This window comes from Homo sapiens, chromosome X, assembly GCF_000001405.40.
Source record: "Homo sapiens chromosome X, GRCh38.p14 Primary Assembly".
Classification (NCBI taxonomy): Eukaryota; Metazoa; Chordata; class Mammalia; order Primates; family Hominidae; genus Homo; species Homo sapiens.
In genome coordinates this window covers 77316947-77815363 of record NC_000023.11, presented here as the reverse complement: position 1 = coordinate 77815363, position 498417 = coordinate 77316947, and the positions used below count along the sequence as shown (strand labels likewise).

The 498417-nt window shown below is 39.3% G+C and overlaps 2 protein-coding genes and 2 pseudogenes across 12 annotated transcripts, besides 11 other annotated features; 1 reads left to right on the top strand and 3 right to left on the bottom strand.

The window, feature by feature from the left end:
* Positions 29075-29264: an enhancer, noted in NCBI's record as "active region_29780". NCBI's record gives its function as "activates an Ori minimal core promoter by ATAC-STARR-seq in GM12878 lymphoblastoid cells {active_cell/tissue: GM12878}" and the evidence as "EXISTENCE:reporter gene assay evidence [ECO:0000049][PMID:35858748]".
* ATRX (ATRX chromatin remodeler) lies at positions 29148-310484 on the top strand. 11 transcript variants are annotated; one of them, XM_017029601.3, is made up of 36 exons: positions 29148-29382; positions 98121-98233; positions 116735-116790; positions 117729-117781; positions 118660-118787; positions 121427-121540; positions 126440-126546; positions 130358-130425; positions 130771-131825; positions 131913-133844; positions 139066-139138; positions 150586-150719; positions 151806-151982; positions 158711-158804; positions 161164-161266; positions 163011-163250; positions 179308-179449; positions 180661-180770; positions 181652-181798; positions 181980-182157; positions 194832-194969; positions 196383-196558; positions 198634-198751; positions 214800-214930; positions 215544-215632; positions 215784-215953; positions 221515-221668; positions 225424-225530; positions 241006-241114; positions 256518-256695; positions 257719-257913; positions 291963-292112; positions 292976-293101; positions 293866-293961; positions 294448-294576; positions 306735-310484. In XM_017029601.3, exons 1-36 carry the CDS (start codon positions 29363-29365, stop codon positions 307011-307013), a joined length of 7389 nt encoding a protein of 2462 aa, XP_016885090.1. In that variant the 5' UTR covers positions 29148-29362; the 3' UTR covers positions 307014-310484. The 11 variants fall into 11 exon arrangements, with proteins under 11 accessions (XP_016885090.1, XP_005262211.2, XP_005262214.2 ...); XM_005262154.6 differs by having other exon boundaries at positions 126437-126546; XM_005262157.6 differs by lacking the exon at positions 121427-121540.
* Positions 29275-29384: an enhancer, noted in NCBI's record as "active region_29779". NCBI's record gives its function as "activates an Ori minimal core promoter by ATAC-STARR-seq in GM12878 lymphoblastoid cells {active_cell/tissue: GM12878}" and the evidence as "EXISTENCE:reporter gene assay evidence [ECO:0000049][PMID:35858748]".
* Positions 29485-29534: a silencer, noted in NCBI's record as "silent region_20908". NCBI's record gives its function as "represses an Ori minimal core promoter by ATAC-STARR-seq in GM12878 lymphoblastoid cells {active_cell/tissue: GM12878}" and the evidence as "EXISTENCE:reporter gene assay evidence [ECO:0000049][PMID:35858748]".
* FABP5P15 (fatty acid binding protein 5 pseudogene 15) lies at positions 86951-87519 on the bottom strand (annotated as a pseudogene).
* Positions 312472-312973: an enhancer, noted in NCBI's record as "NANOG hESC enhancer chrX:76757869-76758370 (GRCh37/hg19 assembly coordinates)". NCBI's record gives its function as "activates a minimal SCP1, AML or CMV promoter by ChIP-STARR-seq in naive H9 embryonic stem cells {active_cell/tissue: H9 hESC(naive)}" and the evidence as "EXISTENCE:reporter gene assay evidence [ECO:0000049][PMID:30033119]".
* Positions 320602-321184: an enhancer, noted in NCBI's record as "NANOG-H3K27ac-H3K4me1 hESC enhancer chrX:76749658-76750240 (GRCh37/hg19 assembly coordinates)". NCBI's record gives its function as "activates a minimal SCP1, AML or CMV promoter by ChIP-STARR-seq in primed H9 embryonic stem cells {active_cell/tissue: H9 hESC(primed)}" and the evidence as "EXISTENCE:reporter gene assay evidence [ECO:0000049][PMID:30033119]".
* Positions 320602-321190: a biological region, named in NCBI's record as "NANOG-H3K27ac-H3K4me1 hESC enhancer GRCh37_chrX:76749658-76750240".
* Positions 320874-321190: a silencer, noted in NCBI's record as "fragment chrX:76749652-76749968 (GRCh37/hg19 assembly coordinates)". NCBI's record gives its function as "represses an EF-1alpha promoter that drives an FKBP-Casp9 reporter gene in an ReSE screen in HepG2 liver carcinoma cells {active_cell/tissue: HepG2}" and the evidence as "EXISTENCE:reporter gene assay evidence [ECO:0000049][PMID:32094911]".
* On the bottom strand, positions 358086-367975 carry FGF16 (fibroblast growth factor 16). Its single transcript, NM_003868.3, has 3 exons — positions 367416-367975; positions 361104-361207; positions 358086-359087 (listed from the first exon to the last, which is right to left on the bottom strand). The coding sequence occupies exons 1-3, from the start codon at positions 367687-367689 to the stop codon at positions 358842-358844; spliced, it is 624 nt and encodes a 207-aa protein (NP_003859.1). The 5' UTR covers positions 367690-367975; the 3' UTR covers positions 358086-358841.
* Positions 366441-366942: an enhancer, noted in NCBI's record as "H3K4me1 hESC enhancer chrX:76703913-76704414 (GRCh37/hg19 assembly coordinates)". NCBI's record gives its function as "activates a minimal SCP1, AML or CMV promoter by ChIP-STARR-seq in naive H9 embryonic stem cells {active_cell/tissue: H9 hESC(naive)}" and the evidence as "EXISTENCE:reporter gene assay evidence [ECO:0000049][PMID:30033119]".
* Positions 368888-369077: an enhancer, noted in NCBI's record as "active region_29778". NCBI's record gives its function as "activates an Ori minimal core promoter by ATAC-STARR-seq in GM12878 lymphoblastoid cells {active_cell/tissue: GM12878}" and the evidence as "EXISTENCE:reporter gene assay evidence [ECO:0000049][PMID:35858748]".
* Positions 391445-392302: an enhancer, noted in NCBI's record as "NANOG-H3K27ac hESC enhancer chrX:76643525-76644382 (GRCh37/hg19 assembly coordinates)". NCBI's record gives its function as "activates a minimal SCP1, AML or CMV promoter by ChIP-STARR-seq in naive H9 embryonic stem cells {active_cell/tissue: H9 hESC(naive)}" and the evidence as "EXISTENCE:reporter gene assay evidence [ECO:0000049][PMID:30033119]".
* Positions 392303-393160: an enhancer, noted in NCBI's record as "NANOG-H3K27ac hESC enhancer chrX:76642667-76643524 (GRCh37/hg19 assembly coordinates)". NCBI's record gives its function as "activates a minimal SCP1, AML or CMV promoter by ChIP-STARR-seq in primed H9 embryonic stem cells {active_cell/tissue: H9 hESC(primed)}" and the evidence as "EXISTENCE:reporter gene assay evidence [ECO:0000049][PMID:30033119]".
* On the bottom strand, positions 434035-441152 carry SPRYD7P1 (SPRY domain containing 7 pseudogene 1; annotated as a pseudogene).

Below are 498417 nucleotides of genomic sequence, written 5' to 3'. Positions count from 1 at the left end.
AAACAAGCTGCTGCTGCTTGGGGCAAAACATTGCATTTGGGTCAATAAATAGACATGTCAAAAGTCTGGGAGGAAGGCCAGACGTGGTGGCTCACCCCTGTAATCCCAGCACTTTGGAAGTTCAAGGGCAGATCACTTGAGGTGAGGAGTTCAAGACCAGCCTAGACAACATGGTGAAACCCCCGTCTCTACTAAAAATACAAAAATTAGCCGGGCGTGGTGGTGCGTGGCTGTAATCCCAGTTACTTAGGAGGCTGAGGCAGGAGAATCGCTTGAACCTGGGAGGCAGAGGTTGCAGTGAGCCTAGATCGCGCCATTGCACTCTAGCCTGGGGGACAAGAGGGAAACTCCGTCTCAAAAAAAAAAAAGTCTGGGAGGAAAAGGTGAGAAGAGAGTTACTTTGGGGAGCCTTGAGGAACAAGCTTCATATACCCAGCAAGATGACACATGCTCAGAAAAGACTTGAGTGGTCTCTAAGCTTTCAGCTCCAGCTGATCTTTATGCTCAGTGCAAGCAGTAAGTGAAGTCTAAAAGTTTGTAAACTGACTGGATAAGCGTTGAAGGTGTGCACCAACACAGGGCTAATCTACAAAATGTTTGTAGGTGTTTTTTTTTTTGTCTCCAGATGTTTAAGGAAATTTCTGGTAAATTGCTAGCTCACCACTAAGCTCGTGGGACAGAGACTTCAGTGTCCATGACAAAGAATATAGTCTTCCCAAAAATAGTTTAGAAACATCACTAAGCAAAAACTACAACCCACAATGAGCAGCAACAAAGAACCCTGAGGAATGAGGAGAATCTAATTTCCAGAGTTGCCGCATTATAATATTCAAATTTTCCAGTTTTGAACAAAAAATTTATGAGACATGTAAAGAAACAAGAAAGTTTGGCCCCTTCACAGGGGAAAAGATGAACAGAAACTATACCTCAGGAAGCCCACACACTGGACTTACTAGAAATAGACATTACATCATATATTTAAACTATGTTTAGAGAGCTAAAGAAAACCATGTCCAATAAACTAAATAAAATACAAGTAAACAATGTCTCACCAAATACAGAATATCAATAGAGAGATGGATGTAAAAAACAACCACACAGAAATTCTTGAGCTGAAAAATACAATAATAAAAAAATCCTTAGAGGGTTTCTAAAGCATATTTGAGAAAGCAGAAGAAAGAAATAGCAAACAAGAATGATCTTTTGTATTTCTTTGTTCACAAACTAGAAAATCTAGAGGAGATGGATAAATTCCTAGAAATATATAACCTTCCTAGATTAAATCATGAAGAAGTAGAAACTCTGAGCAGACCAATAACAAGTAGTGAGATTGAAACAGTAATTTAAAAATTGCCAACAAAGGCCAGGCGAGGTGGCTCACACCTGTAATCCCAGCACTTTGGGAGGCCAAGATGGGCGGATCACGAGGTCAGGAGATCGAGACCATCCTGGCTAACACGGTGAAACCCCGTCTCTACTAAAAATACAAAAAATTAGCTGGGCGTGGTGGCGGGCACCTGTAGTCCCAGCTACTCAGTAGGCTGAGGCAGGAGAATGGCGTGAACCTGGGGGAGGCGGAGCTGAGCAGAGATCATGCCACTGCACTCCAGCCTGGGTGACAGAGCAAGACTCCATCTCAAAAAAAAAAAAAAAAAAAAAAATGCCAACAAAAAAAGTCCAGGACCAGATGGAGTCACAGCTGAATTCTATCAGACATTCAAAGAATTGCTACCAGTCCTACTGAAACTATTTCAAAAGATAGAGAAAGAGGGAATCTTCCCTAACTCATTCTATGAAGCCAGTATCACCCAATACCAAAACCAGGAAAGGACATAACAAAAAAAGAAAACTACAGAAGAATATCCCTGATGAAAATAGATGCGAAAATCCACAACAAAATACTAGCTAATTGAATCCAACAGCATATCAAAAAGATAATACATCGGCTGGGCACAGTGGCTCACGCCTATAATCCTGGCACTTTGGGAGGCCCAGGCGGGCAGATCACGAGGTCAGGAGATTGAGACCAGCCTGGCTAACACAGTGAAACCCCGTCTCTATTACAAATACAAAAAAAAAAAAAAAATACACACACAAAAAAATTTAGCTAGGCGTGGAGGCATGCGCCTGTAATCCTAGCTACTTTGGAGGCTGAGGCAAGAGAATCGCTTGAACCCAGGAGCCAGAGGTTGCAGTGAGCCAAGATCGCACTACTGCACTCCAGCCTGGGCGACAGAGTGAGACTCAGTCTCAAAAAAAAAAAAAAAAAAAAAAAGCTTAGGCTGGGCACGGTGGCTCCCACCTGTAATCCCAGCACTTTAGGACGCCAAGGCGGATGGATCACCTGAAGTCAAGAGTTTGAAACCAGCATGGCCAACATGGTGAAACTCTGTCTCTACTAAAAATACAAAAATTAGGCCTGGCGCGGTGGCTCATGCCTGTAATCCCAGCACTTTGGGATGCCGAGGCAGATAGATCACAAGGTCAGGAGATTCGAGACCATCCTGGCTAACACGGTGAAACCCCATCTCTACTAAAAAAAATACGAAAAAAATTAGCCAGGCGTGGTGACGGGTGCCTGTAGTCCCAGCTACTAGGGAGGCTGAGGCAGGAGAATGGTGTGAACCCGGGAGGCAGAGCTTGCAGTGAGCCGAGATCAGGCCACTGCACTCCAGCCTGGGCCACAGAGCGAGACTCTGTCTCAAAAAAACAAACAAACAAACACACACACACACACAAAAAAGACAAAAATAATTAGCAGGGAGTGCTGGTGCATGCCTGTAATCCCAGCTACTCAGGAGGCTGAAGCAGGAGAATCACCTGAACCCATGAGGCAAATGTTGCAGTGAGCTGAGGTCGTGCCACTGCACTCCAGCACAGGCAACAGAGTAAGACTCCATCTCAAAAAAAAAAAAAAATCATAAGATCATGTCAATAGATGCAGCAAAAGCATTTGACAAAATTCAACATCACTTTATGATAAAAACCCTCAGCAAAATTGGCATAGAAGGGCCATACCTCAAGGTAGTAAAAGCCATCTATGACAAACATACTTCCAATACCATACTGAACAGGGAAAAGTTTAAAGCATTCCCCCTGAGAACTGGAACAAGGCAAAGATGACCACTGTAGCCACTTCTACTAGTATGGAAGTCCTGGCCAGAGTGATCAGACAAGAGAAAGAAATAAAGGGCATCCAAATAGATAAAGAGGAAGTCAAACTCGCTGTTTGACAATGATAAAATTGTATACCTAGAAAACCGTAAAGACTCATCCAAAAAGCTCCTAGATCTGGTAAGTGAATTCAGTAAAGTTTCAGGACACAAAATCAATATATGCAAATCAGTAGCACTGCTGTACACCAATGATGACCAAGCTGAGAATCAAATAAAGAACTCAACCCCTTTGACAATAGCTCCAAATAAAAATACTTAGGAATATACTACCTAGGAATACAGCTTACAAGGGATGTGAAGGACCTCTTCAAGGAGAACTACAAACCACTGCTCAATGAAATAAAAGAGGATACAAACAAATGGAAGAACATTCCATGCTCATGGGTAGGAAGAATCAATATCATGAAAATGGCCATACTGCCCAAGGTAATTTATAGATTCAATGCCATCCCCATCAAGCTACCAATGACTTTCTTCACAGAATTGGAAAAAACTACTTTAAAGTTCATATGGAACCAAAAAAGACCCCGCATCACCAAGTCAATCCTAAGCCAAAAGAACAAAGCTGGAGGCGTCACGCTACCTGACTTCAAACTATACTACAAGGCTACAGTAACCAAAATAGCATGGTACTGGTACCAAAACAGAGATATAGAACAATGGAACAGAACCGAGGCCTCAGAAATAACACCACATATCTACAACCATCTGATCTTTGACAAATCTGACAAAAACAAGCGATGGGGAAAGGATTCCCTATTTAATAAATGGTGCTGGGAAAACTGGCTAGCCATATGTAGAAAGCTGAAACTGGATCCCTTCCTTACACGTTATACAAAAATTAATTGAAGATGGATTAAAGACTTAAATGTTAGACCTAAAACCATAAAAACCCCAGAAGAAAACCTAGGCATTACCATTCAGGACATAGGCATGGGCAAGGACTTCATGTCTAAAACACCAAAAGCAATGGCAACAGAAGCCAAAATTGACAAATGGGATCTAATTAAACTAAAGACCTTCTGCACAGCAAAAGAAACCACCATCAGAGTGAACAGGCAACCTACAGAATGGGAGAAAATTTTTGCAACCTACTCATCTGACAAAGGGCTAATATCCAGAATCTACAATGAACTCAAACAAATTTACAAGAAAAAAAAAACAACCCCATCAACAAGTGGACGAAGAATATGAACAGACACTTCTCAAAAGAAGACATTTATGCAGCCAAAAAACACATGAAAAAATGCTCATCATCACTGGCCATCAGAGAAATGCAAATCAAAACCACAATGAGATACCATCTCATGCCAGTTAGAATGGTGATCATTAAAAAGTCAGGAAACAACAGGTGCTGGAGAGGATGTGGAGAAATAGGAACACTTTTACACTGTTGGTGGGACTGTAAACTAGTTCAACCATTGTGGAAGTCGGTGTGGCGATTCCTCAGGGATCTAGAACTAGAAATACCATTTGACCCAGCCATCCCATTACTGGGTATATACCCAAAGGATTATAAATCATGCTGCTATAATGACACATGCACACGTATGTTTATTGCGGCACTATTCACAATAGCAAAGACTTGGAACCAACCCAAATGTCCAACAATGATAGACTGGATTAAGAAAATGTGGCACATATACACCATGGAATACTATGCAGCCATAAAAAATGATGAGTTCATGTCCTTTGTAGGGAGATGGATGAAGCTGGAAACCATCATTCTCAGCAAACTATCGCAAGGACAAAAAACCAAACACCGCATGTTCTCACTCATAGGTGGGAATTGAACAATGAGAACACATGGACACAGGAAGGGGAACATCACACACCGGGGACCGTTGTGGGGTGGGGGGAGTGGGGAGGGATAGCTTTAGGAGATATACCTAATGCTAAATGACGAGTTAATGGGTGCAGCACACCAGCATGGCACATGTATGCATATGTAACATACCTGCACGTTGTGCATATGTACCCTAAAACTTAAAGTATAATAATTAAAAAAATACTTAGGAATATACTTAACAAAGGAGGCAAAAGATCTCTACAAGGAAAACTACAATACACTGCTGACAAAACAAGATGACACAAACAAATGGAAACACATCCCATGCTCACGAATGAGTAGAACAAATATAGTGAAAATGGCCAATATTTTGAAATAATTGCCAAAAGCAATCTACATATTCAATGCAATTTCCATCAAAATTCCATCATCATTCTTCACAGAATTTTTTAAAAAACCCTAAAATTCATATGGAACTAAAAAAAGAGCCCACATAGCCAAAGCAATACCAAATAAAAAGAACAAATCTGGAGGCATCACATTACCTGACTTCAAACCATACTACGAGGCTATAGTTACCAAAACAGCATGGCAATGGTATAAAAATAGGCATGTATGCCAGGCGTGGTGGCTCACACATGTAATCCCAGCACTTTGGGAAGCTGAGGCAGGCAGATCATTTGAGGTCAGGAGTTTGAGACCAACCTGACCAACATGATGAAACCCCCTCTCTACTAAAATACAAAACTTAGCCGGGCATGGTGGCAGGTGCCTCTAATCTCAGCTACTTGGGAGGCTGAGGCAGGAGAATCGCTTGAAACCAGGAGGCAGAAGTTGCAGTGAGCCACGATCTCACCATTGCACTCCAGCCTGGACGACAGAGTGAGACTCCACCAAAAAAAAATAAAAAAGGCATGTAGGCCAATGGAACAGAATAGAGAGCCCAGAAATAAAGCCAAATGCTTATAGCCAACTTATTTTTGACAAAGCAAACAAAAACATAAAGTGGGGAAAGGACACCCTATTCAACAAATGGTGCTGGGATAATTGGCAAGCCACATGCAGAAGAATGAAACTGGATCCTCATCTTTCATCTTATACAAAAATCAACTCAAGATAGATCAAAAATTTAAATATAAGACCTGAAACCATAAAAATTCTAGAAGATAACATCAGAAAAACTCTTCTAGACATTGGCTTAGACAAATAATTCATGACCAAGAACTCAAAAGCAAATGTGACAAAAACAAAAGTAAATAGATGGGACCTAAAAAGCTTCTGCACAGCAAAACAAACAATCAGCAGAGTAAACAGACAACCCAGAGTGGAAGAAAATATTCACAAAGGCCCAATATCTAGAATCTACAAGGAATTCAAATCAGCAAGAAAAAAAACCAATAATCCCGTCAAAAAGTGGGCCAAGGACATGAATAGAGAATTCCCAAAAGAAGATATACAAATGGCCAACAAACACATGAAAAAATGGTCAACATCACTAATTATCAGGGAAATGCAAATTCAAGCCACAATGAGATACCACCTTACTCCTGCAAGAATGGCCATAATTGAAAAGTCAGAAAACAATAGATGTTGGCATGGATGTGGTGAAAGGGAACACTTTTACACTGCTGGTGGGAATGTAAACTAGTACAACCAGTACGGAAAACAGTATGGAGATTCCTTAAAGAACTAAAAGCAGAATTACCATTCTATCCGCAATCCCACTACTGCGTATCTACCCAAAGGAAAAGAAGTCATTATATGGAAAAGACACTTGCACGCACGTTTATAGCAGCACAATTCACAACTACAAAAATATGGAACCAGACTAATGCACATTGACCAATGAGTGGATAAAGGAAATGTGATATATATACACCATGGAATACTACTTAGCCATAAAAAGGAATGAAATAACAGCATTCTGGCTGGGCACAGTGGCTTATGCCTGTAATCTCAACACTTTGGGAGGCCAAGAGGGCAGATCGCTTGAGCTCAGGAGTTTGAGACCAGCCCGGACAACATGGCAAAACCCCATCGCTAATAAAAATACAAAAATTAGCTGGGCATGGTGGTGCATGCCTGTAATCCCAGCTACTTGAGGGGCTGAGGTGGGAGAATTGCTTGAGCCTAGGAGGTCGAGGCTGCAGTGAGCAGAGATGCTGCCACTGCACTCCAGCCAGGGTGACAAAGTGAGACCCTGTCTCAGAAAAAAAGGAAAGAAGAAAGAAAAAGAAAGAAAGAGCTGGGCACGATGGCTCACGCCTGTAATCCCAGCACTTTGGGAGGCTGAGGCGGGTGGATACCTGAGGTCAGGAGTTGGAGATGAGCCTGACCAACATGGAGAAACCCCGTCTCTACTAAAAATAGAAAAAAATTAGCTGGGCGTGGTGGCACATGCCTGTAATCCCAGCTAGTTGGGAGGCTGAGGCAGGAGAATTGCTTGAACCTGGGAGGCAGAGGTTGCAGTGAGGTGAGATCGCGCCATCGCACTCCAGCCTGGGTGACAAGAGCGAAACTCCGTCTCAAAAAAAAAGGAAAAGAAAAAGAAAGAAAGAAAGAAAGAAGGAAAGAAGGAAGGAAGGGAGGGAGGGAGGAAGGAAGGAGAAAGAAAGAAAGAGAGAAAGAGAAAGAAAGAGAGAAAGAAAAAGAAAGAGAAAGAAAAAGAAAGAAAAAGAAAGAAAGAAAGAAAGAAAGAAGAAAGAAAGAAAGGCAGGCAGAAGGGCATCCACAGCAACCTGGATGGAGTTGGAAACCATTATTCTGAGGTAAGTAACTAAGGAATGGAAAACCAAATATTGTATGTTCTCACTTATAAGTGGAAGCTAAGCTAGGAGGATGCAAAGGCATAAGACTGATATAATAGACTTTGGGGACTCAGAGGAAAGGATGGGAGAGGGATGGGGGTAAAAGACTACACATTGGGTACAGTGTACACTGCTCAGATGATGGGTGCACGAAAGTCTCAGAAATCACCACTAAAGAACTTATCCATGTAACCAAAAACCACCTATTCTCACAAAACTATTAAAAAACAAAATAAATAAAAAATAAAAAGAAATAACAAACATGAATACGTCAATTGACATTATCCAGTCTAATCCCTTATCTCTCACCACACACAAAAATCAACTAAAAATGCATTCACTTTTTTTTCTTCAAGACAGAGTCTTGCTCTGTCAACCAGGCTGGAGTGCCATGGCGAGATCACAGCTCATTGCAACTTTGAACTCCTAGGCTCAAGGGATCCTCCTGCCTCAGCCTCCAGAATAGCTGGGACTACAAATGCATGCCACCACACCTAGCTACTTCACTATGTTGCCCAGGCTGGTCTCAAAGTCCTGGCCTCATGTGATCCTCGTGTCTCAGCCTCCCAAAGTGCTAGGATTACAGGTGTGAGCCACTGCGCCCGGCCGAGAAAAGGGAACTCTTATTTACTGTTGGTGGGAATGTAAATTAATGCAGCCAATATGAAAAACAGTATAGAGATTGTTCAAAAAACTAAAAATAGGCTGGGTGTGGTGGCTCACACCTATAATTCCAGCACTTTGGGAGGTCAAGGTGGGTGGATCACTTGAGGCCAGGAATTTGAGACCAGCCTGGGCAACATGACAAAACCTCATCTCTACAAAAAATACAAAAATTAGCTGGGTATGGTGGCACACACCTATAGTACCAGCTACTTGGGAGGCTGAGGCAGGAAGATTGCTTAAGCCTGGGAGGCAAAGGTTGCAGTGAGCAGAGATCATGCCATTGCACTCTAGCCTGGGCGAAAGAGTGAGACTGTCTCAAAATTAAAAAAATCTAAAAATAGAACTACCATTCTAGGCTAGGCGCAGTGGCTCACACCTGTAATCCCAGCAAATCAGGAGGCTGAGGAGGGTGGATCACTTGAGGCCAGTTTGAGACCTGCCTGGTCAACATGGTGAAACCCCATCTGTACTAAAAATACAAAAAAATTAGCCAGGCATGGTGACCCATGCCTGTAATCCGAGTTACCTGGGAGGCTGAGGCATGAGAATCACTTAAACCAAGGAGGCGAAGGTTGCATTGAGCTGAGATTGCGCCACTGCACTCCAGCCTGGGTGACAGAGCGAGACTCTGTCTCAAAAAAAAAAAAATAAATAAAAACACACACACACAAAAAAGCACTACCATTCAATTCAGCAATTCCACTATTGGGTATCTACCCAAAGGAAAATAAATCTATACATCGGCCGGGTGCCGTGGCTCACGCCTGTAATCCCAGCACTTTGGGAGGCCGAGGCGGGTGGATAACCTGAGGTCGGGAGTTCGAGACCAGCCTGACCAACATGGAGAAACCCCATCTCTACTAAAAATACAAAATTAGCCAGGCATGGTGGCGCATGCCTGTAATCCCAGCTACTCGAAAGGCTGAGGCAGGAGAATCACTTGAACCTGGGAGGCAGACGTTGCCATGAGCCGAGATCGAGCCACTGCACTGCAGCCTGGGCAACAAGAGCAAAACTTTGTCTCAAAAAAAAAAAAAAAGAAAAAAGAAAAAGAGAAAAAGAAAATAAATCTATATATCAAAAAGATACCCACAATCATATGTTTATCACAGCACTATTCACAGTAGCAAAGATATGGAATCAACCTAAGTGTCCATCAACAGATGATTGGATAAAGAAAATGTGGGGTATACGTGCACAATAGAATGCTATTCAGCCATAAAATAAATGAAATCACCGGGCACGGTGGCTCATGCCTGTAATCCTAGCACTTTGGGAGGCCGAAGCAGGTGGATCATCTGAGCTCAGGAATTTGAGACCAGCCTGAGTAACACGGTGAAAGCCCATCTCTACTAAAATACAAAAAATTAGCCAGGTGTGGCATGCGCCTGTAGTCCCAGCTACTCAGGAGTCTGAGGCAGAAGGATCGCTTGAACCCGGGTGGCGGAGGTTGCAGTGAGCCACCTGGTGACAGAGAGATACTCCATCTCCGAAAAAAAAAAAAAAAAAAAAAGAATAAAATCATGTCCTTTACAGCAACATGAATGGAACTGGAGGTCATTATCTTACATGAGACAAGCCAGGCACAGAAAGACATTTATTGCATGTTCTCACTCATAAGTGGGTCCTAAAAAATGTGTTCACATGGATGTAGAAGGTGGAAAAATAGGAAATGGGGACTGACGCTGGGCACAATGGCTCATGCCTGTAATCCCGGCACTTTGGGAGGCCGAGATGGGTGGATCACTTGAGGTAAAGAGTTCAAGACCAGCCTGGCCAACATGGTGAAACAGCGTCTCTACTAAAAGTACAAAAATTAGCCAGGCATGGTGGCACACACCTGTAATCCCAGCTACTCGGGAGGCTGAGGCATGCTTGAACCCAGGAGGCAGAAGTTGCAGTGAGCTGAGATCGTGCCTCTGCACTCCAGCCTGGGAGACAGAATGAGACTCTGTCTGAAAAAAAAGAAAAAAAAGAAAAAGAAAAAAGAAAATAGAGACTCAGAAGAGTGAGAGGGTAGAAGGAGGGAGGAGGATGAGAAATTACTTAATTACTTAATGGGAACTATGTATGTTATTCAGGTGATGGATACACTAAAAGCCCTGGCTTCACTACTACATAACCTATGCAAGTAACACAATTACACGTGTATCAAATAAGTTTATACATATGAAAAAGAAGAAAGAAATTATTCAGTCTGAGAAGCAAAATAAAAAAGAATGAAGAAAAGTGAACAGAACCTAAGAGACCTATGGGAAACCATGAAGCATACAATATACATGTAATGAGAGTCCCAGAAGGAGAGAAAAGAAAAGGCAGAAAATATATATAAATAAATAAAGTGGCTCAAATGTCATAAAAGATGTGAATATCGACATCTAAGAAGCTCAACAAACTCCAAGTAAAATAAGCACAAAGAGGTCCACACCAAGCCACGTTACAATCAAACTGTTGGAAGCCAGAGAAACAGAGAGAAAGACAGACAGAGAGAGAATCTTGAAAGTAGCAATAGAGAAGTGATTAATCATTCACAAGGGACCTTCTATAAAATTAACAGCCAATTTCTCGTTACAAATCACGAACGTTAGAAAGCAGTGGAATGACATATTTCATGTGTTGAAAGAAAAAGTCAATCAAGAATTCCATATTTGGCACAACAATCCTTCAAAAATGAAGGAAAAAATAAGACATTGCCAGATAAACAAAAGTTGAGTTTGTTTCAGGTAGCCTTGCCCTACAAGAAATGCTAAAGTGAATCCTTCATGCCTAAACAAAAAGTACACTACACTGTAGCTTGAAACCATGTGAAGAAATAAAGAACGCTAGTAAATGTAACTACATAGGTAAATATAAAAGCAAATATTGGCCTGTCGCAGTGGCTTATGCCTGTAATCCCAACACTTTGGGAAGCCGAGGCAGGTGGATCACCTGAGGTTGGGAGTTCGTAGAACAGCCTGACCAACATGGAGAAACCCTGTCTCTACTAAAAGTACAAAATTAGCTGGGCGTGGTGGTGCATGCCTGTAATCTCAGCTACTCAGGAGGCTGAGGCAGGAGAATGTCTTGAACCCGGGAGGCGGAGGTTGCAGTGAGCCGAGATCATACCATTGCACTCCAGCCTGGGCAACAAGAGCAAAACTCTGTCTCAAAAAAAAAAAAAAAAGCAAATATTATTACATTTTTGTTTTGTAACTACTCTTTAATTTCTTATATAATTTTATAGACATACATAAAACAATAATCATAAATCTATATTCATGGGCTTCCAATGCATAAAGACATAAGTCCTGACAATAACAATATAAAGGGGGAAGGACAGAGCTGCATAGGATCAGAGTTTGTATATACTACTGAAGTTACACTGCTATCAATTCAAACTAGACTGTTACAAATTTAACATGTTTATGGTAATTGCCAGGATAACCATGAAAAAAATAATTTAAAAGTATACAGAAAGACATTTATTGCACGTTTGCAGAAAAGGAAATAAGAAGGAAACCAAAATGGCACATTACAAAAGAATTACTTAAACACAAAAGTGGGCAGTAATAGAGGAAATGAAGAACGAAGTACACATAAGGCACATAGTAAACAGGCTGGGCATGGTGGCTCACACCTGTAATCCCAGCACTTTAGGATACCAAGGCGGACAGATCACTTGAGGTCAGGAGTTCAAGACCAGCCTGGCCAACACGGTGAAACTCCACCTCTACTAATAATACACAAATTAGCTGGGCGTGGTGGTGTGAGCCTGTAATCCTAGCTACTCAGGAGGCTGAGGCACAGGAATCGCTTGAACCTGGGAGGCTGAGTTTGCAGTGAGACGAGATCGCAACACTGCATTCAAGCCTTGGCAACAGAGTGAAACTGTGTCTCAAAACAATAAAAAGGACATATAGTAAACAAATAGCAAAATGGCAGAAGTCAGCCATTCCTTAACAGTCATTACTTTTAATGTGAATGAATTAAACTTCCCAATTAAAAGGCAGAGAATAATAAAATAGATTTAAAAAGCAAAACCACAATCAAACCATATGCTGTCAACAAGAGACTCACTTTTGATGGAGAGACACAAGTAGATTGAAAATGAAAGAATAAAAAAAATTCCATGCAAATAGTAATCAAAAGAGAGTGGGGTAGCTATACTAATATCAGACAAAATAGACTTGAAGTCGAAAATTGTTATAAGAGACAAAGGATATTATATATTGAAAAAATGACAACTCATCAAGAGAATATAACAGTTATAAACATAGACACACTTACCAATATTGCCCCAAAATATGCAAATCAAACATTGATCGAATAGAAGGGAGAACTAGACCATTCTGCAATAATAATTGGAGACTTCAATATCCCATTTTTGATAATGAATACAACCAGAAAGGTAAATAAGGAGATAGAAGGCTTGAACAACACTATGAGCCAACTAGACTGACAAATATATACAACACTATGAGCCAACTAGACTGACAAACATATGCAAATATATACAGACAAATATATGCAGAACACCCCAAACAACTTGAGCAAAATTTACATTTTTGTCAGGTGGCCATGGAACATTCTCCAAGTTAGACCATATGTTAAGCCATAAATAAGACTTAATAAATTTGAAAAGATGGAAATCATATGAAATATCTTCTCTGATCAGAATGGAATAAAATGTCTGTAATCCCAGCACTTTGGGAGGCTGAGGCAGGCGGATCACTTGAGGTCAGGAGTTCGAGACCAGCCTGGCCAACATGATGAAACCCCCATCTCTACTAAAAATACAAAAACTAGCCAGGCGTGGCGGCAATTGCCTGTAGTCCCAGGTACTTGGGAGGCTGAGGCAGGAGAATCGCTTTAACCCAGGAGGCAGAGGTTGCAGTGAGCCAAGATCATGCCACTGCACTCCAGCCTGAGCAACAGAGCAAGACCCTGTCACAAAAAAAAAAAAAAAGATTTCAAATCAATGACCCAACTTTACAGCTTAAGGAATTAGAAAAGAAGAGCAAAATTCAACAGCATATTAAAAGGATTACAAAGCCATGCATGGTGGCTGACACCTGTAATCCCAGGACTTTGGGAGGCTGAGGTGGATGGATCGCCTGGGGTCAGGAGTTCAAGACCAGCCTGACCAATATGGTGAAACCCTGTCTCTACTAAAAAAAAAAATACAAAAATTAGCCAGGCGTGGTGGCATGCATCTATACTCTCAGCTACTTGGAAGGCTGAGGCAGGAGAATTGCTTGAACCTGGGAGACAGAGGTTGCGGTAAGCCGAGATTGCGCCACTGCACTCCAGCCTGGGCAACAGAGTGACACTCTATCTCAAAAAACAAACAAACAAACAAACAAACAAAGGATTACACACCATAACCAAGTGGGATTTATCCCAGGAATGCAAAAGTGATACAAAAAGAAATCAATGTGATGCAACAAGGAAATAGAATGAAGGAAAAGAAATTACATGATCATCTCAATAGATGAAGAACAAAATCCAACATGTTTCATAATTAAAAAAAAAACAGAGAAGTAGGAATAGAAGGGAACCTCCTCAACCTGATAAAAGACATTTATAAAAATCTTACAATTACTACAAGGCTACAGTAACCAAAACAGCATGGTACTGGTACCAAAACAGATATATAGACCAAGGGAACAGAACAGAGGTTTTCAGAAATAACACCACACATCTGCAACCATCTGATCTTTGACAAACCTGACAAAAGCAAGCAATGGGGAAAGGATTCCCCATTTAATAAATGGTGTTGGGAAAACTGGTTAGGCATATGCAGAAAACTGAAACTGGACCCCTTCCTTACACCTTATACAAAAATTAACTCAAGATGGATAAAAGACTTAAACGTAAGACCTAAAACCATAAAAACTCTAGAAGAAAATCTAGGCAATACCATTCAGGACATAGGCATGGGCAAAGACTTCATGACTAAAAAGCAATGGCAACAGAAGCCAAAATTGACAAATGAGATCTAATTAAACTAAAGAGCTTCTGCACAGCAAAAGAAACTATCATCAGAGTGAACAGGCAACCTACAGAATGCGAGAAAATTTTTGCAATCTATCCATCTGACAAAGGGCTGATATCCCAAACCTACAAAGAACTTAGACAAATTTACAAAAAAAAAAAACAAACAACCCTATCAAAAAGTGGTGGAAGGATATGAACAGACACTTCTCAAAAGAAGACATTTATGCGGCCAACAAACATATGGAAAAAAGCTCATCATCACTGGTCATTAGAGAAATGCAAATGAAAACCACAATGAGATACCATCTCATGCCAATTAGAATGGCAATCATTAAGAAGTCAGGAAACAACAGAGGCTGGAGAGGATGTGGAGAAATAGAAACACTTTTTTTTCATTTTTTTTTTTTTCGAGACAGAGTCTTGCTTTGTCACCCAGGCTGGAGTGCAGTGGCGCAATCTTGGCTCACTGCAAGCTCCGCCTCCCAGGTTCACACCATTCTCCTGCCTCAGCCTCCCGAGCAGCTGGGACTACAGGCGCCTGCCACCATGCCCAGCTAATTTTTTGTATTTTTAGTAGAGACAGGGTTTCACCGTGTTGGCCAGGATGGTCTCGATCTCCAACCTCGTGATCCACCCGCCTCGGCCTCCCAAAGTGCTGGGATTACAGGCGTGAGCCTGGCCTAAAATAGAAACACTTTTACACTGTTGTTGGGAGTGTAAATTAGTTCAACCATTATGGAAGACAGTGTGGAGATTCCTCAAGGATCTGTAATTAGGAATACCATTTGACCCAGCAATTTATTTACTGGGTATATACCCAAAGGATTATAAATCATTCTACTATAAAGACACATGCACACATGTTTATTGCAGCACTATTCACAATAGCAAAGACTTGGAACCAACCCAAATGCCCATCAATGATAGACTGAATAAAGAAAATGTGGCACATATACACCATGGAATACTATGCAGCTATAAAAAAGGATGAGTTCATATCCTTTGCAGGGACATGGATGAAGCTGGAAACCATCATTCTCAGCAAACTAACACAAGAACAGAAAACCAAATACCGCATGTTCTCACTCATAAGTGGGAGTTGAACAATGAGAACACATGGACACAGGGAGGAGAACATCACACAATGGGGCCTGTCAGGGGGCGGGGGACTAGGGGAGGGATAGCATTAGGAGACCTAATGTAGATGACGGGTTGATGGGTGCAGCAAACCACCAGGGCACGTGTATACCGATGTAACAAACCTGCACGTTCTGCACATGTACCCCAGCACTTAAAGTATATATATATATAAAAAAAATCCTACAACTAAGATTTTGAGGTAGAAAGCTCAGAAAGCCTAACTATTGTATTGAAATCTAGGAAAGTACCTTTTAAAATAATATTGAGCTAAGATTTGTGTGGAGATAATTGCTCTCTGAATTCATATATGCTGGCAGAAAATAGGTAGCCCTGTTACTGCTTACAACGATTAAAATTATTTCATTTCTCCCATCATCTTTATAATATGTTCTCGTTATAGGAAATCTGGAAAAATGGAAAGTACAATGCAGGAAAAAATTACTCAGCCATATCACCTGAAGATATCTTTCCATTGTTGGATGTGTCCTCCAGGCCTTTTTTCTCTTATAACACATCATCTGACTTGTTTTCTTCTTCTGAACATAGCATGTGACTACCTTGACTTTGATAATTTGAAAAATGAAGCGTTATTGTAATAACTTAGTATATGTTAATGACATTTATCATTTAAATATATAATTTTCTTGATGTTCCCCCAAACTAAAAAATCTGTTATTTTGTCATAGATAGCTTCTTAAAATTCCTTATCTTGCTGTTTTCTTCTTCAGTATGTCTATGAGGTTTTTACTTCACTCTATTTGTAATTAGGATCTCTGTCTGGTTCATTTTCAAATATATCTGATCTTTTATTTTCGTTTTAGTAACTCTTGTTGAAAGATTAGATAATTTGGAGAGTAAACACCTTAAATATAAGATTTCCTTAAGTTTAGAATCTTTAAAAACTATTGCATTATTAATTGAACTTTCACTGGTTTATGAGCAGGAAACATCTGGTTTGGGGCTATCAGATTAAGTTTGTTTGATTTACTTTTTTTTTTTTTTAAGATGGAGTCTCGATCTGTCACCCAGGCTGGAGTGCAGTGGCATGATCTCGGCTCACTGCAAGCTCCGCCTCCCGGATTCAGGCCATTCTCTTGCCTCAGCCCCCCGAGTAGCTGGGACTACAGGCGCCCACCACCACGCCCGGCTAATTTTTTGTATTTTTAGTAGAGACAGGGTTTCACCAGATTGGTCCCGATTTCCTGACCTCGTGATCCACCCGCCTCGGCCTCCCAAAGTGCTGGGATTACAGGCGTGAGCCACCGCGCCCAGCCTTGATTTACTGTTAAAGATTGTGGTTAGGCATGGTGGCTCACACCTGTAATCCCAGTACTTTGGGAGGCTGAGATGGGAGGATTGCTTGAGTCCAGGAGTTTGAGACCAGCGTAGGCAACACAGTGAGACACCTTATTTATTTATTTATTTATTTATTTAAGATAGAGTCTCACTCTGTCGCCCAGGCTGGAGTGCAGTGGTGTGATCTTGGCTCACTGCAACCTCTGCCTCCCGGGTTCAAGTGATTCTTCTGCCTCAGCCTCCCGAGTAGCTGAGACTGCAGGTGCCCATCACCACGCCCCACTAATTTTTTTTGTATTTTTAGTAGAGATGGGGTTTCACCATGTTGGAAAGGCTGGTCTCGAACTCCTGACCTCAAGTGATCCGCCCGCCTTGGCTTCCCAAAGTGCTGGGATTACAGGCATGAGCCACCGCACCCAACTTGCCCTCTCTATTAAAAAAATAAAAAATAATAATAATAATAAAAACTGGTGGGGTGGTGAGTGTCTGTAGTCCCAGCTACTTGGCAGGCTGAGGCAGGAGGATTGCTTGAACAGAGGTCAGTAAGCTGTGCTTGCATCACTATACTCCAGCCTGGGCAACAGAGTGAGACTGTCTCAAAAAAAATTGCATTTGTATGGTTCATTTGTTATAACTGATATATTATTATTAACTAAAGTCCACAGTTTACTAAGAGTTCACAGTACATAAGAGTTTTTGTAGTACTTTCTATGGGTTTTGACAAATTTATAATGACATATATTCACCATTCTAGTATCAAACAGAATAGTTTCACTGCCCAAAAATTCCCTGTGGTCCACCAATTTATCAGTTTCCCTCCTTGCCATGTCCCCTCAACCCCTGGAAACCACTAATCATTTTACTGTTTCCATAGTGTTGGCTTTTCTAAAATGTTATATATTTGGAATCATACAATATGTTGCCTTTTTAGATTGTCCTTTTTTTTTTCACCTCAGCCTCTCAGGTGGCTGGGACCACAGGCATGCACCACCACACCTGGATAATTTTTGTATTTTTTTGTAGAGACAGGGTTTCTCCATGTTGCCCTGTGTGGTCTCGAACTCCTGGGCTCAAGCAATCCCTTCTGCCTGAGCCTCCCAAAGCGTTGGGATTACAGGCGTGAGCCACTGTGCTGGGACTAGGTTGGCTTCCTCATCTTAGCAATATGCATCTCAGGTTCCTCCACGTCTTTTCATGACTTGATAGCTCATTTATTTTTATTGCCAAATAATATTCCATTGTATGGATTACCACAGTTTATCCATTCATATATTGAAGGACATCTTGGTTGGTTCCAAGTTTTGGCAGTTGTTAATAAAGCTACTATAAACATTCACTTCAAGGTTTTGTGTAGATGTAAAATTTTCAACTCATTTAACCAAGGAATGCAATAGTGGGATAAATGATAAGGGTAGGTTTAGCGGCTGGGTGCAGTGGCTCACGCATGTAATCCCAGCACTTGGGAGACCAAGGCAGGTGGATCACTTGAGCTCAGGAGTTCAAGACCAGCCTGGCCAACATGGTGAAAACCTGTCTCTACTAAAGAAAAAACAAAACAAACAAACAAAAAAAAAAAAAAAAAGAGAGAGAGAGAGAGAGTACGTTTAGCATTGTAAGAACTGGCCAAACGTCTTTTCAAAGTGGCTGTACTATTTTGCATTTCATGCAGCAATGAATGAGAGCTCCTGTTCCTCTACATCCTTGTCAGCATTTTGTGTTGTCACTGTTTTGGATTTTAGCCATTCTAATAGGTATGCAGTGGTATCATATTGTTGTTTTAATTCACAATTCCCTAATGACATATGATACTGAGAAGCTATTTGCCATATGTATATCTTCTTTGGTGAGGTTTCCAAGTTTTTTGTCCATTTTTAAATTAGGTCTTTGTTTTCCTATTGTTGAGTGGGAAGATTTCTTATATTTTGGATACCAGTTCTTTATCAAATATGTGTTTTGCAAAGATTTTCTCTGTCTGTGGCTTGTGTTTTCATTCCCTTAACAATTTCTTTTGCAGAGCACAAGTTTTCCATTTTATTTTATTTTTATTTTTTTGAGGACAAGTCTCCCTCTTTCGCCCAGGTTGAAGTGCAGTGGCACCATCTTGGCTCACCACAACCTCTGCCTCCCGGGTTCAAGCGATTCTCCTGCCTCAGCCTCCCGAGTAGCTGGGATTACAGGTACGCCCTACCACGCCCAGCTAATTTTTGTATTTTTAGTAGAGATGGGGTTTCACCATTTTTGGCAGGCTGGTCTCAAACTCCCGACCTCAAGTGATCCGCTCGTCTCGGCCTCCCAAAGTGCTGAGATTACAGGCGTGAGTCACCGCGCCCGGCCAAGTTTTTCACTCTGTTGCCCAGGCTGGAGTGCAGTGGCATGAACTCGGCTCACTGCAACTTCCCCCACCCGGGTTCAAGTGATTCTCCTGCCTCAGCCTCCTGAGTAGCTGGGATTATAGGCGCCCGCCACCATGCCCAGCTAATTTTTGTATTTTTAGTAGAGATGGGGTTTTACCATGTTGGTCAGGCTGGTCTCGAACCCCTGACCTCGTGATCCGCCTGCCTCGGCTTCCCAAAGTGCTGGGATTACAGGCGTGAGCCACTGCATCTGGCCCCAAGTTTTCCATTTTAATAAAATCCAACTTATCAATTTTTTCTCTTATGGATCATACTTTTTGTGTTATACCTAAGAAGTCATTGTCAAACCCAAGGTCATCTGGATTTTATCCTGTGCTATCTTCTAGGGATTTTATAGCTTTGTGTTTTAAATTTAGATCTATGATCCATTTTGAATTAATTTTTGTGAAAAGTGTAAGGTCTATGTTTAGAGTCTTTTTTTTTTTCGTTTCTTTGTCAGAGATCAGTTGACTATATTTGTGTGGGTCTATTTCTGGTCTCTCTATTCTATCCCTTTGGTCTATTTGTCTATTCTTTCACCAATAACATTTGAATTTTTAAATTACATTCATGTTTTGAATAGGATATACACTAAGATGGTACCAACTATAAAAGGTAAAAAAGAATATATATTGAAAAGTTTCCCTCCTGTCCTCTTCCCCACCTACCAGATTATCTTCCTTAGGCAACTACTATTATCAAATTTAGTTTTAATTCTTTCAGAGTTATTTTGCCTTTTATCTTCTCTGTCTCTTATCTAACACAGATATTAAAATACTATGCATGGTGTTACGCAACTGCTTTTTTTGTTAACAATGTAACTAGGAAATCATCCCATATCTGTACATCTAGACCTGCCTCTTTAAAATGTTATTTTTATTGTGGTAAAAAAATATGTAACATTAAATTTACCCTCTTGAACATTTAAAAAAATGTCTATAAATTTATGGTGTATAAGTACAATTTTGTTACATGCATAGATTGCATAGTGGTGAAGTCAGGGCTTTTATAGTGTCCATCACCCAAATAATGTACATTATACCTTTCTTTTGTTTTTTTTTTTTTTTTTTTTTTGAGATGGAGTCTCGCTCTGTTGCCCAGGCTGGAGTGCAGTGGCGTGATCTCGGCTCACTGCAAGCTCCGCCTCCTGGGTTCACGCCATTCTCCTGCCTCAGCCTCCCGAGTAGCTGGGACTACAGGTGCCCGCCACCGCGCCTGGCTAATGTTTTGTATTTTTAGTAGAGATGGGGTTTCACCGTGGTCTCGATCTCCTGACCTCGTGATCCACCCATCTCGGCCTCCCAAAGTGCTGGGATTACAGGTGTGAGACACCACACCCGGCCCCCCGCCCTTTTTTTTTTTGAGACATGGTCTTGCTCTGTTGACCATGTTGGAGTGCAGTGGCGCCATCTCAGCTCATTGCAACCTCCGCTTCCTGGGTTCAAGCAATTCTTTCACCTCAGCCTCCTGAGTGCTGGGACTACAGGTGTGTGCCACCACACCTGGCTAATTTTTGTATTTTTTGGTACAGACAGGGTTTCGCCATGTTGGCCAGGCTGGTCTCGTACTTCTGGCCTCAAATGATCCTCCCACCTCAGCCTCCCAAAATGCTGGGATTGCAGGCATGAGCCACCAAGCCTGGTGAAAAGCTTTTTTTTTGTTTTTTATTTTTTTTGAGACAGGGTCTCACTCTATCACCCAGGCTACAGTGCAGTGGTGCAATCTTAGCTCACTGCAACCTCTGTCTCCCAAGTTCAAGAGATTCTCCAGCCTCAGCCTCCCGACTAGCTGGGACTAGAGATGTTTGCCAACACCTGTTTCCCTGCCTATTTTTGTATTTTTAATAGAGATGGGGTTTCACCATGTTGTGCAGGCTCTTCTCGAACTTCTGGCTTCAAGTGATTCGCCTGCCTGGGTCTCCCAAAGTGCTGGGATTACAGGTGTGAGTCACCATGCCTGGCCTCATTATACCTATTTTTAAGTATACAGCTTAGTGCTCTTAAGTATACTCATGTTGTTGCACAACAGATCTGTAGAATCTTTTCGTGTTGCAAAACTGAAACTCTGTATCCACTAAACACTAAATCCTCTCCGTCAACCTTTGTTAGCCACCTTTCTACTTTTTGTTTCTATGTTTCGACTACTTTAGATACTTCCAGTGGAATCATACACTATTTATCCTTTTGTGACTGGTTTATCTTCCTTAACATAGTATCTTTAAGGTATCATCCATGTTAAAAAAAAAAAGGATTTCCTTCTTTTTTTAAGGCTGCATACAATTCCAATGTATGTATACACCACGTTTTCTTTATCCATTCATCTGTCAATGGACATTTGGATTGAATCTACCTCTTGGCTATGGTAAATAATGGGATAGTGGGTCAGGCGTGGTGGATCACGCCTGTAATCCCAGCACTTTGGGAGGCTGAGGCAGGCTGATCACTTGAGGTCAGGAGTTCGAGACCAGTCTGGCCAACATGGCAAAACCCCATCTCTACTAAAAAATACAAAAATTAGCTGGGTGTGGTGGTGCATGCCTGTAATCTCAGCTACTCGGGAGGCTGAGACAGGAGAATTGCTTGAACCTGGGGGGCAGATGTTGCAGTGAGCTGAGATCATGCCACTGCACTCCATCCTGGGTGACAGAGTGAGATTCTGTCTCAAAATAAATAAATAAATAATAATGCTACAGTGAACATGTGTGTGCAGATATCTTTCTAATATACAAATTTGAATTGTTTTGGATATACACCCAGAAATAGGATTGCTGAATCACATGGTAATTCCATTTTTAACTTTTTAAAGAATCTCCACACTTTTTTCCATAATGGCTGGACCATTTTACATTCCCGCTAACAGTGCACATGGATTCTACTTTCTCCTCCATTTTGCTGACATTTACTATTTTCTGTTCTTTTGTTAGCATACATCCTAAAGGGTGAGCAGTGATATCTGATTGTGTTTTTGTTTGTTTGTTTATTTTTGAGACGGAGTTTCGGAGTTTCGCTCTGTCGTCTAGGCTGGAGTGCAGTGGCGCGATCTCGGCTCACTGCAAGCTCCGCCTCCCCCGGGTTCACACCATTCTCCTGCCTCTCCAGAGTAGCTCGGACTACAGGCACCCGCCACTACGCCTGGCTAATTTTTTGTATTTTTAGTAGAGATGGGGTTTCACCATGTTAGCCAGGATGGTCTCCATCTCCTGACCTCGCTATCCGCCCATCTTGGCCTCCCAAAGTGCTGGGATTACAGGCGGGAGCCACGGCGCCCGGCCTGATTGTGGTTTTAATTTGCATTTCTTTTATGATTAGTGATGTTGAGCATCTTTTCATATGCTTAATGGCCAATTTACATTTTCTTTAGAGAATTGTCCATTCAAGTCCTTTGCACATTTTTGAATTTTTTTTAGAAGTCCCTTTTATATTCTGAATATTAACCCATTATCAGATATACGACTTACAAATATTTTCTCTCATTTCATAGGTTGTCTTTTCACTCGGTTGATAGTTTCTTTTTACGTGAATAAGTTTTTAAGTTTGATGTAGCCTCACTTGCCTTTTTTTGCTTTTGTTGCTTGTGCTTTTGGTGTCATAGCCAAGAAATAATTGCCAAATATAATGTCCTGAAGCTTTTCGTCTATGTTTTCTTCCAGGAGTTTTATAGTTTTATGTCTTATGTTTAGTTTTTTAATCTGCTTTGAGTTAATTTTTGTATGTGGTGTCAGATAAGGGTCCAACTTCATTCTTTTACATGTGGATATCTAGTACTTCTAACACCATTTATTGAAGAAACTGTCCTTTCTCATTGTGTAGTTTTGGAATCCTTGTCAAAAATCATTTGGCCCCTGGGCAGGTGCAGTGGCTCATGCCTGTAATCCCAGCACTTTGAGAGACTGAGGTGGGTTGATCACATGAGCTCAGGAGTTCGAGACCAGCCTAGGCAACATGGTGAAACCCCACCTCTACAAAAAATGCAATGATTAGCCGGGCATGGTGGCACATACCTGTGGTCCCAGCTACTTGAGAGGCTGAGGTGGGAGGATCACTTGAGCCCAGGAGGAGGAGGCTGCAGTGAGCCATGACTGTGCCACTGCACTCCAGCCTGGGTGATAGACAGGGAGAGAGACCTTGTCGCAAAAAAAAAAAAAAAAAAAAAAGAAGAAGAAGAAGAAAATTATTTGGCCATATATGCAAGGGTTTATTATTCTGTTTCATTGGTCCATATATCTATTTTTAAGTCAGTACCACACCATCTTGTTTACTAATCAGGAAATTTGTGGCCCCCAGCTTTGCTGTTTTTTTTTGTTTGTTTTTGTTTTTTTTTTTTTTGAGATTGTTTTAGCTTTTCAGCATCCTTTGAGATCCCACGGAAATTTTAGGATGGGTTTTTCTCTGCAAAGAATGCCATTGGGATTTTGATAGGGATTGCATTGAATCTGTAGATTCCTTTGAGTAGTATGGACATTTTTACAACATTAAGTCCTCTAATTCATCAGCATGGGATACCCTTCTATTTATTTGTATCTTCTTTTATTTCTTTTAGGTATGTTTTGGAGTTTTTAGTGTGTAAGACTTTTACCTCCTTGGTTAAGTTTATTCTAAACATTTTATCCTATTTGATACTATAGTAAATGGGATTGTTTTGTTTTCTTAATTTCCTTTTTTTTTTCTTTTTTTTAGACAGGGTCTTACTCTATTGCCCAGGCTGGAGTGCAGTGATACAATCTTGGCTCACTGCAACCTCTGCCTCCCAGGTTCAAGCAATTCTCCTGCTTCAGCCTCCCAAGTAGCTGGGACTGCAAGCACATGCCACCACGCCCGGCTAATTTTTGTATTTTTAGTAGAGATGGGGTTTCACCATGATGGCCAGGCTGCTCTTGAACTCCTGACCTCATGTGATCCACCTGCCTCGGCCTCCCAAAGTGCTGGGATTACAGGCGTGAGCCACCATGCCCGGCCTTAATTTCCTTTTTGGATTGGTCATTGTTAGTACATAGAAATGCAACTGACTTTTCAAAAAAACTTATGGAGCTATATGGTATTTCCTGTGTGGATGTAACATAATTTATTTAACCAGTCTTCTGTTAAGGAGCATCTGGGTTGTTTCTAATATATATATATATATATATATATAGAGACAGTGTCTTACTATGTTTCATATATATATATATATATATATATATATATATACACATATATATATGTATATATTTATAGAGACTGTGTCTTACTGTGTTACCCAGGATGGTCTTGACCTACTGGGGTCAAGCAATCCTCCCACCTCAGCCTCCCAAAGTGCTGGGAATACAGGGGTGAGCCGCCATGGCTGGCTGGCTTTTTTTGTTTGTTTGTTTGTTTTTTCAGAGATAGGGTCTCACTATGTTGCTCAGGATGGCCTTGAACTTCTGGGCTTAAGCAATCCTCCTACCTCAGCCTCCTGAGTAGTTGGAACTACAGGCCCACACCACTGTGCCCAGCTATCCAGTGTTTTGATGTTACAAATGATGCCGCAGTGAATAATCTTGTGTACATCTCATTTTGTCCCTGTAAAGTATATCTGTTGGATAAATTCCTAGAAGTTAAATTGCTGGGTTAAATAATATATGTATTTTAAAATTTCATAAATATTGCTCAAGAATTATGATTCTGACATAAAATAGGGGTTTTGAAGCTGTTTGTTTGCTTATTTATTTATTTATTTTCAGATGGAGTCTCACTCTGTTGCCCAGGCTGGAGTGCAGTGGCATAATCTCAAGTCACTGCAACCTCTGTCTCCTGGGCTCAAGCGATGCTCCCTCCTCAGCCTCCCAAGTAGCTGGGATTACAGGCACACACCACTACGCCCAGCTAATTTTTTTGTGTGTGTATTTTTGGTAGAGACAGGCTTTCACCATGTTGGCCAGGCTGATCTTGAACTCCTGAGCTCAAGTGATCCACTCACTTTGGCCTCCCAAAGTGCTGGGATTACAGGCTTGAGCCACTGAGCCCAGCCAAAGCTGTATATTAAAAATTATGGAGTAACTATTTTCTCAGCTGATTTGCTCTCTTTCAGGTACTGTATCTCTTATTCCCTTCCAAAACAAATAAGCACATTCACAAGTTACGCATTTATGGTCAAGAGTCAGAGAAAGGTCTAGGTTGCCTTCTGTGGCAATTTGAAGAAAAATGTGAAGATGTGTACCAGTAAACTTCTTCTAAAATAGTTGATGGGAACCCGTTGATAATCATCACTGAAAGCGATACACCTATATGTATATCAGTAAAACTTTGTCGGCCATCCTTTACTAACAAAGGAATTCTTTTTCTTTCTTTCTTTTTTTTTTGAGATGGAGAGATGGAGTCTTGCTCTTGTTGCCCAGGCTGGAGTGCAGTGGTGCAATCTCGGTTCACTGCAACCTCCGCCTCCTGGGTTCAACCAATTCTCCTGCCTCAGCCTCCCCAGTAGCTGGGATTACAGGCACCCACCACCACACCCGGCTAATTTTTTATATTTTTAGTAGAGATGGGGTTTCACCATGTTGGCCAGGCTGGTCTTGAACTCCTGACCTCAGGTGATCCACCTGCCTCGGCCACCCAAAGTGCTGGGATTACAGGCATGAGCCACCGCGCCTGGCCTCTTTTTCTTTTTTTTTTAAGTAAAAAAAAAATTTTTTTTAGAGAGGGAGCCTCACTATTTTTCCCAGTTTGGTCTTGAACTACTGAATTTAACCCATCTTCCCTTCTTGGCCTTCCAAAGTTAAGAGATTACAGGCATGAGCCACCATGTTCGGCTCAGGTATTCTCTTATGCTTCACAAATATAGTGAGTTGTTATTCACAATGTATTCACAAGTTGTTATTCACAACAATATTCACAAATGTTGTTCATTTTGAAAATGCTGTGATTATTGCTGGGCATGGTGGCTCACGCCTGTAATTCAAGCACTTTGGGAGGTTATGGTGGGAGGATAGTTTGAGCTCTGGACTTTGAGACATGAGCCTGGGCAACATCGAGACCTACTCTCTAAAAAAATAAAACAAAAAGATAAAATTAGCCGGGCTGTGGTGGCTTAGGCCTGCAGTTGTAGCTACTTGGGAGGCTGAGGTGGGAGGATCACTTGAGCTTGGGAGGTCGAGGCTGCAGTGACCCATGATCACGCCATTATGCTCCAGCCTGGGAGGCCAAGTGAGGCCCTGTCTCAAAACAAAATTAAAATTTAAAAAATCTATGATTGCTTGGCATGGTGGCTCATGGCTGTAATCCCAGCACTTTTGCAGGCCGAGGCGGGTGGATTACCTGAGGTCAGGAGTTCAAGACCAGCTTGGCTAACATGGTGAAACCCCGTCTCTACTAAAAATATGAAAATTAGTTAGTCGTGGTGGTGGGTGCCTGTAATCCCAGCTACTAGGGAGGCTGAGGCAGGAAAATCGCTTGAACCTGGGAGGTAGTGGTTGCAGTGAGCCGAGATCATGCCACTGCGCTCCAGCCTGCAGCCTGGGCTACAAGAGCGAGACTCCATCTCAAAAACAAAACAAAACAAAACAAAACAAAAACAAATTGTGATTATAGTTTTATTATTAAGTTTCTTTTGTGAGACTTGTCATTTAAAGCTGTTTAGTGTTGAGAAGTCTCTCAGCAACAGCTAGTTTCTACCTTAATAATTTCAATTCATTTAAAAATAATGTGAGGCAGGAGAATAGGGTTTGGAGGCAGGGAACCTAAGGCTGAGTAAAGTTGACTTCCTAGAACTGAATCAAAAGGAAAACCCCAACTTTCCACACCTAAGTAACAAAAAGACTACTCCCTTTGCAAATCCTCTTCCTTTTCCGCTTGGCAGATGGAAAACTGAAAGTATCTCTGATTGGTTGCAGAAAGCAGATGTTTGTATAGCAGTGTAACTTTGTAACTTCACTTTAGCCTCTGATTGGTTGCTGTCCACAACCAATTAGATGCTTGCATAGGGTGTGACCCTTGTAACTTCACTTTAGCCTCTGATTGCGGGCCACTACTTTATTTACATAGGGTGTACACCAAGTAACCAATGGAAAACCTCTAGAGAGTATTTAAATCCCAGAAAATTCTGTAATGGGGGTCTTGAGCCCCTGTGCTCTGGCAGCTCCTGCAGTCTTGTGGAGTGTACTTTCATTTTCAACGTGTCTCTGCTTTTGTTGCTTCATTCTTTCCTTGCTTTGTGCATTTTGTCCAATTCCTTGTTCGAAACGCCAATAACCTGGTAACATGTTGACTATTTACTATTTTTCTCATAGTGAAGTCAGTTGAACAGCAAGCACATTTCTGTGCTGCCTTGTGATGGAGTACATCATTCAAATTCACTGCATTTACCAAGGAGAAAAAAATGACTCCTGTAAATTGTATGTTGAAATGATATTTAATGTGTACAAGACAAAATCAGTATAGCAGGTACAGAGGTCTGGTTTCTATAATTGCCAACTGAACTCAAACATTTGAAAGATATAATTGCAATGTGTACAGGCGTCTGTTGATTAAAAAGTTGCCTGAGGCCAGGCGCGGTGGCTCACCCCTGTAACTCCAGCACTTTGGGAGGTCGAGGTTGGAGGATGGCTTGAGCTTAGATGTTTGAGACCAGCCTGGGCAACAGACAGACCTACCTCATCTATACCAATACATAAATACATAATTAGCTGGGCTTGATGGCACGCGCCTGCAGTCCCAGCTGCTTGAGAGGCTGAGGTGGGAGGATTGCTTGAGCCTAGGAGGTCGAGGCTGCAGTGAACTGCGTCACGCCACTGCACTCCAGCCTGGGTGACAGAGCTAGACCCTGTCTCAGAAAAAAAAAAAAAAAAAGTTGCCTGAGCCTATCAGATTTTCAAAGTGTTTCATTCAAAAAAGGCTCCCCTCTTGCTATCCCAGTAGAAAGCAGCAACCCTGTCACCTAACCCCGACAGGAGCTCTTGCATATTTCAAGAAAAATAAATAGAATGAACTAAAGCATGCATGGCAGAATAAATTTGGAAATAAATTTCGAAGCGATTAGATTTTAGAGGACTTGTTTGTGATTAGCAGAGATTACCAATGTAAAATCAAATTATAGATCATAAAAGCGGGAAAGGCATTTACAGATCATCCAGCCAAGCTTCCTCTGTAATGAGAAGGAAGCAGATCTAAATTGATTGGTTTGTGAGCTAAACATCACATCAAATTGGGGAAATGGCCCGTGTGTGTGTGTGTGTGTGTGTGTGTGTGTGTGTGTGTGTGTGTATTCTAAGAGACACTTTATTCAATATGGAAAGAATTTTATGCAGCGTTCAAGTTGGTCTTATGTCGTCTGCACACATATACATATATATAAGTATATTATACACATATACATTTCCAAGCATGTTGGTGTGCCAAATATTATGTATAAAACATCTAGGAAAGCAAATAACTTGATGATAGCCTAGCATATAGGAAAGAAAATACTTACATAGGATGGCCATACAGATTAGTGGTTAAGAGTGTCTGGTGAATCTCGGCTCCACTACTGTGGGACTTTGTGTCTTGGTTTCCTCATCTGGAAAATGTAGGTTTGTCTACCTCAGAGAGTGTAAAGATTAAATGAGATAACCCGGATAAAGGATTAGTGTAGTGCCGAGCATATAGTAAACTCTCAATAAATGTAGGTTGCTGTTATTACTTCGTTAATATGTCAAAGAAAAAAGAGGTTGGACCAAAAGAGCATTTTCAAAATAAAGTCAAACTATGTCACTAGCACTTTCAGGTCAATTGGGACTAAATTGGACCCCCTGCGAAAAGGTGGAGGGGATCAAATGACGTCGACCGCCTTAGCAACAGGCCCCCAAAGAAGGTGAATTTCCGTAGCCAATAAGACTCTGTGCTTTGGAGGAGGTAGCCAATGGCTGACGGAAAGAGAAAGAGGGAGGACGCGCCAATTCTCCTGCCTGAGCCTCGGCCCAACAAAATGGCGGCGGCAGCGGTGTCGCTTTGTTTCCGCGGCTCCTGCGGCGGTGGCAGTGGTAGCGGCCTTTGAGCTGTGGGGAGGTTCCAGCAGCAGCTACAGTGACGACTAAGACTCCAGTGCATTTCTATCGTAACCGGGCGCGGGGGAGCGCAGATCGGCGCCCAGCAATCACAGAAGCCGACAAGGCGTTCAAGCGAAAACATGACCGCTGAGCCCATGAGGTAAAACGCAACCCCGTCTCATGGGCCCCAGCGGTCTGGGCCCAGGCACCGTCTGAGTCGGGTGTTTGGGAAGGCGTTCGCTTGGTGGGTTAGGCCTGTGTGTTGCTTAGCCGAAAGAGGCATCGTTTTCTCTTTAGGTGAGAAGGGTTTCGGGGTATCGGCGCAAGGCTCCGACGGGGGTGGGGGTGGGGATGGGGTGGGGGGAGGTGGGGGGGGCGCGGCCTAGGGTATGGGGCGCTTCTTGCAATCTCCCCTAAACGGTGACGCTTGGTCGGGCTCCTCTGTTTATTCTTTGGTGCCTGTGGGATTGAGACCTCGAAGTCGGAGGCGGTCTTTGGTATCCCGGTCATTTTTGCTAATCTTTGGGCCTAGAAACTGCGTGGGGAAGAAGCGGGGGGAGGGTGAGAAGAGGGGGAGGGGTGGGCGGGCGCGAGGATGTGAGATCCCAGGACGACTTAGAGGCGTTTAGGTTGCTGGAGATGGGAAGCACCCGGGCCCTGCGGGATTTTTTTTCTGCAGCCCCAGGAGACAAGCCTTTTTTTGATTGGGTTGTGGTGCAGTTCCAGGTATTTAGGTATCTTTTCTACTCCATATCCTGAAGGATATCCTTGGGTTTATTTCTAGGCGAGGGGGGACTTAACACAGGGTTTTGCTTCCAGAGGACCCTAGTATACTACTTTTTGTGATGTCCAGCCTTAATGGGACCTCAAGTGTTTCCCCACTTTCTGGGCAAATTTCGAGGAGTAATTAGGCCCTATCTTTATTTACTTATTTATTCCATGAAGGATGAAGGGCAGGTTAACGTGGGCTGATGCGAAGTAAGATTTATTGCAAGGGAAAATGCCTGGCAGGCCTCCTCTTAACCAATCAAGCACGTTTATTAGGTTGAAGCTGTTTTTCTGTGTGCTTCTGATTTGCCTCTTGACGGGTCTGAAAATTTGGGTAGTCAATATGAAATGTATACACTTTTACCCAGGTGGCTGGCTGGCGTTTCAGTTTGACATTTGAATTTTCATCCCACAATGTGAATTAAGTAATTTTTTTACTCGGAGATGCATCCTTGGCGTCCAGTGGCAAAATAAAATTACAAGGAGCATGGGTCAGAATTGCATTTCAAGTTGGCGAAATGTGCCTTTGAGTAACTCTTAGATTGGCATATGTTTTTAGAGCAATTTAGCTAGAATGTAGAATTGGGCAATGAGCCTATGATACGTATGTCTGTATTTCTGCATGAACAAGCAGTAGATTATATTTTCTTTACCTTGGGGAAAGATATGCTTCAGTTCTTAGATTGTAGATCTCTAGTTGTGTACACGATTGTGGCCTTGGTTTCTGAATTTGTCAGTAGGCTCAAATACAACAAATCTTTATCTGTGGGGTATTAGGCACGTAAGTGGTACCCAGTATAACTTGTTGGCCTGTAATTACCAGGCACTCATGTTCATATGCATGGATGGTGTACCTTACAGTTAAATTATGACCTCTAGATTTTACTAAGTTTCACAAAGTCTACATTTGAAACTATAGTTTGAAGTCGGATCTTCTCAGTTTCTTTAGAATGAACAAATTACGTATATAGAATTTCTGAATAGAATAATTAATTTTACACAAGGGTCAGTTTTTCTTACTAGTCTTGGATTTTTGTAGATCTTGATGATAAGAGTAATAATCATAACTAAGTTGAGTGCTTATTGTCGTTCTTTATAATCTTGATGAATTCTCAAACCTGTGAGGTAAGTACTTGGTTTTGCCCATTTTACCGATGAGGAGGAAAGTGAGACATAGATCAAGAACTTGACCGAAGTTATACAGCTTGTAATTGGTGGAGCTGGAATTGAACCCCATCTTGACTTCACAGCTTATGTTCTTAACCACAAGGCATTAATGCCCCCTTCAGCTGCCAGGTCTAACCTGATTATGACCATTTAAATTTAGCCCAAGTGTTACAATGAAAGAAGTTCATATTACCTACTCTGATTTGTTGCAGGTCTATGATTTTGTAGCTGTTTATAATGTTACATTTTTTGTGTCCAGGTGTACTATGTAGTGAGATAACTGAAATATTTAATGCTAGGAGAGTCTTAAGCTACATGAAAAACCTCTAGTAAAGAACTGCATATATGCATGTAGGGAATTAATTAAAAAGTGTGACACTCCCTGATGATTTACTATGAAAGAGCTCCAAGTAGGTGTTCAGAACTGTCTCAGGCTGAAGTGTCATCGATCTCCTAAACCATAATCATGGTTAAAGGAGAATCTGACAGGTAATGCTTGAGTTGAACCCACAGTACCAAATCCCTCTTGAGTCTTTTCTAATGTGAGGCAGAAATAATATAAGCATTATTGTTAATATTATTTTACACAGTAGTTCCAGATTTTCTCTTTATCAAATATTTTGTCAAGCACTTAAAAAGCAGGAACAAAGACTAGTTCTAATTTTTACTTGTGTTTATAAAAAAAAGTAATATTCTAGGATTCTGTGGTGGAAAAATGGCCAGAAGACAAGAGGAAGGAAAATAAACCGATGACCTGGCTAAAACATACACTGACTAATCAGTGGCTCAGTCTTTAAAGGTTTTGTTGTTTTTAAAGGATTTTTTTGGTTGTTTGTGTTGTTTGAAATAAGATTGACTTGCTTCTGGCATTATAAAAGATAAGGTCTTTTATAATCACCAAGCTCTCAATGTAGTACTTGGGTACCTGGGTGTCACTGCTGATTATTTTTTAATTTTTAAATTTATTTTTTTGAGACAGAGTCTCACTTTGTTGCCCAGGCTGGAGTGAAGGGGCGTGATCTTGGCTTACTGCCGCCTCCGCCTCCCAGGTTCAAGTGATTCTCATGCCTCAGCCTCCCAAGTAACTGGGATTAACAGGTGTGTGCCACCACGCCTGGCTAATTTTTGTATTTTTAGTAGAGAGGGAGTTTCACCATATTGGCTAGGCTGGTCCTGAACTCCTGGACTCAAGTGATCTACCTGCCTTGGCCTCCCAAAGTGCTGGGATTACAGGTGTGATCCACCGCGCCTGGCTCTCTGCTGGTTATTCAGGGCCCAAGGGCTCTTCAGTTATCAGGTGATGTATGCTGCTAGGACTGGGACCTTCCCTTCAGGGCAGCAGATTCCCTTCTGGCCCAGGATGTGTCTAGAATTGTCATCCTGGAGCTAGGGCCTGGAATGGAGGCTTCATGACTGATGAACTTTAATTTGTTTTCTTTATTTTTATTTTTTTTGAGATGGAGTCTCACTCTGTTGCCCAGGCTGGAGTGCAATGGCACCATCTTGGCTCACTACAACCTTTGCCTCCTGGGTTCAAGCGATTCTCCTGCCTCAGCCTCCCAAGTAGCTGGGATTACAGGCAAGTGCCACCACACCTGGCCAATTTTTGTATTTTTAGTAGAGACGGGGTTTCACCATGTTGGCCAGCCAGGCTGGTCTCAAACTCCTGACCTCAGGTGATCTGCCCGCCTCTGCCTCCCAAAGTGCTGGGATTACAGGTGTGAGCCACTGCGCTTGGCCTTAATTTATTTGCATATAAAGATTTCAGTATTGGGAGATTTGGTGAAATTTGTCATTCTAATCCTTATGGCAATTGATTACTTGAAAAGCTGACAGCTATATTACCTTGTTATTGATCTTAAATATAAAAAGGCAGAAGTTGTCTAAATTGAGAGATTTTGAATGTCTTAGAAAGTATCTGTTAAGGTGGTAGTTTACAAGCAGTTACATTGTAACCTAATTGTTGAAAAATGTTATCTGTGAAATACTTGCATTTCCACTATGAAAAGCATGAAACCAGGCCCTTGGAGGGGGAGGAGATGCAAATTTTATAAAGGTTTTTAAAAAGCATTTAAATATCAATGGCTTGGTTATGTAATGGGTTGGGGTGAAAAGAAAGACATTTGTGACCTTAATTTTTATCAGGCCCAGTTTTATTATTGGCCACCCTTGGCATAGTTGGCCTTGAGCTTTCAGTTATGTATTGTATTTCTAGAGATAAGATAAATGTAGTACTTAAAATAATATTTAAGTATTGATGTAGGTGTGTGAAATAATTGTTTCATAAGTAATTGTATGTGTCTTTTTCACTTTTGGGGTCTGAATAAACTTATGGGTTGGGTAATAGGATACGGGCAATTCTTGAATTTACATGAAGTGCTTTCCCCCAGACCGTGAATGTTCTTTTGGATATCAGAAACTATTTAAATAGTTGAAGCCAGTGAAAACTGATGCATAGATCTTCCTTTAGAAATGTTGAATATAACAGGGCAGTGAAAGGAGGGTCTAAGCAGTCTGTCTCTAATTTTATCCTAATGCTTGTCTTATGATCAGCTTGGAAGCTGACATGCAAGATGTTTAACTTCTATTTTTCCATCTGTAAAATGGGAATAAGCTCAAATGGGAGTAAATATCAATATTTATCAATAATAGATATTGATAAAGTCTAAAGGTATTCTGAAGGAGGTAACATGTTTGTAACAATGGTTCTTAAAAGAGAAACTAAAGCTCTGGGGTCCTAGTTTTTTTTTTTTTTTTTTTTTTTTGAGACAGAGTCTCACTATGTTGCCCAGGCTGGAGTACAGTGGCACGATCTCAGGTCACTGCAAACTCCGCCCTCCGGGTTCACGCCATTCTCCTGCCTCAGCCTCCCGAGTAGCCGGGACTACAGGCACCTGCCACCATGTGCGGCTAATTGTTTGTATTTTTAGTACAGACAGGGTTTCACCGTGTTGGCCAGGATGGTCTCGATCTCCTGACCTCGTGATTTCCACCCGCTTCGGCCTCCAAAGTGCTAGGATTACAGGTGTGAGCCACCGCGCCCGGCTGTTAATTTTTAAGAGTGAAAAGAGGTGCTGCGACTAAATGGTTTGAGAACTGCTTGTATAGAGGAATGAACACTGAACTGTGAGCCAAGCCTTGGTTTTTCAGTTATAGCTCTGTTGCTTGATTGTATGACTGTGGACAAATCATTTATCTGTTCCAGGCTTCTGCTTTGTCATTTGCAGAACGAACAAGACTAGATGGTCTGTAGCATTAATTTTTTTTTGGGACAAGGTCTCACTGTCACCCAAGCTGTAGTGCAGTGACACTGAACATGGCTCACTGTAGCCTTGACCTCCTGGCTCAAGCAATCCTCCTGCTTCAGCCTCCCATGTAGCTGGGACCACAGGTGTGTCATCATGCCCCGCTAATTTTTTGATTTTTTTGTAGAAACAGTGGTCTCACTTTGTTGCCCAGTCTGGTCTTGAACTCCTGGACTTAAGCGATCCTCCTGCCTTGGCCTCCCAAAGTGCTGGGATTACAGGTGTAAACCACCATACCCTGCCTAAAGTTAGTTTTTAAAAAATTCTGCTTACAGGCCACGTGCAGTGGCTCACGCCTGTAATCCCAGCACTTTGGGAGGCCGAGGCAGGTGGATCATGAGGTCAGGAGTTCAAGACCAGCCTGGCCAAGATGGTGAAACCCCATCTCTACTAAAAATACAAAAAAAAATCATCTCGGTGTGGTGGTGGGCACCTGTAATCTCAGCTACTAGGGAGGCTGAGACAGAGAATTGCTTGAACCCAGGAGGCGGAGGTTGCAGTGAGCTGAGATTGCGCCACTGCAGCCTGGGCGACAGGGTGAGAGTCTGTCTCAAAAACAAAAACAAAAACAAATAAGCAAAAAATTCTGCTTATATGAGTGTTTATCATTTTCTCTTATCTGCCTTTTGTGGGTTAGGGAGAAGGGTAGTGGTGAGATAAAGTTTCTTTATTCAGTGTATTTATATCTTTTTGCCTTAAAACTTACATGGTTAGGTTACAGGTGTTTTGTTGCTGATACTTGTCATAGTATCATGTATACCTGGTTGTATAAACATTTATTGGAAAGGAAAAAACATTTTTGTTGGAAAGTTTGGTAATTATTGTGGCTTAGGATATGTTCTATTTTGAAAGATTGCTATATCCAGTATATTTCTGCCCTTTTATGATTGAAGATGTACGTCTGAAAATACCTATGTTAGTTCTAGCCGGTTGTTCTTTTTGCGCTGGGAAGTCTTTGAATTTTGCACTGTAGCTGCTATTTTCAGATCCTGTCTCTGAAACTTTGTCTCTCAGTTTTAGCTTGAAGTAGCCATTTCCTGTATCTGTAGTCCAGCACTCTTGTTAACTGTCCCATACAATATTTGTTAAGAAATTATTGTTCTGGCAGTAGTATTCACATGTATATATCCTGCACTCCATATTTTGGGGGAATGCTTTATTAGTTGATCAAATACTTAAGTATCAATTTGGGGCCAGGCATGGCACTGTGTTAGGGTTATGCCAAAGGTAATAAAATTCCTGCCATCTTAAGGCATTCTTAGTCAAGTGAGGGAGATTGGTAAGTAAATGAGCAATTAGAAAGCAGTGCTAAAATATGGAAATATATTGATTGCGCTAGGGATCAGAAATGAAAGAAAGCCTAATTTGGGGGATGTCTAGGAAAGTTTTGCAAAGGAGATGTTAACTGTATTGAGTCTTGAATGAGTTAGCAGTTAAGGGTTGACTGTGAGAGGGCAGTCCAGACAGCTATTAGTATGGTTAAAGATTAGTCTTATTTTCCATATATCAGAGGAAATAAGACATGTACACGATTAGTTTTGGTGCAAGATATAAAGTGATAAATGCTGCATGAAGTAAAAGTAAGTTGTTGTGTGAGTTCAAAGTAGAAAGACATTTCTGGTGGGGACCAAGGAAAGCTTTATAGAGAGATAGCATTTGAGCCGGGCGCCGTGGCTCACACCTGTAATCCTAGCACTTTGGGAGGCTGAGGCGGGTGGATCACGAGGTCAGGAGATCGAGACCATCCTGGCTAACATGGTGAAAACCCGTCTCTACTAAAAATACAAAAAAAAAAAAAAAAAAAAAAAAATCCGGGCATGGTGGCGGGCGCCTGTAGTGCCAGCTGCTCGGGAAGTTGAGGCAGGAGAACTTCGTGAACCTGGGAGGCGGAGCTTGCAGTGGGCCGAGATCGCGCCACTGCACTCTAGTCTGGGCAACAGAGCGAGACTCCGTTTCAAAAAAAAGAAAAAAGAGAGATAGCATTTGAATCTAGTCCTTGGAATATAGGTACAGTTTTGACAAAGGAGACTGTGGGAGAATTCCAGATGTGAGGAGTAGCAGCTTGAGCAAAGGAATGTTGTGTATATTAGCATTTTCTATTTGGAAGAAGGTCAACATCGAATTTTAAACTTAATTTCTGGACAAATACTGTATAACTATTGTGCCTTTTTTTTTTTTTTTGAGACGTAGTCTCGCTCTGTCACCCAGGCTGGAGTGCAGTGGCATGATCTTGGCTCACTGCAACCTCCGCTTCCCGGGTTCAAGCGATTCTCCTGCCTCAGCTTCCCGAGTAGCTTGGACTACAGGCGTGTGCCACCATGCCTAGCTAATTTTTGTATTTTTAGTAGAGATGGGATTTCACCGTGTTGGCCAGGATGGTCTTGATCTCCTGACCTCATGATCCGCCCGCCTTGGCCTCCCAAAGTGCTGGGATTACAGGCGTGAGCCACCGCGCCCTGCCTATTGTGCTTTTTTTTTTTTTTTTAAGAGACAGGGACTTCCTCTGTCACCCAGCCTGGAGTGCAGTGGGGTGATCATAGCTCATAGCTTACTGCATCCTAGAACTCCCGGGCTCAAGTGATCCTCCCACCTGAGCCTCCTGAGTAGCTGGGACCACAGGCATGTGCCACTATGCCCAGCTACTATTGTGCATTTTGTATGGTAGCTTTTGTGGCTTGATGATCTTGTAAAAGGTACATGTGCCTTTGTGAATGGGCCTGATAATTTTAGTTCAGAATTGTCAAAAGTATTATCTACTTTTTTTTTTTTTTTTGAGACAGAGTCTCACTCTGTCACCCGGGCTCAGTGGCACCATCTCAGCTTACTGCAACCTCCACCTCCTGGGTTCAAGCGATTCTTCTGCCTCAGCCTCCGAGTAGCTGGGACTACAGGTGTGAGCCACCATGCCTGGCTAGTTTTTGTATTTTTAGTAGAGACGGGGTGTCACCATATTGGCCAGGCTGGTCTCGAACTCCTAGACCTCGTGATCTGCCCACCTCGGCCTCCCAAAGTGCTGGGATTACAGGCATGAGCCACCGCGCCTGGCCAGTATTACCTACTTTTAAATAAGATTGTGTAGGATTTAATGCACAGATTTTGAATCACTGTGATAAAAATGCATCCTTAGTTGTCTTCATTTTGCTCATTTGAAGTGCTCAGTTGACTTTTGGGTGGGTAACATTTGACTTATAGAATCTAAGATAAAAAATTATTTCTGAGTAATACTGGATTTGTTATTTTGCTTATTTGGATTATATTAGTTATTTTTTGGTTTATTTGATAGCATTCCAGATTTAGTTTTGCTATAATGCTTGTTTTGAAAATGTGGATTTTTTCCAAAAGGGTTGATATTTCAGGGAACAATTTGAAGCATACGACAAAATTTGCATTTGCTTATGGGGGATTTTGTCTGCAGGGTCAGGGATCAGCATACTGTGGCCTACCAACCAGTGGCCTGTTTTTTGTAAATAAAGTTCTTTTTTTTTGTTTTTGATCTTTGTTTTGTTTTGTTTTGTTTTGTTGAGACGGAGTCTTGCTCTGTCGCCCAGGCTGGAGTGCGGTGGTGTGATGTCCGCTCACTGCAACCTCCGCCTCTTGGGTTCAAGCGATTCTCATGCCTCAGCCTCACGAGTAGGTGGGATTTCAGGCATTTGCCACCACGCCTGGCTGATTTTTGTATTTTTTTTTTTTTTTTTTTTTTTTTTTTTTTTAGTAGAGACAGGGTTTTACCACATTGGCCTGGCTGGTCTTGAACTCCTGACCTCAGGTGATCCGCCTGCCTTGGCCTCCCAAAGTGCAGGGATTATAGATGTGAGCCATGTAAATAAAGTTCTATTGGAATACACCTATGTCCATTTATTTACATTGTCTGTGGCTGCTTTTGCACTGTAGTTGCAGAGTTGAATAGCTGCAGCAGAGACCTAGTAGCCCACAAAGCCTAAAATGTTTACTGTCTGGCCCTGTATTGAAAGAGTTTGCTGATTATTGTGCTAGATGAATGCAGGATACTACACCCCTCTAAAAAGAGCTGCATAGAAATACATGCATATAGATGCACACACGTCTGACATCTACCAGCTACCTCATTTCACCACTTGGGTTATAAACCACACATATTTACATCTGTTGTACAATTTTCAATCCGATTTCAGATAACCTTCCTTCTACCACTTCACAATAATTCATGAGCTGCAACCCTTTTGATGCCCACTTCACAAGCAAACTTCAGGTCTTTTTCAAAGTAAAGTGCCACATTTATTGTTATATTTGAGCATTTATTATTTAACATGTCAAACTGTGCTACCATTTTTCTTTGGTTTCTTTGTTTTAAAAAAAGTCACTGATGAAATTTTTGAATGTTGTGCTTCTAACCTCATTTTTCCTATGAGTTCTATGGTGTTAATTGCACAATTTTACATAGTTTGGTGGTTTTTAGGAACCCATATGTTACATTATTGAGGAACTGACTAATTATCATCCTGTAAAAAGTACTAATTCATTCACCAAACATTTCTGGGGTGATGTAAATATTAAGTGAGTTAAATGGGCATAAAGCACTTATGTCTTTATTGTTACTCAAATATTAGTTATTACTGATTACTATTACCATGTGTCAGGAACTGTAATAAGTAGTGCATTGATGAACAAGACAGATAAGGGACCTGTCTCCATGAAGCTTACATTGTATTTTTAAAAATCTATTAATATACATTTTGGCTAGTAACCGAGCCCTTGCCCCACAGAAAAGTTGTGCTGTTACACAAAATAATATTTTAAGATCCATCCACAAGTCAAAGACATTTCACTTAAAACAGCTTTCTCAGCAGTGTCTCCTTGATAGGGTATAATATTTTATTGAATTATTGTTTTTGGCTGGGTGCAGTGGCTCATGCCTGTAATCCCACCACTTTGGGTGGCCAAGGCAGGTGGTTCTCCTGAGGTCAGGAGTTCAAGACCAGCCTGGCCAACATGGTGAAACCCCGTCTCTACTAAAAATACAAAAATTAGCCGGGCGTGGTGGCGCATGCCTGTAATCCCAGCTACTCAGGAGGCTGAGGCAAAATTGCTTGAAGCCGGGAGGCAGAGGTTGGAGTGAGCCGAGATATCACCACCGCACTCCGGCCTGGGCGACAGAATGAGATTCCGTTTCAAAAATAAATAAATAAATAAATAAATAAATAAATAAAGAATTATTGTTTTTAATTTTTGTTTTTTTCTGAGATAGGCTGTTACTCTGTCACTCAGGCTGGAGTGCATTGGTGCAGTCATGGCTCACTGCAGCCTCCGCCTCCCTGGTTGCAGGTGATACTCCCACCTCAGCCTCCCGAATATCTGGGACTATAGGTGCATGCCACCATGCTGAGTTAATTTTTGTATTTTTTTGTGGAGATGAGTTTTTGCCATGTTGCCCAGGCTGGTATCGAACTCCTGGACTCAAGCTATCTGCCCTCTTTGGCCTCCCAAAGTGCTGGGATTATAGGCATGAGCCACCAAACCTGGCCATGTGATTGTTTTTTTGTAACTGTAACCTCAGGAGATGAATCCGATCTATCTTTAGGGAGATAAAGAGTAATCATCCCTTCCTTTTTTTACTGTATAAAAGGTTACAAAATATAATTTCAGACTTGTAGAAAATTTGTAAAAATAGCACAAAGATTCTCAGATGTGCTTCATCCAGATGCAGCAAGGGGTAACATTTTACCATGTTTACTTTATCATCCTCTATTATTATTTTTCTGAATTGTTTCAGAGTAAATTGCAGACATGATGTCCCTTTACTCCCAAATACTTTAATACATATTTCTCGAAACTAGGAATAGTCTGTTACATGATCCCAGTATAGTTAGCAAAATTAAAAATTAGCATTAAGGCTGAGTGCGGCCTCCCACACCTGTTATCCCAGCACTTTGGGAGGCTGAGGTGGGAGGATTGTTTGAGGCCAGGAATTCAAGACCAGTCTTCTCAACATAGACCCTGTCTCTACAAAACAAACAAACAAACAAACAAACAAACAAACAAAAGTACTAAATTAGCCGGTGTGGAGCATGCCTGGAGTCCCAGCTACTCAGAAAGCTAGAGTCAGGAGGATCACTTGAGCCTAGAAGTTCCAGGCTGCCATGAACTATGATCATGCCACTGCAGTCTAGTGTGAATGACAGAGTGAGACCCCCATCTCTTAAAATAAAAGAGAGATTAGCATTGATACAATACCATTTTTTTTTTTTTGAGACAGAGTCTCACACTGTCGCCCAGGCTGGAGTGCGGTGGCGCGATCTTGGCTCACTGCAAGCTCCGCCTGCTGGGTTCACGCCATTCTCCTGCCTCAGCCTCCCGAGTAGCTGGGTCTACAGGTTCCCGCCATCACGCCCAGCTAATTTTTTGTATTTTTAGTCGAGACGGGTTTTCACCGTGTTAGCCAGGATGGTCTCGATCTCCTGACCTCATGATCCGCCTGCCTCGGCCTCCCAAAGTGCTGGGATTACAGGCGTGAGCCACTGCACCCGGCCGATACAATACCATTTTTAATCTACAGACCTTATTCACATTTTACCAATTGCTTCATGACATCCTTCATGATGAAAGACAAAAAGTTCTTGTTTTCTGATCTACCATCTAATTCTAGAACACTCATTATATTTCATTGTCATCTGGAACAGCTCACCTTGCCATTTTTTTTTTTTTGAGACAGTTTTGCTCTTGTTGCCCAGGCTGGAGTGCAATGGCATAGTCTTGGCTCACTGCAACCTCCATCTCCCAGGTTCAAGTGATTCTCCTACCTCAGCCACCCGAGTAACTGGGACTACAGACATGCCCCACCACGCACGGCTAATTTTGTATTTTTAGTAGAGATGGGGTTGCACCATATTGGTCAGGCTGGTCTTGAACTCCTGACCTCAGGTGGTCTGCCCGCCTCGGACTCCCAAAGTGCTGGGATTACAGATGTGAGCCACTGCGCCCGGCCTCTTCTCCATTTTTAAAAGAACACAGGCCAGTTGATTTGAATTTGTCTGATGTTTCCCTTTGATTATATATTTTGGTAGGAACACTATGAAGTGATGTTTTGTCCTTCACAGCACATTTTATCAGGAGGTGTATAATGCCTTTGCTTTTACTATGTTTTAGAATGATTTTGCTTTGTTTTTTTTTTTCTGAGACAGAGTCTTGCTCTGTCGCCCAGGCTGGTGTGCAGACGTGCGATCTCGGCTCACTGCAGCCTCCGCCTCCTGGGTCCAGGCGATTCTCCTGCCTCAGCCTCCTGAGTAGCTGGGACTACAGGCGTGCACCACCATGCCCAGCTAATTTTTATATTTTTAGTAGAGACGGGGTTTCACTGTGTTGATCAGGATGGTCTCGATATCCTGACTTCGTGATCCGCCCGCCTTGGCCTTTCAAAGTGCTGGGATTACAGGCGTGAGCCATCGTGCCTGGCCGATTTTGCTTCTCATGCTAAAATTATTAATCAGCTCATTCTCTGCCATTTTATTTAGAGGTTTGAAGTTTGGCTTGATTAATTTCTACAGAATTGGGGAGAGTTTTCCCACCTCCCATTTTTCTTGCTTTTTCCATTTCCTCCTTCCTCAGATACCCCCAAAGTTCAAAACCAACCACCCCGATTATGAATTTTCATTTTGTATTCTGAACATATAGCTAAAAGCAGAGAATTAAGGGTGAATGTTTCATGTTAAAGTGATTGGACCTGTTGTTAAGCATATGAAATAATATATTTCCTTCAAAGGCTGACTATACTATAGTGCATCCAACATAGCTTGTTGAATATCTCAGTTCTTTTTTTTTTTTTTTTTTTTTTTTAGCTGAAATTTGCCACAGGGAAATATCTCTCCAGCCTGGGCAACATAGTGAGACTCTGTCTCAAAAAAAAAAAAAAAATTAGCCAGGTGTGGTGGTGCACAACTGTAGTCCTAAATACTTGGGAGGCTGAGGAGGGAGGATCCTTTGAGCACAGGAGTCTGAGGCTGCAGTGAGCTATGATTATACCACTGTACTCTAGCCTGGGAGACAGAGCAAGACCCCGTCTCTCAAAAAAAAAAAAAAATTGGTGGTGAAATACACATACCACAAGATTTAGCATTTTAACCATTAAAAAAGTTTGTTTTTGGCTGGGTGTGGTGACTCACGCCTTTGGGAGTGATCCCAGCACTTTGGGAGGCCGAGGCGGATGGATCACGAGGTCAAGAGATGGAGACCATCCTGTCCAAAATGGTGAAACCCTGTCTCTACTAAAAATACAAAAAAAAAAACTAGCTGGGCATGGTGGTGTATGCCTGAAGTCCCAGCTACTCGGGAGGCTGAGGCAGGAGAATTGCTTGAACCCAGGGGGCAGAGGTTGCAGTGAGCCGAGATGGCGCCACTGCCCGCCAGCCTGGAGACAGAACGAGACTCTGTCTCAAAAAAAAGCTTTTTTTTTTTTTTTTTTGAGAGAAGGGATCTCGCTATGTTTCCCAGGCTGGTCTCAAACTTCTGGCCTCAAGCAATCCTTCTGCTTCGGCCTCCCAAAGTACTGGGATTACAAGAGTGAGCCACTGTACCTGGCCTCATTTTTCTATTTTGATAAACACTTTTTTTTTTTTTTTTGAGACGGATTCTTGCTGTGTTGCCCAGGCTGGAGTGCAGTGGCATGATCTTGGCTCACTGCACCTCTGCCTCCCGGGTTCTCTGCCTCCCGGGTTCAAGCAATTCTGCCTCAGCCTCCTGAGTAGCCGGGACTACAGGCGTATGCCACCGTGCCCAGCTAATTTTTTTTGTAGTTTTAGTAGAGACGGGTTTTCCCCATGTTGGTCAGGATGGTCTCGAACTCCTGACCTCAGGTGATCCGCCCGCCTCGGCCTCCCACAGTGCTGGGATTACAGGCGTGAGCCACCATGCCTGGCTGATAAACACTTTTAAGGCTTAACATGAGCTAAGTATTATTTTAGAACAGATTGTCTCAACCTTGGCACTATAGACATTTTGTCCAGAAAATTTTTTGTTAGAGGCTGTCCTGTGAATGCATTTTATCCCTGACCTCTACCCACTAGATACCAGTAACACCCCTACCCTGAGTTGTGACAAGCAAAAATATTTCCAGAAATTGCCAGATGTTCCCTGTGGGCGGTATGGGTTTGAGAACCACTTTTCTAGATAATAGGCATTTGTAGATAATGAATACTGAGCTAAGTGGAGGAGTAAATGGTTGAAATAGACTATGTGGTTAAGTACAGTTACAGAGATATAAACCAAGAGATGTGGAAGAATAGCAAAAAATTTCCTTAGAGAGTTGATAGCAAGTATTTTCCCAAGAGAGACAGCAATTCTGAGTTGGGTCATTGGGGATGGTGGGGGGAAATGTGCTGAGGAGGGGGAAATATTCTAGGTGGTGGAACGGGTTATGTCTAGAGATACGGTAGAGGAGCCCTTGGGTGCCTTGAGAAAAATGAGATAATAAGTATGATTGGAGAGAATATGGGAGGTAGAATTGGAAAGAAGGATGCTAGTTGGGGTCAGGTTTGAGAAAGGCTTTTTTTTTTTTTTGAGACGGAGTCTTGCCCTGTCACCCAGGCTGGAGTGCAGTGCCTCACTCGGCTCACTGCAACCTCCGCCTTCTGGGTTTAAGTGATTCTTCTGCCTCAGCCTCTTGAGTAGCTGGCATTACAGGTGCGTGCCACCACTTCCGGCTAATTTTGTATTTTTAGTAGAGACCGGGTTTCACCATGTTGGCCAGACTAGTCTCAGAACTCCTGACCTTGTGATCCGCCAGCCTCGGCCTCCCAAAGTGCTGGGATTACAGGCATGAACCACCACGCCCGGCCGAGAAAGGCTTTTTATGCTATGCTAAAATGTTTCATTTTCCCCCTTTCATTATAGAAAATCAACAAATACTTTTAAAGTCTGTAGAGTTATATGATCAGCTTTTTAAAAGAATAGTGATACAGTGAAATGGTAAAAATGGTCAATGGTGAATATTAAACTCAAGAAGATAACTCTAGCCTGTAAAGTAGGAAAATAGGAAGGGATGGAGATTTATATAAAACTAAAACTAGATGTCATATGTTGCCCTTAAATCACATCACCCTGTGTGTAGACTTCTTCATCCTCATTTGTCAAAATTCTGACATATTGTCAATACTGATGAAGATTCTTGATATTCAAAGCAGGAGTGAAGTGGGCAAAAATCTGTATTCTAATTTTCATTACCCTAATAATGTCCTTTTAATTTGGAGCAGTTCTGTGGCCTCTCTTTGTCTGTCCTGATCTTGACATTTTTGAAGAGTATAGAACAATTATTTTTTAGAATGTATCTCTATTTGGGTTTGTGTGATGCTTCTTTATGATTAGATGAAGGGTATGCATTTTTGGAAGAAATAACAGAAGTGATGGTATGTTGTTTTCAGTGCCTCTGTAACAGGAGATGCATGACATTGGTTGGTCCCATTACTGATGATGGTAATTTTAATCACTTGGGTGGTTTCCAGTAGATTTTTCTATGTAAAGTTTATCATTTTTGGCCGGGCATGGTGGCTCACGCCTGTAATGCCAGCACTTTGGGAGGCTGAGGCAAGCAGATTACTTGAGGTCAGGAGTTTGAGACCAGTCTGACCAATGTGGTGAAACCCCATCTCTAAAAAAATACATAAATTAGCCAGGCATGGTGGCATGCGTCTGTAATCCCAGCTGCTCAGGAGGCTGAGGCAGGAGAATCACTTGAACCCTGGAGGTGGAGGTTGCAGTGAGCCGAGATTGTGCCACTGCACTTCAGCCTGGGTGACAGAGTGAGACTCCGTGTCAAAAAAAAAAAAAAGTTTATCATTTCCCATTTTTATTTTGAAACAGTCTTGCTCTGTTGCCTAGGCTGGAGTGCATTGGCACAATCTCAGCTCACTGCAGCCTCAACCTCCTGGGCTCAAGTGATCCTCCCACCTCAGTCTCCTCAGTAGCGTGTTCCACCACACCCGGCTGCTTTTTGTATTTTTTGGTAGAGGTGGAGTTTCACCATGTTGCTCAGGCTGGTCTGGAACCCCTGAGCTCAAGGGCACTGATCACCTCAGCCTCCCAAAGTGTTGGGATTACAGGTGTGAGCCACCACGCCTGGCCCTGAAAAATATTTTTAACGGTTACATTATCATGGAGAATTGGATGGTATAAAACAATAGCAGTTCTCATATTTGAAAATAAATTGATGTAATGAAACAAATGAGAGGATCAAATAATATTGTAAAAAGAATAAAAACCCACATATGGACAGGTCTGTGGAAATTGTATTAAAGCCTACCTCTCCCAGATTGTTTCCGTTTGTTGCAATCCATTTAAGAACAGTTTTTGGGCTGGGCACGGTGGCTCACGCCTGTCATCCCAGCACTTTGGGAGGCCCAGGCAGGTGTATCATGAGGTCAGATTTCAAGACCAGCCTGGCCAACATGGTGAAACCCTGTCTCTACTAAAAATATAAAAATTAGCTGGGCATGGTGGCATGCACTTGTAATCCCAGGTACTCGGGAGGCTGAGGCAGGAGAATTGCTTGAACCAGGACTCGGGAGGTGGAGGTTGCAGTGAGCCAAGATAGCACCACTGCACTCCAGCCTGGCCTGGGCTACAGGGTGAGACTCAGTCTCAAAAAAAAAAAAAACAAACAAAAAACAGTTTGTGGGAAAAAACAATCCTTGTGTATGACATAATTTGCTGCTTTTCCCATTTAGAAAATTTAAAAAATACTTATTTGAGATGGGGTCTCACTATGTTGTCCAGGCTAGGGTGCAGTGGCTATTCACAGGTGTGAACATAGTACACTACAGCCTCGTACTCCTGGCCTTAGCATCTTGAGTAGCTGGGACTGCAGGTGCACATCACAGTGCCTCGCTTACTTTTTCCATTTTTGTCTGTTGATCCTCTCTCTCTTCCTTTGGGGTAAAAATTGTGGCTTGTGATGGTGGTTTGTGGGGAAAGAAAAAGTTGGTAAGCTACAAGCTCTGAGCCTTTAATGTGTTTTTGTTAACCATGCAGACAGACATTAGATACATAGATACAACATAGATGAGTTAAATTTGAAAGAAGGCACCAAACTTTGTTACTTTAAAGCAGGATTTCTCAAAGGGACACTGTTGACATTGATTTCAGAAGTGAGATTTTCATGGTTTTTAATGTTATTATTATAATGGTATGGATAGTGTTTTGCCCTCTAAGAAGTAGCTAGGAGTGTTTCCATAGATGCATTTAGTTTATATCACTTATGTATTCTGTCTCTATTTTGTAAGAAAATTGCCTATGAACAGAATTTTTTCTGTATGTGGATTTAATGTCTTCTTCTAAAGGAAACATGGGTGTGGTTCACATTTCCTTAGTTTTGAGTAGCATGGCTTAAGTTGTGATCCAATTTTAAAAAATCAGTTGAATAAATAAATAGAAAATAAAAGGATAATTTCTGTACTAAAAAAGTCAGCTGGACAGTTAAAACATCTCCTTTTATTCGTAAGTTTTTCAATAAAAATTGTTAAAAGCAGTATTCATTTGTGTAATGATATAATCTTTGTTATTGTTTTATGTGCTTTTCTAAAATGCAGGAAACATAAGGTAAGGAGAAGTCTTTCCTTACCCTGGGACCAGATGTCTATGAGGACTGTTGACTTTTCTGCTATAAACAGGATGATAAATTAACAGTGGTGTGATAGGTAAAGTAGATTTGTTATGACATATCTTCCATTAAGCGATAATAACTTGATTTTTACTTAGTTGATGAAATAAAATAACTTTGAAACCTTGGGTAACATGAAATTGAATCAAAATATTTTCAAGTTATGGAACATAGTGTTATTAATAGAATGGAGTGTTGAAAAAGCACTGGATTATGCTTTCTGTAACTTTTAGTTCTGGGTCTTATGATAACTGTGACCCTGAGCCTCAGTGTTTTCCTTTTAATCTGTAGTGATATTTTTTAGTTCAGTCTCTCATTTTAAACTGCTTTTAGCTCTAAAATTTTATCTCAGTGACCTGTTGAGTTATATAACAATCGTATCAGGTAACCTAGATAAGAAGAGGAAGGCAGTAACATTTCAGAAATACAGTTTGGGGTTGGGAATCCTTAAGTGATCCAGACTTCTCCTTTGGTCCGAAGATAGTGTGAATAAAACAGCTGAGGGATGTGGGCATCAATATATTGCAGAGGAAAAGGTTATTTCCAGGAGTGGATTTGCAGCTACTCTTAAATCTATTATGTTGGGGCTGGGCACTGGGGCTCATGGCTGTAATCCCAGCACTTTGGGAGGCTGAGGCGGGCGGATCACCTGAGGTCAGGAGTTCAAGACCAGCCTGGCCAACGTGGTGAAACCCTGTCTCTACAAAAATACAAAATTTTGCCGAGCATGATGGCGGGTGCCTATAATTCCAGCTACTTGGGAGGCTGAGGTGAGAGAATTGCTTGAACCCAGGAGTCGGAGGTTGCAGTGAGCTGAGATTGTGCCATTGCACTCCTGCCTGGGTGACAGAGCGAGACTCTGTCTCAAAAAGAAAAAAAAAATCTATTATGTTGGATAGATGGTCTTTTCCAGAAGCAAATTTTATAGATGGAAAGCATTTTAATTAATCTAGTAAAATTCTCTCATTTTACAAATGAGGCTCCCTCTACCTCTCTCCCCCTCTCCCCCTCTCCCTCTCTCCCTCTCTCCCTCTCTCCCTCTCCCCACGGTCTCCCTCTCCCTCTCTTTCCACGGTCTCCCTCTGATGCCGAGCCGAAGCTGGACTGTACTGCTGCCATCTCGGCTCACTGCAACCTCCCTGCCTGATTCTCCTGCCTCAGCCTGCCGAGTGCCTGCGATTGCAGGCGCGCGCCACCACACCTGACTGGTTTTCGTATTTTTTTGGTGGAGATGGGGTTTCGCTGTGTTGGCCGGGCTGGTCTCCAGCTCCTAACCGCGAGTGATCCGCCAGCCTCGGCCTCCCGAGGTGCCGGGATTGCAGACGGAGTCTCGTTCACTCAGTGCTCAATGGTGCCCAGGCTGGAGTGCAGTGGCGTGATCTCGGCTCGCTACAACCTCACCTCCCAGCCACCTGCCTTGGCCTCCCAAAGTGCCGAGATTGCAGCCTCTGCCCGGCCGCCACCCCGTCTGGGAAGTGAGGAGCGTCTCTGCCTGGCCGCCCATCGTCTGGGATGTGAGGAGCCCCTCTGCCTGGCTGCCCAGTCTGGAAAGTGAGGAGCGTCTCTGCCCGGCCGCCATCCCATCTAGGAAGTGAGGAGCGCCTTTTCCCGGCCGCCATCCCATCTAGGAAGTGAGGAGCGTCTCTGCCCGGCCGCTCATCGTCTGAGATGTGGGGAGCGCCTCTGCCCCGCCGCCCCGTCTGGGATGTGAGGAGCGCCTCTGCCCGGCTGCGACCCCGTCTGGGAGGTGAGGAGCGTCTCTGCCTGGCCGCCCCGTCTGAGAAGTGAGGAGACCCTCTGCGTGGCAACCGCCTCGTCTGAGAATTGAGGAGCCCCTCCGCCTGGCAGCCGCCCCGTCTGAGAAGTGAGGAGCCCCTCTGCCCCGCTGCCACCCCGTCTGGGAAGTGAGGAGCGTCTCCGCCCGGCAGCCACCCCGTCCAGGAGGGAGGTGGGGGGGTCAGCCCCCCGCCCGGCCAGCCGCCCCGTCGGGGAGGTGAGGGGCGCCTCTGCCCGGCCGCCCCTGCTGGGAAGTGAGGAGCCCCTCTGCCCGGCCACCACCCCGTCTGGGAGGTGTGCCCAGCGGCTCATTGAGAACGGGCCATGATGACAGTGGCGGTTTTGTGGAATAGAAAGGGGGGAAAGGTGGGGAAAAGATTGAGAAATCGGATGGTTGCCGTGTCTGTGTAGAAAGAGGTAGACATGGGAGACTTCATTTTGTTCTGTACTAAGAAAAATTCTTCTGCCTTGGGATCCTGTTGATCTGTGACCTTACCCCCAACCCTGTGCTCTCTGAAACATGTGCTGTGTCCACTCAGGGTTAAATGGATTAAGGGCGGTGCAAGATGTGCTTTGTTAAACAGATGCTTGAAGGCAGCATGCTCGTTAAGAATCATCACCACTCCCTAATCTCAAGTACCCAGGGACACAAACACTGTGGAAGGCCGCAGGGTCCTCTGCCTAGGAAAACCAGAGACCTTTGTTCACTTGTTTATCTGCTGACCTTCCCTCCACTATTGTCCTATGACCCTGCCAAATCCCCCTCTGCGAGAAACACCCAAGAATGATCAATAAAAAAAATAAAAATAAAAATAAAAAAAATTAAAAAAAAATGAGAAAATTGAGCTCTCCTGAGGTTGCAGTTTGCTTAACAGCATAGATCTAATTAGTAATTAGGACTAGAACCAAGGTTATCTGACTCCCAGTTCAAGGTTCTTGGTACAGTACCGTGTTTTTAACTAGTCCATTAGGTTGTTTTCTGTGTATTTTATAACACTTCTGTAAGAAAGTGGAATATTTTTCTCTAAGGTATGTTAAAACTCTTGTTCGAGAAAATACAGTAAAGGATACCTGTTGTATCTTAAAGTGATTTTTATGTTTTTCTGTCAATGCCACAATCTGAAGAAAGTAAATTAGCTACACTTCTATTGCTGTGACAATAGATTATTTAGAATCTTCTTGATTACTTGTATTATTGTTCCCGTGCTTCAGAGCTGTTTCCTTGCTATTTAAAATCATTATGGTATAGCCCAGAGGCTAAGGGGGTTTTCTAAGAGTATGCAATTTGTCATTGACATAGTTTTTTTGTTTGTTTTTGTTTGTTTTGTTTGTTTTTGAGACAGAGTTTTTGCTCTGTTGCCCAGGCTGGAGTGCAATGGTGTGATCTCGGCTCACTGCAACCTCCACCTCCTGGGTTAAAGCAATTCTCCTGCCTCAGCCTCCCGAGTAGCTGGGATTACAGGCACCCACCACCACACCTGACTAATTTTTGTAGAGGCAGGGTTTCACCATGTCGGCGAGGCTGGTCTTGAACTCTTGACCTCATGTGATCCACCTGCCTCGGCCTGTGAGGATTACAGGCATGAGCCACCGCACCCTGCCAACACAGTTGTTTTTGATTGGAAAAGTTTATTTTCCTAATCTCAAAGTAGCTTGTATCTGTTCTTTATTGTGAAATGCAGTTTCTACATTGAATTTGTGTAGTCTGTAGTTTTGACTGTTTTAAGTTCAATAACTAGCTTAGTAGTATACTTGTTAGAGGTCAGAGTAGGTTAACTACTAGAAAGAACAGTCCTTCTGCTTACTGTACTAGGAGGAAGTCTGTGGTGGAGGGAAAAAAGGAGTAAAACAATTCCAGTCTTCTGTAAAATTTGAGTAATTTCTTTCTCTACTCCTTCTACATGAAAAATACATCTTATTTGATTTTTGCATCACATGCCTTCTATATGTGTTGGAATCTGGATCACCATTTCTTCATTACTTGTGGGTTTTTGTTGTGAAAAATGTGGAGTAAGTTAGAAGTTGACTGTAGAATAGGTAACATTCTCTTAAATTCTTTGATCAGAGTGAGCAGAGTCCAGAAGCTTGGCTCAGACTTAGGGAACTCATGACACTTCTCTTAATATCCTAAGTTCATGACATGTCTCTTAATACCCTAAGTGTACAATACAATAGTAGATCAAGGAAGGCAGAGGTATCTGGCAGACTTAGAAGTAACTGTTCATAAAAACAAGGATCAGTATGTTTCTACAAGATAATGATTTAAAGTTGAGCCAGGATTAGTTATACCTTTAATATAAAAAATTGAAATAGCTTATTTAATCTGTTCTAGGCTATAGTATACGGAGCTAGGTATTAAAACATTCTCTATATATTTAACTCTTTTTTTTGAGACAGGGTCTCACTCTGTCTCCCAGGCTAGAGTACAGTGGCATGATCTTGGATCACTGCAGCCTAGACCTCCTGGGCACAAGTGATTCTCCCACCTTAGCCTCCACAGTAGCTGGGACTACAGGCCTTTGCCACCACACCTGGCTCATTTTTGTATTTTTTGTTGAGACGGGGTTTCACCTTGTTGCCCAGGCTGGTCTTAAACCCCTAAGCTCAAGTGATCCGCTTGCCTCAGCCTCCCAAAGTGCTGGGATTACAGGTGTGCACCACTGCGCCCAGGCTATTTGACTTTTTTATTCTGTAAAATTGCAAGCATATTCAGAAATAAGAAAATAGTATAACGGGGCCGGGTGTGGTGGCTCACGCCTGTAATCCCAGCACTTTGGGAGGCTGAGGCAGGTAGATCACGAGGTCAGGAGTTCGAGACCAGCCTGGCCAACATGGTGAAACCCCGTCTCTACTAAAAATACAAAAATTAGCCAGGCGTGGTGGTGGGCGCCTGTAATCCTAGCTACTCGGGAGGCCGAGGCAGGAGAATTTCTTGAACCAGGGAGGCGGAGGTTGCAGTGAGCCGAGATCGTGCCACTGCACTCCAGCCTGGGTGACAGAGCAAGACTCATTTTTTTTTTTTTTTTTTTTAAAAAAAAGAAAAAAGAAAATAGTATAATGGGTTGGGCCCGGTGGCTCACGCCTGTAATCCAGCACTTTGGGAGGCCAAGGTGGGCGGATCACCTGAGGTCAGGAGTTCAAGACCAGCCTGGCCAACATGGTGAACTCTTGTTTCTACTAAAAACACAAAAATTAGCTGGGCATGGTGGCAGGCACCTGTAATCCCAGCTACTTGGGAGGCTGAGTTAGGAGACTCACTTGAACCTGGGAGGTGGAGGTTTCAGTGAGCCAAGATTGTGCCATTGCAGTCCAGCCTGGGCAACAAGAGCGAGACTCCATCCCAAAAAAAACAAAAAACAAAAGACAACTATATATATATATATAAAATAACGAAACCCCCTAAGTACCTGTCACCCAGCTTCAACAATTATCATCTTGCAGTTAGTTGAATTTGGTTAACACTTACCCTTCAGTGGATTATTCTAGACTAAATTTCCAAACATAATCATATTGTATTGAAGTGTTTTTTGAACAAACTATACTATGGGGTATTTACCTAAAATGAACTATTTGCAAAAAGATAAGTTGATTTTTTTTCTTCTGGTGCCAGTACACATCATAATTGTAGTTAAAAGCTATTATCCTCACATTAAAGTTTAATTTTTAACACATTATGAAAATTTAAAACTTACAGCAAAGCTTTAAAAATTTTACACTGAACACCAATATTATTAACATCTAGATTCTACCTTTAACATTTTACTCTTCTTTTTTTTTTACTCTTCTTGTTTTATCACATATTGATCCATCTGTCCAACTCTCCATTGATGTAACATTTCATTTTATTTTCTTATTCATTTCAAAGTAAATTACAGATATTAGTATAGTTGAGGTTCAGTTTTTAAAGTCATATTTTCAACTAATTGTTTTTCCTGTTTTGAAAGACTGTTATATCTGAAGTTCCACATTATGACAACTCATAGTCTCTATGGTTCCAGTGCTTCCCATTTTGAACTTTTCTTTCATGTTCTACGAACCTTTATTAAAATATTTAGAGCTATGTACAAGTAATATATACAGTATTTAGCTAAAACTAAGTAGAATGAATGAGGGTTTTGCTTGTGTGTTTATTGCAGTCTTTAAAAAAAATCTCTTCTAGTGAGTCAATGTGTATCTTTTTTTTTTTTTTTTTTTTTTTTGAGACAGAGTCTTGCTCTGTCGCCCAGGCTGGAGTGCAGTGGCGTGATCTCTGCTCACTGCAAAGCTCCACCTCCCGGATTCATGCCATTCTCCTGCCTCAGCCTCCCGAGTAGCTGCGACTACAGGCGCCTGCCACCACGCCTGGCTAATTTTTTTTGTATTTTTTGTAGAGATGGGGTTTCATTATGTTAGCCAGGATGGTCTTGATCTCCTGACCTCGTGATCTGCCCGCCTCGGCCTCCCAAAATGCTGGGATTACAGGCATGAGCCACCGCGCCTGGCCAAGTCATTGCGTATCTTAAGATGGTACACTAAACTAATATGCTTGCCATTGGTGACAACATAGATGAACCTGGAGGACATTATGGCAAGTGAAGTTAGCCAGACGTGGAAAAAATAATACTTCATGACTTCAACCTATATGTGGAATCTAAGAATGCCAAGTCTGCAAAAGAAGAGAGTAGAAAAGTAGTTAAATGGGTAGGAAGGTGGGAGAAATGGGGAGATATTGGTTAAAGGTTACCAAGTTGGAATCACGTAGGATGACTAGGTCTAGAGATCTAATGTACAGCATGAACACTATAGTTAATAATACTGTATCATGTACTGGAAAGTTGTTAAAAGAGTAGATTTCAGGTGTTTTCAGCACACACAGAAAAAGATAACTATATGTGGAGATGGGACATTTTGCTTGACCATAGTAATCATTTCACTATGTATATGTATATCAAAACATTCATGTTGTACACTTTATTGATTGATTGATTGAGACAGGGTCTCTCGCTGTTGCCTCAGCTGGAGTGCAGAGGCATGATCACAGTTCACTGCCTGCTTGACCTCCCAGGCTCAAGCGATCATCCCACCTCAGCCCCCCAAGTAGCTGGGACTACAGGTGTATGCTACCATGCCTGGCTAATTTTTATAGTTTTTGTAGAGATGGGTTTTGCCGTGTTGCCCAGGCTGGTATTGAACTCCTGAGCTCAAGCAATCTGCCCGCCTCTGCCTCCCAAAGTGCTAGGATTACAGATATGAGCCACTGCGCCTGGCCATACCCTTTAAATATATACATAAAAAGAAGAATGCCTTTAAAAATTTTCCATTTAACAATTACTCTCAGGGCCAAAACTCACTGTTTAAGTATTTTGCTCTTTTACTTTGATCTTGGTGTTCTATGTAGTGCTAAAATATACTTTCATCTCCATATGACTGCTTGTAACAAAAAGCTGTTCACCACATTATGAACTCCCTGAATACACACAATAATCATATAGTAAATGCTTGTTGAATAAACAAGACAAAATTCATCAGTTTTTATCCTTACTTAATTTTTTGAACTTTTCCTTGAACTTCTGTTATCAAACTTAATACATGAACAACAGAAAGATGCTACGGATCTATGTAGTACAAAGTAAAATATGAAATTTACACACTAAATATTTCTGTAGCATATTTTCAGAAGTAAGTAATTGAATATAAACAGAAGCAAGCATATTCTATTTTTTTATTATTTAAGTGGGAAATATTTTAAAATCTTATGTCATATTTGCTTTAGATTTCTTTTAAAGAATTAAAACATTACAGATAGAGTTGAAGCCTCATGGGTTATTTTAATGTTTTCTACATAAACATGTTTCCATATACATAAACCTTATTTAGAATTTTTTCAGTTTATTTATTTATTTTTATTATTATACTTTAAGTTTTAGGGTACATGTGCACATTGTGCAGGTTACATACGTATACATGTGCCATGCTGGTGTGCTGCACCCACTAACTTGTCATCTAGCATTAGGTATATCTCCCAATGCTATCCCTCCCCCCTCCCCCCTCCCCCCACCCCACAACAGTCCCCAGAGTGTGATGTTCCCCTTCCTGTGTCCATGTGATCTCATTGTTCAGTTCCCACCTATGAATGAGAATATGTGGTGTTTGGTTTTTTGTTCTTGCGATAGTTTACTGAGAATGAAATTTTTTCAGTTTTATACGTTTATGTAAGTGGCACCATACAGTACATATTATTTTGCAACTTGCCTTTTTTTTTTTTGTTTGTTTGCTCAATGTTGTTTTTAGGATTTTGATGTAACTCCAGATCTGCACTGTCCAATACAATAGCCACTAACTATCTGTGGCTATTGAGTACTGGAAATGTAGCTAGTCCACATTGAGATGTGCTAGAAATATATTTGTACATGGAATTTCAAATATTTAGTATTAAAAACATGTAAAATATCTCACTAAAAGTTTAGTATCCCTAAGAATCTGAAATAGAAAATGCTCCAAAACCCAAAATTTTTTGATTACTGACATGACTCTCAAAGGAAATGCTCAAAGGTTTAATGCAAATATTCCAAAATCTGAAAAAATCTGATATATTGACCACATATGGAACTGATAATAGTTTGGATGTATTGGATTAAATAAAATGTAAAAATTTTACCAGTGGTTTCCTTTTTTAAAATATGGCTACTAGAAAATTTAAATATATATTTGAAATGCCTTACATTATATGTCTGTTGGGCAGCACTGATCTATATTGCCCACTTTTCATTCCTGTTTATTTATTATTATTTTATTTTTATTTTTATTTTTTGAGACAGAGTCTCGCTGGGTCGCCCAGGCTGGAGTGCAGTGGTGCTATCTTTGCTCACTGCAGCTGCTGCCTCCCAGGTCCAAGCAATTCTCTTGCCTTGGCCTCCCAAGCAGCTGCGATTACAGCTGTGCACCACCACACTTGGCTAATTTTTGTATTTTTAGTAGAGACGGGGTTTCTCTGTGTTGGCCAGGCTGGTCTCGAACTCCTGACCTCAAGTGATCCACCTGCCTTGGCCTCCCAAAGTGCTGGGATTACAGGTGTGAGTCACTGCTCCCAGCCTTCACTCCTGTTTAGTATTAAGTTATATAGATAATAGTTTGCTACTGGTGGATAGTTGTTGTTTTTTTTTTTTACGAATTTGGTGCTACTAAAGACTGTTCTCATGAGCATTCTTAAACATGTCTCCTTTGCACATATGCTAGAGTTTCTTTCTCCCTAATGGTTCTTCTGATTTATACTTCCACTGGCAGTTTGAGAATGTTCTTGTTCTGCAGTTCTTCATCCTGGTCGATGTTTTTGTGTAGATAACTGTAATTTAATACTTAAAGTCAAAAGCATAAGGAAGCATTGGTAATTATTTAAGTGAATATAAAATGTCAGCTTATTTTTCTCAGTGAATCTTTTGTAATAGTCAACTCACATTGCCTATTTTTTATTGTAGTGCTTCTGATCTGAATAAATAAATTTAAAATTTAACAGCCATGTTATGTATCTTATTAGTAGGCAGCTGCAGTTATGCAACCAAAGAATGTCCCATCTTTAAGTTCCATTAGCTTGAAAAAGAAATGGCAGCTTTACGTCATGGAATACTGTGCTGCCACTAAAAATGATGTTTTAGAAGAATATTTAATGATGCAGAAAAATATTCACAGTATCTTAATGGAAAGAAAAGATTATAAAGCAGTAACCATTTCGTTTTGTTAAAATCAGGTCTATGTTAGCTTTTTTTTTTTGAGATGGAATCTCGCTCTGTCACCCAGGCTAAAGTGCAGTGGCGTGATCTCGGCTCACTGCAACCTCCGCCTCCTGGGTTCAAGTGATGCTCCTGCCTCAGCCTCCCTAGTAGCTGGGATTACAGGAGCATGCCACCACACCCGGCTAATTTTTTTGTATTTTTAGTAGAGATGGGGTTTCACCATGTTGGCCAGGCTGGTCTTGAACTCCTGACCTCAAGTGATCCACCCGCCTTGGCCTCCCAAAGTGCTGGGATTACAGGTGTGAGCCACCGTGCCCGGCGAGCATTTCCTTACATGCTTATCTCTGGATGGTCAGATTGTAGGTAACTTCTATTTTGCACTTCACACTTTTTTTTTTTTTCTTGAGATGGAGTTTCGCTCTTGTTGCCCAGGCTAGAGTGCAATGGCGTCATCTTGGCCCACTGCAAACTCCGTGTCCCGGGTTCAAGCGATTCTCCTGCCTCAGCTTCCAGAGTAGCTGGGATTACAGGCGCCCGCCACCACACCTGCCTAATTTTTAGTATTTTTAGTAGAGACAGAGGTTCACCATGTTGGCCAGGCTGGTCTCGAACTCCTGACCTCAAGTGATCCACTCGCCTCGGCCTCCCAAAGTGCTGGGATTACAGGCGTGAGCCACCGTGCCCAGCCTGTACTTCACACTTTTAATATTTCATTTTCTGTAGTGGATTTACTATTACCAGGGAAGGGGAATGCAAGGAGGAGGGAAGAGTTCTTAACCTAAAATTTTCATAGTTGGAATATTATTATAGGAAAGAAGAGATTGAATGAGGTGTCACTGTTCCCATGTTTAAAGATAAGTCAATTGGGAGGCCGAGGCAGGTGAATCACGAGGTCAGGAGTTCAAGACCAGCCTGGCCAATATGGAGAAACCCCATCTCTACTAAAAATACAAAAATTAGCTGAGCGTGGTGGCAGGGGCCTGTAATCCCAGCTACTCGGGAGGCTGAGGGAGGAGAATGGCTTGAACCCAGAGGGTGGAGGTTGCAGTGAGCTGAGATCGTGCCACTGCACTCCAGCCTGGGCGACAGAGTGAGACTTTGTCTCCAAAAAAAAAAAAAAAGATAATACTTTCCTTCTATTCAATTTCAGGCTTTTCTTAAGTTACAAATGGAACCAGCCAAACTATGTTATTGCTTACCCATTGTTTTTCCAGCGTTAGAGGAGTTTTTCAAAGAATATTTTTTGATTTAGAGATTATTTTATTTATTATCTATTTAGAGATTATTCATCATTTAGAGATTGCCATTTAATTTCAGTAAGAGTTCCATTTGCATCTGATATTTTTTAGTTTCGGAGAAAGGAAATGGTGGAGAAATGGATTCATCTCCAATCCTTTGGAATAAAATTCAGACAGTTTAAGCTCTAGTCTCAACTTGATTTAATTTGGAATTGCATGATGTGGTGTCAGATTTGGGTTCACATCCAGTTCTCTTGCTGTGTAACCTTGGGAAATTTACCCAGCATCTGAGTTGTTTCTTCATGTGTGCAGTGGAGACAATACCAAGATGAAGATTTCATGAGATGTCTAGTGTAGACATCTATTTTTCAGAGTGGATGCATTTAACAGTTGGATGCTGAATTTATAAGAGTATGGATTTCATAAAAAGAGCATAAATTTCATGATATGATGTATATATCAAAAGATATAGGTCGGGTGCAGTGGTTCATGCCTGTAGTCCCAGCACTTTGGGAAGTTGAAGCGGATGGATCACTTGATGCCAGGAGTTCGAGACCAGCCTGGCCAACATGGTGAAACTTCGTCTCTACTAAAAATACAAAAATTAGCCAGGCGTGGTGGTGTGTGCCTGTAATCCCAGCTACTTGGGAGGCTGAGGCAGGAGAATTGCTTGAACCCAGGAGGCAGTGGTTGCAGTGAGCCGATTTTGTGCCACTGCACTCCAGCCTGAGTGACAGATTGAGACTCCATCTTAAAAAAAAAAAAATGATGGCTGAATAGGAACAGCTCTGGTCTGCAGCTCCCAGTGAGACCAAAATGTAGAAGGCGGGGGATTTCTTCATTTCCAACTGAGGTACCCAGTTCATCTCATTGGGACTGGTTAGGCAGTGGGTGCAGCCCATGGAGGGTAGCAGAAGCAGGGTGGGGCGTCGCCTCTCCCGGAAGTGCAAGGAGCGAGAGATCTCCCTTCCCCAAGCCAAAGGAACCCGTGAGTCTATGCTATCCGGCACAGATACTACACTTTTCCCATGATTTTTGCAGTCCGCAGACCCGGAGATTCCTTAGTGTGCCAACTCCACCAGCCCTGGGTTTCAAGCACAAAACTGGGCATCTGGGCAGACAGTGAGCTAGCTGCAGGAGTTTTTTTTTTTTCCCCCTCTTCATACCCCAGTGGTGCCTGGAACCCCAGTGAGATAGACCCATTCACTCCCCTGGAAAGGGGGCTGAAGCCAGGGAGCTAGGTGGTCTTGCTTAGCGGGTCCCACTCCCACAGAACCCAGCAAGCTAAGAACCACTGGCTTGAAATTCTCATTGCCAACACAGCAGTCTGAAGCTGACCTGTGAAGATTGAGCTTGGTGAGGGGAGGGGCGTCTGCCATTACTGAGGCTTGAGTAGGCAGTTTTCCCCTGACAGCACTAAGGAGGCTGGGAAGTTCAGACTGGGCAGAACTCACCACAGCGTGGCAAAGTGGCTATGGCCAGACTGCGTCTCTAGATTCTTCCTCTCTGGGCAGGGCATCTCTGAAAGAAAGGCAGCAGCCCCAGTCAGGGGCTTATAGATAAAACTCACATCTTCCTGGGACAGATAACCTGTGGGAAGGTGCAGCTGTGGGCGCAGCTTCAGCAGACTTAAATGTTCCTGCCTGCTAGGTCTGAAGAAAGCAGTGGATCCTGACAAGGAGGATTCTCCTAGCACAGCACTTGAGCTCTGCTAGGGGACAGACTGCCTCCTCAAGCGGGTCCCTGACCCCAGTGCCTCCTGACTGGGAGAGACCTCCCAGCAGGGGTTGACAGACACGTCACACAGGAGAGCTCCCGTGGGCATCAGGCTGGTGCCCTTCTGGGACGAAGCTCCCAGAGGAAGGAGCAGGCAGCAATATTTGCTGTTCTCCAGCCTCCGCTGGTGATACCCAGGCAAACAGGGTCAGGAGTGGACCTTTAGCAAATTGCAGCAGACCTGCATAAGAGGGGCCTGTTAGATGAAAAACTAACAAATAGAAAGCAATAATATCAACATCAACAAAAAGGACCCCCACACAAAAACCCCATCAAAAGGTCATCAGCCTCAAAGATCAAAGGTAGATAAATCCACGAAGATGAGGAAAACCCAGTGCAAAAATGCTGGAAATTCCAAAAACCCGAATGCCTCTTCTCCTTCAAATGAACACAGCTCCTCTCTAGCAAGGCCGCAAAACTGGACGGAGAATGAGTTTGACGAATTGACAGAACTAGGCTTCAGAAGGTGGGTAATAACAAACTCCTCTGAGCTAAAGGAGCATGTTCTAATCCAATGGAAGGAAGCCAAGGAACTTGATAAAAGGTTACAAGAACTGCTAACTAGAATAACCAGTTTAGAGGACATAAATGACCTGATGGAGCTGAAAAACACAGCACAAGAACTTCGTGAAGCATACACATGTATCAATAGTCAAATCGCTGAAGCGGAAAAAAGGATATCAGATATTGAAGATGAACTTACTGAAATAAGGCATGAAGACAAGATTAGAGAAAAAAGGTTGAAAAGGAACAAACAAAGCCTCTGAAAAAATATGGGACTATGTGAAAAGACCAAACCTATGATTGATTGGGGTCCCTGAAAGTGATGGGGAGAATGGACCCAAGTTGGAAAACACACTTCAGGGTATTATCCAGGAGAACTTCCACAGCCTACCAAGACAGGCCAACGTTCAAATCAGGAAATACAGAGAACACCACAAAGATACTCCTTGAGAAGACCAACCCCAAGACACATAATCGTCAGATTCTCCAAGGTTGAAATGAAGGAAAAAATGTTAAGGGCAGCCAGAGAGAAAGGTCGGGTTACCCACAAAGGGAAGCTCCCAGAGGAAGGATATCTGGGCAGAAACCCTACAAGCCAGAAGAGAGTGGGGGCCAATAGTCAACATTCTTAAAGAAAAAACTTTTCAACCCAGAATTTCACATCCAGCCAAACTAAGCTTCGTAAGCGAAGGAGGAATAAAATCCTTTACGGACAATCAAATGCTAAGAGATTTTGTCACCACTAGACCTGCCTTATAAGAGCTCCCGAAGGAAGCACTAAATACAGAAAGGAAAAACTGGTACTAGCCACTGCAAAAACATTCCAAATTGTAAAGACCATCGACACTATAAAGAAACTGCATCAACTAACGGTCAGAATAACCAGCTAGCATCATAATGACAGGATCAAATTCACACATAATAATATGAACCTTAAATGTAAAAGGGCTAAATGCCCCAATTAAAAGGCACAGACTGGCAAATTGGATAAAGAGTCAAGACCCATTGGTGTGCTGTATTCAGAAGACCCATCTGATGTGCAAAGACACACATAGGCTCAAAATAAAGGGTTGGAGGAATATTAACCAAGCAAATGGAAAAAACAAAAAAAAAAGGGGTGTTGTAATCCTAGTCTCTGATAAAACAGACTTTAAACCAACAAAGTTCAAAAAAGGACAAAGAAGGGCATTACATAATGGTTAAGGGATCGATGCAACAAGAAGAGCTATTTTAAATGTATATGCTTCCAATACAGGAGCACCCAGATTCATAAAGCAAGTTCTTAGAGACCTACAAAGAGACTTAGATTCCCACACAATAATAGTGGGAGACTTTAACACCACACTGTCAATATTAGACAGATCACTGAGACAGAAAATTAACAAAAATATTCAGGACGTGAACTCAGCTCTGGACCAAGCAGACCTAATAGTAACCTACAGAACTCTCTACCACAGATCAACAGAATATACGTTCTTCTCAGCACATCACACTTATTCACTCAAAACCCCACAACTACATGGAAACTGAACAACCTGCTCCTGAATGACTGCTGGTAAATAACGAAATTAAGGCAGAAATAAAGAAGTTCTTTGAAACCAATGAGAACAAAGAGACAACGTACCAGAAATCTCTGGGACACAGATAAAGCAGTGTTTAGAGGGGAATTTATATCACTAAATGCCCCCATCAGAAAGCAGGAAAGATCTAAAATGAACACCCTGATATCACAATTAAAAGAACTAGAGAAAAAGAGCAAACAAATTCAAAAGCCAGCAGAAGACAAGAAATAACTAAGTTCAGAGCAGAACTGAAGGAGATAGAGACATGAAAACCTCTCCAAAAATCAATGAATCAAGGAGCTGGTTTTTTGAAAAGATTAACAAAATAGACCATGAGCCAGACTAATAAAGAAGAAAAGAGAGAAGAATTAAATAGACACAATAAAGAATGATAAAGGGGATATCACCACTGATCCCACAGAAATACAGACTACCATCAGATAATATTATAAACACCTCTACGCAAATAAACTAGAAAATCTAGAAGAAATGGATAAATTCCTGGAAACATATACCCTCCCAAGGCTAAACCAGGAAGAAGTTGACTCCCTGAATAGACCAATAACAAGTTCTGAAATTGAGGCAGTAATTAATAGCCTACCAACCAAAAAAAGCCCAGGAGCAGATGGATTCACAGCCGAATGATACCAGAGGTACAAAGAGGAGCTGGTACCATTCCCTCTGAAACTATTCCAAGCAATAGAAAAAGAAGGATTCCTTCCTAACTCATTTTATGAGGCAAGCATCATCCTGATACCAAAACCTGTCAGAGACACAACCAAAAAAGGAAATTTCAGGCCAATATCCCTGATGACCATCGATGTGAAAATCCTCAATAAAATACTGGCAAACAGAATCCAGCAGCACATCAAAAAGCTTATCCACCATTATCAAGTCTGCTTCATCTCTGTGATGCAAGGCTGGTTCAACATACGCAAATCAATAAAAGTAATCAATCACATAAACGGAACCAGTGACAAGAACCACATGATTATCTCAATGGATGCCGAAAAGGCCTTCGATAAAATTCAACACCCCTTCATGCTAGAAACTCTCAATAAATTACGTATTGATGGAACATATTTCAAAATAATAAGAGCTATTTATGACAACCCATAGCCAGTATCATACTGAATGGGCAAAAGTTGGAAGCATTCCTTTTGAAAACCAGCACAAGACAAGGATGCCCTCTCTCACCACTCCTATTCAACATAGTGTTGGAAGTTCTGGCTAGGCAAGAGAAAGAAATAAAGGTTATTCAAATAGCAAGACAGGAAATCAAATTTTCTCTGTTTGCAGATGACATGATTGTATATTTAGAAAACCCCATCATCTCAACCCAAAAACTCCTTGAGCTGATAAGCAACTTCAGCAAAGTCTCAGGATACAAAATCAGTGTGCAAAAATCATAAGCATTCCTATGTACCAATAATAGACAAACAGCCAAATTATGAAGGAACTCCCTTTCACAATTACTACAAAGAGAATAAAATACCTAGGAATGCAACTTACAAGGGGTGTGAAGGGCCTCTTCAAGGAGAACTACAAACCACTGCTTGAGGAAATAAGGACGCAAACAAATGGAAAAACATTCCATGCTCATGGATGGGAAGAATCAATATCGTGAAAATGGCCATACTGCCCAAAGTAATTTACAGAGTCAATGCTATTCCTATCAAGCTACCATTGACTTTCTTCACAGAACTAGGAAAAACTACGTAGAGCCAAAACAATCCTAAGCAAAAAGAACAAAGCTGGAGGCATCCTGCTACCTGACCTCAAACTATACTACAAGGCTCCAGTAACCAAAACAGCATGGTACTGGTACCAAAACAGATATATAGAACAATGGAACAGAACCGAGGCCTCAGAAATAACACCACACATCTACAACCATCTGATCTTCAACAAATCTGACAAAGACAAGCAATGGGGAAAGGATTCCCTGTTTTATAAATGGTGCTGGGAAAACTGGCTAGCCATATGCAGAAAACAGAAACTGGACCCCTTCTTTAGAGCTTATACAAAAATTAACTCAAGATCGATTAAAGACTTAAATGTAAAACCTAAAACCATAAAAACCCTAGAAGAAAACCTAGGCAATACCGTTCAGGACATAGGCATGGGCAAAGACTTCCATGACTAAAACACCAAAAGCAATGGCAACAAAAGCCAAAATTGACAAATGAGATCTAATTAAAGAGCTTCCACACAGCAAAAAAACTATCATTGGAGTGAACAGGCAGCCTACAGAATGTGAGAAAATTTTTGCAATCTATGCATCTGACAAAGGGCTAATATCCAGAATCTACAAGGAACTTAAATTACAAGAAGAAAACAACTCCATCAAAAAGTGGGTAAAGGATATGAACAGACATTTCTCAAAAGAAGACATTTATGTGGCCAACAAATGTGAAAAAAAGCTCATCATCACTGGTCATTAGAGAAATGCAAATTAAAACCACAATGAGATACCATCTCACGCCAGTTAGAATGGCGATTATTAAAAAGGCAGGAAACAACAGATGCTGGAGAGGATGTGGAGAAATAGGAACACTTTTACACTTTTGGTGGAAGGGTAAATTAGTTCAACCATTGTGGAAGACAGTGTGGCTATTCCTCAAGGATCTAGAAACCAGAAATACAATTTGACCCAGCAATCCCATTACTGGGTATATACCCAAAGGATTATAAATCATTCTACTATAAAGACACATGTACCTGTATGTTTATTGCAGCACTATTTACAATAGCAAAGACTTGGAACCAACTCAAATGCCCATCAATGACAGACTGGATAAGGAAAATGGGGCACATATACACCATGAAATACTATGCAGCCATAAAAAAGATTGAGTTCGTGTCTTTTGCAGGTACATGGATGAAGCTGTAAGCCATCATTGTCAGCAGAGTAACACAGTAACAGAAAACCAAACACTGCACGTTCTCACTCATAAGTGGGAGTCGAACAGTGAGAACACATGGGCACAGGGAGGGGAACGTTACACATTGGGGCCTGTCAGGGGTTGGGGGGCAAGGGGAGGGAGTGCATTAGGACAAATATAATGCATGTGGGGCTTAAAACCTAGATGATGGGTTGATAGGTGCAGCAAACCACCATGGCACATCTATACCTGTGTAACAAACCTGCATGTTCTGCACATGTATTTCAGATCGTAAAGTAAAAAAAAAAAGATATGGAAGTTACTATGCGCGTTAATAAAATATGTTTATACCTCCTCCCTTAGGTGTCTATTATGTAGAACAAGTTTATTACATTCTAATGATAAAGTAAACACTCTGTTTTCAAAGGTGGTGTTATACGTTTGTGTATCTTTTGCCCCGGGCATGATGATTTCATCGTTTGTGTAATAAATTTAATACTACCATAGTCTCCCCTTATTCACACGGGATAAGTTCCAAGACCCCAATGGATGCCTGAAACTGTGGATAGTACTGAATCCTATATACACTTATGTTTTTTTCCTGTACACTCATATTTATGATAAAGTTTAACTTATAAATTGTGCACAGTGAGAGACTGACAATAACTATAATAAAATAGAACAATTATAACAATATACTGTAATAAAATTTATGTGAATTTGGTTTCAAAATATCTTATTGTACTGTACTCACCCTTATGATGATGATGTTAGATGATAAAATGCTTATGTGATGTGATGAAGGTAGGTGAATTATGTTAGGCATTGTAATGCAGCATGAAGCTACTATTGACCTTCTGGTGTTACATCAGAAGGAGGATCATCTGCTTGGGTGGTCCTGAATCATCACGTCCTGATGATGTCTGTTGCTGGTTGTCAGGAGCAGACAGTGTCCATGACTAATGGGCAGGCAGCGTATATAGCATGTATACACTGGACAAAGGGATGTCTCATGTCCACGGCTGGACAGAGCAGGAGAGTGCAAGATTTTGTCACACTACTCAGAATCGTGCAGTTTAAAACTTACCAATTGTTTATTTCTGGAATTTTCCGTTTAATATTTTTGGACTGCAGTTGACCACAGGTAACTGAATTCATGGAAAGCAAAACAACCATGGACAAAGTGGGATTACTGTATTATTTCAGATTTTAATTAGCATTTTTCAAAACTCTGTCTAGCTAGTGCTTGCATTGTAGAATTTGTCTGATTTCATTTTTATTGATTAGGGAAATAAGCTTTATTTTTATCTGGAGTGATTTGTTTCTTTGTGCTTCCTCAAAATTGAGTAGTGGCTACTGAGTATATATCGAAAAGGAAATAAATTATTATGTCAAAAAGATACCTACATTTGTATGTTGATTGTAGCACTGTTCACAAGATTAAAGATATGGAATCAACCTAAGTGATGAAGAAAATTGGTGTGTGTGTGTGTTTGTGTGTATACATACACACTGTGGAATAATACTATTCAGCCACAAAAAAGAAAAAAAAATCATGTCTTTTGCAGCAACATGGATGGGACTGGAGGCCATTATCCTAACTGAAATAACTCAGAAAGTCAAATACTACATGTTCTCACTTACAGGTGGGAACTTAAATGGTTACACATAGAATAGAGTAGAATAATAGACATTGGAGACTCCAAAAGGTGAGAGGGTGGCAGGGGGGTGAGGGTTGAAAAATTACCTATTGAGTACTTTGTTCAGTATTTGGGTGATGGGTACACTAAAATCCCACTTTACCACCATGCAATATATGCATGTACGAAATCTGCACTTGTACCCCCTAAATATATACAAATAAAAGTTTTTTAAAACACTTAGTAAATAGCCTGTCATAGGGAATAATTGAAACCATTTCGTATCTCACTTTAAAACCTTTAGGCTGGGTGCTGTTGCTTATGCCTATAATCCTAGCACTCTGGGAGGCCGAGGTGGGTGGATCACCTGAGGTCAGGAGTTCGAGACCAGCCTGGCCAACATGGCGAAATCCCATCTCTACTAAAAATATAAAAATTAGCCAGTCATGGTGGCACACGCCTGTAATGCCAGCTCCTTGGGAGGCTGAGGCGGGAAAATCACTTGAACCCAGGAGGCGGAGGTTACAGTGAGCCGAGATCACACCACTGCACTCCAGTCTGGGCAACAGAGCGAGACTCCATCTCCAAAAAAAAAAATAAAAATAAAAATAAAAAACCTTTTTAGTTCTGTTTCAATGTTATCTTCTTTTTATTTAATTATTTTTGGAATAAGAAATAATATTTATATGGTTTGAACACCAAAAGGTATAAAAGATATTTTTAAAGGTATAAAGTATAAAAGTTAGAAATTTCCCCCACTTCCCTGTTCTCTGTTCCCACAGCTGCCAGCAGCTTACCACCCCCCAGCCCAATCACTGCTACTGATGCCTAACCTATCTTTCCAGAGTTCTTTGTGTGTTCAGTAGCAGTTAACCACAGATCTTTAATCATTCCCCTTTATACCATAAAAGGTGGCATGTTATGTACACTTGCCTCCCCTTTGCTTTTTCCACTTAATGTGTCTTGAGAAGCTTTCCATATATCAGTACATGGAAAACTTTCTTATATTGTTTTATTTTAAATTTATATACAATAAATGCATGGATCAGAAAAATAATTGAATAGTGGGCCCCAAATTAAATGATTACTCTAATGATTTGTAGATGGGTTTAGTTAAAGCACTGGGATATTTAGCTACAGGTATAGGAATGCATGATTATTTTCTGTCAGGAAACCTAGATTTTGTTCTTCTCCCCTTCTTTATCAAAGGTGAAATCAGACTCTTATTTAAACCAGGATTAAGTATTCTTTGCATAATAATATATATTTGCTTTCCCAAGTTATTCTTCAGGAAAGTCTTGACTCTCTAGCAAACTTTGTTTCTTAAAATGGAGGTTAGCAGGTGTTGGAAATAAGGTGAGAGTTTTAACACTTAAAGGAAACTATATAAAGATTAGATATAGTCAGAAATTTAGAAAACATTAGGAAATTCACAGAGAGATGGATCCCCCTTTTCTACCCTAGATTACCCCTGGGCTGCTTAATGGCTTGTCTTTACTATTAGATTGTGAGCTCCTTGAGGTCAGGTTTTATCTGTTTTTTATTTCAATACCAAGTGCCAAGAATATATTCAGCATTTGGTGTAAATATTATAAAATGAGTAAATGAATGTGCTCTTGAATAGAAGTTAACTCTGATTTTGGGTTAAGTCCCCCGCCCCCTTTTTTTGAGACAGTCTCACTCTATAGCTCAGGCTGGAGTGCAGTAGCGCAGTCTCAGCTCACTGCAACCCCCTTCTCCGGGGTTCAAGCAATTCTTATGCCTCAGCCTCCCAAGTAGCTGGGATTACAGGTGTGTGCCACCACACCCGGCTGATTTTTGTATTTTTAGTAGAGATGGGGTTTCACCATGTTGGCCAGGCTGGTCCTGATCTCCTGACCTTAGGTGATCTGCCTGCCTTGGCCTCTCAAAGTGCTGGGATTACAAGTATGATCTACTGCGTCTGGCTGATTTTGTGTTAAAATCCTTTATGTCAGTTCCAGAAGAGGTTAAATGGAAGTTTTCGAGGCAAGAGATACTTGTGAATTTGACATGAGTGGCCTTTGTTTTGAAATTTTAATGCTACACAGATGCTGTAAAAGGATTTTTTCAGGCCGGGCGCGGTGGCTCACGCCTGTAATCCCAGCACTTTGGGAGGCCGAAGCGGGTGGATCACGAGGTTAGGAGATCGAGACCATCCTGGCCAACATGGTGAAACCTCATCTCTACTAAAAATACAAAAATTAGCCGGGCGTGGTGGTGTGCGCCTGTAGTCTCAGCTACTCAGGAGGCTGAGGCAGGAGAATTGCTTGAACCCGGGAGGTGGAGGTTGCAGTAGAGCCGAGATCGCGCCACTGCAACTCCAGCCTGGGCCACAGAGCAAGACTCCATCTCAAAAAAAGGGTTTTTCAAAAAATCATGTACAATTAGAAAATTGTGTCTCTTAAATCTATTTGCTTATGTTATTAATCCCAGATTATGACTGTTCTTTCCCCTAAGGCATTAGCCTGTTGAAAGAAACAGACCTATAGGACTTTTGTTGATGTTAAAGCCAGACCAGAAATTTAGAAAATCAGGATATTTGCCATTTTGATAAGAAAACCATTTAATAGTTGAATATAGGAATTTGCATTTTGAGAGTGTGTACTAATTTAGATTCTCCAGGAATAGAACCATCATCTGAAAATAAATAAGTTTAACCAGACGGACAAGGAGTGATATGTAGTTTTAGGTGGTAAGACTGTGATATTGTTAGGTTACATGTATCTAGGGCAAGATGCTCAAATACAATAAGTATATACAGACTAGGAACTCTAGTTGTCTTTTTTTAATTAATGAAAAGAGGGTTTTATGCTTCATTTCTAAACATTCTCAAAGGAATTTATGTTTTGTTGATGATCTTTTTTTATTTATATAAATTTACGGGGGTACTTGTGCACTTTTTTTTTAAACATGGATAGATTACAGAGCCGTCAAGTCAAGCCTTTAGAGTTTCCATCACCCAAATAACACACATTGTATTCATTAAGTAATTTCTCATGATCTCCCACCTCCTGCTCTCTCACCTTTCCAAGTCTGTTATCTATCATTCCATGCTCTACGTCCATGTGTACACATTTTTCAGCATCCACATGTGAATGAGAACATGTGTTATTCCCACCAACAGTGTATGAGTGTTCCCTTTTCTCTGCAACCTCACCAACTTGTGTTATTTTTTGTCTTTTTAGTAATAGTCATTCTAACTGGGGCTGGATGATACCTCATTGTGGGTATTTTTAAAATAAAAAAAAATTTGTGTGTACATAGGTATATTTATTTATGGGGTACATGAGATAATATTGATACAGACATACAATGTTCAATAACTACATCAGGGTTGTATCCATCACCAAGCATTTATCCTTTCTTGGTGTTAGAAACAATCTAGTTTCTAATCTCTAATAGTTTCTAATCTCTAGTAGTTATATTAAAATGCATAATGAATTATTATTGACTGTAGTCACCCCATTGTGCTATCAAATGCTAGGTCTTATTCATTCTATCTAACTATATTTTTATACATATTAGCCATCCCCACTGTGCCACCATCCCCATTAGTGCCCTGGCCCCCACTACCCGTCCTAGCCTCTGGTAACCATCATTCTACTCTCTATCTCTATGAGTTCAATTGTTTTGATTTTTAGATACCACAAATAAGTGAGAACATGTGAAGTTTGTTTTTCTATGTCTAGATTATTTCACTTAATATAATGACCTACAGTTCCATCCATGTTGTTGCAATGACAGGATCTCATACTTTTTTAAGGGCTGAATAGGACTCCATTGTGTATGTGTAACACATTTTCTTTATTCGTCCGTCTGTTGATGGACACTCAGGTTACTTCCAAATCTTGGTTATTGTGAATAGTGCTGCAGTAATCATGGGAGTGCAGATAACTCTTTGATATACTGATTTCCTTTCTTTGGGGTACATATTTAGCAGTGGAATTGCTGGATTATATGGTAGCTCTCTAGTTTTTTTTTTTTTTTTTTTTTTTCATTTTTGAGACAGGGTCTCACTCTGTTGCCCAGGCTGGAATGCAGTGGCGGAGGTTCACTTCAGCCTCAACCTCGCAGGCTTAGGGGATCCACCCACTTCAGTCTTCCAAGTAGCTGGGACTATAGGCGCATACCACCATGCCCAGCTAGGTTTTTGTTGTTGTTGTTGTTGTTGTTGAGGCAGAGTCTCACTCTGTCACCCAGGCTGGAGTGCAGTGGTGCGATCTCGGCTCACTGCAACCTCTGCCTCCTCGGTTCAAGCCATTCTCCTGCCTTAGCCTCCCAAGCAGCTGGGATTACAGGCGCCCACCACCATGCCTGGCTAACCCAGCTAGTTTTTAATTGTTCGTAGAGATGGGGTTTCACCATGTTGTCTAGACTGGTCTCGAACTCCTCGACTCAAGTGATCCTCCTGCGTTGGTGTCTCAAAGTGCTGGGATTGCAGGCACAAGGCACCGTGCCTGGTCAGAATTTTTTTTTAAGGGTTTCTCCTTTGTAAATTTCTTATTCATATCTTGAATTGATTTTCTGAGTTTCTTGTATTGGTTTTCAGACTTTTCTTGCATCTCAGTGACCCTTAAAATCAATATTTTGAATATTTTATCTGGGATTTTGTGGATTTCATTTTGGTTAAGATCTGTTGCTGCAGAATCGTGTTCCTTTGACAGTGTCATATTACCTTGGTTTCTGATGTTTCCTTTGTCTTTTCATTGATTTCTGTGCATGTGCTGTAACAGTCACTTCTTATCTTTGAATTTACTTTCATGGTGAGGGGAGATTTCTTCCTGAAGATGTGACTATAATGTTGGTTGGGCCTTGCTTCTGGGTGCGTGCAGTAGTGAAGTCTCTGTATGATTTATTTTGAGACAGCTCTGTTGCCCAGGCTGGAGTGCAGTGGCACATTCATAGCTTGCTTCAGCCTCAAAGTCCTGGGCATAAGTGATCCTTCTGCCTCAGCCTCCTGAGTACCTAGGACTACAGGCGTGTGCCACCATGCCTGGCTAATTTTCAATTTTCTTTTAGAGATGGGGGTCTCATTATATTGCCCAGGCTGGTCTTGAACTCCTGGTCTCAAGCAATCCTCTCTCCTTGGCCTCCCAAAATGTTAGGATTACAGGCATGAACCACCGTGCCCAGCCTCTGTATGATTTCTTTGGCTATAAATAGCATTAATGGTGTCTGTGGTTTCCTTGATGTCTTAGCTTGAGTTTATTTGTGGAGGCTGAAGTTGCGCTGGGGATTGGAATGCCTAATAGGCCTGTCTTTAGGTTTCAATGGTAGTGATGGTGGGCTAAGCATGTCTATCCATGTGCCCTGGGGCAGTGTGTGCTGGTAACTGTGTTGGCAGTTCCAGGCAGGCTGATTCTTGGGCTTCTGAGTGACTTTCTCAGATGCCTGTTGTAATGGTGTACCAGGTGGGTGAGCTGGCTCTTGAGCTCCTGGGCAACTGGCATGGCATAGTTTATGGTGGTAGTAGTTTTGTTGAGATACTCTTGTGGGTCCCAAGCACTTTGCATTTGTGTTAGCAGTGGTTACAATGAGATCCAGGCCAGTAAGGTGGTACTTGCAGGCATGAGGCAGCTGAGGCGGTACTGGTAGGGTGTTATCCCTGACCTCTGTCCCCTGGGAGAAGTACTCTGGTGTTTCAGAGTGTTTCAGGTAGTGGGTTTGGTTGTGGAATCCCCTGGTAACCTGGATCCTGCACTGTTTCTCAGCCAGGTCAAAGCCTGGTAGAGCTGGACTGGGAAAGCTTGCACTCAGGCCCCCACAGTGGTGTAATGTCATGATAGGCGGGGTGGAATGATCTTCAGGCTGCTGGCAAAATGCTTGGGTGAGGGATGAGTGCCACTGCTGAGATCCTGCCATGGGGAAGTTGGGCCTGGTCCCAGGAGTGAGTTGTGTTCCTTTCATGCCCCAGTCCAGGCGGAGTTCCTTCCTCTTGTCCCTGCTGTTCAGTCAGAACTCTGCAGTTCTTGCCTAGTCCCTAAATCATCCCAGGGTCGGGTCATATAAGCCCCATCCAGCTCAAGACTTAAGCCTCCAGGGCAATTAATCGTGCTCAAATCCTGGGGGTGGTGTTTGCTTCTAGCACTGGTGGTGGCTGCATCCCACACCAGGCAGAGCCACCCCATCCCCGCCCCTACTCACACTCTGCCTCTCCAAACAGCAGCCCAAGTTTCCCTAATGGCTAGGACTGGCCCTGTTGCTTCCCCGTACTGCTCACAGTTATGAGCTGAGATCCTGCATCGTGTCTTGTTACAGCTGCTTAGGTTTCAAAAATGGCATGGGACACAGAATGTGTTCCCTCCCTGAAACAGTTCTTTCTCACAGTCTTCCAGTCATTCCCTAAATTAATTAGATTCAGGGCTTAAGAGGGTCAGGGTGCTCTACTGAGGACTGGATTGTATGGTAGTGGACCACAGAAAAATACTCACCCTCTCCCATATTGGGGAATCACTTCTGGTTCCCTGTGGGTCCCAGCCACACAGGCTCTCTGTTTTCCTTTTGCTTCCTAGATTTTGGTTTTTGCTGTCGCTTTTCTGTTGAACTCCTGTGTTCCCTCTGGGATAATATATCCAAAGTGTCATTGTCTACACAATTTTAGCTCTTGTACCTGGATGAGGCACGCTTGAAATTCTTGCAGTCATCCATCTTTTCCTGATCTTGTTTCTTCTGCCCCATTCCCCAGGTTCCTCCAGGGTCTCACAGTTCCCCTGTATGTGGGAAAGGCAGTTTTCTTTCTGCCCAATCCTGCTTCTCCTTTGTCCACCCAGATGAGGTTTCCGCTAGAATTGCTACTTAAAGTGGTTCTGTGGAACATTTTGTAGCAGAGAAAATCAGGGCTGAGGGAGCACCATAAAGGTTAGAAAAGATTAGAACATTAGGTTAGAAAATCTGAACTACTCTACCTGTCTTGATTAGGAGGATTAGAGTTGATGTTGGATGGGTTTGTTGGTTTATTTTCCACTTATCTATCAGAATGAAGAACTTACTGCCTTTTCTTCTTAGTTGGTCTAATATTTATCACTTTAATTATTTTTAAGTGTACAATTCAGTGGCATTAAATATATTTATAATGTATCATGATCATTACTACCTATGCCCAAAACTTTTTCATCATCCCCAACAAAACTCTATATCCAAAAAAAAATAAAACCCTCTATATGTACATGGAACAATTAAGTTGGGCCCCTATCTTGCACCATATAAAACAGTTAAATGCATCAAAGATCTTAACGTTAACAGCTAAAATTATAAAACTCTTAGCAGAAAACATTTGGGCTGATTTTCATGACCTGGGATTTGGCAATGATTTCATAAACATAATGTAGAAAGCACAGGCAGCAAAAGAATAAGTAAGTTGGACTTCATTAAAAATTTAAAAATTTTTTTACATCAGAGGTCACTATCGGCTGGATGTGGTGGCTCACACCTGTAATCCCAGCACTTTGAGAGGCTGAGGCGGGTGGATCACTTGAGGTCAGGAGTTCGAGACCAGCCTGACCAACATGGTGAAACCCTGTCTCTACTAAAAATACAAAAATTAGCTGGGCATGGTGGCGCGCACCTGTAGTCCCAGCTACTTGAGAGGCTGTGGCAGGAGAATCACTTGAGCATGGGAGGTGGAGGTTGTAGTGAGCTGAGATCGTGCCACTGCACTAGAACCTGGGCGAGAGCGCAAGACTCCATCTCAAAACAAACAAACAAACAAAATGAAGCAATCCCCCCCCCAAAAAAAAGGTCACTATCAAGAGAATAAAAAGAAAGACAACTCAGAATGGGAGAAAATATTTGCAAATCATATGACTGATGAGGGTTTAATATCCAGAATGTGTAAAGAACTTTTACTGAGCAGCGAAAAGAAAACCCAATGAAGAAATGAACAAAGGCCTTCAAGAAATGAACAAAGGCCTTCAATAGCCATGACTTTACTTTTTTAAATTTAAATTTAAATTTTTTGAGACAAAGTCTTACTCTCTTGCTTGGGCTGGAGTGCAGTGGTGTGACTGTGGCTCACTGCAGCCTTGATCTCCCAGACTCAAGTGATTCTCCTACCTCAGTCTCTGGAGTAGCTAGGATGACAGACTCACACTACCACATGTGACTTTGTGTGTGTGTGTGTGTGTGTGTGTGTAGAGACAGGGTCTCACTATGTTGCTCAGGCTGGTCTTGACCTCCTGGGCTCAAGTGAGCCTCTCACTTTTATTTTTATTTGTAGTAGAGATGAGATCTTGCTAATGTTCCCCAAGCTGGTCTCGAACTCCTGAGCTCAAGCAATCCTACCTTCCTCGGCCTCCCAAAGGGCTGGGATTATAGGCGTGATTCACTGTGCCTGGCCTAGTTTCTTTGTTTTAATTTTTTTCCTCCCCATTTGTCTTTTGAGTTTCCCTGAGAATCTGTCTTGCTGCTGTCTCAGTTGTCATTCACTGTTATTACACTGGAACCCTATTGATGTAGTGGTAAGGAATTAGGGAGGGGAAGTGTTTTGTAATCTCATGATTAAATGTCATTTCTTTTTTTTTTAATTGGTCCTGAGTCCCTGAATTGTGACTCTCAGAAGTGTTTCTTAGCCCTTGCCCTCCCACTTAGATGAGACAGGAAGGCTATAAGCCTCGGGGGTTTTCTAATTGTCTTTCCTCTTGGTAGATAATGGTGTGAGCATATTTGAATATAGTTTCTTTCCTCTCCTCCTGCTCAAGGCACAAGGAAATTTTCCTCAAATATTTGCAGTGAAAACATACTAAAACCCTTGTAGGATTCCTGGAGGTAAAACCTAGGAAAGTGTAGGGGCCCCTCTAAGACTGGGATGTCAGGATTTTTAAACTCTCAAACTAATCCATATTTGGCCTCCAGAAGTTGTCAGTTTCTACTTGAGTGTTTCTGTTCTAGGAAAGCTGTGATATTCTGTATCTGTCTTTCTAGTTTTTTTTGGTGGTGGTTTGCCTTGTGACCTCAGTTTTTGGATTGATCTAAGATAAATTACTGATTTTCAGTTTTCTCAGCGTTTTTTCTTGTCAGGATAGAAGTGAGGACCTCCAAAATCCTTACATATTATAGCTGCCTGGTGAGTTTTGTTTGTTTCTTTTTTTAAAAATTTTTTTTTTTTTTTTTTTTTTTTGGGATGGAGTTTTGCGCTTCTTCCCCAGGCTGGAGTGCAGTGGCGCAATCTCGGCTCACTAAAACCTCTGCCTCCCAGGTTCAAGCAATTCTCCTGCCTCAGCCTCCCAAGTAGCTGAAATTACAGGTGCCCGCCACTATATCTGGCTAATTTTTTTTATATTTTTGATAGAGATGGGGTTTCGTCATGTTGGCCAGGCTGGTCTTGAAATCCTGACCTCAGGTGATCTACCCACCTCGGCCTCCCAAAGTGCTGGGATTACAAGTATGAGCCACCTTGCCTGGCCCGTTTTTTCTTACTTTTAGTAAAAATAACCTCACGTAAACTGTCATAGGTGTCTGTGGGCTTATTTTTGATGTTCTCCTTTGTTGGAAATTCTTGTGAAATACCTTCCAGGTCTTAGTCTTTGTGAGGATCAGGTTCTGCTTTCAATTGGATGTTTTAAGAATTAGTTTTAAAATAATTTGTTTTTCTTATTATTAGCACCCTATGTTTAGTTGCTGTACTTATTTGGATAGTGTGGTAAGCACAGTGGCTTAGGCATGAGAAATATAACTAGAGATCTCATAATTTTATGTGTTTATAAAGTGTTTTATTTAAAAATTAAATAATTGCAAATGAGTGGATAAAGAAACTGATATATATATATCTGATTATATATATATATATCTGATTATGTATATATATCTGATTATATATATATGATGGAATACTACCCGGCTATAAGAATGAATGAATTAATGGCATTTGCAGTAACCTGGATGGGATTGGAGACTATTATTCTAAGTGAAGTAACTCAGGAATGGAAAACCAAACATCGTTATGTTCTCGCTCATAAGTAGGAGCTAAGCTATAAGGATGCAAAGGCATAAGAATGACACAGTGGCTTTTGGGGACTCAGAGGGAAAGGGTAGGAAGGAGATGAGGGATAAAAGACTACAAATTGGGTTCATGTGTACTGCTTGGGAGATGGGTGCAACAAAATCTCAGAAATTACCACTAAAGAATTTACTCGTGTAACCAAATACCACGTATTCCCCAGAAGCCTGTGGAAATAAAAAATTAAAAAAATTGCAAATGTAAATAAGACAGTAACAAAGATGGCAAAGAACAAAGATGAAAAAGTATGCTGTATTACCTGAAAGTGCTTTTATGGATATCTTAGCTTATCCTTCGTCCATTTAAATATTGTTAGTTTTAGCCGGGAACATGCCTGTAATCCCAGCACCTTGGGAAGCTGAGGCGGGCAGACCACTTGAGACCAGGAGTTTGAGACCAGCCAGGCCAACATGGTGAAACCCGTCTCTACTGAAAATATAAAAATTAGCCGGGCGTTGGGGCGCATACCTGTAATCCCAGCTATTTAGGAGGCTGAGGCAGGACAATCACTTGAACCTGGGAGGCGGAGGTTGCAGTGAGACGAGATTGTGCCACTGAACTCCAGCATGGGTGACAGAGTAAGACCCTGTCTCCAAAAAAAAAAAAAAAAAAAAAAGACACAAAAGAGAAACAAAAAAAACATATTGTTAGTTTTGATGATTATCTACTAGGGTAAGTACTTTTCTACTCATTAAATTCCATTAGTGACTGTGCCTTGATTTCCCTGAAAGGATGCAGTATAGAGTAGGCTTTTGATTGGAGATAGACTTCCTGATTTTCCACTTAGTATTTAGGAGTGAAAATTATTATTATTATTATTTATTGTTTTTTTTTTTTTTGGAGACAGGGTGTCACTGTATCGCCTAGGCTGGAGTGCAGTGGCTTGATCCTGACTCACTGTAGCCTTGACTTCCTAGGGTCAAGCAATCTTCCCACCTCAGCCTCCTGAGTAGCTGGGACTACAGGCACGTGCCACCACAGCCGGCTAATTTAAAAAAATTCTGTAGAGATGGGATCTCACTATGTTGTTCAGGCTTGTCTCAAACTCTTGGGCTCAAATCATCTTCCCACCTCAGCCTCCCTAAGTGCTGGGATTATAGGTGTGAGCCACTGCACCCAGCCGGAAGTGCAAATTATTTAACTCCTTTATTTTATTCAGCAAATAAATGTCTTTCTGAGCCTCAGTTTCCTGTAATAAGGTTCTTATAAGTTTTAAATGAGGTCAGTGTGCATTAAATGTACATGTTAGAATTTGGTAAGGTTAGTAAGAAAACCAAAGACATGTGGACCCTTTACAAAAAATTCCAGCATTTACCCTAAGAGATGCTTTTTAAGTGGTTGAAATTTGGTGGCATGGAGGAAATGTATATGGGCTCGTATCACATTTGGGAGTAAAATTAAGGCATGAAATTTAAACAAAAAATAAAATTGTGGGTACATAGTAGGTGTATATATTTATGGGATTTATGAGATTCTGAGACAGGCATGAAATGTGTACTAATCACATCATGTAAAATGGGCTGTCCATCCCCTCAAGCATGTATCCTTTGAGTTGAAAAACAATCCAATTTTATTCTTTCAGGTATTAAAAAATGTACAATTAATTTAATACAGTAAATAATACATTAATTTGATCTCAAACTCCTGACCTCAAATGATTAATTAGATTAATTAATGTATTATCTATTATTTATTATATACACCCTGTTGTGCCATCAAATACTAGGCCCCCCCCCCCCTTTTTTTTTTTTGGAGACAGAGTCTTGCCCTGTCGCCTAAGCTGGAGTGCAATGGTGCGATCTTGGCTCACTGTAACCTCCGCCTCCTGGGTTCAAATGATTCTGCTGCCTCAGCCTCCCGAGTAGCTGGGATTACAGGCGCCCACCACCAAGCCCAGCTAATTTTTGTATTTTTAGTAGAGACGGGGTTTCACCATGTTGGCCAGGCTGCTATCGAACTCCTGACCGCGTGGTTCGCCCGCCGCGGCCTCCTAAAGTGCTGGGAGTACAGGTGTGAGCCACTGCGCCTGGCCAAATACTAGGTCTTATTCATGCTTTCCAACTGTTTTTTTTTTTGTACCCATTAAACGTCACCACATCTTGCCCCCCCTCGCACTTCTCTTTTCTTTCTACTCTGTGTCTCCATGAGTTTGTTTTGATTTTTAGATTCCACAAATAAGTGAGAATATGCAATGTTGGTCTTTCTGTGCCTGGCTTATTTCACTTAGCATAATAACCTCTAGTTCCATCCATGTTGTTGCAAATGACGGGATCTCATTCTTTTTTATGGCTGAATAGTAGTCCATTTTGTGTAACTACCACATTTTCTTTATCCATTCATCTCTTTTGATGGATACTTAGGTTGCATCCAAACCTGGCTATTGGGAACAGTGCTGTAATAAACATGGGAATGCAGGTATCCCTTTGATATGCTGATTTGCTTTATTTCTGGTGTATACCCAAGCAGCTGGATTGCTGGATCATATGGTAGCTCAATTTTTAGTTTTATAAGGAACCTCCAAACTGTTCTTCGTAGTGGTTGTCCTATTTCACGTTGTTGCCAACTGTGTATGAGGATTTTCTTTTCTTTACATCATTGCCAACATTTGTTATTGCCTGTCTTTTGGATATAAGCCATTTCAACTCAGGCAAGATGGTATCTCATGGTAGCTTTGATTTGCATTTCTCTGATGATCAGTGATGTAGAATGCTTTTTCATATGCCTATTTGCAATTTGTATGTCTTCTTTTGAGAAATGTGTATCCACATTTTTTGCCCATTTTTGATTGGATTATTAGATTTTTATTCTGTAGAGTTGTTTGAGCTACTTACATATTCTGGTTATTAATCGCTTGTTAGATGGATAGTTTGCAAATACTTTCTCCCATTCTTTGGGTTGTTTGTTCACTTTGTTGATTGTTTCTTTTGTTATGCAAAAGCTTTTTAACTTGATGTGATCCCATTTGTCAAGTTTTGTTTGGTTACCTGTGCTTGTGGGGTATTGTTCAAGAAAATTTTGCCCAGACTAATGGCCTAGAGAGTTTCCCCAATGTTTTCTTGTAGAGGATTCATAAATTGAAGTTTTAGATAAAATTCTTTAATCCATTTTGATTTTATTTATGTATAGAGCAAGAGATAGGAGTCTAGTTTCTTTTTCTTTTTTTTTTTTTGAGGTGGAGTTTCGGCTCTTGTTGCCCATACTGGAGTGCAATGGCACGGTCTCAGCTCACTGCAACCTCCGTCTCCCAGGTTCAAGCGATTCTCCTGCCTCAGCCTCCCGAGTAGCTGGGATTACAAGAGCCCACCACCATGCCCGTCTGATTTTTGTATTTATTTATTTTTATTTATTTATTTATTTATTTATTTAGTTTTTTGAGACGGAGTCTTGCTCTGTCACCCAGGCTGGAGTGCAGTGGCACGATCTCGGCTCACTGCAAGCTCCGCCTCCCGGGTTCACGCCATTCTCCAGCCTCAGCCTCCCGAGTAGCTGGGATTACAAGAGCCCACCACCATGCCCGTCTGATTTTTGTATTTATTTTTATTTATTTATTTATTTATTTATTTATTTATTTATTTAGTTTTTTGAGACGGAGTCTTGCTCTGTCACCCAGGCTGGAGTGCAGTGGCACGATCTCGGCTCACTGCAAGCTCCGCCTCCCGGGTTCACGCCATTCTCCAGCCTCAGCCTCCCGAGTAGCTGGGACTACAGGCGTCCGTCACTGTGCCGGCTAATTTTTTGTATTTTTATTAGAGACGGGGTTTCACCGTAGCCAGAATGGTCTCGATCTCCTGACCTCGTGATCCGCCTGCCTTGGCCTCCCAAAGTGCTGGGATTACAGGCGTGAGTCATTGCGCCAGGCTAATTTTTGTATTTTTAATAGAGACCGGATTTCACCATGTTGGCCAGGCTGGCCTTGAACTCCTGACCTCAGGTGGTCTGGCCGTCTCGGCCTCCCAAACTGCTGAGATTACAGGTATGAGCCACTGCACCCGGCCTGGAGTCTAGTTTCATTCTTCTGTATATGGATATCCAGTTTTCCCGGCACCATTTATTTATTTATTTTTATTTATTTTATTTTTTTTTGAGACAGAGTCTCATTCCATCACCCAGGCTGGAGTGCAGTGGTGTGATGTGGGCTCACTGCAACCTCTGCCTCCCGGATTCAAGCAGTTCTCCTGCCTCAGCCTCCCGAGTAGCTGGGATTACAAGCTAATTTTTATATTTTGAGTAGAGATGGGGTTTCACCATGTTGGCCAGGCTGATCTCGAACTCTTGACCTCAAATGATCCACCTGCCTCGGCCCCCCAAATTACTGGGATTACAGGCGTGAGCCACCGTGCCGGGCCAGCACCATTTATTTTTATTTTATTTTACTTATTTTTTTGAGAGTGAGTCTCCCTATGTTGCCCAGGCTGGAGTGCAGTGGTGCTATCTCATCTCACTGCATGCAGCCTCTGCCTCCTGCGTTCAAGCGATTCTCCTGCCTCAGCCTCCCAAGTAGCTGGGATTACAGGCACCCACCATGATGCCCAGCTAATTTTTGTATTTTTAGTAGAGACGGGGTTTCACCATGTTGGCCAGGCTGGTCTCAAACTCCTGACCTCAGGTGATCCTTCCGCCTTGGCCTCCCAAAGTGCTGGGATTACAGGCATGAGCCACCATGCCCAGCCTGGAGTCTAGTTTCATTCTTCCGTATATGGATATCCAGTTTTCCCGGCACCGTTTACTTATTTATATTTATTTATTTTATTTTTTTTGAGACAGAGTCTCATTTCATCACCCAGGCTGGCGTGCAGTGGTGTGATCTAGGCTCACTGCAACCTCTTCCTCCTGGGTTCAAGCAATTCTCCTGCCTCAGCCTCCTGAGTAGCTGGGATGACAGGTGTGTACTACCACCATGCCCAACTAATTTTTGTATGTATGTATGTATGTATGTATGTATGTATGTATGTATGTATGTATGTATTTGAGACAGAATCTTGCTCTTTTGTCGAGGCTGGAGTGCACTGGCACGATCTCGGCTCACTGCAACCTCCGCCTCCCAGGTTCAAGCGATTCTCCTGCCTCAGCCTCCTGAGGAGCTGGGATTACAGGTGCATGCCACCACGCCTGGCTAATTTTTTTTTCGTATTTTTAGTAGAGATGGAGTTTCACCATGTTGCCCAGGCTGGTCTCGAACTCCTGACCTTGTGATCTGCTCACCTCAGCTTCCCAAAGTGTTGGGATTACAGGTGTGAGCCAGCGTGCCTGGCCCCAGCACCTTTTATTTTATTTATTTTATTTATTTTTCTGAGAGTGAGTCTCACTGTGTTGCCCAGGCTGGAGTGCAGTGGTGCTATCTCCCCTCACTGCAACCTCTGCCTCCTGGGTTCAAGTGATTCTTCTGCCTCAGCCTTCCAAGTAGCTGGGATTACAGGTGCCTGCCACCATGGCTGGCTAATTTTTTTTTTTTTTTTTTTTTTTTTTTTAGCATAGATGGGGTTTCACCCTGTTGGCCAGGCTGGTCTCAAACTCCTGACCTCAAGTGATCCGTCTGCTTTAGCCTTCCAAAGTTCTGGGATTACAGATGTGAGCCACTGTGCCTGGCCCCAGCATCATGTATTGAGCCTTTTTCTTTTCCCCAGCATATGTTCTCGGCACCTTTCTAGAAATAGAAAATGAGTTCACCGTAGATGTGTGGATTTGTTTCTGAGTTCTGTATTCTGTCCATTGGTTTATGTGTCTGCTTTTATGCCAGAATCATGCTGTTTTGGTTACTATAACTCTGTGGTATAATTTGAAGTCTGATAATGTGATTCTTCCAGTTTTGTTCTTTCTGCTTAGTATAGTTTTGGGAATTCTGGAACTTTTGTAGTTCCGTGTAAGTTTTAGGATTGTTTTTTCTATTTCTGTGAAGAGTGTCATTGGTATTTTGATAGGGATTGCATTGAATCTATAGATTGCTTTGGATAGTATGGACAGTTTAACAATATTGATTCTTCCAGTCCATGAACATGAAATATCTTTACATTTTTTGGTGTCCTCTTCAATTTCATTCAGTTTGCTTTTCAGATTGGTCACTGTCGATGTTTAGAAATGCTGCTGATTTTTGTATATTGATTTTTTATACTGACAGTTTACTGAATTTGTTTATCCGTTCTAATAGTTTTTTTGTAGAGTCTGTAGGTTTTTCTAAATATAAGATCATATCATCTGCAAATAAGGGTAATTTGACTTCTTCCTTTCCCTTATTTCTTTCTCTTGTCTGGTTGCTGTAGCTAGGACTTCCAGTAGTACCATGTTGAGTAACTGCTGGAAGTGGGCATTCTTGTCGTGATCTGGATCTTAGAGGAAAGGCGTTCAGTTTTTCCCCTCAGTTTGATACCAGTTGTGGGTGTGTTGTATATGGCTTTTATTATGTTGAGGTATGTTCCTCCTAAACCCATTTTTTTGAGGGTTTTTATCATGAAGGAATGTTGAATATTATCAAATAGTTTTTAAGCATCAATTGATATAATATGGTTTTTGTTCTTCATTCTGTTGATATGATGTATCACATTGATTTGCATATATTGATCCCCTCTTGCATCCAAGGGATAAACTCCACCTGGTTACGATGAATGATCTTTTTAATGTGTCTGATTTGCTAGTATTTTGTTGAGGATGTTTGCAGCAATATTTATCAGAGATATTGGCCTGTCATTTTCTTTTTTTGATGTGTTTTTGTCAGGTTTTGGTAACAGGGTAATACTGGCCTCACAGAATGTGTTTGGAAGTATTGCTTCCTTTTATTTTTTGGAATAGTTTGAGTAGGAATAGTATTGATGCAGGAATTTTCTCGGCCCCTTTGTTGGACTTGTGACAGGGGCGAATGTTTACTCAGCCTGCCGTGCTCAACCCCTTGTTGGAGGGTGCATGTGAGTGAGTGAGTGCGGGACCTGGCCAGCTGGTGGGGGCACTGACACAGCAGCAAGCCCTGTGCAGGGACCACGGCCAGACCAGGCACAAGCGAGTGAGTGTGGGACCCAGCTGTTCTGAGCACCAGCAGGAGCAGGCCTGTGCACAGCACCCAGGTTGATGGGGAGGGGGGTGGTGTCTGTGACCCCGAGGCCCCTGAGGGGGTGTTAACAGTGCTCCTTTAGTTCTGCTGTCTGCTGATGGCTGTGTGTTAACAAGTTGGCCTCTTGCCTTGTCATGTGGGGTGGCTGCCCTCCACTGGTGAGGGCAAAGGGCTGGTGTGACAGTCTTTTTTGGGTACCTGCACTCAGTGGGTCCTGAGCTCTTGTCTGGCATCCAAGAAGAATGAGGTTGAGTGGACACTTGAAGGATGGTGAAGGTGAAGAATTTTATTGAGCAGTGGGAATGGCTCAGTGGAGAGGGGAGCTGGAGAGGGGATGGGAAGGGCTGATCTCCCTGAAGTCCGGCCGTTTCTTCCCTAAGTCATGCTGTCTCCTTTCCCAAAGTTTGGCCATCTTCTCTCCGAAATTAAGCTGTTTCTCTCCTCTCTACCAACTGAATCTGGGGTCTTTATAAGCATAGGATCCTCTTTATAAGCACAGGATGGGGGCGGGGCAGGCTGTAGAAGTTTTGGAAAAGGCAACATTCTATTGGTAAAGAGACATTATTCAAACAGAACCAATCGGGAGAGAGCGGACAAACAGGAATAGAAGTTTTCACTTTGGGCTGTGGGTTTCAGGCTTTTTGGCTTGAACGTGGGGTTTCACCAGGGACTGCCCTTGTCTTCCTAGAATTTCTCTGCCTCCTGCCTCTATCAGTATTAGATCTTCTTTAAATGTTTGGTAGAATTCAGCAGTGAAGCCATCAGGTCCCAGGCTTTTATTTACTGGGAGAATTTTTATTATGGTGTCAATCTCGTTATTTGTTATAGCTGTGTTCAGGTTGCAGATTTGTTCATGGTTCAATCTTGGTAGATTGTGTCTAGGAATTTGTCCATTTCTTCTAGGTTTTCCAGTTCATTAGCATATAGTTTTTCATAGTAGCCATGAATGAACCTTTTTATTTCTGCAGTATTGGTTATCATTGTAATGTCTCCATTCTCATCTCTGGTTTATATATTTGGATCTTCTTTTTTTTTTCTTTTTTTTTTTTTACTCTGGCCAAAGGTTTTTAAATTTTCTTTTAACTTTTACAAAAACCAACATTTTGTTTTATTGATATTTTGTATTATTTTCTTTATTTCAGTTTCGTTTGCTTCACTCTGATCTTTATTATTTCTTCTAATTTTGGGGTTGGTTTACTCTTGCTTTTCTTATTCTTTAAGATGTGTTGTTAGGTTGTTTATTTGAAGTATTTCTTCTTTTTTCATGTAGGCACTCACAGCTATAAACTTCCCTTTTAGTAATGCTTTTGCTGTATCCCATAGGTTTTGGTATGTTGTGTTTCAGTATCATTTGTTTCAATGAATTTTCCAATTTTCTTCTTAATTTTTGCATTGACTTACTGATCATTCAAGAACATATTGTTTAATTTACATGTATTTGTATACTTTTCAAAATTTCTCATTATTGATTTCTAGTTTTATTCCGTTATCAGAGGAGATGCTTGATATTATTTCAATATTTTTAATGTCTTAAGACTTGTTTTGTTACTTAACATATGTTCTATCCTTGAGAATAATCCATGGGCTGAGGAGAAGAATGTGTATTCTGCAGCCCTTGGATGAATTTTTCTGTAAATATCTATTAGGTCCATTTGGCCTCTAATGCACATTAAGTCTGATGCTTCATTGTTGGTTTTCTTTGGAAGGTCTGTCCAATGCTGAAAGTGGGATATTGAAGTCTCCAAGTTTTATCATATTGGGGCCTGTCTCTCCCTTTTGCTCTAATAATACTTGCTTTATATATGTGAGTGCTCCAGTGTTGGGTGCATTTATGTTTAAAATGGTTACATCCTCTTGCTGAATTGACTGCTTTATCATTATATAGTGACCCTCTTTGGCTTTTCCTATAGTTTTTGTCTTGAAATCTATTTTGTCTTATATTAGTATAGCCACTTCTGCACTTTTTTGGTTTCCATTGGCTTTGGAAAAGATTTCTCGTAATTCTGTTTGATAAGGACACATGTTAGGAGGTTTTCAACACTTCAGTGAGTAGTAAACTTGTAAGTAAAGCAGGTATGAACAGAATCTCTTGAATTAGTGAAAAGTCAAAATCGTTAATTACTGTTTAATTTAAAACTGAAATTATAGGTATTAACAAATAACTATATGCCTTATACTGTACTTTATTTATTTATTTTTCCGAGACGGTCTTGCTCTGTTGCCCAGGCTGGAGTGCGGTGACGTGATCTTGGCTCACTGCAGCCTCTGCCTCCCGGGTTCAAGCAATTTTCATGCCTCAGCCTACCGAGTAGCTGGGACTACAGGCATGCACTGGCACACCCAGCTAAGTTTTTTGTATTTTTAGTAGAGATGGGATTTCACCATGTTGCCCAGGCTGGTCTCCAATTCCTGACCTCAAGTGATCCACCCACCTTGGCCTCCCAAAGTGCTGGGATTACAGGCATGAGCCATCATGCCCGGCCATATAATGTACTTTAAACATGATGATTTTGAAACTGGAAACACACGCACATGTGAGTAATTTCTTAAATGGAATTGAATTACCTTGAAGAATCTTAGAAAAATGATGTTTTTAATTTTAAATTAGTTTTGCGTCATACATGTCTTTATTTCTCAAATTTTAAAGAAAAGTCTATGAATTAAAGAAAATAAAACTTTTCCTGCATGAAAGCAATGAGTGTATTATGTACCAAAAAGGTAGAAGAAAAATATCTTCTGTAATATTAGCTAGATATTACTTACTAAAGATATTTTTGGGGTATATTTATTAGCAATATTTTAATGCAATTTTAAACATAATTGTCATCATACTTCATAGACAGTTTATAGCCTGCTATTTTTGGTTAGCATTGTAGTATGAGCTATTTTCCATATTATTTGAACTTTTAAAATTTAATGGTTGGTATGATATTGTATGACTTGTATGCATCCTTGTTTACCTAGTCTTTATTATACACTTTAATTGATTACAGTTTTTTTTTTTTTTTTTTGCTTTTGTGAGCATCTGGCAGATAACTTTCTTGAGTAAAGTTATTATGTAGAAATATTTTCTTTGGGCCAGGTGCGGTGGCTCATGCCTATAATCCCAGCACTTTGGGAGGCTGAGGCAGGTGGAACATGAAGTCAGGAGTTCAAGACCAGCCTGGCCAATATGGTGAAACCCCGTCTATACTAAAAATACAAAAATCAGCTGGGCATGGTGGTGCATGCCTGTAGTCCCAGGTACTCAGGAGGTTGAGGCAGGAGAATTGCTTGAACCCGGGAGGTGGAGAGGTTGCAGTGAGCCGAGATCGAACCACTGCACTCCAGCCTGGGCGACAGAGCAAGACTCCAACTCAAAAAAAAAAAAAGAAAAGAAAAGAAAAGAAATACTTTCTTACTTTCTTTGTATAGATAAAGGGAGATAGAATTACTAGATCAAAGTCTCTTGATGGTTTTTGCCAATTTGTTTTGTAAATGTATGTATCACCACAGGCTATCTATGAGAGTGTCTATTTCATGGAAACTTAGCCTACAATGAATAGTCATTTTACCCCTAAATATTTGATAAGTTAAAAAATGCTATCACATTTAACATTTCATAGGCTTTAAGAAGTTGCAGTTTTATATTCATTTCTTCATGCATTTTGTGTACTATTTCAAAAGTTTCTATAGGGGAATGAGAGCAAAGTAATGTGTTTTTCATTATTTATTTTGCTAACCAAACATATTTAATTACTAACCAAAAGGATGATCCTAATTAAGCCAACACTTGGAATTATTTTCATGTAAAATGTCTGTGATAGAGATAATTGAATTTAATAATGAAAAAAGTATTACAGAAATTTGCTCATTAAACTGAGCTTGTTTTCAGCTAATCCTTCTGCGAAGTGATAATGACTTTTTTTTTTTTTTTTTAAATAAAGATGGGGGCTCGCTATGTTGACCAGGCTGGTCTTGAACTCCTGGCCTCAAGTGATCCTCCCATCTCCGCCTCTCAAATTGCTAGGAATACAGGCATGAGCCACCACACTTGGTTTAATAGTGGAATTTTTATTACACTTTTTTATGGATTCGAGGAGAGGTGGCATTGTACATAACACATTCTACCGCTAATTTTCCATCTTTCACTTTTCTCATTGTGCTTTCCTTCCCATTCCGTTCCTGGTGTTGAACCAATGCATCATTTGTAAATTTGTAGACAGTCTGAGTTTTTCTGCCATAATCTGTTGTTTCTTCAGACTTCTTCTCTGGTTTATAAGAAAACTGTTGTTTTAAAACTCTCAGTTTTGTATTTTTTATTTCTTATTATACTTTAAGTTCTGGGATATGTGAGCAGAACGTGCAAGTTTTTTACATAAGTATACATGTGCCATGGTGGTTTGCTGCACCCATCAACCTATCATCTCCATTGGGTATTTCTTCTAATGCTATCCCTCCCCTTGCCCCCAACCCCCCAACAGGCCCCAGTGTGATGTTCCCCTCCTTGTGCCCATATGTTCTCATTGTTCAACTCCCACTTATGAGTGAGAACATGCAGTGTTTGGTTTTCTGTTCCTGTGTTAGTTTGCTGAGAGTGATGGTTTCCAGCTTCATCCATGTCCCTGCAAAATATATGAACTGATCCTTTTTTTATGGCTGCATAGTATTCCGTGGTGTATAGGTGCCACATTTTCTTTATCCAGTGTACCATTGATAGGTATTTGGGTTGGTTCCAAGTCTTTGCTACTGTGAATAGTGCTGCAGTAAACATATGTGTGCATGTGTCTTTACAGTAGAATGATTTATAATCCTTTGGGTATATACCCAGTAATGGGATTGCTGGGTCAAATGGTATTTCTAATTCTAGATCATTGTGGAATCGTCACACTGTCTTCCACAATGGTTGAACGAATTTATCCTCCCACCAACAGTGTAAAAGTGTTCCTATTTCTCCACATCCTCTCCAGCATCTGTTGTTTCCTGACTTCTTAATGATCGGCATTCTAATTGGCATGAGATGGTATCTCATTGTGGTTTTGATTTGCATTTCTCTAATGACCAGTGATGCTGAGCTGTTTTTCATGTTTGTTGGCCATGTAAATGTCTTCTTTGGAGAAGTGTCTATTCATATCCTATGCCCACTTTTTGATAGGGTTATTTGTTTTTTTCTTATAAATTTAAGTTCTTTGTAGATTCTGGATATTAGCCCTTTGTCAGATGGATAAAAAAACACTATTTTTTTAAAAAATTTTCCAATTCCTCATCGGTAAAAAAGCAGTAAAACATTCATGGTAATGATCATGGCCTATAGTTTTTTTTTTTTTTAAGTGACATTAGGATTTAAAACTGGTATGAAACCTAATCATTTATTTTAGTTAGCTAATATCAGGATTTAGATTTATTTTTTTGACCCAATTGCAGATAGGCAGATCAGATCTCATAGACTGCCATCTGCCTCAAGCTCCTTTTGTAGTTATGTGAATGTGAGCCTGAAGGCTGAACCCACTTTTCTCTAATGGAGATTTTTTTTTATTACACTTTAAGTTCTAGGGTACATGTGCACAACGTGCAGGTTTGTTACATATGCATACATGTGCCATGTTGGTGTGCTGCACCCATTAACTCGTCATTTACATTAGGTATATCTACTAATGCTATCCCTCCCCCCTCCCCCCACCCCATGACAGGCCCCGGTGTGTGATGTTCCCCTTCCTGTGTCCAAGTGTTTTCATTGTTGAATTCCCACCTATGAGTGAGAACATGCGGTGTTTGGTTTTTTGTCCTTGCGATAGTTTGCTGAGAATGATGGTTTCCAGCTTCATCCATGTCCCTATATAGGACATGAACTCATCCTTTTTTATGGCTGCATAGTATTCCATGGTGTGTATGTGCCACATTTTCTTAATCCAGTCTGTCATTGATGGACATTTGGGTTGGTTCCAGGTCTTTGCTATTGTGAATAGTGCTGCAATAAACATACATGTGTGTGAGTCTTTATAGCAGCATGATTGATAATCCTTTGGGTATATACCCAGTAATGGGGTGGCTGGGTCAAATGGTATTTCTAGTTCTAGATCCTTGAGGAGTCACCACACTGTCTTCCACAATGGTTGAACTAGTTTACAGTCCCACCAACAATGTAAAAGTGTTCCTATTTCTCCACATCCTCTCCAGCATGTGTTGTTTCCTGACTTTTTAATGATCGCCATTCTAACTGGCATGAGATGGTATCTCATTGTGGTTTTGATTTGCATTTGTCTGATGACCAGTGATGATGAGCATTTTTACATGTGTCTTTGGCTGCATAAATGTCTTCTTTTGAGAAGTGTCTGTTCATATCCTTTGCCTACTTTTTGATGGGGTTGTTTGATTTTTTTCTTGTAAATTTGTTTAAGTTCTTTGTAGATTCTGGATATTAGCCCTTTGTCAGATGAGTAGATTGCAAAAATTTTCTCCCATTCTGTAGTTTGCCTGTTCACTCTGATGGTAGTTTCTTTTGCTGTGCAGAAGCTCTTGAGTTTAATTAGATCCCATTTGTCAATTTTGGCTTTTGTTGCCATTGCTTTTGGTGTTTTAGACATGAAGTCCTTGCCCATGCCTATGTCCTGAATGGTATTGCCTAGGTTTTCTTCTAGGGTTTTTATGGTTTTAGGTCTGACGCTTAAGTCTTTAATCCATCTTGAATTAATTTTTGTGTAAGGTGTAAGGAAGGGATCCAGTTTCAGCTTTCTCCATATGGCTAGCCAGTTTTCCCAGCACCATTTGTTAAATAGGGAATTCTTTCCCCATTTTTTGTTTTTGTCAGGTTTGTCAAAGATCAGGTGGTTGTAGATGTGTGGTATTATTTCTGAGGGCTCTGTTTTGTTCCATTGTTCTATATCTCTGTTTTGGTACCAGTACCATGCTGTTTTGGTTACTGTAGCCTTGTAGTATAGTTTGAAGTCAGGTAGCGTGATGCCTCCAGCTTTGTTCTTTTTGCTTAGGATTGTTGTGGCAATGCGGTTTAACCACTCTGAAAAGATGTATTTAAGGACTTTTATCTAGACTCTATGGTGAGGTATAACATAGTGCTGGTTGAGTCAGCTTCAAGTTTTTGTAGAGGGAGGAAGAGAGTAACAACCATGTCTGGATTTAATAAAAAGTTTAGCATAAGTAAATGTGTGCTCTTTTGCCTTAAGAAAATATTTTTCAATATATAAAAAGGATTAATGAGTGCTGCCTTTCAGATACTTGGTTTGGTGTGTTTGAAACATCATTTCCAAAGATAGGACATACACATTTCCAGGGATCATCTCTATGATATGACTCTAGAAATGATGTAGATTTTTAAAATCAATGTCAGAACTTATAGACACAAATGTATGCTTTCCTTCTAAGTAGTCACTTTGGGAGCCCATATACATAACAGTGGTGTCATTCCTGATGATATGTTGGGAACTCTCATTTTGTAACCAGTTTAGAAGTCATGCAAGTAAATAAATCTTCAGGATTACTTCAGATTTGGGCAAAAAATTAGTTTTACCCAACTTGATCATTTTGCATTTTTCACCATATTTGACTCTAAGTGAAAACTGGCTATTTCCAAAAATCATACCCATCCTGAGGATGTGAAGATATTTTTGGGCTGGGCACGGTAGCTCACTCCTGTAATCCCAGCAGTTTGGGAGGCTGAGGCAGTAGGGTTGTTTGAGGCCAGAATTTGAAGACCAGCTTGGTCAACATAGTGAGACTCCCTCTCTCCAAAGGAAAAAAAAAAGTGAAGTTTTTTTTTTCTTTTTCAAATGAGTAGGCAGCATTGTTTAGTTATCTGTTTTTTTTTCTTTTTTTTCCACTGTTGGACTTCTGTCCATTCTCTTTATTTGTTTATTTATTTATTTGAGATGGAGTTTTGCTCTGTTGTCTAGGCCGGAGTGCAGTGGCGCGATCTTGGCTCACTGCAGTCTCTCCCTCCCGGCTCAAGTGATTCTCCTGCCTCAGCCTCCCAAGTAGCTGGGATTACAGGCATGCACCACCAGGCCCGGCTAATTTTGTGTTTCTAGGGGAGACGGGGTTTCACCATGTTGGCCAGGCTGGTCTGGAACTCCTGACCTCAAGTGATCTGCCTGTCTAGCTCCCAAAGTGCCGGGGTTACAGGTGTGAGCTACCGTGCCTGGCCTGCTGATCATACTCTCTTGATTTTATTTTTGTACTGTGGTACTGCGGTTGATGGACTGCACTGATGTTATCCATATTTTTAACCTTGGTCACCCACAGTGTGAACTCATTAAATAGCTGACTTTGCAATTTGATTGCTATGATTTGGGAATGAGTGTGGCAGTCATAATTGTGCAGGTTTGCTATCGTTTCATTTCTAGAGAACTTTTCTATGGTGATCTATTGATGAGATAAGATATAGTATGACATTATTTATTCCTCTTTTTGACTTTTGGTTCTCAGGAATTTTGGGTGCTGTGAGTTGACATGTAGCATCATTTCCTCAGGTCTCATTTTCTATCTGAGCACGATTAAGGACACAGTGACCTGATGATAAATTTTTTTGTACATCTGACTCTTATCTGAAAGAATGGTTATTGGCCAAATATGGAAACCATACCCACTTGGTACCTTTATTCTAGAGGCAAAGTTTGTTTCAAAATTTTGTAAAACAACCCTCTCCACCAAAAGAAAACAAATACCCACACAAGATCTCTAGTTACGGTGTCTGTTATATCTCATTTCTTTTCCTTCCCTAAATATACTGAGCTATTCTTAACTAAATACAGGAAAATTGTGCAGAGGAACACTTACTAAGTGTTCAGTAAATGTTTTCATTTTTCTTATGTGTATATCTAGAAGTAGAATTGTTGGGTCATTGAGTAACTGTTTCTGCGTAAATATCTATACACGTGCCATGGTGGTTTGCTGCACCCATCAACCCGTCATCTACATTACGTATTTCTCCTAATGCTATCCCTCCCCCAACCCCTAACAGGCCCCAGTGTGTGATGTTCCCCTCCCTGTGTCCATGTGTTCTCATTGTTCAACTCCCACTTATGAGTGAGAACATGCAGTATTTGGTTTTCTGTTCTTGTGTTAGTTTGCTGAGAATGATGGTTTCCAGCTCCATCCATGTCCCTGCAAAGGACATAAACGCATCCTTTTTTATGGCTGCATAGTATTCCATGGGGTATATGTGCCACATTTTCTTTATCCAGTCTATCACTGATGGGCATTTGGGTTAGTTCCAAGTCTTTGCTATTGTGAATAGTGCTGCAGTAAACATGTGTGCATGTGTCTTTATAGTAGAATGATTTATAATCCTTTGGGTATATACCCAGTAATGGGATGGCTGGGTCAAATGGTATTTCTAGTTCTAGATCCTTGAGGAATCGCCACACTGTCTGCCACGATGGTTGAACTAATTTACCCTCCCATCAACAGTGTAAAATTGTTCCTATTTCTCCACATCCTCTCCAGCATGTGTTGTTCCCTGACTTTTTAATGTTCGCCATTCTAACCGGCGTGAGGTGGTATCTCATTGTGGTTTTTATTTGCATTTCTCTAATGACCAGTGATGATGAGTTTTTTTTCATATGTTTGTTGGCCACATAAATGTCTTCTTTTGAGAAATGTCTGTTCATATCCTTTGCCCACTTTTTGTTAGGGTTGTTTGCTTTTTTCTTGTAAATTTGTTTAAGTTCTTTGTAGATTCTGGATATTAGCCCTTTGTCAGATGGATAGATCACAAAAAAGTTCTCCCATTCTGTAGGTTGCCTGTTCACTCTGATGAGATATATATATATATTTTTTTTTTGCTGTGCAGAAGGTCTTTAGTTTAGTTAGATCCCATTTGTCAATTTTGGCTTTTGTTGTCATTGCTTTTGGTGTTTTAGTCATGAAGTCTTTGCCCATGCCTATGTCCTGAATGGTGGTTTGCCTAGGTTTTCTTCTAGGGTTTTTATGGTTTTAGGTCTTATGTTTAAGTCTTTAATCCATCTTGAGTTAATTTTTATATAATGTGTAAGGAAGGAGTCCAGCTTCAGTTTTCTGCATATGGCTAGCCAGTTTTCCAAACACCATTTATTAAATAGGGAGTCCTTTCTCCATTGCTTGTTTTTGTCAGGTTTGTCAAAGATCAGATGGTTGTAGATATGTGGTGTTATTTCTGAGGCCTCGGTTCTGTTCCATTGTTCTATATCTCTGTTTTGGTACCAGTACCATGCTGTTTTGGTTACTGTAGCCTTGTAGTATAGTTTGAAGTCAGGTAGCATGATGCCTCCAGCTTTGTTCTGTTTGCTTAGGATTGTCGTGGCCCTGTGGGGTATTTTTTGGTTCCATATGAAATTTAAAGTAGCTTTTTTTTCCAATTCTGTGAAGAAAGTCAGTGGTAGCTTGATGGGGATAGCATTGAATGTATACATTACTTTGGGCAGTATGGCCATTTTCATGATATTGATTCTTCCTATCCATGAGCATGGAATGTTTTTCCATTTATTTGAGTCCTCTCTTATTTCCTTGAGCAGTGGTTTGTAGTTCTCCTTGAAGAGGTCCTTCACATCCCTTGTAAGTTGTATTCCTAGGTATTTTATTGTCTTTGTAGCAGTTGTTAATAGGAATTCACTCATGATTTGGCTCTCTATCTGTTATTGTTGTATAAGAATGCTTGTGATTTTTGCACATTGATTTTGTATCCTGAGACTTCGCTGAAGTTGCTTGTCAGCTTAAGGAGATTTTGGGCTGAGATGGTGGGGTTTTCTAAATATGCAATCATTTCATCTGCAGACAGAGAATTTGACTTCCTCTTTTCCGGATTGAATACCCTTTATTTCTTTCTGTTGCCTAAATGCCCTGGCCAGAACTTACAATACTGTGTTGAATAGGAGTGGTGAGAGTGGGCATCCTTGTCTTGTACCGGGTTTCAAAGGGAATGCTTCCAGTTTTTGCCCATTCAGTATGATGTTGGCTGTGGTTTTGTCATAAATAGCTCTTATTATTTTGAGATACGTTTCATCGGTACCCAGTTTATTGAGAGTTTTTAGCGTGAAGGAGTGTTGAATTTTATTGAAGTCCTTTTCTGCATCTATTGAGATAATCATGTGGTTTTTGTCATTGGTTCTGTTTATGTGATGGATTATGTTTATTGATTTGCGTATGTTGAACCAGCTGTGTATCACAGGGATGAAGCCGACTTGATCGTGGTGGATAAGCTTTTTGATGTGCTGCTGGATTCGGCTTGCCAGTATTTTATTGAGGATTTTTGCATCGATGTTCATCAGGGATATTGGCCTGAAATTTTCTTTATTTGTTGTGTCTCTGCCAGGTTTTGGTATCAGGATGATGCTGGCCTCATAAAATGAGTTAGGGAGGATTCCCTCGTTTTCTATTTTTTGGAATAGTTTCAGAAGGAATGGTACCAGCTCCTCTTTGTACCTCTGGTAGAATTCAGCTTTGAATCTGTCTGGTCCTGGACTTATTTTGATCGGTAGGCTATTAGTTACTGCCTCAACTTCAGAACTTTTTATTGGTTTATTCAGGGATTCGACTTCTTCCTTGTTTAGTCTTCGGAGGGTGTATGTGTCCAGGCATTTATCCATTTCCTCTAGATTTTCTAGTTTGTTTGCATAGAGGTGCTTATAGTATTCTCTGATGGTAGTTTGTATTTTTGTGGGATCAGTGGTGATATCCCCTTTATCATTTTTTATTGCATCTATTTGATTCTTCTCTCTTTTGTTCTTTATTAGTCCGGATAGTGGTCTGTTTTGTTGATCTTCTCAAAAAAACACCTCCTGAATTCACTGATAGTTTGAAGGGTTTTTCCTGTCTCTATCTCTTTGAGTTCTTCTCTGATCTTAGTTATTTCTTGTCTTCTCCTAGCTTTTGAAGTTGTTTGCTCTTCCTTCTCTAGTTGTTTTAATTATGATGTTAGGGTGTTGACTTTAGATATTTCCTGCTTTCTCTTGTGGGCATTTAGTGCTATAAATTTCCCTGTACACACTGCTTTAAATTTGTCCCAGAAATTCTGGTATGTTGTCTCTTTGTTCTCATTGGTTTCAAAGAACTTCTTTATTTCTGCCTTAATTTCTTTGTTTACCTAGTAGTCATTCAGGGGCAGGTTGTTCAGTTTCCATGTAGTTGTGCGGTTTTGAATGAGTTTCTTAATCCTGAGTTCTAATTTGATTGCATTATAGTCTGAGAGACTGTTATGATTTCCGTTCTTTTTCATTTGCTTAGGAGTGTTTTACTTCTAATTATATGGTCAGTTTTAGAATAAGCACGATGAGGTGCTGAGAAGAATGTATATTCTGTTGCTTTGGGGTCAAGAGTTCTGTAGATGTCTGTTAGGTCTGCTTGGTCCAGAGCTGAGTTCAAGTGTTGTATATCCTTGTTAATTTTCCGTCTTGTCGGTCTGTCTAATATTGACAGTGGGTTATTAAAATCTCCCACTATTATTGTGTGAGAGTCTAAGTCTCTTTGTAGGTCTCTAAGAACTTGCTTTATGTTCTGGGTGCTCCCGTATTGGGTACATATATATTTAGGATAGTTAGCTCTTCTCGTTGCTTTGATCCCTTTACCATTATGTAACACCCTTCTTTGTCTGTTTTGATCTTTGTTGGTTTAAAGTCTGTTTTATCAGAGACTAGGATTGCAGCCCCTGGTTTTTTTTGCTTTCCATTTGCTTGGTAAATGTTTCTCCATCCCTTTATTTTGAACCTATGTATGTCTTTAATTTGTTTTTAAAATTATTATATCCATCCTACTTAGTATAAATTGGTTTCTTGTTGTGGTTTTGATTTGCATTTCCCTGATATGACTAATGATCTTGAGCATTTTTTCATGTGCTTATTGGCCATTGGTATATATTCTTTTGAGAAGTGTATATCTAAGTCTTTTCCCCATTTAAAAAATAGGGTTGTCTTTTTGTTGTTTAATTGTAAGAAGTCTTTATGTATTCTGGTTACCAGACCCTCATGAGATACAGGATTTGAAAATCGTTTTCTCTCATTGTGTTTGCTGTGTTTTCACTTTCTTGATGGTGCCCTTTGACATGCAAAAGTTTTGACTTTTATTAAAAATGGGGCTGGGCATGGTGGCTCACACTTGTCATCCCAGTGCTTTGGGAGGCTGAGGTGGAGGATTTCTTGAGGCCAGGAGTTTCAGACCATCCTGGGCAACATAACTGGACCCCATCTCTACAAAAAATTAAAGAAAAAATTTAGCTAAGAGTATAGTTGTGTGCTGCACTTCCTCAACTAAGAACATAGGTGTGTGCCACAGGTACTCAAGATGCTGAGGCGGGAGGATTGCTTTAGCCCAAGAGTTTTGAGACCTCAGTGAGTCAAGGTCACGCCACTGTGCTCAAGCCTGTGTGACAGAGCAAGAGGCTAACTCTAAGGAAAAAAAATGGGGTAAACTTATACTTTCCTTATTTAAAGTTTTAACTCCTTAAAACCCTGTTGAATTACAGATACATCTATTATATAACTTAAGAGTTGATGCTATAGGCTGGGCACAGTGGCTCACGCCTGTAATCCCAGCACTTTGGGAGGCCGAGATGGGTGGATCACGAGGTCAGGAGATAGAGACCATCCTGGCTAACACGGTGAAACCTCGTCTCTGCTAAAAATACAAAAAAATTAGCCGGGCGTGGTGGCGGGCGCCTGTAGTCCCAGCTACTTGGGAGGCTGAGGCCGGAGAATGGTGTGAACCCGGGAGGCAGAGCTTGCAGTGAGCCAAGATCACGCCACTGCACTCCAGCCTGGGTGACAGAGCAAGACTCCGTCTTTTAAAAAAAAAAAAAAAAAAAAAGAGTTGATGCTATAAAACTTAGTTAATGAAATATTTCCCTGGGCGATGGAGCTCTTGCAAGTCCTGTTGTATTTTTTGTTCATCTTTATGCCAGTCAGTTAGACAGTTCTTCTATGTCAAGCAGAGGATGGAATAATAAACCAAAACACTGCTTAGGGCTTTCAGAGAGTAAGTGTTCAGTAAATATATTCGATAAATTACTGAATTATTTTTTTAAATGATGGAAAGGAAAATCTTGCCCTCTCTTTTTCTGGGTGTTGGCTAGTATAAATCTTTCTTGAAGTGATAATCTACATCTATGTTTTGATTTCTAAGGATTTCCCAAATATAAGCTATATATAAGTGAGAGGAAATAATAACTTAGGTGCCTAATGATAATATGACAAGATAAGTACAAGGGTCAGCTATTTGTTGTGAAATAGCAATGGATATAATTTAAATATGAATACCTTTTTGCTGTTTAATCCCCCAAATTTTCTTTTGATTTCTTTTAAAATTCTTTTGTGGTAGGTAGGTTTATTGTTTCTTAAGAATTAACTTAAGGGTAGTATTTTCTGATACATTTTTAAGTAACATGAAGTTTAACTTCTGTTTAAACACATCATATAGAGTACATTGAAAGACCTCAGTATTTTCGAAATGTTTAGTAAGTAATATCAGCAGTTTCCTTAAATGATATTTTAATCCTAGGTAAGTGTACAGGTAGGTTGTGTTACTCATATTTTTATATTCTTAGTGAAATAGAATTCTTTTTTTTTTTTTTTTTTGAGACAGGGTCTGACTGTTGCCTTGGCTAGAGTGCAGTGGCATGATCTTGGCTCACTGCAACCTCTGCCTCACAAGGCTCAAGCCATCCTCCCACCTCAGCCTCCTGAGTAGCTGAGACCACAGGCATGAGCCACCCATGCTCTATTATGAGCCACCACACCTGGCCTAAAATTCGTTTTCTTTAATATTTTTTCTTTCTACACCCACAACTGTAACATTTCCCTTAGTTTTTACTTTGAATGTGCATACTCTTACACGACTTACAGTATGGCTATATTTTCAGTTTGCTAGAGCTTTACAATTAATTTAAAACATGAAAGGCTAATTAAGGGAATTCTTTAAATTTTGTTTTAATAGTGAAAGCAAGTTGAATACATTGGTGCAGAAGCTTCATGACTTCCTTGCACACTCATCAGAAGAATCTGAAGAAACAAGTTCTCCTCCACGACTTGCAATGAATCAAAACACAGGTAAATTGAAAAAGAATGTGCTATACCTTCTAGTCTTTTTTCTATTTTTTTTTTACACTTATGGAGGTAACCATTTATTTTATTCAGAGAGCAGCTTTTAAAAGAGATTTCAGTTTGTGGAAAATGACAGATTAGCAAGCTTTATAGAAGCCCCTATTATGTATCTTAGCTATATCTGATACAGGAGATTTTAATTTTGGTAAGTATGACTATAGAAAGCTTAGAAAAGGAAGCATTTATGGTTTTATATGTAATGGAAATGTGTTATAGAATGGCTAGTGAATGTTGACTGTGAAAAAATAGTATTAGAAGAGGCAGGAGTAGTATAGGAATGTTTTGTCCTAGCAATCATTCATGTATTAGGAGTTAAATTTTTATTTTTATTTTTGTGATGGAGTCTCGCTCTGTCACCCAGTCTGGAGTTCAATGGCATGATCTTGGCTCACTGCAACTTCCGCCTCTTGGGCTCAAGCTATTCTGCTGCCTCAGCCTCCTGAGTAGCTGGGATCACAGGCGTCTGCCACCATGTTTGGCTAATTTTGGTATTTTTAGTAGAGACTGGGTTTCACCCTGTTGGCCAAGCTGGTCTGGAACTCAAGTGATCTGCCCTCGTTGGCCTCCCGAAGTGCTAGGATAACAGGCATGAGCCATCACACCCAACATAAGAGTTAAATTTTTATGTTGTTTGATAATATCCCTGAGTAGATTTGGTGTATTTATTTTTTAAAATAAAACCACTTAACACCTCCTCTCTACCTCCCTGTCTCTCTCTTTTAAAAAGATATATATATATATATATATATATATTTTTTTTTTTTTTTTTTTTTTTAAAGAGACGAGGTCTTGCTTTGTCACCCAGACTGGAGTGTAGTGGTGTAATCATAGCTCACTGCAGCCTCAGACTTCTTGGGCTTAAGCAATCTTCTCACCTCACCCTCCCGGTAGCTGGGATTACAGGTGTGTGCCACCATGCCTGGTTAATTTCAAAAAAAAAAAAAAAAAAAAAAAAAAAAAAAAAAATTTTTAGAGACATGGTCTTGCTATGTTGTCCAGACTGGTCTTGGACTTCCTGGCCTCAAATGATTCTCCTGCCTCAGCCTCCTGAGTAGCTGAAATTATAAGCATGAGCCATTGTACCTGGTTCCCTTTTTTAAAAAACATTTTGTATCATGTGACAGTTAGCATTTTCAGGTTTTCAAGGGTAACTACAATACACATGCACACAGACACACACAATATGTACAAAAAAAGTATAAGAGAGTTATAGTGAAAAGTTCAACCATATGTGTAATTAGAGTTCTAGAAGGAATAAAGAGACTTGGTTAAAAGTCCTATTTGGAGAGATACGGGCTGAGCATTTTTTAAAAAGTGATGAAAAACATCAGACTAGAGATTCAAGAAGTTTTGTGAACCCTGAACAGGATAAATATAAAGAAAACTACAGCTAGGCATGTCATAACCAAACTCCTAAAGAACATAAACCGAGAGAAAAATATCTTAAGTAGCCAGAGGAAAAAAATACATTATTTTCAAAGGAATAACAGTAACACTGGCAGCTCACTTAACAACAGAAATGATAGAAGGCAGATGACAATGAAATTATTTCTTTAAAATGTCAAAGAAAAGTGCAGTCATGCATCACTTAACTATGGGATAGGTTTTTTTGAGAAAGCATTGTTGGGTGATTTTGTCATTGTGCAAACATTATGGAGTGTCCTTACATAGGCTACTACACACCTAGGCTATATGTTATAGCCTGTTGCTCATAGGCTACAAACCTGTGCAGCGTGTTCTTGTACTGAATACGGTAGGTAATCGGAACACAATGGTAAATATTTGTGTGTCTAAACACATGGAAACATAGAAAAGGTACAGTAAAAATACAGTATTATAATCTTATGGGACCACCGATGTATATGTGGTCAGTCATTGAGTGAAATGTCTTTATGCAGCATGTGATTGTAATTGCCAGCATAGAACTGTATATTCAGTGAAAACATCCTTCATAAATGAAGGGTGGAATAAGGCCATATCTGGGCAAACAAAAAGTGAGAACTTGATGTCAACAGACCTACACTGGAGTGAATAACTACACTAGAGGAAATTACAAGTTTTCTGAAATGAGAAAGAAAATAATTTGAAATGGCAACACCAAAATACAGGAAGTAATGAATAAGAATGGGAAAGCTAAATAGGTAGGTAAACTAAATAACATAAAGTTATTTAAGCCACAGTCCCTATTCTTATTTCATCAATTACCCCAGTAGTGTTCACAGATAAGTTTTTCCCCCTTAAATTCAGGATCCAGTTCAAGATTTAGTAGTCCTGTTTCTTTGGTTTTTTAAAAATCTGAAGCAGTTTGTCTGCCTTTTGGGACTATGACTTTTTTTGAAATGTACAGGTGTGTTACTTTGTGAAATGGCCCTCAGGATTATCTGTTTAGTTATGGTTAGATTCAGGTTATACATTTTTGGCAGGAATACTACATAAAGTGGTGTTCTGTTCTCCATGCATCCTGTTACATGGCACATGATGTGATTTGCCCCTTTACTGGTGATGTTAACTTAGGTTGTTTGGTTATGGTTGTGTTTGCTAGGTAAACCCAGTCTAAAGTTATGATTTATTCCATTGTAACTAATAACTAATTTAATGGGGGGCACTTTGAGATTACTAAGGTATTCTTTTTATTATCAAAACTTAATATGTTTTCTTTTGCAAATGACCACAAAGTTTGCAGCTTAAAACAACCCAAATTTGTTATTTTACAGTTCTGTAGGTTCGGAGTCCGGTGGGCCTTGCTGGACCCTTCTCGGGCTATCACAAGGTCAAAGTCAAGATGTTAGTAGGACTAGGTTCCTTTCTGGAGACTGTAGAAAAATCCATTCCTAAGCTCATTCAGGTTGTTGGCAGAATTCAGTTCTTTATGATAATCGGTTAGAGGTCCTTCTTTCTCACTCACTATTGGCCAAGACCCCCTCCTAGTTCTTTTCAGGTGTCTTCATTTCTTCTCACGTGATGCCCTCCATCTTCAAATCCAGCAACAGCACATCAAGTCTCTCTCAAGCTTTGAAGCTCTCTGACCTAGCTTTTTGCTTGCTAATTCTGCTGCCACCTGCTACCAGCTGGAGACATTTTTCTGTTTTTAAGGATTCATGTGATTAGATTAGGTCCCTCTCCCTCTCATCTCCTCCTGATTATCTCTTGAGTTTAAGATCAACTGTGCCATATTACATAACACAGTTATGGGAGTGATATGTCATCACATTGATAATTTCTGGGGATTTGCGGTGTAGAATCTTGTGGGCCATTCCTAGAAGGTCTGTTTATCACAGCATACATTTGTGATTCTTAGCTGAATAATTTATTCCTATGATGGGTTCAAAATGGTGATGTTCTAACTTGTCTTTCCTTCTATGTTTATTAGTTGATATTTTATTGTAAGGGAGGGGTTCATGTTCTAACCTATTCAATTATTTGTATCAGTATATACTTACAATTTTTTCCATGAATATTCTCTGTCATTATTTATTTTGATCCTGAAATTGTATCAGTTTTGGCTAGTAGGAGCCTCACCTGGATGGCTCCTGCTGACCTTTTTACAAATCCGCATCATTTCTTGAACACTTTCTTTCTGTCCCTTCAAAGTATTCAAGGCTTGCTTTCCATTCTCTGTTCCCCAGCCCTACAATCAGTTATTTTTTGCAAGAGTTCTGATTCCTTTTAGTGGGATATAGTGTTTAGAAATCAAGATCAGGGTGTGTGATGTGCTCATTGCCACCAAGATGTCTTTGTTTCCAAGCTCTTTCACAGAGAAAGCCAATAATATGTTTTATATTTTCATGAGTTGATACTGATACTTTTAATTCAATTCCAGTCTTCTTTCTAGACTTCCCCTTTTCATGTTTTTAACTTCTTTCTCCAACAGAAAGAAACCTGGTTCCTATTATCCCCAATTTATTTATTTTTATTTATTTATTCTTTTTGAGATGGAGTCTCACTCTGTTGCCAGGCTGGAGTTCAGTGGCGTGATCTCAGATCACTGCAACCTTTGCCTCCCAGGTTCAAGCGATTCTCCTGCCTCAGCCTACCAAGTAGCTGAGACTACAGTCATGCGCCACCATACCCAGCTAATTTTTGTATTTTTAGTAGAGACAGGGTTTCACCATGTTGGCCAGGATGGTCTTGATCTCTTGACTTCATGATCCGCCTGCCTCGACCTCCCAAAGTGCTGGGATTACAAGTGTGAGCCACTGTGCCCAGCCTATCCCCAGTTTATTTATTTATTTTTATTTTTATTTTTTTGAGATGGAGTCTCGCTGTGTCACACAGGCTGGAGTGCAGTGGCGCCATCTCAGCTCACTGCAACCTCCGCCTCCTGGGTTCAAGCGATTCTCCTGTCTCAGCCTCTTAAGTAGCTGGAACTACAGGTGCACACCACCGTGCCCAGCTAATTTTTGTATTTTTAGTGGAGACGGCGTTTTGCCATCTCTGGATGGCAGGCTGGTCTGGAACTCCTGACCTTAGGTGATCCACCTGCCTCAGCCTCCCAAAGTGCTCTGATTACAGGCGTGAGCCACCAAGCCCGGCCTTTCCCCAGTTTATTTGTATTCATTTTTCTAGTCCTCATTGTACCCACAGTTTCAGAGTTGTTAACCATATCATCGCATTAAAGAAACGTAACTATAGTTCAGTATTTCTTTAAAGTTCTTTTTGTCTTTAGAATGATGTTACGTTGTCGGAGTCCTGTGTTCACTAGTTGAGGAACTCCTTCAGTAGTGGTATCTCCAGTTGGACAAACAGATGTCACTCACAAATACCAATTGTAAATTCTGGGCAGCATACTGAAGGCTAGATATCAACAAAGTAGATAAACTGGAGGGGAGTCAACACATGGAAGAAGAAGTGGCAATGGCTGAATTCCCCATTGTTAATCCTTTTTGCTTCAGCCAAGGATCCTCTTAGCTCCATCTGTGGCCTTTAAGACTTGGATAAAAATCTACAGTCTTATTGGATGTGAAATCAAGGAAAAAATTTAGGGAGACCACAGCAGCTGTAACATGAGTAGAGAGATCCCATCTAGAAAAGAGCCACAGAATGGGAAAACCAGATTGCACGAAAACTCTCCCAATAGCTCTGGTCCTGTTGCCTAAGTGCACTCCAGATTCCAACCAGCCTGGTTAGGACTAAAAGAACAGAACAAAAGCTTTGAGTTGTTTGGTACTACAGGGTGGAAAGGGTTTGGAGTTTCATTTCAAGTAAGTTAACTATCTGTTTGTTTGGTTGGTTGGTTTTTTTTGAGACAGGTTCTTTTTCTGTTGCCTAGGCTGGTGTGCAGTGATGCCATCTCAGCTCACAGCAACTTCCACCTCCCGGGTTCAAGTGATTCTTGTGCCTCAGCTTTCTGAATAGCTGGGATTACAGGCACCTGCCACCACGCCCAGCTAATTTTTGTATTTTTAGTAGAGGCAGTGTTTCACCATGTTGGCCAGGCTGGTCTTGAACTCATGACTTCAGGTTATCTGCCTGCCTCGGCTTCCCAAAGTGCTGGGATTACAGGCGTGAGCCACCACACCCAGCCCAGTTGACTTTTTATGTTGGCCTTGTATCCTGTGAACTTGCTTAACGTACTTATTAGTTCTAAATAGTATTTTTCCCCCTCTTGTAGATTCTTTGGGATTTTCTACTTAGACAGTTATATCACCTGCAAATAGGGATAGTTTTATTTTTTCCTTTCCATCTGTATACCTTTTAATTTCTTTTCTTGCTTCATTATATTAGCTAGGATTTTCTGTATTTTCCAGTATTACATTGAAGAATGATGATGATAGCAGACATCCTCTTAGTGTTACCAATTTTAGTGGGAAAACATTCAGTCTTTCACAGTGAAGGATGTTTGCTTTATAGGTTTCTTGTAAATGCCCTTTATCAAGTTGAGGAAGTTCCCCTCTATTCCTAGTTTGCTGAGAATTTTTTTAAGCTTAAATTTCTATTTGATTTCTATTTGTAATTATAAATTCACATGCAGTTGTAATAACTAATATAGAGAGAGCTCTTATGCACTTTGGCAGTTTCCCTCAATGGTAACATATAAAACTAGAATACAATATCACAACCAGGAAATTGACATTGATAAAATCTATTAATCAAGATTTTGTCAGTTTTACTTTGTGTGTGTGTGTGTGTGTGTGTGTGTGTGTTAAAGTTCTATACATTTTTTTTTTACCTGGGTTGATTCATGCATCTACCACCACAGTTGAGATACAGAATAGTTCATCAACACAGGATTCCTCATCTTGGCATTTTATAATCACACCCACTTCCCTCCGCCTACCTCTGCCTATGCTTAACACCTGGCAACCACTAATCTGTCTTCCATTTTGAAAATTTTGTCATTTCAAATATGTTAAATAAATGGAGTTTATAGTAAATAATCTTTTGGGGTTGGAGTGTTTTCACTTGGCATAATTCTGTGGAGATTCATTGAGGTTGTTGTATGTATCAACAATCCTTTCCTTTTAATTGCAGGGTAATATTCCATGGTATGGATGTACAGATTGAGTATCCTTAACCCCAGAATCAGAAATCTGAAATGTTCCAAGATCGGAAACTTTTGAGTGCTGACATGACACTCAAAGGAAATGCTCATTGGAACATTTGGGATTTTCAGATTAGGGATGCTGAATCCCTAATGTGAATAAACCAGAATAGTGCAAATATGCTAGAATCTGAAAAAATCCAAAATTTGAAACACTTCTGGTCCCATGCATTTTGGATAAGGAATACGCAACCTGTACCACAGTTGTATTTGTATTGTTTTTTTTTTTTTTTTATTGAAATGGAGTCTTGTTTTGTCACCCAGGCTAGAGGGCAGTGGCATGATCTTGACTCACTGCAACCTCCGCCTCCCAGGTTCAAGTGATTCTCCTGCTTCAGCCTCCGGAGTAGCTGGGATTACAGGCAAGCGCCACCACACCCGGCTAATTTTTGTATTTATAGTAGAGACGAGGTTTCACCATGTTGGCCAGGCTGGTCTCGAACTCCTGACCTCAGGTGATCCACCCACCTCGGCCTCCCAAAGTGCTGGGATTACAGGTGTGAGCCACCGCGCCTGGCCTGTACCACAGTTTGTTTAACCATTTATTTGTTAAAGCAAATCTGGGCCGATTCCTGATTTCAGTTGTTACAATTAAAGCTGGTGGTGAATATTTATATATACGTTTTTATATGAATTTATGTTTTCATTTCTTTGCAATAAATGCCAGGAGTGCATTTTGCAGTTCATATGATGGTTACACATTTATTTTTATTAAATTAATTAAACTACATTTACATTTTATTTTATTTTGGGTAGAGACAGAGCCTCACTGTGTTGGCCAGGCTTGTTATGAACTCCTGACCTCAGGTAATCCTCCTGCCTTGTCCTCTGGAGGCCCTTGGATTACAGACATGAATCACTGCACCTGGTTTGCATTTTTTTTTTTTTTTTACTCCATTGGACTCTATCAGTGCTTTTATTTATTTATTGGTATTTATTTATTTATTTATTTTAACTTTTAGGTTCAGTGGTACCTGTGAAGGTTTGTCACATAGGTAAGGTAGCATCACTGGGGTTTATTGTTTAGATTATTTCATCACTTAGGTATTAAGCCCAGTACCTAATAGTTATCTTGTCTACTCTTACATGTTCATTTTTTTAAAAGAAACTCCTGAACTGTTATCCAGAGTGGTTGTACTGTTTTATATTCCCACAGCAATGTATGAGTGATCCAGTTTCTCCACATCCTTGCCAACACTGGGTGTTAATACTATTTTTAAATTTTAGCCATTTGATATTTATGGTATCTCATTGTGGTTTTAATTTGCATTTACTTAATGAGTAATAAATTCTTTTTAAATAGAAACAGGATATTGCTCTGTTGCCCAGGCTGGAGTGCAGTGGTGCAATTATAGCTCACTGCAGCCTCAAACTCCTAGGCTCAAGTGATCCTCCTGCCTCAGCCTCTCGAGTAGCTGAGACTGCCTCAGCCTGTCGAGTAGCCAAGACTACAGGCACATGCCACCATACCCAGCTAATTTTTTAATGTTCTGTAGAGACGGGGTCTGGCTCTGTTGCCCATGCTGGTCTCAGACTCCTGGCCTCAAGCGATCTTCCCACCATGGCCTCCCAAAGTATTTAGATTACAGGCATCAGCCACTGCATCTGGCTGGTAATAAAACATTAAACATCTTTATTGAAATATAATTTACATGCCATACAATTAACCCATTTAAAGTATAAAATTCAGTGGTTTTTAGTATATTGAATATTTACACATATGTACAACCATCACCACCATCAATTTTAAAATATTTTTATCACCTCAAAAAGAAACTCCATACCCTTTAGCTATCACCCCCTAGCTCTAAGAAATCACTAATCTAGTTTCTTGTTTTGAGTTTTTTATTTTTATTTTTATTTTTATTTTTTTTTTGAGACAGAGTCTCGTTCTGTTGCCCAGGCTGGAGTGCAGTGGCTATTTTGGCTTACTGCAACCTCTGCCTCCCAGGTTCAAATGATTTTTGTGCCTTGGCCTCCCAAGTAGCTGGGATTATAGGCGTGCGCCACCACACCTGGCTAATTTTTGTATTTTTTAGTAGAGACAGGGTTTTGCCATGTTGGCCGGGCTGGTCTCAAACTCCTGGCCTCAAGTCATCTGCCCACCTCAGGTTCCCAAAGTCCTGGGATTGCAGGCGTGAGCCACTGCGCCTGGCCTATTTCCCTATTTTGGACTTTCATATGAATGGCATCATATAATACGTGTTTTTGTGGCTGATTTCTTTCATTTAGCGTAATGTATTCAAGATATCTGTTGTAACATGTCTTAGTACTCCATTCCTTTTTATGGCCACATAATATTCCATTATATGTGTATACCATATTTGTTTATCCATTTATCCATTGATGGACATTTGTCTTGTTCCCATGTTTTGGCTGTTAGGAATAATGCGGCTGTAAATATTGGTGTACAGTTTTTTGTGTGTAGCCATATATTTTTGTTTATCTTGTGTATATACCTAGGAATCTAATTGCTGGATTTATATGGTAACTATGTTAAATTGTTTGAGGAAATGTCAAACTGTTTTCCAAAGTAGAGATACTATTTTACTTTTCCACCAGGAGTATATAAAGATTGTGAGTTCTTCACGTCCATGCCAACCATTGTTAATAACAGACTTTTTGATTCTAGCCATTCTAGTGCATGTGAAGTAGTATCTCATTGTGATTTTAGTTTTCAACTGCCTGAAGGGTAATGATGTTGAACATCATTTCATGTGCTTATTTGTAGTTTGTATATATTCCTTGGAGAAACTTCTATTCAAACCCTCTGTCCAGTCTTTTTCTTTTTGACAGGGTCCTGCTCTGTTTCCCAGGCTGGAGTGCAGTGGCATGATCTCAGCTCACAGCACCCTCAACCTCCCTGGCTCAAATGATCTTCCCACCTCAGCCTCCCGAGTAGCTAAGACTATGGGTGTGTGCCACAGTGCCCAGCTAATTTTTGTTTATTTTTTATAGAGATGGGGTCTTAATTTGTTGACCAAGCTGGTCTTGAACTCTTGTGCTTAAGCAATTCACCCGCCTCGGCCTCCCAAAGTGCTGGGATTACAGGCGTGAGCCACCGTGCCCAGCCCCTTTGCCCATTTTTAAAATGGGTATTTATGCTTTCATTGTTGATTTGTAAGAATTCTTTATATATTCTAAATTTTTTATTGTAAAATATGCATAACATAAAAATTGCCATTTTAACTAATTTTAAATGTACAGTCCTGTAACGTTAAGTAAAATTGTTGTGCATTCACCACCACCATCCATGTCTAGTACTTTTTCATCTTCCCCAAGTGAAACTCTGTACCCATCACATACTAACTCCCCAATCTTCCCTCTCCTTAGCCTTGCAAACACCATTCTACATTCTCTTCCTAGGAATTTGACTACTCTAGGAACTTCATATACGTATAATCCTACAATATTTGTCCTTCTGACATATTTTACTTAGCACAATGTGTTGAAGGTTATCCATGTTGTAGTATATCTCAAAATTTCATTTCTTTTGAAGTCTGAATACCATTCCATTGTATGTATATACCACATTTTGTTTATCTATTCATATTTCAATGGACACTTGGATAAGATATATAATTTGGAAATATTTTCCCCTATTCTTTGAGTTGTCTTTATTTATTTTTAGAGACAGGGTTTTGCTCTGTTGCTCAGGCTGGGGTGCAGTGGCAAGATCATAGTTCACTGCAGCCTTGAACTCCTGGGTACAAGCAATCCTTCCATCTCAGCCTCCCAAGTAGATGAGACTATAGTTGTGTGCCACCATGTCTGGCTAGTATTTTTTTTTTTTTATTTTTTAGAGATGAGGTCTTACCATGTAGCCCAGGCTGAGCTTGAACTCCTGGCCTCAGGCGATCCACCTTGGCCTCACAAGTAGCTGGGATTACAGGCGTGAGACACTGCACCCAGTTGGGTTGTCTTTAATTGAAGCACAAGTTACTAATTTTGATGAACTTTTATTTATCTGTTTTTCCTTTTGTTGCTCATTCTTTTGGTGTCTTTAAGAATCCATTACCAAATTGAAGGTAATGAAGATTTACCCCCATGTTTTCTTCTAAAAGTTTTATAGATTTAGTTCTTAAATTTAGGTCTTTGATCTACTTTGAGTTAATGTTTTGTATATGTTGCGAAGTAGGGGTCCAGCTTCATTTTTTGTAGGTTTCTAACCAGTTGTCTCAGCACCATTTATTGAAAGACAATTCTTTCTTCATTGAATGGTCTTGCCACCCTTGTCAGAAATCAGTGGGACTGTTGGGCATGGTGGCTCATGTCTGTAATCCCAGCACTTTGGGAGGCCGAGGTGGGAGGGGTACTCGGGCCCAGGAGTTCCAGACCAGCCTGGACAACACAGTGAGACTCCATCTCTATTAAAAAAAAAAAAAGCCAGGCGTAGTGGTGTGTGCCTGTAGTCCCAGCTACTTAGGAGGCTGAGGCAGAAGGATCACTTGAGCCCAGGAGACTGAGGCTGCAGTGAGCCATGATTGTACCACTGCACCCTAGCCTGGGTGACAGAGTGAGATCCTGTCTCCAAAAAAAAAATTAAAAAAAAAATCAGCTGGTCATAGATATATGGGTTTATTTCTGGACTCTTAATTCTGTTTGTCCTTTTACCAGTACTCCACGGTCTTGATTGCATTGTTTTACAGTTTTGTGCAAAGTTGCACCAAAGTTGTTGTGTAGTTTTGCAAAACTGGCAATCAAGTCTGTGCAGTACTGGCAAAATTAGGAAGTGTGAGTCTTCATACTTTTCATTTTTCAAAATTATCTGCCTATTCTGAATGTTTTCAATTCCCTATGAATTTTAACTCTTTGTTTTTTCTTGGTAGAGATGAGGTTTCACTATGTTTCTGAGGCTGTTCTTAAACTTCTGTCCTCAAGTGATCCTTCCACCTTGGCCTCCCAAAGTGCTGGGATTATAGGTCTGAGCCACCATGCCTGGTCCATATGAATTTTGGAATGAGCTTGTCAATTTTTACAAAGAAGTCAGCTGGGATTCTGACAGAGATTGCAGCGTGTCTGTAGATTAGTTTGTGGAGTATTGGTGATGGCAGCGGTGGGCCGTCTGGAGTGGCTGCTGCCATCACACTGGCTGCAGCAGGGAGACGTGGCCAGGGCTGCACGGTCTATAGAGTTGGTGGGAGCCAGGGGCAAGCAGGAGCCCTGCCCCTTCCAAGTTGGAGCTCCCTGGGTCCTGCTGCAGCTGCCTAAGCATGGCTGTAGACCTGGGCATCCCTGTGCTCTTGAGTCTTGGGAGCAGGCTGGAGCCCCACCCTCCCAGGTGCAACTGCAGCTGGCCAAACCGTGGCTGCAGTCCCAGGCCTCTCATTCCATGGAGCAGGCAGGAGACCCACCCTCCCGGGTGCAGCTGCAGTCTCCCAAACTGCGGCTACAGAACCTTGCCTTCTGCTCCACGAGCAGGCAGGAGCCCTGGGTGCAGCAGGAGCCCCGGGTGCAGCCGCAGCCACCCAAACCATGGCTGCAGATCTGGTCCTCCTGCTTTATGGAGCAGGCTGGAGTCCCACCCTCCTGGGCACAGCTATAGCTGCCCAAATTGTGGGTATAGACCTGGGCCTCCTGCTTTATGGGGCAGGCAGGAGCCCTGCCCCACTGGGTGCAGCTGCAGCCACCCAAATCATGGGGGGGCTGCAGACCCAGGTGTCTCTGCACTCTTGGGGCCTGGGAAGGCCCCCCTTGCTCTCATAGGCTTGGGAGTGCCTGCTCCTGCTGCCTGGCTTCACCCTGCTATTGGCACCTGCTCTGATCTTGTGGCAAAGTTGGGGCCGAGCCTGGGTGCTGTCGTAGCCTGGCCAGGTATCCACATGCTTGGGGAACTGCTGACATGCCAGCCTTCTGCTGCCTTGACCCCCTCTGGACTTTGGGTACTGACAAACATAGGGAAGCTGAGGCAGGGCTGAGGGCAGTTCAGCACTGGCCTGCAGGTGCCCCCTTGCATCTACAGCCTGGGCACCATGAATGGCAGCAGGAGGTAGACAGGTTCCTCAGTGGAAGGTGGCAGGTCCCTGGTGAGGACCCACCTTCAGGCCAGGGAAAGCCTGAAGGCTGGAGGTTGGGCTGCCAGTTGCATGGATCAGAGTGGGAACTTGTGGTGCCTTTTCTGGGCCTGCCTGTGGACCAATTGGCATGCACATCCTCCCCTCTGAGGCCCATAAAAACCCCAGGCTCAGCCAGAGCTGAACAGATGTCAGGATGACCAGCTGCAGAGAGGAGCAACCCACTCTAGGGCCTCCTCTCTGCTGTGAGCTGCAGAGGTGACAAGATGACCTTCCTGCAAAGAGGTGCCACACATTCTAGGGCCTCCTCTTTGCTGAGAGCTGCAGAGACGATGGGTCGACTTTCCTGCAGAGAGGTACTACTCATACTAGGGCCTCCTCTCTACTGAGAGCTGCAGAGACGAAGGAGAGATGATGGGGAGATGATGGGATGACCTGCCTGCAAAGAGAAGCCACCCACTCTCAGGCCTCCTCTCTCCTGAGAGCTGTGCAGATGACGGGATAATCAGCTGCTGAGAGGAGCTACCCTCTCTGCTGATAGCTGAACACTTGTAGTAACGACTTGCCTAGCAGAGAAGAACCACCCTCTCTGCTAGGAGCTGAACACTTGTAGTAATGACTTGCCTAGCAGAGAAGAACCACCCTCTCTGCTAGGAGCTGAACACTTGTTGGGATACCTTGACTGTGGAAAGGAGCTGCCCCCTTTGGGTTTCCTCTGAGCTGTTCTATTGCTCAATAAAGCCCCTCTTTATCTTGCTTACTCTCCACTTTTCTATGCACCTCATTCTTCTTGGGTGCAGGACAAGAACTTGGGACCTGCCAGATGAGGCTAAAATAGCTGTAACACAAACAGGGCTGAGACATGCCCCTTGCTCACCTTGTTGCAGGTGAAGAGAAGGAAAGAAGAGCTGCAGCCCTCTGGGGAGCCCAGACCTGGGAGCTCCCCAAGCCAGGGCTGTGACTCCCTCTTTGGGGCCCTGCCTGCGGTTCCTGGTGTCTCCAAACTTCTGGGTGCCACCGTGTTCCCTGGTGCCAGCTGTGGATGCTGCTTGTGGTGTTCATGGTCCAGCTGCAGCCTCACAGAGAAAGAGCTGATGCCCATGCTGGCACCTGGAGCTGCGTGCCCTGCTGCAGCTGCCAGGATGTCTGATTGCGCAGTGACCGGACCCCACACTTGCTCACATACCCCTTGCTGCTTCATCCAGTCTTCCTTGGCTATCATAGGACACAGGCCAGTAGCATGAGCCGAGTGTAGCCGGCCAGGCCAAATAGGCGGGACAAGCCCAGCAGGCCTGAGCAAAACTCTGGCACAGGTGCCACCAGCCGCAGATGTTTCTGGCCAGAAAAGTGACACCCCAAAGATTCTGTAACACTGGCATCATAAGAATGATAAATCTTATGGCTTGGCCTGGTGGCTGAAGGAATTGTGTACTTTAAATGGGTAAATTATATGGTGTGTAAATTGTATCTCAAGGATGTTTAATGTTTTATCACTGGCGAGGTGCGGTGACTTATGCCTGTAATTCCAGCACTTTGGGAGGCTGAGGTGGGAGGATTACTTGAGGACAGGAATTTGAGACCAGCCTGGGAAACATAGCCAGAACCCATCTCTACAAAACATTTAAAAATCAGCCAGGCATGGTGGCATGTGCCTGTAGTGCCAGCTAATCAGGATACTGAGGCAGGAGGATCACTTGAGCCCAGGAATTTGAGGCGGCAGTGAGCTATAATTGCACCACTGCACTCCAGCCTGGGCAATAGGGTGAGACTCTGTCCCTAGTAAAAAAAAAATGTTATCTTCTAATTCATGAACATGAAGTGTTTTTCCATTGATTTAGGTCTTTAATTTCTTTCAATAGCGTTTTATAATTTTCAGAGTATGTTTTGTACTTCTTTTTTTTTCAAATTATTTCCTTCTAATTCTGTTATAAATGGAATTCTTTTCTTAATTTCATTTTGAGATTATTCATTGCAAGTGTATAGACATAACATTGATTTTTGTTTATTGTCCTTGTACCCATCAATCTTCCTGAACTAATTTTATTCCCATAGTTCTTTTATTATTATTATTATTATTTTTTGAGATAGTCTTGCTCTGTTCCCCAGGCTGGGGTGCAGTGGTGCGATCTTGGCTCACTGCAACCTCTGCCTCCCAGGTTCAAGCAATTCTCTTGCCTCGGCTTACCGAGTAGCTGGGATTACAGGCACCTGCCACCACGCCCAGCTAATTTTTGTATTTTTAGTAGAGACAGGGTTTTGCCATGTTGGCCAGGCTGGTCTTGAACTCCTGACCTCTGGTGATCCGCCTGCCTCGGCCTCCCAAAGTTTTGGGATTACAGGCGTGAGCCACTGCGCCCAGCCTATTCCAATAATTCTTTAGTGGATTCCTTAGGATCTTCTATGTATGAGATAATGTCACATTCTAATAAGGATAGTTTTATTTTTTATTTTTTTTTGAGACAGAGTCTCGCTTTGTTGACCAGGGTGGAGTGCAGTGGCATGACCTCAGCTCACTGCAACCTCTACCCCCTGGGTTCAAGTGACTTTCCTACCTCAGCATCCCTAGGAGCTGGGATTACAGGGATGCGCCACCACACCCGGCAAATTTCTGTACTTTTAGTAGAGATGGGGTTTTGCCATGTTGGCTAGGCTGGTCTTGAACTCCGGACCTCGGGTGATCCACCCGCCTCAGCCTCCCAAAGTGCTGGGATTACAGGCATCAGCCACCGCGCCTGGCCCTCTAATAGGAATAGTTTCATACCTTCATTTTAAATACTGATGACTTTCAATTTTTTTTTTTAACATGCATGCTCTGAGTAGAATCCGTAGTGCAAAGTTGAATAGAAATGGTGAGAGCAGATTTCCTTGCCTTGTTCCTGATCTTAAGGGTTTCGGAAAGCATTCAGTCTGTCGCCATTAAGTATGATATTACCTACCTGTGGGTTTTTGTAGATTTTAAAATTTCCTTTCTTCCTTAATTTATTAGAAAAAAGATTTTTTTTTTTTTTTGAGACGGAGTTTTGCTCTTGTTGCCCAGGCTGGAGTGCAATGGCACAATCTCGGCTCACTGCAGCCTCCACCTCCTGGATTCAAGTGATTTTCCTGTCTCAGCCTCCCGAGTAGCTAGGATTGCAGGTGCATGCCACCACGCCCAGCTAATTTTTGTATTTTTAGTAGCAACAGGGTTTCATCATATTGGTCAAGCTGGTCTCGAACTCCTGACCTCAGGTGATCTGCCCACCTCAGCCTCCCAAAGTGCTAGGATTACAGGTGTGAGCCACCACACCTGGCCAGAAAAAAAAGATATTTTTAAAGAGCTGTTTTAGGTTCATAGCAAAATTGAGCAAAAAGTACAGTGAGTTCCCATATGTCCCTGCTTCCACACATGCACAGCATCTCCCACTATCAGCATTCCGTAAGAGAGTTGTACATTTGTTATATAACGTTGATGAACCTACATTGACATGTCATTATTACCCCAAATGCATAGTTTATGTTAAGGTTCACTCTTGGTGTTATACATTTTAAAGATTTTTGACAAATATATAATGACCTGCATTCACCATTGTGGTATCATACAGAATAGTTTCACTGCCCTAAAAAGATTCCTGTGCTGTGCCTGTTTCTTCATCCCTTTCTCCCCTGTGAGCACTGGCAGCCACTGATCTTTTTACTTTCTCCATAGTTTTGCCTTTTTCAGATTGTCATAGTTGTAATCATATGTATGTAACCTTTCCAGACTGGCTTCTTTCACATAGTAATCTGCATTTGTTTCCTCCATGTCTCTTTGTAGCTTGATAGCTAATTTATTTCTAGTGCTGAATAATATTCCATTGTCTGGATGTACTACAGTTTGTTTATCCATTCATCTTCTAAAGGACATCTTGGTTGCTTCTAAGTTTTGGCAGTTATGAATAAAGCTGCTTATAAAGATATTTATATAAGTAAATGAAGATGTTTACATAAAATAAAGACATTTATAAATATCTCCATGCAGGTTATTTTGTGGATGTATGTTTTCAGCTTCTTTGGATAAATACCAAGGAGTGTGATTGCTGCTTTATATATGGTATGCTTAGTTTTGTAAGAAATTGCTGAACTGTTTTCCTGAGTGGCTGTATCATTTTGCATTCCCACCAGCAATAAATGATAGTTTCTTTTGCTCCATATGCTTCTCAGCAGTTTTGATGTAGTCAGTGTTCTGGATTTTGGCTATTCTAATAGGCATGCAGGGGTATATTGTTTTAATTTGCAATTCCCTAATGACATGTTGAGCATTTTTTCATGTGCTTATTTGCGTCTGTATATCTTTTTTGGTGAGGTGTCTGTTCACATATTTCTTTTTTTTTCCTTGCTTTAAAATCATGTTGTTTGTTTTATTGTTGAGTTTTAAGCATTCTTTGTATAGTTTGGATAATTGTCTTTTATCAGATGTGTACTTTGTGAAGATTTTCTCCCAGTCTCTAGCCTGTCTTCTGATTTGAAGTTTTCTAATATTTTTGTGGACTTTTGCATCTATATTCATAAGTGATACTTGCCTGTAGTTTTCTCTATTTGTGATATATTTTTTATATCAGGGCAATACTGTTTTCATAAAATGAGTTGGGAAATGTTGCCTCCTTTTCTGTTTTTTAGAAGAGTTTGTGAAGGATTGGTATTAGTCCTTTTTTAAATGTTTGTTATAATTAAGTGGTGAGAACATTTGGGCCTTTTCTTTATGGGTAGCTTTTTTTATTGCTAATTTAATCTCATCAATTGTTACAGGTCTGTTCACACCTGTTTCTTCTTGAGTCAGTTTTAGTAGTTTGTGTTTTGGAATTTGTTCATTTCATGTAAGTTATTTAGTTTTTTGGCACACAGTTGTTCATAGTATTCCTTTATAATCCGTTTATTTCAGTAAGATTAGTAGTAATGTCCTCTTTTTCATTTCTGATTCTAGTAACTTGAGTCTTGTTTCTTTTTTTTCTTGGTCAGTCTACCCTAAAGTTTGTTCATCTTTTCTTCCCCCACAGGTAAGTTGTTACACAATCCCTAGCAGATTCCAACTTTCATGGCCAAGGTCCTCTTTGATCATCTTTTTAAAAAATTAGTTTTTGGCCAGGTGCCTGTGGCTCACGCCTGCAATCTCAGCACTTTGGGAGGCCAAGGTGGGCAGACCACTTGAACCCAGGAGTTAGAGACCAGGCTGGGCAACATGACAAAACCCCATCTCCACAAAAAATTAGCCAGGTGTGGTGGTGCGCGCCTGTAGTCCCAGCTACCTGGGAGGCTTAGAGGGGAGGATCACCTGAACCCGGGAGGTTGAGGCTAAAGTGAACCATGATAGCACCTCTGCACTCCAGTATGGACAATGGAGTGAGACCCTATCTCTAAAAAAAAAGGAGGAAAAGGAAAAGAACTACTCTTTGGTTTTATTGATTTTTTTTTTCTATTGCTTTTCTATTTCCTATTTCATTAGTTTCATGAATTTCTGCCATAATCTTTATTATTTCCTTCTCCTTGATTTTGGTTTAGTTTGCTCTTATTTTCCCAGTATTTTATGGTAAAATGAAATATACTTTATTGGTAGTATGTTTTTTATTTTTAGTGTAATAGTTTAAATTTTCTTCTGCTGGGAAATGTCTTGCAATATTTATAAACTACAACAGGAAATGTTTTTATACCAAAGTAATCTTTACAGAGATTTCATGCTTTATAAGGAGGGGTTAGTATGCAAAAGGAGAGTGATTCTAGTGAAAGAACACTTCTAGGAATATTTTAATGTGAGTAGTATGTTAACAATACTGCCAGACTTCATAGTGTGAGAATGGGTTTGTGGAGTTATAGGTATTGATGTTCTGTTTGATAATGCATCGAAGAGATAAATAATGTTCTTTATTTCTTCTTTTTTAGATAAAATCAGTGGTTCTGGAAGTAACTCTGATATGATGGAAAACAGCAAGGAAGAGGTAAGGATAATTATTTAGAGATATTTGTTAGTTACGATTAACCAAGTAGAGCATATGTCTTTAGATTGCTTCTGGACACATGTATGTGTCGAAGGCTACTGATACCCAGTTGTCATTATACTTCAGTTTCGTTGTTTTCCAGTTTGAGAACAGGTGTTCATTGTTTCTGTTATTGTTGTGGTTCACTTCAGTGGTTTACCTAAAGTCAGACAACTGAAGACTTCCAACAGATAGATATTAAACTGTCTTTATATTGCCCCAAAGGTGTTTGAGGTGGATGTTAAGGGCATGAACTCCATGGTTGTGAAATCTCTCAAAACTTGGTATCTAGAGTCTGCTAAGCATTATTATAGCAACTCATAACAAGGTCCTTTGCCTGATACACAGGTCCACAACTGTGGTTTTGGGAATTTTTTGACCTACTGTAAAAAAAAACTGAATCCAGTAAAATATATTGATTATACTGGCAAAATGAGGGTAAGTTTAGTATCTCAAAGCAAGTTGTAGAAGTTACTTCATGCCATATGTTAGCTTAGAGAAGAATGAAACATATTTAGATCCTTGAAACTCCCTACTTCTCTTGAGATCTGATTACTTCTGCATCTTTGTTTTGTCTTTGTTGACTGGGGCCATGATCATTTTGCAGCAGTGTATTCCCCGCAGCATGCCACAGCAACCATGTAAAAAACGAGAAATTTAATCTTCAGCCAAGGAAACCTGGCAGTAAATGAGAATTAGTTTTAATTTTTATTTTTTTGCATCTGTGTTCCTTATGTGGTAGAGAATTAGTTTTTGAAGTTCCTTTTAGAAAAATATTCTAGGCACATAAATAGCATCTCATTATATCACTGTATTGAAGTTGCTATAGGGAAATAGCTAATTGTAGGGATGCCGTTTCGAGAATTTTATTCACTTTTATATTTATGTCTCACATCTAGGGAACTAGCTCTTCAGAAAAATCCAAGTCTTCAGGATCGTCACGATCAAAGAGGTTGGTTGATGTTGAAGGGACAAAAAGTTATTTTCTTTTTCAGGTTATTTTCTGTTTCTAAAACCATGTTTTTTTCTGAACTCATGTCAACCACTATTCTGAGTTAACTATTCTATACAAATATACATATTTGAAAATGATTAGCATAATATAATGAATCCCTTTGTATCTATCACCTGATTTCAACAATTATTATTCATTCTAACTTTGAATTCTAAAGGGTTTTTAAGGATTTATTATATATTAGTGGCCCTTGCAATATGTAGTTTATTTCATTAGACAATATATGTCCTTGAAAAAGGACAAAATAATTGTTGAATGCCTATGAGGCAGTGGGTTTTTTGGGTTATATGAAATTGTCTAGGATGGGAAGTTAGTCATCATAGTTGTAAGTTATAAGGAGAAAAAAGAGTGGTAAAAAACACTTTTTTCTGCTAAATTGTCAACTCAAGTCATACATAAAAACTGAAACTTTTCTAACATAATGTAGTACCCAATATACTATGCAGTATAATTGTTATTAGAAGTTTGCCGCTTAGTCTATTGGACTTTCATTGTTTCTAACCAGTGGGAATGTCTCTTAAAAACCAAGCTTGTTTGATATTAATTTATTCTCTGAAGTAGTGATTCTTAAAGAAGAGTGTCCTCCAGGGTCTCCCTGGTAGCTTTTTCAGAATGCGTATGCCTTGGTCCTGCTCCAGACCTACTGAATCATAATCTTCAGTGATATGGTATAGACATACATGCTTCCCTAGGTGATTCTGATGTGCTTCCTTGTTGAGACCCACTGCTCAATCTCAACATGTTATTTATGTTCTTTGGGTATTGTTCCAGTTGTCAGAAACATTCATAATTCTATGAACTTAATTCTTTCATAGGAAACCTTCAATTGTAACAAAGTATGTAGAATCAGATGATGAAAAACCTTTGGATGATGAAACTGTAAATGAAGATGCGTCTAATGAAAATTCAGAAAATGATATTACTATGCAGAGCTTGCCAAAAGGTAATGTGTGTTAATTTTTCATGAAGTTAAAGTTGAAATGAATTTTTAAACATCATTTTTATAAAATTGGAACTTGATTACTGTTAACTATGTACAAACGACCAAACATGGCATTTTCCTAGTGGTTGTCTAGAAATATATTTGTATGCCAATGATAATATGTGTTATTGAAGTTAAAAATTTGGAATATTCAGTTGGTTTTGTAAAGAATGAAATCTATTTTTTTCTTTCCTTTGAGTTTTAGACAAGGGGCTTTAGTTTCCAAATTATACTTCAGTGTGTAAGCAGGTTTAAAAATTTAATATATTAGGTTTTGGTTCAGTCAATGTTAATGTGCTTGCTTTATACAAAAATGTAATGACTGTTCCTGAAAACTTAAAAATCATGTACAGTCTAGTTTAGTCTTATTGCATTCTTAAATTCCCTAAGGCTAAAAGCTGAAGTTAACTATCATAGATAGATTTAGTTGTATTTCTTGCTGTTATCTTTTTTAAAAAACTTTGTCACATACCTCTCAACTGTTGAAGTTCTAACCATAAAACCTTGTTAATAAGAATAGGGAACAATAGCCAAATGAATATCTTGGACTCTTCATAGCTCAAGTCTGAGAGCAATATAATTGGATGATGAGAATGACAGGGAACTTGGTTCAAAGAGTCAAATTTTAGATTTTTTTTCTTTGTTAAATAATATGTTGTAGTCTCTTGGCACATTTTTCAAATTCATTCTCATAGATCTTTTACAGCAGTGCTTATTAAACCTTGTTCCCTGTCTATGTTTTTATGACATATTTTCAAATTATGGAAGTTTAAAAAATACAGTAGGTAGGAGGGATGGGACTTTCCTTGACTAGGATAAATTAGAAGTTACAAAAGGTGATAAATGAAATGAGGAAAGGAAATTAATGAAAGAAGAGAGATAGGGGCCTACCGCTTACTTAGTTTTGCAAATCATTTATGACAATTTTATGTAATGGTTTTGGTGGCCAAGGGCAGAAACAACTAACATGGGAGTCTAAGTCCCATAGGTGGTGACTTACTTTGGATTTTTACATTCTCAGTGGTTGTCACTGGGAGTGTTTATGATGTAAGAAATAGGAATTCAAACTTTTGTTTTAATTGTACTGTGGAAGAAAGTCAGCATATGATGTTACTAACCTGAACTATGCCTAATTCTGTCAGACCAAAACAAAAACAGACCCGTTTCATAAGGTTAAATTTGGGTGTTTATATTATTGTTGTAATATTTATTGAGTATGTATAAGTACCAGGCTCTTACAGAATTAACTCCTTTAATCCTCAAAACAACACTGTAAGGTAGTTATTATTTTGCTTGTAGAGATAAAGGAACAAATTCAGAACCCAAGGAACTTTTTCAGCTTTAAATTGAGAAGCTAAGATTTCAACCCAGGTCTGCTTGAATCCAAAGCCTAGTGAGTGCTCTTTTCACTCTGCTGCTTTGCTTCCAATTCTCCCTAGAAGAAATCTAGGGAGAATTCAGTTTTTTTTTTTTTTTGTCGTTGTTGTTAATTTAAAATCTTTAGTTCTTTTCAAATGCTGGGGCTTCTCTGAGTGTCTACATGCAATGATTGCTGTGAATAACTTTTTTTTGGTGGGGATTATTTAATTTTACTACAATCTGTAAAATCTCAATCATCTGTGTCCTCCCCCCCCCCACCCTTTCAGAGACTCAGAAACTCATTTAACAACTAGATGCTATAACTTGTCAAAATTTGCTTGTTGAATAACATAGAGCCATATTTCAGAGAAAGCCCCTGGTGACTACCTGCTTTTTTTTCCTTAATTGTTGCCAATGATAGCCAGTTACTAAGCCCAGCAATGTAGGTAAACATTGAAACCTAAACCCTTTTTACTATGCCTGTCTTATTTGCTCTTGAGAGAACTAATGAAAACTTAAATTGACAGCCTCTCTCTTCAATTCACATGTTTTATAGTTAAGGAAGGACATTCTTTCTAAAATATTAACATAGGGATCAACAAATGATCTCATTCTACAATTTATTGTTAGGGTACTTCAGCTAAAGTATCTTAATCTGTTAAAACTCTTTAAGGACTTTACAGAGTAGTGAAACTTTGACATACCAGTTGGGAAATGCTGCAGTATAGATACAGGAGTAATAGAATGAACTTCATTTCCCCCACCAATACCCCTCCCTTGCAATATAAAACTACCCTTAAAAATCTTTCTGAGTTTATGATTTGGATTATGAAAATAGGATGTCTTTAAAAATTTTTTCCCTCTGAACCACACATATTTTATGAATTCTTTATGGAACTTAGCATAGATGTTCATATTCATAACAGCTTTTGTGATAGGCACTATAAAAATTCAGAACTGGGTTGAGGCTTTCTGTTTGATTCACACATTTGTTTTGTAATCACTCCATAATACCTCCCTTTCCTGTTTTTATGAACTATATTTCAACAAATAAACTGTTGACACCTGGCCCTTTTACTATTTCCCTGTTTTATTTACTTTTGTGAGGTCCTTACACCAATATCTAAAGCTTGAAAGAAACAAACTATGTACCAGCAATGTTGGCTTTATCTGAACTGAAGTCTTGTACTTCACTTGCACATTTAATATGTGTAATGGTTTTTTAAATGAAATCATTCTAGGTACAGTGATTGTACAGCCAGAGCCAGTGCTGAATGAAGACAAAGATGATTTTAAAGGGCCTGAATTTAGAAGCAGAAGTAAAATGAAAACTGAAAATCTCAAAAAACGCGGAGGTAAATACAAGTGAAAATGAAACATGAATTTAAATTGCTGTTTATGACCATATTGGAAAATCGGATGTGCTTACTAAAAATACCTCCACTTTTCTGCCTTTTGTTTATTAAAAGCACTACTTAAATATAACTTCTGTTTCTCTCTGAGCTCTGAAGCAGAAAAGGTTAAGCACCATTTATCGAAACACCTTTGCCTTCAGTGGCTATTAAGTTATCTCAAGAAGCGTAGCATTTCCTTCTTCCACATGTTCTATAATACATATATGCCATAATACTATGTTTTCCCCCCAACCCTAAAATAATTTTAGATTCATGCAAAATCTTGTCTGTGGCCTACAGGTAACTTTATATATATTTAGAGTTGGATAGAGTGACGTACATCTGCATTAGTATTAGTTGGGGTATTATAAATGCAAGTCCCTTGACTCCACTCCTCACAAATTAGAATTTCTGTTGATGAGGTCAAGAATGTACTCCAGTTTGTTCTTGTGTACACTGAAGTTTCAAATCCACTAATCTAAGAATGGCAACATGGACATAAGTAGGAAGGAGTAGGGAGCTAGAGCTGATAACCCTCCCTCTGTCTTCCAGAGGCACCTCTCCCTTTGTCTGTCTATCTTCCCTTAAACACACAAACGGTGGGGAGTGGTGGCTCACACCTGTAATACCAGCACTTTAGGAAGCCAAGGCAGGAGAATTACTTGAGTCCTGGAGTTCGAGACCAGCTTGGGCAATATGGTGAGACCCCATATCTACAAAAAATAAAAATATCAGCTGGACATAGCGGCGCATGCCTGTAGTCCTAGCTATTCTGGAGGCTGAGGTGGGAGGATCACTTGAGCCCAGGTGATCGAGGCTGCAGTGAGCCGTGATTGCACCACTGCACTGCAGCCTGGATGACAGAGTGAGACCCTGTCTCAAAAAAATTAAAACACACACACACACACACACACACACACACACACACACACACACACTCTAATATTGGCTAACCATCTATAAAAAGTTTGCATCAGAAGGATTCATTTAGAAATAATAGTGGACTATGTGTCCCACTTGTTTGTGTGTGATTCTTAAATGGTGCCTATATATATTTTGGGGCAGCTTAATAAAGCCAGAATTCATAACTATAAAAGGAATGAATCTCCAAATGATAGAACATGACACTAAATTTCTAAGTAGAAGTGTAGTGAAAGCATATCCATTTAATATTGATCAGATTATATAATTGTGAAATTATAGTGAAGTTCTTATATTGGTGAAATTTTGTGTGGATTTTTATTTTAATGCTATGATTATCTTGCTGGAACCAGTAAAATATATCTATTTTTATAACATATTTTATATATTCATTTTCCGATTAAATAATTTGTAAGGTTGTTGGCAAAAATAAAGGAAATATTATATAGTCTTTTGTCCACAAAGGGGTAGTCAACTCCTTTTGAGCATAAGGAATCTTTCTGAGAATCTAGTTCATGGTAGGGAAACTGCCATTGCAGCAACAGAGCTCATTAAAGCTAAGGTAGTAGTCTTAAAATTTAAGAGAATCCTCAATTATAAAGTGATGGTAAAGATCAGTAGTAAGAGTTTCTTTCCTCTGATCATAGGTTCTCTAGAGAAGACAAATAACTAAGTGTTCTGCATTGTGTACACTTAGTGTACAGAGTGTCTAAATGGTGTTATTTTTGGGAAGGGACCCTGTAGCAGTCAGTGTCTGAAATGTGGATAAGGGCTGAAAGAATAAAAGAACCACTGTTGTTGACGAGGGTATTCCTAGTGCCACTTTGGTATGCTGCTGACATTTGGTCTCAGCTGATAAGTTTCAGGAACATTTTATTGAATGATCTGTGTAGGAATGTTTTGGTATCACGCTTAAGGGAATACATGCATTTATAGCCATCAGTAGCACTTAAATCTTTCACATCTATTTTCATCTTAATGATTTGTTACATTTTTAAGCTGTCAGAAATCACACAGGAAATTTAACACTAGGTTTACTTTATATACACATATATAGATAAATTGGTGATCTGAAATACTGAATTGGTGTAGTTAATATTTAAACTTTTTAAGAAAGCTGGTTCCAAATTGAAGCCTAACTTAGGAAACTGTCAAGAATGTAAACTTTCTTGTATTACAAGAAATGTAAGACATTACAAGAATGTAAGACAATATATAAAGTCTTATATTGATTTGGAATAATATTATAACACAAAGATACGGTTAAAGTTAACATTTCAGGAGCTGATTTTTTAAAAAATTTTCAGTATCATACCCTATTTTGACATTCTCTTCCCAGTTTAATTGTTAGAAAGTATATTTTACACCTAACTTTTTTACATGACACAATAATTTTGTTCTATTTAAAACCATTAAAATCTATTGAGCTCAGAAATGAAAATGCCTCTTTTCCATTTATACCCTGTGTTACAATTTTAAATATATTTCATAATTAAAAATAAAAAATTTAAACATGTATACAGCAACAAGTACATAAAGTAACATTTCAACATTTTACCATATTTGCTTCAGATCTCACTTAAGTAAAATATTGGTTCAGTCCTACTCTCATCCATTTCCCCTTCTTCCCACCCCACAGGTAATGATTATATTGAAGTTTTATGCATGTGCATGTGTGTGCATGTTTTTCTATGTTTTTTATATATGTATTCATAAAACATTTTTCATTTAAAAGTATAACAAAATAATATGCTGTATATATCATTTGGGAACGTTTTTCATTTAACATTGTTTTTGAATTGTATTCATGTCAGTAAATGTACATCTAGTTTGTTTATTTTTCACTGCTCTATAGAATTATGTTATATCAATAAGCCACTATTCATTTCCCACATAGGAAGTTATTCCCAATTTTTCATTTTCTAATTTTCTAATTAGTGCTGTGGTGAATATCCTTATATTTGATTCCTTGTGCACATGTGGGAGAAAATCTCCAAAGAATTACCTAGTTTTGTTTAATTCTTGAGCGATGTATGCACCAAAGCACATAGAAGATACTTAGTAAGTATTACTTAACACTGGATGAACATTCAGATTCTACATTTTATTTATCTTGTTAGTTTATCTGAATGAAATCATTGTTTGAAATGAAAAAGTATGGTGTGGTGTATTTGTTTCTGTTAAAACAAATACAGAATATATGAATACCCAAGATCAAACTGGTGTTTGTAAATAATGTGATTATAATACATTAGGCTTGTAATGCCTGCTATTAGGTAGGTTGAGATAGGAGGATTGCTTGAACTCAGGCGTTTGAGGCTACAGTGATTTATAATTGTGCCATTGTACTCCAGTCTGGGTGATGGATTGAGACCCCATCTTTAAAATTAAAAAAATAAATAAATAAAAATATTAGCAACATAAATAGTAAACCTTCAAGTTTACTTTTCTAAAAAAGTATGATGGTGTTCTTATACATTAACGTTTTTAGCTTCTGGCTAGGTGTGGTGGCTCACACCTGTAATCCCAGCATTTTGGGAGGCTGATGCCAGAAGATTGCTTGAGCCCAGGAGTTGGAGACCAGCCTGGGCAACACAGTGAGACCCAGTCTTTAAAAAGAATTAGCTGGGTGTAGTGGTGTATGCCTATAGTCCCAGCTACTCAGGAGGCTGAGGTAGGAGGATTGCTTGAGCCTGGGAGGTAGAGGCTGCAGTGAGCTGAATTTGCACCATTGCATTCCAGCCTAGGTGACAGAGTGAGACTCTAGCTCTTAAAAATTTTTTTAAAGTTTCTACAAATAAAAATATTCATGATAATATTTGGGTCCATGGCGCTTTGGACCTTAAACCTAACAGAAACCCAAAAGAGAAAATTAAAAGGGTGAAAAATATATGTGATGTTTTGTTTTTTATTTAAGGATGGAGCCAATTTGTTTTTTAGTTGTCTCCTTTTTATTTGTGAATGTAAGCATTTTGAGTGACTTCTGAATTATAATCTACCATCTTATTTTGATCAAGGTCTTGGTTGCACATCAGGATCATCTTTGAAACTTTAAGAAAATGCCTGAGAGATTTTAATTCAGTGGTTTAGGGGTGGGAATGGCTGTTTTTAAAAAGATTCTTCAGATGACTCTAATGTTTAGCTCAGGGTGTGAAACACTGCCTTAGCAGAACTAGGGACAAGAGGGAGGCTGGAGAGGTTTCTGTAGGTTTTCTTCAGTCTGTTTATCAGGAGACAGTACAGAATGGGACTCTGCCTTTTTCCCCCAGTCGTTCTGATGTTTTGCTGCCAAAATAGATATACCTGCAATGTCTTGTTTGTCTTTATTTGGAAATAGTAGACAGTATTGATATGGAGTGGATAGTGGAGTACACATAGAAAAAAGGCAGTTTAATGACAATTTATGTATAGTGTTGAAGTAAATATTAGCAAGGAAATTGGTAATATCATAAAATTACCAAGTTTTTACATACCATATTGATAGGATCTGTGCAGACAATTCCAATGAGAATAAAAACCTTTATGGCATACTTAAGTGTAGGATTGCAAAAGAATCTGTTCCGTATATGTTACTTACTTCCCCATTCTTTAAGGACTGATACTGAATTTATTTGCAAAGCAATAACAAAATAAGAGCTCTTGGCCCCTAGTTTTAGAACTTTTTATGGGTTCTCTTAATGTTATTTCAAGTTGTAAAAAATGGCATTTGCATCTGTAAAAGGAAACAATTAGGATTTGTAACTTGGAATTTGCCAAGGTTGTCATGTGCTTAGTAAGTCGATAAAATATTAACCTTTTTTACTTGTGTCCAATATGCCATTTTTCTAAGGATTATGAGGTATTTCATGTCTAATACAAAAGTTACAAAATGCTGACTAAAGTAAGTATCTTTTTCTGTGTATAAATGTGTGAATAATAGCCACTCCTTTCTCCTAGAAGATGGGCTTCATGGGATTGTGAGCTGCACTGCTTGTGGACAACAGGTCAATCATTTTCAAAAAGATTCCATTTATAGACACCCTTCATTGCAAGTTCTTATTTGTAAGGTATGTAATGATCTGTTGATATTTCATACCGTAAATATTTGAATGCTTACCATATACCAGGCCTTTGAGGGCACAGTCTTGAAGAAAGATGAAAATGGTATCTGCCCTTGGAAGACTTCTACTATAGTGGGGAAAATAGACGTACAAAGCCTAAGTGTCATGATAGGGGAGATACTGTGATTATGGGAGCACACCGGAAGCCTGTGTAAATAGGATTTGGATGGCTTTCTAGTGGAAAGCTGTATGTGAAATATGAATAAGAATCAGCCTGGTAAGTGAGATTGGTTCATCATGTTCTGGGAAGAGGCAACATAGTATTCAGATACTGGTAGTTGAGGGAGAGCTTGGTGTGTTTGAAAATCTCAAGAGTGGATGTGTGTAATGTTTGTGTTTTATAATCTTTCCCCTTATATATCCTACTTCCCCAAATGTAAACTATCTATGTGGAGCAGGGTTTTGACATAACTTGGAGATGATAGAATTAAAAATGTTTTTTATGTGTTGATTATAATTTTAACAGTCTGTGCCACTTTTTTGTTAGTAATACCTTGGAGTTAATTTTAAATATCTATAAATGTGGGCCTGGCATGGTGGCTCATGCTTGTAATCCTAGCACTTTGGGATGCTGAGGCAGGTGGATCTCCTGAGGTCAGGAGTTCGAGACCAGCCTGGCTAACATGGTGAAACCCCGTGTCTACTAAAAATACAAAAAATTAGCCGGGCATGGTGGCGGGTCCCTGTAATCCCAGCTACTTGGGAGACTGAGGCAGGAGAATCGCTTGAACCCGGGAGGTGGAGGTTGCAGCGAGTCGAGATCGCGCCATTGTACTCCAGCCTGGACAACAAGAGGGAAATTTCGTCTCAGTAACTACCTACCTACCTATAAATGTCAAGGTTATGGTTTTCTTAACTCATATTCCTGCTAAGATTAATCCTATGTTAGTTTGTTTCCCAATAAAAAGCTGCCTTTGAAATGCAGTGGCAGGCCATGTTTTCCTTGGAATTCTAGCTCTAGATCTTTTCTTGCATGAATTTTTGATAGATTCAGACATGCTTAAATGAACTGTACTTTGTTCTTTAGCAATTTGTATCCCTCCTTTCCTTGAATTCAGTTCAGCCAGGGGCCTATCTAGGGTATGTATTAGAGAGTTTCATTTTAAATTGTGACAGTAGAATCTAATATTGCTGGATTTGTGACATGTATTTGCCTTTCTGTTTTCTTATCTATGTGATTGTCTTTTTTCAAGAACCAGTCTGTTGAGCCTAGGCCATTTCACTAATCGGTAGTTTGTATCAGTGAGCACCTTTTCCCTTTCTGCAGTCCCACTGGAAAGACTTTGAAGTCAGTCAAACTTGGATTTGAATAACAGCTTTGCCTCTTACTAGTTGTATGACTTTAGATTTATTTACATATTAATGAAAGTTAGCCTTTTCTCTCATAATATGTCCTACCTTGCATGGTAGGTATTTGGTATTTAAAGATAATATAGATTAATTGTTTAGCTGTATACATAGTAGCTGTTTGTATATGGTGGCTATTAAAATTGTTAAGTACCCAAATCTAATACATTTTTATGTAGAGCTTTAGTAGCTAGATGTATGAGACCAGAAATTAGCTTTACTAAAATCTTTTGTAAACTTTTTTTTTTTTTTTTTTTTTTTTTTGAGACGGAGTCTTGCTCTGTCGCCCAGGCTGGAGTACAGTGGCGCGATCTTGGCTCACGACAACGTCCACCTCCTGGGTCAAGTGATTCTCCTGCCTCAGCCTCTCGAGTAGCTGGGATTACAGGTGTCCACTACCACACCTGGCTAATTTTTGTATTTTTAGTAGAGACGGGGTTTTACCCTGTTGGCCAGGCTGGTCTTGAACTCCTGACCTCAAGTGATCCACCCATCTCAGCCTCCCAAAGTGCTGGGATTACAGGCATGAGCCACCAAACACCCAGCCAAAAATCTTTTATACACTTTTAAATAAGGAATAGTGGTACTTGAGTGTATGGAAATCTGTTTCAAGGCATTAATTCTTGAGATAGTTAGATGTCTGGAAAATACAGACATTGGGTAGTGGGTAGCAGTGTTTATTTTATTTATTTATTTATTTTTGAGGCGGAGTGTCACTCTGTTGCCCAGGCTGGAGTGCAATGGCGTGATCTTGGCTCACTGCAACCTCCGCCTCAGGGTTCAAGTGAGTCTCCTGCCTCAACCTTTAGAATAGCTGGGATTACAGGCGCTTGCCACCACGCCCGGCTAATTTTTGTATTTTTAGTAGAGACTGGGTTTCGCCATGTTGGCCAGGCTGGTCTTGAACTCCTGACCTCAGGTGATCCACCCTCCTCGTCCTCCCAGAGTGCTGGGATTATAGGCATGAGCCACTGTACCCGGCTGCAGTAGTGCAGTGTTTTTGCTTTGAGTCTCTGAAACATGCACACATACTCCCTTTTTTAAAAAAAAATTGTTTGTATTTTTAAAATTTTTGTGGGTTCATGGTAGGTGTATATATTTATGGCATACATGAGATGTTTTAATACTGGCGTGCAATGTAAAATAAGCACATTGTGGAAAATGGGGTATCCATCCCCTCAAGCATTTATCCTTTGAGTTACAAGCAATCTAATTACATTCTTTAAGTTATTTAAAAATGTACAATTAAGTTGCTATTGACTGTAGTCACCCTATTGTGCTATTAAATAGTAGGTCTTATTCTTTGTATTTTTTTGTACTCATTAACCATCCCCACCTCCTCCCTATCCCCTCACTACCTTTCCCAGCTTCTTGTAACTGTCCTTCATGACATCCTTCATTAGTTCATCCATGAGTTCAATTGTTTTGATTTTTAGATCCCACTTATAAGTGACAACATGCAGTGTTTGTCTTTCTGTGCCTGGCTTATTTCACTTAACATAATGATCTCCAGTTCCTTCCATGTTGTTGCAAATGACAGGATCTCATTCTTTTTTATGGCTGAATAGTACTCCATTGTGTATATGTACCGCATTTTATTTATTTACTTATCTGTTGATGGGCACTTAGGTTGCTTCCAAATCTTTGCTATTGTAAACAGTGGCCCAACAATCATAGGAGTGCCAGTATCTCTTTGATATACTCATTTCCTTTCTTTTGTGTATATACTCAGCAGGTGGATTGCTGGATCATACGGTATCTCAATTTTTAGTTTTTTTGAGGAATCTCCCAACTGTTTTCTATAGTGATTGTACTCATTTACATTCCTACCAACAGTATACAAGGGTTCCCTTTTCTCCACATCCTTGCCAGCATTTGTTATTGCCTGTCTTTTGGATATAAGCCATTTTAACTGGGGTGAGATGATATCTTATTATAGTTTTGATTAACATTTCTCTGATAATCAATGATGGTGAGCAGCTTTTCATATGCCTGTTTGTCATTTGTATGTCTTCTTTGGAGAAATGTCCAGTCTAATCTTTTGCCCATTTTTTGATTGGATTATTTGATTTTTTCCTATAGAATTGTTGGAGCTCTTTATATATTGTGGTTATTAATCCATTGTCAGATGGGCACTTTGCAAAATGTTCTCCCATTCTGTGGGTTGTCTTTTCATTTTGTTGATTGTATCCTTTGCTGTGCAGAAGCTTTTTAACTTGATGTGATCTCATTTGCCAATTTTTGCTTTGGTTGCCTGAGCTTGTGTAATATGCTCAATAAATCTTTGCCCACACCAGTGTCCTGGAGATTTTCCCCAGTGTTTTTAATTACTTAAAAAAATAAAGTTTTTGTCCTTTATGAATGTTATCAATTTCGAATTAAATTTCCCCTTCCTCTTTTCTTTTAATAGAATTGCTTTAAGTATTACATGAGTGATGATATTAGCCGTGACTCAGATGGAATGGATGAACAATGTAGGTAGGTAATATAGATGAGCTAACATTCAGTGTTTCCTACTTTTGGGAGGAATTGTTACATAATCATTTATGAGGTTTGTCTTTCATAGTATCGTCATTGATGTCTTTAATGAAAGGTTGTTCTTTTCCATAAAACCCTGGATTTATGTCTAGTTTAAGTTTCTAATAAAGAGTAAGCAGATGACCTAAATTACCACTAAAATTACTGGCAGTAAAATTTAAATTGCATTATAACAAAGAGATTAAAATGAGTTTTGTTGGGAATAATGTTTATTTTTATTTTTTTACATATCTTTTCAGTTTCCTGAAAGAAGGGAATAATGTTTTAATCTTTAAAACATTTCAGGTGGTGTGCGGAAGGTGGAAACTTGATTTGTTGTGACTTTTGCCATAATGCTTTCTGCAAGAAATGCATTCTACGCAACCTTGGTCGAAAGGAGTTGTCCACAATAATGGATGAAAACAACCAATGGTATTGCTACATTTGTCACCCAGAGCCTTTGTTGGACTTGGTCACTGCATGTAACAGCGTATTTGAGAATTTAGAACAGTTGTTGCAGCAAAATAAGAAGAAGATAAAAGTTGACAGTGAAAAGAGTAATAAAGTATATGAACATACATCCAGATTTTCTCCAAAGAAGACTAGTTCAAATTGTAATGGAGAAGAAAAGAAATTAGATGATTCCTGTTCTGGCTCTGTAACCTACTCTTATTCCGCACTAATTGTGCCCAAAGAGATGATTAAGAAGGCAAAAAAACTGATTGAGACCACAGCCAACATGAACTCCAGTTATGTTAAATTTTTAAAGCAGGCAACAGATAATTCAGAAATCAGTTCTGCTACAAAATTACGTCAGCTTAAGGCTTTTAAGTCTGTGTTGGCTGATATTAAGAAGGCTCATCTTGCATTGGAAGAAGACTTAAATTCCGAGTTTCGAGCGATGGATGCTGTAAACAAAGAGAAAAATACCAAAGAGCATAAAGTCATAGATGCTAAGTTTGAAACAAAAGCACGAAAAGGAGAAAAACCTTGTGCTTTGGAAAAGAAGGATATTTCAAAGTCAGAAGCTAAACTTTCAAGAAAACAGGTAGATAGTGAGCACATGCATCAGAATGTTCCAACAGAGGAACAAAGAACAAATAAAAGTACCGGTGGTGAACATAAGAAATCTGATAGAAAAGAAGAACCTCAATATGAACCTGCCAACACTTCTGAAGATTTAGACATGGATATTGTGTCTGTTCCTTCCTCAGTTCCAGAAGACATTTTTGAGAATCTTGAGACTGCTATGGAAGTTCAGAGTTCAGTTGATCATCAAGGGGATGGCAGCAGTGGAACTGAACAAGAAGTGGAGAGTTCATCTGTAAAATTAAATATTTCTTCAAAAGACAACAGAGGAGGTATTAAATCAAAAACTACAGCTAAAGTAACAAAAGAATTATATGTTAAACTCACTCCTGTTTCCCTTTCTAATTCCCCAATTAAAGGTGCTGATTGTCAGGAAGTTCCACAAGATAAAGATGGCTATAAAAGTTGTGGTCTGAACCCCAAGTTAGAGAAATGTGGACTTGGACAGGAAAACAGTGATAATGAGCATTTGGTTGAAAATGAAGTTTCATTACTTTTAGAGGAATCTGATCTTCGAAGATCCCCACGTGTAAAGACTACACCCTTGAGGCGACCGACAGAAACTAACCCTGTAACATCTAATTCAGATGAAGAATGTAATGAAACAGTTAAGGAGAAACAAAAACTATCAGTTCCAGTGAGAAAAAAGGATAAGCGTAATTCTTCTGACAGTGCTATAGATAATCCTAAGCCTAATAAATTGCCAAAATCTAAGCAATCAGAGACTGTGGATCAAAATTCAGATTCTGATGAAATGCTAGCAATCCTCAAAGAGGTGAGCAGGATGAGTCACAGTTCTTCTTCAGATACTGATATTAATGAAATTCATACAAACCATAAGACTTTGTATGATTTAAAGACTCAGGCGGGGAAAGATGATAAAGGAAAAAGGAAACGAAAAAGTTCTACATCTGGCTCAGATTTTGATACTAAAAAGGGCAAATCAGCTAAGAGCTCTATAATTTCTAAAAAGAAACGACAAACCCAGTCTGAGTCTTCTAATTATGACTCAGAATTAGAAAAAGAGATAAAGAGCATGAGTAAAATTGGTGCTGCCAGAACCACCAAAAAAAGAATTCCAAATACAAAAGATTTTGACTCTTCTGAAGATGAGAAACACAGCAAAAAAGGAATGGATAATCAAGGGCACAAAAATTTGAAGACCTCACAAGAAGGATCATCTGATGATGCTGAAAGAAAACAAGAGAGAGAGACTTTCTCTTCAGCAGAAGGCACAGTTGATAAAGACACGACCATCATGGAATTAAGAGATCGACTTCCTAAGAAGCAGCAAGCAAGTGCTTCCACTGATGGTGTCGATAAGCTTTCTGGGAAAGAGGAGAGTTTTACTTCTTTGGAAGTTAGAAAAGTTGCTGAAACTAAAGAAAAGAGCAAGCATCTCAAAACCAAAACATGTAAAAAAGTACAGGATGGCTTATCTGATATTGCAGAGAAATTCCTAAAGAAAGACCAGAGCGATGAAACTTCTGAAGATGATAAAAAGCAGAGCAAAAAGGGAACTGAAGAAAAAAAGAAACCTTCAGACTTTAAGAAAAAAGTAATTAAAATGGAACAACAGTATGAATCTTCATCTGATGGCACTGAAAAGTTACCTGAGCGAGAAGAAATTTGTCATTTTCCTAAGGGCATAAAACAAATTAAGAATGGAACAACTGATGGAGAAAAGAAAAGTAAAAAAATAAGAGATAAAACTTCTAAAAAGAAGGATGAATTATCTGATTATGCTGAGAAGTCAACAGGGAAAGGAGATAGTTGTGACTCTTCAGAGGATAAAAAGAGTAAGAATGGAGCATATGGTAGAGAGAAGAAAAGGTGCAAGTTGCTTGGAAAGAGTTCAAGGAAGAGACAAGATTGTTCATCATCTGATACTGAGAAATATTCCATGAAAGAAGATGGTTGTAACTCTTCTGATAAGAGACTGAAAAGAATAGAATTGAGGGAAAGAAGAAATTTAAGTTCAAAGAGAAATACTAAGGAAATACAAAGTGGCTCATCATCATCTGATGCTGAGGAAAGTTCTGAAGATAATAAAAAGAAGAAGCAAAGAACTTCATCTAAAAAGAAGGCAGTCATTGTCAAGGAGAAAAAGAGAAACTCCCTAAGAACAAGCACTAAAAGGAAGCAAGCTGACATTACATCCTCATCTTCTTCTGATATAGAAGATGATGATCAGAATTCTATAGGTGAGGGAAGCAGCGATGAACAGAAAATTAAGCCTGTGACTGAAAATTTAGTGCTGTCTTCACATACTGGATTTTGCCAATCTTCAGGTATGCAAAAATAAATAAAAAATTCATAATTTGTACTTCCCCCTCTTGAGTTACTACATTGTTTAATTTCCTCTGAAGCTAATCAAATTTAGGGTTACTACTTAGGAGAATACCACTTAAAAATTATTTAGGAGTTTATTAAAAAAAGTTTCCCTATTTATTTTTATGCTGCCATTGGAAGATATTTTGAACATTGCTAGTATTCAGTATCAGGGATCTCAAATTTGTTGAGTAAATGACAAAATTTCTTTATCAATGTTTAGTGCTTTTCTCTGGAGTAATGAGCAGAAGGAAAAGCGGACTGGTGCCAGTGGTTCAGTAGCTATTTAGTTATATAATGGAAGTGAGTGCTTGGTACTGGTATGACATGGTGTGTCAAAATTTTAACTGCCATGCATATGGCTTTTTAAGTTTGAACAGATAACTTTGTGTCTCATGAAATCCCCTTTAATTATTTTTAATTTACCTCATTAAAACCCTTTGTTGATGCTTATTAACTAGTTTCTAATGACATGAACAGATGTTTTTCTTTTAAAAACACTGTCAAAATGAAGGAAGAAAATCCAAACATTAGCTGGATTAGCCTACCCTGATGAGGTAGAGTACTAGGAACATTAAAGTTTGGGTCAGCTGGTGAATGAAAATATTTTTATGAATTAATTAAAATCTTTAAAATTTATGAAAAATAATTTTAAAAATAAGTTTTTATTATTGAAGTTATTTTAAAAATCAGTTGTATAATAAATGTGTATTGGTCATTTGTCTTTTTTTTTAGTCAGTAAGACCTGTCAGTTCTATGGATACTCAGAATTTATTTAAAAATGTTTATAAAGTGGGTTTTACATAAAATTGTATTTCCAACATAGGTAGAATTTAAAAATTTTTCCTTCCAGTTCTTATGTTACAGTTTTCAATTTATCCCAATTGGATTTTAATGGAATTAATTTGAATCTTGGCTATTTTTTAAATTTTAATTTTTAATTTTGTAGAGATGAGGTCTTGCTATGTTACCCAGGCTGATCTTGAACTCCTGGCATCAAGCAATCCTTCCACCTCGGCCTTCCAAAGTGTTGGAATTACAGGCATGAGCTACTGTGCCCAGCAAAATCTTGTTTTTTAATAAAACTTTACATTTCTTTTATGGAGTACTTATGACTTGACTTGAAAACCACATGTGATATGCAGTGTGTGTGTTTCAATTGAATGCTCTGCTATATCAGATGACTAGATGGAGCTCTGTTTGTGTGGCTATTGTAACTTCAAGTTCACAGTTTCTTACCTGAAATTCTTGGGGTCTGTTGTGTTTCAGAATTTGCAACTTTTTGGTTTTTAGAAAAATAATAGAGAGAAGTTACTATATATTTTATAAAAGCTCCAGTGGGGCCTGATGCAGCACCAGATAATCAAACACATAGTATTTCTGCAGCAAAACATTTGAAGATTCACATTTAAAGGAATAAGCAGTTTAGACCAGGTTTTGCTGCCAGATTGTCTTTGGTACCCTCTTACAGAAACTTTCCATTTTGAGAGTGTTTTAGATTTCAAAATTATATATAAGGGATTGTGGACTTATATTAAAAATACAGAATCTAATATTTACTTTGATGTCAAATCAATGTTTTAGTTGTTAGGTTAGCTGTGAAAATCCTTATTAAGGATTAGAGTTTAAGAATAATAAATTGTGTTTAAAAATTAGTTAAAATCCATTAAAAATTATATGTCACTGAGCTAATTTTATTTCTGGTTTTATTTATTTGGATCTTCTCTCTTTTTTTCTTAGTCTGGCTATTTTTAAACTTTGGAAAATTGGTTTCTGTGATTAAACAGTTTCACTGGTGAAATCAGTATGTTTGATTTCAAGTATTTTACTACTTTTCTTAAGATCTCACTTGATTTATTGATACCTATGAAAGTTTCTGTTATGCACCTCTCATGTTGAGAATTATTAATATTTAGTGTAATAATTAATATGAATTCATTAGGCCTTAAGAAGGGATGGTGATATATGGCAAATACTCAATTGATGCATCTCTTGATAATTACTTATCTCAGCACTGATCTAGATCACTGTGTTCCATTTTGATTTATTTAACTTTGATCTGAAGGACAAATAGGCTGATGGGGAGTAAACTTTTTCTCAGGTGTGTATCAAGAGAAACTTTGAGAATTCGTCACTTCAGCAAATTCCAATCCTTCAACTGCTTGGTGAAATAAGCCTTGTTGAGATTTTCTTTACCCTGGATATTTTTGGGGGCTAAGCTGATTATTTGGGATGAAATAAGAAAGAAGATAAATTTGTTAGGGAATTTAACCTGTGAAAAATTGGGCCTTGTCAATAGAAACAAGTAGAATAGAATATGAGTGCCTTGAAAATAAGCGCTGTAAAAAGTTCTGTTTTTAAAGATAAGTTTGCGTGTGAGCCAGTGTTATGATATTCCTTCAGAATTTACTTACATGCTTATGTAAGCATGCTGAATTTATGTACTCCTCTGTCTAACTTAATTTTAGGTCACAGTTTTAGAAGGTTAAAAGAAAAACCCTGCCCCCTATTGAGTTTAGAGGATTCCAGTTTATTCGCAGTATTTGGGTATCATATTACAGCTACAGTATTTTCCTAGAAATTGGGGCTTGGTAATGGCATGAATAACCAAGATGAAGAACATGGTCCTAGGAGATTGCAGTTTAATGCAAGACAGACATAGAGAAATCATTAAAAAAAGTAACAGAAGAAAGATATAAAACTAGAATGGGGCCTGTAATCCCAGCACTTTGGGAGGCCAAGGTGGGTGGATTATCTGAGGTCAGTAGTTCAAAACCAGCCTGGCCAACATGGTGAAACCCCATCTCTACTAAAAATACAAAAAAATTAGCCAGGTGTAGTGGCGCACACCTGTAATCCCAGCTACTTGGGAGGCTGAGGCAGGAGAATCGCTTGAACCCAGGAGATGGAGATTGCAGTGAGCCACGATCGCGCCACTGCACTTGAGCCTGGGCGACAGAGCGAGACTCCGTCTCAAAACAGAAACAGCAACAAACACAACAAACTATAATGGGGCTACACAATAAATGGCAAGTGAACTACTTAAATATTTGGGGAAATATTTAGAAGAATAGTTGGCATTTGAACTTCAAAGGATAGGTCAAATTTTGAAAGGTGTAGTAAAGAGGGAGTGACAGTACTGTTACTAATTATATTTCATTTGAAGATTGGTCTGTTTGAATGAGATATTTATTGTGAGTTTGCTGGGATATTATGAAATCTCTTCTCTCTCTCTGTCTGTCTCTTTTTTTTTTTTTTGAGTTGAAGTCTCACTCTGCCACCCAGGCTGGAGTGCAGTGGTGCAATCTCGGCTCACTGCAATCCCTGCTCACTGCAACCTCTGCCTTCCGGGTTCAAGCGATTCTCATGCCTCAGGCTCCTGGGTAGCTGAGATTACAGGTGCATGCCACCACATTGGCTAATTTTTGTATTTTCAGTAGAGACAGGGTTTCTCCATGTTGGCCAGGCTGGCCTCGAGCTCCTGACCTCAAGTGATCCGCCTGCCTCAGCCTCTCAAAATGCTGGCATTACAAGCTTGAGCCACCACGCCTGGCCTTATTTAGTGTATTTCTATCCTGAGCCTGTAGGTGTCTGTTTCCTTTATAGATTTTTTCCTCCATTTCCCTTCAACATTTTATTGTGAAAAACATTTAAGTATACACCAAAGCATCTACCATTAATATTATACTGTATTTTCTTGATAACATATCTATATATCCTTCTGTCTATCCATCAGTATATCTTTTTTTTGCCTTTTTAGCTTTTTATTTTGCATAATTATAAATCCACAGAAATTTGTAAAAAAAAAAAAAAATACAGGGAGGTCTCAGATAACCTTTACTTAGTTTCCCTCAAGGGTAATATCTTGTAACTCTAGTACAGTGTCAAAACCAGAAAACTGAAGATTTATTCAGATTTCACCAGTTTCACATGCACTCATTTGTGTGTGTATAAGTATAGTTCAGTGCAGTTGTACCACGTGTGTATCTTTGTATAATCACCACCACAACCGATATATCAAACCAGTTCCATTATCACAAGGCTCCCTTGTGATACTGCTGTCCTTACCTCCATTCCTGACATCTGGCAACTAGTAATCTGTTCTTTATCACTGTAATTTTGCTATTTTGAAATGGAATCATGAAGTATATAACCTTTTGAGATTGGCTTTTTTCACTTAGTATAATACCCTTAAAATCTTTGATGCATTTCAGATTAAACGGTAGACATCAGCATACTTCTCCTGAAACACTTAAGCATGCATAGTATTAACCTACAGTTTAATATTTCAGTTTTTCTTTTGAAGTAAAATTTATATAGAATGAAATGCCCAAATCTTAACCTCTTTAGATTTTTTTTTTTTTTTTGAGAGAGTTGTTACCCAGGCTGGAGTGCCGTGGTGCGATCTTGGCTTACTGAAACCTCCGCCTCCCAGGTTCAAGTGATTCTCCTGCCTCAGCCTCCCTAGTAGCTGGGATTACAGGCACACACCACCATGGCTGGTTAATTTTTGTGTTTTTAGTAGAGACGGGATTTTGCCATGTTGGCCAGGCTGGTCTGGAACTCCTGACCTCAGGTGATCCGCTTGCCTTGGCTTCCCAAAGTGCTGGGATTACAGGCGTGCGCCACCTCACCCGGCCCTCTTTAGATTTTTAATCAAAATATAGAAATGCAGCTTTTTATAAGAAAATAAGTTTTACTGTACTGAACTGTATCTCTGGGTAACTCAGGTCACAAATACCATACACATTCAACTGCATTTTAAAATTACTTGCTACTACCAAAATATTAATACTGTTTTTGCTATTCCTCGAAGATACAGCACCAGTTAACGTCAAAATTAAAATGGACCAGTACGAAGGTTATTGTGGCAAGAAACTTATGCTAATATGATGGCTGTTGATACAGAATTGTTACTGAGAAGGGTGGACTTTAAAAGCCTTGTGCCCTGGGAAGGAACTCTGAAATATATAAGGTCCAGCTATTTATCATTTTACTGCTGGCACTTCACAAATAACCTGTTATGTTTTCTATAAGAATGCTTTTTACTCATATTTTGGAGTCCAGAGTTTAGACCCCACTTAGTTTGCTTTAAAGTTTTTGGCTTTCAGTTTTATTTTACATGGTTTTAATTATATAGCTTATTTAAAGCTAATTTTAAGTACACTTTTTTCCCTCAAGGAGATGAAGCCTTATCTAAATCAGTGCCTGTCACAGTGGATGATGATGATGACGACAATGATCCTGAGAATAGGTATGATTCCATCTGTAAGGACTTTAAAAAGATTATAACACACCCTAGGCATGGGCACAAACAGCAGCAACGGAACAGCAAGCAGGTTGTAAAAACCAGGAGTGCCTGCCTTAGAAAGACTCGCTCACAGTCTTCCTGCAAGTTTGAAAGAAAGGCCAGAAAATGGGCTAAAACTCAGAAACCTTAAGAGAAAGTAATATCATTATTTACACACCTAGCATAGGGTGTGTTATAAATACAGAACTGTCAATTTTATGTTGCTATGTAAACTGCAGTAATTTTTTTGGAATAATTTATTTTGACAGATTATTGATGAAAGTAAATCATATCTCAGTAAATTGGTAACAACAGACATCTCCTCTATATTTGACTATTGTTAATTGCCATCCAATATGGTGGTCCTATTTATTAAGGCCTGTTGAGAAGAAACAAAAAGAGAGATTACTCAGATATTTAAGATTAAGAAATTGCTTTCAAAATAAGTGTCAGTTTACAAGGTATCTAGACTGAGTTAGAGTTTAACCAGTTTTCAAATAAAATAGAAATACACGGTATGAGAGCATTTACTTTAATAAGACTTAATAGGTTTAAATGTCAACAGTGTAGCCTATACAGATATACTTAAGTAAGGGGTGGCTGGGTGAAGAAAAAAAAAGACACTATCAGTGTAGTGAAGAATAAGGAAAACAACAGTATTAAAGACTATAGCTATAATGTTTCAACATAACTTTTAAACACTTCCTGGACAATAGCATACCCCATGCTCATAATCTTCAACAAGAAGACAGCATGGTATAGTGCATGGAATTTTGGAATAATGGGCATAAGGGTATCTGATTTCTAACATTTTTAACAACTGTCTGTGTCATCATGGGCAAGTGACTTTACTTTTTGTCAAAAATTTACTATATTTAAGAAGAAAAAGTTGGGCGAAATTTTCTGTAATTCTAGTACCAAAAAATCCATGATAGATTTGAGATGATTTCATTAAAGAGCACTACATTAACCATTCATTTATTCCTAATAGTAAGTTCTAACATTAAGAAAACATAAAAATATACATGTAATTTTCTGTCATAATTTTGTAAGAAATTAACTGACTTAGTAAATGCCCTGGGTTCAGCTGTTAGTTTCGCTCTTTTGTATCTTGCTGATGCTGTTAGGTTTCTCTGTTTCAAAGGTCAGCATTCTGCTAATTAACAGAAGAATGTTTTTATTAAGGTGAATGAACAGTTTTATTTTACAGTTTTGAATAGAGCTTAATTGTGGACACAAATATTCAGATTCTGCTTGCCTACTTTTTTAAATTAAAAAATGTATATCCATTTATTTTATGGGATAGGTGGTAGGTTCCAGAATGGAGTGATAAGGGCATACAATTTATTCATCAGGGATTTTACATTATATCATCACAGCCAGATACTGAAAGCATTTAAAATTTTACTCTTTTTTAAGATGCTTTAATTTTTCTTCATTTATATTTGCTATTTGATTTTCTATACATCATGAGGCCTCAGATGTTACTCAAAGGCTAATAATGTTTTAAACATTCTATATCTTAATTTAACTGTGAATGATTTACTTTAATTTCATATTTAACCACCAAATAAGAGTGTTGTTAAGGTATAATTTTTTTGTGTGTGTTAGAGCTTGTCAAAATATAAATATCATTTTCAACTTTTAAGTTACCTGATCGTATCTCTCTGTAACTGGCAAGTATTTTATTGGAAAGTATCTTTAATTCCACCTTGAATTTGTGATTAAAAAATACAACCCTGTTGAGTACTTTTGAGAAGAATTGAATTTTATCTTGAGCATGTCTTTCTATACTCAGTTTAATTTGTTTTTATAAAATATACAATTTATTAACTTGTTTAATATTCACTATACCAAAGAGGTATCTAATACCCATGGGTTATGTAGTCATGATGGGGATACAAATACTTTCTTGCACTATTTTAGTATAGATTATATATTTGAGCATATTTGAATATGCACTAAGCAACTTAAAAAATTCATTTGCAGATCACGATTAAGTCTTAGAATTATTTTTCTAACTTCCTAATTTTTGAGTAGGTTGTATTTTGGTAGACAGCATATTGTAATTGTATGTAAATTTGTACACAATTGTGTGTAAATTGTGTATAAATCTTATATGCTTTGTCTTTTTAGCAGTATTGTAATACATTTTCAGTGTTGGTGTTTATGAAGCGATAGTGTATTATTGCAAATGGTTAACTATTTGGATGCAATAAATTTTTGTAAACCTTTTTTCTTGTTCAAGCATTTAATTTTAATAATAATGTTACTTTTTTATATCATGAGAGTTGACATAATTTGTTATTAAAATATAGAGGCTAGTTTGTAGCCAAAGAAGTTTTGAAATTTTGAAATTTAGGACGTAAATACTTTTAATTCCCCTAACATATATACTTATATATATTTGTGTGAAAGTTTTACAACAGATTTAACTACTATTTACTTTTTCTGTTTTAAAGCTATGATGGCTTTTGGGGGCATTTAAAAAACTTAGTCATATCCTGAATATTTTAGTAAATGTGAATACATTTCTGTTTTAGCATGCTATTATGTAGCGTCACTCATATTTGAAAGTAAATGTATAATATTATGAGACAGTGGTCTAACCTATAAATTAATTTCTATTTAATTGGATTTACTTAATGAACAAGGACAGAATATTATAGATTGATCAACACTTGTATGTTTCTGGTTTAGCTTTTTATAAAAAAAAGTAGACTAATCATATATTTTGAATTTTATATAACTGAAAATTTAGAGCTTAGGCTTTATGTAGTTTCTCAATGGCAGAATAATAATACCAAATAGGTTGTCAGGTTTTCACATTTATACACGTAATTTTAAAGTAATATACTTGAAAGTGCCATTAGGGTAGGGTTTCATTGGCCTTTCAAATACCTGTTAGTTGGATTTTAAATTGGTTCTTTCTCTGAAAAGACATCTATTCATATAATTTATTTCAATTCAATAATTAGCCTGGCATTGAAAATACACCATAATTCCTTTATATGTTCAATATAACTGGGGATATTTTGACCAAACATTTTCTAATAATATCATATATTTTAATTTAATATCTGTACTGGGAATGAGCCTCAAGTAATACGATAGTAGTGTGTTCAAGTTTTAACAGTATTAGTTTTGAGGATCATTAAACTAGGCTTGTCTTTAGAGATTGCATACTGAACAATCACTGAAGAGACCATTTATCCCAAAAAAGAATTATCTTTTGAAATTTCTTTATTCGCTTATTTTGCAGGATGTGAGAAATATTTACAATTGAGCTTTTGAGAGCAAAAGACCAAAGTGCTAGGTTTTTCTAAATAAGCATTCTTTCTCCCTGACAACTTTGACTAAGAGCTGAGATTTCTACATGGATGTCTGCTCCCCTAACAAACACATTTACTTTATTGTTGAAATGTGCTTAATTGGGTCTAGTAATACTCCACATTTTTTCTCATAATTTCTCTGTGGGTGCGACTAAATGCTTTTTTTTTCATAGAAGCGAAATTTGATGTGGAGATTGCTAAAAAAAATTGTCCCATTGTTATATTTAATTATATTGGGACTAGACCATAGCATTTTAAATTTCCAACTGTTGTTGTATCATTTGATGATAATTTTGTGTTTCAAACTAGAAAATATGCTAATGATTTTTTTTTTTCCTACTGGCTTGGTGTGGGTATGCTGTTGATGACGGCTCTGTATTGTTAATCCAGCATATTTTCGGAGGAAACTAATGATTTCTGGATGTTATTTATGCCTAAGAAGATATTTAATGATTGTTTACCTGATTTCAGCACAATTAATGGCATGGATGTATCACAAGTCCCTTAATCGTTTGATGTTCACTTTGCTTTCATTTTAAACACTTTTTCAAATGTCTGTCTCCTACACATGTTGTCTATTCTCTATGCAAATTTGCTAAATTTGGAATAATTTTTTTCTGTGATTTTTTTTTTGTGGTAGTTCTGTTTCGTTAGCAAAACTGCTTTGATTCTCCTTTATTGTACTTGAAAAACAAAGGTGGCGTTTTAAATTAAGTATTTTACTTGTTTTTCCATTTGAGTAAGGGTTTTAAATATCTAGCAATTTTACGGTAATTTTTTTTTCAATTTCCTTTGTCTGTATAGCACAGGTAAGTATTGCAAGTCATTTAAGTATAACACAGGTGTCCAGCCAGTAGATAGGATCTACTTGTAGATATCTGAACTGGCTGTAGTTGTTACTGGCTTTCTTTTTTCTACTAGAATTCCCAGTCAGGAAAGACATATGATGTGTAGTGGTGACCTTTGTCCTTCTATGGTCAAGATTTAAACATTATAACCAGTGTTTCTTTCTTGTTCTCTGTTCTTTGGTGATATTGGGACTTTCAGAAAATAAGAAATAGGTCTTCCTCAAAAAAGAAAAAAAAGAAAAAGAGAAAAAGGAAGAGTTTGGATTTCTAGTGTTAGGAAAAGTGATTCATTTTTCTGACTTAATATCCTTTGTCTTTAACTTTGAAATTTCAAAATAAAATTTTGAAATTTGAGATGAGTAAATTCTGTGTTTTCATTTTTCAAGTATAAAAATATTGAACTAGTTATTTAATATGATCAAATTTCCCATATTAATTTGAATATATTTTTTCTTGTTAAAATGCCTCTAAAACTGGTTTAGATTTTTGTATAAAATTAGGGAATACACATGTAATAATTCAGGCCTATTGAAACATAAGTCTGTATGAATTATTAATAACTGTGGGTTCTTAATTTCATAGTTTTTATTGTTCTACCTCCAAGATTTTTTTAAAAAGTCATTTGATATTAATTTTCCTGGTACCCTCACCAAAAAGGATACAGAGCTACTTTTCATTAACTACCCACATTGTAGGATTTGCGACTAAAAAAAAATATTTCAAACCATTGTTTAGCTTTTTGATTATTTGGTGACTTCATTATTATCTCGTGAATTCCACCATTTTGGGGTACAGATCATTATGCCTTAGTTTTATATATATATATATATATATATATATATTTTTTTTTTTTTTTTTTTTTGAGACAGAGTCTCACTCTGTCACCCAGGCTGGAGTGCAGAGGCATGATCTCGGCTCACTGCAGCCTCCACTTCCCTGTTTCAAGCAATTCTCCTGCCTCAGCCTCCTGAGTAGCTGAGATTACAGGCACCCGCCAGCACACCTGGCTAATTTTTGAATTTTTAGTAGAGATGAGATTTCACCATGTTGGCCAGGCTGCTCTCGAACTCCTGACCTCAAGTGATCCACCCGCCTCAGCCTCCCAAAGTGCTGGGATTACAGGCATGAGCCACCGTGCCTGGCCAGTCATATTTTTTAATAGAAAACTTAAGATACTAATTTTGAACCTGAGTTGAAATATATACTAATATGAATTTTGAAGAATTCCATATTCCATAACTTTTTTTTTTTTTTTGAGACAGAGTCTCGCGTTGTCACCCAGGCTGGAGTGCAGTGGCATGATCTCCGCTCACTGCAACCTCCGCCTCCTGGGTACAGGTGATTCACTTGCCTCAGCCTCCCAAGTAGCTGGGACTACAGGTGCCTGCCACCATGCCCGGCTAATTTTTGTATTTTTAGTAGAGATGGGGTTTTGCAATGTTGGCCAGGCTGGTCTCAAACTCCTGACCTCAGGTTATTTGCCTGCCTTGGCCTCCCAAATTGCTGGGATTACAGGCGTGAGCCATCGTGCCCGGCCACATGTTTTGTTTTTTAATTCCTATCCTTTAAATATATGACATTTATTAAAACAAAGCCTCACACCCTACTAAAATATTTAACATTCCTTGGCTATACTCCTTTGAATTATTTTATATATCAAACTTTAAAATATGGTGTGATGCTTTAGTACTACATATACTTAGGTACCTCTAAAGAGCATGCATTTAAACCCATTATCTTATTTATAATTCTGTAAATTAAGTACTCTATTATGATATTGTACACAAAAACCAATTTTTAAGCAAATTTTATCACCTTGTTTATGGATGCCCAGTATTTTGGCCTTCTAAAAATATATTTTTTTCCAGCAATTTTCTTCAAACCTGTTCTCAGAACCTCTTAAAAGATAAAATGGTCATTGTAGAATGTATCTCAGATGACCTATCGTGCATTTTAGAGTGCATACTGGATTAAATATGTTTAAAACTCCTTTTATCATCTTTAAAAACTCAAGCTGGTTGCAGTGGCTCACACTTGCAATCCCAATGCTTTGGGAGGCTGAGGTGGGAGGATCACTTGAGGCCAGGAGTTTAAGACCAGCCTGGGCAACGTAGTGATACCTTGTCTCTACTAAAAAGAAAAAATTAGCCGGGCATGGTGGTACATGCCTGTAGTTCCAGCTACTCAGGATACCGAGGCAGAATGATTGCTTTAGCCCGGGAGTTCAAGGTTACAAGGATATGTGTTTGTGCCACTACATTCTAGCCTGGGCAACAGAGCAAGACTGTCTCTAAAATAAAATTAAAAAAAAAATTAAAGCTTGAGTTCTTGCATTTCTAAATACATAAATTTAAAATATGCGAAATACACTTATTTTTAAAAATGGGGGTCAGCGCGGTGGCTCATGCCTGTAATCCCAGCACTTTGGGAGGCTGAGGTGGATGGATCACCTGAGGTCAGGAGTTTGAGACCATCCTGGTCAACATGGTGAAAGCCTGTTTCTAATAAAACTACAACAATTAGCTGGGTGTGGTGGCACACACCTGTAGTCCTACGTACTCGGGAGGCTGAGGCAGGAGAATTGCTTGAACCTGGGAAGCAGAGGTTGCAGTGAGCCTCCCTCACTCCAGGTTGAGATTGTGCTACTGCACTTCAGCCTGGGTGACAGAACAAGACTTTGTCTGGAAAAAAAAAAAAAAGGCATCATCTGTATTTGCCCAGGCACTCATTAGCATACAAGTATTAACAAGTAGAGGGTATAGTGCTGGCACAGTAAAATTAATAGCAGATTGGGATTTAGGATCTTAGGTTCTACTCCTGACTTTGCCACTAGTTAGCTTTGTTTCTTTGGCTGAGTCATTTCCTATATCTAAGCCTGTTTCCTCATCTGTAGAATGACAAAGCTGTACTCTGAGGTTTGTCCTTCTGGCTCTAACATTTTGTATTGCTTTTGTTAATGGCTCGAAAGCTCCCTGGTGCAGGAGGTCCTTCTCTTGATTGCATTTTAAGAAACTCAACATTTCGAATTATTGATTTACCTATCAGCAAGAGGTGGTTTACTTTCCTTTCCTGTTTGAGCGTTTAAACAAGCGACATTACTCATTTCCTTTCTAGATAGGATTGGAGTTAATAAAGGCTTTCTTGGCTTTCTCCTATGTTTTTTTTTTTTTTTCCCCGATTGCTTGTTTGTCATTGTGTTGTTGGGCTCACTTCTTATTATTTTATTTGTGCTTTCTTTTAGTAATGGTGTTATCTTGGTGTTCATTATGTACTTTGGAAGACTTAGTATATGTGGGTTTTGGGGTCCTATTTATTTTCTCATGCGCCAGTTCCGATCATTGTTTGTTTGTGGGTTTTTACCCTTCCTCCCATATTGTTTTGCTTTCTCCCCCTCTCCCTTCCCTCCCTTTCAGGAAAATGGAGGAGTGGCTCCATTACTTCTGGCTCTGCCCAGGTTTTCTGCCACAAGAGTGGCACGGCCTGTGCCTCTAATGCTTCTGATAGAGTCGTGACTGCTTTGGATGCTACACCTGCCCCAAGATGTAATATTGAGCATTGAGATTCCAGGGGCAGTACATCGTCCTGGAAAGCCTCAAGAAAGGAAACTTCAGAGCAAACAGAATCAACTAGGGATCATGACTATACATCCAGCATGATCCAGCATGGGTCCAGCCGAGGCCTCCAAAATGATGCTTTGCCAGCCTCAGCTGGTTCTCAAGTGATGATATCCTTGAAGTCTCTGTGGCCCGTGACTCCAGAGTTAAGGTAGTGGAGTTTCCCTTTAAAGCATCTCACAGCAGGCTTTGTAGATGGGACACATCTCACTTCAACATGCTTGCTGGCTACTCAGGTTGAAGGTCAGCCTCAGCCCTTAGGTCCGTTAAATTAAGTTCTAATTTTGAAATGTAGGTTATTATGTTATAGGCTAGGTTTATGGTAGACTGGGTCTTTGACATATTGGACTTCAGTAATAACTTATGCAAAATGATTCAACTTATTCTTTTTAGGGCTTAATTTACATAGCTATAAATTAGGTTTTCCTTTGGACAAAAGGTGTTAGAGGGCAAAAATAAAACCTTTAGCCAGGTAGTCTCCATCACTCTGTATATAATTTGTGATTTGGAGAAAAATGACCTGAAGTTTGTAATTTTTTGGCTTCTGAATGTACTATGATTGTTCTATATGTTATGATCTTACTGAAAGTTGTCGCTAAGTTGTACTTCTACAGTATGTGGATCTGATTTCACTTTATATGATTTATTAATAGGTATACAATTGTATTTTATCTCATGTACATCATATTTCTTAGTCTAATGACAATCCAGAACTTGAGAATGCATTAAGTAGGTTTATGTATTGTGACTTTCCGTTTTTTAGTAGACATATTCTTTGGAGACTGGGATTTGAAAGAAGAAAAATTGTGTGATTTCCTACAATTAACAACCAAATCTTTATAGTTAATAGGAATTTTTTAAAGACTTTTTTTGAACTTGTAAACACAAACTGAAATCAGGTTGTTGAACTAGGCTTTCAAGTAACTAGATTAGGAATTGTATTTTTGTTGGCTGTTTAGTGTTCAACCCAAATGATGGTATGAGATCTTGTACTTGCAAGTAAACTGTGTTTTTCCATTTCTAATCCAGTATTCAATGCTTCACATATTTTATACACACACACACACACACACACACACACACACACACACACACACACATATTTATTCGTCCCAAAATTCATTATTCAGATTAGTTTGAGGAAGTTTTTCTGGTCCATGAGAAATGACAGTGTAGTATTACTAAAGATGGTTTTAATATATACCAACAGAAAAAAAAAGTGCTGTGCCAGACATAGAAATTTGCTGCTAACATTTTATTTTAGTATCTTCTAGTCTTTTTTAGGGACATACAAATTTTAGAAGTTTTTTTTTTTTAAATAGAACTATATTGTGGTTTATAAATTACTTTTTCACTGAATATTAATAAATATTTTCTATCTTAATCTTATTTAGAATATCATTTTAATTTCTATCTCTTATGGATAATCATGTGAAAATACTATTTAATCAGTTTCTGATATTGAATGTTTAAACGTTTTCTCACCCTTTGCTATTGCAGACAACATTATAATAAACATACATGAATTTTTTTTTTCTTTTGAGACAGAGTTTTGTTGCTCAGGTTGGAGTGCAATGGCATGATCTCAGCTCACTGCAACCTCCGCCTCCCGGGTTCAAGCAATTCTCCTGCCTCAGCCTCCTGAGTAGCTGGGATTACAGGCATGCGCCACCACACCCAGCTAATTTTCGTACTTTTAGTAGAGACAGGGTTTCGCCATGTTGGCCAGGCTAGTCTCGTACACCTGACCTCAGGTGATCTGCCTGCCTCTGCTTTCCAAAGTGCAGGGATTACAGGCATGAGCCACCACACCTGGCTGAAATTTTTTTTAAAAAGATGATTTTAGAGAATTTTTCCAGAAAGATGTATATCTTCAATTTAAAGGGTTTCCCTTTATTCTGAAACTGTTTCCTAATTTGGGGAGGGTATGTTGTAAATAGTCTTTATTTTATAAATGATGAAAGTAAATGGAATTTGGGTTTAAATTTCTTTTTTTGGCAAAATGAAAAGTTGGCAACCCTGTATTTGTCCCATTTTAAGAAAGCTTACAGTGTGCAAACCATTGATCTAGAAATGTAAGAGCAAAACTTTATAGCTCAACTTTAGTAAGATTTAAATTGGTGTGATCTAATCTTCACTTTATTGAAATACAAATCAGGGCAGAAATCCTCAGAAAAGCAAACCCATCTGTGGCTTCCTTTAGCAATTGATGATTCTGTGTGTTGTCTAAATATTCCTGATCCATCTGTTTGAGGGAGAAAGCACCAAAAGGCATATAATAAACATTTATGGAAGTGATTGCCTATTTTGCTTCAGTCTATTTAGATGCCTTTGCTATGCATCTTTGAATATGAATAGTAATGAACAATCTGTCAAATAAAATTTAGGAGGCAGCTAACATGCATTAATATCTCCTGCCATTGAATGAATTCTTCATTGAAATGTGGGTGCGTGCTAAGAAGTGTAAAGAGGGGTTTCAAATCCAGAAATAACAAATGTTCCATCATCTCAGCTACAAGTTTTTGACTTAGAGAGTCAGTCTTGATTGCAGAGAACATGTTTATCCCATACAGATTAGCTCATGGCAGACTGTCAGGATCATGCCATCTTCTTTTTGAACTTTTCTATAAGCTATTTTCTTGTTACCGTGATTTGTGAATTTATATTGAAAGGATACCCAGACTTATCAAAACATCTTGTCTTGCACAAAAGCTGTATGATTGCTTTAATCTTACATTTTCAGTTATTTTTCTTGAGTATAAACATGGAGATTTCCTAGGAATATATTTTATTTTAACATATGATGGTAGGAGTAAAAGTAGTGTTTTCTTATGCTTTTAGTAATTGATTTTTCCATTAGCAAATTGGTCTTTGAGGAGCATCTTGAGAAATTTTGTTGTGAGTGAAGCAACTGCACTATTTTTTTTAAAGTAACCCATTTATGGTAATTCGTGTTCTTTTTACCATGTATGTAATTAATAGCACTCATGTCCCTTCTTTCCCCTGTCTTGAATATTATTAGAGATTATTTATTGCTGTAATACTTAACATTTGTGTATGCTTTCATCTGGTTCACAGCATTTATGTAGTACATTGAAATTAAGGTCCAAAACTATCATCCTCTAGTTTGAAGCAAGGTGTCATTATATAGTGGTTTATTACACATTGGTTTTCCAAGAATATATTTTGCTGTTGAATAAAACCTCTCGTGGAGTTTTATCTTGGAATGCCATTTATCTGAACAAGTTCATTTACTGTTGTTGACCTGTCTGACTTTGTAGTTGTAGGATGGTGTCAGCAAAGCAAATAGAGGATTGGAAGGTTATGCAGCATCAAATTGCAATTGGTAAAAATAGTCAATAGAATATGTCCTTCAGAGTTTTCAATATATTGCAGAATTGTATAGAATTGAGAAATAATAAGTGTAAAGAACATTTTTAAAAGTTTTTGTTTATAGCTTAGGTTAAAACATGGTTTTGCTAGTTGTTTATTTACAATATAAAATCTATTGGCACATTTATTTCTATTTTGATTCAAAGAAGTCTGTTTTTATTTTTAATTTGGTGTATTTCACCCCCAGATATATAGTTCTTTTTTTATTGTTTTTTACTCTCAAGAATTGCCAAGAAGATGCTTTTAGAAGAAATTAAAGCCAATCTTTCCTCTGATGAGGATGGATCTTCAGATGATGAGCCAGAAGAAGGGAAAAAAAGAACTGGAAAACAAAATGAAGAAAACCCAGGAGATGAGGGTGAGCTCCCCAGAGAGAAGTTTATAATGTCATAATTTGATTCCTTGACTAATTCAGTCTTTGAAGAATATCTGACCAAGAAATATCTTAATATGGCCCGGCGTGGTGGCTCACGCCTATAATCTCAGGACTTTGGGAGGCCGAAGCAGGTGGATCACTTGAGGTTAAGAGTTTGAGACCAGCCTGACCAACATGGTGAAACCCTGTCTCTACTAAAAGTAGCTGGGCGTGATAGTGCGTGCCTGTAGTCCCAGCTACTCAGGAGGCTGAGGCAGGAGAATCACTTGAACCTGGGAGGCAGAGGTTGCAGTGAGCCGAGATCACGCTGCTGCACTCCAGCCTGGGTGACAAAGCGAGACTCCATCTCAAAAAGAAGAAGAAGAAGAAGAAGAAAAAAAATCTCTTAATACTTGTATTTAGAGTTCATGGAAATGTTTAAAACTTTATTACCATGACTTCTCTTGAATATCTTGTAATAATTATGGAAGTTACTCTAATTTTGTCAGTTACTGCCAATAAACAGATGATTTTTTTTTTTTTTTTGAGACAGAGTTTTGCTCTTGTTGCCCAGGCAGGGGTGCAATAGCGCAATTTTGGCTCACTGCAACCTCTGCCTCCCGGGTTCAAGCGATTCTCCTGCCTCAGCCTCCCGAGTAGCTGGAATTATAGGCATGCGCCACCACACCCTGCTAATTTTGTATTTTTAGTAGAGACGGGGTTTCTCCATGTTGATCAGGCTGGTCTTGAACTCCCGAACTCAGGTGATCTGCCCACCTCGGCCTCCCAAAGAGCTGGGATTACAGGTGTGAGCCACTGCACCCGGCCCTAAACAGATGATTTTCAAAGCAAAATATTTTATACCTTACAAAGGGTTCTATAAATATATAGGTGATATTTAGTCAATATTTAATAATAGTAATATGTCAAGTCTGATGTGTGAGATTACCTGATAACACCAATGATACCAAAGTATGTGTCTAACTCTGATTTTTTTCATAAGTTGCAGTAGTTGTCAACAGGCAAAATAGATATACGAGGCATTTTAAAGGCTGAAGAAGGTTTTATTGATTTATTTCCTTCATTTAGAAGCAAAAAATCAAGTCAATTCTGAATCAGATTCAGATTCTGAAGAATCTAAGAAGCCAAGATACAGACATAGGCTTTTGCGGCACAAATTGACTGTGAGTGACGGAGAATCTGGAGAAGAAAAAAAGACAAAGCCTAAAGAGCATAAAGAAGTCAAAGGCAGAAACAGAAGAAAGGGTAAGATGTTTTAATTCTGAATGTAAAGAACATATTGGACCAGACAGTGGCTTATGCCTGTAATCCTAGCACTTTGGGAAGCTGAGGTGGGCAGATTGCTTGAGCCCAGGAGTTTAAGACCAGCCTGGGCAACATAGGGAAACCTCATCTTTATGAAAAATAGAAGAAATAGCTGGGTGTGGTGGTGTGCACCTGTAGTCCCAGCTACTTGGGAGGCTGAGGTGGGAGGATCACCTGAGCCCCGGAGGTCAAGGCTGTAGTGAGCAGCGATTGCACCACTGCATTGCAGCCTGGGCGACAGAGTGAGACCCTGTCTCAAAAACAAAAGCAAAAACAAAAAAAATACTGGTTTTGTAAACTAATTATAGTAATGAAATTTAAGTGTATGGCCAGGCACGGTGGCTCATACCTGTAATCCCAGCACTTTGGGAGGCCAAGTCGGGTGGATCACAAGGTCAGGAGATTGAGACCATCCTGGCTAACACGGTGAAACCCCGTCTCTACTAAAAATATAAGAAATTAGCTGGGTTTGGTGGCACGCACCTGTAGTCCCAGCTACTCTGGAGGCTGAGGCAGGAGAATCGCTTGAACCCAGGAGGCGGAGGTTGCAGCAGTGAGCTGAGATTGCGCCATTGCAGTCCAACTTGAGCGGCAGAGCGAGACTCTTTCTCCAAGAAAAATAAAAAAAAAAAAATTTAAGCATATCTGCTCAAACAGTTGACCACTTATATTAAGCAAATGTCAGTACACTGGCAACAAGTATACTATCACATGAGATTAAAATTAATAATTTAGAGTGGGAAGATAACCCAGAAACTTTAGATGACACAAAGAATATTTTTAACCTTTAGATTATAAAGAGAAATAAATATGATTTAATAAATAAAACATTATGTAGAAAGTATAAGATTGCATACAACTGCAGAATTAGTGCTTTCCTGTAGAAGGGTAGAAAATGAAATTAATTTGGGTAAATTTATGCAAGCTTATATGCAGAACTTGACTGGCATATAGTCAGAGTAGATTTCCATTTCATTAAAAGCCTGAGTCCTTTTGCATTGAGGGCTTACATGTTTCCAGCAGTATGGTGGGCATTGAGGATACAAAAATGAATAAAAATGTATCTCAGTGATTCTGATAGGTAACTAGGTTTGGCAGTCACTGGTTTAGTAAGAATTATTGACCTTTGTATTATAAAAAAATTATAGCACCATGAGGGACATTTTGTGTAACGTAATTATATAATGTGGCACAAAGAAGGGCTTCTTTAGCTTCTTGAGGGGTAGGAGTTACCCCAGAGAAGGCTTCACAAAGAAGGCTTTTACCCAACAGATTAAATTCAAAATGTGGGAGCACGTAGATTGTTGTGAAGATTTACAACACAAGCAGGGAAAAAAATTTTAAAACCTGTGTAAAATGTTGGCACATGATGGATGGGATACAATTAATATAGTATAAGCTGCTCTATAGATAGGAGTAGGGAAAGGAACAACAGGGGATGAAGCTGGGCCTGTAAAACAGAGACCAGATACTGGAGATCTTTGTAAGCCTGTGTTTTTCACACTGGAGTACTGGGTGGTATACCAAGGTGTACATCTCTTTGGTGTCTCTATTTATAATTTGAGGTTTGGGGAAGGTCATTTTATGTTAAATAATATATATTGGGTAATTAAATGTGATATTTGCCTGCGAATTTTGGGTAACAAAAAGTTCAAAGAATTTTTTTGTTGTTGCTGTGGTGGGCTTTTTGATGACTAGGGGTAAATTTTGAAGACTGTTGTTAGTACCCAACCCATGGATGGCAGATGAACTCTTCTTTGCCAACTGGGAATAGGAACGCATTTTTGCAAGTGTTTGGGAAATATAATAGGCTCTAAAGGATGCAGAGCCATTGAAAAGTTTTTTTTTTTTTTTCAATTACTGTATTTATTTTTGAACTCTGGACCTCTGGTTATCCACCTACCTCGGCCTCCCAAAGTGCTGGGATTATAGGCGTGAGCCACCGTACCGGCCTTATTTTTAAATTTTTTGTATAACAGCTATATTGAGATATAACTCACAAACCACACAGTTCACCATTTACAGTATACAATTTAGCAGTTTTTAGTATAATCATAGAGGATTACCACCACTTTAAAAAATGTTTTATTTGAAATGTATGTACAAAGAAGTGCACATTATCAATAAGTAGACATCTTGATGAAAACGTAGGGCACCCAGATCAAGGAACAAGATGTTGATTACTAACACCCAAGAATCACAATCTCAGCATGACCACTTTTTTCCCTATTGAAAGATTTTAATCAAAGATATCATATGATCAGATTAGTTCCTTACTATTCAGTGAGAATGAAGGCACTGAATGTTTGGAAGGTATTGCTGTAGTTGATGACAAATGGGGTTGTTGGAGAAGAGGAAGATTGACTTGAGTCTTATAGGAGGTTGAATTGTTAGGTCTTCTTAATTGGTATGAAAGGGAAAAGTCTACAATGAGTGTCAGGTTTTTAGAGTTGTCATGGTGTATGTACAATATCACAGAAATAGTTGAGGTTATTCAGTGGAGTTGTAATGTTTTACAAATGGAAAGCTAAGGACATAGTCTTGGAATCCTAAACATTTATAGGGCTTTTGGGCAAGAGTTATTCACTAAAGATGAGGGGGAGAAGTTCTTGCCACACACATATACAATTAATATGTCATGGACATTTTAATGTTAATAAATAATAGTACATCATTTTGTGACTACTTGTCTTATAAATTTCTTTTTTATTATTATTATTTTTTTATTTTTATTATTTATTTATTTATTTATTTTGAGTCGGAGTCTTGCTTTGTCGCCCAGGCCGGAGTGCAGTGGCGCGATCTCGGCTCACACTGCAAGCTCTGCCTCCCGGGTTCATGCCATTCTCCTGCCTCAGCTTCCCTAGTAGCTGGGACTACAGGCGCCCACCACCATGCCCGGCTAATTTTTTATATTTTTAGTAGAAACAGGGTTTCACCGTGTTAGCCAGGATGGTCTCGATCTCCTGACCTCGTGATCCACCCGCCTCGGCCTCCCAAAAGTGCTGGGATTACAGGCGTGAGCCACTGCGCCCAGCTTGTCTTATAAATTTCTTTGCAATATGGCTGCAAGCTCTTACAGATTCTATAAAGGAACTGTGTGATTTAGCATGTTATATATCACAACATGGATTCCTGTGCCTCTTCAACAAAAGGGGCAATATTGATTTTGCTTCTGAAGCTTAGTTCAATATATAGACCCTTTTAATATATATGATTACATTTGAGATTTGCTTTATTAAAACCTGAGTTTTCTGTGATCTGTGTTTCTACAGCCTGATTCTGTGGGTAATTTATTACCCAAGTGGTTTTGTTGTTGTTGTTTTTTGTTTGTGTAGGAGAGAGTAAACTTCTAAAATCTCATCATATTTGTGTTTCTAATATGGATTGTGATCATAGTGGTTGATATATAGTTGAAGTTGCATGATTTTCTGAGTTTTGTAAATTCTAATGTTCCTATATTATTTGGAAATTTGAATTGAGAGATGGGAAAAAATCAGTAGTGAATAGTCTGCTTATTAAATCTAGTTGAATTAAATTGAAATGCATTGAAGAGGTATAAGAACAAAGTGCAACATGTGAACTCTAATTTTCTCCTAAATTAGAAAAATGTTACAAAATTATTTTAGTGACAATTTGAAATTGTAAATATTGCCTTCATATTAGATGATAGTAATTTTTTTTTCAGATGTGATAATGGTATTTAGTTATGTAGGGCAGTATCCTTATGCTTAGGGGTAAAGTGTCATCCGCGCTTAATATCACATGGTTCAGTGTAAGAAAAGTTGTGTCTGCCTGTGTGTGTGTGTGTGTGTGTGTGTGTGTGTGTGTGTGTGTGTAGAGAGAGAAAGAAAAAAAGCAAATGTGGTAAACTGCTAACAATAAGTGAATTTAGGAGAAGGGATACAAGTGTTCATTCAATAATTCTTTCAAATTTTTGGTAGATTTCAAAAATTTTAAAATGCTGGGTGAACAATTAATACTAGGCTTAAAATTATACTTAATTACAGGATTTTTTTGTGTCAGTGTGTGTGTTTTTGGTATTCTCCCAGCTTTCCAGTTGCTTAGCTATTCTTTTTTTTTATTATTGTGGTAAAATATATGTAACATAAAATTTACCATTTTACCCATTTTTAAGTGTATGATTCAGTGACATTAAGTACATTCACATTTTTATACAACCATAACTTCTGTCTGTCCCTAAAACGTGTCGTCATTCCAAATGGAATCTCTTTAACCATTAAACAATAACTCTTTGTTCCCCTCTCCCCCGACATTTCTTTATAGCATTTATGTTCTCCCATTTATAGCATTTCTGTTAGCATTTATGTTCTCTCATTTTTTAAAAAGCTGGAATAGATCTTTGATTCTGATCTCAGGTTATGATAGATTTTTTTAAAAAATTATTTTGAAACAATTCTTGATTTACAGAAATGTTACACAAATAGTGCAGAGTTCTGTGTATCTTTCACCTAGCTTCCCTGATTTAATACCCTATCATAGTACCATGATCAAAACCAGGAAATTAATATTGGTACAATACTATCAACTAAGCCGGGGGTTTACAAACTGCACCTGTGGGCCAAATCTGATCCTCTGCCTGTTTTTATAAATAAGCTTTTATTGAAACACAGCCATATTCATTAATTTACTGTTTTCACATATGTACAATGGCAAAGTTGAGTAGAGATGAGTAGTTGCAACAGAGACCATACGGTCCACAAGTCAAAAATATTTACTATCAAACTTTTTACATAAAATGTTTTATGACCTCTGAAGTAAACTATAGATCTTATTCAGAGATTAGTTTTCCCACTAATGTTTTCTTTCTGCTCTATGATTCAATCCAGGATCTCACATTGCATCGAGTTATAATGTCTCCTTAATCTACTTCAGCCTGTGACAATTCCTCAGTCTTTACTTTGATGACCTTGACACTTGTGGAGTGTTGATTCCTTATTTTCTCAACTGTTCCTTGATATATATTTGTCTAATGTTTTCTCATGATCGAATTGAGATTATTATGCATTTTGACAGAATACCACAGAAGTGATGTTGTGTCTTCAGTGCATGATATCAAGAATAGATGATGTCAGTATGTCTTTTTTTTTGAGAGAAGACCTCGCTCTGTTGCCCAGGCTGGAGTACAGTGGTGCGATCATGGCTCACTGCAGACTCAACCTCCTGGGCTCAAGTGATCCTCTCGTCTCAGCCTCCCAAGTAGCTGGGACCACAGGTGTGTACCATCATGCCTGGCTAATTTTTAAATTTTTTTTGTAGAGACAGAATCTCCCTATGTTGCCCAGGCTGGTCTCAAATTCGTGGGCTCAAGTGATCCTCTCAACTTGGCCTCCCAAAGGGCTGGGATTACAGGGGTGAGCCACCATGCCCAGCCGTCAATATGTCTTATTACTCTCACGGTTAACTTTTGTTACTTGCTTAAGTTGGTGTCTGCTGGTATTTTTCCACTGTAAAGAAGAAAATATTATTTTTCTATCTATATTTAGTATTTTGTTGGGAGATACTTTGTGACCATGCATATATCCTGTTTCTTATCATACTTAAGCCCACTAATTTTAGTATGCATCTTGGGTGAAGCAGTTAGTACTGTGGTATTTGCCTAGTTGTAATTTTCTATTTATTTCATTACTTCCACATTTAGTAATTGTAAGGGAGATTTGTTTTCCCCTATTTATTTATTGCATTATTTATATCAATATGACTTATAGATTTTTATTTTACCAGTTATAATCAAATAGTATCATTTATTTTATTGCTCAAATTGTTCTAGCTTTGGTTGTTGGGAGCTCCTTCAAGTTGAATCTTGTGTCCTTTCAACATGTGCCTGCCCATGTTTGAACACTGCTTTGTTTTCTGGCACTATAAGATGTTGTAAGCTTATCTTGTATTTTTTTCTGCCCTGCTTCCTCTGGCCAGAAAGAGGTTTTCTCCTGGAATTTTATATGCTTCCATTACTGTGTTAATTGTGAGAAAAAGAAAATTGAGGATTCCACATGTAGAGCCTGATTTTCCTGGTGTTGTGGCTAGAAATAGGGATTTTTCTTCACAGTCTTGTTGTCAGTACCGTCTGCATACCTTTGGAATTTAGCCTGCCTTCTGGTCAAAACCAGGAAACAAAGAAAGAAAATAACCATACGCCCTCACAGCTCTCTCCCCTCCACCAATTGTAGAGGGGTCATTATTCAAGTTTTGATTTCAGTCTCCAATCTGCCTATTATTGTTTCCCTTTCCGAGTTCTTCGGTTGTGTCATCATTGGTGGAGACAATCTGTAATCTTACTCCATCTTGGCCAGCCTACCTTGCTTGTTTTGAATAGCCAAACTTCTTTTTCATTAATTTACCTTTGGTAATTACATATATTTTATTGACAGGTAATTTATTCTTATTCTGTCAATTCATATACAATTGAATACTTATATTTTAATGTACAACCACAGTTTTATAATTACATTAGAAATACATCTGAATTTTATGTATATCATGTAAAGCATTAACTGGTATATTCTATATTATGTATTATCCATTCACATATATACCTCTGATGTTCTTACAATGCTCTGTTTTAATGTCGAGTCAGTGGTAAATTAAGTGAATTAGGTTTCTATTGAAAAATAATTAATAATTTTATGTATTTTTTAAAATTCAAGTGAGCAGTGAAGATTCAGAAGATTCTGATTTTCAGGAATCAGGAGTTAGTGAAGAAGTTAGTGAATCCGAAGATGAACAGCGGCCCAGAACAAGGTATTATAATTGGTTTTTAAAAAATTTTAGGAATTAATCTGAATGACCATGCCTTCAAATGATTTATATGGTTACTGTTACCAATAAAGTTAAGTTAGTGTGATATATAATATTTTGATTTGAAACTAATTGTTATACTTAATAGTTTAAAAAGAATCTAAGCATATTTTATGTGTAGTTGAATTATGTATTCTAACCTGGGTAGATTTTCAGTCTGCAAAACCACTCGTGTCTGCAGTGTTTTATTGTTACGGGGGAAATTGTAGGATAATAGTAAAGAGGCTTTATAGAAAAACTGCCTCAGTCTAACTTTGGGCTTTTCTACTTTCTGTTTGTATAAATAATCTATGCTTCAGTTTCCTCATCTGTAAAGTGGGGGATTACAATATACTTGACTGACTATTGTGGGCATTAAATGAGACAATACGTGTACAAGGTTTATAATAGTACCTACCTGGCAAATAGTAAGTGCTCAATATATAAATTATTGGTCTCAGTAGTACTACAGTAATAATGATATGCTTGTTCTTGTAACACGAACAGTCACTGATCTAGATTACCTGTAATTTAAAATTTGGCTTCCTTCTTAGTATGGTATGTTAGATAATACTACTACTACAATTTTCTTATTTCCCCCAGAATAACATAATCTTTCTACAGTTTATCAAATGAACAATCTGTGTGTGTTTGTGTATGTATGTCTACAAAGGTGTCTATCTGCATTTGTAAGTTTTAGAACATTCGAGGTTTTTTTAGGTTAATACTTACCAGGTTGTGCTTAGAATATAGCAATATATTATACTTTAAGTCAATATAAAATGAAAATGATAAGATATGATGAGAGGTTTTTTTTTTTTTTAAACCAAGATACAATTCAGCATGTTATACTGTGGAATACAGTGGTCTTCAGAATATTTGCAAAGTTGTGCAACAAACACCACTCTATAATTTCTGAACATTTCCATCATCCAAGAAAACAACCCTGTACTTACTAGCAGTCATTTTCCATTCCCCATGCCCTCGTACTCTAATAAACACTAAAATCTACTTTCTGTCTCTATGGATTTGCCTGTTCTGGATATTTTGCATGAGTTGATTCATATAATGTATATCCTTTTATGAATGGATTTTTTTTTCACTTAGCATAATGTTTTCATGGTTCATCCATGTTGTAGCCTGTATCAGTACTTCATTCTTTCTTTAATGATTATTTTTAATAGTGGTAAAATGCACATAACATTTACCATCTTAACCATTTTTTTTCTTTCATGGTATTACTGGGAATTTTTATTTTCATCTTAACGATTTTTAAGTGTATGGCTTAGTAGTGTTAAGTACATTCACTTTTTTTGAACCAATCTCCAAAACCTTTTCCCCTTGCAAAATTGAAATGTTACTCATTAAACCACTCTCTTTTTCCTCTTCCCTGAAGCCCCTGGCAACCACCATTCTATTTTCTGTCTCTATGAATTTTACTACTCTAGGAACCTCATATAAGTGGAATCATACAGTATTTGTCTTTTTTGACTGGCTTATTTCACTTAGCATCATGTGCTCCAGCTTCATGTATGTTGAGGCATGTTTCAGAATTTTCTTCCTTTTAAAGACTTAATGTTCCATTGTATACCACGTTTTGTTTATCAATTTATTTGTTGATGGACATTTGATTTGTAACCTTTTGGCTATCATGAATAATGCTGCTTTGAACATGGGTGTAGAAATATCTCTTCAAGTCCTTGCTTTCATTTCTTTTGGGTATATACCCAGAAAAGGAATTGCATGGTAATTCTATTTTTAATTTTTTGACGAACTGCCATAATGTTTCCATAGCAGCTGCACCATTTTACATTTCCATTAATAGTGAACAGGGTTTCACTTTCTCCACATCCTTACTGACAGTGGTTATTTTGTCTGGATTAATGTAGCTTTGTGTACCAATTTCTAAGCCCAGAAATATTTTTCTCACCAAAAGTTGTTACTTTTTTTTTTAAATCTCTGTGACCTGTTATGAAGAAAACAGTATTCAAATTTGTAATCTGCTTTTTTTTAGTGATGATGAATGTTTTTTAGTATGTCTATTGGCTGTTTGTATTTTATACTAGAAGAATAGTCTTAATGTCCTTTTATGCATCTTCTTACTCATATAACAAACCTCCCCTCAGGATACTGTAAAATGTTGATCATTGGATTAAAATGAAGGGTTAGGCTGCTGCTGGAATATCCATTTTGAACCTATTGATTTTTTTTCTGTTTGTTTTTAGGAATGCATACAGAGGTAGAACAGTTTTAAAATAGTACATAACTTATTGATGGAAGTTTATCATGAAATATTTTATTTTGTGTTTTAAATTTTCGTCAGGTCTGCAAAGAAAGCAGAGTTGGAAGAAAATCAGCGGAGCTATAAACAGAAAAAGAAAAGGCGACGTATTAAGGTTCAAGAAGATTCATCCAGTGAAAACAAGGTAATAATGACATTTACCACATGCTTGAATTATAACCAGTACAGTAGACTATGGTAATTATGCTGTTACCTCTCTGTTCCATTCATTCATTGTATTGTACTGGCTTATTTACATTTTACACTTGTGGAAGGATTGGTTATTGAATATATATATGTAAAAGTATTGATTTGACATTATCATTTTTTTCTATTCCTTAATTTCTAATGGAATTTTATTTAAGCCATTCTAATTCATTATTTTACATTTGTAGTGATGTGAGTGTTCTATTTTCTGAAGACAAAATACTATCCTGAATGATGACTCATATATGAATAAATTTCTTCTCATAGTGAAATCAGCCAATTTGAATTTTTGTATTTAAGCAGGCTTACATAAAGTAAAAGGTGTCTGTAATATGTTTGATTCTGTCAACACAATGCTCTTCAGAGGGATATTTGTCTTTTGAAAATTAACTTTTAAAATATTTTAAAATGTACAGTTCAGTGGCCTTAATTATATTCACAAGCAGAAACTCTTCACTCATTAAACATTAACACCATTTCCTTCTATCCCCCATCCCCTGGTAACCTCTATTTTCATTTATGTCTCCAAGAATTTGTGTATTTTAAGTACCTCATATATATAAGTTGAATCATGCAATATTTGTCCTTTTGTGTCTGGCTTATTTCATTGACATAATATTTTCTAGGTTCATCCATGTTTTAGCATATATCAGAATTTCATTCCCTTTTTAAGGTGAATAATATTCCATTGTAAGTGTGTGCCACATTTTGTTAGCCCAGTCATCTGTTGATGGACATTTGGGTTGTTTCTACCTTTCGGCTATTTTGAATAATACTGCTATGAATATGGGTGTTTACATATCTGAGTCCCTGTTTTTAATTATTCTAGGTATATATGGAAAAATGGAATTGCTACATCATATAGTAGTTGTATGTTTAACTTTTGGAAAACTCCACACTGTTTTTCTCTGGTATCTGTAACATTTGACGTTCCCGTTAGCAATGTACCAAGATTCCAATTTGTCTGCATCTTTGCCAACACTTCCTTTGTTTCTTTCTTTTTTTCTTTTTTTCTTTTTTTTTTTTTTTTTAACAAGAAACATCCTAATGAGTGGGAAGTGGCATTTCTTTGTGGTTTTGTTTTGTATTTTCCTAATGACTGGTGATATTCAACATCTTTTCATATGCTTATATCTTCTTTTGAGAAATGTTTATTCTAGTTGGTAGCCCATTTTTAATTGAGTTGTTTGTTTTTTTTAATAGGTGTTGAAGAGTTGTTTTTTTTTTTTGAGACAGAGTCTCGCTCTGTCGCCCAGGCTGGAGTCTGATGGCACGATCTCGGCTCCCTGCGAGCTCCGCCTCCTGGGTTCACACCATCTTCCTGCCTCAGCCTCCTGAGTAGCTGGGACTACAGGCGCACACTGCCATGCCCGGCTAATTTTTTTTTTTTGTATTTTTAGTAGAGACGGGGTTTCACCGTGTTAGCCAGGATGGTCTCTATCTCCTGACCTTGTGATCCACCCGCCTCGGCCTCCCAAAGTGCTGGGATTATAGGTGTGAGCCACCGTGCCCGGCCGAAGAGTTGTTTTTTTTTTTTTAATACTACTCTATTGCTGAATATAATTCTAAAGGTTTTCAGCATGTTTTCTTCCACCTTTTCCTGCTGTGTTAATTAATGGAATATGAAATGGATAAATTAAATGACTTTGTACTGTTTACCTCTAATTGTTTAAATTCTGTAGAGTAATTCTGAGGAAGAAGAGGAGGAAAAAGAAGAGGAGGAGGAAGAGGAGGAGGAGGAGGAAGAGGAGGAGGAAGATGAAAATGATGATTCCAAGTCTCCTGGAAAAGGCAGAAAGAAAATTCGGAAGATTCTTAAAGATGATAAACTGAGAACAGAAACACAAAATGCTCTTAAGGAAGAGGAAGAGAGACGAAAACGTATTGCTGAGAGGGAGCGTGAGCGAGAAAAATTGAGAGAGGTAACTAATTTCTTTCTTCTTCTTTTTCTTTTGTAGCTACAGGGTCTTGCTCTGTTGCCCAGGCTGGCCTCGAACTCTTGGGCTCAAGTGATCCTCCTACCTTGGCCTCCTAAACTTCTGGGATTACAGGCGTGAGTCAACACACCCAGCCTTAATTTATTTCTATTAATGATTTATTTTATTTGGTATATGACTTCAATATATTTCAGCATTTTAAGAGTAGAATGTTGTAATCTACCACAGATTTCTTTTTTTTAGACGGAGTCTGGCTCTGTTACCCAGGCTGGATTGCAGTGGCATGATCTCAGCTCACTGCAACCTTTGCCTCCTGGGTTCATGTGATTCTTGTGCCTCAGCCTCCCAAGTGGCCGGGACTACAGGCATGCACTACCACACCCAGCTAATTTTTGTATTTTTTAGTAGAGTTGGGGTTTCACCATGTTGGCCAGGCTGGTCTTGTGCTCCTGACCTCAAGTGATCCACCTGCCTCAGCCTCCCAAAGTACTGGGATTACATGTGTGAGCCACCTTGCCCAGCCTCAACCACAGGATTTCTAGTTGCAATTGATTTTTCCTACTGTCACTATTTCATGCAACTTAAAATAGTCATTAAGCTTTATTAATTTAATTAAGTGCATGGAAAGCATTGAGATTCTTGAATGATCACCAAAATGGTTATGTTGTATTTTGGGTAGAGAAATGTTTCAAAATTACTTCTTAAATCCATAAAAGATTTCAGTTTTTTAAATGGACTTTATGTTACAAAAGTTTTCAAATTCACAGGTGGAGAGAATAATATAATAATTCTCCCTGGATCTATTAACTCAGTTTCAGCAGTTACTAACACAGGACGAGTCTTGTTTCATCTTTTTTTTTTTTTTTTTTTTTTTTTTTTTTGAGATGGAGTTTCACTCTTGTCACCCAGGCTGGAGTGCAGTGGCCCAATCTCGGCTCACTGCAACCTCCACCTCCTGGGTTCAAGTGATTCTCCTGTCTCAGCCTCCTGAGTATCTGAGATTACAGGTGCACGCCACCATGCCTGGCCGTTTCATCTATTCTTTTTCCTTCAGATTATTTCAGAGCAAATCTCAGAAATCATATTCTGTTTATAAATAGTTGGGAATGTATTGTTAAAAGATAATGGTATTTTAAACATTACTGCAGTGCCATTATTAAACTGAATTCTCTCATTGCCTCACATAGTAGTTTTAAAAAATAGTTGGTATGGGCCTGGCGCGGTGGCTCACGCCTGTAATCCCAACACTTTGGGAGGCTGAGGCGGGTGGATCACCTGAGGTCAGGTGTTGGAGACCAGCCTGGCCAACATGGTGAAACCCCGTCTCTACTAAAAATACAAAAAAAATTAGCCAGGTATGGTGGTGCACGCCTGTGATCTCAGCCTCTTGGGAGGCTGAGACAGGAGAATTGCTTGAACCTGGGAGGCAGAGCTTGCAGTGAGCCAGGGTTGCACCATTGCACTTTAGTCTGGGTGACAAGAGCAAAACTCTGTCTCAAAAAAAAAAAATAGTTGGTTTGAATCAGGGTCTTAACAAGGGCCATCTGCATATTCTGTTGTATTTGGATGTTACATCTCTTACCTAATTTTAACCTAGTTTCTCTTTGGTTCTTTCTTTTTCTTTACCCATTCTTACAGTTCATTTGCTTAAGAAACCAGATTATTTTTGTAAAATTTTCTATATTCTGAGTTTTGTTATTTGCATCCCTGTGGTACAGTTTCACTGGCTTCTATATTTCGTATAAATTGGTAATAAGATCTAGAGTCCTGATCAGATTTAGATTCAGTTCTCTTTTTGGTAGAAATACTCATGGGCAGTAATATGTACTTCCTTTTGGATCTCATTAAGAGGTACTTTAAAACTGCTTGTCCCTTTTTTTGTGGTACAGCTCCTCTAACTTTGTTCCACTTTTTCAGAATCTTTTTGGATATTCTCAGTTCTTTGCATTTCCACATAGTATTACGTTGTTGGTTTTTACAAAAATCCCTGTGGAATTTCTGTTGGAATTTTGTTGAATCTTTCTTGTAATGTGGCCAGAAGACATCTTAACAGTGTTTTGTCTCCTGTTACATGAATATAGTGTACTTCTCTATTTATTTACCTTCTCTTTAATTTCTCTTAGGAATGTTTTGTAGTTTTCTCTGTACAGGTCTAGTACATATTTTAAAAAATTTATCCCCAAGTAATTCCTGATTTTTGATGTTACATTGTATTAGTCCATTTTCACGCTGCTAATAAAGACATACCCAAGACTGGGCAATTTATAAAAGAAAGAGTTTTATTGGACTTATAGTTCCATGTGGCTTGGGGAGGCCTCACAATCATGGTGGAAGGTAAAAGGCACATTTCACATTGTGGCAGACGAGAAGAACTTGTGCAGGGAAACTCCTCTTTTTAAAACTATAGATCTTGTGAGACTTATTCACTATCACAAGAACAGCACAGGAAAGACCTGCCCCCGTGATTCAATTACCTCCCACTGGGTCCGTCCCACAACATGTGGGAATTCAAGATGAGATTTGGGTGGGGACACAGCCAAGCCATATCATATAGTAAATGTAGTTTCACGTAATGTTGGCATAATGACCTTGTGTCCTAAGCTCTAAATTTACTTACTCGTTATAGTAGCTTTTTTGATAAATTCTTTGTGACTTTCATGTATACGTTTGTGTTGTCTGTAAAGAAAAACTATTTTGCTAATTCCATTCCAATCTGTCATTTATTTTTTTAAAATTATAAATGGTGAATTTCTTCAAATGCTTTTCATTGCATCTGTTGGAGTGACCTAGAAAATGTCTTGTATTCCTTGAATAAACCTTGCTTAGTCACGTTATATTACTCCTTTTATATATTGTATTGCATTTGCTGATCCTTCCTTCCTTCCTTCCTCCCTTCCTTCCTTCCTTCCTTTCTTTCTTTCTTTTTCTTTCTTTCAAGATAGGGTCTTGCTCTGTCTCTCAGGCTAGAGTGCTATAGTGTGATCATAGCTCACTGCAGCCTCAAACTCCTGGGCTCAAGCAATCCTCTTGCCTCAGCTTTCCAAGTAGCTGGGACAACAGGCATGTACCACCATACCTGGTTAATTTTTTATTTTAGAGATTGGGTCTCATTATGCTACCCAGGCTGGTCTTGACCCCCTGGCCTCAAGTGGTCCTCTCCCATCAGCCTCCCAAAGTGCTGTGACTATAGTAGGGAGCCTCCACACCTGGCATATTCCATTTCTTTAATACATGTAGAACTATTTAGATCTTTTCTTTTTCTTTAGGTCTGTTTTGGTAAATTTCAAACTTAAGGAATTTTTCCATTTCATTTAAGTAGTCAAATTATTTATGTAAATTTGTTTATAGTCTTTCATTATACTTTGTAGGTTCTGTCATTTATTGTTTCTGTTAGGAATTTGTGTTTTATCATTTTTTCCTTGATTAATCTGTGCAAAAAGTTCACAATTTTACTATCTCAAAAAAAAAAAAAAACGCAGCTTTGGATTTCATTAATTTTTTTTCTATTGTTTGACCCTTTTCTATTTCATTGATTTTCATTCTTCTTTTTACTGTGTTTATCCTTCTTTGGACTTATTTTCTGTTCTTTTTCTAGCTACTTAAGGTGGATTTTGGATCTTCTTTAACGTATGCATTTTTAAAGGTATAAAATTTGCCACTGTGCATACTGTTTAAACACTGCATCTTACAGATTTTGGTATTTTGTGTTCATTTTTACTCTGCTCTGAATCTTTTCTAATTTCTGTGAGCCAGAATATGATCTGTCTTGGTGGATGTTCAATGTTTATATTCTGCTGTTGTTGGGTGACATATTCTATAAATTTTGATCAGATTATATTGATGGCTGATTATATTCACATCTTCTGTAGTTTTAATGGTATTCTCTCCAATCAGAGGAGTGTTGATGTCTCCAACTATAATTGTTAATTCATCTCTTTCTCCTTGTAGGTCTCTCAGATTTTGCTTCATGTTTGCTGGAAGTTGTTTTGTTAGGTACATATACATTTAGGATTACATCTTTCTGGTTAATTCCCCCTTTAACAACATGTAATGTGACTCTGTATTATCTGGTAATTTTCTTTCACCTGAAGTCTGCTGTATTTGATAATAATGGTAACGACATCATCATCTTTCTTTTCCAACATCTTAGGAAAAGTTTCATTTATACAGCCAGGTTGAAAGTATTTCATTGATTTCCTGTAAACTTACTTCCTAGATTTTTTTCATTGTCATATTTTTCATTTTCATGTTTCCTTTATTACATTCCTATTTATGTACTAATCTTTATCTATCAGTACATCTTTTTATGCATTTCATAGTAAATTGCATACATCATTTCATTTATCTCAAATGCTTTAGCAGGTGTATCATTAGCTAAAGTTCAATATTTATGTGTTTTCCTTTTTATGTAAAAGGAAATTTACTTAAAATGAAAGGCAAAAATCTTGTGTACATTTGTTTTTGAATAATATGTGGTGTATATTTTCTCATTATTTTTTTCTAGTAATTTTGTTCCCCCACAATTTTATCGTGAAATTTGTAAATATATGGAGAGAATTGTAAACATGAACACGAATGTACCTACCATGTAGCTTCTTCATTTCTTAACATGTTGCTGTATTTGCTTTATTACATATCTGTCTTATCTATGCATCCATCAACCATTTTATTCGTCCCTGCTCTAATCTGTATTATTTCCTTTTATTCTCTAGCTAGGGTTTAGTTTGTGCTTCCTTTTCTGGTTCCTTAAGGTGTAAAGTTAGGTTCTTGATTGTGATCTTTCTTCTTTTCTACTGTATGCCTTTATCGCTGTAAATCCTCTTCTTAGTACTGTTTTCTCTACGTCCCATATGTTTTGTATTTTGTGTTTTAACTTTCATTTGTCTCAAAGTGTTTTCTAATTTTCCTTGTGATCTTTTACTTGATCCTTTAGTTACTTATTTAATTTCCACATATTTGTGTTCTTTCCAGTTGTCTTCTGTTATGGATTTTTTGTTGCATTCCCTTGTGACTGGAAAAGATACTTCAGTCTCTTTATATTTATTAAGGCTTTTTTGTGCCTGATTATATGGTCTGTCCTTGAGAATGTGCACTTGAGAGAAAATGTATAGTCTACCATTGTTGAGTGGAGTGTTCTTTATATGTCTGTTAGGTCTATTTTTTTTTTTTTTTTAAAGACACAGTGTCTTGCTCTGTTGCTCAGGCTGGAGTGCAGTGACGTGATCATAGCTCACTGTAGCCTCGAACTCCTGGGCTCAAGTGATCCTCCTGCCTCCGCCCCTTGAGTAGCTGGGACCATAGGTGCATGCCACCACCCCAGCTAATTTTTTTAAACTGTTTTACAGAGGCAGGGTCTTACAGTGTTGCCCAGGTTGGTCTCCAACTCCTGGCCTCAAGTGATCCTCCTGCCTTGGCTTCCTAAAGTGGTGGAATTAAGGCATGAAACACTGTGGCCAGCTCCAATTGGTTTATAGTGTTATTCGAGTCCTATATTTCCTTAATTATCTTTGTCTACTTGTTTTACGCTTTTATTGATATTGGGCTATTTATGTCTCCAACTGTTTCTCTCTTTTTTTGTTTTAGTTTTCCCCTACTACACTGATGTATATTTCTCCTTTTAGTTCTTTCAGTGCTTTCTTCATATGTCTTGGTGCTCTGTTGTTTGTTGTATTTATGTTTATAATTACATTTTTTGAGAACCTGGCTTTATTATCAATACATAATATCCTATTTGTCTCTTGTAACAGTTTCTGACTTAAAGTCTATTTTGTCTGATGTCTATATAGTCATCTCAGCTCTCTTTTGGTTGTTATTTGCATGGAATGTCTTTTACTATTCTTTCACTTTCAGTTTATTTGTGTCTTTAGATCTAAAGCGAACCTTTTTTAGATAACCAGTATTTGGATCATTTTTTAAAAATTATTATGTCCATCTATGTCTTTTTGATCCAGGAGTTTAATCCATTTACACTTGAGGTAAGTAGTGATAAATAAGGATTTACTTCTGCCATTTTGTGTTTTCCTTTTTCATTTTGTTCATTATTTTGTTCATTATTTCCTCCATTACTGCTTTCTTTTGTGTTTGGTTAATTTTTTGCAGTGACATATTTTGATTCCCATCTCACTTTCATTTTTGTATATTCTATATTTTCTTTGTGGTTATCATGGAGATTACATATAACATCCTAAAGTTATGAGAGTCTTACTTGAATTGATGTGAACTTAACTTCAGTTGCATACAAAAATTCTACTCTTCCACAGCTCCATTCCCCTGTATATTATGTGGTGACTCTGTTACAATTATTGATATCACAAATTACATTTTTATACATGTCGTGAATGGTAACATATATTCATAATTGTATTTTATGCTTTTGTCTTTTAAATCCTAAAGAAAGTAAAAAGTGAGGTTATGAAACAAAATTTTGTGATACTAGGTTTTATATTTGCCCCTGTATGTATCTCTTCTAGGAGATCTTTATTTCTTTATATGGCTTTGAGTTACTTCTAGCATCCTTTCATTTCAACCCAAAGACTTCCCTGTAGGAAGCATTTTTTATAGGGCAGGTCTAGTTTTAACAAATTCATTTGGCTTAGGAGTGTCTTAACTTGTTCCTCTATTTTGAAGGATAATTTTGCTGGGTATAGAATCCTCAGCTGATGCCTGGCACAGTAGCTCACCCCTGTAATCCCAGCACTTTGGGAGACCGAGGCGGGAGGATCACTTGAGGCCAGGAGCTTAAGACCAGACTGGGCAACATAGTGAGACCTTGTCTTTACAAAAAATTAAAAAATTATCTGGATGTGGTGGCACACACTTGTGGTCTAAGCTACTTGAGAGGTTGGAGGATTGCTTTAGCCAGGGGTTCGAGGATACAGTAAGCTATGATTATGCCATTGTACTATAGCCTGGATGACAGAGTGAGATGCTGTGTCTATTTTTTAAAAAAGAAAAAAGAATCCTCAGCTAACTTTTTTTTTCATTCATCACTTTGAAATATATTGTCACACTGCCTTCTGGCCTCTAAAGTTTTTGATGAGAAATTAGGTGATGATCTTATTGAAGTTTTTTTGTATGTGTTGACTTGCTTCTCTCTTGCTGCTTTCAATATTCTCTTTGTCTTTGGCCTTCGACAGTTTGTGTGTAATGTGTTTTGATCTATACGTATTTGAGTTTATCCCAGTTTGAGTTCATTCCTGTATTTGTAGATTTAAGTCTCTCTCCTTCAATTTGGGAAGTTTTCCACAATTATTTCATCAAATAATTGTTGCTTCTTTCTTTTTCTTTTCTCCTTCTGTGACTCTCGTAATACATAAGATGTTCTTCATGATGGTTTCCCTCCCATCCCTTTTTGTTTCTTCACTTTAGTTTTTTTTTTTCCCTTTTTGATCTTCGGACTTGAGGATTTCAGTTAATATCTTCATATTCACTGATTCTTCTGCCTGCTCAAATCTGCTATTCATCCTCTTTTGATTGGGCCATATTTTCCTATTTGGCTGTATCTTTGTGATTTTTTTTAATACTTTAAGTTCTAGGGTACATGTGCACAATGTGCAGGTTTGTTACATAGGTATACATGTGCCATGTTGGTTTGCTGCACCCATCAACTCGTGTGATTTTTTAAAATTGCATATTGTGTATTTGACTGTTGTAACTTGGCAACTCTGCATATGAGGTTCTCTCCCTTTTCAAGGGTTTGCTGGGATTTTAAAATATATATAAATTGTAGTAGACCTATTGTTTTAAGACTCCCCCACATTATTTTTTCAAAGAGTGTTCTTGTTGTGTGTCATCAGTAAAGTCTCTGTCCCTTTCATTCATGTTCAACTAATGTTTTGAAAGATTTTTTTGAACGTCTGCTGGGTGTGGTGGCTCACGCCCATAATCCCAGCACTTTGGGAGGCCAAGGCAGGCGGATCACCTGGATTCAGGAGTTCGAGACCAGCCTAGCCAACATGGTGAAATCCTATTTCTACTAAAAATACAAAAAATTTAGCCAGACATGGTGGCACGTGCCTGCAATCCCAGCTACTCGGGAGGCTGAGGCACAAGAATTGCTTGAACCCGGGAGGCAGAGGTTGCAGTGAGCCAAGATTGCGCCATTGCATTCCAGCCTGGGCGACAGAGCAAGACTCCATCTCAAAAAATAAAAGAAGGCTTTTTTTTTTTAATGCCTGCTCTCTCTGTTTGTAGATTGATTGTGCTGGTGCACTCCTTTAATCCATAACTAGGCTTCCACTAAACCTAAAGATAAGCCTGAGGGGAAAACTTAAGATTTTAATAAAGATCTTTTCTGAGCATGTATTTTACCTGGACACACATATGGCTTTCTGAATTATCCTATATACCTGGTTGCTTTTGAGTGTCCCAAATTTAAAAGTAGCTGCGTGTGGTGGCTCATACCTGTAGTCCCAGCAACTCTGGAGGCTGAGGTAGGAGGATAGCTTGAGCCCAGTTGTGTGAGGCCAGCCTGGGCAACATTGTGAGACCCTGTTTCTACAAAAATAAAGACTAGTTGGGCGTGGTGGTGCACACCTATAGTCCCAGCTACTTGGGCGGTTGAGGTGGCTAGATCGGTTGAGGTGGCTAGATCGGTTGAGGTGGCTGGATCAATTCAACCCAGGAGTTCAGTGCTGCAGTGAGCTATAATTACACCACAGCACTCCAGCCTTGGTGACAAAGCAAGACCCTGTATCTTGAAAAAAAAAATTCCAAAAGTGTCCTATCTCTAGCTATTTGGGCCTTAGGTGGTGTTTTGGGAGTGTTCCCCTGTAATGCCTTGCCCCAGGCCTGTAGTCACGTTGCAGTTGTTTTGTGTGTGTGTGTGTGTGTGTGTTTTAAAGCTGTTCTTGTTGTCCTTCTCACCAGAGCTCTGAGTTAGGTGAAGAAATGATGAGAGCCTTATGTCAGTCCTTCAAGTATCCTTCAGACAGGTTAGATAAAATTTACACAATAATTTGTAAATAACATCTGCTTTGCTCCCTCTGGTTTGTGGGAGGATACTGGGAAACAGGGTGCTGCTGCTTTGAGACTAAAACCTTCACCTTCTGGTAGGTGGTGGGGCAAGGACAAGTAAAAATGCTGTAAAACGTTCCTATTGTATTGAAGGTGACTTTTTTTCTTTTTCGTTATTTTAGAGACAGGGTCTTGCTATGTTGCCTGGGTTAGCCTCAAATTCTTGGGTTCAAGCGATTCTCCTGTCTAGGCCTAGTTGTTTGTACTACAGGCGGTCACCACCATGCCTGGCTAAGATGTTGTTTTCTTGATTGGGTATTTGCTTGGTTGCTGTAAACCTTTGACTGTGTTCCAGAGCTCTGACAAAGTTGGTTCAGAAAGTTTCTACTTGTTTACAAAATAGTTCTGTGTGGGAACTGGAGTTTGGAGCTTCCTAATCTATTGTTTTGTTGATATCTACATTTTCCCTTCTTTTTTTTTTTTGTTTTTTTTTTGGAGACAGTCTTACTCTGTCACCCAGCTTGGAATGATGCAGTAGCATGATCACTGTAGCCTGGAATTCCTGGGCTCAAGCAATTCTCCCACTTCAGCCTTCTGAGTAGCTAGAAGTACAGGAGCAAGCTAATCTCTTCATTTTTGAAAGTTGTTTTCCCTGGGTATAGAATTCTAAATTGATACTTTAAAAAAATCTCTTTAAAGATGTTACTTCTTTGTGACATTTTGTTTGTTATCTTTCTCCTTTTTCCTTCATCTTTGCTCCTCTGCATGTGCCTTTTATTTCTTGGAAAGATAGTCTTAAAAGATTTTTCAGTATTTTAAGATTTTCTGTTAATGTCTGGCTTTCGGAAATTGAAGATTTTTATTTTCTTTGTTTATCCTGCTCTGGGTTCCTTGAACTTGTTGGATCTGTGAGTTTATAGTTTCATCAAATTTTTGTTGGTTTGTTTTAGAGACAGGGTCTTACTCTGTTGCCCATGCTAGAGTGCAGTGGTACGATAATTGGTCACTGTAACCTCAAACTCCTGGGCTCAAGAGATACTCTTGCCTCAGCTTCTGGAGTGGCTAGGACTAGAGGCATGCCCTATTGCTAATTTTTAAACTTTTCGTAGAAACAAGGTCTTGCTATGTTGCCCAAGCTGGCCTCAAACTTGTGACCTCAAGTGATCCTCACACCTTGGCCTCCCAAAGATCTTGGATTACAGGTGTGAGCTACCATATCCAGCTTCCATCAAATTTTTGGAAAGTTCACATCATTATTTTTTGAAATAATTTTTTTCTGTTCTATTTTTCTTTGGGACTTATATATTATGCTCTTTAATATTGTTCCATAGGTTTCTTATTTTCCCCCCTCTGTTTCATTTTGGATAGTTTTTCTTGCTTTGTCTTCAATTTTGTTGATCTTTTCTTCTGCACTATTATGATATTAATCCACTTAGTGAATTACAGTGTACTATAATTTTCATCACTAGGAATTCCATTTAGTTTTTTGAAATATCTTCTATTTTTGTTTTCATTGTGTTCATGTTTTCAGTGTTTGGGCATTTTTTTTTTTTTTTTTTCTGAGATGGAGGCTCGCTCTATCACCCAGGCTGGAGTGCAGTGGTGCGATCTCTCTGCTCACTGGAACCTCCGCCTCCTGGGTTCAAGCGATTCTCCTGCCTCAGCCTCCTGAGTAGCTGGGACTACAGGCGTGTGCCACCATGCCCAGCTAATTTTTTATATATTTTTAGTAGAGACGAGGTTTCACCACGTTGCCCAGGCTGGTCTGAAACTCCTGAGCTCAAGCGATTCACCTACCTCTGCCTCCCAAAGTGCTGGGATTACAGGTGTGAGCCACCACACCCGGCCTATTTGGGCATTTTTAATCAGCTGTCTCACTTTACTTGTCTGCCTATTTCATTATTTCTGTTACTTCTTGTCCCATTTTTGTTGACTCTTTTTTCCCCTGGTTATTCTTCATATTTTTTTTCTTCTTGACAAACCTAGTAATGTTTTATTAAAAAGTTCAGTTTAATTTTGAAGCTTTTAAAAAAGCCTGGTTAATGCGTTTCTTCAATACTCTTTAATTTATGAATTGCTTTGACCCACTGCTAAGATTTGGTCTCTTCGTGGTCTCTACTGAATGCCCTGGGTTATAAACGAAGAGGCTACTGTGCCTCCTCTGAAATCGAATGCCTCCCAGCACCATGTGATCACTGGGAGCTGTTTAGCTCACAGCTTCTTGGTCATGCTCTGCCTGGCCTCACAAAGTTTCACTCCTCATGTGTGCATTTTAATGTTCAGCTATGACTCAAAGTGAATCCTGTCTTGATTTTGAGTTCTTTTTGTGTAGCTCTTTTTTCTTTGTAGTTCTGCCCCACAACTTCAGTCATCTCAGCCTGACCTTTGTTTCTTCAACTTGATATATCTCCAGTGCTCTCCTTGGGAATCCCTTTTCCCTGATCCTTCAGGCACCAATTCAAGGGGAATATAGGGGTCTTGTTGGTTTTCCTACTCTGAGGGATCAGGGTCCCGTGGTGTCTTTATTTAATGACTGAAAAAAATTTTTTTCATATATTTTGCCTACTTTTCTACTTGATTACAGCAGGAAGGTAAACCTGGTTCCTAATAAACCATCATGACTGGAAGCAGAAGTTTGGCTCAACCTTTTAATATTTTGGTCATATGATTTTTTTTCCTTTATTTTCCCTTCAATTCAGATATGGGAGATATTTCATGTCTGTATTTATTTTTACTACACCTTAAGTGATTATTTGTCCTAAGTTTTTCTCCTATTTCATTGCTGTGTATTTATCATTTTTTAAAATTTCAGCTTTTAGTTTAGATACGGGGTGGGGGGGTACATGTACAGGTTTGTTACTAGGTATATTGTGTGATGCTCAGGTTTGGGATGTGGATCCCATCACCGTGGTAGTGAACATAGTACCCAATAGTTGTTCAGCCTATGCCCTCTTCCTTCCCTCCCCCTCCAGTAGTTCATAGTGTCTATTGTTCCCATGTTGATGTCCATGTGTGCTCAGTGTTTAGTTCCCACTTGGGAGAACATGTGGTATTTGGTTTTCTGTTCCTATGTGAATTTGCTTAGATTTATAGCCTCCAGCTGCCTCCAAGTTGCTGTAGAGGACATGATTTTCTTCTTTATGGCTGCATAGTATTCCGTGGTGTATATGTACCACATTTTGTTTACCTAATCCACCATTCATGGTCACCTAGGCTGATTACATGTCTTTGCTATTGTGAATAGCATGGCAATGAACTTATGAGTACTTGTGTCTTTTTTGGAAGAATTATTTATTTTCCTTTGGGTATATACCCAGTATTATTAGTTAAATAAAGTTTCCTTATATTATAGCTTGAGTGCATAAACACATCTACTTAGTCACTAATAGGCAGATGATTTCTTTTTAACTTATCTCCTCCTACATTTAGGATGAAGATACACTAATCCTCAATCCTGAAGACAACACTTAATAACAAAAGTATCATCAAGTCACTGATGAACATATGGTTCAGAAATCTTAATTAAAGCCTTGTATATTAGTTTTTTTTATTGTGGCATTAAAATGTACCACACACTTAACCTCTTAAGACAAACTTATTTGTCTCACGGGTCAGGAAGTTGGGAATAGCTTAGTGAGCGTGGCTCTACTGGGTTTTCTGCTTAGTTTCCCACCAAGCCGAAATTAAGATGTTAACTAGAGTTTTGCTTTCATCTAAGACTTTGTATCCTTTTCCAACTCACTTGTTGGTAGAATTTAGTTCCTTTCAGTTATTACACTTAGGTCCTTAGCTACTAGAGTTCTCTCTCCACAACATGGCAGATTGTTTCATCTTTGAGATCAATAGAAAAGCATTTCAGTCATTTAAAGGGCTCACTTTAATTAGGTCAGGCTCACCTAGAATATCTCCCTTTTGATTAAATCAGAGTCAGCTTATTAGTGGGCCAATTATGCGAATGATAGCCCAATCATATTTACAGGTCTCAACCATACTCAGAAGGTGAGGGGATTATGCAGGGTGTTTATATCAGATGACGGTAATTCTGGGGCCATTTTAGGATTCTGTGTACCACACCTTGTAAACAGGACAAGACATTTAGGGAATTTTCCATTTTTATATAATGGCTTTACCCCAGTGATATGAAGCTACTACATATCCAGGCTAGGACACAGTAATAATTTAGTGAATACTTAGCCTATGCCAGATACTTTGCATACATTGCCTTATTCAGTCTCCAGAACAACCTTGTGGAAACTATTGATAATCATTCCCAGTTTGCAGATTCAGACACAGAAGCTAAGAGGGTTTAGGTAGCTTGATGAAATGGAATTTGGGTCTGAATGGCCTATGCTATTTTTACTTCACCACACTGTTTCTCAGCGTTAATCTTGGTTTGTATATCACAATTTTATGTAAGTACAATATCTATTCAGATAATTTACTGCAAATCTGTGACTTATTTGTAGTTTTTTGGATGTGACAATGATCGTATGGTTTTACAAAGAGGAAGTGTCCTTTTAAAGAGACATTTACAAACATTTTATAGATGACATTGCATATTTTCTTGTGTTCGCTTCAAAATGATTTGTGGGATCTGGGGAACTGGACAATGGGTAAAATGCTGTCAGTGAAACAAAACTGGCCTTAAGTTGATAATTTTCTTTTTCTTTTGAGACGGAGTCTCACTCTGTCGCCCAGGCTAGAGTGCAGTGGCGCAATCACGGCTCTCCGCAACCTCCACCTCTCAGGTTCAAGCGATTCTCCTGCCTCAGCCTCCTGAGTAGCTGGGACTATAGGCGCGCGCCACTGCGCTTGGCTAATTTTGTTGTTGTTATTGTATTTTTAGTAGAGATGGGATTTCACCATATTGACCAGGTTGGTCTCAAACTCCTGACCTCATGATCCACCCACCTTGGCCTCCCAAAGTGCTGGGATTACAGGCATGAGTGACCGTGCCCGGCCTTAAGTTGATAATTTTTGAAGCTGAGTGATGGGTAATAGGATTTATTATTCTCTTCCATCTACTTTTGTGTATGTTTGAAAATTTCTATATTGAACATTAACAAATTCATTTGTTAACTAGTTTTAATTGTAAATAAGAAAAAAGTGCCTAAAATTTTATTTCTTCACCATTGTAATTTTTGTTTTTTAATTTTTTTTTAAAGTTTTTTTTGTTTGTTTGTGTTTTTTTTTTTTTTTTTTTTGAGATGGAGCTTTGCTCTTTCACCCAGGCTGGAATGAAGTGGCACGATCTCGGCTCATTGCAACCTCCGCTGCCAGGTTCAATCCATTCTCCTGTCTCGGCCTCCAGAGTAGCTGGGATTACAGGCGCCCGCCACCAGCCTGGCTAATTTTTGTATATTTTGTAGAGACAGGGTTTCACCATGTTGGCCAGGCTGGTCTTGAACTCTTGACCTCAGGCGATCCATCCCCCTCAGCCTACCAAAGTGTTAGGATTATAGGAGTGAGCCACCGTGCCCAACTGCGTAATGTTTTTATGATTTTAAAATCACGAGTTTCTATTTTTTTTTCATGGAACCATAAAACTGTTTATCACAAGCATTTATTTTACTAAACTAGTATTTTGTAATGTTTAAGAGCATGGACTCGGGGGATCAACCCTCTGGGTAAATCTCAGTGTCATGATACTCAATAGTCGTATGACCTTGTGCAGGTTACTTTACTTCTCTGTCCCTCAGTTTTTTCATCTGTCAAATGGTAATACTTGTACCTATCTTGCGTAGTTACTGAATATACTATGTAACGGATAGAGATTAGGATAAGACAGCAAAAAATATATGCACACACACACTTGTTACCTGTGTGCATATATTATATCTACTTAAGTTTTATTCTAAATAAGGAGCTTGTGATAATTGTTTCCGTTTTGTAATTAGAAGGTATTATATGTTCCTATCATGATTTTTGAGCCTGTGGTTCTGAAACCAGTGTTTCTAAATATTTTTTTCTTTTCACATCATGTATTTACAGTGTTTTTCAGTGGTAGTCATGTTGACATCCTGAGTCGCACAGTTCTTGTTTGGGACTGTCTTCTTCCTCCTCCTTCCTTCTTCCTCCTTCTTCTTTCTTCTTCCTCCTCCTTCCTCCTCCTTCCTTCTTCTTCCTCCTCCTTCTTCCTCCTTCCTCCTCCTTCCTTCTTCTTCCTTCTTCTTTTTTCTTCCTCCTCCTTCCTCCTTCTTCCTTCTCCTTCCTCCTTCCTTCTTCCTTCTTCCTTCTTCTTCTTCTTTCTTCTTCTTCCTCCTCCTCCTCCCTCCTCCTCCCTCCTTCCTCCTCCTTCCACCTCCTTCCTCCTTCCTGCTTCCTCCTCCTCCTCCTTCTTCCTTCTCCTTCTTCTTCCTTCTTTCTTCTTTTTTTTTTTTTGGCATAGCAACCAACAACAGGGAACACTGCTTTTTTCACAACTCTGTGTAATAAATGTTGTTGAAATATCCAGGGTGAGATCTGTTGAGCTAAATTACTGACATTATCAGAGTGATTTAAAATTTTTTGGAGAGTTTTGATTTTAGAAGACATAAAACCCTGGGCTCTGTCCTGGCTTTATTGAAGCAAAATAGTAGTGTATTAGTTCTGAGATTGGGTAATTTATAAAGAAAAGAGTTTTCATTGACTCACGGTTTTGCAGGCTGTGCAGGAAATATAGTGGCTTCTGCTTCCGGGGAGGCCTCAGGAAGCTTCCAATCATGGCAGAAAGCAAAGGGGGAGTGAGGCACCTCACATGGTGGGAGCAGGAGCAAGAGAGTGAGGGAGAGGTGCTGCACAGTTTTAAACAACTGGATCTTGTGAGAACTCGCTCACTGTCACAAGAATAGCACCAAAGGGGATGGTGTTAAACCATTCATGAGAAATCCACCTTCATGATCCAGCCACCTCCCACCAGGCCCCACCTCCAACATTGGGGATTACAATTAACATGAGATTTGGTGGGGACACAGATCCAAATCATACCAATTGGATTTGTGGTGTGGGAGTAAATGTGTCTATATTTTGGAAAATCTCCCTTGGTAAGACTGACCATTGCTTGAATGATTTCTTTGAGCTTAACTATCAACAACTCCTTTTCTTGTAGGTGATAGAAATTGAAGATGCTTCACCCACCAAGTGTCCAATAACAACCAAGTTGGTTTTAGATGAAGATGAAGAAACCAAAGAACCTTTAGTGCAGGTTCATAGAAATATGGTTATCAAATTGAAACCCCATCAAGTAGATGGTAAGAAACTATTAGATGATTCAATAATTTTTAGTTAAATTTTTACCAATATTTGGGTGTGAGGCAGCTGCCTCACATCCTGCTAAGTCCTGGAGGTAAATTGGTGAGTGGGGTGGGGAATCCACAATTCCCCTGCCTTTATGGAGCTCATAAACAAATGAGGAAGAACAAAATTGGGTGATTTCAAACACAATGAGCGTTATAAAAAGAGAAAGAAGTGCTACTTACAAATGGGTAGATATAGCAAGTAGGTTTCACCTAATTAGCAAAGACTGGCCTAAGGGCAGCTAGGGGTTGGGAAGAGCTGTAGCTAGCTAAAAGCCTTTTTCAGAAAATGCTATTTCAGCATTTTTAGGTATGTTTTCTTTATTAGAGTTGAATCAGTAAGTCAGTTTTGAGTGTTTATGTGAATTAATCATAAGGGAGGTTCTGTAGTTCCTACCTTTTGAGTTGCTAGTCCCCTTTCTTGCTCAGTGTTTACTATCGAATAAAGGAAAAGATGATGAAATTATCTCATGGGTTTTTTTTTCCTGATTGACTCAATAAACTCAAAGGTATTTTTGATAGGAAGCCATTCTCTTTTTGGATAAAGTTGCTCTCTTTTTACAAAAATTATTATTATTATTTTTTGAGATGGAGTCTCGCTCTGTCACTCAGGCTGGAGTACAGTGGTGCTATAACAGCTCACTGCAATCTCTGCCTCCTGGCCTCAAGTGATTCTCCCAACTCAGCCTCCTGAGTATCTGGGACTACAGGTGCACACCACCACCACGCCCAGCTAATTTTTTGTATTTTAGTAGAGACGGGGTTTCACCATGTTGGCCAGGCTGGTCTCGAACTCCTGACCTCAAGTGATCTACCCGCCTCGGCCTTCCAAAGTGCTTGGATTACAGGCGTGAGCCACTGTGCCCGGCCACGTTTCTCTTTTAGAGTATTCTTATGTTTCTTTGAACCATCTCAGGGAATACAGAACATCTACTGTGGATAGCTTAGAGAAGATGAAGGAAAGTCCCCCTGTTCTATGTTTGTGTTAACTTGTTTCTGCTTTAGTTTGGTGGGAAAAAATCCCATTTAGATGTAAGAAATTATTTAGCTAAGTGTTTTTTTAATGCTGTTTCTTAGAAGTTTTGGTTATGTTTTTGATGTGTTTATGTAAAGGAAGTTTTTAACTTGGACCTTTAAATTTAACTTAATGAAGCTGTTATTTTTAGGTGTTCAGTTTATGTGGGATTGCTGCTGTGAGTCTGTGAAAAAAACAAAGAAATCTCCAGGTTCAGGATGCATTCTTGCCCACTGTATGGGCCTTGGTAAGACTTTACAGGTAAGAGCTGAAGAATATGAAGGTATCCTGTTTTTGTGGATTCATTAATATATATTGGATTCTATTATGTTTCAGGCACAGTCGTAGGGGCTGAAGATAAAGCAGTGAACAAGAATAACAAGATCTGTCTCCAAGGAGCTTATATTCTAGTGGAGGAGAGAGCTGCTAATCAAATAAGAAATATGTACTTTCAGAAAATGAATGTTAAGGGAGGATATTGAGTTAGGAAAGGCATCTTTTAGGAGGTAATGTTTGAGCAGAGGTCCTAATGAAGCGAGGCTGTGGGGTTTCAGGTATGGCCAACAACAACTGCAAAGATTCTAAGGTAGAAATTACCTTTTTTTTTTTTTTTTTTTTTTTTACAACTTTTAACGGTTTATGATGTTAAAGTAATGACAAAGTAAAGTATCTTTTACTATTAAAATTGCTGCATTTCTAAATGGCAGGAGTTGTAGCAGAGATGTAAAATTGGTGAATGTATTTGTACTTTTAAACCATAAAGTAATTATAGATTTAATGGGTCAGAACACATTAAAGTGGAAAAATATTATGTAACATGATTCTCTTCTAAATGAGCGATGGTATTTTTTGAAAGACTATAGGGACATTCTGTGGAGACCTAGGACTTAGTATTGGTATGGGATCATTTTATACTATTCACATTGATCATAGAATCATGGAGCTTTAGAGTTGGAAGAGCCTGATACATCATCTAGTTGAACTTTGGCATTTTACTATCTCTTTCCCTGTGCCTTGCCTGGTTTGGAAATTCTGGCCGTTTATTGTTTAAGCAAAACAAAGCTATAATATTGTAAGATTGCTTAATTTATTAAATTTTTTTGTGGATATTTAAACGAAGGTGACAATCTGTTTTCTTATAGGTGGTAAGTTTTCTTCATACAGTTCTTTTGTGTGACAAACTGGATTTCAGCACGGCGTTAGTGGTTTGTCCTCTTAATACTGCTTTGAATTGGATGAATGAATTTGAGAAGTGGCAAGAGGGATTAAAAGATGATGAGAAGCTTGAGGTAACTTATTTTAAATGTTTTCTATTATTAAAATAGTCACATGAAATTCATATAGTAAACTATTTTTAATTTTTTTTAATTTTTAATGTTTTTTAACCAGTGATGCATATTTCAGTGGGAATATTTAATATTCACATGTTTTTAGTAGCTACTTAAAAAAATCTTTATTTCCCCACAAAAGGTTTCTGAATTAGCAACTGTGAAACGTCCTCAGGAGAGAAGCTACATGCTGCAGAGGTGGCAAGAAGATGGTGGTGTTATGATCATAGGCTATGAGATGTATAGAAATCTTGCTCAAGGAAGGAATGTGAAGAGTCGGAAACTTAAAGAAATATTTAACAAAGCTTTGGTTGATCCAGGTAAGGTATTAATAGACAGTGACATAAAGAAGCAAGTTGAATAAAAAATGTGTTTATATTTTAACAAATAGTAATTGCACAGCTACTAAGTATCTGGTCTTTGTTGTGGTTATCCTTCAGGTTTTTGCCTTTTAGAAAATTCTTAGTATTTCAATAGAATAAAATCACCCTTAATGTCGCCAGCTGTTCAGAATTTATTTGCTGAGTCTGAAAGTGTTTAGGGTTTTAGGGGATACCTTGTAAACACTTAAAAATGCATCAAATGCCTGTGTTGCAATCAAAGATTCTTCCAGCTATCCAAATATTAGGTGATAACAAGAGCTCTCTCCATATCCTGAAAACAGTTTGTGTCTTTCCAAACTTCATGTCATTAGAAGAATTGCTGCTTGCTTATCTCCTTTTAAGGGGCCATCAGTATGAAAGGTTAATATTTTCAATACTGTTGATCCTTATGTGATAGTAATCTGATGTGAGAGCCAGATGTTGATATATTTGCCACTTGGAAAAGCAACACGTTGTACTGTCTGCAAAACTAAAATTATTTTTTAATCTACGATTATTAATTTGTGCAACTTTTTCTTCATATGTTTATCTTGTCATATCATATTTAAGACACTATTGAGGTTTTATTTTTGTTGAGAAAGTCTGGGTAATTGTCATTGTCAAAGTGATAGTAATCTTTAGAATCCTTGGCTTTGCCTCTTTTTTAAAGATAATGAGGTAGTTAATACATAGCAAAATAACTGCCATCACAAATCTAAGGCCTAATAATAAGTTTATCTCTTTCCCACGATTAAATAGGTGTTTATAAATCTTGTGGCTGGTTTATTGTTGAAAAATTATAAGCTAGTGTCTAGTATCATTGTAGCAGATTTTTTCCACAAGATTTCCTTGAAACTGTTTAATACAACAGTTTCAGGTGCTTAGTGTACTTATTTGTTCATGAAAAAAATGAAGAAAAAAAAAATTAAAGCTTCTAACATGAAGGGTAACATTTGTCATTGCCATATTTTATCATTTAGTGACATTTAAAAAAAATTTTTGGCCGGGCATGGTGGTGCACTCCTGTAGTCCCAGCTACTCAGGAGGCTGAGGCAGAAGAATCGCTCAAACCTGGGAGCTGGAGGTTCCAGTGAGCCAAGATTGTGCCACTGCACTCCCATCTGGGTGACAGAGCGAGACTCCATCTCAAAAATAAAAAACAAAAAAACAAAAAAAAACTTTTCATTTTGGAATAATTTTCTGTTTACATGAAAGTTGAAAAGGTAGTGCAGAGAGTTCCCATATACCCTACATCTGGTTCCTCAATTGTTAACATCTTACATTGCCATGGTAGATTTGTCAAAACTAAGAAATTGACACATTATTATTAATAACTTCAAACTGCATTTGTATTGCACCAGTTTTTCTATCCAGGGTTCTACATTGTATTTAGCTGTCATGTCTCTAACAGTCTTCTGGTCTATGACGGTTTCTCAATCTTTATTTTTTCATTATCTCATCAGTCTTAAGGAGGACCGTCCAGGTAGATATCCTGTAGAGTGTTCTCTGATCTGAATTTATAGTTTTTCTTGTGATTAGACTGAGATTAGACTGAGGTTTTGAAAGAATATACCAGAGGTGACATACCCTTTTTGTCACATCATATCTCATATCGGGGGTACATGATAAGCACTTGCTGTTACTGATGATGTTAACTTTCATCACTTGGCTAGGGTAGAGTTTGTCAGGTTTCTCTCCTGTAGAGCTGCTACTTTTACCTGTCCCTCATCTGTTCATTGGAATCCAGTCACTCAATCTAGCCCACCTGAATGGGAGGATGGTGGAAATTAAGCTGTATCTCCTATAGTGGGTAATATCTACACATAAAATTTGGATTTTTTTAAAGAAAAAATTATCTTTTCTTACCCATTTATTTAGCCTTTGATTTATATAATTATATACTCATCTATTTTTAGTTCGTGCATTGGACTATAAACCATTACTGCATTTTTTTTTTTTTTTTGCTCAAATTGTTTCACTTTGACCATTGGGAGCTTTTTTTAAGGTGAGGTCCTCTACCCTTTGATATGTCCCTATCCTTTTGGCTTTGAGCACTTTATTACTTTCTGGCATTACAGGATGCTCCAGGTTCATGTTATATTGTCCTGGCCCCAGAATCAGCCATTTCTTGAAGACATCATGGTTCCTTTTACTGAAAATTGACATTTACAAATGTAAACACACCCATATAATTTGCAAATATATCCTTCCATTCTGTGAGTTGTCTTTTTACTTTTTTATATCATCTTTTCAGTACTAATCTTTAAAATTTTGATTACATTTAATTTACCTATTTTTTTCTTGTGTTGCTTTTGCATTTAGTGCATATCCAAGTATTCATTGCTTAATCGAAGGTCATGAATTTTTTCACCTGTGTTTTCTTATTTTATAGTTCTAGCTCTTGTATTTATGTTTATGATCTATTTTCAGTTTATTTTTGTATATGGCATGAGGTGGGAGTCCAACTTCATTTTTTGTATTTTGATATCCAGTTGTTCTAACACCATTTGTTGAAAAGACTATTCTTTCTTCATTGAAGAGTCTTGACACCATTGTTGAAAATCAATTGACCATAGATGTATGTGTTTATTTCTAGGCTCTCAATATTATTGTATTGATCTATATGTCTGTCCTTATGCCAGTGTGACATTGTTTTAATTACTGTAGCTTTGTGGTAAGTTTTGCAATCAGGAAGAAGTCCTACAGCTTTATTTTTCTGTCTCAAAGTTGTTTTGCTATTTGAGGTTCCTTGAAATTTCATTTGAATTTGATGATTGGCTTTTATATTTCCTCAAAGAAACTAGCTGGGATTCTGTTAGATATTGCATTGAATCTGTAGATTAATTTGAGGAATATTGCCATCTTAACAATATTAAATCTTCCCCTCCATGAACATCTAATTTCTCTCCGTTTATTTAGGTCTTTAATTTCTTTTAATAATGAAATTTGATTTAGGTCCTTTAATTTCTTTAGTGTAAAAGTCTTGGACTTATTTTCTTAAATTTATTCCTAAATATTTTATTCTTTTTGAGCCTTTTGGAAATAAAATTGTTTTAATTTTATTTTCAGATAATTCTTTGTTAGTGTATAGAAATACAACAGATTTTTGTATACTGATTCTGTATCCTGCAACTTAGTTGAGTCCATTTATAAGTTCTAATAGTTGTATGTGTGCGCTCACGCGTGTGTGTGCGCGCGCACGCACGCGATTTAGTTTTCTATTAAGAAAATCATAGTCTATGAGTAGAAATAGTTTTACTTTTTCCTTTCCAATATGAATATCTTCAACTTCTTTTTCTTGCCTAATTGCCCTTCTTAGAAATTTCCATACAATGTCGAACGTAAGTGGTCAGAGCAGTTGGTTGTCATGTTTTTGATCTCAGGGAAAGCTTTCAGTTCTCCACCATTAAGTATGACATTAGCTGTGGATTTCTAATAGGTGTCTTTTATCAGGTTGAGTAAGTTCTACATTGGGTTATATTTTTTGTTTGTTTTGATAATTAAAAAAATAAATACCTAGATTACCCTTGTTAAAACTTAAGAGGGGCTGGTTTCTCCATTAGGTTTTACTGGATGTTCTTCAGGAAACTGAAGCTCTACTTTTATTTTCTTTTCCAGAGTATATATAAGTATTAGAGATAGTTCCTCTGCCATAGCTGGGTAACCATCTGCAACAAGAATATTCTAATATCCATCATGTATAACATGGAATATATTAAAACTGTTGTTAAGTTTTAAGGTTTAGTGATAGTATCTAGATATAATTTTCTTTGCCACCTAAGTCTAAAGTGTCAGGATCTGTTCAGTACTTCTAAATTTATTAGAAGGGATCTGTTCAGTATAACACTTAATTTTCCAGTACATGTTTTCCATTTTATGCCCAATTTATCTTCTCTGATTTGGAACAAATTAGTGATAGTGAAGAATCATATAAATGGCAGCAGAGTATGTGAAGACTGAAGTTTGGGTGTAATGTTAAAGAAAAGTCTAAATTGAAGTTCAAGATGGAAACAAAATGTCAGAACCAGACAGTTTTGGGTATGAGATTCTTAAGGATGAGCTGAGGTTGTAAACTTATAAGGTAGGCTATTAGATCAGAAGCCTGGAAAATTGGGAGTATGTATTAGGATTGGAAACAGTGTTTAGAGCTGACCAGAGTTAAGATAGTAGTGTTCATCTTTCAACTTAGCTGCTCTGGTTATCTCTTCCTGCGTAACAATTATCCCAAGCCTTAGTAGCTTAAAGTGACAAGAATCAGCTGGGTGCAATGGCTCATACCTGTAATAACAATACTTTGGGAGGCCAAGGCAGGAGGATTGCTTGAGGCTGGGAGTTTGAGGCCAGCCTGGGCAACATAGTGAGACCCCATATCTACAAAAAAATAAAAGAATTAACCAGGTGTGGTGGCACACACCTGTAGTCTCAGCTATTCAGGAAGCTGACATGGGATGATTGCTTGAGTCCAGGAGTTCAAGGAAGCAGTGAACTATGATCACTGAGATCATAATCATCACAGAGTGTGAGACCCAGTTTCTTAAAAAAGAAAGTGACAACATTTTGTTAACTTTCCTAGTTTTACTGGGTCAGGGATTTAATAGAGGTTTACTTGGACAGTTCTAAACATTTTATCAACTTTTCTCTCTAATATCTTTATGGTTTTTTATGTAAAAAAATTCACCAATAGGTGGCAATGTAACACTGAAAAATAATTTGCATTTGTTACTATTATAATAGCATGTGACAAAACCTTTATTTGACCTTTCTTCCCTAACTTACCATTTGTTTTGAGGCATATTTTTCTACTTAATGTACTTAAACAATCTGGTGGAGTTTTCTAATTCACATTACTGTTTTTAGAAGAATGTTCCACATTTTGTAGCTTGAGAGGACATAATTTTTATGTGTGTGCATGAATGTGCATATGCACAGGATTAACTCAAGGTACTGTTTGCTTTAAGCAATAAGATATATCTATGTAATTTTATAAAATAATGACAGGTTTCCATAGTGTATTGAACCATCTTAAGTTAACAGACTCTTTTAGTCAGGCTTGAATTTTTGAACAGAAGAAATTTTCTTCAAGTCTTTCTCTAAATTCCTGTTCTTCTGCTCTCCAGAGCCTCATGGCTGCCATTCCCCCTGTAGTTTCTGTATAATTATTTATAAGTGTAGGTATTTTGAAACCCTCCTATCTGATATATATATGTCATTGTTTGGGAATTAAGTTTTCTAGAAAGTATATAAGGTAACAAACATTTCATTTTATGTAAGTATGTATGTATGTATTTAGGGGGCAGGGAGATGGGGATCTCATTCTGTTACCCAGGCTGGAGTGCAGTAGCATGATTATAGCTCACTGTAGCTTCAAATCCTGGGCTCAAGTGATCCTCCCAGTTCAGCCTTCTGAGGAGCTAAGACTACAGGAGTGTGCCGCCATGCCCAACTACATTTTTTTTTTTTTTTTTGGTAGAGACAGGGTCTTACTGTGTTGCCCAGGCTGGTCTCGAACTCCTGACAACACCTAGATAATTATTTGGAGATGAGGATCTCACTATGTTACCCAAGCTGGTCTCGAACTCCTGACACACAACTAATTTTTTGGAGACGAGGGTCTCGTTATGTTGCTTAGGTTAGTCTTGGCCTCCTGGCCTCAAGCAATCCTTCTGCCTCAGCCTCCTGAGTAGTAGCTGGCATTACAGGTGTGAGCCACCAAGTCCAGCTAAAACTTACTCCTTTCGAACATTAAAAATACTTATTTTTAATTTTTTATGTTAGTAAATGTTATATACATTTCTATCTTATAATTCATATTCTATTTAATATGATGAATAACATGTTTAATATATGAATAACAATTTTAACTTTTTCATTGACTCAGGGTTATTAATGAGTGCATTTACTTTTATTTTTATTTTATTTAATTTTTTTTTTTGAGACGGAGTCTCACTCTGTCACCCAGGCTGGAGCGCAGTGGCGCGATCTCGGCTCACTGCGAGCTCCGCCTCCCGGGTTCACGCCATTCTCCTGCCTCAGCCTCCCGAGTAGCTGGGACTACAGGCGCCTGCCACCACGCCTGGCTAATTTTTTTTTCTTGTATTTTTTTAGTGGAAACGGGGTTTCACCGTGTTAGCCAGGATGGTCTCTATCTCCTGACCTCGTGATCCGCCCGTCTTGGCCTGCCAAAGTGCTGGGATTACAGGCGTGAGCCACCGCGCCTGGCTTACTTTTATTCTTAATTCTTCTAGTTCTTCAGATATCCGTACTAACCATAGGGCTACCACTCTCCTTCCATTGCCATGCCAACAAATAGTTCTTTTAAGTTAAAGAAATTATAAAAGTAATACATATCCTTAAGCAAAATAAAAACAGAAGAAAATGTTGTATATTGAAAAGTAAAAGTTCCCTACCTCCTAGTCTCATTATTGTTTCATTTATATCCGTATAGGAATTTTTTGTGCTTACAGAAGCATGTATTCTCCTTATTTGGTATTGCAACATTTAGGTGGTCCTCAAAGCCACCCTCAGGCTTGGTAACTCATAAGAAGGACTCACAGAACTCAGAAAATCCATTAGACTCATGGTTATGGTTTATTACAGCAAAAATATACAAATGGGATCATAATATGGATAACTATTCTGCAACACACTCCTTTTTATTTAGTAATATATTTGTCATATCTTTCAAGGTTTGCACATAGAGATATACATCATTTTTTCAGATTATTTATTTTTCTATAAGTTATTGGGGTACAGGTGGTATTTGGTTACATGAGTAAGTTCTTTAGTGGTGATTTGTGAGATCCTGGTGCATCCATCACCCGAGCAGTATATGCTACACCATATATGTTGTCTTTTATCCCTTGCCCTCCTCCTACTCTTACCCCAAAGTCCCCAAAGTCCGTTGTGTCATTCTTATGCCTTTGTGTCCTCATAGCCTAGCTTCCACATATCAGTGAGAACATTTGATGTTTGCTTTTCTATTCCTGAGTTACTTCACTTAGAATAATAGTCCCAAGTCTCATCCAGGTAATTGCAAATACTGTTAATTCATTCCTTTTTATGGCTGTGTAGTATTCCATCATATATATATATATATATATATATATATATATATATATATATATATATATATATATGCCACAATTTCTTTATCCACTCATTCATTGATGGGCATTTGGGCTGGTTCCACAATTTTGCAACTGTGAATTGTGCTGCTATAAATATGCATGTGCAAATATCTTTTTTGAATAATGACTTCTTTTCCTCTGGGTAGATACACAGTAGTGGGATTGCTGGATCAAATTGTGGTTCTACTTTTAGTTCTTTAAGGAATCTCCACACTGTTTTCCATAGCGGCTGTACTAGTTTACATTCCTACCAGCAGTGTAGAAGTGTTCCCTGATTGCTGCATTCACACCAACATCTACTGTTTTTTGATTATGGCCATGCTTGCAGGAGTAAGGTGGTATCACATTGTGTTTTTGATTTGCATTTCACTGATCATTAGTGATGTTGAGCATTTTTTCATATGTTTGTTGGCTATTTGCATATCTTCTTTTGAGAATTGTCTGTTCATGTTCTTAGCCCACTTTGTGGTAAGATTGTTTGGTTTTTTTCTTACTGATTTGTTTGAGTTCATTGTAGATTCTGGATATTAGTCCTTTGTCAGATGTATAGATAGTGAAGATTTTCTCCCACTCCGTGGGTTGTCTGTTTACTCTGCTGACTGTTCCTTTTGCCATGCAAAAGCTCTTTAGTTTAATTAGGTCCCGGCTATTTATCTTTGTTTTTATTGCATTTGCTTTTGGGTTCTTGACCATGAAATCCTTGACTAAGCCAATGTCTAGAAGGGTTTTTCCAATCTCATCTTCTAGAATTTTTATAGTTTCAGGTCTTAGGTTTAAGTCCTTAATCCATCATGAGGTGATTTTTGTATAAGATGAGAGACGAAGATGCAGTTTAATTCTCCTACATGTGGGTAGCCAATTATCCCAGCACCATTTGTTGAAAAGGGTGTCTTTTCCCCACTTTATGTTTTTGTTTGCTTTGTCGAAGATTAGTTGGCTCTAAGTATTTGGGTTTATTTCTGAGTCCTCTATTCTGTTCCATTGGTCTGTGTGCTTATTTTTATACCAGTACCAAGCTTTTTTGGTGACTGTGGCCTTTACAGAATAGTTTGAAATCAGGTAGTGTGATGCCTCCAGATTTGTTCTTTTTGCTTAGTCTTGCTTTGGCTATGCGGGCTCTTTTTTGGTTCCATATGAATTTTAGAATTGTTTTTTCTAACTCTGAAGAATGATGGTGTTATTTTGATGGGGATTGCATTGAATTTGTAGATTGCTTTTGGCAGTATGGTCATTTTCACCATATTGATTCTACCCATTCATGAGCATGGGATGTGTTTCCATTTGTTTGTGTCGCCTATGATTTCTTTCAGCAGTGTTTTGTAGTTTTCCTTGTAGAGGTCTTTTGACTCCTTTGTTAGGTATATTCCTATCTTTCTTGTTTATTTATTTATTTATGTATTTATTTATGCAGCTATTGTAAAAGGGGTTGAGTTCTTGATTTGATTCTCCACTTGGTTGCTGTTGGTGTATAGAAGAGCTACTGATTTGTGTACATTAATCTTGTATCCGGAAACCTTGCTGAATTCTTTTATCAGTTCTAGGAGCTTTGTGGAGGAGTCCTTAGGGTTTTCAAGGTAAACGATAATCGTCAGCAAACAGGGACAGTTTGACTTCCTCTTTACTGATTTGGATTCCCTTTATTTCTTTTTTTCTTTTTCTTTTTCTTTTTTTGAGATGGAGTCTCGCTCTGTCGCCCAGGCTGGAGTGCAGTGGTGCGATCTTGGCTCACTGCAAGCTCCGCCTCCCGGGTTCACGCCATTCTCCTGCCTCAGCCTCCCGAGTAGCTGGGACTACAGGCACCGGCCACCACGCCCAGCTAATTTTTTTTGTATTTTTAGTAGAGACGGGGTTTCACTGTGTTAGCCAGGATGGTCTCGATCTCCTGACCTCGTGATCTGCCCGCTCAGCCTCCCAAAGTGCTGGGATTACAGGCGTGAGCCACCGCACCCGGCCCAGATCCCCTTTATTTCTTTCGTCTGATTGCTCTGGCTAGGACTTCCAGTACTATGTTGAAGAGGAGTGGTGAGGGTGGGCATCCTTGTCTTCTTTCCGTTCTCAGAGGGAATGCTTTCAGCTTTTCTCCATTCAGTATTATGTTGGCTATGGGTTTGTCATAGATGGCTTTTATTACATTAAGATATGTCCCTTGTATGTCGATTTTGCTGAGGGTTTTAATCATATAGGGATGCTGGATTTTGTCGAATGCTTTTTCTGAATCTATTGAGATGATCATGTGATTTTTGTTTTTAATTCTGTTTATGTGGTGTATCACATTTATTTACTTGTATGTGTTAAACCATCCCTGCATCCCTGATATGAAACCCACTTGATCATGGTGGATTATCTTTTTGGCATGTTGTTGGATTTGGCTAGCTAATATTTTTGTTAAGGATTTTAGCATCTATGTTCATTGAGGATAATGGTCTGTAGTTTTCTTTTTTGGTCGTGATCTTTCCTGGTTTTGCTATTACGGTGATGAATAGGGATGAATTAGGGAGGGTTACTTCTTTCTCTGTCTTGTGGGATAGTGTCAAAAGGATTGGTACCAATGCTTTGAATGTCTGGTAGAATTCTGCTGTGAATTGGTCTGGTCCTGGACTTTTTTTTCTTGGTAATTTTTAAATTGCCATTTCAGTCTCGCTGCTTGTTACTGGTCTGTTCGGGGTATCAAATTCTTCCTGATTTAAGCTAGGAGGGTTGTATTTTTCCAGGAGTTTATCCACCTCTTGTAGGTTTTCTAGTTTATGTGCGTAAAGGTATTCATAATAGCCTTGAATGATCTTTTGTGTTTCAGTGGTGTCAGTTGTACTATCTCCTGTTTCGTTTCTCAGTGACTTTATTTGGATTTTCTCTCTTCTTTTCTTGGTTAATCTTGCTAATGTTCTATCAATTTTATTTTATCTTTTCAAGGAACTAGCTTATTGTTTCATTTATCTTTTGTATTTTTTGTTTTGTTTTGTTTCAATTTCATTTAGTACTGCTCTGATCTTGGTTATTTCCTTTCTTCTGCTGGGTTTGGGTTTGTTTTGTTTTTGTTTCTCTAGTTCCTAGTGACCTTAGATTGTCTGTTTGTGCTCTTTCGGACTTTTTGATGTAGGCGTTCAGGGCTATGAACTTTCCTCTTAGCACTGCCTCAGCTGTATCCCAGAGGTTTTGATAGGCTGTGTCATTATTGTATTCAGGTGGGTGTATTCAGCTCCCACGCAAACCGAAAGGCTGGTCTTGTCTCACTCCCATGGTGTACCGCACCCCCTACCCCTCCAGCGCCGAAACAGCCCCGAGTGTGTTTGAGTCTGGCTTGAAAACTTGTCCCCGGCTTTCCACCTCCAAGCTGCAAAAGAAAAGGGCTTTAGTTCATCCCCCACCTGTGAAGTCTGCAATCTGGATTTGCGCCCTCCCCGGAGTTCTGGCCAGGAGGCTTCTTGCCCCATTCAAATTGTTAAAAAGTTCAGCTAGAGAAGTCCTTCTCCCTGTGGAGTTTTACCCTCTGCTCTGATGGCCATCCTCCTGATGGATCCCTGTGTTGCCAGGCAGGAATGGGCTGCTTGGGGATCCAGCAAGCTCCCAGTGCCTTTCTGCTACTTCCTCTACCCCTGTATTTCGCTCGGCTTGGCTTTCTAACTTGACTCAACTCCAGCTAAAGTCAGGAATTTCTCCAGCAAACAGACCTTCAGCTTCTCCAGTGGGGGTGTGTCTACCTCATTAATTTTAACTCTGTGACTTATTCCATTATCCCATGGTTTAAGCCCCATTTACCAGATCCCCTCTGACAAATTTTTAGGTTGTTTTCAATTTTCCTCCGTAACAAACCGTGCTGCAGAGAACATTCTTTTATGTATCTTTGGGTGCCTGTGGAAGAGTATCTTTGGGACCAATTCCTAGAAATTGAAATATGGGTCAAAGGGTTTACACATTTTGCATTTTGATAATTATTGTAAAATTGACTTCCAAAATTTTTGATACTAATTTAGACTCCCACAGAGTGTATGAGAGTACCCATTTCAACGCATCCTCATGGATACCGAATATTAAGTGGTAAAACCATTTAAATCACTGCTGTAAAAGGCATTTTTTTCTCTGTAGAAAATGTTTTCAGATTCAAAGTAAGGGATGCATAATTTTTAAATACAAAGCTAGAGATTTTAGTTTTACAAAATATTAGTTTTTTTTTGTTGTTGTTGTTGTTGTTTTTTTTTACTATTTGTGTAGCCCCAACTGAATACTGAATAACAGTTGTTATTATTTGATCTGTCATACTGAAGCTGTTACTTTTGAAGTCATGTAAAAGTTGCATTTTCTCTAATGCTTACCAGATGGGAGATAGTTTGACAGCTGCTTTGTTGAAATCAGCAATTAAGTAATATGTGTGTATATGTTAACCAGCAAGCAAATAGAGTATGTATTATGCCCTGGAAAAAATATATATCAGCTGGGCGTGGTGGCTTATGCCGGTAATCCCAGCACTTGGGAGGCCAAGGCGGGCAGATCACTTGAGGTCAGGAGTTTGAGACCAGCCTGACCAACATGGTGAAACCTCGTCTTTACTAAAAATGCAAAAAAATTAGCCAGGCATGGTGGCGGGCACCTGTAATCCCAGCTACTCGATAGGCTGAGGCAGGAGAATTACCTGAACCCGGGAGGTGGAGGTTGCAGTGACCCAAGATTGTGCCACTGCATTCCAGCCTGGGCGACAGAGGGAGACTCCATCTCAAATAAAAAAGAAAAGAAAAGAAAAAAAATATGTATGTTATTTTAACAAATAAGCCTTTAGTATTTCTTCTAAAAGAGTCCACAGATGCTGTGGAACATATTTGTTCAGGTACAAATGCATTCCATAGTAATAAAATGTTGTTATTTTTTATATTGCAATCCCAAATATTTTCTGAGTTTAAGCTTTTAAGATCTTTTATAGCTTAAAAGCTGTTCTCCCTACCCTCCATACCCATGTAACAACCAGTTTCACTTTCTTTTATCAGTTAAAATTTTTCCCCAGCAATGAATGTTAGTTATTTGGACTAAGTGGGAAGTATTATATGGTCTGTTGTGACATATATTATTCTTAAAGTGTAACTTTTGAAATTTGTCTTTTCATGTATATATACATTGCTCTTAGTCTTTGCTGATAGTTTAAGTTGATATACTAATGCTGAAATAGCTTTAAAGACTTTTCAATTTTAAAAGACATTTTTAAAAATAGGCTATGTCTGTTGGGGGAACTTTTTCCCTCTTGTTGTTTTTATTTTTGCTTATTTTTGTAAACTCAGAGGACCCTGACTACCATTTATAGTGGTATTTCAATGCTCTACCATTTGGATATAATTAATATAGTTAGTGCTGTATTAACCAAATACGGGAGCAGATAAAATATGTTTATACTTACAACGATGTCATTTTATCTTCCTGTAAGATCAGCACTTTAAAGGGATTAACTTTATTTACTTAAATGGATCACATTTTCAGTTTTATTATATATTAATTGTGTTATTTTTCTGTTTATTTTTGTAGGCCCTGATTTTGTTGTTTGTGATGAAGGCCATATTCTAAAAAATGAAGCATCTGCTGTTTCTAAAGCTATGAATTCTATACGATCAAGGAGGAGGATTATTTTAACAGGAACACCACTTCAAAATAACCTAATTGAGTGTGAGTTAATATCTCTGATTATGCAGTAGAATATTGGTATTTCCTCAGATATATTTTTGTAACGTTACCATTTACCTTTCTTCTACTTATTCTAGTATAGTCCTAGACCATGATCTACATAGGTTCATCTTAGTCTGCTGTGAAAGAATAACATACTTTTCAAATGAGATGCTTTATAAATGAGTGGTAAAATACAGTTAAGAGATACGCTATTGTGAATGTTCATATATAAATATGGAATGTGAATTATTGCAAGAGTATCAGAAGTCTTAATGATTGCTTTAGAAAGTACATAAGCATATGTGATTACTCCAGATAATTTTAAGGGGATATTCCAGTTTTGGGGCATGTACTGTCAAGAAATCAGAAAGAAATGGGAACTGTGAACATTTTAGTAAAGTGGAGATGGGAGAAGGAGAGGTTTGCTGAATCCATGGCAGGACAGTTTGCTGAGGCTAAAGGTAGTTGATGTGAACCTAGGGAAATGACTTGTGAATTACCCTCATTTTCGTATGTCTGTGGTGACACTAAAGAAGGGAACATGAGATTATTCAGCAAGTAACTAATTGAAATTTCCTGTTATAATCTCTCACTTTTTTTCTTTTTCCCACTGTAATGGCTTTTTGTTATTTTTCTCTGTGTTACATTCCTTTAGTGTATTTATGGTAACTTTTTGCTATTTTATTATTTGTAATACTAGTCATTTCACTTTAGCCTATACTTTATGTTTGTTTTTATCTGTTCCAGTTTTCCTCTTTTCTATTCTGTTACCCTATTTATAGAAATGCTGTTTCATATTGTGGTCCTATATAGTATGGGACAAGTGATGGCTCTGTTAATTTTTACAAAATGGGTTAGTCTTACAAAATACATTAGTAATTAATTTTTTTTTTTTACTATTTGTGTAGCCCCAACTGAATACTGAATAACAGTTGTTATTATTTGATCTCTCAAATATTATTTGGTTATTCTGGAAATGAATCAGTTAATATAAATTAACTTGCTTAGTAGCTTATTACCTCCTATTTATTGTTTTGACTTAGTATCTCCTTTCTTCACAAGATAGCCTCACTGACCATAAAATCATGGTTAGATTAATGGACCACTTGTTTTATACTTCATATCTCTTATAAAGAATAATAGTGAGTTTGAATAAACTGTCCTTAGGTATTTTTAAAAAACGTTCATGTCTAGTATTTAGGGATGGTTTTTACTTCAATTTTCTCTCTCGTTTTGGTAATTCACTTGTAGATCAGACTTATAACCATGTTTATTCTATACTTAGCTTGATATTCTTTCTTTATAGCTTAATTCTAATGCATGTGTTTTTGACATGAGCATTTCATTGGGGAATTTTTCTAAGTCTTTTTAACGATTGTTAATGTTGTTAATGAATAATGTCTTCTCTCTTAGATCATTGTATGGTTAATTTTATCAAGGAAAATTTACTTGGATCCATTAAGGAGTTCAGGAATAGATTTATAAATCCAATTCAAAATGGTCAGTGTGCAGATTCTACCATGGTAGATGTCAGAGTGATGAAAAAACGTGCTCACATTCTCTATGAGATGTTAGCTGGATGTGTTCAGGTACAAATATGTTCCATAGTAATAAAATATTCTTACTTTTTTATATAACAATCCCAACATATTTTCTGAGCTTAAAGTTTAATAATTTTGTGTTTTCTTTCCCGCTCTTTCAGTAGATAGTTTTACAGTTATATCTCCTTGCGTTGTCTTAAAAAATTTCTGCTGCATTCAACTTTTAAAAAAGAAGTTCCGCTGAGTTTAAAACATAGTTGATTCATTTGCCAGGTGTAAAGCCTCATATCTTATTATGTTAATGTTTAGATTTTTCATCCTTAAGATAGGGAGTTCCTTAAGAGGAACATAGCTACTATGATGAAGTTCCTATGCTCACCCTAATTCTGTAGTACAGTATTATAAATCTCACTTTTTTGAAATGGTTATAGGAGAGGCCAGTATGAATTAAGAGAGGAGCCACTTTTAAAGTAATCCTGGAGAAACAGTTTTGTTACTTTCAAGTATATATAATAACCTGAACAGACTAGTGGTGTCGTTTACATACAGATTTTCAGTGAATCTATATTAATGAATGGATAAGTGTCTAGAGACTGAGCTGGCAGTTAATAGATCTCAAGATACGCACTTTCTCTGTAGATGTTAGGTACTGATGATAGCCTCAAAGATGTTTTAACAAATGAGACAGGCTATTCTTTTGGTTGGATATACAGTTTGCCCTCCATATCTGCAGGTTCTGCATCCATGGATTCAACCTACCATGGATCAAAAATATTTTTTTAAAAAATAGATAAAATGGACAGAGGCTAGGTACAGTGGTGCACACCTGTAATTCCAGCACTTTAAGAGGCCAAGGTGGGAGGATCACTTGAGCCCAGGAGTTCAAGGCTGCAGTGAGCTAAAATCATGCCACTACACTCCAGGCTGGGTGACAGAGCAAGACCCTGTCTCTAAAAAAAGTTTTAAAAAATTAGCCAGCCACGGTGGTGCGCACCTATAGTCTCTGTCACTTGGGAGGCTGAGGCAGGAGGATTGCTTGAGCCCAGGAATTCAAGACTGCAAGGAGCTAAGATTATGCCACTGTACTTCAGCCTCAATGATAGAGTAAGACCCTGTCTCTTAAAAAAAAGAAAGAAAATAATTAAGAAAAAAATGGATGATTGTGTCTGTACTGAACATGTACAGACTTTTTTCTTGTCATTATTTCCTAAACAATAGAGTATAGCAACTATTTACATAGTATTTGTATTGTGTGAGGCATTATAAGTAATCTGGGGATGATTTAAAGTATATGGGAGGATGTTTATATGTTATATGCAAACACTACATTATTTATATAAGTGACTTGAACTTTCATGGATTTTGCTATCTGTGGAGGTGGGGTGGGTTCTGGAACCAGTCTCCCATAGATACTGAGGCATGACTGTACTTGCCATCATTATAAGGAGTAGTTGTTCCGTTTGGTCAGGTTGGCTACATGTGCTAGCAAGTACCCTGTTTCTGTATTGCTGCTACTACCCAGGCAGCATTTTTCTTTCTGGTTTAAGGAGTAATTTCTATTTAGCACATTGGTGTTCTGTTTTTCTACTCTTACAATAAAATGGTTTCAAGAGTGCTTGTAGAGGGGTTGCTTTCTTAATTGGGCAAATATTCCCTCTAAAATTATATGTTATTGTTTGACATATTAGCATATCTTTCTAAGAAGCCAACTCAGACTGCATTAGACTTTGATTCCTAGGTTTTATTACATGATTAAAGCAAGGCATTTTGCTCACACTACCTACTACATCCCCTCCATACCTTTTGTTATTTTTTTTTCTGTACAGAGAAGACTATTTTGAAAACTTAAATTGCTCACTTGGTAATGTGATTGCTTCAATTTAAAACCTACCTGGTGTGTTGCAGTGTCTTTTTACCAGTGTACCATATTGTATAGTCATATGAAATACATTGTGTAGATAATTGTGGGTTTAGAAAGGGTAAATATATTTAAGAAAATGTTTTCTTATATGTTTAGTGCCTATTTATTTATGTGTATATTTCAGTTATAAGCAATGAGAACTTGTAGTTCATTCCTGTTAAATATTTAGATTAATTTTCATTCTCTTTCTTGTTAATTACAGAGGAAAGATTATACAGCATTAACAAAATTCTTGCCTCCAAAACACGAATATGTGTTAGCTGTGAGAATGACTTCTATTCAGTGCAAGCTCTATCAGTACTACTTAGATCACTTAACAGGTAAACAATACACCTTGTTGATTTCATCTTCTCTATAAAGACATTCTTTTTCCAAAGAAGATTATTTCAGTCATCTTACTATGTCTGTTGTTCTTTTTCAGTTTTGCATTTGAATAAAATGGGTATGCTTAAAAGCATAAAATATTTCTAATTAAAACACTGATGCTGTCAAAATTAAAATCAAGAAGCAAATTGATGAAAAAGATATACAGCACATATGAATAATGCCCTTAATTTGTAAAGAGCTTTTATTTCAGAAAAATTATGAATGTGAATAAATCCATAAAAGAAGATATACAAAATTCCAGAGTATTTTTTTAAAAAGTATTTACCCACATTAATAATAAAAGGTGTATAAGTTAAATTCATGAGTTTGTTTCTCAGTTATTTAATTAACAAAGGTTGAAGGCAAAAGTAAAATAGAAGGCAAGGCATGTAGTATGCCTAAAATACACCAAAATGCTAACAGAAGTTGTTTTCTGGGTGCTTTTGTTATGAAGACCTTCTAGTTTATTTCTTGTATTTTTCTATGCTTTAAAATAATACAATGAATAGTTTTTGTTTTACCATCAATAAGCTTTTTGTGTGTGTGTGTGTGTCTGTGTCTCTCTGTGCCTGAAGATGTCTGTCTTCACACAACAAAACCTAATCTTTGGACTGGAGTGAGATTTCTTACTTGTTGATCACTTATTCTGGTACCTTTCCCCAAATGATATTACTGATTTAATTAGGAGATACAGGTTAGAGGGTGCTCTTTGGCCAATTGTGAATACAGTAATTGATCAAAAAAAAAAGGAGGATGGAAGTACGTACACACATATTAACATGATAATTATAGCTAAAGTGGTACTCTTTTTTAATAGCAGTGCATCCTAGAGAGTAAAATATGATGGTTCTCAAGAAACATTCTGCTGGGGAAAACAGTGTTTGAATCTTAGTATTTTATGGAACTGCTTTTTTGCTTTTATAAAAGCAATTTTTGTATTGACTTTTGGAAGAAAATCAGTTCCAATAAAGCACACATTTTCATTTGTATATCTGTCAGAAGCTGATAGATTTACTATACTATTCTGTTTTGAATAATAAAAATTGCAGGCATAATTAAATAACCAAATAGTTATCCCAATGAGAGAGTTGCTGTATAGTTTAAGAGACAGATGTTCAGATCTGTCTTTAATTAATCTCTGAGTAATAAGGAGTAATAAATTTGGTCATTTAATATTTTTTCCTTTTAAAATGTTTTATATTAGGGAAAATGCTCACAATAGTGTTTTCAGGTTTTATAGAATTAGTTGTCTTTAATAACCAATCATAGGCTGAGCATGGTGGTTCATGCCTGTAATCACAGCACTTTGGGAGGCTGAAGTGGGAGGATTACTTGAGCTCAGGAGTTGGGGACTAGCCTGGGCAGCATAGTGAAACCTTATCTCCACGAAAAATCAAAAAATTAGCCGGGTATGGTAATGCACACCTGTAGTCCCAGCTACTTGGGAGGCTGAGGCGGGAGGTTTGCTTGATCCTGAGAGGTCAAGGCTGCAGTGAGACATGATTGTGCCACTGGATTTCAGCCTAGGCAACAGAGCACTACCTTGTCTCAACAACAACAACAACAACCACCACCACCAATCACAAATGGTAACAGCTCAGGTATAAATGTTAAGCTCTACTCTTTTGAGTTGACCTCATGGAGGTAGATAGAATGATAGATACCCGAATCTGGGAAGTATGTGTGTGTTGAGGGAGGGATAGAGAGAGGTTGGTTAATGGGTACAGACACATAGTTAGATAGAAGGAATAAGTTCTACTGTTTGATAGCAGAATGGGGTGACTGTAGTTAACAACAGTGCATTTTATATTTCAAAATAGCTGGAAGAGAGGACTCGAAATGTTTCCAACATATAAAAATGATAAATACTCAAGGTGATGGATACCCTGAATACCCTGACTTGATCATTGCATATTCTATGCATGTAACAAAATATCACATGCACTCCCAAAATATGTAAAAATAATATGTATCAATTTTTAAAAATTTTAAAAAAACACTCTTTTTGAGAGCAATGCAATTATTTAAGAATTTAGGGGGCTTTGCTTTATTCTTTGTGACTATCATTGATAGGAGTAAATATCTAAAGCACTAATTGCCATAGCTAAAATCTAAAAGATATGATTGTTAAATTATCACCTGGTACCGTGAATCTTTAAGTTTTAGGGTGTGGGGTTTTCCCCTTACCAAATGCAATATTACCCATAGAGTAGAATAACCTGAGTTAAATAGCCTCTTTGAAAAACATTCATAAAAGGCCAAGTGGGTTATATGAATGGCTACTCTGTCTTGATTCTCAGTACAAATCTTCACAGTATTTCTCTTGAAATATCACCTGCCTATTTTACTTGCATTTAAAATGTTTGGTATTTTGTCTGTTAAATATTCCAGAAATTTTTTGTTTCTACATTAGGCTTTTTTAGACTGTGGTTACTTTTAAGAAGTTCACCCAAATTTTGTTTTTAACATTAGCAGCAGTTTCATATTAATTTTAGTGATAATTTATAATATTTGCAGAATGAAAGTCCTAAGGGACTGGCTTTTAAAGAATATTGAGGAAATCTAAAATCCTCTTAATTTTTCTTAGTTTTCTTTTTTTCAGTGTAATTCTATGGTTTGCCTTTTATTGTCAGGTATCAGAAGTTTATAATAACATGTAAGCCTCTGCAATTCAGTAAACACTTAAGGTTTTATAAGCATGTAGATACTTAATTTTTTAATAACTAAATATTAGTCTGGCTTTAAACTTAAAATCCACACACTGTCTTATTTTGACAACTGTGCAAAAAATAGAACACAGGAAAAGATAGCCCATGGAATGTGAGAAAATATTGCAAAACATATATCTGATAAGGGATTCACATGCAGAATATAGTTGTCCCTTGGTATATGTGGGGGATTGGTTCTAGGACCTGCCTGTGTATACCAAAATTTGCTCATACACAAATCCCGCAGAACCTGCATATATGAAAAGTCAAACATAGGTTTCACATTCTGTGAATACTGTATTTTCAATCAACATTTGGTTGAAACAAAGTCTGTATAAGTGGACCCGTGTGGTTTATACCTTTGGTGCGCAAGGGTCAACTGTATGTAAAGAACTCCTACAACTCAACAACAAAGAAACAGTCTGTTTCAAAAAGAAGCAAAGGATTTGAATAGACATTTCTCTAAAGAAGATATACAAATGGCCAATAAGCACATAAAAAAATGCTCAACATATCTACTCATTAGAGGAATGCAAATCAAACGTACAGTGAGATACCATTTCACACCCATTGTGGTGGCCATTATAAAAAAAAAAAAGGAAAATAAGTGCTTATGAGGATGTGGAGAAAGTGGAACCCTGTACATTGCTAGTAGGAATGTCAGATGATGTGGCTACTATGGAAAAACATTGTAGTAACTCAGAAAGTTAGACATAGAATTACCATTTGATCTAATAGTTCCACTTATAGGTATACCCAGAAGAATTGAAAGCAGGAACTCAAGCAGATACTGGGACACTTATGTTTATAGTTGCATCATTCATAATGGCAAAAAAAGGTGGAAGCAACCCAAATGTCCATTGATGGATGAATGCATAAACAAAATGTGGTATGGACATACTTCAGTGGAATATTAGCCTTATAAAGGGGGGAAATTCCGACATTTACTACCACATAGATGAAGCTTGAAGACATTAATGCTAAGTGAAATATATCAGACACAAAAAGGCAAATACTGTATACTTCTGCTTAAAGGTACCTAGAGTAGCCAAACTCTACGAGTAGAAAGTAGAATGGTGATTACCAGGTTCTGGGGGACGAAGGGAATGGGAAGTTACTGTTAATGGGTACTAAGTTCTGTTTGGAATGATGAAAAAGTTCTAGAAATAGAGAGTGATGATGTTTGTACAACATTGTGATTATACTTAATGCCACTCAATTGTGTACTTAAAAGGTAGTTAAAACAGTAAATTTTTTATTTTATTTTATTTTTATTTTACTTTAAGTTCTGGGATACATGTGCAGAACGTGCAGGTTTGTTACGTAAGTATACATGTGCCATGGTGGTGTGCTGTACCTATCAAGCCATCATCTAGTTTTCAAGCCCCACATGGATTAGGTATTTGTCCTAATGCTCTTCCTCCCCTTGCCCCTCACCCCCCAACAGGCCCCAGTATGTGATGTGCCCCTCCCTGTGTCCATGTGTTCTCATTTAAAACAGTAAATTTTTAAAATGTATATTTTACCAGAATTTAAAAAGTACCCCCAAATGGAGCACAGTAATATGCTTTTGTCTCTAAAAATGCATGGACCCAAGTGCCACTCTTTAGAGATTGATTCAAAAGGTCTGGAGTAGGGCCGATGCATCTACAGTTTTATGAGCCCTACAGGTGATTTTGATGGACCATCAGCTTAAGAACCATTGCTCCAAATTTTTTTCTTTGGTAAGGGGTGAGCTGAGACCTGAGATGAGTGAACTAGACAAGGGGAACATGGAGAAATGACACTGAAATGTTAACTTTGATGGTTTTCTCTAAGTGGTGGAAATATTAATTCTTTTGTATTTTACTTGTTATATACATTTCTGCAAAATTACAAAATCCAAGAAATATACATATATGTAAAACTTCCATAATCAGAAAAATACTTTAAAGTTTCATTTTGTTTTTAATTGACACATGGTAATTGTACATATTAATGGGCACAGAGTGATATTTTGATACATGTATACATTGTGTAGTGATAAAATTAGGGTAATTTAGCATAACTATCACTTCAAACACTTGTCATTTCTTTGTGGTGAGAACATTCAAAATTCTCTTCTAGCTGTTTTTTAAAATTATATTTCTTTTAATTAAAAATATTTATTTAAACATTTTTTATATAGAGAGATGGGGTCTTGCTATGTTGCCCAGGCTCGTCTTGAACTTCTGGGCTCAAGTGATACCCCATCACAGCCTCCCAAAGTGCTGGGATTACAGGTGTGAGCCACCATGCTTGCATGAAATAGCCTCATCTGGCTATTTCAATAAGTTATTAAGTTAAATTTAGTGTTTAAAAATATTATGACTAACATTGGAATAGTGTACTTCAAGCTGGGAAAAGAATGTATAATAGTAATTTCCAAATGTGGTTGTACTGTCAGAATCACCATTAAATGCAGAACACTACTAAATTTACAAAGATAAAATGATACTAAGTGTTTCTGAGGCTATAGAGAAATGAGCCCTCTTGATGGTAACATAAATTGGACAGTAATTTGGAAAGGGACGTCAAAATTAATTTCAATTGTATGCTTTTTTCCAAAGGAAATGGTCAGAAATGTATGCAGAGATTTATATTAAAAGATGTTAATCTCAGGGTTTGTTTCAAAACTTAGTTTTCTGGCTACAGAAATAGCAATGTGTGTTCATTGTGAAATATATATGAAATATTGAAAGGCACTAATACAATAAAAACTACCTATAATCTTATAAACTAGAAGTTGGAACTGCTAGTTATTTAATATTTAATATCTTGCTTTCCAGTTTTTAAAATGTATGTGTGACACTTAAATGTCATAAACACACACTACATAAACACACAATACATATACATTGTGTTTATATACTATATATATATATTTATTTATTTATTATTTTTTTAATGGCTGGAATTATATTATCCAGCTTGTGACCTAAAGTGAACTGTTACTTGTTGTGGCATTATTTATAATAATGAAAAATTGAAAATTAACCCAAATCCTCAACTTTTGGGGATAGTTTATATTATGGTATATCACCATAATCTAATACCATGCAGGAAGATACATTAAATATTATAACATAGAATATTGTGTGTTAATATTTAGGAATATATAGAATATATTATGTAATAAAGATGAAATAGTACCCATTTCTGTGAAATAAAAAGGATATGTATGAAAATGCATAGCAATGTGATCAAAAAGATAATGCCACAAAATATTTTTTAGTGTACACTCTAATATTTTCAAATTAGTAGAATTGTGTTTATAATGTGTATTAAATTACCTCTTCAAATTGGCTCTATCCCCTTCTCTCTGTTTTGATATGACATTTATCAGCTCTTCTGACTCCATCAACCACGTCTCAAGATCTCTTCCACATTCCTGATCATTTTAACTCTGCTGCATTAAGTTAGTATATTCTGACATATCTTCCAGCTAAGTAGTTTTTGTCTTTGGATGTGTGTCTTATGCTATTAAGAGGAATTTAATTGAAATGTAAAACTCAATGGCTTTCTCCTGAGGTCAGGAACAAAACAAGGATGTCACTTTTGCTTCTTATATTTAACATTTTCTAGAGGTTCTGGCCAGGACAATTATACCAGAAAACTAAAAGTATGCCACAGTGTCATGGAAGGGGTAAAACTATTTCAGTTTGCAGGTGACATGATATTGTATAGAGAAAAAATTTATTGTTTTAAGTTTTGTGGGTACATAGTAGGTATATATATTTATGGGGTACATGAGATATTTTAATGCAGCCATGCAATGCATAATCACATCAGGGTAAATGAGGTATCCATCTCAAGCATTCATCCTTAAATGACAAACAAGTCATTTATATTATTTTATTTATTTTAAAGTGTACAGCAAATTATTGTTGCCTGTAGTCACCCTGTTCTATAAAATATTAGCTCTTATTCATTCTACCTAACTATATTTTTGTACCTAATGTCCATCTCTCCTTTCCCCCTGCCCTACTACCCTTCGCAGCCTCTATTAACTGCTGTTCTACATTCTATCTCTGTGAGTTCAGTTGTTTTAAATTTTAGCTCCTGGACGGGTATGGTGGCTCATGCCTGTAATCCCAGCACTTTGGGAGGCCAGGGCAGGTGGATGGCTTAAGGGCAGGAGTTCAAGACCAGCCTAGCCAACATGGTGAAACCCTGTCTATAAAAAAAAATACAAAAGTCGAGGTGGCATGTGCCTGTAATCCTGGCTACTCAGGAGGCTGAAGCAGGAGAATCGCTTGAATCTGGGAGGCAGAGGCTGCAGCAAGCTTTGGTCATGCCACTGCATTCCAGCCTTTGTGACAGAGCTGCCTCAAAACAAAAAACAAAAAACTTAGCTCCCCAAAATAAGTGAGAATATGTAAAATTTGTCTTTCGTGCTGTTTCATGTTGTTTGAAATGACAGGATCTCATTCTCTTTTATGGCTGCATAGTACTCCATTGTGTACATGTACCATATTTTCTTTATTCATTCATCTGTTGATAAACTTTGGGTTGCTTCCAAATCTTGGCTGTTATAAACAGTGCTGCAACAAACATAGGAGTGCCAATCTCTTCAATATACTGATTTTCTTTCTTCTGAGTATATATCCAGCTGTGGGATTGCAGGATCATATGGTAGCTCTATTTTTGCTTTTTTGAGGAACCTCCAAACTTTTCTCCATAGTGGTTGTACTAATTTACATTCCCAACAGCAGTGTATGTGGGTTCCCTTTTCTCCACCTCCTCGCCAGCGTTTGTCTGTCTTTTGGATAAAAGCCACTTTAAAGGGTGAGATGATATCTTATTGTAGTTTTGATTAGCATTTCTCAGATGACCAATGATGTTGAGTACCTTTTCTTATACCTATTTTCCATTTGCATGTCTTCTTTTGAGAAATGTCTACTCAGATCTTTTGCCAATTTTTTAATTAGGTTGTTAGAATTTTTTTCCATTTGACTTGTTTCAGCTCCTTATATATTGTGGTCATTAATCCCTTGTCAGATGCGTAGTTTGCAGGTATTTTCTCCCATCCTGTGGGTTGTCTCTTCACTTTGTTGGATTGTATTCTTTCCTATGCAGAAGCTTTTTAACTTGATATGATCCCATCTGTCCATTTTTTTGTGTTGGTTGCTTCTGCTTTTGAGGTATTACTCAAATCTTTGCCCAGTCCAATGTCCTGTAGAGTTTCTCCAGTGGTTTCTCTTAGTAATTCCATAGTTTAAGGTATTAGATTTAAGTTTTTAATCCATTTGAATATGATTTTTATATATGGCAATAGATAGGTGTCCAGATTCATTCTTCTGCGTATGGATATCCAGTTTTCCCAGCACCACTTACTGAAGAGACTATCCTTTCCCCAGTGCATGTTCATGGCACCTGTGTAGAGTATGCGTTCACTGTAGGTGTGTGAACTTGTTTCTGGGTTAATTATTCTGTTTCATTGGCCTATGTGTCTTTTTTTTTTTTTTTTTTGAGACGGGGTCTCGCTCTGTTGTCCAGGCTGGAGTGCAGTGGTGCAATCTCGGCTCACTGCAAGCTCTGCCTCCTGGGTTCACGCCATTCTTCTGCCTCAGCCTCCCAAGTAGCTGGGACTACAGGCACCCACCACTGTGCTGGACTAATTTTTCGTATTTTTAGTAGAGGCGGGGTTTCACTGTGGTCTCGATCTCCTGACCTCATGATCCGCCTGCCTCGGCCTCCCAAAGTGCTGGGATTACAGGTGTGAGCCACTGTGCCCGGCCGGCCTATGTGTCTTTTTTATGCTAGTACGATGCTGTTTTGATTACAGTAGTTCTATAGTATACTTTGAAGTTATGTAATGTGATTCCTCCAGTTTTGTTCATTTAGCTCAGGATAGCTTTCACTATTCTGGGTCTTTCGTGGTTCCTTATAAATTTCAGGATAGTTTTTTCAATTTCTGTGAAGAATATCATTGGTATTTATTTCATAGGGATTGCTTTCAATATGAAGATTGCTTTAGGTGGTGTGGACATTTTAACAATATTGATTCTTTTGATCCATGAACATGGAATGTCTTTACATTTTTTGGTGTCCTCTTCCATTTCTTGCATCAATGTTTTATATTTTTCATTGTAGAGTTCTTTTACTTCTTTTTTTTTTTTTTTTTTTTTTGAGACAGAGTCTCTGTCACCCAGGCTGGGGTGCAGTGGTGCGATCTTGGCTCTCTGCAACCTCCACCTCCTGGTTTCAGTGATTCTCATGCCTCAGCCTCCCAAATAGCTGGGATTACACGTGTGCACCACCATGCTCCGCTAATTTTTGTATTTTTAGTAGAGGCAGGGTTTTGTCATGTTGGCCAGCCTGCTCTTGAATTCCTGGCCTCAAGTGATCCACCCGCATTGATCTCCCAAAGTGCTGGGATTACAGGCATGAGCCACCGTGCCCTGCCTCGCTTCTTAAATTCCTGAATATTTTGTTTTATTTGTAGCTATTGTAAATAAGATTACTTTCTTGATTTCTTCAAATTGTTCACTGTTGGCATATAGAAATGCCAATGATTTTTGTATATTGATTTTGTTACTTGCCACTTTACTGAAATTGCTGATCAGTTCGAATAGTTTTTTGGTGGAGTCTTTAGTTTTTTTTCTTTCCCAAATATAAGGTCATGTCATCTGCAAACAAAGATAATTTGACTTCTTCCTTTCCCATTTGTATGCGCTTTATTTCTTTATCTTCTTTGATTACTCTTACTAGGACTTCCAGTATGATGTTGAATAACAGTAATGAAAGTGGGCATCCTTGTTGTGTTCAAGATCTTAGAGCAAAGACTTTCAGTTTTTTCCCATTCAGTATGATACTAGCTGTCGGTATGTCGTATATAGCTTTAATATGTTGAAGTATGTTCCTCTGATACCCAGTTTTTTAGGGCTTTTTATTATGAAGGGATGTTGAATATTATCACATGTGCTTCCAGCATGAATTGAAATGATTATATGGTTTTTATCCTTTATTTTGTTCATAACGATGTATCACATTGATTGATTTCCATATATGTGTGTGTGTATATTTATATGTGTGTATGTATGTATTTTTGTGTGTGTGTGGGTTTTTTTTTTTTTTTTTGTAGAGATGAGGTCTCTATGTTGCCCAGGCTTGTCTTGAACTCCTGGGCTCAAGGGATCCTCCTTCTTCGGCCTCCCGAAGTGCTGGGATTACAGGTGTGAGCCATCACACTCAGCTGATTTCCATAAACTGAGCCATCGTTGCATCCCTAGGATAAATCCCACTTGGTCATGATGAATGACCTTTTTAATGTGTTGTTCAATTTGTTTTGCTAGTATTTTGTTGAGGTTTTTTGTATGAATGATCATCAGGAATATTGGCCTGTAGTTTTCTTTTTTTGATGTGTCCTTGTCTGGTTTTGGTATCATTGTAATACTGGTCTCAGAAAGAATTTGGAAGTATTCCTTCTCTATTTTGCAGAATAGTTTGAGGAGGATTGGAATTAGTACTTCTTGGAATGTTTGGTAAAATTCAGCAGTGAAGGTATTAGGTACCTGGCTTTTCATTTTTTAATTTTTCTTTGGGGGATGGGGTTGGGGCTTTACATGCCATAATATGTTTATTTTATTTTATTTTACATTTTCATTTTAGGTTCAGGGGTACATGTGCACATAAATTGGGGTAAATTTACCCATACATGTACCCATGAACCTAAAATGAAAATTCTTTAGGTAAATTGGGGTCTCTAGGTTTTCTTTGCTTTGGAGACTTTTTATTATTACTTTGATCTCATTACTTGTTATTGGTCTGTTCAGGTTTTGGATTTCTTCCTGGTTCAATCTTAGTAGATTGCATGTGTCTAGGAATTTATCCATTTCTTCTAGGTTTTCCAATTTATTGGCATATAGTTGGTCATAGTAGCCTCTAATGGTCATTTAAATTTCTGTGGTATCAGTTTTAATGTCTCCTTTTCCATTTCTGATTTCATTTATTTGGGTATTCTCTCTTTTTTTTCATAAGTAGTCTGACTAAAAGTTTGTTGAGTTTATCTTTTCAAAAAACCAAGTGTTTGTTTCATTGATCTTTTCTACTTTTCTACTTTTAAACTTTTTGATGTGTTGTTGAATTAGGTTAGTATTTTATTGAGGGTTTTAATATCTATGTTCATCAGTGATATTGGCCTATGGTTTTCTTTTCTTTCAGCATCTTTGTCTGCCTTTGGTATCAGGGTGATGCTTACCTCACAAAAAGAGTTTGGAAGTATTTCCTGTAATTCTGTTTTTTGGAAGAGTTTAAGAATTGGTATTCATGGTTTTTTGAATGTTTGGTAGAATTCAGTTTTGAAGCTATCTGGTTCTGGGTGATTTTTGTTGGGAGGTTTTTTTTTATTACTACTTATTTCTTTTTCTTAATTCTATTTTTAATTTAATTATTTTGTTTTGTTTTATTTGAGACAGAGTATTGCTCCATCACCCAGGCTGGAGTGCAGTGGTGCGATCTCAGCTCACTGCAACCTCTGCCTCCCAGGTTCAAGCAGTTCTCCTGCCTCAGCCTCCCAAGTAGCTGGGATTACAGGCGCCCACCACCATGCTTGGCTAATTTTTTGTATTTTTAGTAGAGACAGGGTTTCGCCATGTTGGCCAGGCTGTTCTCGAACTCCTGACCTCAGGTGATCCACCTGCCTTGGCCTCCCAAAGTTCTGGGATTACAGACGTGAGCCATCTTAATTTTATTCGTATAAATTTATGGGGTACATGTGTAATTTTGTTACATGGATATATTATAGTGGTGAAGTCAGGGCTTTTAGTGTATACACAGAATAATGTACATTCTACCCATTAAGTAGTTTCTCATTCACTCTTCTCGTTTCCCCCGACCCTTCCAAGTCTCCATTGTCTGTCATTCCACACTCTACATCCATGTGTTCACATTATTTAGCCCCACTTATAAGGGAGAACATGACACTATTTATCTTTCTGTGTCTCAATTGTTTCACTTAAGATAATGGCCTCCAGTTCCATCCATGTTACTGCAGAAGACATGCTTTTGTTCTTTTTTGTGGCCAAATAGTATTCCACTGTGTATATATACCACGTGTTCTTTGTTCATCTTTTGATAGACACTTAGGTTGATTTCATAGCTTTGCTATTGTGAATAGTGCTACAATAAACATGTAAGTGCAAGTATCTTTTTTTTTATGTTTTTGATATAATGATTTCTTTCTCTTTTGGTAGATACCTAGTAGTGGGATTGCTGGATCAAATGTTAGTTCTATTTTTAGTTCTTTGAGTAATCTCTGTACTGTTTTTCATGGAGTTTGTGCTAATTTACATTCCCACCAATAGTGTAAACATATTCTCTTTCCTCCGCATCTTTGCCAACATTTATTTTTTGACTTTTTAATAATAGCCATTCTAACTGGGGAAGATATGTCATTGTGGTTTTGATTTGCATTTTTCTGACGTTTAGTGATGTTGAGAATTTTTTCATATGCTTGTTGGCCATTTGTTATATCTTCTTTTGAAAAATGTCTATTTATGTCTTTTGCCCACTTTTTAATGGAATTATTTGTTTTGTTTTGTGTTGTTGTTTGAGTTCCTTGTAAATTCTAGATATCAGTCCCCTGTTGGATGTCTAGTTTGGAAATATTTTCTCCCATTCTGCAGATTGTTTGTTCACTCAGTTAATTATTTCTTTTGCTGCTTTTTATTTAAGTCCCATTTGTCTGTTTTTGTTTTAGTTGCTTTGCTTTTGAGGTCGTAGTGATGAATTATTTGCCTAGGCCAATGTCCAGAATGATTTTCTCCAGGTTTACTTTCTCTAGGTTACTTCTCTAGGTTTACTTCTAGTATTTTTATTGTTTCAGCTCTTACATTTAAGTCTTTAATCTATCTTGAGTTGATTTTTGCATATGGTTAGAGATAATGGTCCAGTTTCATTCTTCTGCATATGGGAATCCAGTTTTCTTAGAACCATTTATTGAAAAGAGTGTCCTTTCCCCAGTATATGTTTTTATTGACTTTGTCAAAGGTCAGTTGACTGTCAGTATGTGTCTCTATTTCTGTGTTCTGTATTCTGTTCCATTGATCTTTGTGTCTATTTTTATACCAGTACCATGCTGTTTTGGTTACTGTAGCCTTGTAGGGTAATATGAAGTCAAGTAATGTGATACCTTCAGCTTTGTTCAAGAATTAATATTATTGGCCAGGCACGGTAGCTCACATCTGTAATCCTAGTACTTTGGGAGGCCGAGGCAGGCGGATCACTTGAGGCCAGGAGTTCAAGACCAACCTGGCCAACATGGCAAAACCCTGTCCCTACTAAAAATACAAAAAAAAAAAAAAATTAGCCGAGCATGGTGGCAGGCACCTGTAGTCTCAGCTACTCGGGAGGCTGAGGCAGGAGAATGGCTTGAACCCGGGAGGCGGAGATTGCAGTGAGCCGAGATTGCGCCACTGTACTCCAGCCTAGGCAACAAGAGCGAAACTCCATCTAGGAAAAAAAAAAAGAATTATATTATTAAAATGACCATACTACCCAAAGCAATCTACAGATTCAAACCTAACTCTATCAAAATACCAATGTCATTTTTTATAGAATTAGAAAAAACAATCCTAAAAGTCATATGGAACCAAATAAGAGCCCAAGTAGCCTTGGTCTCTTTATTTGTAATTGGTCTGTTGAGGCTATTTCTTTTTTATTCAGTGTTGATATATTGTATGTTTGTAGGAATTTATTTCCTGTAGATTATTCAATTTCTTGGTATATAATTTTTCATACTAGTTCTTTATGATCCTTCTTTATTTCTGAGGCATTGGTTGTAATGTCTTCATGTCTATTTTATTTATTTGAGTCCTCTCTCTTTTTTCTTAATAGGCTAAGGGTTTGTTGGCTTGGCTTATTTTTTTCAAAAAAACAACTTTTCCCCCTATATCTTATCTATTATTTGATTTACTAATGCTTTGATCCTTATTTCCTTCCTTCTGCAAGCTTTGGGTTTAGCTTATTCTTTTTCTAGCTCCTAGAGGTATAAAGATAGGTTCCTTATTTGAGATCTTTTTTTGACATAGGCATTTATCATTAAAACATTCCTCTTCTTACTAAAGTATTTTCTTTAACCACATTCAAATGAAATTAGAAACCAATAACTGAAGGAAAGTTTAAAAATTTACAAATACATGTAAATTAAACAACATATATCTAAATAACCAATGGACCAAAGAAGAAATCACAAGGGAAATTAAAAAATGCTTAGAGGTTAATGAAAACAAAAACACAGGGTACTAGAATATGGGATATAACTTAAGTAATACTTAGAGAGAAATGTATGGTGGTAAATACCTGTATTAAAAAAGAAGAAAGATCTCAAATTTATAATTCAACCTTCTACTTTGCAAATTAAACCCAAAACAAGCAGAAGGAAGGAAATAATAAAGAAATGTGAGGAACAGAAAAACAGTAGGGAAAATCATTGAAACCAAAGGTAGGTTCTTTGAAAAGATTAACATAATCGACAAACCTTCCTTCACTTACAAAGTAATGAAAAAAAAAGGCACAGCTAAAATAAGTGCCGACTACAGTGGGTCATGCCTATTAATCCCAGCCTTTCGGGAGGCCAAGGCAGAACAATCCTTTAAAGCTAGGAGTTTAAGAACAGCCTGGTCAACAAAGCGAGACCCTGTCTCTACAAAAAATAAAAAAAAGAATTAGCCAAACCTGGTGGCATGTGCCTGTAGTACCAGCTTTTGGGAGGCTGAGGCAGGCAGATGGCTTGAGCCCGCAGGAGTTCGAGGTTGCAGTAAGCTATGATTGCATCACTGCACTCCAGCCTGGGTGACAGTGTAAGACCCTGTATCAAAAAAACAAAAACAAGAACAGAAAGAAAAATGACCTAAAGTAAGGAATGAAAGAGTATCACTACTAACCTTACAGAAATAAAAAGAATTATAAGTGAATATTGTGAACAGCTGTATGCCGAGAAATTATATACCTCATTTTCATAGCAGTGATTTCTGTTACACAATGGAAATAACCTCTATCAGGCAAAATAATACTCAGCAGATTTTTATGCATTATTAATGTTTCATATCACTACTAAATTTTCTCTCACTCGTGGAGGCAAAATTTGCTAATTATTTAAACAACTTACATAGTTTAAAACCGTGGATAGGAAAATATGTTATTGCTTAAATGCTGTTTTTTCCTTTTAATCAGTTTTGTTCTTTTGCATATTACCTTCTTGATAATTTTATTATATTAATGAAACGTGCATTCATTTTCTTTATGTTTTATAGGAAAATGATAATTCTGTTGAAATTATTCTGGATAGAGCAGAGCTAATATTTACATTTTATACATCAAAAACATAATTTTTGGAAGGTCTTTTTTTTTTTTTTTTAAGAGACAAGGTTTTGCTCTTTCATCCAGGCGGGAGTGCTGTGGTGCAATCATAGTTCATTGTAACCTCAAACTCCTGGGCTCAAGTGATTCTCCCACTTCAGCCTCCCAAGTATCTAGGGTATCTAGGGCTATAGGTGTGTGCCATCATACCTGGCTAATGTTTTTGTTTTTCTTGGTGGAGACAGAGTCTCGCTGTGTTGTCCAGGCCTGTCTTGAACTCCTGGCCTCAAGCGGTCCTCCTGCCTCGGCCTCCCAAAGTGCTGTGATTACAGGTGTGAGCTACTGTCACTTGCCTAGAAGTAATTTTTTTGAGTGAGCATAGTTGGCGAGAGTCAGTAAAGGACTATCTGCATGGAGCAAAGTTTATTTATAACAGGAGTTTGTAATCTAGGGTCCATGGATAGAATTTAGGGGATTATATGTACCTGGATAAGAAAAAAATTATATATTGATTTCCCTTAACCTCTAGCTAAAGCAGCAGCATTTTTCCCAGTGATGAATAGAGGCAACAATCTATAGTAGTGTTAGTGATAACCATGACTTTGTTACCAATAGAAATCAGAAATATTTTTACATGTTGTTCCTGATACCTCAAAATCATTTATGTTTATCAATACTTCAGAATTTTAGGTATTTATTAAACCTGTGCATATTTTGTTACTTAATGCATTAATTTTAAAAAGCACATATTTCTGTAGTACAAATTCTTTAATATTTTGATAATTTCTATATGATGGGTTTCTTTTGTAATCCTATTTGTTTTATGTGTTTCAAAACGATATTCCAAGAGAATTTATAAGCTTCTCTACACTGCCAAAAGTGTTTATGTCACAAGTAAGATTAAAACTCCTAATCTAGAAACTTGGTTGATATAGACAATTTTTGTGTCTTTAACCATATTTCTTTTGATCAGGTGTGGGCAATAATAGTGAAGGTGGAAGAGGAAAGGCAGGTGCAAAGCTTTTCCAAGATTTTCAGATGTTAAGTAGAATATGGACTCATCCTTGGTGTTTGCAGCTAGACTACATTAGCAAAGAAAATAAGGTAAGTCAGGTAACTTAGTTTAAAAGCATCTATTGGAAGCAGAATAAACTTAGACAAAAAATTGACCTACAGACTGTATATTCAAATTTTCTATTGCTTTGTTCTATTCTATGTCTTATTTCTAATTTCTATATGTCTTGCATGTATTATGATTATAGGAGTGTTAAATGTTATTTTATTGAGCCCATTTTAAAAAACTTTTTATTTTGAAATAATTTTATACTTATAGAAAAGTTGCAAAAATAGTTCTGAGAATTCCCCTATACCTTTGACCCAGTTTCTTCTAATATCAGCATGTTGCATTAGTATAGTAAAGTTATCAAAACTAAGAAATTAACTTTGGTACAATACTATTAACTAAATGGCAGACTTTATTTGGATTTCTTCAATGTTTTTACTTATGTCTTTTTTGTTTTCCATGATCCAATCTAGGACCTCCCATTGCATTTAGTAAGCATATCTGTCCTGTCTTCTTTGTCTACTAAAATCTGTAATAGTTCCTCAGTCCTTCCTCAGCTCGTGCCAATTAACTTATTCTTAAATGAACATCAATATAATTTCCAGTGTAAGTTGAGATATTCTATTAAAATAGTGGTCATTTTTTTTTCTCTAGGGTTATTTTGATGAAGACAGTATGGATGAATTTATAGCCTCAGATTCTGATGAAACCTCCATGAGTTTAAGCTCCGATGATTATACAAAGTAAATCGAATACTTTTTCGTGCCATCCTGTATTGACAAAGTTAAAACCCCTACTTGCTGATTGACCTCTTATAATTGACGTTTACATCTTTCCTATGCTTTTCTAACAATCTGAATGTGTTTTTTTGTTTGTTTGTTTGTTTGTTTTTAGAAAGAAGAAAAAAGGGAAAAAGGGGAAAAAAGATAGTAGCTCAAGTGGAAGTGGCAGTGACAATGATGTTGAAGTGATTAAGGTCTGGAATTCAAGATCTCGGGGAGGTGGTGAAGGAAATGTGGATGAAACAGGAAACAATCCTTCTGTTTCTTTAAAACTGGAAGAAAGTGAGTCTAATGAATGTTGCCTTTATCATGGAACAGTAATTTGGAAAATGTCATGTCGTTAGTCCTTTTTTCAGTCACTTACCTGACTAATTGACTCAAAGGAATCTTTCCTCAATTGATGAGTCTAATCAAGTACTCATAATTACAGTAAATATCTGATGAATCTTTAATTATAAGCAAGCTACTCTGTGCTCTCTGGTATTTGGGGGAAAGGTAAAAAGAAAAACTAATGTTTATTTACTTGTATATACCTAAACTCTATTATTTTCACTACATGTGTTAGCTAACTGAATTCTTGAGCAGGCTTGCAATGTAGTTGATAGTTTTAAAAATGAGTAGGAGAACTGGTATTCAGACCTAAAAATGTCTAATCTCAAAGCCACCATGATATTTTCACTTAACTGTATGGGAATAAATGGAAACATTTCAGATAATCAAGTGTGATTGTAGTTAATTTTTAGTCAGTAATATACAGTAAAACTAATTTTAATCATTTAGTGTTTTTCCTTTGTGATTCTTCATAATCTGCAATTATCTACTTTAGGTTTCCTGTGTATTATGTACAGTTTCTATCACCTCTTTTGTTTTCTTTCTGTCTCTCTTGTGCATGAAAGTGAAGTCTTAGATTGAACTCTGCAGTGGTTTAAGTTGTCTTTACCTATATGTAAGTTGAAGGATTAGTGTTGAGACACTGTATCCTACTAGTGCAGCCTGTATGCCTAGGAGCTTAAAAACTGGGACCAAATGTCTGCCTATTTGAAATAGCAGATTATGAAGAGAGAACAAGGTAGTGGCTCTAAATATTTGGCATTTGGGAGTTGTGGAGCAAAGCAGTTAACTGTCTATAAGGAGAAGAGAGTTGTGGGGGCCACCTAGGTTAGTGATCCTGTGATCAGATAAACTTGGCTGGTCTCAGGCCTACAGCTGAAATAACTTGGTGATTAATTATTTTAATTTTATTTTTATAATTTCAACTTTTATATTCGGGGGTACATATGCTAGTTGATTAACATGGGTATATTGCATGATGCTCAGCTTTGGGGTATGATTGATCCCATCCCCAGGTACTGAACATAGTACTCAGTAGTTAGTTTTTCAGTCTTTGCCCCCTTTCTCTCTCCCCACTCTAGTAGTCCTCCGTGTCTGTCGCTCTCCTCTTTATATCCATGTGTACCCAGTGTTTAGCTCTTACTTATATGTAAGAACACGCCGTATTTGGTTTTCTGTTTCTGTGTTAATTCACTTAGTATATAATGGCCTCCAGCTGTATCCCTGTTGCTGCAAAGGACATGATTTTGTTCTTTATTGTGGCTGTGTATATTCTATGGTTTATATGTACCACATTTTCTCTATCCAATCCACTGTTGATGGGCACCTGGGTTGATTCCATGTTTTTGCTGTTGTGAATAGTGCTGTAATAAATATATGAGTGCATGTGTCTTTCTGGCAGATTTATTTTCCTTTTGTTTTATACTTGTAATGAGATTGCTGGGTCAAATTGCAGTTCTGCTTTAAGTTCTTTGAGAAATCTCTAAACTGCCTTCCATAGGCGGTGAACTAATTTACAATCCCACCAACATAAATGTTCCCTTTTCTTTGCCCCTTCTCCAGCATCTGCTGTTTTTTGACTTTTTAATAATAGCCATTCTGACTGGTGTGAGATTGTGTCTCATTGTGGTTTGGATTTGCATTTCTCCTGTGGTTAATGATGATGAGCATTTTTCATGTTTGTTGGCTGCTTGTATGTTCTCTTTTGAGAAGTATCTGTTCTTGTCTTTTGCCCACTTTTTAATGGAGTTACTTGTTTTTTTGCTGTTGAATTAAGTTCCTTATAGATTCTGGATATTCATTGTTGGATACATAGTTTGTGAGTATTTTCTCTCATTCTGTAAGTTGTCTGTTTACTCTGTTGATAGTTTTTTTTTTGTTATTTTGTGTTTTTGTTTTTTTGTTTGTTTGTTTGTTTTTTGTTTTTGCTGTGCAGAAGCTCTTTAGTTTAATTAGGTCCCAGTTGTCAATTTTTGTTTCTGTTGCAATTGTTTTTGAGGAATTAGTCATAAATTCTTTCTGACTCGGTGATTTCTTTATAAACATTTCTCTCTTCAGTACCTCCATGGAATAGACAGATGGCAGTCTAACAGTAGACTCTGACTTCTCTTAAGAAATCAGGGGAATAGTAAAAATTAAACTACAAAATTTCTCTTCTCATTCTTCTCTTCTGTTACCCCATAAAACAGTTTACTATCAATGTTCATCTTCTGGATAGATATAAAGAATATTTTTATCAGAATAATAAATTATTATAGTGTAATTTAAGGCAATGAGAAGTTCCTGTATCTCCTTCCCTGCTGCTGCTGCCCCAATCTGCCTTTTCCACATAAATTCCTCAGTCTCTCATCTCATAATTAAAAATATATAAAGTTTACATGTTCCTGGAAATTATTTTCTTAAAATACTCTTGTTGAATTTTTTCTCATAACTTATGGCTAACAGGAGCAGAAGAGTAGACCAGTCAGTGTGCATCATCCTGTGCTATAAATGGGTTACGTAAGAGTATACTGAGATTTTTTTTTTAAAGTGTACTGAGATATTGATCCTTTGTCACTTGGGAATACAATTAGAATCTGAGGCAGCTGGTTTGCCTCCGTAAATGAGTAGTCTCTTCTCTTTTTCCTGGTATGCTATATAAGCATTAACGTTTTTTACATATGCCATAATGTGAATGGGTTGGAAAGCACTGGGGGCAGAATGTAGGAGGCTACATGTTGTGAGCCCAAAAACACACAGGGAAGGCCATCAGTTCCAAAAGACAAATTTTGACCACTTGTCTAGGATTTTTGTTTCATTTTAGTTGTGTGCAGTCAAATATAAGTCATTTGTATATGGATATATTTTATATATTTTTGTAGCTTATATACGTGTATAGTATATTAGAAGCATTCTCCAGAACTAATAGATAATAAAAATTTATTTTTTTCTTTGCATCTAAATTAACTCCATATAAAATGGAGTATATCATAATGTATGGACATACGTAGCTGGTATTGTATAACTTTAAAAAAAATGACTTTCTTACAGTAAATATAAGAAAATCTGAATAGGAAGTATTAAGGGGCTAGTCTGCCTCCTTAGCGCAGTAGGCAGCACATCGGTCTCATAATCTGAAGGAAGTATTAAAGGGTTAACAATGTTGTACCTGGAATTTGAAATGGATATTAAATAATTAATTACCTATAATTGAGCTACAATATGATTTTTGCCACATATTTTATTTTCACGTCAAAGAGTTACTGTTTGCTTTAATCCTTTTGTAGTAGCTGTCTCGTTTTTCTGAGAAGCAGCATCTTGAATGAGTCATTTAAGTTTAGCTTACATCATCCCCATTTCTGTGTTTTAAATGTTTTTTATTAGAAGGAGAGTTCATGATCACGAAATGACTATGTAAATTACTTCAAAGTGTTAGATTTATTATTACTTAAGTATTTTTAGAGTAAGCTTCATTGGTAAGCATTTGCATTTTAAAACGTATGTAATTGTATGGATATAAAGTTTTGTGACAGAATCCTTGTATATGATGTAGAGCCGTAATATTAGTACTAATATACCATATTTATTCACTCAACAGATATTTATAAAGTGCTTACTATATGCCCAGACATAAGGAGGGAACTGATAAGCCTAAATGGTAAATTGAAGAAGGTATGCTATGGAAATCCTAGGGAGATGCTAGTCTTGAGACTAGCAGCTTTGATTTTCATTTATCCAGGGACAGGATTTGAGACTTCGAGCCCTCTATAAGTTGGAGAGTTCTGTGACCCCTTCTCAAAGCTGAATCCCTTTAAAGTTTACAATCCCATCGACAATCCAGGGAGTTGACAAGGAAGCTTATCTATTTCAGCCAGGGCTCTTGGTTGGGAAAAATAGTTACATTGAATTTACGGTCATGGCCTTCACCTCACATACTTTATGGTTTGAATTTATATTACTCATATAGTCTAAAAGATCCGAAACTGAAATATTAACTTCACAAGTAATTCTGAGTTGGTGATTCCCTGGAGACCTGGTAGAAGCAAATGTAGAATCACTCTGGAGATATATGACCTTAACCAAGGCTACCCAGAAATTTCACAGATTGTAGCTACACCTGAGAAAATAACCTTAGGAAAAGCTAGGAACAGAAAGTATTAGTAGTCAACCTGAGGAAAGTTAGCATACAAAATAAATGGCATGATTAGATTCTCAAGAACTTCTGATAATAGAAGTATTTGATAAAGACTATAAGTATGTCTAAAATGATATTTTTAAAATTCCTAATCATAACTTTATGCCAGAAAATTTAAAACTTAAAATACACAATATTTAAGAAAAATATACTCAGCAATGAGCATTCGTTGCAGTTATTTCATATTAGCCAAAAACAAGAAACAATCTAGATGTCTATGAGGAGAACTAATAAATGATAGTGTATTCATGCAGTGGAATACTACATGGTAGTTAGAATGATTGAACGGGAGCTCCATGTCAAGCATGAGTAAATCTCGCTTTGAGTGAAAAAGTAATTTGTAGGATTTTACAAACAGTATAGCCATTTGTACAGTTTAGTGATACACATGCAGTAAAAAACATAAAACACTGCAAAAAATGGTAAATATATAATTTAGGGGTTTAGTTACCTATTGGAAAGGAAGGAAGGAAAGAGAATGGGATCATGTAGGATCATATATTAGGCTTCAGCTTCATCCGAAGTTTTAACAGTGTTAAAATTTGATGAAGATGGAATGTGGAAGCACATTTGTTTCTTATATCTTATATACTTTTCTGAGCATTTAAATTTTTGTAACAAAAATATATTTTAAAATACTTTGCATTAAAAAGCAATTGAGAAAGTGTATAAACATGCTAAACCTGCATATTTCTTATTTTGAATCAAACTATGTTTAAATCTTTTAATAAATTATTTTATGCTACTTTCTCCTTCCACCTTTCATAGTCAAAGTTTGTGGGGAAAATATATAAGAACGAAATCATTTAATATGATATGCTGATTCTGGGGTCAATTCTTGTTGGCGGTTTCCAGATCCTAGTAGCACAGTGAAATGTTTTCTACCCCCAAGGTCTTTTCTCTCGTGGTAACTGAGCCTTTCCATCTCTGTTGATTCCTGTCTCATGGAGTATGTTTGGGGGCATTTTACTCTCTTAGGGCCTGGTGGGAAGGGGATGGTTTCTCTTCTCTTTGGGTCTCTGTCTTTCTGAGCTCCACTCCTACCCCGAGGGTTTGTCTCTTACACTTGCACTCTCTCAGAGTCAATCTCTTGCTTGTTCTCTTATTTGGCATCTCCTTCCTTTCTCTTTTTCTATCTAGAGCTCACTCTTCTGGGATAGTCTCTGTCCTTCTGTGCTGTATGTGCGTGTGCCTGCCTTTCTCTTTTTTCCCTCCCCTCTCCCAAGTCCCCATCAGTTTCTTTCTTACTCTCCCCATGGGTAGGTCTTTTTCTGTCTCTCTTGCTCTCTTTCCATTTCTTTTCTAATTTACCTACTTATGTTCCATTTGTCTTATTTAGGTAAAGCTACTTCTTCTTCTAATCCAAGCAGCCCAGCTCCAGACTGGTACAAAGATTTTGTTACAGATGCTGATGCTGAGGTTTTAGAGCATTCTGGGAAAATGGTACTTCTCTTTGAAATTCTTCGAATGGCAGAGGAAATTGGGGATAAAGTGTAAGTGCTTTACCATATTTATTATATAAATTAACCTTTTGATTATGTTTTTATTGCTTAAACAATGTATTTGAACAAATCTGTTGCTTTTCCTTCCTTCCTAAAGATGTGATTTATTTGGTCATTGTAGTGCTAGGCCAATACAAGCAACTATCTTTTTTGTAAGCCACTAGTTCTGATTGCATATTCAGGTTATTTCTTCAGTGTAAATTTCTGCTTCTACCTATTGCAACTTGAACTTATTTCCTTGGGTAGAGCTCTTAGTTGAAATTTGTGTTTCTCCATCTTCAAAATCATTTTTCGGTTTATGTAGTGTGACTTCTACCGTGTTGCTTTACTGAGATTTCCCCCTGTAAAGTCACTAGTGACCTTCTAATCCTCAAATCTAGTGGACATCTCTCAGGCTTTATTTTATTTTACCTGCTTGATTATTCTTTCTTCTTCTTCTTCTTTTTTTTTTTTTTTTCATTATGAGACAGGGTCTTGCTCTGTTGCCCAGGCTGGAGTGCAGTGGCACAATCACAGCTTACTGCAGTCTTGACCTCCCAGGCTCAGGTGATCCTCCCACCTCAGCCTCTCCAGTAGCTGGGACTACAGGCGCACACCACCATGCCCAGCTAGTGTTTTTATTTTTAGCAGAGATAGGGTTTCACCGTGTTGCCCAGGCTGATCTCGAACTCTTGAGCTCAAGCAATTTGTGCGCCTCAGCCTCCCAAAGTGCTGGGATTACAGGTGTGAGCCACCACACCTGGCCTGATTATTCTTTCTTTATCATTTATTCTTTGTTTTTTGTTCCACTTCTAACATTTTTGCCACCATTCCTTTCTTTGCATCTTCACCCCCCTTCAAATTACTTTTCCAAAAACATTATTTTTTTTTTTTTGAGACGGAGTTTTGCTGTTGTTGCCCAGGCGGGAGTGCAATGGTGCGATCTCGGCTCATCGCAACCTCCGCCTCCCAGGTTCAAGTGATTCTCCTGCCTGAGCCTCCTGAGTAGCTGGGATTCCAGGCACGCACCACCACGCCCAGCTAATTTTGTATTTTTAGTAGAGATGGGGTTTCTCCATGTTGGTCAGGCTGGTCTCGAACTCCTGACCTCAGGTAATCTGCCTGCCTCAGCCTCCCAAAGTGCTGGGATTACAGGCGTGAGACACCACGCCCGGCCTCCAAAAACATATTTTTAAAGTTTTGAACAAGACTTACTGTCTAGGCTGCTAGGTCCCAACATCTGATTATAAACGATTTTTAAAAGTATCTGAGATGCTTTTTTTTTTTTTTTTTTGAGACGGAGTTTTGCTCTTGTCACCCAGGCTGGAGTGCAGTGGCGCAATCTCAGCTCACTAAAATCACCTCCACTTCCTGGGTTCAAGTGATTCTCCAGCCTTGCCTCCTGAGTAGCTGGGATTACAGGCACACACCACCACGCCCAGCTAATTTTGTTTTTTTAATAGAGACGGGGTTTCACCACGTTGGCCTAGCTGGTCTTGAACTCCTGACCTCAGGTGATCCACCCGCCTCAGCCTCCCAAAATGCTGGGATTACAGGTGTGAGCCACCGCGCCTAGCTTGAGATGCTTTTAATAAAAATTTTAAATAAGGCTAAAATAAAATAATCTTTTATGTTTAAAAAAATCTCAAAATATGGTCTGAAACAAAAGAGTTCTTCATGTTGTCTGCAACTGGAAAAGGTTAATAGAGAGAACCATTAGTATAGACATTTAATCCTAACAACTTTTTTCCTTTTCTACTGTAAGACTTCTCTGAGTTCAGTGGTTCCCAGAACCAGCCTTAATTGCTAACTGACTAAAATCAACCTCTTTCCAGTATAGTAACCCAGATTGCAGATTAATTCCAATTTAATAATTAGTATTTCTAAGACTTTAATTTTTTCACTTACGGGAACTTTCAAGAACTTAATTTGTAGCACAGAAAGAATTGATTCAATTATGTTTTTGATTTTGGGAAAGATAAACTACTGAGGGGTCAAAGCATAGGCCTTGGTCATTTGAGCTGAGCACCAGGAGTCAATTCATTTTCTTACCAACATTCTAGAAGTAGTTAACTGGGAGATAGTAGACTCCAACAGTGTGGAGCTCAGGAAGTCATACAATAAAAAACACTTAAGTGGTTAACTCCAACAGCCGTTTCATAGCTTCAATTGTTTTCAGTTCTACTAAATCTGAAGATATGTAGCAGGGAATGTTGAAGGATCTTCAGGAGTCATAAGTACCTTCTTCTCCTATAGTATAGCTTTTAGAATAAAAATAAAACTTAAAGCATACTTGCCACAGGTATATTGTTTCTTATATACTGATCTACTTTGTTTGCATATATAAAGGGCAATAGAAGACCTCTTATATTCTCTTTCTAGATTTTATTTCTTTTCTAGTGTGTAAGTATGTTATAAATTCTGTCCAGTGGGTTAGACCAGAATAGTCATTTTAGAACTATTTCTCAGAGCCCCTGCAAATTGGTGACCGAAAGGAGAGGGTAAGGGAACAGTAACATTTTTCCTCCTTCTCCCGTAATGCCTAAAACAGCTTGCTTTTATAATTTATTTTATTTGAACTCTACACAAAACTTGATGTGACCAAATAGTTTTCATGGCTAAAAAGGAGTTAGAAAATTACTAGGGCAGAGAATGAGGAATTTGCAGACATACTTGAAATGTAATGACAAAGTGTTATAGAATGCATGTAATTTTAAATTACTGAAATACTTGTAATAGGGAAACTTTTTACATTCTCTAAAACAGTGTCTTTTATAGAGCAGAAGTTTTAAATTTTGATGAAGTCTAATTTATCAACTTTTAAAACAATGATACTTTGTGTCATGTGTAAATAATTTTTTACCTAACCCATGTTATGAAGATTTTCTTCTGTGTTCTTCTAAACATTCTGTTCTTACAGTTTTTACAGTTAGATTTATGCTCCATTTTAAGTTATTTTTTGCATAAGGTATGCAGTTTAGGTTGAAGTTCACTTTTTTTCATGTGGATGTTCAGTTTTGCTAAGACCATTGTTTTTGTCATGTGGATGTTCAGTTTCGCTAAGACCATTGTGTAGGTTTTTTTTTTTTTTTTTTTGAGACAGAGTCTCGCTCTGTCACCCAAGCTGGAGTGCAGTGGTGCGATCTCCACTCACTGCAAGCTCCGCCTCCTGGGTTCACGCCATTCTCCTACCTCAGCCTCCCGAGTAGCTGGGACTACGGGCGCCCACCACAGTGCCCAGCTTATTTTTTTTGTATTTTTAGTAGAGACGGAATTTCACCGTGTTAGCCAGGATGGTCTCGATCTCCTGACCTCGTGATCCACCCGTCTCGGTCTCCCAAAATGCTGGGATTACAGGCGTGAGCCACTGCGCCCGGCTACCAAGACCATTGGTTAAAAGACTATCCTTTTACCATTGAAATGCCTGGGCCCTACAATTAATTATCCTATGTGGCTCTCTATCTGGACTCTATTCTGTTCTATTGATCTGTGCCTGTCCCTTTACTACACTGTCTTGGTTACTGTAACTTTGTAAGTAATGAAATCATGAAGAGTCAGCCCTCCAACTTTGTTTTTCTTTTTCAGAATTGTCTTCCCTCCTCTGAGGTGGCATTCTCATATACATTTTACAATCACCTTGTAATTTCTACAAAAAAATCCTGCTGGGATTTTTGTTACAATTGTGTTAAATTTGTAGATCGATTTAGGAAGAAGTGATATCTTTACTAGGAATCTTCTAATCCATAAACACTAATCTGTTTTTTTAGCCTTGTTTTCAGCCAGTCCCTCATATCTCTGGACTTGATTGAAGATTTTCTTGAATTAGCTAGTAGGGAGAAGACAGAAGATAAAGATAAACCCCTTATTTATAAAGGTGAGCTACAAATATTTCTGTGTCGTAATTTTAAAAATACTGATTTAAACATACCATACAAACATTTTAGCAACAAAAGAAACAAAACTACCCAGTCTCACAACTCTATCATATCAAAATTTTTTTGCAATGTCTATTTGTCCTTATCCATATATATGTATAGTCTTTTTCAAAATAAAATTGTATTGTTTATATTTGAGGTTTACAACATGGTGTTATGGGATACATATAGATAGTAAAATGGCTACTGTAGTGAAGCAGATGAACATATCTATCATCTCACATAGTTTTTTTTGGTGACAAGAGCAGCTAATATCAACTTAAGAAAAATTCCTAATACAGCAGTCTTTGTTGTTGAAATTGTTGGATAAATTAAAACTTTTTGGTTTCTAAAGCAGTTTTATTGAGAGATAATTCACATCCTGTACAATTCACCCATTTAAAGTGTAGAACTCAATGGTTTTAATATATTCACAGAGATGTACAAACATCACTAGAGTCAGTTTTTGAACATTTTAATCACTACCAAATAAAACTCTGTACCCTTTAACTATTACTCCCCTATCCAGCCCAAAACTCCCTCACATAAGCAACCACTAATCTCCTTTATGTTTCTAATAGATTCATATATTCTGGACCAGTCACATAAATGGAAACATGTAATATGTGGTCTTGATAGATATTAGGGTTGTTCTCACCTTTCAGCTGTTGTGAATAGTGCTGTTGTGTACATTTGTTACACAGGTTTTCATTTATTTAAACAAACGGCAATACCAAACTGTTTTCTACACTGCCTGTACTATTTCAGTCCTACCAGCAATGTACAAGCATTTCAGTTTCTCCACATTCTTGTCAACACTTGTTATTTTTCATTTTTGTTTTTGTTATAACCATCCTAATGGTTGTGAAGTGGTATCTTATGATTTTAATTTTCATTTCTCTAATGACTAATAATGTTGAACATCTTTTAATGTACTTGTTGACTATTTCTTTATCTTCTTTGGAAAAAATGTTTATTCAGGTCCTTTGCCCATTTTTGAATTGGATTGCTTATCTTTTTGTTGTTGAAATGTGTTTTAAAAAATATATTCTACATACTAGGCCCCTATCATATATATGATTTGCAAATATTTTCTCTCATTCTGTGGGTTATCTTTTGCTTTCATTAAAAAAAAAATAGTTCCGGTGATCTGTATCACTTTCTTTTATTTATTTATTTTTAATTTTTCGTAGAGATGAGGTCTCCCTCTATTTGCCCAGACTGGTCTTGAACTCCTGGGCTGAAGCAGTCCTCCCTCGTTGGCCTCCCAAAGTGCTGGGATTAAGGTGTGAGCCACCATACCTGGCCATCTGTTGCTTTCTTGAGTGTGTCCTCTGATGCGCAAAAATATTTTATTTTGTTGACATCCAATTTATTTTTTCTTTTGTTGCTTGTGCTTTTACTGTCATAGCTGAGAAACCATTTCGAAATAAAAAGTCGTGAAGCTTTAACCCCTGTGTTTGCTTAAAAGAGTTTTATAGTTTTAGTCCTTGCACTTAGGTCTTTGATCCATTTTGAGTTAATTTTTATGCATGATATGAGGTAAAGGCTCAACTTCAGTCTTTTGCTGTGGTTATCCATTTGTCCCAGGACTGTTTGTTGAAAAGAATATTCTTTCTTTATTGAATAGTTTTTGTCACTCTTATTAAAAAGGAATTGATGATGGAGACACATGTTTGTTTCCTGACCCTCAATTCTATTCCATTGATCTATATGTCAGTCGCTGTGCTAATACTGCACTATTTCATTACCATTGCTTTGAAAGTGATGTTGAAATTGGAAAGTGTGGCTATTCCAGATCTCTTGGAATTCAACATCAACCTTAGAATCTCCTATAAATTTCTACAAAGAAGTCAGCTTAGATGCTAATAGGGATTGTGTTGAATGTATAGTTAATTTTAGGAAGTACTGCCATCTTAATATTATGTCTTATCCATGAACATGGGGTGTTTTGCTGTTTATTTAGGTCTCTTATTTATTTCACCAATATTTTATAGTTTGCAGAGTATACATTTTACACTTTTGTTAAATGTATTTGTACATATTTTATTTCTGAGGCTGAGTGAAATTTGTTCTTAGTGAATTCTTTAGGATTTTTTATATACAAGATCATGTCATCTGCAAGTACAGATAATTTCCTTTCTAATCTGAATGGCTTTTATTTGTTTGCTTATCCAGTTGCCCTGGTTAAGACCTCAAGTACAATGTTGAGTGAAAGTGGCAAGAGCTGGCATCCTTGTCTTGTCTCTAATCATAGTGTGAAGGAATCCAGTTTTTCAACATTTTGTATGATGTTAGTTTTGTGGATACTATTTATCAAGTTGAGGAAATTATCTTCTCTTTCTAGTTTGTTAAATGTGTTTGTCATGAAAGAGTGTGACATACTATCTTGATTTCTCTGCAGCTATTGAGATGATCATGTCATGTTTTTTTTTTCCCCATTCTATTAACATAGTGTATTACTTTGATTTTCACATGTTAAACCAACCTTGCATACCTGGGATAAATCCCACTTGTCATGGTGTATAATTCTTTTTATATGGTGCTGGATTTAGTTTGCTAGTGTTTTTTGTTGTTGGCAATGGAATGTTTTAATTGGCTTTTTTTGTCCTGATTATGAAAGTATTATTATATCTTGCATATATAATATTGGCTGTATAATATTCTGTCATATGGCTGTACATAACTTATTTAATCATTTGATTGCTTTCTCTAATTTTTCAACTTTTTTTTTTTTTAGAGACAGGGTCTTGCTCTGTCACCCAAGCTGAAGTGCAGTCGAGCAATCTTGGCTCACTACAGCCTCTGCCTCCTGGGTTCAAGCGATTCTTGTGCCTCAGCCTCCTGAGTAGCTGGGATTACAGGTGTGTGCCACCATGCCTGGCTAATTTTTGTATTTTTTGTAGAGATGGGGTTTTGACATGTTGGCTGGGTCTTGAACTCCTGGCCTCAAGTGATCCACCCGCCTTGGCCTCTTAAAGCACTGGGATTACAGGCGTGAGCTACCACACCTGGCCTAATTTTTCAACATTTTAAATTTTTGTACATAAGTTTATATCTGCGTTTTAAACTTTTTTGCTTAAGATAGATTCCTAAGAGGAGAAATCATTTACCAACAGGTATGATCTTTTTTAGGACTTTTGAAACATTGTCAACTTATTTTCCAGAACAGTTGGATTAGTACTCCTAGTAGGAATCCTTGAATGATCACTACACCATTGCCATAATAACTAAAACCTTTCTTAATAGATGAATAATGATATCTTGTATTTGTTTTAATTTGCATTTATTTTATAACCAGTAACATAGATTGTCTCTGCTAATCTCTTTTTGCTTTTACTGCTGACTGATGGCTATGTTTCTGTCTGCCTGCAATGCTCTCTCCACCCGCACTATCTTCTTCACCTGATTAATTCCTATCCATTCTTCATCTTTCATGTCCAGTGACACTCCTCAGTACTGACTTCCCTCCTCCTGACTCCAATGTCTGATTTTTTCCTTTTAATTTTTGTGGGTGCATGGTAGGTGTTATGTATTCATGGGTTACATGAGATATTTTGATACATGCATGCAATAGATAATAATTACATCAGGGTAAATGGGATATCTATCACCTCAAACATTTATCCTTTGTGATACAAAAAATCCATTTATACTCTTAGTTATTTAAAAATATACAATTTTTAATTATTTTTGACGGTAGTCACCCTGTTGTGCTAGCAATTACTAGTTTTTATTCATTCCAACTATATATTTGTACCTGCTAACCATCAGTACTTCCACCCCAACCACCCACTACCCTTCCCAGCCTGTGGTAACCATCCTTCTACTCTGTATCTCCATGAGTTCAATTATTTTTATTTTTAGATCCCACAAATAAATGACAACATGCAAAGTTTGTCTTTCTCTGCCTAGCTTATTTCACTTAATGACCTCCAGTTCCATCCATGTTGTTGTAAATGACAGGATCTTTCTCTTTTATGGCTGAATACTATTCCATTGTATATAAGTATCACATTTTCATTATCCATTCATCTGTTGATGGACACTTAGGTTGTCTCCAAGTCTTGGCTATTGTGAACAGTGCTACAATAGACAGTGCAGATATGTCTTCGATATACCGATTTCCATTATTTTGGGTATATACCTAGGAGTGGGATTGCTGGATCCTTTTTTTTTTTTTTTTTTTTTTTTTTTTTTTTTTTTTTTTGGTGGGGGGAGACAAGGTCTTGCTCTGTCACCCAGGCTGGAGTGCAGTGGTGTGATCTTGGCTCACTGCAACTTCCACCTCCTGAGTTCAAGGGATTCTCCCACCTCCGCCTCCCCAGTAGCTGGGACTACAGGCATACACTACCACGCCCAGCTAATTTTTGTATTTTTTTGGTAGAGACAGGGTTTCACCATGTTGGCCAGGCTGGTCTCAAACTCTTGACCTCAGGTTATCTGCCTGCCTTGGCCTCCCAAAGTGCTGGGATTATATAAGTGAGCCACTGCGTCTGGCTGGGATTGCCGGATTCTATGGTAGCTCTATTTTTAATTTTTTGAGGAACCTCTGAACTGTTCTCCATAGTGGTTTTACTAATTTGTGTTCCCACCAGCAGTGTACAAGAGTTCCCTTTTCTCCAAATCCTCTCTAGTATTTGTTACTCCCTGACTTTGGATAAAAGCCAAGTTAACTGGGGTGGGAAGATATCTCATAGTTTGATTTGCATTTTTCTGATAATGAATGATGTTGAGCACCTTTTCCTATACCTGTTTGCCATTGGTATGTCTTCTTTTGAGAAATGATTATTATTTTGTCCATTTTAAAATCAGATTATTAAATTTTTTTTCCTGTAGAGTTGTTTGAGTTCTTTATATATTCCGGTTATTAATCGCTTGTCAGATGGGTAGTTTTCATATATTTTCTCCCATCCTGTGGGTTGTCTCTTCACTTTGTTGACTGTGTCCTTTGTTGCGCAGAAGCTTTTTAACTTGATGAAATCACATTTGTCTGTTTTTGCTTTTGTTGCCTCTGCTTGTTGGGTATTACTCAAAAAATCTTTGCCTAGTCCAATGTCCTGGAGAGTTTCCCCAATGTTTTCTTGTAGTAGATTTGCAGTTTGAGGTCTAAGATTTAAATCTTTAATCCATTTTGACTTGATTTTTATATATGGCGAGAGATAGGGGTCTAGTTTTTTTCTCCTGAATATGTATATCCAGTTTTCCCCAGCACCATTTGCTGAAGAGACTGTCTTTTCCCCAGGGTATATTCATGGCAACTTTGTCAAAAATGAGTTCACTGCAGATTTATACATTTATCTCAGGGTTCTCTATTGTGTTGATCTATGTGTTTTTATGCCAGTACCATAGTGTTTTGGTTACTATAGTTCTGTAGTATAAAGTCAGGTAATGTGATTCTTACACTTTTGTTCTTTTGGCTTAGTATAGCTTTGGCTATTTTGGGTCTTTTGTGGTTCCATATAAATTTTTAGGGTTGTTTTTTGTATTTCTGTGAAGAATGTCACTGGTATTCTATACAGATTGTAATGAATCTGTAGATTGCTTTGGGTAGTATGGACATTTTAATAATATCGATTATTCCAATCCCTGAACCTGGAATATCATTCTATGATTTTGTGTCTTCAGTTTCTTTCAGCATCTTTTTATAGTTTTCATTGTAGAGATCTTTCACTTCTTTGGTTAATTCCTAAGTATTTTATTTATAGCTATTGTACATGGGATTACTTTCTTGATGTCTTAAAAAATTTTCTTTTAATTTGTAAGTTTCTTTATTTCTCTTTCAGGTTGTTTGCTGTTGGTATATAGAAATGCTACTGATTTGTGTATGTTGGGTTTATATCCTGCCACTTCACAGAATTTCTTTATCATTTCTAATAGTTTTCTGGTGGAGTTTTCAGATTTTTCCAAGTTAAGATCAGATCATCTGCAAACAAGGATAATTTGATTTTTTTCTTTCCAATTTTGATGCCCCTTATTTCTTGTTCTTGTCTAATTACTCTAGCTAGGACTTCCACTACTATGTTGAATAAGTGATAGAAGTGGGCATCCTTGTCATGTTCTTGATCTTAGAGGAAAGCCTTTTAGTTTTTCTTTCTTTAGTATGATACTAGCTATGGGTCTGTCATAGATGGCTTTTATTATTTTTGAGGTATGTTCCTTATGTACTTAGTTTTTTTAGTGTTTTTTCATAAAGGGATGTTGAATTTTGTCAAATGCTTTCTTACCATGAATTGAAATGATCATATGGTTTTGTTTTTTGTTTTTTTTTTGAGACGGTCTCACTCTGTTGCCCAGACTGGAATGCAATGGCGTGATCTTGGCTCACCGCAGTCTCTGCCTTGCAGGTTCAAGTGATTCTCCTGCTTCAGCCTCCTGAGTAGCTGGGATTACAGGCGTGTGCCACCGCGCCTAACTAATTTTTGCATTTTTAGTAGAGACGAGGTTTCACCATGTTGGCCAGACAGGTCTTGAACTCCTGACCTCGAGCGGTCCACCTGCCTCGGCCTTCCAGAGAGCTGGGATTACAGACGTGAGCCACCACACCCCGGCGATCATATGGGTTTTGTCTTTCATGCTGTTGATATGATGTATCACATCAATTTGTATATGTTGAACTATTCTTGCATCCCTGGAGATAAGCCCCAGTTGGTCATGATGGATGATCATTTTATTATTGAATTCCGTTTGCTACTGTTTTGTTGAGGATTTTTACATTAGTATTCACCAGTGATATTGGCTTATAGTTTAATTTTTTTATGTGTGTTTATCTGGTTTTGTTATCAGGGTAATACTGGCCTTGTAAAATGAGTTTGGAAGTATTCTGTTCTCTACTTTTCAGAATATTTTGAGTAGGATTTGTCTTATTTCTTATTTAAATGTTTGATAGAATTCAGCAGTGAAGCTATTGGGTCCTGGGATTTTCCTTGCTGGGTGACTTTTTATTATGGCTTCAATCTCATTACTTTTTATTGGTCTGTTCAGATTTTGGACTTCTTCACGGTTCAATCTTGGTAGGTTGTGTGTGTCTAGAAATTTATCCATTTCTTCTAAAGTTTTCCAATTTATCGGCATATAGTTGCTGATAATAGCAACTAATGATTCTTTGAATTTCTGCTGTAACAGTTGTAATATCTTTATTTTCATCTCTGATTTTATTTTTTTGGGTCTTCTCTCTTTTTTGCTTAGTCTGTCTCAAAGTTTGTCAGTTTTGTTTATTTTCTTCAAAAAACCTGTTTTTTGTTTCATTGATCTTTTGTATTGTTTTCTTTATTTCAAGTTTATTTATTTCTGCTCTGATCTTTATTTCTCTTCTACTAATTCTGGGCTTGGTTTGTTCTTGCTTTTCTAATTCTTCTCTTCTCTTCTTTTTTGTTTTTTTTTTCTTTTTTTTTGAGACAAGGTCTCGTTTTGTTGCCTAGGCTGGAATACAGTGGCGCAATCTCGGCTCACTGCAACCTCTGCCTCTCAGGTTCAAATGATTCTTCCGCCTCAGCCTCCTGAGTAGCTGAGATTACAGGCGCCCGCCACCATGCCCAGCTAATTTTTGTATTTTTAGTAGAGACAGGGTTTCACTGTGTTGGCCAGGCTGGTCTCAAACTCCTGACCTCAGGTGATCCACCCGCCTCAGCCTCCCAAAGTGCTGTCATTACAGGCATGAGCCACCGCGACCAGCCTCTGATTCTTTAAGATGCCTTGTTACATTATTTGCAGTTTTTCTACTTTTTTGATATAGGCATTTATAGCTATAAGCTTTCCTCTTAGTACTGCTTTCCCTGTGTCTTATGTTTTTTGGTATGTTGTGTTTCCATTATCATTTTTTAAAGAAAATTTTTGATTTCCTTCTTAATTCCTTCATTGGCCCACCGGTCATTCAGGAATGTGTTGTTTAAATTCTATGTATTTGTATAGTTTCCAAAATACCTTGTTATTAATTTCTCCTTTTATTCCACTGTGGTGAGAGAAGATACTTGATATTATTTCAGGTTGTTTTTGATGTTTTAAGACTTGTTTTGTGACCTAACATATGGATGATCCACATGCTGAGGAAAAAAATGTGTATTCTGTAGCTGTTGGATGAAATATTCTGTAAATATGTATTAGGTCCATTTGGTCTATAGTGTAGATAAAGTGTGATGTTTCTTAGTTGATTTTCTGTGTGTAGTGTTGAAGTCTCCAGCTATTATTTTATTGGGGTCTATCTCTCTCTTTGGCTGTAACAATATTTGCTTTGTATATGTGGGTGCTCCCAGGGTTGAGTGCATATATATTTTAAATTGTTATATCCTCTTGTAGAATTGAACTGTATCATTATATAGTGTCCTTCTTTGTCTCTTCTTACAGTTTTTATCTTGAAATCTATTTTGTCCTATATAAGTATAGCTGTTCCTGCTCTTTTTGGTTTCCATTGGCATGGAATATCCTTTTTTATCCCTTTATTTTCAGCCTATGTGTATTTTTACAGGTGAAGTGTGTTCTTGTAGGCAACAGATCATTGGGTATTTTTTAAAATCCATTGAGCCCCTCTGTCTTTTGATTGGAGAGTTTAGTCCATTTACATTGAATGTTATTATTGATTAGTAGGGACCTACTCCTGCCATTTTGTTATTTGTTTTCTAGTTGTTTTTTGGGCTCGTCTTCTTTCCTTCCTTCTTATCTTCCTTTTAATGAAGGTGATTTTCTCTAGTGGTATGGTTTAGTTTCTTCCTTTTTGTTTGTTTGTTTATCCATTATATGTTTTTTGGTTTGTGGCTCCCATGAGGCTTGGAAATTCTATCTTAAAACCCATTATTGTAAGCTGATAACAACTTTACACTGTTTTTATAAACAAAGAAAGAAACAGGCAAAAAGAAAACTAATAAAAATTCTACACCTTAACTTTGTCCACTTTTTAGCTTTTTGTTGTTTCTGTTTATATCTTATTGTACTATGTCTTGATATGTTGTTGTAGTTATTTTTGTTGCTTCAACATTTAGTCTTTCTACTTATAATAAGAGTAATTTATACACCACAGTTACGCTGTTATAATATTCTGTATTTTTCTATGTACTTACTGTTTTTAGTGAGTTTTGTACCTTTAGAGGATTTCTTACTGCTCATTCATGTCCTTTTCTTTCTGATTAATTACTTCCTTTAGCCTTTCTTGTAGGACAGGTTTGGTGTGGATAAAATCCCTCAGCTTTTGTTTGTCTGGAAAGTTTTTATTTTTCTTTTATGTTTAGAGGTTATTTTTTCCATTTATATAATTCTAGGGTGAAAGTTTTTTCCTTGAGCACTTTAAATATTTCATGCTACTCTTCTCCTGGCCTGAAAGATTTCCACTGAAAAGTCTGCTGCCAGACATATTGGAGATCCATTGTATGTTACTTGTTTCTTTTCTCTTGCTGCTTTTAGGATCCTTTCTTTATCCTTGACATTTGGGAGTTATTAAGTGCCTTGAAGTAGTCTTTTTTGGGTTAGATCTGCTTGATATTCTATAACCTTCTACTTGAATATTAGTATCTTTCTTTAGATTTGGGTTTCTCTGTTATTATCCCTTTGAATAAACTTTCTACGCCAGTCTTTCTCTCTACCTCCTGTTTAAGACCGATATCTCTTAGATTTGCTTTTTTTGTAGCTATTTTCTATGCCTTGTAGGCCTGCTTTATTCTTTTTTATTCTTTTCTCTTTTGTCTCCTGTGACTGTGTATTTTCAAGTAGCTTATCTTCAGGCTCACTAATTCTTTCTTTTGCTTTATCAATTTTGCTATTAAGAGACTCTTATGCATTCTTTAGTATGTCAGTTGCATTTTTTGACTCCAGAATGTCTGCTTTGTTCATTTTAATTATTCCAGCCTCTTCATTAAATTTATCTGATTGGAGTCTGAATTCCTCCTGTGTTATCTTGAATTTCATTGTTTCCTCAAATCAGCTATTTTGTGTTCTCTCTCTGAAAGGTCACATATCTCTGTCTTTCCCGGATTTTCCCGATTCCCTGTTTAGTTCATTTGATGAGGTCATATTTCTCTAAATGGTCTTGATGCTTATGGATTTTCGTTGGTGTCTTGGCATTGAAGAGTTAGGTATTTATTGTAGTCTTTGCAGTCTGGGCTTGTTTGTACCTGTCATTTTTGGGAAGGCTTTCCAGGTATTTGAAGGGACTTGGGTGTTGTGATCTAACTTTTTAGTCACTGAAGCTGTGTCCACATTAGGGGTCACCCTAAGGCCAGTAACGCTGTAGTTCTTGCAGCCTTGTAGAGGTACCATTTTGGTGGTCTTGTATAAGATCCAAAAGAATTGTCTGCATTACCAGATGGAGAATCTTGTTCTCTTCCTTTACTTTCTCCCAAACAAATGGAGTCTCTCTGTGCTGAGTTGCCTGGAGCTGGGGGTGGGGGGTGGGTGACACAAGCACCCCTGTGACTACCACTGCGGGTATAGCACTTGGTCAGATCTTAAGCCAGCAGAGCAATGGGTCTTGCCCAAGGCCCACTGTAACCACTACCTGGTTACTGCCTATGTTTGCTCAAGGCCCAAGGGCTGTACATTCAGCAAGTGGTGAAGCCTGCCAGTACTGGGTCTTTCCCTTCATGTTGGCAAATTCTCTTAGTCCCTGGGCGGGTATAGAGATGCTTTCTGGAGCCAGGGCCTGGAGCCAGAAATGTTAGAAATATACCTAGTGCTTTATTCTACTATGGCTAAACTGGCACAGAAATAACAAAACAAAGTCCTTCCTACTCTTCTCTTTCTTTTCCTCAGGCAGAGGAGCCTCTCTTCGTGGCCACCACCAGGACAGGCCCGCAGAGAGTACTGCCAGTGTACCGCCAGTGTTCACTTAAGGCCTAAGGGCTATTTAGTCAGCTTTTGGTGAATGCTGCCAGGCCAGAGACTCACCCTTCAGGGCAGTGGGCTCCACTCTGCCCCAGGCTCAGTCCACAAATTCCATTCAAGAGCTAAGGCCTGGAATTGGGGACCCAAGAGCCCGTTTGTTGCTTTTGTCCGCTGTGGCCAACCTGGTAGCTACACTGCTAGATAAAGTCCCCTTTACTCTTCCCTCTCCTTTTCTCAAACAGGAAGAGCCTCTCTTTGTAGCCACCACAACTTCTAATAAGCTGGGTCTCACCATAACCTAACACATTTCTGTCTAATCCATGCCCCACAATGTGTACTACCTGGTTATTGCTGCTGATGATTCAGGGCCCAAGGGCTCTTTGGTCAGCAGGTGATGAATCCTGCCATGACTGGGTCCCTCGATTCAAGGCAATGGGTTGCCTTCTGGCCCAGGGAGCTAGGGCCTGGAATGGGGGCTTCACGATTCTGCCCAGGGCCCTGTCCTACTGTGACTGAGCTGGTATCCAAGTTGCAAAACAAAGTGCTTTTTCTCTTCCCTTTTCTCTCCTCAAGTAGAAAGCAGAGGTCTCTTTTGGAGCTCTAAGCTGCGCTACCTGGAATTGGAGGAGTGAGGAGTGGTGGCATAAGCACTCTCTTAGCCGCCCCAGTGGTATCTGACTAAGTCAAGTGCCCCCATTTTACTGGCTCCAAGCCCTTTACAGCACTAGGACTTGCCCAGAAGTTGCAGTCCTTGTGGCCTAGATAGCCTTTCAGTTTTATTTAGGGCCCCAGTGCACTTTAGCCCACTGTGGCGTGACTTACTAAAACTCAACTTCTGATCACTGTGATGGATGATTCCCCTCTGGTTTGGGCAGGTTTATATGCTCCCTTCATGTGTGTAGGCTGAGTTCCAATTCAAAGTCCTATGATCACTGCACTCTCCTTCCCGCAAGTGCACTGATTCTCTCCCTATGACACGTGGCCACTTCTGGGGGTTGAGGTAGCAGTGGCATTGGCGATTCAAGATTGTCTTTCCCCTTCTGTGCCTCTTTCAGTGATATGAAGTTAAGATCAGGTACTATAATTGCTCACCTGATTTTTGTTTCTTATGATGGTGCTTTTTTGTGTAGATAGTCATAACATTTGCTGTTTATGCTGGGAGGTTGATCAGTAGCAGCTTCTATTCAGCCATCTTATTCCACCTCCTTCCCCAGTACTGCCCTGATTGAATGAGTTGGTATTTGTTCCTGTTTCTGTTTTTTGGAATTGTTTGTAAAGCATTGAGCTTAATTATTTAAATGTTTGTTAGAATTCAGCATTGAAGCCATCTTGGCCTGGGCTCTTCTTATAGGTAGTTTTTTTTCTTTTTAGTATTATGGTAAATATATATATAACATAAAATTTACTATTTTGACAGTAAAAAGGCAACCTACCATATGGGAAAAATATTTGCAAATCATACATCTGATAAGGGGTTAATATCAAAAATACATAAAGGATTCCTACAACACAACAACAAAAATAATATGATTTAAATATGGGCAAAAGAGTTGATAGACATTTCTCTAAAAATGATATACAAATGGCCAAGAAGCACATGAAAAGATGTCTAGCATCACTAATCCTTAGGGAAATGCAAATGAAAACTGTAATGAGATACCACCACACACCCATTAGGATGGGCTACTATGAAAAAACAATAATGAGAGTTGGTGAGGATATGGAGACATTGGAACTCTTGTGTACTGTTGGTTAGAATGTAAAATGGTATAGCTGCTGTGGAAAACAGTGTGGTGTTCCTCAAAAAATTAAAAATAGTATTACCATGAGATCCAGAAGTACTACTTCTGGGTATATACCCACAAGAATTGAGTTCAGGGTGTCAGAGAAGTATTTGTATTTGTACGCCCACATTATAGCAGCATTATTCATGACCAAATCATGGAAGCAAGTCAAATGTCCATCAACAGATAACTGGATAAACAAAATGTGGTATATACATACAGTGGAACATAATTTAGCCTTAATAAGGAAGGAAACTTTGACACATGGTGGAACATGTATGAATCTTGAAGACAATATGCCAAGTGATCTAAGCCAGTCTAAAAAGGACAAATATTACATGATTCCTATTATGAGGTTCCTAGAGTAGTGAAATTTGTAGAGACATAAAATAGAATGGTGTTTGCCAGGGCCTGTGGGTAAGGGGAAATGGGGAGTGTGAGAGAACAGATAACTCCACGGGGCTTCCCAGAGTGCTCCATGTTGTATGGGGATTATGTCTGTCTCATAAATATATGTATCATTGGAGACAGGTTCATTACTACCCATTTTTGTATACTCTTTGTCTAGCACCAAGCTAGACATGTAGTAGGTCCATAGTAAATACTTGTTGAACTGGTAAGGGAATAAATTACCCTTATCTGTAACTTCCCTAGTTTTTTTATACAGAGAATGATGCTCTAGTTAGGCATTTTCCTAGGTATATACTTGCACTTTTTATCTTTCTCATTTCCCCGCTTTCTTTGTTTCTAGAGTGAGTTTTTGGCATATCTTTAACATATATATGTGTAGTATATATGTGTATTTTTACATTTGACTGTAGTTAAATATAAGCTTAAATATATTTTTTTTCTATTATCACTATACATTTTATTAGATTCTATGTTCTGGCAGTTTTTCATTATTGAAAAGCCTATGTTACAAAAACATACCAATTTACTACCATCAATAAATGGAAAATGCTTATCTTAATATGTATTGTAACTACATTTTCTTCATCTTTAATGGGTAAAAACAGTTGTCATTGTTTTCATTAATAATTTTTTGACCACTAGTAGGGTTGTACTTCTTTTATATGCTTGCTAGTTTATTTCTGATTTTGTAAATTATCTTTAGCAAATGTTTACTAATCAGATTGGTCTGCCTTTGAGTTACTGCTATTACCACTACCACTACCATTACCATTACCACTGTGTATTGAGCACTGAGCAAGATTTAAGGGGTACTACAGGAAATCATGGTGTAGAAGAGGAACAGACACATATATTATGTGCCATAATAGAGGCAGGTGTAATTTGTCATGGGATCTTGAGTGATAATATTAAGAACTCAGTAAGCTTTTAATTACCATGTGACAGGCACCATTCTAAGTAGTTTTTAAAATATTATCTCATTGAATCCTCATAACAACCCTATGCAATAGGTACTCTGATTATCTTCATTTTACAGATAAAGAAACTGAGGCACAAGGAGTTTAATTACTTGCCATAAGTGAAAATGTTAGTAAATGGTGAAACTGAGATTAAACTCAGGGAGTGTCACTCCAAAGTCTGTGTTCTTAACTACTAACCTATAATGACTCTATCAGTTTTTAAGTGTTGGATTCATCGAGGTGGTATTAGAGATATTCATTTGCATTATAATAAAAGGTGAGTATGTTGAAATGCTTTTTAAAATAGTCATATCATTTTCCATTCATTTATGATTATTTATTTTAATAATTATCCTGTTCAAGTGAACAATTAATGCAAATGTGACTCCAGCCTCTTACCTTTTTATGCAAGTATCCATCTCAAATTCTTTTTTTCTTGGATGTGTATGCCTTTTTTTCTAATTGAAAAAAAAATCATAAATAAAATGACTTTCATAAGCATTAATGAATTTTTAACAAGGAAATTCTGGGTTTTCTATATCAGTGAAGATATAGGTAAGAAACATGGAAAAGCATCTTTTTTTTAACTAATGTACTAAATTTAAAGAGCTTGCTGGAAAGACATAAGTAAATCTCAGTTTTGTTAACTGTTTTATTTTAAGGCTCTGGGGCATGATAGAATTTTGCTTGGATTGGAAATAGTAGCATTGTGTTTACAGTTAAATAATTAGAATAGAAATTATGTATGATAAAATATAAAAGTGTCATAAGCCCTTAATCTCTTGGTATTTTAGTATCAATGCAAGTCTTGGGTAAAATTTCACCTCACTTCTTCCTGGTGTAGATTAAAGGAAAAAAAAAACTTAAACTCACTGTCTAAAATTGACATGTCATATCATTAACTCATAAAGTCGTACTCCTTTACACACACACACACACATACACACACACCACATTTGAAATGGAAACGTACACTGAAATTTGCAGCTACCCCATAGAATAATTTTTGGCACATAGTAGGCATTCAGTAAAGATTTGTTCAGTGAATGAATAAAGGCATTCTTTATCTCTCATTTTTATTTGATCATTATCAAGTTGTTGATAAGGAGAAAAACGTGGCCATTTACAGATATAACTTAAAACATGCCTCATGAGCGAAATGTAAGTTTAATCATATTCTTTTGACAGTTTTAAGGATTCTAATCAAGGAAACCCTTTTAAGAAATTCTCATGTAGATGAAATAGGCTTTAAAAATACCTGTGCTCATCACTATCTATTTGAATGAAATCTGTGGTTAATTTATTTATAATGTAATGACTCCTTGATTAAGAAAAGTATATAATGTATTTTGCTATACAAATAGAATATATATAACCCACTTTTAAATGATGAGCAAGGTGGAAAATCTGTTCTTACCAGTAAGCAGAGCGATATATCAAATTCCTTTTGTGTTCTTTTGTTAAATTTTCAGGTGAGGGGAAGTGGCTTCGAAACATTGACTATTACCGTTTAGATGGTTCCACTACTGCACAGTCAAGGAAGAAGTGGGCTGAAGAATTTAATGATGAAACTAATGTGAGGTAGGAAAAATTTTCTGTATATGTAGAAACATTAAAATAATTAATTTTAAAATTTACATAAAGTTCACTATTTTTATTGTGTATTTGAATGTTTTTAGCAAATGCAAGGTACAGTCAGGTTGCAAAACAGTGTCATCACTCCCTAACCACTGAATTCACTTATGGAATCATATAATTTGTAGCCTTTTGAGTCTCACTTCTTTCACTTAGTGAGATTTATTTGAGAATCATTTACATTGTTGCATATACCAATAATTTTTAAAAATTGTTGTATAGTCTTCCATTATAGGGCTATATCACAGTTTGTTCAGCTACTTCCACTTGAGGGACATTTGAGTTGTTTCCAGGTTTTGGAATTAAAATCAAAGCTGCTCTAAGCTTTCATGTTCAAGTTTTTGTGTGAACATAAGTATTTACTTAAATGAAACAAAAGCCTAGGATTGTGATTGCTGGGTCATATAGTAAGTGTACATTTATCTTTGTAAGAAACTATCAAGCAGTTTTCCAAAGTGACTGTACAATTTTTCATTCCCACCCGCAGTTGTATGAGAGTTCCAGTTTCCTTACATTCTTGTCTGTACATGGTATTGTCATTTTTTAAAAAAATTATTTTACTCATTCTAATGTATGTGTAGTGGCATCTCTTGTGATTTTAATTTGCTATTCCCTAATGATAAATTATGTTGAGCATCTTTTCATGTGCTTATTGACCATTTTAATATCATTAACTGTAGATACAAGGCAATTTGTGTGTGTATTGATATTGTTTTAAGCTGTTAGTAATTGACAAAATCAAGCTACATTTGGAAAGAAAAAGTTTTATATATAGTCATATGTTGCTTAACAACCAGTATACATTCTGAGAAATGCATCATTAGGCAATTTTGTCACTATGCAAATATCATAGAGTGTACTGTACATCAGTAGGCTTTCTGTGATATAGCTTATTGCTCCTAGGCTGCAAAACTGTACAGCATGTTACTGTACTGAATACTGTAGGCAATTGGAACACAATGGTATTTGTGTATGTAACATATCTAAACAGAAAAGATACAGTAAAAATATGTATTATACTCTTATGAGATTGCCTTTGTACATGCTGTCTGTTATTGACCAACACATTATGTGGCACATGACTATACATACATCTAAACATATGCACATACGCATACGTATACACATACACAAACATAAGAAAGCATGGCATTTAAGAAAAGGATAAAGGAGATGGGGTTAGTTTAGTAGAAAGATGGCTGAAGTATGCCTTAATAAATATTTTAAACTATGGAGAATATTATACTGTGTGTTTAAAACATGTTTTAATTTTAGCAGCATCATGAACTAGACCTAGGCTTAAGGCTAGAGAAATTTCAGTTACATTTTAGGAAGATTATTAATTATTGAAAACCCGTAGCCTAAGAGAGCTTACAAAGGGATGATTTGAGTATAGTTAAATTATAAATGTATATGATTGATTATATAATTGTTTAAAGAATAAATACATTTTTATATTCTGTGTTTTTCATGTTTAAACAAATTATTATTTGTACATGAGTGTGAAGAAGTAATTTTATTGAGTAACTCAAATTTCTCAAACATAATCTAAACCTTTGGCTTGCTAGGTTTCCCAAATTTTAAAATACGACAGAGGCATATAATCTGTCACGTGACATTTATACTTGATGACTAGTAGGGAAAAACATTGAAATGTAGATGTTGAGCTGTCAGCTTGGCTTACTCACTAGTGAATTACCCCTAAACATATGCCAAAAAGCATGTCATTCAAATTCATGCTTCAGGCATATACTGGTTGAGTATTTCTTATCCAAAATGCTTGGGGGTGCTAGGGACCCGAAGAATTTCAGATATGGGATTTTTTTCAGATTTTTGAATATTTGTATTATATTCTTACCTGTTGAGCATACCAAATCTGAAAATCTAAATCCAAAATGCCCCAATGAGCATTTTCTTCGAGTGTTACGTTGGCACTCAAAAAGTTTTGGAGTTTGGTGAATTTAGGATTTCAGACTTACAGATTTGGGCTGTTCAACCTGTACATGTATATTATGGATTTGGGGAGTTGCTCTTGAGTAGCTGAACCCATACACATGAAATCCACAGATGTTATGCTGTCTCTCAAAATGCACAAACAAACAGAAAATGAAACAAAAAACAAAATGAAAAGAGCAAGGAAAAAATCCACAAATGTTTTAGATTATATCTCTGTAAATTCTAATTTTTCATGACTCAGTAATTTTCAGTAAATAGGATATAAATATAATCCTTGTTTATGCCAAAGCAATCTGAAAGACACATTAAAATAAACTTTAAGATAATGACCATTTGTAACGTTGTTGTTTTGTGTGACCTGGAAGTAGTTTTCAGCAGTCTCAGAGTGCCTCGTTAGCTTGATACTATTTTTGGTTTGTTTCTCTTTTAATTTAGAAATGATTATAGATTCACCTGAACTTGCAAGTACAGAGAGGTCCTGTGAACCCTTTACCTAATTTTCCCCAATGGTTAAATCTTATATTTCAATATCAAAACTAAGAAGTTGACAGTGTTTCAATGTTTGCATATATCTTTTTTTCCACATATACACAATCAAGATACAGAAATATTCCATCACCACAAAGCTCGCTCTCTCTCACTACCCTTTTATAGTCACACCCATTTTTACTGCCAACCTTGTCACTAACCTTAACCCCTGACAATGACTAATTTATGCTCCATCTCTATTATTTTATCATATTAAGACTGTCATATAAATGGTATCATTCTCTATATGTGACCTCTTGAGATTGGCTTTTTTCAGTCAGCATAATGCCCTTGAGTTCCATCCAAGTTGTCACATGTATCAATAGTTTGTTCCTTTTTATTACAGAGTAGTATTCTATGGGATGGATGTACCACAGATGTTTAATCATTCACTTATTGCAGGACATTTTCATTTTGTCCAGGTTTGGCTATTATAACTAAAGCTGCTGTGAACACTGTGTTCCAGCTTTTTGTGTGGACCTAAGTTTTCATTTCTCTAGGATAAATGCCCAGGTATGCTGTGGCTAGGTCATATGGTAAGTACTTTTTTAGGAAACTGCCAAACTCTTAATTAGAATGGCTGTACCATTTTATAGTCCTACCAAGCAGTGTGTGAGAAATCAAGTTTCTCTACATCCTCACCAGCATTTGCTATTATCACTGTTTTTTATTTTAGGAGTTCTGATAGGTATGTAGTGGTATCTTATTGTGGTCTTAATTTGCAGTTCCCTGACAACCAGTTATATTGAACATCTTATGTGTTTATTTGCCATCAAATATTGTATATCCTCTTGGGTGAAAATCTCTTTATGTCTTTTTGTCCATTTTCTTATTGGATTGCTTGTTTTTTTATTGTAGGGTTTTGAGAGTTCTTTATATAATCTAGATATGTGTCCTTTGTCAGATATATGGTTTGCAAATACTTCCTGCCAGTTTATGGCTTGTCTTTTCATCCCCTTCACAGGGTCTTTCAGAGAACAAAGATTTTAATTTTGATGAAATCTAGTTTGTCAATGTTTGTTTCTTTGTTTTGATCATGGTTCTGATGTCAAGTCTAAGAACTCTTCCTCAAAGCCCTAGGTCTTGAAGACTTTGTCCTGTGTTGTATTTTACAAGTTTTATAATTTTACCTTTTATGTTTAAGTCCATGTTGTATTGAGTTAATTTTTGTATAAGGTGTGAAGTTTAAAGGTTCATATTTTTGGCTGTGGATGTTCAATTGCTGCAGCATCATTTGTTGAAAAAAACTATCTGTGGCAGTGCACAGTGGCTCATACTTGTAATCCTAGTGGTTTGGGAGGCTGAGCCCAGGAATTCAAGACCAGCCTGAGCATCACAGCGAGACCCTGTCTCTAAAAAAAAAAAAATACCCAGGCATGGTGATGCACACCAGTACTCCCAGCTACTCTGGAGGCTGATGTGGGAGGATCACTTGAGATCAGGAGGTCGAGGCTGCAGTGAGCCATGATTGTACCACTTCACTCCAGCCTGGGTAACAGAGGAAGACACTGTCTCAAAAAAAAAAAAGAACGAAGAAAAAACCATACTTCCTTTACTGAATTGGTTTTGCACCTTTGTGAAAAATCAGTTGGCTATACTTGTTTTGGGCTGTTTTTCAGTTTGCTATTCTATTCCTTTATTCCATATGTCTTTCTCTGCATCATTACTACATAGTCTTGATTACTGTAGCTGTGTACTAAGCCTTAATATCACATTGAATGATTCTTCCCACTTTGTTCTACCTTTCACAGATTGTTTTAGCTATTTTTATATGAATTTTAGAATAATCTTGTCTAGACCTACAAAAGTTTTGCAATAATTTTAATAGGTATTGTATTAAACCTATTACTAATTTGTAGAGAATTGATATCATTTTTCAACTGTAATACTTTTAGCAGCAGAGAATTGATAACTTTATTGTTTTCTGATCAGTGAACACAGTGTATGTCTCCATTAGTTGATCTTTGATTTCTTCCATCAGTGTTTTGTAGTTTTCAGTATACAGGTCCTGTAGATCTTTTGTTAGATTTACACCCAGGTATTTCTCTTTTTGAGTTATTGTAAATGTTACTGTATTTTTAATTTTTGTTTCCATGTGTTCATTGCTCAAATATAGAAATGCAATTGATTTTTGTGTTGATCTTTTGTCTGTAATCTTGCTGACTTCATTTGTTCTAGGAGTTTGTTTTATAGATTTCTGGGGATTTTCTAAGTAGATCATTGTACTATCCACAAGGAGGGATAGTTTTATTTCTTCTTTTATGATCTGTATGCTGTTTGTTTCCTTTTCTTGTCTTGCTGCAAGAAAAGTCTCCAACTATAATTGTGAATTTGTCTGTTTCTCCTTTAAGTTATGTCAGGTTTTGCTTCCGATATTTTCAGCTCTGTTTATTATGCATGTTTAGTATTGCTATGTCCCTCCCTATACCTCATACTAGTTAAAACTTAAGAGTAATATAGTTAGTAGCAATGGTGAGAGTGGACATCCTTACCTTCTTCCTGATCTTAGGAGAAAAGCATTCTGTCTTCATTAACTATGATGTTAGCTGTAAGGTTGTTTTTTTGGGTGGGGGGGTTGTTTTTGTTTGTTTTTGTTTTGAGACAAGGTTTCTGTCTATCACCATGACTGGAGTTCTGTGGTGTGATCATACCTCACTGCAGCCTCGAACTCCTAGGCTCAAGGGATCCTCCTGCCTCAGCCTCTTTGAGTAGGAATGCACAGCCATGTTGTACTTTTTTTGTAATTACTCTTCATCAAGTTGAGGTGGTTCCCCTCTATTCTTAATTTTCTGAGTTTTTATGACGAATAGGTGTTTACATTTGACAAATGCTTTTTCTGCCTCAGTTTGTATCATCTGTTATTTCTTCTTAATCTGTTAATATGGTGTGCTATGTAGATTGGTTTTTGAATACTGAACCAACTTTTCATGCCTGGAATAAAACTCCACTTGATCGTAAGGATAATTCTTTTTATATAGTACTTGGTTCTGTTTGCTAATACTTTGTTGAGAGATATTTATGAGAGTTACTCTTATATATTCAGTTGTTTTCGTGTTGTCATTGTCTGGTTTTGGTATCAGGTTAATATCGACCTCATAAAATAAGTCAATAATTGTTTTCTATTTTCTGACAAAAATTATGGGGATTTGTGTTAATCTTAAATGTTTGGTAAAATTTGCCAGTGAAACCAGTTCTGGCCTTGAAGATTTCTTTTTTTGGGAGTTTAAAAATCACTAATTAAATTTCCTCAGTAGTTTTAGGATTATTCAAATGATCTATTTTATATTGAATGTGTTGTTGTAGTTTGTGCTTTTGTAAGAATTGGTTCATTTCATCGTAATTTCAAATATATGTGTAGAATTGTTCATAGCATTTTCTTAATATCCTTTTCATGTCTTTAGGGTCTATAGTGATAGCTTCTGTTTCACTTCTGATACTGGTAATTTGTGTGTTTTCTTTTTACTAGTCTTGCTAGAGGTTTGTCAGTTTCATTAATTGTTACAAATAACTAGTGTTTTATTCCCTTGATTTTCTTTTTCTTTTTTTTTTTTTCCTATTTTAATTTCATCTTGCTTTTGGTTTGTTTTGCTCTTGTTCTACTTTCTGGAGGTAGAAGCTTAGATTACTAATTTGATTTGAGACTTTTTTTCTTTTCTCATGTAAGCATTTAGTGTTATAAATTTCGCTTTCAGCACTGCTTTAGTTATACAAACTTTGATGTGTTATATTTTCATTTAGTTCAGTATATTTTTATTTCAGAATTCATCTTTGGCTCAGCTAGAAGCATGTTGTTTAATTTCCATGCGTTTGGAGGTTCCCATTATTTTTCTGTTGTGGATTTCTAGTTCAATTATGTTCAGGAAATATAATCTGTATGATTTCAATTCTTTTAAGTTTGTTATGCTTTGTTTTATGTCTCAAGTAGACTGGCCCTTGAAGAGAATATGTACTCTGCTGTTGTTGGGTGGAGTGTTCTATAAATACTGATTAGATTTTGTTTTTCGATGAGGTTCTTGTATTCTTCTTTACTTTTGCTGATTTTTTTTTTTTGGCTATGTGGTTATCAGTTTTTGAGAGGAAGGTTGAAATCTCCAACTATAATTGTGGATTTTTCTGTTTCTCCTTCAGTTCTGTCAGGTTTTGCTTCTGATATTTTCAGCTCTGTTGTTTATTATGCACATTTAGTATTGCTGTGCCCCTGTCTATCCCTCATAATCTTCTTTGCTCTGAAATCTGTTTTATCTGATACTAATATAACCACTCTTGTTTTATTTTGATTGGTGTTTGCACGGTATATAGTTTTTCATCCTTTTACTTCAACTCACCTATGTTGTTGTATTTGAAGTGAGTTTCTTGTAGACAGCATGTGATTGGGTCATGTTTTTTGTTTTATTTTTTATCCACTTAATTTTTCTTTTAAATGGTGTATATAGACCGTTTATATTTAATGTAAGGCTTCAGTCTACCATTTTATTTTTTTGTTCAGTTGGTTCTCTTTCATTTTATTTTCTTTTGTTTATGATTTCTTTTTCCTCCCTTCCTGTGGGTTAGTTTTATATTTTTGAAATTCTATTTTGATTCATCTGTAGTTTTTTTTAGTGTTTCTCTTTGTATAGCTTTGATAGTGGTTGCTGTAGGTATTACATCATACCTATACACACACTTATTACAGTCTACTGGTGTCATTTTGCCAGTTTAATTGATGTGCAGAAACCTTACCTCTTTATATCCTTTTGATTCCCTTTTTATAATATGACTGTCTCAAGTGTTTAACCATATCAGTCAGTGTAATCATTCTTTCTTCAACCATAGAATATAATTTAGAAAACACAACAGAATGAAATTGTTGTATTGACTTATATTTATTATTTGCTGTTACTTCTCCCTAATGTTTCAGTATTCCTTTTTATATCATTTGCTTTGTATTTAGAGAACTTATTGTAGCCATTCCTTTTTTTTTAAGCAGGGTCTTGCTCTGTCACCCAGGCTGGCATACAGTGGTGCAATTTCAGCTCACTGCAGCCTTGACCTCCTAGGCTTAAGCCATCCTCCCACCTCAGCGTCCCAAGTAGCTGGGACTACAGGTGGGCACCACCACACCTGGCTAATTTCTGTATTTTTTGTAGAGATGGGGTTGTACCATATTGCCCAGGCTGGTCTTGAACTCCTGAGCTCAAGTGATCCACCTGCTTTGGCCTCCCAATGTGCTGGGATTACAGGCGTGAGCCACCATGCCTGGCCTAGCCATTCTTTAACAGCAAGTCCGCTGGCAACAAATGATTTCCCCTTCATTCTTGAATGGTATTTCAGCTGGATATAGAATTCTGGGTTGGCAATTCTTTCCTTTCAGTACTTGAAAAATATGTGTCACTACCTTCTCGTCTCCCTGGTTTCTTATGAGAAACCTGCTGTTTGAATTGTTTTTCCCCCCTTAGATAAGGTGTCGTTTCTCTCTTCTTTCAAGATTATTTTTCTACGTTTTTGGAAGATGACTGATATATTTTGTCACGTATTTGTTTGGGTTTATCCTGTTTGTGGTTCATTCAGCTACTTAAGCTGCAGGTTTATGTTTCTTAATACATTTTGGTAATTTTCAGTCATTATTTCTTTGAATTTCAGCCCCTCCTTCCTTCTCCTCTTCTTTTAGGACTCTAATGACAAAAATATTAAATCTTTTGTTATAGTCCCATGGGTACATGAGTCTCTTTTCCATTCCATTTTTCTCTGTTGTTCAGATTAGGCCATTTCTGTTGTTTAGTCTTCAAAATCACCAAATCTTCTGTTCTCTGCTTTCTACTGAACACATTCTGAGTTTTTAATTTCTGTTATATTTTTCAGTTCTAATTTTTTTTTTTTTTGAGACAGGGTCTCACTCTCGCCCAAGCTGGAGTGCAGTAGCAAGATTTCAGCTCACTGCACACTCCACCTTCCAGGTTCAAGCAATTCTCATGCCTCAGCCACCCAAGTAGCTGGGATTGCAGGCATGCACCACCACACCCAGCTAACTTTTGTAATTTTAGTACAGACGGGGTTTCACCATGTTGGCCAGACTGGTTTGGAACTCCTGACCTCAAGTAATCTGCGTGCCTTTGCCTCCCAACTTGCTGGGATTACAGGCCTGAGCTGCTGTGCCCAGCCTAAAATTTTCAGTTGATTCTTTTTTTATGTCTTCTTGTTTCTTTGCTGAGACTGTTTGTTTCATTTGTCTCAAGTATGTTAATAATTGCTTATGAGGCATTTTTATAATGACTACTTTAAAAATCCTTGTCAGACAATTCTAACATCTATGTCATCTCAGTGTTGGTGTCTGTTGATTGTCTTTTCTCGTTGAACTTGAGATTTTTCTGGTTCTTATTATGAGAAAGTTCTATTTAAACTGGGCATGTTGGTTACTATATCATGAGATGCTGGATTTTATTTAAATCTTTTGGTATAGTAGGCATCTTCTGACAAATGTTTTGGCAGGGCATGAGACGCCCTACCACATTGTTGCCAGTTGATAGTGGGAGTTCAGTCTCCTCACTAGGCCTCTACTGGTATTACCTTGGCTGGGTGGGGGGACAGAGGCTCAAGATTACCTGTTTACTTCTTTCCAGATGGCCTCCACTGACATCACAGGGGGTGACTCATTAGTTATTATTGGATGGTGGTATAATTCCAGTAGGAAGGGAAGGGGTTTTCTTGTAACTGCTGGGTGTGGGTGGATGTATTGTTTCCCTACATGGTCTTCATTGACACTGTTGGGTCACAGGGAGGACCTTGTGAAATCAGACTTGTCTGACCCCACCCTGGTAGTGCCTTGTTATAACTTGGTTACGGTAGAAAGGTGAGGATTCAGCTGCATTTTTTGCTGTACTGTTTGGTTGGAATTGAGTGGTTATCCTAACATTTTCTGTCTTGCTGTGCTGCCCCTTTCCTGGTCCTTTGGCTGGAGGGTAGGCTTTTCTTGGAGATTTTTTTGACAGCACCTTCTGGAGTTCTTCAGCAACCAATCTAGGATACATGAGGCAGAAAGAAAGTCTGTAACAGCTGGGCTCGGTGGCTCACACCTGTAATCCCAGCATTTTGGGAAGTGAGGCAGGAGGATCACTTGAGCCCAGGAGTTGAAGACCAGTCTGGGCAACATAGTGAGACCCTATCTCCACAAAAATTTTAAAAATTAGCTGGGTGCATTAGTGCATTTCTGGAGTCCCAGCTACTTGGGAGGCTGAGGTGGGAGGAGTGCTTGAGCCCAGCAAGTCAAGGCTGCAGTGAGCTGTGATCATGCCATTGCACTCCAGTGTGGGTGACAATTCAAGACCCTGTCGCAAAAAAAACAAGCTTTTAAAAATAAAAAGGTAGCCCATGAAACTCAGTACCACATTATCCTTTATATCCTGAGGGCCCTACCCATCTGCCTCATCCTTCTGACTTTTCAGAGCTGCCTTCTGTTCCTTGTATATATACAAGATTGGTAATTTGGGCTTCATTAAAATTAAGGACTTCTGTTCACCAAAGGTGTGATAGTTAATTTTATGTGTCATTTTGACTGCACTAAGAGATGCCCATGCAGCTGATAAAACACTTCTGGATATGTCTGTGAGGGTGCTCCTGAAAGGGTATTTGAATTAATAGACTGAGTAAAGAAGATTGCCCTCATCAGTGTGAGTGGGCATCATCCTACCCATTGAGGGCCTGAATAGACCAAAAATGCAGAGGAAGGGCAAATTTGCTCTCTCTTTCTTTGAGCTGGGACATCCATCTTATCGAGCCCTTGGAGATTGGTAATCATGGTTCTTCAGCCTTCAGACTCAGACAGACTAGGACTTATACCAACTGCCCCCACCCACAACCCTACCCCCGGATTTTCAGGCCTTTGAACTGGGACCAGGATTTATACGATTAGCTCCCTGGTTTTGCAGCTTGTGAACAGTACATTGTAGCACTTCACAGCTTCCATAATCACAGTGAGGCTAATGCCGTAATATGTCTACACACACACACACACACACACACACACACACACACACGCATGTACACACAAGTTCTTAACTCCTTTTGGTTCTGTTTCTCTGGAAAACCCTGACTAATACAAACGTCATTTCACATTAAGAGTGTAAAGGCAAGCCACAAAGTTGGAGAAGCTATTTCCAATATATAGATATAAAAAGGTCTCATCCAGGATATATAAATAACTCTTAAAAATCAATTGGATAAACTAGACAACCCAATAGAAAAATGGGCAAAAACTTGAACAGGACTTTACAAAAGACGATATCTGAATGGCCAATAAATGTATGAAAGCATGGTGATCCTTATTAATTATCAGAGAAATTCAAGTTAAAAATGGTTTTGACAAAAGATGCAAAAGCAATTAAATGGAGAGAGCATAGCCTTTTCAAAAACTGGTATTGAAACAATTAGACTTTCATAGGCCAAAAACAAACCTTTACTTAAGCCTTACCCATATTTTAAAAAATCAAGTCAAAAGGAATCATAAATCTAAATGTAAAACTATTATACTTGTATAAGAAAACAGAAGAAAATCTTCTGCATCTAGGGTTAGTCAGAGTTCTTAGTCATGATGCCAAAGGCATATAACCCATTAAATAAAAAATCAATAATTGGACTTAATCAAAAATAAAAACTTTTGTCTGTGAAAGACTCTTAGGGAAAGGAAAAGACAACTTATAGACTTGGAGAAAATATTTGCAATTTGCATATTTAACAAAGGACTCATTCAGAATGTATAAAGAACTCAGAAAGAAAACAACCCAGTTAGTAAATGGGCAAAGGACTTGAACTGACACTTCTCTGAAGAAGGCTATGCATGTCAAATAAGCATATGAAAAGATAGCATCACTAGCCATTAGGGAAATGTAATTTAGGTGAGGCTAGTGGCTCAGGCCTGCAATCCCAGGGCTTTGGGAGGCTGAGGTGAGAGGATCACTTGAGGCCATGGGTTCAAGACCAGCCTGGGCAACATGGTGAGAATCTGTCTTTACAAAAAATTAAATACAATTAGCTGGGCATGGTGGCACATGTCTATAGTCATAACTACTTAGGAGGCTGAGGAAGGAGGATCACTTGAGCCCAGGAATTCGAGGTTGCAGTGAGCTATGATTGTGCCACTGCACTCCAACCTGGGAGACAGAGTGAGATCTTGTCTCTAAAAAAGAAAGAAAATGTAATTTAAAACCACATGAGTTGTCACTTCACACCTATCAGCATGGCTAAAATAAAAAATAGTGACAACATTAAATGCTTGTGAGGATATAGAGAAACTAGTTCTATCCTACATTACTAGTGGGAATATAAAATAACAACCATTCTGGGAAACAATTTGGCAGTTTAAAAAAACAAAACTAAACAACTAAACATACTTGTCATATAACCTTGCAATTACACTCTCAGAAATGTATCCCATGGAAATGAAAACATTTTCACATAAAAACCTAAACACAAATGTTCACAGCAGCTTTTATTTAGAATGGTCCTCAACTAGAAACAACCAAATGTTATTTAACATGTGAATGGATAAACAAATTGTGGTATATCTATGTAGTGGAATGCTGCTCAGCTTACTGATCCAAGCAACAACTTATATGGATCTCATGCTAACTGGAAAATGCCATTCTTGATTTGACAGAAGTATAATGATAGAGAACTGATCTGTAGTTGACAGGGTTTAGGGTTAGGGGAAGGGCATGAATACGAAGGGATAACACAAGGAAGGTGTTTTTTTGTGATGACAGAACAGTTCTGTATCCTGCTATGGTAATGGTTATGTGATTCTACATGCATGATAAAATTTTGTAGAACTATACATCAAACAAAAAACTGATGAAACCCAAATGAGCTCTGTACTTGAGTTCATACCAACATCAATTTCCTGGTTTTGACAATGTATTGTTGTTATATAAGTTGTAGGTTACCATTGGAAGCCGAGAGTGAAGGATATATGGGAGCTCGACTGCTGTAATTTTTGTGAACCTTAAACTGTTTTTGAAAGGTTATAATAAAAACAAAAAGATAGTACCATGAGTTGTCAAGGACCTGAACAACTGGAAGCCTCATATAATGCTGGTGGGAATATGAATTGGAATAACTACTTTATAGAACAATTTGTTCAGTTTAACAGTGCATGTAAATACCCTATGACTCAGCAATTCCACTCTTAGATATGTACCTGACAGAAATGCTTTTATCAAAAGACACGTATAATATGGTTTATAGGAGCATTATGCAAATAATGCTTTATATTTTAATTATGTTTGTTTTGAGCATATACTTTAATACTAATACTTAGTATTAAGAATATCTAAAAAAGGTATTGGGTAGTTTATCTCAATATGGACTTGCGTATTGAAGTTCTTTAAGGTTTCATGTGTGTTGTGTGTGTGTGTATGTATGTATGTATGTGTGTTTTTTAACCTACATAGTTTATACCATTCTATATGCTTGATTCTTTTGTATAGCTCTATGCCATCTTTTGCTTATGTGGGATAGATATTAATAACTGGAATAATTTTGGACCAGCATTTACCCATATACCTTCAAGTATGTCCTCTAATGAAAGATGCTACAGTTTATTCTCTGTAATGACTATGTGTTATAGAGGTATAAAGATGAAACTTGTCATCATAATCCCACTGACCACAGAGAACCACTATTAACATTGTGTTTATATGTTTTGTTTTTAATGCATTTGCAATTGTATTTAGTAAGGCTCTATATTCTGCTTTTCTTCCGCATAACATAGTATTTTGGATTTTTAATGGTAACATAGCCAGAGTGTAATTTACTTCTCTATGTTATACATATTGTTTAATTTTCAACCTTATGCTACTGTAAAATAACACTGTGATAAATACATTTTCTTCAAAATTGGTCAACTTTTGTGATAATTTCTATAGTCTGTATTCATAGATGTGTGGTAGCTCCAAATTGACATAAAACATGAATTTAGTATCTCTATTTATTTTATACCAGGATTTTTCTTTAGTATATAATATGATTGGTAGACTAAATTGTAAACTTTTTCCCATCATTTAAATTTAGAGTTTCTTTGCATTCTAGTGTATAGTGAATGCTATAAATGTAATTAGTATGGCATTTTAGTCATTAATTTTCTTTCATGAAAGAAAAGAAAAACATTTTGTGTTGATTATTGAGAGCTTATTATATTCCAGGGATTTTTGTCACTCTGTAAGTTACCAGCAATAAGCAAATTATTAAATAAATTACTGTACAATCATCCAATGAAATACTATGCAGCTACCAAGCATGATGTTTACCAAGAAATTTGGGGAAATGTTCATAATACATATTGTATATACAGTTACTATCCTGACTGCAAAATTTAAAAAGTATATATTTAGAAAAAAAGAAAACTGTAGGAAATATATCATGATTTGAATGGAGGTTGTTTCTGGGGAGTGGAACTGAGTAATTCTTTTCCTTAGAGTTGTTTTTATTTTCAAAAAGTGTTTATCCAATCTTTTTCAAATTAAATTTTCATTAATATCAAAGTAATATATTTACATATTTTTAAAAAACAGATAGTTTTACAAGGCTTCAAATAAAAACCAGTCCCGTGACCAAACCTCTTTCTACCTGTGATTTCTACTTTCTGGAGGTAACCAATTTCAACTCTTGGCAATTCTTACTTACTTACATACATCCTTTCTAAAGTGTAAGGTAGTAATTTACCACAAGCACAGGCACACTTTTCCTCATTCGTTTTCCCAGTATAATTTTTCATAATATTTGCCTAAATTAATTTGCAGTATTTTCTTTATTGTGGCTACGTAAATATTTGTAAGCCACTTGAATACTGTGATTGTTTTTCCTTTTTCGTGTACTTGTTTATTATATTTTGCTGAAGTATTCATTCGTTTTTACCATTTGCTTAGTTTTCTATATACCTATCACCAATTCATTCCTAAATTATCCTGTAGAAATATTGTAAATCCTGGCCAGGCATGGTAGCACATGTCTGTAATCCCAGCACTTTGGGAGGCCGAGGTGGGCAGATTACCTTAGGTCAGGAGTTCAAGACCAGCCTGGCCAACATGGTGAAACCCTATCTCTACTAAAAATACAAAAATTAACCAGGCATGGTGGTGTTCCTGTAATCCCAGCTGCTCAGGAGGCTGAGGCAGGAGAATCACTTGAACCTGGGAGGCAGAGGTTGCAGTGAGTCGAGATTGCGCCATTGCACTCCCGCCTGGGTGACAGAGTGAGTCTCCGTCTCAAAAAAAAAAAAAAAAAAAAAAAAAAAGGGAAAGAAAGAAAGAAACCTTATAAATGCTTGTGTTCCAACAAATCAGGTAATCTATCAGTTTCTTTTTTTTTTTCTTTAGACACCCTTCCTGGAGCCCCGTGTCTGTCTTCTTGCTTCTGTTTTATCTACCTCAGTACCTTGCATCTGTCTAACGCCTCTCCTTACATTCTTTATGCTGTATTATAAATGTTGAGTCACCCCTACATATTCACCTACTTTTGCATTTTCCTTCATTTTGATGTACTTAGTGCCCCTAGCTGTACCCAATACAATATAGACTTTCAGGTTACATATAAATTCTCTAAATTTATTCAGAAATCTGTAGATAAAACCTTGACTACATTGTAAATATTTGATTTTTCATTTCATCTTTATTCTTAAATCAGACGATTTTATTTTCCAACAATAGGATTCTTCCTGGGCATATGTATTATCATCCTGACTCCTTAGATAATATATTATTTTCTTCAGTAAGTAAGAAATGAATTCTCTGAACTCTTGATAGTTAAAAAAAAACTAAGTATCAAAAAGTCATATTGTAATTAAAATATTTGTAAAGTACTAATTACTGAAGCATTTATTCTATATTTTCATTTTCAGAGGACGATTATTTATCATTTCTACTAAAGCAGGATCTCTAGGAATTAATCTGGTAGCTGCTAATCGAGTAATTATATTCGACGCTTCTTGGAATCCATCTTATGACATCCAGAGTATATTCAGAGTTTATCGCTTTGGACAAACTAAGCCTGTTTATGTATATAGGTTCTTAGCTCAGGTAGGTTTATAATTCTCTTTTTCATATTGAAAGTTTATGTGAAACTGATAATATTTTAGAGATATGGAACATATGTGTATTACAGAGAGGGAAACAAAGTTGGAAATACCATTTCTGTACATAAAGCAGCAGAAGTCAGTTTTGGCTTTTCTTGATTTTCTGTTTTGTAGTGTATCCATTTCTGTGATGTCATCTTTCTCAGGTTGAGATTGTTTTGCATGAACACATTTAGCAGATGCTACCCCCAGCAGATGCAACCCCTCTCAGCCTGCCTCCAAATCTGGGCTTCTTAACCAGAAACTGGGTTTTTTTTGGTAGATCCTTGCTTATTTGATCTTCTTTAGTACATAAGTTGATTGACAACTTTATGTAAACTCTTTCCTGTTATTTGTTTATTTATTCAATTTTCTTTTATTTTTTTCTTTCCTGTTAAGTTTAAAACTTCTGTACATTCTCATTTATAATTTGTATTATATTTAATATACATTTAATATAATGTATACATTTAATTAATGTAGTTTATATGTAATGGATATGGTATTTTATATTTGTTTTCTGTCTTGAAATTATAGAAAATAAAACGATATAAAGGCATTTTATGGTGTTTGTTGATAGCTTATTATATTACATTGAAAAGGAATCAAACTGCTCTCTTGCATTCTAACTTCAATATTTACCTAAATGTTTTTTGTGTCTGTCCCTTTATTTCTGTTTACTCTGGTATCTGCCTGCTGTCCTCCTCCTACAGAGTACAGAAATAAATAAAGCAACACTTGAATGCATTTTGGTCAGTTAATATAGAATAATTATCAGTAATGTAATTTTATTTATTATGGTAAACTATGCTAAACAGATGAAATCTTTCATGAATTAAGCAAAATTGCTGATGAGTTTTTCTTTATGGCAATATACTACCATAAAGTTTTACCATTTCATATTAACCAGTAACCGTATTTATCCTTGATTAAGTTTCATGCTTACAAAATTTTATTTTTTTGTATATTCTTCCTTCTTTTTACAAAGGGAACCATGGAAGATAAGATTTATGATCGGCAAGTAACTAAGCAGTCACTGTCTTTTCGAGTTGTTGATCAGCAGCAGGTGGAGCGTCATTTTACTATGAATGAGCTTACTGAACTTTATACTTTTGAGCCAGACTTATTAGATGACCCTAATTCAGAAAAGAAGAAGAAGAGGGATACTCCCATGCTGCCAAAGGTAAACATATTTAGATTATTGGCTTAACAAACCAACGTGGACTAAGGAAATTTTACTACTGATATCAAATTTAGTCATCTGATTAAGGCTATATTTCAGAATTTTTCAAGGATAATAAAATGATATTTAATGAATTTTGTCTAGAAAATTATAAATGATAGGGTGCTTGATCTGTTCTCCATATAGCACCACAAAAAGATAGTATATTCTGAAACACATATTTTATGCCACATATAATATATCTAATTAGCATATTTTCTAATATACTTTACACTTCAACTTTTATAAGAAGTAGCAGACAAATTTTCCAATTAGAAAAGGGGAAATTACTTCGAATTTATTCATATGGTGAATTTCGGGTTGCAGGAAACCAGTTAATTTTATAAACGTGTATTATTTGCTGACTTTGAGAGGTATACTGTGAGAGAATACTAAGAAAAACAAGACATTGTTCAGATTATCTCCCTCAATCCAGCAGCTGAAAAGCAGATAGTCCTGTTTTCATTTTCAAGATGAGGAAACTGAGGTTCAGAGAGGCTAGGTAACTTACCCAAGTTTACACACCATATTGTAAAGCTGGTCTTCAAATCATATCTGACCAACTCAAAAGCATTACTCTTAATCATTATAATTTTTTGTCCTCCAAATGGAGATTAGAAAGTTATTTTCAAATACAAGAAGCAAAGCAGAGGACCTGGGATTTCCAGAATTGAATGACATTTAGGATGCTTTATTTTAGTTTAAATAAATCTGGACTTTAAAATATAGAATGCTTTCACAGTCAGTAATATTGTGTGATATAACTGTTAAGATGGTATAATATAGTCAGTTTAGCTTATGTCTTGTGAAGGTTAAATACTCCTCAAATTTATGGAAAACTTTAAGGTTTACAAAGGCCTGTCTCATATACATTATCTCAGGAAGCTGAGATTTAGAGTTTGTGATTACACAAGGGTACATGACCAGTAAGTGTTACAGCTAGAATTTGAACCCAGTAGTTTTCTTTCTCTCTTCTCCCCTCCCCCTCTCTCCCCCACCCCCACCTCCCTCCTCCCCTCTCTCCCTCTCCCTCTTCCCCTCTCTCCCTCTCCCTCTTCCCCTCTCTCCCTCTCCCTCTTCCCCTCTCTCCCTCTCCCTCTTCCCCTCTCTCCCTCTTCCCCTCTCTCCCTCTCCCTCTCTCCCTCTCTCCCTCTCTCCCTCTCTCCCTCTCTCCCTCTCTCCCTCTCTCCCTCTCTCCCTTTCCCCCTCTCCCTCTCCCTCTCCTTCTACCTCTTTTTGAGACAGTCTCACTGTGTCGCCCAGGCTGGAGTGCAGTGGCGCAATCTCAGCTCACTGCAACCTCCACCTCCTGGGTTCAAGCGATTCTCCTGCCTCAGCCTCCCAAGTAGCTAGGACTATAGGCGCCTGCCACCACGCCCAGCAATTTTTTTTTCTATTTTTAGTAGAGATGGGGTTTTACTATGTTGGCCAGGTTGGTCTTGAACTCCTGACCTTGTGATCCACCCACCTCAGCCTCCCAAAGTGCTGGGATTACAGGTGTGAGCCACCGCGCCTGGTCCTTTTTTTTGTTCTTTTTTCTTTTTTACTTTAAGTTCTGTTATACGTGTGCTGAACATGCAGTTTGTTACATAGGTATACATGTGCCATGGTGGTTTGCTGCACCTATCAACCCGTCATCTAGGTTTTAAGCCCTGCATACATTAGGTATTTGTCCTAATGTTCTCCCTCCCCTTTCCCCCCACCCCCTGACAGGCCCCAGTGGGTGATGTAACCCTCCCCATGTCCATATGTTCTCATTGTTCAACTGCCACTTATGAGTGAGAACATGCAGTGTTTGGTTTTCTGTTCTTGTGTTAGTTTGCTGAGGATGATGGTTTCCAGCTTCATCCATGTCCCTGCAAAGGACTTGAACTCATTCTTTTTATGGCTGCATAGTATTCCTTGGTGTGTATGTGCCACATTTTCTTTATCCAGTCTGTCATTGATGGGCATTTGGGTTGGTTCCAGGTCTTTGCTATTGTAAATAGTGCTGTGATAAACATACGTGTGCATGTGTCTTTATAGTAGAATGATTTATAATCCTTTGGGTATATACCCAGTAATGAGATTGCTGAGTCAAATGGTATTTCTGGTTCTAGATCCTTGAGGAATCGCCACACTGTCTTCCATAATGGTTGAACTAACACTCCCACCAACAGTGTAAAAGCGTTCCTATTTCTCCACATCCTCACCAGCATCTGTTGTTTCCTGACTTATTTAATGATCATTATTCTAACTGGTGTGAGATGGCATCTCATTGTGAACCCAGTCGTTTTCAAACTGTGTTACAAGGAACCCCAGGAGATGCTTTAGGGACTGCTACCATGTGGCTAAGCAAGTACAGAGGGGCCAGGCAATGAACACTCTGATCCCGACATCCCATTTCAGTCAGAGCCCCTCTTTTATCTTTTTAATGTATTGGACTTCAACATAAGATTTAATTCAAAGAGAGGACGTGCCTGCTTTTTAAAAAAAAGTTTTTAAAACACAATGCCATGTTGCCTTTCTATCACAGTAACTAAAAACTGTGAGAGATCTATCCAGGAAGTACAATCAGATACCTGAAGGAGCTGATAATCCGGTTGGGGAGAAAAAAGTAACATTCTTAAAAGGGAAAGAATGAAGTGCTGATGTGACTGGTGCTGAGTATCTTTGCTTATAATAGGGGAAGGATGGAGCATTCAGATACAATTTTGATGGGAGAAAAATCAGACTTGGTTGGCCTATAAAAGATGGTTAGTATTTAATTGGATAAAGGGAAGAATCAAGTGTGAATGAGAGATTGAACAGTTTGGGCAAAGGGACAGAGGTAAGAATTTATGTACCAGGCTTAAGGGATGATGAAATTGGCCTGGCATTGATGAAGAGTGGAGGTTAGATAAGTAGGAAAGCCATGAAAGGCAAATGGAGGCATTGCGCTTTAAAATAATGTTTACTATAAGTTCTTGAATGGGACTGTTGTATGATGAATCTGGGCTTTTAGAAAATTAGCCTGGAGTGATTATTGTGGGCTCGATCAGACATTTCATGAAAATAAATGGTAGAACTCAACTGATAATAGACTAGCTTTTAAAGGGATAGGCAGCGAAAATGTTTTTTTTTTCTTTGAGACAGAGTCTCACTCTGTTGCCCAGGCTGGAGTGCAGCGGCATGATCTCGGCTCACTGCAGCCTCCGCCTCCTGGGTTCAAATGATTCTTGTGCCTCGGCTTCCCGAGTAGCTGAGGTTATAGACATGTGCCACCACACCCAGCTAATTTTTATATTTTTAGTAGAGATGGGGTTTCACCATGTTGGCCAGGCTGGTCTCAAACTCCCGACCTCAGATGATTCACCTGCCTTGGCCTCCCAAAATGCTGGGATTGCAGGTATGAGCTACCTTGCCCAGCCAAAAAATTTTATCTTAAATAATGAAGCTTAGTTATTCATTCATTGATTTAAACTTTTTGGGGTGCCTATGATATGCCAATTGTACTGGTCTCTAAGGATACACTCATAAATAAGTCTAGGATTCTGTTCCCAAGAAGCTATAGTCTTAAAAGCTTACCTTAAGCAAGTAATATAGTAAGAGTTACAGATCCTATAATAGAAATCTGTGCAGGTGCCAAGGAAGGAATATTCATTTCTTTCTTGGAAAGTTTGGGATGGATATTGATGTGCTTGAACAGATGTTGAAAGTAGAACTGGGTAACTGTTTGCATTGCTAAGACGGCAGAAGAGCAAAAGGCCTTTCAAGATGGGGAATAGAAAAAAAGAAGCACATGCATAACATGGCATGATAAGTTTGAAGAACCTCAAGTAGTTAAAAATAAATAAGAGTATAAGGAGATACTGGTAGAGTAAGGGTGAGTGTGGGAAGAGGTAAAAGTAAAGACTGGAAAGGTAGGTGGGAATCAAATCATAGAAATTAGTTTGTAAGTTGTGTTATAGGTTGTGGTATCTATTTAACAATTTTAAGCAAGAGACTACCGTCACATTTTCATTTTAGAAAAAAATCATTTTATGTATCAGTGTGGAGGATGGATCAGAGAAAAGAAAATGGATATTAAGATACTTGTTAGGATGCTACTAAAATGATTCAGGTGGGAGAGGTAATACAGGCCTGATATGAGATGTTAGCAGTGGAGACAGAGAAGTACTGGGCATAATATAGATACTCAGTAATTATTAATGTTCCCTTGATTTATAATTAGAATTTCATGTAAGATTTCCACTAGTTTAATAGAATTTGAAAACTGGTCATCTGAAATGGGTACGTTTTGATATTCATGGCGAGGGATTTCTTGGTACGTTTGGATATTCATGGTGATGGATTTTTTGGTATTTGAAGCTGCTTTTATTCAAGGTATTTTGAAGTTGGTTCCTGTTATTATAGTACAATTGCAAACACCTTCCTTCTTGTCCATGATTTTTAAGATGAAAGACTGCTAAAAATGATACATTTTCATCCTTTCAATTGCTGTTATCTAAGTAATAATTAAATTCCATGCTTTTATGAGGTTTTTTTGTCTTTTGGTAGTCCCGAAAGCACTTCTTTTTAACTTACTTGATATGTGATTACTGTATCTCTTTCTGCTTCATCACTTCCTCCTTAGGTCATTATTACTTAATTCCTGTTCCTCCATTTCTCTTCTTGTTCAGTTTTTACTTCTCTACTTCTAATTTGATTTAATACCTCAGACTTAATTAGCCACCTGACTATTTTTCTTGTCTTTGTACCTCTTTAAAGGCAAGAACTGCATTCTGTGCTTCCTTCAGTATCCTTAGTGAATAATGCAATGCTTGGCACTTTTTTATTATTATTATACTTTAAGTTCTGGGGTACATGTACACAACGTGCAGGTTTGTTACATATGTATACGTGTGCCATGTTGGTGTGCTGCACCCATTAACTCGTCGTCTAGGTTAGGTATATCTCCTAATGCTATCCCTCCCCCCTCCCCCCACCCCATGACAGGCCCTGGTATGTGATGTTCTCCTTCCTGTGTCCAAGTGTTCTCATTGTTCAATTCCCACCTATGAGTGAGAACATGGGGTGTTTGGTTTTCTATCCTTGCAATAGTTTGCTGAGAATGATGGTTTCCAGCTTCATCCATGTCCCTACAAAGGACAGGAACTCATCATTTTTTATGGCTGCATAGTATTCCATGGTGTATATGTGCCACATTTTCTTAATCCAGTCTATCATTGGTGGGCATTTGGGTTGGTTCCAAGTCTTTGCTATTGTGAATAGTAAACATACATGCGCATGTGTTTTTCTAGCAGCATGATTTATAATCCTTTGGGTATATACCCAGTAATGGGATTGCTGGGTCAAATGGTATTTCTAGTTCTGGATCCTTGAGGAATCGCCACACTGTCTTCCACAATGGTTGAACTAGTTTACAGTCCCACCAACAGTGTAAAAGTGTTCCTATTTCTCCACATCCTCTCCAGCACCTGTTGTTTCCTGACTTTTTGATGATTGCCATTCCAACTGGTATGAGATGGTATCTCATTGTGGTTTTGATTTGCATTTGTCTGATGACCAGTGATGATGAGCATTTTTTCATGTGTCTGTTGGCTGCATAAATGTCTTCTTTTGAGAAGTGTCTGTTCATACCCTTCACTCACTTGTTGACGGGGTTGTTTGTTTGTTTTCTTGTAAATATGTTTGAGTTCATTGTAGATTCTGGTTATTAGCCCTTTGTCAGATGGGTAGATTGCAAAAATTTTCTCCCATTCTATAGGTTGCCCATTCACTCTGATGGTAGTTTCTTTTGCTGTGCGGAGGCTCTTTAGTTTAATTAGATCCCATTTGTCAATTTTGGCTTTTGTTGCCATTGCTTTTGGTGTCTTAGACATGAAGTCCTTGCCCATGCCTATTTCCTGAATGGTATTGCCTAGGTTTTCTTCTAGGGATTTTATGGTTTTAGGTCTACCATTTAAGTCTTTAATCCATCTTGAATTAATTTTTGTATAAGGCGTAAGGAAGGGATCCAGTTCCAGCTTTCTACATATGGCTAGCCAGTTTTCCCAGCACACCATTTATTAAACAGGGAATCCTTTCCCCATTTCTTGTTTTTGTCAGGTTTGTCAAAGATCAGATGGTTGTAGATGTGTGATATTGTTTCCGAGGGCTCTATTCTGTTCCATTGGTCTATATCTCTGTTTTGGTACCAGTACCATGCTGTTTTGGTTACTATAGCCTTGTAGTATAGTTTGAAGTCAGGTAGCGTGATGCCTCCCGCTTTGTTCTTTTGGCTTAGGATTGACTTGGCAATGCGGGGTCTTTTTTGGTTCCATATGAACTTTAAAGTAGTTTTTTCCAATTCTGTGAAGAAAGTCATTGGTAGCTTGATGGGGATGGCATTGAATCTTTAAATTACCTTGGGCAGTGTGGCCATTTTCATGATATTGATTCTTCCTATCCATGAGCATGGAATGTTCTTCCATTTGTTTGTGTCCTCTTTTATTTCATTGAGCAGTGGTTTGTAGTTCTCCTTGAAGAGGTCCTTCACATCCCTTGTAAGTTGGATTCCTAGGTATTTTATTCTCTTTGAAGCAACTGAGAATGGGAGTTCACTCATGATTTGGCTCTCTGTTTGTCTCTTATTAGTGTATAGGAATGCTTGTGATTTTTGCACATTGATTTTGTATCCTGGACTTTGCTGAAGTTGTTTATCAGCTTAAGGAGATTTTGGGCTGAGACAATGGGGTTTTCTAGATATACAGTCATGTCATCTGCAAACAGGGACAATTTGACTTCCTCTTTTCCTAATTGAATACCCTTTATTTCTTTCTCCTGCCTGATTGCCCTGGCCAGAACTTCCAACACTATGTTGAATAGGAGTGGTGAGAGAGGGCATCCCTGTCTTGTGCCAGTTTTCAAAGGGAATACTTCCAGTTTTTGCCCATTCAGTATGATATTGGCTGTGGGTATGTCATAAATAGCTCTTATTATTTTGAGATACGTCCCATCAATACCTAATTTATTGAGAGTTTTTAGCATGAAGGTTGTTGAATTTTGTCAAAGGCCTTTTCTGCATCTATTGAGATAATCATGTGGTTTTTGTCTTTGCTTCTGTTTATATGCTGGATTACGTTTATTGATTTGCATATGTTGAACCAGCCTTGCATCCCAGGGATGAAGCCCACTTGATCATGGTGGATAATTGCTTGGCACTTTTATCTAGACTTTTTTGAAATTCTAGTTGTCTTTATAGTGTTCCTTAGTGATCCATATATCATTGAAAAGCAGTGTTGGAATTAGACTTACTTTTCAAGCAGTAAAATTGAGATGAAGATTGGTTAGTCTGTCACAGTGGGTTTGTGGAAGGAAGAGAATTCGAGCTTTAATTTATATCTTCAGTTAGATTCTTAATTTGCTATCTTAGCTTCATTCACCACTCTACTCATTACTTTATTATTTTTATTTTATTTTATTTCATTTCATTTCATTTCATTTCATTTCATTTTTGAGACAAGGTCTCGTTCTATTGCCTAGGCTGGTCCTGAACTCCTGGCATCATGTGATCCTCCTGCCTTGGCCTCCCAAAGTGTTAGGATTACAGGCATGAGCCACTATGCCTGTCCACTTTATTATTTTAAATCCCCTCATTGGATTCTTACTGTTGCTGCTTTTCCCTTTTGGAAATATAATAGCCTTGACGTCCTGTGAACCTATTTTTTAATAAGTTGATTTAAGGGCCTCCTGAATCATCTCTACCAAGTATCTGTGCATCTTTTTAGTTGTTCAGGATAATGTTTCTCAGCCATTTTGAAACTGTAGCATGATCTAGACTTATAAGTAGTTTAACACAAGTTTCTAGCAATACCGATTTGTTAACTTATTCTTAATGGCTTGTGTTTAAAATGTTAAATTAATAGCTAACCTCTGTTAACGTTTATGTAAATGTTAAATTGATAGCTAACCTGTTAACATTTATGTAAATTATGTTAGAGAAAGTACCTTTTCTGGTAATAAACTTATTAATTATACAGATATCAGAGATGAAAATTTTGGTCAAGGTCATGTTTTATTTTATTTTGAGACAGTCTCACTCTGTCACCCAGGATGGAGTGCAGTGCTGCAATCTCAGTTCACTGCAACCTCCGCCTCTGGGGTTCAAGTGATTCTCGTGCCTCAGCCACCTGAGTAGCTGGGATTACAGGCATGCGCCACCACGCCTGGCTAATTTTTGTATTTTTCATAGAGATGGGCTTTCTCCATGTTGGCCAGGCTGGTCTCGAACTCCTGGCCTCAAGTGATCGACCCACCTCGGTCTCCTAAAGTGCTGGGATTACAGGCATGAGTCACCACCTGCAGCCAAGGTTATATTTTATAATATGCTTAAGTGGGTGTTTTGTTCCTCTTAAGTACAGTATACACAGCCTACTCTGTACCTTTTATTAAGAAAACAAAAGCCAATAAAACTGGCATAGAAATGTTTTTATACTTCCCTTTTCCAGCACTGGACTACGTATGTCTTTTTAAATGTGAACTACTTGATGATTACAGGGAGAACAAAATGGGGATTTAAATTAAAGTATCTTAAGTGAGGCTTTAGGTTTGTTTTCTCTACGCTGAATTTGTGTGCAGTGTTCTCCCCTTTCTTTAGTCCTGTATTCAAACTTTAATACTTCAAAGCATAATTTACTGAACAGAGATGTTATTGTACAGTTTTATTAGCCGGCAGATGGTAATATAAGGTTTCACCTTAGTCATTCTTAATACCAGTGTGAAATACATTCCATTAAAATAATTTGATGTAAAGTATGAAATAGCTAATCCACTTATTTCAGGAACTTTCTGGTAACCTGCCTACATTTACTTTTGAGAATAAAGGTTCAAAATAACACATTTAATTGTAGAGCAAGTGTTAGTAGCCTATGGGGTATGAACCACATGGTGGTATGTGAACCTAATATTTGTTGTCATATTCTTCTAGGAAGCCATGCTCATAATTGAAGCATATATAAGGTTTGATGTCATTGTCTCCTACTTCTTTGCCTTTTTTTTAATCACAGGTTTTGGATTTTTTTGTTTAATAAAACAAGTTTGAATATTATTCCTATCTTTGTATTTACTAGTATAAAATGATTGTTATTCATCTGTATATGAATAGACCACCAGAAAAAATAACGGGCATCAGAAAAATTGTTTGAATTCTACCATTTCTTTGCAGATTACAAAAGTGTCCTATTCGTTTTTTGTTGGGGTGATTGATGCCAAGTAAAAAGAGCAGCTTGTTTAAGCCCTCTCCTAAATAACTTGCCAACCACCCTTTTCAGATGTAATCTTAGGCAAACCATGTAAGCTTTCTAAGCCTCATTTTTCTGAAGAAAATAAGAATAGTGCCAGTACTTCTCTCACAAAGGAGGTAATTCATGTAAACATACTACCTAGCACATAGTAAGTGTTCAAATGTTAGCTGCTGTTTTTGTTTCCATAATTGTTATTAATATTACCATTATAGTAGGTTCATTTCTCTGAAATACTTATGGACTTACATTTTTGGAATTTCAGAGGAGTCATGTGAGGTCCTGATCCTGAGTAGAAAATTAAGCTTGATATATGACAGACCAGTAGAAAACTAAAAACATTTAGGAGCCAGAGGAGATCATCTCAGCTAAGCTGCAGAAGACATAGGTATTTGAGGCTTGCATTCCCCCAGAGATCAGTTGTAATCAGGAAGGAATATATTAGATATTGATCTTCACTTTCAATAAAGTTAGCATGCAGTTGACAAAGAACATTGAAAGGGGTTTTTTTTCTTAAATAATATAAGCAACTTTAGAATAAAGTCTACCTTATAGCCAGCTGATGCTTCTGTAGTAATTTTCCAAAGTAAAGAGATGCTTCTATTTTCCCTCCACAAACTACACAATAAATACTTGTTAACAGACTGACCATACTTTATTTATAGTGCTGTTTTGTCTTATTTTTTATTGTACCACCTTATGACACAAGAAAAACTATTAAGGAGCCATTTACCAAGTCTTTTAGGGAAAACATTTGGGTTACAGAAACCATGGAGCCAATGATACCCTGAGATGGCAGCCTCCCTAACGCTGGCAAGCTGTCTTATAAATAATTGTCCATGGAAACATCAATGTAGATAAGGCAGCCTTGCTGGCAGTGTTGGGGTGGAGGGCAGAGTTGGGGATGGTATGCAAGATTCTATTGGGGAGAGTTTAGGATAGACTTTAAAAAGTGTCTCCTTATGGAGAGTTGGAAGTACTAGAAATATTTGCTGCTTAAGGTCATAGAAATCCTGAAATTTAAAATACCAGGTTTGCATTTAATAAATGCTCATTTAATAAATGAATTAAATGGTAAGCTTTTTTACTTTATAGGCAAATTAAAATATCTATTCTCTCTAGAATATGAACTTCCTATTAGCCTAGGAAGGCAAGAACTATATTAATGCATCTTCATCACTCTATCCCCAATACCTGGCATAATACATAATATAGCACATAGCAAGTATTCAATAAAAATGTGCTATGTGAACAAATGAATTTTTGTGCTAAAATTGCAAGCTAAATGTTGTGAGGCAATAGTTGACATGCCTTTGAAATAGTGTTTTTCCTTGTGTGTACTTCTTGGAGAATCACCTGGTGGCTTGATTAAAAATGCAGATTCCTAGTCGGACACAGTGGCACACACCTCTAATCTCAGCACTTTGGGAGGCCAAGGTGGGAGGATTGCTTGAATCCAGGAGTTCAGGATCAGCCTGGTCAACGTGGCAAGACTCTGTCTCTACAAAAAATTAGCCAGGCTTGGTGGCATGCACCTGTAGTCTCAGCTGTTTTGGAGACTGAGTTGGGAGGATCCCTTGAACCTAGGAGGTCGAGGCTGCAGTGAGCAAGTTTGTACCACTACACTCCAGCCTGGGTGACAGAGTGAGACCCTGTCTCAAAAAAAAAAAAATGCAGATTCCTGGCTTCATCTAAGACCTACTGAATCAGAATTTCTGGAGGTAGGCCTTGGGAATCTATTTTTGACAAGGTCTACCACTCTTGTGTGTACAAGGTATGTAGTAGTATAATTTGCCTTTACAATAGTTATCAGCTAAACCTTTGAATTAAAAAAACAAACAGTATCTAAGCTTTATTGAGCAATGTTTATGCCAGGAACTGTGCTAAGGATTTTACTAGCATTACCTTATTTAATCCTTACAAAGCAGGTACAATTTTTTCTATTTTCTGATGAAATTATGGCATGGAAAGTGGTGGCACCGGGGCTTGAACTCAGTGCTGTGACTCCAGACTCCACACTCTTTAACCATTACACTATACTATCCTGACATTAATATTCTATATGATTAAGCTTGCGGAGAAGTAAATTGAGGTTTGATATGACTTTACACCGTTTTAATCAATACTGTGGGTTTATGGAAAGGCACAGTGTTATCAAGGTGTATAATATTGGGGAGGGTATGGATTTCATCTAGTTACTACACAATCTTACAGTGTCAGAGCTGATCCTAGTCCTCCTTGATTGTCTTTGGTGCTGAACTTACTGATCCTTAGCCCTAAGTCAGTGTAGCAGAGTGGTTAAGGACAGGGGTCCTGGGGCAAGACCAGGGTTTGAATCTTTATCTTAGTCAAAATATCTGACTTCTATGCCTCAGTTTTTTCATTATACTTCTGAGAAATGTATGTCCATTAGTTCTTCAAAAATATCATCCTTTGCATTTTTATTTTTGTCTCTTTCTGAGACTGTTACTATCTGAATGCCTGCTCTTCTAGCCTCCATATCTTTTAGCTTTTCTTTTGCATTCCTATTTCTTTATTCTTTCTTACTATCTTCTGGAAGAGTATCTCAGTCTTATCTCCTAATTCACTAAGATATTCAACTGTACCCCGCTTGCTGTTTATACTGAGTTATTTTTTCAACTGTTATTTTTTTTTCCTAATATTTCATTTAGACTCTTAAATTTGTTTGAATTCCATATTGGTAATATCTTCCTTTATTTCATCTGTTTCAGTAACTATGTTTTAGATAAAATATGATGCCAGTTGTTACCCCAGGGATGTCTGTGTGTGTGTACATGCACATATGCACACATTGTCTATAAGTTTCTGGAATTCATATTGCCTTTTCCCTTCTATAGTTTCTGCAGAGTTGGTTTTGAGGGCAGGAGCTAGCAGCTCATGCTGGTTTGCCATGGGAGTAGTTTCGTCCATAATATGGGGATGATGATTATATGTGCTTCATAGAGTTATTATGAAAAATTAAATGAAGTTCTTAGAACAGTGCTGGTATGCAGCCATGCATTCAGTTTAGCTTTAAACAAATCTACAGATGGCTAAGTTTCCAGATCCCAACTTTCGAATATACTCTTTTGAAAAGCTAGATTATGGTTTTGATTTGCATTTCTCTGATGGCCAGTGATGATGAGCATTTTTTCATGTGTTTTTTGGCTGCATAAATGTCTTCTTTTGAGAAGTGTCTGTTCATGTCCTTTGCCCACTTTTTGATGGGGTTGTTTGTTTTTTTCTTGTAAATTTGTTTGAGTTCATTGTAGATTCTGGATATTAGCCCTTTGTCAGATGAGTAGGTTTATTCACGATAGCAAAGACTTGGAACCAACCCAAATGTCCAACAATGATGGACTGGATTAAGAAAATGTGGCACATATACACCATGGAATACTATGCAGCCATAAAAAATGATGAGTTCATGTCCTTTGTAGGGACATGGGTGAAATTGGAAATCATCATTCTCAGTAAACTATCGCAAGAACAAAAAACCAGACACCGCATATTCTCACTCATAGGTGGAAATTGAACAATGAGATCACATGGACACAGGAAGGGGAATATCACACTCTGGGGACTGTTGTGGGGTGGAGGGAGGGGGGAGGGATAGCATTGGGAGATATACCTAATGCTAGATGACGAGTTAGTGGGTGCAGCGCACCAGCATGGCACACGTATACATATGTAACTAACCTGCACAATGTGCACATGTACGCTAAAACTTAAAGTATAATAATAAAAAAAAAGAAAAAGAAAAGCTAGATTATAGAGCTAATCAGAAGGGGGAAGGGTACTGACCCTCTCTTTTAGAGTTTGAGCTGTCCCAGGATTCTGCCATATATTCTAATGTTTTCTGTCTCTCTTGTTGCAAGGAAAATATGAAAAAAATTGTTAATTAATTTTCAAAAATTCCCATTGTGAACATATTCAAACCAGAAAAATATATTCATATACCCATCCGCTAGATTTACCAATTATTGTTTTGCCACATTTGCCTCATCTATTTTTCTGAAATCTTTTAAATTACAAGTATATGGCATTTCACTTGTAAATACTTCAGTATATAATACATCTTTGAAATAGTAAGACATTTCTTATATAATTACAATACCATAAAATGAATAACTTCCTAATTCCCTAACACCATCTCATAACACATCCATATTTTGATTACCCTGCTTGTGTCCAATATATATATATATATATTTAATATTCTAAGTTCTGGGGTACATGTGCAGAAAGTACAGTTTTGTTACATAGTTATACACATGCCATAGTGGTTTGCTATACCCATCAACCCGTCACCTACATTAGATATTTCTCCTAATGCTATCCCTCCCCTAGATCCCCACCCCTCAACAGGCCCCAGTGTGTGATATTCCCCTCCTTGTGTCCATGTGTTCTCATTGTTCACCTCCCGCTTATGAGCGAGAACATGTGGTGTTTGATTTTCTGTTCTTGTGTCAGTTTGCAGAGAATGATGGTTTCCAGTTTCATCCATGTCCCTGCAAAGGACATGAACTCGTTCTTTTTTATGGCCGCATAGTATTCCATGGTGTATATATGCCACGTTTTCTTTATTCAGTCTGTCATTGATGGGCATTTGAGTTGGTTCCAAGTCTTCGCTATTGTGAATAGTGCCGCAATAAACATATGTGTGCATGTATCTTTATAGTAGAATGATTTATAATCCTTTGGGTATATACCCAGTAATGGGATCGCTGAGTCAAAATGGTATTTCTGGTTCTAGATCCTTGAGGAATCGCCACATTGTCTTCCATAATGGTTGAACTAATTTACACTCCCACCAACAGTGTAAAAGCATTCCTATTTCTCCACATCCTCTCCAGCACCTGTTGTTTCCTGACTTTTTAAAGATCGCCATTCTAACTGGCATGAGATGGTATTTCATTGTGGTTTTGATTTGCATTTCTCTAATGAGCAGTAATGATGAGTATTTTTTCATGTCTGTTGGCTGCATATATGTCTTCTTCTGAGAAGTGTCTGTTCATATACTTTGCCCACTTTTTGATAGGGTTGTTTTTTTCTTGTAAATTTGTTTAAATTCTTTGTAGATTCCGGATATTAGCCCTTTGTCAGATGAGTAGATTGCAAAAATTTTCTCCTGTTCTGTAGGTTGCCTGTTCACTCTGATGGTAGTTTCTTTTGCTGTGCAGAAGCTCTTTAGTTTAATTACATCCCATTTATCAATTTTGGCTTTTGTTGCCATTGCTTTTGGTTTTTTAGACATGAAGTCTTTGCCCATGTCCTGAATGGTATTGCCTAGGTTTTCTTCTAGGATTTTTATGGTTTTAGGTCTTATGTTTAAGTCTTTAATCCATATTGACTTAATTTTTGTATAAGGTGTAAGGAAGGGGTCCAGTTTCAGTTTTCTGCATATGGCCAACCAGTTTTCCCAACACCATTTATTAAATAGGGAGTCCTTTCCCCATTGCTTCTTTGTGTCAGGTTTGTCAAAGATCAGATGGTTGTAGATGTGTGGTGTTATTTCTGAGGCCTCTGTTTTGTTCCATTGGTCTATATATCTGTTTTGGTACCAGTACCATGCTGTTTTGGTTACTGGAGCATTGTGGTATAGTTTGAAGTCAGGTAGCATGATGCCTCCAGCTTTGTTCTTTTTGCTTAGAATTGTCTTGGCTTTGCAGGCTCTTTTCTGGTTCCATTTGAAGTTTAGAGTAGTTTTTTCCAATTCTGTGAATAAAGTCAGTGGTAGCTTGATGGGGACAGCATTGAATCTATAAATTACTTTGGTCAGTATGGCCATTTTCACGATATTGATTCTTCCTATCTTTCAGCATGGAATGTTTTTCCATTTGTTTGTGTCCTCTCTTTATTTCCTTGAACAGTGGTTTGTAGTTCTCCTTGAAGAGGTCTTTCACATCCCTTGTAAGTTGTATTCCTAGGTATTTTATTCTCTTAGTAGTAATTGTGAATGGGACTTCACTCATGATTTGGCTCTATGTTTGTCTGTTATTGGTGTATAGAAATGCTTGTGATTTTTGCACATTGATTTTGTATTCTGGGACTTTGCTGAAGTTGCTTATCAGCTTAAGGAGATTTTGGGCTGAGGCGATGGGGTTTTCTAAATATACAATCATGTTGTCTGCAAACAGACAATTTGACTTTCTCTTTTCCTATTTGAATACCCTTTATTTCTTTCTCTTGCCTGATTGCCTTGGCCAGAACTTCCAATACTATGTTGAATAGGAGTGATGAGAGAGGGCATCCTTGTCTTGTGCTGGTTTTCAAAGGGAATGCATTCAGTTTTTGCCCATTCAGTATGATATTGGCTGTGGGTTTGTCATAAATAGCTCTTATTATTTTGAGATACGTTCCATCAGTACCTAATTTATTGAGAATTTTTATCATGAAGGGTTGTTGACTTTTGTCGAAGGTCTTTTCTGCATCTATTGAGATAATCATATGGTTTTTGTCATTGGTTCTGTTTATATGCTAGATTACATTTATTCATTTGAGTATGTTGAACTAGCCATGTATTGCAGGGATGAAGCCGACTTGATTGTGGTGGATAAGCTTTTTGATGTGCTGCTGGATTCGGTTTGCCAGTATTTTATTGAGGATTTCATGGATGTTCATCAGGGATATTGGCCTGAAATTTTCTTTATTTTGTTGTGTCTCTGCCAGGTTTTGGTATTCAGGAGGATGCTGGCCTCATAAAATGAGTTAGGGAGGATTCCCTCTTTTTCTATTGATTGGAATAGTTTCAGAAGGAATGGTATCAGCTCCTCTTTGTACCTCTGGTAGAATTCAGCTGTGAATCCATCTGGTCCTGGACTTCCTTTTGTTTGTGGGCTATTAATTACTGCCTCAGTTTCAGAACTTGTTATTAGTCTATTCACAGATTCGACTTCTTCCCGGTTTAGACTTGGGAGGGTGCATGTGTCCAGGAATTCATCCATTTCTTCTAGATTTTCTAGTTTATTTGCACCAAGGTGTTTTTAGTATTCTCTGATGTTAGTTTGTATTTCTGTGGGATCAGTGGTGATATCCCCTTTATCATTTTTTATTGCGTCTATTTGATTCTTCTCTCCTTTCTTCTTTATCAGTCTGGCTAGCGGTCTATCTATTTTGTTGATCTTTTCAAACAACCAGCTCCTGGATTCATTGATTTTTTTTGAAGGTTTTTTTATGTCTCTATCTCCTTCAGCTCTTCTCTGATCTTAGTTATTTCTTGTCTTCTGCTAGCTTTTGAATATGTTGCTCTTGCTTCTCTAGTTCTTTTAATTGTGATGTTAGAGTGTTGATTTTAGATCTTTCCTGCTGTCTCTTGTGGGCATTTAGTGCTATAAATTTCCCTCTACAGGCTGCTTTAAATGTGTCCCAGAGATTTTGATACGTTGTATCTTTGTTCTCATTGGTTTCAAAGAACTTCTTTATTTCTGCCTTAATTTTGTTATTTACCCAGTAGTCATTCAGGAGGAGGTTGTTCAGTTTCCATGTAGTTGTGCAGTTTTGAGTGAGTTTCTTAATCTCGAGTTCTGATTTGATTGCGCTGTGTTCTGAGAGACTGTTTGTTATGATTTCCATTCTTTTGCATTTGCTGAGGAGTGTTTTACTTCCAATTATGTGGTCAATTTTAGAATAAGTGCAAGGAGTTGCTGAGAAGAATGCATTGTTCTGTTGATTTAGGGTGGAGAGTTCTGTAGATATCTTTTAGGTCCATTTGGTCCAGAGCTGAGTTCAAGTCCTGAATATCCTTGTTAATTTTCTCTCATTGATCTGTCTCATATTGACAGTGGGGTGTTAAAGTCTCCCACTATTATTGTGTGGGAGTCTGAGTCTCTTTGTAGGCCTCTAAGAACTTGCTTTATGAATCTGGGTGCTCTTGTATTGGGTGCATATATATTTAGGATAGTTAGCTCTTTTTGGTGCATTGATCCTTTTACCATTATGTAATGCCCTTCTTTGTCTCTTTTGATCTTTGTTGGTTTTAAAGTCTGTTTTATCCGAGATTAGCATTGCAACTCCTGCTTTTTTTTGCTTTCCATTTGCTTGGTAAATATTCCTCTATCTCTTTGTTTTGAGCCTATGAGTGTCTTTGCAAGTGAGATGGGTCTCTTGAATACAGCACACCAATGGGTCTTGATTCTATCCAATTTGCCAGTCTGTGCCTTTTAAGTGGGGGAATTTAGCCCATTTACATTTAAGGTTAATATTGTTATGTTTGAATTTGATCCTGTCATTATGATTCTAGCTGGTTATTTTGCCCATTAGTTGATGCAGTTTCTTCATAGCGTTGATGGTCTTTACAATTTGGCATGTTTTTGCAGTGTCTTATACTGGTTGTTCCTTTCCATGTTTAGTGCTTCCTTCAGGAGCTCTTACAAGGCAGGCCTGGTGGTGACAAAATCTCTCAGCATTTGCTTGTCTGTAAAGGAATTTATTTCTCCTTCGCTTATAAAGCTTAGTTTAGCTGGATATGAAATTCTGGGTTGAATATTCTTTTCTTTAAGAATGTTGAATATTGGCCCCCATTCTCTTCTGGCTTGTAGGATTTCTGCAGAGAGATCTGCTGTTAGTCTGTGGTGGTCGTTTCTGTTTGTTATGTCTCTTTTTTTTTTAGCGTATTCATTTTCTCACCCTCCATTCTGGATTTGTTTGATTATTTCCTGGCGGTGTTTGAACTTATTCTACCTCTTATATGTTCTACCTCTTATATATCCTGTACACTAGAAATCAGAAATTAGATGTAAAGGCTTGATTAGATTTATGACATACATTTTTGGCAAGAATGTCTTAGGAATGACATGTAAAAAGGGGTTAATATTTTTTTAAAAACCAGTATGGGAAAGGGAGTAATATATATATTGAGTGCTTATACTATCTACTTTTAAATACATTGTCTCATTTACTCCTTACAATAGCTCTGAGCTATAGATGATATTATTCCTTTGTAGTAAAGGATCGCCCAACTATTAAGGAGCAAAGTGGCCAGGTGCAGTGGCTCATGCCTGTAATCCCAGCACTTTAGGAGGCCGAGGCAGGCGGATCACGAGGTCAAGAGATCGAGACCATTCTGGCCAACATGGTGAAACCCTGTCTCTACTAAAAGTAGAAAAATTAGCTGGGCTTGGTGGTGCTCACCTGTAGTCCCAGCTACTCGGGAGGCTGAGGCAGTAGAATTGCTTGAACCCAGGAGACGGAGGTTGCAGTGAGCTGCGATTGCGCCACTGCACTCCAGCCTGGCGACAGAGTGAGACTCTGTATCAAAAAAAAAAAAAAAAAATGGAGCAAAGTTAGCATTCAGAAAGAGAAGAAAATAAATCCAACAAGGCCCTTTACCTTTACTTAAACTTAAAAATTACTAACAAATCACTTAATGTCTGCGCCTCAGTCTCTGGTAAAGTAAGAGCAGCAAATTAACTTACTTCCAAAGTTTCTTATAGTTCCAACATTATTTGATCCTCACAATTGCTCAGGCTACTGTGTTTTTCATTTTAGGTAATGAGAGGTGTTCTTTATGCATCAGCTAACTTTTTTAATTTAAAAATTTCTTTATTTTTATAGATTTAGGGAGTACAAGTGCATTGTTTTTAAACAGATATATTGCACAGTGGTGAAGTCTGGGTTTTTAGCGTAACCATCACCTGAATAGTGTTAATTGTACACAATACGTAATTTCTTATCCCTCATCTCCCTCCTACCCTCCCACCTTTTGGAGTCTCTAGTGTCTATTATTCCATTCTGTTTGTCCCTGTGTGCACATTGTTTAGCCCCCACTTATAAGTGAGAATATGTAGTATTTGACTTTGTATTTCTGAGTTATTTCCTTAAGATAATGGCCTCTCTAGTTCCATCAATGTTGTGGCAAAAGACATGATTTCATTTATTTTTATGTCTGAGTAGTATTCCATGGTGTGTGTGTGTGTGTGTGTGTGTGTGTGTGTGTGTTTGTGTGTGTATACACACATTTCCTTTTTTATCCTTCAGCTTTTAAGTTCGGGGGCACATGTGCAAGATGTGCAGATTTACATGGGTAAACGTGTGCCATGGTGGTTTGCTGTACAGATCACCTCAACACCTAAGTATTAAGCCCAGCATCTATTAGCTATTCTTCCTGATGCTCTCCCTCCCCTCAACCCTCACCCCGACAGTCCCTAGCGTGTGTTGTTCCCTTCAACGTGTTCATGTGTTCTCATCATTCAGCTCCCACTTATAAGTGAGAACATGCACATACCACATTTTCTTTATCCAGTCATCCATTGGTGGACACTTAGGCTGATTCCGTGACTTTGCTATTGTGTATCTGCTAAGTTTTTAAAAATACATATATATATATTCAGGACAGGTAATAACTATTGGTCTTTCCAAAGTTATGACAGCCATATATCTAGGATTTTCTTGGACAACTCCAATATCAGATAATTTGTCCTGTCAAACATCTCAATTTTTTATTAGAAAAACTTGGTTAGGGTGTAAAACACCTCTGTATAGAAATATGTTTTTTTTTTAAGAGATAGAGTCTCACTATGTTGCCCAGGCTGGTCTTGAACTCCTCAGCCCAAGCAATCCTCCCGCTTCAGCCTCCCAAGTTGCTGAATCTACAGGCGTGCACCACCATGCCAGGCTCTTTTCTTTCTTTTTTTTTCTTTTTAAGGTGAGGGTCAGCTTTCACACTATTAGAAAAGGTGTTAGAAATAATAGAAAGTGGTAAATAACACCAGTAGAGTTCTCCCAGAAGCCAGCCAAGAGAAGAGAGTATTTTGATGAAGAGAGTGATTAAATTCTGTCACATGTTACTGATGAGTAAGATAGGATCAGGTCTGATAATTGACCAATTAGATTTAGTGACACAAAGGTCATTGGTAAACCAGGCACTGTACTCAGCACTTCATGTGTAGTATTTAATCTCCACAATAATCCCATGAAGTAGATGCTTAGTAGCCCATTTTATATACCAGAAGACTGAGGGTTCAGCAAGTTAACTTGCTCAAGGACAAAGGGCTAATAAGTGGTGGAACTAGGATTAAAATCTGCTTGAGACTCACTGTTCAATACAAGAGCCACTAGCTCCATATGGCTACTTACATTTACATTAAAATTAAGTTAAAAAATCAGTTTCTCCATCACATTAGTCACACTTCAGATACTCAGTAGTCACATGTGGCTTGTAGCTACTGTCTTGGATAGTGCAAACACAGAACATTTCCATCGTTGCAGAGAGTACTATTAGAGAGCAGTATTCCAGAGCCTGTGATCTTAATCACTACACCTAAAGCCTCCCAGTTGACAAAGTTACCACCTTTTTTTGGTGTGTGTGCACGTGCGTGTGTGTGTGTGTAAGTATATATAATTTAAATCATTCCATTAAATTTACCTCTGAAATTCAAAAGACTGAAACAGATCTTCTTTTTATCAAATAAGTTGATTGCAGAGATTATATTGGTGTTTACATTTCAGGCAACCTGCTCATGAAATTATCCATTGTAGAGAGAAACCTGGGAAACAAAGCTATACGTCCTTTAATTTTTTTCCCCATTTTCATTTAAAGTTCAGAAGAACATAATATGTTGGAATGATCAATGATTCTGAATTAATATAGATATTTGAATGTCACAGTATCTGTATATTAATATCCTAAAGTGGTGTTACTATATTGGTTAGGTTGACTGATTCATACATGTAAGTCTTTTAACACTCCTGGAGTAAGAGTAGCAAGAAACTGAAGCTATGATCCTTTTAAGGGTTTAAGTAGGTGAATACCTCACTTTTGTCTCTTCCATTACTAGTGTTTTCATGACCAAGTTTTTTACATCAGATTTATTATTTTGGACCCTTAAAGGAATATAAATTGCAAGAGAGATTTTGATCAGTGTAAGAATTACTAGATGGCCTTATTTATTTCCTTCTTTATTATTGTACTTCTTATCTTTTATTAATGTTTTCTTTCTCTAAGATATATTTGAAAGCCAGGCATGGTGACACACCCCTGTAGTTCCAGCTACTCAGGAGACTGAGGCAGGAGGATTGTTTGAGCTCAGGGGTTCGAGGCTATGTAGTACATAATCACACCTATGACTAGCCACTGCATTCCAGCCTGGGTAACATAGCGAGCCCCTGTCTCTTAAAAAACAAAAGATGTGGCCAGGCATGGTGGCTCACACCTGTAATCCCAGCACTTTGGGAGGCTGAGGTGGGCGGATCACTTGAGGTCAGGGGTTCAAGACCAGCCTGGACAACATGGTAAAACCCTGTATCTACAAAAATACAAAAAAAAAAAAACACAAAAAAATTAGCCAGGCATGTGGTGGTGGCAGGCGCCTGTAATCCCAGCTACTTGGGAGGCTGAGCCAAGATAATTGCTTGTACCCAGGAGGCAGAGGTTGCAATGAGCTGAGATTGCGCCACTGCACTCCAGCCTGGGTGACAGAGTGAGACTCTGTCTCAAAAAAAAAAGACATAATTTAAACTGCTAAATAGCTGCTTTCATTCCTATTTCATATCTTCTGTTTCCTTTTTACATTGTACCTATAATTGAGTTAGAGAATGTAACAATGTTTGTGAAATGTTAACTCAAGATTGTGTAGAATGAAAATTGAGTTTCGATTCAGGCTATACTTGGAAAGCTGCAACCTCTAGAATGTCACTGCAGTCATATAAAATCTAGAATGATGACTTTCTACCTCACAGTGGCATGTGGCATATGTAATAGTTGTAATGGATATCCAATTTTTAAAGGTAAATTGCTAAATATAGTATCTAGTTCTTTAAGTGTTAAGGAGAAAACATTCTTATCAAAGGAGGCTTTTACCTTCCACCTAAGTCATTTTGGCAGGCCTGCCTTTTCTTTCATTTAAAGTGATAAGTTCTGTAGTTGTCACTATCTTATTCATACCAACAATTTGGGAATCTGGATATATTTATAAATGCTCTTTGGCAAAGGTTATGTGCTCGTGACCAAAAAATCTGATACAAGGTGTTATGTGAATTTCATTCAATAAGCTCTCTAGTTACTTATCAAATTCACTGCATTTTTTCCAGCGTAGTTTGGGAAGAAAGAACCTTCAAATTTGAAAGTAGAGGCTTTTTGACCAGGAATATTAAATTTCTTTACTAAGAAGCTAGATTTATTTAAGCAATAAAAGGAATTTTTCATAGCTTTTTGAGTGGGTCATGTGGCAGTTAAGTATTCTGGTGATTTTATTTCCAGATATTACAAAACTCAAATTGAAAGTAATGGCAAGCAAAATATTTTTGAAACATGGCAAACCCCCTCCCTTACCCCCAGGCAAAGCCTTGATTATTTTTTTAGATATTTTATTTTCAAGGTTGAATTTCAGAATTAATTAGATGGGAATTTTTGTCAGCTTGCCAAATACTTTAAACTTCTAAGTAAATTAACTTAAACTTATAATTTATCATTAATTTTGTTTTATTAATTGAACTAGTCGTTTTAAAAGCTTAAACTAATTTAGATTGTGAGCTAGAATATAGACCTTGCTTTTCCCTGTGTATAAGCTTTTTCACTTATTTAAGGAAAAAAAAGTTTAGACAAAGAAAAGTAAAGGTACACATTTGGATGTAATTTAAATCTCATTTTGATGACTGTTGGCTTAGTGATTATAGATTCTGCTCCACTATTGTTTTCAATAATAGTGTTACTCTAGCAACTAATATAAATGCATGCTTTTACAGGATAAAACAAAAACCTTTCCACCAGTTGTGTTGTGTATTGGGATGAAATTTTCTTTATTAACTTTTATAACTTGCTCTGGACTTTGCAAAACTGTTTTTTCCCAAAGAAATAATCTGAAGATCCTGTTACAAATACTTTTTTGTCCCCTTAATTTCATTATTTGTTTCTTATATTGATAGTATGCTGCTATTAATTTAAAAGGGGAAGATTTAGAAACAGTTTGTATCAGAAATCCTATGTCTTTTTTTTCTCTTATTCATGTCTTACATAGCACTCTGGAGGAAAGAAAGACTTCTGCCTTCCTGCTTATGAACTACATAAATGATTTTCAATTTAAAAAACCAGTTAACTTACTTGCACGGTCTTTTCTTTGTTAAAATGAAAATTATGGAAAGCATGCTTATCTTTAGTCTTTGAATTTTTTGGCATAATCATATAAAGAAGTGATTGAAATACATTAAACTTTATTCATTAACCCTTGTTCGCAGATTTGGTAATAAAAACTGGAAGCAGTCTTAATGTTTTAATAAACTCTTAAGTAAGGGAATGATTAAATAGATGATAAAGTATAACTATATAAGCACTGTGCAGCTATTAGAAATGATGAAGGTTTGGATTTGATGTAAAATGATATCCACGGAAAGGTATTAAGAGATAAGAGTATGTTTCAAAACTACATATACTTCAATTCCATTTTTTTTCTTTCAACTTTTAAGTTCCAGAATACATGTGCAGCTTTGTTATGCAGGTAAATGTGTGCCATGGTGGGTTACTGCACAGATCATCCCATCACCCAGGTATTAAGCTCAGCATCCATTAGCTATTCTTCCTGATGCACTCCCTCCCCCAACCCCCCACAGGTGCCAAGTGTGTGTTGTCCCCCTCCATGTGTCCATGTGTTCTCATCGATCAGGTCCCACTTTATAAGTGAGAACATGTGGGGTTTGGTTTTCTGTTCCTTCATTAGTTTGAGAATAATGGCTTCCATCTCCATCCATGTCCCTGCAAAGGACATGATCTTGTTCCTTTTTATGGCTGCATAGTGTGTATATGTACCATCTGGTATATGTACCACATTTTCTTTATCCAGTCTATCATTGATGGGCATGTAGGTTGATTCCATGACTTTGCTTTTGTAAATAGTGCTGCAGTGAACATACGCATGCATGTATCTTTATAATAGAATGATTTCTATTCCTTTGGGTATATACCCAGTAATGGGATTGCTGGGTCAAATGTTATTTCTGCCTCTAGGTCTTTGAGGAATCGCCACACTGTCTTCCACAATGGTTGAACACCAACAGTATAAAAGTGTTATTTTTCTCCACAACTTTTCCAGCATCTGCTGTTTTTTGACTTTTTAGTAATAGCCATTCTGATTGGCATCAGATGGTATCTCATTGTAGTTTTGATTTGCATTTCTCTAACGATCAGTGATGATGAGCTTTTTTTCATATGTTTATAGGCTACAAGTGTGTCTTCTTTTGAGAAATGTCTGTTCATGTCCTTTGCCTACTTTTTAATGGGGTTGTTTCTTTCTCATAGATTTGTTTAAATGTCTTGTAGATTCTGGATATTATACCTTTGTAATATAGATAGATTGCAAACGTTTTCTTCCATTTTGTAGGTTGTCTGTTCGCTCTGATGATCGTTTCTTTTGCTGTGCAGAAGCTTTTTAGTTTAATTAGATCCCATTTGTCAATTTTGGCTTCTGTTGCAATTGCTTTTGGTGTTTTTCTCATGAAATCTTTGCCCATGCCTATATCCTGAATGGTATTGCCTAGATTTTCTTCTGGGGTTTTTATAGTTTGGAGTTTTACATTTCAGTCTGTAATCCATCTTGAGTTAAATTTTGTGTATGGTGTAAGGAAGGATTCTAGTTTCAGTTTTCTGCATATGGCTTGCCTGTTCTCCTAGCACCACTTATTAAATAGGGAATCCTTTCCCCATTGCTCGTTTTGGTCAGGTTTGTCAAAGAGCAGATGGCTGTAGGTGTGCAGTCTTATTTCTGGGTTCTCTATTCTATTCCATTCCATTGGTCGATGTGTCTGTTTTTGTACCAGTACCATGCTGTTTTGGTTACTGTAGGCTTGTGGTATAGATAAAATCAGGTAGCATGATGCCTTCAGCTTTGTTCTTTTTGCTTAGGATTCATTGGCTATTTGGGCTCTTTTTTGGTTCCATATGAATTTTCAAATAGTTTTTTTTTTCTAATTCTGTGAAGAATTGTCAGTGGTAGTTTAATGGGAATAGCATTGAATCTGTAAGTTACTTTGGGAAGTATGGCCGTTTTCACACTATTGATTCTTCCTATCCATGAGCATGGAATGTTTCTCTATTTGTTTGTATCCTCTCTGATTTCCCTGAGCAGTGGTTTGTTGTTCTCCTTGAAGAGGTCCTTCACTTCCCCCTTGCTAGCTGTATTCCTAGGTATTTTATTCTCTCTGTAGCAATTGTGAATGAGAGTTTATTCATGATTTGGCTCTTTGCTTGCCTGTTGTTGGTGTATAGGAATGCTAGTAATTTTTACACATTGATTTTATATCCTGAGAATTTGCTGAAGTTTCTTATCAGCTTAAGAAGCTTTTGGGCTGAGACAGTGGGGTTTTCTAGCTATAGGGACATGTCATCTGCAAACAAAGATATTTTGACTTCCTCTCTTCCTATTTGAATATACTTTATTTCTTTCTCTTGCCTGATTGCCCTGGCCAGGACTTCCAATACTACGTTGAATAGGAGTGGTGAGAGAAGGCATCTTTGTCTTGTGCCAGTTTTCAAGGGGAATGCTTCCAGCTTTTGCCCATTCAGTATGATATTGGCCATGGGTTTGTCGTATATTGCTCATATTATTTTGAGATATGTTCCTTCAATGCCTAGTTTATTGAGAGTTTTAAACAATGAAGGCATGCTCAATTTTATTGAAGATGTTTTTTGCATCTATTGAGATAATCATGTGGTTTTTGTGTTTAGTTCTGTTTATGTGATGAATCACATTTATTTATTTCCATATGTTGAACCAACCTTGCATTCCAGGGATGACGCCATCTTGATCATGGTGGATAAGCTTTTTGATGTGCTGCTGGTTTCATTCAGTTTGCCATTATTTTATTGAGGATTTTTTTGCATCAATGTTCATCAAGGATATTGGCCTGAAGTTTTCTTTTTTTGTTGTATCTCTGCCAGGTTTTCATATCAGGATGATGCTGGCCTCATAGAATGAGTTACGGAGGAGTCCTTCCTCTGTAATTTTTGGAATAGTTTCAGTATTCAGCTCCTCTTTGTACCTGTGGTAGAATTCGGCTATGAATCCATCTGGTCCTGGGCTTTTTTTGGCTGGTAGGCTATTTATTACTGCCTCAATTTCAGAACATGTTACTAGTCTATTCAGAGATTCAGTTTTTTCCTGGTTCAGTCTTGGAGGGTGTGTTTGTCCAGGAAATTGTCTGTTTCTTCTGGATTTTCTAGTTTATATGCGCAGAGGTATTTATATTATTCTCTGACGGTTGTTTGCATTTCTGTGGGGTCAGTGGGGATGTCCCCCTTATTTCTGATTTTATTTTTTATTTGATTTTTATTTTATTTGATTCTTCTTTCTTTTCTTCATTAGCCTAGCTAGCGGTCTAACTATTTTATTAATTTTTTTAAGAAACCACTTCCTGGATTCGTTGAATTTCTTTTGTTATTTTTTTTTTCTTAGGGGTTTTCCATGTCTCTGTTTGCTTCAGCTCAGCTCTGATCTTAGTTGTTTCTTGTCTTCTGCTAGCTTTGGGGTTTGATTGCTCTTGGTTCTCTAGTTCTTTTAGTTGAGATGTTTGGTTGTTAACGTGAAATCTTTCTAGTTTTGTTTTGTTTGTTTGTTTGTTTGTTTGTTTGTTTTGAGACGGAGTCTCACTCTGTTGCCCAGGTTGGAATACAATGGCACGATCTCAGCTCACTCCAACCTCCGCCTCCTGGGTTCAAGGGATTCTCCTGCCTCAGCCTCCCAGGTAGCTGGGATTACAGGTACCTGCCACCACGCCTGGCTAATTTTTTGTATTTTTTAGTAGAGATGGGGTTTCACCATGTTGGCCAGGCTGGTCTCGAACTACTGACCTCAAGTGATCCACCCGCCTCAGCCTCCCAAAGTGCAGGGATTACAGACGTGAGCCACTGTGCCCAGTCTTTCTAGCTTTTTGATGTGGGCATTTTAGTGCTATAAATTTCTCTCCCAGAGATTCTGATGTGTTTTCTCTTTGTTCACATTAGTTTCAAAAAATTTCTTGATTTCTACCTTAATTTCATTATTTACCCAAGAGTCATTAAGGAGCAGGTTGTTCAATTTCCATGTAGTTCTGTGGTTTTGAGTGGATTTCTTATTCTTGAGTTCTAATTTGATTGCGCTGTGGTCTAAGAGACTGTTATGATTTCAGTTCTTTTGCATTTGCTGAGGAGTATTTTCCTATTATGTGATAAATTTTAGAGTATGTGTTGTGTGGCAATGAGAAGAACGTATATTCTGTTGTTTTTGGGTGAAGAGTTCTGTAAATATCTATCAGGTCCACATGATGCAGAGCTGAGTTCAGGTCCTGAATATCCTCGTTAATTTTCTGTCTCAATGATCTAATATTGTCAGAGGGGTGTTAAACTCTCCCACTATTATTGTATGGGAGTCTAATTCTCTTTGTAGGTCTCTAAGAACTTGCTTTATGAATCTGCTTTAGCATCATCGTGATGCTAGCTGGTTATTTTGCAGACTTGTTTGTGTGGTTGCTTCATAGTGTCACTGGACTGTGTACTTCAGTGTTTTTTTTAGTGGCTGATAATGGTTTTTTCTTTCCATATTTAGTGCTTCCTTCAGGACCTCTTGCAAGGCAGGCCTGCTAGTGATGAATGCCCTCAGCATTTGCTTGTCTAAATGGGATCTTATTTCTCCTTTGCTTATGAAGCTTGGTTTGGCTGTATATGAAATTCTGGGCTGGAATTTCTTTTATTTAAGAATGTTGAATATTGGCCCCTAATCTCTTCCGGCTTACAGGTTTTCCACTAAGAGGTCTGCTGTTAGTCTGATGGGCTTTCTTTTGTGTAAGTGACCTGGCCTTTCTCTCTGGCTGCCCTCAACATTTTTTCTTTCATTTCGACCTTGGATAATCTGATGATTATGTGTCTTGGGGTTGATCTTCTCGTGGAATATCTTACTGGGGTTCTCTGCATTTCTTGAATTTGAAATTTGGCCTGTCTTGCTAGGTTGTGGAAGTTCTCCTCGATGATATCCTAAAGTATGTTTTCCAGCTTGGTTCCACTCTCCCTGTCAGTTTTAGGGACCCCAGTCAGTCGTAGGTTTGGTCTCCTTACATAATCACATAATTCTCAGAGGTTCATTCCTTTTCATTCTTTTTTCTCTATTCTTGTCTGCCTGTCTTATTTCAGAAAGATAGTCTTCCAGCTCTAAGATTCTTTCCTCACCTTGGTCTCTTCTGCTATTGATAGTTTGCATTGTGAAGTTCTCATGTTGTGTTTTTCAGCTCCATCAGGTTGGTTATGTTCCTCTCTAAACTGGCTATTCTTGCTATCAGCTCCTGTATTGTTTTATCGTGATTCTTAGCTTCTTTGCCTTGGGTTAAAACATGCTTTTTTTTAGCCCAGCGATATTTGTTATTACTCACCTTCTGAAGCGTATTTCTGTTATTTCATCCTTCTCAGCCTCAGCCCAGTTCTGTGCTCTTGCTGGAGAGGTGTTGCAGTCATTTGGAGAAGAAAAGGCACTCTGGCTTTTTGAGTTTTCAGCATTTATGCATTGATTGTTTCTCATCTTTGTGGGCTTATCTACCTTTGATCCTTGAGGTTGCTAACCTTTGAATGGGTTTTTTTTCGGGGCCTTTTTTTGTTGTTGTTGACATTGCTGCTGTTGTTTTCTGTTTGTTTGTTTTTCTTTTAACAATCACGCCACCCTACTGTAGGGCTCCTGTGGTTAGCTGGGGGTTTGCTCCAGACCCTAGTTTCCTCGGCTTCTCCAGCACTTGCAGGAGGCGGCTGGCAACCTGCACTGGAAGATCTCACCCAGTCAGGAGGGATGGGATCAGGGACCCACCCAATGAAGCAGTCTGGTTGCTTCTTGGTAGAGCAGGTGTGTTGCACTGGGGTGGACCCTTTTCTTCCTCTGTACCACCTGTATTCTCCATAACCAGCAAGCTGAAATGGCTGATTTAACGGAAGCACAGAGATGGCCGCTGGCCCTCCCCTGGGGAGCTCCCTCCCATGGAGAGATCAGATCTCTGTCTGCAGGAGTGGGTCGGGACCTGTCAAAGAAGCAGTCTGGCTACAATCTGGCAAGGCAGCTGCGCTGTGCCTTGTGCGGGGAAGGAGGGGGTGCTCCTTGTCTGGGTGGTCTGCACTCTCCACAACGGGGAGGCTGGAACAACTGAGTCCCCAGAAACCACAGAGATATCAGCCGCCCCCCACCCCCCCACCACCCCCAGCTCCCTCCCAGCGAGAGATCAGATCTCTGACCCTGCATGGGAAGTCCTGCTCAGTTTGGAGTGGGTCCGTCTGGTTGAAGAAGCAGTCTGGCCCCCTTATCTGGCAAGGCCACTGCACTGCGCTGTGGGCGGCCCCTCCTCCTCTGGGCCGTGTCCACTCTTCACAGCTGGCAGGCTGTATTGGCTATTTCCCCTGAATTGCAGAGATGGCGACCGCCCCTCCCGCTGGAACTTGGTCTTGTCTCAGGCGGACTTCAGCCCTCTGCTGTTGGCTAGCTGAGATTCCAAGCCAGTGGGTCTTAGCCTGTGAGGTGCGATGGAAATGGGGCCTGCCGAGCCATGCTGCTTGGCTCCCTGTATTCAGACCCCTTCCTAGGGATGTATATGGATGGATTTTATGCCTTGGCGGGGATCCCGGGGCAGGAGCATGCAGAACTCCCAGATCTCTGTGTGCGCCTGAGCTGCTGTTTTGCTGAGACTCCACACAGCTCTGTGTATCAGACCCAAGGTCCTGGTGGAATGGGTTCACAACAGGATCTCCTGCTCCGCATGTTGCAAAGATCCATGGGAGAAGCGTGGTGGCTTCCTGAGCGGGTTGCACAATCACTCACTGCCTCCCCTGGCTGGGGGTGGGGGTTCCTTTTGCTCCACGTGGCTCCTGGATGGGCCGTAGCCCTTCTCCTTGCTCTCCATGCTTTTTGCCTATTCAGTCCCAATGTGAGAACCTGGATATTTCATTTGAAGGTATTGGATTCATTCACCCCTTTTCATGCCTCTCTGTGAGTGCCACAGACCACAGCTGCTTCTCATCAGCCATCTTGCCCTTTGTCCAGTTCCATTTTTATGCAAAGGTGTGTGTGTGTCAATGTGTGGAGGAATAAAATAAAAAATGGTACTGGTAGTTATTTCCTGGTTTTGTAATTGGATGTTAGTATTGTTTGCATTTCTTTGTTTTGTTCGGTTCTTTGAAAAGAGGATTATAGTAGCCAGGATGGAGGTAATGTTTTAGGCAAAAAATCTGAAACTTTTTAAGATAGAAAACAAACAAATTCACATGTACTTTTCCTGTGACTTACATTGGCATTTCAGTTGACTGTAAGTCAAAAGGAAAGTTATTGCATCATTAGAGGCTGAACCTTCACCATAACCTGACCTTAGACAGTCATGTCTGACTTGATAGGATAGGTTTTAAATCTGGAATTAGTGGGGTGAATACGTTAAAGGGGTTTAGAAATGGCGTTTCTCAAAATAAGTGTCTCCTGAAGATGAAAATGGTAAAATAGTGCGTGGTATTATTTTCAGGCATAGTATAAGCCTGAACTGGCCTTTCACAAGTTTGTCTTGAGACTTGTCATTGTTTCAGTTTTTATGTTTTCTTTTATTAAATTAACATGCTTGTTTTAAAAAGTTCAAAAAGTACAAAAGTACTTTTAGGTTCAGTGGCTCATGCCTGAAATCCCAGCACTTTGGGAAGCCGAGGCAGGTGGATCACTTGAGGTCAGGAGTTCGAGACCAGCCTGGCCAGCTTGGTGAAACTCCATCTCTACTAAAAATACAGAAATTAGCCATGCGTGGTAGCGAGTACCTGTAGTTCCAGCTACTCAGGAGGCTGAGGCAGGAGAATCGCTGGAACCTGGGAGGTGGAGGTTGCAGTGAGCACTGTATTCCAGCCTGGGCAATAGTGAGACTCTGTCTCTAAATAAATAAATAAAAGTTAAAAAGTGCTAAAAGTAAGAAAATAGACATAAGTTCCCCCTCCCCTGGAATCTTTCATTGAATTACCTTTTTTTTTCTAAGGGAATAGTTCTGGGAAGTAGAGGAACTGTATCTCAATAAAACAGACATTCTTTGTGGTGTGATAGAATCATCACTGCATAGGAGCCAGGAAATTTAGTTTCCAGTCCCAGGTAGTCCTTAGCTGTATAATCGGAAAAAGTTACTTTGCCTCTTTGGGCCTCAATTTCTACTAATTCTATGATGACACAGTTGGACTTAGAAATTTTAGGATGCTAAGGACTGACTTAATAAAGCTTTCCTGGTATCTCAGACATTTTTTAAAAGGCTGTATATGAGTTTGTGTATATGTGTATGTGCACATGCATTTCTGGAAAGGCTTCCCCTCCAACCATTAAATATATAATTAATGTTATAAATTGTGTTGTTTATAATTGAGAAATAAATACCACACTTGACAATGTCTATTTCCAAAGAATTGGGTATTTTTGTGCTTTTGTTTATTCCTGGTATTTTCATATCATCCTGTTACACACGTGAGCAGAGAATGTGTGTATCATCCATATTTAATTTACAGTCATAGCTAGACTAAGTTATTATCCAATGTTATTGAAAGAATCAGTAGCACAGATAGAAATGAATTAGTTCCTAGTATACAGTTTTCTTGGCCTTTCTCTTAACCAGTTTGCTTTCTTAGAGAAATGAACTGATCTGACTATGATTAAGATCATTTATTGCTAGACAGAAGTAAAATTAGAGATTATCCATAGAACATTTTAATCTTGTAATTTATTTGGTGTGTTGTAGAACACCTGACTTTTCTCATTGTATTTGGTAAATGTGTTAAAAATGTTAAGTCAGTGTTATCTGGTTTTATTTTATCTCTTGAGTCATGTTTGGCATGTATGTGTTGGGGGGGTGGGCATAGGAGTTACACATTTAAGAAAGCCCTATCTTTTAGTAGAATAAATTAATGCAGATTGGCCTGTCTTCCTGCCTGCCTGGTCAGTAACAGTGGACTTTGGAGATTGATCTAGTGATGATAAACCTATTGTATGTGGCATAAGCCAGAGAAGTCAGCTTCGATAGCAAGTTTCTACATTGGCGTGAGAGAGAAGCATTTAGTTAACATTTCAAAGTAACTAAGCCTGTTAGCATCCATGTATTCTATCAGTAGACTTTATTGAGTCCTGTCATTTGTATGGTCTTTTATTGTTTTTTGTTTTCAACAAAGGAAATAGCACACACATACATCTCAAAATGGATTATACCTGTTGTAATCTCAGTATTTTGGGAGATCAAGGTGGGAGGATCACTTGAGGCCAGGAATTTGAAACCAGCCTGGGAAACATACTGAGATCCTATGTCTACAAAATTTTTAAAATTAGCCAGGTACAGTGGTATGCACCTGTAGTCCTAGCTACTCGGGAGGCTGAGGCAGGAGAATCACTTGAGCCCAGGAGTTCAAGGCAGCAGTGATCTGTGATCAAACCACTGCACTCCAACTTGGGTGACAACATGGGACCCTATCTTAAAAAAAAAAAAAAAAGAATTATAAAGTCTCTATTATGGTTGTATCTATTAAGAATATCAGTTCTGTTAAGAAAGGAAATAATTGTTTCAAATGTTTATTGGGGTAGCAAGATAAAAAGTTGTTTACAAGATATTAAATATCAGAATATTTGGAATTAGTGTCAGTATTTGCTATTATATAGAAAAAAAACCTGGGGCCTCATGATTTGAATTTTTCATCTTGAGTTATTTAATGCACATTTGAGTTCTTACCACTTTTTGGACCCTATACTCAAGGTGTGTAAAGGCATAATTATTTTCAAATGTGGGCTTTGTCTATGCAAAAATTTATGAGTGCATTAAGCATCACTAGGTGCAGATTAAATTTGAATTCAGTGTGCTGTATGTATACCTCCACTACTTTCATTTGATCAGAAATGCACAATTTAGAAAGTGTGTTCTAGGAAAACTTGTTAAAAGCTATGGAAAATCCTTCTGTAAAGTGAATTAATTTGCCTTTTATAGATCCAGGTTTTCATATGTGATTTCTTAATGAACAACTTGTGAATATTTTAAATTTATTAAAAGTAACATATCTGTAATTCACTTTAAACCCCCACCCCATCTATCTTTGTGTCTCACTCTCACAGTCATAATTAAACAGAGCAGGAGTTTAGTTGTTCTTACTGAGTATATAAATGATCCCAATTTTTAAGCTTTTAATTTTTTAATCTTAAAAGACTGGCTTAAGATACCATGATTTCTTTAAACTATATATACTATGATAATAAATTGAAAAATGTATATCAATTTAAATTTGACCCATGGGTCTTTACAGTGTAATTTAACATTTACATTCCTGCAGTTGGAATATAAGGGCTATATGTTTCAGTTAAACTCTCCTATAACTGTTTAGATTAATTTAGATTAGTTTTTTGTTAATATAGTGGTTGGCAGTTGAAATGATTGTGAAAATAAAGTTGTTTATGATGTATAAATAGGAGTAGCCTTGATTTCTAGCACAGGCATCCAATATAGTCACTAATTTAAGCAGACTTATGTTAGCATTTATCAACTCAGAATTAAGCACAAAATAAAATGCATATAAAAAATGTTAAGTTGGTGGAAAGACCTTGAAATCTGAAAAGTGGTAATTAAAAAACAATGGAATGCCTAAACCATACTGTATAAACATGAAAGTCTTACATAAGAGGCTGGTGTTACATGTTTTGCTGCTGTTTTTTAGGTAATCTGTCATATATATCAGAAATATATATAGCAATCAGGTTTTAGTTTCTAGTACAGTTGACCATAGAACTATGGAGATATTATACTGTCCAGAGGGGAAAAATAATTGTCTCTTATTTCAACCCCTCTAAACAGGATACCATACTTGCAGAGCTCCTTCAGATACATAAAGAACACATTGTAGGATACCATGAACATGATTCTCTTTTGGACCACAAAGAAGAAGAAGAGTTGACTGAAGAAGAAAGAAAAGCAGCTTGGGCTGAGTATGAAGCAGAGAAGAAGGTAGTTGATGCAAAATGTGTTTTTGTTTTTGTTATGTTAGTGATTTGAAAGAGCAATGAAGAAGAAAAGGGTCACATTTGAAACAGGTAATAATAATATAGTGGGTTTTAGGAACACATTCCCCAATTACAAGAATCTCTTTATGGGTTGGTTTCAGCTACCTTTAGTGGTAGAGTAGGAGGAGAAGACAGAAGAAAACAGTTTACACTTAAAGAGTAGTAATCCCATTTCTGCCTAGTATTTGTTGAATTGAGAAATGAGTGGGAAGCCATATATTTAGCATCACTAACCTCCCATCAGTACCCTCTCTGTAGTAACAAACATACAGGAGCTTAGTGTTTGGAGGTTGTAGTAAATGTAGCTTTGCATGTATACCATGAAATCTAAATTTTGGCTGAATATCAGAACACAAAAATATTTCATTATTAGACATTAATGCCATTTGCTCCAGCAGCAACTTTATTTAAGATCATTCTATGTCTGTTTTAAACATCAACCCACTTGAGCAAAAATGTGCCTGAGCATGGGAAACCTTATCCTAATACCTGAATCCTTTTCAAACTCCTAACTTATTGTACCAAACTTCTTTAACATTAGTGTGATGTTCAGAGTCTCATCAGAATTCTTTGAGTTGCCCCCATTCTGTGGGAATTATCAGAAAAAAAAAGTACACCTTTAGGGGTTAAAGCTTTCCTTGTAATAAGATCTTGGTTTCGGGTGAAAAGGGTGTTTTGTTTGTGTGTGGAAGAGTGTTAATAATTTCCTGGATCTGAGAATGTGGATTCTTTTCTAAACCAGTAGGTGATGTAGAATTTCAAGTTTTAAATCACAATGTGAAAAGTGCATAATTTTTTTGTTTTTAGGGACTGACCATGCGTTTCAACATACCAACTGGGACCAATTTACCCCCTGTCAGTTTCAACTCTCAAACTCCTTATATTCCTTTCAATTTGGGAGCCCTGTCAGCAATGAGTAATCAACAGCTGGAGGTGAGTTGTGAAGTACAAAAGTAGTTTGACATGAATTAAAGGCAATTTCAAGTGCCTTGTTGTTGAGGGTTCCCTATGCAGAAATATCACATTCTCCAAAAGATTACCCCTGAATAGACGAATAAATTTTTGTTTTATTTGTTGACCGTTTTGAACCAACATGATGTTGTAAAATGTGGTTTGTTCAGAGCACAAAGGAATCAGTCGGTGAATTAATGTAGTTTGAATTATTTTAATTAAGAAACAATAGGGCTGCTGACTCGCTTGGGAAATAGCACCTTCTTCAGTTATAAAATAGTTATAATAAATTGCTATCTTACTGTTTGAAAGTAAGATAAATATACTCATTAACTTCTATTCTAGTGCATTATAGATGCACAATTAAATATATAATGCCCAATATTATGAAATAAATGATTTAAAGCTAGAATCAATTGTAAATTAAATAGGAAAGACTGGGTTTTTATTATACCAATAATGACTTAATTGAATCTGAAACACATTATAAAATGTGCTTATGGATTCTTCTGCATTATTAAATTATTGGTGTGATAAAACTCAAACTTTTTTAATCTTCCTAACAAGACTCTTTGAGCATTGATATGGTTTACTCCACTTTATTGATACTGAATTTTGCTGTTCTCTTCAATTATTTAAAGAGTTTTAAAACCGACTGCTCTAAGTTGGCAAATGGAAGGATTCCCTATACTTTAACACTATGCTGTCTTTCTGCCTTATATAACTTATTTCTTGCATTCTTCTAGGACCTCATTAATCAAGGAAGAGAAAAAGTTGTAGAAGCAACAAACAGTGTGACAGCAGTGAGGATTCAACCTCTTGAGGATATAATTTCAGCTGTAGTAAGCTAATTGGCAATTGTCTTATTCCAACCTCCAATTTGTACCCTCCACCCCCTACTGCCATTTTTTTAAATTTTTAATTGTTCCTTCTTATAAATTGATTTGCAATAGTAAAATACTGGTAAAATGGATGGATAATGCCAAACCGTAACCCAGCAATTTTACATAGATGTTGGCACAAGAGAGAAATGGGTAAAATGTAAGAATTGAGAAATCAAACATGGAAATGTATGCATTGTTTATATAAACATTTTAATTACCAGTTGTACAAATTAAATCTAAATTATTGTTTCATTCCAGAGATAGCCAGCCCAGGTACAGCAGTGAACAACTTAGTACCCTGTTTTGCATCATGTTTTTCTTCAGAAAAGAATAAAGGAAAAGGGGGGTTTGAAACCTTGGGAAATCCCGAATATCTTAAAATACCTTAATTATTTTTCCTCAATTGTACAGTAATAAGGAGTAAATAGAAAATTTTTCTTTTAGTGGAAGGAGAACATGAATCTCTCAGAGGCCCAAGTACAGGCGTTAGCATTAAGTAGACAAGCCAGCCAGGAGCTTGATGTTAAACGAAGAGAAGCAATCTACAATGATGTATTGACAAAACAACAGATGGTAAGAATTCTGACGTCTGACTATTTCTAGGTTATGTTTAATTTTCTTGACTTTATAATAAGTTTGTATGACATCTACGTCAGTAATTATTCCTACTATGGAGGGATGGATAGTCATTGATAATTCTGGAAGAAATGTAAAAAACCCAGGAATGTCAAGTAAAAGTAATATATTTTGTTACAAAAATGCAACAGCTACCTAAATGGGAATCCTTGAAGTTTACATATGATCTAGTCCATATAATTTTATTTCTCATATATTCTGGACATCTACGTAGGAATTTTTGCCAGAGTTTTACCACATTTGCCAATTGTATTTTATTTAACTTTTAATTTTTGTGAGTATATAATAGGTATATATATTTATGGGGTACATAAGGTATATTGATACAGGTATACAGTGCATAATAATCACATCAGGGTAAAGGATATCTATCACCTCAAGCATTTATCCTTTCTTTGTGTTACAAACAATCCAGTTATACTCTTCTAGTTATTTTTAAATGTGCAATAAATTATTTTTGACTGTAGTCACCCTGTTGTGGTATCAAATACTAGATCTTATTCATTCTAACTATACTTTTGTACCTATTAACCATCCCCCATTACCCCACTCCCTGCTACCCTTCTCAGCCTCTGGTAACTACCATTCTACTCTCTTATCATCATGAGTTCAATTGTTTTAGTTTTTAGCTTCCAGAAATAAGTGAGAACATATGAACTTTGTCTTTCTATGCCTGGCTTATTTCACTTAACATAATGATCTCCAATTCTATGCATGCTATTGCAAATGGCAGTATCTCGTTCTTTTTTATGGCTGAATAGTACTCCATTGTATATATGTACCACATATTCTTTGTTTATTCATCTGTTGGTTGATACTTAGGTTGCTTCCAAATCTTAATGTTGTGAACAGTGCTACAATAAACATGAGAGTGCAGCTACCTCTTCAATATACTGATTTCCTTTCTTTTGGGTATAGGCCTAGCAGTGGGACTGGTGAATCATATAGTACCTCTGTTTTTAGTTTTCTGAGGAACCTCCAAACCGTTCTCCATAGTGCTTGTACTAATACACGTTACTAACAACAGTGTACACAAGTTCCCTTTTCTCCACATCCTCACCAATATTAGTTATTGCCTGTCTTTTGGATAAAGGCCATTTTAACTGGGGTAAGATGATATTTCATTATCTTTTTTGTTTGGTTGGTTGGTTTTGTAGAGACGGGGTCTCACTATATTTCCCAGGCTGGTCTCAAACTCTCGGGCTTAAACGATCCTCTGACCTCAGCCTCCCAAAGTGTTGGGATTACAGGCGTGAGTGACCATGCCCAGCCTCTCATTGTAGTGTTGATTTGCATTATCTAATGACTGATGATGTTGAGTGCCTTTTCCTATGCCTGTTTGCCATTTGTATGTCTTCTTTCGAGAAATATCTATTCAGATATTTTGCCCATTTTTAAATCTGATTATTAGATTTTTTTTCCTATGCAGTTGTTTGAGCTCCTTATATATTCTGGTTATTAATCCCTTGTCAGTTGGATAGCTTGCAAATATTTTCTCGCATTCTGTGGGTTGTCTCTTCGCCTTGTTGATTGTTTCCTTTGCTGTGCAGAAGCTTTTTAACTTAGTGGTATCCTGTTTGTCCATTTTTTATTTGGTTGCCTGTACTTGTGAGATATTACTCAAGAAATCTTTGCCAGTTCAATGTCCTGGACAGTTTGCCCAGTGTTTTTCTGTAGTAGATTCATAGTTTGAGGTCTCAGATTTAAGTCTTTAATCCATTTTGATTTGAATGTTGTATATGGCAAGAGCTTGGGGTCTTCTTTCATTGTTCTGCGTATGGATATCCAGCTTCCACAGCACCATTTATTAATGAGACTGTCCTTTCTTCAATGCATGTTCATGGCACCTGTGCAAAAAATGAGTTTACTGGTGTGTGGATTTGTTTCTGGGTTCTCACTTCTGTTCTCTTGGTCTGTGTGTCTGTTTTTATGCCAGTACCATGCTGTTTTGGTTACTGTAGCTCTGTAGTATCATTTGAAGTCAGGTAATGTGATTCCTCCAGTTTTGTTCTTTTTGCTCACTACAGCTTTGCCTATTGTGGGTCTTCTGTGGTTCCATGAAAAGTTCAGAATTTTTTTTTTGTTTCTGTGAAGAATGTCATTGGTATTTTGATAAGGATGCATTGTATCTATGGATTGCTTTGGGTAGTATGGGCATTTTAACAATATTAATTTATCCAATCCATGAACATGGAAGATCTTTTCATTTTTTTGTACCCTCTTCCATTTCTTTCATCAGCATTGTGTAGTTTTCATTGTAGACATCTTTCACTTCTTTGGTTAAGTTTATTCCTAGGTATTTAATTTTGACTGTGGCTACTGTAAATGGGATTACTTTCTCAATTTCTTTTTCAGATTATTCACTGCTGGCATTTAGAAATGCTGCTGATTTTGTATGCTGCCACTTTACTAAGTTTGTTTATCAGTTCTAAAATATTTTTGGTGGAGTCTTTAGGTTTTTCCAAATACCAGATCATAACATTTGCAAACAGGATAATTTGACTTCTTCTTTTCCAACTGGGATGCCCTTTATTTCTTTCTCTTGTCTGATTGCTCTAGCTATGACTTGCAGAACTATGTTGAATAACAGTGGTAAAAGCTGGCATCCTTGTTGTGTTCCAATTTTTAGAAGAAAGTCTTTCAGTTTTTCCCCATTGAGTACGATACTGGCTGTGAGTCTGTCAATATATGGCTTTTATTGTGTTGAGGTATGTTCCTTCTATAACCGTATTTTGAGGATTTATATCATGAAAGGATCTTGAATATTATCAGATGTTTTTTCAGCATCAGTTGAAATTATCATACAGTTTTTGTCCTTCATTCTGTTATTTGATGTATCACATTGATTGATTTGCATAGTTAAATCATCCTTGAAGCCCTTGGATAAATCCCACTTGGTCATGTTCAACAACACCTTTTTAATGTGGTGTTGAATTGTGTTTGCTATTATTTTGTTGAGAATTTTTGCATGAATGTTCATCTCAGATATTGCCCTGTAGTTTTCTTTTTTTGATGTGTTTGTCTGGTTTTGGTATTAAGGTGTTACTGGCCTTATAGAATGTGTTTGAAGTATTCCCTCCTCCTCTACTTGTCACAGCAGTTTGAGGAAGATTGGTATTAGTTCTTCTTTAAACGTTTGGTAAAATTCAGCAGTGAAGACATTGGTTTCCAGGCTTTTCTTTGCTGGAAGACTTTTTATTACAGCTTTAATCTCGTTACTTGTTACTGCTCTGTTCAGATTTTGGATTTCTTAATGTTTCAATCTTGGTAGATTGTATGAGTCTTGGAATTTATCCATTTCTTCTAGGTTTTCCAATTTTTTGCATGTAGTTTGTCATAGGAGCCTCTAATGATCCTTTGAATTTCTTTGGTAACAGTTTTAATATCTACTTTTTGATCTCTGATTTTATTTACTTGAATCTTCTCCTTTTTCTTAATCTGGCTAATGGTTTGTCAGTTTTGTTTATCTTCTCAAAAAACCAACTTTTTATTTATTTCTGTGCTGATCTTTATTATTTATTTTACTAATTTGGGGTTTTATTTTCTTTTGTTTTTCTAGTTCTTTAAGATGCATTGGTAGGTGTTTGTTTTTTTTTTCTTTTCTGATGCACGCACTTAGAGCTGTAAACTTTCCTCTTAGTAATGCTTTTGCTGTATCCCATAGGTTTTTGTATGTTGTGTTTCCTTTATCATTCGTTTTAAGAAGTTTTTCAGTTTTTTTCTTAATGTTTTCTTTGACCCACTGGTCATTCAGGAGCATATTGTTCAATTTTCATGTGTTTATATAGTTTCAAAAATTCCTCTTGTTATTGATTTCTAGTTTTATTCCATTGTGGTCAGAGAAGAAACTTGATATGATTTCATTTGTTTGAATGTTTTAAGACTTGTTTTGTGGCCTAATATATGGTCTTTCCTTGAGAATGATTTATGTGCCAAGGAAAAGAATGTATATTCTGTGACCATTGGATGAAATGTCCTGTAAATATCTATTTGGTCTATAGTGCAGAATAAGTCCGTTGGTTTTTTTTATTGATTTTCTGTCTGGATGATCTGTCCAATGTGTAAAGTTGAGGTGTCGAAGTCTCCAGCTATTATTATTTTGGGGTCTGTCTCTCTATTTAGCTCTAATAATATTTGCTTTTTATATCTGGTGCTCCAGTGTTGGGTGCACATATATTTACAATTGTTGTATCTTGTTGCTGAATTGACCCCTTTATCATTATATAATGACCATCGTTGTCTCTTTTTATATTTTTTGTCTTGAAATCTGTTTTGGCTGATGTAAGTATAGCTAGTCCTGCTCTTTTTTGGTTTCCATTTTCATGAAATATCTTTTTTCATCCCTTTATTTTCACTGTATATGTGTCTTTATAGGTACAATGTATTTCTTACAGGAAACAGATGGTTGGGTCTTTTTTAAAAATCCATTCAGACACTATATGTCTTGATTGGAGAGTTTAGTCCATTTATATTCACTGTTATTCTGTTTTTAAACTTTCATTTTAAGTTCATGGATACATGTGCAGGTTTGTTATATAGGTAAATCTGTGTCACGGGTTTGTTGTACAGATTATTTTGTCACCCAGGTATTAAGCCTAGCACCCATAAGTTATTTTTCCTGATCATCTCCCTCCTCTCAGCCTCCAACCTCTGGTCAGCCCCAGTGTCTGTTATTGCCCTCTATGTGTTCATGTGTTCTCATCATTTAGTTCCCACTTTTTAGTGAAAACATATGGTATTTGGTTTCCTGTTCCTGCATTAGTTTGCTAAGGATAATGGCCTCCAGCTCCATCCATGTTCCTGCAAAGGACATGATCTTGTTCTTATTATTAGGTTTATAGAAGATATTAATAAAATTAAATAAATAGATTGACAACAGTCTTGAAAATGTGTGCTGAGATCTGGGCTCAGCTTTACAAGCCGAGAATGAGAAAGTAGATTTTTGATCTCTGAGATTTCTAATAGTTGAGTCAGCTACTGTTGGAATGAGAAAAGCTCTAGTTGTCTATAACATGTTGAATTTGTCAGACTCTTTGTGATGAGCTGCGTTCAATAAACCAAATGCAGAGGCATTAGTAGCAGGCTATGGCTCTGCTAGCTGAGGTTTGGAAATCACAGGATGCAACGCCTCAATTTTTGCTGTGGAACTTGATAATGGGGCATTCCGTAATGAATGCCGTATGAGGGGACGTGAGTATGAGTAGGCAGAGGGCACATGTATCTAGAGCTTCAGTCACTGTAGGTATCAGGAAGAAAGGCACATTTAGAATACACCTTTACACACGTGGATTTTTTTTTTTCACCCCTCCTGAACTTTTTCTTTATTTTTATTTTTTATTTCCACATTTTCTTTATCCAGTCTACCATTGATAGGCATTTAGCTTTATTCCATGTTTTTGCTTTTGTGGATAGTGCTGCAATGAACATATACGTGTGTCATTATAATAGAACAATGTATGTTCCTTTGAATTTATACCCAGTAATAGGATTGCAGGGTTGAATGGTAGTTCTGTTTTTAGCTCTTTGAGGAACTACCACACTGCTTTCCACAATGGATGAACTAATTTACACTCCCACCAGCAGTGTATAAGCATTCCTTTTTCTCTACAACCTCACCAGCATCTTTTGACTTTTTAATAATGGCCATTCTGACTGGTGTAAGGTATCTCATTGTGGTTTTGATTTGCCTTTCTCTAATGATCAGTGATGTTCAGCTTTTTTTCATATGATTGTTGGCCACGTGTGTGTTTTCTTTTGCAAAGTGTCTGTTCATGTCCTTTGCCCACTTTTTAATGGGGTTGTTATTTTCTTCTATATTTCTTTAAGTTCCTTATAGATAATGGATATTAGTTGCTAGATGGATAGTTTGCAAAACTTTTCTGCAATTCTGTAGGTTGTCTCTCTACTCTGTTGATAGTTTCCTTTGCTGTGCAGAAGCTCTGCTGTGCAGAGTTTAGTTGGATCTCATTTGTCCATTTTTGCTTTTGTTGCAATTGCTTTTGGCATCTTCATCATGAAATCTTTGCCCATTCCTATATCCAGAATTATATTGCTTAGGTTGTCTTCCAGGGTTTTTATAGTTTTCGGGTTTACATTTAAGTATTGAATGCATCTTGAGTTGATATTTGTATATGGTGTGTAAGGAGGGGGTCCAGTTTCAATCTTCTCCCTGTGGCTAGCCAATTACCCCAGCACTGTTTATTGAGTAGGGAGTCCTTTTCCCATTACTTGTTTTTGTCAACTTTGTCAAAGATCAGATGGTTGTAGGTGTGTGGCCTTATTTCTGAGCTGTCTATTCAGTTCCATTGGTCTGTGTGTCTTTTTGTACCAGTACCACACTGTTTTGGTTACTGTAGCTCTGTAGTATAGTTTGAAGTTGTATAGCATAATGCCTCCAGCTTTGTTCATTTTGCTTACGATTGCCTTGGCTATTCAACCTTTTTTTTGTTGTTCCATATGAATTTTAAAATAGTTTTGTCTAGTTTATGAAGAATATCATTAGTAGTTTGATAGGAATAGCATTGAATGTATAAATTGCTTTGGGCAGTATGACCATTTCAACAATATTGATTCTTCCTATCCATGAGCATGGAATGTTTTTCCATTTGTTTTGACATCTCTAATTTCTTTTAGCAGTCTTTTGGAGTTCTCATTGTAGAGACCTTTTACCTCCCTGGTTAGCTGTATTCCTAGGTATTTTATTCTTTATTGTGGCAGTTGTGAATGGGATTGCATGCCTGATTTGCCTCTTTGCTTGACTTTTGTTGGTGTATAGGAATGCTACTGATTTTTGTACATTGATTTTGTACCCTGAGATATTGCTGAACTTGTTTATCAGCTTAAGAAGCATTTTGGGCCAAGACTAGAGTTTTCTAGATACAGAATCATGGCATCTGCATACTGTGATAGTTTGACTTTCTCTCTTCCTATTTGGATAACCTTTATTTATTTCTGTTTCCTGATTGCTCTGCCCAGGACTTCTAATACTATGTTGAATAGGAGTGGTGATAGAGGGCATCCTTGTCTTGTGCCAGTTTTCAAGATGAATACTTCCAGCTTTTGCCCATTCAGTATAATGTTGGCTGTGGGTCTCCTCCTGGCGGAATTCCAGAGGCCCGAGGCAAGAGCCAGTTGCTTCTTGCCACTTCAACTCACTCATTCCCCTGGAGTTCTTGTGGGCCAGGAATGAGTCCTGGTGTGCGGTAGCCCCATTCAGGGTTCCCAGCTTCCTCCTCCAACCAAGCTTCTGTTTCTTCCCTCCGCCCACTCTCATTGCCTTCTCTCTGAAGATCTGTTAGGAGTGTGCCAGTCATCCTTGTCTTTCGGTGGCAGCTTTTCCACCTTGCTGCATCTAGTCATCCATCTTGCCCAACCCCATTATTCTTTTTTTTTTTTTTTTTTTTTTTTTGAGACGGAGTCTCGCTCTGTCGCCCAGGCTGGAGTGCAGTGGCGCAATCTCAGCTCACTGCAAGCTCCGCCTCCCGGGTTCAGGCCATTCTCCTATCTTAGCCTCCTGAGTAGCTGGGACTACAGGTGCCCGCCACCACGCCCAGCTAATTTTTTGTATTTTTAGTAGAGACGGGGTTTCACCGTGTTAACCAGGATGGTCTCAGTCTCCTGACCTTGTGATCCTCCCGCCTCGGCCTCCCAAAGTGCTGGGGTTACAGGCGTGAGCCACTGTGCCCAGCCTCCAACCCCATTATTCTTGATAAGTTAGGACTTACTCCTGCCATTTTGTTATTTGTTTTCTGGTTGTTTTGTGATCCCTGTCTTCCTTCTTTTCTTCCTATCATCCTTTTAGTTAAAGCAATTTTCTGTGGTTGTATGTTTTAATTTCTTTTATTATTATTTTTTTGAGACGGAGTTTCACTGTGTTGCCCAGGCTGGAGTGCAGTGGCATGATCTCAGCTTACTGCAATCTCTGCCTTCCCGGGTTTGAGCGATTCTCCTGCCTCAGCCTCCTGAGTAGCTGGAATTATAAGCACCCGCCACCATGCGCAGCTAATTTTCACATTTTTACTAGAGACAGGGTTTCACCATGTTGGCCAGGCTGGTCTCGAACTACTGACCTCAGGTGATCCATCCACCTTGGCCTCCCAAAGCGCTGGGATCACAGGCCTGAGCCACCGCGCCCGGCATGATTTCTTGCTTATAGTTTTTTGTTTATCTGTTGTATGTTTGTTTTTTTGAAGTTACCATGAGGCTTGCAAATAATGTAATGCATCATTTTAAGCTGATGATAACACTGATTGCATAAACAAGCAAACAAAGTAACAAACAAGCAAAGAGAAAACTAATGTTCTATTGCCAGTGAGTTTTATACCTTCATGTAACTTTTCGTTGTTTGTTAACATCCTTTTCTTTCAGATTGAGAAACTCCCTTTAATATTTCTTGTAGGACAGGTTTGATATTGAAATTCCTCAGCTTCTGTTTGTGTGGGAAAGTCTTTATTTCTCCTTCACATTTGAAGCATATTTTCACCAGATATGATGTTCTAGGGTAAAAGTTTTTTGTTTGTTTGTTTGTTTGTTCCTTCACCCCTTTTAAATATCTCATGTCACTCTCTCCTGGGCTGTAAGTTTTCTACTGAAAAGTCTACTGCCAGATGTATTGGAGCTCCTTTGTATGTTATTTGTTTCCTTTCTCTTGCTGCATTTAGTATACTTTCTTTATCCTTGACCTTTGAGAGTTTGATTATTAAATGGTAGGAGGTAGTCTTCATTAGGTTAAATCTGCTTGGTGTTCCATAACCTTCTTTTTCTTGAATATTGATAGTTTTCTCTAGGCTTGGGGAATTCTCTGTTGTTGTCCCTTTGAATAAACTTTATACCCCTATCTGTCTCTCTGCCTCCTCTTTAAGGCCAATAACTCTTAGATTTGCCCATTTGAGGCTATTTTCTAGATCTTGTAGATGTGCTTCATTGTTTTTTGTTCTTTTTTCTTTTGTCTCCTCTGATGGTACATTTTCAAATAGCCTGTCTTCAAGCTTACTAATTCTTTCTTCTCCTTGATCGGTTCTGCTATTAAGAGACTCTTAATACATTCTTCAGTATGTCAATTGCATTTTTTGACTCCAGAATTTCTGCTTGATTCTTTTAAATTATTTCAATATCTTTGTGAAATTTATCTGATGTGATTATCAGTTTCTTCTCCATATTATCTTGAATTTCATTGAATTTCCTCAAGACAGCTCTTTTGAATTCTCTGTCACATATATTCACATGTATCTGTCTCTCTAGGATTGGTCCCTGAGGCCTTATTTAGTTCGTTTGGTGATGTCGTGTTTCCTGGATGGTCTTGATGGTTGTGGACATTGATTCGTGTCTGGGCATTGAAGAGTTAGGTATTTATTATAATCTTTGTAGTCTAGCCTTGTTTGTACCCATCCTTCTTGGGAAGGCTTTCTAGGTATTCAAAGGGAGTTGGATATTGTGATCTAATGGTCACTGCATCTGTATCTGCATTAGAAGGCATCCCAAACCGGGTAATGCTGTGACTCTTGTAGTCTTGGAGACTCATAGAGGTACCGCCTTGGTGGTCTTGGATAAGATCTGGAAGAATTGTCTGGATTACCAGGCAGAGACTCTTGTTCTCTTCCCTTACTTTCTCCCAAACAGAATCTCTCTCTGTCTGTGCTAAGCTGTCTGGAAAGCTGGTGGAGAGGTGACACAAGCACCCCTCTGGCTCCCTTCACGGGGACCACACTGGGTTAGACCTGAAGCCTGCATAGCAATGGGTCTCACCCAAGATCCACAGTAACTACTGGCCTCCGCCTTTGTTTGCTCAAGGCTCTAAGGCTCCACATTCATCAGGTGGCAAAGCCAGCTCCTCTTGTGTCCTTCCCTTCTGGGCTGCAGATTTCCCCCAGCCCTAGGCCGATCCCAAGATGCTATCTAAGATCCAGGGCCTGGAGTCAGAATCTTTAGGAATCTGCCTGGAGCTCTATTCTACTTCGGCTGAGCTGGCACCCAAGCCATAAGACAAAATCTTTCTACCCTTCCCTCCGCTTTTCACAAGCAAAGGAGTCTCTCCCTGTGACCACTAGCACCCCAGGCCCACAGCAGGTATTGCCTGGCTACTGCTGATGTTCACTCAGGGCCCAAGGGCTCTTCAGTCAGCTTGTGTTAAATGCTACCAGGACTACGTCTCTCCCTTCTGGGCAGTGGGCTCCCCTCCAGCCCAGGGAAGGTCCACAAATGCCATCCAAAAGCCAAGGCCTGGAATTAGGGTCCCCGAGGGTCTGCTTGGTACCCTAGCCCACTGTGGCTGAGCTGGTACCTAAGCTGTATGTCAAAGTTCTCTTTACTCTTTCGTCTTCTTTTCTCAAGCAGGAGTCTCTTCCCATAGTGTCCACAGCTGGGAATGTGCTATGTCACACCTGAAGGTAGCATGTCTCTGAGTCTCACTGAAGGCCCACTGCAAGTACTGCCTGGGTACCACTGCTGGTTATTCAGGGCCCAAGGGCTCTTCAGACAACAGATGTTGAATCCTGTCAGGATTGAGTCATTTCCTTCAAGAGAATGAGTTTCCTCTGGCCCAGGTTATGTCTGGAAATGTCATCCAGGAGCTAGGGCCTGGAACAAGGGCCTCAGGACTCTGCCTGGTGCCCTGTCCTACTGTGGCTGACGTGATATTCAAGCTGCAAGACAAAGTCTTCTTTACTCTTCCCTCTCCTCTCCTCACCTCAAGCAAAAGGAAAGAGTCTCTCCTGGAGCTGTGAGCTGTGCTGCCTGGGGTTTGCGAAGGTGTGGCACAAGCAATCTCCTGGCCACCCTGGCTGGTGTCTCACTAGGTCATGTGCCCCCCCCCCCCGCCCCCCGTCCACTGGCTTTCAGCCCAGCACAGTACAGGACTTGGACTCTTGGTGGCCTAGATTGCCTTTCAGGTTTATTTAGGCCCCCAGAACTCTTTAGTCCACAGTGGCAAAGCTTGTCGGAACTCGGGTTCTGCCTGCTGGGATAGGTGATTTCCCTCTGGCTGTGGCTGGTGTAAATGCTCCCTCTGTGGGTGCCAGCTGAGTTCTGCCTGGTGTTTCTTTTCACTGTGACAGGGCAGCCCTGAGTTCCAATGCAGAGTCCCATAATCACTGTACTCTTTTCCTGCAAGCACATAGATTCTCTCTCCCTGCCACACGGCTGCTGCCAGGGGATGAGTGAGGGGTGGCATTGGCAGTTCAAGACTGTCTTTCCTACCCCCTTTAGTGCCTCTTTCAGTGATATGAAGTTAAAATCTGGTACAGTGATTGCTCACCTGATTTTTGGTTCTCATGAAGGTGATTTTATTGCAGATAGTTTTTCAATTTGCTGTTCCTTCGGGGAGGACGATCAGTGGAGGCTTCTATTCAGCCATCTTGCTCTGCCTCCAGTCACATTTGCCATTGTTAAACAACCTCGAAATAGTAGTATACTTATCAGTGTGTTTAATTTGAGAATAAAAGGTAGAGCTATGGATGATACATATCAAAGGTTCCTACTAAGTTATATAATTCTTTAAAAGGGTACTGTATTCCAGGATCCTTGATCATGTTTCCCAACACAGTCGTTTGCCAGCCTTCTGCCTTATACTTGGAAATTTCTACGCTTGACACCAGGGAATCTATTTCTGTGGCATATATTTTACTTAGAAAGCACTGCAGGGTTATGTGGTTTTACAATATATTAGTACATTTGAGATATTCCTGGTCAGAATTATTCCTACTGCAAGTGCCTTTCCCTTTGGTGTTTGTCACTAAAATGTTTGTCTGTCATCATGTGAAATATTCAAAAGAATGACAAAGAAAGGAGTCTTAACAAAAAGTGTTGTAACTAATACTTGAGACTAATCACAGTACAGAACACATTACTATGGCAACTAAGCTAAATGCTGCTTGCAATATAATAGTCAAGACATTAAGAGAATTTAGCCCTAAATGATCTTACTAACTGGTTTCTACAGTAATGGTCCTGTGAATGCCATCACATTAGTAATGGTGTTAACAATAATGTGTTTTCCTTTTGGTATGGTACCCCCTTAACAAATTGATTTTAAGTCAAAACTTGATACCTCTTTTGAGACAGGTCATGCACTTGTAATGACTCCCATTTTTTCTCTATAGTTAATCAGCTGTGTTCAGCGAATACTTATGAACAGAAGGCTCCAGCAGCAGTACAATCAGCAGCAACAGCAACAAATGACTTATCAACAAGCAACACTGGGTCACCTCATGATGCCAAAGCCCCCAAATTTGATCATGAATCCTTCTAACTACCAGCAGATTGATATGAGAGGAATGTATCAGCCAGTGGCTGGTGGTATGCAGCCACCACCATTACAGCGTGCACCACCCCCAATGAGAAGCAAAAATCCAGGACCTTCCCAAGGGAAATCAATGTGATTTTGCACTAAAAGCTTAATGGATTGTTAAAATCATAGAAAGATCTTTTATTTTTTTAGGAATCAATGACTTAACAGAACTCAACTGTATAAATAGTTTGGTCCCCTTAAATGCCAATCTTCCATATTAGTTTTACTTTTTTTTTTTTTAAATAGGGCATACCATTTCTTCCTGACATTTGTCAGTGATGTTGCCTAGAATCTTCTTACACACGCTGAGTACAGAAGATATTTCAAATTGTTTTCAGTGAAAACAAGTCCTTCCATAATAGTAACAACTCCACAGATTTCCTCTCTAAATTTTTATGCCTGCTTTTAGCAACCATAAAATTGTCATAAAATTAATAAATTTAGGAAAGAATAAAGATTTATATATTCATTCTTTACATATAAAAACACACAGCTGAGTTCTTAGAGTTGATTCCTCAAGTTATGAAATACTTTTGTACTTAATCCATTTCTTGATTAAAGTGATTGAAATGGTTTTAATGTTCTTTTGACTGAAGTCTGAAACTGGGCTCCTGCTTTATTGTCTCTGTGACTGAAAGTTAGAAACTGAGGGTTATCTTTGACACAGAATTGTGTGCAATATTCTTAAATACTACTGCTCTAAAAGTTGGAGAAGTCTTGCAGTTATCTTAGCATTGTATAAACAGCCTTAAGTATAGCCTAAGAAGAGAATTCCTTTTTCTTCTTTAGTCCTTCTGCCATTTTTTATTTTCAGTTATATGTGCTGAAATAATTACTGGTAAAATTTCAGGGTTGTGGATTATCTTCCACACATGAATTTTCTCTCTCCTGGCACGAATATAAAGCACATCTCTTAACTGCATGGTGCCAGTGCTAATGCTTCATCCTGTTGCTGGCAGTGGGATGTGGACTTAGAAAATCAAGTTCTAGCATTTTAGTAGGTTAACACTGAAGTTGTGGTTGTTAGGTTCACACCCTGTTTTATAAACAACATCAAAATGGCAGAACCATTGCTGACTTTAGGTTCACATGAGGAATGTACTTTTAACAATTCCCAGTACTATCAGTATTGTGAAATAATTCCTCTGAAAGATAAGAATCACTGGCTTCTATGCGCTTCTTTTCTCTCATCATCATGTTCTTTTACCCCAGTTTCCTTACATTTTTTTAAATTGTTTCAGAGTTTGTTTTTTTTTTAGTTTAGATTGTGAGGCAATTATTAAATCAAAATTAATTCATCCAATACCCCTTTACTAGAAGTTTTACTAGAAAATGTATTACATTTTATTTTTTCTTAATCCAGTTCTGCAAAAATGACCTATAAATTTATTCATGTACAATTTTGGTTACTTGAATTGTTAAAGAAAACATTGTTTTTGACTATGGGAGTCAACTCAACATGGCAGAACCATTTTTGAGATGATGATACAACAGGTAGTGAAACAGCTTAAGAATTCCAAAAAAAAAAAAAAAAAAAAAAAAAAGAAAACTGGGTTTGGGCTTTGCTTTAGGTATCACTGGATTAGAATGAGTTTAACATTAGCTAAAACTGCTTTGAGTTGTTTGGATGATTAAGAGATTGCCATTTTTATCTTGGAAGAACTAGTGGTAAAACATCCAAGAGCACTAGGATTGTGATACAGAATTTGTGAGGTTTGGTGGATCCACGCCCCTCTCCCCCACTTTCCCATGATGAAATATCACTAATAAATCCTGTATATTTAGATATTATGCTAGCCATGTAATCAGATTTATTTAATTGGGTGGGGCAGGTGTGTATTTACTTTAGAAAAAATGAAAAAGACAAGATTTATGAGAAATATTTGAAGGCAGTACACTCTGGCCAACTGTTACCAGTTGGTATTTCTACAAGTTCAGAATATTTTAAACCTGATTTACTAGACCTGGGAATTTTCAACATGGTCTAATTATTTACTCAAAGACATAGATGTGAAAATTTTAGGCAACCTTCTAAATCTTTTTCACCATGGATGAAACTATAACTTAAAGAATAATACTTAGAAGGGTTAATTGGAAATCAGAGTTTGAAATAAAACTTGGACCACTTTGTATACACTCTTCTCACTTGACATTTTAGCTATATAATATGTACTTTGAGTATAACATCAAGCTTTAACAAATATTTAAAGACAAAAAAATCACGTCAGTAAAATACTAAAAGGCTCATTTTTATATTTGTTTTAGATGTTTTAAATAGTTGCAATGGATTAAAAATGATGATTTAAAATGTTGCTTGTAATACAGTTTTGCCTGCTAAATTCTCCACATTTTGTAACCTGTTTTATTTCTTTGGGTGTAAAGCGTTTTTGCTTAGTATTGTGATATTGTATATGTTTTGTCCCAGTTGTATAGTAATGTTTCAGTCCATCATCCAGCTTTGGCTGCTGAAATCATACAGCTGTGAAGACTTGCCTTTGTTTCTGTTAGACTGCTTTTCAGTTCTGTATTGAGTATCTTAAGTACTGTAGAAAAGATGTCACTTCTTCCTTTAAGGCTGTTTTGTAATATATATAAGGACTGGAATTGTGTTTTTAAAGAAAAGCATTCAAGTATGACAATATACTATCTGTGTTTTCACCATTCAAAGTGCTGTTTAGTAGTTGAAACTTAAACTATTTAATGTCATTTAATAAAGTGACCAAAATGTGTTGTGCTCTTTATTGTATTTTCACAGCTTTGAAAATCTGTGCACATACTGTTTCATAGAAAATGTATAGCTTTTGTTGTCCTATATAATGGTGGTTCTTTTGCACATTTAGTTATTTAATATTGAGAGGTCACGAAGTTTGGTTATTGAATCTGTTATATACTAAATTCTGTAAAGGGAGATCTCTCATCTCAAAAAGAATTTACATACCAGGAAGTCCATGTGTGTTTGTGTTAGTTTTGGATGTCTTTGTGTAATCCAGCCCCATTTCCTGTTTCCCAACAGCTGTAACACTCATTTTAAGTCAAGCAGGGCTACCAACCCACACTTGATAGAAAAGCTGCTTACCATTCAGAAGCTTCCTTATTACCTGGCCTCCAAATGAGCTGAATATTTTGTAGCCTTCCCTTAGCTATGTTCATTTTCCCTCCATTATCATAAAATCAGATCGATATTTATGTGCCCCAAACAAAACTTTAAGAGCAGTTACATTCTGTCCCAGTAGCCCTTGTTTCCTTTGAGAGTAGCATGTTGTGAGGCTATAGAGACTTATTCTACCAGTAAAACAGGTCAATCCTTTTACATGTTTATTATACTAAAAATTATGTTCAGGGTATTTACTACTTTATTTCACCAGACTCAGTCTCAAGTGACTTGGCTATCTCCAAATCAGATCTACCCTTAGAGAATAAACATTTTTCTACCGTTATTTTTTTTCAAGTCTATAATCTGAGCCAGTCCCAAAGGAGTGATCAAGTTTCAGAAATGCTTTCATCTTCACAACATTTTATATATACTATTATATGGGGTGAATAAAGTTTTAAATCCGAAATATATACTGTGTCAAAGCTCAATATGTGCCAGGTAACTAAACTGTTAACATCACTAGCGTTGGATGTAATAACAGGATAGTGGCTCACCCCCAAGAGCTGCCATAAAATTCCATTATGATAGGTACTACCACCGTCTCTTTGGAACAACCTTCCTGACACCATTGTGCCACTAAACTAAGGGAATCATCCTTCCTCGCTTTCTAGGGATCTTTTTGATAGCGACTGTTGCACACACCTTCACCAAGAAAGAGAGCATATAAATTGAGGCCATTAGTAAAGATAAGGATACAACTATAATTGAAAGAATGAAGGAGTGAGGCAAATCCTAAAATACTGCAGGCAGGCCGTCTTTAATACAGCATATCACAAGCAATCTCTACCCAGCAACACTCCCCCACATTAAGTTCCTGAACATTCTACCCTTCTCTGATAGAAACATGTAAGGGATGAGGGAGCTTGGCTGTAATCTTCAGCTTTGCAAATACAATGACTATTAAGAGACTTTCCTATTAAGTATACCCAGGTCCATCCCTATGCTCCTTGTGTCGTATATGTGTTGTTTTTCAAGAAAGGTGAAGAAAGATGGCTTATATGCAAGGATGGGATTTGTTTTAGTTATATGGGGAGAAAGTATAGTACTGAAAGAGAGCAAAGAAGGATCGGGAAAGAGACTAAATTGGAGTGGATTGATGAAGAGCCTTGAAATCCTGAATGAGTAATTCAGTACAGAGGATAACAAGGGTTTGTGAGGCAGATGATAATGTTTAGCAAGTAAAGATGGCTATTTGGGTGAGGGTAATTTGGTTTAGAATGCAAGGTGGAAGATTGGAGACAGGAAGATAATTGGTCCAAGTATGAAGGACAAAAGAAAAAAAAATCATTAGAGGCTGTATAGGATAGTGAACTTTTACAATGATACTTATAATAAAAACCTGTTATTTTACTTTCCCCCTAAGGAGGCTTTGTTTCAGAATTTTGATTTTTACACACAAAATTCACTTACTCTGATTACTCTCAAACATAATGGTATGTTCGTCAGCGACATTCCTATTCTTTCTCAATTTTTTTTGTACTCCTTTACATTTGCAGAAAGTGAGATTGGTCCATTGAGTGTAATTCTACTTCTTTCCTCAAGCCAATTCTTAAAAAAGTGAAATCCAAATATTTCTGTTACATTTCTTTGAGACCCATTCATTCAAAGTGCTAGTAGCTTTGTGGGTAATGTTATATTTATAAGCTTTCCTTAGTATTTTCAACGTGCTTTGTAGTTATCGTGTTAACCCTATACACAACGTATCTGTGAGAGAAGTGAAAATAATGCCATTTTCCTTATGACAAGTTATAAGTGAAACCAAAATCAAATCTGTTGCACTTAAGGAGGCAGAAGACATAGTCTAGTTAGTTAAATTTTCCAGGTCTTTCATATCTAATTTGAGAAAAATGGGACAATAATAATACCTTGCCTGCTAGAAGGCAGGGGACTAGACCAGGTGATTTCCTAAGTCCTGTTAAGCTCCCCGAGTTAAACTTTGAGCAAAGCACAGTCTAAAGCCAAAAGGCAATGTGTTTGTCTAAGATTACAGGGTAAATTTGTAAACAGTACTAGAAATCCCTTCCCTTTGGCTAACCCTCTCCCCTACTAAGCTATACCTTTTCTTTCCCTCTGTGTAGAAAAATGAGAGGTCTGACAGACATTTTAATGACAAAGCAGGTAAGTTAAGTTGTAATTGGCTCTAATTACAACTTCCACTAGCTGTAACCTTTATCTTTTGCCCAGAGGCTCTCCCAGAGCTTCCTACTGCCTTTGAAACTCATTGCAGAAAATGAAAAAAACATGTTTAAGGATCTGATTCTTGTATCTTGATTGGCTGATCGGGTTACAAACATGACAAAACATCAAGGAAAATATAGATCAGCTTTGTGAAGCCCACTTTTAAGCAAATAATTGGTGATTTACCACTCTTGTTTATAACTGTAAAGCCAAATTAGACCAATGTTTAAATTGTCTGGTCTGGAAAAAGTTTATAGTGAGTAATAGGCAATATTTGTTTATGTTGACTCCTGTGTAACTACATGGAACACCTTTTGAGATGTAGGTTTTATAGTCAAATTATGTGACAAAAACTAAGAAAACTAATAGATGAGTTTTATTTTTTTCTGTAGCTGCTTGTCCCCACATGCCAATAACAAAGCAGGTAGACACACTAGCCTATTGAATACATTCAATGAAAACAAAACCAAACTTAAGGTGAGAGGGGGACGTGGTTTACAACTATTTGAGGTCTTATTAGTTTATTCCCAACTCTTAGTAAGTTTTCAACAATACAGCATGGAGAGGTTGGGCTTCAAAGGCTTTAGCAATGTGGCTGGCTTGGATCTAATTATCCTTCTTAACAAAGTAAACCTTTTATTCTATTAGCAACTTTTCTGCCCTCTCTTCCCACGTCTTGCACACACTATCCCTGAATATGCTGAGTTCAAACGAAGTGCCTGCCTGCGATTTTTTCCCCCTTTACTTCTCCAAAGGATCTTTCCCCAACTGTAGCCCCCTGTCACCTCCCCACCCCACCACACACACCCCTTATATTCTGATGCCTAAGTGTGTGAGGTCGGGAGGACTTGTAGAACCTTAGAATGCCAGGGATGGTAGGGGTCTTAGAGACCATGTAGCCCAGGCCCCTACCTTTACAATCAGGAAGACAAAGTCCCAGAGAGGGGAAAAGGTGCCCTAGGGCACTCATGTCTTCTAGCTTTTATTCCAGTTCTCATTCCACTCCATTCAGATGCCTCTTACTGCATTTAAATTCTAATTCATTTTCTTCAATCCGCCAGACCGCATTAAGCAAATTTTCAGAATAATGGGTACTGAATGAACTAAGCTTTAAAATGAGAAATGTTAGTGAGAAGTAGAATATGTAAACCAAAATGAAAGGGAAACATTCTTGTGATAACTGTAAAACAGGAAGCCCCCTGACAAATCCCCTAAACCTTTAATTTGGCATCCAGTATATGGGCTTCAGGATTTTGTTTCAGAGGGATATTTAATTTCTTTAAATGGTTCTTTCACCACGCTCAGCATGGTTTAGGCCAATAGGATCTAGAAGCTCTGTTCTATTTTCTGGATCTCAGTATCCAGTGACAAGGATAGAATCATTCAGCCTTCCTTAGACCAGGCAAGTTTATGCACCGAGTACTTTAAAATCCTCTATTTCAAATGAGAAATGATGATATATTCACAAGAAAACAAAATAGAAAGCTCTGTGTTAGTATAGTGATCTCTGTCAGAATAAGGGTGACTGTTATTGAGTTACAGAGATGTACCACATGGACCATGAACAGTTTTCATATTTCTGAAGAAATGAAAGACAGCAAAATGATTTTTTTTTTTTTTGAGACAAGGTCTCGCTGTGTCACCCAGGCTGGAATGCAATGGAGTGATCTTGACTCACTGCAGCCTTGACCTGGGCTCAAGCAATCCTCCCACCTCAGCCTCCTAAGTAGTGCGACTGACTACAGGAGTGCATCACCATGCCTGGCTAATTTTGTTTATTTTTTGTAGAGATGATGTCTCACTATGTTGGCCAGGCTGATCTTGAACTCCTGGGCTCAAGTGATCCTCTAGCCTCAGCTTCCCAAAGTGCTGGGATTACAGAAGTTAGCCAGTATTCCCGGTCCTAAAATGATTTTAATATGCTAGCACTTAGGAGCGTGGATCCATCTCTAAACTTGGACAAATTACTTCACCTCTCTGAATCTTCTCTCACACAGTGATCAAGATTTATTGAACACCTATTGTGTTTCAGGACCTATGGCCAGTCACTTTTCATTATTCCTGTGTTACAGATGAGAAAATAGGTTTGAAATACTTATTCACTCAGTGTCTCACAACCAACTGGAAGAGGCAAATGTTTTTCTTCCCATTGAACAAGCCTGCAATTCTTCCTTCAACTATGATTTAACCCCAGCCTTTTGTGAACCATTTAGAGTACCTTATTTTGTTATTTTGCATATCAGCTCTCATGTCTGTTTTTACTTTAAGCAAGACTTAAATAAAACAGAATACTCCCTGATATGATTTGGATCTGTGTCCCCACCAAATCTCATGTTGAATTGTAATCCCCAGCGCTGGAGGTGGGGCCTGGTGAGAGGTGATTGGATCATGTGGGCGGATTTCTTTTCTTTTTTTTTTTTTAATTTATTTATCTTTAAGTTCTGAGATAAGTGTGCAGAACGTGCAGGTTTGTTACATAGGTATACATGTGCCATGGTGGTTTGCCGCACCTACTGACCTGTCCTCTAAGATCCCTCCCCTCACCCCCCAACCCCTACAGGCCCTGGTGTGTGTTGTTCCCCTTCTTGTGTCCATGTGTTCTCATTGTTCAATTCCCACTTATGAGTGACAACATGCAGTGTTTGGTTGCCTGTTCCTGTGTTAGTTTGCTGAGGATGATGGCTTTCAGCTTCATCTATGTCCCTGCAAAGGACATCCTCTCATTCCTTTTTATGGCTGCATAGTATTCCATGGTGTATATGTACCACATTTTCTTTATCCATTCTATCATTGATGAGCATTTGGGTTGGTTCCATGACTTTGCTATTGTAAATAGTGCTGCAATAAACATACACGTGCATGTGTCTTTATAGTAGAATGATTTAATTCCTTTGGGTATGTACCCAGTAATGGGGTTGCTGAGTCAAATGGTATTTCTGGTTCTAGATCCTTGAGGAATCACCATACTGTCTTCCACAATGGTTGAACTAATTTACATTCCCACCAACAGTGTAAAAGTGTTCCTATTTCTCCACAGCCTTGCCAGCATCTATTGTTTCTTGACTTTTTAATAACTGCCATTCTAACTGGTAGGAGATGGTATCTCATTGTGGTTTTGATTTGCATTTGTCTAATGATCAGTGTTGTTGAACTTCTTTTCATATGTTTTTTGGCCTCGTAAATGTCTTTTTCTGAGAAGTGTCTGTTCGAATCCTTTGCCCACTTTTTGATATGGTTGTTTTCTTCTTGTAAATTCATTTAAGTTCCTTGGAAATTCTGATATTAGACCTTTGTCAGATGGATAGATTGCAAAAATTTTCTCCCACTCTGTAAGTTGCCTGTTCACTCTGATGCTAGTTTCTTTTGCTGTGCAGAAGCTCTTTAGTTTAATTAGATCCCACTTGTCAATTTTGGCTTTTATTGCAACTGCTTTTGGAGTTTTTGTTATGAAGTCTTTACTCATGTCTATGTCCTGAATGGTATTGCCTAGGTTTTCTTCTAGGGTTTTTATGGTTTTGGGTTTTACATTTAAGTCTTTAATCCATCTTGAGTTAATTTTTGTAAAAGGTGTAAGGAAGTGGTCCAGTTTCAGTTTTCTGCCTATGGCTAGCTAGTTTTACCAGCACCATTTATTGAATAGGAGATCCTTTCCTCATTGCTTGTTTTTGTCAGGTTTGTCAAAGATCAGTCGGTTGTAGATATGCGGTGTTATTTCTGAGGTCTCTGTTATGTTCCATTGGTCTATATGTCTGTTTTGGTACCAGTACCATGCTGTTTTGGTTACTGTAGTCTTGTAGCATAGTTTGAAGTCAGGTAGTGTGATATCTCCAGCTTTGTTCTTTTTGCTTAGGATTGTCTTTTCTATCCTGGGTCTTCTTTCACTCCATATGAAATTTAAAGTAGTTTTTTTCTAATTCTGTGAAGAGGCAATTGTAGTTTGATGGGAATAGCATTGAATCTATAAGTTAATTTGGGCTGTATAGCCGTTTTCACAATATTGATTCTTCCATTCCATGAGCATGGAATGTTTTTCCATTTGTTTGTGTCCTCTCTCATTTCCTTGAGCACAGGTTTGTAGTTCTCCTTGAAGAGGTCCTTCACATCCCTTGTTAGCTGTATTCCCAGGTACTTTGTTCTCTTTTTAGCAATTGTGAATGGGAAGTCATTCATGATTTGGCTCTCTGCTTGTCAATTATTTGTGTAAAGGACTGCTTGTGATTTTTGCACATTGATTTTGTAACCTGAGACTGCTGAAGTTGCTTATCAGCTTAAGGAGTTATTGGGCTGAGATGATGGGGTTTTCTAAATATACAATCATGTCATCTACAAACAGAGACAATTTGACTTCCTCTCTTCCTATGTGAATACACTTTATTTCTTTCTCATGCCTGATTGCCCTGGTCAGAACTTCCAATACTACGTTGAATAGGAATGGTGAGAGAGGGCATCCTTGTCTTGCACCAGTTTTCAAAGGGAATGCTTCCAGCTTTTGCCCATTCAATATGATATTGGCTGTGGGTTTGTCATGAATAAGCTCTTACTATTTTGAGATATGTTCCATTAACACCTAGTTTATTGAGAGTTTTTAACATGAAGGGATGTTGAATTTTATCAAAGGCCTTTTCTGCATCTATTGAGATAATCATGTGGTATTTGTCTTTGGTTCTGTTTATCTGAGGGATCACATTTATTGATTTGTGTATGTTGAACAACCCCTGCATCCCAGGGATAAAGCCAACTTGATCGTGGAAGATAAGTTTTTTGATGTGCTGCTGGATTTGATTTGCCAGTATTTTATTTAGGATTTTCACATTGATGTTCATCAGGGATACTGGCCTGAAGTTTTCTTTTTGGTTGAGTCTCTGCCCGGTTTTGGTATCAGGATGATGCTGGCTTCATAAAATGAGTTAGGGAGGAGTGACTCCTTTTCAATTGTTTGGAATGGTTTCAGAAGTAATGGTACCAGCTCCTCTTTGTACCTGTGGTAGAATTCAGATCTGAATCTGTCTGGTCCTGGCTTTTTTTGTTGCTAGGCTATTAATTACTGCCTCAATTTCAGAATTTGTTATTGGTCTATTCAGGGATTTGACTTCTTCCTGGTTTAGTGTTGGGAGGGTGTATGTGTCCAGGAATTTATCCATTTCTTCTAGATTTTCTAGTTTATTTGCATAGAGGTGTTTATAGTGTTCTCTGATGGTAGTGTGTATTTCTTTGGGGTCAGTGATGATATCCACTTTATCATTTTTTATTGTGTCTATTTGATTCTTCTCTCTTTTCTTATTAGTCTAGCTAGCAGCCTATTTATTTTGTTAATTTTTTCAGAAAACCAACTCCCAGATTCATTGATTTTCTGGAGGGTTTTTCATGTCTCTGTCTCCTTCTATTCTGTTCTGATCTTAGTTATTTCTTGTCTTCTGTTAGCTTTTGGATGAGTTTGCTTTTGCCTCTCTAGCTCTTTTATTTGTGATGTTAGTGTGTTGAGATCTTTCTAGCTTTCTGATATATGCTTTCTGATATATAGCTTTCTGATATTTAGTCCTATAAATATATAAAAAATATATAGCTTTCTGATATTTAGTCCTATAAATATATAAAAAATATATAGCTTTCTGATATTTAGTCCTATAAATTTCCCTCTTAACTCTGCTTTAGGTATGTCCGAGAGGTTCTGGTACATTGTCTTTTGGTTCTCATTTGTTTCAAAGAACTTTTTGATTTCTGCCTTAATTTCATTATTTACCCAGGAGTCATTCAGGAGCAGGCTGTTCAATTTCCATGTAATTGTGTGGTTTTGAGTGAGTTTCTTAATCCTGAGTTCTAATTTAATTGTACTGTGGTGTGAGAGACTGTTTGTTATGATTTCTGTTCTTTTGCATTTGCTGAGGAGTGTTTTACTTCCAATTATGTTGTTGATTTTAGAATAAGTGCCACGTGGTGGTGAGAAAAATGCATATTCTGTTGATTTGGGGTGGAGAATTCTGTAGCTGTCTATTAGGTCCACTTGATCCAGAGCTGAGTTCAAGTCCTGAATATCCTTGTTAATTTTGTGCCTTGTCAACATGTCTAATATCGACAGTGGGGTGTTAAAGTCTCCTACTATTATTGTATGGGAGTCTAAGTCTCTGTAGATCTCTAAGAACTTGTTTTATGAATCTGGGTGCTCCTGTATTGGGTGCATATATATTTAGAATAGTTAGCTCTTCTTGTTGAATTATTCCCTTTACCAGTATGTAAGCCCTGGTCTTTTTTGATTTTTATTGGTTTAAAGTTTGTTTTGTCAGAGACTAGGATGGCAATCCTTGTTGTTTTTTGCTTTCCATTTGCTTGGTAAATTTTTCTCCATCCCTTTATTTTGAGCCTATGTGTGTCTTTGCACGTGAGATGGGTCTCCTGAATACAGCACACCAATGGGTCTTGACTCTGTCCAATTTGCCAGTCTGTGTCTTTTAATTGGGGCATTTGGCCCATTTACATTTAAGGTTAGTATTGTTATATGAGAATTTGATCCTGTCATCATGATGCTATCTGGTTATTTTGCACACTAGTTGATGGAGTTTTTCATGATGTAATTGGTCTTTATATTTTGGTGTGTTTTTGCAGTGGCTGTTACCTGTTTTTCTTTTTCTTTTTTTTTTTGAGACGGAGTCTCGCTCTGTTACCCAGGCTGGAGTGCAGTGGCGCGATCTCGGCTCACTGCAAGCTCCACCTCCCGGGTTCATGCCATTCTCCTGCCTCAGCCTCCCGAGTAGCTGGGACTACAGGCACCTGCCACCACGCCTGGCTAATTTTTTTTGTATTTTTAGTAGAGATGGAGTTTCACCATGTTAGCCAGGATGGTCTCGATCTCCTGACCTCGTGATCCACCTGCCTTGCCCTCCCAAAGTGCTGGGATTACAGGCGTGAGCCACCGTGCCCTGCCAGTTTTTTCATTTCCATATTTAGTGCTTCTTTCAGAAGCTCTTACAAGGCAGGTGTGGTGGTAATGAAATTCCTCAGCATTTGCTTGTCTGTAAAGGAATTTATTTCTCCTTTGCTTATGAAGCTTAGTTTGGCTGGATATGAAATTCTGGTTTGAAAATTCTTTTCTTTAAGAATGTTGAATATTGGCCCCAACTCTCTTCTGGCTTGTAGAGTTTATGCTGAGAGGTTTGCTGTTAGTCTAATGGGCTTCCCTTTGTAGGTTACCTGACCTTTCTCTCTGGCTGCCCTTAACACTTTTTCCTTCATTTCTACCTTGGAGAATCTAATGATTATGTGTCTTGGGGTTGATCTTCTCATGGAATATCTTAGTAGTGTTCTCTGTATTTCCTGAATTTGAATGTTGGCTTGTCTTGCTAGGTTGGGGAAGTTCTCCTAGATAATATCTTGAAGTGTGTTTTCCAGCTTGTTTCCATTCTCCTTGTCTCCTTCAGGTACTCCAATCAATTTTATGTTCAGTCTTTTTATGAAGTCCCATATTTCTTGGAGGCTTTGTTCATTCCTTTTTATTCTTTTTTTCTCTAATCTTGTCTGCATGCCTTATTTCAGCAAAGTTGTCTTCAAACTCTGATATCCTTTCTTCCACTTGGTCGATTTAGCTATTGATATTTGTGTATGCTTCACAAAGTTCTTGTACAGTGTTTTTCAGCTCCATCAGCTCACTTATGTTCCTCTCTAAACTGGTTATTCTACTTAGCAGCTCCTCTAACCTTTTAATAAGGTTCTTAGCTTCTTTGCATTGGGTTAGAACATGCTCCCTTAGCTCAGCGGAGTTTTTGTTACCCATCTTCTGAAGCCTACTTCTGTCAATTCATCCATCTCTTCCTCCATCCAGTTCTGCACCCTTCCTGGAGAGGCGCAATCATTTGGAGGAGAAGAGGCACTCTGGCCTTTTGGGTTTACAGCATGTTTTTGTTGATTCTTTCTCATCTTCATGAGTTTGTCTAGTTTCGATCTCTGAGGCTGTTGACCCTTGGATGGGGTTTTTGTGGAGAATTTTTTTGTTGTTGATGATGCTGTTGTTGTTGCTTTCTGTTTGTTTTTCTTTTGATGGTCAGATACCTCTTTTGTAGGGCTGCTATGGCTTGCTGTGGGTTCACGTCCTATTCATCTGGTTTGCTCCCATGCCTGGAGATGTCTCTCAAGGAGGCTGGAGAACAGTAAAGATGGGTGCCTCTTTCTTCTTCTGGGACCTCTAACCTTCAGGGGAACCAACCTGATGCCAGTAGGATCGCTCCTGTATAGAGTATCTGACAACCCCTGTTGGAGGGTCTAACCCAGTTGGGTGGCTCAGGGAACAGGACCAATTTAACGAAGCACTTTGACTGTTCCTCGGTGGAGGGGGCATGCTTTGATGAGGGTAAACCCACTCATCTGGGCTGGCTGGATTCCTCAGAACTACCAGGAGGAAAGGCTAAGTCTGCTGGTCTACAGAGACTATGGCCACCCCTCCCACTAGGGGCTCAGGCCCAGGGAGATCCAGGTTCTGTCCTTGAGCCTCTGGCTGGAGTTGTTGGAGTTCCTGCAGGGAAGTCCCACCTAGTGAGGAAGGATGGCTCAGGGTCAGGACTGAAGAGGCGCTCTGGCCGCAGTCTGCCACTGCCAGTGTGTTGGGCTATGGGGGAAACCTCTTGGGACCAAGCCATCCAGTCTCCCTGGCTCCAGCAGGGGAAAAGCGTGGCCTGGAGCTATAGAGATGGAAGCCTCCCTTCCCCCACCCAGGGAGCTTAGCGTGTTAGGCAGTTATGAGTCGCAGTGCTGGCTGCTGCCCCTCCCACAAGGAGCTCAAATGGCTTACATAGCAGGCAGTCGCAGCTGTGGTGCTTGTCGCCCCTCCCCCTGGGAGCTCTGCAGGCTTAAGCAGATTCCAGCTGAGAGGCTGTTGAGAATCTGCGTGACTCAGGGGTTGGGACTCTGGGCCCCAGTGGCGTGGGTTCACGAATGGGATCTTCTGATCCATGGGTTCCACAGTTCCATGGAAAAACCACGGTTTCCCCGCCTGGGTAGCGCACTCAACACCTCCCTTGGCTGGGGGGTGGGGGCTCCCCTGCCCCGTGTGGCTCTCAGGTGGACCGCTGCACCACACTGCTCTTCCTTTCTCTCCATGAATCACATCAGCTGCCTAGTCAGTTCCGATGAGAGAACCTGGATACCTTGGTTACCTGTGAAGGATTCACACGCTAATTATGGTTCTTTTCGATGAGCGCCTCTGATCGCCTCTGTTTCTAGTTGGCCATCTTGGCCTTGCCCCCTGTGGATTTCTCATGAATAGTTTAGCACCATCCCCTTTGTGCTGTTCTCATGATAGTGAGTTCTCATGAGATCTAGTCATTTAAAAGTGTGTAGCACCTCCCCACCTTCTCTTGCTCCTGCTCCTGCTCCTGCCATGTGAGACACCTGCTCCCTCTTTGCCTTCTGCCATGATTGGAAGCATCCTGAGCTTGCAGAACTGTAAGCCAATTAAAACTCTTTTCTTTTTAAATTACCCAGACTCAGATATTTATTTATGGCCTTTATAGCAGTGTGAGAACAGACTATTACATTCCCTTCTTGATGTTTTCAAGGTACTTCCTTCTGTCTCTCTTCAGTAGTGCTAGAGGGTTCTGCTTTTTTCTTCCATTTTGTTCTGTGATCCAAACAGAAGTGTCTGAAAACCCCAGTCTGAATACTTTAAAATATGTTTTAATATAGTAAAACTCATTTTTAATGCAGTGGCTTCCACACAAATTCAATTAGTCACCAATTGAGAACCCTAAAGGTTGAAGTATTCTGAACTAAGTTTATTGTTCATTGTTCCACCTCATAAAATTTAGGCAACATTTGAGCAAGGCCTTAAAATATAACTAGAATATGGACATGTAGAGGTTAAGGAGGAGGGCATCTCAGGCAGAGGAAACAGCAAATACAAACACAAGTAGGCAGCAAAGAACATAACTCAGAATAGGATAGTTCCAGAAAATCCCATGCTCTACACTTGTGCACAAAGATTATAGTCCCATTTAAGCCAATGGTTTCTGTAATGCATTTAAATGGTGTGGTAGGCAGAATAATAGTCTCCCAAAGATGTCTAAGTCCTAATACCCAGCACCTGTGAATATGTTACCTTATATGGCAAATGATAATTAAGGTTGCTAATTAACTGAACTTGCAATGGGAGAGATTCTCCTGGATTATCTAGATGGGTCCAATGTGATCACAAGGATCCTTAAAAGTGGAAAAGGGAGTGTATTAGTCCGTTCTCCCACTGCTGTAAAGAAAAACCTGAAACTGGGTTTTTCTTTATAATATAGTATAATTCATAAAGAAAATTTATAAAGAAAAGAGGTTTAATTGGCTCACAGATCAGCATGCTGTACAGGAAGCATGGCTGGGGAGACCTCAGGAAACTTTCAATCATAGTGGAAGGCAAAAGGGAAGCAGGCAACATGTTAACATGGACAGGAGTAGGAGGAGGAAGAGAGTTAATGGGTGGGGACGGTGCTACACACTTTTAAACAACGAGATATCCTGAGAACTCACTATCATGAGAACAGCAAGGGGAAAATTCACCCCGACCATCTAATCCCCTCCACCAGGCCCCTCCTCCAACATGGGGGATTACAATTGGACATGAGATTTGGGCAGGGACTCAAATTCACACCATATCAGGGAGGTAGGAGAGTAACAGGAAGATGTGATTAGGAAAGAAAGGCTCAGAGAGTTTCAACATTGTTGGTTTTGAAGAGGAAGAGGACCATGGGCAAGGAATGTGAGTGGCCTCTAGAAGCTGGAAAGGGCAAGGAAAAAAATCCTCATCTAGAGCCTCCAAAAAGGAACACAGTTCTGCTGACATGTTGACTTTAGCTCTGTCCATGTCATAACTCTACCCTACAGAATGGTAAGACAGTAAATGGGCATTGTTTTAAGCCACTATGTTAGTGGTGATTTGTTACAGCAGCAATAGGAAACTAATATAAATGGTTATTTGTGTGATTACTTGATTAATGTCTTGCTCCCCTGCTAGATATGTAAACTCCTTAAGTGCAAGAGCCCTTTTTTTGCTCACTTTAATATCTTCAGCATCTGACACAGAAAAAGTATGGTATAAATGTTTGATAAATTTGTGACTGAATGGCTTACCAGTCATATCCTACATGAGAACATTATGGCAACATCAATACCATCAGAGTCAGATTCTTTGTCCTTGTATATATATGTATGCCTGTTTCTGTCTTTTTTGCGTGGGCTCTTTGTCTTTCTTCTTCCCCTTCTCTCTTCCTTACTTCTGTCCCTATTTCTTAATTGGTCATAACAAAGAACTGAAGTACACCTTGTAATTACCTATTATCTTCATGGAATAAAGTCTTACATTTAATGTTCATGGTTTTTAAAAATAAATAAGTAATGTAGCTTATTGCAATGAAAAAAAGCATTATACTCAAGAGCCCCTTCATTTACTAACTATAATTTATGTCAGTGGGTGAGTGATCCTTGATAGAAGTTTCTCATCACTGACTTAGGATGATGTATGGAACCCACAAGTAGAAATATCCTACAGAAGCTGTCCGTTTGTGCCTGCTGGTGGGAACTTGTTCCCTGATTGCATGGCCCACATTCTTCTGAGAAGAAATTGTTTGACATTGTCTACTCAAAGTGGATTCCCCTATCACTTAGGACCAGAGATACTCAGTATTTTCCCTGGCCTCATCCTCTGGCTGCTGAGTTTGGGTATAAAAATGTTTGAAGTTTGAGCAGAGTGCACTGGAATTGCATGGAAGGCATAGGGCCTATTCACCTACAAATCTCAATGTATTGCATAAAATGGAATGGCCTGAAGCAAAGTAAAACTTTTAATGGAAAAGTTATTGAAATTTCTAGAGTTCAAGAACATTTAGAGAAAATTTCATTTTTGAATACAAAAGGCCCTTAGAGATCACCTAGTCCAGTGTTTCTCAAAAATTAATGTATGGAGGAGTCACGTGAGAAGCGTATTAAACTTTAGATTCTGATTTAGTAGGTCTGGTGTAAGGCCCAAGAATGTGCATTTCTAAAAGTTCCCAGGTGATGTTGATGCTGTTGGCCCAGGCACCACCCTTCAAGGAGCAAGGGGAGAATAGATGTAAGGCAGTCAGAGAAAAGGTATCTGCATTCTACACACAGGAACCAGAAAGTGGGAGTTCATAGAACCAGAACCTCAGGGATGTCTCAGCTTTCTTATGGACAGATGGAGAGCCTAGGTCTCTCACGAGTTTGGGTCCCTATATCTAGTTGCTGCTACAGGGAAGGTGTATCTGATCTCTAGTGGTGTAGGGTCAAGGAAAATCAGGAAAGCATGTGTATTGGGGCAATTAACTCTAGCTACCACAAGAGACAAAGCTCAAAAGCTTAGCAAAAGTACTTGTCTAGCCTCCCTGCTGTACACACACACACACATGAAAATGTTATTAGATAAGTAGAAAAAAGTCTGCAAAGATATATGCCAGGATGTTGAAGATGATAAGAAGTGAAGATACAGTGTTTTTTGTTTTCTTCTTTTTGCTTATCTTTATTTTCTAGAATTCTTCTCCCCAGATACCAATGGGATTTTATTTGGGATAAGATACATTGATTCTACATGTCATGTGAAAAAATGTAAAAATTAAAAAGGCATCCAGACAACCTTTAGAAATAATAGCAATGAGAGGTAACTAACTGTTATAGACATTAAAATTCTGGGCTGGCACGGTGGCTCACGCCTGTAATCCCAGCACTTTGGGAGGCCGAGGCAGGCTGATCATGAGGTCAGGAGATCGAGACCATCCTGGCTAACACAGTGAAACCCCGTCTCTACTAAAAAAAAAAAAAAAAAAAAAAAAACCACAAAAAAATTAGCCAGGCGTGGTGGCGGGCACCTGTAGTCCCAGCTACTCGGGAGGCTGAGGGAGGAGAATGGCGTGAACCCAGGTGGTGGAGCTTGCAGTGAGCTGAGATCGCACCACTGCACTCCAGCCTGGGTGACAGAGTGAGACTCCCTCTCAAAAAAAAAAAAAAATTCTGAAGGCTCAGTAATTTAAAAGTATTATACTAGTGCATGAATAGAGGGATCAATTAAATGCAATAAAAAATTTTAAAATAGACACAAGCACATACAGGAATTTGGTGTATTTTGAATATGTCATTTTAAGTTAATAAGAAATTTCTATGAAGAAAGAAAAATAAAAATTGAATTTCTACCTAATAATTTGCATCAAAATAAAATCTGATGGATGAAATATTGATATATTAAAAATGGAATAATTCAAAGTACTAGGAGAAATGAAAACAAAACAAGACAAACAACCAGAAGTTGCAGTGTCAGTATCCTGAGCATCACATCAAGAGCTTCTTCCTAGATTCTTAATTTAAATATGGTACTTTTTGGCCTCCCTCATAACTCTCTGGGAACTTGAGACAGAAAGTTCAAACAAAGTCTAACAATTATATATGGGACAACTGACCACATCAGACAGAAGTGATTCTTATGCCTTGGTTTCATTCCACCTCATGTTGATATGCCCTTATAGAGACCACCCAAACAGTAAATTGAATAAATTCCATGATTATGGTACTCAGTCTAAGTCTATCAAGTTCAGTTTTTTTAAGTTCAACTCTATTTATATATTATTTTTTAATTTTATTTTAGGTTCTGGGGTGCACATACAGGTTTATTGTATAGGTAAATTGCATGTCATGGGGATTTGTTGTACAGATTATTTTATTACCCAGGTAATAAGCATAGTACCCAATAGGTAGTGTTTCGATTCTCACCGTCCTCTCACCCTCCACTCTCAAATAGGCCCCAGTGGCTATTGTTTCCTTCTTTATGTCCATATGTACTCAAAGTTTAGCTCCCACTTACAAGTGAGAACATGTGGTATTTGGTTTTCTGTTCTTGTGTTAGTTTGCTTAGGATATTAGCCTCAAGCTCCATCCATGTTGCAGCAAAGGACATGATCTCATTCTTTTTTTTGTGGCTGCATCATATTCCATTGTGTATACATACTACATTTTTAAAATCCTGTCTACCAACAATGGCATTTAAGTTGGCTCCATGTCTTTGCTATTGTGAATAGTGCAATGAACATACACATACCTGTATCATTCTGATAGAACAATTTATATTCCTTTGAGTGTATACCCAATTGTAGGATTGCTGGGTTGAATGGTTAATTCCATTTTAAGTTATTTGAGAAATTTCTAAACTGCTTTCCCTGATGGCCGAATGAATTTACATTCCCACCAGCAGTGTATAAGCATTCTCTTTTCTCCACAACCTTGCCAGCAACTATTATTTTTTGAAATTTTTTCTTTTGAGACAGAGTCTCACGCTGTTGCCCAGGCCAGAGTGCAGTGGCACAATCATGGCTCACTGCAGCCTCAACCTCCTGGGCTCATGTGATCCTATGACCTCAGCCTCTCAAGTAGCTGGGACTACAGGAATGTGCTACCATGCCCAGCTAATTTATTTTTTGTAGAGATGGGGTCTTGCCATGTTGCCCAGGCTGGTCTCCAACTCCTGGGCTCAAGGGGTCCTTCCACCTTGGCTTCCCAAAGTGCTGAGATTACAGGAGTGAGCCACCACACCTGGTCTTTTTGACTTTTTAATAATAGGCATTCTGACAGATGTGAGATGGTATATCCTTGTGGTTTTGATTTGCATTTCTCTAATGATTAGTGATGTTCAGCCTTTTTTTCCATATGCTTGCTGGCCACATATAGGTCTTCTTTTGAAAAGTGTCTGTTCTTGTCCTTTGCCCACTTTTTAATGGGGTTGTTTTTTGCTTCTAAATTTGTTTATGTTCCTTATAGATTCTGGACATTAGACCTTTTTTAGATGTATAGTTTGCAAATATTTTCTCTTATCCTGTAGGTTATCTGTTTACTCTGTTGATAGTTTCTTCTAAGGAAACAACTTACCTTTTCTTGCTATGCAGAAGCTCTTTAGTTTAATTAGGACCCTTTTATCAATCTTTGTTTTTGTTGCACTTGCGTTTGGCATCTTCTTCATGAAATTTTTGCCAGGTCCTATGTCCAGAATGGTATTTCATATGTTATCTTCCAGGGTTTTTATGATTTTAGGTTTTATATTTAAGTATTTAATCCATCTTGAGTTGATTTTTGTATATCGTGTAAGGAAGGGGTCCAGTTTCAATCTTCTGCATATGGCTAGCCAGTTATCCCACCACCATTTATTGAGTAAGGAGCCTTTTCCCCATTGCTTGTTTTTGTCAGCTTTCTTGAAGATCAGATGGTTGTGGGTGTGCAACATTACTCCTAGGCTCTCTATTCTGTTCCACTGGTCTATGTGCCTGTTTTGTACCAGTACCATGCTGTTTTGGTTACTGTAGCCCTGTAGTATAGTTTGAAGTCAGGTAATGTAATACCTCCAGCTTTGTTCTTTTAGCTTAGGATTGCCTTGGCTATTTGGGTTCTTTTTTGTTCCATATGAATTTTAAAATAGCTAATTCTGTGAAGAATTTCATTGGTAGTTTGATAGGAATAGCATTGAAGGTATAAATTGCTTTGTGCAGTATGGCCATTTTAATAATATTGATTCTTCCTATCCATGAGCATGGAAAGTTTTTCCATTTGTTTGTGTCATCTCTGATTTCTTTGAGCAGTCTTTTGGAGTTCTCATTGTAGAGATGTTTCACCTCCCTGGTTAGCTGTATTCCTAGGTATTTTATTCTTTTTTGTGACTATTCTGAGTGGGATTGCATTCTTGATTTGGCTCTCAGATTGAATATTGTTAGGGTGTAGGAATGCTACTGATTTTTGTACATTGATTTTGTATCATGAAACTTTGTTGAAGTTGTTTATCAGATCAAGGAGCTTTTGGGAAGAGACTGTGGTGTTTTGTAGGTATAGAATTACATTGTCTGCAAACAGGAATAGTTTGACTTCCTCTCTTCCTATTTGGATGCATTTTATTTCTTTCTGTTGCCCGATTGCTCTGATGAGAACTTCCAGAACTATGTTGAATAGGAGTGGTGAGAGAGGGCATCCTTGTCTTATGCTGGTTTTCTAGGGGAATGCTTCCAGCCTGTGCCCATTCAGTATGAGTTGGCTGTGGGTTTTTCATAGATGGCTCTTTTTTTGAGGTATGCTCCTTCAATGCCTAGTTTGTTGAGGGTTTTTAACATGAAGTAATGTTGAATTTTATTGAAAGTCTTTTCTGCATCTATTGAGGTGATCATGTGTTTTTTTTTGCGTTTTTTTTTTTTTTTTTTTTTGGACAGAGTGTCACTTTGTCACCCAGGCTGGAATGCAGCGGCGAGACCTTGGCTCACTGCATCCTCCACCTCTTGGGTTCAAATAGTTCTCCTGCCTCAGCCTCCTGAATAGCTGTGAATACAGGCACGTGCCACCATGCCCAGCTTATTTTGTATTTTTAGTAGAGACAGGGTTTCACCATTTTGGCCAGGCTGGTCTCGAACTCCTAACCTCAAGTGATCCACCTGCCTCAGCTTCCCAAAGTGCTGGGATTACAGGCATGAGCCACTGCACCTGACCCTTGTGGTAGATTAGCTTTTTAATGTGCTACTGGATTCAGTTTGCTAGTATTTTGTCAAGTATTTTTGCATCTATGTTTATCAAGGATATTGACCTGAAGTTTTCTTTTTTTGTTGTGTCTCTGCCAGGTTTTCATATCAGGATGATGCTGGCCTCACATAATGAGTTAGGGAGTCCCTAGGTGATATATCTTAGAGGTGTATCCCTGCCCAAATATCATGTTGAAAGGTAATCCCCAGTGTTGGAGATGGGGCCTGGTGAGAGGTAACTGGATCATTAGGGTGAATTTCTCATGAATAGTTTAGCACTATCCTCTTGGTGTTGTCCTCATTGTAGTGAGTGAGTTCTCATGAGATCTGGTCATTTAAAAGTGTGTGCCACCTCTTCCCTCTCTCTCTTCCTCCTGCTTTCACCATGTGACATGCCTGCTCCCTGTTCCCCTTCTGCCATGATTGGAAGCTTCCTGAGGCCTCCTCAGAAGCAGATGCCACTATGTTTCCTGTACATCTTGCAGAACCATGAGCCAACTAAACATTTTTCTTTATAAATTACTCGGTCCCCAATACTTCTTTATAGCAATGGGAGAATGGCCTAATACACTCTGTGTCCATTTTTTGGAATAGTTTCAGTAGGAATTGTATCAGTTCTTCCTTATACGTCTGGTAGAATTCAGCTGTGAATCTATCTGGTCCTGGGCTTTTTCTGGTTGGTAGGCTTTTCATTACTAAATCAATTTCAGCACTCATTATTGCTCTGTTCAAGAATTCAATCTCTTCCTGGTTCAATCTGAAGAGGTTGTATGTTTCTAGGAATTTATCAATTTCTTATGGGTTTTCTAGATGGTGTGCATATAGATGTTCATAATAGTTTCTTCTGTGAGGTCACTGGTAATATCTCCTTCATCATTACTGATTGTGTTTTTTGGATCTTCTATATATCTTTTTTTCTTTATTACTTTAGCTAGTGGTCTATCTATCTTATTTGTTCTTTCAAAGAACCAGCTCCTGGGTCCATTTTTTTGTATGTTTTTTTCTGTCTCAATTTACTTCAGTTCAGCTCTCATTTTTGTTATGTCTTGTTTTCTGCTAGCCTTAAGGTTGATTTGCTCTTGTTTCTCTTGTTCCTCTAATTGTGATGTTAGGTTGTTAATTTGAGATCTTTTTAACTTTTTGACATGGTCATTCATTGCCTTGAACTTACCTCGTAGCACTGCTTTAGCAGCATCCCCAGAGATTCTGGTATAATGTAGCTTTGTTCTCACTGGTTTCAAATAATTTCTTGATTTCTGCCTTAATTTCACTATTTACCCAAAAGTCATTCAGGATCAGGTTGTTTACTTGCCATGTAATTGTATGGTTTTGAATGATTATCTTAACATTGGTTTCTTTTTCTTATTATTATTTCTTGGAGATAGAGTCTAGCTCTGTCACTCAGGCTGAAGTGCAGTGGCATGATGTCAGCTCACTGCAACCTCCGCCTCTCAGGTTCAAGTGATTCTCTTGCCTCAGCCTCCTGAGTAGCTGGCATTACAGGCATGTGCCACCATGCCCACCTAATTTTTTGTGTTTTTAGTAGAGATAGGGTTTCACTACGTTGGCCAGGCTGGTCTCAAACTCCTGGCCTCAAGTGATCCATCTGACTGGGCCTCCTAGAGTGCTGGGATTACAGGTGTGATCCACCATGCCCGGCCAGCATTGGTTTCTATTTTTATTGCACTGTGGTCTGAGAGCATGGTTGGCATAATTTTGGTTTTTGAAAAATTTGCTGAGGATTGTTTTATGCCTAATTGTGTGATCGATTTTAGAGTACATGCCACATGCAGATGAGAAGAAAGTATATTTTGCTGTTTTGGGGTGGAGAGTTCTATAGATGTATGTTAGGTCCATTTAGTCAAGTGTTCGTTCAGGTCCCAGATATCTTTGGTAGTTTTCTGCCTTGGCGATATGTCTAATACTATCAGTGGTATGTAAAATTTACCACTATTACTGTGTGGTTATCTAAGTCTCTTCATGGGTCTCTATGAACTTGCTTTATGAATCTGGGTACTCCTGTGTTGGGTGCATATATATTTAGGATAGTTAGGTCATCTTGTTGAATTGAGCCATTTGCCATTATATAATGCCTTTCTTTGTCTTTTTTTATCTTTGTTGGTTTAAAGTCTGTTTTGTCTGAAATTAGAGTAACAATCCCTGCCTTTCATGTTTTCCATTTGTTTGGTAAACTTTTCTCCATTTTTTTTTTCTTTGAGCCTATGTGTGTCATTGCACGCGAGATGGGTCTCTTGAAGACAGCATACCATTGGGTTTTACTTCTTTATCCGATTTGTGACTCTGTGCCTTTTAATTGGGGCATTTAGCCCATTTACATTCAAGGTTAGTATTGATATGTGTGTGGATTTGATCTTGTCATTGTGTTGTTAGCTGGTTATTATGCAGACTTGTTTGTCTGGCTGCTTTGTGGTGTCGCTGGTCTATGTACTAAAGGGTGTTTTTGTAGTGGCTGGTAATGGTCTTTCCATATTTAACACTCCCTTCAGGACGTGTTATAAAGCAGGTCTGGTGGTAATGAATTCCCTTAGCATTTGCTTGTCTGTAAAGGATCTTATTTCTCCTTCGCTTATGAAGCTTAATTTAACTGAATATGAAATTGTTGGTTGGAATTTCTTTTCTTTATGAATGCTGAATATAGACTCCCAATCTCTTCTGGTTTGTAGGGTTTTTAATGACAGGTCTGCTGTTAGCCTGATGGGGTTCCCTTTGTAGGTGAACTGCCCCTTATCTCTAGCTGCATTTAACATTTTTTTCTTTCATTTCAACCTTGGAAAATTTGATGACTCTGTCTTGGGGATGGTCTTCTTGTGTAGAATTTTACAGGATTTCTCTGCATTTCCCAAATTTGAATGTGAGCCTCTCTAGTGAGGTTGGCAAAATTTTCATGGGTGATATCCTAAAATATGTTTTCCAAGTTGCTTGGTTTCTCTCCCTCTCTTTTGGGGACACTATTGAGTCATAGATTTGGTCTCTTTACAGAATCCCATATTTCTTTGAGGTTTTGTTCATTCTTCTTTATTGTTTGTTCTTTATTTTTATCTGACTGAGTTATTACAGAGAGCCGGTCTTCAAGTTCTGAGATTCTTTCCTCAGCTTGGTCAACTCTGTGGTTAATATTTGTGATTGCATTATACAATTCTTCTAGTGTTCTTTTCAGCTCTATCAGATCAGTTTGTTTCTTTCTTATAGAGGCCATTGGTCTATTACCTCCTGTATTGTTTTATTGTAATCCCCAGATTTCTCAGACTGGGTTTTGACTGTCTCCTGTATGTTGATGATCTTTGTTTCTATCCATATTCTGAATTCTATTTCTGACATTTCAGCCATTTCAGACTAGTTAAGAACTATTGCTGGGGAACTGGTTTGGTTGTTTGGAGGCAAGAAGAAGATACTCTGGCTTTTTGAGTTGCCTGAGTTCTTGCCCTGGTTCTTTCTCATTTTTGTGGGCAGATGTTCCTTCAATTTTTTTTTTTTTTTTGAGATGGAGGCTCACTGTGTTCTGAGGTTGGAGTGCAGTGGCACCGTGTTGGCTCACTGTCTCCTGGGTTCAAGCAATTCTCCTGCCTCAGCCTCCCAAGTAGCTAGGATTACAGGCACCCACCACCATGCCCAGCTAGTTTTTATATTTTTAGTAGAGACGGGTTTCACCATGTTGGCCAGGCTGGTCTCGAACTCCTGACCTCAGGTGATCCACCTGCCTTGGCCTCCCAAAGTGTTGGGATTACAGGCGTGAGTCACTGTGCCTGGCCTCCTTCAATCTTTGAAGCTGCTGTCCTTTGGATGATTTTTTTTGTTGTTGTTGCTTTTTTCTTCTTTGATGCCCTTGGGGGTTTAATTATGGTATAAGGTGGTTCAGTTGACTGGCTTCAATTCTAGTTTGCTCTTGCATCTTGGAAGTGCCCCCACAGCTTATTGTCTTCTTGCCTGCATTTCTTTTGTTGGGTGTTCTGGTCCATAAGTCTCCCTCAGGCAGGGGCAGCAATTGGCAGAAAAGCCATACTCTTGCCAGGTTGGCCCCAGTCTGCTGCCTGTGTGCTTCCTGGAGAAACACAGGGTTGTGTGTGCCTGCAGAATTCGAGTGGAAGTAGGACCTCTTGGTTGGAAGCTCTAGTGGGCATGGCCCATCTGGCTATGAGAAGTGGGGGTGAGTGGAGTTACTCACTCTGCCATCCAGGTGTTTCCCAGGACAATAAGAAGCTGTGCCCCTCAGCAAATTCAGGCAGAAACAGGACTTCTGGGTCAGAAGTTCTAGCAGGTGTGGCTTGCCTGGCTACTGGTGGTGGGGACAGGTAGGGTTGTACGCTCTGCCATCTGGTTGTTTCCTGAGACAACAGGAAGCTGTGCCCTCCATCTGAGTTCACAAAGAAGCAGGACTTCTGGGAGGGAAGCTCTAGTTGGTGTTGCCCACCTGGCTATCAGTGGTGAGGGCAGGTAGGGTCATGTGCTCTGCCATTTTCCTGGGGCAACAGGAACTGCGCCCTTCAGCTGAGTTCATGCAGTAGTGGGACTGCTGGGCCAGAAGCTCTAGCAAGTTTTGTCCACCTGGCTGTCAGTGGCAGGGGTGGGTAGGGTTGCATGCTCTGCCATCTGGGTGTTTCTGGGACAACAGGAAGCTGCCCCCTCCAGCTATCACATTAAAGTGGGACTGCTAGGCTAGAAGCTCTAGCAAGCATTGCTTGCTTTGATGGTAGTGGTAGTGGTGGGTGGAGTGGCTGGCTCACCGAGTTCAGACCAAAGCAGGAATACTGGGCTGGGAGCTGGAGCCGAGCCCCATTAGGCAAGTGGGGTGGAGCAATCGTACTGCTCCTAGGCACCACGACTGCAGACTCTATTGGAGCTATGGCGTTGATGCTGGTCTGCTCTGTGACCCAAGTCTTGTAGAGGTCCCCTTAAAGCTACTTTTTTTTTAAAGGCATATATATCACTTTTACAATAAGGAAAAAAAGTTTACCAAAATTGAAACCAAATCCAATCATATCCTGCATGTGATTTTTGCTTAAATAATGCCACGTATTGAACACTTACTTTGTGTTACTGTTCTAAATGTTTTACAAATATTATCCCATTTATTACATGCAACAATTCTGAGGTAGGCATTGTAATGCTTCCCATTTTACTGATTAAAAAACTGAGGCACAGAGAGGATAAATGACTTGCCTATGGTAACTGGCAAAACCAGAATTTGAACCCAGGTACTCATGGCCCCAGAGCCTGTGCTCTTGGACACTACTTTATGTTACCCTTCATAAGAGTGCATACATAGCTATCAGTGCATCTTTTTTAGGCCTCAAAGTCTTTCCTATCCTAAAAACAAACACAAAATATGCCTTCTCTGCTGCCTTCTCAAGCCATGACCCTATCTTCCCTTTGTCTGCCAAACTTCTTGAAAGCCTGGTCTTTACTTGAGGCCTGCAGTTCCCTCTACCCTCTTGTTTACCCCTTAGGCCCAGCAACATGCCTTCTGCTCATACTCCTCTACAGAAGGTACTTTCTTGATCGGAACCAGTGATATCGAATCATCAAATCCTATGACTTTTTCTTAAAAGGACAAATCCCACAACCGTGTGGGCTGGAGCATGGTGGTGAGCGCCTGTAATCCCAGCTACTTAGGAGGCTGAGGCAGGAGAATCACTTGAACCCAGGAGGCAGAGGTGGCAGTGAGCTGAGATCGTGCCACAGCACTCCAGCCTGAGCGACAGAGTGAGACTCCATCTCAATAAATATATAAATAAATAAACACAAAAAAAATTTTAAAAAGTATAGCAATACAATTAAGTACAGAACATAATACTTGATAATGATAAATGAATATGTTACTGGTTTATGTATTTACTATATTGTACTTTTTATCATTATAGTTTACTCCTACTTATACAAAATGTTAACTGTAAAATAGCCACAGGCAGGTCCTTTAGGAAATATTCAGGAAGAAGGCATTGTTGTCATAGTAGATGACAGCTCCATGCGTGTTATTGCCCTCGAAGACCTTCTAGTAGGACAAAATATGGAGGAAGACAGTGATATTGATGGTCCCGACCCTCTGTAGGCCTAGGTTAATGAATGTGTTTATGTCTTCATTTTTTTTTTTTTGAGATGGAGTCTAGCTCTGTTGCCCAGGCTGGAGTGCAGTGGCACGATCTTGGCTCACTGCAACCTCCGCCTCCCAGGTTCAAGCGATTCTCCTGCCTCAGCCTCCTGAGTAGCTGGGATTACAGGTGCCCACCACTACGCCCAGCTAATTTTTGTATTTTTAGTAGAGACAAGGTTTCACTGTGTTGGCCAGGCTGGTCTCGAACTCCTGATCTTGTGATCCGCCCGCCTTGGCCTCCCAAAGTGCTGGGATCATAAGCGTGAGCCACCACGCCCCGCCTATGTCTTCATTTCTAACAAAAGTGTTTAAAAAGTAAAACAAATTAAAAAAGAGGAAAAAGCTTATAGGATAAGGATATAAAGAAAATGTTTTTGTATAGCTATACAATGTGTTTGTGTTTAAAGCTAAGTGTTATTACAAAAGAGTAAAAAAGTTAAAAAAAACTAAAAAGTGTATGAAGTAAAAAAGTTATGGTATGTTAATTTTATTATTGGAGAAAGAAAAAATGTATATATTTTCATCTCAGTCAAAATTATTTCTTCAAAGGCAAAGGAAAATAATTTTTATAAATTTAATGTAGCCTATGTATACAGTGTTTATAAAGTCTACAGTAGTGTACAGTAATATCTTTGGCCCTCACATTCATTCACCATTCATTCATTGACTCTCCCAGAGCAATTTCTGTGCCTGCAAGCTCCATTTATGGTAAGTGCCCTATACAAGTGAACCGTTTTAAAAATCTTTTGTATCACATTTTTACTGTGCCTTTGCTATGTTTAGATACACAAATACCATTGTGTTCCAATTGCCTACAGTATTCAGGACAGTAACATGCTGTACAGATTTGTAGCCTAGGGACAATAGGCTATACCATATAGCCTAGGTGTGTACTAGGATATACTATTTAGGTTTGTGTAAGTACATTCTATGATGTTCACACAATGACAAAATTGCTTAATGATGCATTTCTCAGAACATAGTGCATTGTTAAGTGATGCATGTCTGTGTGTGTGGTATACTTGAGTAATTAAAACCATAGTGTAATATTCCATATTCTGCTTTTCTGAGAGAATTCGTTGGTTAAGATATTTATCAACCTCATTTTAAGTTGGCTGCATATTAATTGATTATAGTGAGGTACCATAACTTATAGCTATTTTTCTATTGTTGAAAGTTAGGTGTTTTCTTTTTGCTTTTATAGATAATGCTACAATGAGCATCCTTATGAATACATCCTTAGAAGTGGATTCAATAGTTTTTTTGGTTGTTGTTGTTATTGTTGTTTAGAAACAAGGTCTCACTCTTTTGCCCAGGCTAGGGTGCACTGGCATGACCATAGCTCACTGCAGCCTTGGACTCTTGGCCTCAAGTGATCCTTTCACTTCAGCCTCCTGAGTAGCTGGGACGACAGGTGCACACAACCATGCTCAGATAGTTTTTAAATTTTTTGTAGAGATGGGAGTCTCACTATATTGCCCAGGCTCTTCTCAAATCCCTGGTCTCAAGTGATCCTCCCTCCTCAACCTCCCAAAGCACTGGGATTATAGGTATGAGAGACTATGCCCAGCCCCTCATTGGTTTTGAGTATTATTATTTTTTAAAAAAACTTTGTTAACTTGATGAAAATGTATTTCATAATTTTGGATTTTATTAATTACTTTAAAGGTGGAAATATGTTGCTTATGTTTTTTACAAGTTATATATCTTCTTTTGTGAGTTGTCTGTTTACGTTCATTGCCCATATTGTATTGGAAGCTTGCTGGTTTCATTATATTTATATGATTCCTATATTTAGTTAAAGGTAATAACGTTTTTCTTTTGTGGCAAATACTTAATCAGGTTTTAAAATCTTTTAAGTTTGCTTTTTTATGTTTAGGAGTTTACAAACTTTTTGATATTTTCCTTGATGGATTCATCCCTTAATTGTATATTTAGGAAGCTCTTCAAGAACCAGATAAACCTGAACATGTTGAAAATACAAGGGCTGTTGTAGAGGAGTTGAAATCAAGGGCGCTATGAAAGAACATAGCTTTCAGAGCTGCAGGAAGGCTCTCTGAGAGTAGAAAGGAAGAATCAGGTTTTTTTTTTTTTGTTTGTTTGTTTTGTTTTCTGAGACGGAGTTTCGCTCTTGTTGCCCAGGCTGGAGTGCAATGGTGCAATCTCGGCTCACTGCAACCTCCGCCTCCCAGGTTCAAGCTATTCTCCTGCCTCAGCCTCCCGAGTAGCTGGGATTACAGGCATGCGCCACCACACCAGGCTAATTTTGTATTTTTAGTAGAGATGGGGTTTCTCCATGTTGGTCAAGCTGGTCTCGAACTCCTGACCTAAGGTGATCCACCCACCTCGGCCTCCCAAAGTGCTGGGATTACAGGCATGAACCACCACGCCCGTCTGGAAGAATGAGTCTTAAAGACTGCTTTAAAGAAATTTTTTTTGGCTGGGAGCAGTGGCTCGTGCCTGTAATCCCATCAGTTTGGGAGGCCGAGGCAGGCGGATCACCTGAGGCCAGAATTTCAAGACCAGCCTGGCCAACCTGGCGAAACCCTGTCTCTACTAAAAAAATACAAAAATTAGCTGGGCGTGGTGACGCCTGCCTGTAGTCCCAGCTACTCAGTGCTGATGCATAAGAATAGCTTGAACCCGGAGGCAGATTGTGGCTTTTCTAGCTCTTTAAGATGCATCTTTAGATGTTTAATTGAAGGCTTTCCTCTTTCTCTATTTTTTTTTGTTTTGAGACGGAGTCTCACTCTGTCACCCATGCTGGAGTAAAGTGGAACGAACTCGGCTCACTGCAACCTCTGCCTCCCAGGTTCAAGCAATTCTCCTGCCTCATCCTTCTGAGTAGCTGGGATTTCAGGTGCCTGCCACCATGTCTGGCTAATTTTTTATTTTTTAGTAGAGACGGGGTTTCACCATATTGGCCAGGCTGGTCTTGAACTCTTGACCTAAGGTAATCTGTCCACCTCGGCCTCCCAAAGTGCTGGGATTACAGGTGTGAGCCACCACACCTGGCCTGAATGCCTTCCTCTTTTTTGATGTAGGCACTGATAGCTATAAACTTTCCTCTGAGTACTGCTTTTGCTATATCTCATAGGTTTTTGTACATTGTGTTTCCATTATTTGTTTCAATAAATTTTTCAATTTCCTTCTTAATTTCTTCATTGGCCCATTGGCCATTCAGGAGCATATTGTTTAAATTCCATGTATTTATGTAGTTTCCAAAATTCTACTTGTTATTGATTTCTAATTTTATTTCATCGTGGTCAGAGAAAATTCTTGATATTATTACAGTTTTTCTTTTGAATCTCTTAAGGCTTGTTTTGTGACCTAACATGTGGTCTATCCTTGAGAAAGATCCATGTGCTGAGGAAAAGAATGTGTATTCTGAAGCCATTGGAAGAAATGTTCCATAAATAACTATTAGATCTATTTGGTCTATAGTGCAGGTTAAGTCCAATGTTCCTTTGTTGATTTTATGTCTGGAAGACCTGTCTGATGCTGAAAATGGGGTTTTAAAGTCTCCAGATATTATTGCATTGGGGCCTATCTCTCTCTCTACTCTAATAATATTTCCTTTATATATCTGGGTGCTCAAGTGTTGGGTGCCTATATATTTAAAATTATTATATCCTCTTGCTGAATTGACCCATTTATCATTATATAGTGAACTTCCTTGTCTCTTCTTATAGTTTTTGTCTTTTTTTCATATATTTTTTAAATTATACTTTAAGTTCTAGGGTACACGTGCACAATGTGCAGGTTATTTACATATGTATACGTGTGCCATGTTGGTGTGCTGCACCCATTAACTCGTCCTTTACATTAGGTATATCTCCTAATGCTATCCCTCCCCCCTCCCCCTACCCAACAACAGGCCCCAGTGTGTGATGTTCCCCTTCCTGTGTCCAAGTGTTCTCATTGTTCAATTCCCACCTATGAGTGAGAACATGCGGTGTTTGGTTTTTTATCCTTGCGATAGTTTGCTGAGAATGATGCTTTCCAGCTTCATCCATGTCCCTGCAAAGGACATGAACTCATCATTTTTTATGGCTGCATAGTATTCCATGGGGTATATGTGCCACATTTTCTTAATCCAGTCTATCATTGTTGGACATTTGGGTTGGTTCCAAGTCTTTGCTATTGTGAATAGTGCCGCAATAAACATACGTGTGCATGTGTCTTTATAGCAGCATGATTTATAATCCTTTGGGTATATACCCAGTAATGGGATGGCTGGGTCAAATGGTATTTCTAGTTCTAGATCCCTGAGGAATCACCACACTGTCTTCCACAATGGTTGAACTAGTTTACAGTGCCACAAACATTGTAAAAGTGTTCCTATTTCTCCACATCCTCTCCAGCACCTGTTGTTTCCTGACTTTTTAATGATTGCCATTCTAACTGGTGTGAGATGGTATCTCATTGTGGTTTTGATTTGCGTTTGTCTGATGGCCAGTGATGATGAGCATTTTTTCATGTGTCTGTTGGCTGCATAAATGTCTTCTTTTGAGAAGTGTCTGTTCATATCCCTCGCCCACTTTTTGATGGGGTTTTTTGTTTTTTTCTTGTAAATTTGAGTTCATTGTAGATTCTGGATATTAGCCCTTTGTCAGATGAGTAGATTGCAAAAATTTTCTCCCATTCTGTAGGTTGCCTGTTCACTCTGATGGTAGTTTCTTTTGCTGTGCAGAAGCTCTTTAGTTGAATTAGATCCCATTTGTCAATTTTGGCCTTTGTTGCCATTGCTTTTGGTGTTTTAGACATGAAGTCCTTGTCCATGCGTATGTCCTGAATGGTAATGCCTAGGTTTTCTTCTAGGGTTTTTATGGCTTTAGGTCTAACGTTTAAGTCTTTAATCCATCTTGAATTAATTTTTGTATAATTTGTAAGGAAGGGATCCAGTTTCAGCTTTCTCCATATGGCTAGCCAGTTTTCCCAGCACCATTTATTAAAAAGGGAATCCTTTCCCCATTTCTTGTTTTTGTCAGGTTTGTCAAAGATCAGATGGTTGTAGATATGCAGCATTATTTCTGAGGGCTCTGTTCTGTTCCATTGGTCTATATCTCTGTTTTTGTACCAGTACCATGCTGTTTTGGTTACTGTAGCCTTGTAGTATAGTTTGAAGTCAGGTAGCGTGATGCCTCCAGCTTTGTTCTTTTGGCTTAGGATTGACTTGGCAATGCGGGGTCTTTTTTGGTTCCATATGAACTTTAAAGTAGATTTTTCCAATTCTGTGAAGAAAGTCATTGGTAGCTTGATGGGGATGGCACTGAATTTATAAATTACCTTGGGCAGTATGGCCATTTTCACGATATTGATTCTTCCTACCCATGAGCATGGAATGTTCTTCCATTTGTTTGTATCCTCTTTGATTTCCTTGAGCAGTGGTTTGTAGTTCTCCTTGAAGAGGTCCTTCACATCCCTTGTAAGTTGGATTCCTAGGTATTTTATTCTCTTTGAAGCAATTGTGAATGGGAGTTCACTCATGATTTGGCTCTCTGTTTGTCTGTTATTGGTGTATAAGAATGCTTGTGATTTTTGCACATTGATTTTGTATCCTGAGACTTTGCTGAAGTTGCCTATCAGCTTAAGGAGATTTTGGGCTGAGACGATGGGATTTTCTTGATATACAGTCATGTCATCTGCAAACAGGGACAATTTGACTTCCTCTTTTCCTAATTGAATACCCTTTATTTCCTTCTCCTGCCTGATTGCCCTGATCAGAACTTCCAACACTATGTTGAATAGGAGTGGTGAGAGAGGGCATCCCTGTCTTGTGCCAGTTTTCAAAGGGAATACTTCCAGTTTTTGCCCATTCAGCATGATCTTGGCTGTGGGTTTGTCATAAATAGTTGTTATTATTTTGAAATACGTCCCATCAGTACCTAATTTATTGAGGGTTTTTAGCATGAAGGTTGTTGAATTTTGTCAAAGGCCTTTTCTGCATCTATTGAGATAATCATGTGGTTTTTGTCGTTGATTCTGTTTATATGCTGGATTATGTTTATTGATTTGCATATGTTGAACCAGCCTTGCATCCCAGGGATGAAGCCCACTTGATCATGGTGGATAAGCTTTTTGATGTGCTGCTGGATTCGGTTTGCCAGTATTTTATTGAGGATTTTTGCATTGATGTTCATCAGGGATATTGGTCTAAAATTCTCTTTTTTTGTTGTGTCTCTGCCAGGCTTTGGTATCAGAATGATGCTGGCCTCATAAAATGAGTTAGGGAGGATTCCCTCTTTTTCTACTGATTGGAATAGTTTCAGAAGGAATGGTACCAGCTCCTCCTTGTACCTCTGGTAGAATTTGGCTGTGAATCCATCTGGTCCTGGACTTTTTTTGGTTGGTAAGCTATTAATTATTGCCTCAATTTCAGAGCCTGTTATTGATGTATTCAGAGATTCAACTTCTTCATGGTTTAGTATTGGGAGGGTGTATGTGTCAAGGAATTTATCCATTTCTTCTAGATTTTCTAGTTTATTTGCATAGAGGTGTTTATAGTATTCTCTGATGGTAGTTTGCATTTCTGTGGGATTGGTGGTGATATCCCCTTTATCATTTTTTATTGCATCTATTTGATTCTTCTCTCTTTTCTTCTTTATTAGTCTTGCTAGCAGTCTATCAATTTTCTTGATCTTTTGAAAAAAGCAGCTCCTGGATTCACTGATTTTTTGAAGGGTTTTTTGTGTCTCTATTTCCTTCAGTTCTGTTCTGATCTTAGTTATTTCATGTCTTCTGCTAGCTTTTGAATGTGTTTGCTTTTGTTTCTCTAGTTCTTTTAATTGTGATGTTAGGGTGTCAATTTTAGATCTTTCCTGCTTTCTCTTGTGGGCATTTAGTGCTATAACTTTCCCTCTACACACTGCTTTAAATGTGTCTCAGAGATTCTGGTATGTGGTCTGTTTGTTCTCGTTGGTTTCAAAGAACATCTTTATTTCTGCCTTCATTTCGTTATGTACCCAGTAGTCATTCAGGAGCAGGTTTTTCAGTTTCCGTGTACTTGAGCAGCTTTGAGTGAGTTTCTTAATCCTGAGTTCTAGTTTGACTGCACTATGGTCTGAGAGACAGTTTGTTATAATTTCTGTTCTTTTACATTTGCTGAGGAGTGCTTTACTTCCAACTATGTGGTCAATTTTGGAATAAGTGCTGTGTGGTGCTGCGAAGAATGTACATTCTGTTGATTTGGGGTGGAGAGTTCTGTAGATATCTACTAGATCCACTTGGTGCAGAGCTGAGTTCAATTCCTGGATATCCTTGTTACCTTTCTGTCTCATTGATCTGTCTAATGTTGACAGTGGGGTGTTAAAGTCTCCCATTATTAATGTGTGGGAGTCTAAGTCTCTTTGTAGGTTTCTAAGGACTTGCTTTATGAATCTGGGTGCTGCTGTATTGGGTGCATATATATTTAGGATAGTTAGCTCTTCTTGTTTAACCGATCCCTTTACCATTATGTAATGGCCTTTGTCTCTTTTGATCTTTGTTGGTTTAAAGTCTGTTTTATCAGAGACTAGATTTGCAACCCCTGCCTTTTTTTGTTTTCCATTTGCTTGGTAGATCTTCCTCCATCCCTTTATTTTGAGCCTATGTGTGTCTCTGCACGTGAGATGGGTTTCCTGAATACAGCATACTGATGGGTCTTGACTCTTATTCCAATTTGCCAGTCTGTGTCTTTTAATTGGAACATTTAGCCCATTTACATTTAAGGTTAATATTGTTATGTGTGAATTTGATCCTGTCATTCTGATGTTAGCTGGTTATTTTGCTCGTTAGTTGATGCAGTTTCTTCCTAGCCTTGATGATCTTTACAATTTGGGATGTTTTTGCAGTGGCTGGTACCAGTTGTTCCTTTCCATGTTTAGTGCTTCCTTCAGGACCTCTTTTAGGGCAGGCCTGGTGGTGACAAAATCTCTCCACATTTGCTTTCCTGTAAAGGATTTTATTTCTCCTTCACTTATGAAGCTTAGTTTGGTTGGATATGAAATTCTGGGTTGAAAGTTCTTTTCTTTAGGAATGTTGAATATTGGCCCCCACTGTCTTCTGGCTTGTAGAGTTTCTGCTGAGAGATCAGCTGTTAGTCTGATGGGCCTCCCTTTGTGGGTAACCCGACCTTTCTCTCTGGCTGCCCTTAACATTTTTTCCTGCATTTCAACTTTGGTGAATCTGACAATTATGTGTCTGGGAGTTGCTCTTCTCGAGGAGTATCTTTGTAGCATTCTCTGTATTTCCTGAATTTGAATGTTGCCCTGCCTTGATAGATTGGGGAAGTTCTCCTGTATAGTATCCTGCAGAGTGTTTTCCAACTTGGTTCCACTCTCCCCATCACTTTGAGGTATACCAATCAGACATAGATTTGGTCTTTTCACATAGTCCCATATTTCTTGGAGGCTTTGTTCATTTCTTTTTATTCTTTTTTCTCTAAACTTCTTTTCTCGCTTCATTTCATTCTTTTGATTTTCAATCACTGATACCTTTTCCTCCAGTTGATCGAATTGGCTACTGAAGCTTGTGCATGTGTCATGTAGTTCTTGTGCCATGGTTTTCAGCTCCATCAGGTCCTTTAAGGACTTCTCTGCATTGGTTATTCTAGTTAGCCATTCATCTAATCTTTTTTCAAGGTTTTTAACTTCTTTGCGATGGTTTTGACCTTCTTCCTTTAGCTCAGAGAAGTTTGATCGTCTGAAGGCTTCTTCTCTCAGCTCGTCAAAGTCATTCTCCATCCAGTTTTGTTCCATTGCTGGTGAGGAGCTGTGTTCCTTTGGACAAGGAGAGGTGCTCTGATTTGTAGAATTTTCACTTTTTCTGCTCTGTTTCTTCCCCATCTTTTTGGTTTTATCTACCTTTGGTCTTTGATGATGGTGACGTACAGATGGGGTTTTGGTGTGGATGTCCTTTCTGTTTGTAATTTTCCTTCTGACAGTGAGGACCCTCAGCTGCAGGTCTGTTGGAGTTTGCTGGAGGTCCACTCCAGACCCTGTTTGCCTGGGTATCAGCAGCAGAGGCTGCAGAACAGCGAATATTGCTGAACAGCAAATGTTGCTGCCTGATCGTTCCTCTGGAGGTTTCATCTCAGAGAGGTACCCGGCCGTGTGAGGTGTCAGTCTGCCCCTACTGGGGAGTGCCTCCCAGTTAGGCTACTCGGGGGTCAGGGACCCACTTGAGGAGGCAGTCTCTCTGTTCTCGGATCTCAAACTCTGTGCTGGGAGAACCACTACTCTCTTCAAAGCTGTCAGACAGGGACATTTAAATCTGCACAGGTTTCTGCTGCCTTTTATTCGGCTATACCCTGCCCCCAGAGGTGAAGTCTACAGAGGCAGGCAGGCCTCCTTGAGCTGCAGTGGGCTCCACCCAGTTCAAGCTTCCTGGCCGCTTTGTTTACCTACTCAATTCTCAGCAATGGTGGGCGCCCCTCCCCCAGCCTCACTGCCGCCTTGCAGTTCGATCTCAGACTGCTGTGCTAGCAATGAGTGAGGCTCTGTGGGCATGACACCCTCTGAGCCAGGCGTGGGATATAATCTCCTAGTGTGCCGTTTGCTAAGACCATTGGAAGAGCGTAGTATTAGGGTGGGAGTGACCCGATTTTCCAGGTGCCTTCTGTCACAGCTTTTCTTGGCTAGGAAAGGGAATTCCCTGACCCATTGCATTTCCTGGGTGAGGTGATGTCTCTCCCTGCTTCGGCTCATGCTCAGTGCGCTGTACCCACTGTCTTGCACCCACTGTCTGACAATCCCCAGTGAGATGAACCCAGTACCTGAGTTGGAAATGCAGAAATCACCCATCTTCTGCGTTGCTCATGCTGGGAGCTGTAGACTGGAGCTGTTACTATTTGGCCATCTTGGAACTGCCATAGTTTTTGTCTTGAACTTTATTTTGTCTAATACAAGTAGAGCTACTCAAGCTCTTTTTTGGTTTCCATTAGCATGGAATATATTTTTCCATCCCTTTATTTTCAGTCTATATCTGTATTTATAGGTGAAGTGTGTTTCTTGTAGGCAACAGATCAATGGCTCTGGTTTTTTCATCCATTCAGCCACTCTATGTCTTTTCATGGGAGAGTTGAGTCCATTTACATTCAATATTACATTCATTACATTACATTATATTCATTACATGCATTACATTCAATATTATTATTGATACGTAAGGTCTTACTCCTGCCATTTTGTTATTTGTGTTCTGGTTGTTTTTTCTGGTCTTCTCTTCCTTCTGTCTTTTCTTCCTCTCTTCTTTTATCGGAAGTGATTTTCTCTGGTGATATGTTTTAGTTTCTTGCTTTTTATTTTTTGTGTATCCGTTGTATATTTTTTAATTTAAGGTTACCGTGAGGCTTACAAATACTATCTTATTTGTAAGCCTCATTATTTTAACCTGATAACAACTTTAACGCTGTTTGCATAAACAAACAAGCAAAAATAAAACTAATAGACTCTATTCCTTAACTTAATTTTTCTGCATTTTAACTTCTCATTGTTTCTATTTATATATTATTATTGTACTGACTATATCTTGAAAAGTTGTTCTAGTTATAATATTTGATTGGTTTATTGTTTAGTCTTTATATTTAGGCTAAGAGTAGTTTGCACACCACTGTTACAGTGTTACAATATTGTTTTTCTGTGTACTTACTATTATTGGAGCTCCATTGTATGTTATTCGCTTCTTTTCTCTTGCCACTTTTAGGATCCTTTCTTTATCCTTGACCTTTGGGAGTTTGATTATTAAGTGCCTTGAGGTAGTACTCTTTGGGTTAAATCTGCTTGGTGTTCTGTAATCTTTACCTTGAATATTGCTATCTTTCTCTAGGTTTGGGAAGTTCTCTGTTATTATCCCTTTGAATAAACTTTCTACCCCTATCTCTTTCTCTACCTCCTGTTTAAGGCCAATAATTCTTAGATTTGCCCATTTGAGGCCATTTTCTAGATCCTGTTGCTGTGTTTCATCATTTATTCTTCTTTTTTTGTCTCCTTTGACTGTGTATTTCAAATAAACTGTCTTCAGGCTCACTAATTCTGTCTTCTACTTGATCAGTTCCACTATTAAAGGACTCTGATGCATTTTTTAGTACGCCTATTGCATTTTTCACTCAGGCATTTCTGATTGAGTCTTTTTACTTATTATAATCTCTTTGTTAAATTTATCTGATAGAATTCTGAATTCCTTCTCTGTGTTACCTTGAATTTCTTTGAGTTTCCTGAACACAGCTATTTTGTATTCTCTGTCTGAAAGATCATGTATCTCTATTTCTCCAGGGTTGATCCCTGGTGGCTTGTTTAGTTTATTTGGTGAGGTCATGTTTTCCTGGATGGTGTTGATGCCTGTAGATATTTGTTGGTGTCTGGCCATTGAAGAATTAAGTATTTATTGTAGTCTTCACTGTCTGGGTTTATTTGTACCCCTTCATCTTCGGAGGGCTTTTTAGATATTTGAAAGGACTTGAGTATTGTAACCTCAGCTGTATCTGCTTTAGGGGGCACCCCAAGCCCAGTAACACTGTGGTTCTTGCAGACTCATAGAGGTACTGCCTTGATGGTCTTGGACAAGATCCAGAAGAACTCTCTGGATTACCAGGCAGAGACTCCTGTTCTCTTTTCTTACTCTCTCCCAAACAATCAGAGTCTCTCTCTTTTTGTTCTGAGCCACCTAAAGGTGGGGGTGGAATGACATAAGCATCCCTGTGGCCACCACTACTATAACTGTGCTGGGTTAGACCTAAAGCCAGCACAGCACTGGGCCTCACCCAAAGCCTGCTGTAACTACTCCCTAGCTACTGCCTATGTTCTCTCTAGGCCCTGGGGCTCTACGCTCAGCCCAGGGGCAAAGCCTGCTAGGCCTGCATCCTTCCCGTCAGGGTGGCGAGGTCTCCCAGGCCCTGGGTTGGTCCAGAGGTGCTGTCCAGGAATTAGGGAATAGAGTCAAAACCTTAGACCTCTACCTGGTGTTCTAGTGTACTGTGGCTGAGCTGGCAATCATGCCACAAGATGCAGTCTTTCTCAGTCTTGCCTCACCTTTCCAAAGGCAGAGGAGCACTCACCTTATAGCCACCACCACCCCAGACCATGAGAACTGCCAGACTACTGCAAATGTTCCCTTAATGCCCAATACCTCTTAAGTCAGCTTGTGGTAAATGCTGCTTGGCCTGGGACTCACCCTTCAGGGAAATGGGCTCCTCTTTGGTCCAGGTCAGGTCCAGAAATGCCATCCAAGAGTCAAGTCACAGAATTTGTGACCCCAGGAACCCACTTGGTGCTCTATCCCCCTGTGGCCATGATGGTTGGTACCTAAGTTGCAACACAAAGTCCCCTTTACTTTTCCTTCTGCTTTTCTCAAGCAGAAGGGGTTTTGCCTAGTAGCCACCACAGCTGGTAATGTGCTGAGTCTCACCTGAATCCAGCGAGTTTCACAGGCTCATTGAAGGCCCTCAATGTAGTACCTGGGTATCACTTCTGGTTATTCAGGGCTCAAGGGCTCTTCAGTTAACAGGTGATGAAGGCTGACAGGACTGAGTCCTTTCTTTCAAGTCAGCAGGTTCATTTCTGGCCAGGGTGTGTCTAGAAATGTTATCTTGGAGGTAGGGCCTGGAAGAGAGGCCTCACAACACTGGCCAGTGCCCTAGCCTGCTGTGGCTGAGCTGGTATCCAAGATGCAAGACAAAGTCCTTCCCATTCTTCTGTCTCCTCTCTTCAAGCAGAAGGAAGAGGTCTCTTTTGGAGCCATGAGCTGTGCAGCCTGTGGTTAAGGCAGGGTTGATGCCAGCACTCCCTTGGCTGCTCCAGCTGGTATCTCAGTATGTCACATGCCCCTGCACCCCCAAAAGTCCACTGTTTCTGGGCCTAGTTCAATACTAGGACTCGCCTAAGAGTTGCAGTCCTTATGGCCTAGACTGCCTTTCAAGTTTACTTGGAGATACAGAACATTGCAGCCCTTGGTGGCAAGGTCTACAGGAACTCAAGTTCTGACTGCTGGGATCAGCAAGTCCCCTCTGGCTAGGGCAGATTCAAATACTCCCTTCATGGGTGGTCATCGGCTGAGTTTGGTTTAGTTTTCCTTTCTGCTCTAACAGAACAGCATTGAGTTAACTGCTTCACAATACTGTGTTATCCCTCCCCCAGCACCCAGGGACACTCTGTACCATGCTGCCATTGCCAGGGGTGATTCAGGACTTTTTTTTTTAATACTTCTTCTGTGCCTCTTTCAGCAATATGAAGTTAAAAGCAGGTACTATGAGTGTTCACCTAACTTTTGGTTCTTATAAAGGTGTCTTTTCTGTGTAGATAGTTGTTAAATTGGCGTCCTTGTGGGTGGGGGACCATCAGTGGAGCCTTCTATTCTGCCATCTTGCTCTGGTTCTCCTATTTTTATTTTTATTTTTTTTGTAAAGATGGAGTCTTCCTATGTTGCCCAGGCTGATCTTGAAATCTGAGGCTCTTGTGATCCTCCCACCTTGGTTTCCCAAAGTGCTAGGATTACAGGCATAAGCTACCATGCCTGGCCTACATGATTTACATGTAGAAAACCTTAAGGGCTCCACCAAAAAACTGTTAGAACTGATAACTAAATTTAGTAAAGTTGCAGGATACAAAAATTAAGAAAGCAATCCCATTTACAATAGCAGCAACAACAGTAAAAATGCTTAGGAGTAAATTTAACTAAGGAGGTAATAGAATTGCATACTACAAAGTATAAAAAACTAGTGAAATAAATAGAAGAAAATATGAATAAATAAAAATGTATCCCATGTTCATGGATCAGAAGAATTAATATTCTTAAAATGGCCATACTACCCAAAGCAATAGACAGATTCAATGCAACCACTATCAAAATTCCAATATTAGTTTTCACAGAAATAGAAAAAAAAATCCTTAAATTCATATGGAACCACAAAATACCCCCAAAAACCAAAACAATCTTGAGCAAAATGAACAAAGTTGGAGGCATAACACTCCCTGATTTCAAACTATATTATAAGGTGATGGTGATTAAAACAGCATGGTACTGGCATAAAAAAGACACATCAACCAACGGAACAGGATAGAAAGCCCAGAAATAAACTAATGAATTTATAGTCAATTGCTTTTCAACAAAGGTGCCAAGGACACACAATGAGGAAATTAAAAGTAAATGATGTTGGGAAAATTGAATAGCCACATGCAGAAGAATGAAATTTGATCCTTATTTCACCCCATGTACAAAAACCAACCCGAAATTATTTGAAGACTTAAATATAAGACCTGAAACTATAAAACTACTAGAAGAAAACATAAGGGAAACATTCAACAATACTGGTCTGAGCAATGATTTTTTTTTTTTATATGATCCTGAAAACACAGGCAGCAAGAGAAAAAATAGGCAAAGGGAATTACATCAAACTTAAAGGTTTTTGCACAACAAAGGAAACAATTAACAAAGAGACAACCATGGAGTGGGAGAATCTGATAAAGGATTAATATACAAAATATATAGAAAACTCAATAGCAAGAAAACAAACAACCTGATTAAAAGATGGGTAAAGTGGGTGATGGGATCAACTATAACCCAAACCTTAGCATCCTGTAGTGTTCCTAGGTGACAGACCTGCACATGCACCCCCAGGATCTAAAATAAAAGGTGAAATTATTTTTTTAAATTATAAAAATGGGCAAAGGACCTGAACAGGTTTTTTGTTTTTTTTTTTTTTGAGATGGAGTCTTGCTCTGTCACCCAGTCTGGAGTGCAGTGGCGTGATCTCGGCTTGCTGCAAGCTCCACCTCCCCCGGGTTCATGCCATTCTCCTGCCTCAGCCTCCCAGGTAGCTGGGACTACAGGCACCCACCACCACGCCTGGCTAATTTTTTGTATTTTTAGTAGAGATGGGGTTTCACCATGTTAGCCAGGATGGTCTCTGTCTCCTGAGCTCGTGATCTGCCTGTCTCAGCCTCCCAAAATGCTGTGATTACAGCCGTGAGCCACTGCGCCCAGCCTCTGAATAGGTATTTCTTTCTTTCTTTCTTTTTTTTTTTTTGAGACGGAAGTCTCGCTCTGTTGCCCAGGCTGGAGTGCAGTGGCGCTATCTCCGCTCACTGCAAGCTCCGCCTCCTGGGTTCACGCCATTCTCCTGCCTCAGCCCCCCCGAGTAGCTGGGACTACAGGCGCCTGCCACCACGCCCTGCTAATTTTTTGTATTTTTAGTAGAGACAGGGTTTCACCGTGTTAGCCAGGATGGTCTCGATCTCCTGACCTTGTGATCCACTTGCCTCAGCCTCCCAAAGTGCTGGGATTACAGGAATGAGCCACTGTGCCCGGCCCTGTACAGGTATTTCTTAAAGGAAGACATACAAATAGCCAACCGGCTCATGAAAAATTGTTTAGTATCACTAATCATAGGGAAATGCAAATTAAAATCACCATGAGCTATCATCTCACACCTGTTAGAATGGCTTTTATTTTTAATTTCAATAGCTTTTTGGGGAACATTTGGTGTTTAGTTATATTAGTAAGTTCTTTAGTGGTGATTTCTGAGATTTTGTGCATCCATTACCAGAGCAGTGTACACTGTACCCAATGTGTAGTCTTTTAACCCTCTTCCCCCTCCCACCCTTTCCCCTCAGTCCCCAAAGTCCATGGTATTATTCTTATGCCTTTGTGTCCTCATAGCTTAGCTCCCACTTATGAGTGAGAACATATGATGTTTGGTTTTCCATTCCTGAGTTACTTCACTTAGAATAATGGTCTCCAAATTCCATTCAAGTTGCTGCAAATGCCATTATTTCATTCATTTTTATGGCTGAGTAGTGTTCCATGGTGTATATATATATCACATTTTCTTTATCCACTCATTGATTGATGGGCATTTGGGCTGGTTCCATATTTTTGCAATTGCGAATTGTGCTGCTATAAACATGCATGTGCAAGTATCTTTTTCATATGGATGACTTATTTTCCTCTGGGTAAATACCCAGGAGTGGGATTGCTGGATCAAATGGTAGATCTATTTTTAGTTCTTTAAGGAATCTCCAAACTATTTTCCACAGTGGTTGTACCAGTCTACATTCCCACCAGCAGTGTAATAGTTTTCCCTTTTCACCACATCCACACCAACACCCATTATTTTTTGATTATGGCCATAACAAATTTTATCAAAAAGAGGAAAGACAATGAGTATTGGTGAGGATGTGAAGAAAAGGGAACCCTTGCACAGTGTTGGTGGCAATGCAAATGAATACTTCATAATGGAAGACAATATAGAGGTTCCTCAAAAAACTAAAAATAGAAATATCATATGATCTGGCAACCCCACTTCTGGATATATATCCAAAGGAATTGAAATCAGTATATTAAAGGAATATCTGCACTCTCATCTTCATTGCAGCATATTTCACAATAGACAAGATATATCAACCTAAGTGTCCATCAGCAGATGAATGAATAAAGAAAATTTGGTATATCTACGTAATGCAATACTATTCAGCCATACAAAAGAAGGAAATTCCAACATTTGTAACAGTGGAAGATATTACACCACATGAAATAAGCAGACACAGAAAGACAAATACAGCATGATCTCACATGTGGAATCGAAAAGAGTTAACTCATAGAAGTAGAGAATGGAATAGTGTTTACCAGAGGCTGAGGGGTAGAGAAAGGGTCTGGAGGGAAGGAATAGGGAGTTATTGGTCAAAGGATACAAAGTTTCAGTTAGACAGGAGGAATAAATTTTGAGATTTATTGCACAGTAGGGTGGCTATAGGCAATAGTAATATATTGCATATTTCTTTCTTTTTTTTTTTTTTTTTGAGACAGAGTCTCGCTCTGTTGCCCAGGCTGGAGTGGTGCAGTGGTGTGATCTTGGCTCACTGCAACCTCCACCTCCCAGGTTCAAGTGATTCTCCTGCCTCAGTCTCCTGAGTAGCTGGGATTACAGGCATGTACCACAATGGCCGGCTAATTTTTTGTATTTTTAGTGGAGATGGGGTTTCACCATGTTGGCCAGGCTGGTCTCAAACTCCTGACCTCAAATGATCCGCCTGCCTCAGCCTCCCAAAGTGCTTGGATTAAAAGCGTGAGGCACCACACCCGGCCTATTGTATATTTCAAAAGCCAGGAGAGGCTGGGTGCAGTGGCTCACATCTGTAATCCCAGCACTTTGGGAGGCCAAGGCAGGAGGATCACTTGGGCCCAGGAGTTCAAGACCAGCCTGGGCCACATGATGAGATCCTGTCTCTACAAAAAATACAAAACATTTGCTAGTGAGGTGGTGTGTGCCTGTAGTCCCAGCTACTGGGGAGGCTGAGATGGGAGGATCACCAGAGCCCGAGAGGTCAAGACTGCAGTACCATATATTATTGGTGGGAATGCAAAATGGTGCAGCCTCTTTGAAAAACTGTTAGCAGATCCTCATCTGGTTGACCATAGAGGTAGCGTATAACCCAGCAATTCCACTGCTAGATATATACCCAGGAGATATGAAAACATGTATTTATATAAACTTGTACATGAATGTTCATAGCATTATTCATAATACCTGAAAAGTGGAAACAACCCAAATGTCTAGCAACTGATAAATGAAATGAAATGTGGTATATTAATACAATGGAATACTATTCAGCCATAAAAAGGAATGCAGTATCACTACATGCTACAATGTAGATGAACCTTCAAAACATCATGCTACATGGAAGAAGTCAGTCACAAAAGACCGTGTATTGTGTGATTCCATTTATATGAAATGTTCGGAATAGGAAAATCCACAGAAACAGAAAGTAGATTAGAGCTCACCAGGGACTAGGAGGAGGGGGTAATAAGGAGATATTGCTTAATGGTTTCAGAGGTTTGGTTTGGAGCGATGAAAAAGTTTTGGAAATATGGTGGTGAGGCTGCACAACACTGTAAATACAATTAATACCCTTGAGTTGTACACTTAAAAATGGTAAAATGGCAAATTTTGTTATATATATTTTACCACAATAAAACATTCAAAAAAATGTTTTCTTTAAAAGAGAAAAGCAAAACTAAAGAACCCCCCAAAATGATTGCTAGGAAGCCACTATTGGATGGCTTGGGTCTTCTTAGTAAAACATGAGAGGGGTGCATCTACACAGCTAGACCAAAGAGTGCCTGATCCAGAACAGACTGGAGCTGAGAACTTGAGACAAAGGAGATGTGTTATGTCTCACATGAACAAATGCAGTGTTTGTTACCTATTCTTATGATAAGAATCACTTGAGGGTTTGTTGAATCTGTAGATCAGTGATTCTCAAAGTGTGGCCCAAGGACTCCTAGGGGTCCGTGAAGTCTTCTCTTTTGCAATTACATATTTATTAGAGGCCAGATTTTCTCCCGATACTTCAGGCAAAACAACATATAACAACAGATTGAATGCAAAAGCAGATATGAGAATCCAGCTGTCTTCTATCAAGGCAGACATCAAAGAGGTTTGGAAAAATATATAACAATAGCACGCTTCTAACTGAGTTTTTGAGAATATAGTTATTTTTCATAAAAATGTTATTTATGTTAATGTGTAACAGCTTTATTGTTATTTTTAATGAATTATTAAATAAAAAATTCTGAGGTTTTTTTTTGTTTGTTTGTTTTCAGAGCCAGTGTCTCGCTCTGTCTCCTAGGCTGGAGTGCAGTGGTGCAATTATGGCTCACCGTAGCCTTGACCTCCTGAGCTCAAGCAATCCCCATACCTCAGCCTCCCAAGTAGCTGGGACTACAAGCATGCACCACCATGCCCAGCTAATTGTTTTAAAATTTTTTGTAGATGAGGTCTTGCTATATTGACAGGGCTGATCGGTCTCAAACTCCTGGGCTCAAGCAATCCTCCCAACTCTGACCCCTGAAGTGCTGGGATTACAGGTGTGAGCCACTGGGCCTGGTGGTTCTTCCATTTTCTGTTGCGTACAAGGGAGCTCTAGAAATGACAAACTAAATTATGCTCTGATCCTCCTGTTGAGCTAGGGAGTTAGATGGCTGATGGTGAATACATCTTTCCAAGAGAGAGGATCTCTCCTCTCTGGTCCACTTCTCCCTATTTCCTGGTTCTTCCTTGACATATGCCAGCTGGTGAAGTGCAGCTTGAGAAGTGCAGAAAAGGCAGTGTAGCCCCAGCTACTCCAGAGAGAAGGAAAGCAGTCCCCAGTGGCCAGCCTTTTCAGGAGGAGGAAGGCTGGGGCTGCACTCCAGGCAAATTGGACAGAGCCCACGTGACCTGCAGCCCCGCTAAAGCCCTGGACATGATGTCTTTCTGACTACATAGCCAGGAGTTCAGTGGCTGAGCACTGCAGTGACTTGAAGGTAAGATAAGATAAATTATATTTATTATTTCAAGCCTTTGATTATATTCCTTTTGGGAAGGCACCTGCCCGGATGGCTCTGACAAGCTCCTTGTGCCCGGGCCTAGTGGGCTCAGTCACTGCTTATTTTTTGAGCATGAGCAACGTTTGGCAGTGGCAGTGGGAATGAAAAGAGTGTGTAGGGAGGGGAAGGAGAGTCGTGCTGCCAGGGACTACTCTTCAGACTGGCTTGGGGTTGAACTTTGTTCAGAACCACTGAGCAGTGCAGTCATGCCAGCTTGCCCCTCCCTTCACTCCCACCTCTTCATTACCAAACTTGAAACTATCTCTTAGAGAACAGAAGTCAAAAGTTTCATGCATAAAATCCACATCTTTGAAGGAAAAACACCTAATGAGTCTGTCAAGGTTTTCACATAGGATCACAGTGGCCACCAAATCTTATGCCAAATGCTTAGAAACTCCTAAGATAGTAGCTCCTAACATTTTGTGGGGCCTTTTCAAGATCAATGAAATGCCAAATGTACATCTACGTAAAATTTTGCATACTATTCTAGGGAGTTTGGGTCCAGAGAGTTCAGGCTTTCCATGTACCTTTAATAACCCTGTGACTCCCAAGTTTGGAACCTCTGGTCTACAGTGTCTTTCTTGGTCTGGGACAGCAGTTGGATAGCACTTTTAGGTCTGATGTATTCTTTCTTGGAACACTATTGGTGCTCAGGAAAATTCTGGGGGTCCCATAGAATATATGGTTAGTAAACTAATGCTACATTCTGCCATCTTTATCTAGTATTCACCCTGTCCCCTCTAAATGATGCAATATCCTTGTCAAGTGGTTGTCTAGCATCTGCTGAAACACTTCTAGTAACAGGGACCTATATTTCCTGACACATATTCTAGTTTGTCATTGTGTCTATTTAAACGTACTAAGAACTTAACATTTCTGATGATTCTGTTCTGTAACATATTTGCTCTCTCTAGCCCAGCGTTTATATCATAGATAGAGATATAGATAGATAGATGATAGATAGATAGATAGATAGATAGATAGATAGATATAGATAGATAGATATTCGCTAAATAAGGCATCTATTTCTGGGAAGGGATGTAAACATGAATAAGAAATGGTCGTTGCACATGTTTTTATCTCAAACCAGAGCCCCAGAGCTTACTATTCCCTTTAGGTCGGCATGAAATCCATTAGCCTAGCACTTTGGGGATATGGTGTAAATCAGCTGTTGATCGATCTAGTGATACTAGGTCATCCATCTCACATTTCCCATTTCCGGAGTTTATCTTTCCCCTCCTTTTGAAAATGGGAACAGTTGCCCATTGCCATTTTCTGTCCACATGCTCCATTCGTTGCTATCCCTCAAAGTTCAACACCAAGAGTGAGCTCCTCCTGTGTCCTGGGACCCTACACCATTTTCCAAGTCGTCTCTTCTCTGCTTCCACCTAGAGGAAAAAATAAGGCCTGACTCTAGGATTTGAAGTCTTTTCCCTTTTCATTACAGTGTGATTTTTCTTGCAAATTCTGCCCTGCAGCATGGTGCTTGTGGTCTTGCCAGGCTCATAGCAAGTGCCCCGCTAGAGTAACCCTGGCAGTTATAGCAGAGCTCATGTATCTTGCAAGTCCTCAGAAGTTGTAGCTGTGTTTCAAAAGTTCTAGGTAGCCGAACATCTCTACATAGATAAGTACAATTTGTTTGAAAATAAAAGCGTACTTCCTATTTAAAATGTGATTTAGGCTGAGCATGGTGGCTCATGCCTGTAATCCCTGCACTTTGGGAGGCCGAAGCAGGTGGATCACTTGAGGTCAGTAGTTCGAGACCAGCCGGGCCAACATGGTGAAACCCCATCTCTACTAAAAATACAAAAAATTAGCCAGGCGTGGTGGCAGGCGCCTATAATCCCAGCTAGTTGGGAGGCTGAGGCAGGAGAATTGCTTGAACCCAGGAGGTAGAGGTTGCAGTGAGCTGAGATCATGCCACTGCACTCCAGCCTGGGTGACAGAATGAAACTATATCTCAAAAAAAAAAAAAAGAATAAAAGAAAAAATGTTATTTAAAAAATGTCACATAGCTGATTTTTACTCTTCTGCCAGAGACCACTAAAGGTGGTGTCTCTTCCCTACGGCCCAACATGAACATCATGATCAGCCAGCCTCTTTTCCTCACCAAATCCTGTTTGTTCTTCACAGCAGGCATTGCCCCTTTCATGAAACTCACCCTAATCACACTAGCCCACTCAGATCTCCACGTTAGTAGTTCCACTGATGAGCATTCCAGTCTATGATCACACAAGCCACACAATTTAGCACTTTTTATTTTATAGTCTTATTTGCTATTTCATGTATGTGCAGCTTCTCTGTTGGGTACTCAGATTTGGGTGAGCTTTGGGTTTTGTTTTTTAAGTGAACTGATACCTAAGCTATTTGTTTCACCCATACAATTAGAAAAATAGTGGATGCCTACAGGGTATGATTCAGGAGCACTAGGGAGAACTATCTCAAACCCAAACACCTCTCCTACTAGGCCTTCGTAGTGCCTGTGTACTCAATGTCAATGAGACTTTTATCCTTTTGGTTGTTGTCTCCTGACAACACTCACTATAAAAATGCAAATAACTCTATTCTCCTACCTTGGTAAATATCAGTAAAGAGGCTAACGACTTTTTTAAGTGAAAGCAAGTTTATCAGAAAGGTAAAGGAATAAAGAATGGCTACTCCATAGGCACAGCAGCAAGGCTAGGGATATTTAACCAAGATACCTCAGGGGCTGCTCTGGGGAAGAGGGAGCTCCAAGAAATGCCATCCCCACTTCAACTAGAGCCACTCTACTTTTGTTTTCTGGACTGAAGTTACCCTAAAACTTTATTTATAAACCATTCAGATGCAAAAATAATTAAAAAAAATATTCCTTTAGGGCAGTAATTCCCAAACTTTAGTATGCGCAAGAATACCCCTGCAAGGCTTGTTAACATGTAAACTGCTGGACCTTGCCTCCAGAATTTCTGATAATTTGCATCTCTAACAAGTTTCCAGGTGATGCTGCTGGTCAAGAGACCATATACAGTACGCTAAGCACTACTTCTGTAGATGAGTGTGTTTACAGCCTCCCAAATTCCCTAGGAGAAGCACTGGCAGGAGGTGAGGGTGGGGGTAAAGAGAATGGGGAAATCTCCAGAATGGAAGTTGACTGGTTCAAAAAAATCAGTCTCTCTGTTGATTTGTGTTTATTTATTTATTTTATTTTTTGGAATTAGAATCTTGCTCTGTCACCCAGGCTGGAGTGCAGCGGTGTGATCTCGGCTCACTGCAACCTCTGCCTCCAGGATTCAAGTGATTCTCCTGCCTCAGCCTCCCGAGTAGCTGGGGTTACAGGCACCTGCCACCATGCCTGGCTAATTTTTGTATTTTTAGTAGAGACGGGGTTTCACCATGTTGGCCAGGCTGTTCTCGAACTCCTGGCCTCAAGTGATCCACCTGCCTTGGCCTCCCAAAATGCTGGGATTACAGGTGTGAGCTACTGCACCAGCCGATTTGTGTTTATTTTGAATCCCTTCATCTTCATATCTGAAGTAAGAAGCCCCCAATTAGTGTTTTGACCTTAGGGCTTTGGACCCTAACCAAGTCCCAAAGGAGAGTTTCTCTATGCATAGTCCTAAGCACAAATGGGAGCTTCAGTAATAGCTGTTGGTCTAGGCCTTCCTGAAGCTTTGATTCACCTGTATGTTTAAAGTCATAGAACTGGAAAGGACCACTAGGACTTCACATAAGGCCTCTAGATAATGCTAACATATTGGCTGATGGAGTCATCTAGCATAGGCAGTGTGATGCCAATATCAGAAAATTCTAATGAGTTGGAGAGAAAGAAGCTGGCCAACCTTCTAACCCTACTAAATGTACAAATCAATAGAATTAGACAGAATCTTACAATATAAAGACAAATTTTATTGTCAGTAAAAGCCTTTAATAACTCATTTTATCCTGTTTCAGTAGGACCTTATTCTTTCTGATGAAAATCCAGCCATCGCATCTCTCATTAAAAATAAAATTATTATTTTGAAATAAATAAATATATAAAATAAATAGCATATACATTTTATAAATAGTTTGTCCTTATGCACAGTATCCATGCTTACATTTTAATATCATTTTCTTACAACCTACCCCATCTCCCACTTCCAATGACAGGAAAACTGCATGTCAGGACAGATGAGAAATCTGCAGAGCCAATGCAGGGAAGGCTTGCAGCAAGGCTGTAGCCCCAAGGATTTTCTTAATGAGACTTTTCCAAAGCTCTGTAGGTAGCATCTGTGGCAGATTCCTTGGCCTTTCATTTATACCCATTGTCAAGGTATTTGAGTAAATTGTGGGGTAAGACACCCCTGGCCCTTAGCAGGGGCTCCCATTCTTTGTTATGCTACCTCAGGGGAAGGAACATGAGTAAAGAAAAAAGTATATACAAGATTCCCTCGAGCCCAGCCCCCCATCCCTCCCCAAAATAACCCAACCTTGATATACACTTTGAACAACAAGGGAACAGCTGGGTTGAGTTCAACAGTAAGTGCTTTTCTGTTATCTAAAATGATAGGAAGGAAGGATTGAAAAGCTATGAATATAGTGCTTGCAGAGACAACCGTGGCCCCAGGGTACATGGGTCACAGAGGGCACACCAGAGGTTCATTACCTATAGTGAAAGAGGTCTCTGGACATGGAGGGCAACTTAGAAGGATCTACAGGCCTGGGTAAAAAGTGAGTGAATTTCTGGTGTCGTTTAGTCCTGTATCCCTCCCGGGGTGAGCCATCTTTGTTCAGGGCCACGTAATACTGTCTCTCTGAGTCCGAATGTTTGTACAAGGTTGAGGCATAGGTGTTGTACCAGTTTTCTTCAAACTGTTCCCGGAAAACACATTCACGTGTGAGTTTCTTCTGTGAGGGTGAGAAAATAAAGCAGAACCCATTATATGACTATTTCTCCTATCCCAGCTTGCTAGTAGAGAAACCCTGAAATAGCAATAGCACATTGATGTTAGAAAATTCCAGTCCTATCTCTCTGTATTACTGGAGGTAACTTTCTTCCAAATAGCACAAAACACTCTTGTCTGTATCTCCTTCATTCTCTTTCATGAGTTACACAGAAATGTTTTAGTTGAAATCTTTCCTGAAGGGAGGAGATTGGAGGAGATGGCATCACCTGGCTCTCTGAGCCTGAGAATTGCTGCTATGGCCTCCCAATGCCCTGCTGGTACCCACTGAGCTTTCTCCCTACTTAGAGCTAATGATGTTCAAATTCATTGAGATTACAGTCAACCATGTCAACTAACAGGCAAAGGCCTCGGATCTATATAAAGCTCCATGGGAGGTGAGCTGTGATCTCTCCTAATGAAGGGTCTCAGGCCTGTCAGTCTGAAAGCTCAGAAAAGATCTCCTTGAAAAGCTCTTCCAATCTGGCTACTTCAGGCTGGCAGTTCCTGGGTCTCTTGCCTCTGTCCCTTCTCACACTTGATCCAACCGCCATACTACTTGCTGGAGTTGCCAATACTGAGTGCTGGGGACAGGCCTATCTCTTAGGTGTCATGGAAAAATGTGTTCTGATTTCATGGGGTGCAGGCAGCCAGAAAGTATGCTATGTGACTTAAAAGCCAGAGCCAGGAGTTGGGATCCCCTGGAAGGGTTAAGGTCAGTAAATCACTCACCATTCCTCAGTGCTAGGCTAGCTTCCAGAATAGAGAAAATGCACTGCCGCTAGCCTAGTCCTAGCTGAGGGCTTAAGGCTGTCACCAGACCCTGGAACCCTCATTCTTCATTTGTTTGTTTCATTTGGCCTTTGGGACTCAGCTGAAGCAATCTGGAAATCAGGGACTGTGTTGTTAACCTCAGAATCCTCAATTTGAAAGCCAGCTCTTCCACTGCCTATTTTTGTTCCTGCTAGTCTGCTACTCCTCTGGGTACACATTCAAATTCAGATGTACTCCCCTGGAGGGTTAATGCCCCAAACCCTGACCATCTACTGCCAAACCAGCACAGGTTACTGTTATCATCAGACTAGCTGGCCTTCTAATGAAAAAGGCAAAATCACATGTATCAGAGAAAAGCTTATGTTTTGGGGCCGGGTGCAGTGGCTCATGCCTGTAATCCCAGCACTTTGGGAGGCCAAGGCGGGTGGATCACTTGAGGTCAGGAGTTCGAGACCAGCCTGGCCAACATGGTGAAACCCAGTCTTTACCAAAAAATACAAAAAATTAGCCTGGCATGGTGGTGCATGCCTGTAGTCCCAGCTACTCGGGAGGCTGAGGCAAGAGAATCACTTGAACAGGGGAGGTGGAGGTTGCAGTGAGCTGAGGTTGCGCCACTGCACTCCAGCCTGGGCAACAGTGTAAGACTCCATCTCAAAGCAAAAAAAAAAAAAAAAAAAGCTTGTTTTGGTGGGGGCCAAATGAGTGAAGGTGTTATGTAGCAAGACCCTGAGCAGCCAAGAAGTAACTAGAAGACACTACTCCTTTACAGCTAAAAAAGGGCTTTCAAGTGCTAGATAAATTTCTTTTTTTTTTGAGATGGAGTCTCACTCTGTTGCCCAGGCTGGAGTGCAGTGGCGCAATCTCGGCTCACTGCAACCTCTGCCTCCCAGGTTCAAGTGATTCTCCTGCCTCAGCCTCCTGAGTAGCTGGGATTACAGGTGCATGCCAGCATGCCCGGCTAATTTTTTATTTTTTATTTTTAGTAGAGATGGAGTTTCACCATGTTGGCCAGGCTGGTCTTGAACTCCTCACCTTGTGATCCGCCCACCTCAGCCTCCCAAAGTGCTGGGATTACAGGCGTGAGCCACCATGCCTGGTCCCCAGATAAATATTTTTATACTTTTGCTTTACATTGTCCAAACACTGGTTGTAATAACCTCTGACCAAAAAAAAAAAAAAAAAAAAAAAAAAAAAACCTTAAACTTACCGACCCATAGAGTTCTCCTCGCTCATTCATTCCTAGGTACAGGCCAGAGTCCACTCCCCGGATGCTGATCAGCCCCACAGCCAGGCTGATAAACTCCAGGATTCCTAGGGCAAAAAGTGAACACTATTCCCATTACCAGCATCAAACTAAGAGAAAGCTGTTCAGGTGACATGAGCTACCAGTCATTTGTCCCCAACTGGAGGCCAGCCCTGTGTGCCTTTGATAAAATGCCTGATGAAACCATCTTTTGCGGCAAGAATGGAACCTCAGAGAAGGTACTTAGTCTCTTTGGGCCTCAGTTTTTCCATATGTAAAACGGGGGACACCATCTCTGCTTCTACTCAACACTCTTAGGCATATTATGAGGAAGAGACCATGAGAAGGCTTTGGCTACAAAAGCTCCATAATTGCAAGGTGCTATTGCTCTCAAATTCAAGAAACGGGAAGTTTTCTAAATGCAAGAAGGACAGGTTTCTGTATCTTTCCCTGTAACCTCCCTCTTCCTTAGAGCACGCAGCATTACCTTGCTGTCCTCTAGGCTGAACTTGTTTTGTGCCCTGTCAGCCCCCATGTCCTTAAAGCCACATGAGGCCGTCAACTGCCTGTAGCTGACTCTAACAAAGGTCACACAGGCCACTCACTGTTTGTTCCCCCTGCTTATGGCAGGAGGCAAAACTTGGCCACATGAGAGCTTTCTCCTAAAAAGCATTCTCAGCTAGTACAGCCCCAAGCTGACAAGCCTATCATTCTCTTTTGAGAATTTTAAGTTTATCCACAGCAAAGAGTTGGCAGGTGGTATTGGACTCAATACTGATTTGAGATGTTGTAACTTTAAGGCCAAAGAGAAGAAATTCAGAAATGTCCTCCTAGCGGACAATATTAGAGGTGAAGATTTGAAAATGCTTTCATTTACCCAGCAGCAGTCCTAAGTGAGAAAAAGGACCCAGAACTGAAATCCTGGTGGTACTGAAGACTACAATTTTGTCCCAAGATAGTACGTCTATTATCTAGATACAGACATAATAGTCAACTAGATTCCTCTTTGATATTCCTGCCTGTAATCACATTTCTCAACATACAGACCAAAAACTTGTTTAAGTCATCCAAGGTATGAAATGAGCTCATATCTGGCTGTCTTTCTTATCCAAAATTGCAATTCTGTTTTTTTGTTTGTTTGTTTTTTGAGACAGGATCTCACTTTGGCACCCAGGTTGGAGTGCAGTGGTGTGATCATGGCTCACTGCAGCCTCAACCTCCCCAGGCTCAGGTGGTCATCCCACCTCAGCCTCCCTCGTAGCTGGGACTACATGCACGCATCACCACACCCAGCTAATTTTTTATTTTTTCTAGAGACAAGGTTTCACCATGTTGCTAAGGCTGTTCTCAAACTCCTGGGCTCAAGCAATCTGCACACCTTGGCCTCCCAAAGTGTTGGGATTACAGGCATGCACCACTGTGCCTGGCCCAAAAATGCAATTCTTAAGGGTAATAATATTCTATGTAATCTATATAGGGAGTAGAGCTGATTTTCCAAGATCAAGAATTTTAAGCGGCTAATTTTAAAATCAGGTTAAAACTCTACTGGGAAGTCTCCTGAGGAACCCCAGTGACTCAAGTTGGTGGGCTGCTGTTCAGGTATGGCAGCTTTGGGGGCATGTGCTTCCACAACCCACCCAGATCTTTTGGAAGGATGTAAGGTTATTCTGCTGCAATTCTATAGAACACTCAGGGTTTGGCCTTTGGCCTCTCACACTGAAATCCTCCAAGTTTTATTCTCAGTCTGGTTGCTATTAAATTTTACAGTACAAAGAAAGGAGTCTCGGGAAATGAGATTGAGACAAGACGGTAGGAGGGGAAGAGAAAATACCCAGTGCCAAGTAAGGGTTAATCAGACACTGATTTAATGCAACCAAATCTTCAGCTGCACTGCACAACGTTTTGCATTTGGTTCTGCTCCGTTTGATATTTCAATAAATGACTTGTAAGAGAACATATGAGGACCGCTTATCCTAGTTCTAGAAGACGTACAGCTGAGAGGGATGACACAATCAATATCCAAAGAGATTTCAAGAGGATGGAAAAATGGAGTGGCTCCAGCAAACTATGCTTAATTAGAATCAATGTGAAGTCCTGCACTTTGGTCTCCCAAATTTACCAAAGTGTTTTGTGTTTGGGGTTTGGTTGGGGGAGGGTGAGCCTCAAGTGCAGACAGTTGAGTTAGCTGTACTGCTTAGATCATGTCCTATTAACATAGTTGGTCTGTGCAAGGGCTTTATAATTATCTATTTATTTCTTTCTTTTTCTCTTCATACCCTGCTCCCATCTGCCCCTCCACTTCAGGCAACCATGTATATTTTCTTGAAAATGTGTATTGTTATTTTGTGTTCTTGTGCATTTTAATTACACGCAAGTCTACCCATCTCTGCAATGGGGAAATGTGGCTTAGTAAAACACAACAATGGCTAAGAGACTTAATTGAACAAGGCAAACTCAGTATGATGGGTGATTAGCAGGATTATTAAAAAGCTAATGTACAATTGGTCATGTAAAATTAAAAATTAGAAAGCTAGTGGAAAAAATAGAAAAAAAGCTAGTGTGATCTAAGGCCTCACTGATACAGGTCTGGTAACTAACAAAAGGGAGGGAGGATTGTCCCACTCTGCTCTGCCATGGTTAGACCACACTGAGAATGGTGTGTTTAGTTCTACTGTGCTTAGAGAAGAAAATGGAAAAACAGAGCATGTTCAAAGGAGAGTGCCCAGTATGGAAAGGAAACTAGAAACCAGGTCATGATTCAGTTCTGGGTCCTAAACTCTGAGGGACACTAACGTGGGAGCCTTTAGTTCTTTGCTTTGCTCAGGCAGGTTACTCCTGAGCTTCAAGTCTGAGTTCCCTCATTCTGTAAGTATCTCATGTCTCTGACAACCCTGAGCTCATTAAGTAGCAGAGCACAGCTTGTGATCTCACTGCCCAAGACATAGTGTGAGAACAAATCATGAAACCCAAGAGGTGTGGCCATTTGAGTCACCACAGTTTTTCTCCAACTCTCTGTTAACCCTGATGCCAAAGGACAGATCATACAGGAAGTCACTTGGGTTGTGTCCAGTAACAGGGGTCTCCAACAGCTGGAATTATCCCTGCCCAGCTGTCTTTGGGCATCATTTTCCCTCGCCAACTTTCCTATTAGCTGGTTTCAAACTGTGGGAACCCAGTGGCACATGATGATGGAAGAGATATTCCTAAACCTTCTCCTGAATCCCAGCCAGCATGAAGGGGGAGAGAAAATAAGCCATTTTCATATTTTCCCAGCTACAGCTGGACAGGGGTGTTAACAGCAAAGTGTTGAGGTGAAGTATTAAGTAGACAAAGTTTGTCCTCAGTACTCTTACCCCTTCAAGGCCCAGGACCTCTCTCTACTCTGCCTCATCTTGACCTGCCCACATCAGGCTCTGCCCTTTTCTTGACAATTTCCAGACACTTCTTATACCTCTCTCCCCAGGCCCTCAGTCAAAACTGATCTGTTCTGGGCCCCACTGCTTCAGAACCTAGCTAGATGACTGTCTAATGTGTCATTTAATCTAGTTCCATAACTTGCCTGAATCCTTCAGCCATCCTGTCAGACCTTTGGGGCCGAGACAGTGCTGCTTTGGCATCTTGCCAAATGAGAACCAGATCACTCAAGAACCAAGGCAGCTGCATGAGCCCACTCCATCCCACCTGGTGGGAGGACTCTCCTTCAGTTTGGCTCCCAAGCTCTGCTCTGCCAGTCCACAGGTGCCCCTCGGAATGTCAGTATCCTTGTGAACTTCATATAAATGCTACCAGCCAGGCGGTGATTGAAATACTCCTGGCTACTGATTGCAGATGGAGAGCGGAGAGCATATGCTGTGCCAACAGGTTATTATTTGGAGTCGGGACTGCTCTTGGGCTTAGCCTGACTTGTTCTGAACACATGGATTCCAGGGTAATCCTTGGGGGCCCTGCTCTCCAATTACAACAAATAGCTATTTACTTCACATGGCTTTTGGAGACTACCTCTTCCCCCCTAGCAGAAATCTATAATATTTTATATCTTAAGTCTGGCCTACTTTACCCTGCTGGAATGTTGACTGCTAAAGCACTTATGGAATGTTAAAGTTTCAATTTATTGAATACCCTGGCTGATTAACTCAAATGTGGAGGGAGGAAAGAGTTAGCAAACTTGAACGCCACCTCTTTCTGTGCCAAAAGCTAAACTGAGAAAGAGTATGTGTTTTAAAGTTGGCAGGGAAGGTTACAAAGAGACAGCTTTGGCCAGTTATCATTTTCTTTACAGGAAGTGCAGGAAAGTGACAGGAAGTCAGGGAAGGAGGAAAAGGAAAAGGTGATGCAGAGGTGCTCTTAGCCAGTGTTGTTTTCTTTTTCAAAGGCAAAACCAAAAATGAAGCAGTCAGTTAAGCAGCAGTGAAAATGTCCCTTCCTCCTGCCAATCTTATTTCCTTTGGTTTCTCCTTAAACTTAACACCCTTAGCAGACCTGGGAAATGAAAAGAAATCAAGATGTGTCTTTAGGGAGGTAATTAAAGACCACTTATCCCAAGAGCCTATTACTGATTTATGTTGACCTTGTAGGTTACTGGGCTCAGCTTAGGCACAAAATCAGAAAAATATTTGGAGCTGCTGGGAGGTGTGCTCATAATTTTTCCACTTTCGCTACCCCCACCCCACATCTCTCCATCATTTCATGATCTTTTTTTTTGGTTACATATCGGCAATGAGTTACTCTGGTATCTTTATGCCATTTCAGGAAGCCTCTGAGGCCAGTGTGGGAGTCCTATTCCTTAAGAAGAGGAACAAAAGGGGACTGCAAAATCACAAGCAATGAAAGGGAAAGGAGCCAAGTTAACACTCCCTCTCCTCCCACTCCACCTTATCACCCTTTTGAGGACCTGCTGCAAGTTTATACAGACACCTGCACCCCTCCATTACCCCTCCCAACCTACTGTACTCTAGCTATGTTTGAGTGCATTTTTCCAAGATACCATAGACCTCATTAGGGTTTCTGCCTGTTCCCAGCAAGGAAGACCAACCCTGCCCCTAAGTTGTTTGCTAGGCTTGGCCTTACCCCGCACTGGCCCCTATGTTCCCCTTTTTGCTGTGCACTCCAGATGCAGCTCTAGCAAGGCATGGAGAATAGGAGGATGGAGAGGTTTGGGGGGTTTGGGGCAGATGTTGGCAAGAAGGAGGGTGGGAAAAAGAAGGGAAGGGTGTCATGTCTGAGTGTAGGCAGAACATCTTACTGGCTTGGGGAAAAGGTGTCTTTCTTGGATTATAGGGTCCTTGGGAGGAAGCAGAGGACATTGGAGGATGCGGAGGGGCAAAGGTAGCTGTCACAGAACCCCCCATGATGTCTTAGTATAGAATTGGAAATTGAAAATAAAAATGGCAAATTACCGAGGAGCGAACACATTTGCTTAGAAACCTAATGATCTTTGTCTCAGATCAAGGCTTATATTAATTGTGTAATTAGTTCTATATGTGAGACAGGCAGCTGTGTTGAACAGTTTGTATAGTGGCAGGCAAACAGACAATCCTGGATGGAGGTTGAACGTTTCCTGCTTTGGGCCCAAGAGACAACTGTTTCTGGGACTGGGAGTGGGCCCAGGACGGTTTCCTCACTGAGGCAAGGAGTCCAGAGGTAGTTTCCGGCAAAAGCTGCCCCAGGACTTGTGCCCTTACACGGTGGACACCGCGAGGTTTTCCTAGATTCCCAATTCGTGCCAGGCTGCCTGGATTGTCTCCTACCCTGGACAGAGCGACCCCAAGGCAGGCGGAGGCCACAGCTGCCTGGTACCCACGGGCCAAAAGCGATTTGTGTGCCGGCCGACCGCCTCACATGCCCACGGCCCATGCAGGATCCTGTTCCAGGAAATCAGCTGCCACAGCCCTGCTGCCTTCGAGGCTCGGCCCGCGCTGCAGCCACGGTCCCGGCCTCCTAGGCGAGAGCTCCCACCCCTGTCTCAGCTCCACCTGCTTTCATTCAAGGCTTAGAGTCCAGCTCCCAGAACTACCCCCTTGCTCCCTGGGGAGATACTGTGGAGCGGCGAAAGGAGAGGCCCCACCGCAAGGCGCCCCCGCCCCCACCTGAAAGTGTCCGAGGGTGCAGGGCCCCCTGATGTCGAGAGGCCCACGACCGCGCCGTCGTGTCTCGCCTCGACTGGCCCGGACGACACCAAGCCCGGGGGCGGTCTGCGGGCCCTACGCCTGAGCCCGGAGCTGTGGGCTCCCCAGTGCGCCGTCCGCCCGCCTCCCGTTCCCCCGACCGCGTCCTCACCGAAGCGGCTGTGGTCGTGGCGGGTCCCGTGCACCGTGCCGTTGGGGAAGATCTCCAGGTGGAAGCCGGTGCGGCAGTAGAGCTGGCGGCGCCGCAGGATCCCCTTTAGGTGGGCGAAGTCTGTGGGTGAGCCACGCTGCAGCTTCCCCTCGATTTGGCCCAGGCGCTCGTTCAGGAAACCTGGGGAGTCAGCTAAGGGCACGTTCCCCAGAGACGAGGAGAAGCCGTGTAGATCCCAGTCCAAGGAGGCGAAGACGCCCCCCACCTCTGCCATGGCTGGGCCGATTGCGGCGCTGGTTGTGCTGGGCGCGCGCGGGCCGAGCCGGGGCCACGGGGCGCGAACTGCCTCTCCCCGCAGCGGGCGCGGGCGGTTCGGCGGCGCTCCCTCGCTAGCTCGCTTGCTCCGCGCTCTGCCGAGCTGCAGTCGACGTCTGTTCGCGTCCAAGGAACTTCTCAGTGGCGGGGAGCGCGGGGCAGCGTGCTCCTGACCTTGCTCTCAGTCAAAGTGCCTCTTCCCCTCCGCATCCATCTCCCCCGGCCTCTCATAGCTGGCTTCGTCCAGCTATCAGATGCAAACGGCACTTTATATACATACCCACTCCCCTTACATTGACATATTGGATATTTAAATACAAGCCACACCTCATTGGCATCCCCTCGGAGATTGGTGTGTGGGTTCTTTTTTTTTTTTTTTTCTTGCATCCATTTGGCTCTTTTTGGGAGAGGGGGGTGGAGGGAGAGAGCGAGCGAGCTTCACTCCCTCTTTTATTATGAAAAAATGGCAGGAAAAAGCTACACATTGCAGTGAGGCATAACTGCTTTTGGCAGGTTCTTCTGAAACTGCTGATGAAATAACAGAGCCCAGTGCGTGGAGGCCGCTGGCGCGCACGGCCACTCAAGGCCTGTTCCGTGGGGGTCTGTCTGTCTGCTGCCCGGGGGCTGTCCCCACCTCCCACGCGTCCTCGGGCTGCTGTGCTAGCCTTTGGAAAGTGCCATGAGACGGGAGTTGGGGGGTTCACATGCTCCTGATCTCCTCTTGTTCCCCAGTTGGTCGGAGGCTGCGGAAAGGGCATCTGACCCGGGACAGGGACTCCCTGGTTTCTTTGTTCCACGGCCCCCAAGTCCTAATTCCTACCTGTATAGGTTGGCGGGGTACCGAGGAAGTGAAAAACCTGGAAGCCAATGCAGTTGCAAAATTTGGGGTTGGGGGTGGTGGTCCTTGCAGATTCCAAGGGGAGGGCCTTACGGGGTCTGAGAGGAGCGGGAAACCCCTCAGAGGAAAGATGAATTTTTATTTTTTTAAAGAAAGAGACGTTACAGCTTAGGCTTAGGAAAAGGAGAGGGGGAGTAAGAAATAGAAAGCGATCTTTTTGAAAAATGATCTCCGCTGGCTTTCTGGGCGCGCTTTTAAGAGGCTCTCGAGAGCAAGCTCAATGAGAGGCCATTGGAAGCCTGGTGGGGGCTTCCCCCCTACCTCGTTTCTTGTTGGAAACAGGTGTTTCCTCGTTCTGTCCAGTGCCTTGCTCCGAGATATTCTATCAGGAAGAGCGGCAGTTGGGACAGGAACCGGCGGCAGCCAGGTCAACGGGCAGCGTCCAGAAGTCCTGGGGAGCAGGTGCCAGACCTGCCCTGCACCCCTGCACCTGTGCCCCGAACCTGAATCCTGGGGCACCTATTGGGCCCTGGCACTCGGCGTCCCGATCGCCTGTGAAAGGGTGTTGTTACTTGGTTTTCACCCGCAGCCGGCGATGGCTGCCTTCCCAGGCTCCCTCAGGAGAAACTGAACACAGGGAGCCCCGCGCCATCCCCTCTCTTTGCAGCGCCTCCTGCTGGCGACCCCTAGTCTCGTGGCAACTTTGAACTCAGGGTCACCATGAGATGAGAAAACCGATTCCGCTCAATTCACTTAGTGCAATTCAGGGTCCTACTCCTGGGCTCCCACGTGCACCCTGAGCTCACTCCCCTGGAACCGTAGCAATTCTCGTTTGGGAGTATTGTGGCTTGGTACTGTTGTGCCTCTGCAGCTCAGACAGAACCTCTGAAGCCAAGCACAAGATGCGGCACATAATAGGCACACTCAGAAATAATCTGAGGTGCTCCCAGTAGCAGCGGACATAGATGCAAGTCATCTTCCAATTGTAGGGGACACAGAAATGCAGAAAGTGTCATTCATATTGAAGTATTTATGGATGAAATCATACGCTGTCTGGGATTTGCTATTAAATTATTCAAAGTAAGAAGGCAGAAGGAGTGGAGGTATAGATGCGATTATTGTCCTTGTGTCGCTAATTGTTAAGCTGGGTGAGGGGTATATTGGTGTTTAATTATACTTTATATATATATATGAAATTACATATGAAAATTTCCATAATTAAAAGCTTTATAAAATGAGACTGACATAAAGCAACTATTAGGTTGGTGAAATACAAAGAAATCAATCTTTCTTCTTTCTTCCTTCTTCAAAGAGTTTTTGAATTTAGTGGGAAGGTGGAAAAGGAAGGGAAGAGGTTAAGACAAGTACATAAATGACTGGAGTACAAGACAGTGTCAAGTGCACAGTGCTGTGTGGATTCAGAAAGACTCATCTGGAGGTTTAGGGCCTGGTTCTGGACTAAGGTGTCCTTTGTAATGAATGGGCCCCAAAGGGAAGATGGGAAGGATTTTGCAAATTCAGATGAACCACTTGCGGGAAGAGGAAAGTTGTAACGAAGCAAGTGGAACAATTTTAATTTAATCTCAAATGTGTTAAGTGTCTTCCATGTGGTGGACACAATGCTGGGCACTTTCCATCAGTGCTCAGTACCTCAAATGAGTATTGAGTGCCACATGAAATAGTATAAATGAAACTGCTTTGAGAAGCATGTTATATAAAAGATTTAGATGTCTCCATGATGATATAGATTACACACTGATTATGGCAAAGATCATTTCCTCAACAGCCACTTCAGGGTATTTCTGCATTCTCTGTCCCCCAACATTCCCAAAGTCGCCAACCGCAGTTGGCAAATCTGGAGTCCTACTTGATCGAAGGTCAGAGATACAGGTATTCCATTGCCCATCTGGGGCTCTTTTGAGATTAAGCGATCTGATGGTTCTGTTTTAAATAATGTTTCCATGTCAAGCATCTCAGTTGACAGAGCACTTTCAAGGAAGTTATTTTATTTTCACAACCTCATGGAGCAGAAGTTGTCATTATCCCCATATTAGAAATGAGGAAATAGAGGGGGAGGTTAAGTGACTAGTACAGAATCCTAACAAGTAAATAGCAGAGTCATAAATTGATCTCAGCTCCACTGGTGGCAAATTATTCTCAACTCATGGGATTTAGGATTATGCAAAGATTGGCATGTTGAGGACAGTGAAATTTCCCTATAGTTTAGTTTACGGAAAATCCTCAGCAGGATGCAACCTCAGACCAGAGTAGTATTGAATATATCGGATGAGAGGAAAATGTACGTTAATAAAGAAAGCAAACCTTCCCTGGATTCAGGACATCATTTATAAAGTGAGGATAAGTGCATCCCTTCACAGTGGTATTGTGAGGTATTGGGCACTGATGGAAAGTGCCAGCATTGTGTCCACCACATGGAAGACATTTAACACATTTGAGATTACTTCCTCCTTTCCCAATACCTCACAGGGTTGATGTGAAAAGGATGTGGAAAAACAAAACTGAAGGAAAAAAAGAGTTCTGACTCAGTCTATAAGCAACCAAAGGCTGGGGGATAATCTGGCAGGCTCTGTTCCTTGAGAAAGGAGACAGTGATGCTAATAATGCTGGTGCTCGCTAACCACCCCCCACCCCATGCCCACACATACCCCTGAGAGATGGGAAAGGATGTCTAGAACTGTTACTCTGCCCAGTTCTTCATTTTCTGGACAATTTACAATTTTTTTCCTTCCTAATTGGTATTCCCTGGGAACGGGCAGGGGGAGCTGTATAGCTAGGCAAATCCTGAAGGTGGAATAACCAATGACATTAGTTGCTCTTACTGAGTACTTATGTAGGTGTGTTAAGTACTGCCCTTGGCATGTTATGTGCATTATCTTCTGTAAACCTTATCACAACTCTAAGAAATACTAGTTAGTTTTTAATTATTTTATTTTATTTTTATTTATTTACTTTTTTAGAGACAGGATCTCACTTTGTCACTCAGGCTAGAGTGCTGTGGCACAATCATGGCTCCCTGTATAGCCTTGAACTCCTGGTCTCTAGAGATCCTCTCACCTCAGCCTCCTGAGTATCTAGGACTACAAGCAGGTACCGCCACGCCCAGTTAATTAAAAAACAATTGTTTTTTGTAGAGATGAGGTCTCACTATGTTGCCCAGGCTGGTCTCAAACTCCTGGCCTCAAGCAATCCTCCTGCCTTGGCCTCCCAAAGTGCTGGGATTACAGATGTGAACCATCACGCCTGGCCTATGAAATCCATTTTACAGATGAGGAAGCTAAGGTCCAAAGAAAATCAATAACTAGTAGCAGAGGCAAGCCTTAAACCCAGTTACTTTTTAAACCTTGGTCTTAAATTAGTGCTTAACCAAAACACTAGACTGCCTCAATCAACTTACTTCAAAAAGAACTTGTATCGCTCCATTGTCTTTTGTTCCTGCCTCCTCTCTCCTTCTGTTTTCTTTGCTTTATGTGGAAAGCAGTATAGTGTAGTGGTTGAACACTCCATCTCTGGTGTTAGACTGCCTGGGTTCATAACCCCAGCTTTAAGCCATTCTAGGTGTTGGAGCCTCAGTTTTCTCTTAGGTATGATGCAGGTGATGATGGTAGTTATCAATTCATAGGGTTGCTGTGAGGTTTGAATAAAATACACAGAAAGTACTTAAAGCTGTGCCTGGCACATATTAAGTTGTCATTGTTCTTAATATTATTTACATCCTGCCTGGCCCCAGCCATATTTCCTCCCAAGGTTTCCTCTAACTATGCTCATTTTTTCCTAAGGAGGAGATGAAGTAGATAAGAACACTGGCCACTGGCCTGCTGAGTCACCCCAAAGCAATCAATTCCAATCCTATTAATCTTTCTGTGTGATATTGGGCCAGTCTTGTTCTCTCTGGGCTCTAGAAGGCGTGACTCAGAAACAGGGTGACCACATTGTCAGCTGTGGGTGGGCAAGCAGGTAGTGAGGTAGTGAAGGCCTGGGAAAAACAGGAAATTACTCCTTTGTATAATTCCATTTATTGAGCCTCTTAAGGGCCAGGCACTTTTCTAAGAGCTTTAAATTTAAATCACATCATACCACCACGAGGAAGATGCTATTATTATCCCGATTTTTAACAGATCTGTGAAACTGAGGGCTAAAGAGGTTAAATAACTTGCTCAAGGTCATACAACTAGTATGTGATGGGGCTGAAATTCAGACCTGTCATCCGGCTCTAGAGACCATGCTGTTGATCACTACACTTTTCTGAAGTAGTTGGGGTCTTATTCAAAAGAAAAAGTAGCATAACATGACCCAATCATCTTCTGGAAAAAAAAAAAAAATCCATGTTAAAAGAGGAGTCTTACCAGGGCCTACTTGAAGGTGGAGGGTGGAGGGTGGAGGGTGGGAGGAGGGTGAGGACTAAAAAACTACCTATCGGGTACTATGCTTATTACCTGGGTGATGAAATAATCTGTACACCAAACCCCCATGACATGCAATTTGCCTATGTAACAAGCCCGCACGTGTACCCTCTGAAACTAAAATAAAAGTTGGAAAAAAATAAAAATAAAGAAAGGAGCAGTCTTTTTCTTATTTTTTTTTTAACCTAGGTGATCTGTATCTAGAGTTTGAGAAGTCTGCGAAAAGTCAGACTACTTTCCCACCCCCAATTCTAGGGCCCAGAGAGGAAAGGAAACCTCTTTGGCTGGGACAAGCCCCCCATCTTACCTGTCTGGTCAGTCTCCTGCAGTGACACTGAGCCACAAATCTCTTTTGTCTCTGGTGTCATTCTCCTGTGAGCCTACCTGTAATGGGGGTGGGTAATGTACCATTAATTCTGGCTGTAACTTGACATTAGTTGGCAGGTGATGATATTTTTGTGAAATGATCTGTTAGTTCTTTGAGAGGAATGGAACACCATGGAATGTGGCTCTAACCCTGGCAACTGGGATCACTGCTCAACCTGATGTGTGTGATATGAATGTGGGTCTCAATGGTGTATATCTAGGGCTGGGTGTTGGGGGAGGAGAAGTGTGGGTAGAGACAGACTATCATAATGTTGGTTTTCTCAACACAGATGTGTGCTTATGTTTGTATTTGTGACAGTGTGCAGAAGAATTTCCATATGTCTGTGTAACAGTGAGAGTTGTGGGTTTAAGGTGTGAATAAATGTATGTAAATATGAAAATCTATAGGCAGCCCCTGCTAATAAGAATATACATGACAGTGAAGTTCAGTTCTTTTGAATTCAGAGTCACTTCCTGTTTTTACCTGAAGTGATTATTTTATTCCCTTAGTCTGAAGGAGACAGGGAAGCCAGGTGGGGTCACCTCCAAGGAAACTGAGGCCCCGGTTTCCTTGGAGGCTTGCTGAGGTGGTCTTACACAAAAGAAGGGAAAAAGCAAGATCTTGAAATCAGCTCTTTGCTTTCTGGCTATGGCCTCTGATTAGCAGGACCTCTTCCCTTTTTTGCCTCTCTCACCCTGATATTATTGGCTTTCATCCTATTTCTGGGAGGGGTATGAATTTCATCAGTTACATGCATTTCATGCATCATTATTCACTGCATTTGAAGCTGTAGCGAGGGAAGGGTGTGGCCTGCTCTCAGTGCTGCTGGTGCTACACATTTCCCTAAGGATAGGATGTATAACCCTTGGAAAGAAAAAAAATCCTGAAAGGTACAAGCTGTGGAACAGAGTTAGCAAGGAAGTGTAGTCAGCAGTCAGTAGTCACCTGAGCAAGTCACTGGGAAGAAATGTACATTCTGATGGAGGCAGACTGTGGTCCTAGCTCTCGCTGAACTCAATGTAATTATTTCTCACCTGTGGGACTCAGTTATCCTAACTGCGAAAAAGGGGTTGGACTACATCAATCTGTCTCAAACTTTTATTTATTTAGTTTTCACTAAAATAACCCTAATGACAGAGGAAAGTGAAAATGAAATCCTCAGCGTGGGTAAGGGAGAGGGGTGGATGGGGTAACCCAAAGCAGCCTACTGCAAACTCCAAGTGTCTTTGAGATCTTGTGTTCTATCCTAAAAATGAGAGCAGTGTTCGCATTCTCCTCCATGATATAGCTATATTTGTTTTAATATAGAAATTTTTAAAATTTCTTATACTCAAGTAAAATTGATACTCCAGAAAAGCATGCCATGTTTATTCTGTGGCTTTGTGGACCCCTTTGGCACACTGCCATGGACCCCCAGGGGTATTCATACACCCGTTTAAAAGTTTGGGAATAGATGATTGAGATTCCTTTCCGCTCTAACACTCTGTGGTTCAATGACCTGGAAATACCTGTGGTGTCTTTGGTAGCTGCTCCCCAGGATGCTGAATGTTTTTTTTTTTTTTTTTGATGGCTGTGTTTGAACACTCCATTTTCTAACCATTTATACTAAAAGAATGGAAACCCCTGATTTTTTTCGAGAACGAGTATCTTCAATATGTCTTTGCTGAGCCCCAACTACAGGCTCAGACTTTTGCTAAGTGCCCCTGGGAGAGATCAAGAAGGATGTTTATGGTATTAATTGTGGAGTCTAAACTAGTTTACATTAAACATTAGGAGTTAAGAGTTGACTGAGTCAAGTGCTAAATTGTGTGGGGTAGATTTTAACAGCGGCAGGTGGTTGAGAAGTAGGAGAACGGTGTGCTTCCTGGAAGAGGTGATACTAGATTGGCGTTTTGAAGAATAAGTATGGTTCAGATAAATGGAGTGAAGGGGGAGTGGCATTCAGCTTGTAGGAGGGCATGAGTAAGGTCTGGAGGCTGTAAGGATTGTGACATGCTTAGGCCTAGGCCAAAGCCCTGCTCAATGGCAAGAGGCATGGAAAGGTGAAATGGGGTCTTTTTCCCTTTGGGCATGAACTATTAGCTACTTATCAGTCCACTGTCATTTTAAAAGAAATTGTATTATTATTTTTTATTTACTGTCTTTTTAAAAATTTTATTTGAATAGAAATGGGGTCTCACTATGTTGTCCAGGCTGGCCTCAAACTCCTGGGCTCAAGCGATCCTCCCATCTTGGCCTCCCAAAGTGCCGAGATTACAGGCATGAATGAACCACCATGTCTGGCCTCTTTTTTTTTTTTTTTTTAATAGGAGGCTGTGACAGTGCTGAATCCCTCATTTCCTGGGACAAAACAAAACAACCTTTAAAAAGGGATTGGGGGCTGGGTGTGGTGGCTAACGCCTGTAATCCCAGCCCTTCGGGAGGCTGAGGCAGGAGGATCGCTTGAGCTCAGGAGTTTGATGCCAGTCTGAGCAACATAACAAGACCTAGTCTCTATGAAAAAAAATTTTTTTAAATTAGCTGGGTATGATGGTGCATGCCTGTAGTCTCAGATATTTGGGAGGCTGAGGTGGGAGAATTGCTTGAGCCCACAAGGTCAAGTCTGCAGTGAGCCATGATCACACCACTGCACTCTAGTCTGGGTAACAGAGCGAGACTCTGTCTCTAAAAATAAATAAATGAAATGGGATTTGGGGGAAAGAGTAGAGGAAAGAAAATATCTAAATGGCCTGATACACTGTCATCCAATCTAATCTGTGATTACATGCACATTTATTCTGTAAACCATTAAATTTCTGGTCTTTTGGGCGCATGTTATTCCCCCTACTGTAACTTATTGGTGAAAGTACATTTCAAAAAACTCTAATTTTGGCCGGGCGCAGTGGCTCACTCCTGTAATCCCAGACTTTGGGAGGTCAGGAGTTCAAGACCAGCCTGGCCAACATGGTGAAACCCCATCTCTACTAAAACTACAAAAATTAGCTGGTCTCTACTAAAAATACAAAAATTAGATGGCATGCGCCTGTAGTCCCAGTTACTCAGTAGGCTGAGGCAGGAGAATTGCCTGAACCCAGGAGATGGAGGTTGCAGTGAGCCGAGTTTGTGCCACTGCACTCCAGCCTGGGCGACCCAGTGAGACTTGGTCTCAAACAAACAAAAACTCTAATGTTGTCTCAGTTAAAACTGGAAAAAAAAAAGAATTTTCTCCATATTATTTAAAAATATTGGAAATAGGGTTGGCTAAGAGTGCCATTGTGTCCCTTGGCAGCTGGGGATGGTCATGCCAGAAACTCCTTAGAGTAGAATCTAGGGAGAAAGGCACACCCAAGGGGAACAGAGTTGGTGGCAAGAGGAGGTTTCAGCAACGGGCCCAGAGTAGATTTTAGGCCCAATAGTCAGGGCCAAGGAGGCCTGGCAGCAGGCAAGAGATAGGTGCCCCCACAGGGAGACAGAGACAGCATCCAGGGAGTTTGGCAGCAGGCTGTAGACAAAGGTCTAGGTAGGGATCTGGCATCAAGAAGGACCGGCTGCAAGTAGCAGGGGAACATTACCAATGTGTTAAAAATCCAGATAAAGTAAAAATATTAATATGACTAACAGAAATAAGGAAGAGACAGGAGAGAAAATAGGCAGAAATGGATGAATGCTTGTTCATTCATCTGTCCTACCAGGGAGCCAACTGATAACATTTAAAATTTAAATGTGTGAATTTATTTGAAGGAATCCAATTGCTGGAGAGGACCCAGGTTGGGCAGGGATTGAAAGGATTGGCCAGGAAGCCCCCTTCTCCCCACACACCCTTTCCCATGCTGGAATAATTTGGGTACCTAGGGAACTACAGGGCCTCAGATATTGAGGGAATAAAACAGAAGCCCCATCACAGGAACTGAGTACAAGGCCGGTACCTGTACATAAGGGAAGGGACAAGAGCCCAGTTACTGGACTGCAATTTTGAGATCATAGCTGAGCCAGAAGCCACTTGCTTGAGCCTCAGCTGGTGAGGTATGGATGGAGTTATGTTTTTCACTGATTCAGGGCAGGATGAATCCCAGAATCTGGGTTTGGTAGAGATGGGGGAACAAACCTATAAGTGGGGGTTAGATGGCCTTAGATAGGGTATGGAACTGGAAAATCATCACAGTACTGAAACCACTTTTGCAAAAATTGTATCAGTGAGAAAATAGTGGCAGAGGGGAGATCTGATCTAGCCAATGCCCCCTTTCTTTTAACCTTCAAGCTGCCAAGCTAACTTTGAGAGATATTTAGCTTCCAGTTTCAATGATAATAGCCCTCTCCCAAAACTCAACCACCTTTGTAAAACTAATCAAAGATCACCAGGCTAGGAGGAGGATAGAAGCCTAAATTCTGTTAAGGTGTAGACATAAACAATTGCCAGCCATTATTCTGAAGGTCACAAGACATGCAACTTCCCCAATTACTCCTGCAGATGACATCACTATTGTAGAACCTAATATTGGCATTTTGACATATCTGTTCAGGTTTTTTTTTTTTGCGTGTCTGATACCAGGCTTCATCTGGATCCTTTGCCAACTGCTCCAGTGGCCCCACCAAGAATCTATTCAGCACATAAGAGGATCATTTGCCATGCCCCTATGATTGCACCCCCCAGCCAAATTAGCAGCGAGCATCCATTGGCTAGCCACCCCACCTTTTCCCCCTGAGTACCTTTGAAAAAAACCTCTAACCTTTGAGCCTTCAAGGAGATAGATTTGAGTAATAACTCTGTTTTCCACAGGGTGTGGCTGGCCTCATGTCAATTAAACTCTTTTTCTACTGCAATGCCGTAAATTGGTTTTGTTTGTGCAGTGAGCAGAAAGAACCCATTGGGTGGTTACAATGCCACCCAGACAAGCTTGCATAGCCATACTACCACCTAAAATCTCTGCAGCAGAGTTCAGCAACATATGCTTCCTCAGTTCCCTCAGTTGCTTCTTCCTCCTCACCACCCCAGGAAGGAAGGACAAAACTGTGCTTTCCGGATGTTGGCATCACTGACTCTTGACTGTCTGGACCTCCCCAAGTCTAGGCCTTTCTTGATTAGCATCTCAGGCCCACAGTGGAGGATGAGGTCATCATAATGTGAGATAAGATGACAGTATCATGACTTGGCTGGCCATAAAGCAACTGCTTTTAAAGTTAAATTTTGTAATCTCATAGTTTACCCAAGGGATTGTGGTAATTCAAAGCAATGACCATGAAGCTATTTGTAAAACCATGACTTTCTCCTGAACCAAGTGTGAATTTAGGGGATGGTTGAGGGAGCAGGGGAGGAACAGCTAAGAGCTAGGGGAGGCAAGCAAGACCCAGATGCCTGAGGGGTAGAACCAGCACTCATTGTTTCTCTTAATGTGACAGGGGTCTCCTTTTCTGCAGATATAAAAAGCTTTGTCTTTTCAAGTGCCTTGAAGATTTCCAAAGCAGAGGGTGCTTAACCTACTGACCTCATCATGGAAAAAAAAAAAAAATAGAAAGAGAGAAAGAAAATCCAAACAAGAGTTGCTCAGCCTTCTAAACCATAACTGGGGCCAGCTGGCTGCTTGATGGGGCAGGATGACTTGCCCTCCAGCAAGGGTTTGGGGCTTGGCCATCCAAGAGCCTGACAGTCTTGGAATTAGATACATACCATAACTAGTGGATCTTAGGCTCTCTTGGAGTACAAGAGTGAATTAATAGAAGGTATGAAATATCAGGTAAAGAGGTGATAAGTACTGGATGTGGAATCACACAGATCTGGGTTTTACTCCTGTCTTTATAATGATATAAAGTGGCTATGTGACATTGGGCAAGTCATTTAATCCTCTCCAATTCCATCTCTTTGGCTGTAAAACTGAAAAAAATAATTGCAGCTGTCTCTTAGGTGACTGTGAAACTAAAATGTGATAATATGTGAAATACAGTAGTTTCCCCTTATCCATGGTTTTATTTTCCATGGTTTTAGTTACCCATGGTCAACTACAGTCCACAATGTTAAATGAAAAATTCCAGAAACTAAGGGCCAAAACTCAGAACACTAATGACAAGAAATACTGGCAAAGATGTGGAGGAACAGGAACTCTCATTTCCTGCTGGTGGGAATGCTACATTTTGGGACACTTTGCAATACAATTTGGCAGTTTCTTAAAAAACGAAGCATAATCTTACCATATGATTCAGTAATGGAGCTTCTTGGTTTCTACCCAAAGGAGTTGAAAACTTATAGTCACACATAAATCTGCACATATTTGTTTATTAGCTTTATTCATAATTGCCAAAGCTTGGAAGTAACCAAGATGTGTCCTTCAGCATATAAACTGATAAGTAAAGAACAAACAAATAAAAAAACTGTGGTGCATGCAGAGAATAGAATATCATTCAGTGCAAGAAAGAAATGAGTTACTAAGCCATGAAAAGACATGGAAGAAACTTAAATGCATATTACTAAGTGAAGGGAGCCAATCTGAAAAGGTTATATGCTGTATGATTCCAACTAGATGACATTCTGGAAAAGACAAGATTATGGAGACAGTGAAAAGATCAGTGGTCGCCAGGGGCTGGGGGGTGGAGGTGAAGGGGTGGAGCATAGATGATTTTGGGGGCAGTAAAACTACTCTGTATAATACTATAATAGTGGATACATGTCATTATACATTTCTTTAAACCCATGGAATATAACACCAAAAGTAAACCCTAAAGTAAACTATGAACTTCTAGTAAAAAAAAAAAAGAAAAAAAGAAAAAAGAAAAAGAAAAATTCCAGAAACAAATAATTCATAAATTTGAAATCGTATGCCTTTTGTGGGAGCATGATGAAATCTCACGCTGTTGTACTGCATCCTGCCTGGGATGTGAATCATCTCTTTGTCCAGTGTATTCACCTTGTCTATGTCACTTAGTAGCCATCTCGTTTATCAGATTGACTGTTGCAGTATTGCAGTGCTCATGTTCAGGTTACTCTTTTTATTAAAATTTATTATTTTAATTTTTGTGGGTACATAGAAAGTGTATATATTTTTGAGGTACATGAGATATTTTGATACAGGCATGCAATGTGAAATTATCACATCATGGAAAATGGGGTATACAACCACTCAAGCATTTAGCCTTTGTGTTACAAAACAATTCAGTTATACTCTTTTAGTTATTTAAAAATACACAATTAAATTATTATCAACCATAGTCACCCTATTGTGCTATCAAATGCTGTCTTATTCATTCTTTATATTTTATTTTGTACCCATTAAATATCCCCACACCTTCCCACCCCCAAGAAGTTACTCTTATTTTAATTAATAATGACCCCAAAGCACAAGAGCAGTGATGCTGGCAGTTTGGATATGCCAAAGAGAACCTGTAAACTGCTTCCTTTAAATGAAAAGGTCAAAGTTCTCAACTTAATAAGGAAAGAGGCTGGGTGCAGTGGCTCATGCCTGTAATCCCAGCACTTTGGGAGGCCGAGGCAGGCGGATCATGAGGTCAGGAGATCGAGACTATCCTGGCCCACATGGAGAAACCCCGTCTCTACTAAAAATACAAAAATTAGGTGGGTGTGGTGGTGTGTGCTTGTAATCCCAGCTACTCGGGAGGCTGAGGCAGGAGAATCATTTGAACCAGGGAGTCGGAGGTGGCAGTGAGCCGAGATCGCGCCACTGCACTCCAGCCTGGGGACAGAGCGAGACTCTGTCTCAAAAATAAATAAATAAATAAATAAATAAATAAATAAATAAATAAATAAAATAAGGAAAGAAAAAAATCATACGGTGGTGTTGCTAAGATCTACAGTAAGAATGAATCTTCTATACATGAAATTGTGAAGAAGGAAAAATAAATTTTGTGCTAGTTTTGCTATCATGCCTCAAACTGCAAAAGTTACAGCTATAGTGTGTGATAAGTGCTTAGTTAGGAAGCAAAAAGCATTAAATTTGTGGAAGACAACAGAAACGTGCTCCTATTGATAGCATTCAGGTCCAGTACTATCTGAGGTTTCAGGCATACACTGGGGATCTTAGAACACATCCTTGCAGGTAAGAGAGGTACTACTGTATATGATATGTAAGCTATATGGCCTACATATGTAGTCTGAAGGTTTCACAGTGAGTTAGTAACACACAGTGTTATGTATGCCAGGGACCCTGTGGTTTGACATTATTGGGTCTTTTGATTCTTTTATATTCCCATAGTTGCTCATGATAGCAAAGTTTATGAGGAGTGGAATGAGGTAGGTTAGAGTTACTTTGCAATAGAGGAATGTTTTGTGAATGCTGCTCTGCTCTTGCCTGACTTTTCCCCTTCTATCCACACATTATCTTTTCAAAGGATGAGAAGCAGCATGGTATGGAGCAGAAAGAGTCAGAGAAATGGGGTCCTATGGTCTATGTTCCCTAGAAGTCAAATGTTGAAACATATTCACTAATGTGGTAGCATTGAGAGGTGAGGTATTTAGGAGGTAATCAAGTCATGAAGGCAGAGCCCTCATGAATGGGACTAGTGACCTGATAAAAGAGGTTGAAGGAAACACCCTAGGACCCTCTTGCCCTTCACCATGTGAGAACACAGCATTCAAAGCACCATTTTGGAAGCAGACGCTGGGCCCTCACTAGACACTGAACCTGGTGGCACCTTGATCTTGGAATTGCCAGCTTCCAAGACTGAGAAATAAGTTTTATAACATATAAATTACCCAGTTTGTGGTATTTTGTAATAGCAGCAGGAATGGACTAAGACATAGAGCTTGAACCCCAGCTGTGTCACTTATAGGCCATGGAACCCTGGATGAGTCAGGTAACTTCTCTGAGCTTTACTTTCCTTGAAGGGACTTTTTTTCTTTAATAATTGAAAGAGATGTGTGTAACATGCCTGGCTCTTAAATATACAGAGAGGATTTTTTCCTATTAATCATTGTCCAGAGATTTTAGATTTTTAAAGATGTGTGGGTTAACTAAGACAGTGAAAGGCTTATCAATACTCCATGATTTCAAGGATTTGAGATGTAAATTTTTTCAAGATCCGCCTTGAGAGATCATGCCACAGAAAATCCTTCTCAATGTGGATTCTACAAATCCACAAGTTGTAGATCTCCTCGTCTGACATCCAGATATCCTGTTTGCCTACATGACAAAGACTGCTGTTTGCTACTGAATTGAGTATTTTCCCTTCAGAATTTTTGTGGCTCCTGGGATTTTTCAGAGATTTATGGAGATTCTAACATTAGAGCTCCTCTTTTGCATTCTTAAGGTACTGTGGTGAACTGACCTAAACTGATTTGGTTATGTACAACTATTAAGTTTAATGGGTAGGTCTCAGTAGTCACTAATAATTGGAGGAAAGCAAGGGGGTTAGCTACCTTCCCACAACCTTGCTGCCAGTTTTGAATAAAAGCAAATGTCAGACCAAAATCTGCCACACATATAAACATTTATTAGCAAGAAGGCACAAAACAGTTTATAAAACCTGTTGTAGAAGCTTGATGATGTTTCAGATCTCAGGGTTTTTTTTTTTCTTGCATGAAAGGCTCACCTGAAGAAAATGTGATAATATTCCAGCCACAGATTCAATTAACCACTTATTGAGGTCAAGGGACTGAAAATTATCTGGATACAGCAGTAGGACCCAGAACCTTTTAGGGATTGGGTTGAGAGTGCCATCCCTGAAAGTAGGAGCTATTAGATTTTTATACCCTGTTCAAGCTAAAATATTCTAGTCTGACTACATAGTTTGAATACCATTAACGTCACCAATAAGAACCCATTTTAACAACCATTGCATACATTAACAAGCCACGGTTCTCACCAATGAAAACTTATTTCTAACATTTATTATGCTAATTATTATAGCCTTCAGCATTAATAGCAAATAGTTATAGCTAGCCATCTCTGGAGTGTGGTTTTGGAGTGAGAGGTCTTGAGGTCTTTTTTTTTTTTTTTTTTAAGAGATAGATAGGGTCTCATTCTGTGAGTGCAGTGGTGTGATCATAGCTCACTATGGACTTGAACTCATGGACTCAAGTGATCCTCCTGCCTCATTCTTTCTAGTAGCTGGGACTACAGGTGCATGCCACCACACCCGATTTAGAAGTCTTGATCAAGGTAACTGACTACTCAAAGAGTGTATATTTAAACTAATCATGTGGAATATCACACTGTCTCTGCTTCAGTATTTTAAAGTAAATTATAGACATCATAACAGGCACCCCATTCTGATGATTGGGAGATCAATAGAAACTGAAGAAGCAGAAAATCTTTAGGTTTTCAATATGAGTGAAAAAAAAGAAATGTGAAATCAGTACCACCAGGGCTACTGGAGTATAGCCTCCTTAAGATAACTCTACTCTAAAAATCAAGCAAGAGCCTCTGGCTTTCCTAAGGCTCCTTGGCTTCTGCCATGGTTTTTCTTTCCCCAAAGGCAATTGTTGCTCAGTCTGTGGACAGTTTCTGGAATGCTAAACGCTCGATGGTTGGGCTCTGCTAGGATTAATGATTTCTCCCCTCTGAGGCTTCTCCTCTAGAGAGTGGTGTCTGATATGGGTGGAGCTCCCCATATGCCAGATGTCCTGTGGTGACAACTGCTGGCAGCTGATTGCTCAAGAACTAAGCTGTGCACTTTTCAACTAAAAGAAAGAGCCACGTGCTTCAGTGCAATTCAAGACTCCAGGCCCGTCTTTAAGGCTGGAAGAGCTCTACTGAGGCCTGCGCCCTCTGCTTCTGCAGTTCCTTCAATGTGCTGCAATGCCTCCTACAGGCCCTCTCAATCAATTTATTAAGTCACTGGCAAATTTCCCTAAATTAAAAGTGGGTGCAAGATAAAAAGGAGCAAGCTACTGAAACATGTAACAATTTGGATGACCCTCAAGGGAATCATGCTGAGGGAAAACAGCCAATCCCCAAAGGTTGCTATGATGTATTATTCCACTTCTATGATATTCTTGAAATGACAAAATTACAAAGACAGAGAACAGATTAGTGGTTGCCAGGGATTAGGGAAGAGAAGAGAAGTGAGGCAGGTGTGGTTATATTATAATAGGGCAACATAAAAGATCCTTGTGGTGACAAAACTTTTCAGCATCTTTACTGTAGTGGTGGATACATGAACCTACACAGGTGATAAAATAGCATAGAATGAAACACATGAAACACACATGCACACACACACATGCACACAAATAAGTACAAGTAAAACTGGATAATTTGTTACAAGATGGGTGAGTTATATCAATATCCTGGTTGTGATAATGTACCACAGTTTTGCAAGATGTTACCATTGGGAGAAACTAAAGTATACAAGAGATCTCTCTGCATTATTTCTTACAAGTTATCAAATAAGATCTCAAAATAAACATTTTAGGCTGGGAGCTGTGGCTCACGCCTATAATCCCAGCACTTTGGGAGGCCCAGGTGGGCGGATCATTTGAGGTGAGTAGTTCGAGACCAGCCTGACCAACATGATGAAACCCCGTCTCTACTAAAAATACAAAAAAATTAGCCGGGCATGGTGGATCATGCCTGTAGTCCCAGCTACTCAGGAGGCTGAGGCAGGAGAGTCCCTTGAACCCAGGAGGCAGAGGTTGCAGTGAGCCGAGATAGTGCCACTGCACTCCAGTCTGGGCAACAGAGTGAGACTCTGTCTCAAAAAACATTTTTTTTTTTAATTAAAAATAGGTGATTGTGGTGATGATTATACAACCCTATATGTATACTAAAAAATATTGAAGGACTGGGCGCGGTGGCTCACGCCTGTAATCCCAGCACTTTGGGAGGCCGAGGTGGGCGGATTGCCTGAGCTCGGGAGTTCAAGACCAGCCTGGGCAACATGGTGAAATCCCGTCTCTACTAAAATACAAAAAGTTGGCTGCGCGTGGCAGCGTGCGCCTGTAATCCCAGCTACTAGGGAGGCTGAGGCAGGAGAATGGCGTGAACCTGGGAGGCGGAGATTGCAGTGAGCTGAGATCGCACCACTGCACTACAGCCTGGGCGACAGAGCGAGACTCCATCTCGAAAAAAAAAAAAAGAAAAAGAAATATTGAATTCTACACTTGTAAATGGATGAATTGTGTGGCATGTAAAATATATTTCAATAAAACTGTTTATCAAAAGTGAGTACAAATATTTTCAGAGAGGCTAAGGAATCAGGGTGAATTCCTGGCCCATAAAGGACAACCCTGGAGGTAGAATTGTTCTTTTGTTCAAGGGGACTGCAATCCTCTGCCTTCCTCAACCTTTCCCTTTTCCCATTCTGAGCCAATCCTAAATGAGGTATGGGACAACTCAGCTGCTTCAGCCCACTGGTGACAGGAGTGAGCCACAAGAAAGACTCAGGTACCTTGCAGCCCTCAAGTTGCAGCCCTTTTCTCTTCCCCACTGCATGACCCAGTTCACCTGCCTGAGTGTCTTCTCTCTGCTTGGAATAAGGTGTATTTGATTGGGGCCCTGGTTCCCGGCCTAGCTCTTGCTAAGTTCCTCCTCTGGAGGCTGAGTGCTTTTCCCTGTCCTCCCCTACCACCTCTGGGCTGGTTAGTTATGATGCACAGGTGGCCACACTCAGCCATTTCTGACAAGAGGTCTGGGTTTACCTCACCTGGGCTTAAGGAGATTTTTTGTTTTTAGGAAGGAGGCTTAGTTTAGCTGTCACCATCATAACCCATCAAATGGTCAGGCAACTAACAATGTGCTAAAGAAGATAGGTAGACAAGATTGGCCAGTGATATTTGCCAACTTTCTCATCGCTCAGCAAGTTGCTCCATGTTTGACAACAGGAGTCAGTCTTGCTGTATTATTATTATTATTGAGACAGGGTCTCACTCGTTCACCCAGGTTGGAGCACAGTAGCACGATCTTGGCTCACTGCAACCTCTGCCTCCTGGGCTCAACAAATCTTCCCACCTCAGCCTCCTGGGTAGCTGAGACTACAGGTACGTACCACCATGACTGGCAAATTTGCTGTATTATTAAAAAGACAAAATCTCAGGACATTGATTCGCTGTCTACATCTATATTCAACTGTCACTTCTGCTGCTATCAGTATTTCTGCCTCCTCATAATTTGCTGTTTCTCATTTTCTGTGGCTACAGAAACAATAAACACACTTGTAAGGATTTAGCCTGAAGTAAAGAAATTGGCTCTCAGGAAGATTCTTTTATGAGTAAAGCTGGCAAACTTTATTGTATGTATGCTGACATCTTTTTGACTTCCTGGAGGCCCACTCCCTCTTATTTTTCCCTTCTTACTTCTTTATTCTCAGCTTTGTTCCAGATATGTGAGATTGCCAGAGAAGTGACCTCTGGATGATGAGGTGTTAGTTGGGTTCTGGAGAGTGGCTCTCACTTTGCTTCAGCAGTTTTCTTGTTGGCTCAGGCCTCCTTCTCCTTTGGGGCCAGCGAAGCCCACTGCTCTAGGTTAAAGACAGGAGGTGGGAGGTGGGAGTTGAGTAGCAGAGGTGTAGACATAGTCTTAGCCCAGTCTAGGAGACATTGAGAAGAGGCCAGTGATGGATGGTGGGGCGGGAAATGTGACATTTTCCTCTTTGAATATAATGAGACCATTTGGAATAGATATTTTTCTGCCAAACTATCTGCTTAAGCCCCCCAGGGAATGGCAGAGGGAACTAACATCTGCCAAATATACAGGTCAAACAGCATATAGACGGGGCTGGCCCAGCAATTCCTTCAAACCAGTGGAAGTCCAGAGGTTCCAGAGCCTGGGCCAGGTATCTGGGGAGAAAAGAAGGGTAGGCCCAAGGGAGACTAATGAGACAGAGAGAGACTGTGTGTGTGTGTGTGTGTGTGTGTGTGTGTGTGTGTGTCTGAGACAGGGCAGAAGGTCGAGGTGCGGGGGAGAGAGAAGAGAGGGAACCAACTTGTACTGTAACTTATGGTGACAACGCATCCTGGGATGGAACATTGTTCTTTTTCAAACATTGACTCAGCCATCTTTTGTTTTTTCTTCCAAATCTTTTCCTTACTTTTTCTCTCCCACTTCTTCCTCTCCTTCCCTTCCCTCCTCCAGGATAGTGGAGAACATCTGGGAAGATGGAGTGGCCCATTGCTGGAGCAGTATCTTTGAAAACAGAAGAGACTATCATCTTGCTGCCCCTCCTGTTTTGCAATTCTAACATCCATTCAGGACCTGTTTGTGTCTCTCCTTCCTGTTCATTTTAGGAGGTTGAATAAAAGCACATGAACTGCAAATCTCTCCTCTGATAACCCTGTTTCTCTGTGTTTTTCTCTGAGTCACTGGGGAGAATCACACATCTTTTTGGATGGAGCACTTGGCTGGAGGTGGAGGACCTGGCTCATGTTCCTAAGCTCTACTATATATTTTTGATGTGACCTTCGGCAAGTTCCTGTCCTCTTTGGGGCCTTAGCTTCTTTTTCAATAAGTATGATAAAAGAAATGGAAAACTTTTGGAGCTGGCACTCAAAAGTAATGTTAATTAGAATACTTGGGCTTCTGAGATCTTCCTAGCTCTTGCCACCCCGCTTCTTACCTCTGTTCGTCCCAGGCATCAGTTAGTTAACCGAAAAGCCACACCCAAGAATATGGTCCCAGTAGAGGAGTTGATTTATTTTTTCACTTCTTAGTGTAAAAGATATAATCACAAAGAGTCCTCAAGTAAGAAGAGGGCAGGAGTAGGGTTCTGGAAGCATAGGCATTTTGTGGATAAAGGCAAATACTTATCCCTCTGAACTTTCCCGACCCCTTCCATTCAAAGGTTCAGGATGAAGTGTTTGAATTGCTGTTAAACAGGGAATTTGGCCCAGAAGCAGCCCATTTCCCGAGTGGTAGTTGGGGGTGGGGAAACTGTTGGTCTGAATAGGATGTACAGTTGGCTATACTGGGTGGGGTGGGGATCTGTGGGCCCAGTCCTCCTTCCCTTATGACTGGGCACCTAGCAGCAGGGTTGTGGGTCCGCTTTGTCTTGTCCAACTGTGAAAGTAGCAAGAATGGGAGCCTCTGCAAGGGGCTGCAGCTGCCTTCCAAGGAATTTCAGTGATATCTGGGAGTACAGAGGCTGAGTCATATTTTGGGATAGGATTGTGTTTTTATACCCGCAATGCAGGGTGTTGCCATAATATTAATCATTATTATGGTTAAAAACAAATAAACTCATCCTGCAGTTATGACAAATCTGTGTCTTGGCTCTTTCTTGCCCTTACATTGTCTTTCTTTTAGCTTCTGCCTTAAGAAACCAGAGTTTAACCCCATATAGCCAGAATAAGCAACTGTCTTTCTAACATCATTTCAGGAATACATGTTAAGTATCTAATTTTTAAAAATCTTCCATATTTATGTACTAAGACCTACAATACCATCCTGTCAAAATGCAAATGCTGCTTAAGCTTCATTAGTTACTTTGATCTTAATATTACTGGGCCATTAATATTGTTTCCTGAGAGAAGGAGATTGGGTGAAAGGAGAGACCACAAGGGTCCTGGACATCTGACCAGGGAGAGAGAGGCCACAGAAAGGATATAGAGGCACCAAAGACAAATCACCAACCTGTCAATTTTTCCATGGACCAGTTGTAGACACAGGTCATGGCTACAGCAGCAGGGGGTCTGTGATTGTGGAGAAAGGTAAGGAGGGAGGAGTAAAAGGAAGATTCACTGAAGTTTGAGGAGCCATTCCCTCAGCGTTGGCCTCAGGTTCTGGCTCTAGAGCAATAGACTCTGACCTTACAAAAGGAGAAAGATGCCTGCTTGTGTGTGTGGGCTGTTTCAGGTGGATCCCATGGGCCTTGGACAGTTTCTGTGGGTCAGGCCTTGGCTTCAGAGCCTTGAGTTCCTACAAAGTTGACAGAGGCTGAACCAGCTGGGGAACTGCTAGGTATCTGGCAGGAGCGGGAAGAGCCCATCAGGACTTGGGCTCAGTGAGAGACCTGAATACTGGGGCAAAGAGTGCCTTCAGAATGTAGCCCACTCTGTTAGCCTAGGTCCCCAACCTAATCTTACCTAGTGACCAAGAAATGCACTTTGCTCTTTTCTGGACCCCATTCTATCTTGACCAAATCAGAAAACAGGCTCATTGCTGCCCTACATATCTTTCACCCGGGCTTCGATGAAAGCAGATAAGCTAGGGTGGAGAGTCTCCAGTTATGGTCTCAGCAACCATCTTCCTGTCATTTTCTCCACCGCTTTCCTGCATGTACTGTCATTTGGGTTGTGGCAAAAATGGCATCTCCTCAGAGACTGTCTCTCACTCTCCTAGTTAGATAGCTTCTCCCATCTCCAGCCATATCACTTCACTCTGGTTATTGTCTTCATAGCACCTATCACCATCTCAAATTGTCATTTGGTTTGTTTTGTTGTTCATTATCTCTCCCATCTCCCTGTGCCATGCTGTGTGTGATTCATGAAGCAGGGGCTGACTGCATTTTGGTCCCCCAGTCTATCCCCTAAATCTGGCAGAATTGGGTAGGCCTCTTCTCTGCTCTGTATCCTGAGTACAACCTACATGTCCTCACTTTGTACCTTTGCTCAAAGTATTTTTCCTCTCTGGAATGTCCTCTTCCCTATCCACTGAATCCTTCTTGTCCTGAAATGCTGGATTTAAATCCCACCCCCTCCAGAAAGGCCTCCCTGATTACCTCAACTGACAGAGAGCTTTTCCTTCTCTGACTGCTACAGCCTTGACTGGGTTTGCTACATATTTTGCTATTTCTGTTTTCACTGTCTTATAGTCCTTTCCAATTTTTTCCCTTGCATTCGTCTTTTCTCTCCAGATTGATTGTGTCCACAATACTTTTGTCCTTCTGAAGAGGTCTAGCTCTTCTGTCTCACCTCAAGATAAAAATGGGGTTGTGGCCAGGTGCAGTGGCTCACACCTGTAATCTCAGCATTTTGGGAGACCGAGGCAGGCAGACAACTTGAGGTCAGGAGTTCGAGACCAGCCTGGCCAACATGGTGAAACCGCATCTCTACCAAAAAATACAAAAAATAGCTGGGTGTGGTGGCGTAAGCCTGTTGTCCCAGCTACTAGGGAGGCTGAGGTGGGAGAATCGCTTGAACCCAGGAGGCGGAGGTTGCAGTGAGCTGAGATGATGCCACTGGACTCTGGCTTGGGAGTGTAAAAACAAAATGAGTTTGGTTGTGTCCATCCAGTGGTACAGATGACATAGCAGGACACAGGAAATAGTTTCTCCTTGTGTGATCCAAGGGTCCTGAAGCAGCTCTCATTTAAATACAGATTCCCAGGCACCACCTCCGCAGCTTCAGAATGTGTTATCTAGGGTGGGGCTCTGAAATCTGCATTTTCTTTAAAATACACAAAGTTTGAGAACCAGCAATTTAGGGAGACCCGGTTTCATCCTGGGTCAACCACTAACCAGGTATGTGACTTTGCGTGGCTCACTTGTCTTCTCTGGGCTTCTGTTTTTTCATATCTAGGATGACGGGGTTGGGCAATGTGACCCCTCAATTCTAAAATTCAGCAAGTTTATGTTCTGTAAACTTCTGGAAGGTAAATTCCTTGGCCTACATGTCTTAGAATCTCTAGCATATTCAAGTATAGTACCTTAAATACAATAGGTGCTTAACAAACACCGGATGAATGAATGGATGGAATGAGTAGCTGGGAGGCAGGGTAAGGGGTGCTCACAGCAATTCAGAGACAATACTGCAGTGGAGCACAGTACAAAGGCCTGGGTTAGAATCCCAGTCTTTGCCAAGTTGTGTGGTCTCTTGAACTCTCCATTTTCCCATCTGTAAATTGGAGGTGTTACCTATTGCATCAGGCTGTTGCAGGACGAAATGAGTTAATGTCTACAAAAAGCTTAGCACAATGTCTGACACATAGTAAATACTTAATACCTTTATTTCTAATTAAGTCGCCCCAATGAGGAACAAATAATTGGCTTTCAATGAGGGAGAACTTGATTTTCAACCATATTCCAGACCTCCTGTCTTCCTCCCTTTCCCACTGGCCCATGGAGACCCTGACTATAAGGTTGGGCCTGGAAGACTGGCTGACCTGACAGCCAAAGCTGTAAGGACCTAAGATGTTCTATTATCTTACAGCATGGTGTAACTTATCCATGAACTGAGAGAAACAAATTGTCAAGGCATCATGAAGTTTATCATCAGGAGTATGGAAAGAGTACGAGGTTTGACGTGAGAATATCTGGGTTCAAGTGTTAGTTCTTGCAGAAAAACTTCCGTGACCTTACTGTACCTCCACCACCTGATTTGAGTCAGATGTCCCTTCTCTATGTTCTCACAGTGCCGACTATTTCCTTTATCATGATATTTGCCTTTTGTTCTTACTACCTGTGACTGTCACCTACAGTAGACTAAGCTTTTTGAGAGTGGGGACAATGTCTTGACCATCTCTGTATCCTGGACAAAGAACATATTGCCTGAGTGGAGCAGATGTTCAGGAAATGTTTGTAGAGCTCAATTCAAATGATGAACTGATATACTACTGAGCTCAGCAATTAACCTCTTTAGGCACTGTAAGAGGGAGACAAGAAACCCTTCTCTGATGTCTCGCCAATGTTATTGTGAGGCTCAAGCACTTTGTAACCAGTAAAAGAATCACTGTTATTGCCTTTCAGGCCTCTTCCCCTCCACCCCGGACCACCCCACCCCCACCCCCACCCCCACCCCACAGCCTTGCTGACCTTTACCTAAACCTATTTACCATCCCATTAGGACTCTACTTTCTGTTCTGTAGGCTATTTTATCAGCCAATCTGGAAAAGGAATCCATGCTAATGTGTTAATGGGTGTTAATTGGACGATATGTTTATATTTCAACAGGGAGTTTTTGAGCTTTAGGAGGAATGAGTAATAGTGGATTCCAGGTGCTTGGGCTTGGGAGAGCTCGGTTTTTGTTTTTGTTGTTGTTGTTAGGGAATCTCTTAAGCCATTTCTCAAGCTGCCCTGGTAGGGGGCCACCTACTTTTTGTCCACATTAGGCTTGTCATGCAGCACACACAGTGTATTTGCATGCAGGAAGTGCCTGAGGCCTCTAGGACCACATTGGGGGGTTCTGTCTTGCAAGAGATCCAATAGCACAAGGAAGCAGTCTGTAGCAATTTACCTGCTTCCTTCCTGAGTTTTGAGTCAGGGCCTGATGAGCTCTGTTCCAGGCTTGGAGATCAGACCTGGGGCCCAGAAAAGCCATTAGCCTGGAAAGATTATTTCTGTTAATCCTTCTAAGCAGCTCCTGAGGCTTTTCACATGCTCACAGAACAGCCTGGGGCCTTTGCTGGGGTCCAGTGTTAAACTACTTTGGAAAGAGTTGTAATTCCCAGTTAAAAGTTCCTCTGGTGCTATTAATGTTGAACAGAAATAAGTTTTGTGCCTGAAATATCAATGCCAAGGATTTTGCGTGTGTTGAGAATGAGGAGGGGAAGGTGAAGGGTTTACTGGCTGAGGCTGGTTTGAGTTTGCAGGTGTGGGCAGAGGTGGGGGTGGGAGGTGAGGGGAGTGCCTGCGTGGTCTGTGAGCATGAGTGTGTATTTTAAGCATGCATGCCCTGTATGCATGCTCTGTGACTTTGTCCCTTGGCTCTTTTCTGAATTGTCTGGTGTAGGAGCTGGTTATGAAAATAAATTGTTCTTTCTTACTGCCTTATGTGTAAAGCCACTGCCTAAGCTTCTCAGAACATTGTTCTTGATTGTGTTGAGGCCTGACAAACCTAGGGCATGATAGAATGCCATTCTTGTCTCAGTGTTCTCCCATCAGAATGTGGGGTCCTTGGATAAATTTTGGGAAAGTGACCTGAGAGAGGTTGGACCAGTGGATCTGAACTTGCTAGAGGCTGGTTGTCTTGTGGCTGGTAGATTACCATGGGGCTTGCCTGCCATTTTTATTCCTCTGCTTCTTGCCCACATCTCCAGAGGAAGGGTAAAAGAGGGAAAGAATTGAACCTCACCTACCTTAGTGAGAAAATGCCTTGTTTCCCAGCTTTTGTGTGGTCAGTGGCAGCCTCTGCCACCAGGTTCCCCTGTATTTCAGTCCCTGACAGGTAGCTGATGAAGCCTCCACTCTTGAGTATTAGAATTTAACTCTTTCTCTGTAATAGACTCAGATGGGCCTATTCTCTGAATGAGGCTGGTTTGCTCATTCAGAGAATTTTTCAGAGAATTCAGAGAACATTGTAGGTACCAGTGTTGCTCACGGGGCAAAAGGTGATTGATTGATGACTTGCTGAGCACTGCTGGCAGCTGGGGTGGGGTGGAGAGCAGGCTGACAGGTCCAGGATCTCTTTAGGATGAAAATAGAAGTTGCCAAGTGAGAATCTGTAGGCTAAATTCAGCACTCACACCCTATGTGACCTGAACAATATTTTAAAACATTTTGACTTGGTTGCCCACATTTAAAAATCCAGAAAGTTGAAAATGGTAGGATGAGAAAACACTGGGTAAGTTGCCGGCTTGGCAACAATTAGTTATGCTGAGTAGTGGCTGCCACACTGGGGCAGGATCTGTGCCCAGGGATACTCTCCGGCTTGCCACAGTCCCTCACCATTGCCTGTTGTATTATACACTGCACGCTTTCCTTGTTTAGAGTATCTGTCTGCCTCCTGTAGGCCACTTTGTGATCCCCAGACTATCAATACTCATCATGGTGGCATAGGCCCTAGGGAGAGATTTTGCTGTAAGGGATGGGACACGAGCTGAGCAGCAGGGTCTGAAAAAAGCAGGAAGCCTGAGAGAGGAAGCCCGGGGTCCCCACTGGGCAGCCTGTCATGCAGAGACATCATAGCAATAAGGGAGCCTGAAATTCAGCAGCCTGTGAAAACCCAGCCAGGAAGCACTGAAGGCAGTGAGCTAAGTTAGTAGGAGGATACAGCCAGGCTATCTCAGGCCAAGTGACCACGCCATAGTCTTCCTTAAACCCTCAATGACTTCCCGTTGTTCTTAGGATAAAGAGCAAACAGCCTTACCATGGTCAATAAGGTGCTGCATGGTTTGGCCTGACGAGATTGAGCTTTATTTTGAGCTCTGTGCTCTTGGAAAAGTAGCAACAGTCAAGAAAACCCCCTACTGTTTTGTGATGCTTTTGTGTTCCAAGAAGCTAACTGCAAAGGACCATCCCACCCTCATAAATGGCAAGACAAAACCCACCTCCACCCTTTTTCAATGACTCAGATAAGATCCACCCTAAGTTTTCTCCCTCTTAATGAACATTCTCCCTCCCTGTTACAATAGCTCAAATAAAATCATCTCCTTGGTTGTCTGTTGCATTTTATTCTTCACAGTTTTGGTGCCATGACTTAGAAGGAATTGGACCTCACCTTCAGATCACATCACCCAGGTAACAAGATCTGTCAGAGCCCTTTGTGTTCCTCTCCTGACTAGTGATCTGGGGACCCAATGGTGAGTCCAGTTCTTGCTCCTGTGGTTTGGGCTCTTGTTTATTGGTAGATCCATAAAGATTTGATTTTGATTCTTTTTGAATACTTGCTTGATTTCTGGTGCTGGCTTGTTTTGGTTGCATGATCTGACCATTCAGTGATCTCTGTCTTTCCCAACAGAGACAAGGTTTATAGAGACCTTGTCTCTGTTGGGTGAAAGATGACAGTATCTGGTTTGTTAGTCTACTTATCTCTTTTGAGCTTAAATCAATTAAGAATTCCATGATCTGCTGGGCACGGTGGCTCATGCCTGTAATCCTAGCACTTTGGGAGGCTGGGGCGGGAGGATCACCTGAGGTCAGGAGTTTGAGACTAGCCTGGCCAACATGGTGAAACTCTGTCTCTACTAAAAATGCAAAAATTAGCTGGGCGTGGTGGCATGTACCTGTAGTCCCAACTACATGGGAGGCTGAGGCAGGAGAATCCCTTGAACCCAGGAGTCGGAGGTTGCAGTGAGCCGAGATTGTACCACTGCACTCTAGCCCTGGGTGACAGAGCGAGACTTCATCTAAAAAAAAAAAAAAAAGAATTCCATGACCATCAGGAAGAGAACAGCTCTTTGATACAGATAAATGGGTTTTGTAATTCTATGTTTCCATTTGACCCTTGGCTGAAATTTTAGAATTAAAGCTATAAGCTATCCATTTGTATGCTTATACACAATTCAGAAAGAACTTTACCTTTCATTGTGTGAGTGTGGGATTTTTTTATTACTATTATTATACTTTAAGTTTTAGGGTACATGTGCAAAATGTGCAGGTTTGTTACATATGTATACATGTGCCATGTTGGTGTGCTGCACCCATTAACTCGTCATTTAGCATTAGGTATATCTCCTAATGCTATCCCTCCCCCCACCCCCCGCCCCACAACAGTCCCCGGTGTGTGATGTTCCCCTTCCTGTGTCCATGTGTTCTCATTGTTCAATTCCCACCTATGAGTGAGAACATGCGGTGTTTGGTTTTTTGTCCTTGCGATAGTTTGCTGAAAATGATGGTTTCCAGTTTCATCCATGTCCCTACAAAGGACATGAGCTCATCATTTTTTATGGCTGCATAGTATTCCATGGTGTATATGTACCACATTTTCTTAATCCAGTCTATCATTGTTGGACATTTAGGTTGGTTCCAAGTCTTTGCTATTGTGAATGGTGCCGCTATAAACATACGTGTGCATGTGTCTTTATAGCAGCATGATTTATAATCCTTTGGGTGTATACCCTGTAATGGGATGGCTGGGTCAAATGGTATTTCTAGTTCTAGATCCCTGAGGAATTGGAGTGTGGGATATTTACCTACCTTTGGATGGTATTACCAAATTAGATTTTAAAATCTCTTACAGGAGCTTTATTCGGATTAGCTTAGAGATAAATAACTGCTGTATAAATTGAATGTTCCTACAATTCCCAGAAATTAAGGAAATGATATTGTATTGAATACAATAAATGTTCTTAAAAAGTGTTCTTATAGAAATTAACTCAAATGTTTTTAAAAAATTCAAGTTCATATAAATTAGGTAAATCTGGCAAATGAGAGTAGTTCAGTGTTTTTGTTTCAATGAAAAGCTATGTTTTTCTGATTTATCAGTGTTAAATATGAGTGGACATTTTTATTTTACTTAGGTATGTTCTTCCCAAATTTAGAAAAATCTACTGATTAAATAAGCTGGCATTGCCTCTACTAGGTGTTTAAGATTATGACACCAGAGCAGTGAAAATTTTGAATTGTCTGAGACATATGTCCCAGCTGAAGCTGAACGAGGTGATGCTCTGCTTTGCTTCAGTTCTCATACTCTAAACAAGAGTCCTTCTTGTGGTCTATTTAGTGCTGTGTCTTTTGCAATTTTTGTGCTTTTTATTGGTGATTTCCTTGTTTAAAATCGCCCTCATGCATAGTGCTGAAGTGCTGTCTATGGTTCCTAAGCACAAGAAGGCTGTGATGTGCCTTACGGAGAAACTATGTATGTTAGACAAGCAGCTTAATTCATGCATGAATTATAGCGCTGCTGGCTGTGAGTTCAATGTTAATGAATTAACAATATATATTAAAGTGTCTTTAAACAGAAACACACACAAAACAAGGTTATGTATTGGTTGGTTGGTAAAAATGTTGTGACTACAGGCTTGCAGAAACTTAACACTGTATTTCCCAGGAACAATGATTCAGGATTTGCTAATTTAGTGTTTGTGAAAACTTTATGGAGCGTAGTTGCTGCGAATAATGAGAATCAGGTGTACTTTGGTCTTTTCTTTCACAGCATTGATCACAGGTTATAAGTATATGTTTATTTGTGCAATTAAAAAATGTCTGTCTCCTCCACTAGAATGTAAGCCCCAGGAGGAGAGGGACTAGGATTATTTCATTTGATTGAATTCCCAGTAGCTGATACCCAGTGCCTGGTTCATAACTGGTGCTTATTGAAGAATTGTTGAATGAATAATTGGATGAATGATTGAATGAACAAAATATCTATTAGCTGTGTGGCACAGAGGAATACCTAAGAAGGGAGCCAGACAGGTCATTACTGAGGGAGGTTGCAGGCTGTGGTAGGAGAGACCATTGGTCTACTCCTGTTTTTCATTACAGTATCTCTTGTCCTACAGTGTTGGCTATATTTAATGTATAATAGGAGGATTTTCCATTGAGAGTAAGATGTGTTTCAGATACCAAATACTACCTTCCTTTAAGTAGTTAATGTCCTTTCATTGTGCTTCCAGTGAAAACAATAAAAACCACCTCCTGCAACCTGGTGGCTGCAAATATCAGACAGATTTAGAAAGGTGCATTGGGTTTTCTTCTCCCTTCCTACTGGTGGCCCCAAGCTAGCTCTCAGATATGGCTACAACTCCTTTTGGGGTTTATATCTGTCAACATATCCCAGGCAGAAGGCCTAGGACACATCTTTACATGATGTTTATTGAAATTAAATCACTCAGGCCTTTCTAGGTATCCTGACATAACATGGCTAGATGGGTACTTATTCATTTAGTAACCCCAGATTGTGGGTGATGGAACATAATCCACCCATCAGAAACCCATCTTGAGGAGCCAGCCAGTTGGATCACTGTGGAAAGGATGTCAAAGTAAATCCAGGGCCAAGCCAGGGGGCAGAAAAGGCTTTTATTGAACTTAGTAAAGAGGTGTTTGAAAGCTGACCTTAGATATAGGCAGAAATGGTAAGTAACCTATTCACCCATGTGGAATGATCTGAGGGGCATCAAGAATGGTCCTTACACTCCCATTCCTTAATGAGATCTTTTTACACGCAAACTATGCTCTTGATTGTTCTCTTCTCCTGGACAGAACTTCCTTTTTTTCTTTCAGCCTTGTTGAATTTCACCTATACTTCAAAGCCCAGCGTCTCTAAGAAGTATCTCTGGACATTAGGTCTCAGTGACCTTTCTGAAGCCCATTGACGGACTGTCTAGGCACCCTTGGTCTTCTTTGCACACTGCCTTTATCAGTGATCCAAGGAACATTGTATGGCACTGTTGATATGCTTCTTGAAATATGTTATACGAAATTTGAAGACAGGGACAATGTCCAGTATTTTCTTTGTATTGCCAATGTTTCCTATCACAATCTTCTACACACTTTGGGTCTTGGTAAATATTTGTTTAATAAATGAAGTCAGCCAATTAACTTTTATGAAGCCTTCTCTGCCCACCTTACCTGGAAAGGACCTCAGAGCACTATATTACCCTTAGAGCTGACTATATCCCAGAGACAAGTCTGGGTAAAGAAAGTTTGGGTGGTAAGGTCTGATACAAATATTGTCATTAGCTGGGTCTTGCCATCTCCACCAACCAAGCAAGAGTAGTTTTTGGGACTCAGGGCCAGTCCAAACACATTTGAAATGCAGGTGGAGATAGTCTTTAATATCCTAGATTCCCTTTTTGATTCTTTGTCCCCCTGAGAATTCAGTACCCTCTTGCCCTTGATCCCTGTACCCCCAGCCCTAACCAGCCAGCTCAATTCTCTTTAGCTGTGTCTACATAGTCAAAATAGCTGCAGGCTGCTACCATTTCCCTCCTCAGGTTTTCTCCACTCCAGATTTAGTTTCTTTTATCTGGCTTCATCAGTCACTGGCTGATTCTCCAGGATCATATTTCTTTCTTTTTTGAGACAGAGTTTCACTCTTGTTGCCCAAGCTGGAGTTCAATGGTGCGATCTTGGCTCACTGCAACCTTGGCGTCCTGGGTTCAAGCGATTCTCCTGCCTCAGCCTCCCGAGTAGCTGGGATTACAGGCATGGGTCACCATGCCCGCCTATTTTTTTTGTATTTTTAGTAGAAACGGGGTTTCACCATGTTAGCCAGGCTGGTCTTGAACTCCTGACCTCAGGTGATCCACCCGCCTCAGCCTCCCAAAGTGCTGGGATTACAGACATGAGCCACTGCACCTGGCCCAAGATCATATTTCAAGGTCTTCTCTAGGCTTCCCAATCTACCCAGCTCTGAGTATTTTTTCCTAATGACTAGGTCCCTGGATAGAGGGTCAGATCTCTCTTGTGCCCCAGTTAGACCTTGGGACTATCCAGGCAGCCCCAAAATAAACTCTGCAACTGACCACAGCTTAAGGCCAACTCTTGGCTCATTGTTCAAATATCTCTTGGCCCTGATGTTCTTCAGCTTCCTCTTACCTCAGAAACATTTGTTTTTTAGATTAATTTTTCCCAATTACATTATTTATTTTGTGACTATCCAAGTGGAATCTCTTTGGCTATTTCCTGTGTATATTCTGATGCTTGCGCTGTCTGCATTCAGCCTATGTCTCTGTTTCTCTACCTTTCTCTCCATGTCCCTCTCTGCTGAGTCTTCTTTGTTTGTGAGAGCAAATTACTCTTACCCAGACTATTCTGGGCAATGTTTCTAGAACTATGATGGGAACTGTGGTTCAAAAGTCCCTTTTCAAAAGTTCCAGGCAAGGGGAGAAATGGAGCATTGCTTTTAGGGCTATTAAGCAAAAAACCTTCATGATTTATCTGAGACCTCTTTGGGCAGGGCCTGGACATTGTGGTGCCTGGTCTCTGGCATTCCTCCCTTGCTCTATTTTTTACCTCATTCTCTCTTTATAGCTAAAATAAACTTATTTCCTCATTTTCAGTCAATTTCCAACACTGTAGGTTAAACTTTCTCAACCTCAGCACTCTTGACATTTTGGGCCAGATAGTATTTTGGGGTGTGTATGTTGGGGGGTGTGGTGGTAATGGTGGAGCTGTTTTGAGCACTGTGAGATGTTTAGTAGCATCTCTGCCCTTTATCCACTAGATGCCAGTAGCATCCCCTGACCCAGATGCAGCTTCTCACCCAGTTTTGACAACTTAAATGTTTCCAGACATTGCCAAATGTTCCCTGGGGGGGCAAAATTATCCAAGGTTGAGAACCACTTCTCTAGGTTCACTCTGCTTTAGTCCCCAGTCCCTGCCCTTTCCTCAGCCTCACTGGACATCTCCACCAACTTGGCTAACGAAATTGTTATGAAGTGAAGGGAAATCTGGGCTTAAGATACTCGGTTTTCATTGCTGGCTCCACCTCTTACTAGCTATGTGATCCTGGACAAGTTCCTTAACTCTCAGTTTCCTTATCTATAAAATGGAGATAATAATACTCCCATAGCACAGAGATTTTGTGAGGGTTAAATGTCTCTCCTTTTAACATTATTATTCGTAGCCATTGCTGTTATTATTTGTGGTTTTATAAAGTAAGATGACAGTGAATGGAGCAAGGGGTAGAGCTGGCAGATTTCAAGAGTACTACAACTCAGTGGCATAGAAGAAAAAAGCCACATGTCTGGAAGGAAGAAAAACAGAAGTATTGGTTTCCAAACTTAGTTGAGCATCAGAATCAGCTGGAGGCATTTTTTGGAAGGACAGAGTCCTGAGGCATATACTAGGTGTCCTGAATGCCAGTATTTGGGTGTGGGACACAGTATCTGTACCAAACAAGCTCTCCAGTAGATTCTGATGACAAGCCATGATAGTCAGTGATTGTATGATATGTCTATTTATACCTTGGCAGTATTATACACATTGGGATTGTATCTTCTGAGCATAGTCTTAGGATATTTGCAGGTTTTTAAACTATTATTATTATTTTTATTTTTTGAGATTGGAATTGAAGAATGTCACCTCGATTTAAGGGAATAAAGCAGTTTCTGTAGGCACATTTGCTCTTAAAAGGAGGGATGAAGGAGGCACCTCCATGAAGCCTCGATCAGCAGTTGCTTCATTTCACTAATTAAGGAGCATGAAACTCTATGGATTCAGGCCAGGGTGACTGAATGAATGTCTAGGGGTATAAAGGGTGGAGGAATTCATTTCTTTTGGGCACAAGGATAAACTCTCATTGGTGTAGGAACTCCTAGAGACGATTCATGGATTTATGTGTATGTGGGGTTAAAAGAGGGAGGCAGAGATGTAACTCTGGCTGGCTGGCTGGCTGGCCTGGTTCTCTTAGGAGCAATTGCGGCGGAGGGTGGGATTTGCTAGAGTAATAACAATGATAACTAATATTGTTTTGAGTGTTTTCTATATGCAGACACCATTCTAAGTGTTTACATGTATTAATCCTCCCCTAAACCTTTTGAGGAAGGTACTTATTATCCCTGTATTATAGATGAGAAAACTGAGGCCCAGAGAAACTCTAGTTAATGATATACCTGCTAAAGTAGTCAGGGGGAAGTGTACTGATGTTTACAACTTACTATGCAACAGAACAAAAAAAGAATGGTTTGATGAATGGATAGATGGAGATATATATTTTTACATATGATAAAGCAAATATAGTAAAATATTAATGGTAGAATCTAGTGGTTGGTATATGAGTGTTCCCTGTAAAATTTTTTAAACTTTGGTATATGTTTGAAAAATTTTATAATAAAATGCTGGAAAATAAGTGAATTGCCCAAGATCACACAGCTAATAATGGGTACGCCAGGATTCTAATCCAGGTAGTCTGGCTCCAAAGTATGTGTTTTTAATCACTATACTATATTGCTTCTCAGAAGCTTTGGTTTTCCAAGTATTTAAAGTGAATTCAATTTTTGAAACAGATTGCTCTCTTAATTGCTTTTTATAAGTTTTGCTATAGAAGCTATGAGACAGTGTAACACAGTCTCTGCCACAAGGAACTCAGGGTCTTGTTGGGGAGAAAAGATACACACATCTGAATCATTCTAAGAGGGGATAAAATAAGGGGCAGAGCTCTGGAGGCAGGCTGGTGGGAACTTAATTGAAGGCATGGGTTTGGGCACTGGCATTCTCCTCAAAGTTTGGAGGAAAGGAGGAGAATGAGAGCAAGGGTGTAGAGTTTAAGATATTTGAGGTAGGATAGAGAGAGTTTGGGCCCAATAAGACTATCTGGCAGGTATAGTAGGAGGTGAGATCATCTGCCAAGAAAGAATCGGTGGAAGCCAGGGTATTAAGCAAAGTGGCAAGAATTGAAACCATTGCTTTGGGGAGTGAATATGAGATAATTAGAAATTATGTTGGGCGATAGGCAGTTCCCAGTTGGGATCAGAGGACAAGTATTTACAATGGTTACATTTTCTTTAATCAAATTCTTTGTAGCCTATACAAAACAGAACGGGACAAGGCAGGAAGCAGGATAGGCTCAGAAGAAGACAGGAAAAAGACCAAGGAGCCTCAGGTGACTTTCACAAGAGAGCGATAGGGAGGACAGAAAGCTCAGTTTTCGCTGTCTTTGAAAGTCCTGGGCTAACTTTTCTGTTCATGTAAGAATTTGACTACCCTCTTTATCCTGTCACCGGCTTTGGCTACCTTATCTCTCAGGTCTTAGTTCTCTGCTGTGTAGACTTTACCCTCAAAGGCTTGATTGAAACCACCCTCTCAAAGGTCATCAAATCAAATGGCCTTTATTCTGTTCTTACTTCCTTGACCACTTTTCTCTGTACTCACCCTCTTTCTATTAACTCTCCTCCCCTGATTTTCATGACAATATTCTCTTGGTTCTCCTTCTACTTCCTGACTGCTCTTCCTCAGTTTCCTTGGTTGAACCATTCTACTTCTTCCATTTCTCAAAAGTAGTTGAGTCCACGAGTCCATCCTCGGCCCTCTTCCATTTTTATTTTAGAAGGTATCCCTCAGATCTCTGATGGATTCTATTTACTTCTGTGGCTTTAACAGTGATCTCTTGAGGTGGCTGGCAAGATGGCCAAATAGGAACAGCTCTGGTCTGCAGCTCCCAGTGAGATCAGTGCAGAAGGTGGGTGATTTCTGCATTTCCAACTAAGTTACTTGGCTCATCTCATTGGAACTGGTTAGACAGTGGGTGCAGCCCATGGAGGGGGAGCTGAAGCAGGGTGGGGCATCACGTCACCCAGGAAGTACAAGGGGTCAGGGAACTCCTTCCCCTAGCCAAGGGAAGCCATGAGGGACCGTGCCATGAGGAATGATGCATTCTGGCCCAGATTATATACTTTTCCCTCAGTCTTCGCAACCCCCAGACCAGGAGATTCCCTTGGGTGCCTATGCCACCAGGGCCCTGGGTTTCAAGCGCAAAACTGGGTGGCCACTTGGGCAGATACTGAGCTAGCTGCAGGATTTTTTTTTCATACCACAGTGGTGCCTGGAACACCAGTGAGACAGAACTGTTCACTCACCTGGAAAGGGGGCTGAAGCCAGGGAGCCAAGTTGTCTAGCTCAGTGGATCTCATCCCCATGGAGCCCAGCAAGCTTAGATCCACTGGCTTAAAATTCTCGCTGCCAGCACAGCAGTCTGAAGTTGACCTGGGACACTCAAGCTGGGTGAGGGGAGGGGCGTCCACCATTACTGAGGCTTGAGGAGGTGGTTTTTTCCTCACAGTGTAAACAAAGCTGCTGGGAAGTATGAACTGGGCAGAGCCCAGCCCAGCTAGGGAAAGCCTTTGTAGCCAGACTGCCTCTCTAGATTCCTCCTTTCTGGGCAGGGCATCTCTGAAAGAAAGGCAGCAGCCCCAGTCAGGGTCTTATAAATAAAACTCCCATCTCCCTGGGACAGAGCACCTGGGGGAAGGGGTGGCTGTGGGTGCAGCTTCAGCAGACTTAAACCTTCCAGCCTGCCAGCTCTGAGGAGTGCAGTGGATCTCCCAGCACAGCACTTGAGCTCTGCTAAAGGACAGACTGCCTCCTCAAGTGGGTCTCTGACCCCTGTGCTTCCTGACTGGGAGATACCTCCCAGCAGGGATTGACAGACATCTCATACAGGAGAGCTCCAGCTGGCATCTGGCAGGTGCCCCTCTGGGACAAAGCTTCCAGAGGAAGGAACAGGCAGCAATCTTTGCTGTTCTGCAGCCTCCGATTGTGATACTCAGGCAAACAGGGTCTGGAATGGACCTCCAGCAAATTCCAGCAGACCTGCAGGAGAGGTGCCTGACCATTAGAAGGAAAGCCAACAAACAGAAAGGGATAGCATCAACATCAACAAAAAGGACGTCCATACAGATATCTCATCTGAAGGTCACCAACATCAAAGAACAAAGGTAGATAAATCCACGAAGATGAGGATAAACCAGCACAAAAAATGCTGAAAATTCCAAAAATCAGAACACCACTTCTTCTCCAAAAAATCACAACTCCTTGCCAGTAAGGGAACAAAACTGGACAAAGAATGAATTTGATGAATTGACAGAAGTAGGCTTCAGAAGGTGGTGAATAACAAACTCCCCTGAGCTCAAGGAGCATGTAGTAACCCAATATAAGGAAGCTAAGAACCTTGAAAAAAGGTTAGAGGAATTGCTAACTAGAATAGCCAGTTTAGAGGAGAACATAAATGACCTGATGGATCTGAAAAACACAGCATGAGAACTTTGTGAAGCATACACAAGTATCAATAGCCAAATGAATCAAGCAGAAGAAAGGATATCAGAGACTGAAGATCAACTTAATGAAATAAAGCATGAAGACAGGATTAGAGAAAAAAAGAAAGAAAAGTAACCAACAAAGCCTCCAAGAAATATGGGACTATGTGAAAAGACCAAACCTAAGTTTGATTGGTGTACTTGAAAGTTATAGAAGACTTCCCCAACCTAGCAAGACAGGCCAACATTCAAATTCAGGAAATATGGAGAACACCACAATGACACTCCTTGAGAAGAGCAACCTGAAGACACATAATGGTCAGATTCACCAAGGTTGAAATGAAGGAAAAAATGTTAAGGGCAGCCAGAGAGAAAGGTTGGGTTACCCACAAAGGGAAGCCTATCAGAATAACAGTGATTCTCTCTGCAGAAACCCTACAAGCCAAAAAAGAGTAGTGGCCAATATTCAACATTCTTAAAAGAATTTCGGGTGTGATGCCTCGTGCCTGTGATCCCAGCACTTTGGGAGGCTGAGGCAGGCAGATCACCTGAGGTTGGGAGTTCGAGACCAGCCTGACCAAAATGTAGAAACCCTATCTCTACTAAAAATACAAAATTAGCTTGGCGTGGTGGCACATGCCCGTAATCCCAGCTACTTGGGAGGCTGAGGCAGGAGAACCACTTGAACCTGAGAGGTGGAGGTTGCAGTGAACCAACATCGCACCATTGCACTCCAGCCTGAGCAACAAGAGTGAAACTCCATCTTAAAAAAAAAAAAGAAAAAAGAATTTTCAACCCAGAATTTTATATCCAGCCAAACTAAGCTTCATAAGTGAAGGAGAAATAAAATCCTTTACAGACAAGCAAATGCTGAGAGATTTTGTCACCACCAGGCATTCCCTACAAGAACTCCTGAAGGAAGCACTAAATATGGAAAGGAAAAACCAGTACCAGCCACTGCAAAAACATGCCAAATTGTAAACATCAACACTATAAAGAAACTTCATCAACTTATGGGCAAAATAAGCAGCTAGCATCATAATGACAGGATCAAATTCACATATAACAACATTAACCTTAAATGTAAATGGGCCAAATGCCCAATTAAAAAGCACAGACTGGCAAAGTGGATAAAGAATCAAGACCCATTGGTATGATGTATTCAGGAGACCCATCTCATGTGCAAAGACACACATAGGCTCAAAATAAAGTGTTGGAGGAATATTTACCAAGCAAATGGGAAGAAAAAAAAAAGCAAGGGTTGCAATTCTAGTCTCTGATAAAACAGACTTTAAACCAACAAAGATCAAAACAGACAAAGAAGGGCATTACATAATGGTTAAGGGATCAATGAAACACGAAAAGCTAACTATCCTAAATATATGCACCCAATGCAGGAGCATCCAGATTCATAAAGCAAGTCCTTAAGAGACCTACAGAGAGATGTAGACTCCCACACAAAAATAGTGGGAGACTTTAACACCCAACTGTCAATATTACACAGATCAACGAGGCAGAAAATTAACAAAGGATATTCAGGACTTGAACTCAGCTCTGGACCAAGCGGACCTAATAGACATCTACAGAACTCTCCACCAAAAATCAACAGAATATACATTCTTCTCTGCACGTCATCACACTTATTCTAAAATTGACCACATAATTGGAAGTAAAACACTCATCAGCAAATGCAAAAAAACGGAAATTATAACAAACAGTCTCTCAGATAACAGTGCAATCAAATTGGAACTCAGGATTGAAAAACTCACTCAAAACCACACAACTACATGGAAACTGAACAACCTGCTCCTGAATGACTACTGGGTAAATAATGAAAATAAAGCAGAAATAAATAAGTTCTTTGAAACCAATGAGAACAAAGACACAATGTACCAGACTCTCTGGGACACAGCTAAAGTAGTGTTTTGAGGGAAATTTATACCACTAAATGCCCACAAGAGAAGGCAGGAAAGATCTAAAATTGACACCCTAATATCACAATGAAAAGAACCAGAGAAGCAAGAGCAAACAAATACAAAAGCTAGCAGAAGACAATAAATAACCAAGAGCAGAGCAGAACTGAAGGAGATAGAGACAGGAAAAATCCTTGAAAAAAATCAGTGAATCCAGGAGCTGTTTTTTTGAAAGATTAACAAAATAGGTAGACCACTAGCCAGACTAATAAAGAATAAAAGAGAGAAAAATCAAGTAGACGTAATAAAGAATGATAAAGGGGAGATCACCACTGATCCCACAGAAATACAAACTACTATCAGAGAATACTATAAACACCTCTATGCAAATAACTAGAAAGTGTAGAAGAAATTGATAAATTCCTAGACACACACACTCTCCCAAGACTAAATCATGAAGAAGTCAAATTACCGAATAGACCAATAACATGTTCTGAAATTGAGGCAATAATTAAAAGCCTACCAACCAAAAAAAGCCCAGGACCAGACGGATTCACAGCCAAATTCTACCAGAGGTATAAAGAGGAGCTGGTACCATTCTTTCTGAAACTATTCCAAGTAATAGAAAAAGAGGGACTCCTCCCTAACTCATTTTATGAGGCTAGCATCATCCTGATACCAAAACCAGGCAGAGATGCAACAAATAAAGAAAATGTCAGGCTAATATCCCTGATGAATATCAATGTAAAAATCCTCTATAAAATACTGGCAAACAAAATCCAGCAGCACATCACAAAGCTTATCCACCACGATCAAGTTGGCTTCATGCCTGGGATGCAAGCCTGGTTCAACATACACAAATCAGTAAACACAATCCATTACATAAACAGAACCAAAGACAAATACCACATGATTATCTCAATGGATGCAGAAAAGGCCTTTGATAAAATGCAACACCCCTTCATGCTAAAAACTCTCAATAAACTAGGTATTGATGGAAACCATCTCAAAATAATAAGAGCTAATTATGACAAACCCACAGCCAATATCTGGGCAAATGCTGGTAACATTCCCTTTGAAAACCAGCACAAGACAAGGATGGCCTCTCTCACCACTCCTATTCAACATAGTGTTGGAAGTTCTGGCCAGGGCAATCAGGCAGGAGAAAGAAATAAAGAGTATTCAAATAGGAAGAGAGGGAGTCAAATTGCCTTTGTTTGCAGATGACATGATTGCATATTTAGAAAATCCCATCGTCTTAGCCCAAAATCTCCTTAAGCTGATAAGCAACTTCAGCAAAGTCTCAGGATACAAAATCAATGTGAAAAATCACAAGCATTCCTATACACCAATAACAGACAAATAGAGGCAAATCATGAGTGAACTCCCATTCACAATTGCTACAAAGAGAATAAAATACCCAGGAATATGACTTACAAGGGATATGAAGGATCTCTTCTAGCAGAACTACAAACCACAGCTCAGGGAAACAAGAGCAGACACAAACAACTGGAAAAACATTCCCTGCTCATGGATAGGAAGAATCAATATCGTGAAAATGGTCATATTGCTCAAAGTAATTTATAGATTCAATGCTATCCCCATCAAGCTACCACTGACTTTCTTCACAGAATTAGGAAAAAACTACTTCAAATTTCATATGGAACCAAAAAATAGTCCGTATAGTCAAGACATTCCTAAGCAAAAAGAACAAAGCTGGAGGCATCACACTACCTGACTTCAAAACTGGTACCAAAACAGATATATAGACCAATGGAACAGAACAGAAGCCTCAGAAATAATGCCACACCTCTACAACCATCTGATCTTTGACAAACCTGAGAAAAACAAACAATGGGGAAAGGATTCCTTATTTAATAAATGTTGTTGGGAAAACTGGCTAGCCATATGCAGAAAACTTGAAAATGGACCCTTTCCTTACACCTTATACAAAAATTAACTCAAGATAGATTAAAGACTTAAATGTAAGACCTAAAACCATAAAAACCCTAGAAGAAAACCTAGGCAATACCATTCAGGACATAGGCAAGGACAAAGACTTCATGACTAAAACATGAAAAGCAAAGGCAACAAAAGCCAAAATTGACAAATGGGATCTAATTAAACTAAAGAGCTTCTGCACAGCAAAAGAAACTATCATCAGAGTGAACAAGCAACCTATAGAATGGGAGAAAATTTTTGCAATCTATCCATCTGACAAAGGGCTAATATCAAGAATCTACAAGGAACTTAAATATATTTACAAGAAAAAAAAAACAACCCCATCAAAAAGTGGGTGAAGGATATGAACAGACACTTCTCAAAAGAAGACATTTATGTGGCCAACAAATATATGAAAAAAAGCTCATCATCACTGTTTATTAGAGAAATGCAAATCAAAACCACAATGAGATACCATCTCATGTCACTTAGAATGGCGATCATTAAAAAGTCAGGAAACAACAGATGCTGGAGAGGATGTGGAGAAATAGGAACTCTTTTACACTGTTGGTGGGAGTATAAATTAGTTCAATCATTGTGGAAGACAGTGTGGCAATTCCTCAAGGATCTAGAACCAGAAATACCATTTGATCCAGCAATCCCATTACTGGGTATATACCCAAAGGATTATAAATCGTTCTACTATAAAGACACTTGTACACATATGTTTATTGCAGCACTGTTCACAATAGCAAGACTTGGAACCAACCCAAATGCCCATCAATGATAGATTAGAGAAAGAAAATGTGGCTCATATACACCATGGAATACTATGCAGCCATAAAAAAGGATGAGTTCATGTCCTTTGTAGGGACATGGATAAAGCCGGAAACCATCATTCTCAGCAAACTAACACTGGCACAGAAAACCAAAAACTGCATGTTCTCACTCATAAGTGGGAGTTGAACAATGAGAACACATGGACACAGGGAGGGGAACATCACACACTGGGGCCTGTTGTGGGGTGGGGGGCTAGGGGATGGATAGCATTAGGAGAAATACCTAATGTAGATGACAGGTTGATGGGTGCAGCAAACCACCATGGCACGTGTATAACTATGTAACAAACCTGCACGTTCTGCACACGTATCCCAGAACTTAAAGTGTAATTAAAAAATTGTAAAGTAAGACAAAACAAAACAAAGCAAAAAACACAATGATCTCTTTTTAGATGACTCTCAAATGTCTATCTTCAGACCTGACCTTTTTCTTAAGCCTCAGATCCATGTGTCTTATTGACAGGTGGAACATCCACCTAGATGTCCCTTAGATGCCTCAAATTAAACCTGTCTTAAACTGAGAGTCACTTCTTCAAGTCAATGGGTATCTTTTTTCCTCCCATTACAGGTATGAGCTCCTGGACGCTGGAGCTTACCCGCTGGCTCTTTGGCTAGCTTCATCCATGCCTGGCTGAACTAAGCTAGGATTAAAATGAAAAGAAGCAATCTTCTCCTTGCAGAAGCCCCAACAAAGACTGGTCTTGTTGGAGGAGTGAATTAATAACAGATATAAAAGAGGGCTAGGTGAAGGTGGCCACTGCTGTGTTTTTTACATGAATGTGATTTACAGGCATTGGGCATATTAGCCGTTTTGCTCTCGGAATCCCTAGTCCCGTTACTCTAGTGCTTGCTCATACACACATGGACTTATGCCCAGACCTTTCTCTTGTCTGCTGGGGGAGCACCTTCGACAGACATTCTTCACATGTCATGTCCATCAGCCTCAGTTTAGATAATCTTCAGACTCAGGGAATAGAGTGGTGGATGGGGTCTGGGAAGAAAATTCATGTCTTAAACCACTCCATCTTACTTCCTTATAGCACCCTAATCTTTAAACCAGGGACTGACTGTGCCCTGGGGCTGGGGCTGGGGCATTGTGGGCTAAACACTTTTATTCCATACATCCTGTCACTTGTTTTAGGATAGGATTTTTCATTTTCTATGCAAAACTCTATGGAGGCACGCTAGGATGTCATTATCTTTGCTTTCTAGGTGGTAAAACTCAGGCCTCAAAAGAAGTGACTTGAGGTAGAAGTGGACCTAGAGTCTTGGGCTGCTCATTTCCAGTTCAGGGCATTTGCCATTGCCTACATAGCTAAGCCAATAATCAGTTCCTGTGAGGTCCTGGTTGCTAAGTCAAGTAAGCAGTCAGCACTTTTAAGGGAGACACTGCTGGGGCCAGGCTGAGTTGGGATTCTGTTTCCTTTGCTTAGGAGATGATGGGGCAATAGGAGAGCAGGGACCTGTGAGCTGCTGTGAGAAGGGAAGGAGGGGCTTGGGATTTGGGCCCAGGAATTCTCATCAGAAATCAAACACTTTCCACCTGCTGCTGTCTGAAGTGCCTAACTCCATGATGGAATTTGCGTGCAGACAGTTAGGTTGGACTTTGGAAACAGAGAATGAAAAACGAGTTTCCTTCTTTCTGTTCACAGAGGCCAGCCAAGAGCCAGAGCTTGAGCCAGGCCTCTGGTCATAAACTAAACAACAGAACCAGTTATTGGTTTCAAGTCTGACTGCCTCTTTTTGTAACAACTTTGGAACTTAGGGAGGCTCCCTGGCCCTTTATAAACAAGCAGAAATTTAGAACTACGGTTGTCAAGATCCCAGGTGGAATGAAAGGCATACCCAAAGGTGGAGTGGGAGGCTAAATTGCTGCTTAGAATGTATTCAGTAATTTTATTACTTTAGTTATCCAATTATGTCCACGAAAAACCTGTTGGGAAAGGTCTGATTTGGGGTATAGAGGTGGTGATTAGGTAGGCAATATCAAGACACTGGGTGTCTTAGAATTGGGGGCGGGGAGCTTAAAGAGATATAACTTCATGCCTGGGAATACCTATAGCTAAACATAAGAATGTCTGCTATGGTTTGAATGTTCATCTCCTCCAGAACTAATGTTAGGGTTTAATTGCCATTGTTAAGGTGTTAGAAAGTGGGAACTTTTGGAAGTGTTTGGGACATGAGGGATCTACCTTCGCGAGTGGACTAGTGCTATTATTGAGGGAGTGGGTTTGTTATCACAAGAGTGGGTTTGGCCCCTTCTACTTTTGCTCTCTCTTACCTTCTCTTTGCTCTTCCACCATGGGATGATGAAGTAAGAAGGTCCTCACTAGATGCGGGCCTCTTTGACCTTGGATTTACAAGCCTCCAGAATTGTGAGCCAGTAAATTTCTGTTTATTAAAAATTACCCAGCAGGATGCGGTGGCTCACACCCTTAATCCCAGCACTTTGGGAGGCTGAGGCAGGTGGATAACTTTAGGTCAGGAGTTCGAGACCAGCCTGGCCAACATGGTGAAAACTCATCTCTACTAAAAATACAAAAATTAGCCGGGTGTGGTAGTGAGCACTTATAATCCCAGCTACTTGGGAGGCTGAGGGAGGAGAATCGCTTGAATCCAGGAGGTGGAAGTGACAGTGAGCCTAGATCGCGCCACTGCACTCCAGCCTGGGTGAAAGAGTGAGACTCTGTCTAAAAAAAAATCACCCAATCTATGGCATTCAGTAATAGCACACAAACAAACTAAGGCAGTGTCCCAGGAGACTAGTCCTCTAGTCAATTCTTGACCGTTAGGAGCCAAATATATAATGTGTAGCTTCATTAAGCTCCTGTCTTTGACTCTCAGTTCTTTCACCTACTAACTATGGGACAAAAGTTATCCCTCTGATCATCCCTCTGTGACTCAATTTCCTTTTCTGTTAAATGAAGATAATGCTAGTCTACCTCAAAGGATTGTTGAGAGAATTAAGTAGCCATAATATATGTGAAACCATAAAGCCTGGTGCAGATGTGAGGGATCAATGTCATTACTACCATGTGGTTTTCTGGCTTCTCCTATTAGCACCTATAGGAGAGAATAAGGAAATCCCAGGATCAAGGGGACATCCAAATGAGTTTATTTTAGTCTGGGTGACCTATAAAGAGGAGAAGTGCATGGTTGAGGGAGGCTGGAGCTCTTCCAGTGATGTCTATTCTGGATGTATATTCATCCTCTCTTCAGGGTGGGGATGCCAAGTCAGGCCTTCAGCTTTGGTCACAACTCCCTCTTTGATGCCATCCTCAGTTGCCTATTTGCCAGGTTGGAATTTGAGCAGGCAAATAAAACTAAGTTTAGGCATTAGAGTCATATCACAGGCCACTCAGCTTTACATCAGAATGAAGATTGACTCCATAAACACTTGCTGGGACAACAATTAACCTAGCTACAGAGGCAGTATAGAGTTGGGGAAGAGCACCCAACTAGGAATCAAGTCAGAGGTCCTGGTCTGGGTCTGTTCCTGACCTGCTGTGAGACCTTGCAGGAGTCTCAGAGTCGTATGTGTATTATCAAATGAGAGGGAGTATGTGAAAATATCTTCTAAGCTGTAAGGCAGCCTATAAATGGAAGCAGTTATTGTTATTTATATAATGTATTTCAATGTACAGAATTTTTATATTTGTTATTCTATCAGCAAGTGTGATGCTTTTGGTTGTAAAGGGGACCAGACATGCCGGATTGGTATATACCATTCCATTTATTATATAACAAATTGGAAATATAGGATATATTGTTTTTATTCTCATTATCACTTATGAAGAACAGATTTATTCAATAGTGGAGGTGGACCTCAAGGATCTCTGCCCAGGTACTAGGCTCCTTTTTGAGGTGATGGAAATGTTATAGAACTAGGGAGTAGTGATAAGTACACAAAACTGTGACTATACTGTAAACAAAAACTAAACTAAGCCACTGAAACTGCCTTAAAATGGAAATTTTTATCTCAATTTTAAAAAACTGCAAGAAAAAAAATCTGCCCAGAAGTCATGTGGGTAATGAAACCTGGGTTTGGAGCAGTGAGAACAGGTCCAGGGCAGGTAAGTCAAACATTGCTTCTTATTGTATAAATTATGTGCTTATGAGAGATAGGGAAGTCTCTTGGTGTGTGTGTGTGTGTGTGTGTGTGTGTGTGTGTGTGTGTGTGTGTGAGAGAGAGAGAGAGAGAATGTAGACATAAAAGCAGCACATCCCAGAAACAGTCAAGATGGAGTAGCATCAATAACTGTGGAAATGGTGGTCAAGTGCAGTTTTGGGGAATCTCTACTGGAGGTTCCACTATTGGCTCCATGGATGAGTAGCTCACATTTTCTTTTCTGAGGGGTAAGAGAACCAGTTACTCTTGTAAAGGCAAACTTAGATTGACCAACCATTTCAGTTTGCCCAGGACTGAGGGTTTTCCTGGTATAGGGGACTTTCAGTGTTAAAATTGTGAATGTCCTAGGCAAACCCCATGCTGCCCTTAAGCCTGTACCCCTGCTAGTAGAGAGTGTGAAAGGGCCCAAGGAAAGCCTCACAACTCTCTGGTTTAGGTGACAGTAAAAGGTTATCCCTAGTTGGTGTAGGAGAAAACCATTCAGAAAGAAAGCCAGAAAGAAAGAAAAATATTTCTGAGGGATACTGGGCAATGAAAGCCATTGTCAAGAGGCTGGTGAATGGAAAACTGTGTCAGGAATGACAAAGCAGGTCTTTTGGTGTACCTCTGGGGCCTTGGAAGTGATACGGGGTGCTATTCTTTCAAAGAAGGTGAAGGTGAAACTTTTGAAAGCAACATCAGCAGTTTTGTTACAAAGCACAGGGAATGATCATATAAACTAGGAAATAGGGAAGAATTGGGCTCTCAGCTTACTAATTCTAGGAGATTGGTGGCTTGCTCTAACTTGAGACTGACAGAAGTTATCACACCTAGATCTAAAATGGTCAGCTGAAGTTAGGTTTTCTTGACCTGCATTCAAGACAAGACATTAATTTCAATGTTTACTGAATGTCTATCCTGAACTAGGTTATATTCTAGTGTGTTAGGGATAAAATGGTAAATAAGATTAACATGATTTTTGCCCCCATGGGACTTGCAGGCAGATAATCATTTAAGTGCTGCAAAAGAAGTATGGGGCCTGTGAAAAAATAGGGGGACAACTAACATGGCCTTGGGAGCCAGGGAAAGCTTTCCAGAGGAAATGAGTTATAAGCACAGGACTGGAAAAGAAAAAGGACAGGCATCCCAAGCACAGGGAACAACATGGGTGAAAACAAAGGAAGTAGCAGATATATTTGTAGAATTATGATATGGTCCCATGTAGCTGTAGAGTGACGGTAATTTTCCAAATGTGGTCCACAAACCATTTGCATCAGAGTTGAACAGCCTGCTTCTTAAAAATGCAGATTCCCAGACATATTAATCTCTGTAGTAGGGCCTGTGAATCTGCATTTTAATTTGCTCCCTTGGTGATTCTGATGCATTATAATGTTCAAGAACCACTGGGAAGCATCTATACATTCCTGTATTAAGAAAATGAATGTGGCCAGGTGCAGTGGCTCATGCCTGTAGTCCTAGCTACTTGAGAGGCTGAGGTGGGAAGATTGCTTGAACCCAGAAATTCAAGGTTATGGTGAGCTATGGTCGTGCCACTGCACTCCAGCCTGGGTGACAGAGTGAAGCTCTGTCTCTAAAAAAAGAATGTGAATGCACATGCATGTGCATGCGTGCACGTGTGTGTGTGTGTGTGTGTGTGTGTTGGGGGGGTGTATTTAGGAGCTAAGTAGGAGATTAGGGATTGGGGCACCAAATTTGTGAAAGGACTCTTTCCAACCTTTTTCATAAGTTAAAACACTGCTCTTCCTAAGGCAAAAGTCTTTGGAGCTCAGCTACCCCAGGCCTCTCCCCCAGGGCTGAAGGGATCAATATCTGGGTACACCTGTAATCCATTTAGGGCACGTTGGTTGGGAAGCTCTGTTGTTGGCCATACAAAATAGTATGCACTTTATCCAGTAGGAAATGAGGATCCACTGAAAGGTTTTGGGTAGAAAATTATTTGAACTGATTTGTCATTTGAAAAAATTATTCTGTTTGCAGAAGGAGATTGGGTTAGAATGGGGCAAGATTGAAGTTACAGAGATTAGTTAGAAGAGGATTTAAATAGCCAAGTTCTGGTCGGGCACAGTGGCTCATGCCTGTAATCCCAGCACTTGTGGGAGGCTGAGGTGGATGAATCACCTGAGGTTAGGAGTTCGAGACCAGCCTGGCAAACATGGCGAAACTCTACTAAAAATACAAAAATTAGCTGGGCGTGGTGGCTTGTGCCTGTAGTCCCAGCTACTTGGGAGGCTGAGACACAAGAATCGCTTGAACCCAGGAGGCAGAGGTTGCAGTGAGCTGAGATCGTGCCACTGCACTCCAGCCTGGGTGGCAGAGTGAGACTCTGTCTCAAAAAAAAAAAAAAAATGCCAAGTTCTTTAAATCGTTTGATAAATAAAAATATATTGTTTTTTCAATGATTATAGGTTAATAACACTTTCCCCATCCCCTTGTTTTCCTTTCACCTAATATAATGAGGCACTATTATGAGTGTCAGGAGCTGTAAGGAGAGAAGAGCTTGTCCTATATTTGAATACAACTGATTGTGAAGGCAAAGATGCATCCTCAAATTTGAAGGTTCCTAATTTGGAAATCTGAAAAGCTAAAAACAATGGAATTCTTCCCTTGCCTGGTTGACTCTGGGATCTGCTCATGAGACCCAACTCAGTGAATGGGAGAGAAGAGATCAGAATCCCTTAGGTAGAGTGCCAAATCAGAAGCCAGGAGGATACCAACTGGTGCGTTACCCTGAAGAAGTACCAGAAAGCAATGGATGGCTGACAATGGAGAAGAAGATGCCCAAGGTAAATGGGGCACATTCTGGCTGACCCATTTTCCACTTTGCCAATTCCCTTGGGATCTGTGGACAGTGATTCCTTGCCTTCCATGGATGGCAACCCAGACTAAGGTAATCTCCTCAAGGGCATAAAGGGATCTGCAGAGGGCAGTGGTATATGAGCCTAGGGATTTGAAAAACTACTTGTCTATGAAGCATTTCTCCTTTGGGTGACGGACTGACTTATTTGGGGAGGAACTGGCTCCTCAAGATGTGCAGTGTGGTCTGACCTCCTGGGGTCAGTATGGCTTGCTCAGAGTCAATCTTCCTACTCTAATTGAGATGTTTGCTGCAGGTAAAAGAAACAGCTGCTGCTTTCTAGAGTAAATTAGTCACAAAGAAACCTGCTCCTTATTCTGTCTCATGGCGTCCCATAAATGCCTGAAGCCCAGCCTTGGAGCTGGTATGTACTTTTAATTATTTCAAGAACTGGCATCGCTTGCCTCATAGTAAAAGTGTCATGAAATTACTGTAAGGTTGCATGAGTTTGGGCCATAAATCTTATTCACTTTGGCTATATCTCATACCTTAATTCACTGGAGTATAAATGCCATTTACACTGGTTCTTAGTTCACTTAATCATAATTAAATGACCTCAGAGGGCAGTAATTCATTGAGGCCCTGGCTTTGATGTAACACAAATAACAAACTTGCTTTGCCATGTGGATGGGTTCCTCCACACTTTTACACTGGCCACAGACCTTGTGGAGCATATAATGCCGGCTTTTTGGTGTGGGCATGTGCTGTGGTTAGATGGAACATCTGGGTGACAGATGTGGTTGAAGGGAGCAGCTAAATGGTCCCATTTGCAATTTTGTTGCACCATCTTCAGGCCCCTCTAGGACTTTTTTTGATTTCTTTCAGTTCTGTAAGAATGAGTGTTTGCCCCATGTTGAGCCTAGATAAGAGGTGATGAGAACAATTCCTTCTTCAGATCTTTTTTTTGTTTTTGTTAATTTTTTTGGAGACAGAGTCTCACTCTGTCACCCACCCAGGCTGGTGTGCTGTGGCACAGGCTCATTGCAACCTCCACCTCCCAGGTTCAAGCGATTCTCGTGCCTCAGCCTCCCAAGTAGCTGGGACTACAGGTGTGTGCCACCATGCCTGGCTGATTTTTGTATTTTTAGTAGAGACAGGGTTTCACCATGTTGGCCAGGCTGGTCTCAAACTCCTGACCTCAAGTGATATGCCCACCTTGGCCTCCCAAAGTGCTGGGGTCACAGGTGTGAGCCACTGTGTCAGGCTCCTTCTTCAACTCTTCATCCTTGTGTTATTCTCTTCCTAAATGTCTGCCTCTAAAGGATCAAGTAGCTTAAAGGCTTTCAGACTTCAGCTGCAGGTGTAAAACTCATTAAACCCATGTCCTTAATCATGATGTGTCACCTGAGATCCAGACCCTCAAGACAGCTCTGGGACCATTACCATTTGGACACTCCACTTAACTTGGCAAAACCTTCTCTTCCTATCCAAATGGATTCCTCTCATTTTCTCCATCATCCTCAGTGGCAATACTTGAGCTCCTGAATTCTAACCCTTGAAAACTTGTGGTAGACATAATAGTGTTCCCTACCCCCATAGATGTCCACATCCTAATCTCCAAAACCCACGAATGTTAGGGTACACAGCAAAGAGGTATTAAAGTTGCAGATGAGATTAAGGTTGCTAATCAACTCACTTAAATTAGAAGTATTATCTTGGATTATCTAGTTTGACCTAATGTAATCACAAGGGCCTTTAAAAGTGGAAAGGTGAGGCAGAAGAGGAGTCAGAGTCTGAGGGAGTTGTGACTACAGAAGAAAGGCATGGAGACATGCAAGGCTACTGACTTTGAAGAAGGAAGGCCATGAGCCAAGGAAAGCAGATGGCTTCTGGAAGCTGGAAAAGCCAGGGAAATGGATTCTCCCCTTGAGCCTCCAGAAATGAATGCAGCCCTGCTGACACCTTGATTTTAGCCCAGGAAGACCTGTGTCAGACTTTTTACCTATAGAACTGTAAGAGAACACACTGTGTTGTTTTAAGCCACCAAGTTTGTGGTAATTTGTTATAGCTGCAAGAGGAAATAAAGACAGAGCCACTCTTCTCTTTCACCATATCTAATTAGATGATAAATCTTATAATAGTTTTCCAACTATGTCACTCAGATTCTTATCATTATTTGCCTTGGCATTCTCCACCTGCTTCACAATTTGGTTTGTTTCACCAATTTCAAGATTCTTTGCTCCAAATGATCCTATTTAGGAATGCTAGAAATTTTTTTCTCAAATATGATTTTTATCTTATTATTCTTGCCCAGGAATAAGTTATGGCCTTATATTACGTAAACTCCCAAATTCTTACTGTGACCTCCAAGATTTCACCCTTAGCGTTGGAGTTTATGGGAAAGCACCTTGTTATCTGCAAATCTTACATGAATGTGAGAAGTTATTATTAAAAATAAGGGACTTCCAATCTCTGTTGCTTGCAAATGAGGCCATTATCTTGCTTTTGTCTCTGTACAGACAAGCTAGTTTCACACAGAAAAGATTCCAAAACATGATTCCATACTCAGTTTCCGCATTATTATTTTACAAGTGCTATCAAAAGCTCAGTTTTTCATTAGGTTTTTTGTTCCTGAAAGAAAACTTCCTGTTTCAGTTATCTATTGTTGCACAGTAAAACAAAACTTATTGGCTAGAACCAACAATCTACTATTTCTCATATTGTGGGTTGGCTGGGTGGTTCTTCTATTCCAGAGATGTTTGTTGGGATCACTCTTTTTTTTATGTGTAAAGTTTAGTGAGTTTTAGTATACTCAGAGTTGTACAACTATTATGACTATTTAATTCCAAAAAGATTGTATCACCCCAAAATGAAACCTATAGCCATTGGCTATCACTTCCCTTATTTATTTATTTATTTATTTATTTTTATTATACTTTAAGTTCTGGGGTACGTGTGCAGAACGTGCAGTTTTGTTACATAGATATACACATGCATGATGGTTTCCTGCACCCATCAACCCATCATCTACTTTAGGTATTTCTCCTAGTGCTATCCCTCCCCTAGCCCCCCACCCCACAACAGGCCCCGGTGTGTGATGTTCCCCTCCAGGTGTCCATGTGTTCTCGTTGTTCAACTCCCAGTTATGGGTGAGAACATGTGGTGTTTGGTTTTCTGCTCTTGTGATAGTTTGCTGAGAATGATAGTTTCCATCTTCATCAATGTCCCTACAAAGGACATGAACTCATCATTTTTTATGGCTGCATAGTATTCCATGGTGTATATGTGCCACATTTTCTTTATCCAGTCTATTATTGATGGACATTTGGGTGGGTTCCAAGTCTTTGCTATTGTGAATAGTGCCGCAATAAACATACATGTGCTTGTGTCTTTATAGTAGAATGGTTTATAATCCTTTGGGTATGTACCCAGTAATGGGATTGCTAGGTCAAATGGTATTTCTAGTTCTAGATCCTTGAGGAATCGCCACACTGTCTTCCACAATGGATGAACTAATTTACACTCCCACCAACAGTGTAAAAGTGTTCCTATTTCTCCACATCCTCTCCAGCATCTGTTGTTTACTGACTTTTTAATGATCGCCATTCTAAGTGGCATGAGATGGTATCTCATTGTGGTTTTGATTTGTATTTCTCTAATGAGCAGTGATGCGCATTTTCTCATATGTCTGTTGGCTACATAAGTGTCCGTTCATAACCTTTGCACACTTTTTGATGGGGTTGTTTTTTTCTTGTAAATTAGTTTAAGTTCTTTGTAGATTCTGGATATTAGACCTTTGTCAGATGGATAGATTGCAAAATTTTTTCTCCCATTCTGTAGCTTGCCTGTTCACTCTGATGATAATTTCTTTTGCTGTGTAGAAGCTCTTTAGTTTAATTAGATCCCATTTGTCAATTCTGGCTTTAGTTGCCATTGCTTTTGGTGTTTTAGACATGAAGTCTTTGCCCATGACTATGTCCTGAATTGTATTGCCCCGGTTTTCTTCTGGAATTTTTATGGTCCTAGGTCTTACATTTAAGTCTTTGATCCATCTTGAGTTGATTTTTGTATAAGGTGTAAGGAAGGGGTCCAGTTTTAGTTTTCTGCATATGGCTAGCCAGTTTTCCCAACATTTATTAAATAGGGAATCTTTTCCCCATTGTTTGTTTGTGTTAGGTTTGTAAAAGATCAGATGGTTGTAGATGTGTAGAGTTATTTCTTAGGCCTCCATTCTATTCCATTGGTCAATACATCTGATCTGGTACCAGTATTGTGCTGTTTTGGTTACTGGAGTCTTGTAGTATAGTTTGAAGTCAGGCAGCGTGATGCGTCCAGCTTTGTTCTTCTTGCCCAGGATTGTCTTGGCTATGTGGGCTCTTTTTTGGTTCCATATAAAGTTTAAAGTATTTTTTCCAATTCTGTGAAGAAAGTCAATGGTAGCTTGATGGGGATGGCATTGAATCTATAAATTACTTTGGGCAGTATGGCCATATTCACCATATTCATTCTTCCTATACATGAGCATGGAGTTTTTTTCCATTTTTTTGTGTCCTCTCTTATTTCCTTGAGCAGTGGTTTGTAGTTCTCCTTGAAGAGGTTCTTCACATCCCTTGTAATTTGTATTCCTAGGTATTTTATTCTCTTAGTAGCAATTGTGAATGGGAGTTCACTCATGCTTTTGCTCTCGGTTTGTATGTTATTGGTGTATAGGAATATTTGTGATTTTTGCACATTGATTTTTTATCCTGAGACTTTGCTGAAGTTGCTTATCAGCTTAGGGAGATTTTGGGTGGAGACGATGGGGTATTCTACATATACAATCATGTCATCTGCAAACAGAGACAATTTGACTTTCTCTATTCCTATTTGAATGCCCTTTATTTCTTTCTTTTGCTTGATTGCCCTGGCCAGAACTTACAATACTATGTTTAATAGGAGTGGAGAGAGAGGGCATTCTTGTCTTGTGCTGGTTTTCAAAGGGAATGCATTCAGTTTTTGCCCATTCAGTATGATGTTGGCTGTGGGTTTGTCATAAATAGCTCTTATTATTTTGAGATACGTTTCATCTATACCCAGTTTATTGAGAGTTTTTAGCATGAAGAGGTGTTGAATTTTATCGAAGGCTTTTTCTGCATCTATTGAGATAATCATGTGATTTTTGTGATTGGTTCTGTTTATGTGATTGATTACATTTATTGATTTGTGTATGTCGAACCAGCCTTGCATCCCAGGTATGAAGCTGACTTGATCGTGGTGGATAAGCTTTTTCATGTGCCTCTGGATTCGGTTTGCCAGTATTTTATAGAGGATTTTCTCATTGATGTTCATCAGGGATATTGGCCTGAAATTTTCTTTTTTTGTTGTGTCTTTGCCAGGTCTTGGTATCAGGATGATGCTGTCCTCATAAAATGCGTTAGGGAGGAGATTCTCTATTTCTATTGCTTGGAATAGTTTCAGAAGGAGTGGTACCAGCTCCTCCTTGTATCTCTGGTAGATTTCGGCTGTGAATCCATCTGGTCCTGAACTTTTTTTAGTTTGTAGGCTATTAATTATTGCCTCAATTTCAGAACTTGTTATTGTTCTATTCAGGGATTCGATTTCTTCCTGGTTTAGACTTGGGAGGATGTATGTGTCCAGGAATTTATCCATTTCTTCTGAGTTTTCTAGTTTATTTGCGTAGAGGTGTTTATAGTATTCTCTGATGGTAGTTTGTATTTCTGTGGGACCAATGGTGATATCACCTTTATCACTTTTTATTGTGTTTATTTGATTCTTCTTTCTTTTATTCTTTGTTAGTCTGACTAGCAGTCTATCTATTTTGTTGATCTTTTCAAAAAACCAGCTCCTGGATTCATTGATTTTTTGAAGGGTTTTTTTCATGTCTCTATGTCCTTCAGTTATGCTCTGATCTTAGTTGTTTCTTGTCTTCTGTTAGCTTTTGAATTTTTTTGCTCTTGCTTCTCTAGTTCTTTTAATTGTGATGTTAGGGTGTCGATTTTAGATCTTTCCTGCTTTCTCTTGTGGGCATTTAGTGCTATAAATTTCCCTCTAAACCCTGCTTTAGCTGTGTCCCAGAGATTCTGGTATGTTGTGTTTTTGTTTTCATTGGTTTCAAAGGATGTATTTATTTTTGCCTTAATTTTGTTATTTACCCAGTAGTCATTCAGGAGGAGGTTGTTCAGTTTCCATGTAGTTGGGCGGTTTTGAGAGAGTTTTAAAATCCTGAGTTCTAGTTTGATTGCACTGTTGTCTGAGAGACTGTTTGTTATGATTTCTGTTATTTTGTGTTTGCTCATGAGTATTTTACTTCCAATTATGTGGTCAATTTTAGAATAAGTGCAATGTGGTGCTGAGAAGAATGTATATTCTGTTGGTTTGTGGTGGAGAGTTCTGTAGATGTCTATTAGGTCTGCTTGGTCTAGAGCTGAGTTCATTTCCTGAATACTTTTGTTAATTTTCTCTTGTTGATCTGTCTAATATTGATAGTTGGGTGTTAAAGTCTCCCACTATTATTGTGTGGGAGTCTGTCTCTTTGTAGGTCTCTAAGAATTTGCTTTATGAATCTGGGTGCTCCTGTATTGGGTGCATATATATTAAAGATAGTTAGCTCTTCTTGTTGCATTGATCCCTTTACCATTATGTAATGCCCTTCTTTGTCTCTTTTGATCTTTGTTGGTTTAAAGTCTTTTTTCATCAGAGACTAGGATTGCAATCCCTCAGTTTTTCTTCTTCCCATTTGCTTGGCAAATATTCCTCCATCCCTTTATTTTGAGCCCGTGTGTATCTTTGCATGTGAGATGAGTCTCCTGAATACAGCATACTGATTGGTCTTGGCTCTTTATCCAATTTGCCATTCTGTGTCTTTTAATTGGTGCATTTAGCTCATTTACATTTAAGGTTAATATTGTTATGTGTGTATTTGATCCTGTCGTTATGATGTAGCTGATTATTTTGCCTGTTAGTTGATGCGGTTTCTTCATAGTGCCGATGATCTTCACAATTTGGCATGTTTCTGCTGTGGCCAGTACTGGTTGTTCCTTTCCATGTTTAGTGCTTCCTTCAGGAGCTCTTGTAAGGCAGGCCTGGTGCATGACTAAATCTCTCAGCATTTGCTTGTCTGTAAAGGTTTTTATTTCTCCTTCACTTATGAAACTTAGTTTGCCTGGGTATGAAATTCTGGGTTGAAAATTCTTTTCTTTAAGACTGTTGAATATTGGCCCCTACTCTCTTCTGGCTTGTAGGGTTTCTGCAGAGAGATCTGCTGTTAGTCTGATGGGCTTCCCTTTGTGGGTACCCAACCTTTCCTCTGGCTGCCTTTAACATTTTTTCCTTCATTTCAATCTTGGTGAATCTGACAATTATGTTTCTTGGCATTGCTCTTTTCGAGGGGTATCTTTGTGGTGTTCTCTGTATTTCCTGAATTTGAATGTTGGCCTGTCTTGCTAGGTTGGGGAAGTCCTCCTGGATAATATCCTGCAGAGTGTTTTCCAGCTTGGTTCCATTCTCCCCATCAGTTTCAGGTACATTGATCAAATGTAGATTTGGTCTTTTCACTTAGTCCCATATTTCTTGGAGGCTTTTTTTTTCTCTAATCTTGTCTTCATGCCTTATTTCATCAAGCTGATCTTCAACATCTGATATCCTTTTTTCTGCTTGATTGATTCAGCTCTTGATACTTGTGTATGCTTCACAAAGTTCTCATGCTGTGTTTTTCAGCTCCATCAGGTCTTTTATTTTTTTCTCGAAGCTGGTTATTCTAGTCAGCAATTTGTCTAACCTTTTTTTCAAGGTTCTTGGCTTCTTTGTATTGAGTTAGAACATTCTCCTTGAGCTCGGAGGAGTTTGTTATTTCTCACCTTCTGAAGCTTAAGTCTGTCAATTCGTCAAACTCATTCTTCATCCTGTTTTGTTCCCTTGCTGATGAGGTTTTGTGATCTTTTGGAGGAGAGGAGGCATTCTGGTTTTTGAAATTTTCAACCTCTTTGTGCTGGTTTCTCCCTATCTTCGTGGATTTATCTACCCTTCGTCTTTGGTGTTGGTGACCTTCAGATGGGGTTTCTGAGTGGATGTCCTTTTTGTTGATGTTGATGCTATCCCTTTCTGTTTGTTAGTTTTCCTTCTACTCATCAGGCCCATCTTCTGCAGGTCTACTGGCGTTTGCTGGAGGTCCACTCCAGACCCTCTTTGCCTGGCTATCACCAGCGGAGGCTGCAGAACAGGAAAGATTGCTGCCTTTTCCTGTTCCTTCATCTGGAAGCTTTGTTCCAGGGGGGCACCCACCAGATGCCAGCCAGAGCTCTCCTGTATGAGGTGTCCATTGGCCCCTGCTGGGAGCTGTCTCCCAGTCAGTAGACATGGGGGTCAGGAACCCACTTGAGAAGGCAGTGTGACCCTTAGCAGAGCTTGAACACTGTGCTGAGAGATCTGCTGCTCTCTTCAGAGCCAATAGGCAGGGCATTTAAGTCTGCTGAAGCTGCACCCACAGTCGCCCCTTCCACCGGGTGCTCTGTCCCAGGGAGATGGGAGTTTTATCTATAAGCCCCTAACTGGGACTGCTGCCTTTCAGAGATGCCCTGCCCAGAGAGGAGGAATCTAGAGAGGCAGTCTGGCTACCTAGGCTTTGCTGAGCTGCAGAGGGCTCCTCCCAGTTGGAACTTCCCTGGGGCTTTGTTTACACTGCGAGGGGAAGACCGCCTACTTAAGCCTCAGTAATGGTGGATGCTCCTACCCCCGACAAGCTCAAACATCCCAGGTCAACTTCAGGCTGCTGCGCTGTCAGTGAGAATTTTAAGCCAGTGGATCTTAGCTTGCTGGGCTCTCTGGGGGTGGGATCCACTGAGCTAGAACACTTGGCTCCCTGGCTTCAGCCCCTTTTTCGGGGAGTGAATGGTTCTGTCTCTCTGACATTCCAGGCTCCACTGGGGTATGAAAAAAACCTCCTGCAGCTAGCTCAGTGTCTTCCCAAACAGCCACCCAGTTTTGTGCTTGAAACCCAGGGCCCTGGTGGCATAGGCACCTGAGGGAATCTCCTGGTCTGTGGTTTGTGAAGACCATGGGAAAAATGTAGAATCTGGGCCAGAGTGCACTGTTCCTCATGTGGCACTCCCTCACGGCTTCCCTTGGCTAGGGGAGAGAGTTCCCTGACCCCCTGTTCTTCCCAGGTGAGTCAACAACCCACCCTGCTTTGACTCACCCTCCATGGGCTGCACCCACTGACTAACCAATCCCAATGAGCTGAGCTGGGTACCTCAGTTGGAAATCCAGAAATCACCGGCTTTCTGCATTGATCTCACTGGGAGCTGCAGACTAGAGCTCTTCCTTTTTGGCCATCTTTGAGATGTTTTGATATAGGCATGCAATGCCTAATAATCACATTGTGGAGAATGGGGTATCCATTCCCTCAAGCATTTATTTTTAGTGTTACAAAGAATCCAATTATATTCTTTCAGTTGTTTTAAAATGTACAATTAAATTATTATAGACTATAGTCACCCTGTTGTGCTATCAAATACTACGTCTTATTCATTTTGTCTATTTTTTGTGCTCATTAACCATCGTCACCTCTTTCCCCAGACCCCCACTATGCTTCCCAGCCTTTGCAAACTTTCCTTGTACTCTCTATCTCCATGAGTTCAATTCTTTTGCTTTTTACATTCCACAGATAAATGAGAACATCCAATATTTGTCTTTCTGTGCCTGGCTTATTTTACTTAACATAATGATCTCCAGTTTCATGCATGTTGTTGCACATGACAGGATCTCATTTTTTTATGGCTGAATAGTACTCCATTGTGTATATGTACCACATTTTCTTTATTGATTCATCTTTTGATGGACACTTAGGTTGTTTCCAAATCTTGGCTATTGGCAACAGTGCTGCAACTAATGTAGGAGTGCAGATATCTCTTCAATATACTGATTTTCTTTCTTTCAGGTAGGTATTAGTCTGTTTCCATGCTGCTGATAGAGACATACTCAAGACTGGGCAATTTATAAAAGAAAGAGAGGTTTAATGGACTTACAGTTCCACGTGGCTGAGGAGACCCCGCAATCATGGCAGAAGGGAAGGAGGAGCAAGTCATTTCTTACATGGATGGTAGCAGGCAAAGAGAGAGCTTGTGCAAAGGAACTCCTCTTTAGAAAACCATCAGATCTCATGAGACTTATTCACTATCACAAGAACAGCATGGGAAAGACTTGCCCCCAAGATTCAATTACCTTCACTGGGTCCCTCCCACAACACACGGGAATTCGAGATGAGATATAGGTGGAGACACAGCCAAACCATATCGAGGTATATGCCCAGCAGTGGGATGACTGGTCATATGGTTGCTGTATTTTTAGTTATTTGAGGAAGCTGGACATAAGCCATTTTAACAGGGGTGAAATGATATCTCATTGTAATTTTAATTTGCATTTTTTCTGATGATCAGTGATGTTGAACAGCTTTTCCCATGTCTGTTTGCCATTGGTAAGTCTTCTTTTGAGAAATGTCTATTCAAATCTTTTGCCCAACTTTTGATCAGATTATTCAGTTTTTTCCTGTAGAGTTGTTTGAGCTCCTCGTATATTCTGGTTATTCATGCTTTGCCAGCCAGGCAGTTTGTAAATATTTTCTTCCACTCTTTGGGATGTCTCTTCACTTTGTTGATTGTTTTCTTTGCTGGACAAAAGCTTTTTAACTTGATGTGATCCTATTTGTTCATGTTTGCTTTGGTTGCCTGTGCATGTGGGACATCACTCAAAAAGTCCTTGCCCAGACCAATGTCCTGGAGAGTTTCCCCAATGTTTTCTTGTAGTAGTTTCATAGATTGAGGTTTTAGATTTTAATCTTTAATTCACGTTGATTTGATTTTTATATATGGTGAGAGATAGTGGTCTAGTTTCATTCTTCTGCATATGGATGTCCAGTTTTTCTAGCACCATTTATTGAAGAGCTGTCTTTTCTTCAGCGTGTGTTCTTGAAAGCTTTGTCAAAAATGAGTCCACTGTAAATGTGCGGATTTTGTTCTGGGTTTTCTATTCTGTTCCACTGGTCTATGTGTCTGTTTTTATGTCAGCCCTATGCCATTTTGATGACTATGGCTCTGTAGTATAATTTAAAGTCAGGTAATGTGACTTCTCCAGTTTTTTTATTTTAGCTTAGGATAGCTTTGGCTATTCTGGATCTTTTGTGGTTCTATATAAATTATAGGATTGTTTCTTATATTTCTGTGAAGAATGTCATAGGTATTTTGATAGGGATTACATTGTATTTGTAGATTGCTTTTGTGGCATGGATATCTTAACAATATTGATTCTTCCAATCCATGAACATAAAATATCTTTTCTTTTTTTGTGACCTCTTCTATATCTTTCATCAGTGTTTTACAGTTTTTATTATAGAGATCTTTCACTTCTTTGGTTAATTCCTAGGTATTTAGTTTTATTTGTGGCTATTGTAAATGAGATTACTTTTTTTTAATATTGTTCACTATTGGCATATAGAAATGCTACTGATTTCTGTATGTTGTTTTTGTTTCTTGTCACTATACTGAATTTGTTTTTCGGTTCTAAAAGATTTTTGGTGGAGTCTTTAGGTTTTTCCAAATATCAGATCATATATTCTACAAACAAAGATAATTTGATTTCTTCCTTTCCAACTGGGATGCCCTTTATTTCTCTTGTCTGATTGCTCTAGTGAGGAATTCCAGTACTATGTTGAGTAACAGTGGTGAAAATGGGCATCCTTGTTGTGTTTCAGATCTTAGAGGAAAGGTTTTCAGTTTTTTCCCCATTCATTATGATACTAGCTGTGGGTCTGTCATGGGCTTTTATTATGTTGGCATATGCTCGTTTTATCCACAGTTTTTTGAAGGTTTTTATCTTGAAGGATGTTGAGTTTTATCAAATACTTTTTTTCAGCATCAATGGCAATGATCATATGGTTTATCTTCTTCATTCTGTTAATAAGATGTATCACAGTAATTGATTTGCCTATGTTGAAACATTCTTGTATTCCACGGGTAAATCCCACTTTGTCATGATGAATGATTTTTTTAATGTGTGTTGAATTTGGTTTGCTAGTATTTTATTGAGGATTTTTGCATCAATATTCATCAGAGATGTTGGCCTATAGTTTTTTTCTTTTTTTTTTTTTTTTTTTTAATGTGTCTTTGTTTGGTTTTGGTATCAGGGCAATACTCATCTCATAGAATGAGTTTGGAAGTATTCCCTCCTGCCCTATTTTTTGGAATAGTTTGAGGAGGGTTGTTATTAGTTCTTTAGATGTTTGGTAGAAATCAGCAGTGACATCATCACATCCTGGAATTTTTTTACTGGGAGACCTTTTATTATGGCTTCAATCTCATTACTTGCTATTGGTCTGTTCAGGGTTTGGATTTCTTCCTGGCTCAATATTCATAGGTTGTATGTGTCTAGGAATTTGTCCATTTCTTCTAGATTTTCAAATTTATTGGCATACAGGTGCTCATAGTAATCACAAATGATCCTTTGAATTTCTGCAGCATCAGTTGTAATGGCTACTTTTTCATTTCTGATTTTATTTATTTGAGTCTTCTCTCTTTTTTTCTTAGTCTGGCTAAAGATTTGTCAACTATGTTTAACTTATGATTGTTTGTATTGTTTTCTTCATTTCAATTTTCTTTATTTCTGCTCTGATCTTTATTATTTCTTTTCTCCTACTAATTTTGGGTTTGGTTTGCTTTTGCTTTTCTAGTTCTTTAGGACACATCATTAGATTGTTTAATTTTTCTTCTTTTTTGATGTAAGCACTTATATCTATAAACTTTCCTCTTTACTTCTTTTGCTGTATCCCACAGCTTTCGTTATGTTGTGTTTCTGTTATCATTCGTTTCAAGAAGTTTTTCATTTATCTTCTTAATTTCTTTATCAACCCACTGGTCATTCAGGAGTATATTGTTTAGTTTCCACGTATTTGTATAGTTTCCAGATTTCCTCTTGTTATTGATTTCTAGTTTTCTAAATTGTGATTACAGAAGACACTTGACATTATTTCAATTTTTTGAATGTTTTAAGACTTGTTTTGTGACCTAACATATGGTTGATCTTTGAGAATGATCCATATGCTGAGGAAAAGAATGTGTATTCTGCAGCCATTGGATGAAATGTTCTGTAAATACCTATTAGATCCATTGGTCTGTAATGCAGTTTAAATCTGATGTTTCTTTATTGATTTTCTGTCTGGAAGAGCTGTTCAGTGTTGAAAATGGGGTATTCAATTCTCTAGCTAATATTATTTTAGGGTTTATCTCTCTTTATTTCTAGTAATGTTTGTTTTATATATCTGGGTGCTCCAATGTTGGGTGCATATATATTTAAAATTGTTACATCCTCTTGCTGAATTGACTTCTTTATCATTATATAGTGTCTTTGTCTCTTCTTATAGTTTTTGTCTTTACATCTATTTTGTTTTATATAAGTATAGCTACTCCTGCTCTTTTTTGGTTTCCATTGGCATGGAATATCTTTTTTCATCCCTTTATTTTCAGTCTATGTGTATCTCTGTAGGTGAAGTGTGTTTCTTGTAGGGAACAGGTCAATGGGTCCTTTTCTTTGTTTTAAATCCATTCAGCCAGTCTATGTCTTTTTATTGGAGAGTTTGGTCCATTTACATTCAATGTAACTATTGATAAGTAAGGACTTACTCCTGCAGTTTTCTTTTGTGTTTTCTTGTTGTTTTGTGTGTTTTTCTTTCTTCTTTCTTTTCTTTCTTTCTTCTTTTTTGAAGATGTTTTTTCTCTGGTGATAGGATTTAGTTTCTTGCTTTTTCTTTTTTTTGTGTGTCTGTTGTATTTTTTTTTGTTTTTGTTTTTGTTTGCAGTTACCACGAGGCTTGTAAATACTGTCTTATAACTCATTATTTTAAGCTGATAACAATTTAAAACTGTTTGCATAAACAAACAAACAAGTAGAAGGAATACTAATAAAAACTCTCCACTTTAACCTTTGTCCCCTTTTAAACTTTTGTTATTTCTATTTATATCTTATTGTACTTTTTCTTGAAAAGTTGTTGTAGTTAATATTTTTGATTGGCTCATCATTTAGTCTTTCTACTGAGGATAAGAGTAGTTTATACTGCATAGTTACAGTGCTATAACACTCTGTGTTTTTCTGTGTACTATTATCTGTGATTTTTGTAACTTCAGGTGACACTTATTGCTCATTAACATCCTTTTCTTTGTGATTGAAGTACTCCCTTTAGCATATTTTGCGTGATAGGTCTGTTATTGATGAAATCTCTCAGCTTTTGTTTGGGAAAATCTTTATTTCTCCTTCATGTTTGAAGGCTGTTTTTGCTGGATATTATTCTAGGTAAACTTTTTTTTCTTCAGTGCTTGAAATATGTCATGCCACTCTCTCCTGGCCTGTAAGGTTTCCACTGAAAAGTCTGCAGCCAGACATATTGGAGCTTCATTGTATGTTATTTGTTTCTTTTCTTTTGATTTTAGGCTCCTTTCTTTATCCTTGATCTTTGGGAATTTGATTATTAAATGCCTTGATGTAGTCTTCTTTGGGTTAAATCTGTTTGGTGTTCTATAACCTTCTTGGACTTGGATATAGATATCTTTCTGTAGGTTTGGAAAGTTCTCTGTTATTATCCCTTTTAGTAAGCTTTTTACCCCTATTGCTTTTTCCGCCTCCTCTTTAAGGCCAATAACTCTTAGATTAGCCCCTTTGAGGCTATTTTTTAGATCCTGTAGTTGTGCTTATTCTTTTTTTCTTCTGTCTCCAGTGACTGTGTGTTTTCAAATAGCTTCTCTTTGAGCTCACTAATTCTTTCTTATGCTTGATCAGTTCTTCTAATAAAGGACTATGATGCGTTCTTCAGTATGTCTACTGTATTTTTCAGCTTCAGAATTTCTGCTTGATTCTTTTTTTATTATTTCAATATCTTTGCTAAATTTATCTGACAGAATTCTGAATTCCTTCTCTGTGTTGCCTTGACTTTCTTTGAGTTTCCTGAAACAGCTATTTTGGATTATTTCTCTAAAAGGTCACATATCTCTGTTTCTCCAGGACTCTGTTTCTCCCTGGTGCCTTATTCCTTCATTTGATGAAGTCACTGTTTCCTCGATTTTCTTCATACTTACAGATGTTCATCTGGTCTGGGCATTGAAGAGTTAGGTATTTATTGTAGTCTTTACAGTCTGGGCTTGTTTGTACCCATCCTTCTTGGGAAGGCTTTCCATATACATATATATATATATATATATATATATATATATATATATATATATAAAATTTTTTAAAATTTATTTATTTATTTTTTTGAGATGGGATTTCACTGTTGTTGCCCAGGCTGGAGTGAAATGGTGGTGCGATCTTGGCTCACTGCAGCCTCCACCTCCTGGGTTCTGGCAAGTCTCCTGCCTCAGCCTCCTGAGTAGCTGGCATTACAGGCATGCGCCACCACACCTGGCTAATTTTGTATTTTTAGTAGAGATGGGGTTTCTCCCTGTTGGTCAGGCTGGTCTCGAACTCCCAACCTCAGGTGATCCACCTGCCTCGGCCTCCCAAAGTGCTGGGATTACAGGTGTGAGCCACTGCGCCCGGTCTGGCCTTCCAGATATTTTTAAGGACTTGGGTGTTGTGATCTAACCTGTATCTATTTTAGGGGACACTCCACATCCAGTAACACCGTGATTCTTGGAGACTTGTAGAGGTACCACCTTGATGGTCTTGGACAAAATCTATGAGAATCCTCTGGATTATTGGGCAGAGACTCTTGTCCTCTTCCCTTACTTTCTCTCAAACAAATGGAGTCTCTTTCTCTCTGTTTTGAGCCACCTGAAGCTGGGGGTGGAGTGACACAAGGACTCCTATGTCCACCACCACTATGACTGCACTGGATCAGCCCTGGAGCTAGCATAGCATTGGTTCTTGACCAAGGCCTGGTGTAACCACTCCCTGGCTACTACCTATGTTTGCTCAAGCCTGGAGCTCTACAGTCAGCAGTTGACAACACCAGGCAGGCATGTGTTTTTTCCTTCAGGGCAGTGAGGTCCATGAGGTTCCAGGCAGGTGCAGAGGTGTCATCCAGGAGCCAGGAACTAGATTTAAAAATCTTAGAGGTCTACCTGATGTTCTGTTGTACTGTGACTGAGCTGGCACTCAAACCACTAGACACAGTTTTCCTCACTCTTCCTTCCCCTTTCCAAAGACAAAGGGTCCTCACCTCATGGCCAGTGACACCACAGGCCCATGGGGAGTACTGCCAGACTACCGCTAATATTCCCTTAAGGCCCAAGTACTCTTCAGTCAGCTTGTGGTGAATGCTGCCTGGCCTGGGACTCACCCTTTAGGTCAGTGAGCCCTCCTCTGTCCCAGGGCAAGTCCAGAAATGCAGTCCAAGACTCAAATCATGGAACTGGGGACTCAGGAGCCCACTTGGTGCTCTACCTCTTGTGGTCATGCTGGTACCCGAGGTGCAAAATAAAGTCCCTTTTACTTTTCCCTCTGCTTTTCTCAAGTAGGGGTTCTGTCCCATAGCCACCACAGCTGATAATGTGCTAGTCTCACCTGAAACCAGCAATTCTCAGAGGCTCATCCAGGACCCTCGATGTAGTACAGGGTATCACTTCTGGTTATTCATGGCCCAAGGTCTCTTCAATTAGCAGGTGATGAATGCTGGTGGGGCTGGGTCCTTCCCTTCAAGGTAGCAGGTTCCTTCTGGCCCAGGGTGTGTCTAGTATTGTCATTCAGGAGCTAGGGTCTGCAAATGGGGCCTCAGTACTCTGGCCAGTGCCCTATCCTGCTGTGGCTGAGCTGGTATCCAAGATGCAAGACAAAGTCCTCCTCACTCTTCCCTCCCCTCTCCTCAGGTGGAAAGAAGGGGTCTCTTTTGGAGCTGTGATCTGTGCAGCCTGTGGTTAGGAGAGGGGTGATGCCAACACTCTCTTAGCTACTCTGGCTTGTATCTCAGTAGGTCACCTGCCCCCTAGTTCACTGTCTCTGGCCTCCATTCAGTACTGGGACTCATGTAGGGGTTGCAGTTCTTGCAGCCTACACTGCCTTTCGAGTTTATTTAGAGCCTCAGAGAACTGTAGCCCTCAGTGGCAAGGCTTGTAGAACTCAAGTTTGAACTGCTGTGATTGGCGTTTTGTCTCTGGCTAGGGCTGGTTTAAATGCCCTCCATGGGTCAGTGTCAGCTGAATTTGGTCCAGCTTTTCTTTCTGCTACAAGAGGACAGCACTGTGTTCAATGTTCCACAATCACTGGGCTCTCCCTTCCCCAGCACACTGAAAAGCTCTCTGCACCCTGCCGCCACTGCTGGGGGTGAGTGGTGGGAAAGGAATGGCTTTTGTGATTCAACACTGTGTTTTCTACACTTCAGCACCTCTTTCAATGATAGGAAGCTAAAACCAGATACTATGAGTACTCACTTGATTTTTGGTTCTTATGAAGGTGCTCTGTGCGTGTGTAGGTAGTTGTTAAATTGGTGTCCTTTTGGGGGGATGGTTGGTGAAGCCTTCTCTCCTGCCATCTTGCTCCACCTGGCTCCATAATTGTATTTATTTAAATAAACATTAAACAAACTTCCCCAAGTGCTAACATTCATATCACTAAACATAAATATTTTAAATCCCAACTTCACTGTGGTCTATTGAAGACTCTGATTCGTTAGACAACATTAAAAAACATTTTTTTCTTAATTTTTTTTTTTGTAGAGATAGGGGCTTGCTATGTTTCCCTGGCTGGTCTTGAACATCTGGCCCCAAGCAATTGCCTGCCTCAGCCTCCCCAAAATACTGGGATTACAGGTGCAAGCCACCATGCCTGGCCAACAAGCATATTTTTAAGAATATACTTTCATCTATAGGTCAGGTAAAGCTTTATTAAATGGTAAACATTTTTAACAGTGGAGAAATACAAGTTTTAAAAGCAAAAATATTCAGAAGGTCTGCTGTTCAAATAATATATTTTTTTCAAAACCTGGTGGAAGAGTATGATAAAATTCACTGAACTGAAAATCCAGTTACATTCTTATCAACATAACTAACTGGATCCGGTGTCCCTTGATACTTGATGTTAGACAATGCATATTTTTCCATTCAAGTGTATATTCTACATGGTCATATGTAATACCCCCGCATGTCCCTTCTGTGGAAGGCTGTTTGCTAGCAGCCTATTTTTCTCTTTATTATTGTGGTACAGGGCTCCTTATTTCCCATCACCAGACTGTGTACGTCTTGGCCAAGAGGTCTCTGATTCAAATTTACTTTATTATTATTATTTTTTTACAATTTTTATTGTATTTTTTTATTTCCATAGGTTCTTGGAACAGGTGGTGTTTGGTTACATTCATAAGTTCTGTAGTGGTGATTTGTGAGATTTTGATGCACCCATCACCCGAGCAGTATAGACTGTACCCAATTTGTAGTCTTTTATCGCCCACCCACCTCTGACTCTTTACCCTGAGTCCCCAAAGTCCATTACATCATTCTTATGCCTTTGTATTCTCATATATTAGCTCCCACTTATAAGTGACAACATACAATGTCTAGTTTTCCATTCCTGAGTTACTTCACTTAGAATAATGGTCTCCAGTTCTATTTAGGTTGCTGCGAATGCCATTATTTCATTCCTTTTTTTTTTTTAATCACTGAATAGTATTCCATGGTATATATAAGCAACAATTTCTTTATCCACTCATTGATTGATGGGCATTTGGGCTGGTTCCATATTTTTGCAATTGCAAATTGTGCTGCTATAAACATGTGTGTGCAAGTATCTTTTTTTGTGTAATGACTTCCTTTCTCTTGATAGATACCCAGTAGTGGGATTGCTGGATCAAATGGTAGTTCTACTTTTAGTTCTTTAAGAAATCTCCACACTGTTTTCCACAGTGGCTGTAGTAGTTTACATTACCACCAGCAGTGTAAAAGTGTTCCCTTTTCACTGCATCCCTGCCAACATCTATTATTTTTTGATTATGGCTATTCTTGCAGGAGTAAGGTGGTATAGCATTGTGGTTTGGATTTGCATTTCCCTCATCATTAGTGATGTTGAGCATTTTTTTCATATGGTTTTTGGCCATTTGTGTACCTTTTGAGAAATGTCTATTCATATCCATTTTTTGATGAGATTTGTTTGTTTCCTTCTTGCTAATTTGTTTGAGTTCCTTGTAGATTCTGGATATTAGTCCTTTGTTGAATGTGTAGATTGTGAAGATTTTCTCCCCCTCGCTGGGTTGTCTGTTTACTTTGCTGATTGTTGCTTTTTAGTTTAATTAAGTCCTACCTATTTATCATTGTTTTTGTTGCATTTGCTTTTGGGTTCTTGGTCATGAAGTCTTTGCATAAGCCAGTGTTTAGAAGGGTTTGTCCAATGTTATCTTCTACAGTTTTTATGGTTTCAGGTCTTAGATTTAAGTCCTTAATCCATTTTGAGTTGATTTTTGTATAAGGTGAGAGATGAGGATCCAGTTTTATTCTTCTACATGTGGCTTGTCAATTATCCCAGCACCATTTGTTGAATAGAGTGTCCTTTCCCCACTTTATGTTTTTGTTTGCTTTGTGGAAGATCTGTTGTCTGTAAGTATTTGGGTTTATTGCTGGGTTCTCTATTCTGTTCCGTTGGTCTATGTGCCTATTTTTATACCAGTAACAAGCTGTTTTGGTGACTATGGCTTTTTATTATAGTTTGAAATCAGGTAGTGTGATGCCTCCAGATTTGTTCTTTTTGCTTAGTCTTGCTTTGGCTATGTGGGCTCTTTTTTTGTTTCCATATGAATTTTAGAATAGTTTTTTCTAATTCTGTGAAGAATGATGGTGGCATTTTGATGGGGATTGCACTGAATTTGTAGATTGCTTTTGTCAGTATGGTCAGTATGGTCATTTTCACAATATTGATTCTACCCATTCATGAGCATGGAATGTATTTCCATTTGTGTTGTCTGTGATTTCTTTCAGCAGTGTTTTGTAGTTTTCCTTGTAGAGGTCTTTTGACTCCTTTGTTAGGTATATTCCTAAGTATTTTATTTTTTTGCAGCTATTGTAAAAGGGGTTGAGTTCTTGATTTCATTCTCAGGTCGGTTGCCATTGGTGTATAGCAGAGCTACTGATGTGTGTACAGTAATTTTGTATCCTGAAACTTTGCTGAAATCATTTATCAGTTCTAGGAGCTTTTTGGAGGAGTCTTTAGGGTTTTCTGGGTATAAAAACATATCATCAGCAAAGAGCAACAGTTTGACTTCCGTTTTACAAATTTGGATGCCCTTTATTTCTTTCTCTTGTCTGATTGCTCTGGCTAGGACTTCCAGAACTATGTTGAATAGAAGTGGTGAGAGTGAGCATCCTCCTCATTTCACTTCTCAGAGGGAATGCTTTCAACTTTTCCTCATTCAGTGTGATGTTGCCTCCGGGTTTGTCATAGATGACTTTTATTACATTAAGGTATTTCCCTTCTATGCCGATTTTGCTGAGTGTTTTAATCTTAAAGCGATGCTGGATTTTGTCAAATGCATTTTCTGCTTCTATTGAGATGATCACGTGAGTTTAGAAAATTCTGTTCATGTGGTGTATCACATTTATTTACTTGTGTATGTGAATCCATCCCTGCATCCCCGGTATGAAACCCATTTGATCATGGTGGATTATCTTTTTGATATACTGTTGGATTCGGTTAGGTATTATTTTGTTAAGGATTTTTGCATCTATATTCATCAGCAATATTGGTCTGTGGTTTTCTTTTTTTGTTATGTCTTTTCCTGGTTTTGGTGTTAGAGGGATGCTGGCTTCATAGAATAATTTAGGGAGGATTCTTTCTCTATCTTGTGGAATAGTGTCAATAGGATTAGTACCAATTCTTCTTTGAATGTCTGATAGAATTCAGCTGTGAATCCATCTGGTCCTGGACTTTTTTTGTTGGTGATTTTTTTTATTATCATTTCAATCTCACTGCTTGCTATTGGTCTGCTCAGAGTTTCTAATTATTTCTGGTTTAAGCTAGGAGGATTGTATATTTCCAGAAATTTATCCATCTCCTCTAGGTTTTATAGTTTATGTGCATAAAGTTGTTCATAGTAGTCTTGCATGGTGTTTTGTATTTCTGTGGTGTCAGTTGTAGTATCTCCCATTTTGCTTCTAATTGAGCTTATTTGGTTCTTCTCTCTTCTTTTCTTGGTTAATCTTGCTAATGGTCTATTATTATTTTTCTTGTCAAAGAACCAGCTTTTTGTTTCACTTATCCTTTGTATTTTTTTGTTTCAATTTCATTTAGTTCTTCTCTGATCTAGGCTATTCCTTTTCTTCTGCTGGGTTTGGATTTGGTTGGTTCTTGTTTCTCTAGTTCCTTGAGGTGTGACCTTAGATTGTGTATTTGTGCTCTTTCAGACATTTTGATGCAGACCTTTAAGGTTATGAACTTTCCTCTTAGCACCACCTTTGCTGTATTTTGTAGATTTTGATAGGTTGTGTCACTATTATTCAGTTCAAAAAAATTTTTAGTTTCCATATTGATTTCATTGTTGACCCAATGATCACTCAGGGGCAGATTATTCAATTTCCATGTATTTTAATGGTCTTGAGGGTTCCTTTTGGAGTTAATTTCCAATTTTATTCCATTGTGGTCAGAGAGGGTACATGATATAATTTCAGTTTTCCTAAATTCATTGAGACTTGTTTTGTGGCCCCTTACATGGTCTGTTTTGGAGAATATTCCATGCAGTGATGAATAGAGTATATTTTGTGTTTTTTGGTAGAATGTTTGGTACATATCTGTTTAGTCCATTTATTCTAGGGTGTAGTTTAAATCTATTGTTTCATTGTTGACTTTCTGTCTTGATGATCTGTCTAGTGCTGTCAGTGGAGTATTGAAGTCTCCCACTATTACTGTGTTGTTGTCTCTCTCATTTCTTTGGTGTAGTAGTAATTATTTTATAAATTTGGGAGGTCCAGTGTTAGGTGCAGGTATATGTAGGACTGTGATAGTTTCCTGTTGGACAAGGCCTTTTATCATTATATAATAACGCTCTTTGTCTTTTTTAACTGCTGTTGCTTTAAAGTTTGTTTTGTGTGATATGAGAATAGCTACTCCTGCTGGCTTTTGGTGTCCATTTGTGTGGAATGTCTTTTTCTACCCCTTTACCTTAAGTTTATGTGATTCCTTATGTGTTAAGTGAGTCTCTTGAAAGCAGCAGATACTTGGTTTGTGGATTCTTATCTATTCTGCTATCCTGTATCTTTTAAGTGGAGCATTTAAGCCATTTACATTCAGTGTTACTATTGAGATGTGAGGTACTATTCTATTCATCATGTTATTTGTTGCCTGAATACCTGTTTTTTTTCAAAGTTTATTGTGTTGTTATTTTATAGGTCCTGTGAGATTTATGCCTTAAGGAGGTTCTGTTTTGATGTGTATTTTGAGAATCTGTTTCAAAATGTAGTGCTCCTTTTACCAGTTCTTGTAGTGCTGGCTTGGTAGTGGTGTATTCTCTCACCATTTGTTTGTCTAAAACAGACTGTATTTTTCCTTCATTTATGAAGTTTAGTTTTACTGGATGCAAAATTCTTGGCTGATAATTGTTTTGTCTAAGGAGGCTGAAGATAGGGCTCCAATCCCTTCTAGCTTGCAGGGTTTCTGCTGAGAAATCTGCTGTTAATCTTATGGGTTTTCCTTTATAGGTTACCTTGTGCTTTTGCCTCACAGCTCTTAATATTCTTTCTTCCATCTTGACTTTAGATAACCTGATGACTATGTGCCTGGGTGATGATCTTTTTGTGATGAATTTCCCAGGGGTTATTTGAGCTTCTTGTATTTGGATGTCTAGATCTCTAGCAAGGCTGTGGAAGTTTTCCTCTATTATTCCCCCCAAATATGTTTCCCCAACTTTTAGATTTCTCTTCTTTCTCAGGAATGCCAATTATTCTTAGATTTGGTCATTTAACATATCCCAAACTTCTTGGAGGCTTTGTTCATTGCTTTTTAAATTCCTTTTTCTTTGTCTTTGTTTGAGCTCTGAAGTTCTTTCTTCTGCTTGTTTGATTCTGTTGCTGAGACTTTCCAGTGCATTTTGCATTTCTATAAGTGTGCCCTTGCTTTCCAGAAATTGTGATTGTTTTTATTTATGCTATCTATTTCATTTAAGATTTCTCCCCTCATATCTTGTATCAGTTTTTTGATTTCATTAAATTGGACTTCACTTTTCTCTGGTGCTTCCTGATTAGCTTAATAATCAATCTTTTGAATTCTTTTTCTGGCAAATCAGGGATTTCTTCTTGGTTTGGATCCATTGCTGGTGAGCTAGTGTGATTTTTTGAGTGTGATAAAGAAACTTGCTTTGTCATATTACCAGAATTGTTTTTCTGGTTCCTTCTCATTTGGGTGGCCTATGTTAGAGGGAAGATCTGGAGCTCAAGGCTGCTGTTCAGATTCTCTCCCCCTTTTCCTAGGGATGTGGCTTCTTAAGCACTGAATTCTAGCTATTGTTATTTCTTTTCTGGGTCTAGCCACCCAGTGTGGGTACCATGTTCCGGGCTGGTACTGGGGATTGTCTGTCACAGCACAGAGTCTTGTGATGTGAACCATCTTCCAGTCTCTCAGCCATGAATAGATGCACCTGCTCTGGTCGAGGTGGCAGAGGAGTGAAAGGGACTCTGTGAGGGTCCTTAGTTGTACTATTGTTGCTTATTGCACTAGTTTTGTGCTGGTTGGCCTCCTGCCAGGAGGTAGCACTTTCAGGAGAGCATCAGCTGTGGTAGTATAGGGAGGATCAGGCAGTGGGCAGGGCCCTAGAACTCCTAAGAGAATATGACCTTTGTCTTCAGCTACCAGGGTGGGTAGAGAAAGACCATCGTGGGGGGGCAGGGTTAGGCATGCCTGAGTTCAGATTCTCCTTGGGTGGGACTTGTTGCGGCTGCTGTAGGGGATGGGGTATGGTTCCCAGGTCGATGGAGTTATGTTCCCAGGAGGATTATGGCTGCCTCTGCTGTGTCATGCAGGTCACCAGGGAAGTGGAAGAAAGCTGGCAGTTACTAACCTCACTCAGCTTTTGTGCAACTCAAAGAGCCAGTCTCACTCCCACTGTGTCCCACCTCAACAGCACTGAGTTTGTTTCCAGGCTCTGAGTGAGCAGGGCTGAGAACTTGCCCCAGGCTACCAGCCTCTGGGCTGAGAAATCAGGCAGGGCTTTCAGGTTTTGCACCTCCTTGCCTGCCTGTCTGCACTCTGGATTCACCCATCTCCCCCGCGTTCTATCTAAGAAACTTTGCATTTGGTTAGAATTGTTGCAAAGTTCAGCTGGAGGTTTCCTTCTCCTTGTGTTTTTCCAGTTTGTCTGGAGCCCTCCCCAGGGACTCATGTGAAACAAAGTCAGACATGGCTTCTCTGGGGACTGAGAGAGCCCAGAGGACTCTTCTCCCTGCTTCCTCTACTCCTGTATTTCACTCAGCTGTCTAAATTATCTCAGCTCCAGGTAAGGTTAAATCCTTCTCCTGTGATCTGGACCTTAAGGTTCCTCAGTGAGGGTGTGTGATCGGGGGAGGACGATCCCTGTTTCCCGCTTTCACACCTTGGGCACTCACAGTATTTTGGCTGTCTCCCAGGTCCTGCAGGAGCAATCTCCTCCCTTCAAGGGGTCTGCGGATTCTCCCAGCTTTCCTGCAGTTGCTCTTGAAGCAAAAGTTTGTGATGTGAGTTTCCACATGCTGCTCTGTCCATCTGAATGGGAGCTGCGGTTTAGTCCTGCCTCCTATCTGCCATTTTTTTCTCCCCCTCTCTGATTCAAGTTAGCTTTCTGAGCAACACCAGTATCCCAGATTCCTGTGAAGCAACACCAGTGTCCCAGATTCCTGTGAAGTGGATCTTGAAGTCATAGTAGCTTTTGTTTTGATGTAAAAGTGCACTGGCTAAACAATCTCATGTTCCATATATTCTTCTGTCATTTTTTACAATGACAACATCTGTTCCCATGTGTCATATGTCCTGCTGCATGACTGGCATAACCTTCAGAAGGATGTGGCTGGTCCCACTGTCTCTGCAGCACTGCAGGCAGCACAACACTGAGGTGACCATCACACAGTGACCACTGACTCTTCTGTCCTTGATCTTTTATCTGTCTCTATAGATTTGCCTTTTCCAGAATGTCACGTAGTTGGAACCATACAGTATGCAGCCTTCTCAAATTGGCTCCTTTCATTTAGCAATATGCTTTTAAGGGTTTCTTTCACTTTTGTTGGCATTTGGTGGCAGAAGCAGGCCAAGGATACACCTGATGAGAGACTCAGGGCTTTCTCTCTCTTGAAATTTCCTCCAGGCATTGTTTTTGGAAGACATTTGAATAGTTTTCATGAAGAACCCAAACAACATGGAAAAATAAGCAGACAATTGTGCCAGCCCGCTGGATGTGACTGGCTAAATTCTGAATAACAGCTCTGGTAGATTGTTAAGGTAATTGTCCCTAGTGAATCATGCCTCCCAGTATCTGTGCCTTTTTATGGTTCCTTTCCACACTGACACTTGGCCAAGTGACTTGCTTTGGCCATTGGAATGTTAGTACATGTGATACAAATAGAAGCTTAAAAAGCCCTTGTGCATAGGAGTTGTCCTCTTTTGCTCCTGGGAATTCTTGGGACACATATGAAAAAAGACCAGGCTGGTCCCCTTGAGGATGAGAAACCACCCTAAGAGAGAGGCTCAGCTAACAGAGAGCACCAAGTGCCACACATATGAATGAGGCCATCTTAGATCACTCAGCCCCAGCTGAGGTATTGGATAAATATAGTCATATGGTTGACCCAGGAGAGTCCAGCAGAAGAAGCACTCAGCTGAGTCCAGAGCAAATTCTTTATCCCTAATATTTGTAAGAATTATAAAATGATTATTTTGTACCACTAAGTTTTGAGGTGGTTTATTACACAACAATAAATAATCAATACAATAATGATATTAATTTGAGTTACCTGTTATGGACCATCAGCTAAAACTGGCCTGCCTGTACATGTGTCGACAGGATCTAAGTATAGAGAAATTAAACACACTGAGGGGACAAAAATTTATATTCTTTTGAAATTAGAAATATTCTTAAAGACATTTCACTTTTTTGAACTCTAAAAACATCTTCCTGTTAATTTCTTTTGCAGCTCATTAGTCACTTAAGTCTGTTTCTCCTTCCCACCTTGAAGTAATTTTCCTGTTGAAAACCCTCTTCCTTGGAAGCTGGTGATAGTGCTGACTTTCCTTAGTGTTAAAATGGTTTGCCCAGAGGTGGCAGGCAGCATCATGTGCATACTCACCTATATGGTACTGACTTTGTGTCTATGACAAAGTTATTTGTTTGTGCCAACCTTTTTTTTAAATCTATACCCTTTGCATACTGTCATTTAAAGTCTGATTATAATTATTTGTAGATATTATCTATGTGTTTCTAACTAAGGGCAGAAGTGCTACAAAGTGACAAAAAGAGCACACCCTGGGGTCAGACCTCATGGGTTTTTATTGAAGTTCTCCTACTTACTGTGTGGCCTTGAAAAAATTACTTAACTTTATTGTGCTTTAGTTTCCCACTCTGTAAAATGAGCATATAACCAGCCTCATAAGGTTTAGAAGATTAAAATGATGTAATTGACATAAAGCACTTATAATGGTGCCTAGCACATATTCTCCATCAGTATTTGCTGTTATTATATAAAGGGACAAGGTCTCAGAGCCTGAAGGCAGCTCGAAGCCAGGCCTCTCTTAGAGAAAACTTTTAGAAATTAGGCTGACTTTAATAAGACCCTACCGTGGACAAAATCTCTGTTAAGGGTACAAAAACATACCTTTCTAAGGGAACATGGCCACCTGATATTCTGCTCCTATGCCAAGGCCCTTGTTCAGTAATTCAGTAATTCCTTATTATAAATTGTTTGTTGTGTGCCTGCTATGAAGAATACGGAAAATCACTGTACATCATTATTTTTCTTAAGGAGCTTCCATGAAAAATTAAATAACTAACAAAGACAGAAGTACAGGATATATTACAGGTCAATCTATGCTAAGTGCTAAGTAACAGTAAGTGTTGTAGAAGTTCAGAGAAGGGAGAGATCCTTGAGGCTAAAGGAGGAAAGGTAGGCTTCCTAGAAGAACTAAAGCTTGAGCTGGGCCTTAAGGATTTATTAGGTAGAAAGGAGAAGGAAGTCATTACAGGCACGGGGTACACCTTAAGCAAAGACAAAGAGGTTGATGTGGTTAAGTGAATTCAGATAACTGAAGAGATCAGTAATGCTATCTTAATGATCCTCTTAATGATCAATTTGCAGTGTTTGAGTTTTCTCCATAATTAAACTCCCCCTTGTTTTTTTCTTCTCCTTCCCTTACTCCAGCACAACTCGTTCTCCACAGATCCTCTGTCTTACAAGACAGCATTGTGGAAATTTATTTGGCCTGGCAGGTAGAAAGGTTGTTCAGCTCAACTCCAAGCTCCCAAAGGGATATTACAAAGTTCCTATCTGGCTGTCAATATTCTGTGCATATTGAAGCATGCATTTGTAGTTCACTGTATAAAGAAAGTGAAGAAAAAGAAAGAGCATAGCTTCTGTAAGTGGTTTGGAGCTTTGGTGAAGAAAGGCATGGCTTCTGTAAGAAGTTGGTAGTGGAAATCAGGTTCTAAAGCTGATTAAATCTCTAGGATTTGTAAGAGACAGTTTTGAGCAATGAAAGGCAAATTAACTTTTACACAGCCATGTGCTCCAAAGAGCAGGGAAATTAGGCAGGAGAGGAAAGTGGTGGAGAAAAAAATATCCCAACAGGAAAGCAAAATCACAGGGCATCATCTATAGACATTCTGGAGCATCCAGCCTAAGTAAACATATAGAATTGTGATGTGGTGGACATGTTTCTTTATTCATCTGAAACAGGGTGAAAGCGGAGAAGACTCACATGGAGCTGAAAACAGTTATTCCTCTGTACAAAAAAGATGCAGGGCAAGTACTTTGGAGGTTCTGAATTCTAAGTGAATGAATACTAAGGAAACCACTCATCACTTTCTTGAAATTTCTAAGAATATGGAGCAATAGGAATGGAATAGTCACAAAGCAGCACAAAAATGTAACTGTCTTTCTTTTCTTTCTTTCTTTTTTGTTTTTTACATTACAGAGCTTAACTTTGTTCTGAGCCTTCACATCCATGTGGTGATTTTTTCAGCAATTACTATAATTGTCATTATGTCAGACTACCTGGTCTTTGGCCACTGTGTATTCACTTGCTTCTGAGGACCATAGATGTTGCTAGGCCCTCCTCTAGTGAGGAGGTCCCTGTACTTTAGCTCATTAATCTCCTCTTCTCTCACTGGTTGGCTTAGGAACCCTCTTCTGCTTTCTCTACATCCTACAAGAGAAGGGTGTGCAAACCCCTGTGAGGCCACTCTAAGGCCCACCTGTCTTGTCTCCTCCTTCAGTTCTAACTACTCAATAGTGGTTGATTTTTTTCCTCCAAGGAACATTTGGCTACATCTGGAGACATATTTATTGTCATAACCAGGGATGGTGCTATTGGCATCTTGTGCTTAGGGGCCAGGGATGCTGCTCAAGATCCTACAATGCACAGGAGAGCCCCTCACAATGTCAAGAATACCGAGGTGGAGAAACTCTGGTCTGGGCTGGCAATACAAATGACTGAGAAGGGAAAGCCTATTGAGTGACTTTTCAAAATGTTACTCTGCTGCTTTTATGTTGAACGTGTGACTTGCTACGGAGGGACTAAAGTCTAGCAGACAGAGTCACTCATGTAAACAAATAACTGAGGTAGTGTGTTATAGGTGCTGACATTTAATATATGTATGCAGTTTTTTTTAAAAAAATGCATTCTTCACTGTAGCCTTTAAACTTATAAAACTGTTAGTAATGCATGATTAGCTAGTATTGAAACTTTTCAATTTAACAAATATTATACCACAAGTGTTATCTGTGTTCTAAGTATTATCCATCAACTGCTGCTTGTCTAAAAGTTTGCTCATAAAGCCACATTCAGGCAGTACTGTCCACTTAGTGGGAGCCTTCTGAATTGTAGGCATAATGCCTAGAAAGAACTAATCAGCCTTGGGAGTGTTGGGCTTGGAAAACCCAAATGTATAACGTGATGGCAAATGTTGTGGCTAAAGGAAACTTATAATTCATCATCCAAACTGGGACAAGTTGAGAGTAAATGGACTACTATTAATAACCACGCCAGGACAATAGGTATACACTAGTACTGTCCAGAGAAAATCAAAATCATAGCACTTTTGAAGGTGACTACCAATGAATGTCTAAAAATTCCTCGTGTAAGTGGCTAATAGTTTAAGAAGTATCTCTTTTTAGAAGGAGTTGCATCTTCACATGAAATTTTGGGAGACCAAAGAGCAGTTAAGGTCTAAAATAACACAGCTGTGACAATGGAATTTATTTATTTATTTATTATTATTTATATTTTTCCACAAGTTATTGGATTACAGGTGGTATTTGATTACATGAGTAAGTTCTTTAGTGGTGATTTGTGAGATTTTGGTGCACGTATCAGCCAAGCAGTATACACTACCCCATATTTGTAGATTTTATCTCTTGCCCCCCTCCCACTCTTACCCCCAAGTCCCCAAAGTCCATTGTATCATTCTTATGCCTTTGGGTCCTCATAGCTTAGCTCCCACATATCAGTGAGAACATACGATGTTTGGTTTTCCATTCCTGAGTTACTTCAGTTAGAATAAGTCTCCAGTCTCATCTAGGTCCCTGAAAATGCTGTTAATCCATTCCTTTTTATGACTGCATAGCATTCCATCACATATATATATATATGTGTGTGTGTGTGTGTGTGTGTGTATATATGTGTGTGTGTATATATATGTGTGTATATATATATGTGTGTGTGTATGTATATATATATATATATATATATATATATATATACTGTTTTCCATAGTGGCTGTACCAGTCTACATTCCCACCAGCAGTGTAGAAGTGTTCCCTGATCACCGCATCCACGCCAACATCTACTGTTTTTTGATTTTTTTGATTATGGCCATTCTTGCAGGAGTAAGGTGGTATCACATTGTGGTTTTGATTTGCATTTCACTGATTGTTAGTGATGCTGAGTATTTTTTTATATGTTTGTTGGCCATTTGTATATCTTCTTTTGAGAATTGTCTATTCATGTTCTTAGCCCACTATTTGATGGGATTGTTTTTTTCTTACTGATTTGAATTTGTTGTAGATTCTAGTTGTTAGTCCTTTGTAAGATGTATAGATTGTGAAGATTTTCTCCCATTTGGTGGGTTGCCTGTTTACTCTGCTGACTGTTCCTTTTGCCATGCAAAAGCTCTTTAGTTTAATTAGGTCCCAGCTATTTGTTTTTATTGCATTTGCTTTTGGGTTCTTGACCATGAAATCCTTGCCTAAGCCAATGTCTAGAAGTTTTTCCAATGTTATCTTCTAGAATTTTTATAGTTTCAGGTCTTATGTTAAAGTTCTTAATCCATCTTGAGTTGATTTTTGTATAAGGTGAGAGATGAGGATCCAGTTTCATTCTCCTACATGTGGCTAGCCAATTATACCAGCACCATTTGTTGAATAGAGTGTCCTTCCCCCACTTTATGTTTTTGTTTGCTTTGTTGAAGATCAGTTGGCTGTAAGTATTTGGGTTTGTTTCTGAGTTCTCTATTCTGTTCCATTGATCTATGTGCCTATTTTTATACCAGTTCCATGCTGTTTTGGTGACTATGGCCTTACAGTATAGTTTGAAATCAGGTAGTGTGATGCCTCCAGATTTGTTCTTTTCACTTAGTCTTGTTTTGGCTATGTGGGCTCTTTTTTGCTTTCATATGACTTTTAGAATTGTTTTTTCTAACTCTGTGAAGAATGATGGTGGTACTTTGATGGGGATTGTGTTGAATTTGTGGATTGCTTTTGGCACTGTGTTCATTTTCACAATAATGATTCTACCCATCCATGAGCATGAGATGTGTTTCCATTTGTTTGTGTTGTCTATGATTTTTTTCAGCAGTGTTTTGTAGTTTTCCTCGTAGAGGTCTTTTGAATCCTTTGTTAGATATATTCCTAAGCATTTTATTTTTTTTCCAGCTATTGTAAAAGGGGTTGAGTTCTTGATTTGATTCACCACTTGGTCACTGTTTGTGTATAGAAAAGCTACTGATTTGTGTACATTTATCTTATATCTGTAAACTTTGCTGAATTCTTTTATCAGTTCTAGGAGCTTTGTGGAGGAGTCCTTAGGGTTTTCAAGGTAAACAATGATATCTTCAGCAAACAGGGGCAGTTTGACTTCTTCTTTATCAATTTGGATGGTCTTTATTTCTTTCTCTTGTCTTCTAGGTTTTCTAATTTATGTGCGTAAAGGTGTCCATAGTAGCCTTGAATGATCTTTTGTATTTCAGTGGTGTCAGTTGTAATATCTCCTGTTTTATTGCTTAGTTAGGTTATTTGGATTTTCTGTCTTCTTTTCTTGGTTAATCTTGCTAAAAGTCTATGAATTTTATTTATCTTTTTAAAGAACAAGCTTATTGTTTCATTTATCTTTTTAATGTTTTTGTTTCAATTTCATTTAGCTCTGCTCTGATCTTGGTTATTTCTTTTCATATGCTGGTTTTGGGTTTGGTTTGTTCTAATTTCTCTAGTTTCTTGAGGTGTGACCTTAGATTGTCTGTTTGTGTTCTTTCAAATTTTTTGATGTAGGCATTTAGGGCTACAAACTTTCCTCTTAGCACTGCCTTAGCTGTATCCCAGAAGTTTTGATAGGTTGTGTCATTATTATCATTCAGTTCAAAGAATTTTTAAATTTCCATCTTGATTTTGTTTCTGATCTATTGCTCATTCAGGAGCAGGTTATTTACTTTTTATGTATTTGCATGATTTTGGAGGTTCTTTTTGGTGTTGATTTCCAGTTTTATTCCACTGTGATCTGAGAGAGTGCTAGATATAATTTCAATTTTATTAAATTTATTGAGGCTTGTTTTATGGCTTATCATATGATCTATCTTGGAGAAAGTTCCATGCACTGTTGAATAGAATGTGTATTCTGTGGTTGTTGGATGAAATGTTCTGTATATATCTGTTAAGGCCATTATTTTCCAAGGTGTAGTTTAAATCCATTGTTTCTTTGTTGACTTTCTGTCTTCATTACCTGTCTAGTGCTGTCAGTGGAGTATTGACGTCCTCCACTATTATTGTGTTGCTGCCTGTCTCATTTCTAAGGTCTGCTAGTAATTGTTTTATAAGTTTGGGAGCTCCAGTGTTAGGTGCATATATATTTGGGATTGTGATATTTTCCTGTTGGACAAGGCCTTTTACCATTATATAATGTCCCTCTTTGTCTCTTTTAACCACTGTTGCTTTAAAGTTTGTTTTGTCTGATATAAGAATAGCTACCCCTGCTCGCTTTTAGTGTCCATTTGCATGAAATGGCTTTTCCCACCCCTTTACTTTAAGTTTATGTGAGTCCTAATGTGTTAGGTGAGTCTCCTGAGGGCAGCAGATAATTGTTTGGTGAGTTTTTATCCATTCTGCAGTTATTTATCCATTTAAGTAGAGCATTTGGGCCATTTACATTCAATGTTAGTATGGAAATGTGAGGTACCATTGCTTTTATCATTCTCTTTGTTGCCTGTGTAATTTGTTTTTGTTTTTGTTTTATGGTTTTTGCTTTTTAACTTGTAGTTTTGTTTTATAGGTCCTGCATGATTTATGCTTTAAAGAGGTTCTGTTTTGATGTGTTTCCAGGATTTGTTTCAAGATTTAGAGCTCCTTTTGGCAGTTCTTGTTGTGGTGGCTTGGTAATGGCAAATTCTCTCAGCATTTGTTTGTCTGAAAATGACAGTATCTTTCCTTCATATATGATGCTTAGTTTCCCTGGATACAAAATTCTTGGTTGATAATTCTTTTGTTTGAGGAGGCTGATGATAGGGCCCCAATCCCTTCTAGCTTGTAGGGTTTCTGCTGAGACATCTGCTTTTAATCTAACAGGTTTTCTTTCATAGGTTACCTGGTGCTTCTGTCTCACAGCTCTTAAAATTCTCTTCTTTGTCTTAACTTTGGACAACCAGATGACAATGTGTTTAGGTGAAAATATTTTTGTGATAAATTTCCCAGGTGTTCTTTGTGCTTCTTGTTTGTGTGTGTTGCTCTGTAGCAAGGCTGGGGAAGTTTTCTTCAATTATTTCCCCAAATATGTTTTCCAAGCTTTTGGAATTGTCTTCTTCCTCAGGAACACAGATTATTCTTAGACTTGGTCATTTAACATAATCCCAGAGTTCTTGGAGGCTTTGGTCTTATTTTCTTATTCTTTTTTCTTTGTCTTTGTTGGGTTAGATTAATTCAAAGACCTTGTCTTTGAGCCCCTAATTTCTTTCTTCTACTTGTTCAATTCTATTGTTGAGACTTTCCAGAGCATTTTGCATTTCTAAAAGTATGTCCAAAGTTTCCTGAATTTTTGATCTTTTTTTCCTATGCTATCTGTTTCTTGAATATTTCTCCCTTCACTTATTGTATCATTTTTTGGATTTACTTGCATTGGGCTTTGCCTTTCTCTGTTCCCTCCCTGATTAGCTTAATAACTAACCTCCTGAATTCTTTTTCAGGTAAGTCAGGGATTTCTCCCTGGTTTGTATCCATTGCTGATGAACTAGTGTGATTTTTGGTAGCTGTTGACAAGCCTTGTTTAGTCATATTACCAGGGTTTATTTTCTGTGTTTTCCTCATTTGGGTAGGTTCTGTCAGAGGGAAGTTCTAGGGCTGAAGGCTGTTGTTCAGATTCTTTTGTCCCACAGGCTGTTCCTTTGATGTAGTACTTTCCCTTTTTTCCTGTGGATGTGGCTTCCTGTGAGCCGAACTGTAGTGATTGTTGTCTCTCTTCTGGGTCTAGCTACCCAGAGAGTCTTCCCGGCTCCAGGCTGATACTGGGGGTTGTCTTCACAGAGTCCTGTGATATGAACTGTCTATGGGTCTCTTAGCCATGGATACCAGTGCCTGTTCTGGTGGTGGTGGCGGAGGGTGAAATAGACTTTGTAGGGGCCATTAGTTTTGGTGGTTTAATGCTTTATTTTTGTGCTGGTTGGCATCCTGCCAGGAGGTAGCACTTTCCAGAAAGCATCACCTATAGTAGCATGGAGAGGGACCAGTGGTGGTCAGGGCCCTACAACCCGAAGATTATATGCCCTTTGTCTTCTGCTACCAGGGTGGATAGAGAAGGACCATCAGGTGGGGGCAGGGCTAGGCATGTCTGAGGTCAGACTCTCCTTGGGTGGGTCTTGCTGTGGCTGCTATGGGGAGTGGGGATGAGATTCCCAGGCCAATGGAATTGTGTACCTAGGAGGATTATGGCTGCCTCTGCTAAGTCATGCAGGTTGTCAGGGAAGATAGGGACAGCTGGCAGTCACAGGCCTCACCCCGCTCCCATGCAAACTGAAGGGCTGGTCTCACTCTTACCGTGTCCCCCACCAAGAGCCCAGTGTCTATTTTCAAGCAGAGGGTGAGACAACCTTGCAAACTTGCCCGAGGCTATCCACCTCCCAGCTGCAAAAGAAAAGGGCTTTAGTTGCAATCTGGATTTGCACCCTCCCTCGAGTTCTGGTCAGGAGGCTTCTTGCCCCATTCAAATTGTTACAAATTTCAGCTAGAGAATTCCTTCTGCCTGTGGAATTTTACCCTCTGCTCCTTTGGCCACCCTCCCAATGGATGTCTGTAGTTCCAGGAAGGAATGGGCTGCCTGGGGACCTAGCAAACTCCTAGGCCTTTTCTGCTGCTTCCTCTACCCCTGTATTTCACTCGGCTTTCTAACTTGACTCAGCTCCAGGTAAAGTTTGAAATTTCTCTGGCAAACAGACCTTTACCTTCTCCAGTGGGGGTGTGTGTTTGGGAGAGGAGGGTCTCCCTTTCCCACTTCCACCGTTGGGGCACTCACAGTATTTGGGGGTCTCCCAGGTCCTGCAGGAGCAGTCCATTTCCTTCAGAGGTTCTGTGGGTCCTCTTGGGATGGCTGATTTATTCTTGCAGTCTACCTGGAGCTAAAAATCACAATGCAATCCTCTGCATTCTGCTCTGTCTGGAGATGCAATCTAGTCCTGCCTCCCATCTGCCATGATCCTTGACAGTGGAATTTCAAATACTGGAATTGGCTAGCAGTGGGCAAATTGGGAACAGGAAATCCTTTCTGGGAATCCTCAAATTCCATTGGACATGTAGTCATCTTTGCCAATCTTTTGGGGGAGGTCAGTTGTTCCAGGTTCCTACAGGATCCTCCTTTCAAGAGGAGGTTCAAGATGGCAGAGAGGAGGCAGGGCTGATGTGCAGACCCCACTTGGATTAACAGAACAGTGTGTGGAGACTCACATCATGGACTTTTGCTCCAGGAACCACTACTGGCATGAACCAGGAAACTGGAAAGAATTCAAAAATCTTTTGAAAGAAGTTGCAGGCTGCTGCAAATTTCCTGAGACAAGCAAAAAACTTTGAGTTCCCAAAGTGTGAGAGTGGGGAAAACCTGCCTCCCATCACACGTCTTTACTGGGGAACCTGAAAATCCAGATTACAAGAGAAGGATTTAAACTTACCTACTGCTGAAATGAATTTACTGTGAAATATAAAAGTAGAAGCAGCTATGGGAAGAACCTTGTAGGCACTCCCATTCTCCAGCTTGAGCCCAAGGAAACCACCCCTGACTGTATCTCACAGGGGCACTCAGGGAAGGAAGCTGGCAGAATTTGTGAGGGGGTCACAGGGTGAAAATAGCTTCCAACTGAACATTGTAATAGTTTTGATTGGATGCAAAATCTCTTGAGCAGAATCCAGGGGTGAAGGGGAACTGCAGCAGAAAGGAGCGCAATGTGGGCAGATGGGGAGGGGTATGGCCTGAAAGCTGTGCTTGCTTTCTCAGTGGGGAAGTTTCTAGCCTGGGGCTAGGTCTGAGTCCCATGGCCAGGCTGTCTGGAGATAAACTTGGCGCTGTTAGCCAGGCACAGGGGGAGTGAGACTGGCCTTGCCAACTGTGTGGGAGCTGGGTGAGGCCTATTGCTATTGGCTTTCCCCCACTTCCCTGGTGACAGAGGCAGCCATAATCCCCTCTGGAGCATAACCCAATTGGTCTGAGAACCACCCGCCAGCCTCCACAGTGGCCACGGCAAGCCCTGTCCAAGGAGAGTATGAGCTCAGACCCACCTAACCCCGCCCTCACCTGATGGTATTTCTCTACTGCCCTGGTAGCCAATCACAAAAGATATAAACTCTTGGGAACTTTATGACCTTGCCCTCTGCTTGAAAAACCCAAATACTTATCCTGGCCAACTTAGGGCAAGCCTATATCCCTCTTCTACTGTCGCAGCCGGTGCTCTCTTGAAAGTGCTACCTCCTGGCTGGAGGCCAACCGACTCAGGACATTACAGCAACTCATGACAGAAAAATCCTGCTCCAAGGGAGGAGAAAAGAACAGCTAATTCCACTGCCTACAACATTATTGTTGCAGTGGTCCTGAGTCTGTCCAGGTGACAACATCACTGCTAACATAACCAGAATTTGAGAAAGCTGGCACACTGAACATATCTAAAACTAAGGACTCTCACAGAGTCTACTTCACTCCCCTACCCCCTCCACCAGAGCAGGTGCTTGTATCCACAGCTGGGAGACCTGAAGATGGGTCACATCACAGGACTCTTTTACAGACATACCCCAGCACCAGCCCAGAGCCAGGTAGCCCCAGTGGATGGCTAGACCCAGAAGAGCAATAACAGCCACAGGAGACCCTATCCCTAGGGGAAGAGGAAGTGCAGCACATCAAGGGACCACCCCATGAGACAAAATAATCTGAACAGCAGCTTTTGAGTTCCAGATTTTTCCACTGAAATAGTCTACCCAAATGAGAAGGAATCAGAAAAGTAATTCTGGTAATATGACAAAACAAGGTCCTTTAACACCCTAAAAAAAATCACACTAGCTCACCAGCAATGGATCCAAACCAAGAACAAATGTCTGGATTGCCAGATACAGAATTCAGAAAGTTGATTATTAAATTACTCAAAGAGGCACCAGAGAAAGACAGAAACCAACTTTAATAAATTAAAAAAAATACAGGATATGGATGAAAAATGCTCCAGAGAAATAGATATAATAAAGAAGAAAGAATCACAACTTCTGGAAGTGAAAGACACACTTAGAGAAATACAAAATGCACTGGAAAGTTTCAACAATAGAACAAAACAAGTAGAAGAAAGAACTTGAGAGCTTGAAGACAAGGCCTTTAGATTAACCCAATCAGACAAAGACAAGAAAAAAGAATAAAAACATGTACAAAGCTTCTGAGAAATTTGGGGTTATGTTAAATAGCCAAACCTAAGAATAATTGGTGTTCCTGAGAAAGGAGAGAAATCCATTATATATATATATGGACATTATATATATATATATATATATATATATTACATATATATATAGACATTTTATATATATATTACATATATATATATAAACATACATCATATGTTCTCACTTATAAGTGGGAGCTAAGCTATGAGAATGCAAAGGCATAAGAATGATATAATAAACTTTGGAGACTAAGGGGGAAGGGTGGGAAGGGGTTGAGGGAGAAAAGACTACACATTGGGGGCCGGGCACGGTGGCTCACGCCTGTAATCCCATCACTTTGGGAGGCCAAGGCAGTCGGATCACGAGGTCAGGAGATCGAGACCATCCTGGCTAAAACAGTGAAACCCCGTCTCTACTAAAAATAAAAAAAAAATTAGCCGGGCGTGGTGGCGGGCGCCTGTAGTCCCAGCTACTCGGAGGCTGAGGCAGGAGAATGGTGTGAACCCGGGAGGCTGAGTTTGCAGTGAGCTGAGATTGTGCCACTGCACTCCAGCCTGGGCGACAGAGCGAGACTCCATCTCAAAAAAAAAAAAAAAAAAAAAAAAAAAGACTACACATTGGGTACCATATACCCTGCTTGGATGGTGGGTGCACCAAAATCTCAGAAGTCATCACTAAAGAACTTTTTCATGCAACCAAACACCACCTGTTCCCCCAAAACCATTGAAATGAAAAAATAAAAAACAAAACAAAACAAAAAGAATCCTCCTTTGATGACAACTCTCTTTTTTACAATTGAATCATGCAAGTGATCATACGACTGAAGTAGGTAAGTCATCTTTATAATTAGTGCTAGAAGATGTCCAGGTTACAAGTAAGGTAAGTAGTTGGTTTTTGGTTTCCAGAGGTAATTTAATACCAGCAGAGTGTGCTAAAATGTATAGTTTCTCCCTCTTAAAATAAATATCTAATATTTTCATAAAATCATAAACTAGATAAATGTAGATACATTGACTAATTGTTCTGAAAAGTTTGGATGAGGATATCACTTGTCACTGTTTAGCTTTCTTGAACAGAGCTCCACTTGAAACCTAGGGGCCCTTGTACCCATGCCTCTAGGCTCCTTTAGAGCTAAATCAGTTTTCTTTCAGTTGGAATCTCAGCTACAGGAAAGTAATTAAAGCACATAAGATTATATTCACCTCATGCTCCAACTAGAAGGCAAAGCTCAACCGCTGATCTTTTTATATAGCCCAGTGAAAGATGGTTGTTTGCTACTTCTTTAAGTTTTCAGTGCCTTTTCTTCCCAGCAAAGTATCAGTCTTCCAAGAAAAAAATAACTCTTCTCAATTTCTGACTCTTTCTTTATAGAATCAAAGAACATTAGTGCTTGTAGGGAATTTAGCAAACCTGCAAGCCAGTGGTTTTCCAACTACTTTTAGCATTGGATTAATTTTTTTTCAAATGGATTATTTCATGGAAGCCTAATGTATAAAACAGATAGAAGCAGAAATCCTCCGTTGAAGTGTGGGTTATGGGGTCTGCAATGTCTGCCCACTTGACCTCTCCTTGCCTTTCTCATCCCTGAGGTAGCCCTTAAGCTGTGTGCTCAAGCCACACCATTTGAACCTGAACCTTAGGGCTTCACAAAACAGTTTGAAATCTATGATTGCATTCAAGTTCACTCATACTGGGAAACTGAGTCCAGTGGGGGAAAATGTTCAAGGGTATGAAAGATGGCTGGAGGAGTCAGTTAGTCTGGTCAGCAGGGCCAGAGTCCATGTATACAGAGCATGTAGTGGAAGTGGAATTTTAGTTCTATGGAGTCCCTTGTGAATAGTTATAGATGTACACAGGTCCTGGTCTACAGTAAACATATTTGATATTTCTGTAGAATTCCTTCAGCTCATTCCCCTGGGAGGAGTGTAATCTCTTCCTCCACACCTCCACCCCCACTCCGCCACCAAGCACCAAGGACACCCTTGAGGAAATACCTCATGACCCTCTGATACATACTCTGGTTGGGTCTGGATGATACACTCTTGGTTTGGCCCCGGGAAACTTGTGAAATCTTCCAATTAGTTTAAAGCAACCTAATCTTACCTTTCTGTGACTTTCTTCTTCCCTTGGCATTTGGGCTTTTGCTCAAGATGCTAGTCAGGGGGCCCAAAAAGCCTGCTGATCTTATTCAGGCCAATATGCTCCCTTCAGATGTTCTACCTTTAACCAAATTGAACCAAATTGTTTCTTTTACATAATGCAAGCTCTCCTTCCTTTGGACAGAGATGCCACTCCTCAGGGACCCCAAGTTTTGGGGAATGAGATCAAAAGAGATAGCTAATGATCTATGCCTTCTCAGTGAAGGGGAAACTGTCATTTTGGAGTGGCTCCTGTAGCAAGGGTTGGGGGGAAACAGGCTTTCAATCAGCATGTATGGCTCAAGATATATGCCATGTTTGGCATCATGCTCAAAAAGCCTTTGTCAGATTATCTTAAACATGGTGCCAGATGATTTCATGGCCTTGGGTGAGTGGTATTCCCCACTGTGTGAATGGCTTCCCTTGGAGTTGTATGACCCTCAGGTACTGAAGATGATGTTAATTGGACTTACAGCCCCAAGTTCTGGGACAGTGCATTCTGACATGAATATGTTTGTGTGGGCAAACCATGATTATTAGGACCAAAAGGGTCCTAAGAGATTAGCAGTTTAACCCCGTCATTTTATTAATGCATTTTTAAGAACTCAAAAGGGTAGAAAAGTCTTCCCCGAGGTCACATAGATGAGGGCAGAATTTGGAACAGAAGCCAGGCTTTCTAAGTCCCAATGATTGCCCTTACCACTGTACATGATGCTTCTCTACATGTAAGGGACATGAAATTACCTCCACAGTGGAAAATAAAGTCCATGTATTTCACTAAAATATTTGTATTTTCACTTGTCTTTTGAATGGTGAGAAGCAAAATGAGGGAGTTGCTAGAGGAGCTGGGAGCCTGGGAGGTTGGGGACTATTCCCTGGATTCATTGTATCAACATATTGTATAAAGACCCAGGCCTAGATATGTCTTGGAGCCATTGCTAGGAGTGAGATTAATGGAAAAATAGGCTCAGAAACTTAATAAGAGGAATGTGAACATTAAAAAAAATCTGCCCCATTGCTCAGCAAACTCTAAGACCACCCTCAGTGCTGGTGGATAAGACCCAAACACTGGCAGATTTTCTTCTCATCATAGTCAGACTTGAGCACCCAAGATAACTTAATATACTGAAATGATGCAATTAAGGCAGGCTCCTCAGGCTCAGAGTCCAGTCTCACTCACTTTAACAAATATAATTTGGGTAACATAATGAAAAACAACATTCTTTTTGTGAGTGGATGTAGATTATAAGAAAAAGGACCACATGGATTAGCCTTGGCAAGCAAAGAGAAAGCACTAAATTTGGTCCTTATGAAAATGTGTTCTGTAAATGTCTGGTGGTTACACAAGTGATAGAACTTAGTCAAAACTGTGTATCTGTGTGTTTTTGCACACACGCACATACATGCTTGCATGTATCTGTGCATGCGCATAACTCTGACCATCATCTTCTTAATTCTAGGTCATACATTTACACATGTTAGCTCATCTTTCAAAGCAACCTTATTTATCTAAGCCCCTTCTTCTATGGAAGTTAAAAACTTAGATTGAGAACTGGGCAGTGACTTGTCCAAGGTCATTAACACATTAATAACAAAACCTGGGCCAAGACATGTCTCCTGACTGCCAGTCTTGTAGTTAGCAGTAGGCTGATGTGACTGGGACACTACTCCAAGGAGCCATCACAGTCAACCTTGGTCATATCTCTTTAAAAATTATCTTTTCTCTTTGCTTCAAAGAGTGGCTTTTGCCTGTTGTCCCTGAAACAATATCTTTTATCATAGCAATAAGGATTGTCTGTAAGCCAGAGATTCCCTGTATTAAGCTGCAAAAGTCTTTACTGCTCTGGAGAGAAATGCCTAGAGAGATAGAAAGGTAGGCAGGAGAGCAGTGGGTATATGGTCACAAAAAGGCATGTGACAAGTGGCCCCAGATTTGAAGGTATATGATCCTTTGAAGTAGCTGACAGTGGCAGAAAGTGCCACTGTCACTGATTTATTTAAGTGCCAACATTATGTCAGGCACTTTGGTGTGGTAAAAGAATACAGCCTTTAGCATCTGAGTGTCCACTTCAAATTCAACCTTGACCACTTGCTGGAGGTATGAGCTTTGTACAAGTCATCTGAACTCTCTAAGCCTGAATTTCATCATCTATTAAGTAGGAAGACTATAGTACCCAACTTCTAGGGTTGTTGGGAAGACTTTAGATGAAATTATCTATCTATCTATCTATCTATCTATCTATCTATCTATCTATCTATCATCTGTCTATCTATCTATCATCTATCTATCTATATATGTACACACATATTTATATATACACATGCACATATACACATGTGTGTGTGTGTATGTGTGTGATCACACAATTTCTGGTATATAGTGAATATGATGGAATAAATGTTCTCTGCCTGCTGTGTGGAATGCAGAGATGGAGATGTAGACCCTGACTTTAGGGAAGGTGCAGCCTAAAAAGGGAGATAAACGATGTATTCAAATGACATACACTTTTACAGTTTCAATTCTTTGGCTCTCTCTATATACAGTTATAAATACTGCTCATTACCTATCTAATATCCTTTTCTTAATTTCTTCTGTACTAAAAAAAATACCTGACTATATGGGGCTGCAATATGCCCAGTTAATTTCTTGAGTGTCTGAGCAGCAAAAGGTAATCATGTGATGCAGTTCTGGCCAATGAGATGTACGTGGAAATCTACTAGGTGGGGCTTTAGGGAACATTATTGTTTTCCTAACAAAAGAGACAAATGTTGCTGACTTTCTCCATCCAGCCTTTTCTTCATCCTGCTTGGAATGCACATGTAATGTCTAGAGTTGCAGCAGTCGTTTTGCAAAATGAAATATTGTGGAGCTGCTGTATCTTCCCTGGACTGCATGCCATCAGCCTTCTGGCTTCATGAGAAGAAGAAAATCAATTTCCTGTTTAAGTAACTGGACTTGGGTTTCTGTTACATGTAGCTGAACACAATCCTGACTGACACAGTAAAGTTTCTGATTTTTTTTTCCAGATCTACTGGAATTTTCCATTAGAATTGAAGGAAGTATGACACTTATTCTTTAGGAGGTCCATGCTATTGGAGGGAGCTGGGAAGTTTCATTTGAAACAGAAATGAAAGATACTGTCTCACCAGATATTTTATCCCTCATTCTAATAAGAAGGCCCTTTGAGATACAGAAAGACATTTTTGCTGAAATTTGGGGCCTTTATCTTCAGGTGAGTCCACCAACAACAGGAATTTTGTTACAGTGTCATCTTTGTTCCAGGTACATCCTTTAGCAACTGACTGTTCAAATCAAAATCTGCCTAGACCACTTGCTAGAGGCTTAGTATGGGAGGTAAAAGCTACGGTCAAAGGTTTGATAATGGAACATACCAGTAGTAATGAGGCTACACATTGAGAAGAGAGGCTTGTTATTGAAAGCATCTTGATGACGGAAACTAGAGTATAAACAACAGGGAATGCTCTTGGGGTTGTCTGACATTGTCCTTGACCAACATTCCTCGGGCACCAGATCTCCTCAGAGGTGCCTTGAAGTCTCAGATAGTGAGTCCCAGTAATAAGCATCTCCTTTCATGATAGCATTTGCTGTTTTCATACTCTTTCTCTTGGCCCTATTCCAAAGAGCATGATCTAAGGTAGAAAGGGCTCAGTGCCTGAGGAAGGTACAGAGACGGGGTATAAGAATTCAAAGTAGGGGAAATCCAGATGACTTTTTGGTACAGATGGCGTTAGAATTGGAACTTAAAGGATGCACAGCATTTGTACATGGGGAAGAAGGTAGTGGAAATAGGAAAAGGATATCCCAGGCAGAGGGGAAAAGAGTGAGAAGAAACAGAGATCGGGGGTGTGGTCTTGCTTGATGAGCAGGGCTTAATCACTTTGGGAAGTTAGAGACATTAGGGAAACTTAAAAAGGACCTTATAATAGTTAACAATAATGTATTGTATATCTCAAAATAGCTGTAAAAGAGGATTTTGAGTGTTCTCACCACAAAGAAATGATAAATGCTTGAGATAGTGAATATGTCAATTACCCTGATTTGATCATTACATAGCATAGCATATATGTGTGTCAAAACTCACCCTGTGTTCCATAAATATGCACAATTATTATGTGTCAATTAAAAATAAAAAAGCAAACAAAGGGCAGTATGTAGTCTCACCCAACTCTGGAGTCTTTCCTGGGACTGACAATCTATTCTAATTCTTGGAGGTGTGCAAATCAGATTCTGTCACCCTCTTCCCTATTCAAAACCACCAATGGCCTCTCCTTACATTTATAACATCATCCACAATTAATTCTATAGAGTTAAAATTTTGGAGATAATTTTTTAGTACTTTTGTAAATATTCTTTGAAGAGAAGTGCCAAAAGACTAATCAGATTCTAGAAAGTACAGACAAAAAAACTTGATGTTGAGACAGCCAGATGGAAAAGGCTTCCTGGCAGAACCTCTGACCGACCTGCACACTGGGAGGAATGCGCACTGGGGTGGAGCCTTGGGAAGTTTGCACCATTTGCAGTGGGGAGGAGCCTGGTCTCTCCTCTCCCTGGGTGGTACCTGGGATTCAATCTGTGAGGCAGGATGTGCACTAGCAGGACTATGGCTTTGTGGAGGGTCCACGTTTCCCTTTTTTCCCTTTTCGTCCAATAAATTTCATTTTTTCTCACCCTTCAAAGTGTCTGTGAGCCTAATCTCTCATGGCCATGTGACAAGAGACTGCCTCTTAGCTGAACTGAGGAAAAAGTCCTATAACAATGTCAGTGCTCAGCAACAATTTAAGATTGATTAGTAGGCTCATGGTTTGTGAGCATCTAGAAAATAAAGTGATTGCTAGGAGTTGGTCTACCAAAAGAAATGAATTTCTTCTCTGAATGTGGTTATTAGATTTGCAGACAGAGAATGCTTTAGTCATGGTGTATATTGATTTTGGTATATTTTCTCTGTGATATCTTTGTTGGCAGAATGCAGATAAGTGGGCTGAATAATGAAACTGCGCAAGATTCATAATTTGAACCCAAAGGTGACATATTCATGCTTTATGTCACCCTAAAGCAGATCTTTATAGCCACTTTGGACTGGGTCCCTTTCCAGTCAACATTTTAATCAATGATATGGATGAAGACATAAAAAGTGAGCTGATAAAATTGCAGATGATACAAAGCCGGGAGAAGGAGGTAATATGTGGAATGAATCGAGATGTAAAAAAATTGTTGGACAGGCTAAAATAACAACCCAAAACAAGAACAATGACAATAAATAGGAAGAAAATAAGTCCTGTTTTGCAACTTCAAAGTCTAGGACAGGGAAATCTGACTGAATTACAATTCTTTTTTTTCCTAAAAGAAAGCTATTTTTATTGTGAAATATTATACAAACCAAAAAGTGCTAAGAAAAAAATACTGTAGGAACAGTTTACATTTTTTTGAAATACTGTAGCAATTTTTAAAATTATACTGCACCCATTAACTCGTCATTTAACATTAGGTATATCTCCTAATGCTATCCCTCCCCCCTCCCCCCACCCCACAACAGGCCCTGGTGTGTGATGTTCCCCTTCCTGTGCCCATGTGTTCTCATTGTTCAATTCCCACCTATGAGTGAGAACATGCAGTGTTTGTTTTTTTGTCCTTGCTATAGTTTGCTGAGAATGATGGTTTCCAGCTTCATCCATGTCCCTACAAAGGACATGAACTCATCCTTTTATATGGCTGCATAGTATTCCATGGTGTTTATGTGCCACATTTTCTTAATCCAGTCTATCATTGCTGGACATTTGGCTTGGTTTCAAGTCTTTGCTATTGTGAATAGTGCCACAATAAACATACGTGTGTATGTGTCTTTATAGCAGCATGATTTATAATCCTTTGGGTATATACCCAGTAATGGGATGGCTGGGTCAAATGGTATTTCTAGTTCTAGATCCCTGAGGAATCGCCACACTGACTTCCACAATGGTTGAACTAGTTTACAGTCCCACCAACAGTGTAAAAGTGTTCCTATTTCTCCACATCCTCTCCAGCACCTGTTGTTTCCTGACTTAAATAACGAGTTAATGGGTGCAGCACACCAACATGGCACATGTATACATATGTAACTAACCTGCACATTGTGCACATTTACCCTAAAACTTAAAGTATAATAAAAAAATTATACTTTATGTTCTGAAATACATGTGCAGGATGTGCAGGTTTGTTGCATAGGTATACACGTGCCATGGTGGTTTGCTGCACCCATCAACCCGTCATGCATGTTAGGTATTTCTCCTAATGCTATATCTCCCCCAGCTGCCCCTACCAACAGGCCCTGGTGTGTGATGCTCCCCTTCCTATGTCCATGTGTTCTCATTGTTCAACTCCCACTTATGAGTGAGAACATGTTGTGTTTGGTTTTCTGTTCTTGTGTTAGTTTGCTGAGAATGAAGATTTCCAGCTACATCTATGTCCCTGCAAAGGACATGAACTCACCCTTTTTTGTGGCTGCATAGTATTCCATGGTGTATATGTGCCACATTTTCTTTATCCAGTCTATTATTGATGGACTTTTGGGTTGGTTCCAAGTCTTTGCTATTGTGAACAGTGCTGCAATAAATATATGTGTGCATATGTCTTTATAATATAATGATTTTTAATCCTTTGGGTGTATACCCAGTAATATGATTGCTGGGTCGAATGGTATTTCTGGTTCTAGATCCTTGAGGAATCACCACACTGTCTTCCACAATGGTTGAACTAATTTACACTCCCACCAACAGTGTAAAAGCATTCCTATTTCTCCACATCCTCTCCAATATCTGTTGTTTCCTGAATTTTTAATGATCACCATTCTAACTTGCATGAGATGGTATCTCATTGTGATTTTGATTTGCATTTCTCTAATATCCAGTGATGATGAGTTTTTTTTCATATGTTTGTTGCCCACATAAATGTCTTCTTTTGAGAAGTGCCTGTTCATATCCTTCACCAACTTTTTGAAGGGGATGTTTGTTTTTTTTCTTGTAAATCAGTTTAAGTTCCTTGTAGATTCTGGATATTAGCCCTTTGTCAGATGGATAGATTGCAAAATTTTTCTCCCATTCTGTAGGTTGCCTGTTCACTCTGATGATAGCTTCTTTTGCTGTACAGAAGCTCTTTAGTTTAATTAGATACCGTTTGTCAATTTTGGCTTTTTTTGCCATTGCTTTTGGTGTTTTATTCGTGAAGTCTTTGCCCATGCGTATGTCCTGAATGATATTGCCTAGGTTTTCTTCTAGGTTTTTTATAGTTTTAGGTCTTACATTTAAGTCTTTAATCCATCTTGAGTTAATTTTTGTATAAGGTGTAAGGAAGGGGTCCAGTGTCAGTTGTCTGCTTGTGGCTAGCCAGTTTTCCCAACACGATTTGTTAAATAAGGAGTCATTTCCCCATTGCTTGTTTTTGTCAGGTTAGTAAAGAGCAGTTTGTTGTACATGTGTGGCATTATTTCTGAGGCCTCTGTTCTGTTCCATTGGCCTATATATTTGTTTTGGTACCAGTACCGTGCTGTTTTGGTTACTGTAGCCTTGTAGTATAATTTGAAGTCAGGTAGCATGATGCCTCCAGCTTCGTTCTTTTGGCTTAGGATTGACTTGGCAATGCGGGCTCTTTTTTGGTTCCATATGAACTTTAAAGTAGTTTTTTCCAATTCTGTGAAGAAAGTCATTGGTAGCTTGATGGGGATGGCATTGAATCTATAAATTACCTTGGGCAGTATGGCCATTTTCACGATATTGATTCTTCCTACCCATGAGCATGGAATGTTCTTCCATTTGTTTGTATCCTCTTTTATTTCATTGAGCAGTGGTTTGTAGTTCTCCTTGAAGAGGTCCTTCATGTCCCTTGTAAGTTGGATTCCTAGGTATTTTATTCTCTTTGAAGCAATTGTGAATGGGAGTTCACTCATGATTTGGCTCTCTGTTTGTCTATTATTGATGTATATGAATGCTTGTGATTTTTGCACATTGACTTTGTATCCTGAGACATTGCTGAAGTTGCTTATCAGCTTAAGGAGATTTTGGGCTGAGATGATGGGGTTTTCTAAATGTATAATCATGTCTTCTACAAACAGAGACAATTTGACTTCCTCTGTTCCTATTTGAACACGCTTTATTTCTTTCTCTTGCCTGATTACCCTGGCCAGAACTTCCAACACTATGTTGAATAGGAGTGGTGAGAGAGGGCATCCTTGTTTTGTGCCAGTTTTCAAAGGGAATGCTTCCAGCTTTTGTCCATTCATTATGATATTGGCTGTGGGTTTGTGATAAATAGCTCTCATTATTTGGAGATAAAGTTTCTTCAATACCTAATTTATTGAGAGTTTTTAGCATGAAGGGGTGTTGAATTTTATTAAAGACCTTTTCGGCATCTATTGAGATAATTATGTGGTTCTTGTCATTGGTTCTGTTTATGTAATGGATTATGTTTATTGATTTGCATATGTTGAACCAGCCTAGCATCCCAGGGATGAAGCTGACTTGATTGTGTTGGATAAGTTTTTTGATGTGCTGCTGATTTGGTTTGCCAGTATTTTATAGAGGATTTTCACATCGATGTTCATCAGGGATATTGGACTTAAATTTTCTTTATTTGTTGTGTCTCTGCCAGGTTTTGGTATCAGGATGATGCTAGCCTAATAAAATGAGTTAGGGAGGAGTTCCTCTTTTTCTATTTTTTGGAATAGTTTCAGAAGGAATGGTACCAGCTCCTCTTTGTACCTTTGATAGAATTTGGCTGTGAATTCATCTGGTCCTTGTTTTTTTTATTATTTTTAAATTTTTGGTAGGCAATTAATTACTGCCTCAATTTCAGAACTTGTTATTGGTCTCTTCAGGGATTCGAATTTTTCCTGGTTTAGTCTTGGGAGGGTGTATGTGTCCAGGAATTTATCCATTTCTTCTAGACTTTGTAGTTTATTTGCGAAGAGGTGTTTATAGTATTCCCTGATGGTAGTTTGTATTTCTGTGAGATCAGTGGTGATGTGATCTTCCCTATATCTTTTTTATTGCATATATTTGATTCTTCTCTCTTTTCTTCTTTATTAGTCTGGCTATCGGTCTATCTATTTTGTTAATCTTTTCATAAAGCCACCTCCTGGATTCACTGATTTTTTGAGGGTTTTCTTTATGTCTCTCTCTCCTTCTGTTCTTCTCTGATCTTAGTTATTTCTTGTCTTCTGCTAGCTTTTGAATTTGTTTGCTCTTGCATCTCTAGTTCTTTTAATTGTGATGTTAGGGTGTCAATTTTAGATCTTTCCCACTTTCTGATGTGGGCATTTAGTGCTATAAATTTCCCTCTAAACACTGCATTAGCTGTGTCCCGGAGATTCTGGTGCATGGTATTTTTGTTCTCAGTGGTTTGAAATAACTTATTTATTTTTGCCTTAATTTCGTTATTTACCCAGTAGTCATTCAGGAGCAGGTTGCTCAGTTTCCATGTAGTTGTGCAGTTTTCGGTGAGTTGTTAAATCCTAAGTTGTAGTTGGATTGCACTGTTGTTTGAGAGACTGTTTATTATGATTTCCGTTCTTTTGCATTTGCTGAGGAGCGTTTTACTTTCAATTATGTGGTCAATTTTAGAATAACTGCAAGGAGGTGCTGAGAAGAATGTATCTTCTTTTGATTTGTGGTGGAGTGTTCTGTCAATGTCTATTGGGTCCACTTGGTCCAGAGCTGAGTTCAAGTCCTGAATATCCTTTGTTAATTTTCTTCCTCATTGATCTGTCTACTATTGACAATTGGGTGTTAAAGTCTCCCACTGTTATAGTGTGGGTGTCTAAGTCTCTTTGTAGGTTTCTAAGAACTTGCTTTATGAATCTGAGTGCTCAGGTATTGGGTGCATAGATATTTAGCATAGTTAGCTTTTCTTGCTGCATTGATCTCTTTACCATTATGTAATGCCCTTCTTTGTCTATTTTGATCTTTGTTCGTTTAAAGTCTGTTTTATCAGAGACTAGGATTGCAACCCCTGCCTTTTTTTTTTTCTGTCCATTTGCTTGGTAAACATTCCTGCATCCCTTTATTTTGAGCCTATGTGCATCTTTGCACAAGGGATGGGTCTCCTGAATACAGCACGTCGATGGGTCTTGACTCTATCCAATTTGCCCATCTGTGTGTTTTAATTTGGCATTTAGCCCACTTACATTTAAGGTTAATATTGTTATGTGTGAATTTGATTCTGTAATTATGATGCTATCTGGTTATTTTGCCTGTTAGCTGATGCAGTTTCCTCATAGCGTTGATGGTCTTTACAATTTGGTATGTTTTTGTATTGGCTGTTACTGGCTTTTTTCCCCCATATTTAGTGCTTCCTTCAGGAGCTCTTATAAGACAGGCCTGGTGGTGACAAAACGTTTCAGCATTTGTTTATCTTTACAGGATTTTATTTCTCCTTCACTTATGAAACTTAGTTTGGCTGGATATAAAATTCTGGGTTGAAAATTATTTTCTTTAAGAATGTTGAATAATTGGCTCCCACTCTCTTCTGGCTTGTAGGGTTTCTGCAGAGAGATTCATGGTTAATCTGATGGGCTTCCCTTTGTGGGTAACCCGACCTTTCTCTCTGGCTGCTCTTAACATTTTTTTCCTTCATTTCAACGTTGGTGAATCTGAGGATTATGTGCCTTGGGGTTGCTCTTCTCAAGGAGTATTTTTGTGGTGTTCTTTGTATTTTCTGAATTTGAATTTTGGCCTGTCTTGTTAGCTTGGGGAAGGTCTTCTGGGTAATATTCTGAAGAGTGTTTTCCAACTTGGTTCCATTCTCCCCATCACTTTCAAGTACACCAATCAAACTTAGGTTTGGTCTTTTCACATAGTCCCATGTTTCTTTGAGGCTTTGTTTGTTGCTTTTCATTCTTTTTTCTCTAATCTTCACACTTTATTTCATTAAGCTGATCTTTAATCTCTGATATTCTTTCTTCCGCTTGATCAATTCCACTATTGGTACTTGCATATGCTTCACAAAGATCTTGTGCTGTGTTTTTCAGCTCCGTCAGGTCATTTATGTTTTCCTATAAAATGGTTATTTTAGTTAGCAATTCCTCTAACCTTTTATCAAGATTCTTAGCTTTCTTGTATTGGGTTAAAACATGCTCCTTGAGCTCAGAGGAGTTTGTTATTACCCACCTTCTGAAGCCTACTTCTGTTAATTCATCAAACTCATTCTCTGTGCATTTTGCTCTCTTGCTGGTGAGGAGTTGTGATCCTTTGGAGGAGAAGAGGCATTCTGGTTTTTGGAATTTTCTGCCTTTTTGTGCTGATTTTTCCTCATCTTCATGGATTTATGTACTTTTGGTCTTTGATGTTGGTGACCTTCGGTTGGGGTTTCTGTGTGGACGTCCTTTTCATTGATGTTGATGCTATTCCTTTCAGTTCGTTAGTTTTCCTTCTAACAGTCATGCCTCTCTGCTGCTGGTCTGCTGGAGTTTGCTGGAGGACCACTCCAGACCCTCTTTGCCTGGGTATCACCAGCGGAGGCTGCAAAACAGCAAAGATTGCTGTCTGTTTCTTCCTCTGGAAGTTTTGTCTCAGAGAATCGCCCACCAGATGCCAGCCAGAGCTCTCCTGTATGAGGTGTGTCTGTCGACCTCTGCTGGGAGTTGTCTCCCAGTAAAGAGGCACAGGGGTCAGGGACCCACTGGAGAATGCAGTGTGACCCTTAGCAGAGCTCAAGCACTGTGCTGGGAAATCCACTGCTCTCCTCAGAGCTGGCAGGGAGGAACGTTTAAGTCTGCTGAAGCTGTGCCCACAGCCACCCCTTCCCCCAGTTGCTCTGTCCCAGGGAGATGGGAGTTTTATCTATAAGCCCCTTACTGGGGATGCTGCTTTTCTTTCAGAGATCCCCTGCCCAGAGATAGGAATCTAGAGAGGCAGTCTAACTACAACAGCTTTGCTGAGCTGCAGTGGGCTCTGCTCAGTCTGAACTTCCTGGGTGTCTTTGTTTACACTGTGAGGGGAAAACCACCTACTCAAGCGTTAGTAATGGCAGATGCCCCTTCCCCCACCAAACTCTAGTGTCCCAGGTCGACTTCAGACTGCTGTGCTGGCAGTGAGAATTTCAAGCCTGTGATTTTAGCTTGCTGGGCTCCTCGGAGGTGGGATTTGGTGAGCTAGACTGCTTGGCTCCCTGGCTTCAGCCCACATTCCAAGGGAGTGAACGTTTCTGTCTTGCTGGCGTTCCAGGTGCTACTGGGGTATGAAAAAACAAAACAAAACAAAAAATCCTGCAGCTAGCTCAGTGCCTGCCCAAACGGCAGCCCAGTTTTGTGCTTGAAACCCTGGGCCCTGGTGGGGTAGGCACCTGAGGGAATCTCCTGGTCTGTGGGTTGAGAAGACTGTGGGAAAATCATAGTATCTGGGCCGGAGTGCATCATTCCTCATGACACATTCCCTCATGGCTTCCCTTGGCTAGTGGAGGGAGTTCCCTGACCCATTGTGCTTCCTGGGTGAGGTGATACCCCCCTGTTTCGGGTCTCCCTCTGTGGGCTGCACCCACTGTCTAACCAGTCCCAATGAGATGAGCCATGTACCTCAGTTGGAAATGCAGAAATTACCTGCCTCTATGTTGATTTCACTGGGAGCTGCAGACTGAAGGTGTTCCCCTTTAGCCATCTTGCCAGCCACCACTCTGGAATACAATTCTTACAGCTAAGACTTCAGGGTGGTAGTTAAAAACAAACTAAGTAGGAGCCAAAATTATGACATGACTGCTATAAAAAGCTACTACCATCATAAGCTACTTTTAGCATATGCAGACTAAAGAATGTTAGCTCCAGGGTACTTTGGACTTTGAGAGACTTCCAATTAGTGACTTTCAGGGCATTGTATTCTACTGGTTCTCCTGTTGCTCTTTGGGCTATTCTTCAGTTTCATTTGGAAACTCTTCTCCTTCCTCCTGAATGTGAGTTTCCTCAGAGTTTCGTTTTTGATTATCTTCTCTTTTCATTCTTTATTTTCCTTGGGTAAGCTCACCATTCCCAAAGCTTTGGACATCATTTATATGCTGAGGGCTTCCAAATCTGTATCTCTCTTCTCCATCTTCACTGTCACTATCCTAGTCTAGGCCTTTGCTTTTACTCACCTAGACACTGAAGTATCCTCTTAACTGGTCTTCTTTCTGTACCAGCCTCATTGCCTTTACTCCACTTTCTATGGAATGACTGGAGTTGCCCTTTTAATGCAGTGGCTAGATCCTGTCACTTCTCTCCCTTATAATTATGAAATAACTAAACCCAAAATCCTTAACCTAGCATTCAAGAGCCCTCCTCCTCTAGCCTCTGCTACTTTTTTTCTGATGTCATCTCTTATTACATTTCCCCAAGAATCCTACATATAGTCATTCTATATCTAGTGAGTAATGGGTACCAAGGCTAAGTGACTTCTCCTTCAGTCATAGCTGATTACCTACTCTTAGCTCAATAGTTCACTTACTTCTCTGCCTTCATGACCTTGCTTATGATCTCTTAGCCTGGATTGATGCCTCTCATCATTTCTAGCTCTTGAAATCTAACTCATCCTTCAAGCCTTAGCTTCTATGTCACCTCCTCTGTGAAGTTGGTTATAATCTCCCAATCACATTTAATGGTACTTTTCCTTTTAATCACTGAGCTCTTTGCTTGTACTTGATCATATTATATAATTCATTCTGATTGGTGTTAATGTTTGTTATATATATATCTATTAATCCTCCTCGACTGTAATCACCATACTATACTTTTAAGTAAATGTTTGTCTGTTTGTTAATTAAAGGCAACAAACTTTTGATGGATTCTGGTAAAAAGGATGGGGAGGACGGCCTCACTTAAGGAGTTCCCTACCTTACCCTGTTTCTGGAACCTAACATCCTGGATAAGTGTGAACACTCTCCAGGTGTTTTTCTTCTATAACTTATCTGGTTATATCTTTCTTTCTTTCTTTTTATTTTTTTGAGATGGAGTTTCACTCTTGTCACCCAGGCTGGAGTGTAGTGCATGATCTCAGCTCACTACAACATCTGCCTCCCAGGTTCAAGTGATTCTCTTGCCTCAGCCTCCCGAGTAGCTGGGATTACAGGTGTCTGCCACCATGCCCAGCTAATTTTTGTATTTTTAGTAGAGATGAGGTTTCACCATATTGGCCTGGCTGGCCTCGAACTCCTGACCTCAGGTGTTCTGCCCACCTTGGCCTCCCAAAGTGCTGGGATTACAGGCATGAGCCACCATGCTTGGCCTATGCTTTTCTTGATAACTTAGCTGATGGGCTGGGAAATGTTTCTGGAGAAAGGAATTTGATGAATGCAATAAAAGGGCTGCAATGAAGGCATGCTAATGGGGAATTGTTAGCAGTAAGGGGAAGTCTCCCACTTTCTGGGGAATGCCAAAATCCTAATGAGTCTTATTTGTAGGGAGGAGAAAAGGAGAAGGACGCTTATTTATACGGATGAGAAACTTATTCCTCCCTATGACCTTTCTGGCTGCCAGAGGGCACCTGGCAGGCTACAGAATACAGCTCCCCTAGGATGCTGTGAAGGTGAGACTTTGGGGCCAAGAAGGATGTAGAAGTCCATAATCTCTTTGGCGTTGTATAAAACTTTTCCCTCTCTTAGACGTAGATGCAATTGCCTCTCCCAGAAAACTGTGTGATAACAATTCCATTTCAGTGGGCATCTCCCCACCTCCAAGCACTCTAACCCTTAGAGATATTTTTCCTTAGCCTTCTACCCCCTAAAAGGGATAACAAAAATTTCATGATGTGCATGTGGAACCCAGAGCCTGGGCAATATAGCAAGACCCTGAGAACCTTTTTCTTTCTTAAAAAAGTTCATGAAGGGGCACTGATGGCTGATGGTAGGTTAGTTGTTCTTCCTGGGAGACTTAACATTTTTCAAGGACAATAACTGGGAGTGAAAAGTGAGGGACGGTGACCAGGGATTTCCCACACGAATAGATATAATTTTGTTGTAAGCATTAAGAAAGTAAAAATCAACTAAAATCTTACCACCCAGAAAAAACTATAGTAGACTTCATTTAGGACATCTTTCTGTTTACACAAACATAAACACACATAAACATACATTCAAAATTTCATACAAATGAGATTGTAGTTTATAAGCTATTAGAATTAAACTCCATAAGAGTGGGGCCAAGATCTTGTTTTCCATTTTCTTCCCAGTGCCTAGAACAGTGCCTGGTACATAGTAGATAACTCAATAAATATATGCCTAATGAATATATATACCATTTTGAAATAGGTCTTAAAAAACCTGACAATGCATCTTTCCATGTCTATATATATTATAATATCCTAGATCTGTGAGGGTAATTTTTAAAGTTTTCTCTTGCCCTCTCTTTATCTCACTGTTTCTTCTGATTTATTTTTTTTTAACTTTAATATAGGAGGCTTTCCTATAGGAATAGGACTTATCAACTGATGAACTTCACTGTAAGATGAATGAGTGAGAGAACCTAACTGGTTTACTGGGGACCCCACAATGACAGTATTTGTAGGTATTTTCTCTGAGAGCTGTTCAGTTTCTTCAGAACTGAATTCTCTAATTTCCTGCCTGGAAAATATATACCTGGCTGCTTGTGTTCTTAGAATCAAGCTATCTGGGGGGTAGAAATAGAGATCTTATGTTCAACTTTTATTCAATGCCCCTTTTTTCGATATGACACCATTTTCCACTCTACCTGGGATATCTGGGTTTGGGTCTTCTGTGGATCAATTTTCTTTGAATAAACTCAGAGTCTTTTGCCAGAATAAGGAAATGGTACTGACCTGGCTGAACAGGATGAGGTAAGGGACCTCAGAGCAGTCTAGCTGTACATCACACACACATGCAGAAAAACCCTGTTTCAACTTGTTGACACACTCCTGCCTTTTTTGAGACACTAGTCATTAGTGATTAGTGATCGACTAGTGATAGTGTCTTTAAGTCCTGAGCTCTCTAGGCATTCTGCAGCATGAATTACCTTGCTTCTTATGTCACATTCCTCTTTGCAGGCATTTGCTCTTTAGCTCTCTCAGCTCTGCTAATCCCCTTCTGCTTTCCATCTTCCAAAGACGTGTTGGCATATTTTATCTGTTGCTCCCTACTTTTCATTCTGTTTGTCTTTGTAGGTTTGTACCTACAAAGAAGAAAAAATTCTCTTCTTCTCATTTTAGTGCAGTTTTAGAAGGGATAATAGATAAATATGTATTTAATCTTCCATATTTAATGGGAAGTCCTCCAACTGTGTTTATCAAAATTAAACATCTACATGACCTTTGACCTGAAAAATCTCACTTATGGCAATACAACTGTCAGAAATAAAAGTAGTAGAATGTGTAGGTACATGTACTGGGGTGTTTACTACAATATTGTTTGTAATAGCAACAACTGGCCAGGTGCGGTGGCTCATGCCTATAATCCCAGCAATTTGGGAGGCCGAGGCAGGCATATCACACAAGGTCAGCAGTTCGATACCAGCCTGGTCAACATGGCAAAACCCTGTTTCTACTAAAAATACAAAAAATTAGCTGGGCATGGTGGCATGCGCCTGTAATCCCAGGTACTTGGGAGGCTAAGCCAGGAGAATCGCTTGATCCCAGGAGGTGGAGGTTGTGGTGAGCCGAGATCATGCCACTGCACTCCAGCCTGAGTGACAGAGCGAGACTGTGTCTAGGAAAAAAAAAATAGCAACAACCTGAACATTCACTGATAGGAAAATAGCTATAAAAATTATGGTAGATATGGACTATGTATTATTCGGTCATTAAAAGGAATAAGGCATATTGACTAGCAATGCTGTTCATGATATATTGCTAAGTAAAAGAGAAAGCCATAGTGACCCCATTTTTGTGAAAGAAAATAAACTCACACTATGTGTTTATATGTGTGAAACAGAAAGTGTGGAAGGATTTACCTTAAATTTTAGTAGTGGTTCCATTGTGGGGGTGGCTTTGAAGGGGGAATGGAATAAATCTATTAATTTTACTTTAGGAACTTTTGTATTATTTGAATTGTTTCAGTTAACCTGTGTTGCTTTTGTCATGCAAATGACAAAAATAAGCATATTTTTAAAGCATACTTTAAAAAGGTGTAGATGCAAGAATGTTCACTGAAGCATTATTTATGAGAATGATAAATTGGAAAAAATATAAATGTCTAACAAAAGACTGGTTAAATATGGTATGAAATATCCATGTAGCAGAATACCATGTGCCCCTTATAATGGCATTTTAACACAAATTTTAATGATGTGGGACAATGATTATGAATCAAGCAAAGTAGAAAAGGAAGATTAAAAATAGTATATATATAGTGATTTAAATATTGTAATTAAAATATCTATGCATAGAAAAGACTGGAAAGAAATATGCTATCTTGGTTATTTAGTACAACATTAATAAACCATCTTTAAGCTTAGTGATGTAAACTAACAACAAATCATTTATTATTCTCTCTCAAGACTCTAGGGGTTGACTGGGTCACTTACAAGGTTCTTGCTCAGAGTCTCTCATACAATTGCAGTTAGACGACAGCTGGGGCTGGAGAAATTTTGAAGGCTTCCTCATTCACACATGTCTGGCAGTTGATGCTGGTTGCTAACTAGGAACTCAGCTGGGGTTTTAACTGGAATGCTTTCATGTAGCCTCTCCATGTGGCCTGTGTTTCCTCATAGCATGACAGCTGGGTTCCAAGAACAAGTGTCCCAAGAGCCAGGTGGCAGCAGAATTGCTTTTTTGACCTAGCATTGGGAGTCATGCAACATCATTTTCACTGTATTCTATCTGTTAGAAGCAAGTCACCAAGGCCAGCCCATAATCTTGGCTGGGTTGGGGTGGTATTAAATTCCATCTCTTGATGGGACAGATGTCAAAGAATTTGTGAACTTGTTTTAAAGCCACCACCTGTCTGAAAATGTTTACAGTTAATGGTAAGATTATAAAGATTTAAATTTTATTCTTTTTTTGTGTTTTCTAAATTATCTACAGAAAACATATGTGACTTATAAATTAAGAAAAGGTAATGAAGTTCCATAGAGTAAATACGAGCCTGGGACAAAGTTAAAAGACCTGAATTGTAGTCCCAGCTCTGCTGTTAACTCACTGAACCTTGGATAAGTATCTTCTCTCTGAGCCTCACTTTTCTCACCTGTCACAATTAGAAGTTTGGACTACATGACCTCAGAGGGTTCTGCAAACTTTGGGGTTTTCAGGACTGTTTCCTTTTGTGACAACACTAGCTTCTGGCTTCTCTTTCTCATTTACCTTTGCATTCTCCTCTTCTTCTATTCATTCTTTATATTTTGATGCTTCCCAGGGCTCCATCTTGAGCCTGGGAGCCTCATTTCAAGCATTCTCACCATGTTCTCTACTCTTTTGCCACACATTCCGCATAGAGCTACAACTCAGGATAAGTCCAAATTCCCAACTGCTGAGACAAGCTAGGTCGTGGAGACCCTAACCCAGTGGTGCTAGAGGAATTAAAGACACACACACACACAGAAATATCACATGCCTTACGGGAAATAAAGGGATGGGCTGAAATAAAGGGATGGGCTGAAATAAAGGGATGGGCTCTGGCTAGATATCTGCAGCATGAACATGTCCTTAAGGCACAGATCACTCATGTTATTGTTTGTGGTTTAAGATCGCCTTAAGCGGTTTTCCACCCTGGGTGGGCCAGGTGTTCCTTGCCCTCATTCTGGTAAACCAACAACCTTCCAGCGTGGGTGTCAAGGCCATCATGAGCATGTCACAGTGCTGCAGATATTTTGTTTATGGCCGTTTTGGGGCCAGTTTATGGCCAGATTTGGGGGCCTGTTCCCAACACCAACACTTCTCTGCTCAACACTCAGGCTATTGAAAAAAAAATCACACAACAATGCAATTTGGAGTCAATGCAAATTTATGGTTTTGCATTTCCAGCTAGGCCTTCAACTGAGCTGCCCAGCAACCCTTCCATATGTCCCCATGCAGCTCATTCTTAATTTCTAAGTGGCTATTCAACATTTTAACTTTTCTTCTTCTTTTCAATTTTTTAGAGTTGGGTTATAGCTGTGTTGCTCAGGTTGGAGTGCAGTGGCTATTAACAGGTGTAATCCTAGTGAGCTGCAGCCTTGAACTGTTGGGCTCCAGCAATCCTCCTGCCTCAGCCTCCTGAATATCTGGGATTACAGGTGCATGCCACTAAACTCAACTCCACTTTTCTTCTTCATCCCTTTGCTCCACCCTCTCTCTTCTCATTTTTGGAAGTTGACTTTGTCTTCTACTTGACTGACAACATGAAGATAGGTAGGACTACCTATCTTCTCTCAACTTTTTCTTTCACCACCTATTAACTCATTTTCAAATCTGAGCTCATTATCTCCTCCTTTCCTTCTGTCTCAGTGGAGATGGTATAGGCTCTTCTGTTCAGAGCATATCCTTTACCCAAGCTTTGGATCTCATTCTATTCTGTTTCCTCAGACATTATGTGATTGAGCACTACTAGTCCTCCACCAAACACACACACTTCTGTATCTTCAATTTCTTCCTTTCTATTAGTTCTTTCTCCTCAACTTGTCATTGGATTAAGTATTTTATAGATGTATTTTATTTATATCCAGATGGTTGAGTGCTGTTGATTTCAACTATGTCCTTACTGATTTGCTGCCTCCTGGATCTGTCAGTTTTTGAAAGAGGGTGTTGAAGTCACCTACTATAATAGTGGATTCATCTATGTCTTTTTTAAAAAAATTATATTTTAAGTTCTAGGGTACATGTGCACAACGTGCAGGTTTGTTACATAGGTATACATGTGCCATGTTGGTTTGCTGCACCCATTAACTCATCATTTACATTAGGTATTTCTCCTAATGCTATTCCTCCCCTTGCCTCTCACCCCATGACAGCCCCCGTGTGTGATGTTCCCTGCCCTGTGTCCAAGTGTTCTCATTGTTCAATTCCAATCTATGGGTGAGAACATGCGGTGTTTGGTTTTCTGTCCTTGTGGTAGTTTGCTTAGAATAGATGTTTTCTAGCTTCATCCATGTCCCCGCAAAGGACATGAACTCATCATTTTTGTGGCTGCATAGTAATCCATGAGGTATATATGCCACATTTTCTTAATCCAGTCTATCACTGATGGACATCTGGGTTGGTTCCAAGTCTTTGCTATTGTGAATATTGCCACAATTAACATACGTGTGCATGTGTCTTTATGGCAGCATGATTTATATCCTTTGGGCATATACCCAGTAATGGGATCGCTGGGTCAAATGGTATTTCTAGTTCTAGATCCCTGAGGAATCACCACACTGTCTTCTACAATGGTTGAACTAGTTTACAGTCGCACCAAAAGTGTAAAAGTGTTCCTATTTCTCCACATCCTCTGCAGCATCTGTTTTTTCCTGAATTTTTAATGATCGCCATTTTAACTGGTGTGAAATGGTATCTCATTGTTGTTTTAATTTGCATTTCACTGACGACCAATGAAGATGAGCATTTTTTCATGTGTCTGTTTGCTGCATAAATGTCTTCTTTTGAGAAGTGTCTGTTCATATCCTTCACCTACTTTTTATGGGGTTGTTTGATTTTTTCTTGTAAATTTTTTTAAGTTCCTTGTAGATTCTGGATATTAGCCCTTTGTCAGATGGGTGGATAGCAAAAATTTTCTCCCATTCTGTAGGTTGCCTGTTAACTCTGATGGTAGTTTCTTTTGCTGTGCAGAAGCTCTTTAGTTTAATTAGATCCCATTTGTCAATTTTGGCTTTTATTGCCATTGCTTTCGGTGTTTTATTCATGAAGTCCTTGCCCATGCCTATGTCCTGAATGGTATTGCCTAAGTTTTCTTCTAGGGTTTTTATGGGTTTAAGTCTAACATTTAAGTCTTTAATCCATCTTGAATTAATTTTTGTATAAGGTGTAAGGAAGGGATCCAGTTTCAGCTTTCTACATATGGCTAGCCTGTTTTCCCAGCACCATTTATTAAATAGGGAATCCTTTCCCCATTTCTCGTTTTAGTCAGATTTGTCAAAGATCAGATGGTTGTAGATGTATGATGTTATTTCTGAGGGCTCTGTTCTGTTCCATTGGTCTATATCTCTGTTTTGGTACCAGTACCATGCTGCTTTGGTTACTGTAGCCTTGTAGTATAGTATGAAGTCAGGTAGTGTGATGCCTCCAGATTTCTTCTTTTTGCTTAGGATTTCCTTGGCAATGCAGGCTCTTTTTGGTTCCATATGAACTTTAAAGTAGTTTTTTCCAATTCTGTGAAGAAAGTCATTGGTAGCTTGATGGGGGTGGCATTGAATCTATAAATTACCTTGGGCAGTATGGCCATTTTCATGATATTGATTCTTCCTATCCATGAGCAGGGAATGTTCTTTCATTTGTTTGTTTCCTCTTTTATTTCATTGAGCAGCGGTTTGTAGTTCTCCTTGAAGAGGTCCTTCACGTCCCTTGTAAGTTGTATTCCTAGGTATTTTATTCTTTTTGTAGCAGTTGTGAATGGGAGTTCACTCATGATTTGGCTCTCTACTTGTCTATTGCTGGTGTATAGGAATGCTTGTGATTTTTGCACATTGATTTTGCATCCTGAAACTTTGCTGAAGTTGCTTATCAGCTTAAGGAGATTTTGGGCTGAGGCGATGGGGTTTTCTAAATATACAATCATATCATCTGCAAACAGGGACAATTTGACTTCCTCTTTTCCTAATTGAATACCCTTTATTTCTTTCTCTTGCCTGATTGCCCTGGCCAGAACTTCCAACACTACGTTGAATGGGAGTGGTTAGAGAGGGCATTACTGTCTTGGGCCGGTTTTCAAAAGGAGTGTTTCTAGCTTTTCCCCATTCAGTATGATATTGGCTGTGGGTTTGTCATAAATAGCTCACATTATTTTGAGATATGTTCCATCAATACCTAGTTTATTGAGAGTTTTTAGCATGAAGTGGTGTTGAATTTTGTCGAAGGCCTTTTCTGAATCTTTTGAGATAATCATATGGTTTTTGTTGTTGGTTCTATTTATGTGATGGATTACATTTATTGATTTGTATATGTTAAACTAGCTTCGCATCCCAGGGTTGAAGCCGACATGAACATGGTGGGTAAGCTTTTAAATGTGCTGCTGTATTCGGTTTGCCAGTATTTTATTGAGGATTTTTGCATCGGTGTTCATCAGGGATATGGTCTAAAATCTCTTTTTTGTGTGTGTCTCTGCCAGCCTTTGTTATCAGGATGATACTGGCCTCATAAAATGAGTGAGGGAGGATTCCCTCTTTTTCTATTGATTGGAATAGTTTCAGAAGGGATGGTACCAGCTCCTCCTTGTACCTGTGGTAGAATTCAGCTCCAAATCCGTCTGCTCCTGGACTTGTTTTGGTTGGTAGGATGTTAATTATTGCCTCAATTTCAGAGCCTATTATTGTTCTATTCAGAGATTCAACCTCTTCCTGGTTTAGTCTTGGGAGGGTGTATGTGTTGAGGAATTTATCCATTTCTTCTAGATTTTCTAGTTTATTTGCATAGAGGTGTTTATAGTATTCTCTGATGGTAGTTTGTATTTCTGTGGGATCAGTGGTGATATCCCCTTTATAATTTTTATTGCTTCTATTTGATTCTTCTGTCTTTTCTTCTTTATTAGTCTTGCTAGTGGTCTATCTATTTTGTTGATCTTTTCAAAAAACCAGCTCTTGGATTCATTGATTTTTTGAAGGGTTTTTTGTGTCTCCATCTCCCTCAGTTCTGCTCTGCTCTTATTTATTTATTGCCTTCTGCTAGCTTTTGAATGTGTTTGCTCTTGCTTCTCTAGTTGTTTTAATTGTGATGTTAGGGTGTTGATTTTAGATCTTTCCTGGTTTCTCTTGTGGGCATTTAGTGCTATAAATTTCCCTCTACACACTGCTTTAAATGTTTTCCAGAGATTCTTGTACCTTTTATCTTTGTTCTCATTGATTTCAAAGAACATCTTTATTTTTGGCTTCATTTTGTTATTTACCCAGTAGTCAATCAGGAGGAGGTTGTTCATTTTCCATGTAGCTGTGTGGTTTTGAGTGAGTTTCTTAATCCTGAGTTCTAATTTGATTGCACTGTGGTCTGAGAGACAGTTTATTGTGATTACTGTTCTTTTACATTTGCTGAGGAGTGCTTTACTTCCAACTATGTGGTCAATTTGGGAATAAGTGCGATGTGGTGCTGAGAAGAATGTATATTGTTTTGGGATGGAGAGTTCTGTAGATGTCTATTAGGTCTGCTTGGTGCAGAGCTGAGTTCAAGTCCTGGATATCCTTGTCAACCTTCTGTCTCATTGATCTGTCTAATATTGACGTGGGGTGTTAAAGTCTTTCATTATTAATATGTAGGAGTCTAAGTCTCTTTGTAGGTCTCCAATGACTTGCTGTATGAATCCAGGTGCTCCTGTATTGGGTGCATATATAGTTAGGATAGTTAGCTCTTCTTGTTGAATTGATCCCTTTACCATTATGCAATGTCCTTCTTTGTCTTTTTTGATCTTTATTGGTTTAAAGTCTGTTTTATCAGAGACTAGGATTGCAACCCCTGCTTTTTCTTTCTTTCCATTTGCTTGGTAGATCTTCCTCCATCCCCTTTTTTTGTACCTATATGTGTCTTTGCACGTGAGATATGTCTCCTGAATACAGCACATCAATGGGTCTTGACTGTTTATCCAATTTGCCAGTCTGTGTCTTTTAATTGGGGCATTTAGCCCATTTACATTTAAGGTTAATATTATTATGTGTGTATTTGTTCCTGTCATTATGATGTCAGCTGGTTATTTTTGCCCGTTAGTTGACGCAGTTTCTTCCTAGCATTGATGGTCTTTACAATTTGGCATCTTTTTGCAGTGGCTGGTACCAGTCATTCCTTTCCATGTTTAGTGCTTCCTTCAGGATCTCTTGTAAGGCAGGCCTGGTGTTGACAAAGTCTCTCAACATTTGCTTGTCTGTAAAGGATTTTATTTCTCCTTTGCTCATGAAGCTTAGTTTGGCTGGATATGAAATTCTGTGTTGAAAATTATTTTGTTTAGGAATGTTGAATATTGGCCCCCACTCTCTTCTTGTTTGTAGAGTTTGTGCTGAGAGATCCGCTGTTAATCTAATGGGCTTCCCTTTCTTGGTATCCCGACCTTTCTCTCTGGCTGCCCTTAACATTTTTTCCTTCATTTCAGCCTTGGTGAATCTGACAATTATGTGTCTTGGGGTTGCTCTTCTCGAGGAGTATCTTTGTGGTGTTCTCTGTATTTCCTGAATTTGAATGTTGGCCTGTCTTGCTAGGTTGGGGAATTTCTCCTGGATAATATCCAGAAGAGAGTTTTCCAACTTTTTTCCATTCTCCCTATCACTTTCAGGTACACCAATCAAATGTAGATTTGGTCTTTTCACATAGTCCCATATTTCTTGGAGGCTTTATTTGTTTCTTTTTACTCTTTTTTCTCTAAACTTCTCCTCCTGCTTTCTTTCATTAATTTGATCTTCAATCACTGATACCCTTTCTTCCACTTGATCAAATCAGCTACTGAAGCTTGTGCATGTGTCACGTAGTTCTTGTGCCATGGTTTTTGGCTCCATCAGGTCATTTAAGGTCTTCTCTACACTGTTTATTCTAATTAACCATTCATCTTATCTTTTTTCAAGGTTTTTAGCTTCCCTGCGATGGGTTCAAAGATTCTCCTTTAGCTCTGAGAAGTTTGTTATTACTGATCTTCTGAAGACTACTTCTGTCAGCTTGTCAAAGTCATTCTCCATCCAGCTTTGTTCCATTGCTGGTGAGGAGCTGTGATCCTTTGGAGGAGAAGAGGTGTTCTGGTTTTTAGCATTTTTAGCTTTTCTGCTCTGGTTTCTCCCTCTTTGTGGTTTTATCTACCTTTGTTCATTGATGCTGGTGACCAACAGATGGGGTTTTGGTGTCGATGTCCTTTTTGTTGATGTTGATGCTATTCCTTTCTGTTTGTCAGTTTTTCTTCTAACAGTCAAGACTCTCAGCTGCATGTCTGTTGGAGTTTGCTGGAGGTCCTTCCAGACCCTTTTTGCCTGGGTATCACCAGCGGAGGCTGCAGAGCAGCAAATATTGTAGAACAGCAAATATTGCTTCCTGATCCTTCCTCTGGAAGCTTCATTCCAGAGGGGCACCTGCCTGTATGAGGTGTCAGTCAGCTCCTACTGGGAGGTGTCTCTCAGTTAGGCTATGTGGGGTCAGGGACCCACTTGAGGAGGTAGTCTGTCCATTCTCAGAGCTGAAACACTGTGTTGGGAGAGTGATTGCTCTCTTCAGAGCTGTCAGACAGGGATGTTTTAGTCTGCAGAAGTTTCTACTTCCTTTTGTTCAGCTATGCCCTGCCCCCATGGTATGGTCTACAGAGGCAGCAGGCCTTGCAGAGCTGTGATGGGTTCCACCCACTTTGAGCTTCCCAGGCCACTTTGTTTACCTACTCAACCCTCAGCAATTGTGGACACCCCTCCCCCTGCCAGGCTGCTGCCTCACAGGTCGATCTTAGACTTCTGTGCTAGCAATGAGCAAGGCTCCATGGGTGTGGGACCCACCAAACCAGACAGGGGATATAATCTCTTGGTTTGCTGTTTGCTAAGACCACTGGAAAAGTGCAGTATTTGGCTGGAAGTGTCCCAATTTTCCAGGTACTGTCTGTCATGGCTTCCCTTGGCTAGCAAAGGAATATCCCCCAATCCCTTGCACTTTCCCTGGTGAGGTGATGTCCTGCCCTGCTTCAGCTCACCCTCTGTGGGCTGCACTGACTGTCCAACCAGTCCCAGTGGGATGAACCACGTACCTCAGTTGGAAATGCAGAAATCACCATCTTCTGCATCAATCATGCTTGGAGCTGCAGCCCGGAGCTGTTCCTATTCTGCCCTCTTGGAAAAGAATTGGATTCATCTATTTCTTCATGTGGTTCTACCAGTTTTTGCCTTATGTATATTAGGTGCATATACATTAAGGATTGCTAAGTCTTCTTAGTGAATTGACCCCTTTATCATTATGTAATGTTCCACATTATTCCTGATGATTTTCCTTGCTCTAAACGTCTCCTTTGTCTGAAATGAATATAGCTACTCAAGTTTTTTTGGGTTAGTGTTAGCATGGTATATCTTGCTCCATCTATTTATTTATTTAATTTTAATAAGTGATACATAATAATTGTAAATATTTATGGTTAACATGATATTTTAATACATGCAAACTGTGTGCAATTATCAAATAAGGGTATTTAAGATATTTATCACCTCAAATATTTATCTTTTTATGTTGAAAACATGTCAACTCTTCTAGTGATTTTTAAAGACACAAGAAATTATTGTTAACTCGGAGAGGCAAGATGGCTGGTTAGAATCAGCTGTGGTGCACAACACTCATAGAGAAGAATGAAAAGGGGAGAGTGAATTCAACACCTTCAATTGAAACATCCAGGTTATCACATTGGGACTGTATAGGCATGCAGAAGCTGGGGGTGATGGCCCACCAGGGAGCCACATGGAGCCAAAGGAACCCACATCTGCAGCCAGGGGAGGCAGTGAGTGATTATGTGACCTGCTGGGAAGCCATGCTTCTCCCACCAATCATTGCAACCTGTGGAGCAGGAGATCCCCTCATAAGCCCACACCACCAGGGCCTTGGCTTTGATATACGGAGCTGTGAGGAGTCTTGGCAAAACAGCTGCTCAGGTGCACATAGAGATGCAGGAGTTTTGGATGCTCCAGTGCCAAATCCCCACCAAGGTGAAAAAATCCATCCATATATGTCCCTAGGAAGGGGGCTGAATACAGGGAGCAAAGCAGCCTCATTCTGTGGGTGCCAATTTCATGGCACCTCACAGGTTAAGACCCACTGGCATGGAATCTCAGCCAGCCAATGGGAGAGCTGAAGTTTGCCAGAGACAAGACATAATTTCCCAGGGGAGGGGCAGCTGTCATCTCTGCAGTTCAGGGGAAACAGCCATTCCAGCTTGCTGGCTGTGGAGAGTACAGATGGTCCAGACAAGAAGCCCCCCTCCCCTCCACAGTGCAGCACAGTGGCCTTGCCAGAATTGGGCCAGACTGCTTCTTTAACTGGGGCCCTGACACACTCCTCCTCACTGGGCAGGTCCTAGGTTCTGCAGACAGAGCTCTGATCTCTCACTGGCAGGCAGCTTTCAGGGGGAGAGGCAGTCTCCATATCTGCCCTTCCATAGTCTCAGCCATCCCAGCCTACTGGCTGTGGAGAATGCAGACAGCCCAAACGAGGAGGGTCCCCCCATGGCACAATGGAGTGGCCTTGCCAGATCGTAGCCAGACTGCTTCTTTAACTAAATCCCCAATCCCCCCTTCCTCACTAGGTGGGTCTTTGGTTTGGTGGAGAGATCTGACCTCTCCCTGGGAGGGAGCTTGGTGGAAAGGGAAGGGACAGCTGCCATCTCTGTGCTACTGAGGACTCAGCCATTCCAGTCTGCTGGCTGTGGAGAGTGTAGATGGTTCAGATGAGGATGGGCCCCCCACTGTGCAGTGCATCTGCCTTGCCAGATCATGGCCAGACTGATTCTTTAACTGGGAACCCACTTCTACTCACTGGGGGAGGCATCTTCAGTTCTGTGGATAGAGATTGATCTCTCCCTGGGAGGGAGCTCCTGGGGTGAGGGGTGACTGCAATCTCTGAGTTCCCTAAACTCAGCCATTCCACCCTGCTGGCTGTGGAGAATACAGGTGGTCCAAATGAAGAAGGGTTCCCCACCCCCACCAATGCAACATTTCTGCTCTATCAAGAACAACCAGACTTCTTCATTGGGTGGGTTCCTGTTCCTGTCCCTCCTGACTGGGTGAGATCTTTCAGTGGGGCACCCCAGCTGCCTCCTGCAGGTGCAGGAGAGGCCAAGGACACTGGAGTCTTGAGCAGATCCCCAGCAAACTGCAGCAGCCCTATGGTATTGTGGACTGACTGGTAAAAGCAAAACAAACAAACAAACAAACAAACAGAAAACAACATCATCAACTAAGGAACCCCACAAAAACCTCACTCAAAGGCCAACAGCCTCAAAGATTGAAAGTAGATAAGCCCACAAAGATGAGAAAGAATCAATGCAAAAAGGCTGAAAACTTAAAAAGCCAGAGTACCTCTTCTCCTTCAAATGACTGCAACACCTCTCCAGCAAGAGCAGAGTACTGTGCTGAGGCCGAGATGGATGAATTGACAGAAATAAGCTTCAGAAGGTGGATAATATCGAACTTAACTGAGCTAAAGGAGCATGTTTTAATTCAATGCAAAGAAGCTAAGAATAATGATAAAACAATATAGGAACTGATGGCCAGAGTAGCTAGTTTAGAGAGGAATATCACCAACGTGATGGAGCTGAAAAACACAACATAGGAACTTCACAATGCCATCACAAATATCACTAGCAGAACAGATGAAGTGGATAAAAGAATTTCAGAGCTGGAAGACTATCTTTCTGAGGTAAGACAGGTAGATAAGAATAGAGAAAAAAACAATAAAAAGGAATGAACAAAATCTCCGAGAATTATGGGATTGCGTAAAGAGACTGAACCTACGACTGATTGGGGTACTTAAAACAGATGAGAAGAATGGAACCACGTTGGAAAACATACTTCAGGATATCATCCTGGAGAACTTTTGCAACCTAGCAAGACAGGCCAAGATTCAAATTCAGGAAATGCAGAGAACCCCAGTAAGTTATTCCGTGAGAAGATCAACCCCAAGACACATAATCAGCAGATTCTTCAAGGTCAAAGTGAACAAAAAAATATTAAGGGCAGCTAGAGAGAAAGGCTAGGTTACCTACAAAGGGAAACCAACTAGACTAACAGCAGACCTCTCAGCAGAAACCCTACAAGCCAGAAGAGATTGGGACCAATATTCAGCATTCTTAAAGAATTTCCAGCCCAGAATTTCTTATCTGACCAAACTAAGCTTCACAAGCGAAGGAGAAATAAGATCCTTTTCAGACAAGCAAATGCTGAGGGAATTTGTCATTAGCAGGCCTGCCTTGTAAGAGCTCCTGAAGGAAGCACTAAATATGGAAAGAAAAAACCATTACAGGCACTACAAAATGCACTGATGTACACAGTCTGGTGACACTATGAAGCAACCACACAAACAAGTCTGCAAAATAAGTAGCTTGCATAACTGACAGGATCCAATTCACACACAACAGTACTAACCTTAAATGTAAATTGTCTAAATGCCTCAATTAAAAGACATAGAATGGCAAGCTGGACACAGAATCAAGCCCCGTGAATATGGTGTCTTCAAGAGACCCATCTCACATGCAAAGGCACACAGAACCTCAAAATAAAGGTGTGGGGGAAAATTTGCCAAACAAATGGAAAACAGAAAAAACAAGGGTAGCAATCCTAATATCTGATAAAACAGACTTTAAGCCAACAAAGATCAAAAAAGACAAAGGCGGGCATTACATAATGGTAAAGTGTTCAATTCATCAACAAGAGTTAACTATCCTAAATATATATGCACCCAATATAGGAGCACCCAGATTCATAATGCAAGTTCTTAGAGACCTACAAAGAGAATTAGACTGCCATAAAATAACAGTGGGAGACTTTCACAGCCCTCTGACAGTATCAGACAGATCACTGAGGCAGAAAATTAACAAAGATATTCAGGAACTGAACTCAGCTCTGGACCAAGTGGACCTGATTGATATCTACAGAACTTTTCACCCCAAAGCAACATAATATATATTCTCATCATTACACAGCACTTACTCTAAAGTTGATCACATTATAGGAAGTAAAACTTTCCTCAGCAAATGCAAAAGAACTGAAATCATAACAGTCTTTCAGACCACAGTACAATCAAATTAGAATTTAAGAATTTCACATTAAGAAATCCACACAAACCCACACAACTACATGGAAATTGAACAACCTTTTCCTGAAGAACTTTTGGGTAGATAATACAATTAAGGCAAAAATGAAGAAGTTCTTTGAAATAAATAAGAACAGAGAGACAACATATCAGAGCCTCTGGGATGCAGCTAAAGCAGTGTTAAGAGGGAAATTTATAGCAATAAATGCCCACATCAAAAAGCTAGGAAGCTCTCAGATTAACAACTTAACATCTCAACTAAAAGAATTAGAGCACCAAGAGCAAACAAACCTCAAAGTTAGCAGAAGACAGGAAATAACAAGATCTGAACTGAGCTGAGGGAGATAGAGACACGAAAAATCTCTTGAAAAAGGAACAAATCCAGGCTCTGGTTTCTTGAAAAAAATTAATAAAATAGATGGACCACTAGCTAGGCTAATAAGAAAAAAGAGAAGAATCAAATAAACACAATCAGAAATGATAAGGTGGATATCACCACTGACCCCCAGAAATACAAAAAACCAACAGAGAATACTATAAACACCTTTATGCACATAAACTAGAAAATCTAGAATAAATGGACAATTTCCTGGACAAACACACCCTCCAAGACTGAACTAGGAAGAAATTGAATCCCTGAATAGACTGATAATGTGTTCTGAAATTGAGGCAGTAACGAATAGCCTAACAAAAAAGAAAAGCCCAGAAACAGACAGATTCACAACCAAATTCTACCAGCGGTACAAAGAGGAGCTGGTACTATTTCTATTGAAACTACTCCAAAAAACTGAAGAGGAAGGACTTGTCCCTAACTCATTCTATGAGGCCAGCATTATCCTGATACCAAAACCTGACAGAAATAAAACAAAAAAAGAAAGCTTCACACCAATATCATTGATCAACATTGATGCAAAAATCTTCAAAAAAATACTGGAAAACTAGATCCAGCTGCACATCAAAAAGCTTACCCACCACGATCAAGTAGGCTTCATCCCCAGGATGCAAGGTTGGTTCAATATATGCAAATCAATAAACGTGATTCATCACATAAGCAGAGCTAAACACAAATACCACATGATTATCTCAATAGATGCAGAAAAGGTCTTTGATAAAATTTAACATCCCTTAATGTTTAAAACTCTTAATAAGCTAGATATTGAAGGAACATACCTGAAAGTAATAAGAGCCATATATGACAAACCCATAGCCAATATCATACTGAATGGGCAAAAGCTGGAAGCATTCCCCTTGAAAACTGGCACAAGACAAGGATGCCCTCTTTCACCACTCCTATCCAACAGAGTTTATTTCAAGATACTGGTAGGGAAATCAGGCAAGAGGAAGAAATAAAGTGTGTTCAAATAGGAAGAGAGGATGTCAAATTATCTTTGTTTGAAGATAACATGATTCTATATCTAGGAAACCCCATCATCTTAGCCCAAAACCTTCTTAAGCTGATAAACAACTTCAGCAAATTCTCAGGATATAAAATCAACCTGCACGGTGGCTCACACCTGTAATCTCAGCACTTTGGGAGGCTGAGGAGTTCAAGACTAGCCTGTCAAACATGGTGAAACCCCATCTCTACTAAAAATACAAAAATTAGCCAGGTGTGGTGGTGTGCAACTGTAATCCCAGCTACTCAGGAGGCTAATGCAGGAGAATTGCTTGAACCCAGGAGGTGGAGACTGGAGCAAGTCAAGATTATGCTACTGCACTCCAGCCAGGGCATCAGAGTGAGACACCGTCTCAATAAATTAAATAAATAAATAGATAAATAAAATCAATGTGCAAAAATCACTAGCAATTCTATACACCAACAACAGGCAAGCAGAGAGCCAAATCATGAATGAATTTCCATTCACAATTGCTACAAAAAGAATAAAATACCTAGGAATTGAAGGACCTCAAGGAGAACTACAAACCACTGACTGCTCAGAGAAATCAGAGAGGATACAAACAGATGGAGAAACATTTCATGCTCATGGATGGGAAGTATCAATATCATAAAAATGACCATGCTTCCCAAAGTAATTTATTGATTCAATGCTATTCCCATTAAAATACCATTGGCATTCTTCACAGAATTGGAAAAACTATTTTAAAAGTTATATGGAACTAAAAAAGATCCCAAATAGCCAAGTGAACCCTAAGCTAAAAGAACAAACGGAGACATCACACTACCTGACTTCAAACTATACTACAAAGCTACAGTAACCAAAACAGAGTGGTACTGGTACAAAAACAGACACATAGACCAATGGAACAGAATGAGAACCCAGAAATAAGACTGCACACCTACAACCATCTGATCTTTGACAAACCTGACCAAAAGGAGCAATGGGGAAAGTATTTCCTATTTAAAATGGTGCTGGGAGAACCAGCTAGCCACTGGCTAGCTGAAAACTGAAAACTGGAACCCTTCCTTACATCATATACAGAAAACTGAAACTGGAACCCTTCCTTACATCATATACAGAAAATTGAAACTGGAACCCTTCCTTACATCATATACAAAATTTAACTCAAGAAGGATTAAAGACTGAAATATAAAACCCCAAACTATAATAACCCTAGAAGAAAATCTAGGCAATATCATTTGTGATGTAGGCATGGGCAAAGATTTCATGACAAAAAAGCCAAAGCAATTGATACAAAAGCCAAAATTGACAAATGGGATCTAGTTAAAGTGATTCTGTGCAACAGAAGAAATGATCATCAGAGTGAACAGACAACTTACAACATAGGAGAAATTTTTTGCAATCTATCCATCTGACAAAGGTCTAATGTCCAGAATCTAGAAGGAGCTTAAACAAATCTACAAGAAAAAAAAAACAAACAACAACAAGCCTATTAAAAAGTGGGTAAAGAACATGAACAGACACTTCTCAAAAGAAGACACACATGTGGCCAACAAACACGAAAAGAAAAAAAGCTCCACATGACGGATCATTAGACAAATGCAAATCAAAGCCACAGTGAGATACGATCTGATGCCAAGAAGAATGGCTATTACTAAAAAGTCAAAAAACCACAGACACTGGCAAGGTTGTGGAGGAAAAGGAACACTTTTACTTTGTTGGTGTTCAACCATTGTGGAAGACAGTGTGGTGATTCCTCAAAGACCTAGAGGCAGAAATACCATTTGACCCAGCAATCCCATTACTGGGTATATAGCCAAAATATAAATCATGCTATTATAAAGATACATGCACGCATATGTTCACTGCAGCACTATTTACAATAGAAAAGTCATGGAATCAACCTACATGCCCATCAATGATAGACTGGATAAAGAAAATGTGGTACATATACGAGATGGTACATATACACACTATGCAGCCATAAAAAGGAATGAGATCTTGTCCTTTGCAGGGAGATGGATGGAGATGGAAGCCATTATTCTCAGCAAAGTAACGCAGGAACAGAAAACCAAACACTGCATGTTCTTACTTGTAAGTGGGAGCTGATCAATGAGAACACATGGACACATGTGGGGGGGACAACACACACTGGGGACTCCTCGGGGGGTTGGAGGGGAGTGCATCAGGAAGAAAAGCTAATGGATGCTGGGCTTAATACCTGGGTGATGGGATGACCTGTGCAGTAAACCACCTTGGCACACGTTTATATAACAAACCTGCATATCCTGCACATGTACCCCTGAACTTAAAATAAAAGTTGAAAAAAAGAGAAATTATTGTTAACTATAGTCATGCCACTATCCTATCAAACACTAGAACTTATTTCTTCTACCTAACTGCATGTTTTCACCCATTAAGAAACCTCTCTTTATTACCCCCCACACCCTTCCGTGTTTCTGGGAACCATCATTCTACTCTGTATCTCTACGTGATGTTAGTCTTTCTTTCCCTGAATTATTTCCCTTAACATAATGACCTCCAGTTCTGTCTATGTTGCTGTGACCAATATGATTTTATTCTTTTTAATGGCTGAATATACAGTGCTACATTAAACACAGGGGTGCAGGTATCCCTTGTTATACTGATTTGCCTTCCTTTGGATAAATGTCCAGTAGTGGAATTGCTGGGTTTTATGTTAGTTCTATTTTTAGTTTTTTTTGAGAAACCTCCATGCTGTTTTCCATAATGGCTGTACGACTGTCTGTTCCCATGAACAATGAACAACTGTTGATCTTTTTCTGCATTCCTGTTAGGATTTGATACTTTTTGTCTTTTTGATAATAGTTATTTTAACTGGGGTGAGATGATATCTCAATATGGTTTTGATTTGCATTTCCCTGATGATTAGTGATGTTGAGCATTTTTCACATGCTTTTTGGCCATTTATGTATCTTCTTTTTGACAAATCTGTATTCAGATCCTTTGCCCACTTTTTAATGGGATTAATTTTTTTATTTGTTGTTGAGTCATTTGAGTTCCTTGTGTATTTTGGATATTAGTCCCCTCTTAGAGGAATAGTTTACAGCTCTTTTCTCCCATTCAGAAGGGATTGTCTCTACTGATTTCATTGCTTTCTTTGCTGTGTAGAAGATTTTCAGTTTAATATAGTCCCGTTTGTCTATTTTTGTTTTTGTTCCCTGTGCTTTTGTAGTCTTAGCATAAGATCTTTGCCTAGACCAATTACCTGAAGCATTTCTCTTTTATTTTCTTCTTAAAGTAGTTTTCTAGTTTCTGGCCTTATGTTTAAGCCTTTATGTTGGGTTGACTTTTGTAAATGGCGAGAGATGGTGGTCTTGTTTCATTATTTTGCATATGGATGTACAGTTTTCTCAGCACCACTTATTGAAGAAAATGTCCTTTGCCCAATGTATGCTCTCAGCACCTTCTTGGAAAATCAGTTGGCTGTAAACATATGGCATTATTTCTGTGTTCCGTATTTTGGTACATGAGTCTGTGCATCTGTCTTTGTACCAGCATTAAGCTGTTTTAATTACTAGTGTTTTTTAGTATATTTTTAAGTCCAGTAGTGTGATGCCTCCAGCTTTGTTCTTTTTTTAAATTATTATTATACTTTAAGTTTTAGGGTACATGTGCACAACGTGCAGGTTTGTTATATATGTATACATGTGAAATGTGGGTGTGCTGCACCCATTAACTCATCATTTAGCATTAGGTATATCACCTAATGCTATCCCTCCCCCCCCTTCTCCCACCTCACAGCAGGCCCCGGTGTGTGATGTTCCTCTTCCTGTGTCCATGTGTTCTCATTGTTCAATTCCCACCTATGAGTGAGAACATGCAGTGTTTGGTTTTTTGTCCTTGCGATAGTTTGCTGAGAATGATGGTTTCCAGCTTCATCCATGTCCCTACAAAGGACATGAGCTCATGATTTTTTATGTCTGCATAGTATTCTATGGTGTATATGTGCCACATTTTCTTAATCCAGTCTATCAGAGTTGGACATTTGGCTTGGTTCCAAGTCTTTGCTATTGTGAATAGTGCTGTAATAAACATACGTGTGCATGTGTCTTTATAGCAGCATAATTTATAATCCTTTGGGTATATACCCAGTAATGGGATGGCTGGGTCAAATGGTATTTCTAGTTCTAGATCCCTGAGGAATCGCCACACTGACTTCCACAATGGTTGAACTAGTTTACAGTTCCAACAGTGTAAAAGTGTTCCTGTTTCTCCACATCCTCTCCAGCACCTGTTGTTTCCTGACTTTTTAATGATCGCCATTCTAACTGGTGTGAAATGGTATCTCATTGCGGTTTTGATTTTCATTTGTCTGATGGCCAGTGATGATGAGCATTTTTTCATGTGTCTCTTGGCTGCATAAACGTCTTCTTTTGAGAAGTGTCTGTTCATATCGTTTGCCTACTTTTTGATGGGGTTGTTTGTTTTTTTTTCTTGTAAATTTGTTTGAGTTCATTGTAGATTGTGGATATTAGCCCTTTGTCAGATGAGTAGGTTGCAAAAATTTTCTCCCATTCTGTAGGTTGCCTGTTCACTCTGATGGTGGTTTCTTTTGCTGTGCAGAAGCTCTTTAGTTGAATTAGATCCCATTTGTCAATTTTGGCTTTTGTTGCCATTGCTTTTGGTGTTTTAGACATGAAGTCCTTGCCCATGCCTATGTCTTGAATGGTATTGCCTAGGTTTTCTTCTAGGGGTTTTATGGTTTTAGGTCTAACATGTAAGTCTTTAATCCATCTTGAATTAATTTTTGTATAAGGTGTAAGGAAGGGATCCGGCTTCAGCTTTCTCCATATGGCTAGCCAGTTTTCCCAGCACCATTTATTAAACAGGGAATCATTTCCCCATTTCTAGTTTTTGTCAGGTTTGTCAAAGATCAGATAGTTGTAGATATGTGGCATTATTTCTGAGGGCTCTGTTCTGTTTCATTGGTCTATATATCTGTTTTGGTACCAGTACCATGCTGTTTTGGTTACTGTAGCCTTGTAGTCTAGTTTGAAATCAGGTAGAGTGATGCCTCCAGCTTTGTTCTTTTGGCTTAGGATTGACTTGGCAATGCAGGCTCTTTTTTGGTTCCATATGAACTTTAAAGTAGTTTTTTCCAATTCTGTGAAGAAAGTCATTGGTAGCTTGATAGGGATGGCATTGAATCTGTAAATTACCTTGGGCAGTATGGCCATTTTCATGATATTGATTCTTCCTACCCATGAGCATGGAATATTCTTCCATTTGTTTGTATCCTCTTTTATTTCATCGAGCAGTGGTTTGTAGTTCTCCTTGAAGAGGTCCTTCACATCCCTTGTAAGTTGGATTCATAGGTATTTTATCCTCTTTGAAGCAATTGCGAATGAGAGTTCACTCATGATTTGGCTCTCTGTTTATCTGTTATTGGTGTATAAGAATGCTTGTGATTTTTGCACATAGATTTTGTATCCTGAGAATTTGCTGAAGTTGCTTATCAGCTTAAGGAGATTTTGGGCTGAGACGATGGGGTTTTCTGGATATAGAATCATGTCATCTGCAAACGGGGACAATTTGACTTCCCCATTTCATAATTGAATGCCCTTTATTTCCTTCTCCTGCCTCATTGCCCTGGCCAGAACTTCCAACACTATGTTGAATAGGAGTGGTGAGAGAGGGCATCCCTGTCTTCTGCCAGTTTTCAAAGGGAATGCTTCCAGTTTCTGTCCATTCAGTATGATATTGGCTGTGGGTTTGTCATAGATAGCTCTTCTTATTTTGAGGTACATCCCATCAATACCTAATTTACTGAGAGTTTTTAGCATGAAAGGTTGTTGAATTTTGTCAAAGGCCTTTTCTGCATCTATTGAGATAATCATGTGGTTTTTGTCTTTGGTTTTGTTTATATGCTGGATTACATTTACTGATTTGTGTGTGTTGAACCAGCCTTGCATCCCAGGGATGAAGCCCACTTGATCATGGTGGATAAACTTTTTGATGTGTTGCTGGATTCGGTTTGACAGTATTTTATTGAGAATTTTGCTTCAATGTTCATCAGGGATATTGGTCTAAAATTCTCTTTTTTGGTTGTGTCTCTGCCTGGCTTTGGTATCAGGAGGATGCTGGCCTCATAAAATGAGTGAGGGAGGATTCCCTCTTTTTCTATTGATTGGAATAGTTTCAGAAGGAATGGCACCAGCTCCTCCTTGTACCTCTGGTAGAATTCGGCTCTGAATCCATCTGGTCCTGGACTTTTTTCTGTTGGTAAGCTATTAATTATTGCCTCAACTTCAGAGCCTGTTATTGGTCTATTCAGAGATTCAATTTCTTCTTCGTTTAGTCTTGGGACGATGTATGTGTCAAGGAATTTATCCATTTCTTCTAGATTTTCCAGTTTATTTGCATAGAAGTGTTTATAGTATTCTCTGATGGTAGTTTGTATTTCTGTGGGATCGGTGGTGATATCCCCTTTGTCATTTTTTATTGCACCTATTTGATTCTTCTCTCTTTTCTTCTTTATTAGTCTTGGTAGCAGTCTATCAATTTTGTTGATCTTTTCAAAAAACCAGCTCCTGGATTCATTGATTTTTTGAAAGGTTTTTTGTGTCTCTATTTCCTTCAGTTCTGTTCTGATCTTAGTTATTTCACGTCTTCTGCTAGCTTTTGAATGTGTTTGCTTTTGTTTCTCTAGTTCTTTTAATCGTGATGCTAGGGTGTCAATTTTAGATCTTTCCTGCTTTCTCTTGTGGGCATTTAGTGCTATAAATTTCCCTCTACACACTGCTTTGAATGTGTCCCAGAGATTCTGGTATGTTGTGTCTTTGTTCTTGTTGGTTTCAAAGAACGTCTTTATTTCTGCCTTCATTTCATTGTGTACCCAGTAGTCCTTCAGGATCAGGTTGTTCACTTTCCATGTAGTTGAGTGGTTTTGAATGAGTTTCTTAATCCTGAGTTCTAGTTTAATTGCACTGTGGTCTGAGAGACAGTTTGTTATAATTTCTGTTCTTTTACATTTGCTGAGGAGTGCTTTACTTCCAACTATGTGGTCAGTTTTGGCATAGGTGTTGTGTGGTGCTGAAAAGAATGTATATTCTGTTGATTTGGGGTGGAGAATTCTGTAGATGTCTATTAGGTCCACTTGGTGTAGCACTGAGTTCAAATCCTGGATATCCTTGTTATCTTTCTGTCTCGTTGATCTGTCTAATGTTGACAGTGGGGTGTTAAAATCTCCCATTATTTTTGTGTGGGAGTCTAAGTCTCTTTGTAGGTCACTAAGGACTTGCTTTATGAATCTGTGTGCTCCTGTGTTGGGTGCATATATATTTAGGATAGTTAGTTCTTCTTGTTGAATTGATCCCTTTACCATTTTGTAATGGCCTTCTTTGTCTCTTTTGATCGTTGTTGTTTTAAAGTCTGTTTTATCCGAGACTAGAATTGCAACCCCTGCCTTTTTTGTTTTCCATTTGCTTGGTAGATCTTCCTCCATCCCTTTATTTTGAGCCTATGTGTGTCTCTGCACATGAAATGGGTTTCCTGAATACAGCACACTGATGGGTCTTGACTCTTTATCCAATTTGCCAGTCTATGCCTTTTAATTGGAGCATTTAGCCCATTTACATTTAAGGTTAGTATTGTTATGTGTGAATTTGATCCTGTCATTATGATGTTAGCTGGTTATTTTGCTCGTTGGTTGATGCTGTTTCTTCCTATCATTGATGGTCTTTACCATTTGGCTTGTTTCTGCAGTGGCTGGTACCGGTTTTTCCTTTCCATGTTTAGTGCTTCCTTCAGGAGCTCTTTTAGGGCAGGCCTGGTGGTGACAAAATCTCTCAGCATTTGTTTGTCTGTAAAGTATTTTATTTCTCCTTCACTTATGAAGCTTAGTTTGGCTGGATATGAAATTCTGGATTGAAAATTCTTTTCTTTAAGAATGTTGAATATTGACCCCCACTCTCTTCTGGCCTGTAGAGTTTCTGCTGAGAGATCAGGTGTTAGTTTGATGGGCTTCCCTTTGTGGGTAACCTGACCTTTCTCTCTGGCTGTCCTTAACATTTTTTCCTTCATTTCAACTTTGGTGAATCTGACAGTATGTGTCTTGGTGTTGCTCTTCTCAAGGAGTATCTTTGTGGCATTCTCTGTATTTCCTGAATTTGAATGTTGGCCTGCCTTGCTAGATTGGGGAAGTTCCCCTGGATAATATCCTGCAGAGTGTTTTCCAACTTGGTTCCATTATCCCCATCACTTTTAGGTACACCAATCAGACGTAGATTTGGTCTTTTCACATAGTCCCATATTTCTTGGAGGCTTTGTTCATTTCTTTTTATTCTTTTTTCTCTAAACTTCTCTTCATGCTTTATTTCATTTATTTCGTCTTCCATCGTTGATACCCTTTCTTCCAGTTGATCGAATTGGTTACTGAGGCTTGTGTATTTGTCACGTAGTTCTCATGCCATGGTTTTCAGTTCCATCAGGTCCTTTAAGGACTTCTCTGCATTGGTTATTCTAGTTATCCATTCATCTAAATTTTTTTCAAAATTTTTAACTTCTTTGCCATTGGTTCGAACTTCCTCCTTTAGCTCAGAGCAGTTTGATCTTCTGAAGCCTTCCTCTCTCAACTCATCAAAGTCATTCTCCATCCAGCTTTGTTCCATTGCTGGTGAGGAGCTGCGTTCCTTTGGAGGAGAAGAGGCACTCTGATTTTTAGAGTTTCTGGTTTTTCTGCTCTGTTTTTTCCCCATCTTTATTGTTTTATCTACCTTTGGTCTTTGATTATGGTGATGTACAAATTGGTGTTTGTTTTGGATGTCCTTTCTGTTTGTTAGTTTTCGTTCTAACAGTCAGGACCCTCAGCTGCAGGTCTGTTGGAGTTTGCTGGAGGTCCACTTCAGGCCCTGTTTGCCTGGGAATCAGCAGCGGTGGCTGCAGAACAACGGATATTGGTGAACCACAAATGCTGCTGCCTGATTCTTCCTCTGGAAGTTTTGTCTCAGAGGCGTACCAGGCCGTGTGAGGTGTGAGCCCACCCCTACTGGGGTGTGCCTCCCAGTTAGGCTACTTGGGGGTCATGGACCCACTTGAGGAGACAGTTTGCCAATTCTCAGATCTCAAGCTGTGTGCTGGGAGAACCACTACTTTCTTCAATGCTGTCAGACAGGGACATTTAAGTCTGCAGAGGTTATTGCTGTCTTTTGTTTGTCTGTGCCCTGCCCCCAGAGGTGGAGCCTACAGAGGCAGGCAGGCCTTCTTGAGCTGTGGTGGGCTCCACCCAGTTCGAGCTTCCCGGCTGCTTTGTTTACCTACTCAAGCCTGAGCAATGGCGGGCGCCCCTCCCCCAGCCTCGCTGCTGTCATGCAGTTGGATCTCAGACTGCTGTGCTAGCAATGAGTGAGGCTACATGGACATGGGACCCTCCAAGCCAGGTGTGGGATATAATCTCCTGGTGTGCTGTTTGATAAGCCCATTGGAAAAGTGCAGTATTAAGGTAGGAGTGACCCAATTTTCCAGGTGCTGTCTGTCACGCCTTTCTTTGACTAGGAAAGGGAATTCCCTGGCCCCTTGTCCTTCCCGAGTGAGGCAATGCCTCACCCTGCTTCGGCTCATGCACAGTGCACTGCACCAACTGTCCCACACCCACTCTCCAGCACTGCCCAGTGAGATGAACCCAGTTCCTCAGTTGGAAATGCAGAAATCACCCGTCTTCTGCATCACTCACGTTGGGAGCTCTAGACTGGAGCTGTTCCTATTCCACTTTGTTCTTTGTTGCTCAGAATTGGTTTGGCTATTTGGGATCTTTCTTGGTTCCATACAGATTTAAATTGTTTTTTCTATTTCTGTGAAGAATGCCATTGGTATTTTGATAGGGGTTGTAATGAATCTAGAGATTGCCCTGGATAGTATGGGAATTTAAACAATATTAATTCTAATCCATGATCATGAGATGTCTTTCCATTTGTTTTGCTTCCTCTATAATTTCTATTCTTTTTAGTTTTACTTTAAGTTCTGGGATACATGTGCTGAATGTGCAGGTTTGTTACAGAAGAATACATGTGTCATGGTGGTTTGCTGCAACTATCAACCTGTTATCTAGGATTTAAACCCTGCACGCATTAGGTATTTGTCCTAATGCTCTCCCTCCTCTTTTCCCCCACCCCTCAACAGGCCCCAGTGTGTGATGTTTCCCTCCCTGTGTCCATGTGTTCTCTATCTTAATCTCCCACTTATGAGTGAGAACTTGCAGTGTTTGGTTGTCTGTTCCGGTGTTAGTTTGCTGAGGATGATAGTTAACAGCTTCATCCAAGTCCCTGCAAAGCCTTGAACTAATTCTTTTTTTATGGCTGCGTAGTATTCCATGGTGTATATGTGCCACATTTTCTTTATCCAGTTTATCACTGATGGACATTTGGGTTGGTTCCAAGTCTTTGCTGTTGTAAATAGTGTTGCAATAAGCATATGTGTGCATGAGTCTTTATAGTAGAATGATTTATAATCCTTTGGGTACATATGCAGTGATGGTATTGCTGGGTCAAATTGTATTTCTGGTTCTAGATCCTTGAGGAATCTCCACACTGTCTTCCACAATGGTTGAACTAATTTACACTTCCACCAACATTGTAAAAACGTTCCTATTTCTCCACATCCTCTCCAGCATCTGTTGTTTCCTGATTTGTTAATGATCACCGTTCTAACTGGCATGAGATGGTATCTCATTGTGGTGTTGATTTGCATTTCTCTAATGATCAGTGATGATGAGCTTTTTTTCATATGTTTGCTGGCCACATAAATGTCTTTTTTTGAAAAGTGTCTGTCCATATCCTTTGCCCACTTTTTAATAGGGTTGTTTGATTTTTCTGGTAAATTTGTTTAAGTTCCTTGTAGATTCTGGATATTAGATCTTTGACAATTGGATAGATTGCAAAATTTTTCACCCATTCTGTAGGTTGCATGTTCACTCTGATGTTCACTTTTGCTCTCCAGAAGCTCTTTAGTTTAATTAGATCCCATTTGTCAATTTTGGCTTTTGTTGCCATTGCTTTTGGTGTTTTAGTCATGAAGTCTTTGCCCATTCCTATGTCCTGAATGTTATTGCCTAGGTTTTCTTCTAGGGTTTTATAGTTTTAGGATTTACATTTAAGTCTTTAATCCATCTTGAATTAATTTTTGTATAAGGTGTAAGGAAGGGGCCCAGTTTCAGTTGTCTGTTTATGGCTAGTCTGTTTTTCCAGTACCATTTATTAAATAGGGAATCTTTTCTTCATGCTTTTTTCAGGTTTGTCAAAGGTGAGATGGTTGTAGATGTGTAGTGTTTTTTCTGAGGCCTCTGTTCTGTTCCATTGGTCTATATATCTGTTTTGGTACCAGTGCCATGCTGTTTTGGTTACTGTGGACTTGTAGTATAGTTTGAAGTTAGATAGTGTGATGCCTCCAGCTTTGTTCTTTTTGCTTAGGATTGTCTTGGCTATGTGGACTCTTCTTTTGGTTCCATATTACATTTAAAGTAGTTTTTAAAAAAAATTATGTGAAGAAAGTCAATAATACATTGATGGGAATAAGATTGAACCTATAAATTACTTTGGGCAATATGGCCATTTTCACAAAATTGATTCTTCCTATCCATGAGCTTGGAATGTTCTTCTATTGGTTTGTGTCCTCTCTTATTTCCTCGAGCAGTGACTTGTAGTTCACCTTGAAGAGGTCCTTCACA

Excerpts from the sequence above, each read along its gene's own strand:
- ATRX (NM_000489.6), top strand. The coding sequence starts at position 29,363 with ATGACCGCTGAGCCCATGAG. Across the intron at positions 116,791-117,728 it reads TGGAAAACAGCAAGGAAGAG|GGAACTAGCTCTTCAGAAAA; the intron begins GTAAGGATAATT and ends TCTCACATCTAG. Across the intron at positions 294,577-306,734 it reads TATTGACAAAACAACAGATG|TTAATCAGCTGTGTTCAGCG; the intron begins GTAAGAATTCTG and ends TTTTCTCTATAG.
- FGF16 (NM_003868.3), bottom strand. The coding sequence starts at position 367,689 with ATGGCAGAGGTGGGGGGCGTCTTCGCCTCCTTGGACTGGGATCTACAC. Across the intron at positions 361,208-367,415 it reads CCACGACCACAGCCGCTTCG|GAATCCTGGAGTTTATCAGC; the intron begins GTGAGGACGCGG and ends TTTTTGCCCTAG. Across the intron at positions 359,088-361,103 it reads GAGGAGAACTCTATGGGTCG|AAGAAACTCACACGTGAATG; the intron begins GTAAGTTTAAGG and ends TCACCCTCACAG.